The 535730-nt window shown below is 38.8% G+C and overlaps 7 protein-coding genes across 11 annotated transcripts in view; 4 read left to right on the forward strand and 3 right to left on the reverse strand.

The window, feature by feature from the left end:
• The window catches only part of LOC110153298 (carboxy-terminal domain RNA polymerase II polypeptide A small phosphatase 1-like), a 31022-nt gene extending 1900 nt beyond the window's left edge, over positions 1–29122 (forward strand). For both annotated transcript variants that reach the window (XM_055165211.1, XM_020917183.2), the window contains 6 exons: positions 12501–12646; positions 13664–13765; positions 14968–15024; positions 17394–17486; positions 20149–20334; positions 25513–29122. In XM_055165211.1, the coding sequence (XP_055021186.1) occupies positions 12501–12646; positions 13664–13765; positions 14968–15024; positions 17394–17486; positions 20149–20334; positions 25513–25644 (716 nt within the window). In that variant the 3' untranslated portion in view covers positions 25645–29122. The remainder of the gene's footprint in view (positions 1–12500; positions 12647–13663; positions 13766–14967; positions 15025–17393; positions 17487–20148; positions 20335–25512) is intronic.
• A 1745-nt stretch (positions 29123–30867) lies between these two features.
• LOC110153297 (oxysterol-binding protein-related protein 11) lies at positions 30868–52955 on the reverse strand. 4 transcript variants are annotated; one of them, XM_020917182.2, is made up of 13 exons: positions 52531–52955; positions 52171–52239; positions 50904–51079; positions 49794–49873; positions 47117–47305; positions 44804–45002; positions 42737–42870; positions 40041–40181; positions 38784–39249; positions 38385–38571; positions 36649–36831; positions 35508–35661; positions 30868–33042 (listed from the first exon to the last, which is right to left on the reverse strand). In XM_020917182.2, exons 1-13 carry the CDS (start codon positions 52647–52649, stop codon positions 32986–32988), a joined length of 2154 nt encoding a protein of 717 aa, XP_020772841.1. In that variant the 5' UTR covers positions 52650–52955; the 3' UTR covers positions 30868–32985. The 4 variants fall into 4 exon arrangements, with proteins under 4 accessions (XP_020772841.1, XP_055021152.1, XP_055021164.1 ...); XM_055165177.1 differs by lacking the exon at positions 52531–52955 and adding an exon at positions 52316–52444; XM_055165189.1 differs by lacking the exons at positions 52171–52239; positions 52531–52955 and adding an exon at positions 52039–52120.
• A 414-nt stretch (positions 52956–53369) lies between these two features.
• On the forward strand, positions 53370–63785 carry LOC110153241 (glycerol-3-phosphate dehydrogenase [NAD(+)], cytoplasmic-like). The gene is made up of 8 exons (XM_020917117.2): positions 53370–53508; positions 55809–55986; positions 57172–57312; positions 59325–59463; positions 59566–59678; positions 61199–61432; positions 63110–63216; positions 63300–63785. Exons 1-8 carry the CDS (start codon positions 53468–53470, stop codon positions 63394–63396), a joined length of 1050 nt encoding a protein of 349 aa, XP_020772776.2. The 5' UTR covers positions 53370–53467; the 3' UTR covers positions 63397–63785.
• A 45657-nt stretch (positions 63786–109442) lies between these two features.
• Positions 109443–486989, forward strand: LOC110153232 (nck-associated protein 5). Its single transcript, XM_055165715.1, is given in 19 exon segments — positions 109443–109524; positions 232418–232491; positions 319902–319965; positions 355362–355492; positions 395222–395309; positions 403385–403558; positions 408053–408121; positions 414042–414080; positions 416000–416119; positions 428487–428576; positions 431456–431650; positions 432167–435543; positions 437112–437208; positions 442967–443054; positions 457064–457327; positions 462989–463101; positions 463725–463818; positions 466483–466655; positions 486441–486989. Coding segments are annotated over 19 exon segments (5574 nt in total). The 5' UTR covers positions 109443–109461; the 3' UTR covers positions 486702–486989.
• Positions 486990–500987: 13998 nt separating this feature from the next.
• On the forward strand, positions 500988–515316 carry LOC110153230 (ly6/PLAUR domain-containing protein 1). Its single transcript, XM_055166760.1, has 4 exons — positions 500988–501057; positions 501474–501668; positions 511967–512244; positions 514949–515316. Exons 1-3 carry the CDS (start codon positions 500988–500990, stop codon positions 512236–512238), a joined length of 537 nt encoding a protein of 178 aa, XP_055022735.1. The 3' UTR covers positions 512239–512244; positions 514949–515316.
• Positions 515317–515445: 129 nt separating this feature from the next.
• LOC110153229 (sulfotransferase 2B1-like) lies at positions 515446–528779 on the reverse strand. Its single transcript, XM_055166158.1, has 6 exons — positions 528641–528779; positions 522611–522822; positions 521056–521182; positions 519117–519211; positions 517619–517778; positions 515446–515619 (listed from the first exon to the last, which is right to left on the reverse strand). The coding sequence occupies exons 1-6, from the start codon at positions 528777–528779 to the stop codon at positions 515510–515512; spliced, it is 843 nt and encodes a 280-aa protein (XP_055022133.1). The 3' UTR covers positions 515446–515509.
• A 2964-nt stretch (positions 528780–531743) lies between these two features.
• LOC129412638 (sulfotransferase 2B1-like) overlaps positions 531744–535730 on the reverse strand; it is a 10895-nt gene continuing 6908 nt past the window's right edge. The window contains exons 3-4 of the mRNA XM_055166764.1: positions 534782–534941; positions 531744–532218 (exon numbers count right to left, since the gene is read on the reverse strand). Coding sequence (XP_055022739.1) covers positions 532109–532218; positions 534782–534941 — 270 coding nt within the window. The 3' untranslated portion in view covers positions 531744–532108. The remainder of the gene's footprint in view (positions 532219–534781; positions 534942–535730) is intronic.

A 535730-nucleotide genomic window follows, 5' to 3' on the forward strand; every position in this document is an offset into this window, starting at 1 on the left:
CCACGTTGTTTACACCATGCACACATCTCTCCGTTGTCAGCATATCCAGTGTTTGCCCATCCGAACATTTGGAGACAAGCAGTTCACGTGTCTCTGTCAAAAACCAGCATTTGGGGAAATTACTGTGGCGAGGCTACTACTAGAAATAAAGGCGCGGTTTTGTTTTTACTTTCACTTTCATCTGGTTTATCCCTATATAACTATGGATTAGCTGAATACAATATTGCTCTTGTGCGTTAGAAGTCACCCATATAACTGATGAATGGCACTAGTATCTCTGTCGGACATTTTCTAAGTCTGCAGATTAAATGTAATGAACTTTATTAAAAAACTAATCCATGTTTTGTTAGTTTCAGTTTATATTTTAGTCATCTCTCAAATCTTACTGCTCCTGGAAAAGGGTTGTGAAAATAAGATACTAAATCATTACTAAAACCAGTATTACCAGTATTTACTCATATGAGCACGCACTTATAAGGCCACATGGGAAAAGAAAAGAAAGTACTACTATTTAATGTTGAAAATCACATTCTGTTGTCTAAAGAAACGGTGTATCTTTGTGGTACTGGACTCTGTATTGAGTATTAGGTCTATTCCTTAAAATCGAAATTCAAATTTTAGTATTGTGCCGACACCATCCTGGAGTTTTTCACATTATGCAGTCTGAATCCTACTTTTTAACTATATATCGCAAATGAAATCACAATGGCAATACTTGTCAGTACGAGTGTAACAATATCCAAGTCTCATGATACGATATTTTCACGGTATGAACCTCATGGTATGATATTTATTGCGATATCGTGGGAAAGCTCACGATATGGTGGGGAGGCTCACAATTAGTGATGTAACAATATCCAAATCTCTCGGTACGATATTTTCGATATTTTGTGGTGACTTACAGACAAATCTGTTAATATGCTACTTTTTCCTCTTAAAATGCCTTGACAAGACTTAACCCAAAGAACTAAGACTTAAAAGTGTTTAGAACTGTTATTTCTTCTTGTAGTCTACACTGAAATGGAGCAAAGGATCATGGTCTATGTCTTTGTTTGTCTTTTTGCTGCACCATAACTCTTCATTTAAGCAAAGACACTTGTAGTTCGATATATTGTGATGGTCCACGATAATATTGTGAGAACTTTGACGATAGGATATCACAATATTTCGGTTATTGTTACATCTCTACTTGTCAGTAAATCACAATTTGATTTTTTTTTTCTCCAAAATTGTGTAGTCATATTACAAACTCTTACGAATGTGCTTGTTTGTTTAGACCAGATTGGAGTGCCTTAGAGTAGAGTAGGAACCAGTAGTGATCTATAATGTTATGAAATCAAGAAAATAGGCTGTTTTTATTACAATCTACATTTTTATTTATTTAAAGGACCTGTTTGTAAGATTTTGATTTTAAATGAGCTAAACATGACATACAATATATCTGTGTCCAAAGATATGAGGTAAACATCTCCAAATCAAGTTTTTACTGATAACACTTGTAATGCTGATTTATTCCAGTTGGCTTAAACCTAAAACGATCAGAATGGTCACTACCTAAACCCCAGCACCTCCAGTCAGTCCTGAATCAGTGCTAGTGCAGCCTCTTCAGCTCAGGGAGGGAATTCTGGAGGTTCTGAGCATTCACATGAGACATTTTGTCCATATACTGAGAATGAGACAAACTTGGATGTGTCCTCTATCTGCAGGTTAAAGTTGCACTGTGTAACTTTTTAGTTCAGGATCCATCACCTGCTTGTTTTTATAGATATGTCATTGCTCTGCCTGGAATGTTCTACTTTACATTTATTTAATTACAGGTGGTTTTATAGCTCAAAAGTACCTAGAAAAACAAGTATTCTGACTGTGAGCGGGGTCGCCTCTCCACAGATCTGACATGTAACTTGGTCTGGTTTGGTCTCCACAAAGATAGAAAGGTTTTATACTATACTGTGAAACATTCCAGACAAAGCAATAACATCTCCACAGGAAAAAGTATTTGTCGGATTTTCCACTACAAAAGTTACGCAATGACCTTTAAGACTAAACCCATGTTCAATTATGATTGTTGTACTTTTTAAACGTTAACAGCGCAAACTACATACTTTTCCTGTAAACTCTAGACTCGCCTTCTGGAATAAGCAAACACACACAATTGGTTTAAAGGGTCAAAGTTCACAACAGCAACTACAGCTGCTTCAGAGGGTCAAAACTCAAACTAACATTTAAACAAACATTCAGATTCAAAGAAAGCACGCAGTATTTTTATAGCCTGTATTCATTTTACGCAGTAGTTTGATCTATAACCACAGTGAATCATATTTCTAAAAATAAGAGTTGATACATTGCTAAAGATACAAAAATGACAACAACATAGATAGCAAAAAAAATATTAAAAATCATTCCTTAGCCTAACTAAACATAAAAAAGTCTAATATTGTTGTCTAGTATTAGTGGTAATATGAACTACTTCACAATGTGGTATTTTTAAACTCGAGATAACGTCTGTATTCAGTGTTGGGGAGTAACAGATTACATGTACCGGGATTACGTAATCAGAGTACAAATTATGAGTAACTGTATTCGGTTACAGTTACTGTTTCAATGAGTGGTAATTGGATTACAGTTACTTTGCTGAAATAAATGGATTACAGGGCAGTATTTTCCTGTTTTCACATTTTGGGCTAAACCAGGACTAAAACCAGGACTAAAACCAGGACTAAAACCAGGACTAAAACCAGGACTAAACCAGGACTAAACCAGGACTAAACCAGGACTAAACCAGGACTAAACAATATAACACTTAACAGTAGGTGGACATAATTGAAGGCAGCAGTGTCTCATATAGATTCCCTTACAAACTACATTTTGGGGTATGTAATCTGTAATCTGTAGGGGAATACATTTTAAAAGTCACCTTCCCAACACTATCTATATTTAAAAAGTGTAAGAAGTTTTAAATAGAATCAAAGTGGCAGCAGATTACCTCGCTAACTGGCTAGCCGCGTGGAGAAAATTGCTAGCATGTGTGTAGCTTTACCGAGGCTAACGCTAAATGACAAAAACAGCCCTGGAAGGAAGACACAGGCCTATTCATTTGGCTTGTTTTGAATCTTCCATTACATTTCCATATTTTTTTTATCGGTTATTTCATCAACCTGGAATTCAGAGTATGCCCGTGACAGCCGCTCGCCTAGCGCTTTTTATTCTGCGGCCGTGGCTCTGTTGCTAATGAAAACACGCGCGCTGTTTTGCCTGGAATGTCCCGCAGTGTGGCATTAAACGCATCTATTTTACTTTTATTCAGTCAAGTTTGTGTTGCTCAAAAATCCCCAAAAATTCGACATTCTTACTGCGAGCGGGCTTGCCTTTCTAACAGACCTGACCTGTAACTCGGGCTGGAAGCATGAAGACAGACGGGTTTAATGCCATATTGTGAAACATTCTAGGCAAAGAAATGCATCTCCAAGGAGGAAAAAAACAGGCTGCGGACTCTCCTCCACAAAAAAGTGACATTGTGCAACTGTTAGGTGGGTGAAGTGTCTTGCCAAAGGACACAACAGCAGTACGCAGCAGTTGGAGTGGGATTTCGACCTGATGCTGATGTTTAGGCTGGTGGATGGGTGAGTTCACCTCTGGGCCACAGCTTGGTTGGTAAATGTTGAAGCAAGTCGGTCCGTTTTATCTTGGCTCAGATAAACATGTTGTTGTTGTTTTCTTGGGCAAGACACTTTGAGTGAATGGTGATGATTGGAGCAGATGATGCAGATTAGTTGTTTACCACAATCGGTCATTTCTCATTTGCAGTAGCCTAGACTAAATGGTGTTACTCAAATTTTGAACAAAATTTTTGAATTCAAGAAGTCAAAATTCATTTAATAAATGTAATAAATCTTAAACCCATCCAATATTAACATATCAACCTCAGAAATTCTAAAACAAAAGTCCAACAGACAAACTACACACTATTAAACTAGCCTCTCTAAGCGTTCCCATGAACTATTTTGTCTAAAGATAAAGACTATGAACAGTGTCAAGAAAATCAGAACTGCTAATGCTAATCAATAAAAGCAGCATTAGCATACTGTGGCGCGCTAACACGCTCACCAGACGGACTGTGGCATTTTAGTTTTACCACAAAGCTAACTGATAAAGCTGATTAGACTGAACATTATCTGAACAGGAGCAGGCTGTGAGCTGAGTAAACACGTTAAGGGCATTTTACACACCACAACGCTGTGATTTATGTACTGAGGACTTGGATGAACTGTACGCAGCCTGAGCTCACACTGTGTTTAAAAAGCTGCTACAGTCACAACTGAATCTGTGCAGAGGCTGCACTAGCACTCAGTCACGACCCTGGAGGTTTAAGTAGTGACCATTCACATCACAGAGAGACATTTTAGGTTTAAACACCCTGCATTTTACCCCTGAAACTGAGGCTCATTCTGCATTCTAGTGCAGCCTCTGCAGCTCAGGGAGGGAATTCAGGAGGTTCTGAGCTTTCCCATCAAACATGATCTGTCCATATACTGGATGTGTCTCTATCTGCACGTTAAGGCTCTGGAGACACAGGTCTGTAGAAAGAAGTGGACTAAGGGAGTGTGACATCACCCGTAGTGTTTGTCTCCAGTCAAATGAAGCTTATCGAGGCTTGCGGTTATAGGGGTGAATTTGGAGTCGAGTTCCATATTTGGAATTTTGACTGTGAGTATCATAGCAACTAAAGAGCCAATCCGGAGAAAGATTGTTGAATGTAATGCCCCTTCTCAACGCTGTCCATCAAACCTGTTGCTAACACTAGCTGGAGTGTAGAGTAGAGGGTGCAGAGAAGAGTATTTTTTGGTATATTTTACTCAGTTATTTTGTTACAGTGCTACAGTTTTGTTGCTTGTTTAGTGAAAGGAAACTTGTTTATGCAACACATTTGACATAATCACTGTTTTGATGGTTATGAAATTAAATGGGTGTGTTTCATATTCACTTTGCACAAGAAGTGGTTTAACAAAGACTTTTAGTATCATAGTCATTGTTTAGCCATTATTTTTATTGAATTGCATCGAATCTATCTGAAATATATCATATCGAATCGAAAGTGCACTGTATCAGGATATGTATCGCATCACAGCCTATGTATTGAGGTATGTATTGTATCAGCAACTTCTTAATGATACCCAGCCCAAATAAAAACCCAGGATTAGGTTGCAGAACGTGTTAATATGAACATTTTAAGCCCAAAATGACAAGCCTGACAGTAGCAGTTACAGAGACAGGGGTTTTTCAGTTTATTGACATCAGTAGGCAGTATCAGCATTATTTCTGTCAAATACTGTAATGCCAGAAACTACTTAATCAAATTAGGAATTCTCATTATAATCACATTGAAATGGGAAGGAAAGAGTTCTAGAACAAAATACTCGGAAAGGGAACAGAAAATCACAATTGTTCTTTTCTTCAGCACGTCTTATGACCAAGCGTGCTTCACTTCACTTTTGAGAATTTAGAATCTAATATTTCGACTAAATTCATTAATAGTTTAATTAAATTTCAATTGCTCCAGCACTGAACCCGGACTCGACTGTTTTTTGTTGTTTTTTTTCAGCTTGTGGAATGTGTGAAATTTAAATTGTGTGATTTTTCCAAACATTGCGGGCGAGTTTTGGTGTTATTACAGCACGCCGGCGTGATGGAGGGAGGAGAACGGAAGAGAGCGCGGGGGGAGATATTATGAGGGACGGGAGGGCAAAGGTCGCAGTACACAGAGCGAGGGAGGAAAGAGTGACGACAGAGGAGGAGAGGAGGCAGAAGATAGTTACAATTATTCATGGATAATATTTTAATTTAAATTTTAATGTGCGTCGAAAATTACTCTTTTTAAATTCTATTTTTTTACTTCTATGTTTTTATTTTCTCACTCTGTTTTTCTTGGGTGTAATCTTATCAGAATTGCCTCACAGTAAACACATGGCAATTTTTAAGCCAGATGTCCTTCCTAACACAACTCGCCACGTTGCTGGTTCCGGAGTGGGCTATGGGTGAGAAGTGTGTTGCCTAAGGACACGACAGCAGCAGTAATATGTGTCTAGAGCAGGTATTGAACCGGTTACCTTCTGCTCTAAGGACTAACACTTACCCTACCCTTATGCCGGATGCCCTTCCTGTCACATCCAGCCATTGTATAGTCACTAAAGTGGGTTATAGGGAAGAAGTGTCTTGCCTAAGGACACAACAGCGGCAGTATGTGTTTGCTTTAAGGGAGGGAATTTAATGGCTCACTCAAAATACTAATATTTGTGTTGTTGTTTTTTTAAACAAAATGTGAAAAACTGAAAATTTTGCAGTGTTCCCAAGTTATTCCGAGCATCCTACTTATTCACCATGAGTTTATAACAACAACTAGCATGCTAACCACACACTTTTTGATGAGCAGACAGCAAACAGCAGACATCTGTTGACCCCAGTAACGTAATTTATGCAATATTCCTCATATACATAGGGAGAATAGTGTGCAGGACCACTTTCACTTTAATGAATATTTTTCATTGTACTATTTGGATTAGTATTCGTAGTACTCAGACAGGACTCTAAAAACAGTAGTGGTGTACTCTGTGGCCGCAGTGTTGTAATACTTGGGCAAGGCATTGTACTTCCTATATGTGTTGTGAAATCTCCAGACTTGAAGATTTCAAATGTTGTGATAGCCTGGTTAGTGTCTTAAACGTGTGTAACCTTTCTGTTCAGAGTCCGTCGCCGTGGAGATGTTATTGTTTCACCTGTAATGTTCCGTAGTACTGCATTAATCTGTCTTGGGTTTATTCAGTTATTTAGTAGTGTTTTGTGAAAAAATACTTGGAAAAATTTGCTTATGACTGTGAGGATTTCCGCAGATCTGAGTTGTGATTTTGTCTTGGTGTATTCCGCTGGTCTCCATGAATACAGATAATTTTAATGCCATATTTAGAACATTAGAAAAGGAAGAATATGTAAAATATGTTCGCAATATCACATATAACAGCTGATGATTTAGAATTTTTGAAGTTTGGCAGATTCAAGGTTCAAGCAGTGAGCACAGTTTGGGAGAATTCTGTGATGGAATTTCAGATTTTTGTGTTTATAGTTCAGTTCATTTGAGAACTGTCTCTGGAATACATGCGTCACGAATTTTAGATTTCCAGTCATCGCGCAGTGCATACTGGGAAGGATTTTCCGAAAAAGTGAGCATCAAACCGCCATGTTTGTTTTCCCAGTGGGATGCGTCTATTAACAAAGCTGATCTTTTCTAGGCTTTTGAACCATATCACTTTTGTTTCTGGTTCTGATATCATCATATTTTAGTTTTGGGATTCGGACATCGTAATCGTGTGGTTGTTGAATGTCCTAACAGCGGAAAACTGCTTGAGAAATTTGTTTGCGAACTTCACAACTGCAAAAGGGAATCAGATGTGTGTGACTGCAAACTTCCATTCAAACTGTTTCCCTTCCCAACGGAATTGAAAAATAGTGAGAGGCGAACGTGATGGGCAGGATTGATACACAGGAAGGACCGAAAAGGAAACCTTTGGCTGCCTAAGAAATCATCCTAAGTTTGCAGCGAACATTTTTGATCTGATTCCCTTTTGCATTTATGGAGTTCGCAAACTTCCGAAGCTCGTTTCTTGAGCTGTTTTCCCCTGTTAGGACTTCCAACAACCACAGAATTACGATGTCAGAATCCCAAAACTAAAATCTGACAATATCAGAACCAGAAACAAAAGTGATATGGTTCAAAAGACTAGAAAAGATCGTCTTTGTCAATAGACACATCCCACTGGAAAATCAAACATGGCTGTTTGATGCTCACTTTTTCGGAAAATCCTTCCCAGTATGCACTGCACAATGATCGAAAGTCCAAAATTCGTGATGCATCTATTGTATACTAAGTTCATTTAAATGACCCCACATTCCTAACATTCGATCCACCCGTCTCCTTCCTTAGAAAAGTTACATAGTGCAGCTTTAATTATTTCAGCAAAATACAAAAAAATTCAGTTTGTACTCTTTAGAAAATGTGATCTATTTGAAATTAGACTTGAACAAATGCACTCTAAACTCTAATTTTAAATAAGCATTAAAAAAAAGTACTTCCAAAATTAGACATTATGAATACAGCATAAGTTCCATTTGGATGTATTTTTCACATGTACGTTTGGTCACAGTCTTAGTATATCCATTACATAACATTGTGTATTTGTGTTTGTGAATGCCCCTGGCCTCACTTCCTTTTAGCTGTGGGCTGCTTCCCTTCTGTTTCCTCTTCCTGTTTTGGGGCCAGAGTGACGGGGGCCGGTGGGACAGGGGCCGGTGGGACGGGGTCAGATATCCAGAGCGATGCATTGGTCAAAATCCCAGTGCAGATATTTTCTATAAGCAGCTCTTGAGGTCAGAATAAGTCCACTGTGAACTGTCTACATCTGATTCTAACCCGTTGTATTATCTGATTTTATTATCAGGAAGTACGTAATAGCATGCTAGTTTTGTTGTTTGCTTTATTATGATAGTAAACTGGTTTATAGACTCAAAATACTAAATCAGTATACCTCAAAAACTTGCTTTGCTTTTTGATAATTTGAAGAAAATGCACGTTTTGAGATTAAAATTTCATAAGTTTTCATCTTTTTGAGAATTTTCTACTTTCAGAAGATGCAATATTTAGTTTTAAAGGTGCATTGTGTCAAATACTTTTCTCCGTGGACATGTTATTTCTTTGTCCGTAATGTTTCACAGTATGGCATTAAATCTTTCTATCTTCATGGAGACCAGACCAGACCAAGTTACAGGTCAGATCTGCAGAGAGGCGACCACTCACAGCCAGAATTCTTGTTTTTCTAGGTATTTTTGAGCTATAAAACCAGCTATAATTGAATAAATGTAAGGTAGAACTGTTTAATGTCATACTGCGGAACATTCTAGACAAAGCAATGATATATCTATAGAAAGAAGCAGGCAACGAAACCCCAGCCAAAAAGTTACACAGTGCACCTTTTAAATTGGAGAAAAATAAGGCCCTTTGGCAAAGCAATTGACATTCAGAAACTCATGTCCACTTTTCATTTTTAATCTAGGACTAAAGCAGGATTAAGACCGGACTAAAGCAGGATTTAACTAGACTTAAACTAAGATTAACTCAATATAAACATTGTGTGGAACTTTCCTTTGTGTTGATTTTGTACTGAACGTCATCTTGCTATGCACAGTTAGAGTTCAGCGTTTAAGCTAAAAATACTTGGTGTATATTTGTACTTTTACTTCATGATGTATAGTACTTGTCTGTTTGTGTCAGTAAAAGTGTCTCCCATAGGTGCCGGGTCACATTCCACTCACTGCTTCGACACAACTTGCAGAATGTGAGGTTTTGGTTGACTTTGGTTGAATTCTTCTCCAGGAACAGATCTAAAAAAAAGTCTTCTGGAGAATTCTGGAAAGGTCTCCCGATTGGTCGAAATTCGCCTTAAAATTCAGGAAGCGTCGTGATTGGTGGATTTTGTTACCGGGGCGGTTCGGGCACATTTTTGTCAAATCACTGTGACATTTTGATTGTAGTTTATCTGAATGTTGTACCAATAAGAAATTTGAACTGAGAGGGTTGTACAAATAGTTCCCAGTAAAGAAAAAAAAAAGAATAAATAAAAAGACATCAACAGCTATTGGAAAAAAAATTATGTTTTCATATAATTGTCAATGAAAATATGTGTTAGATATAGGAATGCTATTGAATTTACAGCTTTGTTTTTAGTAAATTTTGGTAACTAGAAATAAAAATTGACTTCCATAGTTAAAAAGCGATTCATTATTATTTTTATTTTTAATGAATGAGCTGCACTTATCCCCGCCCACTGCACCTATCCCCTCCCACTTCAGGAAGTACTCACCGATTCAGCCTAAACTTGTTTATTATCAACAAATATCAATTCACTTTATACTGAAAATAAATTACAGAAAGTTTATAGGTATCAAATGGTCTTTTTTTGTATGCCTGAAATGGCTTTAAACCTATCAATCTCCACAGAGACATATGTTTAATGCAATACTGTGGAACATTTCAGCGTTTGACCTAATTCTGAATAAAACCAATGAAGTTATTAGCCGCCGTGTTTGTTTTGACACAAGTAGACCATGCATTTTTGTGATTGATTTAGGAGAAGGGTGCAGTGTTGGCAGTCCAGGGAAAGGAAGGAGGTGCAGTGTTTTAAGTGTAAAAGAGCCGGTGCTTACGCAATGGCCCGTGAGCAGCACGTGTGTGTATGTCAGCCCTGCACACGAGCTCTCTGCTGTGGGGAAACCTCGCCTCTCCGCAGCCCTTACCACACGCCCTCTATCCTATATCTGTCAGGTGTAAAAGTAGGCTAATAATTTATGGGAGCAGCCGGTTATCCATCCAGTTTCTTGACCTTTTTATGTTTTTATTGGGTATGGCTCTGGGTATGTTGTATCCACATGCCTATGACAGGTTGGACTACTTATTCTACAAAAACACAGCTATGATCATTATATTTAAAATTTTACTCAGAATTTTAAACGTTTTTTTTACTGAAATATTGTCATATCGTATTGCCAAAAGTCTCACAATAATATTATGGGCCATCACAATATATCCAGTTACAAGTTTCTTTGCTTAAATCACGCAGCAACAGCTAAAAAACAGAGAACTACATAGACCATGATCCTTTGCTTTCCTTTGTTTAAGTCCGATCTATATGCTGAAATAACTATGAACTGCTACTAAGCACTTTTAAATCTTAATTATTTGGATTATGATGAGAGAAAAGTAGCATATTCACAATTTAAGTTTTTTGATTTTTTTTGCCTCCACAAAATATCTCAATAAATATCATACCGTGAGATGCATATTGTGAAAATATCATATCAAGAGATTTGGATATTCTTCCCTAACATCACACTACGGAATCCACAACTGTTACCAAGGAACCTTGTGGTAAACGGGGCCAAAACTCCACATAGAAAAATAAAAAGATGAGAAAACACTTTTTATTTTGTTGAAATCAGGTTTAAAGTATCAGAAAATTGTGTTTTGTAAGTATAAATTGTACCAAACTTTTGGATAGCACTCTCCCTGGTGTGTTTAGAACTTTCTACTTCTGTAATTTTCAACATGTTTTTAAACTTTTCTTCACAAATTGCGCAAAAAAATTCTCAATAAAAGTGTAAAACTATAATTTATATTTACAACAGGTATCCCATGAAATTAACAGCACACATATCTATTAATTATCTCTCTGCATCAAATCAACGCTATGTAACATTTCTGGTGCTGCCCTGAAAGTTCCACAGTATGGCATTAAACTATTTTTTATTGCTTAAAACATCTTGAAAAACATGAATTCTTACTGAGAGCAGGGTCACCTCTTCACAGATCTGACTTGTAATTTAGTGATGCCACCACTTGTCTTCATAGGGATGGAGAACTTTAATGCCATACTGTGGAACATTCTCATTCATATTCAAAATTCAAAACAATTGTACTTTGATTTAGACAGTTAATATATAGAAAGGAGAGACACACGTAAAGTTGAAAGGTGAAATCGGACAACCCTGGAGGCAAACAAACAAAAAAGAATCTCCATAATATTTTAACTAGACTTCTATTCTATTACAAAGTATTTTAGTATATATATATATATATTTTTTTATCAATTAATAAAACAAAAAAATCACCACTTTATCCTAAAACATGCCCAACAGGTTTTTAAAGTCCATTCTTCCCTTACCCTAAAAACAAACCAACTAGATTTAGACTCTATTACATTTAAATCATAGAAGTTCCTGAGTTCTGGACAAGTCCAAATTGTGCAATTCACAGCTGTTTCTGCTACTTCTACTTTCTATACCAATAAACACGGAATAGCATCGCCTGCTCTGATTGGTCAGCTCAGAGAATATATAAATTGTGGTTGATTTTTGTTTTTGCGTAAAAGCTTGATCTAAACTGTGCCTAAATTGCTTTAAGTAGTAGTAGTAGTAGTAGTAGTAGTAGTAGTAGTAGTAGTAGTAGTAGTAGTAGTAGTAGTAGTAGTAGTAGTAGTAGTATTTTGGCAGCAGTACTTGTAATTGAGAACATTTTTAGCCATGTAACTGTACTTGAACTTGAGTACAAATTTTAAGTACCCCTTCTACCATGGTAGTATCAGTATCTGTAGTTCTTAGTAGTAGCAGTAAATTTGTAATAGTAGTCGTAGTTGTTAGAGATTGGAAAAGACCCAATTTCCTCAAGAGATATGAGATTGGTTCCACAAGGACATAATTCCTAATATATAAAATCTAAAAAACAGACTAGAGTCAAGTCTTGTATAATAACACAGTACATTGCTACATATAATAATAATATGTTGGTGTGTATGAGTGGGATAACTTTCTTGTATCACTGTCCACTGCTCAGAATGTATTGGATTATAAAACGAGTGGTAGGCCTGACCTCAGTGCCCTGACCGTGTCCCCCCTGTCCCCAGGCTCGTCCCCCTCCCTCTCCTCTAAGAAGCCCCGCAGCGGTGGGCTCTTCTCCAGCCTGCTGTGCTGCCTGTGCCGGGACCAGCCAGAGCCCCCTCCCGTCAACAACAACGCCCCCCTGCTGGAGGAGAACGGGACGGTATCCAAGGTACTCTATCTCTCTGCTTCTGTCGCTGCTTTCTATCTCTGTCACTCTCAGTCTTCATCGTAATGACAAATCTTTCTCCGCACACCTTCAATAGACTTATTTTGATTCGGCAAAGCAAGGCGAGTTTATTTGTGTAGCACAATTCATACACAAAATAATTCAAAGTGCTTTACAGAATAAGAAATACGTTAAAATCACAATACAAACAAATCAAAACATAAATAATCATCATAAAGTTAAAAAAGAGGTAGAGACATTAGCTGAGAGACATTAGCTGATTCATGTTTACGTTAGCCATTAGCCGCTAACTGTCGAAGTCACTAGCCAGGAAAGTGTTAAAATAGAATGTGAGTGAAAAATAGCGGTACAAGATAAATCTAAATAAACATTTTATTTGGTAAATGATATACCAAAATCACAATTGTCAAAATTAAAATTTTTATCCCGAGTCATATGAACTTCTTTTTTATATTGCCTTTTGTTAGAGTTGAAGGTGCATTGTGTAACTTTCTGATTGGAGTCTGTCACCTTCTTGTTTCTATGAATATGTCGTTGCTCTGCCTGGAATGTTCCACAGTATGACATTAAACAGCTCTGCCTTACATTTATTCAATTACAGGTGGTTTTATAGCTCAAAAATACCTAGAAAAACAAACATTCTGAGTATGAGTTGGGTCGCCTCTCCACAGATCTGACCTGTAACTTAGTCTGGTTTGGTCTCCATGAAGATAGAAAGGTTTAATACTGTGAAACATTCCAGAAAAACCAACAACATCTCCATGGAGAAAAGTATTTGACGGACCCTCCACCAGAAAAGTTACACAATGCACATTTAACAAAAGTCATCTCCACACGTCATTGCGATTGGTTCAATCCGTTTGTTAAATCACGTTCTGGCAGTGTCTCCAAACTGCAACACTCACGACTTTTCACATTTTTTTTCTCACCATATTACCCCGCCCTGTTATGAGGTCTGTCTGTTGATTTGTTTATTTATTTGGTTACTTTTGTGTACAGATCCAGGTGAAGCCGCTGCTGCCTCCTGTCAAGTCCAAAGACTCGGGGAAGATCTGTGTGGTCATCGATCTAGACGAGACCTTGGTGCACAGCTCTTTTAAGGTTAGCACGATTTGAAATTTTACACTTGGGAGTTGTAAAATGTCTGCATTATACATTTATTCTAGATGTAAAATTAAAACGTCAAGTTCAATTGTAAGTATAAAGTGCCTTACCGTGCAGTTTTAGGCATTCCTTTTCTCAAATTCAAGAAAAGCAGACAAATAACACTTTCAGAGTAAAATGTATTAGGGGAAACTAGCAACATCTGATTTATAATTTGAAGGGAATTTATTTGAAAGGACAAAACATTAATTAACGAATAGACCACATAAAATCACATTCTTGAGTATTTTTAGAAAGATAATTTGATTTTCAGCCTAAGATTCCTAATTCAACCCACCATGATTATAATATTGTTTTCCAGACAGTTCACGTAAATATCAGTAGTTTTTTCCCCGTATTCTTTGTTAAATTTATAAAGCCTCTCTGTGTAACATTTCAGCCATGAATTAATATTATTACGGATGTTATATTGCTTAAAATAATCTTGGAACTACCATTGGATCTACAGTATGTATTAAATCTTACACAGTCGGAGTTTAATATAGAACCTGCCCCATTTGTTGTCACAAAAGTCCAGTCTAAAAATGAATGAATAAATAAAAAATAGGGGTGGGACTTTATAAAAAAAAATATATACATTACAGGCTTTGTAATTAATGAATCTCAATTAATCACATAACAGTATTTTCTTCCTGAAGCCCATCATTTGTTTAAGTTTGGGCTACAGACACTTCTTATTTGTACTCGGATCAGAACTTCTATCGCCAACAGCTCCAGCAGTTTCTGTGCTCGCTGTGACATGTTTTGCATTTAAATGATATCGTAGGTTTGAGGTACTTCTGTGATATGCAAATTCTTCTCTGCACAGTTTGCAATAAAGGACGCCTTTGTCAATACTTCCATCAGGTAGTTTTTTTTTTATAGAAATGTACCTTCCAGCAGACCCAGAGCGTTTTCATGCTCCATTGTTGTTGTAGTCAGAACTGTGTGCGTCAGTATAACTGGCGTAACATGACACGGTGCACTGACAAACGTTCTGCATTGTTTGGCATGCAAACTAAGATAAAATGCTTTCATATTTTTTATGCATTATTTTCTTTGTAATTAATTATTTGTTAATGTCCCATCTCTAATAAAAAAAATATATAAATAAATAAAATTAACAAAATAATCTAAACCTTTTTTTTTTGTTCCCCCAGCCTGTAAATAATGCAGATTTCATCATTCCTGTGGAGATCGATGGAACAGTGCACCAGGTACGGCTGCTGCTTGTGCTGTCACGATTCAGAATTCACAGTTCTATTTAAAGCGTCGCAAAGTTGGATGACCTCTCCTCTGGGGTCGAGCCTGGTTCAAGTAATCCAGGATAGGTTTGTTCACTGCAGCTCAGCCTATTCCGGATGACTTGGTTCAGGAGCGACGCCCCCTGGCACCAGCGAGGAAAACTACACCTTTACTGTGGTCTTTTTGTCACGTGAAACTGCAGCTTTACGTTGATTTACGACAATACACTTGAACCACTTCCCACCTATTGTTTAATGCTTTTGGTTTTAGTCAACAGTCTACATTACTTAAAGTTGGACTATGCAACTCTTTAGTCACACAGGGGTCTGTCATGTGTTTGTTTCTATGGAGATGTCATTGGTCTGTCTGGAATGTTCCACAGTATGACATTAAACAACTCTACCTTACTTTTATCCAATTACAGGTGGTTTTATAGCTCAAAATACCTAGAAAAACAGGTATTCTGACTTTGAGTTGGGTTGGGTTGCCTGTTCACTGATCTGACCTGTAACTTGGTCTGGTTTGGTCTCCATGAAGATAAAAAGGTTTAATGCCATACTGTGAAACATTCCAGACAAAGCAATGACATCTTCGTGGAGAAAAACATCTGACGGACCCTCCACCAGAAAAGTTACGCAATGCTCCCACAACCGTAATAAGAAGGAGGGGCGGAGTCTGGAGGTATAAAGCTGTGGCTGTAATCAGAGCAGCGTTGAGTGATGTCACATAGTACTTGACATTAAAGTGGCCACACACATAGTTTGACTGTTTGAACACAAAGCTGCTAATTTACTTAAGTTACTTTGCATGAAAATTGCCAAAAAGCACTACTGCTACAACTACTACTACTACTACTACTACTACTAAAACACCATGTACACAGTTAAGTAGCAAGAAAAGTTGATTTAGTTCCACTTTAATGTGTGTTTTTGTATTTAAAATGTTTAACCTATACCCGCTTTCTTAACTTTAGACCATAACTCTAAAATAAAATGTACTCGTATACTTCTCTGACACTTTGAAATGCCCTACACCCTGATCTTGTTGCTGTCTTTGCTCTGGTTGAATCAAGCGCAGCAGTATCAGTATCAGTATTTCTTGGTAGTAGCAGGCGCAGTAGTAGTATTATTAGCATTAGTAGTAGAAATAAATCAGCAGCAGTAATGGTAGCAGCAGGGTGGAAAACAACTAATAAAATACTTGCGTGACCGCGTTAATTGAGTAGATATTTTAGTTAATTCTACTTTTTGATTAGATTTTTAAACATATTCTTGTACTACACGGCTAGAATTATACTTAAAGTCTAAGCTCAGACCAATCAAACCTTACACTTTTTGATTATTTTGGCATAAAGGCCTGATCTAAAATGGATCTAAAATTCCATTAAAGAGTAACTAATACTCTGCGCACATTTTACTTATACTCAAGTACAATTTTGGCAGGGGTACTTATAATTTAGTACATTTTGAGACCGTGTAACTGTACTTTTAGTTGAGTTCAAATTTTTATTTGTACTCTTTCCACTGTACCACTGTTGATGTAGTAGTAGTATCAGTATCTGTAGTTCTCAGTAGTAGCAGCAGCAGTATTAGTAGTATTAGTAGTAGCAGTAAATCAGTTATAGTAATGGTAGTAGTGATGGGATGAGACACACACAAGAACATAATTCCTAATATATAAATTTCAGTTTCCAATTTTGGCCAAATTTCTGTTAACAAGCCTGGTGGTAGCAGTGGTGATAGTGGTAGTGGTAGTAGTGGTAGTAGCAGTAGTATAACAGTAGCAGTAGTAATAGTAGTAGTATTGGTAGTGGTGATAGTAGTAGTATTAATAGTAGTAGCAGTTGTAGTAGCAGTAGTAGTGGTGGTAGATGCAGTAGAGGCAGTAGTGGTATTGATGATAGTTGTAGTAGTAGTGGTAGTTATGATAGTAGAAGTAGTAGTGGTGGTAGTGATGATAGTAGTTGTAGTAGTAGCAGTAGTGGCAGTAGAAGTAGTAGTGATGATAGTAGTTGTAGTAGTAGTGGCAGTAGTAGTAGCAGTAGTGGCAGTAGTAGTAGCAGTAGTGGCAGTAGTAGTAGCAGCAGTAGAAGTAGTAGTGGTGGTAGTGATGATAGTAGTTGTAGTAGTAGCAGCAGCGGCAGTAGTAGTAGCAGTAGTGGCAGTAGAAGTAGTAGTGGTGTAGTGATGATAATAGTAACAGTAGTAGCAGCGGCAGTAGTAGCAGTAGTACAACAGTGGCAATAGCGGTGGTAGTAGTAGTAGCAGTAGTATAACAGTAGCAGAAGTACTATGAGTATTTGCCTTGCTGTATCTTGTGTGACTGTGGATTCCTGGCGCAGGTGTATGTCCTGAAGCGGCCGCACGTGGACGAGTTCCTCAAGAGGATGGGCGAGCTGTTTGAGTGCGTGCTCTTCACCGCCAGCTTAGCCAAGGTACGCTAATAAACCATCTCCTCCGAGCGACGCGCTAACACCCAGGAATGTGGATCTGCTGCCATGTATGCTAAAGCTCCGGCAGACTGCACCGCGCTCTGGACTCTTGAACCTTGTAAAAACTTGCAATGCTGATTCACTGTTTTGCATGGGATTCAAATTCAAAAAGTGTTGTTTTATGGGATTCAAGGAGTTTATGAAGGTAAAAAATAAGTTAAAGCACATAATGCCGGTTAGAATACTTAAGCTTTTACACACTACAGCTTTTGTTGTTAACATTCTCAAAAACAGACCTGGAATTGTGTTTTGTTTCATTCACACATGTTTGAGTAACTCTTTATTATTAGTCTGTCTACATCTACAAAGCTCAAAATGCTCTGTTCCACCTTGTGATGTCATGAAGTGGTAGTTTTCAAGTAGAGGTTTGCACAGGACATAATTTTCAGTCCCGCTCCCTCCCACATTTCCGATATTTTGTCCCGCTCCCGTCCGCAAGATGAGGACGTTCGCTTTCTTAAACTCTATCAAACACGGAGAAGCGGAAATGAACTGTCTAACTGTGCGCAAGATCAGACCATGTTCGCAAATTTAGGCTGCTTAAAATGTTTTTATTAATGCCAAATAAAATATCCAGCACAAATGAGGTATGATAGGCAAACATGAATATACAGTTGTATATTTTACTTTACACTGATATTTAGTTTGTGGGACTGCAGTTTATCATCCCACCCGCCTGCTCCTGCAATGAGCTTTCAAAATGTGTCCTGCGCCGCACTGTTTTGTGTCAGGTCCCACGAGTGCAGAGCTTTATTTTCAAGTTAACAGCGACAATTGATGTTTCTTTCAGTAGAGATTTAGACTTAGACTTAGACAAACTTTATTGATCCACAAGATAAATTATCTGGACATAATAGCTGACACATCACAATATAATATAATAACAAAGAGTGACAATATAAATGGTAAGAATAAATTCTAAATAAGTAGCAAAAAAGTAATGTAAATGTAAATGTACAAGTCAAAATATAATAGAAAAATAAGTAATAAAAAATATAAAATCACAGCTTTATACAAGAGGTCACAGGAACAACAATATAATTATTGACTCCTTGTTAAAATAAAGCCCTACCTCCCCCAGGCGGAGTTCGAAAGAGCGATCCATGCTTTTGTAACATCACCTCTGGACTATTGCAATTCTTTGTATGTAGGGTTGGACCTGGGCTCCTGCAGCACTTACAACACGTCCAGAACGCTGCAGCTCATCTGCGGACAAATACTAAGAAACATGAACACATCACATCTGTACTGTGTCACTGCACTGGCTCCCTGTCTTATGTAGGGTGCCATTTAAAATGCTATTAATTGTTTTCAAATGTTTGCACTCTATGGGTCCAGTCTATTTGAGGGAGTTACTGCAGCCCTATACTCCCCCCAGAGCCCTGAGATCAGCCGACCAGCTCCTGTTGGTCATACCCAAACTTAGGCTCCAGACGAGAGGTGACAGAGGCTTTTCTATGGCAGCGCCCGGACTGTAGAACAACCTTCCTCTTCCTGTCAGATCCTCTCAAACTGTAACACAGTTTAAGACTAGACTGAAAACTCATGTCTTCTCCCTGGCATTTAGTACGAGCTAGTCAGATTATCTTGATGTTTTTACTGTAGTTTTCACATGTTCTCTGTATATTTGTATATGTAACTCTTTCTTCTATTTTGTTGACTTATATGTGAAGCACTTTGGTCAGCTGAAGTTGTTTTAAATGTGCTCTATAAATAAATTTGAATTGAATTGACAGGACATAGGGTTATCTGTTATATCAAGGTGAGATGTTGTACAGTTGTAGGGAGTATTATCTGTTACATAAAGGTGAGTTGTTACACAGTTGTAAGGAATATGGTATGAATATAGTTCTGTATCTCTGAGATTGGCAACTCCAAGGCTGAAATCATTCAAATAATTCTCGTAAAGGTCTATGGAGTCTAAAAACACAGTGGAGCACTTCCTGTATTACCACATGACATCACAAAGTGGAACAGTTGAGTGTTTTCAGTCTGAGAAAAAAAACTCAGCCTAAATTTGCAGGGTTTTTGTGTTAAACGTGTAAATGAAACAAAACACAACTATATGCTATACAAATTTAGCCTAGTGTAGTGTTTGATTGTGTAATAATTATATCTGTGTGTAATTTTACTTCCTCGTTGGACACGGGCAGTAAATATGACACATGTTGAAGTCATTCCAAAACTGTTTGCAAGGAACCAGTGTTGTCATGATTCTAAAATTTCAAACTTTTCAACTCAAGGAAAACTTATATTACTAGTACTTTTTATTTAGATAATAGAATGTGATTAAATAAAAGTAAATAATAGTACTTTTTGTTCTATTCCCATGTGGTTTTATATGTGTGTAATCCCTCAGTGGTCCAGGTAGGTTCCATACTGGTTCATGGGCGTATACTAGTCTGTGTGCTCTTATACATTTTTTTTTCTAAAGCTATTCAGGAAACTCACCACGACTTCCTGTATTTTCGCACTTTCCTTTTCAACACAAACTGCCGCTTAACTGATGTAAAACCGCGATAAGCATTTCCCACAGGTAGTATCCCACCAAGCCGAGCCAGAATTAGAACAAAGTGAAAAACCTGTCCTGTCTTTCCTCCGTCAGTATGCAGACCCAGTGTCAGACCTGCTGGACAAGTGGGGGGCGTTCCGCTGTCGTCTCTTCAGAGAGTCCTGCGTCTTCCACCGGGGGAACTACGTGAAAGACCTGAGCCGGCTGGGACGAGACCTCAACAAAGTCATCATCGTGGACAACTCGCCCGCCTCCTACATCTTCCACCCGGACAACGCCGTGAGTACCAGGCCCATTCACACTGGAACTACCGCTGAGGGCAATACTGCTATCAGATATTTGCCCCAGCTCAATAAAAACTGCTTATATGTCCTATATTGATTGAACTTTTATCTATTGATACTTTGCAGCTGATGATATCAATATTTCCTGGGGTTGTGACGCTAACTATAGGTACTACTCTCTCTGAAGCTCTGTTACTCCAATCAGACTGTAAGGCCCCGTCCACACTAGTACATATTTGAGTTGTTTTAGTTGCGGATACAGTGTTCGTCCACACTAATCCGATTGAAAACAGCTCCAGAGACAGAACAATTTGGTGCCACCAGCTCCCACGAATTCATCTGAGGACGGATCTGATCTCTGTGGACGCCTGAAAATGCTGATACGTTGATGTAGGTTTATGCGCCACGAAGTAATTCACCGCCAAAATGAGGTTAGAATATATGTCCATTCATATATACGGTCTATGTGTATGACCTGCAGACGTATAATCTCTGAAAAGTTTAACATGAACCATCTCCAACGCGATAGAAGCACAGAACAGACTCACCATCAGCAGAACACCTCTCTGTCACAGAAAGAACACTCATAATCCACTGAGTCGTGTCCTTTAATCCGACAGAAGCTGAACCGCATCAGCGCACAATAACGAGCTGTTTTTTTGAGTGCTCAGTTTATGCAAATTAGCCATACGGTTTTAAGTTTAATTTCTGTAAAATGTAAACAAATATGCACAAAGTTATGTGGATAGGGAAGGATTGTGGACACAGAAACGATGTGTCTGGATGCAAATCGTTTCCAATACGGTGATTTGTGTCAGTGTAAACGTAGCCTAATACAAGCTTTATTTTTTGAAGATGCATTGTGTAACTTTTTGGTTGGGGGTCCTTCACCTTCTTGTTTCTATAGCTATGTCATTGCTCTGCCTGGAATGTCCCACAGTATGACATTAAACAGCTCTACACTACATTTATTCAATTACAGGTTTTGTAGTTCAAAAATAGTTGCAAGGAAAACAGGCGTTCTGACTGTGAGCGGGGTCGCCTCTCCACAGATCTGACCATAACGCCATACTGTGAAACATTCAAGACAAAGCAACAGCCTATCTATGGAGAAAAGCATTCGATGGAACCTCCAGCAGAAAAGTTACACAATGCAATCTGACCATAAAGAATTGACTAACAAGTCCCTATCAATAATAACAGACTTTTGAAAATGTGCAGTTTAAATCCATTTTGTCATTTTTCTTGAGTTTTCAGGTTATCTTGACTCTTAGCTAATGTGTGCTTTTTGTCTCCATGGCAACTGCTGAACACTCCAATATATAAATACATGTAGGACACCCCCAACTTGATGTCACTGCAACATATCAATAAAAATAAGTACTGTGATAATGCCGTTTGCTTAGAATGTCTCATATTGACTGAACTTTTAACTATACAAAGGTCTTTTGTAATCTCTTGAAGGATACATAACAACTACATGACATTAGTTATGTTGAATGTTGATTGAGTTTTAGAGAAATAACAGTTGATCTTTGCGTTGGTGTTGGTAGATACGGAAAGCCTCCAAATATTAATATCAGAACTGAAAAGATTGATTAGTGTTGTCAAAAGTATCAAAAATCAGATATTAGTTGATACTAAAACTGATATTGAAGCTAAATACTCATTTGAACGAGTATCGATGTTGTAAAAAAGCAAATTCACAGCACAGGATTTGAGCTTTCCTTAACAGTTTTAGTATGATTTTTAGCTTTATTAGTATTTATATGAAACCTCATTGCTAAGATAAAGAAAGAAGTATTATTTTTGACAACACTACCTCCTGTATTTGTGTAAGGGTTTATGTCTGGGGGTCAACTTAGCCTTTTAAATGTACATGTTTTTGTTTTTTTTTTACATGTGATGAATTTGGAGCCATGTTCCATATTAGGAAAAGGAATTTATTAACGGACAGAAGCGCAAAATAAAAACACGAGGATCATGTAGAGCGGGTTAATGCGGAAGCTTTAAGACCAAAATGATAAAGCTCACTTCCAAAGCAGCAGTTCCAGAGAGAGGAGCGATCATTTCTCAATGTGAAGTCAATTGGAAACAGACAAAATCTCACATCCTCATTGGAACGCGGAGACTAGCCGGTTTGCTATGTCCATTCATATATACAGTCTATGATTCATGCACTCTTAAATGTCATGTCATGTGTGAACGATTTGCACTTTGCTCCGCACTGCACCGTGTACTGCATAAACCTTGAGTACATGGTGTCAGTAGGATTTTGAGGACATTCTTGTGTCATGCTATGTTGTTGTTATGTAGGATCTTGACTGCAGTCTTGCCTCATGTACTGCGTTTGTTGATTATGATCTTGAATACTCTTTTGTCTGACATTGTTTGTTGGTTAGGATCTTGAGTACAGTCTTGTCTGTAGGGCTATAGACCTTTAGTTGTTTAGTTGTCATTCTTTTAGTTGAGTAATTACTATTTTATTTAGATTACAAGGAATTATGTGAGACAGCAACAGAAAGGAGAAGAGCATGAGGGAGTTATCTGACACTGGTATTTTTTGCGTTTTATATCCAAAAAGCAGGGCATCCGTCTCTAACCTTTTTCCTCTGGTGAGCTACTTTTACAAAACAAAAATGCCAGGGAGCTACTTGTTTTAGCAGTCACAAGAAATGGAGCATATATAAAAGAGTTAGATACCTATAAAACAGACCGTTATCCATTTATTAGAGTACAAATTTAGGCATCAAAATGATACATGTACAATGGTAATCGATATTTATTTTATCAAATTTTACGTATTCAGGACAACACGTCCAGATTCTGAAGCTACTGAGCTACTTTGAATGGGGTGGAGAGCTCCCGAGCTACAGGTTGGAGACCCCTGAAGCAGAGTAACCTCATGATTCACCAGTTGACTCTGTCCTTATAGAAATGTAAATACATTGTTCCCTAGTACTTTTTTCTACATAAATTGTAGTTTTTGCATGAGTTTGTGTCAGCTACACAGAAATACGGAATAGTTTTGAGATCTTTTTTCACGCCCCTTTTTAGTCGACTAATCGATCAGCAGGACACGTCTTCAGTCGGTCGATCACGGCCTTATCTGTCTGATGGTGTATGCTTGTTAGTAAGTAAACAGTCAGCTTGTGCGTCAGCTAACATGCCATCTGTAACGTCAGAAGCTCAAGTTGGATATGGCTACTACAGTATGTTTGTCGATAAGGATCTTGAGTACAGCCTTGTCTTTGTGTAGCATTTGTTATGTTTGTCTGTTAGTATGAGTCTGATGGTCTGATATTTGTCAGTTAGGATCGGATCATGTCGGATGATTGTTGTTGTTTTTTTTTATTACTATAATCTTGTCTGATTATTCTTATCTTATCTTGGTCTTGTGTCTGATTACGTTGGTCAATGAGACTCTTAAGTACAACTTGTCTTATGGTTTAATTTTTGTGAAGGATCTTGAGTACAGTCTTCTCTCATGTAGTATTGTTGTTTTCATTTGTTATGTTTGTTGGTTAGGATCTTGAAATAAAGTCTGATGTTTTGTTTGCCGATTAGGATTGTGTCTGATAGTTGTTTTTCTTTTAGAATCTTAGAATCTTCTTGAGTACAGTCTTGTCTTCTGTAGTATGGTTATCCTTTTCCTTTGTTTTGTTTGTTGGTTAGGATCTTGAGTAAAGTCTAATGTAATGTTTGTCGATTAGGATCTTGTCTGATGATTGTTTTTCTTTTAGAATCTTAGGATTTTCTTGAGTACAGTCTTATCTAATATGTTTACCCATAAGGATCCAGTGTATAGTCTTGTGTCTGATTATGTTTGTCAATGAGGCTCTTAAGTACAACTTGTCTTATGGTTTAATTTTTGTGTAGGATCTTGAGTACAGTCTTCTCTCATGTAGTATAATCATTTTCATTTGTTATGTTTGTTTTTTAGGATCTTGAGGTACAGTCTTGTCTCGTGTAGTATTATCGTTTTCATTTGTTATGTTTGTTGATTAGGATCTTGTCTGGAGGTTGTTTTTATTTTAGAATCTTTGGATCTTCTAGAGCAGGGGTGTCAAACTCATTTTGGTTCGGGGGCCGCATCCAACCAACTTTGATCCCAAAGGGGCCGGATCAGAAAACTCATGTCACATAAACCATAAAAATAACAATAAGTTCAAATATTTGTGCAAATCTATTACAGAAATCTTTTTTAATTGATGAACTCTTTCTTATTATAATATTTATGAACAATCTGAAACTTTAAGAAAAATTCTATTTCAACACAATGTTTTAACATTAACTTGTATGTAAACAGGAATAAGTCAATTTTTCTTGTAAAATCCTGCACTCGGCTCCACTTTTCTCATTTTGGACATTTTGCTGATGAGGGTGTCACGGTCAACAGTCAAAACGATCGTCCTTTAAGAGCGTTTGGAAAGAGACAAGTCTTCATTTGTGCTGCTCTGGTGGGAGGGGCCACACACAGAGACGCTGGAGACGCTGCTGTGATAAACACCACAGAAAATTACCAATATTTTAATAGAAAATATAAATTAAAATATTTTTGTAGAAAATCACCCAAGGGCCACATTAAAAGTCTTGGAGGGCCGGATCTGGCCCCCGGGCCTTATGTTTGACACCTGTGTTCTAGAGTATAGTCTTGTCTCCTGTAGCATGGTTATCCTTTTCATTTGTTGTTTGTTGGTTAACCTCTAGTCTGATGGTGTTTTTTCTTTTAGGATCTTGACTACAATCACTTATAATTGTTTGTATCCATGATCCTAATGGACAATCTACAGAAAAAAAATCATTTGTATCAACTGGACAAAAGTTTTTTAGTGAAGACTTTTCGAAGCTCCTCCAAGCAGCTTCTTCAGTTCTGGTCAAATTGCCGTTGGACACCGTCTTATGTTACGTTTGTCGGTTAGGATTTTGTCTGATGGTTGGTTTTCTTTTAGGATCTTGACTTCAATCTTTTCTGATGGTTTGTTTTTTGTTTAGGATCATGAATTCAGTCTTGTCTCTTGTTACGCTTGTAGGTTAGGAAGTCTTTAAGCTCTAGAATTTCAAGTACAATATTGTCTTATGTTATGTTTGTTTCATGTTTTTTGATATTAAGTTTGTTGGTTAGGATCTTGAGTGTTGTTTTGTCTTGTCTGATGGCACGTTTATCTTTCAGGTTCCGGTAGCTTCCTGGTTCGACGACATGTCCGACACGGAGCTGCTGGACCTCATCCCGTTCTTCGAGAAGCTCAGCAAAGTGGACAACGTCTACACCGTGCTCAAGCAACAAGCCACGCCCCCCAGCTAACCACCCGGAACTACACCGCCACCCCGAGGCCGGCCGCAGCAACTACAGGCTCCTCACTGCCACAAAACCAACCCTCACAGCTGTCCGCCATCTTGGAGCCTTACGAGACTGCTCATTTTATCGCCTACGTTTTTAGTTGTTACCAGCTAATTCTGGACTGGTACCGATCGCTGAAGTGAACTGTTCTGATGAAATAGACCCAGGGGAGTTTTTTTTTTCCACGAAGGTTTACATGCAATAAACTTTTGGAAGATTTTTTGAAACCTTTCGGAATAGCATTATAAGAATCACACTATATTTGAAATTCGGGTTGCCTTTTTAGCGATTTTTATCAAGGAAAAAAAAAAATCAGTGTTAACGTGATCGGATCTACAATTGGACAGCACTTTATGAAAAAATCGTGCCTTGTTTTGAGAAAGGATGAACCAAGATGGCCGCTGGTGGCTGCAGTATTTTCTGACACTACATCAGCACCCAAAGCAGCTGCTACAGGTTTTGGCTGATCTCCTTGCCATGTTTTTTGGTGAACATTTTGGGGACCACGGCTCTTCTCCCCGTGTCCGAGCGACCGTGGGGCTAATGCGCCTTCACTGTGGAGTCTTTCTAAAGCTACAGACGAAACTTGAACAACCCCGCGAACTGAGAATACAGGAGACATGACAGTTGGGGCACGGACAGTAGAAGCAAAGTGATCCAGAATTTCTACGACTTCTTGAAGACTTGGTGCAAACTACAGAATTGAACTGTTTTTATTGTTCAAATAGGTTGGGTTCACGTCAAAAACATCAAAACATTCTAGAATTTCTTCAGATTAAACTGCGCTTGAGGACAGGTCAGAATCTTCAGGTGGAATATTCTGCAGAACTGTTTTTGACCTGGTTTATGGTTCTTATCTCTAATCATCGGGCTTATCCACATGAAACAAACACTGACTCAAAAGTTCAACGTCTTCTCTGTCAGCATAAATAAACAAAAGTGAAATGATTTTTTTCACAGTAGCTTTGGAAAGTGGTGCCATTTTTCAACCCCAGAAATGTGATTGTTGTCAGTGGAAAGGACTTTAAGCCATGAGACGAATATAGCAAGTTTGTGGAGTCTATCCCAAACAAATAATGTACAATGTGTGTGGATTTCTGTGTTGGATATTTCTTCCAAAAAACATAAAATCTCTCATAGAGTTTTATAAAGGCCCTTGCCCACCATCTGAGACCATATTAAATCATAAAGTTCTAGTATGTGAACACAACCTATTGACTTAGATTCTGATTTAGTAGTTAGTTTCTTTTTGTATTCTGTGTCTTTCTGGTATCATCAAAAGGTCCTACAGTGTACTCTTCCTCAAGCAGTTACAGAGAGGTATCCAGCGTGAAGATGTCTGCAATCAAAACGGTCAAAATGGTGACAGAAAAATGGTTAAGTAGGCCAAGAGTTGTGCAGAGAACGTGCAAGAAAAGTGTATTTACCCTCAGTACGGAACCCAGAGACGTGAACACTCAGTGCTTTGTGATATTGACCATCCAAGTCTGCCAAAGCTTCCTTTGTAGGGAGTATTATACCTTGGTACAGCAGTGCAATTTTCAGATCTGAGGAACAGACTGGCAACTGAGCAACTGGTAGCTGTAAAAACTTTACTACAACAGTTCAAATCAACTTAAAAACAATTCAGTCCAAGCATCCTACAAGACAGGAGCTGGACAGGCTGGTGAGTGACTCGAGAATACAAGCATCATGAATTTTGGACTTCCGGTCATTGTGCAATGCATCCTGGGAAGGATTTTCTAAAAAGTGAGCATAAAACCGCCATGTTTGTTTTTCACAGTGGGATGCGTCTATTGACAAAGCTGATCTTTTCTGGTCTTTTGAACCATATCACTTTTGTTTCTGGTTCTGATATCGTCATATAGCGGGATCCCGTTTAAGTGACAGGTGCAGAAGACAAACAGACTGAGCTGCACTTTCTTGTTCTTGTGGTTTTACAGCAACATCATGTCTTCGTCGCTTTGTAGTGGAAGGTGTTGGCAGCAAACTCAGGATGATTTCTTAGGCAGTCAAAAGTTTCCTTTTTGGTCCTTCCTGTGTATCAATCCTGCCCATCGCCTTCGCTTTTCACTGTTTTTCAATTCCGTTGGGAAGAGAAACAGTCTGAACGGAGGTTTGCAGTCACGCAGATCTGATTCCCTTTTGCAGTTATGGAGTTCGCTAACTTCCAAAGCTCATTTCTTGAGCCGTTTTCCACTGTTAGGATCCAACAACCACACAATTACAATGTCCGAATCCCAAAACTAAAATATGACAATATCAGAACCAGAAACAAAAGCGATATGGTTCAACAGACTAGAAAAGATCGGCTTTGACAATAGACGATAGAATAGAATAGAATTCATGATGCATGTATTGTTTTCAACAATTTGGAAATGAGCTCTCAAAGTGTAAACAACTTTGGAAAGAAGAGGAACAGTGGCTCTACTCTAAGCTCCTAACACCCCCCCTCATCCGCCACGATCACACTCATCCTGTTACCTGAACTAGCTGTGATATCATTTAAAAACACTCACGCGTTGTCACATTTTAGAGCATTACAATATATAGGTAACTTAAGAATAACTCTTGTCTCTTTCCCAAATATGGCCATCACTTCCTCCTGCTGAAGACGTCCTGGATCTACTCTTCTTCTACTGTCTGTTTTTATGTTTTTAGTTCCACACGTTTTGAAGCGGTACATGTTAAAACCAATGTCAGTATGTGCCACACAGAGCTGCCTTCAAGAAGACTCTCGAAAAGTCTGCCATGTTTGTGAGCTCGCTGCCTACCCAGATGCCTTCTGGGTAATGTAGTCATGTCAAGCTAAAGTGGAGTTACACTCAACTTTCTATTTTTATTTTAACTTTGTGCATCGATTTTAGTCCCTTGGAAGCGTTGACAATATTTAGACCGTTGTGAATGAAAATGGTGGATTTGACAAAGCAAAAACGAAAATCAAATTCCATCATGATAAGAGTTGTAACATTATTTTTCTATATTTAACAAATTGTCAATCAAATTAGCATGTTCCTTTTTTTTCTAAATAATTACCGAATTAATTTTTTTGAGTGAATTTAATGTATATAATGTTTTGAAAAATGGTTACTTCCTGTTTGATGTCATAAACACCAGCAAAAAATAGTACATATTGATTCATGACAGGGTAAAAATGACAAAAATTGAAATAGTGAAATCTTAAAAACATATTTATAGGCGCCATGTTGTCACTAAGAGCCCACCTTGTTCCGCTCACACGTTTAGTAGGTGTGTATATTTTGTTTTGCACAGTAAGAAACGCAAACAAAAGTGGTTAATATATGGATTGTTCATGTTACTGTACTCGTGATTGAATAGCTGTAACCTAATTTTTTTGACCTGTTGTTTTATCATACCAAATTATATATATATGTGTATGTAATAATGCCATTTTCCTTCATCATAAATGCTAAATCAAAGATGGCTGCTTCATGTTGTGATTTTCATTTGGGGTGCACGGTCTGCTACCCGAGAGGTGAGCCCGCACACAGAACAAAGAACATTTTAAAAAGGAAACTCGATATATCAAATTATATAGCTAATAATTTTGAAATGCAGAAAAGTCACATCTGTCTATATATATCTATACATAAAGGATATATATATATATATAGATGTGTATGTATATATGTGTGTGTGTGTATATAAATTTAGATGGTCACATTTTTATACAGCACTTTTCCACCTTCATGCCACTCAAAGCACTTTACAACAAGGAACCACTCACCCATTCATCACACACTCATATACCAGTGTATGCGGACACTGAGGGTGAGGTGGATTAAGTGTCTTGCCCAAGGACACAACAACAGCATTCATCTGTGGGAGCTGGAGACACCACCAACCTGCGGGTCAGCGGAGCAGCTCAACCAGTGATGTTTATGTCAAGAGCGGGATTCAAACCTCCAACCTGATCTGTGGACAAACACTTTACCAACTGAGCTACTGACATCATATGTATTTATAGATATATAAATGATCTCATCTCTCATCTCAGAGAGTATTTATATACATAGGAATTGTGGTAACAGTCCACTGTGTTATGTCGCCCTCTTGTGGTAATAAGCAGAGGTGAGGACTTGCAAGTCGTGACTTTTACTTAAGTACTACTACTTTAGTAATTACTAAAGTTATTATTTTTAGGACTTGACTTGATAAAATGGATTAAGACTTGGGACTTGACTCGGACTTGAGAGGACTTGATGCTTCTCCCCTTTTTTGGTTTAAAGACTTGAAGCTCAAAGCAGATGACTTGGACTTGACTTGGGACTTGATTTGGACTTATGGGCCAGTGACTCGAGATTCGACTTGGACTGAAAGTCTTGGACTTGGGACTTGACTCGGACTTGATGCTTCTCCCCAAAAATATATGTTTTTAGAAAATACTTCCTCTTTACAGTTGGTACATGAAGTGAATAATTTTAAAGGAACACACTGGAACATGTCCCTCTCACTTCTGTTTGTTACAAAATACACATATACCACGACTTTTTAAGTGCAATTTGGTTTAAAAGTCATAAATTGCAAAAATCTAAGCTATATTTTGTACTTTTTTTTGGTTTAAAGACTTGAAGCTCAAAGCAGATGACTTGGGACTTGACTTGGACTTATGAGCCAGTGACGTGAAATTCAACTTGGACTAAAAGTCTTGGACTTGGGACTTGACTTGGACTTATGGGCCAGTGACGCGAAATTCAACTTGGACTAAAAGTCTTGGACTTGGACTTGACTCGGACTTGGGACTTGACTCGGACTTGAGATGAAAGACTTGAAACTTGCAAAACAATGACTTTTTCCCACCTCTGGTACAAAATGGGTACTATACGACAATTAATAGTAATTTTATGAATATTCAGTGCATTTTTAATGACTTTTAAGACATGTATACAGTATATTCATTAATTTAACCTTTTTTAAATATTGGTCAGTTTTTCCTATTGATGCTGATGATTATTATTAATTGTAACTATAATTATAATAATAATTATTATTATTGTGCTTTGCCGTGTAATATCAGAAAGGTACATTTCAATTTAAAGGAAAATGTATTTATTTTAACTGCATTAAATAATATTGGCCTATAGAATGTTGATCTCAAACCAGACAATAAATTATGAAAAATATTTTGAAGTGAAATAAGAGCTTAGAAAAAGAGTCCACAACAGCTTGTACAAGTGATATGCCATTTATTTCAATATTCTCACACAAGAGTCATGGTCAGATCAGCCTTCCTTCAGCATCAGTGCATTCAGAGTTCAGCAATAGAACCAGTCAATCCCAAACGGACAAATCCCACGTCCTCGAACGCCTCGCCAGCACTACAGCAAAACCACACACACGATAATATACAAGGGTCGTGTACGGGGGTCCGCAGAGAGAGAACGAGAGAGCGACATTAAGGCACCTGGGCAGGGAGGGCTCCACCTGCTGCTTGGGAAAAGTATTACACATGTACAGGTCACAGTATGAGGTGAAACACTGCCACAGCCCCACATTCTTCTATCTACAAAACTGCTCTAAAAAAATTTAAAGCAGAGGGAATGGAACACACAATAATACACAAATGTGAAGTCAGTATTTGGTTAAGAGCTTCTGTTTGAGAACTTCAATTCATGCATTTAGATCATCCAGTTAGTAATTTAGTATTTGGGTCCAACATGCCACTAAATATTCAATTACAAGTTAAAATTTGGAATTAAAGAAGGAAATTTTGAGTAGGTTAAAAAAAAAAAAAAGAGAAAACATTACAATGCCATTTCATTCATTAAATTTCATTCTTTCATCCATTTTAACTGGATTCACAACCTGCCGTTTCCAGTGGTGGAAAGTAATGCAAAGTACAAAAGTAAAAGTACTAGTATAATAGTAGGCTTATTTAAGTAAAGTGCAGATACATAAACAATTACTTTACACATTATAATTTACAGTAGATGCTTTTTAAATTGACTTTACTGCATTTAAAAGCAGATATTTGTACTTTCTACCCCAAGATACAGTATGTTTGAACTGAACGAACAAAAGGACAAAAGTAAAGTGTAGTAAGTGTAGTATTTTTCATTATAGTTTGAGACTGAAACGAATGAGATTTATTTATTCACCAATTTAATTTGATATATTTCCATCCATTCATTTTCTTCTGCTTATCCGGGGTTGGGTCATGGGAGCAGCAGTCTAAGCAGGGACTCCCAGACTTCCTCCACCCCAGACACGTCCTCCAGCTCCTCCGGGGGGACCCTGAAGCGTTCCCAGGCCAGCGTGTCCTGAGTCTTCCCCAGGGCCTCCTCCCGGTGGGACCTGCCCGGAAACACCTCCCGACGGAAGGCTACTTTTTTATTTTATATATGTGTTTGTGACAATTATGGTGAAATCCTGTCTTAAGGAGTCGAGTTTGTGACAAAATCATAAATAAAAACGTCACTTTACTCGAGTATTTTACGGTTTTGCTCGTGTACCTGCACATTTACTTAAGTAATATAATTGAGTACTTGTTCCACCACTGGCTGTTCCATAAAAAGGGGGATAAACTGTAAAATATCACAATGAAAAAACGCTGTGATTCGCAGATCATTAAAATAATGGTCGAAATAAACAGCTGCCTCGGGGCTACTGCAGAATCTACCCGCGATAAAGACTTAAAGATAAACCATGTAACCTTTCTGATAGAGGTCTGCCAAGTGCCTGTCTCCATGGAGATGTTATTGCTTTTGCCTGGAATGATAAGCTTCTCTTCTCTCTCTTAAAAAACAAAAAAATAAGAGGCTGCTCACAGTAAGAATGCATGTTTGTCAAGATATTATTTCGGCATAAAAACAGAATTGAATAAATGCGAGTGTGGAACATTCTAGGCACAGCAATAACATCTCCATGGAGACAACTAAATTGTGGACTCTGGCAAATCCTTGAATACAGTCTTTATTTTACACTGTTTTGGGTGGAATTGGAGTAATAGTTGAATTAAAAAAACACATGTACGTAAACCATCAGACAGTTTGAGGCGGAGTAGAAATGAAAGCGGAGGACGTGAGGAGCGGACATCGTTGGGAGCAGGTCTTAAGGCGGCTGGGTCGGGTCCACCAGCTCCTCGCCGTGGGTTAGAAAAGTACAAAAAGCCCGCGGGGGAGGGGGAGAGCGGTCATGGGTAGCTCCGCCTCTGCTCTGCCCCTCCCCTCCGGCGGCGTGCTGCGTTCGGGGACAGTCAGTGCATTCCACACGCGTGCGCTCTCGGACTCCGCCTCTCCGTCTCAGTCTACAGCATGGGTGTTCGGAGTAACGCAGCCGGGGAGACTAGGATTTGAAAGAGGAGTTTTTCCAGAGTGGTTTGTGGTAGACCCAGCCTTCACCCTAGAGGAAAACACAAAAACTTCAGTTATTCTGTGGCAGTTACTTGTACATGAGTAAAAATACATACTGTAAACTGTAATTTACTTTACAACTTTTTGATAGTGATGGTGTAGTCTTAGGCTGTGTCCAAATATCCACCCTAGCCCCTAACCCACAGGTGTCAAACATGCAGCCCGGGGGCCAGATCCGGCCCTCCAAGACCTTTAATCTGGCCCTCGGCTGATTTTCTACTAAAATATTTAAATTCTATTTTTTATTAAAATCTTGTTAATTTTCTGTGGTGTTTATCACAGCAGTGTCTCCAGCGTCTCTGTGCGTGGCCCCTCCCACCAGAGCAGCACAAATGAAGACTTGTTTCTTTCCAAATACTCTTAAAGGACGATCGTTTTGACTGTTGACCGTGACACCCTCATCAACAAAATGTCCAACATGAGAAAAGTGGAGCCGAGTGCAGGATTTTACAACAAAAATTTACTTATTCCTATTTCTACAAGTTAATTTTAAACAAGTTCATGTTAAAACATTGTGTTGAAATTACATTTTTCTTAAAGTTTCAGGTTGTTCATAATATTATAATATTTTGTAAAAGAAAGAGTTCATCAATTAAAAAAGATTTCTGTAATAGATTTGTGTTTCTCTGCACAAATATTTGAACTTATTGTTATTTTTGGGGTTTATATGACATGAGTTTTCTGATCCGGACACTTTGGGATCAAAGTCGGTTGGATACGACCCCCGGACCAAAATGAGTTTGACACTCCTGCCCTAACCCCTCATTCACTACACAGTCTCGCACTCTTTAGCGCCCTCTACAGAGCACTTATCCACAGAGAGATTCAGACACTCAGCTCACTACTTTGGGGTGATGTGACTCTGGCGTCTGGGTGAAAAAAAAGTCTGCTAAACACAGATAAAACTTGATTTTTGTCAGAAATAATGATCAGATCAGACACAAGTGTTTATGGACTAATAATAATCATACAAGTTTTTGTCAAACAGTGGAAATGATCTAGCCTGATTCATCAGCCGTTTTTACTTTGTTTCACTTTGTAGAAACCGTCTGCCCTCGCAGCGTTAGAATTCGTTCACTCGACAGTAGGCGAGTACTTTTTTCATTTAATCAGTCGCTGTTATTTGGTAGTCACGTATGTAATGCACCACTAATGGGACTAACTGGTATATTAAGCTTTTCCCAAATCCCGTAGGAAGAAGAGCAATAACGTCTTTCTCTTTAATAAAATTCACCAAAAATTCTCTTTGTTCCAGCTTTAAATCCTCCATCTCGGGAATTGCTGACAACACAGAATGTCTGGCTCTTCACTTCTTCTGGAGTTTTTGCGAACCGTCTATTGTATTTTGATTTCTGACCTAGTCGCTGGAGAGAAATTAAATTCAGTGGCTAGAAATGATCACCATAAGGCTTTATTATTATTTAAAAGTGTTTAATTCATAATCAGGATGAACAGTGCCATAAACCAGGGCTTTTATCTGCTTCATTCAGTCGCGTTGTGTCCAGTTAAACACCTGTCACTGAACGCCTTGTTTTCCCGACTCTCTCAGTGCATCATGGTCTATATTGATCACCATGCACTATTTTTTCACCATCTAGTCATTTGGACACCCCTAAAAATAACGTGACCCCTAAATAGTGCACGAAGTAGGGAATAGTGTGAACATTCTAACACAGCCTTGGATTTGAGTAGCTACAACAACCGGATGGCAATCTTTGTTTTCTTATTTATTTTCAAATAATAAAAATAATAAGACAGACAACAAATAATAAAAATTTTGTCTTGTCCCAGTAAGAAAATGACACTCCCAACCACAACCCTATTAGACTGGTAGTGGTTGTTAGCCTTACCATGCTTCTGAAAACTGCAAACACTGTTTAGAAACTCAGTGTAGTGAGTAATTAAGATGCTCTGAATACTTAAAGTGAAAGAGGAATAACATTGGACCACTGTAAACTCTTTTTCTGTTCTGTTTTTCAAGTTTTAAGGCCATAAAAATCTGTTATAGAGCCTTTAAAGGTGCATTGTGTAACTTTTCTGCTGGAAGGTCTGTCAAATGCTTTTCTCCATGGAAATGTTATTACTTTATCTGGAATGTTTCACAGTTTGGTATAAACCTTTCTATCTTCATGGAGACCAAAACAGACCAAGTTACAGGTCAGATCTGTGGAGAGGCGACCCCGCTCACAGTCAGAATGCCTGTTTTGGTATTTTTAAGCTATAAAACCACCTGGAATTGAGTAATTGTAAAGTAGAGCTGTTTAATGTCACACTGTGGAACATTCCAGGCTGAGCAATGACATTCACAGAAACAAGCAGGTGATCGACCCTCCACCAGAACATTTACACAATGCACCTTTAAATGGTATCTGTTTAATTATGTACCACAGACTTTCAAAATGCAAAGTCTAATGTACGCGCAACTAAAATGTAAATAATATTGTGTAGCTGTACCTCTTTCTCGAAGTATCTGGTCCTCCATGGGGTCTGGGTGTCTGCGCGGTGCCTCTCCTCCGTCCTCTGCCTCTCCTCCAGGATCCTCTTGTGTTCTGTGGCTTTGTCTATGTCCTTCTGCCTCAGCGCTTCTGTCACGTGCTGCCACAACCGCCTGGCAACATCACATACATAAAAGAAAGATCATGTTCATACAGGTTGCACTCACGTGACATCAGAAAATTCAAGTATCTCTGTAGTTTAACTGAGCTGGAGGCTTTTTTTAACTGTCAGATTGCAGATTTATTGTTTATGACTTGTTTATGGTTCATATCCCTGTAATTACCAGGCCTATCCACATGAAACAAAAACTCTCACAAAGCTCAAAGTCTTTTCTGTCAACATAAATAAACTACAGTGATGTTTTCTGTAAAAACAGCTCCAGTGGTTCCACTATTCAACCCCAAAAATGTGACTGCTGTCAGATGAAAGGACTTTAAATCACAAGGTTAATAAAACAAGTTTGTGGAGCCAGTCCCGAACAAATAGTGAGAAGGTCCAACATTTGGAGATTGTAAGTGTGAAGAATTTTTTCAAAAACAGTGAATCTCCCACAGAGTTGCAAAGACTCTTGCCCGGCATCTGAAATGACATCCCATGACCTCAAATTCCACTACAAATTCCACCTTTTTCATTCAGCATATGTTGTCTTTCTACTACTAGTACTTCCTACATTTAATATACAGACAGAAGAAATGAAATATATGAAGTAAAGTATGAAGTAGAATTATGTAGTGAAGAAAAAAAAGGTTAACTAACTCAACATAGAAAACAAAATGTTTTTATATTCAAATTCAGATCCTCAAAGAATCCACCCTTTGTTTTGTTGAGTGCTGCAAACCCTTGGCTTTTCCTCAATGAGCTTCTCCTGAAACGGTTTTCACTTCAAAGCTGTGCCATGTCAGGGTCAAGAAATGCCAAACATGCCAAACATTCAAATTCTAAAACAAGTTGAGTCATTTATATTTTGTGTTTTGTTTACTACATTCCACATGTGTCCTTCACAGTTTCGATGCCTTCAGTGAGAATCTACACAGTAACCATGAACTAAATGGAAAAGTACTGTGTATCTGATGTTGTGTGGGTGTATTTCCGTGCTGACCTGGACTCGGTGGGGCCCTGCTTTTCGATGGGCCTCACCAGCTTCTTGCTCACGGGGAGCCGGGTCACGTCCACCACGCGGGTCTCTCCGCTCGGGTAACTGAACTCCAGCGAGCCGTTCCACTCGCCCTGCACCCGGCACGCCACCGCGTTTGTGGAGTTGTGCTTCACCTCCGCCGTCACCCTGGAAACACAAACACACGTGTAGTCAGATTTATGGTAAAGTCAGAATCAATGTCTAAACTGCTAAACTGGTCCCCCCAAAACAAAAGAGGGGCGGGGTCTGGAGGACTAAAGGGGAGAGTGAAGGGGGAAGCGGGGCGGGGTCTGGAGGACTAAAGGGGAGAGTGAAGGGGGAAGAGGGGCGGGGTCTGGACGTATAAGGAACAGTGTGTTTGGTCTAACAGGTGTTTGCACTTCAAACTCTGCCCCTGCAGCCAGCTGTTTGTAAGCAGTCCTGCGTGATGTTATGTAGTACTTGAAACTGCAGTGACCACTGGAGGCAGCACACACACTTTTTGACAGGACTTGACGCAAAGCCGAAAATGTATCTAGTTTGCACTAAAATGGCCAAAAAACAATAAAAGGAACAGTAGAAAATGCTCTTAAAACTCCATATACACAATTTAGAAGTAAAAAAGTTGAAGTTTAAGGTGACCAGTTATCAAAGAGACCGTGTTAGTAAGATAGGCACCTGCACAAATTGTGGGCACAAGAATAATGCAAATAGTATGATGCAAAACAGCCCACACAGTAGATAAATGTTGTTTGGTTGACAGATAAGCCGCCTGCGATAACAACTTTTCATGAAAACACAACCAAAAATAGAGCGTTAGTGTTTTGCATACGAAATATTGTAAGAATCAACCTAGTGTAACTGTTTTTGTAGCTGTGTGTGAACCTTGTGTGACCACATGAGCACTCTCCCGTGACCCCATGTGTTTTCCAGCTGACTCAAGGTTAAACAGTAACCACCACATGAAAGATACTGTACTGCACTGTACTGTGAAAAATAAACTATAAAAGTACTGTATTTAACTTGTTGGTTGGGCGTCTGTCACCTACTTGTTTTTATAGACCTATCATTGCTCTGCTCGGAATGTTCCACAACAAAGCAACAAAACAAAACAGCTCTACTTTACATTTATTCAGTTACAGGTTGATTTAGAACTCAAAAATACCTAGAAAAACAGGCATTGTGGCTGTGAGCTGGGTTGCTTCTCCACAGATCTGACCTGTAACTTTGTCTAGTTTGGTCTCCATGGAGATAGAAAGGTTTAAAACCAAACTGTGAAACATTCCAGATAAAGCAATAACAACATTTCCATGGAGAAGTGTCTGTACTTTACTCAATAACATGTGGCTACTTGATACTTTTACTTCACTACATCTGAGAGCAGATATTTGTGCTTTCTTTTCCACTTCATTTTTAACTGGACTGAAAAGTAAAAAGTACATATACAATTTTAGGTGGGTTTTTTTTGTTTTGTTTTTGTTCTTTTGCACATTCATGAATTTTAAAAGTTTCTTCGGTCCAATCACAAACTGACCAAAACGTCTCATACACCTGCTTAAATATTTACTATGTGTACATTTTAATAGGGTACTTCAGTACTTTTAGAATTCTTCATTACTTTTACTTGAGTAATATCAATTCTGAACCAAATGTGGTCATGCCTGTGTCCACCACCTTTTTCCCCCTTTCCTTTTCTTTGATATTGATATATTAATCCGTACTTGTGCAGTTTGCCCCCGTAGAAGGGTTTGGTCTGGAAGGTGATGACGGCCGAGTAGCCCGTCTTGGAACAGTTGATGTTGACCTTCCCCCCGAGCTCCACCCAGGGCACAGTGAGGATGGAGCGGGCGTAGGCACAGGGCAGAGTGAACGTGTACTCCTCCTCATGCTCCAGCAGGTGGAGACAGCCTGGCAAAGCACACAAACACTAATGTGAGAACTACACAAGCACACTTTAGGATGCCTTCATCTCAATATAATGTTCATGCATATGTAAGGAAACATGACATTAGCAACATGACATCCTGTGTGTATATAACATGTAGAACACAGTAAACATAAATCAAATAGCTGAATGAGAGGGTGTGTCCAAATTTTGACTGGTAATGTAAAACAAGTACCTTCTCCGATCATGGACACCCCAATGGACATGCCCATAAACTTGCTCTTGGTCCACACGTGAGTATTGACACACATCTTCTTATCTGGACATTCTGCGTAGAAGCCGGACACAGGGGGGTGGTGGGATACCTGCTCGGCCACAAAGCGCACAGTGTGCGCCCCCTCTGGCCCGGGCTCACACTGCGATGACTGGGAGGACTGGGACGACTGGGAGGACGGGGGTCTCTTGGGCACCCTCCAGGAGCAGTGGAAGGTCTCTCCAATGATGGGGTTGTAGGGCTTCTTGGCGATGGCCCCCTTGCGTCCCTCGTGGAAGGAGGTGAGGTAGTACTGTACGAAGCGCACCATGCGGTCCTCTGGGCTGTTGCCATCGGCGATGGACACAAACAGGTCTGGGTGAGACATGAAGTCTGCATACATCTCCAGCAGAGAGCGCTTCTCCAGGATGAAGGTGGGCAGCACCACCTGCAGGGACAGGGACATATGGGACTCATGCTCAGCAGGACAACAAGAGGAGTACTTACTTGGGGAAATAAAATTTGACTCTCTATAAGGAAAAAAAAAATCACATGTTTGCACCATTGTGGAAATTTAGTTTCTGCTTCTTTTGACAGACGTGTTTTAAAATAATAATACATACAGATTTCTGTCTGCTGCTGCCCTGGGGCAGACCGAGACTACTGCCAGTGTCTTTGCACAGTTGAAAATCAAATGTTGGAGTGCCAATGCATGGTCAGCATTTGGACAGAGCACTTAAGTGAGTCGATGCTGCTGAGTGTGCACTTTGGTTAGTGGTGGAGCAGAGCAGTGACCCTGGGGTCAGACTGTCCTGGATCATGTGAGGTGAGCACAGATCACTGATAAATCTGAAACCAGAGAGCTCTGATCCAAATGCAAACAGTCCACTGTCACACAGTGTCCAGTGTCTCCATCTGGGCCTTGGTCTCCAGATTTAAACACACAGACACAGATATGTGAGGCAGAGAGGAATCTGCTCAGTCAGCAAAACATTCACAGCAGTTTTGCAGACAATAGTGGAAATACTAAAAACAATGTGCATCAATAAAATAAAAAGGATTGACTGTGGCACAGATGGTTAACAACCCTTGTTGTTGTGTCTCTGGGCAAAACACTAGACCCACAGCAGTTTTAAGATGCACAGTCACCTACACAAATCTACATCATTTAACAGTAGGATGTCATTTAACATTACTAGTTTACAGACGTGTCACAGGCGTGTCACAGGCATGTCGTACCCGTGTGAGGTCCATGCCCAGCTTGAGTTGAGACAGCAGATGCAGGATGATGCTGCGTTCCTCCTCCACAGCCCCCAGGTCCTCCTCTGTGTCTGTGAACGTGTCCTCCACCTCGTCCTCGGGGTCCATCTCCTCCTGCTCCTGACATGGGGACACATGTAGAGGTGTTACCATGGGAACAAGCAGACTACATACAATACTATTTCAGCAGAAATATTCCAAGTTCTTTAAACACAACTTCTTTTCCACTTTAGGTGACTGTGTTTCTAGAATGTTTTGAAATTGATCCACATGCTCACCATCCCCTGTACTGAATAATACACTTAATTCACTGCACTGATCAAGTTTATTTAAAATGCGTGATTAACATTTTTTACTTCTAGATAAGAGATGGGAAAATTACATTGTTGCAATGCTAAAGTACAACAACAGCAGCAGAATGAAACATTTTGGCGTTTTTTAGATTCTCGAATATGATGATGCCATACTCCACTAGATACCAGATGGCTGCAAGAGCTGGTTTCTCCTATTTTCCCCTATTACACTGAACTTGCCATGAAATCTCCAACAGGTAAATTCACAAATACTGAGCCCGATCTTTTCTATTGATGATTACACCGAAGAAGTCAACTTAACAAAAACCTGCTAAGTTAATGTTACTGGTGACGAGCAGTGAGATTTGCAGTATTCATGGAACCATGGTTACATTCTAAACTGTCAGGGCCCTGCATGTTTTCAGTGCTGATGAATTCCACATATCTTCTCTTGCATTACACAAAGTCGATCAGCTTCGACGGTGCAAAGCTAAAATGTAGCAGCTGACTGGATTTAAGTTGAGACAGAGGCTAACAAACCACAGGCTAATGTTTAAAGTGGTATCAGGCGTCTGTAGGAACTCTTGCATGTTGTGCTTTAAGTCAGATCCGTGGAACGGGGACTCCACTCAGTAAAAAAGCAATGCATTTTTGAGCACAAATACATTTTTTACACCATACTGTGGAACATTACACACAAAAAATATCATCTCCATGGATACAGCCCTCTACCAGTACATAGTGCACCTTTTAACTAAAATACAAAGCACTAATTGCAAACAATATAATAGCACTGAGCAAAAGTGTCCAAATGATTTTATTTAAGAAAAGCCTGAAATATTAATATTATTGAATAAGACCCCATGGAGACACTGAGAGGGCATCTGACACACAGGGACATTTAGTTCCCTATAGCTAAATAATTCCTGGGTTTTTATATCAGTAGATCTTTCGTTTCTAAAAGCAGTCCTGCTCTTGTTGCTGTGTGATGTGTGCTGACGTACCAGAAGCCTCGTCCTGGAAACAGTGGAGAGGAAACCTGAGCCTCTTCAGGGGTTACCCAAAACAACTGTGCCAGAGCTAACACAGCTAACAGAGCTAAAAGAGTTAAAACCCATTCTACCTGAGTGTTCTCATGCAGACATTTAAGATAGTAGGACATTTCAGTAAAACACTAATGCAATGCGACACGCAACATTTTTAAAAACACGTCTAAAGGTTTTACCAGTCTTTTTTCTTCAAGCGACACCATGTAACTTTCACTTGAATGATTCCACAGAAATAGAAAGTTAAATTGATACTCTGAAACATTCTCCGTGGAGATACGAAGATGTGTTTTATGTCATACTGTGGACGATTACAGCCAAAGGAACATTTTATGAAAACTACAGGGAAAGTCAGGTTTGTGGACATAATTATTGTCTTATCACAATCAAAGAGCTGAACCATGACAAAACTAAACAGCAAGATTCCTTCTCAATTCCAAATTAAAGCAGCAGTATGCAACTTTCTAGACAACAAATATAACCTTTTTTTTTTTTTTTGCATCCTTTCTGTGAGCGGGCTTACAACTCCACAAACCTGACTCTCACTTGGCCTAGAGGAGGGCTTCCTCCTGCTTGTTTTCATGGCAATGTTGTTCCTTAGTTTTAACTTTTTATTTCCATGGACTCATAGAGCTGATGTGCCACCTCCAGAAGGTTACATATTGTACTGTAATCTGAATCTATAGGCTTTAAAAGGTGCACTGTGTAACTTTTCTAATTCAACCTGATGTCTCCATGGAGATGTTATTGGTTCGACTCCATTATAGGGATACACTGATACGATACTGACATCAGCTATTGGTGTTGATATTGAAAAATTTGATGAATTGGACATCAGTTCCAAGTTATCAGTCCAAGATGTATGATTTACTGATTACATTATTAAACTTGCATTTTTTCAAATATGTTCTGTATTTACTATTTAACCATACACCATTTGTGTTCAAAGAAAATAAATCATATTTTCAATATCTGACCTGATATGAGGTGATATCAGGTACTGGCAGATACTTAAAGCCAAAGTATCAACATCCATATCAGAACAGGTCAGATCTCTGGAGAGGTGACCTTGCTCACAGTAACAATGTACGTTTTTCTAGGTATTTTGGAGCAATAAGAAAACATCTGACTTAATCTTACTATGGAGTATTCCAGATAAAGGGATACCATCTCAATGAAGACAAGCAGGTGATAGACCCTCCAGCAGAAAGGTTAAACTGCGTGCCTCTAATATGTGTATGTGTGTGTACCCATCACTAAACATATGACTCTGTGTGTGTGTGTGTGCGTGTGTGTGTGTGCGTGTGTGTGTGTGTGTGTGTGTGTGCGTGCGTACCGGTGCGAAGCAGGTGGTCTCAGGCGCGCTGAGCTCCGCTCTCTCCCCCTCCAGCGGGCCCTCGGCGGGGGGAAAGCTGCCTCCGTTCTTCAGCAGGTCGGGCAGTTTGGGCTCCAGCCAGTCGATGGTGGGCCCTGCGACGGATGCAACCGGGTTAGAGGCGCTCATGGTCCCCGGGCCGCCCCTCCCCTACTGAGGCCCCCACGCCTACACACACACGCACACACACACTTACACACGCACACACACACACACACACACACGGCTCCCAGGGGCCAGTTCTACTACTTCACAACAAGATTGCAATCCCCCAAACGGAGCGGAGGAGTGGAACACTAGTTGAACCTGAGCTGGATCAGGAGTGTTTAAGCCACGCCCACAGGAAGCATCCCCACACTCTGATTGGCCTTCGCGCCTCGTATACCCAGGGGATCTTTTATGCATGTTTAGGAGGCGGGCGGACCTAATTCAAATTTACCTCGGCGGTGTAATCTGATTGGGCGGCGTGTGGAATGGGACTCAATGAAATATACATCGCGTAACCAGATCCGAGGACCTTGTGACATTAGCTGGATCTTTTTCGTGTTACAAATTATCGAAAATCCCTGACTCCCACCTAGCTTTGGGCTGCTGACCTGTATTACGTTCAGACTCCGACCCCAACTGTAGCTACAAGCGGGCTAACTGTAGATACTTAAAGCAACCGGAGATCTGATTACCGTGGCGACAGGTGGTAAGAATAGGTACGGCCGGCCATCAATAATGCACCATAATTCCACTGTCCAGAGCTGCCAGGCTAGATGTGGACAAAGAGACATGTCCACTACCAAAGCATGTGCCATATAGATTTAGGTTACACATGTTTTGCTGGGTCAAAAGTGAAGGTAGAAGGTAGCTTTATATGATTATTCCAATGGCATTTAAAAAGTTTACCTCCTGATTAGGTCAATGGTAAATATCAGTGTTCCGAGTGTTGATATTGTAAAATATTAATTAAAAGGTGCACTTTGTAACTGGTGGATGGCATGACACTTCACCTGTTTGTTTCCATGGAAATGCTATTGGGTTGCCTTAAATGTTCCACAGCATGGCAATAAAGTAAATAAACTCCCATGATGACGAGCAGGTGACGTAACAAGGGCAAGTTACAGGTCAGATCTGCGGAGAGGCAAGTTGTTCTTCAAAGCAACTACTTTTTGTTGTAATAAAAACACCCGTAACTGGAAAAATGCTACATTGAAACATGTAATACTATACTGTGGAGTATTTCCAGCAAAGCACTAGCATCTCCATGGCAGACCCTCCACCATAAAAGTTACATAGTGCATCCTTATCTATTGTGGTACTTGTAAAATTTTGTATTTGAAAATGTTATTATATTGTCCTGTCCTGCTTGCTGTATGTTGCAAATTAAATAAAAAAGAAAAAAAAAGAAAATGTTGGTAAATTTTTCAGTTTTTCAGTTACTGGGGGAAACTGCCAATTTGGCGCTCAGGGTCACAGATCAGGAGTAGCCAGCTGGAGGATTAGCCAACTGTGCATGTTTTATGTACAAAAGAGAACATGGAGTATCCAGAGGAAACCCATCCAGGCACAGGGAGAACATGCAAACTCCACACAGAAAGACACTGCAAGATCCATTAACACCAACCAAAAATATTACAGAGTTAGCTCTACATTATAATTCAAACTGAATCAAGAATATTAATCTTGACATGTGCAGTACTGTGTTGATAAACATGTATATAATTTTTAGAATATTTGCAAAATATTTATGTATAATTCATATAATTTCAAAGTTTATTTTTAGGAAGAATGTTATATTTGTAAGAAAAAAATACCAGATTATTCAGTCTTGTAATAAGAAAAAAAAATCAGTCATTATTGTTCTCATTTATTTCTTGTTTCTCTTATTTTAATATAGTTTGAGTCCTTTGTTGAGTTGCTTTTACCCTTTTCGTTTTTGTTTCTTTTATGTTCTTTTTTTTGTTATTATTATTATTATTTTTTTTTCTCCTATAATTATTATTACTATACATTTCCTTTTTTGTGATATGCTGTGTGTACCTCCGAGTGCCCCCCTCTGGCGGGCAAGCTGCTGCAAGTGCAGGATGTGCAGGCAGTCGTTGAGGCAGCTCATGGTGGCCATGGAGGTGGCTTTAAGCATGAGCAGGTCCTGGTCCAGAGGAGACAGTCCAGGAGCCGCGGGCAGAGCCTCGATGCCCTCCAGAAGGTCTCTGTGCTGCCCGTGTGCCTGGCTCATCATCTGAACACACACAGTGGGGGAATCACACGTCATAAGTGTCTCAACTTAATTTGATTAAAAACACAGTGGAGCGCTTCCTGTGACATCACAAGGTGGAACAGAGTGTTTTCTGTTTCAGAGAAAAACTCAGCCTAAATATGTAGCGTCTGTGTGTTATATGTGTGAATGAAACAAAACACAACTCCAGGTCTGTTTATGTCAAGGAAATAACATTATAACACAGATCAGAAAATACCGGAATATAGGCCTTGTCATTTTTTTTTTCCTTTGGGGATTTCCACACTAAAGTAAGAATTAAAGCTGCAATCCACCAACTGGTACAGGGATGCAAAGCGTGAAAATGAATGCTCCTGATTATTTAAGTGTGGTGGAATCATGAGAAATCAGCTACTAACAGATACTAAAACTAGCATCAAAACAACATACTATTTTGAGCACAAAAGTATACAAGATTTGCCCTTTCCTCAACAGTCAGAACTACTTTTCATGATAAAAATTTTGTGTTGAAAATGACTTTTGACACTTTCATTATTGCAGTATAAAAATGAGTATTAAGTATCGAACCTACTCCTTAGTATTCATATTTTCGTATTGTGACACCAAACACTACTATACCAACTAGAAACAAAAGTATTTGCTGAGCTAGGCTTTGGCCACAGAAACACTAACTAAACTGTGCTGGCTCGGATAGATGAGCGCTTTTGTGTGTGTTTACATGGCTCCTCCTCAGATCTGGTGTCTATATTAAATGTACCTCGCCTCAGGTTCTGATTACAGTGTCAGAGCGCTCTACCCAACACCTGCACGAGGCCAGTCTAACCATAACGGCCTGTTCTTAGAGTACACACACAGAGCAGCAAATAGGGCGCTGAGACTCCTTCTCTCATACTCACAGGATACCACTCATCCATTATACACTGGACTGTGGAAAAAAATACCTCCCTCTAGTGGCCAGTGTGCACATAGATCTGGGTCACTGATAAAAGTAGTTTGGTGCATGTGATGGGATTTTAGGAATGAGCAGGGAGCTAGTTGCATTTACAATATGAGGTTTTAGTAATATTACTGGTAGGAATACACAGATATCAATACTGGCATTGAATATGGGAGCTGATCCTGGAAAATTTGCTTGATTGGGTATCAGTTCCATAATAATGGTTACGCTGATATCCTGGTTGGACCGTTATTAGAATATAATAAGTATGTATATGTATTTGCAGACTGATTTTGCACCAAAACGTCTCAATGTTTGAACTTTTATTCAAGTGCAGCTGTTCAGTAGTTTATTTGAAGGATAAATAACAGTTATATAAGACAATTGGATCTCTTATGTAATAAGTTAACTGTGTTTTAAGGAAATTAGAACCACTCTCTGTCCCTACACTGGTATCGGCTAGTATCGGGTATCGGTAGATGCTTAAAGTCAAAGAATCGTACCGTATTCGAAATGAAAAAGCTTGATCAGTGCATCTTTAATTATTGGACTGTTTTTTTTTTCCTGTTTAACACATATAAACATAAGTACCCTTAAAGATTAAATGAATAAAAAGTAATCTCTTAAGAAGTAGAACCAGTTTAAACTAATTTAAGTTGAATGATAAAAGCCTAAACCAAAATAACTTTACCTAGAGAATGAATTATGGGTTTTGTATGTAAGAAATTGTACGTAAGATTTAGATTTAAATTTCCATAAAAAATAACCTGTGTCCCCAGCTATGAGGTAAATATGTTTAAATCAAATATAGCTTTTACTGATAACCATGGTAATGCTGATTTGTTCTTAATCACAAAAACATGGCCAAGTTATTTACATTATAGTTTGGTGTTTTGTTTTTTAAGACAATTATCCAATCAGAAAATAGAATGAGCCTCACATGAGTCTCTAAATGGTGAAATCCATTGTGTTTAATCCTAAAATGTCTCTCTCTGACCTATAAACGGGAAGCATGAATAATTCAAACGGGATGATTTATAGTCAGTGGCGTGGCCCCCACAGGTAGACATTACCTTTTTTATTGGCTTACAGTGGGCAATTAGGCTTAACCAGTAAGGTCATGTTACTGCTACAGAAGTACTTTAATGTACTTGTACGTGTGTTTGTGCGGAGTACCCACCTCCCTGGCGTCGAGCAGGTGGTCCGGCAGTAGAGACCTCTTGCTGGAGTAGAGGGTGGAGCCTTTACTCTGGGACCACTGGAACATTGAGGAGGAGGGGTTCTGACTGGGCCTCCTCATGGACATGGGAGAGCTGCCACTGCCCTGAGACGCCATGGAGTAACTGCGTGACTTCGGAGGAGGGTTACTCTGGAAACGCAAGGATTCATGAAAGATGGATGAAACTAAAGACTTACTAATTTCAATTATACATTAACGCAAAGGATTTAGGTTCCCATAGCAATTAACAATTTAACAAAAATATTGAATGTTGCCAATTGATACTTTGCAGCAGATTGTATCAACATCTCTGGAGGGTGAATTCAGCTGTGCGTGGGATTAGTTTTACATAGTGTCCTCTGGTAAATTGTAATAACTACAGACATCATCTGCATTTCTTGTCCCGTGTGAATCGTCTGTGTCTGTAAAAATGTAAGGAAAAAGTCCCTCAAATTTGACCTCCTGTAATTATGGAGGTGATTCTAGTCCTGTGTAAACGCTCATCTCTCTAAACTCGCCTGTGCATTGAAGCTAATAGTGATTGAAAACGTCTCTACGGCCCATTTTAGATCCAAATACGAACTAAATCAACAATATTTATTCTCCATGGGCTATACTCTAATCCAGTTACTGTATTTTTCTACATTAAAAAAGTAAAAAAACTGCAGTAAAGATGTGACCCAGATGGAGCATCTATAGAGAAGTTTGGAGCTTTTGGTGCAAAGTTTGTCAAGTTTGAATGGACTGGCTGTATCAGGTGAACAGACTAAAAAAGAGACTGGTTGTTTCATGAGAAATCTGACGTTGTGCACGTCACTGTGATCACCGGTCACATCAAAGCAGTTAGAAACCCGGTGTTTGAGGCTACAGTGCAGGTACATTCTGAAAAAACAAACTTCAAATAAAAGCAAAGTGGGCGACATGATGAATGAAAAGGTTCTTGTCTTGTGTCTGTGTTTGTCAGTCTGTAACATTTAAATTTTACAGACATCCCTAAGTAAAACTAATCCCGTGTGAATAGGGTTCATGTCACTGTCACAATAAAAACGTGACCATGAATACTCCTGGAAATGTGCTGTTTGAATCCATGTTATATTTTTGCTATCTTAAAAGTAAAAACATTTGGCAGTATTTGCTAATGTGTGCATTACGTCAACTGGCAACTGCTGAACATTCCACCACAGACATACTGTACAGGTTTTGACAAGTTTTTTTTTTTTTTAGCAAATAGAACATAGTAGAAATCTATATCACAAAATAACAATCTATGAATAAATATATGAAGAGAAATAAAATACACTCAAAGTGACTTTATACTACATTATTCATTCACTTCTCAGTAACATAGGTGGCGGTGGCAAGTTACTACTACTGCAGCTATAGGAGGGGACCTGATGAAAAGTCCAGTCGGCTCCAGCTCCAGTCGCACTAACGCTACGGTGGGTTCAGTGGCCACTCCAGTCCACAAAATACTGGGCAGGTGGGGAGGCTTCTGGAACTTCTATTTTAGGGTAAACTTATAATTAAATTGTATCTGTCCTTTGTCTGCAGAACCTTAATCTGCTACTAATTAGACCTTGCAAACGCTCTCTGATTATAAACTCATTAACTTGCTGTTTATTAATACGATGTTAAGATGCCAATAGGCTTTGGCATTGAGGGTGTTGTTAAAGGTGACTACCACAAAAAATGTAGTCTTTAATTGGTTCATACCATACAGGAAGTTTGTTCTTACACCCCGAATGGTCAGATCTTTGTGCTCTGTTGTGTATTTTTTCAGCTCGTTCTTGACATTCACTTGGTTCTTACAGGGATTTTTAAAGTGGGTATGGTTAATCTATAAATCTATTCTATTTTAAATCTATTTCTCTTTTGTAAAATTGCAATTAAAAAAAATAATTTCTGCCATCATGTGATGAACATGTAACTTTTTTAGTTAAAAGTGCATGGTAACTTTTCTAGTGGAGGGTCCAAATGCTTTTCTCCATGGGGGATGTTATTGCTTTGTCTAGAATGTTTCACAGTATGGTATGATTGCACAGTAGTTTGTCAATCAATAGTCTATGGTGTGTGCTTATATTGGCTCAACACAGAGTGCCATCTCACTTCAGCATCAATTATTTAGAGTTTCAATATTTTTGTAGGCCCTGTTCCATTCGTTTAGCTCTTAAGTAAAACGGGAAATCCAATCCTCTTACATCCATCCTGTCTAAACCCAAATATTCAAATTCTTTCGACATCAACATGAGTCTGTATTGAAAAGAACCTTATCATCATTTAGTAAGGATTGTGCTACACAAACTTGTCTTAATCTTGTGGTTTAAAGTCCTTTCAATGGACAACGATTGCATCTTCAAGTTTGCACAATGGTAAAGCTTTCTGAGGCGATTGTGAAAAAATTATTTCACTTCAGTTTATTTATACCGACAGAGAAGTCTTTGAACGTTTTACCAGTTTTTGTTTCATGTGGATAGGTCCGATAATTACAGAGATTTAAACCATAAACCAGGTCAACAAATCTGGAATCTGACAGTTAAAAAAGCAAACCCCACCTGAGAATTCTGACCTGTAATCCAGCTCAGTTTAAACTATAGAGATTCTAGTGTGTTGTGATGTCTCGTCACAACGACAACCTCACCTTCCCCATGGCTTCTGTGTGGTGCTGCGTGCAGATCTGTAGCCGGCTCACCCAGTGCTGCCTCTCTTTGGCGTCGGTGGCTGGAAAACAAAAGTAAACAAAAGAAAAAATGTGTTAGATTTCCTGTAGTGAGATTCAAAACTACATTATACATACATATGACTACATGGTAAAAAAGTACAATTATTTAAAGCACTATGTAACCGTCACCTGCTTGTTTCTATGAATATGTCATCGCTGTGTTTGGAATGACATTAAACACCTCTACTTTACATTCATTTATACAGCTGGTTTTATTGCTCAAAAATAATTAGAAAAACAGGCATTCTGACTGTGAGTGGGGTCGCCTCGCCACAGATTTGACCTGTAACTTGGTCTGGTTTGGTCTCCATAAAGATAGAAAGGTTTAATGCCATACTGTGAAACAATCCACATAGCAATAACATCTCTATGGAGAAAAGCATTTGATGGACCTTCCACCAGAAAAGTGACACAATGCACCTGAAAATCAAGTTCTATTATCTAAATAAAGAATGTTTTAAAAATTATTATTATTGTGGTATTGGAATTAGTATCGAGTCTATTCCTTAGTAACAAAAATGTATTTACATTTTTTGAATCGTGACAATACTAATACTGTCTGCTTCATGCCTATTTTGGTAAAAAGAATTATTTATTACCTTTTTTTTTTTTCTTCTCAAGATTTGTTCACATTTGTTTGGCAGTACGCAGGCATTAGATGAAAAAGCACAATTATCTAAGTATTAAAGAGAAAATTATAATTTAAAAGTCCAGCTCTCTGTTAGTTTCTGTGAGTTTTTGAGTAGAATTATTCACAATATATCTGCTGGAATTGGCTATTCTTTACTATAGGTTACCATAGCAACAATCTCTCCTGTAGCTCACTGGGAGATGGAAGAAAAATGTTGTTGAGATTTAAAGCTGTATTGATTTGCTACGTGCTGTCTTGGCCAGGAGATAATGGACAACATGCAGATCGATACGCTGTGACTGTGATGAATGGTGAGGGCGGGAATGTCAGAGGAGCGGTGAAGGATAAAATAATATGGCAGACAGGTGGAGAAGGAAGACGAGGAGAAGTGGGTGTACCTCTCAGCTTATACTGTTCTCCGCTGATGGCGTTGACAGTGAAGGTGTGGGAGTCTTCGTCGCTCGGGGAGATGACGGCTCCGGCGAGTGGGAGCATGCCCCGAGGCTTCTGCGGACGAGACTGTTCATTGACGAAGTACTCGAGCAGACCGGCCTCATTGTTTAACACGAAGAACCTGTAAGAAAGAAAAGAAAAAAAAAACAATTAAAAAAATTTAAAAGTGACACAATTTAAACCCATAGTATGTCACTTTTTTGCCAAATGTATTACTATTATTTTTACTTTATTATACTTAGTTATCCTCATAGAGAAGTTTGTCCTCTGCATTCGACCAAAAATCCTTATGGTTGACTTTATTGCACCAAAAAACATAGAAAATTGTGTGTCCTTACTCTGAGCAGGCTTGTATCTTGGCAAACCTTCTCCTCTAGCTTGTTTCCATAGCAATGTTCCCTAGTATGGCCTAAAACTTATCTATCTCCATGTAAAATGTTCCAAAGTATAGTTTTAACTTTCAATTTCCACAGAAGACTTTTCACTTCCACAAAGTTACACGCTATCGATTTAAAAGGGAAACTGACAGGGCATGACTAAGTGAATTCCATGTTATTAAATGTATTCTAAATATGTTCAACAAAATTATTTCTTTTGGTTTTCATATTCATTACAATGTCAAGAACATACATATACTTCGTAATGTATGTAAATAATTATTAATAATTAGAAGCATATGCATGTGTTAGTTAGACAAAATAGCTAAACACAGAATAAAAGTCCCATTCATGGCACCATAGACCATAGACAAGAGTATTAAGATCTAATTTAGGAATATATTGTTATGAAAATTCGAAAAATCAGAAAAGACGTGGTTTTCCAAGTGTCAACAGATCTAAACCGGGTCTATGACAGGACTATTCCAGGTTCAGGCTACTAAAATTGGATCACATCATTGCTTACATCATTAACTGACCAGAAATGGGCATAACATTTACTAAAACTGAAGAGTTGTCAGTCAGAGAAGCACTAGAACAAGCTTGTAGACCACTACTTATGTGTACCATAGTTTGAGAAATACTGCTCTAAACCTAATACGTTAAGTCTACGGGAAAAGTACAAGAGATTTGTTCATCTTACGTAAAAGGCAGAACGTGTATTGTTGAGCTCCACAGAAAATATTATGAAAGTGACACAGTGTTTAGTCACTCATAGTCATAAGTAGTACTCAGGAGTTATGTAGAGATATGATGTAAGAAAGGCTTACATTACCTGTACTGCCAGCCAGTTACCAGGTTGGTATATTTCATCAAGTATCCATCGATATTCTCCATGTGATCACTGAAAAAGAAAAGAAAAAAAAGAGTGAAAAATGCTTGTTTAAAGATAACTTTACGCACACGCCCTTTAAACATACACTGGTATTTTGAAGTGTGACAAACTTGCTGAACAGCCTAAAAACTAGTTATTTTGCTTTGATTTGGCTTTTTCAGGGCTTGAACGATAGCCTACACAATAAGACAGAAAAAGTTACACCTGGTTAGTTGATTACTCTGCATTGATTTGCGTGCGCGCTTGGCTAATCCAATCATCAGCACTCATGCCCCCGTTAGCATGTCATATGTGACCCACCTGTACTGCCAGTTCTTGGCGTTGGATCTCCCCGGATTTGGGGTCCTGACCTGGGGGAACGCATCGAGTTTGCCTTCGTTTTCAGTGATTCGTACAGCCGCCGCCGTTTCCCCTTGCATAGTCACAGAAGCGCCCCGGACTGACAGGCGCTAGCACACGGCTGGTGGGTTAGCCCGTGATGCTAATAATGGGTGCTAGCTACTGTCAGCGCGAATATGATGAAAACAAACGAGCCCTTTTAAGATTGGAGGTGACGCGTTGGGTCTACTTCATGTCTCGATGAGTAAACTATCACTAGTAGGTCCAAAGTTATCTTCTCCAACGGAAAAAAGGAATTAAAAGCATAATTGAATACGTTTCATGTCTCAGTTGTGTACTAGCTTCGGTGGTTCAGATATTTACAGCTGCGGATTGGCTGAGTGGAGTCACATGACCGGCCCATCTGCTTCCGCATTACAGAAAGAAAATAAATAAATAAATTTATCTTAGAATTTGATTTTAAACATTTAAGCCAAATATAAAGTTTGTAGGAATAAGGAATTGGGAATTTTAAATAGATAAAAAATTCTTTTTTATTTTACTTGTACATAAGAGTAGTAAATTGTGTTTTTATTTATTCAAGATTATATAAATATTTATTAAATTAATTAATTATTAAATTCATATCAGTCAAGTCTACATACAAATTCATTCACTGAACTAATTAACCTTCATTTTTATTAGTCTACGTGGAGCCAAAACATACCTAAATTAATTAAAACTAAATCAAATGTAAAACTGCAAAGAGGGTGTACTCATAGTCTTTGAGTGTACCTATACTGCTAAGAAAAGAGGGTGGGACTGCAGTAGCCAGGGCCAAGGGCGTATGAGGAAGTCGGCGCAGTGAAAGAAAAAAAAAAAAAAGCCGTGGATTTTTACGCACACACAATCTCCAACCATGCCTGGGAAGAAAGTCTGCATCGTCGGTTCTGGAAACTGGTAACACGTTTTTCCTTCTTTTGAAAGCGATCGCGTTGTTGTTTATTAATTTTTAAGGTGAAGAAGAGAGTTTGGCCTGACAGGGAAGCTTCTGTTTAGTGCAGTGGTGCGGGATGTGCGTGCATGTGGAGACCGTCTGATTGTCAAAATGAATTATCTCCCAGGCTACATTATCTGAAGTCTGTAGTTTATTTAAAAGCAATTGCACACATTTTACGCAGACTACAGTTAAATTTAATAAAACCCTTTGTTTGTCCTGTATCACTGCAGTAAGCTGTAATAATAATGCTTATTACAAATCAATGGTGTAATGAATCAATAGGCTATGCACTGTGGTCTTAGTAGCAATAATGGGCCCATTAGAAGATTGATTACTTCCGGGAATTTGGCTGGCCACAGCACTGAAACCAATACTTAGACAATATTTAGAAAACATCTTAACTTTTAACTAAGAAAGCCTTATACGAGTCATACCTAGTAAATATCTCCATGGAGATTTTATCTGTTTGCCTGGAATGTTTCACAGTATGGCATTCATTTTGCATTTATTTAATTGTAACACAATCATAGGTGTGTTTTACTGTTTTACTGCATTCTTACTGTGTGCAAGCCTGCCTCTCCACAGACCTGACCCATAACTTGACCTGTGCTGCTTATTTCTATGTCCATGAAGATAAATCCGTTTCTTGCCAAATTGTGAAACATTGTAGACAAAGTAGCAGAGTTTTTCTAATTTTGGAAATGCTGGATTTAAAGGTGCACTATGTCAAATAACTTTTCTGGGAAGTGGAAGTGGAGATGACATTGCTTGTCCCAACTTGTTCCACAGTATGGCATTCAATTTATTTATAGCATTTCTTCAATTACAGATGGTTTTACTGCTAAAAACACCTTGACAATAAATTGTTTCTGTGAGTGAGGTCACCTCTCCACAGATTTAACCTGTAACTTACTTGTCTTGGCGAAGTCACTTGCGTCATAAAGTTGAATAATCCAGGCAAAGCAATAACATCTCCTTGAGGACATGCAGGCAGCCACCACGTCATCAGTAAAGTTGCCTAGTGCATCTTTAATTTATCAGACTTGTAGCTTAAAGAGGGACTATTATGCAAAATTGTTTTCTAAAATATTATAATGCTTCCTCACCTGTCATCTATGCATGTTTGAGCATGTTTGTAAGATTTTGTCCAATGCTCCACCCATAAGCCTACATCATCCATACTCCCACACTGCAATTCCATAAATACTGTCTGCACAACTATTGGGCAAGTGAGTATTTTGACCATATCATCATTTTTATGCATATTCTCCACCTCCAGGCTGTATTAACCTGAATGCTTATTGGATTTAAGCAGATCAGGTGATGTGAGGGTGCAACCTAAGGAGATCAACACCCATTATCAGGGCGTGCAGCTTCTTTTCCCTAGGCAAAATGGACAAAAAAAGAGATTTAACTGAACTGACCCTGAAATATAAATCTGACCTGTAACTTGGTCTGGTTTGGTCTCCATGATAATATAAAGATTTAGTATCGTACTGTGAAACATCCCAGACAAAGCAGTAAAATCACCATGTAGAAAAGCATTTGCCGGACCTTCCACCAGAAAAGTTATATATTACACCTTCTAGAGATGAAAAAATAATGACGTGGCCCCCTTCCTCACCTGACCTAACCCTATTGAGAACTTGTGGGCCCTTCTTAAATGGCAGATTCACGGTGAAGGAAACCAGCACACTTCTCTGAACAGTGTCTGGGAGGCTGTGGTTGCTGCTGCACAAAAGGGTGTTTGTGAACAGATCAAAAAACTGACATGAATGGCTCCATGAATAGAAGGCTAATGACCATTATTGAGAAGAAAGGTGGCTATGATGTTCACTGTTTTTTAGTGGTCTTTGTGTCTCGAAGTTGGTGCTAACTGATGTTAAAATAGAGTTCTGCTATGAATCTTGCACAGAATCAAATCACACAATCGACTTGTCATTAGAGGTATTTTCATAAAGTTGTTTTGTGCTCTACGTTGATATTAAGATTAGCTTTGCATTAGCTGTCTGTGATTATCATATTATCTCAGATTATGTGTCTGTGACCTGCTGTCCTGTCTGATACATCAGTATAGATTTATTTTAGTACGACTCAGCTAATTCCCAATAAACAATAAATGGAGCAGAAAGTGCAGATCCTCAGTTTTTGAGAGAACTGGAATAAGCCAGGCACCTCCGTGAATAGAGCCTGTACCATATCGTTTTCATCACAAATGTCTGCTTCTTTTTAGTTTAAAACCGCCCTCTTGTGTTTTCAGGGGTTCGGCCATCGCCAAGATCATCGGGCACAATGTGAAGGCTTCTAACCGCTTTGAGCCGATGGTGAACATGTGGGTGTACGAGGAGATCATCGACGGGAAGAAGCTGACGGAGATCATCAACACAGATCATGAAAACGTCAAGTACCTGCCCGGTCACAAACTGCCCCGCAATGTGGTACGTGCACTCCCTGACAAGCCAGTCTCTTCTACATTCTGTTTGAATCCAGAATCCAGACAATAGAGCATGAAAAACCTTTGACCAAATTTTAGATGATCACAACCACAGCCGCTTGTTTGTTGCATGTCTCTGAAATCTAGAAGACTTCTCCTCTAGAAAATTCCAAGATGATTCTCAGTCCTTTTTATAGGGATTGGACAAGATTTCATTCCACAAGATCTCGCAAGAAGAAATTGCCTCAAAATTATGCGAACATGCTGAAAATGAGCTTGTGAACCCCCGCCCCTCCATGTTTTTATGTTTGGATTGGACAAAAAAATTGAGTTAAATGCTGGTGAGTTACATTATTGTGAAGCTGTAGTCCCAAAAAGTACTGCTACAATGACACAAAAATATTACAGTACAATATACATATACATATACATATACAGTACATAAAAATGGTGAGGCTAAAATTGGGAACTGGATTGCACAATTTATTTATTAAAAATGCTGTCAAAATCTCATTCTTGTAAATCCAATCTCGTGTCTTGTCTTGTGGAAATTGTATCTCGTCCCTCCCTTAGTTCTTGATGTAGCTTTTTCTTCTTTTCTACGTGTAAACCGCTGTATTTGTTTTTGACGCAAATGGAGCGTGTGTCTCTCTGATTGGTTAATCTGCCTGTCAGTTGGCTCCAGAGCCACACGTCTTTGTGTGTTTGGACTGGACTGGACAGGTATGTACGAGCATGCAACGGTCTCCTGTAATACAATTTGTGACCTTTTATCAGACGTCCTGATAGAAATGGAAGATAAGGACTGAGGACTAAGGAGTGACTTGGATCTGAATAGCTATAATTATGTAGTTGACTATAATTTGCAGCTGAGTGGGTTGTGGAAGGCCTGAATTGTAGTTGTTATTTTTTCAGTGTTAAACTTTGACCAAACCAGGCCAAGTTACAGGTCAGGTCTGTGGAGAGCCGACCACGCTCAGTCAGAATGCCCGTTTTTCTGGGTATTTTTGAGCTATAAAACCACCTGTAATTAAATAAATGTGAGTTAGAGCTGTTGAATGCCATACTGTGGAACATTCCAGGCAATGCACCTTTAAGAATGATCTTGTGCTTTTTGCGTTTTGTATTCTGTCAAATTTATATTAACAACATTACTCATATGTGTCACGCTCTTTTGTTGTTGGTGCAGGTGGCAGTTCCGGACATCACCGAGGCTGTGAAAGGTGCATCCATCCTGGTGTTTGTCATCCCTCATCAGTTCATCAGCAAACTGTGTGACCAGATCAAGCCCCACATGAAACCAGGCGTCATAGGGATCTCTCTCATAAAGGTACAGTGTACACAGTGCTTTTAGTGTCTGAAGAAAGAGGGGAAATTCTAGTCACGTTACTTTGTGGTTGTGTCTATCATGGGACAGTGGTTGTGCAATGCAAATCAGACAAGACGGTGTGATTTCAGAATGTATTTCAAGTTCTACATTTTGCAGTTAGTACAAAATAATGCAGCGGTAAGGCTTTTTGGTATCTACATGCATCAACAAAGGCATTTTAGTAATCAGCTTCCTCTTCACTTTCAGTTCAAATGCATGTATAATATCACGTAATTTGAAACATCTGACTGAAAGCGAGGGCTGCAGAGTTGATCAATAATTAGCAATATCAGGGTTGCAATTATTTTGGTAATAAAATGTAAATGAAAATTCTGTAAATGGAAAAAAAAGGTGCTAACTCTAGTTTAGAGCTCTGCAAACAGGACATGTGTGGGATTCTTGCAGGGCTGTGCAGTTCATCAAATGATTAAGAGGTTGTGATTCTGACATGTCTAATAATCTATGATATGATTGGGGCTTTTGAATGGAGAAGTAAACAGTCAATTCTCTCAATCAGTATCACCTTATTTGTTTCAAGGGGTAGTTTAAGCACACAGAGCAGTAAAATACAATAACAATAATAGAAAGCTCAAACAAAAGTCCTCAGGACAAAAGTGTCCCTCCTCTGTGTCCTGCAGCATCACAGGAGCCTCCAGAGAGCTCTAAATGAACTCTGGAGACACAACAGGAAACCCTTTTGTAAACCTCTCTCTCCCTGCGCTGTTGTTTCAGTCAGTGATGAAAGAGGCCATTCCTTATTTCCTCTGTGGCATTTTAGAGCTAGCTGACAAGCATAGCTATCTCCAAGAGGGTCAACCTGGACACAGGAAAAAACAAACTGCTCAAACCACATAATCCAATAGTCCTTAACTTCCGTCCTTTGAAGCGTGCGTGCTGTGCTTCTTAGCTGGTCAAAATCCCCAAATATTAAGTTCAAATTTTAAGATAAAATGGTAAAAGTTTAATAGACACTCAGCCAGCCAGCCAGTCGGCCACAAGAGCAGCCGACCACAACCATGGCAACCACGAAATCTGTCAGTGAAAGCATGTGGTTCGGAACAGACACAAGACTTTAGAGGAAGAGGAGTGACTATGTTTTGTGCTAAAAGGCAATGACTGAAAGTCTGTGTTGTATAAGTTCATGAAATCAGTACTAATTCAGCATTTTAAAAATACTAAAATAAAAAAAGAATTGAAAATCAAGATTGATCAATACTAGATACTAGATACCTTGTATCTAGCAGTTCATATTTTATTCCTCTTTCCGATGTCAATGTTCCTTGAAAATTTGAGTTTTCCAAAATTGTGAAGCTCTAATAAAAGCCATTGATTGGTCTAAGCCATAATTAAGTTGATAGTTGATAGCTTTTGCACTGTCATTCTGTCCTTCCTTATATTTTGTATTGTACCAACCAAGTCTATTTTTACTTTATTTTACTGCGCGCTCTTATTTTTATTTGATCATAGTTAATTTTATTTTTTGTTTAATGCTGCTCCTTAACTTTAAAGAAAGTTCCTAGTTTGTGAATTCTGTTCAGTGATGGAATGGAAATCAGATTCTTTAAAGAAGGGGTACTATACAAAAATAGACTTTCGGTGCTTTCTACCATGTTACAAAGTTGTCACTTCATCAAAAACATGCCTGAAGAGGTTTTAGATGTCATTCATGCATGTCTGAGGAATCTAGCGATCTCTCCCGGGCCCTATTCAAACCCTCATCACCGTTAGTACAATTCTGTGCAATGCTCCATAAATATACAAAACTGTACACTACAACTTCACAAACCTGGTGTGATGTGTAATAGTTTCATTAGCACGCTGATTGTGTTGTGATGGCGCTCTGAAAGGGCAGTGACTTAGCATGTTGAGGAAAGAGGATGGGAATCAGACCGTCAATAATATCTGATAAGTGGTAACTGATTATTTTTTAGAAGTTTAATTAATTTCTTTGGGTATTTCTTTTTTCTAACAAGGGCATTGACGAAGGGCCAAACGGTCTCAGACTCATCTCGGACATCATTCGCGAGAAGCTGGAGATAGAAGTGAGCGTTCTGATGGGCGCCAACATCGCTACAGAGGTCGCAGAGGAGAAGTTCTGTGAGACCACCATCGGTAAGACTGTGGAACCAAGTCATCTATAGCTCCTTCCTCATCAAAAACATACCTGGAGTTGTGTAGGATTATTCAAACACCTTCATACTTCCTGTGCGGCAGGCTCCAAAAACGAGGCCAGTGGAGTGATCTTCAAGGAGCTGTTCCAGACGCCAAACTTCCGCATCACGGTGATACAGGAGAGCGACACTGTGGAGCTGTGTGGAGCGCTCAAGGTACAGGGCGTTTCAGTCTTATCACAAGGATTTGATCACACACATATACAGCACCATTACGAGATAGTCAAGTTCTAATCTCAATGAACTTTATACAGAATTACAGAATTACTTATTTGCAGTCAAGTCACTTATTAAGTCTTTGGTCATCAAAATAATATTAAAAATTTTCTTTCTATTTCTTTTCGATTGTAATTGATCAATACACATTTTCTACTTGTGGGTTCAAAGTATAAATCAGAATTTTTCCATGTATATGAGTAAAATGTGTCTTGCCCCAGTACAGATATACTGTATAAGGTCAAAATAAGTCTGCTGTGTACTCTTTGCATCGAATTACTGTTCAGTACACAAGAAGTACTCTATGAATGAATATGAATATGACTATGATTTACAATGTATATGTAGTATGTGTATGATTATTGTTTCTCTCTTGGCACAAACTTGAAATAAAAACAAATCAATCAATCAATAACAACTGATTGATAAGAAGGAAGTGCGTGTTGGCATGCTAGATGTTGCATACCGTGACCACAAAACACAGCTATGGTCTCTGAAAGTTTTGAAAAGTGCTTATAAAAAATAAAATTGTGGTGAAGAATTATATCATAAACAAAAATTTCAAACTCTGCTTCGCTTCTGTTGAACTACTGTTACTCCACAGATAAGCCTGGTTCAGGAAGTACATTTCCCTTTCATTTTCCCCATAGACTTTCTGATAAAAAAAAAAAAAAAAAAAAACGCTAAGTTATTGGACACAGTAGCTCACACATCACAATATATTATAATAACAAAGAACAAAAGTATAAATGGTAATAAGAAATTCAAAATATAAAGTAAAAATAACAACAGACTGGTGTCAAATACGGAACAATTATATAAATGTATATGTAAAAGTAAAAAAAAGATTTAGAATTTTGCCTTTTAAATATACTTTTTGGACTTAAAAACAAGCTAGTTAGCATGTAGCTGGTTAGCCTCCACTTTGACTTTGAACTAATTTTAGCCCATATTACATTTGTTTTTAAAATCCACACACCTTCACTAGACTCATTTGGATCATTTTAGTTATCTCTACTGAAAAAAATATTAAAAAGTAGGTGTTAGCTTGAAAATGACAGCTTCATGACATCACAAGGTGGAACAGAGCACTTTGAGCTTTGGAGATGTAAACAGACTAAAAATAAAGGGTTACTCAAACATATGTGAATGAAACAAACAAACAAAACAAAAAAACATTAGAGGTATCAACATTAGCACATGGTTTAAAGCTCACAAGACTCCATTTTTATATTTCATTTTTTTAAATAATGGGAAAAATGAATGGAAAATTTACTTCTGGAGCGGGAAGTGAGCGCGACTGTTGGAATGCGGGTCATGCAAAATAAATGCATTTTAGTTAGCATTAGAATAATCACTGTTATAATCATATTTGTCTGTTCCAAACCGTGCCTAAAGATTATGACCACCAAATGTATGACTTTTTTTGTATTCTAGGTTTCTAATTGTTATTTGTCCAGAACATCGTGGCGGTGGGAGCGGGCTTCTGTGACGGCCTGGGCTTTGGAGATAACACCAAAGCCGCGGTGATCCGTCTGGGGCTCATGGAGATGGTGGCGTTCGCTCGGATGTTCTGCAAAGGAGAGGTGAGCTCCGGCACGTTCCTGGAGAGCTGCGGAGTGGCCGACCTGGTCACCACCTGCTACGGAGGGAGGAACCGTAAAGTGGCAGAGGCCTTTGCCCGCTCCAACAAGGTAAAAAAATCAACACTGGGTACTTTTACATAACGTGTATTGTCCTCCCTGAGATGTTAGCAGTTCCAGCTTGACAGGGAACTAAACTCTATGATGAGGCAGTTATTGTAGTTTTTAGATTTAATGCTCATTTTATGAACGCAGAGTGAACATGCAAGAAAAAAACACAAAATACAATCCGCAATCTCTTATAATAATATCACATTCCAATACAAGTATTATTGCAAGCTCAGTTACTTATAATAAAGCAGTTACAAAAAATTGCCAATACAAATTTTTTATTGCTAATAACTTAAAAATAAATAAATGCATTTATCACAAATCCGTTTTTATCACTGACACATTAATATGAGGCTGCTTGAAAGAAAATTACTGTTTGCTTAAATAATGTGGCTGACTGCTATGAAAATACCGCCTATAAATTAGTTTTTAAGTAATTTATACACCCATGAAATTCCACAAATTCAATGTACAAATGCACACATACAGGCGTTGCTTTTGTAAGTTTAATTTTGAGCTGTTTGAGTCTGTTTTTATTTCCTCTTTACCAACTTGCATTCCCATCTCACTTGCTTATTTTTCACACTTCCGTTTCCGTGGACTGATGTGGAATACTGAAATAAAAGCACAGATTTCAAAATAAAAGTTTATGCAGTTAAATGAACTTGAAAATGTCTAAAGGGCAAAACAACAGGTACCAATCTGATCTGATTGAGAGTAATCAGATAACTCGGTAATGAGATCAGATTTTTGGTTTGAGTTTACAGCATAAGAGAAATCGGATCAACGCAAACAGTGACAGTGAATTAGAGGATTTTTAGAGTAGCTGTATTTGGAAGACAAACCCTGCACAAATGTGACCAATCTGAAAAAAGAAAGCAATCCGATTACCCACATAAGGCGTCACTGTTGGCATGGCATGTTACTAATCTGATAACTTTAGAAATCAGATAACAGATTTTTTGTGTTCTTGTTTGTGTTACATTCTTTTTGTCATGTGCATGTTGTCTGGAAATGAGTTATCCATTAGCAGATTGGCCTCTTTATATTTTAAAATCCATTTATATTGTTCTAATTTTGTAAAATTGTGTAAAACACAAAACTTACAAATGTAACTACGGTTCTATGAATTTCTGTTGATTCAGCATCTCTCTCTGACGGTCAGTAGGGAGGAAATAAAATCCAAATTTACTCTTTATTGCCATGTTAGAATGTTGTTACCTCCTCAAAAACATACCTGGATTTGTTTTGTTTCATTCACACATTTGCATAATCTTTTATTGTCTGTCTACATCTCCAATGCTCCAAATGCTCTGTTCCACCTTGTGACGTCATGAAGTGGTAGTTTTCAAGTTAACAGATACTTTTTACTTTTAGTTCATAAGAGATCCAGGGCTGAAATGATCCAAATAATTCTAGTGAAGGTGCATGGAGTTTGTGGAGCACTTCCTGTATTACCAGATGACATCATGAGCTGGAATAGAGTGTTTTCTGTTTGAGAGAAGAACTCCTAAATCTGTGTTAAACGTGTGAATGAAATAAAACACAGTATCTCTAGTAATTTTTTTGATGAGGAAACATTAGAACATAGATCAGAAAACAGCGTAATAAGGACCCATTAACCCAACAGTTTATTTGGTCCTTTATTCTGTGTTTTAAAATCTAAATCTCCTATAGTCCATTGCTGAGTTGGAGGCGGAGATGCTGAATGGCCAGAAGCTTCAAGGTCCACAGACGTCCGCTGAGATCTACAAAATCCTGCAGAAGAAGGGCCTGGTGGACAAGTCTGTATCACCACATCAACACCACTCAAAAATATACGGAGAATTTGTCTAAAAAACGTCTAATAATGGTTTGTATCGTGCAGGTTTCCGCTCTTCGTCGCGGTGTACCTGATCTGTTTCGAGGGCAAAGAGGTCAAGGAGTTCATCACATGTCTGCAGAACCACCCAGAGCACATGTGAAATTAAATGTTTTCATAATTCATTTCTTTACAACATTTAAAACCGAAACCAAACTACTAAACTCAAACTACAATGCCTTAACTCTGCCATTCTTCTCAGGACCAAAGCTAATTCTCCTGCAATAATTGTTTACAACCACTAGAGGGAGGTGCAGCCCTGTCATTCCCAAACGCACAATATCAGCTAACATCTCAGCACTTTGAATTTAGAATATTTATGTCAGCTTTTCGTCGTGTTTTACAAAATTTCAGAAGTGCCTACATTGATTTATGCTCTTAGATGTAATTTTGAATAGGACTGTGTTGTCAGGTCACAATTAAAAAATGTATGAAGTTACTTAAATTGTTCTATTTTTAACACTATGGAGTTGATTAAATCTATTTAAAACATTTGGTTGTTGATTTTTTTTTATACCAATAACTTAAACTACAGTAACAACTTCACAAATGCTATGTTACTACTACTACTACTACTACTACTACTACTACTACTAGCCTACTTCTGTTTACTACTACTACTACCACTACTACTAGCCTACTTCTGTTTACTACTACTACTACTACTACTACTGCTACTACTACGACTACTTTTTCTATTAAAACAACAACTAGTACTACTACCGCTCAGGCACAGCGTTACAGGTGGTTTTTGTTTTGGTCAAAAATGATAAAAAATTTGAAAATAATCACATAATTTGTGCTAAAATAGTCAAAATATGTTTTTGGGTTTTTTTTAAGACAAAAGCTGGTTATGTTGATGTTTCTGCAGACAGTGCCACACGGATGGAGCCGTGGCGCTTCTGCACTCCAGACAGATAAATACATCGCTAGTTGTTGGTATTTCTAGGCTAGTGAGCTGAAAGAGTCAAAAACATTTAAACTAAAGGATGATGTTACAGCCGTTCTTGTTTAGGCACCTTAAAAGTGCACAAACAAAGTCATCACTGCAACCAAGAGATGAAGACCAGCACATCTTCCTCTCTGCCACCCCAGGGTGATAGAGCAGCTAGCGTGACCCTCGCCGATGCCTCTGCCTGTGACCCGCGAGTGGATGATCGTCCTCCTGGTGCCCGTGTGCTCATATGGACTGGTGTAACTGTCAAAGTAGGAAGGGGGATTAGATTAGTTTTACCACCAGCTCGTGCACTCAGCTCCCGGGGGACGTGTCTGGACAGGTGTCCTGTGTGGTTTGATCTCTTCATACTGGACAGTAATGCACTTTTGGAGACAGAATCAACAGGACAGTGGATAGAGGAGACACTGCATCAGTCCTCTGGAGAAGGTAAGAAGCTTGTTTTCGTTAGTTTTGGGTAAATACAGTGGTGGAGTTAGCAATTTGGGGGCCCTAGGCGAACTTGAGTTTGGGGCCCTCACTATAATGGATTTTCAAATATATATTTTTTTAATATATGTATTTATTGTCTGTTTTTGCCTATTGTTCTTAAAGACATGCACATCTCTATTTATTTGTATGGTGGATTGGAAAGTTGTAGTATTAGTTAAGAAGCCTACTAGATAACCAGATCTGAAAGTAAGAAAGTTTTATTTTTTTGCTAGTACAGTTAAATTTTTGTTTACATCCATTACATATGATGATTATTATTTTTCTTATGGTTATTGTTTAAAAGTAAACTACTGAGCGAAAATCAAATTGCTCTGAGGCCTTTGGTTGGGGGGCCCCCTCCAGGTTTGGCGGCCCGAGGCAGCCGCCTGCTTTTGCCTAATGGTAGCGCCACCTCTGGGTAAATGGTGCTATAGCGTTAAGCGTAAAATACTGCGTAAATGAACTTGTGGGTGCGACTGAGCTGCTCCGGTTCTTCTGCCATGTGCTGTAGGAGCAGTGCTGATGGCCTGTGTTCATGTTGTGACTGTAGCCTCTTGTAGTTTTGCTGATGTTACTGGGGCTGTTTGTGAGCGGTAGATCAGATTGTGTTATTGGGGCTGGTTGTGAGCGATAGATCAGGTTGTGTTGTTGGGGCTGGGTGTGAGGGTGCTCTGATAGATATAGTTCAACCAACAGTGACCAAAATGACTCTGTTTCTGGCATTCTTTCTCTCTTTGACCACAACCAAGGAGAGCGATTGCAGATAGGTCCTTTCTATGCAACAAAATATTTAAATGAGCATGAAGCTATTTAAATTTCTATCATGCACAGATGATATATCAGTATATTTGTCAGTCATTTTATTAGGTTGAACAGGGATTTGATGTTTTTAATTTAAGACCCACCCACAATTGGTCAGTTATTGAAGTTAATGTTGGCACACGATAATGGAAACAATAATTTTCCATTCGTTCAGATAACTTAAATTTGAGTTAAAAAATACTAAATAAAAATATACAAAACAAAATACAAAAACAAATACAGTAATATATGAAGTTTATCAGACATTTTGAGTAATGCACATACTGACAAAAATCCATTCTACTGTATATTTTAAAATTACTTACTGACCAACATATGACCTCAAGCCCAAAAGACTCTATTCCCGGGCTGAAAGAATCGTTTTAAACAAGTCCGCTCTATGGTGGAATCCTGTTGTGATTAGCATGTGAATCCCGCTGGTCAGATGCGCCGAGAGAGGTCAGGAAGGAAGGAAGGAATTAAGGAAGATAGTGACCCTTGACCTCTGACCCTCTGGTGTCAGACCGTAGCAGACTGGGCAGATGTGGGGTCATCCTAAACTTGAACTTTGCCTAAATATGTATGTGGACGGGCCTGGTTAACCAAATTCTACCAACAAAAAACTTCTGAACTTTTAAATCTCTAATGGGGTAAATGTTGTAACACAAATATAAAATTCAAATATTAAAAGTTTAAAGGGCCCATATTACGCTGTTTTCTGATCTATGTTCCAGTGTTGTTTTCTCATCACAAACATATCTGGAGTTGTGTTTTTTTGTTTCATTCACACATGTTTAACACACAAACCCTGCATAATTAGGCTCAGTTCTTCTCTCAAACGGAAAATGCTTTGCTCCACCTTATCATGTCATGTGGTAATACAGGAAGTGCTCCACTGTGTTTTTAAACTCCATACACTCTCACTAGAATCATTTGGATAGTTTCTGCCCTGGAATTGCCAATCTCTACTGAACTAAAGGTAAAAGGAGCTGTTCAATTGTTGAAACTACCATTTGATGACATCACAAGGTGGAAGAGAGCATTTTGAACTTTGGAATTGTAGACAGACTAATAATAAAGGGTTAGTCAAACTAGGGCTATCGCGATAACGTCAAAAATGAATCACCGCGGTACTAAGAGGCACTGTGGTGCATTTTGGGCCACCATGATCACTGCACGTGACCAATGTGACCCGAGCCTGTGCCCGTGATAACCCAGGACTAACGCAGGACTAACCCTGGACTAACCCTGGTATAACCCTGGACTAACTCTGGAGTAACCCAGGAATAAGGTGCACCCGCGTAGACCGTCAGGTGACCACAAGCAGACCGTAGAGCTCCACGACGTAAGGAGGTAAGTGCAGCCGTTGCCCAATAGCACTTTGTGGACACCCTGCTCTGTGTGCTAGGAGCTCTCTCTCTCTCTCTTAAGTCTGCGTGTACCCGAGCCGGTGCAGGACTCTGACCCGAGATGCCACAGTGAGAGCTGGAGAGATGCAGCGGCACTTGTTCCAAAGCCAAATGTTACTTCTCCCACGCTATACACACACTATATCTAGCGGACAACCAAGGTACATGTGCATCTGCACAACAAGCGCATCATCGGAGTTTTCAAGGCTGCTGGAAATATTATAACTCTGGGGGATGTGGGGTGGAGGAGGGGGTGCGATATCACTGCATACCACGCTGTTGAGCCGCTATACCGCACCACAGGAGAAATTCCCTAACCGCGACAGCCCTAACTCAAACATGTGCGAATGAAACCAAACACAAATCCAGGTTTGTTTTTGAGAAGGCAACAACATTATAACATGCCTTAAAGCTCACAAAATCTGTTTTGTGTTATGTATGAATGTATGACCTTTAAAAAAAAAAAAAAGCATTGTACCAGTTTTCTGCTCTGTCCCCCTCTTCTTGACCACCCCTCTATGCTTCGTTTCACCTCATCCACATAGACCCTTTCTGTTTCTCTATACTTCAAAGCCAGCGTCGGCCATGTTGTGAGGGTAAACGCACTCACCATTCCCATGGGAGATTCGCTGCCCCTGTCTTCTCACCTGGCTCACCTGTCATCGTGGGTCAGTCAGGCGCAGGCTCAGATCTCCCGGTTCAAAGCCCGCCGTCAGAGGGGAGTCAGAGGAGAGCGGGCTGACAGAGGAGCTCCGTGACCTGGGTAATGTGTCCGCTGGTCCTGGTGTGGGGTGAGTGGTACCATACACGAAATTTGGCAGCTTGGAGTAGGCCTAGACAAGTGATAAAGTGATTACTTGCATGCAATTTTTATTTTTATGGACCGTGATTTGCACATTAATTTGACCTAAAACTTGATGATGCCTTACAATTTTGTGAATTTGGTCATCTCTAAAATACACATTGCAAATACTATCGAAAATGGAGCATGAGGCCAGAATAAAGATGAGCTGAATTATCTTTTGTGTGTCCTATAATCTTGTAAATTGTCAAAAAAAGAGTCAAACAATACAGGCATGCCTTTTTGGATTTCTTGCTCTGCTGATTCTGTCTCACTGATAAGAAAACCCTACCCAAACACTATTCAAAGCTGTTTTTTTAATCTCTGTAGTCCCTGTGTCTTTGTTGCTAATCGTATTTTCCAAAACCACTCTTTCTCTTCAGTAGTTTCCACAAAAATCCACCGAAAACGGGATTTATGTGTCCCGTGTTATTCACAGTTAGCTGATCACACCTGTGTCTCTGGATGGAACTGTCAGAAGAGCGTCCAAATGTCTCCCCCAGGCATATTTTTTTACTTTTTCTTTTTTTTTTTTCATTTTTCATATTTGGAAGAAGTGGGCCACCCCGGAGCGAAGTGATTTATGGCCTGCAAGTGTGAAAACCAACACATATAGGCTAATAGATTTCACAGAGCGGCCGGTAAGTTAAGGCAATGTGTACTTTTCATCCAAATATGTTACAAATGTAGAATTGGTCTTTAAAAATGTAATATGTGACTTTTCTGATGGACGGTTTGCAAATGTTGTTACTTAAAGATGCACTATGTAGCTTTTTGGTTGGGGGTCCTTCACCTGCTTGTTTCTATGGATACGTCATTGCTCTGCCTGGAATGTCCCACAGGATGACATTAAACAGCTCTGCCTTACATTTATTCAATTACAAGTGGTTTTAAAGATCAAAAATTCTTAGAAAAACAAATATTCTGACAGTAAGAATCACCTCTCCACAGATCTGACCTGTAACTTGGTCTGGTTTGGTCTCCATGAGGATAGAAATGTTTAATGCCATACTGTGAAACATTCCAGACAAAGCAAGAACATCTCCATGGAGAAAAGCATTTGACGGACCCTCAACCAGAAAAGTTACGCAATGCGCCTTTAAGCAAAAATATAGATATGGGGAGCAAAATAAAAGTAAAAGTATCACATGAAATCTACTTGAGTTAAAGTATTAAAATATCTGTTTAAAATGTGCTCAAAGACTAAAAAGTAAAAGATTCAAGAAGTAAAACAAGCTTCAAATGTAGTAATAATTTTAATAATAATTTGTGTTGAATTTGAACTGATATTTGTTTTTTCCCTCAATCTAGGCAGTGTTTCCCGCAGTGCTTTATAGTTTAGGGCGGTCACCTTGACAACAGTTGCCCTCTACCTTGACTATGTCCCTCCGAACAACGTGAATCCTCACAAAACTACAGTCATCGCCCCCCCAGTCCTCACTTTCGCCCGCAAGGTATCTCCAACCCTGTATTTGTATTTGTATTTGTATTTGCGTATATGTGTTGTGTAAATATTACTCAGTCACTTAAGTCAGTAGTAATTGTAGTATTCAGTCCACAAGTTCTAAACCTGTGGAAAACCTAACCTCTGGAATCCACTCTGGGACCTTTTGGTGGTGAGGCAAGAGCACTAGAACCGCTATGCCACTCTGCAGTTCTGTGTCAAGAGATTCAAGGTAATTGTCAAGCAATATATTAATGCCAGTTTTCATTTCAAACTGAAAACACAGATATGTAATGATACTACTAGTGGTATAAGATCCAAAGCAAGAAAAACAGGTCTGGTATTTTACTGAAAAGTTCGAATTTCTGGCAAACCCATAAAATACATTATTCTAATTTAATGTACATTTTCACTGAGCAGTCCTTCATGTGTCTAGATGTGGAGATAGACCTTAGGCACTAGTCTGCTTCTAACCGTTTACCCAGCAGCACCAACGGATGATGGATGGTTCACAGCAAGGAATGAATATGCCATCGGGTATTCGAAGTGAACTTACTTTCTTTTTTTTCAAAATCATAAATTTGACATTATGTGAAAATTCTGGTATGACCTTATAAAATATGATGAGACCCAGGGCTGAACCTTGTGGGACTTCATTTAGGAAAATCAAAAATAAAGATAATTTATGGTGGTATTTAATGCTTTCACTGTCATTGAATAATATTTGGATGTTAAAGTGGTTCATATTATGCTGTTTTCTGATCTATTTTGTTATCTTTGCCTCATCACAAGCATACCTGGAGTTGTGTTTTGATTCATTCACACATTTGATTCTTCTCTCAAATGAAAAACACTGTGTTCCAACTTGTGATGTCATGTGGTAATACAGGAAGCGCTCCACTGTGTTTTTAAACTCCGTACACCTTCACTAGAATCATTTCAATCATTTTAGCCCTGGACTTGCAAATCTCTCCTTAACAAAAAATAAAAGCTAAATATTAACATGAAAATTATCACTTCATGACATCACAAGGTGGAACAGACCATAAAACACAACTCCAGGTATGTTTTCATTGAGGTAACAACATTCTAACATGGCTTTCCACATTTTCTAACCTATTTTAAACCTCAAAGTAATTCAAAATTTACAGTATAAAAGTAGACTGGGAAATAAAATGGATTTAGAAAAAAATGTGGGTAACACTTTAGTTTAGAGACCACATATTAATAGCTAACTCAGTGGTAACTGGTTTGATAATTAACTGTTACTTAGCTATTAGTTGGTGTTAATCAAACACTTATTAATGCTTATTAAGATTTCAGTGTATGCACAAAAATGTCTATTATGATCTCCACTACTTTAATGAGAAGAAAATAGTTAATGGGTTAGTACTCGCAAAATGCATTAAAAGTACTTTATAAATACTAACAAAGGTGTAATAAAGCACTTATTATGCAGTTTACTATTAACTAGCTCTTAATATGTGCTTCCTAATCTAAAGTGTTACCAAAATGTGTATTATTTTTGGAGAAATAATGGTCAGCTTTGCTTTCCAACACAATCTGTCATTTTGTAAACCTATAGGAAGGTATTAGCATTAGTAATATATTAGGGCCTAGTACTGAACCTTGCAGGACCCCTTCACGCGTTTCAATAGAACAGTACTATCTTTTCATTACCATTGAAAAAGCCTTGTAACTGTCATTTAAACCCCTTGATTTGAAACTGGCTTACACATTCTAATCTTGATCCAACCTCTGCCCAGTCTGTTCAGTCTGCGCATACATTTAGCGTCTTTTGTGAGTTTGAGAGCTTGTCCGGGGTCCAGGGCTAATTACAGTGCAATGATCTCGTCAGCTGTCACCGCCACGCGTTTTTTACATGTGAAAGAGCCGGACGGGACCCAGCAAAACCTCACTCCGTCCACAAAAGGAACAGGATAATGAAAAGAAATGAAGTGCTAATGCTAGCCTGTCCCTGGTGTTTGCATAGGGCTGCAGGCACAGAGCTGGTAAATTAGCAACGATGATGAGATGAGAGAAAACTGGTGGTCACGTGTCATGTGTCTAGAGACGAAAGACTTGTATAAATGAACAGCTCGCAGAAGTGTGTAGTAGTAGTAATAATAGTAGTAGTAGTAGTAGTAGTAGTAGTAGTAGTAGTAGTAGTAGTAGTAGTAGTAGTAGTGTGGTATAGTATAGTTAAAATGTCTAATGTCTAAGGGTAGGGAAGGATAGTATCAACAAACAAAATGGCAGTAGTAGCAGTAGCAGTAGTAGTGGTAGTATGGTATGGTATGGTATGGTATGGTAGTATAGTATAGTATAGTATAGTTAAAATGTCTAATATAATTTAGGGTAGGGAAGGATAGTATCAACAAACAAAATGGTAGTAACAGTAGTAATAGTAATAGCAGTAGTAGCAGTAGTAGTAATAGTAGTAGCAGTAGCAGCAGCAGTAGTAGTAGTAGTAGTAGTAGTAGTAGTAGTAGTAGTAGTGGTATAGTTAAAATATCTAATATGATTTAGGGTAGGGGAGGGTAGTATCAACAAACAAAATGGTAGTAATAGTAGTAGCAGTAGTAGTAGTAGAGGCAGTGGATTTTGCAATATTTTAAAATATAGCAATGCTCATTGACAATGGCTAGTATAAAAGTAAGTAGTAGTAGTAGTAGTAGTGGTATGGTATAGTATAGTAGAGTATATAAGGGGACAGGTGATTTGTGATAACCTCAAAAATATCTTGGCACAAAGTAGCAGTTGTAGTTGTAGTGGAGTGCTAGGTTGGATTGGTCATATCTTGGTGAAGATTTTGCAGTATTTTAAAATATGGCGATGGTCAATGATGAAGGCTAGAATAAAAGAAAGTAGCAGTAGTAGTTGCAGTAGTTGTAGTAGTAGTAGTAGTAGTAGTAGTAGTAGTAGTAGAGTGCAACTGGTCATATCTTGGTGAAGATTTAGTAGTATTTGAAAATACGGCCATGATCATTGATGAAGGCTAGTAGAAAAGAAAGTAGTAGTAATAGTAGTTGTAGTAGTTGTAGTAGTAGTAGTAGTAGTAGTAGTAGTAGGAGTAGGAGTAGTAGGAGTAGGAGTAGTAGAGTGCTAGGTTGGTCATATCTTGATGAATATTTGGCAGTATTTTAAAATATGGTGATGGTCATTAATGAAAGCTGGTAGAAAAGAAAGTAGTAGTAGTAGTAGTAGTAGTAGTAGTAGTAGTAGTAGTAGTAGTAGTAGTAGTTGTTGTAGTAGTAGTTGCAGTAGTTGTAGTAGTTGAAGTAGCAGTAAGTAAATAGCAGTACATTGGGTTACACTATGATATGGGATTGCTATAAGTAAAGTGGAATGTTGTTGTGGCAGTAGTAGAAGTAGCAGTAATAGTGTTATTAGTAGTTTTAGAAGTTGTTTTTTTTGTAGTATTATTAGTAATGATAGCAGTAAGAGTAGCAGTAATGTAAACTACAATAAAATACTACATTTGATTTTACTAATACACAAAATTTATGATAAAATACACTGAAAAGCAAGTAGTTAAAGTAGTGTATTTTTCCACCTTTTGCATGGTTCTTTTAAGGTGCACATAGGGGCTTATTTACCCAGTCCCTGTCCTCTTTTTCTGGGTTAGAGGAGGTGAAGATGGCCCCTTAGCCCAGCTTTGGCACAGCTACAGCCCCATTCAGAAAACACTAGCCTGGTTGGTTCCACTCCCCATCCCCTCACCTCAAAGCCAGTGGAAAGAATCGCACCAGACAGCCGTACCATTCCCTCCTCCACTGCACCCGTTTGGCCTGACATTTGTTCTGCAAACTGCACTGGGAGGAACAAAAGGGAGATAAATGAAGAGAGAGAAATCGTGAAATGAGTCAATGAAGTGATGGTCCATAGATCCTACTGTACATCTGAAGAAAAATAGGCAAGAGGCATGTTTAAATGTATGGTGATTTAAATATATATTGTATTTAAAAGAGTTCCCATACAACTCAACCATGCCTTAATAATTGGTTAAAAGAAATGAAATGTTCTTAGTAGAATTTCAAAATATTAAAATTGTTGATGATTTAGTTGAGTTTTTAACAGTGGACTATGGATTTTTTGTTATCTACTTCCATTGAGACAAGTAAGTAGCATCACAAGGCAAAATTACTGGTCAGATTGGTGGAAATGCGAGCCTGCTCACAATAAGAAAGCAGTTTTTCAGGTATTTTTGAGCAACAAAAACAAATGTAATCCAATAAATGCTAGATAAGTTTAATGCCATATTTTGGAACCTCCCAGGCAAGCAATGACATCTCCATAGAGACGAGCATGTGACAGAACTGGAGCACCTTTAAAAGGGACTGTACCTGCACAGATACACTTTAAAAGCAGCTCTTAGGGTCAAAACAAGACCGCCATGTACTGTTTGCATCTTATTATAAAGCATTTTTATCCTCTGTGAACCAGGGAGTAGTAGGGTTGGGTGGTAATATGGTATTATGGTATTCCCTGGGATCAAAAAGTAGCAACGGTCTCAGTTCCATTACCATCATTAAAAAAATGTGCAGCGCATAAGGACCTAATATAGTATTATAATTTACTAATACCTATATTTGTTTGCTCAGCACAAATGAATGTGAATGTGTGTCTATCACTATTTTAAACTAATAGTATCTATAATGTTTCTTTTAACTGCGTGGGGAGATGACATTTGATTAATTTCGTTCCGTTGTCACGTGACGCTCATAAGGGAGACCAAGACAAGATGGCAAGTCCGGCCGCAAGTGAGTTGCCTCCCCCAAAAAATACTAGTACTTCTACAATTTGGCAGGATTTGGCTTCCTTATTGCATTGAGTAATAATGTTTTTAATGCAGCTTTGCGTACATTTGTTTACATTTTACAGAAAAGAAACTTAAAACCACATGGCTAATTTGCATAAACTGTAAGTGCTAATAAAAACAGCTCACTCCTTGTGCTGCTGATGTGTTCAGCTTCTGTCAGACTAAAGAACACGACTCATTGAAATATATGTGTTCTTTCTGTGACAGAGGATGTGCTGCTGATGGTGAGTCTGTTCTGTGCGTGTATCGTGTTGGAGATGGTTCTTGTGAAACTTTTCAGAGATTATAAGTCTGCAGGTCAGATGCACAGACCGTACAGCAGTGCGGCTTCACTTACCAAAGTCGTTTTGACAGATTTTTGAGCACCGTGTACTACATAAAACTGGTTCGAGGTCAGTAAGCACAACCAGAATGAACACATGAGGCGCACCAGATCATCAGGCTCACTGTCGATTTTTGAGAAAATTAAAGGATTTTAAGAGTGCCCTATAGTCTGAAAAATATAATATAAGGCTGTAAGTGCTGTTGATAAGAGTATAAGATGCTGTAGGGCTGTGTTTTAATTTAGGCTATCTGATTTGTGTTGATTAAGCTGGAAGTGCATTTTAGTTCGGCTCGTACAATTTGTTATTTAATTATGATCTGTTGACTGTTACATTTGCACTTTAAAAATGATAAAAGTTGTTAATGGTGTACATGTTTTGTTGTCACGATAATCCCATATACCCCGGTAAAATGCTGAGAAGGTTTAACAGTATCAAATGTGGATATCGCCCAACCCTAGGGAGTAGCTCTGTTAGCATGCTAGTTGTTGAAAATTGTGTTGTGAAAATGCACTTAATAAACTTGGGATGCTAGGAATGTCTTACAGAAGTGAGGAATATGTTTTGGATAACCATGTTGGAAAAAATTTTCAACATGTCATTGCGCTAACCACTCTGCCACACTTTTTATATATTTTTAGTATTATGCACATCATTCTATAATTTTACGCCAACCTCTTTCTTCCCTTGTCTTTGTCTTCCGCGTTAAACTGCTTAATAAAAAATGACAAATCTCACATTCTAATCTGCAAAACAGCATTTCGCGAACGCTGAATCTTCTCTCTCTTCTCTGACAAGACACAGCCCCCCTCTGCTTCTCCCTCTCCCCTCAGCAGCGCCCCCGTGGTTTCCCTGACATCAGCACGCCTCTGATTTAAGATCTTTGCCGTCTGCTGCCGAATCGTCATCTCCTCCTCCCAACCCAAGTGGATTCTCTCATAAAGACAAAACAAATAGTGATGGAGAAAGCGGGTTTACCTGCCAAGTCCCAAGTTTTACAGACCCAGATTGTTGACAGTGTCGTTTTGCATCATTCTGTGCTGGTTTTCGTGAACTGAAGCGCTGAAGTTTTGGTTTAGACTTGTAATTTTGGTTTAGCCCTGGTTTAGTCCTGGTTTGAACCTGTTTAGTGCTGGTTTAATGCTGGTTTAGTACTGGCTGGTTTATTCAGAGTTGAGTAGCAGTTTAGACATTGTTAAGAATTGGTTTAGACCTGATTTAATCCTGATTTCGTCCTGGTTCCGACCTGGTTTAGACCTGTTTTAGTCCTGGTTTAGACCTGATTTAGTCCTGGTTCAGTCGTGGTTTAATCCTTCTTTAGTCCTGGTTTTGACCTGGTTTATACCTGGTTTAGTCAAAGTTGAGTTGCAGTGTAGACATTCATAAAAATTGGTTTAGACCTGATTTAATCCTGGTTTAATCTTGGTTCAGACCTGGTTTAGACCTGTTTTAGTCCTGGTTTAGACCTGATTTAGTCCTGGTTTAATCGTGGTTTAATCCTTGTTTAGTCCTGGTTTTGACCTGACTTATAGCTGGTTTAGTCAAGAGTTGAGTTGTGATTTAGACATAGTTAAGAATTGGTTTAGACCTGATGTAGTCCTGGTTTAATCATGGTTTAATCTTTGTTGGCCCTCGCCACTAACAAAGTTAGGGGCGAGGGGTATTGTTCTTCCTCGGTTTCTTTTTTTTTAAAATTCCCTTTTCCGACCAAACGATTGCATTTTTGACCCCCTGACGAGCTGTCGGCCTGGGCGGATGTCGGGAAGAGAGGGTGGCGTGCCGGGGCGGTCGCGAGTCCCGGGCGGTCGCGTGGGAGGCGACTGCGCGCCGGGGCGAGGGCCACCATCGCCACGCGCGGCTTTAATTTTGTCTTGGTTTTGACCTGGTTTATAGCTAGTTTTGTCAAAGTTCTGTTGCGGTTTAGACATTGTTAAGAATTGGTTTAGACCTGATTTAATTCTGGTTTAATCCTGGTTCAGACCTGGTTTAGACCTGATTTAGTCCTGGAGTAATTGTGGTTTAATCCTTGTTTAGTCCTGGTTTTGACCTGGTTTAGTTAGAGTTGAGTTGCATTTTAGACATTGTTAAGAATTGGTTTAGACCTGATTTAATCCTGGTTTAGTCCTGGTTTAGACCTGTTTTAGTCCTGGTTTAGACCTGATTTAGTCCTGGTTTAATCATGGTTTAATCCTTGTTTAGTCCTGGTATGTAGCTGGTTTAGTCAGAATTGAGTTGCGGTTTAGACATTGATAAGAATTGGTTTAAACCTGATTTAATCCTGGTTTAGTCCTGGTTCAGACCTGGTTTAGACCTGTTTTAGTCCTGGTTTAGACCTGTTTTAGTCCTGGTTTAGACCTGTTTTAGTCCTGGTTTAGACCTGATTTAGTCCTGATTTAATCTTGGTTTACTCAGCACACCTCCGATTTAAGATCTTTACCGTCTGCTGCTGAACCGTCATCTCCTCCGAACCCAAGTGAATTTGCTCATAAAGGCAAAACAAATAGTGATGGAGAAAGCGGGTCTACCTGCCAAGTCCCAAAACCGGAGCTGTCATCGAAAGCACTTAGGAGGTGGGGAGAGGAGTGAGTCCCGGGTCAGATGACAAATGAATGAGGAATATAGAAGAAAGTGTAAGATTTGCTGCTTAGGGTTTGTTCCACTTGTGTCGAACTTGATCAATTTGTTATTCGGAATGCAGTTTGGAGATTGCGCTGTTGAAAGGAGGCACGATTTTCCATGGAATGTCAAGAAATATCACACCAGGGAGACTTCCGTTTTCCGGATGTTATAAGTAATGTGCTATAAGAAACAATAGCATGCCGAATTTATTTTTGAAACCTCTCTGTTGGAGCTTTCAAAGGTAAAAGATAAAGTAACAGCCACATTACCATATAGTGGAAGGTCTGTCTTGCCAATCGAAACAACAGAATGTAACGCTGAAAGTGGGAATTGGTGTACCGAGCTGCCAAGGACATACATTTATCTTCACAGGACGTATTTATGTTTTCCCTGAACATAGAGAGACACGTGTATGGAGAATTAAAGTTGCCCAAAAATGCAATTAAATTGATATAATATGGATAAGAGCAAACACAGCTGTTAAATTGCACAATGGCCAGTATTTAAGTAGAAGAACATCCTCTCCAGAAAATCAGCAATCCTTGTAGTTTTAGACTTCTACTGTATTTTTTGGACTATAAGTTGCTCCGGAGTATAAGTCGCACCAGCTAAAAAATGTGTAAAGAAGAAAAAAAACATATATAAGTTGCACTGGACTATAAATTGCACTTTTTGGGGGAAATGTATTTTATAAAATTAGAGACCAGGAACCAACGTTTCATCTTGAAAGGCAAGTTCTAGTAATAACAATAGAAGAGAGAACAACAGACTGTTAACCTCACATATGAACAGTTCTTCAGATAAACTATAACATAATCAACAGAACAGAACAAGTTTAACAAACTCTCCATCTCACTCCAAATCACTAAATCCATTCAGTTCTTCATTCTTGGTGTCACTTCTGAGCAACACCGCAACCTCCAGAGGTAAACAGAGCGCCACTTCCTCTTCGGTGTAGCTGTTGTCAGACTCAGCATCAGTTCCAGTTAGAATTTTTCTGATCTTTCTGAATCCCAACAGGATGGTTTCAGTGTCACTGAAGTCCAGACATGACTTCCAGGAAAGTTGCATGGTGCACCCTCCCGGTTGTTACAAGTTTCATGCTCACTCCAAACTTTCTTTCTGCTGCTTGATTACCGTTTTCGGCTTCTTATTTCGCTATTTGCAGCTTGTAATTTGCAAAATAGGATTTTCTTTTTGTGGGGCAGTTGTGTTCAGTCTTTTCAGTCATCTTTATAAGTTTGTTTAAATGTTTGATTTTTAGTGGTACAGAAGTAATGGTGCGATCGACTGACATGATACAGACAGGACAGAGGCTCTTTCTGCAGGAGACATGCACAGTAGAGTGAAGTGACAGAGGTACAGGAGGAACAGGAGAAGCAGATACTGACACACAGGACTAGAGCCTCTTGAAGCTGTCAATGTGAAAATTTTAATATATAAGTCGCACCAGAGTATAAGCCAGAGGACCACCCAAACCATGAAAAAACAATTTATAGTCCAAAAAATACGGTACATACATAAACTTGAAGTGCATGCAATTCTTTTATTAGTTTAGCAGATGCTAAAACATAACATATTTGGCTCACCACCTATTATTATTTTAAAAATGCTATATTCGCCAAACTATATACTCCAAAAAACATATTAAATGGTTTAGAAGTTTTTTCAATTCTGTTTCTGATGCTCTCCCCTTCATTTGCACTCCGCTCTAAGTCACTCCCCCTTTAGAGCACTACCACAACACAATCAGCATTCGTCCTGCTAATGAAACAGTTCCACATCGCATCAGATTTGTGAAGTTATAGTATACTATTTTATGTCCTGCTTTTGTAGCTTTATGAAAAATTAGGCTTATAGGCTCAGCTTGGACAGAATCATACCCTAAATGTAAAGAGACTTCGAATAGGGCCTGGAAGAGATCGCTAAATTACTCAAACATGAATGGACGACGTCTAAAACCTCTTCAGGCATGTTTTTTTCATGGGGGAATGACGTTTTAACACGGTAGAAAGCTCCAAAAAGTACGATTTAGCATAATACCCCGTCTATAAGGCTATATCTAAAAACAGCAAGTGTTCCGTCCCCACACACCTAGTAGATTTGTATTTGTGTTGAACATTTGTAGATAAAAACAGACCCCTAAACGCACCAAATTCTCACATGATTGCAGTACATTTTTCAAGCCCACTTCGGGGACATTACGGAGTTTCCATTACTGACAGGAGACGGCACTTGGCCCGTAAACAGCTGCACCTGAGGAGTAGTATTTTTATGGACTTGACTGTTTTACTACTGCTCCTGAACTGCTCCGTCGGGATGCGTTCGAGATAAATGGGAAAACACATTGACTGTCTCTGCCACTGTATTCTCTGGGCGGGAGTTTTATAGTCCTTTGTAACGCATGGCTTGTCTGACCTTGAGTTAAAAGCTACAAATTATGACGAGGTGATGGTTTGTGCAAAAATAAGCAGATTTTGAGAGATGGGACCAGCCAGAACATCAGGAAGTGTCACAAAAGAGTAACTTTATAACACAACACGACTGGGATTCACCGACGGAGGAAAAATAGTGTTTACTTCTGTTTACTTAGACTTTTCACAGCTATTTTGTGTAAGTTATACTCTCATACAACTGATGCTTAAAGGTGCATTGTAGTCCATACCATTACTACTACTACTACTACTACTACTACCACTGCTACTATTATTATTATTACTACTACTACTACTACTGCTACTACTACTACTACTACTACTACTACTACTACTACTACTACTACTACTACTACTGCTACTACTACTACTGCTACTACTACTGCTACTACTACTACTACTACTACTGCTACTACTACTACTACTGCTACTACTACTACTACTGCTACTACTACTACTACTACTACTACTACTACTACTACTACTACTGCTACTATTATTACTACTACTGCTACTACTACTACTACTACTACTACTACTGCTACTACTACTGCTACTACTACTACTACTACTACTGCTACTACTACTACTACTACTACTACTACTGCTACTACTACCACTGCTTCTACTACTACTACCACTGCTACTACTACTACTACTACTGCTACTACTACTACTACTACTACTACTGCTACTACTACTACTACTATTGCTACTACTACTACCACTGCTACTACTATTACTCCTTCTACTACTACCACTACTACTACTACTACTATCACTGCTACTACTATTACTTCTCCTACTACTACTACTACTACTACTACTATTACTTCTCTTACTACTACAACTACAACTACTATTACTACTACTACTACTACCACTACCACTACTATTACTACTACTACTACTACTATTACTACTACTACCACTGCTTCTACTACTACTACTACTACTACTACTGCTTCTACTACTACTACCACTGCTTCTACTACTACTACTACTACTACTACTACTACCACTGCTACTACTATTACTACTACTACTACTACTACTACTATTACTTCTCCTACTACCACCACTACCACTACTATTACTACTACTACTATCACTGCTACTACTACTACCACTACCATTACTACTACCACTGCTTCTACTACGACTACCACTGCTACTACCACTGCTACTACTATTACTGCTACTAGTACTACTACCACTGCTACTATTATTACTACCACTGCTACTATTATTACTACTACTACTACTACTACTACTACTACCACTACTACTACTACTACTACTACTACTACTACTACTACTACTACTACCACTGGTACTGTTATTTTTATTACTACTACTGCAAAACATTGAATTGTTTTGAAATACTAATTCTACTTTTACTACTACTACTACTACTACTACTGCTACTACTGCAATACATCTATTTCTACTAATGTTATTATTGTCAAAATACTGTAATACTGTTTCTGTAATAAAAATAACTATCATAACTACTACTATCATAACTAACTACTACTATGATCTGGTTTAGTCCTGGTTTAGACCTGATTTAGTAAGGTACATTTTCATAGATCTAGCCTAAATATCTTACTCTTTTTGAAATAATTTCAATGTATTTTCCAGCTGTTTATTTCATACACAACACCACCTCATAATAAAACAGACTGCTCCCTCCCTCTCCTCCTCCTCCTTCCTCCTCCTCGTGTTTTACAGACAATCACCTCATTATTCAATTTCAAAGTCTGTGACTTTTGGTTCTTTCTTCATTTTAATGTGACCAATAAGAATCATGACATTTCTCCAAACCGACTCAAAAATATGTTCCGCATGTCTTTAAGTTACCACAAAATGATTTAGAAGTGGTTTAACCCTGGTTTAGTCCTGGACTCCTGGTTTAGTCCTAGTTTAGACCTGGTTTAGACTTCATTTAGACCTGGTTTAGTCTTGGTTTAGACCTGATTTAGTCCTGGTTCAGACCTGGTTTAGACTTGGTTTAGAACTGGTTTAGTCCTAGTTTAGATCTGGTTTAGACTTGGTTTAGACCTGGTTTAGTCCTGCTTTAGACCTGGTTTAGACTTGGTTTAGACCTGGTTTAGACTTGGTTTAGACCTGGTTTAGACCTGGTTTAGTCCTAGTTTAGACCTGGTTTAAACTTCGTTTAGACCTGGTTTAGTCCTAGTTTAGACCTGGTTGAGACTTCAATTAGAACTGGTTTAGTCTTGGTTTAGACCTGATTTAGTCCTGGTTTAGACCTGGTTTAGACTTGGTTTAGACCTGGTTTAGTCCTGGTTTAGATCTGGTTTAGACTTGGTTTAGACCTGGTTTAGTCCTAGTTTAGACCTGGTTTAAACTTTGTTTAGACCTGGTTTAGTCCTGGTTTAGACCTGGTTTAGACTTGGTTTAGACCTGGTTTAAACTTTGTTTAGACCTGGTTTAGTCCTAGTTTAGACCTGTTTGAGACTTCATTTAGACCTGGTTTAGTCTTGGTTTAAACCTGATTTAGTCCTGGTTTAGACCTGGTTTAGACTTGGTTTAGACCTGGTTTAGTCCTAGTTTAGATCTGGTTTAGACTTGGTTTAGACCCGGTTTAGTCCTGGTTTAGACCTGGTTTAGTCCTGGACTCCTAGTTTAGTCTTTGTTTAGCCCTGATTTAAACCTGATTTAGACCTAGTTTAGTCCTGATTTAGTCCTGGTTTACACATAGTTTAGACCTGGTTTAAACCTGGTTTAGTCCTCATTTAGACCTGGTTTGTTGTGGTGTAAACCTGGTTTATACTGGGTTTAGTCCTGGTTTAAACCGGTTTAAACCTGGTTTAGACCTTGTTTGGACCTAGTTTAGTTCTGATTTAGTTCTGATATAGTCCTGGTTTAGACCTGATTTAAACCTGGTTTAGACCTGGTTTAGTCCTCTTTTAGACCTGGTTTATATCTGATTTAGTTGTGGTTTAAACCTGGTTTAATACTAGCAAGTTTAATTGTGGTTTAGTCCTGATTTAGTCCTGGTTTAATAGAAGGTTTAATTGTGGTTTAGACCTGGTTTAGACCTGCTTTACATTTTTTTTTTTATAATTTGAATTAATTTGTGACCAAGGTGCCCAATAAGAACCCAATGACATTTAACCAAACTAGCCCAAAAATGATGTGTTCCGCGTATCTTTAATTTACCAAGAAAAGATCGTCAGCTCATCCAAATATCTAATTACCACATCCTAATTGAAAGGCCTCTCATAGTCCCATGCTTCTCTAATCTCGTTAGCGTCAGTACTACAGTTACAACAGTACTGCACAGGCTCATATTTGGGAATGATCAGTGGGTGACATTTAGAAATAATTGGATTCTCGTGTTAAAAGCAGATCAGATTAAAGACGACGCTTGCCTTCAAAACCTTCTGGAGGATACGATTTTGATAAAGGTTTAATTTGTTGGTGAAAATGGACCAAAACTTCAAAATACTGCAACTACTACTGCTACTACTGCTACTACTACTACTACCACTACTGCTACTACTGCAACTACTACTCCTACTACCACTACAAATACTACTGCAACTACTACTGCAACTACTACTACTACTACTACTACTACTACTGCAACTACTACTGCAACTACTACTACTGCAACTACTACTGCTACTACTACTACTACTACTACTACTACTACTACTACTACTACTACTACTACTACTACTTCTTAAAATTGTGAAACTTTTTGAAATTTTGAAAGGAAATACAAATACATGAAGTAGAAACAAATGACTGTCAGTACTATTTAGCTACTACTACTACTACTACTACTACCATTACTACTACTACTACTACTACTACTACTACTACTACTACTACCATTACTACTACTACTACCATTACTACTACTACTGCTGCTACTACTACTACTACTACTACTACTACTACTACTGCTGACTACTACTACTATTACTACTACTACTACTACTACTACTACCATTACTACTACTACTACTACTACTACTACTACCATACTACTACTACTACTACTACTACTACTACTACTACTACTACTACTACTACTACTACTACTACTACTACTACTACTTCTACTACTACTACAATTACTACTACTACTACTACTGCTGCTACTACTACCATTACTACTACTACTTCTACTACTACTACTTCTACTACTACTACTTCTACTACAACTACTACCATTACTACTACTACTACTACCATTACTACCATTACTACTACTACTACTACTACTACTACTACTACCACTACCACTACTACTATTGCTACTACTACTACTACTACTGCTACTACTACCATTACTACTACTACTACTGCTACTACTACCATTACTACTACTACCACTGCTATTACTATTATTACAACCCCTATTACTACTACAAAACTTGAAATTGCTTTGAAATACAAATACATGCAGTAGAAATGAACAGTATGTACTTCTACTACAATCTCCTGGTAACTCTTCTACTACTACTACTTCTACTGCAATACATCTACTTCACCTAATGTTATGTCCAGCTTACCAATGAACAACTTCTCATCTTGGTACTGCTACTTATATCTATTTTTAGTAATAATACCACTATTAAGTTAAGTATTTGTACTACTACTGCTACTAAAACTAAATAAAAGTAAATAAGTACTTTTTCTAATATTTGCAACTATACTACACATTTTACTGCCATTACTGCTACTGATACTTCTTCAATTGCTGCTACTGAAACTGCTGGCTCTAATTATAAACTCACAGTTGTAAGTATTCTACATCATTTAAAAAAAAAAAAAACTCTAGCAAAGTAATCTATTGACTTGAGTAAAAGTATCCTGTACTCTGAAGCTGATGTATTCATTAGTTTTGTATGAGCAGACAGTATTGCAATGCAGTGATCTTTTGAGGCAAGAATGAATGGAATTATGGGAAAATATTTCATCGTAGTCCACAAGAATGCACTGTGGGTGGCCTTCATAATGAGATCAACGGATTTGAGAAAATGTCAAGATTCTTGGTTTAAAAAGGACGTTGTAAAGCTGCTGGACAGTTTGGTCACTCGGTTATGAACATGTGGATAGAGTGCGGCGAGTTTTAGGTCCAAATGCTGAAGTTTAAAATTCTAAAATGGACACAAAAGTTAATGCACAATGTTATATTTAAAGGAACTGTATGTAAATTGTGATTTTTTAAAATTCTGTAAACATAGCCTCATAACTATGCCCCCAAATGTATTATTAAAATTAGTTATTATAAAAAATTAGTTAAATTAGTGCTGAATTATTATGAACATATTTTTTAACAACGAAGTGCCAACAAGAAATGCAACTAATGTAAGAAAAACAACGCATAACTAACAACTAAATGAAACCTAATTAAGGGCACAGAGGGAGCAGGGTGGGTTAATGTCATTGTTTTTTTTTATTACTGTTTGTTTATAGATTACATTGTTTTATGCTATTTTTGTATTCTATGTTTTGTGTGTCTCAGGGACTGCAGGCGGACATGAGTTCAGAGCTGTAGTCCGGTACAAAAAAAAAGTTTCTTTCAGGTAACAATGATTTGCCTGATTTAATGCTGATTTAATCTTAGTTACAAAAACACTGGACATGATGGACAATTTATTTTGGCAGAATGAGCCTCACATGAGTCTCTCATTTCGGTTGCCAGTTCCAATGCTGAAATCCAGTGTGTTTAAACCTAAAATGCATCTCTCTGATCTGAATGGTCACTACATAAACCCCAACACCTGCAGCCAGTCATGAGTCAGTGCTAGTGCAGCCTCTGCAGCTCAGTGAGGGCATTCTGTAGGTTCCTAGCTTTCACATGAGACATGATTTGTCCATATACTGAGAATGAGACAAACTTGTGTCTATCTGCAGGTCAAGGCTCTGGTGACACAAGTTCAGTTGTGATAGAAGTAACTTTTTGAAACTGTAACAGCACAGGCTACACACAGTTCTTTTAATGGTGCACTTTGTAACTTTTTGGTTGGGGGGTCCATCACCTGCTTGTTTCTGTGGATATAATGCATCAGTTTTATATTGGGCTTTTCTGGTGGTGGTAAGCTACTATTGTCTGCACAGCTGCCCTGGGGCAGACTGACCCTCTGACCACCACCATCACTCACGCACACACCACTTTCTTACCAGGCAATGTGGGTGAAGTGCCTTGCCTAAGGACACAACAACAATTTTTTGACACAGGTACCCCACTATGGCTCCTGATTTTCCCAGTGGTCTCCCATCCAAGTAATATTCAGGCCAGGCCCTGCTGTGCTTCTGAGATCTGACAAGATCAGGCTTTGACAAGCTGATATGGCCACAGTGTCATTGCTCTGCCTGGAATGTTCCACAGTATGACATTTAACATTTCTTCAGTTACAGGTGGTTTTATAGCTCAAAAATAACTAGTAAAACAGACACTCTGATTGTGAGCGGGGTTGCCTCTCCACAGATTTGACCTGTAACTTGGTCTGGTTTGGTCTCCATGAAGATAGAACATTTTAATACCAAACTGTGAAACATTCCACCTCACCCTCTTCAACCTGGTTTTGCGTGGAATGTTTCGTATGTCATAAAACTTTTCTGTCTTGCATTCTTTCAATTCCACGTGTTATGATTTATTTTTCAAAAACACAAACAGAAAAACATGCCTTCCTACTGAGCGGACTTTCCTCTCCACAGATCGGACTTGTGTCTTTAACTGATCCCATAAGCTGTCGCACTTCCTCATATCTATCATTCATATGACCACAGCCTCATCAGACACGAGCGCTGCTGTAACTAGACTTGCGCTAGGGTAAACACACACAACAGACACACACAACAGACACACACGCGGTACGGCTAACAGCTGCTGGTGATGTCATGTGACCTCCCCCCTCCCCCTCCCCTCCCTGCTCTGTCTTGTCCTGGGACCTACTCTAGTCTTCTCTCTGATATAGACTTTTTTGATCCACAGGAGACACGGATTGTTTGCGTGGGAGGAATAAAAAAAAAAAAAAACTTCACTCATCCACCCGCTCGGTCGGCCATGTTTGGGGACCCCGCCAGAGGCCCCGCACCGGACCACGGCCCCCGCCCAGAGAAGAGGAAGGAGGGGGAGAGCAGAGAATTGAGGAGGAGGTGGTAAGCGGAGTCATGCTGAGTTATCATGTGGAGAAAGTGAACTTTAAAGATGCGTCGCGCAACTTTTCTGCTAAGGGTCTGTCACTTGCTTGTTTCTATAGATATCATTGTCATTCCTCTGCCTGGAATGTTCCACAATATGACTTTAAACAGCTCTGCTTTACATTTATTCAATTACAGGTGGTTTTATATCTTAAAAATACCTACTAAAACAGGCATTCTGACTGTGAGCGGGGTCGCCTCTCCACAGATGTGACCTGTACCATGGTCTGGTTCGGTCTCCATGAAGCTAAAAAGGTTTAATGCCATATTGTGAAACATTACAGACAAAGCAATAACATCTTCATGGAGAAAAACATTTGACAGACCTTCCAGAAGAAAAGTTACACAATGCATCTTGAAAGTACATGTGACGGGTTCTCATGTTTTTCTAATTCTGACTTGTTTGGTACTTTGATTTTGTAGTTTTGGTGAATATTTATTAATTAATTTATTTATTTTCTTTTTACATCAGAGAAGTTTGTGAAGAAAAACTAAGAAGAAAAGTACAAAAATATAAGAGGTAGTTAATTCAAGGTACTTATTTCAAAATTGTAAACAATATCTCTTAACTTGAAAACTACTACTACTACTACTACTACTACTTCTTGCGTTATGACATCACAAGGTGGAGCATTTTGAAGTTTGGAGATGTAGACAGACTAAAACTAAAGAGTTACTCAAATGTGTGAATGGAACAAAACACAACTCCAGGTCTGTTTTTTAGGCAGTAACAACGTTATAACATGACTTAAAGCTCACAAGAGTCAATTTTGCTTCATATAGGCCCTTTAAACTACACAAGACATACTCTAGTTACATGTCAGATCTGAGGAGAGGCAAGCCCACTCACATTAAAAGCATTTTCAGTGTATTTCTAAAACTATATAAAACAGATGTAATTTAATAGTTGCTAGATAAACCTTTATGGAACATTCAAGGTAATGCAATCACACCTCTGTAACATACTGCGTCTTTAAACACGGTTGACCCGCCGGTTGGGAAATACTGCTTTAGGTCAAATGTGGCATGTTTTGGTTCAGTAACTTTTTTTTTTTTTTTGCTAATTGCCAGTTTACATTCCAGCTCCGTTCTGTGTGCAGGTTATGAGCTAAAGAACCCCTGCAGGGACATGCTCATGTGGAAATAGGTCAGACAGGTCAGAAAAGTAGATATGTGTTCTACTTTGAAAACAGATTTACACCACACGTTAGTATACAATGAAAAAAAAAATTAGGGATAGTATGTAACCTTGTGGAGCATGTCACTTGATTCCATGGAAACAGAAACATATCATTTTTCATTAAGATATAAGAAGATATAAGAAGGTTGGCAGTTCGAATCCCGCTCTCGACATAAACATCACGGGTTGAGCGGTCAGATCCACTGACCCACAGGTTGGCTGGTGTGATTCCAGCTCCCACTGATGAATGCTGTTTTTGTGTCCTTGGGCAAGACACTTAACCCACCTTGCCCACAGGGTCTGCGTACACTGGTGTGTGAATGGGTGCGTGGCTCCTTGTTGTAAAGCGCTTTGAGTGCCTTGAAGGTGGAAAAGTGCTATAGAAAAATGTGACCATTTACCATCTAAATCAAGTATTTATTAATCCAAGTTAATATGGAAAACACCCATTTTACTCAAAACAGTGAAAATATCGACACAATTGTAGCTCTTACGCAAAATAATTTCGTAAAATATAACTAAAAAAATACTCTTGGTGATGTATCAATACAGGAGCCCTTGATATCAATGCTGTTTCATCAAATTAAATGATACGATATAGCAATATTTCAATATTTTGAAATATTTCTGAACATCCCTAAATGGTTGTACTTTCTTTTCTCTTCCCATGTGGTCTTATATGTGTGTAACCCTCAGTGGTTCAGGTAGGTTCTATAGTGGTCCGTGGGTGTATACGAGTTTATGTGCTCTTATACTTGTTCTGATACAGCTCAAGATCATTCTAAAGTTATTAAGGAAAGCTTCATTTTTGTCCTCTGAATGTGTCTTTTTTAGTATTGATACTTGCTCAAATGAGTTTTGTTACCTTTCATAGTATATGATTTATACTTTCTAAAACTACATCCGTAACTAACCATGTTATTGTACCTTACCCAGAGACCCTAGAGTTCACTGGGCCTGCTGTTTGTCTATCTGTCATTACCCCACTTTTTTCCCTAGACATAGTACAGTTTTCCCCATACATCAGCCCGCCGTGTTTACATTGTGATAAAGCCATCGCTCTTCCTCTCTATACTGTTGTTTTGTCTTTATTTTCTTACCGCTAGCGTTATCATGAGACTAGCGTGCGCGCAGACAGGCAGGAAGCACGCTGGGGTCTTAAAGGGGAAGTTTGAGTCGGGAATGCCCTTAGCAACAGGATGACGGGACGCGTGCACGAGTTTTAAGGCTCCCGTATGATTCGATAGGGCTTTGTGTAGTGCTAGAGGAATGCTAGAAGATTTGGGGCAAGTGATATATGAAGCTACACAGACGTTTGTAGATTTAAAGTTAAGGCTTGTGGATGAATGCTTTAACTAGTGCATCTCTGCTACTACATGAAACTGCAACAAGTACTGAAACGTAGGCTGAAGTGAAAAGTATTGAAGATACCCAAGACCTACAGCATGTTGTACTAATTAAAAGTATGTGTATATCTACAAATTCTGTATAACCCAGATCAGTAGTGTCCAGACCAACTTGTTTACAGTATATTGGGTCTTGTTAAGCAGGGCTGGGCCTGGTTAGTACTAGGATGGCATACTGTTGTTGTGTCCTTAGGCAAGACATTTCATCCACGTGATGACACAGATGGGCAGCCTTGCTTCTGTCAGTCTATCCTAGGGTAGCTGTGGTTATGACAGTAGTTGCTTACCACTACCGGGTAGTAGTAGTAGTTGTAGTAGTTGGAGCTGTGTTTTACTTTATCCACATTCATTTCATTAATTCAGTAATTCATTAATTTTCTCTAAGCCTCAAAAAGCTCTGTTTTGTACAGATTGTTGCACCAAAGGTAGTAGTAGTTGTTGTAGTTGTTGTTGTAGTAGTTGTAGTACTTACAGCTGTAGTAGCTGTAATTGTACTAGTTACAGCTGTAGTTATGCAGTCATAGTTTTAGTAGTTGTAGCAGCTGTAGTAGTGGTAGTTGTACTAGTTACAGCTGTAGTTATTGCAGTCATAGTTTTAGTAGTTGTAGCAGCTGTAGTAGTTGTAGTTGTACTAGTTACAGCTGTAGTTATTGCAGTCATAGTTTTAGTAGTTGTAGCAGCTGTAGTAGTTGTAGTTGTACTAGTTACAGCTGTAGTTATGCAGTCATAGTTTTAGTAGTTGTAGCAGCTGTAGTAGTTGTAGTTGTACTAGTTACAGCTGTAGTTATGCAGTCATAGTTTTAGTAGTTGTAGCAGCTGTAGTAGTGGTAGTTGTACTAGTTACAGCTGTAGTTATTGCTTAGTCATAGTTTTAGTAGTTGTAGCAGCTGTAGTAGCTATAGTAGTTGCAGCTGTAGTAGTTGTACTAATAACTACAGCAGCTGTAGTAGTTGTTGCAGTTTTAGGAGTTGTATTAGTTACAGCTGTAGTTGTTGTAGTTTTAGTAGTTGTAGTAGCTGTAGTAGTTACAGCTGTAGTTGTTGTAGTCATAGTTTTAGTAGTTGTAGCAGCTGTAGTAGTTGTAGTACTTACAGATGTAGTAGTTGTAGTTGTACTAGTTACAGTTGTAATTGTAGCAGCTGTAGTAGTTGTACTAATAATTACAGCAGCTGTAGTAGTTACAGGTGTAGTTGTAGTAGTGGTAGTAGTAATAGTAGTAGTAGTAGTAGTAGTAGTGCATTAAAGGTCAATTGCTAGTCTATACTTTTCACCAACTTTTACTTTTACTAATATAGAAAATAATTCAATACATTTTGGAGGCAAGCTGTAATCTTTTTTCACCTGTTATTTTTAAACAGAAAAATTTACTTTCAAACATTTTCCAAAACTGCTTTTATAGTTATTGTAGTAAAGTGGCCTGTTCTCTGCTGACTTTACAAACCTCTCAGACCAGTTCAGTCACATCCTTTGAGTCTAAAATAACCACACACAAAACCCATTTTCTAAGCTCATTGTTTACCTCTTGACACAAGCGTCGGAGAGCTGAAAGCTGATTGCTGAGACACAGTGAAATGTTTGTCTCTGATGTAGAATGGTCTCCAGGTATTTCATTTGAGAAGTACGTACAGATACAGTTTGGATGAATTATTGTTTAATGGGCAATGGTTTGGTTATTAGTTGTGCCATAGTGGTGCAGCAGTGGCTCTAGCGCATACTGTTGTTGTGTCCTTAGGCAAGACATTTCGCCCACCTAGCTTATGAAAGCAGTGCAATTGGCAGCCGTGTTTCCTCCCATCTACCACGGGGCAGCTCTGGATACAGAAATAATAATAAATCACACATATTTGGGTAATCTTTCGTATTTACTTCATCTATGATATCAACTAATCCATCAAGGGCTCCTCTGTGTTTTTAAAGTCCACATACTTTTACCAGACCCTGATCATTTGAACTCTTTATTTGACTTCACTATGATGTAGTGAGGGTGATTTTTTTAGTGTTTAGTTTGTTGTTGTTGTTGTTTTGCTTGAATGTTGTCTGCTCATCAGAAACGTGAAAATGTGTGGAGTTGTATTTTTGGTTCAATCATGCTTGTTTCATTAGTCTGTTAATCCAAAGTTGTCTTTTCACTCAAAAATGTAGTAGTAGTAGCTGTAGTTGTACTAGAGGTAGTAGTAGATGCAGTTGTAGTTGTACAAGTGGTAGTAGTAGATGTAGATGTAGTTGTAGTTGTAGTAGAAATGGTAGTAGTAGTAGTAGTAGTAGTAATAGTTGTAATAGTTGTGGTAGTTGTAGTAGGGGTTATTGTAGTAGCAGCAGCAGCAGCAGCAGTAGCAGTAGTTGCAGTAGTAGTTGTAGATGTACTAGTAGTTGTACTAGTAGTAGTTGTAGTTGTCGTCATTGTCGTCATTGTGGTTTTTGTAATAGTTGTAGTAGTTGTAGTTGTACTAGTAGTAGTAGTAGTTGTTGTTGTCGTCGTGGTTGTTGTAGTAAGTTGTAATAGTTATAGTAGTAGTAGTAGTAGTTGTGGTAGTTGTAGTAGTGGTTATTATATTAGCAGCAGCAGTAGTAGTACTAGTAGTTGTTGTTGTTGTAGTAGTTGTAGTTGTAATAGTAGTTGTAGTTGTTGCTGTAGTAATTGTAGTAGCTGTAGTTGTAGTTTTAGCATGATTGTTGCACCCTCATCAGAAACATGTGTAGAGTTGTATATTTGCTTTATCCTTGCTTGTTTCAGTAATCCATAAACCCAAAGTAATCTTTTCACTCCAAAATGCCCCTCTTGTAATTTGTCCAGATTGTTGCGTCATAGGTAAAAATAGAGATTTACACAGTTTTAAAGTCCATAAACCAGTAATGGACTGTGGACAAATTGTATTCACAACAAACACATGACTCTAATAGCAGCATTCACAGAAGATAAGGACTGCATTTGTTTACTTTCTGATTGTTCATTCCAGTTGCTGACAGCAGAGGGAGCTCCAACGTTTAAAGCCACAAGAATGCATAATATATATTCTTTAAAGAGCATATTTTACACTATTTTCTGACTTGTTCCATTCACACAAGTTTAACACACAAACCCTGCACATTTAGGCTGAGTTCTTCTCTCAAACTGAACACGCTCTGCTCCACCTTGTGATGTCATGTGGTAATACAGGAAGTGCTCCACTGTGTTTTTAAACTCTATACACCTTCACTAGAACAATTTGGATAACATCAGCCCCGGAATTGTCAATCTCTACTGAACTAAATGTAAACTGTTAACTTGAAAACTACCACTTCATGACATCACAAGGTGGAATAGTGCATTTTGAGCTTTAGAGATGTAGACAGACTAATAATAATTCCTCAAACATGGGTATGAAACAAAACACAACTCCAAGTATGTTTTTGATGAGGTAACAATAATCTAACATGACATGAAGCTCACAAGATTCCATTTTATGTAATAAAGGACAAATTTGAACACATTTAGCGCATGAAGTTAGATTGAGATCAACTCGTGACTGGAGTTATTCAAATGCGCTGCTGTGTGTCACGTCTTGTGTTGTGATGCAGACAGGATAATGACTTATAAATGTCTCATGGGCCTTTTGCATGTCTCACTCCTCTGATAGCTCACTGCACACACACACACTGCTCCATATCGGTGGAACTGACAACATGATAACAGACTGCTGCAATGTCTGTCAATGCAAACTCCTAGGAGACATTATTAAGATACTTGTTTTGTTTGACCCATTTTAAGTTCTGTATTATGCATTATGGATTTTTAAACAGTTTTTGGTGGTGTTATTGCTCACTTGTTTCACTTTTGCATGTTGCCTGTTTTGAAGAAATATCCTTCAGCTATAGGTACTTTTGACCAAGTTGTGCTAGAAGATTGGGTCAAATATAGTGACTCAATGGACCATACATTGTACTTTAACGGTGCATAGTAGAGGTGTGATAATAACCGAAATATCGTGATATCGTATCGTCAAAATTCTCACAATAATATCATGGACCATCACAATATATCGAATTACAAGTCTCTTTGCTTAAATTAAGAGTTATGGTGCAGCAATAGCTAAAAAAGACAGAGAACTACATAGACCATGATCCTTTGCTCCATTTCAATGCAGACTACATGAAGAAATAACAGTTCTAAACACCTTAAGTCTTAGTTCTTTGGATTAAGTCTTGTCCAGGCATTTTAAGAGGAAAAAGTAGCATATTAGCAGTTTTAGCCTCCACAAAATATCGCAATAAATATCGTACCATGAGATGTATATCGTGAAAATATTGTCCCGAGAGATTTGGATATTGTACATCCCTAATCGTGAGCCTCCCACGATATCGCAATAAATATCGTACCGTGAGGTTCATACCATGGTGATATCGTATCGTGGGACTTGAATATTGTTACACCCCTAGTGCATAGTACAACTTATCACTTTCTATATACTTTTCTATACACTTTGAACCTCTGCAAGTTGTATTTGGAGTGATCGTGCATGTTTGCGTAATCTTTAATCATTTACTTTCAAGATGCCATTTTCATGATCAAGTCACGTTTTCACCACTGGCATACACCCACCGCTCTATAATTACTTCCTTTTCCAGTTTTATTTTCTTAATCATTGATACATGCAGTGTTGGGGAGTAACAGATTACATGTAACGGAGTTACGTAATCAGAGTACAAATTATGAGTAACTGTATTCAGTTACAGTTACTGTTTCAATGAGTGGTAATTGGATTACAGTTACTTTGTTGAAATAAATGGATTACATGGCGGTATTTTCCTGTTTTCACATTTTGGGCAAAACCATGACTAAAACAAGGACAAAACCAGGTCTAAAACCAGGTCTACACCAGGTCTAAACAGGTCTAAAACCAGGTCTAAATCAGGACTAAACCAGGACTAAGGCCGGGCGTACACTGTGCGATTTTTGACCCTTTTTGAGCCGATTTTTCGCTCGTGCGACTGTTTTGGGGATCGGGCCGAGTTTTGGCTTCATCGTGTGTCGTGCTTCGTGTAGTTTACATGGGGTAAAGAGAACCGATTAATGACTCACGACCAGCTCCCGATCGACATTCGTAGATCGCAAGAAAATCAAACTTGTTTGAAATCCAGTCGCCTCTTGTGAGGATTTCGCTCTGTTGAAGTTGTTCCACGAGCCGATTTGCCAGAATCTGGCAGACTGCGCATGCGCGGACGCAGAAGTGGCTCAGCATTGTGTCTCCGCACATCTGTGGTTTTCTAATTCCGTGGTTTTCTACTTCCGGAACAACAACTTTGACAACTCCGGTCGTTATGTGAACGTACAGTGTGAGCAGGCAAGTCGCATCCGAGCATCGGTTCGTTCAGTGTGAGAACATGATTCGTGAGCTGTGAACTTTTAAACCCTGTGATTTGGTCGTACAGTTTAAGCTGGGGCTAAATCAGGATTAAAACAAGGTCTAAACTAGATCTAAACCAGGTCTAAAACAGATCTAAAACCAGGACTAAACTAGATCTAAACCAGGTCTAAACCAGGTCTAAACTAGATCTAATATGGTTAAGTAAAGTCTGGGCTTTTTATTGTCTTTTATCAGACAAAACATCTTATGTGAAGATTTCCTCGTCTTTGCTTCTCTACAGCAAATCAAGTAATCCAAAATATTCAGATTACGTTACTCCCCTTAAGTAATTTAATGGATTACGTTACAAAATACATTCTGGGGTATGTAATCTGTAATTCGTAGGGGAATACATTTTAAAAGTAACTTTCCCAACAATGGATACATGTAGGATTCGGCAGTTTTGTGTAGTCATTTCTGTGACATGCAGATTTCCATTGGAGCTCTTCGTTGTGATGTCTTTTATGGTGATGTCAGCTCCCACTGGGCACCAGAGTTTTCTAACGTGCAAAAAATCAGCGGTCTGGTTTCTTTTATTAAGTAGATGAATAATGTGATAATGATCCACGGTTGTCATAGATTATAACTCTAGTATAATATGTCTTCTTTCAGTAACTGCCAATACCATACAAATATGTGTCAACCTACGCAATATAAACGTAGTATAAAAGAGAAAAGAGACAATGATTAATGACCAGTAATTAGTCTTATTACATTACATAGATGGACTGGCTTATTTTCCTTTTGGCCCTTAATACCACCGTATTTCTAGTTTAAACCAACGCACTGAGTCAACTCCCTATTAACCAGCACTGGAACTGAAGCCAGAAACTCCACTAACACATTCTACCCTAACACAAACGTTGGAGGATTGATTTCTTTTCTGACCAAGTTCTGTTCTGTTGCCGTGTCTTTAGGCAAGGCATTTACTATTACGTCTAAACCTGCACCACAGAGAGCATCCCGATCAAGGCCATAAATCTATAACTAATGTATTTACTGTATGTGTTGTGTATGTTGCTGGAAGGTACATAAGAATTATACTACATACTGTACTGTGTGTATGTGGATGTGACACTAAACAACTAAATCGGGTAGGCAATTATTTTTTTCCATGGGGCCATGTGAAAAACTGAAAATATTGTGGGTTGCCGGGCCTAAATGCTTAACTTAATTCTGCATAATATTAATTGCATTTCTTCATAAAAAGCAGAAAATATAATTGTTTTGATGAGCTGGTAAGACTAAGAGTTTATATAGGACTGGGGATCATTAAGAAGTTGCTGATACGATACATACCTTGATACATAGGCCATGATACGATACATATCTCAATACAGTGCACTTTCAGTTCAATACAATATATTTCAAATCAATTTGATACAGTTCAATAAAACATAAAGGCTAAATCGTGGCTGTGACACTAAAAGTCTTCTTGTGCAAAGTGAATATGAAACACAAACATTTTAATCATCAAAGCATGAAAAGGTCAAATGTGTTGCATAAGCGAATATTCTTTCTCTGAACAAGCAACAAAAGTGTATCACTGTAACAAAATAAAAAAATTCAAATATATCAAAAAATACTCTTGGCGATATATGAATACAGCAGCCCACAATATTGATACTGTATTATCACATTAAATGATACACTATATATCAATATTTTTATAATTTAGTGTTTAAGTATGTTAAAAACACCTTTAAAATAAAAGCAATGCAGCTTTAGTCCATGCATGAGGTAAAATGATAAAATATGTTTATTTTGTAATTCCAAATTAGTTTAAACGGGCCAGTCAGAGTCAAACAAAAGGCCGTATGTGAACCCGGGAGTTGTACAATGCCCAGATCTGGACTAAATGGTAGTAGCCTGAGAGTTGAAAATACACTGGAGTTGTAACACAAGAGAAGTTTGTTTACATCAGTACAGAACTCCACAACACACTGTGATAATGTCCATTCCAGTCTAGTCCTGTCCAGTCTGCCTATGCTTCTGTTGTAGGGAGTATTATACTTTTGAGTCTATAATACTCCCTACAACTGTGAGTGAGTGTGAGAGTGCGTGGTGGTTGTCTGAGGGGCCGATGGTGCAGACTGGCAGCCTCGCTTCTGTCAGTTGACCCCCAGGGCAGCTGTGGCTACAGCAGTGTAACACATTCTTATTACTGTACGCTTTGAAAAGATGCCCTGTCATTCGCTGTCTGCGCAAGTGAACAACTGTCCAGCAGGGGCACCGCAGCGCACCTCCCCTCCTCTGCCATCTGTCCCGTTCCCCCTTTCCCCTCCGTCACCCCCATCGTCCACCCCCCCCCCACCCCTCAATAAAATAAAACCCACACATCAGTCCCTGCGCACGCTTCAATTTTCTCCCCAATGAATGGAAAGTAATAGCTGCCCCTCCCATCACCACTGCCATTGCCCCTTACCCCCCTTACCCCCTTACCCCACCGCCCCGCCAAATTAAAAGTCCGCCCTATAATCACCCCTCACCTCCCACCACCCCTGCTTCCCTCCCTCCCACCCTCACCCGTCCGAGCACATAAAATGAATGAGTTCCCGTTGCCAAACCAACCGCGGCGATCAATGCCTGATGTGGCTCTTTTCTGGGGCGGTATTGATCACGCTTTGGACACAGTGGGAGTATTATGGGATGTTTAATTGAAAACGTATGCAGAAATAAACGCACTTACACACTTTTGGTTCCAGATGGACACCAAAATGAAACAGTCAGTCGCAGTCAGTAGATAATAAATATGCCGACGCCTACTCAAAATTGATTTCTTGTGGATATTTGCAGCATTTGGCGAGTGTCCGGCAGGGTCCTGACCTCTCCTCCAAACAGAGAGCTCTGCCCATTCTATGTGAATGCATTATGGTCATATGAGGTCATGTAAATTGTATTATTGTTAGCGAATCTGTTGTTTAATTTACATTTTTTTTGTAGGATTTTAAAATCGAGAAACTTTAAAGAACATTTGAGACTGTGTCTGTGTCTATATTTGGACAAAAATGTAGTTTTAACACAGTAGCCTAAACAAAAAATGTCAAAATGTGTCATTTGGAATCTAAAATCAATAGCTGAATTGAAATAATGTTTTCAGAAATTCATCATGATTTTTTTGTGTGTGTTTTTGTTGAGAATTATGTGCAATTTTGAGAATATAAAAGTTACTATTGTTTTATTTTTTATGCAGTAAAATGTCAAAATGTGCAATGCAAACTCTATAATAGTTTTTATTTTATGTATTTTTTGTATTATTATTATTATTATTATTATTGTTGTTGTTATTGTTATTATTATTATTAAATTATAATTAATACATATTTTAATGTATATATATATATATATATATATATATATATATTGTTTCTTATTTTATTATTATTATTTAATTTCATTTTTTTTACATTTCATTTCATTTTTTATGTTTTACATTCAATTACATTATAATTTAATTTATTTATTTAATTAAAACTAATTTTATTATATCTTATTATTACTTTAAAAAAAAAATTGTTCATGTGGCTGGTTGCTCATTTTATCCACTTAATTTCACTTTGTCACTTACAATCCTTGTGAGAAAACGTCACCGTGCTATGCCAACATGCTATTTGACCTCCATATTGTTTATTTACGAACACAATGGCGGTACAGTGCAAACCATGACTCACTCCTTGGCCATCTTCATCCTCTTTTACGACCACTTCCAAACCGATTTCTCATGTCATAAAAACGCTCCGCCCGCTCTCCTCTTGTAAACTGTTATGCCAAGATAAAGCCCTCTTCACAAAGCTCCACTGTACTCGCACAAAGCCCGCTATTGTCGCGCGCTAACATGCTACGCTGCCTCTCCCATAGACTTTACACCCGGATTAGCTTAACAAACACTAGCTTAGCATGCTAATCACAATAATAATCAAACAGGATTGCGGCTGCGTTAAACTAGCAGCTGCCTGATTCTTCCTATACAGTAGCTAAAATTGACTTATTAATATTTATAGCGCTTACAGGGTGTTAAGTGTCATCATTGGGCTGTTATCCCCGCTTTGGGTGCCTGCGCCTGGGGTAGGGCGACCTCAGCTGGGCCCCCCACCCTCGCACGGTTGTCGGAGCAGATGTTAGCCCCCCTCCCGTCCTTCAGCCTAAAATACAAGCATCTAATTAGGCTGACAGTGCACAAAGGCTCCCAGATGTCACCCATGGGCGCGTGGCAGGCCCATAGGAGTAATAGAGGCCGAGAGTGTAAATCAGATTGAATGAGAGGGAGAGAGGGGGTGTTTAAGGTTCAAGAGTATACGCTGCAATATGTGGGAATATAGGTTACACTTTAAAAGGCCCATATTACACTATTTTCTGATCTGTTATAATGTTTCCTCATCACAAACAGACCTGGAGTTATGTTTTTGTTTTATTCACACATCTTTAACGGACAAAACCTGCATATTTAGGCTGAGTTCTTCTTTCAAACTGAAAACACTCTGTTCTGTTCCACCTTGTGATGTCATGTGGAAATGCTTCACTCTGTTTTTAAACTCTATACATCTATACTCTTCACTGTCAGAATCATTTGGGTCATTTCAGCCCTGGAATTGCCAATCTGAAACCACTTTATGACCTCACAAGGTAGGGCAGTGCATTTTGACGTTTGGAGATGTAGACAGACTAATAATGCAGGAATACTCAAACAAGTGTGGATGAAACAAAACACAACTCCAGGTCTGTTTTATTGTTACCTTTTTGAGAAGGTGACATCATTACAACATGGTTTTTGTAAGTTTTAAAAGCTCATAAGAGTCAATATTGCGTATTATATTGCATAATAAAAAGGTAGGCCTATTACAGTCTCTCCTTACATTCACCCTGACCTGCAGATTGAGGACACATCCAAGTTTGCCTCCTTCTCAGTATATGGACAGAACATGGCTCATGTGAAAGCTCAGAACCTCCAGAATTCCCTCCCTGAGCTGCAGAGGCTGCACTAGCACTGACTCATGACTGGTTGCAGGTGCTGATCTGAATGGACAATACCATTCAGATGAGATAGGCATTTGGATTTCAGCAGTGAAACTGGCAACCCAAATGAAAGAGTCATGTGAGGCTCATTCTGCTTTCTGACCGGATAACTGTCTTGAACCAAAACACCAAATACACTTCTGCCTCATATCTGGAGACACAGGCCCCATTCACACTAGTAAGTATTCAAGTTGTTTTCCTTGTGGATGCAGTGTTCGTCCACACTAATCTGATTGAAAACATCTCCAGAGACGGAACGATCTGGGGTCATCAGCTCCTATGAATTCATTTGAGTACAGATCTGATCTGGCACCTTGTGGACGCCTAAAAACGCTGAAACGCTGACGTAGATCTATGTGCTGCAAAGTAATTCACTGCCAAAAGGCTAAGAGGCTAGAATATATGTCCATTCATATATACGGTCTATGTGTACAACCTGCAGACGTCTAATCTCTCAAAGGTTTCACACAAACCATCTGCAATGAGATAGAAGCACAGAACAGACTCACCATTAGTAGAACACCCCTCTGTCACAGAAACAACACTCATATTCCACTGAGTTGTGTCCTTTAGTTCAACCAAAGCTGAACCGCATCAGCGCATAATAGCGAGCTGTTTTTTGAGCGCTCAGTTTTTGCAAATTAGCCATGTGGTTTTAAGTTTTGTTTCTGTAAAACGTAAACAAATATGCTCAAAGCTGTGTGGATGGGGAAGACTTGCGGACACAGAAACGACGTGTCTGGACACAAATCGTTTCTGATACAGTGATACGGTGATTCGTTTCAGTGTAAACGTAGCCACAGATATGTCGTGTATGGAATTTTAAATCAATATCGGATATATCTTTCATTATTTAAGGATATTCACATTAACACAGGCATGGTGGGTATCTTGCAAAAAAGCATAAACTCTCCTTCCATAATTTAACTATACTATACAGCTCATCTGTTGTAGTTCCAACTGAGTCAGTTTTTTCTGGTCAGATTGTGTTGCACAGTAAAGCCTATATTGGAGTCTAACAAAGCCAGAGCAGTGCTTACTGTTAGCATCACATCCCCAGGGAATGTTGAAGTGATTGTTATGTATCTGACCCACGAAAATTCAAACTATCTGTATTCATTTGTGTATTCTTCCACTGTGCGCTGCGGTAAAGTCCATAGCCCAGTTGGATGTGGTGTGAGCGGACATTATTGAGTACGGGGTCAAGTCTGTCATTAAACCAAATGAACTGTTCACCCCTAATGCTATTGATCCTATAGACCTGCAGCTGTGTGAGTCAACTGTGGAAACCAGTACACAACACAGCAACAGATACTTGAACTAACATTTATTCTATTATTTTCTATGTACAAATGGTGTAGTTTGAAGTAGGCCAACAGAACGAATAGCAGCTTTTAGTGAATTTTACATTTGTGTTTTGATTTGCTTTGTGTAGGGAGTTAAGTAAACACCAAAAATAACCATTCAGCATAGTGAAGTAATCAAAAAACTTGATTTCAATACTGGAATAGGCTCGACACTAGGGATGCACCGGTACTGAAACTGATACTGGTGTCAGATTGGGTACTGATATCCAAAATATCAGTTCTAAATTGATGTAATAAGACTATTTACTGGTCATAGTTGGTCCAGGAAGTCTCATGTTTGAGCTTTTAATACACAAAGTTGATCTGTAGTTACTTAAGAGGTAAATAAGAGCTACATCACACATTTTGTCATACAGTATTTCCTGTTTTTAGGAAAATTAAGTCTGTTTTTAGTCCCTGCATTGGTATCTGTAGATATCGCGTAATATGATAATAAAAAAGACTCTTTCTTTAGACAATAGAATGTGATTTCCAACACCAAATAGTAGTATTTTCTTGTACATTCCAATGTGCTTTCTAACGGTTCATTTTCGTCTTGTGAATGTGACTTTTTTAGTACCAATACTTGCTCAAATGAGTATCTCGTATCGATTAGTATCTGATTTTCAACAACCTTAACTCAGATTACTGATTTAGAAGACCTAACTATTATAAGAAATACTTTATTAGGCATGTTAAGTAGTACACAGTAGGCTTGTTAGAAGGATATGCACGTACCTTGTATCACATCACATTTTTTGTATTGTTTATTCTATTCAAAATACAGTACTTTGATTGGACCATGAAATACACAATGGTTATATACATTTCAATGCAGATATCCAGTATACTGTAACTAAATACACTTATTACTCTAATTCAGCTCTATTTAACAGAGGGAGTATGTATTCTTACTGTAGTGAAGTGTAGTAGTTCTCCACAACGTCTATAAAATCTAATAACACAGGGCTACAGGAAGAGTGGCTATGTTGAACTGTACATATCATTACACAATAATACTAGGCCCAGGTGCATTGTGGGACGTCGAGGCGGACAAAAGTGGCAGATGTAAGCACACAATGCCGACTCGGAGCCTGTGATATTGTCCCATTGTTATTAATATACAATGTGTGTTTATGGGAGCAGTTAAATATAGGCTTGTGTTTGTGTGCGGTGGTTATATTTGGGCGTATTAATCTTTGGAGTATGAGGGGAGTGAATAGGACCAGGAAGTAGACAGACCCGCCAGCATCCCATTGGGAATTCTGGGTAAGTCTTTGGAGGAGAGGTTTGGACATCCCCTTTGCAATTGGAGTAACAGATAGTGATTATTGTAGAGAATGATTTCATGTATTCAGCTTTTTCTGTTCCGATACCAAGGTCGATACTTTGGGTTTAAGTATCTGTCGAAATCCGATATCAACCGATACTAGGACAAAGACTGAAAATATGACACTAAATAGCAAAAGGTAAAAAGTGATCCAAAAGTATTAAAGTTATTACAGAACATCTTTGAAAAAATACAACTTTAATATTTTGAGGCTTTTGGGGCTAAAATGGGCCAGTAAATCGTCTTACTACACTTATTTTTAGACCAAAATGGGATATCGACTCAACTGATATCTTGTAAGCCCATAAACGGTCCACAAACTTTTCAATATCAGTGGCGATATCCAATACCAGTATCGTGTTGGTGCTTCCCTAATGAACAGAAAACAATTATTATAGTAAATACCAGAATATAGAGTAAGGATGCATGGATCCAATAACCAAGCTGGCGCCACCTAGTTCCTTCGCTTAATTTCATTTCTCTCCAGCGACTAGGTCTGCAATCGGAAAACACTATACGGTTCACAAAAACCCAGGAAGTGCAAGTCCGAGCACCAGTCAATCAGCAAAGAGCCATATATTCTGTGTTGGCAACGATTCCCGAGATCGAAGATTTAAAGCCAGAACTAGGGATGGGCATGATTAATTGATTAATCGATAATTGATCATTAAGAATTTCATCGATTACGTTTATTTTAATCGACAAATGGAATGTAGGTTGCTGTGCATAGCGTGACTAAACAGGGGTCTGTACATGTGTCTCTCTGCACTCAGAAGGAGCGAGCAAACAGAAACAGTCAGTCAGTCTGCAACGTACTGAAGCACAAATGTGTATTTAACAATGACTTGTACAAGAAATTCCACGCTTTCCGTTGTGTTCGGGACAAGTGTGAGTCCATGTGCACAGTGTACAAAGCAGGAACATATGTTTCGGTGTCCAGTGGGAAAAAGCTTTACCAGGTGAGAGTTGCTCAATGTCGTTGACGAGTCTCCACCTCCCACCCCCCGTACGATGTCCTGGTTTTGACAAACGCAAATATGGTCACACTAACCTGTATTCACCATGTCAGTCATGTCTTTTAATCCAACAGAAATTGACCACATTAGCGCACAAGAGCTGTAGTTTTATCTTCGCTTAGTTTATGCAAATTAGCGATGCCGTTTTAAGTTTCGTTTCTGTGAGAGTTGCACAAAACTGAATTAAACACATTCTAATGTCAAATGGGCTGATGTGGCTCTAGAGCGGTCACGGTTTATATGTCATAAAGTTGAATTTATTTATGCAGATTAGTAGTGCAGATAGTAATAATAATGATGATTATTTTAATATAAAAATGTTAATGATTAATCGATAATCGATTGTTAATTCTTCCAACGATCGATTAAGAAAATTTTATTGAATGCCCATCCCTAGCCAGAACAAAGAGAATGTTTGATGAATTTCATCAAGGGGAAAGACGTTATTGCCCTTCTTCCTACGGGATTTGGAAAATCTTAATATACCCGTTAGCCCCATTAGTGGCGCATTACATAAGGCACGACCAAATAACAGCAATTGGTTAAATAAAAAAAGTACCTGCCTATCGTCGAGCGAATGAATTCTAATGCTGCAAGGTCAGACGGTTTCTACGAAGTGAAACCGGCTGATGAATCAGGCTACAGATTCAATACTGCTATCAGATAACGGTGCCGATACGGAAATATTTACTTACGCTATCAGATATCGGGTTCCAAATATCAGTTCAGCAGATATCCTATTGGATATATAATCTGACATAATAAGACTATTTACTGGTAGTATTTGATCCATAAAGTCTCATGATGTTTAAACTTTTATTAACAGAAATTATTACATGAGAGATTAATAATAGATACATAAAACATCTGGATCAGTTTAGTCTTATTTTATTTTTGTTTAAAGGAAATAAAAGCTTTTTAAGAGTTTTCAGTCTCTGTGGTATCGGTTAATATCAAGTATCAGCAGATATTTAATGCCATAGTATCGACGCTGGATCAGTGTATCGCTGCTTTAAAGGTGCTGTCTTAAAACATGAAAAAGAGAACTAGCAAATTTTAAACAGTTTGCAGTGGTCCAAAGTTATTCCTCACTTACCTTATGCATTCTGAGCATAAGAAATAACATGCTGTCTCACACTTCCTGATGTCTATAGCTATAAAAATTACTTAATGAATCTTTAAATTAATGGTTCATTGCTCAACTTTTTAGCTTGTCTCCATGGAGATGTTATTGCTTTGTCTGGAATGTTCCATGGTATAACATTAAACATGTTCATCTAGCATTTATTCATTACGGGTGTTTCTGTTGCTCAAAAATACAACAATTTCTTCTGTGAATAGAGGCGACTCTCCACAGATCTGACTTGTAATGTAGCATAGTGCTGAAACCTGCTTGTCTCTTTCATGATAGATAGGGTTAATCTATACTGCAGAACATTTTCGACAAAGCAATAACATTTCCATGGAGACAAGCAGATGGTCCCAGCCTGATTTATCAGCCGGTTTCACTTTGCAGAAACCTTCTGACCTCGCAGTGTTAGAATTTGTTCGCTCGACGATAAGAGGGTACTTTTTATCATTGAACCAATTGCTGCTATTTGGTCGTGATGTATGTAATGTGCCGCTAACGGGGCTAACTGGTATATTAAGATTTTCCCAAATCCCGTAGGAAGAAGGACAATAACGTCTTTCTTTTGCTTGATGAAATTCACCAAACATTCTCTTTATTCTGGCTTTAAATCCTTGATCTCGGGAATCGTTGCCAACACTGAATATATGGCTCTTTGCTGATTGGCTGGTGCCTGAACTCGCACTTCTGGGGTTTTTGTGAACCATCTATTGTACTTTTGTATTTTGATTCCTGACCTAGTGGCTGGAGACAAATAAAATTGAGTGGAGCAACTTGGTGACACCAGCCTGGAGAAGGTGGTCCACACTCCACTACAAATATTACACAGTGCAACTTTAAACAACTTAAAAAAATAAAATAAAATTAATAAATATGCAGAGGCCTACATAGATATGGTAATATTTTGAAGTTTTATTCTACTTAAATTACATAAAGATACAAGTATTATTTATGAATTGTCATTTATTTATTCATGTATTTATTTATTTTATTGTATTTATTTTTTTCAGATTGATTTATAATGAAATTTGAAAAAAAAAAAAAAGTAAAAAGTAAAGTAAGATCATTGCTAAATGAGACATTGTTTTTCCAATCCAAAAAACAAAACAAAACAAAAAAACACTGTTCCATATATTCCTGTTGTCATGGTAACTGATTCCATGTTGTCCTAAAATGACCCAACCATGAAGCAATAATTAGCCGCTCACAATAACTAGCCTATATAGTGCCACCCAAGGTCATACACTCCTCGTTGTGAGCCTAATCCTGCATGTATACTTGTTTTTACCATAGTAAATACTCGGCTCTATACCTCACCACAGCTCGGAGGCCTCGGGGACTTTACCCTGTACGCAATCACCATCAACTCACTAATCCTTTTGATATATGCACTCGCAATTTCCCAGTCTAATTTCCCCCCTCGTGTCCGGAAGGCAGGCGGTCCCGGCGCATTCTAAACATAGAGTCAACTGATGCAACCAAGATCCACAATTAAGCCAGAGAGGGGTGCCAGGTTTCATTGGTGCCATTATAATTATGAGTGCACTTCCTGATCAGGCAGCTTCCTCGGTCCAGTAAATCGGAAAAGTTGGGGATAAACTTGGAGTAAATGAAAGACCCCATATGATGCTGTTTTCTGATCTACTAGTAGGTTTTCTCGTCGCAAGCGTACCTGGAGTTGTGTTTTTTTTGTTGCATTCACACAAAGCTTGCACATTTAAGCTGAGTTCTTCTTTCAAATGATACAAGAAGTTCTCCACTGTGTTTTTAAACTCCACACACCTTCACCAGAATCATTTGGATGATTTCCGACCTGGAATTGTCAATCTCCACTGAACTAAAGTCAAAAAGGTAGTTGTAAATTATCGCTTCATGACATCACAAGGTGGAACAGTGTTTTGAACTTTGGAGATGTAGACAGACTACTAAAACATGTGTGAATGAAACAAAACACAACTCCAGATATGTTTTTGAGGCGGTAACAACTCGGCATTATAACATGGCATCCTGTTGATGAAACTGCTGCACATAGCATCAGGTTTGTGAAGTTGTAGTGTACTGTTTTGTATAGAGAATTGTCATATGGGAGCATGGGTGAGGTAGGATTGTGGGCGAAACGTTGCACAGAATCCTCCAGCTGACCATAAAGAGGGTTAGAATAACATGCATGGACGACATCTACAATGTTTTTGAAAAGGGAACAACATTATAACCAGTGTTGTGAGTAATGCGTTCTAAAAGTAATGAATTACTGTATAATTATAATAATGTATAATGTAATAATTACAGCTTTTTGCTGTAATGCAGTAATGTTTGGCATTGCAGGGAAAAAAATTGTCATATTTTACTTGGTACAAATGTCAGTAACGCACATTACAATCCTTTTTTAACCTGGACTGAAGTGGTGGGTTTTTCGTTTTTCTTCATACAAATAGTTAAAATCACTGCGATATCAGCAGCAGTGAAATGCTGGGGGTGCGCCTGCGTACATTGTCGGATAACAGCGGGCGAAAGGACCGGCGCAGATCTCCGTGCTCCATGGGGCTAACCGCAGCTGATGCCCGATCGCGCTTTGTAGACACCCTGCTCCATGGGCTCGGGGTTCTCTCAGGGGCAGTGCTAAATTCCAGGTCCTAGTCCAAGATTAGTCCTGGTTTAGTCTGGCTTCAGCTGTGGTTCAGTTCTGTTATAGTCCTGGTTTAGACCTGATTTAGTCCTGGTTTAGTCCCGGTTCAGTCCATATATGGCGCAAGAGTTCGCCATCTTTGCACAGTTACTTTGGTGAGAGTAACTTAAAAGTGCTGCAATAGTCGTGTAATGTTTTACATTTTAAATGCAGTAATATTGTAATGTAACAAATTACTTTGAAATGACAGTAACAAGTCATAAATAACGCATACAGTTTTGAAGTAACTTGCCTAACAGTTATTATGGTAGAAAGCTAAAAATTTTAAAATGAAAACTGCAAAATACCCCTCTTTAATAAATACATGAATAAATAATTAATTGGAAGTGGAAAAAAACAAATAATTGTACAAGTAATATGTGTCAGGGCAGACAGACAGACAGGAAGTAGGTCTGTGGGCCAAGTCAATACGACCAACCCACTGACCTGTGGCAGTGGAAATTTTGGTTAAACAGCAACAGCAGAAAAGCTTGGCCAAAATTTAAGACATAAACACTTAAAACTATCAGAAAATTAAGTAAACAGAGTGAAATGATCTGTCCATGCAGCAAGATAATTTTACTTGACAGACTTAAACTTAAAATAAACTACCTTTAGACTAGATTAAAGCAGTCTCTGGAAGTGTTCATAGGCTGGAAATAAGTTTATGGTTGCCAAGTTTTAGATAAACATACTCCAGTATTGGCACTAGGTGGCACCAGTCTGGATAAGAAATTCCTGAATTGACTTCACAAACTTTTTGGAAAAACTAACTTGACCTGTTAGTTTCTGATCTCTGTTATAATGTATAATGTTTTCTGATCTCTGTTATAAACAGACCTGTTTCCTGTTATTAGGTTCTTTTTTCAGACCAAGAGTTTGTTTCCATATGTGACAGTTTCGACTGCTCACTAGTGGTCTTCCTCAGAGTGGTCACGTGATGTTGCTCTGACGTGTCTGGTCAGCTGATTTATACAGGTTTTGGCACTGTCTTCCTACCGGTGAAGGCAGGAGGACAGCGCCATCTACAGTCCGATTTCCTCAGGACAGTATCCATGGATCTGTTGAAAGAACTGGATAGGGTATTGCTGCTTGTAGCTGCCTCCAGCTGATGTAGTGGTCACTCACTGGGCCAAGAAAGGATTTTCCTCATAGAGCGCAATGTAATCACAAACTGCTCATGTTCAGCTGTCAAGGCACCTACAACTTTCAAAAATGTCAGATTTTGTGGCGATTTTTACCTATTTTTATATCATAAACTTTTTCTCAGCTCAAAATCCTTCAGTTGTCTTAAAAAACACTGTCATTAGCTCTGGCTAAGCTCTGCTCTCTCTAGCTCGTCTCACTCTGATTGGTCAAAGCGATCACATGATATGCACTCTCATGCATTCGCTTGTGCCCGTGGGAGAAAAGAGCATTACTGCGCATGCTCAATTGGCCCGGAGCCACCGGAAGTACCTAGCTGGGCTACGCTAATCTGGAGTCATGCGCCATTGAGCTCTGCATGGGCGGCCATTTTGAGACCCCGGGGCTTGACAGTATCCCAGGTGTGTGAGAGTAAAAAAGACCCTCGTCCCGGTTTATTAACAGAAATTATCAGAAGACCAAATTAAATCTCATTGGACTAAACCCATTTTGTTTCAGACATGTTTGACACACAAACCCTGAGTTCTTCTCGGAAACAGAAACCACTCTGTTCCACCTTGTGATGTCATGTGGTAATACAGGAAGTGCTCCACTGTGTTTTTTAACTCCATACACCTTCACTAGAATCATTTGGATAATCTCAGCCTTAGAATTTCAATCTCTTCTGAACAAAAGATAAAATATTGCTGTTCACTTGAAAACTACCGCTTCATGACATCACAAGGTGGAACAGAGCATTTTGAGCTTTGCAGACGTAAACAAAACACAACTCCAGGTCTATTTTTGATGAGGTAGCAACATTCTAACACGTCTTAAACCTCACAAGAGTCAGTTTTGCCTAACACAGTAAAGCTCCTCTATAATGTCTAATAAATAACCGCTCTTACGCCAATCCCTCTGACCTGCGATAACCTTTGACCCCAAACCAGGAAGTACAGTACAGCACCCTCTCCGTTTTCCCCATCCACCCGCTACAACCTCTGCGCTCTTTGTAAAGGAGCTAGCATGCGTGAAGCCTACTGTTTACTCACGGCCTAGCCCACGTCCGACTGGTTCCCATGCCGTCTAAGACAACACGGGCTAGCATAGCGCGCACGCTGGCTTTTGTTATGATCTCAGGTGAAGCTTTAACATGTGAGCTAGGAAGATAAGAGAGGTGTTGGCTAACTTTTTTTTTTTTTATGTGTGTGTCGGTGTTGCAGGGAGGAGAAGGCGTGTGCGTCGCCGCGGGGGATCAGAAAGAAAATGAGTCAACGCTGGGAAAGGAGGGAGCACTTTAAGAGACTGGCTATGGACAGTGGGCTACCGGTAAGTTCTGATCTATGTGAGTTAGTGTGCACAAGTTAGCAGTGGTGGATGAAGTACGCAATTTTGGTACTTAAGTAAAAGTACGGATACAGCGCCAAAAGATCACTCAAGTAAAAAGTAAAAGAATCATGTGAAAAAAGTAAAAGTATTGAAGCAGATGTTTAAAAATGTGCTTTAAGAGTAAAAAGTAGTATTTTGTAGAGATTTTCTGAAAATTACAGCATCAAATGTAGTGATTTTGGAAAACAATTATGTAATTCAATTGATTTCTTAATTTTTCTGTTGTTTTTGTATATTTGGTTTACACGAAGTTGGGTAAAGTAAACTCAAATGAAGTGTGGTAAAAAATAAGTGTCCGGCATTTCAGCAGGTATCAAACCTTAAAGAAAAGTACTTTTTACTTTTCAGTCCAGAGTAGAACAATGTACATATACACGCTCTCAAATGTAATTAAGTAAATGTAAAAAGTATCCACTGTAAAATTTACTCAAGTCAAGTACAGATGCCTAAAATTTGTGCTGAAGTATTGTACTTTTACTTTTGTACTTAGTTATTTTCCACCACTGTTATTGTGTCATATGTTCTTGTAGTGTCTGATTTAAAAGGTGCATTGCGCAACTTTTCTAATCTACTTGTCTCCATGGAGATGTTATTGCTTTCTCTGGAATATTTCATGGTTTGACATTATAACATATAAACATCAATTTAACATGTATTCATTACAGGTGTTTCTAATTCTCAAAAATACAATCATTCCTTCTGTGAAAAGGGGCGCCTCTCCATAGATCTGAATTGTAATATAGCATAGTACCGTAGCCTGCTTGTGTCCCTCATGATAGATAGGTTTAATCTATACTGTGGAACATTACAGACAAAGCAATAACATTTCCATGGAGACAAGTAGGTGACGGGCCCATCACTAGGAATGTTACGTAGTGCACCTTTAAGCTGAGGGTAATGAGGCATTGTTGATTTGCAAATTTTGTGATGTGGCTAGTCTTTGGAACTTGTCCGTAATATCAATGATCAGGTTTAATATTTGTTCAATGTACTTCTAAATATTGGGAAATACAATATTGAATGCAGAAATGTTTTTTTTTTTTAATGTGTGTTAATTTACCTCATAATTTTAGTTTGTCTAGAATGTGTGTGGCTGCTCATGATGAATCAAGTATCAACTCTGAATTCAAACCAAAATATCGAGCATTATATTGTAACACATTTCCATTGAAAAAAACAACAACAAAAAAAACAAGAAAAACTAAACGTGCTTTTATAGGGACATTTCTATACAGTGGAACATTTCTATTTTTCAGGTCCTATATTCCACAAAGATACTCTTTTGACCTGCAAGCCATATTATAGAATTTTGTGACCTCCTAAAAACATACCTGGAGTTGTTTTGTTTCATTCACATATGTTTGAATAACTCTGCATTATTAGTCTGTCTACATCTCTAAAGCTCAAAATGCTCTTTTCTACCTTGTAATGCCACGAAGCGGTAGTTTTCAAATTAAGAGCTACTTTCTACTGATTCCAAGGCTGAAATTATCCAAATGATTCTAGTGAAGATGTATAGACTTTAAAAACACTGTGGAACACTTCCTGTATTACCACATGACATCACGTTTTAGAGAAGAAGCCTAAATATGCAGTGTTCATGAGTTAAAACAAAACACAACTCCAGGTCTGTTTGTGATGAGGAAACCACATTATAACATAACAGAAAATAGTGTAATATCTGCCTTTAAAGTTTTCCATCACTGTTGTGGTCGGCTGCTTTTAATTTTTAGTAAGCAGATTGTACGTCACCTGACTAGCAAGTCCACAAGTCCAAGTTACTGTGTACTAGACTAAGTGGAAATCTGGTTAAAGCTGGTGAATTATAAATAAGTAAACAGATCGAAAATATGACTACACAATTGTACACATACCACCGGCTAACAAACAAAACACAACACAACACGCAAAATGTGTATTAAACATAACAATAACATGATACCCCACTCTTTTCTAAAGCAACTATGCAGAGAGAACTACAAAGACCATAATCCTTTGCACGTTTTTTTCTGCAGTCCACATTTATGAATGCTGTTGTTGTGTCCTTGGGCAAGACACTTAACCCACCTTGCCCCTATTATTTGAGTAAATGTGCGTGAATGGGTGAGTAGTGCCTTGAAGTCGGAAAAGTCCTATAAATATAATATATATATATATATAATATATATAATATATATATATATATATATATAATATATATATATATATATATATATATATATATATATATATATATATATATATATATATATATATATATATATATATATATATATATATATATATATATATATATATAATATATATATATAATAATATATAAAAAACATTTGCTTTTTGTCCTGAGGATTGTTATGCACCTCATCTGTTTGTCTGTCTATGAATATTATTACATTTAAAAACTGTACAAAAAGCTTTCAATTCATAAAAACGAACAAAAACGTACATGCATTTTCAAACATTTATCACATGGCAGTAATTAAAAGGTTACATTCTTGTGCTGATGCCGGTCCCCCGTAGACATATGACTCACTGGTTTGTTTGTAGTGGACTTCCTGACCAGTGCGCTTGGTTGACACGCGTTTTCGCCCCGTGACGCTCTGCAGGTTTTTCTGTGCATTCTGGCTAACGTCGCTAACGCCGCTAATGCTACACTTCCTGTATGAAGCACGAGTCCACAGGAAATAGACGTTTATGTTATGGGCCTCATGTAAACACCGCAGGGGGAGGAAGTGGACTGCTGATGCCTTTTAACGCTAACATCAACTCTGCTCATTTCAACGGAATTTGCTTGGTTACACTGTACAGATGGTGAGCAATGGTGTAAAAATGGTGAAATGCAACAGGCAGGTTAGGGTTGAGTAATGGATGGATGGATGGAAAGATGGAAAGATTGAAAGTCATATCTGATCGTCAGTGTTTATGAGTGAAGAGGAGCAGAGGGGGGTTCAGGGTTCTGTTGCCTTATATTAGTGGAGGTATCCTAAAGGAAGTTTGTATTAATATGTCAGAAAGATGGAGTCAAGTGTGTTAATGTGAAGAGCTTGAGAGTTTCTTGGTTGAAAATAGAGATCTGACTGATATTTTCGATAAAAAAGTGAGACAATGTGTGTGGGAGAGAGTGGCGTTTAACAGGAGGACTAGTCAGGTAGGGTCAGGGCAGTTTGAGGAGAGTAACAGTCCTCCAGACAAAAGTGTCCCTCCTGCAGCATCACAACAGTGTCCAGGGGGAGCCAGGTGAACAGAACAGGAAAGGTCTCACTCTTACTCCGTTCTGGTGTTTCAGTTGGTGATGAAATGGACCGATCCCTCAAAGTATTTCTTATGGAAGGTCTCGGCATACTGATTACATTTTTTAGAATACATAGCAACTGATGGGGATAAGCTTTGCTGATATTTTGAGGCCAAAATGTAGGGCAAATTTAGATATTTTTTCAAAAATAACATGATACAAAACTCACTGATGTTTAGATTTCTACAGCTCTGTTTAATTAATTTTTATCACATTTTGCGCTGAATCCTTTTAGGACTTAGCCAGGCTGGCGCCACCTAGTGTCTCCATTCAATTAAATTTCTCTCCAGTGACTAGGTCAGGAATCAAAATACACTAGACCACAGGTGTCAAACATGGGGCCTGGGGGCCAGATCCGGCCCTCCAAGACCTTTAATCTGGCCCTCGTCTGATTTTCTACTAAAATATTTAAATTGTATTTTTTATTAAAATATTGTTAATTTTCTGCGGTGTTTATCATAGCAGCGTCTCCAGCGTCTCTGTGCGTGGCCCCTCCCACCAGAGCAGCACAAATGAAGACTTGTCTCTTTCCAAACGCTCTTAAAGGACGATCGTTTTGACTGTTGACCGTGACACCCTCATCAACAAAATGTCAAAAATGAGGAAAGTGGAGCCGAGTGCAGGATTTTACAACTAAAATTTACTTATTCCTATTTCTACAAGTTAATGTTAAACAAGTTCATGTTAAAACATTGTGGTGAAATTGTATTTTTCTTAAAGTTTCAGGTTGTTCATAATATTATAATATTTTGTAAAAGAAAGAGTTCATCAATTAAAAAAGATTTCTGTAATAGATTTGTGTTTCTCTGCACAAATATTTGAACTTATTGTTATTTTTGGGGTTTATATGCCGTGAGTTTTCTGATCCGGCCCCTTTGGGATCAAAGTCGGTTGGATATGGCCCCCGGACCAAAATGAGTTTGACACCCCTGCACTAGACGATTTGCAAAAACCCTGGAAGTGCAAGTTTGGGCACCAGCCAATCAGTGAAGAGTCATGTATTCAGTGCTGGCAATGATTCCCTAGATTGAGGATTTAAAGCCGAAACAAAGAGAACGTTTGGTGAATTTTATTGGTTATTGTCCTTCTTCCTACGGGATTTGGGAAAAGCTTAATATACCAGTTAGCCCTGTTAGCAGTGCATTACATACATCACGACCAAATAGCAGTGATTGGTTAAATGGTAAAAAGTACCCGCCTACCATCAAGCTCTACCTTACATTTATTCTCATTTGTTTCCCTGTGGCAGGTGTTTTGGTCCCAAACATATCAGTCTATGCTGGAGCTATAAGGCCAGTATCCTTACTTATAATTACTTAAAATTACAAGTATTGTGCTAGTTGGAAGGCAAAGGTAACAGCATAACAGTAGTTTAGATGTTGCCGTTTAATAAGGCTATTTAGTGGCAATGGGGTAGGTAGGTAGGAAGGAAGGAAGGAAGGAAGGAGTATGCTGTTACTGCCTCTAAAATATACCTGGAGTTGTGTTTTGTTTCATTCACACATGTTTATTATTAGTCTGTTTACATTTCTAAAGCACAAAATGCTCTGTTCCACCTTGTGACGGCATTAAATAGTTTTGTAGTTTTCTAATAAACAGCTAAATTTTTTATTTTTGTTCTGTAGAGATAGGCAATTCCAGGGCTGCAATGATCCATATGATTCTACTGAAGGTGTATGGAGTTTGAAGACACAATGGAGCACTTCCTGTATAGCCACATCACATCACAAGGTAGAACAGCGTGTTTTCAGTTTGAGAGACGAAATCAGTCTACATATGCAGGGTTTGTGTGTTAAACATGTGTAAATAAAACAAAACACAACCCCAGGTCTGTTTATGATGAGGAAACTACATTATAACATACATCAGAAAATAGAGTAATGGGCCCTTTAAAAAGTTGTGCACTGTCAGCCTAATGTTAGTATATGCTGTTTATTGTACTTTATTTTGATGGTACTCTGCAGAAAAGTAAACATGAAAAGTCTGATCTGAAGTATGCATATTTGAAGGACTTACTCCGCACCACATTCTGAGCGTGTCCACAGAGCGTGACTGAGTTTGTGTGCATTTTAATAGCCTCATTAGACCAGGGCAGGGATGGCAGGGTTTTGAATGACAAACCATAACTTAATCCCACATAATAAACATACAAACAGCAGAGATTTATGACAGTTATGGGAGTAGAACCCTCAACTGCATGAGCAATGGTGTTACTCCTTTGCGCATATTATTGTTATAGTAAAGGTTACGCTATTTTCAGATCTATGTTGTAATGTTTCCTCATCACGAACAGACCTGAAGTTGTGTTTTGTTGGTGGGTCCGTCAAACGCTTTTCTCCGTGGAGATGTTATCGCTTTCTCTGGAATGATTCACAATATGGCATTAAAAAAAAACCTTGGAGACCAAACCAAACCAAGTTACAGGTCAGATTTGTGAAGAGGCGACACCGCTCACAGTCAGAACGTTTGTTTTTCTAGGTATTTTTGAGCTATAAAGCCACCTGTAATTGAATAAATGTAAAGTAGAGCTAATGTCATACTGTGGAATATTCCAGACAGAGCAATGACATATGCATAAAAACAAACATGATGAATCACCAACCGCAAAGTTACATAGTGCACCTTTAACACACAAACCCTGCATATTTAGGCTGAGTTATTCTCTCAAACTGAAAATTTTTAAAAATCTGGGACATCCCCGGTTTGTGGTGGTTGGTAATAATAAAATTGTGAAACAAGTATGTAATAAAAAAAAAATTTGTTCTGCACTCTGCACTAATGTGAGTCAGTTTAGTCACATTTTCTTAGTTTTTGTCATTTTTAAGCAGCTTTTCTATTAAACAAATTACAATGTATGCCTCTTTTTACTGTTGGTAGGGATCAGATTGGTCAAAAATAGAGACACCTGGGACTTTTCTTGTAAAAAAAAAAACTGGGACAAATCAATGGTTCTGGATAAATCTGCTGGAACATTGGATGTATTGCTCAACACTGGGACTGTCCTGGGTACATAGGGACGTTTGATCACCCTAGTCGTGGTAATACAGGAAGCACTCCACTGTATTTTTAAACTCCATATACCATCACCAAAATCATTTGGATAATTTCAGCCCTGGAATTGCCAATCTCTACTGGACTAAAGGTAAAAAGTAGCCGTGAACTTGAAAACTACCACTTCATGACGTGACAAGGTGGAACAGAATAATAAAGGGTTACTCAAACATGTGTGAATGAAACAAACACAACTCCAGGTCTGTTTTAGAGGAGGTAACTCATGTGAGCTTTTAGTCGGGTTATAATGTTGTTGATTTTGTGTAATATAGGACCTATAATATAAGGGCTTCTTGAGTATTTTCTGTCTTTCCATGACACATTTGCTTTCAACATCAGACAAAAGGCCATGTACATGCATCATATTTCAAAAGTGCTGAAGTACATTTGATCTCAGTTGCCTTCATTATAGCTCTACATAAAGCTGTACAAAGTCAATAGTTTGCACAATAGATCCGAGCACTGACGTACATTGCGGTTAAAGGAGCACTATGTCACTTTTCTGATGGCAAGAAGTTGTCTCCATGGAGATGTTATTGCTGCTTTGCCTTGAAAAAATCCATGCTATGACATTAAATGGTCAGTTTGCTTTTTTTTTTTTTTTTTTTTAATAAGTCCACTATGTACTGTCTACATCTCATTATGAAGCCTTTTACTGGCTGATAATCAGGAAGTACATGTTAGTATCCTAGTTGCTTTGGTTCCAAACAGTTGTGAAAAGCGTTTTGCAAACTATTTGCACACCTATCTTGTTTTTATTTCAGTTAGAGCCTTTTTTTTTTTTATTATTATTATTTTTTAGCTCAAATATAACTTGAAACTTACTGTGAGCAGGGTCCCCTCTTCACAGATCTGACCTGTAACTCTGCCACAGTGATGCCCCTATTGTTTAATACCTTACTATGTGGTATTTTTATAGCCTGGATAAAGAAGTGGACTAAGTGAGTGTGACGTCACCGATAGCTGGCTCCAGTCAAATGAAGCTCATTGAGGGCAGCAGTTGTAGAAGTTAAATCAGGCGTATTCGGTAAAATGGACTTTTCAGAGCTTGTAACCATGTTATAGCTGTTTCCCTGTTCTCATTTACCTTCTCAAAGTTGCATTTGGAATGATTCGTGCATGTTTGAGTAATCTTTAATCACGTAATTTCAAGGCGCCATTTCAAGGCGCCCGCTTTCACCACCATCGATGCATTTACACACTTACTTCACCAGTTTTATTTTCTTTATTAGTGATACACGTAGGATTCAGCAGCGTTGCATAGTCATTTTGGCACAAATTAATAAAAAAAAATCTACTATCTTGAGCTACAGCAGGGGTGTCCAAACATTTTTCATCAAGGGCCACATATCTAAACACAGACAGAGCAGAGGGCCGATCAAGGGCTGTAGACTGGAGCTCAATAAAGTGAATAATAAAAATATGTGCATGTTTAACACATTAGAATGAGCCATCAGTCTTTATTCACGCTAAGATCCTTAAAACCACACACTAAATATTAAATATTCTCTTTATCAAGGTAGATTTTCAAAAAACTTACAGTAAAAAGTTATTTTTTTAATTGATGCAAGCTAATTTGGGGCAATTCACCTGGAAGCCTGAGGGCCAAGAAAAATTAGTTTGAGGGCTGCATTTGGCCCATGGGCCATAGTTTGGACATGCCTGATCTACAGCAATCCATAGGAGGTGCTGACTCTTTGTTGTGATGACGTTTACGCCAACATCAACTCACATTGGGCACCGCAGTTTTCTAACACGGAAATCAGCGGACTTGTTGTTTTAGATGAATATTGCGATTTTAAAAATCCAAATTATAAGACAATGATCCACGGGTGTTGTAAATTGTAACAATACAGCAGAAAAAAAGCTCAATTTGTGTTCCTTAAAGGTGCATTGTGCAACTTTTCTGGTGTAGAGTCTGTCACCTGCTTGTTTCTTTGGAGATGTCTGGAATGTTCCACAGTGTGACATTAAACAGCTCTAACTTACATTTATTGAATTATAGGTGGTTTTATATTTATATTAAAATTCTAAGCAATAAACCAAAAAATAATGGAAAAAAGCATTTGACGGACCCTCAACCTGAAAGTGCCACTTTAACCTAAAAACAGATGCTTCTTTGACCAGTCAGCTGAGAATTTCATGCATTTCAGAGTAACTTGGTGCTTTGGGTGGTATGCAGGAGCCAGGATGTCCATGTGGTCCTTCTGTAGGATGTGAGCAGCAGCTACAAATGTTATTACAGACATCTGACCAAACACTGGAGTTCCCCAGGAGAGTCCCACTATCACCGGGTTCAGGAAGGGCATCTGGGGCACTGGCAGCATTTTATAATCCTGGAAGTGTATTATCAAACTGTTTTTGGCAGGTCTTATCTCCCCTATGGACAAAACCGCTATTGTTCAGAACATACCAGAGAATTCATTCTATGGTGTGAAACCAGCTTTTGCCTGTTGTGGTTTGAAGCTATTTTAAAAGCTTGTTCAAGTGTTAAAGCTATTTGGTGCAAGATAAGAACATTTTAAACAGAAGAAAAAAACATATTGTTACTTTGGAGGTGTGATGTTAACTGGAGGCACTGCTCGATCTGAACCTCTGTTACTCAAGTTAGACTTAATCTGAGTTTTGTTTTAACACAGTCACCTTTTTGTTGAAAATCAAACTCCTAAACAGGTCCAAGAATGCTCGTATTGATCACACGCTTCTGAAAATGTGCTCTTTAAATCTTAAAACGTTTTTGACAATGTTTGCTAATGTGTGCATTGTGCCTCCATGATCACTTATAAACATTCTACCATAGATACTTACTGTACATACAGCACGACGCCATTTGAATGTCAAGTATCAATATGAAGTAAGAAGTTAAAGATGCACTATGTAACTTTTTGATGGAGAGTCTGCTGTATACATACATTTCTCCTTCTGGGAATGTTCCACAGTATGGTGTTGTGGAAATATGTATATAATTTTTGCAATAATCAATTTCCAAAGCCTTGTAAGTTATGAAATAGAAAGCAGGTTTATTCTGTGTGGCAAATAGGACATGGCCTGGGCAGCCCTGGCCAGAGACCACCATCCTCCCTGGGTCCCAAGCAAGTCTCTCTAAGTGTCCCGACTTTTCCTCCAATCTTCTTAAAGCCTCTGAGCTCGCAGTATTTATACAAGAATGACAAAACATCATACATTACAAAGTGAATAGACGGATCACATGGTGAGGTGTGAGCAGCCCCGATGACAGTCGTGAGTGGGTTTGGCCTCAGGGATGAACTTGTGGAGTTAAAATACAAGGTGTGGTACATTTCAAGAGAGACAGATCTGAAAGAGAGCTGTTTGTTCTGATTGTATCATCTGTAAATACTACTGACCTGATTCCTGAGGAGATTAATGAACAAGAAGAAAACAAAACGGTTTTACTTGAAAGGTTTTCTAGAAAGTCTACAAACCAAGAAAATATTGTGTAGTGATGGCCACACACCAGAGATATTGATGGTCTGATGTGGATTTTTTGAGCCAATAAGATATTCGACCTTTGCCTTACTGTTGTGCCCATAACCTATATCTGCTGATACCAATATAAAGCTTTAAAAATCTATAGTACAGACCATATTTATGTGAAGTTGTAGTGAATTTTACAAATGAATTGATCACTTTTATAAAAATTATAACAAAATGTATTTAGGTAGGATATAAAATCATATTTGTACTCATGAGTCTGTTCAAAAAAGACAAATATGATGCTCTGAGGACAATCTGGGACTGACAATAACCAGATATGTTTTATATTCCACCTTTGAAAATATGGAATTGCAGTGTAAGAAATGTATGTGTCAAGTACAGATTTGAGGCTGGATTTAAACATTATCAAAGCAGAGGCCTGTCTCACACCTTCAAAAAGCACTTTTAGGAGAGAATGTTTTATCTCCATTAAACTGAAATGATGAAATGATGCTCCGTGTTTAGTCTTGGTTTAGTCCTGACAGCTCAAACTACTCATTTCACTTAAAAGTAGTTCCCGCTATTATATTTTAAGTTTTGCAAAATTTCATACGTAGTTTTCGCTAGGTTGCCAATTTTAAAGTTGAAGCTTGCATTTTTACCTCCTGGTTGGACACGGGCAGATGAGACATACATAGAGATAATTCCATAACAACAACAAGGGCTATAACTTCTTTAAATTACACAATAGTCATGATTAGATTAATACACGCAAATGACAGCGCTTTTACTTTGCTAAATGAAGCTTGAACCTCCTCTAAAAATGTCTTTCTTGCGTGTAAGTGTGAGCTGCGTTTTGTTTCGTTCACACATGTTTGAGTAACCCTCTATTATTAGTCTCAAATCTCCAAAGCTCGAAAATGCTCTGTTCCACCTTGTGATGTCATGTAGCGGTCGTTTTCAAGTTAACAGCTCCCTTTTGTTGTGTAGAGATCGGCAAATCCAGGGCTAAAATGATCCAGATGATTCTAGGGAAGGTGTGCGGACACATAAAAATAAATCAGATACGATACGAAACTTGGCCTTAGTGTAATCCCCGATACGATACTAGTCCGATACTTCATAGTGTGAAGAAGTAGACTATAGCGACACAATTTTGTTACAGTACAAGAGCAAAAAATAACTGAAGTAAAAGTATAAGTATTTCTCGTATAATGGTCTTGATGAGTTATGCTGTTTCAGACACTTTTACTTTTCTACTTTGTCACTTTCCCCCACAGTGCGTAGATTATAACAATATAATACTACTACTACTACTACTTCTTACAATTTTATTACAGTACATGAGTAAAAAATAACTGAAGTAAAAGTATAAGTATATCTCGTATAATGGTCTTGATGATGAGTTATGCTGATTTAGGTACTTTTAGTTTTTACTTTGTCACTTTCTTCCACAGAGCATAGATTAAAACAACAGAATACTACTATTACTACTACTACTATGACTATGACTGCTACTACTTATAATTTTATTACAGTACAAGAGCAAAAAAATAACTGAGGTAAAAGTATAAGTATATCTTGTTTAATGGTCTTGATGATGACTTGTTCTGATTTAGGCACTTTTACTTTTCTACTTGGTCACTTTCTCCCACAGTGTGTAGTTTAAAACAACAGAGTACTACTATTACTACTACTACTGCTTACAATTTTATTACAGTACAAGAGCAAAAAATAACTGAAGTAAAAGTATATCTTGTATAATGGTATTGATGATGAGTTGTTTTGATTTAGGTACTTTTACTTTTCTACTTTGTCACTCTGTACTACAGTGCATAGATTAAAACAACTACTACTAAGGCTGTGCAATTCATCGAATTTTGATCATGATTTCGATTTGTGTGTCAAACGATCTCCAAGCTCATATATGTGCCAGCGAAAATGAGAACCAAGGTGTGACAACCGTAGTTTTGTGAAGATTCACGTGGTGCCTCCCCAAGCACCTGGTGCCCTATGCGCTGTGCGTAATGGGAGCTACGGTACTGATTATATTCATAAGATCATGGAGGAGCGTGTATCGCAGCAGAACTCATATCTGCCTCACCATTTAATAGATATTTCTGCCGCTGGTTTTACTTTCTCCACAAAAGCGTTAATACTGCTGCGCGACATGTAAACAAACAGCGTCGCGCGATGACGTCATCGGCTGTAGCCCGGTTCGGTTGTTTATTAATATATAAATAAGTATATTTATTTTGTTTTTAAATATAGAGATTGTAGAAGAGCTGGATATATAGTTTATTTTGGTACATTTATTTATTTTTTGTGCCTTATTTCATGTTCAAAGTATATTTTATTCATTTTATGTTTTATACATGGCAAAATTGCTCTAAGGTTCATATTTGTAGCCTATATTTATTTTCAATTTGCAAGTTTCACGTAAACTGTCATTAATAAAGTGTTTTTCTTTGCGAGAGAAATGCTGAATAAATGCATCTTGTAACTAAAAAAATCTCGTTTAAATAATCGCGATTTCATTATTGACCAAAACAATCGTGATAATGATTTTTTCCATAATCGAGCAGGCCTAACTACTAGTACTACTACTACTACTGCTACTACTACTACTACTACTACTACTACTACTACTACTACTACTACTACTACTACTACTACTACTATTACTACTACTGCTACTGCTACTACTACTACTACTTACAATTTTATAACAGTACAAGAGCAAATAATAACTGAAGTAAAAGTATATCTCGTATAATGGTCTTGATGACTACTTTGTCACTTTCTCCCACAGTGCGAAGATGAAAACAACAGATAAGAGTAGCTTTGATTTTTTTAATCATGTTCAGAGGGAAGGAAATGACATCCCTGTGGAAACAAGCAAGCAGTCCAACCATGATTAAAAGGTTAAAAAGTCAGTTAAAACAGAAATCTTCACACGTGACAGCTCTCGGACCACCCAAACCTTACTGTGGGCGTTCATCACTGGAGGAACAGATCAGCTGACCTCCCCTCCGTCGGCGCTCCTGTCACGGCTCCTGTCACAGCTCTACGGCTCATTGAGTTTACATATAGAGGCTGGCTGTGCACATGTGTTTAAAGCATCGCACCGCCACATGTTTCTATGTTTCAGTGCATCCGGCAGAGAGAGGGGGGAATTTTCCGAGTGTCATTAAACGCCTCTTGAGTGAAATGAAGGCGTGTGAGTGAGCAGAGGGAGTGTGTGGTAAATGGGTTAGGTCTAAATCGCATTAGAGGCACATACTAGTATAGAGATATTGGGAGTGTATGGATTACATAAGATTAGGTTGGGTTTTAGGGTGATGAGTGAGATAGTAAAGATGATGAAGAGGTTTTAAACTTCAAAATGTTTTCAAATTTTGTGCCCAATGTAAGGTCATCATCTGCTCTAATCAGAAGTACAAGGATTTGAAAGCCACTTGCCAAAACCAAAACTCCTGCCATCCTATTTTTAAAACAACTAGACTTTTTTTTTTTTTATCATACAGAGATATTGTCCACAAGAACGAGACAAGATTTTAAAATAATTTGATCAAAATAAAATAAATAATGGGTTAAATTCACAATTTTGATGACATGATTTTTAATTTGTTTAATTTTTTTCTGTATTGTGTTGTGAATTTATTTGGGGTTGATATAGTCGCCACACAATTCCGAATCAACATTATTTATTTTGATTCTAAATTACTTAAAATGTCCTTGTGTTTTTATGTTTTGACCCAATTTACCTTGCACTTCACCCGTATGATTTTATGGCAATAGAAAATCAAAACTAAAAAAGAACATTCTCCCTGGCGATAGATGAGTTTTATGACATACTGTGGAATATTACAGCCAAAGGGACAACATTTCCAAGCAGAAGGAGGTTCTATTTCAGGCCAGTAAGAGTCAGGTTTGTGGAGAGGCAAGCCTAATTATTATTCACAATATAATATGTGTTTTCCACAAATGTAATTCTATACTCAAATTATTACTGAATTTATCAGTGTATATGCACACTATATTGTCCAATTATTCTTTTTTTTTTTTTCTTTTTGCAGTTTATTGAAGCTCTTTGCTGTCAACATGACAAATGCATTTGCAAAAAGTTTTTACCCAAATCCATTACTACAAAATTACATATAATTACAACGCCCTCTGGTTTTAAATGAAATCATACCTATACTCTAAATGGACTTTTCAGAGTTTTTAACCATGTTATAGTTGTTTCCCCTCACCACTGACCCTCTGAGGTTCTACTTGGAGTGATCTGTGCATGTTTGAGTCATTTTTAAATACTTATTTTCAAGACACCATTTCGTCATTTCTCTATGACATTTCCTTCCAGTGTCTATAATAATTGTGTTTCTATATAAAATGAGTGCATATGAGTCTATAATAAAAATTGCCATCTGGATTTAACTAAGCAAAGAGGTATGAGTCTCCTATTAGACAATTACTGCATGGGCGATTATTTTTTAGCTGGCAACAAATTATTTAACCCCAACTGGTGCAATGAGTTGCTTCTCATTTCTTAAACAACCATGTGAAAAGACAAATTGCGTGGTCGTGGAAAAGATGTTAGTCTGTTTAAGAAGGGTCAAATCATTGGCATGCATCAAGCTGAGAAAACAGCTCAGGAGACTGCAGAAACTACTACAACTGTGTTAAGAACTGTTCAACGCATTATTAAAAACTGGAAGGATACTCTGGGTTTACCCTGTTCCAGAGTGACGGGCACATCAGGGTAAGAAGAGAGACAGATGAAGTGATGCACCCATCATGCCTAGGGCCTACTGTACAAGCCTGTGGGGGCAGTGCTGTGATCTGGGGTTGCTGCAGTTGGTCAGGTGTAGGTTCAGCAACAGTATGTGCACAAAGAATGAGGTCAGCTGACTACCTGAATATACTGAATGACCGGGTTATTCCATCAATGGATTTTTTCTTCCCTGATGGCACGGGCATATTCCAAGACAACAATGCCAGGATTCATCGGGCTCAAATTGTGAATGAGTGGTTCAGGGAGCATGAGACATTATTTTCACACATGGTTTGGCCACCACAGAGTCCAGCCCTTAACCCCAATGAGAATCTTTGAGATGTGCTGGAGAAGGCTTTGTGCAGCGGTCAGACTCCACCATCATCAATGCAAGATCTTGGTGAAAAATGAATCCAACACTGGATGAAAATAAATCTTGTGATATTGTAGAAGTGTATCGAAACAATGCCACAGTGAATGCGTGCCGTAATCAAAGCTAAAGGAGGTCCAAAGAAATATTAGAGTGTGTGACCTTTTTTTTTGGTGGTGATTTTTTTTTGGTCGGGCAGTGTACTTGTGTTTCTATATAAAATGAGCACGTATGAATCTATAATACTCCTGTTTATGTATGAAATTAGTGTGTATGAGTATAATACTTGTGTTTCTATATAAAACAAATGCGTATGAGTCTATAATACTTGTGTTTCTACATAAAATGACTCCGTTTGAGTCTATAATACTTGTGCTTCTATATAAAATGAGTGTGTATGAGTCTATAATAATTAACTTTTTATATAAAACGAATGCGTGTGAGTCTAAAATACTTGTGTTTCTATATAAATTCAATGCGTATGAGTCTATAATACTTGTGTTTCTATATAAAACGAATGCGTATGAGTCTATAATACTTGTGTTTCTATATAAAACAAGTGCGTATGAGTCTATAATACTTGTGTTTCTATATAAAACGAATGCGTATGAGTCTATAATACTTGTGTTTCTACATAAAATGACTCCGTTTGAGTCTATAATACTTGTGCTTCTACATAAAATGAGTGTGTATGAGTCTATAATAATTAACTTTTTATATAAAACGAATGCGTGTGAGTCTAAAATACTTGTGTTTCTATATAAATTCAATGCGTATGAGTCTATAATACTTGTGTTTCTATATAAAATTAGTGCGCTTGAGTCTATAATACTTGTGTTTCTTTATAAAATTTGTGCATATGAGTCTATAATACTTGTGCTTGTATATAAAATGAATGTGTATGAGTCTATAATACTTGTGTTTCTACATAAAATGACTCCGTTTGAGTCTATAATACTTGTGTTTCTATATAAAATTAGTGCGCTTGAGTCTATAATACTTGTGCTTGTATATAAAATGAATGCGTATGAGTCTATAATACTTGTGCTTGTATATAAAATGAGTGTGTATGAGTCTATAATACTTGTGTTTCTATATAAAACAAGTGCATATGAGTCTATAATACTTGTGTTTCTATATAAAATTATTGTATATGAGTCTATAATCCTTGTGTTTCTATATAAAATTATTGCTTATGAGTCAGCACAATGAGCATCTGAAGAGTATTACGAATGGCTGAGTTCTGACCCGGGTTATGGAGCCATGTGAGGCGTAAGTGGGCCATCGTATGATTACATAACCGCGGCGTGTTGCTAGGACGATTTGCAGCCATATTTATTTTTATCACGGTTTAGAGCCGGAGGAGAAGAGGAGGAGAGGAGGTGGAGAGAGGAGAAGAAGCGAGAGATGGCGAAAGAAGCGATGATATAGAAGTGGGTCAAATTCGATGCACAGATTTTATATGTTACTTTCATTGATTTGTGTTGTTTCATTTGGAAATGAATTATAAGTGCTATCCAGATTTGATAATAGAAGCAAATAAAACCAGTAAAATGGACTGAACTGAAGTGATGGCAAAGTTCAAGCTATAATAATAATATGAAAACAGTCAATCCAAAACCACAAAACTAACATTGTAAAAGTTAACACATATACTCGCCAATATAAGCAATTGAAACACAATACACACACACACACACAAAGAAAAAAATCTATATAAAAAGAAACAAAAAACTCTACATGCCAACCCTGAATTAAAAATGATCCGCTATGAACAACAAAAAATACAACACACACACACACACACACACACACACAAAAACAAAACTTAAAGACACAGTATGTAACTTTTTAGACCTCCACCCACAAAAAAAATAATAAAAAAAAATGCTTGTTTCCATGGAAATATTCCACAGTATGGCATAAAACTATCTCCATGAAATATGGATATATCGTATAGTTTAGTTTTATGCTACAGTATCGATATCATTGGTTGCTGAGTATTTTTAGATATATTTTGTTTTTATTTTGTGAAAGAGCTACAGTTTTGTTGCTTGTTTGGATAAAGTTAACATACATTTGACATTTTCACTGATTTGATTATTAAAATGGAGCTTTTTTCATAAATACCTTTGCACAAACATAGTGGTTTAATAACGACTTTTAGTATAGAATCTAGAAGAAATATCAAATAGAATTGATTTGAAATATATATATCAGATTGAATTGTATCAAATTGAAAGAATTTCAATTTGATACTATTACAAAAAATGTATTGTATCACGGCCTATGTATCGAGGTATGTATCGTATCCTCAACTTCTTAATGATACCCAGCCCTAATGGAGAATGTTCTGAAGTATGGTTTTAACTTTATATTTCCATGGAATCATGCAGATGACTAGCCTGATTCATCAGATGGTTTCACTTTATAGAAATCGTCTGACCTTGCAGTGTTAGAATTCGTTTGCTCGATGGTAGACGGGTACTTTTTATCACTTAACCAGTCGCTGCTATTTGGTAGTCATGTACGTAATGCACCGCTAATGGGGATAACTGGTATATTAAGCTTTTCTCAAATCCCGTACGAAGAAGGGCAATAATGTCTTTCCTCTTGATGAAATTCACCAAACATTCTCTTTATTCCAGCTTTAAATCCTCGATCTCAGGAATCATTGGCAACACTGAACATATGGCTCTTCGGGTGGTGCCTGAACTTGCATTTGCGGGGGTTTTACGAACCGTGTATTGTGTTTTGATTCCTGACCTAGTCGCTGGAGAGAAATTAAATTGAGCGGAGGCACTAGGTGGCGCCAGCCTGGCTAGAGGGCATATGCCAGTGGTAGTGAAAACGCGACTTGAACATCAAAATGGCGTCTTGAAAATAAGCGATTAAAGATTACTCAAACATGCACAGATCACTCCAAATACAACTTGTAGAGGGTCAAAGTGTATAGAAATTTATATAGAAAGTTATAAGTTGTATTATGCACCGTTAAAGGACAATGTATGGTCCATTTAGCCCATTTGACCCAATCTCCCAGCGTGGTCACTGGAGACCTAGTCACAGGAGAGAAATGAAATTGAGCGGAGGCACTAGGTGGCACCAGCTTGGCTAACAGATAACGTGCCACCACCTTCAAAAAGTGATGTATTGTACCTTTAAATAATAACAGTAACACAAAAGCCACTGTCCAGAAACTGCTTGGATAGTGATAAAACATATTCACTCTTTGTTGAGTTAACAAGGAAATAGAGATGTAACAATAACCGAAATATCGTAATACTGTATCGTCACATATCTCACACTAATATCATGGACACAATATGTCAAATTTCAAGTCTCTTCTTTTAAACTGATAGTTATAGTGCAGCAATAGCTAAAAAATGATCCTTTGCTCCATTACAGTGCAGATGTGAAGAAATTTGCATTCCCACAAGTAAATTTATTTTCTTTGCCATGGACAAAAGTAGTAAAAAAGGCAAACATTAAAACAAACATTAATGTCTGAACCATTCGGTCAAACGAATCCACAGATCAGTCAGCATTACTACATCAACTGCAATCAGCCTAATGTGTCTCACTGCAGCCAGCAGACCACAACGACAACATTTAAATTACGTTAGACTCCACACTGACCGCTGATGTCTAAAGTCTGTCCATTGGATCAGGGAGATGAGTGAAATGAGTGGGTCAGTGGTCAGCGGGGCTTGAGCGAGCAGACGGTCCACAAGAGAACTTTTACACAGCTCCAGTCTTCAGTCTCACATGCACGTGCTCTCCTCTCAGACACCACACGCCGATGGTGATTATGTCTGATTGAGGCTGACCTTTGACCTTTTCATCTGGAAGGGGTCAGTGTGTGTTTTGGACAGTGGGTCAGTGTACTGGCTGAGAGGGAATTTGGTGAGTAAGTTTAGTATTGGTGACTCATGAGAAGTGCCCAGTCCTATCTGATAAAAGAGATACTTTACTGATTCCGGGGAAAATTCAAGTTTTGACACAGTTTTCTGCAACATTTCCACTGTGTGTCTCAGTCAAAGGTCTCAGTGCAGTTTAACAGGAGGACTGGTCAAGGAGTCAGCAGATCCTGTGGAAGAGCCAAAAAGTGTTTCCGTGTCCTGCAGCAGTCCAGCAGTGTCCAGTGGGAGCCTCTTACTCCGCTCTGGTATATAATTTGGTGATAAAATTGGCCATTCCCTCAAAGTATTTCCTCTGGAAGGTCTTCTGGCACATCGGCTGCCACATGTGGTGTGAAAATCCTGTAGCATCTCAAATGTCCATAGCTAGCCTCTCATGCAATCTCCTCTGATACGGGAAAAAATATTTTTCACACAATCCGACAGTCCCTACTTCTACTTGCCCTTTGAACTGCACCTGCACTTCTCGTAGTTGTTTAAAATACCATGAAACTGAGCTCAAAAAGATAAAACTGCTTTGTGTGTGAGTCAGGTAGGCACAAAAGCTGGTCAGTCATTTTTTTTTTTTTTTTCCATTTCAGTTCCAAATTTTACAGTTGCTACATCAATACTGTATCCTGTATGTATCCTTAAAGACACATCAACGCACATCCAGGTTTGTCTCATTCTCAGTATATGAACAGACCACAGCTCATGTGAAAGCTCAGAACCTCCAGAATTCCTAGGCATTTTAGATTTAAACACACTGGATTTCAGCACTGAACCTGGCAACCCAAATGAGAGACTCATGTGAAGCTCATTCTGCTTTCTGGCTTGATAACCGTTTTAGAACAAAACACCAAATTATAATAACACAACTTGATCATCATGGTCATGTTTTTATAATTTAGAATAAATCATCATTATAATTATTATCAGTAAAGGCTGTTTGGTTTGAACATGTTCACCTCATATCTGGGGACACAATTAGGGCATGCGTAAAGAATTTTAAGGTTCAGTATGACACAAAATAGACTCTTGTGAGCTTTAAGCCATGTTGGAATATTGTTACCTCCTTAATAACATATCTGGAGTTGTGTTTTGTTTCATTCACACATCTTTGAGTAACCCTGCATCATTAGTCTGTCTACATCTCCAAAGCTCAAAATGCTCTGTTCCACCTTGTGATGTCATGTAGTGGTAGTTTCCAAGTTAACAGCTCCTTTTATCTTTAGTTCTGTAGAGAGTGTAGGTCTAAAATTAACCAAATGATTCTAGTGAAGGTGTATGGAGTTTAAAGACACAGTGGAGCACTTATACGATATCACAAAGTGCAACAGAGTGTTTTCTGTTTGAGAGAAGAACTGAGCCTATACATACAGTAGATCAAAAAACAGCGTAAAATGGTCTCTTTAAACTCCATGTGTTTGTGATTCCTCTGCCCAGGTTAAAAATAGCCTCCTTATCTCCCATCTGTGCATACTCCGCTAAACGCCGCTGTCTCTCGTCTCCATCAAACCAAACAGGCTCTCAGTGCTTTTATCTGGCGCATTTCCTCAATCAGCCGAAGCCCAAACCCGTCTCCACTTTCCCCTCCACCCTGAACGAGCAGCTGGCCAATCAGGAGCACACAGAACTGAAGACAGTGTAGGAGAGGGCATCTGTGTGAGAGAAAGCTGCTGATTAAACTGTATTGTGATTTCCTGTTTATTATAAAGGCATTTGGGGTCAGGGAAAAACACATAGACACTCAAATGGCCAATGCCCAAACTTTTATCATTTGTAGATAACGTTTAAGCAAAAAATCTTGATCAGGTCATTTCTTTCTTGATTTGGACCACCTCTTCAAGGACTTTGGTCTGCGTTTTCTGTTTCAATTGAGAACGGCATTTTTGATCAGTGAAATCCTTGAGGCTTTTAATACATTTAGGAAAGTTGTAGTGCTACTGTCAATAAAAATGTTACAAAACCAAAATCAGGTCATATGTCTTGGTCAATTATAATGAAGGTACAGCCATAGACTGTATAAAGAAGTGGACGAAGGGAGTGTGACGTCACCCATAGCAATCGGCTCCAGTCAAATGAAGCTCATTGAGGCTGGCAGTTATAGTGACTAATTTGGAATCGATTTCCATGTTAGGAATTGTGACCATGAGTATCATGGTAACCAAAGAGTCAAGAACCAAAAAGCCAAGGAGCAAAGAACCAAGAACCAAAAAACAAGAACCACAGAGCCAAGAACAAGAACAACAACAACAACAAAACCAAACCAAAAAAAAACAAAACAAGAACCACAAAGCCAAGAACCAATGACCCAAGAACCAAAGAGCCAAAAACCAATGACCCAAGAACCAAAGAGCCAAGAACCAAAGAGCCAAGAACCAATGACCCAAAAACCAAAGAGCCAAGAACCAATGACCTAAAAACTAAAGAGCCAAAAACCAGTGACCTAAGAACTAAAGAGCCAAAAACCAATGACCCAAGAACTAAAGAGTCAAGAACCAATGACCCAAGAACTAAAGAGTCAAGAACCAATGACCCAAGAACTAAAGAGCCAAGAACCAATGACCCAAGAACTAAAGAGCCAAGAACCAATGACCCAAGAACTAAAGAGCCAAGAACCAATGACCCAAGAACTAAAGAGCCAAGAACCAATGACCCAAGAACTAAAGAGCCAAGAACCAATGACCCAAGAACTAAAGAGCCAATGACTGATGGGCCAAGAACCAAAGAGTCAAGAACCAATGACCCAAGAACTAAGAGCCAATAACAGATGGGCCAAGAACCAAAGAGCCAAGAATCAAAGAGCCAAAACCAAATAGCCAAGAACCAAAGAGCCAAGAACCAATGACCCAAGAACCAAAGAGCCAAGAACCAAAAAGCCAAGAACCAAAGAGCCAAGAACCAATGACCCAAGAACCAAAGAGCCAAGAACCAAAAAGCCAAGAACCAAAGAGCCAAGAACCAATGACCCAAGAACCAAAAGAGCCAAGAACCAAAGGTGCAATAAGCGAAGGGCCAAGAACCAAAGAGCCAAGAGCCAAAGAGCAGAGAACCAAAAACTAAAGAGCTAAAAATTAAAGAGCTGGAGTGATGTTACCTATGTCCATTTACATATTTTGGAAAATTCTATGTGGAGATAAATACGTTTCATGCCATACTGTCGAATATTATACCCAAAGGAACAACATTTCCATGGAAACAAGCAAGAATAAGAGTCAGGTTTGTGGAGATGCAAGCCCACTCAGAGGAAGGACACACAAGCTTTTACTTTAGTCTGTTCTTTGGCTAAAAAGTTACATGGTGGGGCATGAAGCATCACATTCCATTTGACCCAATATCCAAATGTTGGGCAATATTAGAACAGCAATCACCATGACACAGCTGGTTTACAAGCAAGAAGAACTGCTGGGCCTATGGACATAAAAAGCTCTTAAAGGAATCCTGATATGCGAACTGCTATAAAAAATGTACTTACAGACCGCTAGCATCAAAGTTTTTAATCTATAATGATCAGAGGATTACAGAGGAGCATCATTGATTATGGCTCAACGATGGTTTTATATTTTTACGGCGCTGTTCAGACGGGTGGAGATGGCAGAGATTGTGGAGACGATTGTTGAAGGTTAGTGAGTTCCCAGTTCTCACGCCAGAGTGAGGAAAACACTGTAATCTAATGTCATTTCACAACAAGTCTGAGAAAGTGGAAGTACTGATTTTGTGTTTGGATTAGAAGGCGTGAGTCAGGCTTTAGGGGAAAAAAAACACTCGAAACATTTCATCAAGTAACTCATTTAGTGTAATTAAATCAAATGAACCAGAAATTGTCACCTCCTTACCGCCCAGAATGGAGTTTTTCTTGAATGAGCTGTGTTACCATGGGAATAAACTACAAGTAAAACTATATTCTTGTATTTTTTCATATTTTAGCAAGTTGTAGTGAGTTGGCATAGGCATTGTGAGTGAAGTGTCTTGCCTAGAGACATAATGACAATATATCCGCCATTTGAACCAGCTACCATCTCATTGTTGGGTGACCACTAAACATATTCCATTACATTTACACAGTTATGTTTACTTGAGTAACGTTTCTTGCCACGTACTTTTACTCCTTCTTATCTTGAGTAATATTTTTGATTGAAGTAACAGTACTCTTACTTGAGAAATGATATGAATATTTGTGTTTCTTGCAGTCTTCCTTCAGATATGGTTTCGTTTGACTCATTTTTGTATCTGTCCTTTGAAAATACATAATTTCGTCAATTATTTCATCAACTTCAAAATGATTAAATCAGATGTTGAGTCCTGACAGTTACTCTCTAAGTTACCTTTACTGGAATAGTAGTTGAAATGCTTTTTTACTCTTGCTTAAGTCATTTCTTGGACAACTACTTCGTACTTTAGTAATATTCTTTTGAAGTTATGCTACTCTCTGAACTTGGGTACAATTTCTGGATATTACTTGTATTGTTACCTCCTCAAAAACATACTTGGAGTTGTGTTTTGTTTCATTCACACACGTTGGAGTAACCCTTTATTATTCTGTCTACATCTCCAAAGTTCAAAATGCTCTGTTCCACCTTGTGATGTCATGTAGCGGTGGTTTTCAAGTTAACAGCTACTTCTTGTTGTGTAGAGATCGACAAATCCAGGGCTAAAATTATCCAGATGATTCTAGGGAAGGTGCGTGGATATATATAAAAATGAAGGAGTAAACCTTTATTATTCTGTTTGCATCTCCAAAGTTCCACCTTGTGATGTCATGAAGCTGTAGTTTTCAAGTTATCATCTACTTTTTTTTTTAAATCTTTAGTTCAGTCAAGATTTGGCAATTCCAGGTCTGAAGTGATGAAGTAGTGAAGGTGTATGGTTTTTAAAAACACAGTGGAGCACTTCTTGTATCATCACATGACATCACAAGGTGGAAGAGAGTCTTTCCCATTTGTTTTTGATGAGGAAACCACATTATAACAAATCAGAAAATGGCGTAATTTGGATCAAAATCTCACATACACTTCCTTTAAATTCATTTTGTACACTTTTTATTGTATAGAGTTTTAAGTCACATAACAATGGTTTTCTGTGGATTTCTTTGCAAATTCTAATAAAAAGAAACAAAACAAAATTTGTGATGCGGAAACAGATCACAGATCAACAGATCAGAAAATAGCGTAACATGAGCCCTTTAACTCTTTTTCTGTTGCTTTGTCTCAGCTTTTTACCTCATATTATATCCCTCCACGTGTTATGATTATGAAAATGAAACAGCTTCCAATTGCATAGTCCAGAGTCATAAAAAGTGATATAAAACGCTCGTAAAAGTCCAAGTGTGGCTTAGCGTGGTGTTCTGTCAGCGTGCCAAGCCTTGTTACTGGATGATGGAAAACGTATACGTCGAAAAAGCGAGTGGAATTATGAAAGGTTTTTACAAGAAAGGAGAGGTGAGGGTGGTGGGAGACGGGGAAGCCAGAGGAGTCCAGAATGATAAAGGTGCACTGTGTAATATTTTGGTTGGGGGTCCGACCTGCTTGTTTCTATGGTAGAATGTGCGTAGAATGTTTCACGGTATGACTTTAAGCAGCTCTACCTTACTTTTATTCAGTTAGGTTTGGTTTTATAGGCGAGTTTCATTGTTGACAAAAGTGCGCGTTGCATGCTGGGAATTATTTTGGTCAGCGGCAAGAAACACTAATTCAACATGACGGACGGAGCGAGAAAGCACGTAAAGGGTATTGATCCCGGGTATTTATCCACTCTAACGGCAGAGGACCCAAGACCATTTGACCAGAAATTGGTCATAAGCATCGATGGACGCCAAATCACCCTTTTCAACCCCTACAAAAGGTGGACCAAACCAAACTTCTGGTCTGAATCACCAACTACCTGGCTAAATATTCACTTGGGCGATATCCACAATGACTTGGTGGAAACTCCTGGGCCATTCACAGCAGAAAAGATGAAAACCTCCAAGAGTCTCGATGTGTTGTTGAACTTGTTGGAGTCCACGGTTTGCTAGGATCTTCTACGTTTGCTCTGCGAATATTTGAAAGCCGTTTAATTCGCCGTTAGCGGTTCTTTTCACTCAGAATACGAAAAAAACATTTTCCTTCTTCCGTGCTTCTATTTGTGCATCCGATAATGCAGCAGGAATTTACCATTATCGGGGATAAATACGCGAGGTTATGCACTGTGTTTGACCACTACCGTGTTTCTTGCCTCCAACCAAAATATTTCCCAGCATGCAACGTGGGCTTTTAATAACAATGACGTCAGCTGAAACTTGCCTATAAGCTTAGAAAAACAGGTATTCTGACTGTGAATGGGGTCACCTCTTTGCAGATCTGACCTGATACTTTGTCTGGTTTGGTCTCCATGAAGATAGAAAGATTTAATGCCATATTGTGACACATTCCAGACAAATCATCTAAGCATTTAAGTCCATAAATCCTTCATCTGCTACTGCCTTTTCTCCATTGACATGCCACAGTATGTTCCACAGCCTGGCATTAAACCTGTCTTTTTTTTTTTTTTTTTTTTTTTTATTACTACAAAATACATAGAAAAACATTAAGTCTTTCTGTGAGAGGCATGCCTATCCACAGATCTCACGTGTAACTTGGCCTTCTGATGTCCGCTTGTGTCCATGGAACTAGAAGTTTAATGCCACACTGTGAAACATCACAGAGAAGATAATAACACCATGGAGACAACCTGAAAAGTTACTTTGCATCTTTGAAATACACTCTGGAGTAGGGCTGTGCAGAAATATCGAAATATCAATATATCCTATCGTTTAATGTGGTGATACAGTATCGATATCGGGGACTGCTGTATTGATATATCGCCAAGAGGATTTTTTGGTAGATTTTACGGAATTATTTAGTTACAGAGCTACAGTTTTGTTGCTTGTTTAGAAGAAGAAAACGCTTTTATGCAACGCATTTGACATTTTCACTGTTTTGATGATTAAAATGTTTGTGTTTTCATCTGAACTTTGCACAAGAAGTGGTTTAACAAAGACTTTTATTATCACAGCAATGATTTAGACATTTTTTTTAATTCAACCCTATCAAATCGATTTGAAATATATTGTATCGAATCAAAAGCTCACTGTATCAAGAATCGTATCGTATCGCGGCCTAAGTATTGAGCTATGTATCATAATGGCAACTTCTTAATGATACCCAGCCCTATTGTGGAGCAAATTTAGATTTTAATTGCTCATGTACATGTCTACATCTGGTCAGAAAAACATGATCTCAGTAAACAGGATTTCTTATTAAAACACTTGAAATTACAAATCGCTGACATCATCGAAACACGGTCAAACCCTAAAACAAGTGGACTGTTAGCATGTTATGGCAGCGTTAGCATTAGCATATAAATCCGAGCTCGTAAACTTGCAGCGTTCAGCCTCGTAACGTTCAACAGTGCGTGGAGCGTTGCAGGAGGTCCCAATCAACACCACAGCACACGGAGGAACAACCCTGCCCCCCCTCCACCACCACCTTCCTCCACCTCCTCCTCCAGGCTCAGGGCCATCCACAGATACTCAGTGGAGAGCAGGAGGTGTGGAGCTTGGCACAGGGTCAGACGGTCCACACGATTCATATTTGAGTGAAATGGAACGGGCACAAGTCCAGTTTCAACGCTCTGGCCCAGAACTCCACTGCCCCACATGGAGACTGAGAGTTTCCCACGGTGCATCTGAGTCAGAGCCATCTACTCATGTTTGCGACTTTAATCAAATTTGTGGTGATGTAGTTTACTTTGTGTGCTCATGGACGTGTTTTGATAGCAGATTCATGAAGATTTTGTTGATCTCTGAAACCATCTGTGAACCTAACCTGATGTTCTGGCTCCACACGAACAGAAAAACACGAACATTCAGTGGAATTCTTCTGTCTGATTGGATGAAGTGTCTCAACAGCAGACTGGTTCATTCAGTTTGATTCAGCGGTGGATTGGTGCTCAAATGGACTCACAAATATTGCGCAGCTTCATCTTGCTATGCAGGTTAAACCATCCTTCTGTGCACTGACTCACCACATTTATTCTGAATACATGCAGTGTAGCATTTTTTGGACGTAGCTTATAATAAACTGCATTGTGTTATCACAGCTGTCACTACTAATTTGCGCACCCCAGATTGATCTGTGTGTCCCTCTGAACTGATTTCTCCACATGATCAGTCTGGAACAGCTCTGGATGAAAGAGATCGGGAATGACGACTGTTTGAATCTGATTTGTTCAAGTGTCATAACAGCAGAACAAGGCGAAACATCAAACTTATCAATCCAGTTGAGAGAAAAGCACAGACATCTTTCCTGTCCACTAGGGGTGTGCAAAAATATCGGAATATCAGTATATCGTATCATTTAATGTGATGATACAGTATTGATATCGTGGGCTACTGTATCGATATATCACCAAGAGTATTTTTAGGTGTGTTTTACTAAATTATTTTGATTACAGCTACAGTTTTGTTGCTTGTGGAGTGAAAGGAAACTCGTTTATGCGACACATTTGACATTTTTACTGTTCTGATGATTAAAATGTTTGTGTTTCATATGAACTTTGCACAAGAAGTGGTTTAACAAAGGCTTTTAGCATCACAGCCATCATTTAGCCTTTATTTTTTATTTGAAATATATCATATCGAATCGAAAGTGCACTGTATCGAGATAGGTATCGTATCGTGGCCTGTGTATCGAGGTATGTATCGTATCGGCAACTTCTTAATGATACCCAGCCCTACTGTCCACAAATGCACAAAGCTCTGACCTTTGCATGTTTTTCACAAAATAAATAGTCTGTATTGACGCTAAAATAGGCTTAGAGCAGGCCCACTTCAAGATGGACTCTCATGAGTTTGTGAACTCACAAATACTGCAAAAATCCATCTTACTGTGTGAGGTTAACTAATGGTGAGCATATAATGAAAAGCAGATCTTTTACCATTTATTTGTTCTGTTGTAGGTCAATTAATTTATTGAAGCACAGACCTTTGACAACAGGCCAGAACATTTCTTTTAAAGGCCGTAATCTAGGTCATTTTGGCCCACAGTTACTTCCTGTCTTACTTTATGCATTCTGAACATCCTAACTATTTGTTGCAATGAGTTTATAAGTGTTTTCACAACTCTCAGAGACCATGCGGTGATTTGTTGTGATGGTAAAGCTCCTAACAACTACCATGCTAATGCAGACTTCCTGATTATCAGACAATGAAATACATAGCCGACTTATTTTGAAGATCTGCTCATACACTATATCTGTGCGAAGGAAAGACACGTTTTGTTCAGACACATGGGGAAAAAATAGGTACGGGGCCTTTAAGTTTTCGAAAGGCAAGAAGTAAAAACCTCGCACCAATTATGTAAGTAAACAGTTGTCCTGTAAAATGGGCCTCATTTCATTTGCTTCAGTAAATTGCTTTACACTGTAGCTGGTCTGCATCCAGCTCGTTTCACTGAGAGCTTCTAACATACGTGCGCTCAAACATGCCCGTTCTACTGACCCACATCTGCCTCTGTGTGTGTGTTTGTATGTGTGTGTGTATATATGTGTATGTGTATATGTGTGTGTAGGCTCCAGATCATGGGAACCAATGGCTTTCCGTGCACGGGTCAAACTCACAAACACTGTTATCTCAAAGACTCTATTATCAGGCGGCGAATGAAACGCTTTGGGCCAGTTCCAAAGTTTTGTTTTGTTTTTGTTCTTTTTTCCTCTAGTGTGTATGTTCTCTCTCTGGCCCCGCGGTACCAGCTCTTGTAATTGGGATTTCCATGTCCCCTCTTTGTCCTGTACTTTCACCCCATTGTGAGGTAATTTTGCACAGCTTCCATCAAAGAAACGCCACTATCAAATCTAAGTGTTTCTCAAACTGTGGAGCCTGTACCCGTAATTAGGGATGCACAATTAATCGCAATCACACAATCACAGATCACAGTTAGAAAGCTGCAATTCTTTTAGCTGCAAACAACAAAACATCCTGTCAACTGGAAACAACTGCAAATGATGCTTTATGCTGAGAACAGGATTCAAACCGCCAACCTTTGGATCAGACCTACTTCATTTGAGAGTTTAAAGCAGAAGTGTCCAAACTTTTTTCACCAAGGGCCACATATCTAATCACAAACGAAGCAGAGGGCTGATCAAGGGCCGGAGACTGGAGCTGAATAGGGGTGTGCAAAAATAATGAAATATTGATATATCGATATATCGTATCGTTTAACGTGATGATACAGGATTGATATCGTGGGCTGCTGTATCGATATATTGCCAAGAGTATTTTTTGGTATATTTTACTAAATTATTTTGTTACAGAGCTACAGTTTTGTTGCTTGTTTAGAGGAATGAGTAAAATTTTTGTTTCATATGAACTTTGCGCAAGAAGTGGTTTAACAAAGACTTTTAGTATCACAGACATGATTTAGCCTTTATTTTTTATTGAACCATATTGAATCGATTTGAAATATACCATATCGAATCGAAAGTGCACTATATTGTATCATGGCCTATGTATTGAGGTATGTATCGTATCAGCAACTTCTTCATGATACCCAGCCCTACTGCTCAGTACAGTGAATAATTGAAATATGTGCATGTGAAACACGTTAGAATGATTCGTCAAAACCACACACTAAATATTAAATATTGGTTTTATCGAGGTAGATTTTCAAAAAACTTGCAGTAAAAAGGAAATTTTTATTTGATACAAGGTAATTTGGGCCAATTCACCTGGAAGCCTGAGGGCCAAGAAAAATTTGTCTGAGAGCTGCATTTGGCCCACAGGCCATAGTTTGGACATGCCTGGTTTAAAGGGTACACTATGTAACTTTTCTCGTGGAGATGTTATTGTTTTGTCTGGAATATCCCGGTATATAGAAATTTTACCATTTACAATTTACTCTATAATATAGTTTTATTAATTGACCTAAAAACTTGTATTGTTACTGTGAGTGGGCTCGCCTCTCCACAGATCGGACATGTAACCTGGCCTTATGTGTCACCTGCTGTCTCCGTAGAGATGAATAAGCGTAATGCCATTCCGTGGAACTTTCCAAGACCCTGACGGACCCTTCACTAGAAAAGTTACACGGTGCACTTTTAATATGTTTTTTTTTTTTTGGGAAGACTTTTGCAAGGCACGAGAATCATTGTTCGGACCAAAGTCTGACCAAGCACGTTTCAGGCTCTAGATGACCTATATTTGCAGATTCTAGTGCGACTGCTAGTGGTGTTTTGTTCCATGGAAAAGTTCAGCTAATTGTGGTTTGAGGGTTCAACAGTGCAGAAATCTCACTCTGTCCAGTCACAGAACCGCTCAACTTTATCATTTGGGTCAGTCGCCTGCACCCGTTTTTTGAGTTTTCGTCAGTGTACGGGCACCTTGTGGGGTCAAAATCACACCAGCACTTCACACCAGTCGACTCAGCTTGCAGTGCCTTGTGGTCCTGCTAACAAAGAGTTCATTCAAAACCCATTGAAAGATCCTTCTAGTTGATCCATATCTGATTGGACTTCCTCACATCATACCTCCAAGCAAAATGTCCTCAAAGTAAACCAAGGCTAAACAATCCAATGTAATAGCAAGGTCATATCTGAGGAGAGGCAACCCCGCTCAGAGTATACCAGTTTTTCTAAGTATTTTTGAGTTATAAAACTTAAAAAATGAACCATGTTATAAAGTTGTCCCACTGTCAAATACATACCTGGAGTTATCTTTTGTGTCATTCATGCTTGTTCCATTAATCCATTATTCCAAAGTTATGTTTTCTGAGCCTCAAAAATGCTCTGTTTGCATTTTGCCTGTTTAGTTGCGTCATGGGTAAAACTGGACTTCTGTGCAGTCTTCAAGTCCATAAACCATCACTGGCCTCATTCTGGGGCTCTATTAGCATAGCATTGATGGGGATAAGAGCTTCATTTGTTTGTTTTGTAAATGTTAATTCCTGTTGTTGACGGCAGAGGGAGTTCCAGTGCCTAAACAGGTCATTGGAGACTGTGAGGTGTAGCTAATAAATTATATTTTCCATCCATTTTCTTCCGCTTATCCGGTGCCGGGTCACGGGGGCAGCAGTCTAAGCAGGGTCTCCCAGACTTCCTTCACCCCAGACACGTCCTCCAGCTCCTCCGGGGGGACCCCGAGGCGTTCACAGACCAGCCGAGAGACATAGTCCTTCCAGAGTGTCCTGGGTCTTCCCTGGGGCCTCCTTCTGGTGGGGCATACCTGGAACACTTCCCGAGGAAGGCACCCAGGAGGCATCTCAACCTGGCTCCTCTTGACATAGAGGAGCAGCGGCTCTACTCCGAGCTCCTTCCGTGTGACTAAGCTCCTCAGCCTGTCTCTAAGGGAGCGCCCAGCCACCCAATAGATGAAACACATTTCAAATGCTTGTATCCGTGATCTCATTCTTTCGGTCATTACTCAGAGCTCATGACCATAGGTGAAGGTAGGAACGAAGATTGACCGATAAATCGAGAGCTTTGCCTTTCGGCTCAGCTCCATTTTCACCACAATGGTCTGATACAGCGACCGCATCACTGCAGACGCTGCACATATTTTCCATATGTAGATAATATTTGAAGTTAGAAAATGTGAAATACTGATCCCAGAGTGATCAAAAGCATGTTTAGAAGGAAATTAAAGCCACAAGAATGCATAAGTGTTCTATAATATCCAATCCAGTTTACTTTATTTATATAGCACATTTCATGAACAAAACAGTTTTCAAAGTGCTCCACAATACAGATTACAGATTGTTTTGTTCAGGCTCATATTACACAAACCTTGCATATTGAGGCCGAGCTGTTTTCTTTTAATCTGAACACACTCTGTTCCACCTTGTGATGTCTTGTGGTAATACAGGAAGTGCTGCACTGTGTTTTTAAACTCTATACACCGTCACTAGAATCATTTGGATCATTTCAGCTTTGGAATTGCCAAACTCTACTGAAGAAAAGATAACTTACAATGACATCACAAGGTGGAACAGAGCATTTTGAGCTTTGGAAATGTAGGCAAAGAGACCAATAATAAAGGGTTACTCAAACGTGTGCGAATGAAACAAGACACAACTCCAGGTATGTTTTCGGGGAGGTAACAACATTCCAACATGGTTTATAGCTCACAAGAATCAATTTTGCGTAATATAGAACCTTTAATTCTAGTTTAATTTGTGGTTACTTTTCTATAGAAGCATTTGGTTATTGTTTAGGACCAAATGGGAGTATGACGATGTTTAGTGTTGGAACATTCCAGAAAGCCTTTAAAGTGAATTGGCTTTGCGTGTGTGAATATTCCATAAAAGTGGACTTAATTGAACACATAAACAGATAATTAACGCGAGCATCAAATGTAGCTGTAACTTTTTTCTTGACAGTTATGGACGCCTCAAATGCAAGAACAAATAGCTTATGGCGACAATAAACCTTCAAAGCATTTTTATTCGCGAACATTGAAATAGTGCGACGAATGAAACTGAAGCGACGTCATCGCTTCCAATAAAAACACAAAACAAGAAAACCCCAAAAGCTTTTTACAATTTCCTCCAAACAAACTTGATAGCCTTTGCCGAAGTAAAAAAAAGTCTTGAAAAAATTTTACGATTTTACCACGACCACAGACAATTTAAGTCAGACCTTTAAAGTCTAATGTGTTAAACTGATGCAAATAAAACTGGAGACATGACTACAGTAGTATTTCCTAACCACAACTATAGGAAGCTACAGCGCATATTATAAAAGGTTTCCAAAAGTGATAACACTCTGTGCCACCCTGTGATGTCATGTGGCAATACAGGAAGTGCTTCATTGTGTTTTTAAACTCCATATATGTTCACTAAAATCATTTGGCAGTTCCAGAGTTTAAACCAGTGTTGACTGAACAAAAGATAAAAGGTAAATATTAACTTGAAAATGATCACTTCATGACATCACAAGGTGGAACAGGGCATTTTGAGCTTTGGAGATGTAGACAGACTAATAATAACGGTTGTGTGAATGAAACAAAACACAACTCCAGATATGTTTTTGAGGAGGTAACAATGTTCTAACATGACTTAAAGCTCACAAGACTCAGTTTTGCCTAATATAATAAGGGCCTTTGACATCTAGTATAATTTATAGCTGCTTTTCTATAGAAAGAGGTTTAACAATTTTACCATGACCACAAACTTTAAATCAGACCTTTAAATTCTAATGTCTAAAACTGATGTGAATAAAACTGGAGACATGACTAAAGTATACGTCCTAACCACAACTATAGGAAGCTACAGGCGCACATTATAAAAGGTTTCCATATCGGTAAAAGCAATCGGCACATCTGATTGGTCAATTTTCCGCTCTTGAGTAGATATGAAATGCCATAGAGTGGTGTCTGGTCATCAGGGCATCATCTAAACCGACCGTGACAGTGAGCGCGAGTTCGACTAAACTGGAAGTCCCCATGTTGGTTTTTGTTGGAGGAGTCGTTTCTGAATGCAATAGGTTATCATCTGGTTATCAGTCATGTCCAATTGATGGATTCCATGGAATGGTGTACATGATTGTATCAGTATAGTTACAATGTTAGTGGCAAGCAATAGGGAATTTCTCGACCCATGTGGTTTGGTCCTCGGTTATAGGTCTATAACAACATTAATCAACACAAAATTTTTAAGATGCAAACACTATACTGTGAAAAAGCTAAAGCATGTGATGTTACTTCTACAGTGTAATGACAAGTGATCATATGTAACCCATGGGCCATCTCCATTTAATGAATGAGGTAAAACAGGCTATTCCAGTGTTGGGGCTGCATTAAACATGGGGCTAGACGTGGTCTGCACTTTCACAACACATAATTTGTTGAAAGTCTTTGTGAGGCACATGAATGAATAGCAAAAGAAAAATACATTCAACTGGACAAAGGTGTTTTGAGTCAAGTGACGTTTCACAGCTCATCCAAGCTGTTTCTTCAGACAGGCTGGTCAGACGCTGGTGAACACTGCCTTTTATCTGCCTGAAGGGAAGAACTAACTACACTGAAACTACTAACTGCTAACAAACAAGTAAACCTACTTGTTTACAGTTTCTGTTTGTTAGCTCGGTCTATTGACAGAAACAGAAACAGTCAACAAGTCCGTTTGTTTAGTTTTCAATCTGACCAGAACTGAAGAAGCAGGTTGGATGAGCAACTGTAAAACGTCTTCACTCCAAAAAATCTTTGTCCAGTGACAAAATTGAATCTTTCTTTTGCTATGGATCCTTCTTGGATGACTGAAGGATTAAAAAGACACATGAAAGAAAAGCTATGGATGTAACCGATATATCGTGATAGCTTATCGTCAGAACTCTCACAATAATATGGTGGTCCGTCACAATATATCAAATTGCAAAGTTTTTCACTTAAAAATATTAAAAAACAGGGAACTCCATAGGCCATGATCCTTTACTTACTTTACTACATAATAAAATAACTGTTAGTAAGCACTTTAAATCTTATTTCTTTGGAATATGGCAGTAATGATTCACACTGAAGACCGGTCACGGCATTTAAAAAGGAAAAAATATCACTCCAAAATATCGCAATAATTATCATACTGTGATATTTGGAGATTGTTACATCACTTTGGTCCCTGTGATTGTTAAATTTGATTAAATTTCAAATACAAGAAAGTGTGGAAAATAAAATAACATTTTCTTCCAAACAAATTTGATTTGAAACGTAAAATGTTGTTAATGAAAGAGTGTTTTGCCCTGTTCTACTCTACATCATCAAATAGAAATCCAGACAGTCCAGACACCTTTACCACACTTGTTTAGATCATTTCACTATACTCAGTTTCCTATCACTAAATGTAGCTGATTGTTTTTGTAGAAATCAGGGCTGAACTCCTTTTATTTGCTTTCCATAGAATTCAAGATCTTTGTGTAGGAGATGGTGTTCAATCACTTTCTGTTTGACCACTTATCACGGCACCAAAACCCTTGCTAACCTCAATCATTTCTTTTAGACTGCAATTTTTTTCCAATTAAACATGTATCACTGACCCTTTTGAATGCAGTCCCGGCTGGTCAGTGGAGCTTATCTAAACCCCCATGCCCAGATCGGGACTCTTTCTCTGGGGACGTTATGCAGATGCGTCCCCCCCATGCCTTGCTTTTGTTTCACGTTTCAGACTGGAGCTAACAGGATTGGACGTGGCGATTAGGGTGCCCACCTCACAGCTGGGTGAGGGTGCACCGTGCCATCTCCGTCCTGTGGATTTTGCCAACAGAGCGGCCATTTTGTCCACTCCCCCCACTACGGGCAGCGCGCCAGGACTATGAATAAGCTAGTTCATATGCTAGCCCGGGTTAGAAGGACACATGCCACATTAATCAAAAGAAATGTCGGTAAATGTTCCAAGTAATCTGTTTAATGCAGTCCACAGAGTCAGTGTTGTTCAGCGTTCACCTTGTAGCATAGTTAATGTAAGTGCTAAATGCTAAAGTTCACATGTGCGGAGTGTTTCTTTGTGGATTTTGCACGTTCTTACTGTGCAAAATTGACTCTTGTGAGCTTTAAGTCATGTTAGAATGTTGTTACCTCCTCAAAAACAGACCCGGAGTTGTGTTTTGTTTCACTCACACATGTTTGAGTAACTCTTTATTATTAGTCTGTCAAAAAAAGATGTAATTTAACAAAGGCTCAAATCAGGTAAATCATTAACAAAAAAGCCGGGCCCAACTGGGGGGAACTTAAATTAGGGTGGCCATATTTACGTTTGTGAAAACCCGGACACCTTACCGGGGTTGGGGGTTGGGGGCTACTCTCACCTCTCAAACTGTGCACATGGCCTCTCACTTATCCCGACCAGGACGGAAAACAGGGAATTTCTTGTGCAAGTCATCGTTAAATGCACATTTACGCTTTGGCATGTTGTGGACTGACCGACTGTTTGTGTCTGCTCGGTCCTTCTGAGTTAGACAGAGCTACGAGAGCCGCTCAATTTAATGGCCTAGTGAAAGGTAATGAAAACCACTTTACTTCACTTCACTTCATTTTATAAAAAAAAAAAAGTGGACGGCCAGGACAGGACGCAAAAAACGGACATGTCCAGGGAAAAACTGATGTTTTGGTCACCCTAACTTAAATCAAACTGAACAGAACAAAACTAACTCAACCAGGCAAAGGAACAGGGGTATTTAAATATAATAGTAAAACTGAACACAAGAGGGGGGACTTACAGTAAATAATTAACTAAAACTACTAACTTAATCAAAGTACCAAAAAGGCAAATAAGCATGATACAGAAAATAATAACTGATAATAAAGTAACCTTAAACAAATTAGACAAACGAACTAACTGCCATGGGTGCTCCATCTCGCCAACTGGCGCGCAGTTGTTTTTTGATGAAATTAAAGGCTTTTAAGTGCGCCCTATAGTGCGGAAAATACGGTAGTTTGATTGTGTTTTGAACAATTATTTTGTGTTTCATGAACACACCCTCCTCATGGAAAACACACAAAGAAATGCAGATGATGCAGCTTTTAAGTTAACGGCGATTGATGTGACTGTCGAAGAAGGAAACAGAGCTGCTGCACGTGAGCTCAGCATCAAGGAGTCGATAGTGAGATTTTGGCGATGGCAGCGTGACGAACTGACTCAATGCAAAAAGATAACAAAAGCTTTCAGAGGCGATAAACGAACTTAATAACTTTCTTGAAGACATGGACACCTGCGGCTTATATTCAGGTGTGGTCTATATATGTACAATTTTAAAATTTTGTTAAAATTTAGTTGATGTGGTGTATATTCAGGTGTGTTCAATGATCCAGATTTTACGGTAATATGTTTGCCTATTTAGTTGAATGAAATTAGTTTAAAGTAAGATTAAGGCCAAAATTAGACTGCCATGTGTTTTCTGCTTTTAACTGTTTTTATCAACACAGACCCAAGAAATTATGCTGGTGCGCTGTTAGCATGCTTGTTGTTGTTAGGAGTTGTGTGATGGAAATTTGTGAGAACCACTTATAAGCTCATACAAACTCATCATGGTGAATAATCAGGATGCCTATAATGCGTCGAGAATGTGAAATCGCTGCAAACAGTTTCAAATGCATACACATTTTTAAGATGGGAAAAATCTGGTTTGTAATGTGGATTTGGGTTGATGTGGGAGAGGATTTCTTTTCCCAGAACACTGTCAAATAAACACACACTTATATTGTTTATTTTATTTATAATTATAATTAGACCCTCAAGTGTTTTGCTCAAAGAAACAACTGCAGTATGCTTTGTCAGTATAGCTGTGAGATGAGCTGCTGAGCTACTGTCACTCATTTCCCTCTAGTTTATATTATAATTTTAAGCATTAATTGTAATTATATGTATTTACATACGTTATTTAAATGTTCTATATTACGCATTGACTCTTGTGAGCTTTAAGTCATGTTGGAATCTCGTCAAAAACAGACCTGGAGTTGTGTTTTGTTTCACTCACACATGTTTGAGTAACACTTTTTATTATTAGTCTGTCTACATCTCCAAAGCTCAAAATGCTCTGCTCCACCTTGTGATGTCATGAAGAGGTAGTTTTCACGTCCAAATCATCCAAATGATTCTTGTGAAGGTTAGGGGTGTGCAAAAAAAAAATCTAAATATCGACAAATCGCATCGTTTAATGTGATGATACAGTATCAATATCGTGGGCTGCCGTATCGATATATCGCAAAGAGTATTTTTTGGTATATTTTACTAAATTATTTTGTTACAACGCTACAAGTCTGTTGCTTGTTCAGAGGAAGGAAACTTTTTTTTCTGCAACACATTTGACATACTGTAAATTCCAGACTATAAGCTGCTACTTTTTTCTTATACTTTGAACCTTGCGGCTAATAAAACAATGGTCAAATATATAGATGGATTCTTTGGTTGGCACCTTTTCCATTCATATATGCGGTCTATGGTTTGGCAACACATGGATCTAGTGTTAACATGAAGTTGTGACACTAGCTAGAGATACTGCGCACTCAAATAGATTATTGCCGTGTGATCAAGTAAGTTACATGCTAAAGTAAAATTAGTGAGGGGGATAAGTCTTACCCGTATGCATAAATGACGAGAATAAATGTCTCAAACTGCCTCTCACCTGTGGATTATATTCAGGTGCGGCCTATGTACGTACAATTTTAAAATTTTGTTACAATTTAGTTGATGCTGCGTATATTCAGGTGCGCTCAATAGTTCGGATTTTATGGTGTTCACTGTTTTGATGATTCAAATGTTTGTGTTTCATATGAACATTGCACAAGAAGTGGTTTAACAAAGGCTGCGTTCAGACTGCAGCCTGAAGTGACCCAAATCCGATTTTTTGGCCCCTATGTGACCTGTATCTGATCTTTTAATGACAGTCTGAACGACACAGATCCGCTTTTTTCAAATGCGACCCAGGCCACTTGGATATGTGCTCCTGAAACCGATACATATCTGATCTTTTGACATGCGACTTCAGTCTGAACGGCCAAGGCGCATTCCTCCGACCTACACGTTATCAACAAGCCACAAACGTCACTATTCTGCACTGAAGTAGGCGAAAATTGTTAATGAACTCCGTGTCACTGAAGTGAAGCACATCACCACTCATCACTCTTGGCTACGTCTCCACATCCACACGTTCCTTTAAACGCCCGTTGTTGCCACTGCCCCACAAAACACAAGGTCCAAAAACCTCGTCCTTCTCCTTCTCAATCTCCTCCTTAAAACAAATAAGTTGTTCATGTTCTGGCTCCGGTACGAGAGGAACTTTAAAATCTCCAGGTGCTCAATGCTCGCGTCCATGTTTGGACAACTTCCGTAAACACAGAGCACGCTCGCTGCGGTTGACGTCGTCGGGACACTTTTGGGCCATTTACTGTTCACACTGGAGATCACATACAAGTCGCATCTAATTGGAAATGTGAACGACCTCGCAAAAACATCGGATTTCACAAAAACATCAGAATTGAGTGTTAAGACCTGCAGTCTTATCAAAACATATCAAATCAATTTAAAATATATCATATTAAACCAAAAGTGCATCGTATTGAGATATGTATTGTATCATGGCTTATGTATGGAGTTATATATCGTATCGGCAACTTCTTAATGATAGCCAGCCCTAGTGAAGGTATATGGAGTTTAAAAACACAATGGAGCACTTCCTACATTGACATCACAAGTAGGTACAGATATTTTTTTTCTGTTTGAGAGAAATGCTCATCTTAAATATGCAGGATTTCTGTGTTAAACATGTGTGAATGAAACAAAACGCAGCTCCAGGTCTGTTTGTGACAAGAAACATGATAACATAAATCTGAAAACATAACATGTACCCTCAATCTTACCCATCTATTTTGCATTTCATCTCCGCAGCCCCCCATCGTTGCCCAGTCCTATCATAACCGCAAGCATCCGCGCATATTTCCCTCCTTAATTTCTTCTGAACAACCCTTGATCTGTCTCTCACTTCAAATTTGTTTTCATTACTTGCTGGTGGCCTGCCATAACTACCTCAAAGATCGCCAAAATTACTTCCAGCCAAACATTTACATCTCTCCGTGTTACCGCTAACAACTATGTCAATAAAAACACGGCGAGATCTTAAAGCGTGGAACCGCCCCGGGGCCTGAGTTTGTTGTGATACCGGCTGGATTGAAGCGAATGTTTGGTTACACGTGTTGACAAGTCGGCTAACATTTCTGCATGCAAATGACTTTTCGCACACATGCTAACGCTAGGAGTGGCTGGGCTGGCACGGCAGGCTCTTCGCAAGCGTCCGGGCCGCTTCCCTCGCACCTGGGAGGTTATTTGTTTTGCTTGGTCAAAGGTCAGAGCTGTAAGGGCCAAGAGGTCAAAGAAGGTGTGTATTGAGTCGTGTAGTTGCAGGGTGTGTGTAGTGGAGTGATTTTTCAGGTGTCCAGATGGAAACAGGGCGAAGAAAGATTTCAGTTTGGCAGGTTTTTGAGATGACTACAAACAAATACTTAAGATATATTAGTCATAGTTAATTAGTGTTGTCATATTAAAATTCTAAACTTTATTTATGACTATGATACTAAGTAATAGACTCAATACTGATTCCAATATGACAATGATAATTAAAGACACTCTTTCTTTTGACAATAGAAGCATTAAATGGCAGTTCTTTATTTTCTATTTTCATGTGGTCTTATATGTGTGTAATCCTTTAGTGGTTCAGGTAGGTTCCATAGTGCTCCATGGGCGTATACTAGTCTATGTGCTCTTATACTTGTTCTTTTACAGCTCGAGATCATTCTAAAGCTCTTCAGGAAAGCTTCATTTCTGTCCTGTGAATGGGACTTCTTTTTAGTGTCGTACTATGGCAGTAATACTTGCTCAAGTAAGTTTTGATACTAGTTGTAGTACTGATTAGTATCAGATTTTAAACCCTTTTGACAACCCTATAGTCCAGGGGTCTCCAAACCTGTAGCTCGGGAGCTAAGGGATTCCTGGATTATACCATTGTGCTGAATAACAAAAATTTGGATATTTACATGCCTATTACTGTCATAAATGTATAATTTTAAGGCCCAACTTTGTAGATTAATAAATGGACAATGGTTTATGTTTTAGGCATCTAACTGTACGTCAAGGCTCACCCTCTTTCTTTTAATCGTCTCAATTTCTTGCGGGCGCTAAAATGGGTAGCTCTCTGGAAAAGTAGCTCACCCAAGGAAACAGGTTGGAGACCTCTGCTATACTCAGTGTTTGGGTGCCGAATCATTTTTGCACCATTTGCCTAAAAAGTGCAGTAATGATACAAATGTATATTTTTGCTTTTACTTTGCCAAAAAATTTATGTAATGCAGGACTATAAAATATTCTATTCTATTCTCTGTACAGATCACTATAACACCAGTTGAAATCAAATTGTCACAACCTCTTGATACCTTGCAGTGACATTGCTCTGTGGGGGTTCTACATATATCTCTAATTTAGTTTAGTAATTTATTTTATTTATTTAATGAGACAGGGACAGTGCACAATATACGTTAACCTTAACAGGAGAGATGCTTTGTACCAGGTTGCAGCGCCAGCATAACCAGCATAAGTTGTTCACGTTCTGTCTCCGGTACGAGAGGAACTTTAAAATCTCCAGGTGCTCAATGCTTGCGTCCATGTTTGAACAACTTCCGTAAACACAGAGCACGCTCGCTGCGGTTGACGTCGTTGTGTCTCCAGTGCCCATGTGGGACACTTTTGGGCCGTTTAATGTTCACACTGGAGATCACATACAAGACACAATTAATTGGAAATGTGAACGACCTCGCAAAAACATTGGATTTCACAAAAAAAATCCAAATTGAGCATTAAGCCCTGCAGTCTGAATGCATCTTAATGGTCACCTGTTGTAGTTCCATTTTAATAATTTCTTTCTGGTCAGATTGTGTTAAAACAAAGCGCAGATTAACGTCTAATAAAGCCTCAGACAGAACATACCTATAGTCGGCGTCACACACCGAGGGAATGTTGATGACATCAGCTGCAATGTGTCAACTAAAACGTAGCAGTGCACTGTGAACATTTTAGAAATGTAGATCAAATAAGGTTTGTACGTTCTATTTTTTTTTTTATCTTTCTCACGTTGTAATGTGTAAACATAATTTAAAAAATACCCAGACATGCGGTAATACGTTTGACATATCGTCTAATGTCTTTGTTTACCTCCTGACACAGTTTCATGGAGATTCCCATCAACCCATCAAACAAATAAAACTGTTTAAACATGCGAACCAAAGCTACTCCTTCATTCTTATCTACGCTCAACTGACTGACCACAACCATTAAGTCATTATTACTGTCAAAGTAGCTCTTAACTGGGCCATAAATCACACCTAAATCATAAGATTAAAGTTAATATCTTTCCTATTTACCCATGAATGCTTATTACAGTGACTAATAGCGTGGCAGCATGATTTAAACTGTGCCATTGCAACCTTTCCAAGCCACAACATCAGCATAGCATTGCGCCGCCAATAAACGTGAGTCCAACTCGCTTTGACGGGAAAACAATTAGTCACTTGTGGAATGCCGGGGCGTAGCTTTGACACCTGCAGCATCTTGGCACGCTTGGGAGAAATTAGCGGCGCGGAACTGCTGGTTTGAAGTCATAAATTCCGTAGCGAGGCTTGCCCGGGCGTCTGCGGAGTGATGAGTTTGTTATCTGCGCAAAGGCTAGCATACAGAGGCCCATCGCTCAGAGTGAAATAGGAGAGCGGGAGCGCGGAGGTCAACGGGAATCTGTCAAATTAGAATGTCTGTTTTAGCAAAGGTAAGAGAAGTTCACGTTTCAGGTTATGGGTTTATGATAGGTGGTTAAAGAGTCCATATTACGCTGTTTTTTGATCGGTTCTAAAGTTCTTTCCTCATCACAAACATACCTGGAGTCGTAGGGTGCCCGTGGGTGCCTGTAACCAGAGCGCCCAGGCAAATCTCCGAGCACCCACCTGAATTACCTCCAATCTTAACCTGACCCTGTTTTTGAGAGTACGTGCTTATAATGAGTGCTTAGTGTCTTTCTCTTTCTCTCGTCATGCTGTGAGTCATTTCACTCTCTCTGGGTCTGATCTGTGGACTGGAGTATCTTTATTTCCCCTTTTGTAATAACATTTAAATCCTCAACTATGCGCAAAGTAGAATCACAAACAAAACTTAACTTAATGCCCTACATGCCAAAACAAATGCTATGTACTCGTACGCAATCCAAACCAGTCTATTTGGGTCATTAAGGCTGCGTTCAGACTGCAGCCTGAAGTGACCCAAATCCGATTTTTTCGCCCCATGTGACCTGTATCTGATCTTTTAATGACACAGATCTGATTTTTTCAAATGTGACCCAGGACACTTGGATATGTGGTCCTGAAACCGATACGTATCCGATCTTTTGACATGCGACTTCAGTCTGAACGGCCAAGACGCATTCATCGGAATCTAGTCAAGTGAGGGAAAGTGAAGTTAGTGAGTTAATTAATATTTGGGAGGGATTACTGTTTTCAGGTCAAATTACAGGGGTCTTGGAGTGAACCGGTTTTTGAAATGATTGCAAACAAAACAAATGAAGCGGTCGTAGATGTGTAACCTGTCCTTTTTACGATTAACTCAACCGTATTTTGGGAGACAAGCCCAGAGTTGTCTTGTTGTCTTGTCCTCTGATGTGTATGTGGGACACTTTTGGGGCATTTAAAGTTCACACTGGAGATCACATACAAGTCGCCTTTTAATGGAAATGTGAACGACCTCGCAAAAGAAATGGATTTCACAAAAAAATCCAAATTGCCCTGCAGTCTGAACATAGCCTAAGAGCAAGAACACCAGAGAGAGACAAGGACGTGAGGAAGTTTGAGCGGTCAAACAAACTCTAACGCAGCTGTAAAACTACGTGGAGCCGCTGGTCAGTGAAAGCTCCGTGTGTGTGCGCCACTCTACAGCAGGAGAGCACATGAGAAAATGAGCTGTTGACTTGAAAACTACCACTTCATGACATCACAAGGTGGAAGAGAGCATTTTGAGCTTTGGAGATGTAGACAGACTAATAATAAAGGATTACTTAAACATGTGTGAATGAAACAAAACACAACTCCAGGTCTGTTTTTGAGGAGGAAACAACATCAACTGTAATATAATAATTATACACTTCATTTGTATAGCACTTTTCTAAACAATTGTTACAAAGTGCTTCACACAGAATTTGCACAATACAAACAAACAAAACATAATTATACATGATTAAAAGCACATAGACAAAGTAGCCAAAAGCCTGTGAATATAAAAACCTCACACAAGTTAATTTTGTGTAATACATAACATTTCAATGAAGCTGAGTCCAAAATTTGCTGTGATTTAGTCCTGATTTTGTCAAAATGTATATTCAACTATTGATGTAATATTGATATCTCCATTCCTAACAGGTATATTGCATCAGAAAATCTCCAAATATCTTACAGCGCTATTATGATTTTGATAAACTTGTCAGCGACTGGGTACAAAACATAAGCAAGCACTTCATGATGGACAGTACACATTTTGCTCATATATTTATTGGATTTTTTTTTTCTTTTTGTAATTGGGTTAATCTGTTATCATGTCTGAATCATATCTTTATTATGTCCTCATCTGTATTGCCACATTGACTTGCCTTTGGTCTTTTATCAAATTGAAAGGGAAGGACAGCCGCAATCAGGAGGTCAAAGGTATTTTATGAGCGGAAATACCAGCATTAGAGACCACAACATATCTTTAAAGGTCCTGTGTTACGCAAAATGGACTCATGTGAGCTTTAAATCATGTTATAATGTTATTTAATCAAAAACATGTCTGGAGTTGCGTTTTATTTCATTCACGCATGCTTGAGTAATCTTTTATTATTAGTCTGTCTACATCTCCAAAGCTCAAAATGCTCCACATACACATGTTCCACCCTGTGATGTCATGAAAATGTTCATAATAGTTACGTTTTACCATTAGTTCAGTAGAGATTGACAATTCCAGGTCTGAAATCGTCCAAATGATTCTAGTGAAGGTGTACAGAGTTTGAAAACACAGTGGAGCACTTCCTGTATTACCACATGACATCACAAGGTGTAACTGTATTAGTAAAAATATGCATATCATTTACTGTAGGTGACTATTCATTTTTCTTTCTACTCCTTTTCATTCACGCTAATTATCATAAATTATTTCATATCCATTTTCAACTTAAAAAAATGAAATGTATAGTGTATTCTATTAGTGAGTAGGGGTGTGCAAAAATATTGAAATATTGATATATTGTGTCGTTTAATGTGATGATACAGTATCAATATCGTGAGCTGTTGTACTGATATATCACCAAGAGTATTTTTTGGTATATTTTACTAAATTATTTTGTTACAGTGCTACAGTTTTGTGGGTTGCTGAAAGGAAGAAAACTCATTTATGCAACATATTTGACATTTTTGATGATTGAAATGGCTGTTTTTAAGATTAACTTTGCTCAAGAAGTGGTTTAACAAAGACTTTTAGTATCACAGCCATGATTTAGCTTTTATTTTTTATTTAACCATATTGAATCTATTTGAAATCTATCGTATCGAATCAAAAACTTACTGTATCAAGGTATGTATCGTATCATGGCCTATGTATCTCAGTATGTATCATATCATGGCCTATGTATCTCGGTATGTATCGTATCGCAGCCTATGTATCGTATCGTGGCCTATGTATCGAGATATGTATTGTATCATGGTCTATGTGTCGAGGTATGTATCGTATCGTGGCCTATGTGTCGAGGTATGTATCGTATCGTGGCCTATGTAACGAGGTATGTATTGTATCGTGGCCTATGTATCAAGGTATGTATCGTATCTTGGCCTGTGTATCGAGGTATGCATCGTATCGTGGCCTATGTGTCGAGGTATGTATCGTATCGTGGCCTATGTGTCGAGGTATGTATCGTATCGTGGTCTATGTATCGAGGTATGTATCGTATCGTGGCCTATGTGTCGAGGTATGTATCGTATCGTGGTCTATGTATCGAGGTATGTATCGTATCGTGGCCTATGTGTCGAGGTATGTATCGTATCGTGGTCTATGTATCGAGGTATGTATCGTATCGTGGCCTATGTATTGAGATATGGATTGTATCGGTAACTTCTTAATGATACCCAGCTCTCTTAGTGAGTATTGATCTTTGCAGTGGCATCATGCGGAGGGTGTTCTGCATGCATGTCTATTGAGGAATGTTCAGCAGTTTCCATGGTGGCACAATGTGAAGCATAATGTGACGCACTGGCAAACACGGCCATAAACATTTTTAAGATATTATGTGAAAACTCAAGAAAAAATACAAAATGGATCAACATGAGCGTTCAAGTTGCTGTTGAGGATTTCGATTTTCAACTAAAACATGAGAGGGACTAACTGAACAACTGTTGACTAATGCAAGTTCACTTGGGACTGAATTGTTATCTTAAAGGGACTTATTTAAACCACAAATCATGTCACTTGGTGTAGCTAAATCACTTCAGCTAAAGCTCTATTCACACAGGATTAGTATTACCTGTGAACCTCTGGTGATTTGTTAGTATAGTAGCTGTGGAGGATGCCTAAGATCTTGATCCCGTGTGAATGTGCCATGTCTGTAATTTGTAAAGTAAAAATTCTGCTGCAAATGACCTACTATATTTCGCCAAACACAGACGTCCCGTGATAATACTAGTTTGTTGTTTGTCTTTGTAATTGGATACCTTTTCTATCTCTTTCTTTTCTTTCTGCGTTCTTTTCTCTTTCAATCTCAGCCAACGTCAGTAAACTGGAGTCATTTCGGGACTTTGCTTATCCCGTGCGAATGCGCTGCAACTAACACAGAGGTGGGGCGGTAATTTGCAAATTACCAGACGTCCCCAGGTTATTATTATTATTTATCCTGTGAGAATAGAGTTTATGTCAGTTCCTCATGGTCAGATTGTGTTAAAACAAAACTCAGATTAAAATCTAATTTGAGCAACCGTTTTGGACAGAGCAGTGCTTCCAGTTAGCATCATACCTTCAGGCACTGTTGATGATTGGAATATTTTTTTAAAGTGTACTATGTAAGCTTTTTGTTGGGAGTTTGTCACCTGCTTGTCATTGCTCTGCCTGGAATGTCCCACAGTATGACATTAAACAGCTCTACATTACATTTGAGGTGAATGCTCAACCAATGATGTGATGTTTGAAATATCAATATATCGTATCGTTTAATGTGATGATACAGTATTGATATCGTGGGCTGCTATATCAATATATCGCCAAGAGTATTTTTTGGTATATTTTACTAAATTTTTTATTTTGTTACAGCGCTGTAGTTTTGTTGCTTGTTCAGACGACGGAAACTTGTTTATGCAGCACATTTGACATTTCCACTGTTTTGATTAAAAAGGGCGTGTTTCATGTGAACTTGTGGTTTAACAAAGACTTTTTATATCACAGCCATCACTTAGCCTTTCGTATCGAATCGATTTGAAATATATCGTACTGAATCGTATCGAATGGTAAGCTCACTGTATCAAGACATGTATCGTATCGTAGCTTATGTATTGAGGTATGTATCGTATCTGCAAATTCTGAATGATACTCATCTCTAGTCAAGAGCGGGATTCAAACCGGCAACTTTCAGCTCAGTGGACAAAAGCTCTTCTAACAAACCTACAGTCGACTTATGCAACAGATTTGACATTTAGCTTGCAAGTTGAGTACTACAACTTCATACTAGTGGTATTTAAATTTGTATTTGTGCTACTACTAATAAATAAGCTTGTAATTAGTAAGATTTGTTTTTGAAGATGTATACGTACGCCCACCCCCATTTTGCTGACCAACTAAAATACTTGCATTTTATTTCTAACATATGGTCCGGTAGAATTTGTAATGTTAAATGGAGATCTGAAGATGGTAAATATGCCTGGAAATGCCTGAAATGTCCCACAGTATGACTTTAAACAGCTCTACATTACATTTACTCAATTTAATCCAATTTTATAGCTCAAAAATACCTAGAAAAACAGACTTTACGACTGTGAGCGGGGCCTTTCTCCACAGAGCTGACCCGTAACATGATCTGGTTTGGTTTGCCATTCAAAACCATGAAGAAGAAATGAATAACCTGGGATTTCTCATATCAAATTGTTCTATATATTGCGGATATTCTATTGCTAAAAAAAGATTGCAAAGTCATTATATACGGCCTCATTTCAAAACTACGTGAAAGATTGTTAACGTTTTCAGCAGAAGGTATTTTTACATTCTAGCTTCATCCACAAAAGGTAAAAAACTCCGCAGCCATACTTTGAATACTTCGTATACTGGCCCCTCGTAGATCATACTGCATAAATACGGCTTCTAGCAAATATAAAGAGATGGTTCTCACAGTTTAAACAGGTGAATTTATGACTCACGTTTGACATTTCGAAAACCCCAAATCCGCAGATAAGGCTGTAGCATCTTTTGAATTCTTTTCTAGCCTTTACTTGTAAAACACGCCCTGAACATATGGTTGAAAATGTTTTGATAATATTCTGACTTCATTATTAGAGTGAGTCAGGCGCAGCAGGTTCCAAGGAAGGGACGGTTGTGAAATGGTCTGCTCCCTTGTCTAAATAATATTTTTGTTGATAGTTTGAGCTGTCGTCAGTGGTTTGAGATTGCGTGTTGTGATTTCTGATGAAGCGTGATTAAAGATGACACATAGAAGCTGAAAGAAAAGAATTTAAAACAGAAGACTGGCTCTTGAATAGCAGGTCCCAATAAAAATTTCAGTCATCAAGGTCTGAAAATCAAGTTCTATGTTTTTGACTTCCGGTTGGGTGGTTTAATGGAGTAGGTGAGTCCCCCAGGCTTTGTAACTTCTACTTGGTCATCTACCCACTAAAGCCACTATTCACCACAGTTTTGAAGTGTGTAGTGCATATTCTGTATGAAACCATGCCCCCGAAAGGAAAGAAGGATACGCATACATATCATATTTTATTTATTGTATGGTTTAAGACGGCGTTCATGCTTACATCACAAAACCAGCAGACATTTGTAAACACGCAGATGATGACTTCCTTTAGGGCTCTGTTAGTGATAGTAACTCTAACAAAATCTGAGAAAATGGTCCAGTTTTCTTCATGTAGATGTCATTGTAGTATTTCTTTTTTTCTTTTATAAATTGCTAGGGGTGTAACAGTACGTGTATTTGTGCTGAACCACTGTTTCGGTACAAGACGTTCAGTTTGGTGCAGAGTAGTGTGCGAGTGAATTTGCACAATTTGTGTGTGGTTACATTCCACCACTACGTGTGCAGCTACATGGAAGGCTCAGCTCTTTAATATTCACAAGGAACTCGTCCGTGATTGGGGCAGCGCTGTATAGTTAGGGCGGCCACCTTGACAACAATTGCCCCCCCGCCTTGACTACTCCCCTCCGAACCATGTGAATCCTCACAAAACTTTTGCCTCACTTTCACCTTTCGCCGGCACAGAATCTTTGCCTGCAACCTTTATTATTTTCAACCGCTGGGCACATTGTAACTGCAGCAGATCTGCACTTACTGCAGACAATGTGGGCAAGTTGTTTTTTCTGGCCACAAATATGAAGAATGAGTAAAACTTCATGTGGAACTGTTAGAGCTGTGCTTTACTTTTTGAAAAGTTTTGTTTACTGTTTATAAGGAATTTATTTTTTATAATATTTTAAACATTTGTTGCTTATCTGAGAATATTTTATTTAACTTATTAGTATTACCAAGAAGAGCTTTGCATTTATTTTATTTTCTCATTTGTATAATGTTAAAACTAATTATGTTAAAACAAATAACACAGAAATACACAACAAGCAAAAGGTTTTTGCATTTTGTTCCCATACTGTACCGAAAATAAACTGAACCATGACCTCAAAACCAAGGTATGTACCAAACTGTGATTTTTTTGTACCGTTACACTCCTATAAATTGCCTATTAATTTGTGTGTTACAATTTGTCTAACTTAAAAAAAAAAAAAAAAGATGTCAATGCAGCATTCCGTTTGGCAGATCAACAGACAGTTACAACCAGCTGCCTGTAAGTGACATCAAATTCATCATCCGCATGTTTGCAAACGTCTTCCTGTAAATGTGAATAGAGCCTATTAAGCTTTAAAATAAAACATGCAGCACTTCAGTATCAAAACATTTTTGGAGGAACTTCATACACACATTTTACTTATTTACCTTTAAAAAAATAATATATAATGATGGAAAAACGACCATTCAAACATAAGCCTACATGTATTTGAACGCTTCATCCTGCCCTAATCCCGACTACTTTATTGACTTGGACCTTGCAACTTTCCTGCAACCTGGCGATTACTACAAATATCCTTCACCTTTCTAGCTCGGCCAAAACTTACACACATGGATCATTTTGAAGTAAAACTGACTTCGCTCCGTGGCAGGAAAAAGTCCAGCATGTTAGCTTCAAGGACTTCTTTATGTGCTGAATGTCACTCTCAAACACACTCAGGACGTTCACTACAGCACCAGTGTTTGTGAATGTGCCGCGGTGAGTGAGTGTGAGAATTGGACTGGGGCGTAAATAGGGAAAAAGCCTCGGGTGCCAGGAGTTAGACCGTACCGTGCCAGGAGTTAGACCGTACCGCTGTCATAGTAATGTTTTATGGCTGCACGGGCTTGCACATGTACACAACGCTGCACACACAAAAACAAGGAGTCTTTTGAAATCCGGGGATATTTTAGGTCATTTGTGTTGTAATTATTTAATTTAATTGCTTCTGGCACGAAATTCTGGCAAAGTGTGTAATGAGAGAGGACAAGTTGTAACACGGTTGCCTAGTTACCTTATTATTTGTAAGCTTAGATTTAATAGAAAAAATAAATAAATCTAAGTTTCAATGCAATCTTTGGCAAATTTGAACCAGTAAATTCCACTTGTAAACTGTAACTGGTCAGATTTTAATACAGCTCGAGGGGGTTAAGCGTCATGCGCAACGACACAACAGCAGCATTCATCTGTGGGAGCTGGAATCGCACCACCAACCTCTGAGTCAGTGGATCTGACCGCTCAACCAATGATGTCGAGAGAGATACTGCAATATCAATATAGTGTATCATTTAATGTGATGATACAGTATTGATATCGTGTGCTGCAGTATCGATATATCACCAAGAGTACTTTATGGTATATTTGACAATTTTTTTTTTATTTTGTTAAAGCGCTACAGTTTTGTTGCTTGTTCAGACGAAGGAAACTTGTTTATGCGACACATCTGACGTTTCCACCGTTTTGATTAAAAAGGGTGTGTTTCATGTGAACTTGTGGTTTAACAAAGACTTTTATGTGTCACAGCCATCACTAAGCCTTTATTTTTGATTGAACCGTATCGAATCGATTTGAAATATATCGTACTGAATCGTATCAAATGGTAAGCTCACTGTATCAAGACATGTATCGTATCGTGGCCTATGTATCAAGGTATGTATCATATCGGCAACTTCTTAATGATACCCAGCCCTATTAGTGAGTATTGATACTTTGCAGTGACATCATGCTGGGGGTGTTCTGCATGCATGTCTATCAAAGAATGTTCAGTAATTACAATTACACTGTGAAGCATAATGTGACGCATAATGTGACGCACTGGCAAACATGGCCAAAAGATATCAAGATATGTATCGTATCGTGGCCTATGTATTGAGGTATGTATCGTATCTGCAAATTCTGAATGATAATCAGCTCTAGTCAAGAGCGGGATTCAAACCGGCAACTTTCAGCTCAGTGGACAAAAGCTCTTCTAACAGAGCTACTGTCGAATTATGCAACAGATTTGAGTACTACAACTTCATACTAGTGGTATTTAAATTTGTATTTGTACTACTGCTAATAAATAAGCTTGTAATTAGTAAGATTTGTTTTTGAAGATGTATACGTACGCCCACCCCCATTTTGCTGACCAACTAAAATACTTAATTTTTTGTTATATGGGCCAGTAGAATTTGTCATTTAAACCGGATGCCTTTCGGACCACAACCAGCCACATAACTGTGACATTTGAAGTTGGTAAATACTAAAATTAGTGTTCATTGAAAAGTTCACACTGTAGAGTAGTCCATGTATTTACCGTAGTGACCCAGAAGTTTATTCTTAGCATTGTTTTGGCTGATATATCTCCATGGTAACGGCCCATTCTCTATTTCTGTGTGTACTCTATACCACAAAGAATGAATTAGCTTCAAAGACAAATACGTAATCCATTACACCACTACGCAACAGTTTAAAGGCGCATTGTGTAACTTTTCTGGCCGAGGGTCTGTCAAATGCGTTTGTCTATGAAGATATTATTGTCTTGAATGTTTCACAGTATGGCATTAAACCTTTCTATTTTCATGGAGACTAAACCAGTTACAGGTCAGATCTGTGGAGACTCAACAACGCTCACTGTCAGAATTCCTGTTTTTATAGGTATTTTTGAACCATAAAACCACTGGCAGTTGTAAAGTAGAGCTGTTTAATGCCATACTGTGGAACATTCCAGGCAGAGCAATGACAGTAATGATGGTCTTAAATAGGGCTGGGTATCATTACGAAGTTGCCGAAATGATACATACCTCGATACACAGGCCACGATACGATACATATCTTGATACAGTGCATTTTCGATTCGATATGATATATTTCAAATCGATTCGATACAGTTCAATAAAAAATAAAGGCTAAATCAGGCTAAAAGTGTTTGTTAAACCACTTCTTGTGCAAAATTCATATGAAACACAAACATTTTAATCATCAAATCAGTGAAAATGTCAAATGTCTTGCGTAAATGAGTTTCCTTTCACTCCACAAGCAACAAAACTGTAGCACTGTTACAAAATAATTTAGTAAAACACACGTAAAAATACTCTTGGTGATATATCGATACGGTAGCCCACGATATCGATACTATATCATCACATTAAACGATACTATATATCAATATTCCGTTAAACCTTTCTTTATGGATACCAAAGGAGACCAAGATACAGGTCAGATCTGTGAAGAGGCGACTCCGCTCACAGTCAGAATACATTTGTATTTTTTTAGATTTATAGAAAATTTTGAGCTATAAAACTACCCGTAATTTAGTAAATGTAAAGTAGATCTGTTTAATGTCACACTGTGGAACATTCCAGGCAGAGCAACGACAATGATATCCATAGAAACAAGCAGGTGAAGGCCCTCTAACAGAAAAGCTGCACAATGCAACTTTAAATCTAAAAGCCTTACAAAAAGTGTACATTATAAAACACTATATCGAACCAGTCCAGCCAACCACACTTCCATCTCGACGTAACCCTGACTCTGCTGTTTAAATATTGACCGCCTGACTCTGACGTAGCCTTGCCCGACACAGAAAACCGGCGTGGCACTTTGCGCGTCGACGCTAAAGATGCTCGTCTGACTCTGCTTCATCACCACCACAACCACCCTCATCATCACCACCACCACTACCGTCGCTCCCCTCTCCCTCGCTCTCCGCACACCCAGGGAGGCAGGCAGCAGCTGGGGCGAGCACGGGGCAGCGCAGTGGATTCAAGCGGAAGACTTCCACAACGCGGTCAGGATGAGCCAGTTCACGGATGGCATTTTGGTCGGCAGCGGGATACGGAACGGGACTATTTTGGAGCTGTTGGCAGTGAGTATCTGGGGCACGGGGGGTGAAAAAAGTAGGTCTTGATGCGTTGGAAATCGAGCGAGCATCCTGAACTCTCCAAAATACAGTGGAGTGACCCAGACATGAGACAGGAATTAGCCTAAGGTCAGAAGGCCAAGCTGGGGGGAGTCATTAATCATGAAGGTGGAAGTTGCATGGAGCATGGTTGGGTTTGTCAGCTGTGTACTTTCGAAATTTGGGAGTATTTGTGTATTAAAAATGCCCCGAATTTAAGATTTGTCTTTTTGGAGTTTTCTGGAGTGACTGATACTGAGATGTAGCAATTCCAAAAAAATGTAAAAATGTTCTTTATATTTTCACACAAAATTGACTCTTGCGTGCTTTAACATGTTGTAATTTTGTTATTTCAGTCACTGACAGTTAGAGTTGTGTTTTGTAATCCTTTATTTAGTCAGTCCACATCTCCAAAGCTCAAAATGCTCTGTTCCACATTCTGATGTCATGAAGTTGTAGTTTTCACGTGAACTGCTATGTTTTATCCAGTAGAAATCGACAATTCCACGGCTGAAATTATCCAAATGATTCTAACAAAAATCTACGACGTTTAAAAACACAAACTAGATCAGAAAACTGCATTATATGGACCATGTAAAAGTAAAATTGGCTGCACATTTTTTGCTCTGATTTAGCGTTTTGGAAATCTTGCGTAATTGTGGAAATTTGGATTTCTGTCAAACATTGTATAGTTGTCAACATGTGAACTATGAAGTTAAAAGCATTTATTTAGTGCCACTGAAACTGGCTATAAACTTGAAATGGATAGGAATGGATTTATGAAGGCTTGCTCTGCTAGTTTTCCTGCGTAAATGTGGAAATAGCCGTTTTCCATGACCCATTTTAAACTGGTGAGTCATATAGGACACATACACATACATATTTAACTGAAGCTAAGCCTTTGCGTCGGCCGCTTCCCAAGAGGCAGCTGTAGTACTTACAACGCTTGTAGTATTGAAAATATACTTTACATTTGTGACAGTTTTTGAAGTTTATGTTGTTGGAATGACAAAATATACCGTAGTGTAGTAAACATCTGAACTGCAGCAACTTTGGTTTGGTAAAGTCTGAAGTTTTTTGGTCTATAGTGAAATCTAGTCAGTACTTCAAAGGTGCACTACGTAACTTTTTTTTCGTTGAGGGTCCATCGCATGCTTGTTTCAATGGATATGTCATTGCTCTGCCTGGAATGTTCCACAGTGTGACTTTAAAACCATTTGATTATGTAAAACAATTGGGGTAGGACATTATATATATATATTTTTTTTAAACTTCATCCTACCCCTTTTGAGCCCCAGGTCCCAAATATGCACATGTACATATCCTTGTTTTTGTTTTGTTTTTGTTAGTGTTGTTGATTTTGTTTTACCTTGCTCAAACAAATAAATAAAAATAAAATAAAATAAATAGCTCTACTTACCTTTAACTAAATTACCTTTGATTTTATAGCTCAAACATATTAGAAAAAGACACATTATGACTGTGAGTGGGGTCGCCTCTCCACAGATCTAACTTGTAACTTGATCTGGTTTGGTTCAAAAAATTTTGAAATATCAATATATTATATCATTTAATTTGATGATACAGTATCAATATCGTGGGCTGCTATATCAATATATCGCCAAGAGTATTTTTTTTTTTAATTTTTGTGTATTTTACTCAACTGTTTTGTTACAGCGCTACAGTTTTGTTTTGTTGCTTGTTATGACGAAGGAAACTTGTTAATGTGACACGTGACATTTTCACAGTTTTGATGGTTAAAATGTTTGTGTTTCATATGAACTTTGTGGTTTAACAAAGACTTTTAGTGTCACAGCCATGATTTAGCCTTTATTTTTTATTGAACCATATCGAATAAATTTGAAATATATCATATTGAATCAAAAGTGCACTATACTGAGATATGTATCATATCGTGGCCTATGTATCGAGGTTTGTATCAAATTGGCAACTTCTTAATGATACCCTAATCCTAATAAAGGTAGAAAGGTTTAATGCCATACTGTGAAACATTCCACACAAAGTAACATCATCTCCATAGAGAAAAGCATTTGACAGACGCTCCACCAGAAAAGTTATAGAGTGCATCTTTCAGTGTGAATATTGCCTATAGTGTTGTAAACTAGTCATACTGATTTTAGTTCATTGTTTAGTTGAGTCAAGTTCACCATAATCCCTCTTCTTTGCTCAGGTGAACCGTGTAGTAAAAGTGTACAGTTGTTCATCAAAACAAAAGTGAAACCTGAAGGTGCATTGTGCAAATCCTTTTCCCAACGGAGTCCACGTGAGAATCAGCTGTGCTCTAGTTCACTGGCATCTGTTCTGAGCGATAATTGGACATCATGTAACCTAGTACTATGTTTTAAAATATGACATCTTAAAAATATTGGCCATTAATTTACAGGAACTGCTCAGGAGCTGCTATCAAAAAGCAAGTCTGGGCATGGGAAAAATATCAAACGGTACCCAGCCCCAGTTAAGCCCGCCTAACACTACAGATGTTTTGCCCAAATTGGTTCCTGATTTGTTTCTCCTTTGTGTGTTTATTTGTGATTTTTATTCCGTTGTTTCCTCTTCATGTGTGTAGTGTCTGAGCGTCAGTGGCAGACAGAAGCACACAAGAAATATCCCCCCCAAAAAAGTGCAGCTTTTCATCTGTATTTTCCATGAGGGCAAGACTGAAATTCTAGTGTTTGGCCCTATTGACTCCCAAACTGATATGGTAAATGGTCACATTTTTCTATAGCGCTTTTCCACCTTCAAGGCACTCAAAGCACTTTACAACAAGGAACCACTCACCCATTCACACACACATTCTCACACCAGTGTACGCAGACACTGTGGGCAAGTTGGGTTAAGTGTCTTGCCCAAGGACACAACAACAGCATTCATCTGTGGGAGCTGGAATCACACCAGCCAACCTGTGGGTCAGTGGATCTGACCACTCAACCTGTGATGTTTATGTTGAGAGCTGGATTCGAACCGCCAACCTTTAGATCAGTGGGCGAATGCTCTACCAACTGAGCTACTGACGATATGGGTCATTTCAAACAACTAATTTGTCCCTCAGCCACCAACCTTGACGTCACTGTAGACTGTGATTTTAAACTTAACACGCAGGTCCATTCTGTGGTCAAATCCAGTTTTTATCACTTTCGTCTTTTATCCATATATATATTAATTGTGAACAGGTTGTGCATGCTTTTGTCTCTTCTTGTCTGGAATACTGCAGTGCGCTCTACACAGAAATGAACCAAAACGCACTTCATCGCCTGCAGTTAGTCCAGAATTCACGTCTTGTAACAGGGAGCAAAAAGCGCAATCACATTAGCCCAATTCTTGCGTCTTTGCACTGGCTTCCTGTTTATTTTGGAATAGATTTTAAGATTTTATTGTTTGTTTTTAAAGCTTTGAATGGAGTGGCCCCACAATACATCTCGGACCTCGTCCTGATTTACACCCCGCGGGCGCACTGAGGTCCGAGGGCCAGCTCCAGCTCATAGTCCCCAAAACGAGACTTAAAACCAGGGAGGATGGGGCCTTCTCTGTGTCTCTCTGGCCCCAAACTCTGGAACACTCCTTCCCTCCACGTCCGAACAGCCCCCACATTGGAGTGTTTTAAGTCGCTTCTTAAGACTCACTTTTATTCTCTGGTCCTCTGTGTCTTTTATTTATTTAATTTATTTATTTATTTATTGTTTTTATCTATTTTATTTTGTATTGATTTTGTATGTATTGATTTTATTATTTTTGTTCATTGACTCTATAATTATTATTTTATTTATTTTTCTATTAGTGTCTTTATTAAACATAATTCTGCAGATTTTCTTTTTAAAGTGAAATGTTGCATTGCTATGTGAAGCACTTTGGAAATGGTTTTGTTTGTAAAATGTGCTATATAAATTAGGGATGGGCATGATTAGTCAATCGATAATTGATCATTAAGAATTTCATCGATTACGTTTATTTTAATCGACAAACCAAAAGTAGGTTGCTGTGTGTAGCGTGACCAAACAGGGGTCTGTACATGTGTCTCTCTGCACTCAGAAGGATCGAGACACAAACAGTCAGTCAGTCTGCAACTTACCGAAGTGCAAATGTGTATTTAACGATTGTACAAGAAATTCTAAGCTTTCCGTTCCGGTCAGGACAAGTGTGAGTCCATGTGCACAGTGTACAAAGCAGCACATATGTTTCTGTGTCCAGAGGGAAAAAGTTTTGCCAGGTGAGAGTCGCGCAATGTCAATGACGAGTCCCCACCTCCCTCCCCCCGTACGGTGTCCTGGTTTTGACAAACGCAAATCTGTCGTGTCTTTTAATCCGACAGAAATTGACCACATTAGCGCACAAGAGCTGTTTTTTTTTCTTCACTTAGTTTATGTAAATTAGCGATGCGGTTTTAAGTTTAGTTTCTGTGAGAGTTGCGCATTAAACACATTATAATGTCAAACGGGCTGATGTGGCTCTGGAGTCGTTACGGTTTAAAGTTGAGGTCGTAAAGTTGAATTTATTTATGCAGATTAGTAGTGCAGATAGTAATAATAATGATGATCATTTTAATATAAAAACGTTAATGATTAATCGATAATCATATAAAAGTGAAGTATAAAGGTGAGAGTAGCTGCTCAAGTGTGCCTGTTCACATAAATCCACAGTGTGCAGATCCGAGTGAAGCTGCTTCAGATTAGCGATAAGTAAACACGCCCATACTTCCTGTGTTGTTTATGGCTAACTTCAGCACATTTAAAAGCGTGTATCTGAAGTATTGTACCACATTTCACGAATAATATTAACACAGTTTTGATTTGCATCTAAACTACAAGTGCAACGCTCTGATCTTTTCGACATTTTAGAGTTGATTTCTCTGCGTTTTAGCTTAACAAATGACGATCTATACCCCTCTATACAGTTGGTCAAAAAATGTAGACAACTGGGACATTTCTTGTGTAAAACTGGGACAAATCAGCGGTTTTGGAGAAATCTGCTGGGACAGGGGATGCAGGGCTCCAAGCTGGGACTGTCCCGAGTAAATAAGGATGTCTGGTCAGCTTGTTTAAGACTGAAAAATTCTGTATTGTGTGGTGGGCTTTTGTTTAGAATTTGTAGCATGGACTGTATAAAGAAGCAGACTAAGCGAGTGTGACATCACCCACAGCGGTCGGCTCCAAGCAAATGAAGCTTGCGATGCTTAGTGTTTTTTAACTGACAATAGCAAAATAAAAATCCCAGGATCATGTAGAGTGGGTTATTATGAACATTTTAAGACCAAAAGACTCACAGCAGCAGTTACAGACAGAAAGGAGAAAATATTGCAATGGGACCCTGAGTCAGAAGAAGTCGAAAGAAACCGTGTGTGAACTTCCTTTTTGGAACGTGGCAGCTATGTACAGTCAAAGATTTGTACATGAACTAATGAACAAGTAACATTCAAAGCAGAAAGAATAGTGTGGGTACAGTATATAGTTCAAATTGTAGACAGGTCCGATTTGGAGAGAAGGTTCTTTTTAACAGACTTAAACTTAGACCAAATTTATGGATCCACAAGACGTTTGGAGATATTGAACACATTTGACATTTTAGCCTAAAAATGTTTCAATAGTTGTCTGTAGAGTCAAAATTCTTAAATGTGTAGACAATCAAGCACTGGTTAGAAAAATTAAAAAGCCATTTTTAATAGCATCTTTGCTTCTAGACCCAAAAACATACACATCAATGTTTTATCCATACAAATATGTAGTGTGTTGTATATTACATAGTTATATCAGTCAAACCTTCTTTTCTACATGCGCTTTATTTAATTAATTTATATTGTACTATTATTATTCATTGTTTTGTGTTGTACCATACCTCCAAAGTCCATTCCTTGTTGGAGAAATTCTGTTTGCTGATAATTTCAATGAAGCTTTCTCTTATTCTGGTCACACAAACCTGACTTGTTACATGCTACTATTTAGACATTGATATCTAATTATCGGAGTAGCGACAAACATTATTTTTCAAGCACCCCACTACTTCAGCTTTTTTTTTTTTAAGTGCTCTTTTTTTTGAAGAGTAATGGCACTTTGCTATTTTTCAAACATTCTGCTTTTCTGACATGAATAATATTAATGTGACAGCCTATTATACTCTGTGCTCCCATATACCATAAGATGCTTAGGAGAATACTATACTATATAAAAGAATACTGTACTATATAATATATTATAATAAAATATATAATATTTGTTGGAATAGTGATATAAAAAGTGTCGGAAAACCAGCACATCTAAATAGAGGCAAGTTGTAATGAAGAAATGTCAGAATAGGCAGTGGACCCCAAACTGACTCTTGTGAGCTTGAAGTCATGTTATAATGTTGTTTCCGCCTCAAAAACAGACCTGAAGTTGTGTTTTGTTTCATTCACACATGTTTGAGTGACACTTTATGATTAGTCTGTCTACATCTCCAAAGCTCAAAATGCTCTGTTCCACCTTGTGATGTCATGTAGTGGTAGTTTTCAAGTGAACAGCTACCTTTTTACATTTTGTTCAGTAGAGATTGGCAGATGGAAGAGAGTATTTTCTGTTTGAGAGAATAACTCAGACTGTGTTTACACTGAAACGAATCACTGTATCAGCGTATCAGAAACGATTTGCGTCCAGACACGTCCTTTCTGTGTCCGCAATCCTTCCCTTTCCACACAGCTTTGAGCATAATTGTTTACGTTTTACAGAAACGAAACTTAAAACCGCATGCCTCTCTTGCATAAATTATGTGCTCAAAAAACAGCTTGTTATTGTGCGCTGATGTGGTTCAGCTTCTGCTGGATTAAAGGACACGACTCAGTGGAATATGAGTGTTCTTTCTGTGACAGAGAGGTGTTCTGCTGATGGTGAGTCTGTTCTGTGTTTCTATGGCGTTGGAGATGATTCATGTGAAACTTTTCAGAGATTATACGTCTGCAGGTCATACGCACAGACTGTTTATATGAATGGACATATATTCTTAGCGTTTTGGCGGTGAATTACTTTGCGGAGCATAGACCTACATCAGTGTATCAGAGCGTATCAGATCTGATCAGATCCCTACTCAAATTAATTCGTGGGAGCTGGCGGCACCAGATCGTTCCGTCTCTGAAGCCGGATTAGTGTGGACGAACACTGCATCCGCAACGAAAATGACTCGAATATGTACTAGTGTGTATTGGGCCTAAAAAGAAGCCTAAATATGCATGTTTGTGTGTTAAACTTGTGTGAATGAAAAAAACACAACCCCAGGTCTGTTTGTGATGAGGAAACTACATTATAACATAGATCAGAAAACAGCGCATCTCCAGCATCTCGAGGACCGTGACTTGACATTTCCCCCCTCCCCTCGCTTCCTTGTCCAGCTCAACATCTCATCTCAGAGCCTCTTCATCACGGCCCGTCTCTGTGTGTGTGTGTGTGCGCTCGTCTCACATCTGTCCTGTGAGCGCGTGCGGTCTCACCACACGTTCATATGTAGGTCACCCAGCACGGAGCACTGCCGCTAATTACACAACACCCACGCGAGCCAGCTCTGTCCTAACACATAAGCCCCGCCATGGTGTGAACGCTCTACCACTTATCCTAAGTGTCACAAATGCTATGGCTAAAAATACTATCGTTGTTAGATTCTGTAGAAGTAGTAGTATTTATCCACGCTTTGAACTGTACTTGTGAGTATGACAAGCTTCAATATGACATGCTGCTACTGCATCTCCATTCTGTGCCTACTGTCTCCCATCATCCACTCACAGATGGGATTTACATGAGGAAAGTGAGTGAAGTGTCTTGCTCAAGGACACAAAAACTGCACGAACCGGCTACCTTACTTGTTTGACCAGCTAGTAGTTGTAGCAGTAGCTTTGTAGTATAGTCATAGTAGTAGTGGTAGTTGTTGTAGTGCATTAGTCATAGTAGTAGTAGTAGTAGTAGTAGTAGTAGTAGTAGTAGTATTTTAGTCATAGTAGTAGTGTTAGCAGTGGTAGTAGTAGTAGTAGTAGTAGTAGTCATAGCTGTAGTATTTTAGTCATAGCGGTGGTGGCAGTTGTAGTGGTATTTTAGTCATAATAGTAGTGGTAGTTATAGTTGTATATTAGTCATAGTAGTAGTGGTAGCAGTAGTATTTTACTCATAGTAATAGTGATAGTTGTAATAGTATTTTAGTCAGAGGATTGGTAGTAGAAATATAAAATTGTAGTAGTAGTAGTTGTAGTAGTCATAGCTGTAGTATTTTAGTCATAGTAGTAGTAGTGGTAGTTATAGTGGTCTATTAGTCATAGTAGTAGTGCAAGTAGTAGTACTTTTAGTCATAGTAGTAGTGGTAGCTGTAGTGGTATTTTAGTCATAGTAGTAATAGTGGTAGTAGTAATAATATTTTAGTCAGAGTAGTGGGAGTAGTAGAAGTATAAAATTGTGGTAATAGTAGTAGTAGTAGTGTTAGTAGTAGTTAGTAGTAGTAGTAGTAGTAGTAGTAGTATTTTAGTTATAGTAGTAGTGGTAGTAGTAGTAGTAAAAGTAGTAACAGTAGTCATAGCTGCAGTATTTTACTGATAATAATACTACTTGTAATAGTATTTTCGTCAGAGTAGTGATAGTAGTAGAAGTATAAAATTGTAGTAATAGTAGTAGTAATAGCAGCAATGGTAGTATTTAAACAGTCAAAAATAGTAGTAGTAGTAGTAGTAGTAGCACAATTGAAGCAGCAGTGGTGAGTTTTATAGCTTGTATTTTTAGTCGCAGTAACCACAGAAGTACTTTGCAATCTCAAAATACAACTGAATCAAGTACATTTAAATGTTACATAACTTAATACACATCAAAATACAACATCCCAAACTACTAAACATAAGACAGGCAAATGATTTTTGCTCGTGTGGAAAACTGCAAATGAAGGAGTGTTTTTCTCCACTGAGTTATTGGAGCAGAGGTGTTTGGTGTACCCCAGGGGTCCATCTCGGTACCGCTGACGATTACTGTGTGCGGACAAATGTTTCCATGCAGACTCCATATATCCTCCATGTAATTACATTAACAGGAGCCGGAGAGTGACTAATGACTCGTGCAGAGGAGGGAGGGGCCGTCACATGACTACAGCGCAAATGCCCGGACTTCTATTGTTGCATTTCACACGCTTTTATTACATGAATTTCAAATGACTCCAATTAAGATATAACTTGAGAAGAAATAGATGTTGTTGGAGCGCTCGCTGGATTTACTGCTAAATGAAGTAACAATCAGGTGAGATCCTGAGTGGGCAGAAGAACTTACTAGATAAAAGATTTTAGATATTATTTTATTTCATTTTGGATCTCTTCTTCCGATATGCTTTGCTATTTTATTTTATTGCCTCGGATCTCTTCTTTCATCTACTAAGATTTAACTTGATTTGAGTAGATTTCACTTGACAAGTATAAGGATCTACCAATATAATACGTTTTTTTTCTCTTCATTAATTAAAACAACATACAATTTAGTTTCTTATATTTAAGGGCCCACATTACGTTGTTTTTCGATCTGTTATACTGTTGTTTCCTTATCGCAAACAGACCTGGAGTTGTTTAATTTTTGCTTCATTCACACATGTACCACACAAATCTTGCATGTTTAGTTGAGTTCTTCTCTCAGATTGAAAACACTCTGTTCCACCTTGCGATGTCATGTTGTAATACAGGAAGTGCTCCACTGTGTTTTTAAACTTTATACAACTTCACTGGAATCATTTGGATTATTTCAGTCTTAGAACTCCAAATCTCTACTGAACTGTAAGAGGGAGCCGTTAAATTGAAAACTACAGCTTCATGACATCACAAGGTGGAACAGAGCATTTTGAGTTCTGGAGATGTAGACAGACTTAATGGGTAAATTTTGTAAAATACAGGACGTTTAAATATGAACGTTTTTTTTTTTTTCTTCTTCAGTGCAACTAGGTGTATTCCTAATTTAACCACATACAGAGCGCAAACTATAAGAAATCAGTAGTTTTACATTCACAGTATTGTTTTGGTTATTCGTTTATTTAAAAAGACACATGCTTGCAAATTTGAAAAAAAACCTACCTCATAGAATCTCTCAGCAGTTTGATTCACTGGATGATGTCATTGAGGGGTAAACCTAGATTTGTAAAATCCACATACGTGAGTCATTCTAATCATTTCAGCACTAAAATTGCCTTTGCAAGCAGCTATGCTGGTGCTGTGACTCAAAATCATGCCTATGATCATTTTACACACCTTTTTAAGTTTTAAATGTCAAAAGGGAAGCACTAAGCAGTGTTAATATGTTTAAAAAGTCAGAGAATGTCATGTTTGCCTTGCAAGTGCACACTGAAATCTTTCTGTATTTTATCATCCCCTCATTACATCTACAGTCTTTAAACACAATCATCTAAACAGATTTGTTTATTTCAGTAACATATGAAATGAAAGTGCTCATTGGTCACTCATCAATTAGCACAAAATCTCACATCTTTGTAAAGTATTGGTGTGTAAAGTGTGTATTCTGGATCCCAGGCATCATAATGCAGGATCTTTAAAAAAAGTCTATGTTCTTATGGTAAGTTGTGGTACTACAAGTAGATAAGTAGTAGTAATCTCTATTGCTGTGCCGTGGCTTTGATTCCACTTTAGCCCACTTTCTTTTGAAAATGCCCAAAATGTCTTTACATCCAAACTAGCATTGTAGCATTTTAGTGCGTTCATCTCTGCTTCTATTACTTAAAAGGAAACATTTTAGGCCTTTTATATCCACTTTAGCACACACATCTTACAAAAAAAAACAGAGTTGCCTGTTGCTTGTCCTACAACACAAAATCCATTTCTATTGCACTGTGGCCCTTGGGAACAGTAGCAGAGGGTCCCTGTGAGTGTGGGTCAGCAGTTTGACTTGTAATAACGCTAAGTGCCATAACATTCGGTGGTGCATCGGTCCAAGAAGAATAAATCACAGAGGAGCGTTGTGGATTGAATTGCAGTTGCATCTTCATTGATTTCCAGTAATGTAGTGTACAAATAAGCATGGCAGCCGCTTAATCATGAGGCAGGGATTTGTGGCTCCTACATTTTTGAGCGTCTGGGGGGAAAAGCAAGGATTCAATTTGGGTTTGCGTCCTATTCAGACTGTTTGCATTTGACTGCATTATAGCTTTGGCATCTCATTGTGAAATTATACTATTCTTTTTACATGGCAATGCACACAAATCCAGATGTGTTTACTTGTATTATCTGGTTACAGTGAACAAATTCAAGTCTAGAGTAGTGGGTTAAGCATTTGCATAGGAAGAGGAGAGTTACTAGTAGAGATTGATGTTTTTATTTCATGGCTGATGCTGATATTGATTATTTATCTCCAATTATGTAATTTAAATTGACTACAAACTCACCCACAGCCCTTTTTTAAATCATAAATATATAAGAGACCTGTTTAGTCAAGTTTTGTGCAGTTATGTCTTCCTCTTCAAGAGTTTAAATCAAGTTTGTGTTTATTTTTTAGACTGCAGATCAACTAAAACAAAAATATTGGCGTGTGCAGATTTAAGGTCGATACTGATATACTAAAAAGTCCAAATATCAGCTTGATATATTCTCCAACCATTATATTGGTCTATCTCTTTCAACTTCTGTCCAAGCACATACTGTTGTGATGTAAAAATCGCTGCCATTTCATATTTTCATAATTTATCATAGCACATTGTAAGTTGTTAGTCAGGCTGGCACCACCTAGTGCCTCCGCTCAATTTAATTTCTCTCCAGCGACTAAGTCAGGATCAGAATACACTGGACAGTTTGCAAGACCCAGAAGTACGAGTTCGGGCACCAGCCATTCAGCGAAGAGCCATACATACAAGAGGAAAGACGTTATTGTCCTTCTTCCTTTGGGAAAAGCTTAATATACCAGTTAGCCCCGTTGGTGGTGCATTACATACGTCACGACCAATTGGTTAAATGGAAAAAAGTACCCACCTATTGTCGAACGAATAAATCCTAATGCTGTGAGGTCAGACGGTTTCCATGAAGTGAAACTGGCTGATGAATCAGGCTATCAAGTTGCTTAGTCAACAATGCAAGTTCAGGCCTGGTCAATACTTGGATGGAAGAGCTCTAAGAATACCAATTGCCACAGTGGAGCAGCAGTGGCTATAGTGCAAACTGCCGCTGTATCTTAAGGCAAGACACTTCACCCATGTTGCCTTGTAGGGATGTAACGATATCAAAATTTTCCTATAGGATATTTATACAGTACATCTCGTGGTACGATATTTATTGGGATATTTTGTAGAGACTAACAAAACTGAATATACTGCTTTGTTTTGTCCTTTAAAGCACCTTGACCAGCCTTTGGTTCTGTCATAAATCAAAGAGTTAAGATTTAAAAGTGCTTATTAAATGATTTGATCATGTAAATTGGAGTGAAACAGAGCAAAGGATCATGGTCTATGTAGTTCCTCTGTTTTTTTAGTTGTTGCTGCACCATAACTATGAATTTAAGCGAACAGATTCAATAAATTGTAACGGCACATGATATTATTGTGAGACTTCTGATTTTAAATCATGGCAGTAATACGAAAAGTCTTTGTTAAAACACTTCTTGTGCAAAGTGAAAACGAAACACACACATTTTTATCCACAAAACAGTGAAAATGTCAAATGTGTCGCATAAACGAGTTTCCATCCACTAAATAAACAACAAAACTGTAGCGCTCTAACAAATATTTAAGTAAAATATACCAAAAAATACTCTTGACGATATATTGATACAGCAGCCATTGATACTATATATCATCACATTAAAGGATACAATATATTGATATTTGAATATTTTTGCACACCCCTAGCAGAGACAATGTTAGTTGAGGTGTGACGTAGGGCTCAATTTATTTTGTAATACAAAAAATAAATGAATTAAAATAAAATCAAGATTCTTACAGTGCACAGTTCATACTTTCCCCTCAGCATTAATGTTTGAGACAACACAATCTGAACCGATGTAACTGCTTATTGACACACAAACATACATCTGTTTAGCTGGTTTGGCAGCATCTTCAAAAATAGAGCAAGTGAAAACATACACGCAAGTCTTTTCCCTTTTCTCACAGTCAGAGCTGAGCAGACTGCTGCCTCACACGGATATATGCAAATAACCCCCGGCTGCAACCTGCCCCACCACCTCCTCCTCTCTGCTCTCTCCTCTGCCCGCGCCCCCCGCACAGCTCCATATGCCCCCCCACAGCGCACCCCCCCAGCCCCCGGGACAGCCACAGACGGGAGGAAGAGGAGGAGGAGGGGGGTGATTTGCAAAGAGGAAGATGATTAATTAAGAGCGTCCTCGTTTTGATACTGTCTTTTTGGTTTTCGAAATTCAGCTTTGTATTCATTATCCACTAGTTTACAGACGATATATATGAAATACTGAAGTCAAATACATTGTTGAGAGCTACTTTTAGTCCTGTTTGGTTTGGTTCAGTTGTTTTTTTAGATATGGTTTTGTTCTGATGAGTCTTAAAGGTGCATTGTGTCCCTTTTCTGGTTGACGGTCTGTCAAATGTTTTTCTCCATGGAGATGTTATTGCTTTTTTTGGAATGTTTCACAGTATGAGAGACCAAAATCAGCCCAAGTTACAGGTCAGATCTGTGGAGAGCAATGCCATATCCATAGAAACAAGCAGGTGTCAGACCCCCAACCAAAAAGTTACATGGTGCAGCTTTAAAAATGAAACTAGTCCAAATTTAAAGGGGCCATCTTACGCCATTCTCTGTTGTTTCCTCATCACAAACAGACCTGGAGTTGTGTTTTGTTTCATTCATATGTTTAACACACAAACCTGCAATATTTAGGTTTTTTAGTTCTTCTCTCAAACTGAAAACACTCTGTTCCACCTCGTGATGTCATGAGGCAATACAGGAAGTGCTCCACTGTTTTTATAAACTCCATACACCTTCACTAGAATCATTTGGATGATTTCAGCCCTGGAAATGCCAATCTCTACTGAACAAAAGATGAAAACTAGCTGTCCACTTGAAAATTACCACTTCATGACATCACAAGGTGGAACAGAGCATTTTGAGCTTTGGAGACGAGTACATTTTCTGTAGTATAGGACCTTGAAGCTAGACTACACAGCAAAACATAACTGTAAATTAGGTCTAATTACTCAAGTCATTCTTCATTTGAGTAGTTTATTTTCTTGATGGACCTACATTTCTTTTTAAAACTTTTTTCCAAGAAGTTTTAATACATTACTTTCAACACATTCTCGCTAATGTATTGAGGAAAATTTGAGTTACACAACTGGCAAAATGATTTCCTTATTTGAAGCGTAATGATCTTGTAAACAGTTTGAAATGTCAGTTAAATATTCTGTGTCACTTAAGCAATTACATGTCATAAAGTGTGTGGCACCTTGTCAAGATTTCGTCAGATCTCTTTTGCTAAGCAGGAAGGGCTTGATTAGAGTTCGGATGGGACACCTTTGGGAATAAAAAGTGACACAGTGTGTTTAGCTTTGGTCAGTGTTTCTTAGTTTATACTTGGTCTGTATTGGTTCACCTTAGAGATCGGCCGATATGGGTTTAGAATCCAGAGAAACTAATGGCGGATAAGCTCTAACAATTCTGATTATGTTGTCCAAATTCTCTTATTTAAATTTACCACAAATCTGTAAGAGAGGTGTTTAGTCATGTTTTGTGCAGCTATCTCTTTGTATTAAAGTGAAAAGATGACAGTTTCGATTGTAATCTTCTAGTCTTCTGGGTTTTTAACTTCAGCTTCTTGTGTGGTACACAGCTGATCCTGCGTTGTGCTCAGTTTGTGTTTTAATGTTTTAGGGGTGTCTGTGATATTGTAAATTGGATCCTAACAAGCGTCTGACCGATATGGATTTTGTTGAGGCTGATATGACACCGATAAAATGGGTGTTGGAGCTGCCAATATATTTGGTGATGTAAAAATTCACTGCAAATCTTGAATTGTTTAAAAAACTTACGTTTGGCTCTGGTCGATTTTAAATTGGGTTTATTTAGGCAACATTTATTGTTATTCTGCCTCTTTACGTCAGATTTACAGACAGTAGGTCGGGCTAATGGCATTTTTCCGTCACATTCTAGCCTGTAAAGAAAGTAAACTATTGCTATCAGCCTTTAGCGGTAAATGTGTGCACACCACGGTAATTAATGATATGCGTAAATGTCGATCATTCACACCTATATGCACAGTACATTTACATATCAATGCAGATCCAATAACATATATATAGACAATATAGACACTTTACAATAGGTCAATAGAAGAGAAAACAGCCTGTTTATGTGTGGGAGCTACAGCAGCTAATCACTAACCAATGAGAAACCAAACCAAATCAAAAAACAACCAAAAAGAGTTTTTTTTTGTGTATTTTACTAAATTATTTTGTTACAGCACTACAGATTTGTTGCTTGTTTAGAGAAAGGAAACATATTTATGTGAGACATTTGACCTATTCAAAATGTTTGTGTTTCATATGAACTTTGCACATGAAGTGGTTTAACAAAGACTTTTAGTATCACAGCCATGATTTAGCCTTTGTTTTTTTAATGAACCGCATCGAATAAATTTGAAATGTATTGTATCGAACCAAAAGTGGACCGTATCGAGATAATGTATTGTGGCGAGGTATGTATCATATCGGTAACTTCTTAATGATACCTAGCCCTACTTGTGATGCCATGAAGTGGTAGTTTTTACCTTTAGTTCAGTAGAGATTGGCAGTTCCAGGGCTGAAATTATCCAAATGATTCTAGTAAAAGTGTATGGAGTTTAAAAACACAGTGGAGCATTTCAATTATCCCTGGTGCACTCCTTGTTTAGTCAGCCAAGGTCAGGATAGTTGGTTTAGTTCCACTTTCCTCTAATTAGGAGAGAAAAAAAAAGCTTGTCTAGCCTGAAACCGCTAACATGCTAACGGGGGCTGAATACTAATTTGTGCTGTTGATATAATTGTTGTCAGGTAGACGAGTATAGTTATGCATAAGGAAATAATGAGCGCGTGTACGACATGTGTAAACAGATAGAGTTCACAGATGGGTGACACGTGAGGATGGCTGTCCAGGCTGTCCAATCACATGTATGTCACTTATGTAATGTGTGAAATAATGAGCAAAAGCACTTAGGAGTCAGGCTTATGTTATTATGGACTATAGTGACATATGGGGGCTGATAATTGCAATTGCATCAAGTGTTCTTTGCATATATGTCTTTCATCAGATGACATCATGCAGTGGGGCCAAGTATTTTGAGCTCAGGTGGGAGACAGTAAATATGCACCAATGAAACAAAACACACATTGTCCATAATAAGATAAGTAAATAAATGAAAGTAAATAAAAAGCTTAAAGAGCATATGTATCAGGGAGAGTAAGTGTTGTCCTAGTGAGTCCAAGGGTTGTACAGAAAAGCTGGAGACTCTGAATGTCTGAGGTAGTGTTATAGTCAAGCCCGCACTAACCGAGACCAAGACCTCTGAGGGTCGAGATCGAGACAAGACTGAGACTTTTTAAGGCTGAGATGAAACTGAGACCATGGCCCAGCAAGACCAAATCAAGACCATCTTTGCAATTTTCAACATTTATTTGTGTTTTACAGTTATTCTGGCACATATATATCAATGTTTTTATAAATCTATCTCCATTTTATCACACATCGAGGTTCAGACCTTGAGACTGAGACAAGACTGAGTCCAAGTTCCTTCAAGACCGAGACAAGACTGAATCCAAACGTGGTTGAGTCTGAGACGAGACCAAAACTGCAAAAACATGGTCTCGAGGCCGGTCTCGAAACCAAGACCAGTGTCGAGTACTACACCACTAGTCTGAGTCAGGAGTTTATTCACCACCAGTCTGTGACCTGGTGAACTTGAATACTCAACACTCTGCATTAGAAATGGCTATACACGTCTGATTATGCTTCCACACAAGGAGATTTAATCAGCGGGGATCTCTAAATTGTAATTCCATTTTGTCGATATTTTAATGTAACTCTACAGAACAGTATTAAATTTATTCAAAACAGATGATCATAAGACCTTACATTCAAAAGCATTTGGAAAATATATTCTATTGTTTAATATAGATAATTAAACAATTAGACGACATAGAGAAGGAATATTTTGGAGAAACATTTGGATTTGTCATCTGCAACAACTCAAATCAGCAAGCCTAGTGTATCAGTCTTATGTCTCAAACTGTTTGTTCACATAACTAATTTGGCCTCTTGGTTCTTTTGCATCTTTTAGCTAGAAATACCACTTTAGTTGCCTTTGTCTGTCACATCTTGAGCCAGAACAAAACATAAACCACTTTCAATTTGAACTTGTAAGGAGCCATATTGAGTGGACCATGCATGTTCCTGACTGGCCAACCCACCAGTCAATCACGAAGATGGGCGAAGATAAAATGCATAAAATATCAGACAAGTGTGTATTCTGAATCTGACCTTTGAATTTGACCTTGTATGGAGCCGTATTTGTTTTGATATGAACGGTGCATGCATGTCCCTGATTGGCCAACCCACCTGTCAATCACGGCCATCTGAACTCGAAAAAGGGTGAAGATATGCTGCATAAAATACTGGAGAAGTGTATATTCTTGATCCCGGGCAACCACTTCACATTTGACCTCGTAAGAAGCCGTATTTCTTTGTAATACGGACAGACCATGCATGTTCCTGATTGGCCAACCCACCTGTCAATCATGCCCATGTGAATTCAAATATAGGCAAAGATATATATAGAGCAAGTGCATATTGTAGGTCCCAGGCAACCACTTTACATTTGACCTCATCTTCTGCCATAACGTATTGACGTGGAGCTGAGCGTGCACCAGGTGTCCTTGCTAACCTCCCTTCCTCTTCCCCCCCCATACTATACCCCCTCGCCCTCCTCCCTCCCGTTCGCCTTCCCACCGCGGACAGACGAGCTCGGCGTTCTAAAGGACCTGTCATACTCCCAGCACAGCCCCGGCGCACAATAGACTCCTGTGCGCTACCTCCCAATCCTCCGGGGACCAAGCGAGCAGCCCGGTTGTCTATCTATCCCTCTTTCTCTTACTCCCTTCTTTGTTTTAACTCATCTGTTTGCCATCCCCCGGTCTCTTTGAACCTCCACACCGCGCGCTTCATCGTCTTGTCTCTTCCCCCCGACAAAGCATCACCTGCCTGGGTCGGCCTCGGGGGAAGCCTCCAGCCCGCTATGGAACTTTTGAACATTGTTTGTTTGTTGTTGGTATACTCGTAGTTGTTTGTGTCTGTGAAAAGAGAACTAGTGGAGTTTGAAGGTGGCCCGTGCTAATTGTGACTGGCATTTTGAAAAGGAAGTTGTTTATGTGAAGTTTCAGAATTGTGTTTTTAAAAAAGACTAGACATTTTAAGGTTGATGCCAATTAGCAACTTATATTGCAGTTCCAATGAGGTAACTGTCAGAGTGATCTTTATATAAATATAGTTCAACAACTTTCTGGGGGTGGCGTGTCAGCTTTTCTGGTGGGTGGAGGGTCCGTCAAATTCTTTTCTCCATGGAGATGTTGTTGTTTTGTCTGGAATGTTTCACAGTATGGCATTAAACCTTTCTATCTTCATGGGCTTCAAACCAGACCAAGTTACAGGTCAGATCTGTGGAGAGGCGACCACTCACAGTCAGAATGCCTGTTTATCTTGGTATTTTTGAGCAATAAGACCTAGGGGTGGGTATCATTAAGAAGTTGCCGATACGATACATACCTCGATACATAGGTCATGATACGATACATATCTCAGCACAGTGCACTTTCGATTCAATATGATATATTTCAAATTGATTCGAGTTCAGTTCAGAACAGTTCAATAAAAACATAAAGGCTAAATCATGGCTGTGATACTAAGTCTTTGTTAAACCACTTCTTGTGCAAAGTTCATATAAAACACAAACATTTAACTCATCAAATCAGTGAAAATGTCAAATGTGTTGCATAAACGAGTTTCCTTCCTCTAAACAAGCAACAAAACTGTAGCGCTGTAACAAAATAATTTAGGAAAATAAACCAAAAAATACTGTTGGCGATATATAGATACAGCAGCCCACGATATTGATACTGTATCATCACATTAAACGATACAATATATTGATATTTTCATATTTTTGCACACCCATAATAAAACCATTTGTAATTGAACAAATTGTAAGATAGAGCTGTTTAATGTCATACTGTGGAACATTTTATCCAGAACAATAACATTTTCATAGAAACAAGGAGGTGACAGACCCCCAGCCAAAAAGTTACATAATGCACATTTCAACCACACTTCAGAACATTCTTCATGGAGATAGACAGGTTTTGTGCCATATTGTGAAATATTATAGCCAAAGGAACAACATTTCACAGTAAAAAGGTCCTTCACCAGGCCAAATAAGAGTCAGGTTTGTGGAGAAGCAAGCCCATTCAGAGATGTTATTTTTCTACTGCAATAAAAAAATCTCTAGTTCTAGTTCTAGTGTATTTTCTGGTTAAAAAGTTACATACTATGACTTTAAAGGTACAGTGCACCATGGAAATGCTACTGTTCACCTATAATGTTCCGCAATATGGTATTAAACTTATATGTAAGACAAATTTATACAATTATGGGTGTTTTTATTGCAAAAAAAAAAAAAAACATGCATTTTTACTTTGAGTTTGGTCACCTTTTCATAGATCTCACCTGTAAATTAGTTGAATGCCATACTTTGAAATACTGGAGGTAAAGCAAGTAACTAGCAGGGCCTCTACCAGAAAAGTTACACATAATATAATCAATTCTTATAAAATGCTTATAAAAAGTTGAAGTCTAACCTTCCTAGCTTCATTTGAATCCATTATTATCCAGGTGATTTCAGGTTCAAAAATTGTAAACAAAAGAGTATCATTCACAAAAAGACACATTACTCACATTAAAAATACACCAAATCAGTTTCTGAATCATACGCCAAGATTAAAAGTTGAACCTTTGTGACATGTAACAAAATAGGTTACTTTTATAACCTAGTTCTATGAGTTTTTTCTCCACTCTACAACGTCATTTTTACATGAAGCAGACATGTTCCAAACCATGTATCTGCCTTTCTTCACCGCCTTTCATTATAACAGGGTCTTTGAGGGTTACCGATTTGGCATGACGTGGCTAACTCGCGCCGTCAGAACCTCTCGGACTTGACGCTAGCCTTATCCGCGACGCACAGCTCACCGCCTGCTGGCTACACCATCGTGAACCACTGACCTTCACTCTCCGTACGCTATATTTAGACCTCTGTCAAGCCCGATATAGAACGCCTTTTTCATACAAACCAAGCTTGCATTTCGGCATTCAGCGTGTTGTCTGGTAGCTTATTATCCGACAGAAGCGGCTATCAAATTACCCAAAATGCCAAGCTCAATATGGCGCTGTTATTATTATGATTGCAGGGAAATGGATGCCAGAAGGGTTGATTAGCAAAAGTCAGCAACTGAATAATTGGAGGATTTCGACCGGCTAATTTTTCGATTCTGTGAAAGCTTCAGTTGTGTTTTATTGCCAAAATAATGAACGCGATGAAAATAGAACACAGATCCCGGTTATGAATGAAAGGGAAGTTGTCATGCGGGATATAAGGCGGCCATTGTTCTTTTATGCAACTGAAAATGGATCATTCTAATCTCATAATCATTCAAAAGCGTATTTTTGGTTGGCAGGATTTGTTGGTTTATTTCAAATGATTTAAGGTCCTGTATTACGCAAATTTAGCTGTTGTGGGCTTTTAATTATGTAATAATGCTGTTACCTCACCAAAAACAAACCTGGAGTTGTGTTTTGTTTCATTCACACAAGCTCAAAATGCTCTGTTCCACCTTGTGATGTCATGAAGCAGTAGTTTTCAAGTTGATTTTACCTTGTAGTTCAGTAGAGATCGTCAAGTCCAGGGCTGAAATTATCAAAATGATTCTAGTGAAACTGTATGGAGCACTTCCTGTATTGCCACATGACATCACAAGGTGGAACCAAGTGTTTTCCTTTTGAGAAAATATGCAGAGTTTTGTATGATAAAGCAAAACACAACTCCACAACTTTTTCATTTTTTTTTAGGGTTTCTCCATTTTACATTGTTGTCGGTTTATTGTAAAAAAAAAATATCTGGATTTTTTTTTTTTCTTCTTTCCATGCTGGTTTAATTAATCCATGAATCAAAAGTCATCTTCTCTGAGCACTCAAAAAAACTTCACTTGCAGTTTGCCCAATTTGTTGCATCATAGATAAAAATCTAACTTCTCCTGTGTAGTTTTTAAGTCTATAAACATTTGCTCCCGAATTTGCTGCCAAATTTTTGCCACCTGACAAGCTCGAGCTCAAACAGTGACGGTCAACACATGAGCAGAGTTATGAAGTGCAGTTAAGGACAGCAAAATGACTAGTATTAACTAGCGTTAGTGTGAAAACTTGACAGTGTTGGGTTTTCAAAGAACAATGGATGACCGATGACCGTGTAAGGAGCATGCAGTCTGATATGTAAAGACAATGTGGTGGTTTTCAAAGAATATAATCTGCGTCGTCAGGGTCATACAATTCTGTTATACGGCCGACCCAATCCTGGCCCCCATCACTGTCAGGAGTGATAATGTGGGCCCCTAGAGAAAAAAGTTTGGTGACCCCTGCTACAAAACCATCATCAGACTCATTTTACGGTCAAATTGTGTTGACAACAAACACACTTTTTCATTAACATTAACAATTCTATATTAACATAACATTTATTTTTTAAGTTCTCATTGGGAGCCCTAATGCTGAAACACCTCATTGGAAACAGAGGTGTCGTTTGTATGTACGTGTATATTTTCAAAATGCAGACAGTAATGTGAAATGTTCATCCCGGGATGACCAAAAGCAAGTTTCAAAGGAAATTAAAGCCATCTGCATCCTCTGCTATATGGTGGCACCAGTCCAAGCAGAGACACTCAGACCTCCCTCTCCCTAGACACCTCGTGCTCTATTGAATTCCAATGTGTGTGCTCCTTATAGACTGCCAAGAAACTGTTCCAGATTCTACATTCTACAAGGCAAAGCTATGTATATTTGGATAGCACAATTCACACACAAAGTAATTCAAAGTGCAGAGTGCAAACAAATCAAAACATAAATAATCATCAAGTTAAACTTAAAGGTGCACTGTGTAACTTTTCAGGTGGAGGGTCTGTCAGACTCTTTTCTCCATAGATATGTCACTGCTCTGCCTGAAACAGCTCTATTGCTTAGAAATACCTAGAAAAACAGTTAAAGTGCAAAGAGTTGTTTCTTATCTTAAGTGTAGCAAGATGTAGTTTTCATTTTTAAGTACAAAGCATCTTGGTCCATTGGAACCTTCTTAAATCAAGTCATCTTCAATGGACTAGATTTTAGTTTTTGCAGTATAATCTGCACATGTCACTGTTTCATGTGATGATTCACTGTCTTATGTTCTGTGTGATGTGTGAGTGTATTCTGCTTGTGCTATTTTATGCTGCCTCTTTTATGACGCCAGGTCATCATTGCGAATGAGAAGGTGTTCTCAATTGACTTAGCCGGTAAAATATCAAATAAACGCTGACTCCTCATGTATAGTCCTGACTCTGGACAAAAGTAGGAGGTCAGTCCCTGAGGTTCTCAGAGTGCAAGATGTTACATATGGCACTTACATGTCACAGATGTACTTTGGTGTAGGCCATGGAGAGACTTGTACACAAACAGAGCCGTTTTAAAGTCTATTCTCTGAGCCACAGGGGGCAGTGCAGAGACCTGAGCACAGGACGCTTGTACTCATACTTCATGGTTTTAGTCAGAACCCGAGCAGCAGAGTTCTGAATGTACTCCAGCTGTCTTAAAGTGAGCGGGCTTTAAGACAGCTTCAGTATTTCTATTTATTTACAAAACATATACAGGCATTTAACATAGTTCATACAATTCTGTGAAGGACTTGTAAAAAGGAACTCCTACGAAGCTACCTTAGCTTATAGAGGGTGCCCCAGATACATATTCACAAAACAAAATACATAGCTACAAGTTACAATTTCATAGTGTCCCACACAATCATCCTACACAGCCCTGCAGTCCCTTTGTTTCCACACACTTGTCCTGCCACATTCGTACGTTGTCTAACACACTACATCAAGCACTGTCAATGACAATTGATTACATACATGTTTGTGCAAGATTGTTCTGGTTATCCAGTTATTTTAGTTATACAGCCCTTTATACTAGTCCGAGAAGATGAGATGTAGCCCAAGGAAGCAACTGTGAACTTTGAGGTTACTACATATATAAACAAACCTCTTTCTAGTTGATCAGTCCAGTCCTGGTGCAATATTTTGTACCATTACGAGATATGCCCAGTTTGCCTATTGACATTTTAGTTGTATTATTCATATCCATACACACACTTCCGAATATCGTCCACAGTGCGCACGTTTACAATGCAACCGCAGCCTTCTGTTGTGTCTGGTATGCCAATAACTAGACCACACAATTTAGCCTCTCCAGCTTCCACTCCTATAGCCCTCCTTATAGCCATTAAAAGCCAAGCTGCTGCACAAAACAAAATCAATATCATCTGCATGCTACGCCAACGCTAGCCCGCTAACCCCCCCGCCCGGCTAGGACATTACGCCAGGACATTACGCTAGCCCGACGCCGCCCGCTCCGCCATAACTCAGCTTTATGGAGATGCGCCGGTGCCAGTCAATAATTTCTTTCGGAGCCGGACAAGTGAGCCGCGATTGGGTTTTTATGACGAAGCTCCGACCCGTGTTTGGTTTTTATTATTCGCGGTGTCAATGGTCAACTGCCGGCTTTGTGAGCGAGCTATAAGCGCCACAGTGGGGTGACGGGGGTGACGTGTGATTCTGGTTTTATGACGGGAGGACGTAATGGCTCGGTGATTAGAAGGTCTGGAGCGGTTTGAGTGAATTCTATTGTGTCCAGAGTGTCAACAAGAGGCGACTTTTGAGAGAAATGGGTGCTGTAGTTGCAAAATGGTGTTACGAAAAATCAACGTGGAGATTTCTACCATGTTATGATGTTGTTCTCTGATCAAAAACATGTTGGAAGAGGTTTTAGATGTCATCTGTGAGCTGTAACATTCTGCAATAAAAGGTAACACGGTGATCTGAATATATTATGTGTTAGCAGTTAATACCCCATAGAAGTGAAATACGCCCTCCTTAATGTTTTCAAGATGTGAATATAGAGTATGTTTGTATTTTTTTAATCAACATGCTGCTATATGTAGATAAAACTAATAAAAATAGAACAAATTAACATTGTAATCTTTGAAATACAAACATAAAGTGATATTCCTGCTCATTTGTGGCACTCCTTTCACATTTTACATTGCCTAAATCCTCAACCAGTACATTTAAAGACACATATGCAAAAAAAAAAACATATGTGGCAGCAAGACCTTCTAGAAGAAATACCAACACCAGAATGGAGTAAGAGTGAGGCTTTTTCTGTTGTGGTCACGTGGCTCTCCTTGGACACAGCTCTCTCTGATTTGGTATCTGCAGTATTTGGCATTTTATAATCTTTTTAATTAATCCTTTTTTTTTTTTTTAACAATTTTGATGGCCAACAAAACCAAACCAAAATTACTTGTCCCATGTAAGAAATATACAGAGTACCTTGGATCTTTTTGACCTCTTTTTAATCATTGCAAGCATAGTTATTTTCAGTGTCTGCTGTAGCTTTTGAGTCCTGTCCTTGAGGAGCACCTGTTCAGACCTACACACAAACAGAATCATCTACAGCTACGTTCAGACTGCAGCCTGAAGTGATCCAAATCTGATCTTTTCACTCCTCTGCTGATCCTCCGGTATGTGATCTTTTAATGACAGTCTGAACGGCTTTTTCAAATGTGAACCAGGCCACTTGCATATGTGCTCCTAAAACTGATACATATCCAATCTTTAGACATGTGACTTCAGTCCAAACGGCCAGGCCACATTCAGCCCATCTACACGTCATGAACAAGCGACAAATGTCATTATTCTGCACAGAAGTAGGTGGAAACTGCAAGAAAGAGCTCATAAATGTACACAAACGTTCTTCTTGTCATACAAAAATTGTGTATGAATGTCCGTTCCTTTCTACAGACGTTGCTGTCACTGCCCCACAAAATGCCAAAAACCTCCTCCTTTTCAATCTTCTCCTTAAACAAACAAGCTGTACATGTTCTGGCTCTGGTACAACAGCAACTTTAAAATGGCAACATGCTCGATGTTCGCGTCCATGTTTAGGCGACTTCCGTAAACACTGAGCACGCTCGTTCCGTGTGATGTCGTTGTGTCCTCCAGTGCGCATGCAGGACACTTTTTGGGCATTTAAAGTCCACACTGGAGATCACATACAATTCGCATTTAATTGGAAATGTGAACGACCTCGCAAAAAAAAAAAAATCAGATTTCACAAAAAAATTCAAATTGTGCATTAAACCCTGCAGTCTAAACATAGCCTAAATCTCTCACTCTTCCTGTGTTTTTAATCCAAAATGATTTCTTTGTATTTCTCCTATTTTCCAAAGCTATATTTCTGTAATTATAATTGAGCAAAATAACAAAATGGACAATGTTTATCTGTGCCTAACAAAGCATCGTCTCATTCATTCTACTGTTGTCTCACAAACTGGAATTTTCCATCAATTATTCATTATTTTGCTTGTAATCTCCACACAGTCTTTTGGGAGAGCGTTAAGAAGTATGGATAATTAATGTTATTGGTTTAGACTCCATACAAACAATAGCGTTCTGCCATGTTAAAGGACCCGTATTAAGGAGAAGTCAGTTTAAAAATGCAGGGTTTGTGTGTTAAACATGTGTGAATGAAACAAAACACAACTCCAGGTCTGTTTGTGATGAGGAAACTAGATCAGAAAAGTCAAAATTTCGTAATGATCATGACTATATACTGCAAAAATGTGTATTATTCAGAACCATTGACACGAGCAACATTAGTTTAACCAAGAGTCCCCTTCCCTATCTCGCAATGCACTATATAATGTCTTTGTGGGGCCCAAAGTCAGCCAGTTCATGCGCATTGTTGTTTACTGTCCACCTCCATAAATAATCCAATGACGTTCTCCTGACCTACAACAGCGCACAATGGGGAAGCTGCTAGCATGTCCCGTACAATACCGGCGACCCATAATGCATTTGGGTGGGGGGGGGACTTTTGTATACGAGCCCCTCTCTAGCTAATGAATCCATACACCGCTGCTGTGGACTTCAATCGGATTCAAAATGGCTTCCAGAGGGTTGGAAAAGAGCTGAGTAAACAAGTAGAAAGAGGGTTTTGTTGTTCTAGCACGGCCTGGATCGCGAAGAGGAAATTTAAGGCCTTGAACTGGCATTTTTTCCCACAGTAGCAGAGTTAGCATTATCTTATCTCTGTGCGTTTTAAATAAACTTCTGCGGGGTTAATATGAGGATCTGTTTGGTTAACACTTCAGAAAATATGGGAAAAAATGTGTCCCTAAACTAGGTCAAAATTGTAATGCAATTTCTAGTTAACCAAGGTTATCATCATGCATAAATATATAAAACTACACTCAACACTTCAGCCGGTCTCTGTTTTACTTCACTGATACTGAGAGTAGAAAAAGAATCTATGTCAAGATACTAAAATTAGAATTGAAACTACATTCACACTGCAAAAAAACCCCCATAAAAATCCAAAATAGGTCCTGTCCTATATAGTTTTAGAAGTTAGTTCTATCAGAAATAGTGCAAGACCAGGTGGTATCAAAAGAACTACTATTACCTTGTTGTTATGTTGTTATACTGTCAATTGTGCAGCCACTGTGATGTCAAAATTGGTAATAGCATTTTTTTATTTGTACTGAAATTGTTTAATGAGATAAATGTAGGGTGTAACAGTAACTGAAATATCGTGATATCGTTTCGTCAAAAGTCTCACACAGTGGCGGCTGGTGGTATAATTTTTTGGGGGGGGGCGCCAAGGCCAAAATTATAAATATATATTTTAAATATATGTATTATATATAGGCTATATAGTATTATAATAAAACTGAAAAAATACATTTTCATTTTGGTCACTATTGGCTGAACTGTCAGAGCACAACGCACAGCCAAGCGCAGTTTTACGCAAGTTTACCCAAGTTTACACAGCAGCACAACCTGATCCACCGCTCACGGCCAGCCCCAACAACACAACGTAACACGACACAAGGTAACACGACACAAGGTAACACACAGCTCACACCCATCCCAACAACATCAGCAAAACTATAATAAGAGGCTATGGTCACAACATGAACACACGGCATCAGCGCAGCTCCTACAGCACTCATAACACTATACTTTGCTCCAAACTAACTAATGAAAACAAGCCTCTTACCTTCTCCAGAGACTGAAGCAGAGTGTTTCCTCTATCTGCTGTCCCATTGGTTCTGTCTCCAAAAGTTTATTGTCCAATATGAAAAGATCAAACTGGTCCAAATCCTGGTCCAGTCAGGTCCGTGACTCGAGGTCCAAGAGCCAAGTGCACGAGCTGATTGTAAAATCAGTCTTAATCCCACTTCCCACATAAATCTGAAAGTTACACCAGTCCATATTAGCACCAGGGCACCAGGTGGACTTATGCCCTCTGTGCGCTACGCCCAGTGAAACTTCTACACCGAGAAAACACGCGGGCAAAGGCGGACAGAGCAGCGAGCGACTCCCCTGGCCCCGGCAGCGAGTGGCTCCTGGCTCCGACAGGCTCCGGCGGCGCGTGGCTCCTGGTCCCAGCGGCGGGTCTGTGGTCTGTCCTCGCGCTTTACTGTGGACAGGTTTAAGCTAACAGCTAACCGCTATTAGCCAGTGTGCGAATCAGAATAAGAGCCGTAGTATCTCACCTAGGGCTGGGCGATATGGATCAAAAAATATATCTCGATATATTTTGCTATATCTCGATATACGATATATATCTCGATATATGTTCAAGAAAAAATAACCCCCTAAAACTATAAACTGCAAAAACAAATCTGTCAAATTCCACAAGGTCCTTTTTTTTAAATTGAAGTGTAAGAGGTCGACAGTTTAACATTTAAGAACATTAAGATTACAAAAAACCCTAATTACATAAATAATAATTTAACTGTAAAATAAAGAAATAATACATATTTTCTTCTTTTCATTCATAAATAAAACAACTCAACACAAGTTCATCTTTGCATTAACTGTTATCCAGACCAGAACCAGAACCATGAGCTCATTTAGCAGAAGAAGCTCAGGATGTTCCTTATTTCAATAGATCCATGTTCCAGCAGTGAGGATCTGAGGTTTAATCTCACAATCCACTGCAGATCAAACCCAACGTTTCCAAACACAACAACAAGTGACACTGCAGCAGATTATTAATTAAAATATTCTGCATAAATAAACTTTACATTGCTAAACTTTACAATATATAAAGCATAACGACTCTAGGCCACATCAGCCCGTTTGCGATAATAATGTGTTTAATGCAGTTTTGCGCACGTGCGTTTACATTTTACAGAAACGAAACTTAAGCGCATGGCTCATTTGCATAAACAGCGCACTTCTCGTGCAGCTCAGCTCATTTAGCTTCTTTCGGGCTAAAGGACGCGACTCGGTGGAATATGAGGATGTGCTGCTGATGTTCTTGTCTGTAAATGGTGGAAAAGGTTCGTGGTGCTTGAAGTTTTTCACTGGCACCAACTTTCGGCGTTCAGGGCGATAGTGACGAGTGAAGGAGACACGGGCGAACAAAATCAGGGAGGCGGGGGCGCGCGGAGGTGACGAGAGAGAAGACAAACAAGTGAAGCGGCGAAATCAGAATTGAATATGCATTATATCGATATATACGATATCAGAATCATATCGAGTTTAAAAACTATCTCGATATATTTAAAATATCGATATATCGCCCACCCCTAATCTCACCGCAGCCAAAAGCACTCGTTCCAGCTTAATGTTTCTTTTCTCGCTCTTACTCCGTAAAACTGTTCCTGGGACGTACTTGTAGAACTCTCCATAAGTGTACAGCACACAGTTCTGTTGTTGTCATCATTAGCGCCTGTAGCAGGAACATGTGTCAGTGCAGAGTCGGGGCTGAGCGCGGGACAGAGCAGCTGAACCACAACAGGTCAAGATCAACATGTGTGTTCATGTTTATTCAGAACAATCAGTTGATTTCAGGGCGCTCCCTGCGCCACAAACACGGATTTTAGGGTTAATGTAAAGTAATGGACAGAAGCAACGTCATGACGTCACATTTTCTCAAAACTTCAGGCTCTTCCATAGAAACTCCATAAGGTCGCACCGACTCACCGCACTCAAATTCCAAATACATGACTCAAATAAAGTGATATGAGCACATTTAACGTGATAAAAATATGTCTATGCAGATACACGTTCAATTTTAAACAAAATAGTAAACATATAGCCTAATACAAAATAACAACTTTATATTTTTTCTTCTTCTTTTATCTAGGTCAAGTTAGGGAGTGCGGCGCTCTTGCGCCCCTATTTACCAGCCGCCACTGGTCTCACAGTAACATCGTGGGCTGTCACAATATATCGAATTACAAGTTCCTTTGCTTAAATGCATGGTATTACAGTTGCAACAGCTTATGAACATTGGGAACTACACATCCCATGATTCATTTCAGTGCAAACAACATGAAGATATATGTTTTTTACTTGAATTCTTGGGCTTATGATGGAAATAACTCACACCACATTTTTGTTAAGGTATTTTAAAGGTGGAAACGTGTCCTATCTACAATTATATCAGCCTCTTCAAAATATCGCAATAAATATTGTACCTTGAGATGCATATCATGATAATATCACACCGAGAGATTTAGATATCATTACATCCTTAGATGAATGCTCAAAAACATAAAAGCAACTGTATGTAGCTTGGGCTCTTACCGTTTAAAACAACTGAACCTGTGTTGCCAGAGCTTTAACCTGCAGATAGAGACACATCCAAGTTTGTCTCATTCTCAGTTTATGGACAGAGCAAGCCTCATATGAAAACTCAGAACCTCCAGAATTCCCTCATGGAGCTGCAGAGGCTGCACTAGCACTGACTCATAACTGGCTGCAGGGGCTGAAGTTTAAGGAGTGACATTCAGATCAGAGAGAGACATTTTAGTTTAAACCAACTGGGGATGGGACAATGAACAATAATATCGATTATTGTGGTAAAAAGGGTGCACAGTAATGGTTCGTGGGATAATTTATATAATCGTGATAATCATCAACAAAAATAATCGCCATTTTATCACCAAACTGTTTAGAAAAAAGCTACTTATCTATCATCCATGGTTGTGTTCACTTATAATGAAGTACAATTATATACAAGTTGTTTTAACATGGAACTTATTCATAACATTAAAAATTATAATTATTAATATCCATAACTTTTTAAAATTTAATCCCAATTAATCTCAATTATTTTGGTCATGATAGTCACGCCACCAAAGTTCAGTATCATCCCATGCCTAAAACCGAGTGGATTTCAGCACTGAATTGGCAACCCAAATGAAAGACTTATGTGAGGCTCATTGTGATCGGATAATCATCATAAGAACCAAAACACCAGACTATAATATAAACAACTTAGTCATCATGTCCAATTTTTGTAATTAAGAATAAATCAGTCTTACAAATATAGCTCTTAGTAATAACATGAGTAACTGAAGACATCTGTAAAAACTATATTTGATTTGAGTGTGTTTACCTCAGATCTGGGGACATGGATCAAGTTCATGAAATCTGAAATCAAAATCTTCTGTATGGTTCATTTAAAGAGGGGGTAACATCAATTTTGGGAGCTTTCTACCATGTTATAATGCTGTGCCTTCATCCAAAACGTGTCTGAAGAGGTTTTAGTTGGTATCCATGCACGTTTGAGTAATTTAGTAGGGATGTAACAATAGCTGAACTGATATCGCATCGTCAAAGTTCTCAAAATAATATCCTGGACCTTCACAATATATTGAATTACAAGTTATGGTGCAGCAATAGCTAAAAAAAGACAGAGGGAACCACATAGACCATGATCCTTTGCTCCATTTCAATGTAGACTACAAGAAGAAATAACAGTTCTAAATATTTTTAAGTCTTAGTTCTTTGGATTAAGTCTTGTCAAGGCATTTTAAGAGGAAAAAGTAGCATAACAGTTTTGTTAACCTCCACAAAATATCGCAATAAATATCAAACTATGATGTATATATCGTGAAAATATTGTACCAAGGGATTTAGATATTGTTACATCCCCAACCATATTGTGAGCTTTCCCACGATATTGCAATAAATATCGTTCAGACCGTGACGATATCGTATCGTGAGACTTGGATATTGTTACACCCCTATAATTTAGTGATCTCTTCTCTTTACAATTAGCTGCGAGATTCTGTGCAATACTCAGCGCACAAGCCAATTCTCCATAAAAACATGATACAAAAGTGTAAACGAACGTGATGCGATGTGCGGTAGTTTCATTAACGGGATGCACGCGGATTGTGTTGTGATGGTGCTCTGAAGGGGAAGTGACTTAGCGTGGAGAGCAAGTGATCTAAATATGATATGTGTTACAGTTAATACCCCATAGAAGTGAAAATACCCCTTCTTTAACTGTGCGTTGTGTACGTTTTCTTCCGGAAGGTCCGTCCAAACTTTCCCCATGGAGATGTCATTGCTTTGTCTGGAATGTTTCACAGTGCTGCATTAAACCTTTCTATGTTCACAGAGACCAAATCAAACCAAGTTACAGGTCAGATCTGTGGAGAGGCGACCCCGCTCAGAGTCAGAATGCCTGTTTTCTTGCTATTTTCAAACTATAAGACCACCTGTAATTGAATAAATATAAGGTAGAGCTGTTTAATGTCACACTGTGGAACATTCCAGGCAGAGCAATGACGTCTCCATAGAAACAAGCACGTGAGAAAAAGTTACACATGGTTGTAGAGCAGTTTTCAAAAGCATGACATAAGTAGCGTGTAACTTGCTTCCATCGCTAACACAATTCCCACAGTATAATCAACAGCACAGCTCCAGCTTTGTTTCCCGGTGTTTAAACAGGACCCGCTTCTTCTTCTGCTGTTATTGTTGCTGTCCTGAAGTGGTTTACACATAAAGCGTGCGAGGAATGCGCCGGGTCCTACTGCGGCGAGTGTATTTAAGTGCACTGATGTCATGCCGTCTGCAGCTAATGCGCACCAGCCCCTGTCGGATTCTTTCCCACCACATCTGGATCACATCAGCCCCGAACAGCTACTAAAAATAAGACCAGCGCGGTGATAAGTCGGCGGGCCAAGGCTCAGTCATTTTCAATATTTGATAGAGTTGAAATATTGCGAGGGATCGTAAAGTGGATCGTTTTGGGTTTAGGGTTTTGAAGAAGTTGGCTACCTTGGATATCGTGTGAAATATGTAATGGAAATGTATGGAAAATGGAAGTACAAATGTTCATTGAGTTACATTTCTGGTGGAGGTTGTTATTGACTTAAAGATGTGCATTCTTACTGTGAGTGGGCTCGCCTCTCCACAGATCTGACCTGTAACTCGCCTGCTTTCTCCGTAGAGATAAATAAATAAGAGATACTGTGGAACTTTTCAGGTAACTTCTCCATCACCAGCTTCTGTCCATGGAGATGTTACCTGAAAAGTTCCACCGTATGGCTTATTTATCTCTACTGAGTCAGCAGACCAGATCTGTGGAGAGGCGAGCCCACTCACAGGTCATTGAGAAGATGGATATGTTTAAAGCCATATCGGGACATTCCAGACAAATCAGCAACATCTCCATGAAGACAAGCTGATGGAGATCTTCCCAAATGGACTTTAAGACATGTTCTAATGTTGTTATCTTCTCAAAAACAAACTCGGAGTTGTGTTTTGTTTCATTCACACAAGTTTGAGCAACCCTTTACATCTCCAAAACTCAAAATGCTCTGTTCCACCTTGTGATGTCATCAAAAGGGTTGGCCACTTGCTTCTATATATGGACAGGTTTCACAGTATGGCATTAAACTCATCTACACTACTGGTCAAAAGTTTTAGAATACCACACTTTTTCCATTTTTTTACTGTCTACTGTTTACTGTTGACCCAAACGTATTCTAAACTTTTGACTCAGATATAACAGCTGAACACACTCGTGGCTCCTTCTTTTTCCAATAGAAATAAAATATTCTTCAGAAACTTCTTCCCAAGTCTGTTGCAGGAGTTTCCGTAAATGTGTGGCACTTGTAGGTTGCTTCTTCTGTCCAGTTCATCCCAAACCAGCTCAGTGGGGTTTAAGTCTGGAGACTGTGCTGGACACTCCATGTTTTCAAGCTTTACCATCTAGTTCTTTTTTCCTGAGGTAGTTTTGACAGAGTTTCGACTTGTGTTTCTCTTTTTTTAACCTCTGTCTGTTCGGTTTTTACCTTTGTACCATTTCAAGCTCTTCATTGGACTTGCACGACTTGAATTGCAATAAATAACTGGAAAAATTAGGAAGTTCTAAAACTTTTGACTAGTAGACAAACAAGTGACTCAATCCAGGCCATGTTACTGAACACTTCTATGGAGAGGGGACCCCACTCACAGCAAGAATACAAGCTTTTCAAGGTATTTGTTAGCTATAAAAACACTTGTAGTTCAATCAATGCAAGATAGATGAGTTTAATGTCATACTGTGGAACATTTAGGGCATAGTAAAAACATTACCATGGAGACAGGGGCAGGTGGTGTACTATCTCCTCCAGTAACTTATATAATCCAGTGTTAAGAATAACTAAGTGGTAATTTTAAAACCAAATTATGCTTATTGCTCATGAATTTCAATTTGAATTATATTTTTTTCTTTTCTTGGTCCCGTTGTTACATAACCAAATATACATTGCAGATTAGTTAAGTTAGTTAAAAGTGCATTGTGTCTGGAATGTTTCACAGTATGGCATTAATCCTTTCTATCTTCACGTAGACTAAACCAGACCAAGTTACAGGTCAGATCTGTGGAGAGGCGACCACGCTCATAGTCAGAATGTCTGTTTTTCTAGATAATTTTGAGCTATAAAACCACTTCTAATTTAATAAATGTAAAGTAGAGCTGTTTAAAGTCATACTGTGGAACATTCCAAGCAGAGCAATGACAAAAAGTTGCACAATGAACCTTTAAGAATACCCAACTGTAAAATCCAAACCCAATTTACACTTGCTATAATTGCTCGTGAATTTCAATTTGAGTTATATTTTCGTCTTTTCTTGGTCCCATTGTTACGTAAACCAAAAAATAAACGTGATTGCAAATGAGTTCCGCTTCACAGGCCTGAAAACATTTGTCGATGATAAAACGTGCTTATTTTAGTGTGACTGATCCTTCATGTTTTGGAAGCAATACACTCAAAATGACTCAGATATTTGGAGCGGAACTAAATATTACTTCACGTATTAAAATTTGAAAATGTAATGAGTGTGATGGAATTGGATTGCAAAAAAACAAGCTTCAAATTATAGCTGGATCACTGCACGGAACTTTTATGTGTTGTACGTCAAAGGTGCATTGTGTAACTTTTTGGTTGGGGGTCCAATCACCTACTTGTTTCTATGGAGATGTACGGAATGTTCCACAGTGTGACATTAAACAGATCTTGCTTACGTTTATTCAAGTACAGGTGGTTTTATAGATCAAAAATACCTTGAAAAACAGGCATTCTGACTGTGAGTGGGTCGCCTCTCCACAGATCTGACATGTAACTTGGTTTGGTCTCCGTGAAGATAGAAAGAGTTAATGACATACTGTGAAACATTCCAGACAAAGCAATAACATGATCAGACACGGACAAAAGTATCTGACGGACCCTCCACCAGAAAAGTTACACAATGCACTTTTAAAAGTCTCAACGATATTTTCATTTTGTGGAGGCTACAAAATTCTGAATATGCTACTTTTTCTTTTTAAAATAGCTTGACAATCCTTTGGTTCTGCTATGACAAATAATTAAGTGCTTAATAACAGCAATTTTTTTCATGTAGTCTGCACTGAAACAGCAAAGGATCATGGTCTATGTAGTTTTCTATGTTCTTTTACCTACTGCCATATCAATGAATTTAAGCTAAAAGACTTGTGATTTGACACACTGTAATGACCCTCAATATTAAGGACATAACAATAACTGAAATATCGTGATATCGTATCGTCAAAAGTCTCACCATAATATCGTGGGCTGTCACAATATATCGAATCACAAGTTCTTTTGCTTAAATGCATGGTTTTATGGTAGCTACAGCTTATAAACATATTGAACTACATATCCCATGTTTTTTACTTGAATTCTTGGGATTATGACGTAATAATTCACACCAAAATATTGTCCAGGTATTTTAAAAGCAAAAAAGTGTTCCATCTACAATTATGTCAGCCTCTTCAAAATATCGCAATAAATATCGTACAGTGAGATGCATATGGTGATAATATCGTACCGTGAGACTTGATGATATGATATAACGCTATTTCTGCTATTGCTCCATCCTAGTTACAAGCTCTATAACCACAAGTGCTGTGAGTTAGCTCCGGTTATAAGCACTATGATGCGTGAATCAGCTAAAACTTGAAATGATAAAATTTTGAGTTACCGCAGTTATCAAATTGCAAAAGCATAGATATATAAATAATAGAATTTCCTCTACAAAAAAGAAAGATCATGTCTTAGATAGAAATATAATATACATAGAAATACATAGAAAAAATGGTTGTAGTTTAAACCATAGATTGTTATGTAAACGGACATAGCTAATGCAGTAGCTGCTGTGTGTTCATATGGGCATTTCTGGTTCCATCAATTCTGGCTTCAGTTCACTTTGTCTTGAAATATTGTCCCTTCTCCTGGTTTTTATTTCACCATTTTGTCCGTTAATAAATTTCTTTTCCTGAAATGGACCTGGCTCCAAATTCTGTCAGACTCGATGAGCTTCATTTGACTGGAGCTTGAACACTATAGTTGACATAACACTCCCTTAGTCCACTTCTTTATACAGTTTATAGTTTAAACTTCCACCAACAAGTTCTGAAATACAGAGTCTTTCTCTCAAATCTCTTTCTTGCACTGTGTAACTTTTCTGTTTGTTTCCATGGAGATGTTTAATGCTTTGGTTTAAACTGTCCACAGTATGGCTTTAAACTAATCTCTCTTGTATTTATCCAACTGCAGGTGTTTTTTATTGCTCAAAAATATCTTAAAAAACATGAAATCTTACTGTGAGCGGGCTCGCCTCTCCACAAATCTTACCTGTAATTTGGCTTGCAAGTCTCCGTGGTGATTTTTAAGTTCATGGCGATACTGTGGAACATTCTAGGCACACCTCTATGTTGAAAAGCAAGTGACAGACCCTCCAAAAGACAAGTTACACAATGCACCTTTCGACATAAATCACAATATTCACATTCTTTTTCTAATATCGCAATTCCTTTTATTTTTCAAACCCTTGCAGCCGTATTTCAAATTGTTGTGCCTGAAAAAATGTGACATCTGGCCCGCAAACACATATTATCTGTCGAAATATGCACTCCCTCTTTACGATTTTCCATATACTCGTAGTTTTCCAGTAACTGTGCATTTCCAGCTTCCATCCAAACAGCCCATCTATTATTGAAGAAGTTCACTAAGGACATTCTTATTTACAGCCAGGCCTGGAGGCTGGGGGTTACCTACATTTATCCAGCCCACGCCACGCACTCCTCCTCTCCTCCTGTCTGCGGGGCATCTGACTCTTCTCCTGCTATGAATCCTCGGGGTCTGCTGAGGCGAGACACGTAGGCTTCTTTTTGCTAATTGTTTTATTTTTAGTCGTGTTAAAAATACGCACATGCTTTCCTTTTCATCACGTGTTAGAAAGCTCTATCCATAGAAATATACAATGGGGCCGTTGCCATAGCGATTAAGTATTTAAAACAAATTAATTTATCTTTTGAATGGGGAAAAAGCCCTCAAAATGTGGCAGAAAACAGAAAGTTAAAACCATAGACTGTGTAAAGAAGTGGGGTAAGGGAGTGAAGGTCAGCTATAGCGTTCAGCTCCAGTCAAATGAAGCTCATCGAGGCTGCAGTTAGGAATAGGAATTTATTAACAGACAAAATAGCGAAATCAAAACACCAGGATCACGTAGAGCAGGTTAATACAAACATTTTAAGACCAAAATGCTACAATGACCAGATGTCCTTGTTTACTCGGGACAGTCCCAGTTTTGAGCCGTGTGTCCCCTGTCCCACCAGATTCATCCAAAACCGTTGATTTGTCCCAGTTTTATACAAGAAATGTCCCAAGTGTCCCTATTTCTGACCAATTTGACACCTGACGACAGTAAAGAGAGGCATAATACGACAAAAAAATGAAAAACATGCTTAAAAATGACCACAACACAAAGAAAATGTGACTATACTGACATGTTAGTTGTGAATGAGCTGAGTGCAGAACAGTTTTCCTTAATTACGCACCCGTTTCACAATTTTATTACTAACCGCCCCAAACCGAGTGTGTCCCATTTAGCTATGTTGTTTTATATATACAGTCTATGGTTGAAAGCCATGAATTACTCTTTATGCCGAACATAACAATAAAAATATACATTATGTATTAAATGTAAAAGGCGCTGTACCAGATTTTTACAGTCTTTTTGTTCTTCCTCACTTATCTTACGCATTCAGAGCATCCTAATTATTCACCTCGATGAGTTTATGAGGGATTTTTACAACTCTCAGAGACCAAAGCAGAGTTATTGAACATTAAAACGCTTTGTAATTAGTAGACCTGTAACGATACATGTATTTATGCTGAATCGTTTCGGTATGGGACATTTGGTTTGATGTAGAGTTGTGTGCGAGTGAGTTTGTGTAATTTGTGTGTGTTTACATTCCACCGCTACATGTGCAGCTACACGGAAGACTCGGCTCTTTAATATTCACAAGGGAAGTCGTCTGTGATTGGGGTGGCAGAGCTTTATAGTTAGAGAGGCCGCCTTGACAACAAATGCAGCCCGCCTTGACTGTGTCCCTCCGAACCACGTCACTTTCGCCTTTCATCGGCACAGAATGTCTACCCCCATAACCCCTCATACCTGCGACCTCTGTGCTTAGCCAAAGGGTATTTTCAACTTTTCAACTGCTGGGGACATTGTAACTGTCAGCAGATCTGCACTTACTGCAGACAATGTGGACAAGTTCTTTTTTCTGGCCAAAAATATGAAGATTGAGGAAAACTTCATCCTGGAACTGTCAGTGCTGCGCTTTACTTTTTGAATATATATAACATTTTAAACATTCATTGCTTATTTGAGAATATTTTATTTAACTTATTTTTATTTAGTATTTTTAGTATTATTTAGTACTTAGTATTACCAAGCATCACTTTGCATTTATTTTATTTTCTCATTTGTATAATGTTGAAACTCACTGTTGGTTTAATAAAAACACAAATAAACAACAAGCAAACGGTTTTGCATTTTGTTCCCATACTGTATCGAAAATGAACCAAACTGTGACGTCAAAACTGAGGTACATACTGAACTGTGATTTTTCTACAGTTACACCCCTAATAATTAGATGCAGACACAACACAGTGGACTTATTTTTATCTTATCTGCTGCCTTTCCATTCTATATGTATCGGGACAAGACAATTTCTAGAAGAAAATGGAAAAGAATCATCTCTTTAACTCCTGAGGCTAACTCTACACCTTCTCAAATTCAAACGATAAAAAAAAATAAATAAATCACAAAAGATCATTCGCTTTTCATGGAAATTATTCATGACCAACAAGATTAGCATTGCATTGAATCTTGCTACAAAGGTCAAAGTTCACCGCAAGCCATTTCTTTTGATATTCCTTCACCTCCACCGTCCATCCCCCCGTTTTTTAACCACACGTTTATTCAGAGCGACATAAGCTAGAGCGGCACAGGTGGCCATCGCGGCAACAAGCTAACGTTTTCCCCGACGCATTAGCATACCCGTGGTTATGGCTCTGCGCGTCCCTGCCCCGGGGCCGGCACACATTTATGCTCGCGCCTTCCTTTCCACATCTGCCTCGCACCTGGGTCACACCGGCGGCCCAGCTAGCCTCAATAAATCAAGCCGCGGGTTAGCGATAAAGCTAGTGCCCGGAGCTAACGCGACGGCATGCTAACGTAATGCGGAAAAATGGATGTTTGGCAGTTATCGTTTTAGATGATGATTTGTTGCCGTGGTTCGTGTTTGAAGGAGATCGTACCGGGATGGGGTAAGGGTTATTCGAGGCATGCTGGAATGTTCTGGACAGTAAATCTGGACGCTGGCGAGTTTAATTTATTTGTGGGAAAACCCGAGGTAAGAAAGCCCACTTGACGTAATGTACAGTCGGGATGTAACTCAGGGCATTGAAAGCCGGACAGCTGCTACACAAGAACAGAGAACCTGAAAGAGGACACGCTGAAGTGGGGTAAAAAGGAAAACTAAATTTTAATGTAGTCTGGGATTAACAGTGTGGGGAAGGTGACTTTTAAAATGTATTCCCCCACAGATTACAGATTACATACACCAAAATGTAGTTTGTAACGTAATCCATTACATTACTTAAAGTTCTTAAGTTGTCTTCAAATTGTCTGTTGAGCCCAAGTCTCCATGAAGAGGCTTTTGTTTGCTGTAGAGAAGCAAAGACGAAGATGTTTTGTCTGTGAAAAGACAACAAAAAGCCCAGTCTTTCATTAAACATGTTAAAAATATTATTGATCGAGAAATGTTCTATATGAGATCACTGCTGTTTTATATTATGGCCACTACACTGTTATGTGTCATATTGTTTAGACCTGGTTTAAACCTGGTTTAGTCCTGATTTAGACTTGGTTTAGTCCTGGTTTTAGTTGTGGTTTTAGTTCTGGTTTAGACTTGGTTTAGTCCTGGTTTAGTCCTGGTTTTAGTTCTGGTTTTAGTTCTGGTTTAGTCCTGGTTTTAGTCCTGGTTTAATCCTGGTTTTAGTCCTGATTTTAGTCCTGGTTTAGTCCTGATTTTAGACCTGGATTTAGTCCTGGTTTAGAATTGGTTTAGTCCTGGTTTTAGTCCTGGTTTAGACCTGGTTTTGGTCCTGGTTTAGTCCTGGTTTTAGTCCCGGTTTTGGTCCTGTTTAATCCTGGGTTTAGTCCTGGTTTAGTTCTGGTTTTAGTCTTGATTTTAGTCCTGGTTTAGCCCAAAATGTGAAAACAGGAACATACCACCATGTAATCCATTTATTTCAACAAAGTAACTGTAATCCAATTACCACTCTTTAAAACTGAAACTGTAACCGAACACAGTTACTCATAATTTGTACTCTGATTACATAAAGCTGGTACATGTAATCTGTTACTCCCCAACACTGGATATTAACCCTTTGAAATCAAATGGGGTTAAAGTGGTCTGACATGAGGCCAAGAACAAGACCAGAAGGAGATTTATAGATGTCGTGGTTGTGGTATAAAGGGGTTTAAAGTTAGTTGAGTAGAGGGTGTGTAGGACCTGGTTGGACGAAGACAAGTGATTTTTAGAGCTTCTTTGGAAACAGAAAAGGTAAAAATATGCTGAAATTGTACCAACTTTGTGAACTGGCTCTGAACGGTTTTAGAAAAATGTTTAATTGTGCATCGGGTGACCAGATTTTCAAAATAAAAAACTGGGACACCCCCGGTTTGTGGTGGCTGGTAATAATTAAATTGTGAATCGAGTGTGTAATGATGGAAAACTGTTGCATTTGGTCCGTTCATGACTAACATGTGAGTCAGTTTAGTCACATTTTCTTTGTGTTTTGGTCATTTTTAAGCAGCTTTTCTGTATTTTGCCTAAACAAATTACAATGTTTGCCTCTCTTTACTAGATGCAACACATTTGACATTTTCACTGTTTTGATGAGTAAAATTGGTGTGGTTTATATGAATTTTGCACAAGAAGTGATTTAACAAAGACTTTTAGTATCCCAGCCATGATTTAGCCTTTATTTTTTGTGGAACGGTATCGAATTGATTTGAAATATATCATACTGAATCATCGAGGTATGTATGTATCATGGTCTATATATAGAGGTATGTATCGTATCGGCAACTTCTGAATGATACCCAGCCTTACTCTTTGCTGTTGGCAGGGATCAGATTGGTCCAAAATAAGGACACCATGTCTTGTATAAAACTGGGACAGATCACTGGTTTGGTATAAATGTGCTGGGACAGGGAACACAGGGTCAAAACTGGGACTGTCCCAGGTAAATACAGAGACAAGATCTGCTTTGTGTTTTAAAAGTAGGATTCTGTTTCTTTCCTAGTCTAAAAAAATATTGATATTTATTGATTATTGAAAAGGGGAGGGATTACACAGATATAAGACCACATGGGAATAGAAAAGAAATAGAAAAGAAAGTACCATTTAATGCAGATTTTCTTTTTTTTATTATTGTGGTATCAATATTGGTATTACAGTTTTTCTCTGTTGGTTTGGCTCATTTCTTGAAACAGAAATGACATCAAATTGCAAATGTCTTAGTGCATGTCTCAAATGTCTCAGTGGATCTTTGCACATGGTTCTGTACAAGTCGTCTACAGTTTGCACAATGAGCCACGTTTAGCACGTTTTACAGATAAATTGATCTTGCTGATCTAAACTGATGAGTTGATTCTCAGTCTAATGGTTGTTCTCTCCAAAACATGTCAGCATCATTTCACTGTCTGAGTCATCATCTGCACAACAGTCTGTTCAACTGTCAAAATTAGTCAGGAACATGACACCATGAACAACATATATACATTTTTTTGGAACGTTTGATAAATTCATGACAGTCATTGTCAGTCAAGTGAAGTTAGATCTTCCTCTCACACTATGTGATCCTGTGGGACTGTGTGAATTTCCACTGTGGCTCATCAGTGTCTGGTTCACTTCCATCTAAAGATGCTCATGGAGCTACTTCCACCGTCCTCTCCTGTCCTCAATCCAGTTGAGTTTTTTTCTGCTTGGAGGTGGAGAGTGTGTGAACATCAGGATGCATTTTGGGCGCACTGACTATTTCTATGAGAAAGGAGTTTAGTTTTGACACATGGGCAGAGTGTTTTGGTAGAGATCTGAGCTTCTGCAGGTGATCCATGCTGTTGTGCTGAACAAACCTGATTATTTTGAAAAAAGCAGCAAGTGAATGCAAAAGAGCCAAAGCAACTGAGAAGGATCTTTACAATTTTGATGGTCCTGACTCTTTATATGTGAAAGGAATCTGCTTTGAAGCTTGTGTGAACAGTTTTGGGGGAGATCTGAGCTTTTGCTGCTGAGCTGTAATGTTGGGCAGAACTATCAAACTGTTTGACCAAATGATTTTATAGTTTTAAGAATGTCATTTCTGTTTCAAGAAAAGAGCCAAACCGACAGGGAAAAACTTTAAGTATCGACAACAAATCGTATCAAACTCTGTGCCTGTATTTGAGTAAAGTAAAATCCCCACAAATTGAAATAACTCTCTAAAAGAAAAAGTCCATTTTAGATTCCAGTGGACTCTTTGTTGACACATCTCTTGTAACAAAACTCCAGTGTCATTTTTCACGCACAGGTCGCAGTGACACAAAGAGGTCGGGTTAACACTTCCAGTGAGTTAAATGACATTTTCCAGTGTTATCCCCCCGGTGTTTAAGTCCTGGCAGGTTCTTTGTTTTCCAATGGGCAGCGCTGCTCTCCCTCTCCTGTCATCACCCCTTCCCCTGTCCCAAACTACTACTACTACTACTACCTCTACTGCAGTGCTACACCTGGATCAAAATGGGCCCCCAGATGCCCGTAAAGCGACCGTGGGACCCCCCCTCCTCCCGCCCCCCCTTCTGCCCTCTGCCCCATTTCCTTGATATTCCCATCCGGTCTGCCAGTCTGGACACACTATTTGTTTTGATTCGGGAAGGGGGAAAAAATGCATTCCACGAGGCTTTCTCCTCCTCCTCCTCGTCCTCCTTTCCTCCTCCTCCTCTCTTCATCTCCTTCTCCTTTCCTCCTCCTTCTTCTCCCCTCCTACTTCTCTTGTTGTCCTCCTCCTCTCTCCTCCTCCTTTCCTCCTGATCCTCGTCTTCCTCTCCTCCTTCTCTCCTCCTTCTTCCTTTCTCTTCCTCCTCTCCTTCTTCTCTCTTCCTCCTCTTTTCCTCCTCCTCCGCACCTCCCCTCCTCCTTCTCTCGTCGTCCTCCTCCTCTCGTCGTCCTCCTTCTCTCGTCGTCCTCCTCCTCTCCTCTCCGCTTCCTCTCCTCCTTCTTTCCTCCTGATCCTCCTCTTCCTCTTCTCCTTCTCTCCTCCTCCCCTCTGCTCCTCCTTTCCTCCTCCTTTTCTCTTGACCCTCCTCTCCCTCTCCTCCTTCTCTCCTCCTCCTTTCTGCCTCCTTTCCTCCTGATCTTCCTCTCCTCCTTCTCTCCTACTCCATTTCTCTCCTCCTCCTTCCCCCCTCCTTTCCTTCTCCTTTCCTCCTCCTCTCCTCTCCTCTCTTTTGTTTTTTGGCAGAAAAAAGTGCATACCACGAGCCCTCCTCCTCTCCTCCCCTCTTCCTCCTCCTATGTCTCTTCCTCTTCTCCTCGTACCCTTCTTTTCTCCTCCTTGTTCCCTTCTCCTTCACGCTTCCTCCTCTCCTTCCCCTGTCCTCTCCACCGCTTCTCCTCTCTCCCTCTTCTTTCCTCTCTCTTCCTCCTCTCCTTCCCTCCTCCTCCTTACTCCCTTTCCTCCCTCCTTCTTCTCCGCGCTTCCTCCTCTTCTTCTGCTCCTCTCCTCCTTCTCTCCTCTCTTTGTTTTTTGGCAGAAAAAAGTGCATTCCATGAGCTCTCCTCCTCTCTTTTCCTCTCCTCCCCTCTTCCTCCTTCTATTCCTTCTTTTCTCCTCATCCCCTCCTCCTCTCCTCCTTGTCCCCTCTTCCTTCCCTCCTCTCCTTCTCTCCTCCTTCCCTCCTCCTCCTCTCCTACTTCTTCTCTTTTCTCCTTCACATCTACCCTCCTGCTCTCCTCCTCGTCTCCTCCTTCTCTCCTCTCCTCCCCTCTTCCTCCTTCTATTCCTTCTTTTCTCCTCATCCCTTCCTCCTCTCCTCCTTGTCCCCGCTTCCTTCACTCCTCCCCTTCTCTCCGCCTTCCCTCCTCCTCCTCTCCTTGTCCTCCTCTCCTACTTCTTCTCTTTTGTCCTTCACATCTACCCTCCTGCTCTCCTCCTGCTTCTCTCCTCTCCTTCCCTCTTCCTCCTCCTCATCCCCCTCTCCTCTCCGCCCCTCCTCCTCCTCTCTCTTCCTCCTCCACCTCTCCTCCTCCTCTGCTCCTTCTCTCTTCTTTTTGTGCTTTGACGGAAAACGCACATTCCACGAGGCCTCCTTCTCCCCACTTTCACTCCTCTCCTCCATATCTCCTCCTCTCCTCCTCCACACCATCTCTCCCGCTCCCTTTCTCCTTTTCTCCTCTCCTCATCCTCTTTTCCATGTTGTGTTTTTTGGCATGAACCAGCGAGGGGTAAAACGCACAAACAGACCCAGGGAGGGACCAGGGAAGAACAAATACGTCTGAACGAAAGATTAAGAAGATGGAGGGAATAATGAAAAGATAGGATTTGGGCTAATCCGTGCGCTGTGGTTCAGAAAGTTGTGCAAATACTCATTACAGAAGTATATTGTGTGTCACCCTTTGTGCGTCTTTTAATGCGTTATTATTAAGTCATTATTTGTATTATGGAAGAGCTTAATGAACTTAAGACGTTTCACCACTTCAAATAAGTCAGCTCCGGTATCAAACAAACACTAATAATCCGAGGGCTGGCGTTAGATTCCCACATCACAAGGTCTAAACAATGAGTATTTTCAGTTTCGATACCGATTTTGATACTACAGCTTAAGCGCTAATACCTAAAATCAACCGATACCAGCGCAGACTGAAAACGTGATTTATGTCTTCAGAACAAAAATACAATAATGCGTTAAGTCGCTGTTATTTATTCCTTAAAACGTGTCTGATAGGATTTGGCGATTCTCTAAATTCTGCTTAATTTGACGGGATAATACTTGTTGTAAATATAAATTATAGTTTTACACCAAATAAGAAGCAATTTGTGAAGAAAAGTTGAAAAATATGTTGAAAATGACACTATAACAAACGCAAAACGCCGCAGCAAATACAAACACGACAAAACAAATGCAAACGCCACAACACAACAAAGCCACAATAAAAAGAAAAAAAAAAAAAAGCCACAACACACCTTCTGTTGTCGCTTTTTTGGTATGTTGTGGATTTTTTGGTTTGTAGCTTTTGCGTTTGTAATGAGCCCTCCCAGAATTCTGTAGAATTCTGTGCAAAAAGTAGCTACAATTTACACGCAAATAAACATTTTCTGATACTTTAAATCATTATTTCAACAAAATAAAGGTGTTTGCTTTTCATTTTATCTGTCATATAATTCTGTATACACTAGAGGAGTTTTGTCCCAGTGTACATATGGTTCCTAGGTAACAGTTATGGAATATCATAGCGTTATGTCCTGATTTTCAACCAGGAAGTAAAATTTTAAACTTAAAAAAGTGGAAATATTTAAGTAAGATCTTAAATAAAATGATGTCTTTTAGTCAAATGTGAATAAAAGTTCAACATTATGAGCTATAACCAGTAAATACTTTTATTACCTGTAACTACTTTTATTACATACATTTTTAACCTGGATATCGTCTGAACCGATTATGTGGAAGCCGATATCCAATCCAGAAAAAACAACTAAAAACTCTGTGCATCTCCATGTAAACACTTTGCCTTAACCATCTCTAAAATACTACTACATATGTGTTCTAATTAGAGATAGCCTGATAGTTGGTCGATATATCGGTACAGATATTTGCTATTTTAAGTGTAGGTATTGGTATCGACCTTAAATCTCCAGCACAGTCTGATATTTCATTTTGGCCAACCTGTTGCCGAAAGAGTACATATAAAGCTTTGATTGAAAACTTAAAGCCGCATTGTGTAACTTTTTCATTCATTTCTATGGAGATATCATTGCTCTGCCTGGAATATTCCACAGTATGACATTAAACAGCTTTTCTTTACATTTATTCAATTACAGGTGGTTTTATAACTCAAAAAACAGGCATTCTGACTGTGAGTGGGGTCGCCTCTCCACAGATCTGACCTGTAACTTGGTCTGGTTTGGTCTCCATGAAGATAGAAAGATTTGATTCCATACTGTGATACATTCCAGACCTGTGGGTGAGTTTGTGGTAAAGTTAAATAACAGAATTTGAGGAAAAAAAATCAAAATCGGACTTCCATATCGACATGAATATATTGGTAAAAAAAAAAATACTCGGTTGATTTAAGGTAGTTCTAATAAAGAAGGACAAAAGTAGATCAAATTCAACGTACTCGAACTATAACTGTATCACGTACCATAGTTTGAGAACCATTGTCTTATCCTGTTGTTGCGTCTTTGGGCAAGGCACTTCACCAAACTCGTCTCGTGCTTTGACCTGAACGTTTTACTTGGCATTATTTGTTTTAGATTTGAGAATTCATTTTAGAGTGTTTTACCATATACACAAAACAGAAAGACAAACTGAACTCGGCGTGTCAGTATGCAATAAACATGAAGAGCCATATGGACACTTGCCATGTTTATGCTAATTTCCTCCCTGACATCGCACGCGTCCCCTTTGGTCTCATTAATTTCACTTGTAGTTCATTACAGGCTGTTCACTTGTATGTACTAATGACGACAGTTGCGCATAAGGACAACGTTGGACTTTGAACCTGCAGCCTCAGTATTGACAGAGGAGACACCGAGATGAGACGCACACAGACACTCGGCTGATGTTGAACAGATGTTGCTTGGATGTTGTTTTTGTTTTTTTGCCGGGGGAAGTCACCACGCCGTTTGGTTTTGAAATACACGCTCTAAACTTTGACCCCTCGCTGAGTAGAAAGACACGGTTACGAATACGCAAACATGTTCTGAAATGTGATACTAATTCCACAGTTCTTTTATTCAGTGTTTTGTATCATATTAGACTAATGGATCTGAAACATTCTCAGCTTTTTCACAATATAATAATAAGCAATCCTAATGGGTCATTTGACGTCACGAAGTTTAGGAACAGGGTTATAACGAGGTTTTTTCCGATACAGATACAGGTAGGGTGTAGCCAGGCTGGCGCCACCTAGTGCTTCAACTCAATTTCCTTTCTCTCTAGCGCATTGGTGTCAAACTCATTTTGGTCCGGGGGCCATGTCCAACCGACTTTGATCCCAAAGGGGCCGGATCAGAAAACTCATGGCATATAAACCCCAAAAATAACAATAAGTTCAAATATTTATGCAGAGAAATACAAATCTATTACAGAAATCTTTTTTAATTGATGAACTCTTTCTTTTACAAAATATTATAATATTATGAACAACCTGAAACTTTAAGAAAAATGCAATTTCAACACAATGTTTTAACTTTAACTTGTATGCAAATAGGAATCAGTCGAATTTTTCTTGGAAATTCTGCACTCTGAGCTCCACTTTTCTCATGTTGGACATTTTTCTGATGAGGGTGTCACGGTCAACAGTCAAAACGATCGTCCTTTAAGAGCGTTTGGAAAGAGACAAGTCTTCATTTGTGCTGCTCTGGTGGGAGGGGCCACGTACAGAGACGCTGGAGACACTGCTGTGATAAACAGCACAGAAAATTAACCAATATTTTAATAGAAAATATAATTAAAATAATTTTAGTAGAAAATCAGCTGAGGGCCAGATAAAGGTCTTGGAGGGCCGGATCTGGCCCCTGGGCCGTATGTTTGACACCTCTGCTCTGGTTTGCAAGAACCCTGGAAGTTGTAGATCGTGTAATGGCCAATCAGCAAAGAGCTGTGAAGTCATGACTGGGTCCTTTTTTGTGGTTCAGCACAGCAGTAAACAAAGAGATGGATGTAGACGAAGCCACACATTATGTGTTGGCAATGATTCTGGAGATCGAGGATTTAAAGCCTGAACAAAGAGAATGTTTGGTGAATTTTATCAAGGGGAAAGACGTTATTATCCTTCTTCCTATGGGATTTGGAAAAAGCTTAATATACCAGTTAGTCCCGTTACCGGCGCATTACATACGTCACGACCAAATAGCAGCGATTGGTTAGATGAAAAAAAGTACCCGCCTACTGTGGAGCGAACCAATCCTAATGCTGTGAGGTCAGATGGTTTCCACGAAGTGAAACCAGCTGATGAATCAGGCTAGGTAGGGTGGTTTCCACATGTTGATCAATCTCGATTCTCAATTTGATCTTCTTCCATCTTATTAAAAACGTATGAAATGTAGATTTCAGGCATAAAGAATTAACATAATTCCAGAGAAATTCACATTTAAAGTTTGGAATACATTTGTACAATATATTAAACCCAAATGTACTGTGCAGCCCTGTGCCTTAAAGAATTGTACTTTTCAGTCCCACTTCCGCCTGCATATGGGAAATTTTGTCCCACTCCCACCCACAAGGCTCCTTAAAACGTTTTCATTAATGCCAATAAAATATCCAGCACAAATGATGCATGACAGGCAAACATGAATCATTTGTATATTTTACTTTACACTCTACACACTTTATTTGTGCAATGAGTTTTCAAAATGTGTCCCGCGCCACACTGTTTTGCGTTGGGTCCTGCGGGAGTGCAGGGCTCTAGTGCAATGTCCATGCGCTAAATGAGGTCTTATGTTTTCCTGATAAACGGTACGAAAATTGTTGTTTACTTCGATTGGTTGTTGACCTGCCGATTAAAATGCGCTTGCCTTATATCTAGATTGACTAAAGTGGAAATCTTTTGGTTTTTGGCACAGCCCTGCATACTGATATTTGCAAAAGCTCTGATACCGCACATTTTTCAGATTTCGGCGAGCACTCAGATCAACTCACCGATCCAGTACCACTCTGTATTTTCCAGAATAAGGACAGTAGATGTGAGCAACTGCTGTGCTAGAGCAGAGAAAAGTCATTTGTGTTACCTCTTTGATTCCTCCATTTAGGTCTTGGTATGGACGTCAACTTAGTAAAATAACTAAAGTTACGGAGAGTGCGGCAACAACAGCAAGTGCTCTGAGGATGAGTGTCTTTTTACAGGCCTCATTGTTATTTTTGTCTATGCATTGTGCTAGAAAGTAGAAAAGTAAAAGTATTTAAATCAATACTACTCATCATCAAGACTGTGATACATTTGACTCCTTTAACACTTTAATCACTCAAAATCTCTTTTATTCTTGTAGATCTTCTTCATTTGACAATCCCGTTGATTTATCTGGACTTGTGATTGGCTCAAAGACTTTGCTAGACACTCATGCTCATTTGCGGTCTCCGATGTTTGAAAATTGAAATCTCTGGCGCTCTGTAACCACCGCTGTCAGATATTTGTGTTTTGGTAGATTAGCGTCAGGATCCCAGAGGCAGTCCTGCATGAAATGACTCTCGACTCATCCTCCATCATCAGACTGTGTTTGGCAGGCTCACGTCCACGTCTTCCAAAACTGGCTCTGACGAACTGTGAAACGGGTAGGAGCTGTTACTGGCAGAACACGTGAGATTATAAATGTCATTATGGGTATATCACTTAAAGAAATAGTTGCGAAATATATACATTAGTTCCCACATGACTGCACTTTGAATATCCTTCATTTTTCATATAAATTGCAGAGTTTGAATTTCACATTTTTCTCAGTTGATATATTGATGATAACTATGATTATCACTTACAAATATTTTCTAGACTTTGAACCATACATGTTTGAGTAATTCTTGACGCTTGAGTATTCTGAAAAATCCAGTTTTCTCCTACCCCCTATCTCCGCCCACTTCTTTGTTTTTATTTGCGGCAGTAGCTCAGTTGGTGAAGTGTTTTTGTTGACTGCTCCGAAGGTTGACTCTCGATGTAAACATTGTTGGTTGAGCCGTCCAATCCACTGACCCACAGGTTGGCCTTGCAATTCCAGCTCCCACTGATGAATGCTGCTGTTGTGTCCTTGGGCAAGTCACTTAACCCACCTCGCTCCTAGTGTGTGCGTACTCTGGTGTGTGAATGGATGATTGGTTCCTTAATGTAAAGTGCTTTGAAGACGGAAAAATATTATATCAAATTATTACATAAAAATGTTACAATTTACTAGCCTGATTCATCAGCTGGTTTCACTTTGTGGAAACCGTCTGATCTCGCAGCATTAGGATCCATTCACTCGATGGTAGGCGGGTACTTTTTTTTATTTAACCAATTGCTGCTACTTGTTCGTGACGTATGTAATGCGCCAAATCCCGTAGGAAGAAGGACAATAACGTCTTTCCCCTTGATAAAATTCACCAAACATTCTCTTTGTTCTGGCTTTAAATCCTCAGTCTTGGGAATCGTTGCCAACACAGAATGTCTGTCTTCGTCTACATCCATCTCGACACTTTGTTTACTGTTGTGCTGTTCCACAAAAAGGACCCAGACAGGCGCTTGAGTTTGACGTCATGGCTTCACAGCTCTTCTCTGATTGGCCGGTGCGCAACCTACAACTTCCAGGGTTCTTGCAAACGTCTAGTGTATTCCGATTCCTGACCTAGTTGCTGGAGAGAAATAAAATTGAGCAGAGGCACTAGGTGGCGCCGGCCTGACTAACAATTGACCATATTCATTTAAAAAAATTCACTTTGGGTCAGACATGTAGGTTAAAAAATGCCACGTAGCCTTTTTTCAGTAACTCCTCGCTATGAAGAAGGTGGGACCCTAACAAGACTGTCATGGACCCTTTTCTATTTTTACACTGTTTTAAATCAATATTGCAGTTTAATATGGACAGAAAGTAAAAATAATGGATGTAATGAACTTAAGTTAAGACAGTGATTTACAAATACGGTATTGTACTTCAATTGATACTTTCCTAGAGGTGTTCTACGTGTATCTCTATTAGCAGAATGTTCAGAGGTTACCACACATGTGCAAAAACTGACAAAAAAGTTTTAAGAAAGTCTGAAAACTCAAGAGAAAATACAAAATGGATTTAAAGAACACATTTTCAGGAGTCCGTGATCAATGCAAGCGTTCATGTTTGTGTTTAGGAGTTTGATTTTCAACAAAAAGGTGAGAGGGACAAACTGAAAAACTGCTTGTGTGAGAGTCTTTTTTAACAGCACAAATCAGCTCACCCATTGTAGTTCCAGCTAAGTTAGTTCTTTACGGTCAGATTGTGTAAAAATAAAGCGCAAATTAAGTCCAACTTGAGTGAAAGAGCTTCAGACAGAGTAGTACTTCCAGTTTGCAGTCGATACTCAAAACTATAAAACAGTATATGTCTTTTTTGGAGTTTGCAGTCACCGTCTCTTTCTCACAGTAACAAAAATTCACACGGTTTTGCAATTTTGAGCCCCAAATTTGTATCCGTATACAGTTTAAGATGATTGATTTATGGAACCGTACCAGAGCGAGATTAAAGCCTTATCTTGGCATCTTAAAATTTGGTCACAAGCAGTCAGTTATACCAACATTTCTGGACTTATTTCAACTTCTCCAAAGCCCGTGTGAAACCGAGCAGATCTCCACCCATGTCCGCCCCGTGGAAGTGATCAAATCTCACCCGCCACATCCCAGGCCCTTCACTCCACGCACACATTTTGGACTTCACCCCCTCGGAGAATTCAACCGGGGAACAGCCCTGCCACTGTCTCCCCGCGCGCATGAATGGGCCACTCTGTCAGGAACCAAGGAACGCCGCACAGACGGGGACTTATTTCTGCGCCGCACACGGGCCGGTGTTTGGAAAGATAATCCGGGGGGGTGGGTTTGAGATGCCTGTTGGGGGTGAGGTGTTGATGTTTTGGGGAGAGGCGAAGTAGAGGTGGATGAGGGACAGAAGATACTAGAAGGTTTGTGCTCACCAGGGTCTGTGGCGTGGAGATGAGGAAAGTCCAGCTGAGAAGAAGGATTTGTGGGTTGTCCAAATCTCAAAGAGCCCATTTTTCAAAGATATGCAACAACTCACAAGGACAGTTTATGCCTTCGTGAAGTCCTCCTTTAATTTCATAATTTCTACGTAGCTATGGAGATGATGTTTGGCCAGCAGGTTCCACAGTATTGCATTAAACTTATTTGTCTTGCATTTAATGGTGTTTTTATAGCCCCCAAATTGGACATTGAAAAATATGCCTCTTACTTTGTGCAGAGTTGCCTCTCCCAGATCTGACTTGTGACTTGGCACCGAATTGTCTCCATGAAGATAAATGAGTTTAATGCGATATTGAGGATGCTCCATTAAAAGAAACAACATCTCTGTGGAGACAAGCAGAGCTAAACCAAAACAATATATACATGCAACTTTAAAATGTTCATAAAAACTAGTAATGTATTAAGTTTTTATGTACATTTCTCCAATAGTCACGCAGCTATACAAACACATTCACAAATGGTTTTGTTTACGAGGTGTAATCATTTACAAAAAAGTAAAAAAAAAAAAAAAAAACATTTTGATCATAGCCTAGAAACCTTTTCTGGTGGAAAAAGGTGCGGCTGCTTTGCCCAGAAAGTTCCACAGTATGGCATTAAACATATCATGGAGACATGATATGTTTAGATGGGTCAAGTTAGACGTCAGATGTTTAGATGTTCAGTGAGATGTATTTTTGAGCTTTAAAAACAGACAAAGAGATGATGCCACCAAACCAAGTTACAGGTCAGACTAGTGGAAAGACAAACCTGCTCAATGTGATGTTTTTCAAGGTGTTCTGTATAGAGTAAGAAAGCTTTCAGAAATATTTGTGTCCATAGGATAGAAATCTGTAACCAGACTGGTGCTGCCTAGTGCCTGTGCTCAGTTTCATTTTCTCTCCAGCGACTAGGTCAGGAATCAGAATACACTAGACGGTACAAACCCCAAAAGTTGTAGACCGAGCATCGGCCAGTCAGCGAAGAGCTGTGAAGCCATGACGTCAAACTCAAGCACCTATCTGGTCCTTTTTATGGTACAGCACAACAGTAAACAAAGCGGTTGAGATGGATGTAGATAAAGACAGACATTTTGTATTGGCAACGATTCCTGAGATTGGTTACATAAAAAAAAGTACCTGCCTATCGTCGAGTGAACGAATCCTAACGCTGCAAGGTCAGAAGTATAACCAGCTGATGAATCAGGCTAAGAAATCCTTGCATATTTGTGAAATCCGTGTAGATTTGGCTGTAGTTGAGCATAAAATAAATATTTGTAAACTCTTGAATGAGTCCAGACATAAATAAAACATGCTGTGTGTATTTTATCCATCAGAATACAAATTGAAAAGTTACGACATCAAGAATTACGATCATGACATGAAAATTTACGATGATGTTTTCTTCAGAACGAATACGAATTTACAGACGTGACTCTACTGTCAAAAATATGTCATCACTTCTTACATTATTTATAGAGCAAAAGAAACACTGAACTGAACCAGGACTAAACCAGGACTAAACTAGGACTAAAACAGGACTAAACCAGAACTGAACCAGAGACAAGCAGGTAGTGGACCATCCACGATAAAGTAACATACACTTTTAACTCCATAGTTGCAGCATATATTGTACACTGTTTAAATGAATCTTGTTTCTAGTCCTTGTTTGTCCGATGTCTTTTAAACAGATGTTTTACTTCCAATTGCTTTGACCATTCATATTGTCTCCTCCCAGTGTCATCGCCCCAGATTATTCTCATATCCTGTCATGTCTGCCATAAACCCCTGATTACCTCAACCCAGGAAGCTGCTGCGATCCACAAATAAAACCATTACCAAATAAATACCGTCATTTAGACCTCTGCTCACCCTTACAAAGACATCTCCCAGAACCCACCTCCTGTATCCAAACTGACACGTATTAACCTCTCTCTGGCCCGGGCTCAGATAAGGACGGCAGATTTTGTGGAGAGGATATGAGGGAGAGATAGTGGAGAAGATATTATGACAGGAGGTTGTTGGGAGGTGAGGGATGAGCTGTTGTAAGTGTACAGGCCCCAAACATGCTGATAAGACTAATGAATTTAAGCAGGGCCAGAGCAGATAGGGAGGGAGGCTGTAATCCCACTCACTTGCACTATCACTCATTTGGATTATGAGAAGCCCAGGCGAGTATTGGCAAGGCTTTTCATAATAGCTGGTTGAAATATGTCTTAGCCGTACCTGCGATTTGCGTGTATTGGAGCGATATTTCAAAGTGGTATCTGGAAAATAGCGTGGATGTATTTCTTGTCAGGAAGAATGCAGGGTGTTTTGAATGTTGTCTATAAAGAGAGAGCTAAAGGAGCATTCACACGAGGCACTTTGGACTGTGTCACGCTCACACACCTCAGACACCTGCACATCTGAACCACAGCTCGGTGATGTCGTCATGTAGCGGGAAAATAAGGCCAGCAGCAGGAAATATCTCTTAAATAGTGAGTGGAGCTGTGATACTTCAGACGCCTCACTTCAGGCGCCTCAAGTAATGACACTTAATGGAAGTGTATTATGTTTGCGCCCCTTTGAGTCTCAAACGCACCCTCACTCAGTTTGGTCTGCACACAGGCATGTGCTCCTCCGCCAGGTTTTGGATTAAACTACTGAAAACCGAGGGGAACAGGAGGCAAAAAACTGCAAAACGTTTGTTGCTGTACAGTAAAAGTAAGTGCAGATTCAGCCTTTATTTTGATGCAGCTAATTCACTTTTTTAGTTTAAGTTTTTTAGTTTATTTGTTTATTTATCAGGGACAATGCACATAAAAACATTCAGCTATACAGAGAGGTCATATATAGAAAAATTGCTAATTTCCACCTTCAGTCCCTGGACAGGTTGATGTCATAAATGGTGCACATGCCAAAAAAAAAAAACAACAACAATATATAGTGATGCAGTCATTCATCCAGTCAATCAATAAGTAAAACTATAGTCCCATTTGGTCTCAGGCACCACATCCATGCACTGTTTACATATCTATAGTTCATATTGCTGGATTCATACAGGACAGATTAACATGTACAGGTTTGTTTGGTTAAAAGCCGTTGTTTGACCAGGCGTGCAAACATTTCATAATTAGTACATGATATAATTTCATGTGGGAGGCTTACTTTTTCTAATAACATAGCAGAGATATGTTAGTAATTGTGTGTGTGTGTGTGTGTGGACACAAGCAGCCACCATGCTTTGGTCCACCTCCTCGTCTGCACTCACACTGGACAAACGTACCACGCCTTAAACTGTTTTGGACGCTTTACATTTGTGGGCAGATGAGTGTACAAGGCGTCTGCTGCAGTCTGCAAGTGCCTTGTTTTCCTGGTCTCTTTGTGAACGATGGCAGAGCACGACAGAGAGGCTTTGGTGTATTCATTACATGAACCCATCAACGGAGACGATCAGCGGCGGCGTGTCTGGGCTCATGATCATTCTGAGGTGTTCTGAGTTTGGCCCAGTTTCATCTGACTCCCGGGTCTTTCTGTTTCTTCTTCTTTCGGATCATTACGTCATTACATCATTGGAGAATAGTCCCTGATTGGTTGACGCAGTGAGTCATACGCCAAAAAACTTATTTTTTCATCTCTGCATGAATATGACAATGGCAGATTGGCGCTGCGCTGATGCCTAAAGTAGCGCCGCAGAAAAGCCCGATGCCCTAGACATGCTTCCACATAGACTTTGCATTTAAACTGGACGCCCTGCCGCAGTGGTCTGAACGCAGCTTTATGGGCTTTAGTGCTTGGGTGCAGTTTCCAGTTGTTTTGGGCTAGAGGAGGAAATGGAAGGACTACTGTATATTAGTATTAAATAACTTGAAAACACACATTTGACAAAGAGACTGATAACCTTGTCTCATAGAGCCCATCATTTCTCTTTTAGTTGAATCGGTCCACATTACTACAAAAATATTGCCCTCATATTTTACTTGTAGAAGCCAGCAGTTAACACCCATATCATTCGCACTAAATCTTCCACGCTTCAAACAGACAGCACCATAAATTACCGTCCATAAAACTCAGGCCAGCAGACATCTTACACTGCCCGGGCATCCCCTCTCACTTTAAGCTGTTCACCTGGGATCTGTCATTTCAGCGCGACATCCGTCCAATCCAAAAATCACAGCATCAGGTCAGAATGTCGGATTTGGAGGTCAGGACTTTTCTCTAATTCCTCAGATACCTCCAAATTCCCAAATCCGAGAGGAGGCTTTCCGAGAGCTCTGTTATCTGGAATGACAGTCTAGACCCGACCGGCCCGAAGGTGGTGGGACTCCAGGGACCTGCGGATGACCCTGTCCGAGCAACTGGGTCAGGAGCTTTAGGTTTATTTCTCCTTTCCAGTGAAGGGGAAGCGGGGCAGAGAGGGGCCAGGCGCTTCCTAATCTCCAAGAATGTGTGAAAGAGACGAGACTCATGTGGATAAATAATGCATCAGGCTGATTTTCAAGCCATTCATTTTAAAGCGAGCGGAGGTTTCTAGGTCATTTTGTCGCCGGGTTTTCCTGAGAATCGTGGTGTTTTGATATCTCGGAAATTAAATATTCAATCACACGGGCAGATTGGAATGAATGCTATTAACTGCTAGATTTCTGCATTTTTAAAGGTTCAGTGTGTGCAGCGATGTGGAGGTGGTATTTTATCTTTTGGAGTCCTATGATTTGATGGAAACACAAAGTCAAAACCACATTTCGGAACATTCTAGATAAAGATAGAGGAGTTTGATGTTGTAATGTGGAAGATTTTAGTCAATGGAACAACATTTTCGTGGAAACAAGCAGGAGGAGGCTAGCCTGATTCATCAGACGGTTTCACTTCGTTGAAACAGTCTGACCTTGCAGTGTTAGAATTCGTTCGCTCGAAAGTAGGCAGGTACTTTTTAAGAATTTAACCAATCACTGCTATTTGTATTAAGCTTTTCCTAAATCCCGTAAGAAGAAGGGCAATAGCGTCTTTCCCCTTGATAAAATTCGCCAAACATTCTCTTTAAATCCTCGATCTTGGGAATCTTTGACAACACAGAATACATGCACAACCATACATGCAAACATACATACACAATCAAATATGCAGATTTTATTCTGGTATACAAAGTTTTTAATCAACTTGCTCCACCTCCTCTAAAGGAGTTTGTGAAAAGAAATTCAAATCGCACAATAAGAGCAGCTCTAGAGGCGACTGCTCTGTGCCGTTTAGGAAAAGCACTTTTGGACAACTCTCTTTTGCTTATCGAGCTGCTCAAACATAGAACACAGTGCAGCTCATATTCGAGAACTTTCAACATTGGCAGCATTTTCTAAAGCTTTAAACAGTGGTTGTTCAAAGGTCAAATATGTCACCATGTTTAACCAATTTATATTTTCTTTTATTTTGAGGGGTTGTTGGTTTAACTCCTGGTTTTATTCTTAAACTTTTGACGATATTGATATTTAAATGAACTGTTTGAGCTACTGTTTTTGTGTGTACATTTTTGTGATTTGTTTAAGTGGTGTGAACTTTTGTGAAAAATTTAGTATTTATTGTTGAAGTATCGAATCGATATATCGAATCGAGCATATGTATGTATCGTATGTATCGTATCGGCAACTTCTTAATGATCCCCAGCCCTAATAGTGAGTGTGCTGGTGTTGTGTACTTTTGTGTGATTGTTGCTGTATTATTCCTCGTCCTGTAGATGATTTTACATCAACCTGCCGAGGGACTGAAGATGGAAATTAGCCACGCTGGCTATAATCTTTGCATATTTACATTTTTAATGTTCATTAATATGTACTGTCCCGTTACAAATAAATAAAATAAGAAATAAAAAATAAGAAACATGGCTCTTCGCTGATTGGCTGGTGCCCGAACTCGCACTTCCAGTGTTTTGCAAATCGTCTAGTGTGTTCTGATTCCTGACTTAGTCGCTAGAGAGAAATGAAATTGAGCAGAGAAGGCCCTCATCCAAGCCAAATAAGAGTCAGGTTTGTGGAGATGCAAGCCCGCTCACTGGACGAAAGTGATTCAGTACAGTAAACGCAACAAAATTCTTTTATTTTTTTTCTATTTTCTGTCTAAAATGTCAAATACTGTGGCTTCAAAAATATGTTAAAAAAAAAATTAAAAAAAGTTGTGATTTGAGGTCTCAGGTGGTTATGTGAGACACTCTGTTGTGCCCTTGAGCAAGACATTTCACCTGACCTCTTTATTGTATCAGTGTAAAGTTCAGTTCAGTTCATTTTAAGCAAATGGTCTAGTTTTTCTTATGTTTGAGTCAAATATAGTGTGAATAAACAGCATTTTTTTCTTCTCCAAAATCAAGTCAATATCCTTCAAATTTGACCTAATTTTCTTTTATAGTTCATTGTCTTCTTAGTATTCTTTTGGCACCATTCTTGTTTACACCTCCGACTGCGATCTCCGTATAACCCTTGATGTTTTTGACAGAAGTTTTCCCCCCTCTGTTCCATATGCGCCGAGCCGGATCTGCGGGGGGGCGAGCAGGAGGCAGGGGCAGGTGGAGGGGAGTGGGAAGACGTACCCCGAGGAGAGAGACAGAGACGGGGAAGTGTCCTTATCAAAGTCTGGCATGCATGGACAAACAGGAGCTGGAGTTAAGCCCAAGACCTGCGGTGTGTCAGAGGGGACATGTTCACACACAGAGTGACCTTAATTGCAATATTAGACGTTTTCAGTATAGTCTGGGAAAGGTTTTGTGTTGTTGTAGTTTTCGATGTGGGCTCAGGTTATATTTTTGTATGTTAAATTGTTTAGTTGCTGCTTAAAAATAAGAATTTGTAAAACTGTAAAAGGTATCTACAAAAGTTTCTGGTATAAAAAAGGTCCTCAAAATGGAGTCATATAAGTTTTAAGTCATGGTATAATGTTGTTACCTCCTCAAAAACATACCTGGTGTTGTGTTTTATTTCATTCACACATGTTTGAGTAAGTTCTGTTCCACCTTGTGATGTCATGAAGTGGTAGTTTTCAAGTTAACAGTTACCTTTTACTTTTAGTTCAATAGAGACTGGCAATCACAGGGCTGAAGGCGTCCAAATGATATAGATTTCAAAACACAGTGGAGCACTTCCTGTATTACCACATGACATCACAAGGTGGATGTCAGAGTCTTTTCTGTTTGAGAGAAGAACTCAGCCTCAATATGAACCAGGTGAAAACAACAGGACTCCACTCTGGTGTTTTAATTGGTGATGAAATTGTTAATTCCCTCAAAGAGTTTCTTCTGGAAGGTCTTCTGCCACATATGGTGTAAAAAGCCTGTAGCCTGTCTCAAATGTCCACAGCATAAGACATTTCCTCAAACTCTCACTAACCACATGTGAAAACTGGTTCCAGATTTTACAGCCTCTGTATTGTCGGCAAAACTGAGCTCTTGATGTGACAAATTTTGGAACGTGAAAATTATGAATTTGACGAGTTTTGTATTTATGAATCTCTGCATTGGTTTTAAAATAAAATGGGAAATGTTTGGGGATCATTGTTGAATTTTAAAGAATTTTATACATAAAAATGCAAATTTGATAAATATTAATCCCATAAATATTAAGAATGTTACGTTGCAATTCGAACAAAACGTTTTTGCACCAATAATATTTTGTTCAGAGTAGTAGAGAAAGTGCTTGCCCAGACTGTATTACAATATGACAGATGGTGATAAATTAAACTATAGTATAATGTAAGTATAGATTTTGAGTCCAGATATTTACAAACTTTTCTTATAATACCAAGAGACTTATTCATTTTTCTGGTCACCCAGTCAGCATGCTCTTTCCAGTTTAAATCATCATCGACAATGACGCCCAGAAATTTGGTGGATGAGACACAAGTTATTTCAATTCAAGAGTTCATTTCACAAAACCCAGCAAAATCCCATGATATTATGTGAGCACAAAAAGAAAGTTTCAGAAACAGTTCAGAGTTTGAGCCAGGTAGCCACGAAAGCAGCCATCCACTCTGTTTCCAGTAGAAGTAATTTCCTTGACACTTTTTTATTATTTCCCCCTTCTTGTACCCATCTCTGACTGCCAAAGTAGTGGTAGTGGTAGTAGTAGCAGCAGCAGCAGCAGCAGCAGCAGAAGTACTAACATCTTTACTTCAATACACATTTCATTCCCCCTTCTTGTAACCACCTCAGATTACCCCCTCCAAAATAGTCTCTTCTGTGACTGCCAAACCCGATCCTGTAATGATTATAATGATCACCGTGGTAACATGGAGCCTCCCTCGCCTGAGCCTTTCGCCGTGGGGAATATTTACAGACCACATGAAACGCCAGGGATAAATCCAGTTGTCATCAGTGCGACCTCTCCTAATCAGAGGGGGCGCAGTAATCCTGGGAATGCCTGGTATGCTCAGTGCTTGTTGTCATGTGAGGTATGTGAGAGCGTGACTAGCTGAAAGTAGTGCCGCGTGGTATGGCTCTGGACCGTCTGGAAGGTTTATGGGGAGAGTGGAGGATTCCCAAGAGATGGTTTTTAAAAATGGTTGTATTTTTTTTTAAGTTTTACACAGTCTTAGCAGTTTGTTATGGTCTTTAAACTGTCCATGGTGTGAAGAGTTGTTATCGCCGCAAAAGAAAGCGAGCTAAGTCTGAAGTAGGGTGAATGGTCGCGTGGGGTTTGTGACCGTAAGAATCAGTGGCCCGTTTTAGGTTGGATTGCATTAATTTTATTTTATTTTTTTCATTTAAAGCCACAGTATGTCACCCTTTTGCCAGATGAAGCAGTTTTTAATTGCACAAAAAGTCCTTTCTGTGAGCTTTCTTGCATCTCCACAAACTTTTGTCCTGAAGGAAGGTCTCCTCCTTTGCCTGGCAGATTTAGATTCGTATCTCTGTAATTTTTGATACAGATTGATATCAGTCTGTTTCCCACACCCTTGTCGTGCCTCAATCCCGGCAAACATGATCGTCCAACCAGATTGTCTTTTTTTCAATCTAATTGTGTCTTTGATGCATGTGAAACAAAACAGCTCATTGGTCATTCATCATTTGCAAACAAAAACACGTTTCTCTCACCTCACATTAAGGTCAGTTTGAGCTTGTTTTCAGCTCCCTGTGATATTTTTTCCTTTATTTTCTTTCGGAACAGTCAGACCCTGATTGGCTAATCCACCTGTCAATCACACCCATCTGAGAATGGTATTCGCCAATGACCAGACACACATATTTGTAAAGTATTGGATCAATCAGGGACAGGGAAATTCAGTGAACAGTGACAGTACAGCAATAAACTATTTAGACAACAATACAATTATAATAGGCCCAGTGGACACAACTCATTTAAGAAGCTCAACATTCTTATCCTTAAAAATCTGAAGTATAAAAGAGATTCAGTTCAACAGACATTATTAAGAGCATTAATTGCACAAGGAATAAAAGAATGCTTTGAAGGCAGTATCACAAACTCCTCTCACAGAGGCTGGGCGGTGCTGGACACAACGGTCCTGAGCAGGTTTGTGAGTCTGAGCTGCTCTGACCCAATCATCCTGTCGGCCTCTTTCACTATTTTAAACACATTTTTTTGTTCTGCACAGAAAGATAATAATAAGATAATAAGAGACAAGACAAAAACATGAGGTTGATTCTATAAAAGACCTATCAAATAAAATCATAATTGTCGCAAAATGTACAATCTTTGTGTGCCTTTTTTGCACAGTTGAAAAGTGTTGAGGTCATGGTTAAGTTCGTTTTCAATAAAGGCTTTCAAATATTTGTAAGACTGAGTCCAGGTCCATTGTACCTTTAAATGTTGTTGGTGCCAGTGACGTGTCCATTATTTTTCAGATAGTTTCAGATAGTGGGAGTCACACTCCGCTCCACAAAGTCTCTGACAACAGGTCCATCATATTGTGCTATTGCTATTGTATAAGTGTATATGTAGTGCATATTTTGGATCCTGCTTGTTTCCATAGAAATGCTGTTCCTTTGTCTATAATCTTCCACAGTATGACGTAAAATGTACCTATCTAAGCGATGCAGGTCAAGCAGATGACGTGCTACCTTGTACCTTAAATGCAAAACTTTATAACTGAGAAACTGGAAGAGAATGAACAATGAGACTAGTTCCTAAATGCTGTTCAGTACATCAGTCCTTACTTTCAATCTTCATATTTTCAGTCAATATTTAGTTTTGGGAAAAGAACTTCATCATTTACTGTAATTTCAGTAATGTGCATATAAAAAAACAAAAACAAGCTATCAGTTGAACTTTTGGGTAAGGTAAGGACATCGTCTGAATTCCACAGGACCCCAATTTTCTTCATCAACTATTAAACCCAAGTTGTTTTCCATAGTGGCTAAAAGAATACCAGCCATATGAATTTTAAAGACCTCAAATATGCAATGGAACCACCTCTGAGCGTGGATTTACCGAGGCGTATTAGAAATCATGTAGCAGACCCACTTTCATTACCTCCAAGAAAACAAAATTCCAGTCTTAATTTAGTATGTTTTCCTGGACCAGCTCGTACACCACAGTGATCTGAACCCTGTGTAAACGTCTGGCTCGGTGATAATGGATTTCGGCGCTTGTGTGGTGGCTGCACGCTGGGCCGCTCTGGACTGGGACACTTGGTGGAACGACTGCTGCTGGCAAATGTCCAAGGAATATTTGGCAGAAATCTTACAAAAGCATAACAGGAAATGTGCGAACGTGTAGATGGTTGAAAACAAAATTAGACGCATGAGAAGCTGTAACTTAAACATTGCAGTAATAGTTGAAAGAAATATCTGCAGATTTATTATTACTGCAGTAGTAAGAATAGTAGTTGTAGTAGTAGTTGTAGGATAAATAGTAGTATTAGTATTAGTAGTATTCATAATAGTAGTATTCGTAGTAGTAGGAGTTTTATTAATAGTAGTAACAGTAGTACGAAGTAGTAGTGGTAGTAGTGGTAATAGTAGTAGTAGTAGTAGAAATACTATATCTGCAGATTTAGTATTACTGCAATAGTAGTATTAGTAGTATTAATTGTAGTAGTAGTAGTACATAGTAGTGGTATTAATAATAGTAGTATTCGTAGTAGTAGTATTAATAATAGTAGTAGTAGTAAGTATTCGTAGTAGTGGTATTAATAATAGTAATAGTAAGTAGTAGTAGAAGAAATATCTGCAGATTTAGTATTACTGCAGTTGTAGGAATAGTAGTTGTAGTAGTAGTTGTAGGATAAATAGTAGTTGTAGTATTAGTATTAGTAGTATTCATAATAGTAGTATTCGTAGTAGTAGTTTTATTAATAATAGTAGCAGTTATAAGTAGTAGTAGTAATAGAAATACTATCTGAAGATTTAGTATTACTACAGTAGTAGTATTAGTAGTATTAATTGTAGTAGTAGTAGTAGTACGTAGTAGTAGTGATATTAGTAGTAGTAGTAGTAGTAATCATAATAGTAAGTAGTAGTAATAGTTGAAATATCTGCAGATTTAGTATTACTGCAGTAGTAGGAATAGTAGTTGTAGTAGTACTTGTAGGATTAATAGTAGAAGTAGTAGTAGTAGTACGTCGTAGTAGTGGTATTAATAATAGTAGAATAATAAGTAGTAGTAGTAGTAGTAGTAGTAGTAGTAGTAGTAAGTAGTAGTAGTAGTAGTAGTAGTAGTAGTAGTGGTAGTGGTGGTATTAATAGTAATAGGTAATAGTAAGTAGTAGTAGTAGAAATATCTGCAGATTTAGTATTACTGCAGTAGTAGTAGTAGTAGTAGTAGTAGTAGTAGTAGTAGAAGAAATAATAGCACTAACACTATAGAACTGTGTACAATCAAGCCACATTAGTCAACAACTGCTCACATACACAATGTCTTTTTAATGCTGTTTCAGATTGCATCACTGTTATACTGTGAAAATAATGACACACACAAATCCTTTAAAACACTTTGAAAATCTTGAATATGCAACTGACATTAAAGGCACAGTATGGAACATTTTCATTTCAAATTAAAATAAATATAACATCTGTGTCCACAAATGTGAAGTAGATATGTTCAAATCACATATAGGTTTTACTTTACATTATATAAAACAATTGACATGGTGACCAAGTTGTTCATGCTATAGTTTGGTGTTTTGGTTCTCAGACAATTATCCAGTCAGAAAGCAGAATGAGCCTCACATGAGTCTCTCATTTAGGTTGCCAGTTTTATGGTGAAGTGTGTTTAAACCTAAAATGTCTCTCTCTGATCTGAATGGTCACTCCCTAAACCCCAACCCCTGCAGCCAGTCATGAATCAGTACTAGTGCATTCTGGAGGTTCTGAGTTTTCATGAGGCCTGTTCTGTCCGTAAACTGAGTGAGAATGAGACAAACTTGGATGTGTCTGTCTGCAGGCTAAGGCTCTGGAGACACAGGTCCAGTTGTGATTGAAATACATTTTTAAAAAGAGTCAAGGCTATTTACAGTTTCTAAGAAAGTCCTGACCTGAGGTAGTTGTAGTAAAGTTGTATTCGTGCGTCAGCTTCATAATATGTTGTCATTTCACGTTGCACAGAGCTATTGTAAGTCGTGACCCAGCACACACCTCCTGTGCCTCTGTTATCTCTGTGTCCTTGAGCTCTGTCAGACTGAGCCTGTGAGACGCTGTGTCTGTGTCTGAGTGTCCAACTGCTGCAGGAGCCATTAGAACCATTAGCACCTCCTCACCCTCCGCACACACTACACACACACTACTGTAAACGCACACACTGTACACACATCACTGACACTCACAGCCTGACCCCAAATGAACAAACCAAACCAAAGCCAAGTGGTCTGGGCAGGCACCAGGCAAGGGAACCCTGTGTCACCTCATTTATTTATGGACATGTGTTAGCTGCTGTACTTCTTAGAAAGTAGGACTGATGTTTGCTCTATAGAGTCTATTTTTTAATCTAAAAATTACACGATGGGGTTTTAAAAAGTTGATAAAAAACTGTCAAATTTGAACATAACATAACACGAAGACAACAATATATGCGTTTTCAGTCTACAGTATGTCCAAGCAGAGAAAATGTGGCAGTTAATACAAAAAATATACAAATATGAATTAAAATAATGGTTATATTTTTGCTGTAATGGCATTTACACACACATGCTATGATACATAAAGCTGCCCATATTACTCTATTTTCTGATCTATGTTCTAATGTAGTTTCCTCATCACAAACATACATGGAGTTGTGTGTGTTTTTTTTCCACACGTTTAACCTACAAACCCTGCACATTTAGAGTCCTTCGCTCAAACTATAAAACCCTGTTCCACCTTGTGATGTCATATGGCAATTCCAGAGCTGACATTGTCCAAATGATTCCAGTGAAGGTGTATGGAGTTTAAAAACACAGTGGAGCACTTCCTGTATTACCATATGACATCACAAGGTGGAACAGAGTTTTATAGTTTGAGCGAAGAACTCAGCCTAAATGTGCAAGGTTTGTATGTTAAATATGTGTGAAACAAAAAACAAAAAAACACACAACTCCATGTCTGTTTGTGATGAGGAAACTACATTATAACAGAGATCAGAAAATAGAGAAAATGTGGTAGTTAATACAAAAAATATACAAATATGAATTAAAATAATGGTTATATTTTTGCTGTAATGGCATTTACAAACATTTGCTATGATACATAAAGCTGCCCATATTACTTGAGTTGTGTTTTTATTTTTGTTTGTTTCTTCGCACATATTTAACATACAAACCCTGCACATTTAGGCTGAGTTCTTTTCTCAAACTATAAACCTCTTTTCTACCTTGTGATGTCATATGGTCATTCAGGAAGTGCTCCACTGTGTTTTTAAACTCCATACACCTTCTCTGGAATCATTTGGACAATGTCAGCCCTGGAATTGCCAATCTCTACTAAACTAAAGCTAAAAAGTAGCTGTTAACTTGGAAACTACCACTTCATGACATCACAAATTGGAACAGAGCATTTTGAGCTTTGGAGATGTAAACAGACTAATAATAAAGCAGGATTACTCAAACGTGTGAATGAAACAAAACACAACTACAGGTCTGTTTCTGAGGAGGTTACAACATTATAACATGACTTAAATATAGAACCTTCAAACTACAACTCACTGTCATTCTTGATATACTCTGGCATTTTATGAGACTGTAGACTTATCTTTGAGGTAGCATCTTTTGACTACACCCTTAGCTCAAACGTCCCCTGGGTGCCCGGGTTCCAAATAGACAGACAGCTCTCCGCAGCACCCTTCTTCCCGCTCATTAATCTGACGTACTCCTGACACGTCCACTGACACATGATTCTGCGTTGGGGCTTATCTCGCCCGGACAGATGCTCTCATTGATCCGGCGGTCCGAGGTCTTCGCTAATTGAAAAACATGCATTCCCACGCACAGTTCGAGGGGCCAACCATCTCCGCCCATGAGGAGGTCATCACGCTATCCACCGATCAAGATATCCACCAGCGAAGGCCGTTTTACCCAAACATCATGCATTAAAGATAAGCTTAAATTAAGTCTTGCAGAGTCAAACCAGTGTCGTTTTAATAATTACATGCATTGGAAATTAAAATCAGAAAGAATAGGCAATGCACGGTAGTTGAAAGGAATTTTTGTTAAATGAGGACGGGTCAAAACTGGGTTAGTGGGACAGCGAATTGTTCAAAGGCTATAGGATAAATTGGCACACTGTGGCTAGGTTAAACAGTTACGGTTTATTAAGGTCTTTGGTTTTAAAGACATTTTACATCCTGTATTTTACATTTTTATTGTACTTTTGCAGTATACTATTAGAGTAGAGCGATTAGAATGTGGAGGAAAGAGATAAAGGTCCTATATTACACAAATTGGACTCCTGTGAGCTTTAAGTCATGTGGAATGTTGTTTCCTCCTTAAAAACAGACCTGGAGTTGTGTTTTGTTTCAGTCACACATGTTTGATTAACTCTTTATTATTAGTCTGTCTATATCTCCAAAGCTCAAAATGCCCTGTTTTACCTTGTGATGTCGTGTGGTAAAAGTTCTAAAATGTAACTTGGTGCAAGACCTAAATGAGCTTTAAAAGTGTTCGATTTAAAAGTGATCGATTTGAAAGTGATTGATTCTAAAACACATAAGCAGCCAATGAAGGGAAGCTAAAACAGGGGTAATGTCTGTTCAGTGAGGAGCCGAGCTGCTGCGTTCTGAACCAGCTGGCGGGAGATGGATTTGGAGTCAAGGACAGAGTTGCAATAGTCTAAACGGGAAGATTGAGTGCTTGGTTGACTTTTTCAAGATGGGCGGGAGATAAGGCTAAACAGTCTATCATTTTGGACTGAAAATCGCGATCTCAGACAACACGAGCATCAAAGCCGTGTTTTTTTGCAGTGCTCTTAAAGCCCGATTTATGGATTTCTGGATCTGCGTCAAGGTCTATGCACCGCGAAGTAATTCAACCGCCACAATACGAGGAGGCAAGGATTGAAACCTGGTGTTCGTGTAAAGTTTAATGAACCATCTCTAACACGATAGAAGCACAGAACAGACTCACCATCATCAGCACATCCTCTGTCACAGAAACAACACACATATTTCACTGAGTCGTGTCCTTTAGTCCGACAGAAGCTGAACGCATCAGGAAGCGAGCTGTTCATCTGCGAGCTGTTTTTTCAGTGCTTATAGTTTATGCAAATGAGCCATGTGGTTTTAAGTTTTGTTTCTATACAACGTAAATGAATGTGCGCAAAGCTGCATTAAACACATTATTACTCAATGTATAAGCAGAGTACAGGAAATGTATGTAGAGCGATGATAGAGAGGACCAATCACAGCCCTTACTGTTGGTCCAGTGTCAAATCAGCGGTATGATGCAAGTTTCTGTGATGTTTGCAAAGGTTCAGGTGCACTGAAACTTGATTTGAAAAAAAAAATCATGGATGAAATCGAAATTGCAATATCTGCCAGAAAAATCACAATTAATTTTTTTCTTTAAATAGTTCAGTCCTAGTGGAGAGGATATGTTTGATTTTATTAACTGTACAGAGGTGTAGAAAACAGGATTGGGTGACTTTTTTGATATGAAGGTAGAAGTTGAGGTGAGTAGTAGTCGTAGTGTCAATCTGGAATGAGCCAGATTAACTGAAATCTGATCCAAACCACATGTGTTTACTGACAGGCGACTGGCTGTGGAGCTTTAAGTTAAAAAGACCCAAGTTGCTCATTAATGATTAGAGATGACAGAACCTTGAAACATCCCTATCTTGTCGAGTCCAGCTCTGAAAACACCTCCACACAGGCTTTTTCTCTGCACATCAAACATCTTCTAATCTGATCTCTAATCTGTTATTATAATTCCAAACACTGGACACTACTTAAACACTTTTACAATTCCAGAGGTTTTTTTTTCTTAGTTCATTCTCTGGTAGCTGCTGTCTGCTCCTTACACCACTGAAGGTAGATGACCAGAACAGCCTGACCATCTGTTTTCCTCATCGCTCAGTTTCTCCTCTCAGCTCAGTCCACACAGGAGCAGTAGCACGCTTCGTAAATGTACGCGAGTCCCATGTGGCGTTACAGAAGCGCGGCGTACGGGGCCAGGACTCACATCGACTCGGGAGCTGTTCCAGAGTTACACCATCAAACGCACAACAAATGGATTTATACATGTTGTAAAAGTCCGGTTCAGTAGTGGAAATAAAGTCCGGCCAACTTGAAAACAGAGGAACAAAGTAACTGCTCGCTTGTATGTTAAAGGGAGCGTGTTACACTGTTTTCTGAGCTGTTTTCTTCTCTCAGATATAAAATACTCTGTTCCACATTGTGTTGTGATGTGGTTATACAGGAATTGCTCCGCTGTGTTTTTATGCTTTTTAAAAACAGGTTTCTATTAGTTCCTTTGGTCTGGAACATAATTCTGCTGACCTTTTAAAGTTAAAAGGTTTACATAGCTCTGTGAAGCACTTTGGAAACTGTCTTGTTAATGAAACGTCCTATACAAACAAAGTTGGTTTGGAAGGAGTAGCAATAGTAGGAATTGTTGTTGTAATAGCAGTATTAGAAGTAGTAGTTGAAGTTTTAGTACTTGTAGTAGTGGTAGTTGTAGTAGTAGTAGTAGTAGTTGTTGTAATAACAATAGTAGTAGATGTAGTAGTTGATAGTAGTAGTAGTAGTAGTTGTAGTAACAGTAGAAGTAGTAGTATTGTAACAGAAGCAATAGTAAAAGAAATAGTAGTAGTTGTAGTTGTAGTAGTTGTAGTAATAGTAGTTGTTGTTGTTTTTGTAGTAGTAGTTGTAGTAGTAGTAGAAGTAGTAGTCATAATAGTTGCTGTTGTAGTAATAGTAGTAGTAGTAGCAGTAATAATAGAATTAGTAATAGTCGTAGTAGTTGTTGTTATAGTAATAGCAGTAGCAGTAATGGTCCTAGTAATAACAGTAGAAGTTGTAGTAGTTGTTGTAGTTGTTGTAGTTGTAATAACAGTTGTAGTAGTTGTAGTAGTTCTTGCTGTAGTAGAAATTGTAGTTGTATCAATAGTAATAGTAATAGTAGTAGTAGTAGTAGTAGTAATAGTAATAGTAGTAATAATAGAATTAGTAGTAGTAACTGTTGTTATTGTTGTTGTAGTAGTAGAAGTAGTAGTAATAGTTAACATAGTAGTAATAGTAGAAGTAGTAGTAGTAGCAGTTGTAGTTGTTAGTGTAGTTGTTGTAGTAGTTGTTGGTGTAGTTGTAGCAATAGTAATTGTATAGTAGTAGTGGTGGTAGTAGTAGTAGTAGTAGTAGTAGTAGTAGTAAAGCAGTATCTATGTTCAATTCCTCCAGTTTAGTTTTCTTTGTTTGTAATTCCTCGTTCATTCGTCACACTCACTCTGAACTTTGTCTCCTTCAGGAATACATGGACGCCAACAAATGCATCGACGAGCTGCTCAGACAACTGGAGGAGGAGCGCCGCAACGTCCGCCGGTAAGTGAACGCCTCCCCAGCAGATGTTTTGTACTTCCACAATATCAACAGATGTCTGCGATCTATTTCACGCAACAATGTCCGGCCCAGACAGTCTTCGTCCGTCTTGGATCTTCGCCCAGTCAAAAGCTACGGCGGGGTTACGGAGAAGCTAATGACGCTGCCCTGCCCGTGCACTTATCATTTAGCCACAAGAAAGAGAGGTGATTTTTAAACTTCAAGCTTGAATGGGGGCCCCCGTCAAAGTCATTTTCCACCCCAGCGAGCAGAGAGGGCGAAGGGGTCAAAAAGTGGGTGGCTGGCTCAGGATGGATGACCAGTGACCAGCAACTTCACAAAGGGGTGCAAAGGAATGACCCTCGGAGCCTAAGCGGTCTCCTCCCTCCGTTAGGACGTAGGAGACATCTAAGGTGACATCCGAAGTGACCTAAAATGGACATACGGACACGCTATACTGCTCCCTTGTGACTTGTGAACCATGAACTTGCGCATAGGTCAAGATAAAGTAGAGGAATCTAAATTGCGTCTTTTTGATACCGATGTCCAGTTTTTGAAATATTGGAAGACCTACAGCAACGTTTTGGGAGCTTGGGAACATTGCGAAGCCGATCTATTGTTGGTCGATTCAATTAGTATGATAAAATGGTCTGAGAATACAATTTATCTTGCCCGGGGTTGACAATATGGCCTTGCCTAAGTGATAACTGTTGTGCATTACAATTTGACCAGTGGCAAAGTTCAAGGTCCAGAGGGTCGAAGCGTTCTATCATTCAGGATTCTTATGGTGAGAAGCTTCCAAATTGTGCGTTTTCCGTAGTCTTTATTCGTCTTTTTTATTTTAAGCGGCCCATTTTACTGGTGATCTATGTTATAATCTTGTTTCCTCATCAAAAACATAAGAGTTGTGTTTTGTTTCATTCACACAAACCATGCATATTTAAGCTGAGTTCTTCTTTCAGATGGAAAACACTTGTGATGTCCTGGTAATACAGAAAGTGATCCACTTTAAGATCAACAATACACCTTCACTGGAATTATTTGGATAATTACAAGCCTGGAATTGCCGGTCTTTGCTGAACTAAAGATAATAGGAGCTAACTTGAAAACCACAGTTTCATGATATCACAAGGTGGAACAGAGTGTAGATGTGTACATGTAGACAGACTAATAATAAAGGATTACTCAGACATGTGTGAATGAAACAAAACAGTCCAGGTATGTTTTTGAGGACCTTTAATTTGCGTATCTCAAAAACCGTGATTTTCAATTGAATCTTTGGTAGAATATAATGTGTCCATATTTTGATGTGTCTTTTTAGTTGCATTTGTGTGTGTTGCAAATGCAGCAAGATGGAAGAAAAGGAAATAGTTCTTTCTTTTCCTTTTGACCATTGAGCAAAATGTGGAACTAACTAGGGGTGTTGGAAAAAAAAAAAAAAGTTTCTTTAAAAGATCACGATTCTACTTTTTAATGATTCTGGGTCGATTCCAAATTCTCAAAAATGGATTTTAAATGACATTATTAATAGTGTTTCTACCACAGTAATGACATCATTAACAGTGTTTCTTCATCGCTCTGTGCACCGGAGTGATGAGGACAGGGCTGTCTCTGAGAGCACTGACACACACACACAAACTCAAGCACACAAAGCAGGAGACTTACATGAGACCGCTCTGAGACAGAGGAGAGACGAACGGGACATCAGTGCTACTTTAAATCACTTTTGCTCTCTGCTTCGCTTTGCTGTGTTGTTTTTAGCGAAGGAAAGTTAATGCGCTAACTACTGCCACAACTTATAGGATTTAAAGAGCCACAGCCAGACCTCCATTCATTAAAAATAGGCTGTGTAAACGGTATACAAATATTTAGAGTGTTTGTCTTAATAACCCTAGATATTTAAGTTTCATCACTGCAGTATGGATTAACTGGGCATGGATACAATTTCAGGGAACTTCTGTCTGATTCTAGCCTGATCTAAGAACAAGTCTATTTTGCCTGGATGTACTAGTTTACAGAAGTTTGTTACAACACAGAACTTTAAATGTGTAAAATAAATTGAAAAACAGCTTCAGAATTGAATTTTGAATTGTTTTCAAAGTGATTATTGTTTCAAATTGAATCAGGACTCCAGTAATCGAATCGTCTGCAAATTAAAGATTCACACCTCTAGAAGTAAGACCTTTCCCTGCTACTTACTGCAGTTGATTCTAACTTATATTATAACTAGAGCAAGACCAAAAGCCAAGACAAGCCAAGAGAAGCCAAGTTTATGGTTTGTGAGTCTTGTGTAGAAGGTTTGTGTACAGTATTTACTTGTAGGAGCTGCAGTCGAATCTGTGCCAGTCTTTTGGGACATGGCAACTCTCCACATGACCAAAAAATATTCAAAACATCTCCAAGTCCTCTACTGCTGAATGCACTATACATCCCAGTAGACCCTTCCCAACGTCTGAGAAAAAACAAATACCCCGCTCCACCTTCTCCTTATTAGGTAGCATCTTGGGTCCACAATTTGGGGCCCATCAATCCATCAGGAGGAGAGAAAGAAGTCTTCAGATTCCATTGGCTCTCCCCGTGACCCAGTGACCCAGTGTGGAGTGTTATGGGGTACTTTCACAGCACACCGCACAATCACGGACAATTATGAGCTCCCACTGAAAGAATGTAGGACAATGTAGAGCAGAGCCTGGCCTCCAAACTGTGGACGCCGAGTTTTATAGCGTGTTTTGGACAATGTTTACTCTAAGAATGTAAAGAATGGGCTTAATTTCGGTGTGTTCTAATTTCATAGGCGTTGGCTTTTTACAATATTTGTCCTAATGATCCTATGGGCTTATCCAGGATTTGACATGTCTGGGCAACTAAGTGTTTTTTTTATGTATTTTGACTTCAAATATTTATGGGAATTAGAGCTTCAGTTGACGAGGTTTTAACATAATTATCACTGTTATTAAGAAAATACTACTATACTTAAACACAAATACGTGTCTGAGTAATCCTTTATTATTAGTCTGTCTACATCTCCAAAGTACTAAATGATCTGTTCCACCCTGTGATGTCATGAAGAGTTAGTAGTTTTCACATTAACAGCTCCTTTTATCTTCCTATCTAGTTCAGTAGAGGTTGGCAATTCATCCAAATGATTATAGTGAAGGTGTATGGAGTTTAAAAATATACTGAAGCACGTCCTGTATTACCACATGACATCATAAGGTAGAATAGAGCATTTTCAGATAAGAACTTAGCTGAAATATGCAGGGTTTGTGTTTTAAATGTGTGTGAATGAAACAAAACACAACTCCAAATCTGTTTGTGATGAGGAAACAACATTTTAACATAGATCAGAAAATAGCGTATCGACACTTTAATGAAATATACTCTTCTGGGCATAATTAAGCTTTGACTGGTGACATTTTATTTAAACCTTGTATTGTGTTAGAAAGCTACACGCGTCTTTAGTGTTACCGGGTGATTTAACTCTAAAGCCTGAAAATACTTAAAAACACTAGATATCATCCAATATTGTTTTTCCCCTCATAACTAACTTAGTATGTGTTCATGTCCATGGAAACATTTTTATTTTTTTTATTTATTTTTTGGCTGCACAGACCTTTTATCTTAAAATATACCACTCGTTTTTTATTACAAAAACTGTTTAAATTCACTAATTATATTTCCTATAGTGATAAAATTTGTAATTATATTATATAATTATACTATAATCATAATAATTTAATATATAATACATATAATATAAATGTAATTTATATAAGTATAATTATATTGGGTGTCAAGAGGCTTGGTGACCATGAACTGTCACTTTTTCTTGACTTGAAGACGTCTCTTTCAGTCTTTGTGACATCTGCGTTCTCCTCACCACATGTGCTCTTGTTCAGGGTCATACTGAACCTCATCCTCATCCACAGACGTATATATGAATGGACATAACTAACGCTGTAGCCACCGCGTTCCAAATAGAAAGTTCTCCAGGAGGCTCTTCCGGCTCCTTCTGACTCTGGCTCCAATTGACTTATGTTAGGATCTTGTCGTCCTTCTCTCTGTACCTGCTGCTGTGAACCTCGTCATTTTGGTCTTAAAATATACGTATTAACCTGCGACACATGATCCTGATTTTTTTTTTTTTTTGGCTGTTTTGTCCGTCCAAAAAATCCTATTCATAACATATAACCTGGCTCTAGATTCGCTCCTGTAACCGTGAGCTTCATTTGAGCGGCGCCGAACGCTGTGGGTGACGTCACACTCACTTAGTCCACTTCTTTTATTCAGTCTGTGTCCTCATCCTCATCCTCAGATACATCTTCCTCAGCTTCACTTTCCTCTCTGTCTTCAGAATCACTGTCATGACCAAAAATCTGATCCAGCGCCTCATAAACAGTGAACCTGCTCATGTTGACTGATGCTGCAACAGATACAGCTGATAATATCTCACTAAAACCTTGTTTATATATGACAAGGTTTATTTTAGATTCAAAATGTATCAATGTGCTGCAAGAAAGAGAAGAGTTCACGTGGGTGAAGACGACCTTTTTTGTGTGTGTGTGTGTGTGTGCGTGTGTGTGTGCGCGTGTGTGTGTGTGTTGTGGGACACACTGAGCCATATTTGATCCACAGAGCAGCCTACAGCTTGTAAGTGATGCATAAAACAGCCACTATTTCTCTGCCGGGTCATTTTTGACCCGTAACACCACAGATGTCACTTTTTTTTTTCAGACCTTTACAATTTACTAAAATGGTGAAAATTGATTTTGTTGCGTTAAAATAGTTGTGTCTGAGGATTAGATGAAGCCTCATTCCGGTACAAAAAAGCAAATGGCAGTTTTTACATACCTAAACTTGAAAACGGGTCAATTTTGACCCTTACACAATATAAGGGTTAAAAAGAAAACCAAAACAAAAAACTCCAAGTAACATCAGAAATAATAATCTGATTAGTGAAATAATAATAATAATTTAAAAAAATGGCTGACTAGTCAACTAAAAACATTGTATTAATCCTTGCTTACCTTGCTTTTTGTGTAGAGCAAAGTGCAGAAGAATCTCATTTGTTGTTGTTCTGAAGTGTCATGCTAAAGCTAAGTCTAAATAGAGGGATTATCAGACTACGTCACTTCACGCCCTACACACTCTGAGCATGTCTCCTGCAGAAAGAGCCACTGTCCGGTCTGGGATCATGTCAGTGTCCTGTAGGATTTCAGCAGATTTCAGGTTGTCTCTGGGGGCGGGGATAGGCGTATCGATTAAGTATGAGTGGATGTCCGGCTACAGAAATTTGAGACATTTCTTCTTGTCATTTACGCACTCATCTGCATTTACCGCATATGGGCCATTATTGCCGTGGGTGCCACATGCACCGCCATCGTGAGTCAGGTTGTGTTATTTAGTATAGGGCCGATCTTGACAGTAAATAAGTTCAGTACGGACGATAAAGCTGTTTTAAAGCCCCCAGAGAATGAGTGCAGTGTGATGTGTTGGTGCAGATGAACATTAAATATTTTACACAAATGAACTGACTTTATGTCATATTTAAAATGTGAAACTTTTACGCTAACTTTACACAAAAAAGTGTAGTTTAAGTAGCCTGATTCATCAGCCTGTTTCACTTTGTAGAAACCGTCTGACCTTGCACTGTTAGAATTCCTTCGTTCGACGGTAGGCGGGTACTTTTTTTATTTAACCAATCACTGCTATTTGGTCATGACATATGTCGTTAACGGGACTAACTGATATATTAAGCTTTTCCCAAATCCCATAGGAAGAAGGACAATAACGTCTTTCCCCTTGATAAAATTCACCAAACATTCTCTTTGTTCCGGCTTTAAATCCTCAATCTCGGGAATTGTTGCCAACACAGAATATACGGCTCTTCGCTGATTGGCTGGTGCTTGAACTCGCACTTCTGGGATTTTTGCGAACCGTCTATTGTATTCTGATTCCTGATCTAGTCGCTGGAGAGAAATGAAATTGAGCGGAGGCACTAGGCTATAGTTTAGAAGCATGTAGAGACAAAAGTGGATGAGGCAGAATGAGGTGGATAGTGGGACATTTAAGATCTAGTATAATAAAAAGAATCATTAAAGTGAATTTACATATAGTATATAAAGAAGTGTGAATGAAACTAAACACATGGCATGTTTTTGATGGAAGCAAAAACATGGCCCATTTTACTTTCGAATCAATTCTGAAATAGATGTTGTATTTGAATATGAAGATGGTATTGTAAGATCTTTGTTAATTTACACTTTGGCTGCTGTCCCATTGTGCTCCCTGTCACACGTCTAAACACAAACCCCACATCTCCATCCAAACTGCCATCCCCGTCTCTCCCTCTTATTGTCTCATATGTCAAACCCATGCGCCTCCTACGTCCAATTCAATGAGCTCTCACGCGGGCGCCGTCCCCTCCAGCTCCCGGCTCTCCGTCAGCGCCCTGGGATCCCGCGCTGCAGCTATTCACCGCCAGCACGTCCTTGACACGCCGAAACAAAAGCGGTGTCAACATCACCCCGAGCCGGCGTAAATACAGTAGAGTTATAGAGACGTGACGAGGGACACTTGTTGTGGGGGACATACGGACGGATGGGGACGGGGGGGACGGGGGGACGGAGCTGACCTGGTTCTGAAGAGCTGCTGCGTCACTGTCCCGTGATGAAGTACTCTAGTCGTTAATCTGTCCCCGGATTAAAACAATGGAGGGGATTGGACTCTTATTTTCAAAGTGCAGTTATTGTTAGAATTGATTAGAATTTCTAATATTATGAACCACTGCAAAAGAAACTTGAATTGAAAAGATTTGAAGTGGATATGTGAAAAATTCTGTTCAAAAATGCATTCACGTAGTTTACAGAATTGAATTTTCTTTTGCAATGGAACCTGGATTACACAGACAAAAAAAAGTACATTGAGGTTCTATTAAAATGAAGAATAAACATTGAATTACTTTGACTCTTTGACTTTTGTAACTTTTTATAAAGCTATAAAAGAAAGTCACAGTGTAAGCAAATATTGCAGTTAGGGATGGGCATTCGATCGTCAGGAGAATTAATGATCGATTTTTTATTAATCATTAATGTTTTTATATTAAAATGATCATCTTTATTATTACTATTACTCATCTGCATAAATAAACTCGACGTTACAACATATAAACCATCACCACTCTAGAGCCACATCAGCCCATTTGAGATTATAATGTGTTTAATGCAGTTTTGACACATTTCATTTACCTCTTACAGAAATGAATCTTAAAACTGCAAGGCTCATTTGCATAAACTATAAGTGCTGCTCTTAACTCTTAGCGCAGCTCTTTATTTAACCGTCATTTCACTCACTTTATTTATGTTGATCACTTTATTTATTTTGGCTACTGTTGTGGTGAAAAGACTGAAAAGTGTCTGTCTTTAACTTTATGTTGCAGTAACCGGGACACTGCGTTTACGTGCACCATGACCAAACCGGGATACTCAAAAAACTCAATCATACCCAGGACACTGATGTGCATGTAAACACACTCATTGAGGGATATAGTGATCTCCAAGGAGGAGCCAGAGCCCAAACGTGGGACCGTGGGGCCGCAACTCCAGTGTTTGTGTTGTCAGACGCAGATTCATCTCCTTACGCTCCACACAGCAACCTACAGTCAGTTTGTTGAATGAACGCGATCCATGAAATTCTTAAAGATCAGTCGACTGATCATGCCCATCCCTAACTGTAGTATCAAAATTAAAGTACAAAATAAAATTGAAAAATGTAAAGTGTAATCGAGAAAGAATCAATTCCAGACCTGGTAGTGCTTTGAAAGAAGCACTTTATCGGACATCAGAGTAGTGAGTGTTCACACAGTCTTACAAAGGAGGCTCCCTGTAGACATACACCGTGGAAGGTTCTATAGAATCTATAGAAGGCTGGACTTAAACTCATCTAGCAGACTGTACATACAAGGTCGTAAATGGATCGATGTACCTTTAACTGTTCACAGAAATGCAAAAAATGTCACAGAAACATTGCTTGTATTTGCAGATGAGATTGTTTTCAGGGGTCTCTTGTCTTATACAAATAGTTGTAGTCTGTATCTGAAGGAGCTGGTTGCTATGGAAACATTTTAAACAAGTGCATTTATTTATTTACTCTGGAAACAATTTCATCTCAGTTTTTGTTGTTTTGTTAGAGTTTAAATAGCAAAGATACAAAATGATAGCAAACTTCATGCTTTCACAAAGTCTTTGACACAATTTAAACTATTTTCATTGTCATTTGTATTAGTGATGGACGATACCAAGTTTTGTTGCTTCAGTTCGAGTAATATTTAGGCAAATAATTTCGCAATATTGATCTGATATCAATAACAAAGAACACTGAGCTTTCATTTAGGTTCTTTCCCTTTTTAGAGCTCCAATATAAAAACGTGTGTGTGAAATGTACATTAATTGTACTAGATATACTGTATGTATACAAGGTGCACTATGTAACTTTTTGCTTGGGGGGTCTGTCACCTGCTTGTTTCTATGGAGATGTCATTGTTCTGCCTGGAATGTTCCACAGTGTGACATTAAACAGCTCTACTTTACATTTATTCAATTATAGGTGGTTTTATAGTGCAAAAATATCTATAAAAACAGGCATTCTGATAGTAAGTGGGGTCGCCTCTCCGCAGATCTGACCTGTAACTTGGTCTGGTTTGGTCTCCGTGAAGATAGAAAGGTTTTATACCATTTTATTTCTTATTGATTCTTTATTTTATCCGCCTCGTTCCTTTAGCAGCTTCTAATGACCTCATTACATCACAAGTCAAGCCTCATTCACCGTCTCCAAACCTCTTCACCTGCCAGCCCTCCCCACGTGGAGCAGATGGCGCGTGCCCGACCCTGCCCACACCTTCTCCACTCGACCAGGAGAGACGGGCATCGGCGGGAGGTGTGAGGGGGCCCCCGACCGCACACCCAGCTGGGGCCCGAAAGCTCTCCAACCGGGGTCTCTCTGCATCGCAGCGTTAGCCCGGACATCTGCGGATCAATACACAATTTGTCATGTCGGTAGTGAGACGGTGCGGCGCTGGATGAATGGAGAGAGGCAGGGGTCAGATCAAATGTGAGCTTTAGTCCGGGGATTATGGGTAATGGCTGTGTTCTTTGTGGAAGTGAATTTGCCTGTGGGCCAAATTGAAAATTGACCACTTTAAGTCCAGAAGAGATTAATGCTTCGTAGTATTGTGCGTGTCTCGAGAGTGCCTTTCTGGCTTGGGGTCCGTCACCTGCTTGTTTCTATGGATACGTCATTACTCTGCCTGGAATGTTCCACAGTATGACTTTAAACAGCTCTATCTCACTCTTGGTTTCTAAGGAATTTCAGTTGGACATAAAAACCTTTGAATCTTTAAAGGTCCCATATTACGCAAAATGGACTCTTGTGAGCTTTAAGTCGTGTTATAATGTTGTTACCTCGTCAAAAACAGACCTGGAGTTGTGCTTTGTTTCATTCACACATGTTTGAGTAACTCTTTATTATTAGTCTGTCTTCATCTCCAAAGCTCAAAATGCTTTGTTCCATCTTGTGATGTCATGAAGTGATAGTTTTCAAGTTAACAGTTCCTTTTACCTTTAGTTCAGTAGAGGCAATTCCAGGATTGTATTATTATTTATCACCATCTTAATAGTGCAGAAAAAATAAACACATTTAAAAAATATAAATTATTGTATTTCATTTGATCTTTTTTTTTTTTTTTTTTTTTTTTTTTTTCTTCTTCTTTTTTTTTTATTAATTAATTAATTTATTTTTTTTAACATAGACTAGGATTACCTCTTTACCAGTGGTGGAACGTAACAAAGTAAAAGTAGTAGTCGTAGTAGTAGTAGTAATAGTAGTAGTAGTAGTAGTAATAGTGTACTAAAGTAAAGTAAAGTAAAGTAAGTAAAAATATTTTAGGTGTCTGTGCTTTACTTAAAATTACTTTAAATGGATACTTTTTACTTTTACTTCACTACATCTTAAAGCAGGTATCTGTACTTTCTACTCCACTACATTTTGAACAGGACTGAAAAGTAAAAGTATTTTTATCATAGTTTCAGACCTGCTGAAAAGGCTGAGGGTTTATTTTTAATCAAGGTCATAGTTTGAGCAAACAAAAATATACAAATAAAAATAGCAAGGAATTTAAAAAATCTGTTGTTTCTGTGGAACAAAATTCAGTACAAATCTGTATCAAAATCACTACATTTGAAGCTTTACTAGAATTCAAAATCTGTGTGAAATACTTGGACTTTTTGATCTTTAATACTTTTGCTTAAGCAGATTTTTCATGTGATAATTTTACTTTTATTTGAGTATTTATTTGCTTCAGTATCTGTACTTATGTAAAAAAATCGAGTACTTCGTCCACCATTGCTCTTTACTCATCTAACTCGTAACTTGGCCTGGTGGACGACAGTTTCTAGCTCGTCTCGATGGAAACGTTCTTGCTGTTTGGGTTCACCTTTGCTCATATTACGCTATTTTCTGATCTTTAATGTAGTTCCTTCATCGCAAACAGACCTGGAGTTGTGTTTTGTTTCATTCACACACGTTTAAGACACAAACCCTGCATATTTAGGCTGAGTTCTTCTCTGAAACTGAAAACACCTCCACCATATACTTGTATACGGTGGTGATACAGGAAGTGCTCCACTGTGTTTTTAAACTCCATACACCTTCATTAGAATCATCTGGATAATTTCAGCTCTGGAGCTCCAGTCTCCTCTGAACCAACGGTAAAAAGTAGCTGAGTAACTTGAAAACTAAACAAATAAAACAATAAATGACGTTGCAGGGTGTCACAGATCATTTTGAACTTTAGAGATGTAGACAGACTAATAAATAAATAAAAGTATCCAACTGAAGTAATTTTATGTAAAGCACAGACACCTAAAATATTTTTACTTGCTTTACTTTACTTTACTTAACTTTAGTACACTACTACTACTACTACTACTACTATTACTACTACTACTACTACTACTACTACTACTACTACTACGACTACTACTTATACTTTGTTACGTTCCACCACTGGTAAAGAGGTAATCCTAGTCTATGTAAAAATAAAAAAAAAAAAAAAAAAATTGTGCACAAAAAAAAAAAAAATTCAAATGAAATACAATAATTTATTTTTTTAAATGTGTTTATTTTTTCTGCACTATTAAGATGGTGATAAATATTAATACAGTCCTGGAATTGCCTCTACTGAACTAAAGGTAAATGAGCTGTTAACTTGAAAACTATCACTTCATGACATCACAAGATGGAACAGAGCATTTTGAGCTTTGGAGATGAAGACAGACTAATAATAAAGTGTCACTCAAACATGCGTGAATGAAACAAAACACAACTCCAGGTCTGTTTTTGAGGAAGTAACAACATTATAATGTGGTTTAAAGCTCACAAGTGTCCCTTTTCCCTAATATAGAAGCTCTAGAACAGGGGGGTCAAACTCATTTTCACCAAGGGCCACATTTGGATCATGTTTGTCGTCACAGGGCCGGTTGTAAAGTTCAAACTGCAACTGTAACTGTAATATCAGTATGTTACAAAACTGTAAAAGTCTGTATTTGATTTTTCATTTCATATTTATTTATTTTGTTTATTTGTATGTTGTTGTTTTTTTTTTTAACCTTTTATTATTATTCTTATATTCTTGCTCTTATTTGATTTGACTAGTTTTATTGTCTTAATGAGGATTAGTAGAGTTAATAAGAGCTTTACTTTATATTTCTATTGAATATGTTTTATCTGTTTTGTGCAGCACTTGGGAAACTGTTTTGTTTATGAAATGTGCTGTAGAAATAAAGTGGATTTGATTTGATTTAAAGGTTAAAGTTAAAACATTCACATTAGTCCTTCAGTAACATTCATGAAATAGCCGTCTCTTCTGCATCAATTTGTCTTTTCTTGGATATTTTTGGGGAAATTTGACGAGTTTTCTTGGCCTCTTTAGTGGCGAGATGCAGTCACTTCATGGGAAACAGCTGCGGTGCATTGTGGGAGATGTAGTAGCGGCACAGAGTCACAACATAATCATAAATTATACCTTTTAACCCTTGTGGGCCACAGAAAATGGCTTGACACATCTGCTCTAGAAGTTGTTTAAATCTCAAACTAGAGAATGATCTGTTGTGCATTGTCTTCAGTAGTTGGTGTTCCGTTGAGGTGTGCGCTCAAATCCGCCTGCACATTTGGAAATGACTCCTTTTCTAATTGCCTTACAGGTATCCTCCTTGATTGCAATTTGGATTAGTTTGTTTTGGCCATTCGCCTCCCCGTTAGACCTCAATTTCCCCTTCTGAGATTTCGACGAGCTTAATCCCGAGAAAGAATTCCGTAATTACCAGCCGATACCTCACGAAGCCAAATCTGCTAAAGCTCTTTGCAAATTCGCCCGTCTGGCCCGTTTGACTACAAGGCCCGCGTGTCCTCAAAGACTCCTACTCGCTGGCGGCCATCTTTGTACAGTACATGAAAGGCCCAGGAAACCAGCGCCCCGGCCGTGCCTTCTACGAGCCTTAATGGGATAAGTTGGCCGGTCTAATGCGACGATTTGATCCTAGTATGCCTCCATAGCCCGGATCTACCCTCTGAAGTGAATGACCGAGGGGCTAATCCGTGCGTTTGGAGGTCACTTAGAAGCTAGGGGAGCAAGGAAATCAATGGCTTCGTCGTAGAGGCTGGAATGTTCGCTAGACGCCTTTGAAAATAGTTCCCTTAAGGTCTCGATGGATGTTAAAACACACCAGACTGAGCCCATAAAAGGAGATTGGCTTTCATGTGGTATCAGGAGGTGGACAGATTTTGGATTGGGGGCTCTGAACTTTGGGGGTCCTGGCAGTAAATCAACAAATAATACTGCAAAAAAAACTTCTTGGAGTCGATAATCCTTCAAATTTGTTAATAAAACGTGTGAGGCTTTTGACCGATTCGCGAAACTTGAAAAAGTAAAGACGATGGACCAGATTTTGACTTGTCTTAAAAATGTTTAAAGTTGCAGTGGTCCAAAGTTCTTCCTCACTTACCTTCAGAGACCAGAGCAGAGTTGAGCCGTTATGGTAAAGATAGAGACAACTACCATGCTAACCGTGCACCTCCTGCTTCTCGTGCAATTGATACTTTGCAGCTGATGTCTCAAAATAGACTTTAATCTGATTTTATGTTTTAACACAATCTGACCATAAAGAACTGCTGCTGATGCTTCTACTCCTATTGGTACTTTTACTCCTGATGGTACTTTTACTCCTGATGGTACTTTTACTCCTACTCCTACCACTACTCCCACTACTACTCTTGCTGGTACTTCAGATGATACTTCTACTCCTAGTGTTACACCTAGCATTACTCCTCCTGGTACGTTTAATCCTACTGCTACTGCTGCTCCTACTACTACTTCTGCTGGTACTACTACTACTACTACTCCTGCCACTACTCCTACTACTACTCCAACTGGTACTTCCACTCCTACCACTACACCTACTATTACTCCTGTTGGTACTTCCAATCCTAATGGTGCCACTACTCCTACTACCACTCCTGCTGGTACTTCTACTCCTACCATTATTCCTACTACTACTGCAAATGGTACTTCTGCTGGTACTTCTACTCCTACCACTACACCTACCATTACTCTTGCTGGTACCTCTAATCCCACTGCTGCCGCTACTTCTACTACTAGTCCAACTGATACTTCTACTCCTCCACTACTACTACTACTACTACTACTACTCTTACTTGTACGTCTACTCCTGCCACTACTCCTATTACTACTCCTGCCACTACTCCTACTGGTACTTCCACTGCTGCCACTACTCCTATTACTACTCCAACTGGTACTTCTACTCCTGCCGCTACTTCTACTTCTTCCTTTCTTCCTTTTCCATTTCAGCCACTATTCCTGCAGCTATTTCTATTCCTACTCCTGTCACAAACTCCCACTGCTACTCCTGCCACGACCCCCGCCTCTACTCCTGCTTTTACTCCTGTCATTACCCCTGCCTTTTCTCCTGCGGACTTTAATCTGACCTTTTGTTTGAACAGTTTTTCAGTCACTCTCACGTTTTTGTTGAAAATAAAACTCTCGAACAGGACCACGAACACTCGCTTTAACCACAAGCTCCTGAAAATGTGCTCTTTAAATCCATTTTGTATAGTTTCCTCCAGTTTTCAAACTATCTTAAATCTTCATAGTAACTGCTGAACATTCCACCATAGACATACATGTAGAACACCCACAGCAAACTGTCAATACAACGGCTTACAACGGTTTGTTTTGACCGCAAAAGCTGCTCATGCAACATTTTATTCAGATATATGTAAAGATTTTTCATAATTTGTTCGATTCCCAAACCTGAATTTTGTTTTGGTTATAAGAGAAGACATTTAATCTGAAAACGAAAATATTTCAGATGTAAAGAACAGAACTGACAGTGCAGATTATATTTGTTAACTGTTTTCCATTTTCTCCAGTAAAGTGGAGTATTCATGGGCTGCTCTGGTTCTACTACTTCTACTTCTGCTACTACTTTTACTTCTACTGTTTCTGTTACTTTTACTCCTGCTGCTACTTCTACTCTTGCTGGTACTTTTACTCCTACTGGTACTACTATTGGTCCTCTTGCTGTTACTTCAACTACTACTCCTGCTGGTACTTCTACTGGTACTTCTACCTCTACTAGTACTCCTGCTGGTACCTCTGCTCCTGCCACTACCCCTAATACTGCTCCTACTTCTACTCCTGCCACTACTCCAGCTGATAGTCCTGCTCCTGCCACTATTCCTACTACTACTCCAACTGGTACTTCTACTCCTGCTGTTATACTTACCATTACTCCTGCTGGCACTTCTACTAGTACTTCTACTCTTGCTGGTACTTTCACTCCTGCTGGTACTACTGTACTTCTACTCCTATTAGTACTCCAGCTGGCACTTCTACTCCTGCCACTGCTCCTACTACTACTCCAGCTGGTACTTCTACTCCTGCCACTGCTCCTACTACTACTCCAGCTGGTACTTCTACTCCTGCCACTGCTCTCTACTACTCTAGCTGTACTTTTACTCCTGCCACTGCTCCTACTACTACTCCAGCTGGTACTTCTACTCCTGCCACTACTCCTACTACTACTCCAGCTGGTACTTCTACTCCTGCCACTGCTCCTACTACTACTCCAGCTGGTACTTCTACTCCTGCCACTGCTCCAACTACTACTCCAGCTGGTACTTCTACTCCTGCCACTGCTCCTACTACTACTCCTTGGTACCACTAATTCTCCAACCACTACAAACTCCTACCGCTGCTCCTGCCTCTACCCCTGCCTGTACTCCTGCCATTACCCCTGCCTCTCCTCTTTGCAGCTACCTCCTCGCCCCATCTCCCCGGCCTCGTAAAACCGCTTTGCATCATGGGAATAGTAGTCCTGGCTGGTCCTGGCTAAGCGCATGGAACCGTTTTATGAGGTTAATAGATTGAGTTAATGAAGCTTTTTATTGATGCCTCCCCAAGGTCGCTGTGTCTGCGGTCTCTGGGCCAGCGCACGGTGATATGTGGCGAAGCTCTCCCCTACGGTGCATTCAAGGTTAAGTACGCTAACCGGTAAAAATGAGATACTGGACTAAATGGATTTACCGTCTCTCTGCGGTAAACAAGCTAGCTGGAGGCTGATTTTATGAGACTTGTTAGCATTAGTGAAATGGTGGAAGAGTTGGCGTTCTTCTAGAGGTAGTTACATGTGTTTAAGAGATTAGAGGGACTTTCCGTGGGGGTTTTGTACAATAGTAGCACCACTGAGCTTACAATGTTTTGGTTATAATCTTTAAAGAGAGGGTATTTTACTTTTATGGGGTATTTATTTACATGTTTAGATCACCAAGTTAGCTTTTATTGTTTTGAAAATGCCATATTCGCCACCAGTGTTGGGAAGGTGACTTTTAAAATGTTTTCCCCTACAGATTACAGATTACATACTCCAAAATGTAGTTTGTAACGTAATCCATTAAGTTATTTAAGGTGAGTAACGTAATCTGAATACTTTGGATTACTTGATTTGCTGTAGAGAAGCAAAGACGAGGAAATCTTCACATAAGATGTTTTATCTGCTAAAAGAAAATAAAAAGCCCAGACTTTACTGAACCAAATTAAAAATATTATCGATAGAAGATGAAGAGACACGTCCACACAGCATGATTTAGTCCTGTTAAATCCTGGTTTAGACCTGGTTTAGTTCTGCTTTAGTCCTGGTTTAGCCCTGGTTTAGTGCTGGTTTAGACCTGGTTTAGTCCCAGTTAAGTCCCGGTTTAGACCTGGTTTTAGTCCTGGTTTAGACCTGGTTTTAGTCCTGGTTTTAGACCTGGTTTAGACCAGATTTAGAACTGGTTTAGTCCTGGTTTTAGACCTGATTTAGACCAGATTTAGAACTGGTTTGGACCTGGGTTTAGACCTGGTTTAGTGTCTGGCAATGAGTGGAATTACCAAACAAAAAAAAACCAAAAAAAAAAAAAAAACCCCAAACAAACAAAAAAAGGAAGAGCCCAAAAATAGCCCAAAATGTGAAAACAGGAACACGTGGAATCCATTTATTTCAACAAAGTAACTGTAATCCAATTACCACTCACTGAAACAGTAACTGTAACTGAATACAGTTACTCATCATTTGTACTCTGATTACATAACTCTGGTACATGTAATCTGTTACTCGCCAACACTGTTTGTAACAACATGTTAACTTGATGATTTCTGCATTTCATTTTTGTTTTGATGCTCTGAGAGTCTTCAAGTCGCTCCCCCTTCAGAACACTATCACTGCACAAATGGTGTGCATCTTGAAGCTAATGAAACTACGGCTCATCACGTTGGGTTTGTGAAGTTGTAATGTACCGTTTTGTATCATACGTTCATCATGAAAAAAAAAAAAGTATTACCATTTTAGGTGTGCAAAAATATCAAAATATCAATATATCGTATCATTTAATGTGCTGATACAGTATGAATCTCGCCAAAAGTATTTTTTGATATATTTTACTAAATCATTTTGTTACAGCTACAGTTTTGTTGCTTGTTTAGTGGAAGGAAACTCATTTATGTGACACATTTGACATTTTCACTGTTTTGATGATTAAACGGGGGTGTTTCATATGAACTTTACAGTATCACAACCAAGATTTAGCCTTTATTTTTTCTGAACTGTATTGAATCGAATTGAAATATATCGTATCGAATCAGCCAAGTTAGCTTTTATTGTTTTGAAAATGCCATATTTGCAGAAAACATGTTAACATGATGATTCCTATGTTACATTTTCGTTTTGATGCTCTAAGATGCTCTCCATTCTAAGTCGCTCTCCCTTCAGAGCGCTATCAAAGCTCAAACGGCGTGTATCCCAAAGCTAATAAAATTACTGCACATCGCATTGGGTTTGTGAAGTTGTAATGTATTGTTTTGTATCATACGTTTGTGTATATTTCATGTTTGTTGAAAAAAAACATATTAACATTAGGGGTGTGCCAAAATATCGGTATATCATATAATTTAATATGCTGATACAGTATCAATATTGTGGGCTGCTGTATCGATATGTCGCCAAGAGTATTTTTTGGTTTATTTTACAAAATTATTTTGTTACAGTGCTACAGTTTTGTTGCTTGTTTAATGGAAGGAAACTCGTTTATGTGACACATTTGACATTTTCACTGTTTTGATGATTATGAAATTAAATGGGTGTGTTTCATATTAACTTTGCATAAAAAGTGGTGTAACAAAGACTTTTAGTATCACACTCATGGTTTAGCCTTTATTTTTATTGAACCGTATTGAATTGATTTGAAATATATCGTATCTAATCGGAAGCTCACTGTATCGAAATATGTAGATTGAGAGTCTATGTATCGAGGTATGTATCGTATCGGCAACTCAGCCTTAATTGACATGATGGTTACTAAGTTTAATTTTTGTTTTTGATGCTCTGAGACGCTCTCCATGCTAAGTAACTCTCCCTTCAGAGCACTATCACAGCACAATCAGCATGCATCCAGAAGCTAATGAAACTTCTGCACATTGCATCGGGTTTGTGATGTTGTTGTGTACAGTTTTGTATCATGTTTTTGTATTTTTATGGAGATATTTTTGTGGTGGGAGCATGGATGACATAGGCTTGTTGGCGGAGAATTGTGCAGATTCTTACAGCTAACCATAAAAAGGGTTTGAATAGGACCCTGGAGAGATCTCTAAATCACTGAAACCTACACACATGGATGACATCTGAAACCTCTTCAGGCGTGTTTTTGAAGAGGGAACAACGTTATAACACGCTCCAAAGCTCCAAAAAAGTGGATTTTGCATAGTGCCCTCTCTTTTATCATCCTTATTTATGATCAAGCCACTGATTTGGTCATTTTTTCCACATAAAACAGATATTTTTAGTTATATATTGACATTTTATGTGATATTTTGACTATAGATTTAGAACATATTTTAAGCGATATGGGAAAAAAAATCTCTTGTATTGATGGTTGCTCAATTTTTTTTTCTAATTATTATTTTTTCCTTTTTAATTGGGGCTTTTAACATTTTATAAGCAAAACAGACTTTAAATCAGTGCCATTTAAGTGCTTCCTTTGTCTTGCGTGTGCTCCAAACCACACTCTTTTATTGACAGAAAGACTGGCTAAAGATCCCGCCATTAAAAAGTTGGTACTTCTACTCTTGCTGGTACTTCTACTACTGCTGGTGCTTCCACTCTTGCAAGTACTACTACTGCTACTCAAGATGCTACTTCTGCTACTACTCATGCTGCTACTTCTGCTCTTGCCGCTACACTTACCGTTACTCCTGCTGGTATTTCTTATCCTACTCCTACTAGTACTCCTGCTGGTACTTCTATTGGTACTTCTACTTTCTTTTAATACATTTTATAAGCAAAGCAGGCTTTTAATCAGTGCCATTTAAGATCTTCCTTTGTCTTGCGTCTGCTCTAAACCACAGTCTTTTATTGACAAAAGACTGACTAAACGACCTCGTCATTAAAAAGCTGGTACTTCTACTTCTACTCTTGCTACTACTCCTGGTACTTTCACTCCTGCTAGGACTACTCCTGCTGCTACTGCTACTCTTGCAGCTACACCTACCATTACTCCTGCTGGTACTTCTTATCCTACTCCTACCACTACTAATACTAGTACTCCTGCTGGTACTTCTACTAGTACTTCTACTTCTTTTAATACAATTTATAGCCAAAATCGACTTTTAATCAGTGCCATTTAAGTTCTTCCTTTGTCTTGCGTCTGTTCTAAATAACAGTCTTTTATTGACAAAGGACTGACTAAATGACCTCATCATTAAAAAGCTGGTACTTCTACTTCTACTCTTGCTACTACTCCTGGTACTTCCACTCCTGCTGCTACTTCTACTTTTACTCCTGCTTCTACTTCTACTCTTGCCGCTACACCTACCATTACTCCTGCTGGTACTTCTTATCCTACTCCTACTCCTACTAGTACTCCTGCTGGTACTTTTACTAGTACTTCTACTTCTTTTAATACAATTTATACCCAAAATCGACTTTTAATCAGTGCCATTTAAGTTCTTCCTTTGTTTGCGTCTGCTGCAAACCACAGTTTTTTTTATTGACAAAGGACTGGCTGAAGATCTCTCCATTAAAAAGCTGGTACTTCTACCTCTACTCTTGCTGGTACTTCTATTCCTGCTGGCACTACTCCTGCTACTCCTGCTCCTACCTCTACTATTACTCATGCTGTTATTTCTACTTTTGCCGCTACACCTACCATTACTTCTGCCGGTACTTCTTATCCTACTCGTACCACTACTCCTTCTAGTACTCCTGCTGGTACTTCTACTTCTTTTAATACATTTTATAAGCAAAACAGACTTAATCAGTACCATTTAAGTGCTTCCTTTGTCTTGCGTCTGCTCCAAACCACAGTCTTTTACTGACAGAGGAATGGCTGTAGATCTCTCCATTAAAAAGCCCCAAGTGGATCATTGACGATTTCAAACTTCAATCATTTGCACATCCCAGTAACGTTTCACATTTATTAGACCAATTCTATATTTTATTGGCTAAGCATTTTACGACATTTTTTGCATTTGATTTATAGACTGTCAAGTTTCACAAGTCCCCTGCTAGGATTGTTCTAAATGATACGAGGAAGACCAGACGCGATGCCACTCGAAATCCAAAAACGCGCCATTTGTCTTCTAAATCGAAAGTGGAACGTTCTTGAATAATTGATACACATTTAACAGTCGCGTGTTGTAATTTCCTTTCGTGAACTTTGCATATGTTCCGGATTCTCTACCGACACCCCAGCTGTTAGAACGGCTCCCGCGCTTCTACCGATTCGTCGGCGTGATTGATTCCTTTGAACCAGACTCCGCATCTGTCAAATCAGCAGGTAGTCCGAACTGGTTTCAATGGACTCCGATTCATTAAGTCACCAGACCTTTACCGCTAACTGCCGCACGTCGCTAGACCTGGGGACTAGACTGCATTACTCCTGGTTATATGCAGAGTGAGAAGCGTCAGATCAATACGCCAATGGAAGGGTATTGATGTTTAAAATGCAATTCGGTTAGCGAGAAAGACAGGAAATCTCTACAATCCAACTGACAATTCTTACAGGTGCCATTGAAGAATTCTCGATAATTAAATGTCATTGTCAACATACAAAATATCCATCTGTTTTGTATTATTAGGAACGACGTCTGATTTTGTAGCTCCTCTTGAATTGTTTTTGTGTACTAGGTTACATTTCTTGAAGAAGGTCCATCAGTAGCTTGTCTCCGATGTTGGGAGGAACGTGTTATAGAAGTAACAAATTACTGTAATGCATTGCTTTTTGCTGTAACGCAGTAATGTTCGGCATTATGGGAAAACATTTTTGATATTTTACTCTGTACAAATGTGAGTAATGTGTGTTAAAATGCATTTTTAACCTGGATTGAAGTGGTGTTTTTTTGTTTTTCTTTATTCACTATCACATATCACAGGTGTTTCATCACTGCTGATATTACACCGTGATATCAGCAGTGATGAAACACCTATGCCTGGTTTAGTCCTGGTTTAGTCCTGGTTTAGTCCTGGTTTAGTCCTGGTTTAGTCCTGGTTTAGTCCTTGGTTTAGTCCTGGTTTAGTCCTTGGTTTAGTCCTGGCTCAGTCCTGGTTTAGTCCTGGCTCAGTCCTGGTTTAGTCCTGGTTTAGTCCTGGTTCAGTCCTTGGTTCAGTCCTGGTTCAGTCCTGGTTCAGTCCTGGTTCAGTCCTGGTTTCAGTCCTGGTTCAGTCCTTGGTTTAGTCCTGGTTCAGTCCTGGTTCAGTCCTGGTTCAGTCCTTGGTTCAGTCCTTGGTTTAGTCCTGGTTTAGTCCTTGGTTCAGTCCTGGTTTAGTCCTTGGTTTAGTCCTGGTTCAGTCCTTGGTTTAGTCCTGGTTCAGTCCTGGTTCAGTCCTTGGTTCAGTCCTTTAGTCCTGGTCAGTCTCTGGTTCAGTCCTGGTTCAGTCCTGGTTCAGTCCTTGGTTTAGTCCTTGGTTTAGTCCTTGGTTTAGTCCTTGGTTCAGTCCTTGGTTTCAGTCCTGGTTCAGTCCTGGTTCAGTCCTTGGTTTAGTCCTTGGTTTAGTCCTGGTTCAGTCCTTGGTTCAGTCCTGGTTCAGTCCTGGTTCAGTCCTTGGTTTAGTCCTTGGTTTAGTCCTTGGTTTAGTCCTGGTTCAGTCCTGGTTTCAGTCCTTGGTTCAGTCCTGGTTCAGTCCTGGTTCAGTCCTTGGTTCAGTCCTTGGTTTAGTCCTGGTTCAGTCCTGGTTCAGTCCTTGGTTCAGTCCTTGGTTCTCAGTCCTGGTTCAGTCCTGGTTCAGTCCGTATACGGCGCAAAAGTTCTGCATCTTCACTCGCTGATTGTTACTTGTTATTTGAAAAGTAATGCAATACTAATGCAGTAATAATTGTAATGTAACAAATTACTTTGAAACGACAATAACAAGTAACAAATATCACATTACCATTTTGAAGTAACTTGCCCAACAGAGCTTGTCTCCATGGATATGTTGCCTGGAATGTTCCACAGTATAAAATGAAATGTATCCATCTTGCATTCATTCAATTACAGATGTTTTCATTGCTGGAAAAAAAAAGAAGAAAAAAAAAATGTTACTGAGTGTAGTCTCCTCTCCACAGATCTACTAGATTACAGCTCTCTAATTTACCCTTCTTGTCTCCATGTAGATAAATACCTACAAATACACGCATTGACTTTGAGCTTTTTACAATGTTGTCCCCTCATTAAATACATACTTGTTGTCTCTGAGAACTTAAAAATCCCTTTGTTCACATTTTGTTCAGATTGTTGCACCGCAGGTAAAAATACAGACTTCTCCAGCACAGTTTTTAAGTCCATAAAACATCGCCAGACTCGTTCTGTGGTCAAATTGTGTTCACAACAAACACACGGATCTGTTTGCACAGCTTTATTTGTTTATTTTCCCATAGTTCAATCCAAATCCGAACCGCCTCATTGGAAACAAACATGTAGTTTTTAAAATAGCTTTTCCAAACGTAGACATTATTTTAAGTAGGAAAATGTGAAATGCTATTGCCAAGGTGACCAAAAGCATGTTTGAAAGAAAATGAGCCCCACAACACCTAAATTTATATAGACGTTTATTAAAAAAAAGTTTTGTGTGTGTTTTTGCCTTCAAGTAGATGATAAATTAAGTTGACATTATTAATTTGACTATAGCAAACATTTATAATAATAATTTGTAACAACTAGAAACAAGTGCTTGCCAAACGTTCCTAAGAAGGTCCTGGATATGCTCTAACCAGCATTGGGGGAATGCAGTCGCTGTCTCGGCTGTCTCACATGATGTGACGGTCGGCGTTAGGGAGTTAAAGCCACACAAGTGCATATTATGAGCTCTTTTAATGCTATACAGTGGAACATTCTGGACAAAAGCAATAACACCTCATTGGAGATTAGCAGGAAGCGGCCCCTCCATCAGAAAAGTTATGTAGTAAACCTGTAGACTGTATAAAGAAGTGGACTAAGGCAGTGTGACGTCACCCACAGCGTTCGAGTCCAGTCAAATGAAGCTCATCGAGGCTTGAGGCAAATTTGGAGTCTAGTTCCATATTAGGAATTGGGATTAACGGACAAAATGGGAAAACCAGGATCATGTAGAGAGGGTTATTACGATTATTTTAAGGTCAAAATAATGAGGCTCACTGCAGCAGATCTGCAAGAGGTGAGTCAATATTCCAATGTCATTTCAATCGGAGCCGGAAGCGCCCCCATTCTGACTTCCTGTTTGGAATGCTGTGGACATTTTAATGGATTATGTCCATTGTATATACAGTTATACAGTCCATGAGTACACCTTTAAATAAATAGCTGGAATGCAGTCACTGTACGGCCAAACATCCAATCTCTCAACACTCGGGGATAGACAGGATCTGAGGGTTCTTATCTAAAAATGGAGGATGTTTGCCGAGATGGCCACACAGGTGTTAGCCAAAATAATGGAACGTTTTAGAAGCACAAAAGGATGGAATCTCAGGCTCGATCTTGATAAGGATGTCTTCAGAAGAGCTTAATAGACTTGGATGAGCAGCCACAAGGTAAACTGACAGAGGAGGGATGCTGGTATGGAGGTGGCGTGGCCTTCCTGGATCGACCGCCAAATACTCCAACCGTAACTTTGTGAGGGTTTGATTTCCGCGCTATAGGTTAAACATTTCCAACACAATAGGACCCATATTCATGTAAGGAGTGGGGGATGACTGATTGATTAAGTGCTATGGAAAGGTAAGACATAACAGCTAACAGTCCACCAGTGTATTCTGCAGTAGTGTCCTCGGGCAAGACGCTTCACCTGCCGAGTATAAGTGAATAAGTATAAGTAATAAGTAAGTATATACACACACACACATATATATATATATGTGTGTGTGTGTGTGTGTGTATATATATGTGTGTATATGTATATATATATATATATATATATATATATATATATGTATATATGTGAGTATAAGTGAATTTAAATGGTAAAAGGGAGATACAAATTGTGATTATTGAGGATTTGCTTGTGATGTATCAGTCATGTGATTTAATGTTTTGGCGGCCATACTGGTGACTTGTAAACAGCGCAAACGACATAAAACTGTCCAAAATCGCCAGCTCGTTAGATCAGCCGTCATTAGAAAGGTATAAAGCTAAAGTCGTCCTCCTGGGTTGTGGAATAGATCCCTATCTAAATCTGGCGGACCAGTTTGTTAGTTTAATCAACGCTCGCTCTGTGCCTAAGAGAGAAGAATTAAATATAATCATTGTATTGATATATACGATATGTCAGAATCCATTTCGTGTTTAAAAAATATCTCGATATATTTTAAATATCGAGATATCGCCCACCGCTATGTTCCACCATGTGATGTCTTGTGGTGATACAGGAAGTGCTTCACTGTGTTTTAAACCCCATACACCTTCACTAGGATCATCTGGACAATTTCAGCCCTGGAATTGCCAATCTCAAGGTAGCTGGGGTTACTCATACATGTGAATGAAAAAAAAATAAAAATTCAGGTGTGTTTTTGAGGGAATAACAACATTATTACATGGCTGAAAGCTCACAATTTTGTGTAATATAGGACCACACAACATATCTTTATAATAAACTAAAGGCTAAGTTGAAGTAACTATTTACATGTCTGAAGTTGTGTAAATTTGTAGCACGAAGCATACCTTGCATTTTGTTCACATCGTATATATATATTTTTAACAAGCAATAATTCAAGTGTTTTGGAACCAAGCGATTTAGTTGCAGTGTTACAAGATTAAATTTTTCATAATCTTGAAAATAGAAACTGTGCAACAATCCATCTTGAAAAACGACAAGAAATTAGATGCACACAATCTATATACAGAAATAATATGGATTCTGTCAGATGTGATTTCACTTTACACGTTCAGATTTATTTGTGTGCTAGCTTGCCAATTGACCCCAGCTTAATTAAAGACCATCTACAGTTAAACCTTGTCAATCCAATCTAGTCACAGCTCTTCCCTTCGCTGCAGAAATGGTGTCTCGGTGGACCACCAGCGGGAGATAGGGAGGGGGACATGTCCGCCCCCATCCCCCCTCGTCTCTGTCTCTAATGGGACATGACGGAGGTGCACCGCGGCCCTTATTCCATTACACACTCCGTCCTCTGCTCACATCACACATTCTGGAGAGAATTTTAACATTTTGACATTTTACAATTTACATTTCATTTTAACTGCACGAGTCGTCATGTGAACGTCTGGGTAATTCAACATTTTACATTTACATGTTACATTTACAGTAGCATTTTACATTTACATTTGTGGTTACATTTTACATTTACATTTTACATTTGTGGTTAAATTTTACATTTACATTTTACATTTGCGGTTACATTTACTTGAACTCCTCCACTTGAAGCGAGATCGCGGATACAAGTGGTAGAAATTTGAGTTTTTTCCGCAGGGTGACTGGGTGCTCCCTTAGAGATAGGGTGAGGAGCACAGTTACACAGGAGGAGCTCAGAGTAGAGCCGCTGCTCCTCCACGTCGAGAGGAACCAGCTGAAGTGGCTCAGGTATCTGGTCCGGATGCCTCCTGGGCATTCTGGGCATGTCTCACCGGGAGGAGACCCAGGACATGCTGGAGGGACTATGTCTCTTGGCTGGCCTGGGAACGCCTCTGGGTTCCCCCGGAGGAGCTGAAGGAAGTGTCTGGGGTGAAGGAAGTGTGGGAGTCCCTGCTTAGGCTGCTGCCCCCGCGACCTGGCCCCGAATAATCAGAAGAAAATGGATGGATGGATTTTACATTTACAGTAGCATTTTACATTTTACATTTGCAGTTACATTTTACATGTCATACCATTTATTTTAACAGCACGAGTCGTCATGTGAACATCTGGGCAATTCAACATTTTACATTTACATTACATTTTACATTTTGCAGTTACATTTTACATTTACATTTTACATTTCATTTTAAAAGCACGAGTCGTCATGTGAACATACGGGCAATTCAACATTTTATATTTACATTTTACATTTACATTTCATACATTTAATTTTTAAAGCGCTGTTGTCATGTGAACATCTGGGCAATTCAACATTTTACATTTACATTTACAGTTGCATTTTATGTATACATTTTACTTGTCATACATTTAATTTTTACTGCATCATGTGTACGTTTGGACAATTCAACTGGATATAGAGATAGAAAACATTGTCAGAGCTGATTTAAAAATGTCTATATTCTTAGCTAAGACTTGGATATAGAATAGTGGAAATTGGTCCAAGCAAAGACTCCAATTCACAAGAGGCGTACGCTGAAGGCTCTGCCAAATGAGTCACTATAACGAAACTTAAAAAGTTCATATTACAGTATTTGTCGGATCTATGTTATAATATTGTTTCCTCATCAAAAACATTGCCACAGTTTTTAACAGTGTCTCCGTTGAAATGTTCGGAACATTTACAGAGTTTGATCTGGCAGAGGAGCTGGCGTTAGCATCACTGTCAGCGTTTGTAGCATGACCAATGCTCGCTGGTGTCGACTCTGTGCCATCCTCTGTTATTTCACAATCAGTTCGTGTTTGTTTTGGCATTTCAGTGGGAATCTTTTTATTCCAGGCGCTGGAGTGCAGTCAATGCAATCAGAGTAGGCATGGTTAGCAGTGATGGAACGTAACAAACTAAAAGTAATAAAGTACTGCAAATAAGTAAAAAAAAACAACTTATCTTTACTTTACTTAAGTACATTGTAAGTGGACACTATTTACTTTTACTTCACTACATTTGAGAGCAGATATCTGTACTTTCTACTCCACTACAGTTTTTAACAGGACTGAAAAGTAAATGTGTTTTTTATTATAGTTTGAGACCTGCTGAAAAGACTAAAGGGTTTATTTTTAACATGTTCTTAGTCTGAGCAAACAAAAATATACAAATAAAAGAAAAAAAACAAAACAACGGAATCTAGGTACTCCAAAGAAGTAAAAATTGCACGAGGAAAAATCTAGTTAAAAGGCCTTTTTAACTAGATTTTTCCCTCATGCAATTTTTACTTCTTTGGAGTACCTGGATTCTGTTGTGTTTAAAGTTTTGATCCTTTTTTCCAAGAGCACCCAGTACCTGCTCCCACTGATTGGAACACCTGCAGCAAATAGCCACAGTTTTTGTTTTTTCTTAAAAGAAAGAAAAAAACAATTCAGTATTCAGGATTCATTATTTCTGTCTCAGCACAAATCTGTAGCAAAATTACTACATGGAAGAGCTCAAAATCTGTATGAAATACTTTTACTTTTCAATAGTGATGGGCAAATGGGACGGAGCTCTGGAGCACGTCTCGTTCTTTGTGAAACAAATTGCTCTGAAGCACTGCCTCAGAGCTCGTCTCGCAGCAGCCGCTCACGTGACCAAAGTGTGGAAGTGTCGGTCCCTCCCCCTACTGCTTCACTCTGGGTGTCGATCGCTTCAGTGTGTCGAAGCGTTTGATTGGCTCAGTGAATGTTCTGCTCTGTGATTGGTTCAGAGTGCTTCAGAGTGTTCAGCGCACTTCTGTGTTTTGACAAGCGCTAAACTGCTACAGTATAAAAAATGCACCAATATTTCTGAAAAATGTTGGGTAGTGAGGAGTATTGTGTGATGTTAGTGGTGATTTTGGTGACTTTTAGCGACTTTTGGCATTTGTTTAATTTTCGATGGCATCTACAAGTGGAAAAAAGCGATCCGTGGTTTGGGATCACTGTGATCTAATTCCACCTAACAAGGTCACCGATTTTCTTATTTATAGCTGCTGTTTATGTTGCTCTTTACACATTATTTTAAATCATCATTATTATTGTTGTTGTTAGGTGTGGTGTATGCTCTGCACACAAGTATAGGCGAGTTTCAGCTGACGTCATTGTTATTAAAAGCCCGTGTTGCATGCTGGGAAATATTTTGGTCGGAGGCAAGAAACACGGTAGCGTCAAACACAGTGCGTAACCTCACGTATTTATCCCTGATAATGGTAAATTCCTGTTGCATTATCGGATGCACAAATAGAAGCACAGAAGTATTCTGAGTGAAAAGAACCGCCAACGGTGAATTAAATGGCTTTCAAACATTCGCAGAGCAAATGTAGAAGATCCTAGCAAACCGTGGACTCCAACAAGTTCTACAACACATCGAGACTCTTGGAGGTTTTCATCTTTTCTGCTGTGAGTGGTCCAAGTAACTGTGGATATCGCTGAAGTGAATATTTGTCCAGGTAGTTGGCGATTCTGACCAGAAGTTTGGTTTGGTCCAGGCTTTTGTCGGGGTTGAAAAGGGTGATTTGTCGTCCATCGATGCTTATGACCAATTTCTGGTCAAATCGTCTTGGGTCGTCTGCTGTTAGAGTGGATAAATAACCGGGATCAATACCCTTTACGTGCTTTCTCGCTCCGTCCGTCATGTTGAATTAGTGTTTATTGCTGCCGACCAAAATAATTCCCAGCATGCAACGCGCGCTTTTGTCAACAATGAAACTCGCCTATTGTCTTACACTTACAATACTTCATCGATGCTGAGACACCTGTGTGCCAATGGTTAAATTTGTCCACTAGAGGTCAGTGTTTCTCCGAGGCCTCAGACACGTCGAACCATTTGAGACGATATTACGACTGAGGTGTGAATGCTTCACGAGGCTCCATTCGCCCATCACTACTTTTTACTCTTAACATACATTTTTAACCAGGTACTTTAACACTTTTACTTCAGTACATTTTTTCATGTTATACTTTTACTTGAGTATTTTATTGCTCCAGAATCTGTACTTTTACTTAAGTAACACAATTGAGTTCTTCTTCCACCACTGATGGTTAGTGAAGGGAGAGACAGTTGACCTATTCACTCACTCTGCTGTCATTTTGACCATAAAAAACAACAATAAAATATATGCTTCTCCAGGTTTTTAAAGTCCGTACACATTCACTTTCAAACTAATGTTGCTTATACTACACTTCTGTCTGTTGCTTGGAGAGGGCACTTAATCCAAACTTTCACTAGGTTGTAAAAGAGTGTTTAAAGATAAACTATGTCACTTTTCTGGTCTACCACCTTCTTGTCTCCATGGAGATGCTATTGCTTTGAATATTCCACACTATGGCATTACGAAAACCCAGAAACATATGAAAACTACTCAAAGAAACCCAAATGGTCACGTTTTAACTAAGCTCCACGGACTCTTAAGTAAACAAACTTGCCTTGTCTACTTCTCAGGCATTTCCTCCTCTCTTCCCCGGGCATCCTAACCACCCCCCTTCCAAACAGCAGCCATGTTGACAGCCCAAACAACCCCTCCACGCTCGTATCCCTCCTCCCCCCGGACTTCTGATCCCCTAACTGCCTTCTTACCCCGTACTTTCCCCCCGTATTAACAAACACCGTTCTCTGGTAACGTGTCTCGGCCTAACCCCGGTGCAGGAGCTAATCGCGGACCAACAACAAAGCGCGTGTTGTGGTGGTAGTGAGGTGATTAATGACCGTCTGAGAACACACACCTAGACAGCATCGATGGGGCTGTGCTGATGAGCTGATGAGCTGATGAGGAGCTGGGGTGACCATTTGTAGGCAGTGGACTGGATCAGGTGCAAGGATCAATGATAGTGGAGGAAGGGCGGAAGCTATAATGGCTCTAGGTTACGGATTTTACGATACCGAAGTAGCCAGAAACAAAAAAAAAAAAAAGCTGGGTAGTTTTAAATGGACTTTTCAGAGCTTTTAGACATGTTATAGTTGTTCCCTCTTTTCATTTACCCTCTCGAAGTTGTATTTGGAGTGATTCATGCATGTTTGAGTCATCTTTAGTCACTTATTTTCAAAATGCCATATTGACGATCGCCTCCCGATGTTCTCGTCCCCCCCTCACTGCTCTGTATTTACTTCATTCTCCAATTCAGTTTTCTTAATCGGTGATACTATTTGGTAGCTTTTATTTTGAGAGAATCAGCAGTTCACACAAGAAATTTGCCAACATAAAAATAAAAATACGTTTCCAGATGAGCGCACTAACCTAAAAATCAAAATGAGTTCATAAAAGTTTATTTTTGTTCACTTTTATAGTTTTTTATCAGTTTTATGTTGGATCATTTCTTTATTTATGTCTAGTATTGTCTGTTTTTGTTAAAGTTTCATTGTGTAACTTCTAGTGGAGGTTCTGCCAAATGGTTGTTCGAAGCCCTGGAATGTTTCACAGTATGGCATTAAACCTTTCTATCGTTACGGAGACCAAACCAAACCAAGTTACAGGTCAGATCTGTGGAGAGGCGACCCCGCTCACAGTTTGAATGTCTGTATTTCCCAGTATTTTTGAGCTGTAAAACCATCTGTAATTGATTAAATGTTAAGTAGAGCTGTTTAATGTCATATTGTGGAACATTCTAGGCAGAACAATGACATCGAATGAAACAATCTTTATATATTTTTTCTATACTTCTGTCTGTATTTGTATCGGAACATTTGTTTTTCTGTTGACAGTTAAACAAAAAACCAAAAAGAAAAATTAGCATCATAGGGAAACTTGTTGACAACATTCCGCTAGAAGCCATTCCAATAATTCAATTCACATTAGCGTCTGTGGATTACCCGTGTGTCCTTGCGTGTTTTGTAGCGTCGGGTGTTGAGCGATGTTGCGTGCAGGTAAACAGCTTTTCACTCGGGGCTGTTTGTGAGCTCATATAAAGACCTCCAGCCAAGTGGAGTTGGGCACATTTGTATTTGATGAGTTTAATGTTAATGCATGTACAGACACAGCTGAGCGGCCCATGAACCTTTTTTTTTTAGGTAAGATTTAGTTAAGGATTCAATAGGGTCTGACAGAAGACAGTAAGGTACACAAAAGGCTTGAATACTATTACGTGAACTAGATAGGTCAAGGTATTTGTATTTCACGTTCTGGAAGTGTTAAAAGGGAAAGTACTGCGGTCGTGTTTTGTCATGTTTTTTTGCTAGGAACTCACCCTCTTTTGTCAAACAACAAAACAAAGTTTATGTCCTTTAACGCTAAGATTATCCAAAAATATCAAAATATCGTGACTGAAAATTTTGGGTCTGTTGTATCTAACCAGGTTTAAACCACGTATCATTCTTAATTTAGTTAGTATTTAGTGCTCCATGACTAATATTTGAATCTGATTGTGCTTTTCTCTCAAATGGATTTAACTTTTGGTGCTTCAGTCTTCCCCTGTCCACAAATGCTCAAAGCTCTTCAATCTCCATGTTTTCCACAAACTAAATAATTTGTATTTTCACTAAAACAGCTTAAAGTACATCTGTTGGCATTGTTTATTTGGGCACGTGACCTCTGACTTCTGCACAAACCTCAGTGCTGTGACGTGATTGGTCCACAAGCTGCTGGGTCAATTTGAACCTTTCAGTGGAAGTATGTCAAGATGGATTCTGTGAACTCAAAAATCCATGCTGTGAATCCTTGTTTTATCAGTATGTCACCAAAAGTTTATTTTTAGGTATCTTTTACTAAATTAATTAGTGGGCATAGAGTACTGCGTTCATAGGTTTGGACTTCTTTCCAATGACAACAGCATAACCAGGTCCTTATCATAGACTCGATACTCAAGACTGATTCCGATACCACGATGTGAATGGGACGTTTTTAGTATCGATACCTGCTCTAGTTTCGATGCTAGTTTCACATTCACTTCATATATCAAAAGTTTTAAATAAATAGAAACAGAAATTTGACAGAAAATTGCAAAAAATACCACAACCCTTCTATCTACCGTCAACAGTTTCATTATTTTGTTGCATGTTTAGAAAAAAGAAACTTGTTTATTCTGTAAATGTGACATACTGTATTTGTGCAGGTAGTGGTTTAATAGGAAATATATTTGGTTTGTAAAAATAGTGATAAATCTATACTATCTTGTGCTATATGTCAGTTACAGCATTTATCACAAAATCTTAATGGTGCAATGTGCAACTTTTCTGGTTCAGGGTCCGTCACCTGCTTGTCTCCATGGAGATATTATTGCTTTGCCTTTTGATTATTCCACAGTATGGAAGTAAACTTGGTAATCTCAATGGAGACAGTCTGGAATTTTGGACATAGGAGCTCATTTCCTAGTGAGCCAGAGTGTTGGAGACGTGTGGAGACACTTTCTGAAATATTCCATCCAGTCCTTGTATTTGCAGAGGTCGCTGGTGCTAGGCTAATGCATGTCAATGGCCATAGTTATCCTGACACTTTACCCACTTCATAAAGCACCCGAAGTAAATCTATTATTACACCAGACTGTCGATGTAAATGTCTGTGTTGATAGAATCATGTTTGAAATAAAACTGCATTAATCATTGCATGTTGCAGGACTATTTTCTCAGCAGCAGTGGAATTTTACTTTGCCGGTAAGATAGGTGCTAGGTCAGGGGTCTCCAACCTTTATCCTCTGGTGAGCTACTTTTACCAAATGAAAATACCAGAGACCTACTAGTATTAGCGGTCACATACAGTAAATTTTATTGAATATGTAAGAAACACGGCAAGCCTTAGATGAGCTACAGTTAGATGCCTATAAAACTTAAACCACTATCTATTTATTAGTGCACAAAATTGGCCTTCAAAATGATACATGTACAATGATAATAGGCATTTAACTAATTCAATTTTACTTATTCAGCACAATAGGTGTAATTCAGAAATCCGTTGGCGAGGTACTTGGAAGGGGGTTGAGAGCTACTGGTAGCCCTCGAGCTTCAGGTTGGAGACCCCTATGCTAGGTGATATCAGTTCGCCGCTGCCGAGCTTTCTATCAGGAAGTACAACTCTCTGCTGCTGCTCAGACATAAATCCTTCAAATGCAAGGTTGGTTTTACTTCTAAAATTCAGTCTGGCGTTGTAATTGTTTTACTTCGGTTGTTTTGTGGAGTGGGTAAGACTGTTTTTAGTGACAGGCTAATTATGGCCATTGACATGCACTAGCCTAGCACCAGTGACCTCTGCCAATACAAGGACTGGATGGAATATTTTAAAAAGTGTCTCCACGCATCTTTAACACTCTGGCTCACTAGGAAAAGAGGTCCTATGATCAGATCTTTGGAGAAGCGAGCCTGCACATGGTAAGAATTCATGTTTTTTAAAGATATTTTTGAGCTATAAAACACATAGAATTGAACAATTGCAAGGCAGATATGTTTAATGCCCTACTGCGGAACATTCCAGGTTAGGAAATAACATCTCCTTGGAAACACACAAGTAACTGACCCTCCACAGTAGAAGTTACACAGTGCAGTTTAATATTATTGTATCATAAACCATGTGTATTTGAGCTTGTGTTTTAATATCTGTAAAAGAGAGAGTGAGGAGGTTGATGGTTCTACTGCTGCGGTGAAGACGGACTTGGGGAGAGAGAGTGCTTTTATATGAATGCTTTAAGAGGTGCCCGGTTGAAGGACAGATTACAGGCTGTGGTTAGCTGACGAAGAGGTGACAGGAAACGCGCTCTTCCTACTTTAAATGAATCCAGTCTGGAAAACCAACATTGTACGGAAAAGCCATTTTACTCCCTGGCTCCTGATGCAACTTTATAAACCACTTTACGCACATTTCAACACCATTATTCCACCATTATTGCTTATTTTACTGCGTCGTACAAAATGACCAAGCTGACCGCCAACCCGTGACCATACTTCATTCCAAAATTGGCACGCATTTTCATAATTATATTCTCCCCCGTCTTCGCGGCGCCATAAAACTATCCGTCAATCCTCTCTCCTGCGCTCCAATCAAATTAGCTTCATACGCCGTCGCTAATATTTCTCTATTATTTGCATATGTAAGTGTTAGCATTGACTTAGCCGCGCATTCGTCTTGACTCCCTTTCGAATTCCCAAATTGGACAATGGCTGTAATTGGCGGCCACCTGCTTGTTGAGTCGGATATTATCGTCGGTCGGAGCTTGCTATAGCAGCTGCGGATATGATAAACGCAATTAGGTCCCCTCTTGTCGTTCGGGTAATGCGGGCCAATCATGTGACATCTGAACGTTTCACAGATGAGAAGTGTGATGAATGGAAGAAGGGGCATGTCAGATTTTGGGAGGTAATCTGATTTTAAAATTTTGTGTTTGGGGGATGCGGCAAATTCAATGAGTAAGTCAATAAATGGATGTATAAATAAAAAATAAGACAGCAGCTTCAAAGATTAGCTCTCTTATGGTCAATTTAAATTAAAATTTTAAAGGTGCGCTATGTCACTTTTTAGTTCATAGTCCATCACTTGTTTTTTTTCTATGGATATGTCATTGCTTTGCCTGGAATGTTCTATGTTATGATCTTACATTTATTCAATTTCAGGTGGTTTTATAGCTCAAAAATACTTTGAAAAACAGGTTCTGACTCAGTGTGGCTGCCTCTCCACAGATCTGACCTGTAGGGGTGTGCAAAAATATCGAAATATCAATATATCGTGTCGTTTAATGTGATGATACAGTATTGATATCGTGGGCTGCTGTATCTATATATCGCCAAGAGTATTTTTTGGTATATCTGACTAAATTATTTTGTTACAGCACTACAGTTTTGTTGCTTTTTTAGACAAAGGAAACTTGTTTATGCAACACATTTGACATTTTCACTGTTTTGATGAGTAAAATGTTTGTGTTTCATGTGACCTTTGCACAAGAAGTGGTTTAACAAAGACTTTTAAATACATCGTATTGAATCAAAAATTCACTGTACCGAGATATGTATCGTATCGTGGCCTATGTATCGAGATATGTATCGTATCGTGGCCTATGTATCGAGGTATGTATCGTATCGGCAACTTCTTGACCTGTAACTTGGTCTGGTTTGGTCTCCATGAAGAAAGAAAGGTTTAATGCCATACTGTGAAACATTCCAGACCAAGCAAAAACATCAAAAACAAAGCATTTGAAGGACCCACTGCTAAAAAGTTACACAATGCACCTTGAATTTTAATTTGGATTTTGTGAAGAGTTTCTTTACAACATGGTTCTTTTCAGTTTGTATGGCTCCTAACTGTTCAAAAAATATATTGAGAATTAAAAACAAACAAAAAAGCCGCTTCCTGGAAATTAAAAAATTCTGGAAAACTTGATCAATTTCATTTTCACACTTTGCTAGTTTCTGAAAATGTGCAAAAAATTCTAAATTGACAGTTACTTAGTTAATCCAGTATTGGGAAGTAACCGAATACATACTGGATACTAATTTTGAGTAACTATATTCTGGCACTTCTGGTTACTTGACTTACTTTAAAAATGAATACGTGGCAGTACTTGATCTCACAATTTAAACTTCGAACTGCACCGTATTAGTGAGAAAAATAGAAAACACTTTTGGTCTTTTGGTGACTGCTTCTCAAATTTTTCCTTCTCCAGTTAGTGATAGTTGTATGTAAAAAAGTATTCCAAGTTTTTAGAATACAGTACGCCAACTTACCATGTATCAGAACACATTCAAAAGTCCATGTATTCAGTATTCCGTAACTAAATACATTTTCAAAGTATTCTCCTTATAACTGCGCATGCCTCGTAGTTCCTATAAAACCCAAACTAGCAGCCCACCCACACGTTTAACAACACCTCAACTTAGCTTGTTTACCTCCGCCGTGACCTCCCTCGTGTCCCCTGAACTTCCCCGACCCCCCCTCCACTCTCCTCCACTAATTCTCTCACATGGTTAACGTCATTGTCCATTCGGGACATTAGCGACGTTAGCGCTGTGAAGTCAAACCCCGTGTCCCTTTTTCTTTTCTCTCCTTTTTAACCGAGCGCTCCTGTCACTGGGAACACTTTCAAAAAATCGGCCTTTTGCACCCCCCCTCGGCGAGACCCCCCTCCTTCGCGCTGGTCCTATTGGGGCCCCAGACAATAGCCAGGACCCCCTCCCTTCCAGCGAGCTTCACCCCCCTCCCTCTGGTCCTCTGGTCCTCTGGTGGCGTCCCGTAGTTTGTCACAGGCGTTGAGCTGAGACTGATTTTGATTGCGGCAGATGGAGCAGGGCTGGAGTACGTAGCGGTGGTAACGTCGTGCACCAGGAGGAACCTATAGCAGCACTGGATCCTGGTTTTATCTCTTTTGTCCCTCCGTATTTTTGACGCACTCCTTGATTCTAAAGCTACCGAAGTTGTTACCCGTAGATTTTGAACGGTCCTTGGTCGTCCAAATTTCAAAACAGGACAAGATACAAAGCGATCGTTCCGAAAGCGATATTTGAAAAGACTAGTACTTAAGTAACATAATGAATCGGACAGCTTCAAAATGTCAACCTTGAACAAAAAACTTTAATCACAAATTTAATCACAATCGCAATGCTTGTCAGAAAAATCCCAGTTAGTTTTGTGCAGCAGTTAATTCTGTTTATATATTGGATTTTAAGATGTTCCCTACATAGTAATAAAGACAGAAAAAATAAGGACAAAAAGTAAAAAGTAGAGATAGACATGGCGATATTTGGACTTTTTAGTATATCAGCTTTTGGACTTTAATCTCCAGCCCAGGTCGATCTTTTGTTTTGGTCAATCTGCCGCCTGAAAATACACACAAAGTTTTATTTTAACACTTGAATCAGAAGAGAAAACTGCAAAACGTGACTACACAGTTCCCTTATGGGTTTGTGGTAATCAAATAATCAAAATCTGTCCTACAAATATCGGCAGAGCTTATCAGCCGTCGGTTGGTCTGGATTCTAAACAATCGGTACTGGTAATCGGTAGAGATGTAACAATAACCGAAATATTGTGATATCGTATCGTCAAAATTCATCACAACATATCGAATTACAAGACTCTTTGCTTAAATTAAGAGTTATGGTGCAACAATAACTAAAAAAAGACAGGGAACTACATAGACCATGATCCTTTGCTCCATTTCAGTGTAGACTACAAGAAGAAATAACAGTTCTAAACACTTTTAAGTCTTAGTTCTTTAGATTAAGTCATTTTAAGAGGAAAAAGTATCATATTAACAGTTTTAGCTGTTTAGCCTCCTGTATATCATAAAAATATTGCTAATATATAAATACCTATCATATATCGATATCGACCGAGGTTCATACCGTGACGATATCGTATCGTGAGACTTGAATATCGTTACACACTAGTAATCGGTATATCATATCAGTTGATCCCTATTAAGAAGCAACAACAAGACATAATCATTTTCAGGCATTTACAGTCCTGCTGTGGATCAAATATTTGCATCAGCACCAGACTAATAATAGGCTCTTTGACCCACTGCTGACCTTCAAATTCTATTAAGAAGGATCACATGTATTTGAGTCTGCTATTAAAAAAACAAACAGTAATGACACAGGGCAGAGGTCATTTTGCGTTCATTTTAACACTGAATATTGTAATTAGTCCACTATTAAAGTAAGCGTAATTTGATCTTTTGATGTTTTCTGGACTAAGCTGGCTCTGAAACACCCAAAAAAGAGGCTTAATCACAGATGGTTACAGTATTGGTAACACTTTAGTTTAGGGACCATATATTTATAGCTAGCTTATAGTAAAATAAGTGCATAATAAGTGCTTAATTACATCTTTGTTAGTATTTATAAAGCACTTTCAATGCATTTTTTATCTAAGGTTGTAATTTGCAAGTATTAAATCTTGAGTAAGGTTGGGACGAGGCACCACAAGAAGAGACGAGATACAAGACTGAGTCCACGTGAATGAGAAAAGATGAGATTTTAACACAATTCCTAATATAGAAATTTCACAATCCATTTTCCAATTTTGGCCTCCCAATTTTTGATTTATTTGATTTCATATTTTCCATTCTAGTGCTGCTTTTCAGAACTGTAAGAGATGGAACTCATGAACTTATAACCCTTTTTTGTCCAATCCAAAACGTAAATACTTGGAAAAAAATCTCACGAGATCATTTTTCTCACGTGTGCACCATCTTGTGTTTGATAAAATTGATTCATATGTGGTCCCTAAACAAAGGGTCTCCATATGTTTTTAGTCAGATTTTCATCAATAATACACAATTCGTAAATGTTTTCTATCTAGAAGTGTATTTCAATCTTTATTATCTTTATTATTTGGTTAAAAATTTTAAAAATCTCAATGTACAACCAAAATAATCCTTGAACGTTGTAATCACTGACTTGACGACTGCTAAAACGATCGATGACCTTTGGAAAACTTTCACAACAAATGCGCAGAAACGTTTTTCCCGTGAACCTTCTTTCATCCTTTTGGCCTACGCTGAGTTTCCAATCTTCGCCTGTATCAGTTTGGAAATCGCAAACCAGCACTAACCACTCTAGGATTTCCGTACACAAACTCTCATTCAGACTTCAGAACCTCCCAACAAAACCACTGTCTCCTCCGAAGAACAAAAAGCTCTCTCTAGACAATCGCCCATTTCAGATTTTTGACACCAGATGAAAAAGCGTCTGCTGGCCTAATTATATCTTTGTGTTTGCTTCTTTGTTGCGTTCTGAGTCGTCAAGAAAAATAACTCTTCTTTTTTTCTTTTTTGTTTTGTGAGAATTCCCGAGTTGTCAGCAAAATCAACCATGTTATGATCTCTTCACAATTGGCGCTGGAACACTGTACGCCAAGCTATTTTGGTCTCCCTACTCTACCCTTTTTTTTTTTTTTTGAAGGGGACCATCCATCGCGACCATAAAGACTATCTTTAGTAGCGCCAGCATGTAATTAGCCCCTGTAAAGAAGTAAAGTGTGAAGCGGCTCATTCAACTTTGGAAACTGCTTGTACCATTTGCTGGCTCTTCCATGTTAAGCCAAACATCACAAGCTTTCTGCTGCTTTTTTTTTTGTTTACGTCTACCCCCCTCACTGCCCGCTCACCACCCCTCATTTCCCCTGACCCCCTCCCCAAAAAAAGCCAACTCCTCCCCCGCCGAGAACCCCCCCACCCCTTCTTCTGAGATCCTACCCCGGTTCAGTCGCCCCTCAGGGAATAGACCTACCACCAAAGATCTACCGAGCGAACATCTAAGTCCCCCGTTTTCGCACCACATGTTAAACGTCCTGCAAGCTCCAAAAAAAAAAAAAAGAGTAGAGAGAGAGACAGACAGAGGCACGGGGAATACTCGGAGGGGTAGATCAAGCTTGGAGGCGGGGATGGAGAGAGGGAAGGGGCGGGGGTAGTGGAGCCAGCAGCGTTGGAGAAGAGGAAAAGAGAGAGAGAGAGACAGAAGCTCTGCGGTGGTAGCGGCGAGAGCAGTTCGAGCTCGGCCACCGGGGGTATAGGAAGGAGGAGAGATGTCGACGGGGAAAGAGGAAAGTCAAAGCACGTTGCCAGATTGAGCGAGACAGCTACGGGGAAGGAAGGATTCCAGTCAAGTCGAGAAGAGGAGAAGAGAAGAGAGCAGAGAGAGGGGGCTAGTCAACGCTTTGGTGGATGTTAACTTTGCGTGGATGAGTGCTTAGCGGCTGCAGGGAAGGAGCTTCTGTGGATTTTTTTTTTTTTTTTTTTTTTACAATATGCGTGTCCCTTGAATGCACCAGGATGCTGAGTTTCGACACGGGTAAGTCAGAGGAATCCTGGATACGCGTGACAAGCCGGGTTAACAATTGCGGGGTGACAGAGGACTCCCTTGTCTAATCCCAATCTAAAGACAGCACTGTTTGGATCACGCTTGCTTGCTTGCTTTGATGACATTTCAGTTGCAGTAAAATAGCAATGTCATGATTCTAATTGCGCTAGTATAAAGGGACTTGAACTACACGTTGTCAGTGGTACCTTAATTTAAAAAGTATCCGTAAAAGCGTATGTTAATTACAATATTTTTAATCGAAATGACTCAATGATTTAAATGGTCAAATTGCTATGCATACTTTTAATACCTTGCAACTGTCATCAAATATAACTTTTAGAAGTAACCGTCATAGTAGTAGTAACAGTCGTAGTAGTAGTACTGTATGCATTCTACTTATTTGGCATGCAAGTTTAAAGGTACTTGCAAATGTCACTTTAAAGGACCCATGTTGTGCAATTTTTTGATCTATTCGAAAGTAGTTCCCTCATCACAAACACATCTAGAGTTGTGTTTTGTTTCTTTCACACATGTTTAACTCACAAACCCTGCGTACTTAGCTCCACTGCGTTTTTAAACTTCACTACATACACCTTCACTGCAATCTTTTGGGTCATTTTAGCCCTGGAATTGCACATTTTTACTGAAAAAAGTACAGGTTCATGACTTCACAAAATGGAACAGAGCATTTTTGAGGTTTGGAGATGTAAAGATGAATAATAATTGGTTACTCAAACTTGTGAATGAAACAAAACACAACTTGAGGTATGTTTTTGACAAGGTAACAACATTCTAACATGACTTTTTCCGTAGTATAGTATCTACTACTTTTGTATTTTATTGCAACGTTGACATATTTATTGATTAGCCAGTCAAAAGTCCCTTGCTTGTGGACTTTACAAATGTCATCTAATCTCAAAACATGTATTGCTTTTTGGCACGAACGCGCTCCACTTTGAACTTGCTTTAAGGCTAAATCCATCTACATACGCCCCCGTGGTGTACCTTGTAAATGTCAGTCAATTTCAATATGCTGATTTTCAAGATCAACCTCGTGGCGGTATCGCAAGGTTGCGTCCTCGCCGTACTCCCTGCTGGGTTGTCGAAATAACGGGCTAACTTGCAAATGTCAAAGCGAAAGGACTAAGATGTCTAAAATTCTACCTCGTGTCGCTGCGTGTGTGCATGTCACCTATAAGCTCCTCTCCTCGGGGCTTGCGGTGGGAAGCGGTGGCGAGCTTGTACTGTTGCTAGTGGCAACAGTGTGCGGCCAGGTGGTTGCGTAAATGCACAGACCCTTTAAAGTCCCATGTCATCAGAATGTTCAAAATAACAGAATGGAGACAACTGGAGGCAAAGTGAAGCTGACCTAATGTATTTTCAATGATTCACTGATTAAAAGATGTAATGATTTTATGATATTATAAATAAAATAAACAACGATTTTGAATTTCCAAGGTTCATTTGCTTCTCTATTAAAGGTGCATTGTGTAACTTTTCTGGAGGAGGGTGTCAAATGCTTTTCTCCATGGAGATGTTATTGCTTTGCCTTGAATGTTTCACAGTTGATACCATATTAAACCTTTCTATCTGCATGGAGACCAAACCAGACCAAATTACAGGTCAGATCTGTGGAGAGGCGACCCCGCTCACAGTCAGAATGCTTGTTTCTCTAGGTGTTTTTAGTTATAAAACCACCTGTAATTGAGTAAATGTAAGGTAGGGCTGACATCTCCTGACAAACCAAAAAGTTACAAAGTACAACTTCTTATTTGAGCTTCACACAAAGTATAATATATGATGAAATTTGTAAAATATCTGTAAATGAAGTGACAAACCTGGATATGTCATTGCTCTGCCGGGAATGTTCTAGCCTGATTCATTAGCTGGTTTCACTTCATTTCACTTCGTAGAACCCGTCTGACCTCGTAGTGTTAGAATTCGTTCACTCAATGGTAGGCGGGTACTTTTTTCATTTAACCAGTCGCTGCTATTTGGTAGTCACGTACGTAATGCGCTATCTGGTATATTAAGCTTTTCCAAATCCCGTAGGAAGAAGGACAATAACGTCTTTCCCCTTGATAAAATTCACCAAACATTCTCTTTATTCCGGCTTTAAATCCTCGGGAATCGCTGACAACACTGAAGATATGGCTCTTTGCTGATTGGCTGCTTCCCAAAGTTGCACTTCTGGGGTTTTTGGAAACCATTTATTGTATTTTGATTACTGACCTAGTTGCTGGAGAGAAATGAAATTGAGCGGAGGCACTAGGTGGCGCCAGCCTGGCTAAGAATGTTCCACAGTGTGACATTAAACAGCTCTACTTTACATTTATTCAGTTACAGGTGGTTTTACAGTTCAAAAATACCTAGAAAACAGGCATTCTGACTGTGAGTGGGGTCGCCTCTCCACAGATCTGACCTGTAACTTTATCTGGTTTGGTCTCCGTGAAGATAGAAAGGTTTAATACCATACTGTGAGCAATAGCATCTCCATGGAGAAGGACCTTCCACCAAAAATGCTACACAATGCACCTTTTGATGAATCCCAGTTTTCAAATTGAAATCACATTATGTAACATTTCACTTTTCCCTTCAGCTGCCTCCATTAGTAAGAATTTTGAAAGTTTTTGTTTACACATTTTTAAAGGCTCTGTATAGTTTGTGGTTTGAAATAGAAGGGAATGGGATACCTGTCACTTAAAGGTAAAACTATCCACTGGCAAAAGGGGTATTTGAAAATCCCAGAGTGTCTTTTCCTTCCATGACAACCACTGTACTCTCTCAGGAAGATTAAGATTTTTGACCGGCCCACTAATCCCGTGCAGAAATGACAGGAACAGAAGGGGGTGTAGTGAAGAGAAAGAGAATATAGATTATCGAGGAAGAGGCCGGTAGACGCGTGTTTTGAAATAGACCGTGGCGACGAGCGGGAGTGTATATGTCAATGTCAGCGCAGGTCGATTGGCTCTTCTGATTGTCTCGACTCGTTTAACTCTGTGAATATGGATGCTTTTATGCAAGAGGTAACATGTTTTTGACAATGTATTGAGGCATGCAATAGTTAATTTGACTTATTTGCATATTGTCATCATGTATTATGGATTATATCGTTTTTTTTATGACGATATAAAAAACAGCAGTCGCTCAGTTGGTAGAGTGTCTGAAAGTTGGCGTCATAAAAACAGCATTGGTAGAGTGCTTAGATTCACTGACTCACAGGTTGGCGGTGTGATTCCAGCTCTCACAGATGAATGCTGTTGTTGTGTCCTTGGGCTAGACACTTGTTTGCATCCACTGGTGTATGAATGTGTGTGTGGTTCCTTGATGTAAAGTGCTAAAGTGTCTTGAAGGTGGAAAAACACTGTACAGTATTAAAAATATGACCGTTTACCATATATGCTTTTGCCTATAATTACACATTTTTATATTATATTTATTCACCTTTATTTAACCAGAATAGTCCTGCTGAGATGAAGAATTTATTTTTCATGGGAGTCCTGGCTCCACAGGGGGCCCTATTGTACATGTTTTTAGTGGGAGGGGAAACTGGAGCACCCAGAGGAAACCTGAACAGACGCAGGGAGAACATGCAAACTCCACACAGAAAGGCCCTTCACCACCCCAGAATCCAACCCAGGATCTAGTAGTAGAATGTAGTAGTAGTAGTAGTAGTAGTAGTAGTAGTAGGTAGTAGTAGTAGTAGTAGTAGTATAGTAGTAGTAGTAGTAGTAGTAGTAGTAGTAGTAGTAGTAGTAGTAGTAGTAGTAGTAGTAGTAGTAGTAGTAGTAGTAGTAGTAGTAGTAGTAGTAGTCAGTGTAGTAGTAGTAGTAGTGGTAGTAGTAGTAGTGGTGACAGTAGTAGTAGTAGTAGTAGCGGTGACAGTAGTAGTAGTAGTAGTAGTAGTAGTAGTAGTAGTAGTAGTAGTAGTAGTAGTAGTAGTAGTAGTAGTAGTAGTAGTAGTAGTAGTAGTAGTAGTAGTAGTAGTAGTAGTAGTAGTAGTAGTAGTAGTGGTGACAGTAGTAGTAGTAGTAGTAGTAGTAGTAGTAGTAGTAGTAGTAGTAGCGGTGACAGTAGTAGTAGTAGTAGTAGCGGTAGTAGTAGTAGTAGTAGTAGTAGTAGTAGTAGACGTAGTAGTACGGTGACAGTAGTAGTAGTAGTAGTAGTAGTAGTAGCGGTGACAGTAGTAGTAGTAGTAGTAGTAGTAGTAGTGGTGACAGTAGTAGTAGTAGTAGTAGTAGTAGACAGTAGTAGTAGTAGCGGTGACAGTAGTAGTAGTAGTAGTAGTAGTAGTAGTAGACGTAGTAGTGACAGTAGTAGTAGTAGTAGTAGTAGTAGTAGTAGTAGTGACAGTAGTAGTAGTGACAGTAGTAGTAGTAGTAGTAGTAGTAGTAGTAGTAGTAGTGACAGTAGTAGTAGTAGTAGTAGTAGTAGTAGTAGTAGTAGTAGTAGTAGTGACAGTAGTAGTAGTAGTAGCGGTGACAGTAGTAGTAGTAGTAGTAGTAGTAGTAGTAGTGGTGACAGTAGTAGTAGTAGTAGTAGTAGCGGTGACAGTAGTAGTAGTAGTAGTAGTAGTAGTAGTAGTAGTGGTGACAGTAGTAGTAGTAGTAGTAGTAGCGGTGACAGTAGTAGTAGTAGTAGTAGTAGTAGTAGTGACAGTAGTAGTAGTAGTAGTAGTAGTAGTAGTAGTAGTAGTAGTAGTAGTAGTAGTAGTAGTAGTAGTAGTAGTAGTAGTAGTAGTAGTAGTAGTAGTAGTAGTAGTAGTAGTAGTAGTAGTGACAGTAGTAGTAGTAGTAGTAGTAGTAGTAGTAGTGACAGTAGTAGTAGTAGTAGTAGTAGTAGTAGTAGTAGTAGTAGTAGTAGTAGTAGTAGTAGTAGTAGTAGTAGTAGTAGTAGTAGTAGTAGTAGTAGTAGTAGTAGTAGTAGTAGTAGTAGTAGTAGTAGTAGTAGTAGTAGTAGTAGTAGTAGTAGTAGTAGTAGTAGTAGTAGTAGTAGTAGTGACAGTAGTAGTAGTAGTAGTAGTAGTAGTAGTAGTAGTAGTAGCGGTGACAGTAGTAGTAGTAGTAGTAGCGGTGACAGTAGTAGTGGTGGTAGTAGTAGTAGTAGTAGTAGTACTAGTAGTACTTTGGTCAGTATGTATGTTTGTATATTTTTATTAATTATTTTATTTATTTATTATTAGAGCAGACCCATTTGAATAAAAAAAGGACAGAAATGTATGTACTTCTTTACCTTTTTTGTAACTTTCTGTCTTTCAATCGGTTATTTAAAAAACAAAAACAAACAAACAAACAAAAAAAAGCCCTTGCACTGTACACCACTGCAAAACCCCAGGAGAGCACTGGCGGTGGCATCGCTCCGTCCAAAAAGGAATGGTATCCGGTCTAGTTTGCGACTTCTGACTTTCTTTCTTTTTCTCCGCTGCGACTTTCCCAAGATCCGTCGAAAATAGCATAGCCCCCGCCAGAACGCACGCTTTTATGATTGGAAATGCCAGAAGACGAGAGCCCGGTGATGAAAACTCCACTTCCCAATCTCAATGACTATGTTTCAGTTTGCTAATTGCACCATAGCAGTAGAGGATCTGGTAGGCTTCAGTATTCCCTTTAGGGCAGAATGATATCAAGAGAAAAAAAAAACAAAAAAAAAACATGGAATATGGGCCGGCCTCGTTGTCTGTGGGAAAGATAATAAATATAATAAAGAGATGTCGGAATTTCCCCATTGGCAACGACAGAGATTAGAGATTTTAATTTGAAATATGTGACACGGGAACAAACTGCTAGAAGGAAATGAAATATGTGTGAGCTGAGAATCTGTGTGTCATTCGTTTATTCGTTTTTCAAAATAAAACCAAAAAGAAGAAGAAGAAAAAAAACAGCTATTTTTTTCATTATTTGTCCCCAAAACCAAAATGAAAAAATGAAAAACAATTAGTTTTTTCAGTTTTCGATTTTGTGTTTAAATGAAAAATGGAAAAAAAGGACCAGACTGGGACTGAGACTGAGACCAGGACTGTGACTGGTTTAGTCCTGATTTAGACCTGGTAGACCTGGATTAGACCTGGTTCAATTCTGGTTTAGACCTGGTTCAGTCCTGGATAAATCCTGGTTAAGTCCTGGTTTAGTCCTGGTTCAGTTTTGGTTTAGACCTGGTTTAGTCCTGGTTCAGACCTGGTTTAGACCTGGTTTAGATCTGGTTTAGTCCTGGTTTTTCCTGGTTTAGTCCTGGTTTAGACCTGGTTTAGTCCTGGTTAAGTCCTGGTTTAGACCTGGTTTAGTCCTGATTTAGTCCTGGTTTAGACCTGGTTTAGTCCTGATACTGTCCTGGTTCAGTCCTGGTATAGACCTGGTTTAGACCTGGTTTAGTCCTGGTTCAGTCCTGGTTCAGACCTGGTTTAGATCTGGTTTAGTCCTGTTTTTTCCTGGTTTAGTCCTGGTTCAGTCCTGGTTTAGACCTGGTTTAGTCCTGGTTAAGTCCTGGTTTAGACCTGGTTTAGTCCTGGTTAAGTCCTGGTTTAGACCTGGTTAAGTCCTGGTTAAGTCCTGGTTTAGACCTGGTTAAGTCCTGGTTAAGTCCTGGTTTAGACCTGGTTAAGTCCTGGTTAAGTCCTGGTTTAGACCTGGTTTAGTCCTGGTTCAGTCCCGTTTTAGTCCGTATTTGGCACAAAAGTCCGACATCGCAGTTTAAGTCACAGAAACGTGAAATGGTCATTATCCGTTTTTTCCATTATTCATTTAAACACAAAATTGAAAACTGAAAAATGAATTGTTATCTATTTTTTCATTTTGGTTTTGGAGACAAATAATGAAGAAAATAGTTGTTTTGTTGCTTTTTATTTTTGATTTTACTTTGAAAAACAACTGAATGAATGATACACGGACTGTTGAGAAATAGTCTGGTCAAAAATGTAACTTTTTGGTGTTGGTCCGTCACCTGCTGTTATTGCTATGCTTGGAATGTTCCACAGTATGACATTAAACAGCTCTGTCTGACATGTATTCAGTTACATGTGGTGGTTTTATAGCTCAAAAATACCTAGAAAAACAGACATTCTGACTGTGATTCTGATCTCTAACTTGGTCTGGTTTGGTCTCCGTGGAGCTAGAAAGGTTTAATGCCATACTGTGAAACATTCCAGACAACCCTCCACCAGAAAAGTTACACAATGCACATGTACAAGTTGTTTTTTTTCCCCCCATGTATTCGAGCAAAATGTGTCTTGCCCAAATACAGATATATTGTATAAGCAGCTCTTGAGGTCAAAATAAGTCCTCTGTGTACTGTCTAAATTGAATTATAATGTGTTTTAATGTTTGATAACCAGGAAGTACACTGTTAGCATGCTAGTTTGGTCTCTAAAAGTTGTGAAAAGTGCTTATAAACTTAAATTAGAATATTCAGAATGCCTAAGGTAAGTGAGGAATGACTTTGGACCACTGCAAACTGTTGAAAATGACCTTGTTTTTCCAGTTTTTTTTAAGTTAACGCCTTTAAGCTTTCTAATATATGAATATGGATATTAAAGGTGCACTGCGTAGCTTTTCTTTTGGAGGATCTGCCACTAGCTCTTCTCCATGGAGATGTTATCGTTTTGTCTGGAATGTCCCGGTATGGCATTAAACCTATCCATCTTACAATGATTGGGCTCGCTTCTCCACAATTCTGAGCTGTAACTTGGCCCTATAACGCCACCTGTTGTTTACGTACAGATACATAAGAGAAAAGCCGTACTGTGGAACATTCCAGGCAACATTTCAATGGAAAGAAGCAGATGATGGGTAGAACTCCTTGTTGCTTTTGTTTCTACTCAAAATTAAAGCGTAATATGTACTCGGTATTCAAAGTTGCTTGAAAGAGTTGTTGTCTTATACGTACAAATTCTACTTAGTACTTGATGAAAAAATCTTGTGTACTTTTGAAGTTTTGAGTCTTTAGGCCTGTATATATTACAAGAATTAACCCGAGGGCAGAGTGAAACCACAAAAACTCTTCTAAATCTACTATATTGTTCCAAAAGTCATGCGCTGCAGTAAATAAATAAACAGCAGAATGAGACTCTTTAGTGCTTAGTCTGCATCTGTAATGAGTCATGAAAGTGATTAATTCATCTTCTAATTTAGCCAAAAATATCCCAGTAATGCAAAGAAAAAGTACATATGACTTACTTCTTACTTGAAATCTGAGTTATGTTTTGTTAAATGTTTGCATGATAACACAAACGAGTATGTGGTCGGAATTTTATCTTTTTTTTTTTACTTTAAGCGTAATTTATAGCCTGCTCTATGCGGTAGGTCAGGAAGCTCTCGATGCTATCACTCATTCTCTATTTGACACCTCGTTCAAACACCTATCTATTCTCACCTCAGTAGTAGTAGTAGTAGTAGTAGTAGTAGTGGTAGTGGTAGTAGTAGTGGTAGTGGTGGTAGTGGTAATGGTGGTAGTAGTGGTAGTGGTAATGGTGGTAGTAGTAGTAGTGGTAATGGTGGTAGTAGTAGTAGTGGTAATGGTGGTAGTAGTAGTGGTAATGGTAATGGTGGTAGTAGTAGTAGTGGTAGTGGTAGTAGTGGTAATGGTAATAGTGGTCGTAGTAGTAGTAGTGGTAATGGTAGTAGTAGTAGTGGTAGTGGTAATGATGGTGGTAGTAGTAGTAGTAGTAATGGTGGTAGTAGTAGTAATGGTGGTAGTAGTAGTGGTAATGGTGGTGGTAGTAGTAGTGGTAATGGTAATAGTGGTCGTAGTAGTAGTAGTGGTAATGGTTGTAGTGGTAGTGGTAATGGTGGTGGTAGTAGTAGTAGTAGTGGTAATGGTAGTAGTAGTGGTAATGGTGGTAGTAGTAGTAGTAGTGGTAATGGTAGTAGTAGTAGTAGTAGTGGTAATGGTAACGGTGGTAGTAGTAGTAGTGGTAATGGTGGTAGTAGTAGTAGTGGTAGTAGTGGTAATGGTAATAGTGGTCGTAGTAGTAGTAGTGGTAATGGTAGTAGTAGTAGTGGTAGTGGTAATGATGGTGGTAGTAGTAGTAGTAGTAATGGTGGTAGTAGTAGTAGTGGTAATGGTGGTAGTAGTAGTGGTAGTAGTGGTAATGGTGGTGGTAGTAGTAGTGGTAATGGTAATAGTGGTCGTAGTAGTAGTAGTGGTAATGGTTGTAGTGGTAATGGTGGTAGTAGTAGTGGTGGTAATGGTAGTAGTAGTGGTAATGATAATGGTGGTAGTAGTAGTAGTGGTAATGGTAGTAGTAGTAGTAGTGGTGGTAATGGTAACGGTAGTAGTAGTAGTGGTAATGGTAATGGTGGTAGTAGTAGTAGTGGTAGTAGTAGTAGCAGTAGTAGTGGTACTGGTAATGGTGGTCGTAGCAGTAGTAGTAGTGGTAGTAGTGGTACTGGTAATGGTGGTGGTAGTGGTAGTAGTAGTAGTGGTACTGGTAATGGTGGTAGTAGCAGTAGTAGTAGTGGTAGTGGTGGTAGTAGTAGTAGTGGTAGTGGTGGTAGTAGTAGTAGTAGTAGTGGTAGTGGTAATGGTGGTAGTAGTAGGTAGTAGTAGTATCAGTGGTGGTGGTGGTGGTAGTAGTAGTAGCAGCAGTAGTAATGGTGATAGTAGTGGTAGTAGTAGTAGTAGTAGTAGTACTAGTAGTACTTCGGTCAGTATGTATGTTCTGTATATTTTTATTAATGATTTATTTTTATTATTTATTTATTAGAGCAGACCCATTAAAAAAAAAAGAAAAAAAGATATGCATGCACTTCTTTACCTTTTTTGTAATTTTCTGTCTTTCAATAGATTTTTTAAAAAGCAAAACAAAACAAAACAACCCTTGCAGTAGCAAAGAAAGGTCATTCTTGTTGTTCTTGATTGTGACTCCATCTTGATGGTCTCAGTCACTCTTTTTGAAACCTCACTCAAATGCATATCTATTCTTGTCTACAAACCATTTAGTTAGTAGTAGTAGTAGTAGTAGTAGTAGTAGTAGTAGTAGTAGCAGTACTTGTTGCTCTTGTAGTACTGTAGTATCTGGTCACATTGTATTTGACATGTCATTCAAACACCAATCTTTGTTTCTATCATTGGATTTTGTTAAACTAAAACTATTCCTTGCTACTACTTCCACAGTTGTACTTTTTGTATATTTTATACTACGTGGTGGTCCAGGAACTTCATGACGCTGTTATTCACTCAAGTGTCTGACACCACTGTAAGCTGCTGGGCCTGCCAAAGACTGGACCTTTAAGTAGCTGTCAATCACAAACAAGTACTTCAAGTAAAAATAAGCGAGTAGTCTCCTGTATGACGGCAGCTACTGTTTAGCTTGAGTTACTGCTCTTTCATAGTACTTTGTGTACTGTGGGGGGGTCAAGCATTACTTAGTCCTGTCAGTTATCCCAAAACCACTGGAAAGTAGTTGGCACCGTGTTCAAGTCCAATACAACCAGAAAGTAAATTTTATTATTTATTTATTTATTTATGGTTTTCATGTTTTTATAGGATTTATTTTTATTTGTTTTTATTTTGTATTATTGTTATTATTTTATTCAGACCGGGACTGAGACCAGTTTAGTCCTGATTCAGTCCTGGTTTAGTCCTGGTTTAGACCTGATTTAGTCTTGGTTTAGTCCTGGTTTAGACCTAGTTTAGTCATGGTTTAGACCTGATTTAGTCCTGGTTTAGTCCTTGTTCAGTCCACTAAGCAACTGACTGACTAAACCAGGACTAAACAAGGACTAGAGTTATGAATCTAAAAACAGCGTGTTGTACCTGGTGATGTCATCTGGCAGCTCCTCCATGTTTTCAAAGTTCCCTCACCGTCACATAGAAAAACCCATTGGGATCATTCAGCTCTCGAAAAAATGTAGATGACTTTTTCAGTAGTAGTTATTGTTTTTAACTTCATTTGAACCTCAATTCCGAGAAAGAGGAAGTCTTAGCCAAATGCTCAGCTAGAATTGTTTGTGCGTTCTACTTTGAGTTTAATTTATTGCAGTGTGTGTGTGAGTTTGTGTGTTTGTGCGTCTGTGTGTGAGGTTAGGGCCCTCTTGATCCTGTCAGTCACACCAAAGTCATTTACAAGTCAAAAGTGTTCCTCAGCTCGTCCAAGATCTGCTCGAGCTCTTCCAGCGGTCACGTCCCACGCTGAAGAGCCCAGACTTTCCAACGGTCTGTGGGAGGAAACAGATCTGAAATGACAAAGGCAGAGCGGTTAAAGTGTATCATTATTGTCCTCACAAGGTCAAAGGTCAACGCCTCGCTGGGATCAGGAGGAGACTTGTCACTTCCCACACCTCAGCTCACCTCAGGGGCATTCCTCTGCACGCACATCACAGCTCAGGCTAAACACTTCCTTTAACTACCTTTAACTGTTTCTCTTACACGCAGGGATCTGCTGACATTTTAACTGACTCTTTTTTATGAATCTGTATTTTAAACCGGTGACTCCCAAAGTTTTCACATGCATCAAGGGCCGCAAAAGAAAAGATTTGGATTTCCAAGTAGCATCAGACTGAAACCAGGTCTACAGCAGGACTATTCCAGGTCTAATATACCGCTAAACCAGATCTAATCAAGGTCTAATGTAGGACTAAACCATGTCTATAAAAGGACTCTTCCAGGTCTCTAATATAAGCCTAAACCAGATCTAAACCAGGTCTATAACAGGACAATTCCAGGTCTAATCTAGGACTAAACCAAGTATATAACAGGACTCCTCCAGGTCCAATATAAAACTAAACCAGATCTAAACCAGATCTATAACAGGACTATTCCAGTCCTAATCTAGGACTGTTCCAGGTCTAATCTAGTTCTAAACCAGGTCTATAAGAGAACTATTTGAGGTCTAACCTAGAGCTATTCCAGGTCTGATCCTGGTCTAAACCAGGTATATAACAGAACTATTCCAGGTCTAATAGAGGGATAAACCAGGTCTGTAATTGGACTGTTACAGGTCTAAATTAGGGCTAAATCAGATCTGTAACAGGACTATTCCAGGTCTATAACAGGACTATTCCAGGTCTAATCTAGTTCTTAACCAGGTCTATAAAAGGACTATTCGAGGTCTAATCTACAACTATTCTAGGTCTATTCTAGGACTAAACCAGGTCTATAACAGGACTATTCCAGGTCTAGTTTAGATTTTAAGGTATTTCGGAGCCATAAAAATGCTTGTATTTGAATAAATGGATGTTATGTTTAATGCCATACTAGAACATTTCAGACAAAATACAACATATCCATGGTGACAGAACCCCTTTTCAGAAAAGTGACATAGTGCTTTAAAATTGTTTTGTTTTGACATCTTAATTTAATTTGTCAGCAAAATTATGGTCAGTATTTTGGTAGACAATTTTCAGGAAAGAGTAGAAAAAAAAACAAGAAACATTGTAAGATTTTTTATTAGATTATTCTTTTATTGATTATTATTATTGTTAGATTAAAAAAAAATTGTATACAGGTTTTTAGCAATTGCGAGATAGGGCCGGACTAACTAAAGCTGAACATAACATAAACATATTTGGACGTTTACTCTTGACATGACTGATGAGCCAAACACTGTCCACCTAGCTGAGTAACAACCAAACATTTCCACAATTTTCAAATTTCTCGTGTCTTTCCATCCCCTAAATCTGTTTTGGCCGACCCACATTCACCGTCGTGTCCTCCGTTTGTGTAGCACCCTCTCCTCCGTCGCCTCTTGTCACGGCAGCACCCTCCAAACAAGCCAGACGCTGATCAAATATTTATCGTTAGCATGTTTTTGGACCACATGGTTAGCCAACGTTAGCTTAGCCAGGTTAGCTAGTGGTGGAACGCAGCAAAGTAAAATTATCTCTTAAAAATATCTATACTTTACTTCAATACATTTCACAGCGCGTACTTTTTACTTTTACTTCACTACATTTGAGAGCAGGTATGTGTATTTCTTACTCCACTACATTTTTGAACAGTATTGAAAAGTATAAATACGTAGTAGTATTTAGCAGGAATGTAACGATATACAAATCTCACGGTATGATATTTATTGCAATATTATGAAGATAATTATAGATGAGACACTTTTTTTGCTTTTAAAATACTATGACAAGAGTTTGGTGTGAATTATTTACATCATAATCCCAAGAATTCAAGTAAAAAACATTATTATTATACATATTTATATCTCTTCATGTTGTTTGCGCTGAAATGAATCATGGGAAATGTAGTTTCCAATGTTTATAAGCTGTTGCTACTGTAAAACCATGCATTTAAGCAAAGGAACTTGTAATTTGATATATTGTGACAGCCCATGATATTATTGTGAGACTTTTGACGATACAATATCACGATATTTCGGTTACTGTTACATCTGTAGTATTTATTATATGTAAAGTAAAAGTATTAGCATTTGTACTTTGAGCAAACACAAAAATATACAAAAAATGATAACAGCTAGGGAAAAAATATTACTTCAGTTGTAGCTACTGAAGAAAATCTATGTGAAATACTTCTGCTTTATACTTAAGTACATTTTTAAACCTGTACTTTAATACTTTTACTTACTAAGATTTTTTCATGTGATACTTTTGCATTTACTTGAGTATTTTTTCTTTTTTGCTTTGGTATGTGTACTTTTACTTAAACATGCACTGTGTAACTTTTCTGGTAGAGGTGTTTCCATGGAGATATTACTGCTTTGTTGTTTATTCCACAGTATGGAAATAAATTTAATCACAAAGGAGACAGGTTAATGGTCAGATCTGCGGAGAAGCGAGCCTGCGCATGGTAAGAATTCATGTATTTTTAAGCTATTTTTGAGCTATAAAACACCCATAATTGAACAAATGCAAGGGTAATATGTTTAATGCTCTACTGTGGAACATTCCGGGCTAGGAAATAACATCTCCATGGAAACAAGCAAGTAGCAGACCCTCCGTTTTAGAAGATACACAGTGCAAAAAAGTAAATTAGTAACAAAACTGCGCACTTTTTCCAGCCGGTCGTGCCTTTTCCAACAGGAGGCACAGCTGTGTCAGTGGACAGAGGCCTTTGAGCCCGCTGGCCTCTGAAAACTACCTGGGGATTACGCTCTAAGAGGATTGGGCCGAGCGTGCGGATTTGATTTTTTTATAGAATTAAAAGTGTAATTCTCCCCATCCAGAGCGCGCTTTATTTCGCGAGGCTCTCAGGATGATTTCAGTGTGGATGTTTGTTCCATTACTGCGCTGTGTCCTACATTTACAGTCAGCAAGGAGTATTGTTTTAGTATTTAGTATTTAGTATATAGCAGTAGTAGTATTTGGCTGTAGTAGTTTGGCTGAAATAGAATGCATATTACAAGAAGCATACCTACCCCCAGTCTCTCTTTCTCTTTCTCGCTCCTTTCTCTCTCTCTCTCCTTCCTCTCTCTCTCTCTCTCTGTCTTCATTTCTCTCTCTATTTCACTCCCTCTTTCTAATTCTCCCCCTTTCTATCTCTCCTTCCATCTTTCTCTTACTCTCTTTCACTTCAGCCTCTCTCTTTCAGACTTCCTCTATCTATCTTACTCCTCTCTCTCTCTAACCCCCCCACTCCTTCTTTCACTCTTTCTCACAGCCCCTCTCTAGTCTTCCCTCTTTCTTTCTTTCTTTCTGACCCCCTCTCTAGGTCTCTCCATCCCTCTTTCTCTCTCTCCCCGACTTTCTTTCTCTTTCTCTCTCTCCTTTTTTGCTCTCTTTCACCACCCCTCGCTCTTCTTCTCTTTATCTCTATCTCTGACCCCCTCTCTATCTCTCTCCTCCTCTCTTTCTTTCTCTCACCCCCCCTCCTCTCTCTCCTTTACACTTTCTCTTCCTCTCTCTCTCTCTCTTCCTCTATCTCTCTCCTCTTTACATTTTTACATTTTCTCCCCCCCCCACATTATTAATATGTATGCAAAGTACTATAACTATTACAGAAATTACTTGAACAATTTTTATACTTAATATAACTTACTAATTCAGTACTACAGCTACTAGCATTACAACAACTACTATTACGATGACATATACTATATTATAAAGCAAAAGTACAACTATTGCTGATACTTTGACTACTGTTATTACTTCTGTTACCACTACTACTATTATTCGAGGACAGCTGATACTAATGCAAATACAATGGCTAGAACTATTCTGACTACAAATGCTACTTCTAATAGTACACCCAATACTACAACTACTACTACTACTATTGCTACTACGTCTTGTTATTGGCAACATTTTGAGTACTGTTCACACTTTAAACACATATATTTTGTTTTAAATTTTTGTTAATTTCTATGGCATCAGTCCTCTTTTTTCATTCTGACAACAATTCTGACATCCGTAGAAAGAATTGTCAAGAAAACGTGACATCCAGATACTATCAAAAGTCGATAATATCACAATTTTATACTATAATTGTCAAAATATTGAAAAGAAAGTAACTACTATCTGTGTATATCATTTGTGCCTAAAGTCGGGTTTAAAAATGAATCTGTTTTGATTAAATTTTATATTGAAAAGATTATCCGGAGATGGGAAGGATTCTCTCTATTTCCTAATATTTGAAGTTTCTTTCTTTCTTTGCATATTTATGTACGAACTGTCATCAGGTTTAGCCCTTGACCTACCAATGCGTATTCATTTTGGTCTACCCTGATCTATATTTTCTCAAAAAAATTCATTCAATTGTGCTAAAAGTTTTCAGTTTTCCATTTTCATTGTTGTAATGAAATAAGTATGAAACATCAGACCTTTTCTATAATAGCAAAATTGAGTTTGAAATTTTACTATTGTAAGAACGCTAACCAGTATTTCAAATTTTTACTAGACCAAGACTTTTTTTTTTTTTTCACATTTTTAAAGGTGTACTATGCAACTTTTTGTTCTTGTTTCTATGGATATTACATTGCTTTGTCTGGAATGTTCCACAGTGTGACATTAAACAACTCTACATTTATTCAATTACAGGTGGTTTTATAGTTCAAAAATATCTAGAAAAACAGGTATTCTGATTGTGATTGTGAGCGGGGGGTGCCTCTCCACAGACCTGACCTGGGTACTTGATCTGGTTTGGTCTCAATGTAGGTAGAAAAGTTTAACGCCATATCGTGAAACGTTTCAAACAAAGCAATAACATGTCCATGGAGAAACGTGTTTGACAGACCTTCCATCAGAAAACTTACGCACTGCACCTTAAGTCTAGAGTAGTATAGAAGTATATTTGAAGTACTTTTTTCTTCTCTTAACAGTAAATACTACAGAACTGTGGTCATAGCAGGTGGTTGATTGTGTTAGACCTGACTGAACTTTTATCAGCTAAGTTCCTGGTTTATCTTCTCATCTTCACCACCTCGCCTTGCTTTCCTTTACTGTTCATTTCAGGATCTTTCGTTGTCATCTTCGCGGGCGTACCTCTCCTCTCTCCTCCCAGCGTGCGCTCCACATTCTCTGACCCCGGGGCCTTCGTATCGGGCCCGGGTCAAAGTGAATTACTGTGGAATGTCCCGGCTTCAATGGGCGCTCCGCAGGGCCCAGCGTGGCACCACTCTTGTTCATATACAAACGGGTGGACTTTTCATTTTAAACCTGTTAGGAAAGGGGGGTGTTTGGGCGGAGGGGTGGACGGGCGGAGGTGCGGAGGGGAGTGGGCCGTGTGCTCCTTCCAGTCTTCTCGCCCGTCTCTCGAAATCAGCCCCGGAGTCGAAGCGTGTGTTTTTTAATGATAGACCGCCTCCGTGACTGCAGGCAACGCGAAGTAATTAAGTCTTTTTCTCAACGCATTCCTCCACAAGCCCCCCCTCTAGCTCATCTACAATCAGTCTCTCTTTCTCTCTCCTTCCCTCTTTCTCTTCCCCTCTCTATCTCTCTCCTTCCCTCTTCCCCTCCTCCTCACTATCGCTCCCTCTTCCTTCTTTCTCTATCTCTTACGCTCTCTCTCTATCTCAATCCCTCTTTCTCCCTCTTCTTTATCTCTCTATCTCCCTCTTTTTCTCTTCCTATTTCTCTCTTATTCTGTCTCTTTCCCTCTTTATGTCTTCCTCTTTCTCTCTCTCTCACTCCCTCTCTATCACTTTCCTTTTCTTCCTCCTTCCCTCTCCTTCACTCTCTTATCTATCTCTCTTGTCCTCTTTAGCTCTCCCCTCTCTATCTCTCTTCTCTCTTTTTCCTTCCCTCTTTCTTTTTCTCCTCCCCTCTTTGTCGCTCCCTTCTTTCTCTCTGTCTCTTTCCTTCCCTCTCTCTCACTCCCCTATCTGTGGCTCTCCTTCCCTCTTCTCTCTCTCTCTCTATCTATCTATCTATCTATCTATCTATCTATCTATCTATCTATCTCTTTGTTGCTCCCTCTTTCGCTCTCTCTTGCTTCCTCTCTGTCTGTCTCCTTCCCTATTTAATCTCTCCTGCTTTCTCTCTCTCTCTCTTTCCCTCTCCTATCTCTCTCCTTCCCTCTTTCTCTCTCCCCTCTCTATCTCTCTCCTTCCATCTTTCTCTCTCTCTCTCGCCTTCCCACCTTCCCTCTCTCTCACTCCCCTGTTTGTCTCCTTCCCTCTTTTTCTCTCCTCCTCTCTATCGCTCTCCTTCCTCTTTCTCTTTCCTTCCCTCGCTCTCTCTCCTTCCTTCTTTGTTGCTCCTCTTTCTCTCTCTCTCGATCCCTCGCTATCTTGCTCCTTTCCTTATTAATCTTGCACCGTCTTTCTCTCTCTCTCTCTCTCTCTCCTTCCCCCTTTCGCTCTTTGTCTCACGCCCCTCTCTATCTCTCTCATTCCTCCTTTCTCTCTCTCTCTGCTCTATCTATCTCTCTCCTTCCCTCTTTCTCTCTCTCTCCTTTCCTCTCTCTCTCCCTCCTTTCCTTTTTAATCTCCTCTTGTTTCCCTCTTTCTCTCTCTAACTCCTCTCTACCTCTCTCTTTTCTCAGACCTGTCTTTTCCTTCACCAGTCCCCTCCCTTCCTCGCTCCCTCGTTCACCTCTTCGTCCCGTCGGAGCGGCAGCAGAAGTGTACGCAGCAGCAGTAGCACGTGGGAACTTTCCAAACCGCGTGTGGGTGAGGCCGTCGTGTCGATAAGCTCGCTCAGACTTGTTTTTAATAGGCCCAGATATCATTAAAGGATTTTGACAGTAGGTTGGATGTCTGCGTCGCCCTGAGCCAGAGCAAATCCAAACGCCCCGATGGTTCAGCTCAGTTTATTAGGAGGATTTCTGCCGGAAGGCCCACACCTGCTCGTCTCCATGGAGATGTTATTGTTTTGTATCGATACTAAAACTAATATCGAAAGTAGATTTGAGCCCCGCGTATAAGGCCGCAAAGAGTGTTTTTAAAAATGTTTTATTATCATTGTGGTATCGGAATCGGTATCGAGTATCGAAATCAAAACAGCCCCGCTCATAAGTCTTTACCCCTCTCTCTCTCTCCTTCCCTCTTTGTCGATCCCTCTTTCTCTTCTTCTCGCTCCCTCTCTATCTTTCTCTCTCTCCTTTCCTTTTTAATCTCTCCTTTCTCTCTCTCTGTCTCCCTCCTTCCCTTCTCTCTCTGTCCTTCCATCTTTGTTGCTCCCTTTTTCTCTTTCGCTCACTTCCGTCTCTGTCTCTCTCCTTTCCTCCTTTTTTCTCCCTCTTTCTGTTTCTCTCTCTTATTCTCTCTCCCACTCTCCCTTTCCTCCTTCTCTCCCCTTCCCTCTTTGTCACTCCCTCTCTTTCTCTCTCCTTTTCTTTTAATCTTTCCTGCTTTCTCTCTCTTTGTGTCTCTCTCCTTCCCTCTCTCTCACACTCCTATCTATCTCTCCTTCCTTCCTTCCTTTTCTCTCTCTCTCCCTGTTTCTTTCTCTTATTCTCTCCCTCTCCTTCCCTCCTTCTCTCTCTGCTCTGTTGCTCCCTCTCTTTCTCTCTGCTTTTCTTTTTAATCTCTCCTGCTTTCTCTCTCTCTGTGTCTCTCTCCTTCCCTCTCTCTCACACTCCTATCTATCTCTCCTTCCTTCCTTCCTTTTCTCTCTCTCTCCCTGTTTCTTTCTCTTATTCTCTCCCTCTCTTCTTTCCTCCTTCTCTCTCTCCTTCCCTCTTTGTCGCTCCCTCTTTCTCTCTATCTCTCTCCTTTCCTTTTTAATCTCTCCTTCTTTCTCCCTGTTTCTCTCCTTCCCTTCTCTCTCTCTCCTGTCTTTGTTGCTCCCTCTTTCTCTTTCTCTCTCCCCTCTCTATCTCTCTCCTTCCCTCCTTTTTTATCCCTCTTTGTTTCTCTCTCTTATTTTCTCTCCCTCTCTCTCCTTCCCTCTTTGTCGCTCCTCTTGCTCTCTCTCTTGCTCCCTCTCTATCTCTCTCCTTTCCTTTTTAATCTCTCCTGCCTTCCCTCTCTCTCACACCCCTATCTATCTCTCCTTCCTTCCTTCCTTCCTTCCTTTTCTCTCTCTCTCTCCCTGTTTCTCTCTCTTATTCTCTCTCCCTCTCTCCTTCCCTCTTTCTCTCTTTCCCGCTCCCTCTCTATCCTTCTCCTTTCCTTTTTAATCTCTGCTTCTTTCTCTCTCTCTCGCTGTCTTCCTCCTTCCCCTCTCTCTCTCTCTCTCTCCTTCCCTCTTTCTCTCTCTCTCATGAGTACAGCATTAAAACTATTGTATCTATCTCCTTGGAGACAAGATCAGATCTGCGGAGAGGCAACCCCCGCTCTTAATAAGAACGTACGTTTATCGAGATTTTTTTGCGACGATGAAATAACCCCCATGATGAAATAAAGTCAACATAGACAAGTTTAAAGCCGTACTGTGGAACATTACAGCCAAAGCAATAACATATAAAACGCTCAGAGGATAAGAAAAAGTTACACAAGAAACAATAAAGATAAAATGTTTTAAAAGTGTCTGTAGGTGTTTTCATGGCGGTGCTTACGTGTTTACAAGTCCGAAAACAGCTTCTCTTCTTTGTGTCCTCTCGGTGTCACGGAGGAAGGGCATCAGGTTTAATGAGCCCGTTCTATTTATCGCCCGTAAACATTTTATTTGCGGTGCACTGCTGCTCAGCTTGTTTGGCCTCCCTCCGTTTATATCTCTCTCCCTCCCTCCCTCTCGCACTTTATCTCTCTCTCTCTCTCACTCTTTCTGTTTCTCTTCTTACCGCTTTCTCTCTCGCTCTCATTCCTTTTCTTTTTTCACTCTATCTCCCTCTTCCTCTCCCTCTAACCCTCACTCTCTCTCTATAACTCTCCTTCCCTTGTTCATTCTCTCCCTCCTCCTTCTCTCCTTTCCTCTTTCACTCTCTTTCTTTCTCGCTACCCCTCACTCTCGCCTCTCTCTTCCTTTTTTCTTTCCCACTCTCCCTCCTTGTCTCTCTCTTGCCTTCTCTCCCTTCTTCCTTCCAAACTCGCTGTCTCTCTCCTTCTCTCTTCCTTTATGTCCCCCTTCCTTCTTCTCCCTTTCTTTTTCTCTCTCTATTTCTCCCTCTCTTTGTCTCTCCTTCTGTCTCTCTTTCTCCCTTTCTTTTTTGATTTCGTCCTTTCTTTGTCTCTCTCTGTCCGTCTCCCTCTCTTCGTCTCTCCCTCTCTTTTCTCTCTCTCTCCCTCTCCTTTTCTCTCTCTCCTTCTGCCTCTCTTTTCTCTCTTGTTCTCCCTTTCTCTCCCTCTTTTCATCTCTCCCTCCCTCTCATTCTTCCTCTCATTTCTCCCTCAACCTCTCTTTGTCTCTCTCTCTCCCTCTCTTCATCTATCTTTCTTTTTCACTCTCCTTCTGCCTCTCTTCATCTCTCCCTCTCCTTGTCTCTCTCTCCTTCTCCCTCTCTTCGTCTCTCCCTCTCTTTTCTCTCTTGTTCTCCCTCTCTCCCTCCCGCTCATTCTCCCCTCTCCCTCTCTTTGTCTCTCTCTCCCTCTCCCCCTCTTCGTCTGTCTTTCTTTTTCACTCTCTCCTTCTGCCTCTCTTCATCTCTCCCTCTCTTCATTTCTCTTTCTTTTTCTCTCTCTCCTTCTACCTCTCTCCGTTCTTCCATTCCTTTTCTCTCTCTCCTTCTCCCTCCGGCTCTCTCCCCTTGCTCTTTCCTTCTCTCCCTTTCTCTTCATTTCTCTCTCTCTCCCTCCTTCTTTCTCCCTCTCCTCCTGAGTGATGAGATCGTGCAGAGTTGGTTCATTCTCATGCTCACGTGTGCAGAGGTGTGTGTGTGTGTGTGTGTGTGTGTGTGAGGTCACGGAGGTGTAAACTCTCCTTGTGGTTTTTCACTTTTTTAACCACCTTTTCCTCCAGACTCCACTTGAAAAATCACACTTTATAACACAGTTTGATTTCACAGCCACAAAAACAAGACTTACCAAAACATTCAGACATTACTGCAGCGGGTTTACCGTCGTCTCGTCTCCATGGAGATGTTACTGCTTTGCCTGGAGTGTTCCGCAATATGGCATTAAACGTATCTACTGTATCTTGAAGGAGTCAATCAATCAGGTGAAGTCACTGGCCCAGCTTACAGGTCAGATCTGTGGAGTGGCAATTAAATCACTTATAACCGTATGAATGCAAGAATATATATGTGTAAATAATGCCATACTGTGGAACATTTCATAGTTACACAGTGCTCCTTGAAGATATACAATGTAATAGTTGTATTAGACAGCAAAGTACGGTACTACTACATTAATTAAAAACTAGTTCTGTACTTAATGTGTACTTATATTACTATTTCAGTACTAGCATTAGAACTACTGAAGTAACTACTACTACAATAACTTGCAATATTTCCATCCTTCTACTACAAACGAATCTATCGCTGATACTTGTTTTACTACTGGTATTATCACTACTGCTATTCCTTTGTGGACTATTACTACAACTGCTACTACTACTGTTACTACAAATGCCAATACAACAGCTCCAGCTACTCTTACTATGACTACTGCAACAACTTCCAATAGTATGACCAAAACTGCAATAACTACTACTACTACTATTTCCGCCTTGTCATTAGCATACCTTATGAATGTCAACGAGAGCTACAGTATGTCTACACACTACCGAACAATTTTTACAACTGCTGCTGCTTCCAAAATTACAACCAAAACTACTACTACTACTACTACTACTACTACTACTACTGCTGCTGCTGCTGCTGCTGCTGCTACTACTACTGCGTCATGAAAAGGCCATAGTTTGCTCTTGTCATTAGCACGCTTTATGAACATCAACAGTAGGTCAAGATTGAAGGTTGGAGAGCTATGTCAACACATTCCCAGACTACTCTTACAACAACTACTGCTTCCAACCAAAACTACTACTACTACTCCTCCTACTACAACTACAACTAGTACTACTGCTTTCTCAAAAGCCCAAAGTTCGCTCTTGTCATTAGAACGCTTTATGAACGTCAACAATAGGTCAAGAATTGAAGGTTGGAGAGGTATGTCAGGACACTCTCAAAGTACTCTTACAACTGCTGTTTCCAAAAGTACAACCTAGACTACTACTACTACTACTACTACTACTACTACTACAACTACTGCGTCATCAAAAGGCCATAGTTTGCTCTTGTCATTAGCACGCTTTATGAACATCAACAGTAGGTCAAGATTGAAGGTTGGAGAGCTATGTCAACACATTCCCAAACTACTCTTACAACAACTGCTGTTTCCAACCAAAACTACTACTACTACTACTACTACTACTGCATCATCAAAAGCCCATAGTTCGCTCTTGTCATTAGCATGCTTTATGAACGTCAACCGTAGGTCAGGATTGGGGGTTTGAAAGCTAATGTATGTCAACACACACCCAAACTACTCTTACAACAACTGCTGCTTCCAAAAGTATAACCAAGACTACTACTACTACTACTACTACTACTACTACTACTACTACTACTGCTACTGCATCACCAGAAGCCCATAGTTCGCTCTTGTCATTAGAACGCTTTATGAACATCAACGGTAGGTTAGGTTTGAAGGTTGGAGAACTATGTCAACACATTCCCAGACTACTCTTACAGAAACTTCTGCTTCCAATAGTACAACCAGAACTACTACTCCCACAGCTCCTACTACTCTTTCTACTGCAACTACTATTACTACTGCATCATAAAAAGCCCATAGTTCCCTCTTGTCATTAGCACACTTTATGATCGTCAACAGTAGGTCAGGATTGGAGGTTGGAGAGCTACTGTATGTCAACACACTCCCAAATTACTATTACAACAACTGCTGCTTCCAAAAGTACAACCAAAACTACTACTACTACTACTACTACTTCTGCTGCTGTCACCAAATCCCCATATTTCTCCTTGTCATTAACACGCTTAAGAACGTCAACAGTAGGTCAAGATTGAAGGTTGGAGAGCTATGTCAACACACTCCCAAAATACTCTTACAACAGCTCCTGCTTCCAACCAAAACTACTACTCCTACTACTGCAACTGCTACTGCAACTATTACTACTACTACTTGTCACCAAAGCCCATATTCCCTCATGTCGTTAGCATGCTTTACGAACAGTGGGTCAGAACTGGAGGTTGGAGAGCTATGTCCACAAACTCCCACTATCTCCTGTCATAAATCACCTTTTTTAACAGTCCGGAGGAGCAGAGCAGAGCCAGGCGCAGGGACGGAGGTGTCGGTGCAGCTGTGGAGGAAGAGGAGTCGTAAAAGTCTTCTCCAAACATGCTAGTGGGAGTTAGCCGTTAGCCGTTTGGTGGGATGGATACAATGGGCCTGTGATTGCATGATTACTAGCATGCCAGAGGGAGAGATGCAGGCTGCCATGGAGATGAATGGGGAATATGTGAGTGAAGAGAGGTTGTTTATGGCTCAAAAACACTTCACTTTTGGCTTGGGAGGATGACAGAAAAATTGCAATTAAAGAAGTTTCTTTGCATTTTGGATGTTTGAATTGCACTGAAAAACATCTCTTGTTTTGCCTGTTTGTTTTCATGGAAATCTGGTTGCTTTTGCTATTATGTTCCACTATACGGTATAAACGTGTATCTTATCTCAATCAGGAATGTGGTTCCATGAAATCATGCAGGTAATGTGCCAGCTCCAGAAAGATACACACTGTTGCTTTAGTTAGTAGCCTTAGTAGTGATACAGTATCAAAGCTTTTAAGTAAAATATATGAAAATAATTATAATAGTATCTGTTTTATTTATTGTTTTATTGAAATATCATTCATTGACAGTATGTCTTCTGTGATTTATTAATAAAAAAAAGAGTAAAATTACATTTGCCTAAGAAGTTAACCCTTTATTTCAACCATTACCATAATAAAATACATCTCCTTTTTTGCCAGTTGCCCTTCCATACCCAACCTTCTATATTCATTGGATAACTTTTTGGTTGCCTCATTTACCACGGGCAGATATGGATTCTTTGAACTGATACAAGATATAATATTTCTCCTACTGTGCTGGCCGATAATTGATATTTGCCAATATTGATATTTAGCTTTTAAAAACAATAGTGAGGCCCACAAATGTATCTTAATTTGAAGTCAAGTTGACAAATTAAATTTTAACTTTTGTAAAAATAATCACAAAATGTATTCATCTGGGATATTAAATCATTTGTTACATATTTGTGTCACATATGGAGTTATTCAGACCTTCAAGAGGAAATACTTGGAGGGAATGAACCATTTCATCACCGCTTGTAACCCCAGAGCGGAGTGAGGCCTTTCCTGTTGTGTTCACCTGGTTCACCCTTGGACACTGCTGTGATGGTGCAGTACATGGAGGAGGGACACTTTTGTCCTAAGGGCTCTTCCTTTCCTCAAACTGACACAGATCTGTTAAATTGCACTGAGACCTTTGTCTTTTGTTGCAGCTAAACTTGAATTTCCCTCGGGACCAATCAAGTATCTTGCTTTCTCATAGAGCATTAGATACCAATATCGAAGAATCTGTATCAACATCATATTGGAACTGAAATATTGTCCATCCCTACCAAATCAAATACTATAAAGTGCTATTAAAATAACTAAAGAACACATTTATCCAGGCTTGGCACTGGCCCAAACACTATATTTTTCTGACCTAACACTGACCTTCTGCTGAATAACATTAGTAGATTGTAAAGTGAAGCATCTCTATGGACCTTTGCAGTGTCTATGGAGAATGACACCCTTAACCCCAATGCTTGTTTACCAGCCTATTGTTTCCATTGTAACTCATTGGCCTATTCAGTCCTCTGCTCATGTATACTGCTACTGTTTGGTCTCCATGTGGTGACAGCGGTTGTGGGTTAAAATCCCTGCAGCAGTGGCACCGGGGTCGTGATTCAGCAGAATATTCTGGCTGGCTGTGGTACAGTGATAGACCATAGTTACTGCAGCCCCGGGCCTATGCTATGTGTGCAGTATGGAACAATGAAAATACAATAGTGTTAATGGAGTATTGAATGGTGGAAAACAGGAGAAAGAGAGAGCAGTTAAGGGAGAGTGAAAAGCACAGTTGTGTATGTTTACTGCAACTGAATTGTCTGAGGATTCAATGTGTAAAAGTACTTGTGTATTCTAGTAAATGTTTTATGGCTTTGACTGTTCTAATTCTACTGTTTTGTAAGAAGGGCAGTTTTAATACCAGATGCCCTTCCTGCTGCAACATTACTGTGACTGGACAGTGCAGACAGGTGAAGTGTATTGCCCAAAGACACAAAACTAAATGCATTGATCATGTTATGGTCACTTATTTTCTTGACACTTCTATTGCTACTTATGCTACTACTACTATTACTACTACTCCCACTACTATTACTACTATTACTACTGCTACAACTACTACTGCCACTACTCCTGCTACTATTTTCTTGATACTGTTATTGCTACTTATCTTACTACTATTACTACTACTACTGCTCCTGGTACTACTACTGCTACTATTACTATGACTGCTACAACTACTACTGCTACTGCTACTGCTACAACTACATCTGCTACTACTGCAACTAGTAGTACTACTTTTACTACTACTACTGCAACTACTATTATTACTACTACTGCTGCTACTGCTACTGCTACTGCTACTACTACTACTAGTACTACTACTACTGCTACAACTATGACTGCTACTGCTACAACTACTACTGCAACTACTACTACTATTACTACTAGTACTGCTACTACTGCTACTGCTACTATTACTACTCCAAAAGATTAATTTAAACACATTTCTTAAACATAAAAATGAATGAGAAAAGAACCATCATCTGTTGCTATGGCCACGGAGCTTTGCAATTGGTCGGTCTGACTGTCCTTGTGACCATCATTTCTCTACTGTATTTGACCCCATTGAGCCACCATACTCACCCACTCGCCGTATTGTTTAAGCTGTTTATCTATATTGCACTTTAAGCCTTTAAGCCCGCGGAAAAGTATAAACGCTACTGCTATACTATCTATATAATACTACTGTAACTCAACCTGCTATCAGTACCTGCACAGTCAGCAACAAACCTATATATGATGTCACCGTGAGAGACAATTTTCCAAAGGCCAAATAGCAATCACGAGACACTTAACTGAGACTTGTTTTTAAGAATGGGGAAAAAAAAACAGGAAAAAAATATGTGTTTTGAGGTAAATTGCAGGGCAGTAGTAGACTAAAGACATGTCCTGCTGATTGATTGGTCGACTAAAAAGGGGGCGTATCTCTGTGTGTCGCATACTGCACCACGAGACTACACCTGCAGGGGGAGCTCATGCAAAAACTATTTATGCAGAAAAAAGTACTAGAAAACAAGATTTCTATGAGATATATTTAGATCACAATGTAAATTTTTATTGTTTTGAAAATGCTATATTCGCCAAAAACGATGCATGAACATGTTTATAAGTTTTGTTTTTGATGCTCTGAGTCCCTGCTCCTCACGCTAAGTCACTCCCCCTTCAGAGCGCTATCACAACACAATCAGCGCGTCACCATCAGGTTTGTGAAATTTGTAGTGTACAGTTTTACATATTTATGGAGAATCTTACAGCTCACAGTGAGGAGGGTTTGAATATGGCCCGGGAGAGATCACAAGATTACTCAAACATGCATGGATGACATCTAAAACCTCTTCAGACATGTTTTTAGTGAAGGAACGACATTAAAATATGGTTGAAAACGCCAGAAAGTCCATTTTGAAGTGTTGTCCATTCAGTCTTGTGGAGACCAGTCTGGCTATGCTTGTTGTAGGGAGTATTATACCTTTAGCAATTAGCTGTTTTTATAATTTAATAGTTTGTTACCATGAGAGCTTGTACAAGTTCACAGACAATACAACAGGTAGCAGTTTTTGTCAACTCTATATCACTAAAATGAATAAAAGATCATTATTTACTATGGTTGATTACTTTTTTCTTATAAAATCATTATTTTTTACTTCGGCAACATTTTCTGCTAATCCATCCAGGTGTGACGAAATATGGTAAATTGCTAAGTCCATTCTTTTTGGTCAGTTTTAGCCTTATAAAACTAATAACATTTGTACAGTAAGGGAGGGAACAACGTTATAAGATGGTAGAAAGCTTCCAAAAGTCTTGAGTTTAATCTGTTGTTTTACATATAAATACCAAAAAATACCAAACTTTCCCTTTCTGTTCTCTTCCCATACAAATCCTTATAATAAATCTTTACATCCCAAGTGAATTGCGTCTCCATCTGGTATTAAAAATTGAAATGGCGTGGCATGTCCGGGCACATCTCGTCTCATGTTTTTTGCCCCAGTGAAGTCATGCGTGTTTATGGAAGTCTAGTCTTTAGATCCTTCTCGGCGTAGACAGCGGTCGTTTGAAAACTCGGTCCACACTGGATTGTTTGGAGGGAATTTGTGGTCTGGGATGCCGGGGGGATAAGGAAATAGCTGAGGAGACAGGGGAGGCTGGGTAATCCGGATAGAACATTCCGGAGATCTGCAGAATTCTTCTCCGTCTGCTGTTGTGGAGATGCTGGCGATGTGAGCTCACTGTTGGGGAATTGTTTACAAGTTGGTATAGCCGTCACGCGCTGCTGCTTTATCTAGTGTGGATGTGGGAAAGCGAAAACATATGGTCTGAGAAACATTTAGGAAGAAAAAAAATATATACAATTCAAAAACACAAGAATTTTTTATGTTTTAAATGTATATCATGGAATACAACTGTTAGTAGAAGTACTCCTGTAGTTTATGGCAACAGTTGTAGTAGTAGTATTAGTACTAGCGGGAGTAGTAGGTGCAATGCAGTAGTACTAGTTAGTGCAGACAATACTAGTTTCAGTGAAAGTAATCATCCCATTTATAGTGCTAGTTGTAGTATTAGTACTAATGAGAGTAGTAGTTACAATACTGTAGTAGTTGTAAATGATGCAGTGGTGTTCTTGTAGTAGTAGTACTAGCAGGAGTAGTAGTTTCAATGCAGTACTAGTTGAAAATGATGCAGTGGCATTGTAGTAGTAGTACTAGCAGGAGGAGTAGTTTCAATGCTGTAGTAGTAGTTATTATGAAGTAGTGCAGACAATACTAGTTTCAGTTAAAGTAATCTTCCCTGTAGTAGTAGTAGTTGCTAGTAGTAGTAGTAGTAGTTAGTAGTTTCTAGTAGGGAGTAGTAGTTGCAATACTGTAGTACCTGTAAATGATGCAGTGGCATTGTAGTAGTAGTAGTACTAGCAGGAGTAGTAGATTCAGTGCAGCAGTAGTTAATGGTCTAATGTGAAAAGTAGTTGTAGTGGAACTAATAATACTGTTTTGCACTAGTTGTCGTAATAGTAATCCTAGCAAGAAGGCAAGAATGCTAACCGCTAGGCTATGCTAACTTGATATTAGTGTGCTAATGCTAATTGTATAGCTAACCTAATATTTGCTTGGCCATTCAGTGACAACTTTGAAATGCAGGCTGTCCAATAGTTCAATCTTTCCAAATTCATGTCTATATACTGTGATCATAAAACTTCAAATAAAGTAAAATACTCAATACTAGAAAAAAAATCACTTAAAATTACAATGGAATACTGACAATACACAATATTAACCTTGTAGAATAAATTGTAGTCACCCAAGAAATGTCTGTTCCAGTCTAGTGCAGTATGACCATGCTTCTGTTGTAGGGAGTATTATATCTCTGATGATGTAGTCCAAGAGCTGGCAGTGAGTGCCCTAGATAGCCCCACAATGCAATTTCTCAAACAATTAGCGTTTTTTGTACAAATTCATATACAATACATCAAGACCATTCTATGTCCACTTGGAAACGATTCAAAGTTGTCATTTTTTCTATCAAGTTTTAGCAGCAATTTGTACCTAGGTAGCTTTTGTTGAGAACTCTATACTGCTAAAATTTACATAATACCATAATTTACTATGGTTGATACATTATTCTTTTAAAATCGTTATATTTCTCATTACAAATTACACTGGAATTAGAAAGTTTTCTGCTAATCAGACGTAACAAAATATGGTAAAAAGCGCATTCATTTTGGTCACTTTTAGCCTTATAAAAGTAGTTACGTTGTGAGGCTAAACTATGTCTTGTAACCTCTCAATATTGACTTGAGTTTCTGTTTTGTTTGAGCTTATTTTCCATATTTGACTGAACCTGTCTCTGTGTCTTTGTGTGCACTGCATCACATTTCACCTCGTCAATAATGGATGATGTCGGTGAGGTAAGGCGCACTCCGGCAGGCAGGCAGGGAGGCGAGCAGGCAAGCAGGCTGGGTGGGTGGGGCTTTGGGTGCTATGGGTGGGTGGGCCGGGGCGCTGACATGTGTTTTTGGGGTGCAGATGGGGTCCACTTGAGGGGGTGCGGGAGGACACAACAAGACAGGAGCCAGCTGTGGGTTAAGGCGTGTGCTACCAGGATGGCCTATGTATGATTAATGGAAGTGGGGAAACGTGCAGGAGCCAATGGGGAGAGGGCGCAGATGTGAAAAGGTCCGCCCACAAGATTTGTAAAAAGTGAGAGAGAGATGTGAAGAGAGGGCAGTAAAACCAAAATCAATAATAATTAATTTTGTAAATCCGTGTAGCATTCGTTCTTTTTCAATTTCAGTTAAGATTGAGCAACAATAAAGTGGGAAAACCGTTTGTTATTTCATTTTTCTGTTTTAGTGTCAAACAAAATAAACTGATTTTGACCTTTAATTTCAATAGTTTATTTCAAATAACACCAATCAAAAAACAGTCTCGGTGCCTATTTCAATTTTGATATTTTGTTCTTTCTGGTTTATATGTCCCCGGAAGTTCTGCTGCTAGAAGGACTTACCTAAAAATCGCTGCAATTTTGTGGACAAACATGCCCCCTTCTTTTATAGCAATGCAATTACTTTTCCTCTTAGAAAGTCATTGTTGAACTCCATGACGAGAAACATGTAGCAGTGAGGTGATAAACTTCTTTGTTTTGGCCCTGAATTCACTCGTGGCGCACAAATCAGCATAACTTCTGGGGCAAATAAACCAGACACAGTAAACGATCAAAATTAAAATAGGCACTGAGACTGTTTTTTGATTGGTGTTATCTGAAACAAACTTTAAATGAAATATTGGAAATAGAGGTTGAAATCTGTTATTTTGTTTGACACTAAAACGGAAAAATGAAATAAACTGTTTTCCCATTTTATTGTTTTTCGTTGAAATTCAATGTTTCACGGACCCTGTTTTCATTCATCAAGTTAATTTCTTCTACTCTAAACTATATTAACATTAACCCTAAGATGCATTTTTATATATGTTTTTTTTCTTTTGTTACTCTATTTTTTTTTTTCAATTTTACAGCTGGAGATGTTATGTTCGATCTCTCTGAATTTTTTATACAAAAGGATATCAGCCAGCTTCAGACAAGGTTGCCCAATCAGATTTGTTTATTTCAGTTGATACACATGAAACAAAGAAGCTCATTGGTCACCATCATTTTGAACTAAATCAAACTTCTTCTCTCAAAGAGTTTAATAATTTGCTCATTGATTCTGCGGAAATACGCCACGTTTTTCAGTCCATGACATAATTTTGTCATTTCTTTCTTCATAAGCAGACATATTTGTTTTGACAGACAGACCATGTGTGTCCCTGATTGGCTAATCCACCTGTCAATCACGCCCATCTGAACTCTGGGAGATTCAAAGGTGACCAGACTCACAGTTTCGTAAAGTATTGAAGAAATGTGTGTTTCTAGATGCTCCTGTGGAATTGAAGAATGGGTCAAATGCAAAGACACAATTTGCCACAACAATATCGTATACGTTACTTTACGATAGGCAAGATTTAGGCTTTATTTTTTTTTTTATATCTGCAAGATTAATCGCAGTAGAATCGAAACTGCAATTTGAATGGACATAATTTCCTTCACAAACAACAAAATATTCTACTTTATTCTGCAAAAAATCCCCCAAAAACTGCTAACCAAATTTGCTAACACTTTTAAAATATGAAATGTGAACTTTAAACAGAATCCTATTTTTAAAACATACCTAAAAATCTAATCGGAAAAATTATACTTATTATACCAAATTCACACTCATTGTCTGACCGCGTTTCCCAGCGTCTGTATTTAGCGCCATTCATAAATCCGCCGCCCTCATGCCGTCTCTGTTCTTACACATGACTGCGGTATGTTTTCTTACTCCGCCTGGTTGGATTTTATTATTACATGTTATTTGGAGCGCTCCACCAGCCCCATTGTCCTACGCGGAGGGGACGCCGTGGACATTTTGGACAGTCCACTGCGTTATATAACAGGACTAGTGCGGGATTAGTACTGGGAAAGCCCTGATCTGAGAGGGGGAGACAGTATTTTTGGATTGATTCTGTCTATGTGGCGTTGCGTGTATGCTTTTAGCCCAGCAGGACGCTAATACACAAATACACGGAGGATTTGAGGTCAGGAGGATATTTGGCCTTCTCCCCCACGGCCAAACTAGTTCAGACGGATTGCAGTGTTGAGCAGTTTAAATGTCAAATGCTGAAATAGCTGAGGATTCAAAAGTAAAAATGTCACGGGTCAAAACAGTAGTAGAAGTAGTGGGGGTAGCAGTAGAAGTGGTAGTGGTAGTAGCTGTTGCAGCGTAGTAGTAGTCATAAACAATGCAATGGCAACAGTAAATCAGTAGAAGTAATCTTTTATTTTATAGTAACAGTTGTAACAGTAGTAGTACTTTCAATGCAGTAGTAGCAGTTTTAAATCATGTAGTGCGAACAATACTAGTTTCAGTAGAAGTAATTATGCTGTTTACTATATGGTACTAGTTGTAGTATTAGTACTACCAGGAGAAGTGTTTGTAATATAGTAGTAGCAAATGATGCAGTGGCATTGTTGTAGCACTAGTACTAGCAGAAGTAGTAGTTGCAATGCAGTAGTAGTAGTTCTAAATGAAGTAGTGTGAATAATAATACTTTCAGTAGAAGAAGTAATGCTGTTTACTGTATAGCACTAGTTGTGGTATTAGTACTACCATCAGTAGTGGCTGCAATACACTAGTAGTTGCAAATGATACAGTGGTGTTACTGTAGTAGTAGTAGTAGTAGTAGTACTAGCAGGAGTAGTAGTTGCAATGCAGTAGTAGCAGTTTTAAATGAAGTAGTGCGAACAATATCAGTCCCAGTAGAAGTAGTCATACTGTTTTCCCTAAAACGCTTGCATACGCTGAACTATCTTTTTTTTTTTTTTTTTTTCAATTTTGGGCGTATAAATAGTGTATTTGTAAAGAGTTGGATGTATACATAACGTATTAGTAACTCATATAGAACGTTTTGATAACTTATATATTACCTATACCAACTAATGCTTAGCGTGTTGCCAGCGTCCGCAAATTATGCCCAGCGACAGTCTAACTTATGCATGGTGCACGGCAGTGTATTGCCGATGCTCACGTGTCGTCGCCTATAAAAAGGCTGCCGCTCGACTATTCTTAACTGAACAGTAGCAACATTAATCAGCATCATGCCGAAGACAACTCCGCACCAAGTCTAGTTTCCCCATTTTTATATACCAATTTCCCTACACTATTATACGGTAGCTATAAGTTAGAAACACGTTCATCAAGTTCTGTGGTTGTCGGAACATGTCACGTACATCTGCATACGTCAATATGTGTTGGAGGTAAGTTTGATATAAGTTACACACAGGTTTAAAGCACGTTACTCATAAGTTATGGGTACGCTAGACATGATCTCAACATATTTGGACTTATGAGTAACTTACAATAAACGTGTGTGAAATTGTGTCAACGATCGCAGAACTTACCTACAACTTATGGTCCACGTATGCAAGATGTATAAGCACACGCTGACATACTTTAAGAAATTTTCAGTAAGCTAAAAATTTTTTGACGACCTTGCCATATGTCGACGTATGCCAGGGTGCTTCAGTGTGTCATAACTTACACAAAACTTACCTATAACTTATGTGACGTAAATTTTTCATACGTTGGCATACAGTGGCTAAATTGTCAAGTTGTGAGAGCCCCTTTATTTTCAGAATGATGACTCACTGTTGCCATAGCAATTAACAAAAGAAAACATTACATCTTTTTAAAGTTGTCAGAATGTCGTATATAAACAGAAATAGCTTGTGAAAATGGTCTGTACTGCATTCTGCTCAAAAGCACAAGAGCTGAAGTCCACTTTCCCCTCATCTGTGCCGTGCCCCATTAACTCTCCATCCATCAGCCCGGCAGTGACAGCGGAGTAAACTCCAGCGTGCCCGTCCAGGTATAAATCATGTGGGTGGAGTGGTGGAGGTCAGCAGCGGTCAGTCCTCCGGAGAGCCTGGGGAGCCCGGGTCAGCGAGAAACCAGGAGGGGGGAGAGGGGAAGGGGGTGGGGGTCAGAGCTACGGCTACTGCGCAGGCTACCGGCCCACGGAAAGGAAAACACCGTCACCTGTCAGGAGAGGGAGAGATGGAGGGATTAGCTGACGGGGGGGAAAAGACGGAAGAGATTCTGTTTGTTCAAGTGTGGATGCATTGTAAACAGAAATTCTCGAAGCCGAAAGTCTGTGTACGACGTTTTCAAGGCAAGATGAAGCAACTGGCTGCCAACTACTGGACTATTTTCTTTTTTGAGACATATATGTTAAAAGGTTCAAAATATAGTGTGGGGTGGGCAATTCTTTTTTCCAGGGGCCACATGAAAAACAAAATCAGGCCAAAATGCTTAACTCAATTCTGCATAATATTAGTTGTATTTCTTTATATAAAGCAGTAAACCACTAAACCCATTCAGTCTTGGTTTAGACCAGGTTTAGACCTGGTTTAGTTTTGGTTTAGTTCTGGTTTAGTCCTGATTTAGCCATTGTTTAGTCATGATTTAGACCCATCTTAGTTCTGGTTTAGACCCAGTTTAGTTCTAGTTTATTCCTGATTTAGTCCTGTTTTAGACCTGGTTTAGTTCTGATTTAGACCTGGTTTAGTCCTAGTGTAGTCCTAGTTTAGTTCTTGTTTAGTTCTAAACAAAAGGTTCTGGTAAGCAGAACCTTTAGTTCTGGCTTAGACCTGGTTTAGTCCTAGTTTAGTTCTGGTTTAGACCTGGTTTAGTTCTGTTTTAGTTTTGGTTTAGACCTAGTTTAGTTCTGGTTAAGTCCTAGTTTAGTTCTAGTTTAGTGAGGTTGCCTTACAGAAAATGACATTAAAAACACCTCTAAAATAAAAGCAATGCAGTTTTAATCCATGCATGAGGTAAAATGATAAAATCAGTTTATTTCGTAATTCTAAATGAGATTAAACGGGCCGTAGGTGGCCCCGAGACTGACAATTCCAGAGCTGAAAATATCCAGATATCTTCAAAGTATGTTTCAAAAATCTATTTCCGGTCTTTAACAATGATCTGGAACATACTTTTATATTTGAGGAAGTAAATATTATGCTAACTTTGCTAGCATTATTACACCATTTCCTAAAAGGCTCTGTTTACGTTTTTTCCCGCCCATGTCGTGTCCTAGTGCAGATATATTGTATACACAGCTCTTGAGATCAAAATAAGTCTGCTATGTGTTGTCTGCATCTAATTATAAAGTATGATAATCAGGAATTGTATGTTAGCATGGTAGTTGTTAGCTTTAATTAGCTTTAATGTTAAATGTTACCCACTCGCTCAGAGACAGCGCGTATATTATTCTACTCAACAGCCATTCACCGTCTTCATTTAGGACCTTTGATTCCTGCATTCTTTTTCGTTATTGTCCGTAACGACGTGAAGCTCCCACATTTTTCTAATTAAACAAAGCAAAATTACTCACTTCGCTAATGGACAACGTAAACAACGCAACGCCATCACATGGAAACAACAACACACGCCAAGTTGTAATGAAACTTAATTCGCTCCCATTAAACAACTCATTTCGTTTATATTGCAATTACGCTGATGCATTTTCTGCCATCCTCGAGCGCGCAGTTACAATGGCTAGCTAACGATAAACTCTGACACGACATCTTGGAAGTATTGCACCGGTTTACACAGCTGGGAGGAATTTTTAGAGTATTTTATTAATTTGCAAATAAAATATAAATTACGTAGCCCAAATTGCTCGCACATGCGTCCAACGGTATTATGTCATCACTTAGCGTCCCGGAGGCTAGCCGACTACCGCGTCGCAATTGCTGTAATAACAAATTGGTCTATATTCGGGGGATGATTTTTTCTCCAGGCTCGAACATGCTAAAGTGGTTGGAAATTTAACCCCTTACGAGCTAACGCGCAGTCATAACACAGACTAGAGGAATGCCAGGCTAGCGTCGAGTAACCAAACAGAACGAGCCGTTGAGGGTTTCCAGGAGGTTAGCCGTACATACGTGTTGGCGGTGTGGTCATGTCGTGATGTCAGGTGGGGGTTTTGGAGCTGAGGCGCTGACATGTTTGGAGAGCGGGCTAACGGCGGAGTAGCTAAAGTGTGTCTGAGCGCGCGCGGGTACGTCATAGTAAAACACAGAGCGAGAGGCGAGGAGAGGTATGTGCGGTTAGCGTGGCCGCGTAATCTCACTCCACAGTTGTTAAGGTTAAGACTGTGTGCCTTTAAAGGTGCTGTACATGATTTTTACTGTCTTAAAAAAAAACGTGAAAAATAAAACAAGTTCATCTTAAACATTTTGCAGTGGTCCAAAGTTCTTTCTGCACTGCTCTTTCAGAGCTTCCTAATTCTTCACCACGATGAGTTTATAAGCGCTTTTCGCAACTTTTAGAAACCAGAGTAAAGTTTTCCCGTCACAGTAAAGCTAACAACAACTAGCATGCTAACAGTGCACTTCCTAAAATATTTTACAATTAAATGCAGACATAATAAGCTGACTTATTTGACCTCAGGAGCTGGTTCCATGTACCTTTTAATCAAGGAATAAAAATAATACAATGGGAAAAACAGTTTTGTTATTTCAATATTCTGTATCTAGTGTCAAACAAAAAACAGATTTTGACCTATTTTAAATAACACCAATCAAAAAACGGTCTCGGTGCCTATTTTAATTTTGATATTTTATTCTCTCTGGTTTATTTGCCGCGAGTGAATTCAGTTTCAACCATGGATCTAAGGATAAGGACTCTTTTGATTATAGCATGGTGTTAACTGAACAAAGTTTATCGCCTCGCTACTTCCTGTTTCTCGTTCAAAAAATTACTTTCTAAGATGCGAAAGTAAAGTTGTCACTATAAAAGAAGAGGAAATTGCAATGATTTTTCAGGTAAGTCCTTCTAGCAGCAGAATGTGCCCGGCAAATAAACCAGAGAAAATAAAATATCAAAATTAAAATAGGCACAGGGACTGTTTTTTGATTGGTGTTATTTGAAATAGACTTTAAATTAAATATTGGAAATAGAGGTCGACATCAGTTTCTTTGTTTGACACTAAAACAGAAAAAATGAAATAACAAACTGTTTATCCCATATTGTTTTTTTACTCTTAATTGAAATTCAAAAGAAAGAATGGTACATGGACTGAGCTGCTACAATTTGTACTGAGGTATTTTTATTATTATGCAAAATTCACTGTGGTAGTCACCTTTTAATGTTCAATTTTCAGTCGTGTTTCATTCATGTTTGAGAAATCGTGGATACTACGGCCAAGCTTAGAGTGACTAGAATTTCAAAATCAAAAACTGGGACACATTCGGTTTGGGGTGGCTGGTACTAATAATATTGAAAAGTGAAAAGAGAAAGTCATTAAGGAAAACTGTTACACATTCGGACCATTTATGACTTGATTGGGCCAAAATAGGGACATTTCTTGTATAAAACTTTTGTTGGACACATTTTACTAGAGCTGGGTATCATTAAGAAGTTGCCCATACAATACATACCTCAATACATAGGCCATGATATGATACATATCTTGATAAAGTGAGCTTTTGGTTCGATACAATATATGTCAAATCGNGTTACTTTACGATAGGCAAGATTTAGGCTTTATTTTTTTTTTTATATCTGCAAGATTAATCGCAGTAGAATCGAAACTGCAATTTGAATGGACATAATTTCCTTCACAAACAACAAAATATTCTACTTTATTCTGCAAAAAATCCCCCAAAAACTGCTAACCAAATTTGCTAACACTTTTAAAATATGAAATGTGAACTTTAAACAGAATCCTATTTTTAAAACATACCTAAAAATCTAATCGGAAAAATTATACTTATTATACCAAATTCACACTCATTGTCTGACCGCGTTTCCCAGCGTCTGTATTTAGCGCCATTCATAAATCCGCCGCCCTCATGCCGTCTCTGTTCTTACACATGACTGCGGTATGTTTTCTTACTCCGCCTGGTTGGATTTTATTATTACATGTTATTTGGAGCGCTCCACCAGCCCCATTGTCCTACGCGGAGGGGACGCCGTGGACATTTTGGACAGTCCACTGCGTTATATAACAGGACTAGTGCGGGATTAGTACTGGGAAAGCCCTGATCTGAGAGGGGGAGACAGTATTTTTGGATTGATTCTGTCTATGTGGCGTTGCGTGTATGCTTTTAGCCCAGCAGGACGCTAATACACAAATACACGGAGGATTTGAGGTCAGGAGGATATTTGGCCTTCTCCCCCACGGCCAAACTAGTTCAGACGGATTGCAGTGTTGAGCAGTTTAAATGTCAAATGCTGAAATAGCTGAGGATTCAAAAGTAAAAATGTCACGGGTCATAACAGTAGTAGAAGTAGTGGGGATAGCAGTAGAAGTGGTAGTGGTAGTAGTTGTTGCAGCGTAGTAGTAGTCGTAAACAATGCAATGGCAACAGTAAATCAGTAGAAGTAATCTTTTATTTTATAGTAACAGTTGTAACAGTAGTAGTACTTGCAGGAGTAGTACTTTCAATGCAGTAGTAGCAGTTTTAAATGATGTAGTGCGAACAATACTAGTTTCAGTAGAAGTAATTATGCTGTGTACTATATGGTACTAGTTGTAGTATTAGTACTACCAGGAGAAGTGTTTGTAATATAGTAGTAGCAAATGATGCAGTGGCATTGTTGTAGCACTAGTACTAGCAGAAGTAGTAGTTGCAATGCAGTAGTAGTAGTTCTAAATGAAGTAGTGTGAATAATAATACTTTCAGTAGAAGAAGTAATGCTGTTTACTGTATAGCACTAGTTGTGGTATTAGTACTACCATCAGTAGTGGCTGCAATACACTAGTAGTTGCAAATGATACAGTGGTGTTATTGTAGTAGAATTAGTACTACTAGGAGTAGTTGTTGCAATACACTAGTAGTTGCAAATGATACAGTGGTGTTACTGTAGTAGTAGTAGTAGTAGTAGTACTAGCAGGAGTAGTAGTTGCAATGCATTAGGAGCAGTTTTAAATGAAGTAGTGCGAACAATATCAGTCCCAGTAGAAGTAGTCATGCTGTTTTCCCTAAAACGCTTGCATACGCTGAACGATATATATATTTTTTTTCAATTTTGGGCATATAAATAGTGTATTTGTAAAGAGTTGGATGTATACATAACGTATTAGTAACTCATATAGAACGTTTTGATAACTTATATATTACCTATACCAACTAATGCTTAGCGTGTTGCCAGCGTCCGCAAATTATGCCCAGCGACAGTCTAACTTATGCATAGTGCACGGCAGTGTATTGCCGATGCTCACGTGTCGTCGCCTATAAAAAGGCTGCCGCTCGACTATTCTTAACTGAACAGTAGCAACATTAATCAGCATCATGCCGAAGACAACTCCGCACCAAGTCTAATTTCCCCATTTTTTATATACCAATTTCCGTACACTATTATACGGTAGCTATAAGTTAGAAAACACGTTCATCAAGTTCTGTGGTTGTCGGAACATGTCACGTACATCTGCATACGTCAATATGTGTTGGAGGTAAGTTTGATATAAGTTACACACAGGTTTAAAGCACGTTACTCATAAGTTATGGGTACGCTAGACATGATCTCAACATATTTGGACTTATGAGTAACTTACAATAAACGTGTGTGAAATTGTGTCAACGATCGCAGAACTTACCTACAACTTATGGTCCACGTATGCAAGATGTATAAGCACACGCTGACATACTTTAAGAAATTTTCAGTAAGCTAAAAATTTTTTGACGACCTTGCCATATGTCGACGTATGCCAGGGTGCTTCAGTGTGTCATAACTTACACAAAACCTACCTATAACTTATGTGACGTAAATTTTTCATACGTTGGCATACAGTGGCTAAATTGTCAAGTTGTGAGAGCCCCTTTATTTTCAGAATGATGACTCACTGTTGCCATAGCAATTAACGAAAGAAAACATTACATCTTTTTAAAGTTGTCAGAATGTCGTATATAAACAGAAATAGCTTGTGAAAATGGTCTGTACTGCATTCTGCTCAAAAGCACAAGAGCTGAAGTCCACTTTCCCCTCATCTGTGCCGTGCCCCATTAACTCTCCATCCATCAGCCCGGCAGTGACAGCGGAGTAAACTCCAGCGTGCCCGTCCAGGTATAAATCATGTGGGTGGAGTGGTGGAGGTCAGCAGCGGTCAGTCCTCCGGAGAGCCTGGGGAGCCCGGGTCAGCGAGAACCAGGAGGGGGGAGAGGGGAAGGGGTGGGGGTCAGAGCTACGGCTACTGCGCAGGCTACCGGCCCACGGAAAGGAAAACACCGTCACCTGTCAGGAGAGGGAGAGATGGAGGGATTAGCTGACGGGGGGGAAAAGACGGAAGAGATTCTGTTTGTTCAAGTGTGGATGCATTGTAAACAGAAATTCTCGAAGCCGAAAGTCTGTGTACGACGTTTTCAAGGCAAGATGAAGCAACTGGCTGCCAACTACTGGACTATTTTCTTTTTTGAGACATGTCATATATGTTAAAAGGTTCTATATTATGCAAAATGGACTCTTGTGAGCTTTAAGTCACGGGGGTGGGCAATTCTTTTTTCCAGGGGCCACATGAAAAACAGAAAATAATGTGGAAGATCAGGCCAAAATGCTTAACTCAATTCTGCATAATATTAGTTGTATTTCTTTATATAAAGCAGTAAACCACTAAACCCATTCAGTCTTGGTTTTAGACCAGGTTTAGACCTGGTTTAGTTTTGGTTTAGTTCTGGTTTAGTCCTGATTTAGCCATTGTTTAGTCATGATTTAGACCCATCTTAGTTCTGGTTTAGACCCAGTTTAGTTCTAGTTTATTCCTGATTTAGTCCTGTTTTAGACCTGGTTCAGTTCTGGTTTAGTCCTGTTTTAGACCTGGTTTAGTTCTGATTTAGACCTGGTTTAGTCCTAGTGTAGTCCTAGTTTAGTTCTTGTTTAGTTCTAAACAAAAGGTTCTGGTAAGCAGAACCTTTAGTTCTGGCTTAGACCTGGTTTAGTCCTAGTTTAGTTCTGGTTTAGACCTGGTTTAGTTCTGTTTTAGTTTTGGTTTAGACCTAGTTTAGTTCTGGTTAAGTCCTAGTTTAGTTCTAGTTTAGTGAGGTTGCCTTACAGAAAATGACATTAAAAACACCTCTAAAATAAAAGCAATGCAGTTTTAATCCATGCATGAGGTAAAATGATAAAATCTGTTTATTTCGTAATTCTAAATGAGATTAAACGGGCTGGTCAGAGTCAACCAAAGGGCCGTAGGTGGCCCCGAGACTGACAATTCCAGAGCTGAAAATATCCAGATATCTTCAAAGTATGTTTCAAAAATCTATTTCCGGTCTTTAACAATGATCTGGAACATACTTTTATATTTGAGGAAGTAAATATTATGCTAACTTTGCTAGCATTATTACAACCATTTCCTAAAAGGCTCTGTTTACGTTTTTTCCCGCCCATGTCGTGTCCTAGTGCAGATATATTGTATACACAGCTCTTGAGATCAAAATAAGTCTGCTATGTGTTGTCAGCATCTAATTATAAAGTATGATAATCAGGAATTGTATGTTAGCATGGTAGTTGTTAGCTTTAATTAGCTTTAATGTTAAATGTTACCCACTCGCTCAGAGACAGCGCGTATATTATTCTACTCAACAGCCATTCACCGTCTTCATTTAGGACCTTTGATTCCTGCATTCTTTTTCGTTATTGTCCGTAACGACGTGAAGCTCCCACATTTTTCTAATTAAACAAAGCAAAATTACTCACTTCGCTAATGGACAACGTAAACAACGCAACGCCATCACATGGAAACAACAACACACGCCAAGTTGTAATGAAACTTAATTCGCTCCCATTAAACAACTCATTTCGGTTTATATTGCAATTACGCTGATGCATTTTCTGCCATCCTCGAGCGCGCAGTTACGATGGCTAGCTAACGATAAACTCTGACACGACATCTTGGAAGTATTGCACCGGTTTACACAGCTGGGAGGAATTTTAGAGTATTTTATTAATTTGCAAATAAAATATAAATTACGTAGCCCAAATTGCTCGCACATGCGTCCAACGGTATGTCATCACTTAGCGTCCCGGAGGCTAGCCGACTACCGCGTCGCAATTGCTGTAATAACAAATTGGTCTATATTCGGGGATGATTTTTTCTCCAGGCTCGAACATGCTAAAGTGGTTGGAAATTTAACCCCTTACGAGCTAACGCGCAGTCATAACACAGACTAGAGGAATGCCAGGCTAGCGTCGAGTAACCAAACAGAACGAACCGTTGAGGGTTTCCAGGAGGTTAGCCGTACATACGTGTTGGCGGTGTGGTCATGTCGTGATGTCAGGTGGGGGTTTTGGAGCTGAGGCGCTGACATGTTTGGAGAGCGGGCTAACGGCGGAGTAGCTAAAGTGTGTCTGAGCGCGCGGGTACGTCATAGTAAAACACAGAGCGAGAGGCGAGGAGAGGTATGTGCGGTTAGCGTGGCCGCGTAATCTCACTCCACAGTTGTTAAGGTTAAGACTGTGTGCCTTTAAAGGTGCTGTACATGATTTTTACTGTCTTAAAAAAAACGTGAAAAACAAAACAAGTTCATCTTAAACATTTTGCAGTGGTCCAAAGTTCTTTCTGCACTGCTCTTTCAGAGCTTCCTAATTCTTCACCACGATGAGTTTATAAGCGCTTTTCGCAACTTTTAGAAACCAGAGTAAAGTTTTCCCGTCACAGTAAAGCTAACAACAACTAGCATGCTAACAGTGCACTTCCTAAAATACTTTACAATTAAATGCAGACATAATAAGCTGACTTATTTTGACCTCAGGAGCTGGTTCCGTGTACCTTTTAATCAAGGAATAAAAATAATACAATGGGAAAACAGTTTTGTTATTTCAATATTCTGTATCTAGTGTCAAACAAAAAACAGATTTTGACCTATTTTAAATAACACCAATCAAAAAACGGTCTCGGTGCCTATTTTAATTATGATATTTTATTCTCTCTGGTTTATTTGCCGCGAGTGAATTCAGTTTCAACCATGGATCTAAGGATAAGGACTCTTTTGATTATAGCATGGTGTTAACTGAACAAAGTTTATCGCCTCGCTACTTCCTGTTTCTCGTTCAAAAATTACTTTCTAAGATGCGAAAGTAAAGTTGTCACTATAAAAGAAGAGGAAATTGCAATGATTTTTCAGGTAAGTCCTTCTAGCAGCAGAATGTGCCCGGCAAATAAACCAGAGAAAATAAAATATCAAAATTAAAATAGGCACAGGGACTGTTTTTTGATTGGTGTTATTTGAAATAGACTTTAAATTAAATATTGGAAATAGAGGTCGACATCAGTTTCTTTTGTTTGACACTAAAACAGAAAAATGAAATAACAAACTGTTTATCCCATATTGTTTTTTACTCTTAATTGAAATTCAAAAGAAAGAATGGTACATGGACTGAGCTGCTACAATTTGTACTGAGGTATTTTTATTATTATGCAAAATTCACTGTGGTAGTCACCTTTTAATGTTCAATTTTCAGTCGTGTTTCATTCATGTTTGAGAAATCGTGGATACTACGGCCAAGCTTAGAGTGACTAGAATTTCAAAATCAAAAACTGGGACACATTCGGTTTGGGGTGGCTGGTACTAATAATATTGAAAAGTGAAAAGAGAAAGTCATTAAGGAAAACTGTTACACATTCGGACCATTTATGACTTGATTGGGCCAAAATAGGGACATTTCTTGTATAAAACTTTTGTTGGACACATTTTACTAGAGCTGGGTATCATTAAGAAGTTGCCCATACAATACATACCTCAATACATAGGCCATGATATGATACATATCTTGATAAAGTGAGCTTTTGGTTCGATACAATATATGTCAAATCGATATGGTTCAATAAAAAATAAAGGCTAACTCATGGGTGTGATACTAAAAGTGTTTGTTAAACCACTTCTTGTGCAAAGTTCATATGAAAAACGCCCATTTTAATCATCAAAACAATGAAAATGTCAAATGTGTCGCATGAACGAGTTTCCTTCCTCTGAACAAAGCAACAAAACTGTAGCACTGTAACAAAATAATTGAGTAAAATATACCAAAAAATACTCTTGGAGATATATCGATACAGCAGTCCACGATATTGATACTGTATCATCACATTAAACAAGACGATATATTGATATTTCAATCATACGTGTTCTGATCAACACGACATTGATGAGCGATTGGTTCGCCTTTCTGTCCTTGGCAAGACATGCACATTTTGAGTAATCTACCAGTCTAAACCAACCAAACAATGTCCGTTTTTCAAGATTTGCAAACATGTTATTTCAGTAATAAATTTGAAAAGAGACCAGTAGTACAGTCTAAAGGTTAACAAGTGAATAAAACTTAGTCCCCAATGACTAATTTACCAACAGTCGACAACAAGGCTCTTTAGACACATAGTACAAAGTGCCAATGTGTCACGTCTAAAGAATGTACTACAACAGCCTTTAGTCCAGCTCCATAACTGCTCCACTTTTCTCATTTTTTTATTAGCAAACAACACCTCTATGAATACAGGCGCCCACACCTCAATCAATGAACGCGTTACCTAGCGAGCTACACACCTACTTCCTGCCAGATCCGTCACCTCATCCGCCAACGTGCGCTTGCTCTGACAATCCCTACAGTATACTTTTTTACGCATTAAGAACAGGATTTATTCTACTCCAAACCAGACAAGCCTAAATCAGCAAAGTCTGGATCAGCCGAGGCCAGACAGAGGAGTCATGCTACAGTTACCCCCAGCTGCTGCTTAATCACGGCCCGTAGGCGACAGGTAGGCAAATAGAACAATGCCGTCTGAAAAGTGGTTAGTCAGGAGGCTATTTTTGGAGCTTAGCTAGAGGGGGACCCGCGCTGGAAGGTTGCGTCTAGGCCTTGTTGTTATTGAATGTCTGAAAATAATAACAGGGGTATTCGCGTGGAGAATCTGGAATAGATCGAGGTCGGTTGTTGAAATTGAGATTGGAGACAGTCAAGGATGTCAAGATAAGCAAACGTCTACAGGGATTGTTAAAATATATTGAGAAAAGTGATGTTTATCTTCTGATTTTTCTTTGCTTGTTCAGTGTAATAATTATTGCATCTGCTGTAAATGCTTTGTACTTGTTTTTATAGTTTTAAACACATCAAAATCAGAACTAGTTGATTTTAAACAGTTTGCAGTGGTGCAAATTAGGGCTGAACGATTATAAGAAAAAATGTAATTGCAATTTTTCTGGGAGATATTGCGACTTCAGTTACATCCATGATTTTTTTTTTCAAATCAAGTGTCAGTGCACATGAATATTTGAGAAACTTATATCATACCAGAATCCAGCACCGATGATTTGACACTGGACCGTTACAATAAGGGGAAGCTACACAGACAATAAGGGCTGTGATTGGTCTGCTCTACATACATTTTCTGTAGTTCGCTTTCCTTTCTTTCAGTATACATTGAGTAATAATGTGTTTAATGCAGCTTTGTTTGCATTTGTTTACGTTTTACAGAAATGAAACTTAAAATCACATGGCTAATTTGCATAAACTGTAAGCGCTGAAAAAAAAAAAAAAAAAACAGCTCGCTCCTTCTGCTCCTGATGTGTTCAGCTTCTGTCGGACTAAAGAACACGACTCAGTGGAATATATGTGTTGTTTCTGTGACAGAGGATGTGCTGATGATGGTGAGTCTGTTCTGTGCTTCTGTCATGTTGGAGATGGTTCATGTAACTTTACACAAGCGCCAGGTTTAAATCCTTGCCTCTTTGTGTTGTCGTGGTGAATTATTTTGTGGCGCATAGACCTTGATACAGATCCATAAATCCATAAATTGGGCTTTAGGAGCAATGCATAAAACCGTGGCTTTGATGATCCCAAAATCGTGTTGTCTGAGATGTGATTTTCGGTCTAAAACGATAGATCGTTCAGCCCTAGTGCAAAGTTATTCCCCACTTATCTTATGGCCAACGCACACCAAAACATGGTGTGCCACGCATCAAACCCACATGTCAAAACACACTGAACACTGTGCATCATAGCTGTTATAAAGGCTTCAACACAGCTCTTGTGGTGTTTAAATGAGCATTTTGTCTGCAGATTACTGATTAAATAAGAGGAGGGAAGCGGGAGAGGAGGTGGAGTTTTGCTGAGTTGAACACCTGGGCTTTTCTCTGCCTCTGCTGCAGCGCTGAGCCTTTCCTCTTAAGTTTACTGCTCCTTTTGTTGGTCACAGAGCAGAGACATGTGTGTACTCACCGCACAAGCGCAAAATGCCTCATGTGCAAAACGCCTCATGTGCAAAACGCCTCATGTGTTTTCAGATGCGCCGATTTAACAAACCCCAGTCACGGCGCTCAGTAAGACCTAGACACAATTTTCCTGCATGTCAAAGCATCCTGGTGCACGTTGACCTTTATGCATCTAGTGCATCCTAATTATTCACAGATATGAGTTTCTAAGCACTTTTCATAACATTTAGAGACCAGAGCAGAGTTTGCTGTCATTGTAAAGCTAACAATAACTAACATTTTAACTGTGCACTTCCTGATTCTCAGACAACAAAGTGATTTATAATTAGATGCAGACAGAAAACAGCGGACTTCTTTTGACCTCAAGAGCTGCTTATACTGTACTGGTGCAAGACAGTTTTGGTCAGATACATGGAAAAAAAAAGTTTAAATAGCCTTTTCTACAATGTTACAGTTTTTAATTTTTGCGAATTACAATTTATGACCAAAATACATTAGTTTGAAATTGTACCCTCATTTTAGAAACACTGGGGTTGGGCTAAGTGATACATTTTCGCTGAACTTTGTCACATTTTTCACAGACAAAAGCACCAACAAAAATATTATTTGGTGCAACATTTGGGAATTCTTTAAAACTGCTCAGAGTTATTGTTGCACTGGCAGATCTTGAAAGCGCTCGCCTTTAAGAAACTCCACTTGAGTCCAGGCAGTAGTTTTTTAGTGAGTGGCTATGCATGTGGGAGCCATTTCTCTTTCTTGTGCGTAAGATTTGTTGCTTTCTGGCTGTATAGCTGCACCCCGGGAGACCTCTGTGCTCTCCGGCTCTTTGTTATCCGTGCCAGTGTGCCAAGATTTATCCCATTAAATCCCAGAATGCCCTCCTCCTCACGTGGAATTCTTTGTTTGGTCCTGGCTAGAACAAGGATGCCCCAATGACCCCCTTTTATTTTCATCCAATCTGCAAGGTATGTTTAGCAGTGGTGGAAGGTAATGAAATAAAAGTAGTAGTAGTAGTAAAAGTACTGCATTTAGGTATCTGTACTTTACTGTGGGTACTTTTACTTCACTACATTTGAGAGCAATTATCTGTACTTTCTACATCATTACGTTTTTGAACAGGACTGGAGTAAAAGTAAAAGTATTTGAGACCTGCTGAAAAGACTGAAGGTTTACTTTTAACACATTTATAGTTTGAGCAAAAAAAAAAAAAAAAAAATCAGTTAAATTAAAACAACTAGAACAGCACAACATTACAAATGTCTGGCCTAAATACTTCTACTTTTTACCCTTTAGGAACATTTTAAAACAGGTAATTTCATGCTTTTACTTCAGGAGATTTTTTCATCTGACATTTTTACTTTTACTTGAGTATTTTTGTGCTTTTACTTAAAGAAGCACAATGTAACCTGCTTGTTTCTATGGATACGTCATTGCTTTGCCTGGAATGTTCCGCAGTATGACATTAAACAGCTCTACTTTACCATTTATTCAATTACAGGTGGTTTTATAGCTCAAAAATACTTAGACAAACAGGTGTTCTGGCTGTGAGTGGGGTCACCTCTCCACGGATCTGACCTGTAACTTGGTCTGGTTTGGTCTCCATGAAGATAGAAAGGTTTAATGCCATACTGTGACACATTCCAGACAAAGCGATAACATCTCCACGTAGAAAAGCGTTTGACGGAAAAGTTTATCCATCTGAAAAATTGCACAATGCACGTTTAAATCGATGTTTTAATGTGATACTTTTACTTTTACTTGCGTATTTTCACTCCAAACTTATTCTGTCTCATGTATTCTTCCCATCACACTGCTGCTATTTTGGTCCAATCTGCAGGCTATGTTTACGCCGGAGAGTTGATGCTATCTTCGAACGCTCTGTGATGACATGTTGAGTCACGGTTTCTTCTTCTCGTCTGTGTTTAGGGAGAAGCTGGCCCTGGCTCGACTACAGAGGGAAGTGGCAAGGAGCAAGAGCGAAGACACAATGGTAAAGTATGGCCCCTGTAATCGCCGCGCAGCTCGGGGTACCGCAGGCTCTGTGTTAGTCACGCCTGGTCGAGCGCGCTAGCCAGACCCACACTGACGCGATTGTTGCGCTGCTGAGTCAGAGGCCGGGGCACGGGCAGGGATGAATCGCAACATTGTCTTTTGCAGGTTAAAGAAAGAACACTGCGGTGACCTGGCTTTGAAAATGACAAAAGGTTAAGCTAAAAATATTGCAGGGGAAAGTTGATGCGTTTAATTCAGAGCCGGGATTTTACGGGAACATATTACACTGTTTTCTGATTTGATTTTCTGGTATGTTTTTGAGGAGCTAACATTCTAACATGGATTAAAGCTCAATAGAATACATTTTGCATAATTTAAACTAAAAATATTGAAAGCAAAAGTGGACATATCTGGTTCAGAGTCGAAGAAGACTAGGCAAGTGCACATGGCCCCCAATGGAGTGTTTTTTCCTCACACAAGTTTAGTTAAAATCATTTTAATAGTGCACTGTGAAACATTTCTAGCTGCGCATCTCCCTAGAAATGTTATTGCTTTGTCTAGAACGTTCCACAGTATAGATTAAACCTATTTACCACGAGAGAGACAAGCATGTTACAGCACTATGCTACATTACAGGTCAGATCTGTGGAGAGTCGCCCCTATTCACAGAAGGAATTATTGTATTTTTGAGCAACAGAAACACTCGTAATGAGTAAATGCTAGATGGATATAGGGTTGGTATCATTAAGAAGTTGCCGATACGATACATACCTCGATACATAGACCACGATATGATACGCATCTCGATACAGTGAACTTTCAATACGATACAATACATCTCAAATCGATTTGAAACGATTCAATAAAAAACAAAGGCTAACTCAAGGGTGTGATATTAAAAGGCTTTGTTAAACCACTTCTTGTGCAAAGTTAATATGAAAAACGCCCATTTTACTCATCAAAACAGTGAAAATGTCAAATGTGTCACATAAACGAGTTTTCTTCCACTAAACAAGTAACCAAACTGTAGCACTGTGAGAACAAAATGTGTAAAATATACCAAAAATACTCAATCAATACTGTATCATCACATTAAACGATACGATACGATTTCAATATTTTTGCACACCCCTAGATGGGTATGTTTAATGTCATAACATGAAATGTTCCAGAGAAAGCAATAACATCTCTATAGAGACAAGCAGGTGGCGGACCCTTCACCAGAGAAGTTGCGCAGTGCACCTTTTAATTCATCGTTATTTCATTTATATGTTATTAACAAAGGACAACATACTATATATTAATAATAGGATCCTGTTCGAAGTTCACATTCTAAACACGTCCAGAAGAACTGAGAAAAAGACTGAAATCTGAACTGACAAACGACTACAAGAATCACGTTTCAGGACATGTTTGTACAGATCGCAGTACAAGGTTTGCAGTTTTTATGCAGAATAAGACAGAGAGAGTTTGTGGAAGAAATTATGGTACCTCAAAAACTGCAGCCTTTGCAATTTGCGTTTTTGTGTACATTCAAATTGCGATTTCGATTAAAATGAAAGTTTCTTGTAGATTGTAGAGCATCTGTCTGGTTAATCTGCTGACCCACAGGTTGACGACGCGATTCCAGCTCCCACAGATGAATGCTGTTGCTGTGTCCTTGGGCAAAACACTTAACCCACCTTGCCCCTAGTTTCTAAGTACACTGGTGCATGAATACTGTATGTTTGTACGGATGAGTGGTTCGTTTTATGTAAAGCGCTTTGAGTGCCTTGAAGGGGCAGGAGTAGCTCAGCTGGTAAGAGCATTTGTCCACTGATTTGCAACTAGAAGGTTTGTGGTTCGAGACAAGCAGTTAGAAGGTTCGCGGTTCGAAACAAGCAGCTAGAAGGTTCGCGGTTCGAGACAGCAACTAGAAGGTTCGCGGTTCGAGACAAGCAACTAGAAGGTTCGCGGTTCGAGACAGCAACTAGAAGGTTCGCGTTCGAGACAAGCAAGCTAGAAGGTTCGCGGTTCGAGACAGGCAACTAGAAGGTCCGCGGTTCGAGACAAGCAGCTAGAAGGTTCGCGGTTCGAGACAGGCAACTAGAAGGTTCGCCGGTTCGAACAGCAACTAGAAGGTTCGCGGTTAGAGACAAGCAACTAGAAGGTCCGGTTCAAGACAAGCAACTAGAAGGTTCACGATTCGAGACAAGCAGCTAGAAGGTTCGCGGTTCGAGACAGGCAACTAGAAGGTCCGCGGTTCGAGACAAGCAGCTAGAAGGTTCGCGGTTCGAGACAGGCAACTAGAAGGTTCGCGGTTCGAGACAAGCAACTAGAAGGTTCGCGGTTCGAGACAAGCAACTAGAAGGTTCGCGGTTCGAGACAGGCAACTAGAAGGTTCGCGGTTCGAGACAAGCAGCTAGAAGGTTCGCGGTTCGAGACAGGCAACTAGAAGGTCCGCGGTTCGAGACAAGCTAGAAGGTTCGCGGTTAGCAACTAGAAGGTTCGCGGTTCGAGACAAGCAACTAGAAGGTTCGCGGTTAGAGACAAGCAACTAGAAGGCGGTTCAAGACAAGCAACTAGAAGGTTCACGGTTCGAGACAAGCAACTAGAAGGTCCACGGTTCAAGACAAGCAACTAGAAGGTCACGTTCGAGACAAGCACTAGAAGGTTCGCGGTTCGAGACAGGCAACTAGAAGGTCCGCGGTTCGAGACAAGCAGCTAGAAGGTTCGCGGTTCGAGACAGGCAACTAGAAGGTTCGCGGTTCGAGACAAGCAACTAGAAGGTTCGCGGTTCGAGACAAGCAACTAGAAGGTTCGCGGTTCGAGACAAGCAACTAGAAGGTTCACGGTTCGAGACAAGCAACTAGAAGGTTCACGGTTCGAGACAAGCAGCTAGAAGGTTCGCGGTTCGAGACAAGCAACTAGAAGGTTCGCGGTTCGAGACAAGCAACTAGAACGCTATATAAAAATTTGACCATATATGACAAAGGTCTTACTATATCTATGTATTCAGTCATAGTTTTATTGTTAAAATATGTAATGGCTGTACATGTAAAGATTTGCGAACCTAATTATTGCATCGTTTTCATTTAATTCTGACAAAACTACTTGCAGGATTAATCTGAAACCTTGGAATCTTGTTTTGGAAATCTCATCTTATTGTCTTTTGTTATGTTGTATGAAAAGGCACATTGAAATCAGGTGCGCTTGTATTCGGTTGTGCATGTGATGGGAGCAGCTGACTCTAACCCCCAAAACCGCAACTCCCAGCATGCTCCAGTGATGGCTGTGGGCCTAAAGCAACCAACCGAACGCTAGTTTGAAGCGTTCACACTGTATTCTTTATTGATCCCAGAAGGAGCGATGCTTATTTTTCTTCTCGCGTTTCCCCCACAGTGAAGAGCAGCGGAGAAGGTCGAGTCACAGGGTCAAATAGAGAACAGCGCCCCCGGAGGTTGGGGAGTAGAACGTGGTTAGCTGGAGGCGTTAGTTACAGCTTCTTGGTGTCAATACGGATTGGGCCATAACCTTCAGAGTGCAAACAGGAAGGGACTGAAGGGCCTGTAGTTTAGCGTCAAAGCCTTATATGATTTGAAAGATAGTTGTCATGTTGGCTTGATTTTTGAACGTACCATGCCACACTTTAAAGGGACCATATTACGCTATTTTATGATCTATGTGTGATCTATGAGTTGTGTTTTGTTTCATTCACACATGTTTAACACACAAACCCTGCACATTTAGGCTGGGTTCTTCTTCTGATATCATGTGGTAATACATTAAGTGCTCCACTGTGTTTTAAAACTCCACACGCCACATTTCAGACATGGAATTGCCAATCTCAGCTGAACAAAAAGTAAAAAGGTAGCTGTTAACTTGCAAACTACTGCTTCATGACATCACAAGGTGGAACAAAGCATTTTGAGCTCTGGACATGTAGACAGACTAATAATAAAGGGTTACTCAGACGTGTGAATGAAACAAAACACAACTCCAGGTCTGTTTTTGAGGAGGTAACAATATTATAACATGACTTAAAGCTCACAAGAGTCAATTTTATGCAATATTAAATGTTTAAAAAGGCTTCTAAATCAGTAGGTAGACAATATCTGGATATATTTGGCAAAACTAAAAGACATTCGACTGCACTTGAATTTACACCATTATAAAGAATAGCCTAAAGTGCTGATTTACTCTGCTAACTTTGACAGTTAGTGTAGCAATTTTCCCTTGACAAAAGTAAAATAGCCTTTAATAAGCCATATATTTCTCTTCGAACTTTCAAAATTATTCTCACTCTTTTTTTTTTTAAATCTCAAAAAAGATTTTGTGACTGGAACTCAATATGCGTCAAACCTAAATCACACTCACCACTAAGCTCAGTGACTGCGCACAACCAGTTTTTGCATTTGTTTATTTGCAGGTAGCACAAAATAGCCTCTGCTCTGTCACTACTGTGGCTATGCAAAACTTTAGAAGGCATCAGTGTATGCACTCTATGTACTTTTGATGCTCTTCTGTGTACATTTGAGGTGACCCGATGTCCCTTGAGGTGTCCCGGGACAGTCCCAGTTTTGAACCCTGTGTCCTCACTCCCAGCAGATTTACACAAAGCAAGTGATTTGTCAAAGTATACAAGATATACATACAAGAAATGTCCCAGGGGTCCTTATTTTGGACCACTAACAGTAAAGGGGGGAATATATTGTCATTTGTTTATTGCAGTTAGCACAAAAAGTCTTTGCTGTGTCAGTACTGTGGCTACGCAAAATGGATGTGTTGTGCACAATTGTACTTCCTCATTGTAGGGACCAGTCTCAAATACAGTGTTGGACAAAAAATACGTACTCAAAAAGTACAAAACTATTAACAGCCTTTATTACCACACAGATACAGAGATGTTAACATGTTTCTGCTGTCATCAGAGCAAGTACTATGACTACTTTCACAGTCCTGGCCTATCAGTACCATCTAGGAACTTTCCCTCGCACACCCATATATCATAGTCGCGCCTAACTCCTTTTCCCACTCAGGACTGTAATCCAGCTCCTCTCCCTCCTGGGGCCTGGTTTTCACACTACATCTGTGGAACAATGGAATGCATGCAACCTCTGGAAAGCCCTCATATCAGCGGTTAGCATCAGATCCACGGGCCCACAGTTTCCCAGCTTAACTCGCGCACAAAAACGCACTGTATGTTTTGAATCGGTGCCCATTCACTATAACATAAATGCTACGCGTACTTAAATAAACCACCAAATCCAGTTAGTCTCCCATCCTATGTGTTTAAATTGAAAACTTGCTCATAGTGTACGTTCATCTATTTATCAAATGAATTAGGCTGGTTAACGTTGGCGTAATTACGTTTAGCTTGTTTGCAGAGTTGGTCTTGACCTTTCTGTTTTGAAAAGAGACTTTGAGGCGTCATTAGAAGTAGTTTTATTAAATTTAACTAAATAGCTTGCGTTTTTAATGGAGAATGGGGAGATTGGGAAGTGGGTTAATCAATCATATGTACAATTTAAACATTTTCTCAAGCATCTTTCATCGTTTTTTTTCTTCAGTTCTGTTACAGTTGAGTTGGTGCAAAAAACTATTGTAAAGGATCGAAAATCAGATACTAATTGATGCTAAAACAAGTATTGAAATTTTATACTTATTTGAGCAGGTATCAATATTAAAAAGGTCACATTCACTGAAATGAACCTTTCCTGAATCGCTTTAGAATGATCTTGAGCTGTATCAGAACACGTTTAAGAGCACATAGACTAGTATACACATCGGAATAGAAAAGAAAGTTCTATGATGTTGAACCGGTATCAAGTATCGAGTCTATTCCTTGGTATTGAAATTGAGTTTAAATGTTACTATCATGACAACACTGCTATATACATGCCATACCTTGCTCATTTATACTCAACTCACTTTATACTTTATACTCTTTATACTTATTGTCCTCATTTAGTTTAGTTGTTTTCGGTATGTAGGTCATTTGTAACGTGTATTGTCTATATTTTACTTGCTATGGGTCCAGATCGGCTTCAGAGACTAAATTATGGTTAATATTTTACTGTATATTTTGTCATTTATAGTAAATAATAAATTAGTCTTGACAGTTTATGACAAGTTTGCTTACATAATTTATCACGTCTAAGTTTACCCATAAAATTATATGTAAGACTGGTTTAGAGCTTTATATTGGAATTGGTGTTGAGTATCGAATCTATTTCATAGTATCAACATCAAGTTTGATAGTTTTTCTTGATCTGAAGCTACCTCCAAAACAGCGCACATCTCTATAACAGACTCCCATCCCACTCTTCTTTCAGTCAATATTTCCAAAACCTACTTTGGTTCTACTATCATTTAACGTTGAAAATTCCATTCTTTTGCCTAAAGAAGTTGTCATCGTGGTATCGGAATCGGTGTTGAGTATCGAGTCTAATCCTTAGTATCCAAATCGAGTTTGAAATTTTTGTATCATGACAACACTACAACATGACACTACATGACAATATGCTATAGCTTGTTACATTATACTCAGCTATCACATTTTTCCGTTGTTTAGTAGTATTAATTTAGTTTAGTCTTGGACAGTTCATGACAAGTTCCCTAACATAATCTACTGTGTATAAGTTTACCCATAAAATTTTATGTGAAAGACTGGTTTAGACCTCCTAAACAGCGCACATCTCCACAGCAGACTCCCATCCCGCTCTTCTTTCAATCAATATTTCCAAAACCTACTTTTGTTTTACTACCATTTAACGGTGAAAATTCCATTATGTCATCTAAAGAAAGAGTTTTTTGTTTAGTAGTGCTGATTTAGTTTAGTCTTGGACAGTTCATGACAAGTTCCCTTACATATTTTATTTTTTATTAAAGTTTACTCATAAAATTTTACGTGAAAGTCTTTTTTAGATCTTTTCTTGGTCTGAAGCTACCTCCAAAACAGAGCGCATCTCCATAGCAGACTCCCATCCTACTCTTCTTTCAATCAATATTTCCAAAACCAACATTGTTTGTTCTACCATTTAATGTTTAAAATTCCATTCTGTTGCCTAAAGAAAGTTTTTTATTATCGTCGTGATATTGGAATTGGTGTTGAGTATCGAGTCTATTCCTTAGTATCGAAATTGAGTTTGAAATTTACTGATTTAGTTTTAATCTTGGACAGTTCATGACAAGTTCCCGTACATAACTTATTTTTATCAAAGTTTACCCATTAAATTTTACGTGAAAGTCTTTTTTAGATATTTTCTCGGTCTGAAGCTACCTCCAAAACAGAGCACATTTCCAGAGCAGGCTTCCATCCCGCTCTTCTTTCAATCAATATTCTTAAAACCTACTTTGTTTTCAATTTGCGGCGCACCATGCCTTACTACCACGTGTGTATATAACGTAATTGAATTTATGCCCGTGCTTGTCAGCCTGTCATCGCCTCCTCCTGTAACACCAACCCCTGACCTCACCGGGGCCCGTCAAAAAACCCAGCCTCCTCCTGCGACCCGCGGCTAACCCACGTGCTAATTATTACCCTTTAACGTTAGCGCATTAGCCCGGCGCATGCTAGGACTTGAGAGAGGAGGATGAGTTATCTGCGCCAGACAGGAGGATGGGCAGGCTCGGGAGGGGGTGTATCCGAGAATAAAAGCGCGGTGGGGAGGGGGATGGCACTAAGCTCCATTCGAAATTGAGATTATCGCGTGCCGGATTCCCCCTTCGCCACTCTCCCGCGCGTTGGCAGTCTTAGCGTCAGCAAAAGAAGTGAGAAAAGAGGCTGCTGCGTTGAAGAGATAATGGCAGTGCTAGAAAAAGGGAAGTTAAGTAGGTTAGGATACCCCCGGTCTACTCCTATGCCCATCCCCGCCGGAAACAGAGTAGATGCCAAGGGACTCTCCGAAGTGCCGTGGACATACTAGCATGCTACATCCATTAGCGTCTTGTATATCAAAGCTAAACAGTTGTACGTTTGTAGTTTGTGCTTGAAGTATCCGCCGAGAATGAGTATTACACTGTCTAGTCTTCACACTCGACGCAATGTTAAACCCTTTGAGTAATATTTATGCGAACTTTTGCTAGTCAAATTCATTCACAATATGAAATACAAATTTTAGGCACGGTTTGTTTTTGCGTGTTTTACTCCTGTTTACTTCTTTAGTTTGATAATGCCTTTAAGAATTGGATTATGCTAATGTTAGTGCAGATGTGTTTTTGTTGTGTTTTTTGTGTATTTTACTGACTTTTAACTAACTTAAAAACTTGGAAAACAGAACTAATTAATTTTAAACGGTTTGCAGTAGTCCAAAGTTATTCCTCACTAAACTTATGTAATCTGAGAATCCTAATTATTCACGGGGACGACAGTAGCTCAGTTAGTGGTTTGTTCCGCTGATTCGAAGGTTGACGGTACGATGCCAGCTCATACAGACAAATGCTGTCTTGGTATCCCTGGGCAAGCACTTTTCGCAACTTTCAGAGACCAGAGCAGTTTGTCGTCACATTCATAGCTATCAACAACTAGCATGCTAACAGTGCACCTGATTATCGGACAATAGCTGATGGCACAATATATCTGTATGGGGACAAAACACATTTTGCGCAAATACGTGGGAAAAATTGGTACAGGGCTTTTAACTTTATTACTATCACAATAGCCTAGTATTGTACGTAACTTGTCTAGGGTGACCAGACATCCCTATTTACCCAGGACAACTCTAGTTTTGAGTCCAGTGTCCCCTGTCCCAGCAGATTTATCCAAAACCACTGATTTGTCCCAGTTTTATACATGTCTCAAGTGTCCCTATTTTTCACCAATCTGATCCCTGCCAACAGTAAAGAGGCATAAATTGTCATTTGTTTAGGTAAAATACAGAAAAGCTGATTAAAAATGACTTTGAAAATCTGGTCACCCTAAGCTTGACCGTTGTTTATTGCACTGTTTTATAGCCTACATGTGTTAATAATAATTGTTGCTTGTAAATTATGGTTTCTTTGAATGACTAATCCATTACTCTCAGTGTTGACAAGTCATTGATATTGCAGCTGATGTCACTAGGGCTGGGCATCATTCAGAAGTTGCAGATACCTTGATACGTAGGCCACGATACGACACATATCTCGATACAGTGCACTTTCAATACGATATATTTCAAATCGATTCAGTACAGTTCAGTAAAAAGAAAGACTAAATCATGGCTGTGATACTGAAAGTCTTTGTCAAACCACTTCTTGTGTAAAGTGAATAAGAAATATGTCAAATGAGTTGCATGAATAAGTTTCCTTCCACTAAACAAACACCAAAACTGTAGTGCTGTAACAATATAATTTAGTAAAATATACCAAAAGATACTCTTGGTGATATATCGATACAACAGCCCAAGATTCAATACTGTATCATCACATTAAACAATATGATATATCGATATTTCAATATTTTTGCACACCCTTGGATGTCACCGTCATTCTCCAGGGGTGTAGTGTGCTCTGTCCGAAGTTACTCAAGTTTAACTTTAATCTGACCTTTATTTTAACAGAATATGACCAGAAAGAACTGACTTAGTGGGAACTAAACCAAGTGAGCTGAGTTATCCCTCTCAAAACAATCACAAGGTATTTAGCATTAGTCAGCAGTCAGTTCAGTGAGTCGCTTTCACTTTTTGCACCATGAGCACTCGTATTGATCACAGATTCCTGAAAATATGCTGTTTAAACCCATTTCATATTTTGTGAGTTTTCAGACTATGTTACAACCTTTTTGGCTGTGTTTGCAACTGTGTGCACTCTATCACCATGGTAACTGACGAACACTTCACCATAGTCATACATGCAAAACACCCCAGCATGATGTCACTGCAAAGTATGAATAGACCAGCAGCCAGAAGCAGTTTGTTCGTTAACTGTGAGTCCATACAGTGCACTTCATTGCACAAAATGAGCTAAGTTGATTTCTATAGCGTTGGTAGTGACAAGAATGGCATTTTTACAAGGCGCTAAATCACACTGGCACGATTGTACAGGCCCGCTCTGGCTCCCATGTACAAGCGCTGTGTAAATAACAGTATTAACAGCTGGGGACTGGGGACCGCTGCTTCACGAGGGCCCCTGTGGTGTGGCTACCGGCTCCAACAAAACATGCACATTCACACAAACCACAGACTCTTATAAACGCAGTGCAATTTGTTTGTCAAACATCGTGGGGTGGGCGGGGTCTGCGTAATCCAGGAAGTAGTTTGGTTAAGATAATGTTTGGGTGATTAAAATGTTTTGGTTGGATTAAAATGGGGCGGCGTGGGTTGGCGTGGATTTTCTCCCTGGTGGATGCTAAGTGAACTACACCGCTGCAACTTTGAAGATTTAGTGCTTTTTTTTTTTTTTTTTTTTTTTTTGAAGGTCTTATATTATGCAAAAAATCTATTATTGTCTTATTATAATGTTGCTACCTCCTGAAAAACAGACCTGGAGTTGTGTTTTGTTTCATTCACACATGTTTGAGTCACCCATTATGATTAGTATCTCTACATCTCCAAAGCTCAAAATGCTCTGTTCCACCTTGTGATGTCATGAAGTGGTAGTTTTCAAGTTAACATCTACATTTTACCTTTACTTCAGTAGAGATTGACAATTCCAAAGCTGAAAGTATACAGATGATTCTAGTGAAGGTGTATGGAGTTTAAAAACGCAGTAGAGCACTTCCTGTATTACCGCATGACATCACAAGGTGGAATAGAGCGTTTTCAGAGAAGAACTAAGTAACCTAAATATGCAGAATTCGTGAGTTAAACGTGTGAATGAAACAAAACACAACTCCAGGTCTGTTTGTGATGAGGAAACAACATTAGAAGTGATCAGGAAATAGCACAGTATAGGCCCTTTAAAGGAGCATATGGTGTCAAGTCAGCTCTGTGGAGAGGCAATCCCCCTTATGGTAAGAATGCACATTTTCGCCTGCAGTTGAATAAATGCAATGAATATACATTTAATGCCATACTATAAAACTTCACAGGCAAAACTTTAACATCTCCATGGAGACAAGCAGCTGGCATACCCTCCACTAGAAAAGTTACACAATGCATCTTTAAAATAAACAGTAATTTTTATTTAGTGTGTTTATTTTAACTCCATTTTTAAAGTACACTGAAATGCAGATCTATGCATCATGAGGTCAAATCTCAAACTTCATTTTTTTTTCAATAGACTTACATTGTTTATTTTATTTATTGTATTATTTATTATATTATTTTTATTTTATTTTATTACTTTATATAATAAGTGAGAAATTTGTAATTTAATGGTGCATTGTGTAACTTTTCCGGTGGAAGGTCCGTCAAATGCTTTTCTCCATGGAGTTGTTATTGCTTTGTCTGGAATGTTTCACAGTATGGCATTAAACTTTTCATTAAAACTTCCTGGAGACCAAACCAGACCAAGTTACAAGTCAGATCTGCAGAGAGGCGACACTGCTTACATTCAAAACGCCTGTTTTTCTTGGTATTTTTGAGCTATAAAACCACATGTAATTGAATAAAAGTAAGATAGAGCTGTTTAAAGTCATACTATGGAACATTCCAGGCAGAGAAATGACGTATCCATAGGAACAAGAAGGTGACGGACCCCCAACCTAAGTTACACAGTGCGCCTTTAAACTACCATTTGGAGCTAAGTACTGTATAAATCAGGTTCTCCAGAGGTCAATTATGAATATGATAATTATTAATTTCCATCTTCACGCTCGGTTAAGTCCCTGAGTGCGGCTGTGTTTGATTGACAGTTGGCAGCCAGTCGCTTCTCTCTCCTCAGATCACTCCAGCACTGATTCATTAGGTCAATATCGGGTACTATCAGGTTCCAGCTCTTTTGTTTATACAAAGGTGTGTCACGTTTAATCACTTGCCAAAACAACTCACACCTAAAGCAAAGAAGAAGAGGCTGCTTTTTGACCTGACATAGCTTTTTTTTTTTTTTGCAGTCCATTGTTCCAAAACTAAGGACCTATACTCCAATTTCTCACTGAAATTTTGACCTTGAATTCCTCCTATTATTGTTTTTTTATTTGTTGGGGCCATTGCTCTGCTTGGAATGTTCCACAGTGTGACATTAAACAACTCTACTTTATATTTATTCAATTACAGGTGGTTTTATAGCTCAAAAATACTTAGAAAAACAGACATTCTGACTGTGAGTGGGGTTGCCTCTCCACAGATCTGACCTGTAAGTTGGTCTGGTTTTGTTCTCCATGAAGATAGAAAGGTTTAAAGCCATACTGTGAAACATTCCAGATAAAGCAAAAACATCTCCATGGCATTTTTAGGGGCCCACAATTTGAATGTCTTCCAATGAATTTATAATAGGGGGAGGGCCACGTGAGGCTTCTTGCCCCAGGCCCCCAAATTTCTGTCGACGGGCCTCCTCCAACATAGATATTACCCAGAAATTTCATAGTCTATAGTCAGTACTGTTTTTTGAATCTTAAACGTACAGTTAATGTGAACTTTAAGGAGGTGGCACGTCCAAAAAATTTATAATACCATGGAAACAGACAGTTAAAACCACACTTTGGAACATTCTTAAAGACAATGGATAAGTTCTTTTGTTTTTTGTTTTTTACATGAAGTGGAAGATTATAGTCAAAGGAACAACATTTCCATGGAAACAAGCAGGACCAGGCCAAATACGAGTTCGAATTGTGGAAATGCAAGCCCGCTCACAATAAGGACTCATGTTTTTCCATCATGCAGGTGAAATACAGTGGCCTTAGAGGGTCAAATCTCAAACTTTTAATAAGACAATAATATACTAACATTGCAATATTATAGCTTTATTTATGTATTTTTATTATTTGTTTGTTCTTACATTTATCTGAGGCTAGTAAGAGTCAGGTTTGTGGAGATGCAAACCCGCTCACAATAAGGATGCATGTTTTAGATCATGCAGGTGAAATACAGTGCTTCAGAGGGTCAAATCGCAAACTTTTAATGTGACAATAATAAACTTGCATTGTAATATTATAGCTTTATTAAGTTATTTTAATGGTTTGATCTTAAACTTGTACGAGTCAGGTTTGTGGAGATGCAAGCCCACTCACAATAAGTACACATGCTTTTCTATGTTTTTTATCATGCAGGTGAGTAAGAAATTTACATACTGTACCTTTAAGTAAGCGTGTGTATTTATTTATTTGTTCTTACATTTATCTAAGGCTAATACGAGACAGGTTTGTGGAGATGCAAGCCTGATCTCAATAAAGACACATGCTTTTCTATGTTTTTTATCATGCAGGTGACACGCTACCTCCAAAAATTTACATACTTTACCTTTAAGTAAGTGTGTGTCTATATTTGTTTGTTCTTACATTTATCTCAGGCTAATACGAGTCAGGTTTGTGGAGATGCAAGCCCGCATGTTCTTCAGTGTTTTCAGTGCAATAGACGCAAACCAAACTTTAAAAAACTGGTTTTATTTTAGCCTTTTTTTCTTTAAAATGTACATATTCTAGAAAGTGTATATTCTAGAAAGTTTACCTCAAATATAAGTACAAGTATCTAGCTACATTCCCTACTGCAGTGAGGGAAGTCTTGGCTGGATTACCCATGACCAAATGCGTTAACAGTAAATCCTCTATTTGAACATTTGCAGTTTTGGTAGCAGGGCCAAAAGCAACAGAAAGGCACCCAAATTCACCCCGATTCTACTTGTGCGGGCATATCCGAGCGCCATCACGCCCAAACTCAAAACAATAATTACCAGCTAAATCTTGTTTGACGCTCCTTTTTCCACAAACTGGTACCGCGATCCGGAGCTGCTGCCTGGGTAAACTACAGTAATTGTACCTTACGCTAACCGCCGGAATAGAACCCTCATCCTCCACGAGCGAGGGGCATGTTTCTAATCAGGTTTGTGTGGATCGATGTTACAGTGGGAGACCGCACGTGGCACAGTACTGCATACTTTCATTCATAAGGAGCCGCATGGAACTTTGGACCAGGAATGAGATGGGGCTGTGTAGAGTACTGCATCATCAAATATACTTCAATGTACTTCAGTATTATTTGAGGGGTAAAAAGTATTAAGAAATAATGTGCAGTTAAAAACAATTGCAGTAATAATAGTAGTAGTATAGCATTGTTAGTTGTTATTGTAGTAGTAGTAGTAGTAGAAAACAGCCAAAAGAATGTTGGATGTAGTATTCAAAGTACCTGTATAGTATTTGCGCAGTAGTTGTTGTTAGTGAAAGTTGTTGTAGCAGTTATACTTGTAGTACTACAAATTGTTGTAATGACCAACTTGACTTTGCACTGAATGTTGAACAACTAGTACTTCTACTACAACTATAGCCAAATACAACAACTTCTACCAACTACTACTGGTAATACTACTATTGCTGCTACTACTACTACTACTATTGCTATTACTACTACTACTACTACTACTACTGAGGGTAAAAATTATATCTACCAAAAATATGTAAAGATAGAAAGATGTTGCAGGTAGTATAGTAGTTGTCATTAGTGAAGTAGTTGTCGCAGTTATAGAAGTACTACCAATTGTTGTAACGGCTAATAGCAGTAGTGCCTAGAGTACTAGTAACCAAGTTAATGAAGTAGCTGTAGTATAATTTGCAATTAAAAAAAATGTTATTATTACTGCTACTACTACTACTCCTCCTCCTACTACTACTACTAGTACTACTATTACTACTACCACTCCTCCTCCTCCTACTACTACTACTACTACTACTACTACTAAATGATTTGCACTTGACTGAATGGTGAACAACTGCTAAATTTAAAGCCAAATACTAATACACTTCTTCTAACACATGTATACTACTACTACTACTACTACTACTACTACTACTATTAAAAAGATAGCAATACTACTTTGCAGTAATAATAGTAGTATGATTAGCATTCTTACTAGTTGTAATCATTGTTGTAATAGTAGTAGAAAACAGCAGTAAGATGGTGGATGTAGTATACAAAGTAACAGTACAGTAGTTAGCAATAGTACCCAGAGTACTAGTACCCAAATTATAATAGTGGCTGTAATATAATTTGCAATAAGAAATTGCTACTACTACTGCTACTTCTAATGCTACTACCACTACAACTAACAATACTACTACTACTAACTACAACTACTACTTCGAACACGACTACAGCCAAATACTACAACTTCTATATACCCATTTAAACTAATACTATTTCTGCTACTACTACTACTATTTTTACTATCACTGCCATTACCACTACTACTGCTTCTACTGCAGCTGCTGGTACTACTATAGTACATTAAACTATTCCTGTTACAATATTTATATCCATTACAATACATATTGTCTCTCATGCAGAATAGGTTTTGGACTTCCTCTCACAGTCTTTACCCAAGGTGTGGCGGGCATGCCCTCTCTCCCTCTCTCTGTCCTTTTCTGCCTCTCTCTTTCTCTCTCTCCGTCTCTCTCCTTGTGTTGTTCTTGTGATGCCACCCTGGTGTGCTGTACTGTGCAGTGCTGTGGTGTTGGTTTTGCTTTCACCGTGTGGCTGCACATGTGGCTTCCTTGTAAAGAGCTCGTGGTGCTCTTATTTAAAAGGCCTTTAACTTCTGAGGCTTCTGAGGAGGCAGCTGTCTAAACATGACCACATACACACCCACCTCACTTGGATTTTTGCAGTGCTATTATCCAGTATTTAGGTGATTTTTAATACTTTTGGACACCTTTGTGAAGCAGTTTAAATGAGGATAAACACGATAGCTGCTATAGGCAAAACTGAGCTGTGAATGTGAATATAGGAACAGAATGCGTCTATGTTTCTAAGCATCTATACATTTCCAAAAATCAGATCCAGTATTATTATTATGTAATTTTTCTAATGGGGATTTGGCTACCTGCTTGTCTTCTTCATTACTGCTTTGTACTGTCTGTGGAATCATCGGATATAGAATCTTATCTTCCTTTTTTTTTCAATGTAGTGCTTTTTATTGTACAAAAATACATTTAAAAACATGCATTCTTACAGTGAGTGGGGTTGCCTCTCCACAGATCTGATTTGTAATTGTGATATAGATATGTTTAACGCAATACTTTAGAAGATTCCAGCGTTCCACCAGAAAAATAACACATTGTATACACATTTTGCATTCAAATGAGGCTTTTTTTGTCAGTAACGTACAGTAATTTCTGTTCTCTTGGCAATTTAAATGTCCCATATGCTATACACACTATTTTTTGATCTATGTTCTAATGTAGTTTCCTCATCACAAACAGACCTGGAGTTTTGTTTTGTTTCATTCACACATGTTTGACACACAAATCCTGCATATTTAGGCTGAGTTCTTCTCTCAAATTGAAAACTGTTCCACCTTGAAGTCATAAAGTGATAATACAGGAAGTGCTTCACTGTGTTTCTAATCTCTTGAGAATCATTTGAATAATTTTATCCCTGGAACTTCCAAAGTTTGAAGCTACGCCTGTTGATTTGAGCCTCATTGTAATGTCTTCACTTTTTCTTCAGAAGATATTGTGGAGTTTCTATGACAATCTCAACTGAACAAAGGTTAGAACTACTAGTGCTTTGTAGAGTAAAGCAGTTTGAGTGAGGCCAAAAATTGTTGTTAACTTGAAAACTACCACTTCATGACATCACAAGGCGGAACAGACCATTTTGAGCTTCAGACATACTCTTACATTGAGTAGGGTCGCCTCTACACAGATCTGATCTGTAACTGGGCTTAGTGGTGTCTTCTGCTGTCTCTGTTGAGATGCGTTTAATGTAGAGGTGTGCAAAATTATCAAAATATCAATATATCGTATCGTTTAATGTGATGATACAGTATCAATATCGTGGGCTGCTGTAACGATATATCACCAAGAGTATTTTTTGGTATATTTTATGAAAAATTTTGTTACAGCGCTACAGTTTTGTTGCTTTTTTGGATTAAGGAAACTCTTTTATGCGACACATTTGACATTTTCACTGTTTTGATGATTAAAATGTTTGTGTTTCATATGAACGTTGCACAACACGTGGTTTAACAAAGACTTTTAGTATCACAAACATGATTTAGTCTTTATTTTTTATTGAACCATATTGAATAAATTTGAAATATACCGTACTGAATCGAAAGCTCACTGTATCGAGATTTGTATCGTATCAACTTCGTATTGATACCCAGCGCTAGTTTAATGCCATATTGTCAAACATTTCAGGCACCTACGTGGAGACAGACCCTCCAACAAAAAAGTCACATATTGCACCTGTAACCTCACATATTTTACATTCAAGTGAAGCCATATTAGTAACAATATTAGTCATTTCAGTTTTTTAATATATGAAATCACTTTACTTTAACATTTCCACCAGTCTAGCTCCAGCCGTACCCCCCATAGATGTAACCGTGCGATAAAAACTGAACACTTGAACGTGCCCTAATTGCATTTTCATCTGATCTCTGTGGAGTATTTCATGTAGAAAATGGAGCGGAGATAAGACGCCGCTGCCAAGTAGTGCTACGGCGGGCACAGAGGGGTGAAGTGGGCCCCCGAGCCAAGTCTCAGTCAGAACCAGCTCCCTCTCATCATAAAGAACTCGGGGATACGCTACTGTCTGCGGGATTACGGGGCCGCGGATGTAGTTACGCGTTTCGTATTCATCACTGGTATGAATAAGGAGTGGGGGGAGGATAGAAGAGGGGACTTAAGGACGCCAAAAAAAGATGTATTATGGTGAGGAATTTTTAAGAGAAAATTTGCGAGGACATCTGGAGTTGAGCTTTTTTGGTTAAAATGTGTAAAAGACCTACTTGAACTGAATTTGAAATTTGGTAATTAGGGGAATTGCATGCTATGTTTAAGTATCTAAAGGTGCACTATGTAACTTTTCTGCTCACTAAAAACTGCTTATCTCCACGGTGGATGTTATGACTTGAACTGATCAAGCTACCATATTTTCTTGTGCTCAAAAATGCATTAAAAACAACAAAAAAATTAGTAAACCGACTGTTCTCTCTGCTGACTTGACCTGTAACTAACTGGTGGCGCTACATGCGTGTCCCCACGGAGATAGATATGTTTAATGCAGTGCTGTGGAACATTCTAAGCAAAGCGATGATTTCTCCATGCAGAAAGGTGGTTGACCCTTCCACTGATCCGAAGGCTGGCAGTTCAAATCCCGCTCTCGACATGAGCATCGTTGGTAGAGCGGTTAAATCCATTGACCTAAAGGTTGGCGTTGCAATTCCAGCTCCCACAGATGCTGTCATTGTGTCCATGGGCAAGACATGGGTGAGTGGCTCCTTGATGTTAAGAGCTTTTACTGACTTGAAGGTTGAAAAAACGTTGTATAAAAATGTGACAACGTGACCATTTAGAGTTTTACTGGACAGCCTGAGGAGTCGAGGCCTGATTCATCCATCTGACCATCTGAGCTCGCAGCATTAGGATTCGTTCGCTTGACGGTAGGCCTGTACTTTTTTATTTAAAAGGTCTCTGCTATTTGGTTGTGATGTATGTAATGCGCCAAATCCCGTAGGAAGAAGGGCAATAACATCTTTCCCCTTGATAAAATTCGCCAAACATTCTCTTTGTTCCGGCTTTAAATCATTGATCTCTGGATGTATTGCCAACACAGGATGTATGGCTTTGTCTACATCCATCTCAACCGCTTTGTTTACTGTTGTGCTGTACCACAAACCGTCTAGTGTATTCCGATTCCTAACCTAGTCGCTGGAAAGAAATGAATGAGAACTGACAATTTCATTTCTCTCCAGCGACTAGGTCAGGAATCAAAATACAATACACGGTTCGCAAAAACCTCGGAAGTGCGAGTTCGGGCACCAGCCAGTCAGCGAAGAGCCATATATTCAGTGTTGTCAACGATTTCCAAGATCGAGGATTTAAAGCCAGAATAAAGAGAATGATTGGTGAATTTCATATTGCCCTTCTTCCTACAGGATTTGGGAAAAGCTTAATATACCAGTTAGTCCCATTAGCGGCACATTACATACATTACTACCAAATAGCAGCGATTTTTAAAATGATAAAAAATACCCGCCTACTGTCGAGCGAACAAATTCTAACACTGCGAGGTCAGACAGTTTCTATGAAGTGAAACCGGCTGATGAATCAGGCTAAGTGGCGTCACCCTAGCTAGAGAAATCTGCCACGTTTTCGACAAAAGTGGTTCCAATACAGTTGCATTAATTATAATATTAGAGAGATTAAAAAAAAAGTAATTTTACTATTTAAAATGTATCTAAACTAGATTTTAAGACAACCTAAAAAGAAAAGTCCAATTGAAGTCATTATAAATTTACCATGCTGGTCAGATTAAATCATTTTCATCACCCTTAACCATCTTTGAATGAACCCCTACTTTGTATTTGACCAACTATTCTATTCTATGAGCAGTTCCTTTTGTCCTTTGAGGGCCCCTGTAGCTCTCTCCGCTGTCCCTGTGGAGTTTGCTGACAGCTGTATCGGACCCTCGGTGACAGCATCGGGGGGGCCTCAGGTGTCACCCGGGCCACCCCCCACCCCTCCCTCACCCCTTATCTTCTCCACACAGGACCTCCCGTGGCCACACTGACCCACCAAATCGCATCTCGGCGCCCCCACGCGTGGAGTTAGCGTGGGTGGTTTTTTTGGGGGTACTCGACAGGGGTGTCCATTGAGCCCTATGATAAATGGGCCACTCATATTATTTAGCATATTCCTGCGCGTTATTGCCGTAGCGCTGGCGGCTAACACAGAGCTAGGGGTAATGTAGTGGTCCTTCACAGTAATTGAATTGATGGAGCCCCGAGGGAAGGCAGCTGGCTAGGACGCGCTTGCCTCCTGAATCCTATCTCCTTGTTTCCTAAATGCTACCTCGCGAAACATCCTTACTAAACACTTTTATCATTTTAATTGCTGTTCGTTGTTCCAGCCTGGCGCGAAACGTTACGGTATTTTGATTGGCGTTTCATTTCAATACCTTCCGTTATCTTTAATTGGCAAAGGTGCATTGTCTAAGCAATAATAAAATCTTTTATCTGCGCTGTGGTTCATTAATCAAGGAAGTGAGCTCGTTAGCTGTTGATAATGCTAATTGATGCTAAGTGCTGAATTGCTAACACTTATCAAATAATCCCAAGAAATCAAACGTTGCCGTAATTATTTATAAATGCAAAGTTTTGTTTTTTGAGCTGACCACAAGAATATTAAAATGGCAATCGTATCTTAATTCCAATAGATGTGACCACAAATTCTGGAATCAGGGTTTTGTAGGGATTATTTTTTGCTGATACCAATAGACCTTTTTCACAACGGCCAGAAATGCAGAGATGTAGGGTAAACATCACATACGTTAATGAATGAATGAACATTTATTCAGACAGTAATACATAGAACATATTAGAACATAGAGAACATAAATACATAGACACATAAAATAAATATTAATGCTTTTCTTTGGCAAAATATCTGAGTAAATGTCTCACGTATTTTCCACCAGCTTCATAAATCTGCCTCATCACCAAATCTTCATCCAACAAGGTCGACAAAGGACATATTCTGTCCATGAAGAATTTATCCACAGCTATCAAGGTAAAAAAGACAAAAACGTAAAGGCGAACAACGACTAACATTACCATTAACATTACGAACTACTCCTGAGCACATTACGGTTGTGAATAAAACATAAGTAACTTGTTAACTCAGACTGATTCTATAATTAAAATAAAAAATTGATTTCATGATGTAGATATTAGCATAGACAGAGAGATTTGTGCAGTTTAAATGCCAGACACGTTATCTGTGAACATCTGTAGCATTCAAACTGCACAAATCTATCTATCTATGCTAATATCTACATCATGAAATGGATTTTTTCCGGCCCTGGATAAGCGTAAGAAAATGGTTAGATGGATGGAAATCGATTTTTAATTTTAATTCTAGAATCAGTCTGAGTGAACAAGTTAGATAATAACAAATTACTTATTACTTATGTTTTATTCATGACCGTAACGTTAGTTTTGTTCAGGACTAATTCACTAATGTGTCGTCGTCGTTCGCCTTTAAGTTTTTGTCTTTCTTACCTTGATAAATTCTGTTGTAGATAAATTCTTCATGGACAGAATGTCATTTTTCGACCTTGTTGGTTGAAGATTTGGTGATGGGGCAGATTTATGAAGCTGGTGGAGACACTTCAGACATTTCCACAGATATTTTGCCACAGAAAAGCATGAACGTAAGTAACGTAAGTAACGTAAATAATGTTTATAATGTTCGTGGCACTTCCATCTGTTGTGAAAAGGTCAATATCCAGTGTTTGTCTTACTGTTGTGAGTGATAACAATACAGTAAGGAGTATTCCAAATGCAAAGGCTCACAATTTGAAGTAAAGTTAAAGAAAATTGTATATAGTCAGAAATCTTACTGTTCTAAAAAAATACTACAGTCACTTACAACTGAACCTGTGTTGCCAGTACCTTAACCTTCAGACAGTAGCTCAGTTGGTAAAGCATTTTTCCCCTGATCCAGAGGCTGGCAGTGCGACTCAAGCTTCCACAGATAAATGCCGTTGTTTTGTCCTTGGGCAAGACACTTAACCCATCTCGCCCCCAGTGTCTGCGTACACTGGTTTAGGTTGTGAGCATTCAAATCAGGTCAGTCAGAGTCAAGTTGGGTCAAATTTACAGACAGTTTGTTCCTTTCCTTTAGATTCATTGCCCTGATTTATTTTATTTTGACTAGAAAAAGAAAATATCTGGAGCACAAAAATACTGGAACGATGGATGAGGACATTTTACGATAGCTTCATATGAAAACATCCCACAATGTCAGCGATATCGATATTACTGCTCTACTATCCTTACTAACTGTTCCAATTATAATCTAATGCAGGCTGTTGCTTAACTGACTCTCCATGCTCACTCACGACACCCCATAATGCTTTGCTCCTCATACAAAACCCACATGTTGTTTCCCCCGTAGAATTATAATGGCACCACCACCTAAACTGCTGCGCTCACCCTGCCACTGTACTGCTGTCTTTCACTACCGCACATGACCTGGCATAATGCGTGCCAAAGCCCCCCGTACAGCCACCCACCCCCCCCCCTCCACCCTCCCATGGCTACAGCAGCTCGCGTTACACCCCCCACACTCCCACCCACCCTTCGCTAACACCACCGCGCTTGCCCTGCGCCCCATGTTTTATTTATGAACCAGGAACCTGCATTGTGCGCTTTTTCCCCCCGATGTTTGGTTAGCCGGGGAGATCAGCGCCGGGGTCCTTTGATTAGGCAAAAAGCCCCCAGCCCCCGGACAACCTGCCAGGGGAGGGGAAGGCCGGTGGGCTGGGGGGGGCGGGCTAATGAAGAGATTATTGAGTGCAACCGAAAAGGCTAGCAAAGAGGAGGGAGGTGTACTACACTATGTACAGTAAACAGTAAGCACGCTTCAAGGTTTGGGTGTCCGTTACCTGCTTGTTTCTATGGATATGTCAATGCTCTGCCTGGAATGTTCCACAGTATGACATTAAACAGCTCTACCTTACATTTATTCAATTACAGGTGGTTTTATAGCTCAAAAATACCTAGAAAAACAAACATTCTGACCTGTAACTTGATCTGGTTTGGTCTCCATGAAGAGAGAAAGGTTTAATGCCATACTGTGAAACATTCTCCATGCAGAAAAGCATTTGACAGACCCTCCACCAGAAAAGTTACTCAATGCACCTTTAAAAGTTCTAGTGAAGAAATGATAAAACTGTCATGGAAGTCAGACTGAATAATACCCAAATCAGTGGTTCTCAAAGACTATGTTGACACGGAAATGATCTTCGTCCAGACACGTCGTTTCTGTGTCCGCAAGCCTTCCCTATCCACACAGCTTTGAGCATATTTGTTTACGTTTTACAGAAACGAAACTTAAAACCGCATGGCTAATTTGCATTAACTCAGAGCTCAAAAAAACAGCTCGCTATTGTGAGCTGATGCGGTTCAGCTTCTGATTCAGTAGAATATGTATGTAATATTCTTTCTGTGACAAAAGATGTGCTGCTGATGGTGAGTCTGTTCTGTGTGTGTGTTGCGTTGGAGATGGTTCATCTGAAACTTTTCCGATATTATACGTCTGCAGGTTGTACACACAGACCGTATATATGAATGAACATATATTCTAGCCTCTTAGCGTTTTGGCAGTGAATTACTTAGGAGTGCATAGACCTACATCAGCGTATCAGCATTTTCAGGCATCCACACAGTGCCGGATCAGATCCGTACTCAAATGAATTTGTAGGAGCTGCCGGCACCAGATCTTTCCATCCCTGGAGCCATTTTCAGTCGGATTAGTGTGGACGAACACTGCATCCACAACAAAAACGATTTGAATACCTACTAGTGTGGATGGGGCCAAAGTCTTCTCTTTCTAAATCAGGTCTACAACAGGACTATTTCAGATCTAATCTATAACTTAACCAAGTCTAAAAGTGGACTACATCATTTGCCCAGTAGTTCTAAACAAAAATAATCCGAAGATGTATTGAAAAGTGGATAAAATTAACCTACAAACTGAAGAGCTCTCCAAGTACCATCTGAAAGAGCTTGCGTACACATATCACAGTTTTGAGAGACACTGACCTAAGCCATCTTTGAATTACTCCACCAGAAAAGTTACACAATGCACCTTTGACCTGATAACCCATGCTCGAGTCTCGGATTTTTAAGGCGAGGAAGCTACTAGGAGAATTGATTTAAAGATCGTGGTGGATCTCTTAAGGGTACTAGGCAACCACTGGTCCTCTAGTCATTTAATATGGTCAATTAGGCTCCACTGTGCTGTAATATCATTTAGACCAGAAGCATCCAAGGTAACTATGGCAACTAGAATACGGTATGGAGTTTTTCAGCTAACCTAGTTTATGCAATTGATTTTCATTTTGTTTTTGCGTGGTGGTGATTAGGGTGATTTTATTTTATGCACTGGATGCCCTTCTGGTTGTGCAGTGTGAAGGTTATATCCATGGATACAGCAACAGGTCCATTTGGGAATCGAACCAGCAACCAATAGTTTACAAGCATATTTAAAGAGGGTGTAATTTATTTTTACGGGGTATTAACTGCTAAAACATAACATATTTAGATCACCATGTTACCTTTTATAAGTCACTCTCCCTTCAGTGCACCATAACAACACAATCAGGCATGTGTCCTGCTAATGAAACTACTGCATATTCGCATCAGGTTTGTGAAGTTGTAGTGTACGGCTTTTGTATCATATTTTTGTATATTTATGGAGAATTATCGTGTATGAGCATGAGTGACGGAGACTAGTGGGCGGAGCATTGTGTAGAGGGTTTGAATAGGGCCTGGCAGAGATCACTAGATTACTCAAACATGCATGGATGACATCTAAAACCACTTCAGGCATGTTTTTGTTGAGAGAACGTTATAACATGGCACAAAGCTCCAAAAATGGATTTCGCATTCTACCCCCTATTTAAATCCATTGTTCAGTGGCTCTAGTACAGAATTCCCTGATGCCCATTCAATAGAAGCAAGCACATTTATCAACAATTGTGTTCATAGAACAATAAATTTGCATTATAATCCATCTAATCTGTTTAGCGAACGTAAATAAAAGTCCTATATTATGCAAAGTGGACTCTTGTGAGCTTTAAGTAATGTTTTAATGTTGTTACCTCCACAAAAACAGACCTGGAGTTGTGTTTGTTTCATTCACACATGTTTGAGTAATCCTGCATTATTAGTCTGTCTACATCTCCAAAGCTCAAAATGCTCTGTTCCACCTTGTGATGTCATGAGATTCACCATTCCAGGACACAATTCCCATCCAAATTATTGTAGTGAAGGTTTATGGAGTTTAAAATCACAGTGGAGCACTTACTGTATCACCACATGGCATCACAAGGTGGAACAGAGTCTTTTCTTTTTCTGTTTGAGAGAAGAACACAGCCTAAATATGGAGGATTTGTGCATTAAATGTGTGAATGAAACAAAACACAACTCCAGGTCTGTTTATGATGAGGAAACAACATTAGAACAGATCAAAAAAATAGCACTAAATGGGCCTTTTAATTATTTGGACTAGTTGGAGTATTCCTAAATTGCACTTATTTTGTATCTTATGTTTATTTGTTAGAATGTGCTGCATGTTTTAGTGTTTTATTACAAAAAATGCAACTGAAATATCACATAAGTTGCTCCGAAGTCAAAAGTAGCAGTTCTTCTTGCTACTATTTACAGTACCACAGATCTATACTGCGCAGCTTGCATAAAATAGTACAATACAGTGACAGTTTTCATTTACTATCCCATATACATTTCCCCCTTTCAAATCAATACACCCAATCTGACATCAGTGCACGCTTTTACACACTGCAAATCCTTCATATCTCAGTGGAAATATATTATATACCAGGAAATACCGGGGCAGACAGAGGTCACGTATAATCCTGAGATATACGACTACGGAATAAACCCCATTTTATAGATTACGTGCCCTCTTCCATTTGATATCCCCCAGCGCTGTTGATGTTCATACGCTAGGAGAACGCCGCCCTCTAGTGGATGAAGCGGGCCGCTGACAGACATACAGGATTACCCTCTTGAGTCAGAGGATTAAACAAAGTAAATGTTCTCACACAAATGATGCCAAGTATGATTTCAGCGCATTTCGGTCCCGGACTTCCCAGGCTATGCTAAAGGCGTTTTAGCGGAGAGTGTTTTCAATTAATAAAGCATAATTATCATCACAGCACAATTTTTTTTTTCCTTTTTTTTTATTTTTATGTATTTATTTATTTTATTTTTTTTTTTATCATGATTTTTTTCCTCTATCTTCATTTTATTTTAATTATTGGTTCATTCATATTTCTTAATGTTTTAATTATTATTATCATTAGTATTTAGACAGACTGCATTCCTTTTAATTAACTTAATAAAACATTAATAATACAAGTTGAATTCTATCTGGTGGACCATAAACAAAAAACAAAAAATCCTTACATTCTTTCGTTCTCATTGTAGTTTATTTCGCACGATCATAAACGATCAACTTTTTCGCCTTCGTTAACATTATTATTAGTTTGTGCGACCATAAACAGGAAAATAAATAAATAAATAAAGATAAGAACGAGGAAGAAAGTGGTTGTGTTTCTGGGAGAGATTTTGGTTTGTAAAATAATCGAAGTGATGACTTTAAACAGTCCAACACTGTAGAAACCTTTTAAAAAGAGTATAGAGTGTCGTGTTTTGGAAAATATGGAGCTCTGGAGTTGATGAATTGTGCATTGAGTTTAGTTTTAATTTATATTTTGTCTCGTATATGTACAGTGAGTGGAGTTGTGAATGCAAACTTATTGTGCATGCGTTTTGTTTCAGCTCAGACTCTTTCTGTCATGAGTCATGTAGTCGTGATTTATATTTTGTTTTTGTTTGCCGCAAATGATCAAAAAAAAAAAAAAAAGTTGAATGCTATCTAATAAATACTCTAATGATTATTTAATTCAAAGCCTGAATGTTCAATATCGTGAAACAAATATATAAATGTACATATAGTAACACTGAGTAACACTAAAATAAGTTAATGCAGTTTTCACGGTTTCTTTCACTTTTAGTTCAGTAAAAATAGGAAATTCTAGGGCTGAAATTATCCAAATGTTTAAAGATGCATTGCACATCTTTTCTAGTGGAAGGTCTGTCAACTGCTTGTCTCCATGGAGATGTCATTGCTTTGTCTGGAATGTTCCATGGTATGAATTTAAATATATCTAAACACAGCAGTTATTCTTTACAGATGTTTCTATTGCTCAAAAATACAATACAAATACAAAAAATACAAATACAAAATACCTTTTCTTTGTTGTTTCACTATTTTTTTGCATATAGCACTCTTCAAACTTTATTATTTGGGAACGTTGACACTCATTAAACAATCAAAACATCCTTCTGACTACGCCATCGTCATTACACTTAAAATAGAAGCCCGTCACACTTTCATTCTGTGAATAGGGTTGCTGCTCCACAGATGTTGTTCATAATGTTGACTATAGTTGTCTCCCTTGTGATAGATTAATCTCTACTGTAGAACATTCTAGACAAAGCAAAAACATCTCCATGAAGACGCTCAGTTGATGGACCCTCCACCAGAAAAGGACAACTCCAGGTCTGTTTGTGATGAGGAAACTACATTAGAACATAGATCAGAATATAGCGTAATATCGGCCCTTTAACTACCTTAAACTAGACCTTACTGATTCTACAAGCTTCTGCACAATACTGTACTTATTTCCCCAGCTCCAAGAAAAGCCCTTTGTCTCCATGTGCCCTTTAGCGCCCCCTTTCAGTCATTACCGTAATCCATGTAAAACTAAATACAGTTTAGATGCATGCATTCATCAACTTCCAAGTCTGTTTTTACTGATTCCTATGGCTTTTTTATCCCTCTCAAAGCCAGAAAAATCCAGAAAATATAGGTTCTGGTGCAGATTTACAGTCATCATAAAAACAGAGGAAAAACAATTACAACTGTAGCTGAATCCCAAATAGATTTTAATGGCAGCTTGGGTTTAAAGGTGCATTGTGTAGCTTTTCTGCAGGGAGGTCCTTCAAATGCTTTCAGAGTATGTTATTGTTTCATCTGGAATGTTTCGCAGTATGTCTTTAAACTTTTCTATCATCACAGAATGTAAACCAGACCAAGTTACAGGTCAGATCCGTGGAGAGGCGACCCCGCTCACAGTCAGAATGTCTTTTTTTCTAAGGTATTTTTGAGCTATAAAACCATCTGTAATTCAATAAACTTAAGGTAGAGCTGTTTAATGTCACACTGTGGAACATTCCAGGCACAGCAATGACATCTCCATAGAAACAAACACGGATGACGACAGACCCCGAACCAAAAAGTTACACAGTGCATTTTTAATACTCTAGTTACGACCCGCTTTTGTGTCCGAAATTCCAGCCAAGCAGCAACAAAGCGAGTGAAATATGCCTGTTTATGTGTTGCATTCGAGGGACATTAAAAAAGTTGGTAATTTCCTCGATTCACAAGTGTTCCTCAGACTTGTTTTGACGTTTTTATTGGTGTTTTCTGGCTTTTTGGTTTACAGCGCCGTCGTAAATCCATCCGTTTGAAGACGGGCTTTGTAAAGGTTTTGGCACGTAGCACAAAGGAGGGGGATATTTATGGTCGTACTGGATGTGGGAGAGGGCGCTGGTGCGGCGTTTGTCCACTAGGGGTCCCCATAAGGCTTTTGTTGCACCATAGAGGGATCGGTGTGCAGAGTGGTGATGTCATGGTGAGGGAGAGAGGAGAGAGAGGGGTGTGGGAGATTGCATGGATGAGCTTTCAAATCCAAATTAATAAGACTTTAAATGTATCTATGTTCTAATTTATATAGTCACTCTTATTTTTATATTTTAAAAAAGTGATTGCTCTGCTTAGAAGGTTCCACAGTGTGACGTTAAACAGCTCTACTTCACATTTATTCAATTACAGGTGGTTTTATAGCTCAAAAATACCTAGAAAAGCAAACATTCTGACTGTGAGCAGGGTTGCCTCTCCACAGATCAGACCTGTAACTCTGTCTGGTTTGATCTCCATAAAGATAGAATGGTTTAATGCCATATTATGAAACAGTCCAGACAAAACAGTGACTCTTGTCAGACCCTCCACCATAAAAATAACACAAAAAAAAAAAAAAGAAAAAAAAAGAAAGTAAAAAAGAGATAAACTTGACCTGATTATTTTTGGGGTTTTTAGATTAACTGTACAAAAATAAAATAAACAAGACACGACATCAAAAGTCCCCAAAGTCGCAAGTAGTCGACGTTGTTTGAAATGGATTTTTTAATGCAGAATGTGCTTTTTAGAGCTTTCTATCGTGTTATAACTTTCATAAAACATGTCTGAAATATAAATTATTAATAGTCAATTAAGTTTTCTTCTTCCCACTCCTTTTTTTTTTTTTTTGTGTGGATATTTCTATTATTACTTCACTAATGTTACATGTTCCAATGTGTAAGAATATAAATCTCTTACTTGTACCCCCCAAAAATTAATTAATTAGCAATAGTACTTTATTACCTAATTATTTAACAGTCACACATGGATTCCTTTTGGTGCCACTTAAGACTTAACATGTTTTGTTATTTTTACATTATATTATTAGGTACACCTTATGTTGGAATGTCTTTAAGAGGTTTTAGATATCATCCACGCATGTCTCAGTAACTTCCTGATCTCTCCCAGGCCCTTTTTAAACCCTCCTTGCTGTTAGGTGTGAGGTTCTGTGCAAGGCTCCGCCCACAAGCCTACGTAACCCATACTCCCATACGACAATTCTGCATAAATATACAAAAACATTATACAACAACTTCACAAATCTGATCTGATGTGCAGTAGTTTCATTAGCAGGAGTGACTTAGAAACATATGTTATGTTAATATGTATATATTTGGCGAATATAGCATTTCCAAAACAATAAAAAGTAACACGCTGATCTGAATATGTTGTGTACAAGTGTATTACCCATTCTTTAAAGAAAATAAAAGTTAAAAAATTAATGATTTGTAAACATGGAAATTCATCAAACCAAAAGATTAGAGGTAAAAAAAAATGTAGACCACAATGTTTGGTCTACAAATTTTACAATAATTATACCTCATGGCTCTGGAAATGTTAACAAACTTGAGATTAGTTAGAAAAACCCCAACAAAATACAGTTTTAGCAACAGACTGATGGAATCAAGATTTGCGAAGGAAAATATTTGGACGGTATTTGGATGGTACATTGCCATTTTCTACCATGTTTAATCTTGAAATCAGCAAATTGTACTGTTTGCTATTACCCAAAAAGTTGTCTACGAATAATTAATCTTTAAAATGTATCTTCAAAATAATGTGAGAACAAGCAAGAGTCTTCATCAAGGACTTCTGAAGTTACTGAAACAAACAAAGAAAAAAACACGATCTAGTTCTTGTATCAACTTTTGTCTTCACAAACTTTTACACCCTATAAACAAAACAGCCCGGGGACCTTTTCAACATTTGACTTAAGTTATCAGTGACACTACGTTGCGTTCAATTCCCCTTACACTTTTACACACCTGGAGCCATCCGTGACAACTTTCTCTACTCCTGATAGTGGAGTTTTATTTCTCAATCTTCGAAACTGCAGGTTTGTCAGAAAACTGTCATCTCTACTGGAACCACTTCTTGCTCCGTCAGCTAAAATCCAAACTTTTCTTTTTTTCCTCCAGCGATCCTGCTAGAAGAGGGGGGGGATGGGGCTCTCTAGCGATGCCAGGAGAGAGTGTGCCAGAGCTGGGTTCAAAAGCGCTCAGAGGCAGGCGGTTGGAAGCGAGAAGTACGGATCTTTTTTCTTTTTTTTTTCTTTGTGGGACAGGGAGGAATCCAATTATAAAGACTGGAAAATGGGAATGATTTTGGGACTAGAGGAGAGCGTGATAAAAACGGACGGATGAGAACAGGGTTTGGAGGGGTCCTCGTGAGGATGGCGAGGTTAATGTGGAGATTTTTGGGCTGTTGGGCACTAAGCTGATATTGGACAAGTTTGAAAGAATGGAGTCCATGGAGCTTGCTTCTGAGTAAAGTTACTAGTGAAAAGTAGAGTACATATAAAAAACTACCGGTGATTATACAGAGGGTTTTGGTTCACATTATCCTCCACTTAGAATGAGAAGGTTCTGTGTACTTCTTAGATATTTACGTTTAGAGTTTTGACAATTTGTACATTATAAATAAAAGAGAAGCACATGTATTTGTGAAATTGGGTGTTCTGGGAAGTGGTCATTGGCAGATAGAACATTCTAATTCTGAAAATGCATCATTCATTTGTCAATTACAACATGCCAAAAACACAGGATTTTGTTCCTCTCTTCAGTTTTAGAAAACACTCTGCACATTTAAATGTCAATTGTGAAAGTCAATTGATTGTTTAACTAGTAAATGTGAAATTATTAAGCCACAGGTGTCAAACATAAGGCCGGGGGCCAGATGCGGCCCTCCAAGACCTTTAATCTGGCCCTCGGCTGATTTTCTACTTTAAATATTTTAATTAAAATATTGGTAATTTTCTGCGGTGCTGAGCATAGCAGCGTCTCCAGTGCCTCTGTACGTGGCCCCTCCCACCAGAGCAGCACAAATGAAGACTTGTCTCTTTCCAAACGCTCTTAAAGGACGATCGTTTTGACTGTTGACCGTGACACCCTCATCAGAAAAATGTCAAAAATGAGAAAAGTGGAGCCGAGTGCAGGATTTTCCAAGAAAAACTTTACTTATTCCTATGTGCATACAAGTTCATGTTAAAATATTGTGTTGAAATTGCATTTTTCTTAAAGTTTCAGGTTCTTCATAATAATATAATATTTTGTAAAAGAAAGAGTTCATTTAAGAAGATTTTTAGTTTAAAAAATGTTTTGTTTCAAAGGTCTTTAAAAAAATTTCTGTAATAGATTTGCGTTTCTCTGCACAAATATTTGAACTTATTGTTATTTTTGGGGTTTATATTCCATGAGTTTTCTGATCTGGCCCCTTTGGGATCAAAGTAGGTTGGATATGGCCCCCGGACCAAAATGAGTTTGACACCCCTGGATTAAGCATTGCCTGTTTATGATCATGAATATAAATACACATACACACATATTATTCAACAGTTCAGGAATAAATTGCATTTTCTTATGTCTATCTTTGTTTATTTTTTGTTTCCTAGACTTGAAATCATCTGTAGTTAATTAGCATTCTTGTAGATAACAGAATTATACATAGTAAATGGTAAATAGTCACGTTTTTATATAGAGCGTTCCACATTCAAGGCACTCAAAGCTCTTTACACCAGTGTACGCAGACACTGGGGGTGAGGTGGGTTAAGTGTCTTGCCCAAGGACACAGCGACAGCATTCGTCTGCGGGAGCTGGAATCACACCAGCCAACCTGTGGGTCAGTTTATTTGACCGCTCAACCAATGATGTTTATTTTGAGAGCGGGATTCAAACAGCCAAGCTTCAGCTCAGTGGACAAACCCTTTACCACAGGGGTCTCCAACCTTTTTCCTCCAGCGAGCAACCTTTACAAAACGAAAATGACAGAGAGCTACCTATTTTAGTGGGATAAGAAACTGAGTATATATAAGAGCCATGGTGCGCCTTAGATGAGGTACAGTTAGATGCATACAGTATAAAACAAACCATTATCCATCTATTGGTGCACAAAGTTAAGCATCAAAATGAAAATAATCAAACTTTACTCATTCAAGCTGAGTTACTGCCATCCTATATTTACCCAAAACATTTTAAAATTCACATTAAAACTTCAAATTATGTCACTCAACATACATAAAAATGTATGTGAAATTAGGGCTATGTTCCAAAGCAGTTGACTGTGACTGGCCAATTTTCTTCATAAAATCCTCACAAAAGCACTAAACTCTTTCAAGTGTTGATATAGTGTACAAAAGCACACAGGAACAAGAATAAGAATAACTCCATTTGGACAAAAAAACTAAACAGTGGCAAAAATAACTATTTAGTGAAAGATTTTTTTTCAGTTTTCTAAATAGTTTTACAGCAATTTTTTTTTAGCTTGTTTTGAACAGTTTCACTCCTCACTACAGCAGCTGTTGAGGTCCACGTGCCATCTGCTACTTTTTTTTTGTATGTTAAAAATGGGTTTCTAATAATTATTTTTCATTTTTATTTTTAATTATGAAATGTTTGATTCCTCTTGCATTTGTAGAAGTTTAAGGACTTTTAAAGTGCCCATATTACGTAGATTTAGGCTGAGTTTTTCTTTCAAACTGAAAACTCTCCTCACAAGTTCTACCTTGTGATGTCATGTGGTGATACCGTAAGTGCTCCACTGTGTTTTTAAACTCCATACACCATGAGTAGAATCATTTGGATGATTACAGCCCTGGAATTTGCAATCTCTACTGAACGAAAGATAAAAGGAGGTGTGCTTTGAGCTTTGGAGATAAAAACAAAAGGTTTACTCAAACGTCTGAAACAAAACACAACTTCAGGTCTGTTTATGAGGAGGTAAGAACATTCTAATACGTCTTAAAGCTCACAAGGGTCAATTTTGTGTAATGCAAGACCTTTAATACATCTTTAGTTTGAATCACAACTCTGCTGTCTATATCTTGCAGAGAATATATAGCAATAATGAATGAAAATATTACTTATATTATGTTTTCAAAATTGGGATCAGCTTGGGAAAGGCCTTATGCAATTTAAAATGGCACACACAGAAACTAACGCTGAACATTTGCAGTTTGATTTGTGATAATAATAAGCTTCTCTTCAAAGGTCACATGAAGTATTCACAAAAAGATTGAAATGTTAAAGGTACACTGTGTCACTTTTTGGTTCGGGGTCCATCACTTGCTTGTTTCTATGGATACATTCATTGCTCTGCTTGGAATGTTCCACAATATGACATTAAACAGCTCTACTTTACTTTTGTTCAATTACAAGTGGTTTTATAGCTCAAATATACCTAGAAAAACAGGTATTCTGACTATGAGCGAGGTTGCTTCTCCACAGATCTGACCTGTAACTTGGTCTGGTTTGGTCTCCATGAAGACGGAAAGCCGTACTGGGTAAAATTCCAGATGAAGCAATAACATCTCCACGGAAAAATGCATTTGACAGACCCTCCACCGGAGAAGTTACACAATGCACCTTTCACAAACTAAAACAAGAATCAGATTTGAGAAGAAAATCTAAACTACACGGTCTTTGAAAAAATGGCAGCTGTTGTGATTTGCTAGTTGCGTCCATTCAAATTTCGATTCGACTGCGATTCATCTTGCAGTCCTAACAAAAACACTACAGAAACTGCTCATACAAAGCAAAACTAATTAAAAAAGTATGCCAGGAAAACTTTAAAGTACAAAGAGTCACGGCCCTAACTTCCAACCATCCCTAGATGAAAAAAGATAAGACCAAGGTGCGGACCATCCTTGGCAACGACATTTACTGTGAACTTTTGTGTCGTAGCAACAGAAGCAAAAGATGTTCATTATAAACATATCAAAGAAACAACAAACTCCGGGATGCAGTTCCGCTGGGTTCTTTAAATGTCATCATGCCCTTCTCTGTGTTTGCTTTAGTCAATAAAATACGACCCATGTTGACAAAACTAACTTCTGGATTCGGTTTCGGGGTTCAAAGGTCAAAGTAGGCTCTTCTCGACGTGTCCTGCAGGGTTCTAGGGGGCTATAAAGGTGACATTTGACCCCAAGTTTGACCCGGGGTGATTGTTTTAACCTAATGAACTCAAAGTCGACCAGTCGCTTTGGGACTTTTCTTTTTTATTGTGGCTCTCGATGGACTTGTAATCAACAGACTACCTACCGTTACGCAAATATTCTTTGTTCAGGGTTTCATTCGCACATGTTTAACACTCAAACCTCACGTATTTAGGCTGAGTTCTTCTCTCTGAACTGAAAACACTCTATTCCAACTAGTGATGTCATGTGGTAATACAGGAAGTGCTCCATAAACTCCATATTCACTTCACTAGAATCATTTGGATACTTTCAATCCTGGAATTTCTAATCTCTATTAAACAAAAGGTAAAAGTTAGTTGTTAACTTGAAAACTACTGCTTCATGACATCATAAGGTGGATCAGAGCATTTTGAGCTTTGGAAATGTATACAGACTAATAATTAAAGTGTTACTCAAACATGACAATGAAACAAAACTCAAATCCTGGTACGTTTTTGAGGAGGTAACAGCATTATAACATGAATTTGCATAATAGAATCTTAACAAACTTAAATGTCTTAAATGATAATTAATTAATTAGTAGAAAGGCTATGCCAGAGACAGATATTAAGGTGGAGAAAGCAAGAAACAATACAAAGTGATTGAATGAAAATGAATATATGCCTTTGTAAAAAATATTTAGAAAACCAATACAGCTGGAATAGAAAAGTTGATGAGTCCATAAACTGATCCCTGAGGTACTCCCAAAACAGCTTCCACAATTTTTACAACTAGATTGAATGTATTCTTTACTTGTGCAACATTGTTAGGAATTTGAAAATGTGAGCCATTCTATAGAAAATGCTCAGTTAAAAGTCTTATTTTTTCCTTTTTTTTAAAGAGAGGCCTTCTTTGACCCCCTCCCATGGACAATAACCATATCCTCCTACACAATAAGCTAAGACTTCGTTGTTGCATTGTTGCATAAGGACATAAAATACTCCACATATTTGACTGTATGTCCATGTGATGCACTTTACTCCCAATGCCCTGCACTGAACGTCTTTGAAACTCTCTGAAACTCTGCAGTGTTTGATTCTCTGGACGTCTTGTTTTCTATGACAATAAAGTCTTAAGTCTTATGTTTCTCTCTGTTTTTTGTGTGTTTCTGTAGCGTGAAAAGCTGATCCACGAGCTAGAGGAAGAGCGCCGCCTGCGTCTGGAAAGTGAAAAACGTGTGCGGGAGGTGACCGAGGAGTAGCAAGGACGGGCCCACATGGTGTCACTGCAGCAGCAATTCTCCAGGTATGGGGCATGACCGCATTTAAGATAACACACACATTACGGGTCAAATGCAAAGACCCTCAAGTCTGTCGCTGTGTCTCTGTTCATCACCACAGAACCACAGAGAATCAGAAGATGTTCTTCTGTGTGGGCTCATTTCGCTCTACCTCAAGTGGAGCTCACTACAGATTGCCTACTTTATTGTACAATAGGCTGTGATTTGCTTTAATGACATAAGATTGCATCACCTTCTTGGTCATTTCTTCCATTTGTTGCATTCTTTCTTCAGAGCGCATCTATCACAAATGAGCGTTCACGTAGCTGAATGAACGAGCCCTGCGCCTTCATTTTGTAAACCACCAGATGGCGCTACCCTTGAGAGAAGTTAAGGCTACCCAACACTGCGTCACTTACTTTATGCATTCAGAGCATCCTAATTATTCACCGCGATGGGTTTACGAATTTCACAACTTTCCAGAATGGAGTTTTGCTGTCACGGTAATGCTTACAGCCACTAGCATGCTAACTGTGCACTTCCTGATTCCATGAAAATAAAACGCAGTATCTATACCGGAGCCAGACAAACTTTGCTGAAATACATTGAAAAAAATTCGGTAGATGCTGTTTAAGATATAAGTCAATCTAAATAGAATTTTAAAAATCAACGGGCCAAATATTGAACCCTGGGGTGCACCAAAAATTTGCATACTTTTTACACTTTGAAGACATTTTGAGGAAACATTTAGTCACCATGATGAGTTTATAATTTTCACAACTTTCAGAGACCAGAATGGAGTTTTGCTGTCACAGTAATGCTTACAACCACTTGCATGCTAACCGTGCATTTCCTAATTCCATGAAAAAAACCCCACAATATCTGTACTGGACCCAGACAAATTTTGCTGAGATACTTTGAAAAAAATTGGGTACATGCCGTTTAAGCTCTAAGTCAATCTAAATAGAATTAAAAAGTCAACGGGCCAAATATTGAATCTTGGGGTGCGCCAAAAACTTGCATACTTTTTTACACTTTTAAGGCATTTTGAGGAAACATTTAGTCAACTTTCAGAGACCAGAATGGAGTTTGCTGTCACAGTAATATTTACAACCACTAGCATGCTAACCGTGTATTTCCTGATTTCATGAAAATAAAAGGTAATGTCTGTACCGGAGCCAGAAAAAGTTGGTTACATGCCGTTTAAGATATAAGTCAATCTAAATAGAATTAAAAAGTCAACGGGCCAAGTATTGAACCCTGGGGTGTGCCATAAGCTTGCATACTTTTTACACTTTGAAGATAATTTGAGGAAACATTTAGTGGAACCCTTCGGCAATGAATTCCTCACAGCAAAGGGAATTTCAAAACATGCTCGTATGACACCAGCCCATTCACTATCCATCTCTGCGCCCTCTGGGAGACTGTGTTTACGGCATATTCAGCCAGCGCTCCAAACATAAAATAGTGACCTTTGTGTTTGAGGGAAGAGCCGCCTCGTTAATCTACCCTCCAACTCCGCTGCTGTGCCCTGGTGAAGGCTGGCTCTGCTTCTGTGGCTACTTCACTATGAGAGATAAATATTGGACCACTTTGAGCTGTTATGCACTTAATTAATGCTGGGTTTTAAGTGGTCCTTTTAAATATAAATGTATATTATATATATTCATTTATACTACAAGGCCTTTTTACGTTGTGAATTGTACATCATTATATGTTTTTGGTGACACTGAGTGAGAGATAATGTGCAATAAGTTTGATGAAAATCTGTCAAAATATTATAATATCATAGAATATATGACTTGCACTATGCAACTTTTTACCTGGGGGTCCGTCACCTGCCCGTTTCTATGGAGATGCCTTTGCTCTGCCTGGAATGTTCCATTGTATGACTTTAAATTTCTACCTTACATTTATTCAGTTACAGGTGGTTATATAGCTCAAAAATTCCTACAAAAACAAGCATTCTGACTGTGAACTGGGTTGCCTCTCCACAGTAACTTGGTCTGGTTTGGTCTCCGTGATGACAGAAAGGTTTAATGCCATACTGTGAAACATTCCAGACAAAGCAATAACATCTACACAGAGACGTTATTGCTCTGTGAAGCACTTTGGAAACGGTTTTGTTTATAAAATGTGCTATACAAATAAAGTTGGATTGGATTGGAAAAGCATTTGATGGACCTTACACCAGAAAAGTTACACAATGCACAATTCAAAATAAGTAGCGAAAAGTAACAAGAAACTGGTGTCAAATAAGGCATAATTATAAAATGTAGAAGTACAATGTCAAATATAATGAATATTTGAAAGAGATACAGCTATATGTACTGTAAAAATGTTGTGGATGATTTTGTGCTAAATTTGATTCAAAAATCGGACCAAAATCATCCATACAAAAATATTGCAAAGATTCTGTATCGGCATTGGCCACGAAAGAAACAATATCGGTTGATCTCTAATCACTAATAGGGCTGAGTATCATTAAGAAGTTGCTGATATGATACATACCTCGATGCATAGGCCACGATATGGGTCATATCTCGATACAGTGCATTTTCAATTCGATACGATATATATGAAATCCATTCGATACAGTTAAATAAATCATGGGTGTGATACTTAAAGTCTTTGTTAAAACATGTCTTGTGCAAAGTGAATATGAAACACACCCATTTTAATGATCAAATCAGTGAAAATATCAAATATGTCGCAAATGTGTTTCCTTCCTCTAAACAATCAACAAAACTGTAGCGCTGTAGCAAAATAATTTAATAAAATTTACCAAAAAAAAAATGGTCTTGGAGATATATCGATACAGCAGCCCATGATACTGATACTGTATCATCACATTAAACAATACAATATATTGATATTTCGATATTTTTGCACACCACTAATCACTGATAAACCGATATTATAGTATAGAAACAAAAATGGATTTTTTTTTTCTTTTCTTGCTATAATACAATTTTTATACTTTTGCAATACAGGAAATATATAGAAGTTAATATGATATCTGAAATGTGCTGGGCAGATCATGTGACACCTCTGTGTAGAAGACTGTCATTTTCATCCAATCAGCACTTGAACTTCAGAAGATCTTTAGCTCTCCTCTCACCATCTGGGTTTAGCTCGTCTATGAACCTACAAGTGTTACAATCATACTGCTGTCACATGTCAGTCCAGTAACAGTGACAATTTAAATCATCTGCACTCTAAAGGTGCAGTATGTAACTTAAGTGTTTTGACTGCGTGGTATTAATTTATAAGTCATGTCTGTGGCAAAGCAACCACATTCACTGAAAAAATGCCTTTTTGAACAATACAATCACTGGTAATTCCGTAACTGATAACAAGATATATGTTTAATGCCATACTGTGGAACATTTAAAACCAAGCAATTACAATCAGTGTATCATTCGTTCATTTGTTAAAATAAAAATAAGAAAACAAAAAACTAACTATTTTCTTCATTATTTGTTTCCAAAACCAGTTTCATTTTTCGATTTTGTGTTTAAATGAATAATGGAAAAAATGGATAATGGTTTCCCGTTTCTGTGACTTAAACTGTGATGATGGACTTTTGCGCCACATACGAACTGAACCAGGACTGAACCAGGACTAAACCGGTCTCAGTCCTGGTCTGGTCCTGATCTCAGTCCTGGTCAGGTCCCAGTCTCAGTCCTTGTCTTAGTCCTTGTCTCAGTCTTAGTCTCAGTCCTGGTCTTGGTCTCAGTCCCACATCTTGTCTGGTCCCGGTATCAGTCCCGGTCTGGTCTCGGTCTCAGTCCCGATCATCCGATCAGTCCTGGTTTAGTCCTGGTTGAGTCCTGATTTAGACTAGGTTTAGACCCAGTTTAGTCCTTTTTTAGTCCTGTTTTAGTCCTGGTTCAGTCCGTATGTGGTGCAAAAGTCTAGCATCTCAGTTTAAGTCACAGAAACGGGAAACGGCCGTTATCCTTTTTCCATTATTCATTTAAAAACAAAATCGAAAATTGAAAAAACAAATCGTTATCCATTTTTTCATGTTGGTTTTGGAGACAAATAATGATGAAAATAGTTTTTTACTTTTTCTTATTTTTGGTTTTATTTTGAAAACCAAATGAAGGAATGATGGAGATGGATTAATAACATCTCCTTTGAGCCAGTACAAGAAAATATTACTTTGAAAAGATCTCTATACTGCCTTACACATATTTCCATATCAGCCAGCAGTCCATACATTACATGAGGTTATAAGCAGCCTCCAGTTGACTTTTCCTTTTCCTTTTGAAACCCGGGCCCATAAATCAATACAGCTCGCATATAAACTTGTCTGAAAGTGTTTTTGATTTCAAACGTGTGGCTGCCTGCACCTGCTCACGTCTGCAAAAGAGACGCAGCCATCTGACGCCTGTAAAACTAATGATATCGGTTCAAGATACTAACTGTGTTTTTTAAGTTCTGTTTTGTCATCAACTTGGCTTGTATTTTATAATTTTGTGAACTTTGGAAGCTTAAAAAAACAGCAGAATACAAAAAAATTACTTCTTCTGGACTAAAGTGATGATTTCTAGCTGTTACATTTAATTATCCATTGTTTTAAGGTCAACTTTTTATTTTAAGTGGATACATCCTAAAGGTGCAGTACAGGGTTTTTACTGGTTTAATAAAAGGTCTGCAGTGGTCCAAAGTTTTTTCTCACTTACTTTCTTACTTGATGAGTCTGTAAGTGCTTTTCGCAACTTTCAAGAGTCATGGTAATGCAGTTCATTATAATTAGTGATTCACTATAATTAGATGCAGACAGTACACAGCAGTGGACTTATTTTGACCTCAAAAGCTGCTTATAATATCTGGAGACCTACCGGTCAAAGCCTGATCTCGTCTTGGCTGGGAAAATCAGGTACCACAGAGGTTCAACAGTAGCTAAAAAAAAAGTTAGGTATGTTATGTAACGATATCTAAATCTCTTAGTTCAATATTTTCACGATACGCATCTCGTGGTACGATATTTATTGCAATACTTTGTGGAGGCGAACAAAACTGTGAATATGCTACTTTTTCCCTCTTAAAATGCCTTGGTAAAACTTATTCCAAAGAACTAAGATTTAAAAGTATTTATTCACGCAGACTGCCCTGAAACAGAGCAAAGGATCATGGTCTATGTAGTTCCTTTCTATTTTTAGTTATTGCCACACCAAAACGATTCATTTAAGCGAAGAGACTTGTTATTTGATATGTTGTGTCCACAATATTATTGGGAGACCTTTGACGATACAATATCACGATATTTCGGTTATTCTTACATCCATATTATCGTATTTTCCGCAATATAGGGCGTTCTGGATTATAAGGCGCACTGTCATTGAATTGTCTATTTTCGAACTGTCGAAAATCCGCTGGATTGTCGGCGTGTTCGCAGTGACTCAGTTGTTCAGTTGTGGCTAGAAGTGGCACATTGCACTCGCTTTTTTGGTTCCTTCGTGGAGTGATGAGTGCGGCTGTGGGTGTTTTTTGCTGCGCGGTTGCTGTCTGCTCCATGCGTGTTTGCGATGGTGCGGCTTTGTAGTTTACTGAAGTCGTGCTGGGACACCCGAGTGGATTCATGTATTGGGCGCTCTGGATTGCAGGGCGTGCAGTCGTTTTTTGATGGAGTTGGAGGCTTATGAGCACCTATGGTGCGGAAAATATGGTGCTAGTATGAAAGTGGTGTTTGTGTGAGTGTTAGTGATCGGCAGATGGACAGCCTCACTTCCGTAAGTCTGTCCCAGGGTAGCTGTGGCTACAGTCGTATCCTATCATCGCCGAGTGTGGAGTGAATGAAAAATGCACCGTGAAAATCTTTGGGTGTCTTGGAAGGTGCTATATCGGGGGTCTCCAATGTGTAGCTCGCCAACTTCTTCTGAGTAGCTTGCCAAGGGATTTCTGAATCATACTGAATAACTCAAATTTGATTTCATTAAATGCCTATTATTACTGTAAATGTGTAATTTTGATGCCTTTTGATATCGTTGTGCACTAATACATGGACAATAATTGTGCAAATGTTTTATAGGAATCAAACTGTTGAGTCTTTTTCTAGCAACCAAAACAAAAATGAGCAGATTTCTCGCATTTTCGTTTCGTAAAGGTAGCTCACTGGAGAAAAAATGTTGGAGATGCTTGCAGAAATGCAGTGATTAATTAATTCATTAACTGATCTGTACTGGGGTAAGATGCATTTTGCTGAACACATCGCAAAAAACACATACAGGCCTTTAACAAAACAAAAGATGTGAAGTTGATTAACACGTTTTACCCTTTTTTACACCTTTAAACTCTTCAACCCAAACTATAATCACTTTAGCTGTGTTCTAACGTCACCAAACGCCGTCCAAGAGAAAGAGAAACTAGTGCAATTACGCTGAAACAGAAATATCAGACGGGTCCATGATTGGGTCCCTCTTCGGTGTCTGTAACCGCCGTGTTCGCAATTGATGCTTCTCATTGGCCGATTCCATTATGTCCTTAAAAAGCACCCAACCTGGCCACCTTCTCCGTCTCTTCATTGTCATCATGGTGGATTGCCGTAATTTCCCGGCGCTCAATACTGGTCCCGAGGGAAGAAGAAGTTGGAGATCTTCACTAGCGAGAGGATACGCGGACGAGCCAGCAGCGGGATTGTAGTTCTGCAGTGAGATATTCAGTTGGCTAAATGTCAATGTGTGTTTACTGATAGCAGATTAGCCAGGTAGATTAGAATGGTGGCGTGCCCAAAATGCCAGATGGGATCAACAGTGTGATCATTTAATTAGCGAATTAGCCAGCCAACAAAACAAATGTCGGTCAGTGGGTTACAGAATCCTTTATCTCTCTCAGAACCCTGATTGTAAGAATGAACTCTTCACCTTAAATTCAGGAGGAGGATTTGAAGACATGATACGAATAACAACAAATACATATGTAAATGTCCAGTTACTAGCAATTTCAACTTAAACTTTTAGCCGGTTCTGTCAAATGCTTGTCTCCATGGAGATGTTATTGCTTTGTCTGCAATGTTTCACAGTATGGTTTTAACCTTTCTATGTTCATGGAGACCAAACCAGACCAAGTTACAGGTCAGGTCTGTAGAGAGGTGACCCCGCTCTTATTCACAGTATTTTTGAGCTGTAAAACCACCTGTAATCGAATAAATGAAAGGTAGAGCTGTTTAATGTCACACTGGCAGAGCAGTGACATCTCTAAAGAAACAAGAAGGTGATGGACCCCCAACCAAAACGTTACATAGCACACTTTCATTATAATTTTTTTTTTATTAAAGATAATGCAGCTTGATAACAGCAGGCCCAACACAAACATGGTGTCAAAATGATCCTGTAAACGCCCACATGCACACACTCACACATAACAGTGCCATTGCTGTAATAAGTACAATCCAAGTCCAAGCGCAAGTCCAGAGAGGGTCACTATGCCGCATTTGAGCCAGAATTTTTGCCACAATTACATGCCACAATCTTGACCTTGTCCACCAAATCTGTGACCTCTCAGAACTCCACATCATTCAGAACAAACGTCCAGACACTGTCACAAAACCTGTAGGTGTTCAGGAAGTCTCTGAAGTTGATTATGAAGTTGACTCTGTTTTGCACTTTTAATGTTTAAAAGTCCTAGACTCTGCAAAATTTTCTCTTGGGAGTTTAAGCCATCTTACCTCCTCAAAAACAGACCTGGAGTTGTGTTTTGTTTCATTCACACATGTATGAGTAATCCTTTATTATCAGTCTGCCTACAGCTCCAAAGCTCAAAATGCTCTATTCCACCTTGTGATGTCATGAAGTGGTAGTTTTCAAGTTAATCAGCTGCATTTTACATTTGGTTCAGTAGAGATTACCAGTTCCAGAGCAGAAATTATCCAAATGATTTTAGTGAAAGTACATGGAGTTTTAAAACACAGTGGAGCACTTTGGAGGTGGAATAAAGTGTTTTCGGTTTGAGAGAAGAACTCAGCCTAAAATCTACAGAGTTTCTGTGTTAAACGTGTGTGAATGAAACAAAACACAACTCCGTATGATTTTGATGAAACATTATGCATAACATTATAACATCAAATCTGTACCTGCTTTCTTTTTCTGTCTTAAAAAAAAAGAAAAAAAGAGAGAACTGCTTCATTTTAAACAGTTTGCAGTGGTCCGAAGTTATTCCTCACTTACCTTACATATTCAGAGCGTCCTCATAACTCACCGCGATTACTTTATAAGTACTTTCCACAACTTTCTGACACCACAGCGGAGTATCAGTAAACTGTAAGACCAAATACAGTTCCTTCAAATTCATATCGAGCGTTTGATTATAACGCAGAAGAAGGCAGTTTGGGAGTTCTGTTATTTCTCTTGGCGCTGTTACAAAAATTACATTGTGGCGTCCTTGTGCATTTGAAATACAATCGGCCCATTCAGCATCCATTATTACTGTGCATTCCCGACAGTGCCAGCTCACACATCACATTTATTAGACCTCGTGCTGTTCTGCTCGCGCACACCGCTGTCTCCCCATTGATCCGAGCTTGTTATTTGTCGCACATTAGTGGGATAGAACGCTCACTCCGTCAATGCATCTTTACTGCAAACAACCGCAAATCATGTTAAAGGTGCATTGTGTAAATTTCTGCTGGAAGGTCCGTCAAATGCTTTTCTCTACGGAGATGTTATTGCTTTGTCTGGAATGTTTCGCAATATGGCATTAACCCTTTCTATCATCATTGAGACCAAACCAGAGTTACAAGTTACAGGTCAGATCTGTGGAGAGGTGACCCGGACAAGCGACAGTCAGAATCCCTGTTTTTTTTTTTTGGTATTTTTGAGATGTAAAATAACCTATAATTGAATAAATGTAAGGTAGAGCTGTTTAGTGTCATATTGTGGAACATTCCAGGCAGAGCAGTGACGTATCCATAGAAACAAGGAGGTGATGGACCTTCCACCAGAAAAGTTACACAGTAGGGTTGGGCGGTATCCAAATTTTGATATCGTTAAACCTCCTCAGGATTTTACCGGGGTTTACGGTATTACCGTATTACCAAAATGTTTTAGTACGACTTTGGTAAACTATGAAGCCACACTGTTGTATAGTCTACGTATGACCTGCAGACTTATAATTCCTGAAAAGTTTCACATGAACCATCTCAAACACAGAACAGACTCACCATCAGCCACACATCCTCTGTCACAGAAAGAACACACATATTCCACTGAGTCGTGTCCTTTAGTCTGACAGAAGTTGAACCGCATCAGCGCACAAGGAGTGAGCCGAAGCACTTTATGGTTTATGCAAATGAGCCATGTGGTTTTAAGTTTTATTTCTGTAAAACGTAAACAAATGTGCTCCTGAAGCCAAAATGCTGCCAAATTGCAGAAGTACTAGTATTTTATTTTGGACCAACTCACTTGTGGCCGGACTTGCCATCTTGTCTTGGTCTCCCTTATGTCACATGACAACGGAATGAAACTAATCGAACGCCATCTCCCCACGCTGATGGTAATTGAACTGATACCATTGCTACTTTTTTGATACCGCGGGATACCGTAATACTGTATTACCTCCCAACCCTGCTATACAGTGCACCTTGAAGGTAAACTTCACATATTTTGTTTTGTTGTTTTGTTAGATCTACTTTACATTTATTTAATTACAGCTGGTTTTATTGCTCAAAAATACCTAGAAAAACAACATTCTGACTGTGAGCGGGGTCGCCTCTCCACAGATCTGACCTGTAACTTGGTCTGGTTTGGTGAAGATAGAGAGGTTTTATGTCATACTATGAAACATTCCAGACAAAGCAATAATAATAATCTCCATGAAGACGAATGTTTGATGGACACTTTACCTTTAACTGGATTTACAATTTCTTAAACCGACCCTTGTCTTTTTGTTCCCATTCATTCGCCAGTTCATTGTAGTTCCGCATGACGAGCATTGAGAAAAGAAAATGTAACATGTTAGCGAGATGTCGTGCTAGTTTTGATTAGAAAAAAATACGGTGCTCCCTGATGGTGGGAGGTTGCATTAATGAGCTGGGGTTATCCTATAGAAGAAAAGGTTATGACTTCACCATTGGAGCCAGGCTAACCCCAGGGAGCTGTTTTATGTGTTAGCAGCTATGGCCAGTTTCACACTAATTCAAGCTAAAAATGCTTTAATGCTTAAAAACTGCTATTGGGCTTTGAGTTAACTCTACCATTCATTCAATTATAAGTGTTTTTATTGCTCAAAGAACATTCACAGCTACAATCAGCAGGCCCTCCTCTGCACAAATCTGACCAGTATCTTGGTCAGGTCGTATCTCTTGCTAGTTTCCATGGAGAAACATTCCAAGCAAAGCAACATCGACATGGAGACAAAAATATACTCAGACCTTTCACCAGAAAAGCTGCATAATGCACCTTAAATGTTGAAGATCACATTCTATTGTCTAAAGCCGGGGTGGGCAATTATTTTTTCCGTGGGGCCACATGAAAAACAGAAAATATTGTGGTAGGTCCGGCCAAAACGCTTACTGTATTTTTGGGATTATAAGGCACACGTAAAATTTTCTCAAAAAGCGACAATGCGCTTTACAATTTTTTATGTAAAAATTCAGGTTGTGTTTACTGACCTTGAACCGATTTTATGTGGTACACGGTAGAGATGCGCGGATGGGCTATTTTTTCATCCGCAACTGCGACACAAAACTCATCATCCGCCCGCTGACCATTTTGCACCGAAGGTTTTCAAAACCGCACCCGCCCGCCATCCGCCGATTGATTTTAGATTTTAGAACAATCATACAGCAAACAAACTAAGGAGCCTCGATAAAAATGCAAACTCTATAGCTCATTCATTCCAAAATTCGCTCAGCGTGTATGTTCGCATTCTTAATTGTCCGTAACAACCCCAAACTTACCTGGTTTTCTTGCGCAGCTAATTAACTGACAACGTTTTCCGACTAGACTATTTTTGAACCTTCTTCCCTTCGTGTTGGATGTTGTTACATTCTGAACATTCTGCCATTGCCCGATGTTATTTCAAAGTCATAGCCTCACTCCATCGGTCTTTCTTTAAGTTTTAAATACCCCGAGTGGCAGTCTACGCTATAATGTCTGCGTGTTTTAAAATATATCTGATATCGAAAAAAAAAAAAAAAGCATAACTAAATAAATATGGCCCTATAGCCACTTATGTGTTGGCAAACAGCTGAAATAAATTTGAAATAATAAAATAAACTGCATATAATATGTGCCTCGTAAACCTTAGGCATCAATAACCCGACACAACCTTAACCTTCAGAACATAAAAACGAGGTCAAATGGGCTAATTAAGGATATGACGTACACTTCATACTACAAGCATAGATGATGAGACTCGTCTTTTCAGATGTAGGTAACTATACTAACAATAACTTTTTTTTTTTTTTTTTTTTTTTTAGTAGTTAAACCGCCACCCACCCGAATTTAATTAAAATATAAATTTTTCGTCACGTCATCCGCCCGACCCGCGGATTAACCGTAATCAGGAGCCTCGCGGAGTAAGTCTGGCCGCATCAGTGCACAAAGAGCAAGCTGTTTTTTCAGTGCTTATAGTTTATGCAAATTAGCTAATTTGCCTTTAAGTTTCATTTCATTAAAATGTGAAAAAAAATGTGCGCAAAGCTGAATTAAACACATTATTACTCAATGTATATTTGAGTTGTCCTCGTAGGAAATAAAAAAAACTAACTTCAATGATCCACCCACATTCACATTCATAATACACTTTGACCAAGACAGGGAGGCAACGCCGGGCGAATTACACCACGATCTGCCAGTGGATCGTGGACGCCTGGGTTAACGGATCAGTCTCAAGTGTCGTCCGTTTGTTTCACTTAATGCGCCTTATAATCTGGTGCACCTTATGTATGAAAATAGATGAGAGAATTCAACATTATTGATATTGCGCCTTATAATCCGATGCACTTTATAGTCCGAAAAATACGATAATTCAATTCTACGTAATATTAATTGTATTTCTTTATAAAAAGCAATAAATAGAATTGTTTTGACGAGCTGCTCAGACTTGTAAGAGTTTATGTTATGACTAAGCAATGAAAAAGTGAGGTTGCCTTACAAAAAATGTCATAAAAACACCTCTAAAATAAAAGCAATGCAGCTTTAGTTCATCCTTTGGCCCATGAGGTAAAATGATAAAATATATTTATTTTTTTTATTTCCAAATTAGTTTAAATGGGATGATCAGAGTCCTGTCTTTGGCCCTGGAAGCAAAATGCCAGGTCTGGTCTATAGTCTTTTTTATTATCATTGTGGCGTCAGAATCAGTATTGAGTATCCTCCTCAGTATTTTAGTATTGTGATAACTTTAGAACAGAATAACTGCTATTTTGACTATTCGTAAAACATTGTACTGAATATTTCAAAGCCCTCCGGAAGCCCGCATTCCACCAGCTCCCGACCACTTCTTCTCCTTTATCCCCAGACGCCTGCTGCTCCCTCTCTCAGGTCACATGCCCCCCTCCCTCCTCCAATCCCCCCTTCCCCCCCCCCCCTCCACCTCCCCCCTGACAGCCACCGCAGCCCGGCCTACACGGTCATTACAGCCCTTGCCCGTGGATTAGCCCCTTTAGCTCAGCCCACCCTGGACCTCCCAACCACCACCACCACCACCACCACCTCACACTTCCAAGACGAAACATATTCTAGAGCCGGGGCCGGGACTCGCAAGGACATAGTGCGTAGTGGTCTGGCGGGCGAATACGTTATCCTTCGGGCCGAACCGCGCCGCGAAATGAAAATCGATTCGGTCAATGGTAGATCGATGAAGAAGTGAAGCTCAGGAAGGATGACCGCTGGGTGGACGAAGGAGATGACCACAATTGGCCCCGAGTTAAGAGCGGTTGGACGATGAAGGCCAAGTTCACAGGTAATGAACAGATCGAATTTGCGTTCTTTAGGTGTAGATTGTTTGGCATTGGCTGTCCGCGTATTGTTTATCCTCTTAAAGACCAGGGCGGTGGAGATTAAGGCCGGACTGAAAGCGAAAATCTCCTTGTTGACAGTTTGCAGGTGAGCTAGTGTAACTGGAGATGTTGCGTAGAAGGAACCTGTGATCAATCTGAAAAGTCATATATTCCGCAAAATGGACTCTTGTGAGCTTCAAGTCATGTTATAATCTTGTTTCCTCCTCAAAAACAGACCTGGAGTTGTGTTTTGTTTCATTCACACATGCTTGAGTAACACTTTATTATTAGTCTGTTTACATCTCCAAAGCTCAAAATGCTCTTGTGATGTCATGAAGCGATTGTTTTCAAGTTGACAACTACATTTGACCTTTTGTTTAGTAAAGATTGAAATTTTAGAGATGAAATGGTCCAGATGATTGTAGTCAAGGTGTGAAGCGTTTTAAAACAGAGGGGAGCACTTCCTGTATTACCACATGACATCACCAGGTGGAATAGATTTTTATTTTATTTTGAGAGAAGAACTCAGCTTTAATACATGTGTAAATAAAATAAAACACAACTCCAGGTCTGTTTTTGAGGAGGATACAACATTAGAACATAGATCAGAAAGTAATACGGGACATTTAAGGTGAAGTGGGTATGGAATTCTTAATTTTGAAGGAGACTCCTCTTTTATGGTTGAATGCGTTTCAGTTTCAATACTTTCTTCTGTAATTATAAAGTTGTTTGAGGAAAAGAATGACTTTTAGAGTTAAAATCAGTTACTCAAATAGACTTAAAGAGATGTTCACCATAGAGTTTCTAGAAGATTTTCACGTTATGACCAGAAGGGAGCTGGTTCAAATCTCATATATTTGTCTGTTGTTATGTCCTGGAACAAGGCACATATCACATTTGTCACATCACCTGCTCTAATCAGAATAATGTGGTTTGCAGCAACAGGTAGGGCATCTGGTGTAAAAGTCATGCAAAGAGCTGAGGCAACATAAATAGGACTGATCGTGAATAGTCAAAGTTCAAAATACAGGATGTAAATTTCTGGAGGTGGTACAAGCTTAACCTGCATGAATCCATAGGAATAGAAAGTTAAAGATGCATTGTGTAACATTTGGGTTCGGGGTCTGTCACTTGTTGCTTGTTTGTATGGATACATCAAAGCTTTGCCGGTAATGTTCCACAGTGTGACATTAAACAGCTTTACCTTAAATTTATAGCTCAAAAACACCTAGAAAACAAGCGTTCTGACTGTGGGCGGGGTCGCCTCCCCACAGATCTGGCCTGTAACTTGGTCTGGTTTGGTCTCCATGACAATAAAAAGGTTTAATGCCATACTGTGAAAAATTCCAGACTAAACAACAACAACATCTCCATGGAGAAAAGAATTCGACGGACAGACCCTCCACCAAAAAAGTTGGGGAAAAGTATAGCCAAAAGAATCACATTTCCATGGAAACAAGGAAGTGGTGGCCAGATAAGAGTCAGGTTTGTGGAGATGCAAGCCCACACAGAGTAAAGATGCATGTTTTTGTATGTTTTTCAGTGCAATAAACACAACCAAACTGAAACAAAGAAAAGAACATTGCCTAAAAAGTTACATACTGCCAGTTGAGTTTTGTATTCCTTTTCGTATAACTAACTGCAGTACTTCAACCGTCTTGTCACTTACATTTTGCTGTTTTGTGACTTATCTTAGCAGGACCATTAAAACGCAAATTACGTTCTGCTTAACTCATTTGAACCGGACACTGTCACCAGAAACACATGTGGAATCGCACCGGCAGTCTGCGTCGTTTACGAGAGGGCCACTTTGAAAGGGTCCCCTCCCCCGACAGGAAGCGGGAGACTTACGGCTAACGCTAACAACAGCGGCGGGCCATAGCGAGGGGTGTGCACGGATTTACGGCCGCTCTTTGAATGCGCCGTCCCCTCGGTTTGAAGTGCCGCTGATGGGGTAAACAGGCTGAAGGCGACGAGGGCTGAAATGTGGAGGGTGCTGATGGGTAAAAAGGATGTTGGAAGTAGTAATTTTGTATATTTAACAGCAAATAACTATGTTTTAAAAGTGGAAATGGAGTCTTTTTACTAATATAACAATACATTTTTACTTTCTGAGATTGAAGTAACTCTAGCATTCAATGACATACTGTATATAAAGTTGAAATAGGAAATAGGATTAATGCCAGATGCCCTCCCTCACATGCATTTACTCAAACTGAGTTAAGTACAACACATGTCATGCTGTGTCTGATTTTTTTAAATATATATATATATTTTTTATTTTTGAGAATTTTTCTATATTTTTGAGAATTTTTTCCATGTTTTTGAGAACTTTTGAGAATTTTTTTCCCCAATTTTTTTTCTTGTCCCAGATATTTTGTACAGAATAAGCAGCTCTTGAGGTCAAAATAAGTCCTCCGTGTAACTTAACTGTAACTTATACGCCTCTAATCGTAAAGCCTTTTATTATCAGACAATCAGAAAGTGCACTGTTACCATGCTAGTTGCTCTTAGGTGCACTGTGGTGGCTTCTGACAATTTTATGAAGCACTTCTATCTTTCTATCTTCGTGGAGACCAAATTGGACTAAGTTACAGTTCAGATATGTGGAGTGGCAGTATGTAACTTTTAAGCAATGTTCATTTTGGTTGTGTTTATTGTACTTAAAAACGTACAAAAACAGAGTAAAAACTTTACTCTGTGTGGGCTTGCATCTCCACAAACCTGACTCTTATTTGGCCACCACTTCCTTGTTTCCATGGAAATGTTGTTTTTTTTATAATCTTCCGCGCTTTTCTTTAATGGTGGATGGTCCGTCAAATGCTTTTCACTATGGAGATGTTATTATTTAGTCTGGAATGTTTCACAGTATGGCATTAAACCATTCTATCTTCATGGAGACAGAACCAGACCAAGTTACAGGTCAGATCTGTGGAGAGGCGACCCCTCTCACAGTCAGAATGCCTGTTTTTTTGTATTTATTTTTGAGTTACAAAGCCACCTGTAATTGAATACATGTAAAGTAGAGCTGTTTAACGTCATACTGTGGAACATTCCAGGCAGAGCAATGACGTATCCATAGAAACAACCAAGTGACAGACCCACAACCAGTAAAGTTCATTTTGTGACAATATTGCAATAAGTTTTTGGAGGTACTTTTTGAACTACAACAGAGAGTACAAAAAAAAAAAAAACACAAATTGAAAACCCAAAAGAACATCTCCCAAACTCTCCATGATTGATTTTGTATTCTGAACCAGCTTCGTTTTAGGCCCCCCCCCCCTCCACGGTCCGCAGACTGGGGCTCCGGGGCCTGTCTTTTCTCTCATTACCGGCCCTCTGCACAGCTGGCCCTCTGGAGACTTGAGCGACCGGTGCCTGTTTGCAGATCAATGCCCCCTCTCGTCTAATCGGCCAAGCATCCAAACCCTACCACCCCTTTTACCAGCACCACCAGCACCATAACCAAGCCTGCACCAGCTTTTCTACACACGGTCAAATGCCAAAATTCTAATGAGAGCAGAGTTTTTAGCCGTTGTATCAGGCGGCGAAGACGAGACTTTCGATTCAATTCAAGTTCTTTTATGTGGCACGTTTAAAAAAAGCAACTTCAGACGACCAAAGTGCTTCAACAAAAACAGAAGAAAACAGATACAGATACACAATACATGGGAAAACTACGATAACTTTTCTGGTTAAGGTTGGAATGTTCCCCACTGTGGCATTAAAGACCCTGTACCCTATTTTTTTTCTGCCGCAGTACGGGTAATATTGTATAAGCAGCTCTTGAGGTCAAAATAAGACATCTGTGAATGTACCGTCGGCACGTAATTCTAAAGCGTTTTCCTGTCCGAGGAAGCAGGAAGTGCACCGTTAACATGCTAGTTGTCATTATCTTTAACGTCACATTTCTTACAGTTGTGAAAATCGCTTATAAACTCATCACTGTGAATAATTAAGGTGTTCTGAATGCATAAAATAAGTGAGGAATAACTTTGGATCACTGTGTAACTTTTCGGTTGGGGGTCCGTCACTTGCCTGTTTCCATGGATACGTCATTGCTCTGCCTGGAATGTTCCACAGTGTGACATTAAACAGCTCTGCCGTACGTTTATTCAATTCCAAGTGGTTTTATAGCTCAAAAATACCTAGAAAAGCAAATATTCTGACTGTGAGCGGGGTCGCCTCTCCACAGATCTCACCTGTAACTTGGTCTGGTTCGGTCTCCATGACGATAGAAAGGTTTAAAGCCATACTGTGAAACATTCCAGACTGAACAACAACATCTCCATGGAGAAAAGAGTTTGATGGACGGACCCTCCACCAGAAAAGAAAAGTTGCGGAAGATTATAAAAAGAGCAACATTTCCATGGAAACAAGGAAATGGTGACCAAATAAGAGTCAAGTTTGTGGAGATGCAAGCCCGGACAGAGTAAAGATACATGTTTTTGTACATTTTTCAGTGCAATAAACACAACCAAAATGAAAAAAAAGAAAAGAATTTGATTAGTATCATTATTTTATTTAACAATAGTAGTAAACACTTAAAGGCGCACTGTGTAACTTTTTGGTTGGAGGTCTGTCACCAGTTTGTTTCCATGGATACGTCATAGCTTTGTCTGGAATGTTCCACAGTATGACATTAAACAGCTCTGCCTTAAAATTAGTCAATTACAAGTGGTTTTATAGCTCAAAAATCATTAGAAAAACAGACATTCTGACTGTGAGCGGGGTCGCCTCTCCACAGATCTGACTTGTAACATGGTCTGGTTTGGAATTTCAGACAAAGCAATAACATCTCCATTTGACGGACCTTTAAGACAGTAAAAATGATGTACAGTGCCTCTAAAAAAACTAATTTAGCTTTTTATTTCCCCCACGCGTTTTCAATTGTTTACTAAAAATGTATTTTTTTTTTGTCTTTTACTCAAAATTTGTCACTTTTTTTTCCCATTGTTTTAATTTTTTTAGCACTGCATCCTTTCTAGCTGTATAATTTCATCTCGGCCAGGCACCACCCACCCCCCGACCGGCTCCCGCTGCCCCCTCCGTGCCGGATTTGGCCCAGATGAATCAGCCCTCTGTTGGGGACGACACATATGGGGTCATTAAGTTTGGCGAGGAAGGGGGGGGGCGCTGGCTAGCCTTTTGAAGTCACCACTGCTAGACCAGGACCGCTCCATAGATAATAGGTGTCTGGACTATTTCGAGAACACCTCACATTTAGCGGGATTTATTGGCGGGGTTTCGCGAAATCCGCTTTAATTACATCTGATTGGACTTAATTTCGGTCGTTTTATTCTACGGCAGCTACTCATTTGGCAGCTTTGAAATTCTAACCGATGTTTTCGAATGCGTGCTTGCACCTCTCTCGGTTGCTAACGGTAAAGAGGAATGGCCAGGCATGCTTTATCACTAGTTAGATGTTTGTAATTCAGGATAATTGTGTATTTTTAAATATTAATTGCATCATTATTTGTATCTATTGCAGCACTCGCTAATTAGGCTCCAGATTCCACTTAAAATCAATGTACCACTGTGACATGGTTTGCTAATTGTGGTTCATATAGGGTTGTCAGAAGAATCAAAAAATCAGATGCTAAACAATAATAAAGCTAGTATCGAAACTAGATACTTGTTTGAGCAAGTGCGATACTAAAAAGAAGACAACAGTAATTTTCAGACTATAAAACACACCGGATTATAAGGCGCAATATCCGTGTATCATTCGTTCATTCGTTTTTCAATATAAAACCAAAAATAAGAAAACGAAAAAACAACTGTTTTCTTCATTATTTGTCTCCAAAACCAAAATAAGTTTTCGATTTTGTGTTTAAATGAAAAATGGAAAAAAACGTAAAACGGCCGTTTCCCGTTTACGTGACTGCGATGTCAGACTTTTGCACTGCATACGGACTGAACCAGGACTGATCCAGGTCCGGGACCAGAGCGGGACCAGACCGGGACCAGACCGAGACCAGACCGAGACCAGACCGAGACTGAGATCAGAACTGATACCGGGACCAGACCGGGACCAGAGCGGGACTGCTCTGGTCCCGGTCTGGTCTTGGACCTGGATCAGTCCTGGTTCAGTCAGTTAAATATGTGTTAACAGTTCCCGAAGAAGTGTAATACTCCGTCTTTTAATGTTGAATTGCTTTATTATAAATCATTGGTACTACTAATAAATGTAGTACCGTATTTTTCGAACTATAAGGCTAAGGCGCATTAAACGAAACAAACAGACGACACTTGAGACTTATTTATTTCCTATGAGAAGGACTCAAATATAGATTGAGTAATGTGTTTAAAGCAGCTTTATGCACATTTTACAGAAACAAAACTTAAAACCACATGGCTAATTTGCATAAACTATAGGTGATTTAAAACAAACAAACAAACAAACAAACAAACAAAAAAACAAAACAGCTTACTCCTCGTACACTGATGTGGTCAGCTTCTGTTGGACTAAAGGACACGACTCAGTGGAATATGTGTGAAAATCAGTTGGAGGTCAGTAAGCACAACCAGAATTAATACATAAAGCGCACAAGGATTATAAAGCGCACTGTCAATTTTTCAGAAAAAAAGGATTTTAAGTGCACCTTCTTGTCAAAAAGAAAAATACGGTAATATCTACCTGGACCACTGAGGGTTTACACAGCTACAAGGCCACATGGGAGTATAAAAGAAAGTACTATGATATGATTTAATGTTGAAAATCACATTATATTACCATGTTTTTTTTTTATTATCATTGTGCAGCAAAATTGAGTCTACAACAACTCTAGCGGTTAATACTAACTCAATACTAATTAAGGCTGACCTGCTACCCTGCTAGTTCTTAATTTGGGCCATTTTAATCACTCTCCGTCATTTACCAGCTTTAAAATGCTAACATTCTTAAGCCTTACTTACACTACCCCGGATTAGCAACTATAACAGACAATCCCTAGCGCATGTAACTTCCGGCTGGGATTAAACGATGTTATGGGAATGCCGAAAGAGGTCAGATTACGAGTTCGCGCCAATGTAGGCCACCGTTCTCTCTGCGTGGAGCTGCCGTCCGGTCAGTGTAGCCCGGAGCGAGGGGGCACGGGGCTGACCTCACGCCTTGTTGCCCAGGGAGGTGAGGCTTTTGTGGGGCAGCTGGATTCTGAGACCTGGATTCTGTTTCAATTTCATTTCGTGTGATGTGGTAGATCGGAGCATGCCCAGTCGATATAGAGCTGAAACTACTCTAACGATATCAAGAAGAAAAGAATATTGAAGGAAAATAAATGGCAAATAGTGGTTTTGGGGGGTCAGATTTGTAATTTCGTAGCAATTTGATGATCATTTAAAGAAAGAATGCATTTTTATTGCTGGTAATGTCAGTTTTTATTGACTATTTACTTTATAATATGGATGTAATTTACCTTAATCTAGTCTTTAAAGGTGCATTGTGTAACTTTCTAGTGGAGGGTCCGTCAGATGCTTTGCTTTGTCTGGAAAGTTTCACAATATGGTATTAAACGTTTCTATCTTCATGGAGACCAAACCGACCAAGTTACAGGTCAGATCTGTGGAGATCTGTGGCAACCCCGCTCACAGTCAGAACGCCCATTTTTCCAAGTGTGCTATAAAACCATCTGTAGTTGAATAAATGGGAGGTAGAGCTGTTTAATGTCATACTGTGGAACATTCCAGACACAGAAATGACATATCCATAGAAGCAAGCAAGTGACAGACCCTGAACCAAAAAGTTACACAGTGCACCTTTAAGTGTTTACTACTCTTGTTAAATAAAATAATGCAAAAAGTCATAATAAATAGTCCTCTTTGGGTCTCCAAAAAAAAGCTCTATATAAATCAAATTTATTATAAAAGCAGTTTTGCAATTTCCATACTTAAGGCAATGCCAACAAGAGCCAACATAATTTTTGCATTTATTTAGCTGCGTACTGCTACTTGATTTTTTTCCCCCCAACTCCAGTAATTAAAAAATAGCATTTTGAAGAAAGTGTGGAACTGTACTGTTTAATGGTACACAGTGCATTTTTTTTGGTTAGGGGTCTGTCTCCTGCTTTTTTCTATGGATACGTCATTGCTCTGCCTGGATTGTTCCACAGTATGACATTAAACAGCTCTACTTTACATTTATTCAATTACAGGTGGTTTTACAGCTTAAAAATACCTAGAAAAACAGACTTTCTGACTGTGAGCGGGGTCGCATCTCCACAGACCTGACCTGTAACTTGGTCTCGTCTGGTCTCCTTGAAGATAAGAAGTTTTAATACCATACTGTGACATTCCAGACAAAGCAATAACATCTCCAAAAACATTTGAAGGACCCTCTACAGCCCCATCAATAAATTAAATCCATAAAAGAAAAAAAAACAACATTACCAAATCTAAAAATGCATCCTTTCTCCCAAGTTTTTGAAATTATTTTTAAATGATCCTCAAATTGCTACGAAATTACAAATCCACAAATCCCAAAGCCATTATTTTGACATTTAATTTCCCTCAATATTGTTTTCTTCTTGATATCGTTACAGTAATTTTAGCTCTACACTGACTGGGCATGCTCCGATCTACCATATCACACGTAAACTAAATTAAACAGCTCTACCTTACGTTTATTCAATTACAGATAGTTTTATAGCTCAAAAATACCTAGAAAAACAAACGTTTGGACTGAGTGGGGTTGCCTCTGCACAGATATGACCCATAAGTTGGTCTGGTTTGGAGAAAAGCTTTTGACGTACCCTCCACCAAAAAAGCAGAATGTGAATATCCGATCATCAGCGTCCTTTACCCACTCATCGACACACACACACACACCGGCTGACAAGAAAAAACATCCCTACGCTGACTCACTCTTTAAACTCCCATTAATATAGTTCGGTTCAGGGCCGGCCACCTTTTCGAATTGAGTTAACATGTCAAATGCATCTCGTGGACACCATCTATCTTGGTCCACGTAAGACCTCCAGTGTGATCATGATGAAGGGTTCCCGGCGTGTTCTTCTTCTTTACTCTCACACGTGGACGGCACATGTCCCACCGCTACAAGCCCTGTGGGAAAATGAAAAACGTTGTCTACTTTCGAGGAGCGGCTACTTCCTTGTAACTGTTTCCTGTAGCCAGAGGTGAATTTAGTGAATTTAAATCCTTCCAAATGCAAAGAGACTGCAGGGGCTGTTAATCTGTTTCCTGCCATATGTGTGGTAATCTACACTTTTTATAGGCCTAGTGTGGTTTGACTCGGAGTTGGGTCGATTTGAAGATTCCTAGAAAGAAATTTTAGAATTGAATTTTCATTTTAACACAAGTCCAATATTTCAAAAGATTTTTTACAACATTCAGGCCTGATTAGAACTTAAAGAGTGGGTATTATTCTTGATTTTTTTGTTTTAACGTTGTTCCCTCATCAAAAACATGCCTGAGATTTTAAATGTCATCCATGCATGCTTAACTAATTTAGCGATCTCTCCAGGCCCCTATACGAACTCTTCTTACGGTGAGTAGCACGATTTAGAGCCCTGCACCCGCGAGACCTGACACAAAACAGTAAAGTGCGCAACACATTTTGAAAGCTCATTGCGGGCGCGGGTGGGTGGGACAATAAACTGCAGTTCCGCAAACTAAATATAAAGTAAAGTAAAGTAAAGTATACAAATGATGAATGTATGTCTATCTTTCATCAGATGTGCTGGATATTTTATTTGGCGCATTTTAAGGAGCCTAAACTTGCGGATGTGGTCTAATCTTGTGCACATTTTAGACAATTCCGTTCCGCTTCTTCATGTTTGATAGAGCTTAAGGGTAAACGAGAATGCTTGTGGGTAAAAACGACTAAATATTTATCGGAAGTGCCTTTTGTTTAGACAGAGACGGCGTTTTGGGGCTTAAGATCGCAAAACTCTAAAACCACCCTCCAGAGTAGAAAAGTTGAATACGCTCCACCGTAGAGTTTCCGTCTACACTGCCCAAGACGCAAAACTCCGGTCAGATCGGCTTACGTCGCGTATGCGTTTACCTCACATACATCACCACCTAGTGTCACTATCACAATCAAATTCCACACACTTTTGCATCACCGTATGCACGCAGATTTCCTCCCGAAAACGCTTGTCGAAACGCAGAATAAAAAGTGAAGATGCGATGACACTTTTGCGTCTTCTGTTCAGACCACCATCATATAAATGTAGCCTAAGAAAGTGAACGTCCTCATTTGGATTTGCGGATGGAAGCGGGACAAAATATTGCAGGTGTGGGCAGGAGTGGGAATAAAAATTACAATTACTTGCAAGAGCGGGACTGAAAATTCTGTCCCGCGCAGACCTCCAGTACGATTCTGTCCAACGCTCAGCCCCAAAGCTTACGCCACCAATGCTCCCACACGACAATTCTCTATAAATATACAAAAACATGACATGAAACCGTACTGTGCAGTAGTTTCATTAGTGGGATGCATAATAATTATGTCATGATTGTGCTCTGAAGGGAGAAGGCCATAGCGTGGAGAGCAAAGATAGTGCTAACTCATCAAAACTAAACTGAAATTAATAAAATATATTAATAAGATATGCCTTTATTAGTCCCACAGTGGGGAAATTCCAGTGTTGCAACGCACATATAATAATAATATGTCATTTTCAAAACAACAAAAGGTAAAACGGTGATCTAAATCTGTTATGTTTCCTCAATTGCTAATATCCTTACAACTACAAGTTAAATTGACTTGTAGCTTAAGTCCTCTAACACCACAATGAATTATTTCTTCCAGGGTTGACTAACTGCTCACCCCTGGTCACCCTCCTCTCCGTCGCATGTGTGCCTTGTTGTTGAGGTCAAAGTTCGCGAGGTTGAGACCCTTTGTAACACTAGCCCCACGTAGCACGCATGACCGACCCGCATAACTTTTACTGCGGCGGACAGTTCGCCAGGTAGCAGCTTCCAAAACTCTTCAAGGCGTCGTTTCGTTTTCTACTCGCAGAAAAGGGTCCGTGGAGTTTTTATTTTTGGATTAAGAGGATTAGCATTAGCCCAGTATTGGGTTAATCCAGGCAGTCAGTGGGTGGGCGTGCGTACAACAAAGAAGGCCAAGTAGAAGAATGGAAATTGCTTTTAGCTTTTTTTTTTTTTCTCAATCCAAAAGTGTGCCGAGGTCGGGAAAGGCCCAAGCTGTCACGAGAGAGGGCTTCATGGAAAAACCCAAACACCAAGGTGATTGTTGGTCATATTTAAAAAGATTTGGACGAGTGAAAGCTGATTAGAAAGTCCTGGTGGGCGAGCATGAAGCGAAAGTGTGCCGTAGCAAAAAAAAAAAAAAGAGAACATAAATGTAGTTCAGTGTATGTATTTTTTGGTTTGTGGGGGAAGATAGAACTAAAGCAACGATGATTACATTTGCATAGGGTAAAAAACTCAGAAGTAGTTAAACTTTTTGGTTTCCTCATCACAAACAGACCTGGAGTTGTGTTTTGTTTCCTTCACACATTTTAACACAAACTCTGCATGTTATTGAGTTCTTCTCGGAAACGGAAAACACTATGGTACACTTTGTGATGTGGTAATACAGGAAGTGCTCCATTGTGTTGTTAAACTCCATACATCTTCACTAGAATCATTTGGATAATTTCAGCCCTAGAATTGCCAATCTCTACTGAACTAAACATAATCTCTACTGCCAATCTCTGATGAACTAAAGACAAACTGTAAAAAACCTGAAAACTACCACTTCATGACATCACAAGGTGGAACAGAGCATTTTGAGCTTTGGAGATGTAGACAGACTGACAATAAAGGATTACTCAAACGTGTGAATGAAACAAAACAAACTTCAGGCATGTTTTCGAGGAGGTAACAGCATTCTAACGCTCTAATTCTTAAAGCTCACAAGAGTCCTTTTGGCATACAAAAAGAATACTGGGATAAGGTGGAAGGTCAGGGATACTAACTCCAGCCACATGAGGGCAGTAAAAGATAAAATGCACGGGAAAAACTGTCCTATAACGGATGACAAGCACTGGTTTAGAAAGATAAACAGAAAGCACAAAATGACTTGTCTGAATGATTTGAGTGTTGATTCAGTTCTTGTGTGAGTGAGTTTCCTGTCAGTGAAACATTGGCTGGAGAAAAATCCAAACACAGCGGGGGGCCCGGCTGGAGCTGCGGAGCCTGCCGAGACTCGAGATCATTGGCAGAAAAGTACAGATAGAGAAGCTAAAGATCATTTTTAGATCTTATATCTATTTATGTCAGACTTTATTTTCAACTTTTAACACACAATTTTGTCATTTATTTAGTGGCTAAGTGTTAAAATACAAATAAAATAAAATACATACAATACAACTGAAGAAAAAATAAAGAGTAACTCAGTTGGTAGAGTGCCTGTCCTCTGATTAGAAAGGTGCTGGTTCGAATCCTGCCCTCAACATAAACATTGTTGGTAGAGTGGTGATGGGCAAGACCCTTAGCCTACATCAACCCGAGTGTTTGCATACATCAGTGTATGATTGTGCATTTGTGAACGGGCGAGTGTTTCCTTGATGTAAAGCGCTTCCAGAGCCTTGGAGGTAGAAAAGCATTTACAATTTACCATTTTGTTTGAAAATAAGTACTGTTTTTTTTTCAGACTATAAGGCGCATTAAGTGAAACAAACGGACGACACTTGAGACTGATCCCTTATCCCAAACATCCATGATCCATTACCAAATCGTGCCGTAATTCGCCCGGCGTTGCCTCTCTGTCTTGAATGTGTATTATGAATGTGAATGTAGGTGGATAATTTAAGTTTATTTTTTTATTTCCTACAAGGACGACTCAAATATAGATTAATAATGTGTTTGATGCAACTTTGTGCACATTTGTTTAAGTTTTACAAAAACAAAACTTAAAACCACATGACTAATTTGCATAAATTATAAGTTCCATAAAAAAATATAAAAAAACTCACTCTTTGTGCCCTGATGCAGTCAGCTTCTGTCAGACTCCGCGAGGCTCGTCACTACGATAGCCGTAATGCTCCGACAATGCATCCAAGCAAGCAAGCTTCATAGTTTACCAAAGTCATGCTAAAACTTTTTGACAGATTTTTTAGCGCCGTGTACCACATAAAATTGATTCGAGGTCAGTAAACACAACGAGAATTAATACATAAGGCGCACAGTCGATTTTTGAGAAAATTAAAGGATTTTAAGTGTGCCTTATAGTCTGAAAAATACGGTATACTAAATTCTAATCAGGCATCCCAATAATGAAAAATTTGCTGGATCGAATATCGACTTTCAAATATTAGTTCTGCCGATATCCTGTTTGGACATACTGTATAAATCGATGTAATAAAAAGACTATTTACTGGTAGTAGTTGGCCCAGAAAGTACCATAATGTTTGAACTTTTATTTACACTAAGCTTTTCTACAGTTTCTGGGATACGTACCAGCTACATAACCATTTTTTTAGCAGTTTTGTCTCATTTCATTTTTGTTCTAGGAAATAAAGGCTGTGGATGCAAGGCTATTGGTTGATTTCAGGCATCGGCAGATACATGAAGCTATAGTATCGAAATATGCACTGAAAAAGCGGCTTCAATTACTTCTAAAAGTTCAGCCTGTACAAATATCCTGGTACATCTCATCCCCCACATGTTTAACTCCACAGAAAGTGTTAATTCCATTTTAAATCCTCTTTAATCTAGTTGCACCAAATACCAAAAACCTTATCACCCAAACGGTATTCCCCAACCTTAAGTTCGTCCACCCCGGCTTGCTCCCTCTCAGCGGGACGCCCTCACTCGCCTTTCGTCTTCGGGATGCGGCTTAACTCGGGCCACATGACGCAACCCTTAGCCGCCGTCCAGATCCCTCGCATGTTATGACACAACTCTGGTCGCTAGCCGTGCCGTGCGTCAATCGCGCGGGCTAGGGGAGAAAAAAAATCGCTCAGGCTTATATGATGACTGGATGGCCTATTTTAACCCAGAGACCCACATACTAGCCGCGCCGTTGCCTCGCTGTCGTCTGGGTCAGTCGGTCCGGTTCCAGTTGCGCATGGAGCTGAAGGATGTATGCACGGCGGTTTGGGCGTTTTTGCGGAAAAATGGAAACAAGAAGGATAAAGTCAAGATGGGGTGAGTTGTCAGAGGTAGCAGTGGGAGGTGGGGAGGGCTTTGATCATCGGGAGTGCTGTGAAGGAGTTTGTCACTGAAGGTTGGGCCTGGTACCATAGGGGTTATGCTTTGAATAGTTTTGAATAATAGGCTTTCAGAAGTGTTTGAAGTGACTTTTGACGATTGGATTCGCGAAAAAGAATAGGACATGTTACTTTGGATAGAGGACTTTTCGAACACTCAGTGAAAGTTTTATCATTGTGCTGTGCGTTTTGAGTCGTATAGGACACAAAACTTTAATATTTGAAATTCTTAAAGGTGCATTGTAGAACTTTTCTGGTGGAGGGTCCGTCAAATGCTTTTAGTGCTTTGTCTGGAATGTTTCATATCTTTTCTGTCTTCATGGACTCCAAACCAGACCAAGTTACAGGTTAGATCTGTGGAGAGGCAACCCTGCTCACAGTCACAATGCTTGTTTTTGGGCTATAAAACCACTTGTAATTAAATAAATGTAAGGTAGAGCTATTTAATGTCTTACTGTGGAACATTCCAGCCAGAGCAATGACAAATATCCATAGAAACAAGCAGGTGATGGACCCCAAATCAAAAAGTAACATAGTGCACATTTAAGAGACTTTTTGGATCGTTCTGTCATGTCATAATGTTATTTCCTCATCAAAAACAATACACTACAACTTCACAAACTTGATGCGATTTGTAGTAGTTTCATTAGCGAGTTGTGTTGTGATGCTGCTTTGAACGGGGAGTGACTTAGTGCAGAGAGCAAAGAGACTCAAAAGTGTCAAAAACCAAAGTAAACATGTTAATACATTGTTTTTTGGTGATTGTAGCATTTTCAAAACAATAAAAGGTAACATGGTGATCTAAATATGTGTTAGCAGTTAATAGCCCAAAGAATTGCACTACTCCCTGTTTTAATGATGAAGTACATCATTATAAATCATTGGTACTGCTAATGAATGTAGTACCGTATTTTTCGGACTATAAGGCGCACCGGATTATAAGGCGCATTAAACGAAACAAACTGACGACACTTGAGACTTGAGACTTTTTTATTTCCTACGAGAAGGACTCAAATATAGATTGAGTAATGTGTTTAAAACAGCTTTACGCACATTTGTTTATGTTTTACAGAAATTAAACTTAAAACCACATGACTCATTTGCATAAACCAGAAGCGATAAAAAACAAACAAACAAACAAAGAACAAACAAACAGCTTACTCCTTGTACGCCGATGTGGTCAGCTTCTGTCAGACTAAAGTACACGACTCAGTGGAATATGTGTGAAAATCAATGCAGAGATCAGTAGCACAACCAGAATTAATACATAAAGCTCACCGGATTATAAGGCACAGTCGATTTTTAAAAAAATGTATGGATTTTAAGTGCGCCTTATAGTCCAAAAAATATGGTAATTGTGGTACTAACTTTTAAAACTATTAGTAGTAGCAGCAGTACTGGTATTATTGATGTTTTACAATTTTGACTTTAAGGTTTGGCTTCATAAATATTACAGTTAATGGCCTAAGTTTGACCTTTTTTTTTGTAGTATTTGTCGGAGTAATTGAACTGTGGTAAGTAATACTAGTAGTATTTTTTTTAAATTACAAGATTAATATACATTTTTTGTCAACTAAAAGACATAATCGTGGCAAAAGCTCTCAAGACTTTGACGTTTCTCTGCGTATCTGACCCAAAAAAGCTCCAGCAAAAACTACTATTTAAGCAGAAAGAAGTACCAGGGAACAATGAAGACATCTTAAACTTGTGAATCTTGAGCTGACTCTGCTTTTTTTTAATATATATAAATACTGAAAAATCCCAAATCTTCAGCTCACTCATTTCTCCATTTTGCTGTCCCATATTAATCCATATAATCTACATAAAATGATTAACAGACTAATGCAAATTTTCGTCAACTAAAGAAACAGTAAGGCGTGTCCATCCAGTTGACATTCTTTGAACCACCGTTATGAATAGGCCTTTTCACAAACTTTTACATCCAGAGTGTTTTGGCTGTGTTTTGCATGTACACAGGTGCCTCTGGCCTGGACTGGCAGACCTCAGGCTCTCCATTGATTGGCGCTTTAATTGTCTTTCCTGCCCTGAATTTCAAACTCGGCACGAGGTCAACGGAGTCAGCATTTGCCTTTAACCTCATCAAACCATTTTGGACCGCTCGCGACGCCCGGCTCCCGTCAAGAATCAAGAACTCCGCTGGTGTTTATTATATTTACGGGCGGTGTGAAAGCTGCGAGTTGATTTGGCGTTCACCGTAGACGTGTAGGTTAGGGCCTTTTGCTTGCGCTGTGATTGCAAATTGCCTGAAATTAAGCGCGCATAATCAGAAATGGTTTGATGGCGATATTTAGCAGATGTTAGAGACTCAAAAAGGTAAATTGGTTTCAGAAATGTATTTGACGGGTTATGGCAAAGATTCACTAAGTATGAGATTCTAAAAGCCTACATATTTCACATATTTCAATACATGTACTGTTACTACTCAACAATGCTGGATGAAGTACTCAATTTTGTTACTTAAAAGTACAGATAGAAGGGTGAAATGTTGCTCTTGTAAAAGTAAAAGTATCACATGAAAAAATCTACGCAAGTAAAAGTATTAAAGTACCTGTGTAAAAATGCACTTAAAGAGTAAAATGTAAAAAGTATTTTGCAGATATTTTTAGAACAATTAAAGGATGAAATGTAGGGGTTTTGATAAAGAATTTGGCTGATTTTAAGTGATTCCATTGATTTTTTTCATTTTTCCAACACTTTCGTTTTGCTCAAAGTTGGGACGAAAATGCTAATTAAATGTACTAAAAAAGTCTCAGCTATTTCAAAGTACTTTTTACTTTTTGATTCAGATCTAAAATGTAGTGGAGTAGGAAATAAAGATACACGTTCTCAAATGTAGTGAAGTAAAAATACAAAGTGTAAAACTGTAACATGCCCATTTGTACTTAAATATTGCACTTTTACTTTTGTACACTACTACTACTTATTTTTCTGTAGTAAATGATATAGTACTGAGCACTAGTACTGAGTGTGAAGATGACTGAAATTCAAATTGAGATATTTACTTGTTTTAAAAATGTGAAAATAACCAAAACTAGTTTAAAGTGGTACAACGTTCTTCCGCACTTACCTTATTCATTCAGAGCATTCTAATTACTCACCACGATGAGTTTACGAGTGCTTTTCGCAACTTTCAGAGACCAGAGCGGGGTTTTGCTGTCACCAGTGTGGAGTTTTAACGTAAACAACTAGCATGCTAACATGCACTTCCTGATTCATTCACAATAATTCGATGCGTATGGTCACTGCAGACTTATTTTGACCTCAAGAGCTGCTTATACAATATATCTGTACTGGGACAAGACACATTTTACTCAGATACACAGGAAAGTATTAGGTACATGGCCTTGAAGTGATAGTACAAATTAAATAGTTGTGAGATGCCAGCATAATTTCAAATGCAGGAGTCTCCAATCTTCAAAGTAGCTCACTAAGGGTTTTCTGAATTATACGTATTGTGCTGAATAAGTCAAATTTGATGAATTACCATTGTAAATTACATATTTTAAAAAAGTTGATGCCCAATTTTGTACACTAATAAATGGCCCATGGTTTATGTTTTATAGCCATCAAACTGTTTCGATCTAAGGCCGTCCGTCGCTCTTACTTTTACTCAACTTCTTGGAATCACAAAAATTTGTAGCTCTCGGTTTTGTTTTGTAAAAGTAGCTCACCAGAGGAAAAAGATCGGAGACCCCAGCTTTACTAAACAATGTCTTTGCATAATGGTAAAAGCAAGGGGGTTGATCGTGTGGTTATTTTTGCAAGAAATCGTATTAGAAATGACAAATGTTGCCCCAGCCAAAAACTCAATATAGCAATTCTGCGGTTTATAAAATTACAAGCTAAATATTTTCTTGACATTGCTATTTGAATCTGTCCGCAGTCTTACAGTGAGGCCAGATCCGCTATAGTGTGAATCGCACCCTCAATCACGTTTTGCCTCCCAAATATATTCCTCAAATGGACCTTTCTCCTTTCTCTCTTTTGCATTAAGAAATCTCTCTCCCCCTGCACCACATCCGCGACTTCAAAGCCGCCCGTCCCACCCCGGCCATCAAAAGCCCCCCAAAAGTCTATCCATCAATGCTCACACATCTGGACTTTGAAATGGAAGAGGTAGCGATGGAGCCGCTTCAAAAGTCCCAATCCCAGGAGACAAAGAAGGCCTTTCAGGTGTCCAGCTTCAACCGACCAGGAAGCAGGCCGGCCACACCGTGAAACGCGCACCTACTTCGAATCTGGTTTGTAACGCAGGGGTCAGGGAGGTCGCAATGCACATGGGAGTTTAAAAAAAAGCCAGGATTCAGAAATTTGGAAAGTGTTTTTGTTGTGAAGTTGGGGTATTTGTATTCAGGCCAGGTACGTCGTTTCAAAGACCCATCTGGCGGTTGCCGTGGTAGCGTAAAGGATGGCTTCGATTGAGTTGGAATGGAGTGGTCACTAGGTAGCATAAGGAGTTCGGCTTTGACAAGTTATGAGAAGTTTGGAAATAGATTGAAAAGAGATGCTGTGAAGGAAAGAACTGGACCAAGACTTGTCCAGATCTTGTCAAAATATGATGAGAATGAACAAAGAACAATGTCAAAAGTATCAAAAATCAGATACAGCAGGTATTGATACTGAAAAAGTCCATTCTCAGGATAGAAATCAAGCTTTCCTAATCTGTGTATCATTCGTTCATTTGTTTTTCAAAATAAAACCAAAAATAAAAAAATGAAAAAAACAACTATTTTCTTTATTATTTGTCTCCAAAACCAAAATGAAAAAACGGATAACGATTCGTTGGACGGCACCCAGAGGTGCATTCGTATAGACTGTCGGGTGATCAGGATAGAGACCAAGACCAGACCGGGAACAGACTGGGACCGAGACTCGGACTGAGACTGGGACTGAGACCGGGACTGAGACCGGGACCAGACCAGGACTTAGACTGGGACCAGACCAGAACTGAGACCAGGACTGAGACCGGGATTGAGACTGAGACCAGACCGGGACTGAGACTGGGCCCAGACTGGGACTGAGACTGGGCCCAGACTGGGACTGAGACTGGGCCCAGACTGGGACTGAGACCCAGACTAAGTCCGGGGCCAGACCGGGGCTGAGACCAGAACCGAGACTGGGACCAGACTGGGACTGAGACTGGGACCACACCAGGACTGAGACCAGGACTGAGAATAGGACTGGTCCCGGAATCACTATCCGTTATCCATTTTTTCATTCTGGATTTGGAGACAAATAATGAGGAAAATATTTATTTCATTTTCTTAATTTTGGTTTTATTTTGAAAAACACATGAAAGAATGATAGACGGATTTTTCTTGAATATCTTTAAAATGATCTTGAGTTGTATAAGAGCACAGAGACTGGTGTAGGTCAGTGTACCACTATGGAACATACCTGGACCACTGAGGGATTACGCAGATTGGAAAAGAAAAGTACTACCATTTAATGTTGAAAATCACATTCTGTTGTCTAAACGGCATCAGAATCAGTATTAAGTATCAAGTCTGTTCCTTAGTATGAAAATCGAGTTTGGAATTTCAGTGCCATGACAACACTAGAAAGATTAAATGCTCAAATCTCACACATTATAAAATTACTGGAAACCAAAATGTTCTTCCAAATATTTCGCTTTGATATTTCTTAAGAATTCTCGCCATGTCGCAGTGGCTAGGATCACTGCTTTGGATTCCGAAGTGAAAGCTCGAGTTAAATGGGTTAAATCAACTTTGATGAGTTGTCATTAACACAGTTTGCTAATTAGGAGATGGCACAGAAAGGCTCCAGAGCTCAGCGGGGCACCGGCTTCTGAGAGATGGAGCTGCCAATCACCGCCCACACAACAGACAGATCTATTTACTTTATTTACGGGCAGGGGCGTCGGACTGAAGGGGGGGTAAAGGGCAGAAAAAAAGAGCATCCAGGGGCCCCTCACAAAATCTGTAATGGGGGCATGTACTTTACTGTGAAATATCCAAAAGGTAAACTCACAAATGTTGAACCTGGTACTTTGAATTATTAACTAAACTCAAGAACTCTCTTTATTACAACATAATTTTGCATTTTAACATTTTTAATTTTCACTGCCCCCATCTGTCTTCATTAATCTTGACATCTTGAAAATAATACGGCCCCACAAAGATTATTTGTACCCAGGACTCAGGATTTTGCACTATGTCCCTGTTTACTGGAGATATTTGATAAAGTGGAAATTACGGAAATGGTCAGTATTTGAATTTTTATTGTAACATTTATGGATGATTATGTTATCAGGTTCTTTTTTCAGACCTAGATTTTTGTTTCATACCTGACCTTCCTTCCTCAGAGTGGTCACATGATGTTGCTGTGACGTGTCTGGTCAGCTGATTTATACAGGGTTTGGCGCTGTCTTCCTACCGGTGAAGGCAGGATGACAGCGCCATCTGCAGTCCGACTTCCTCAGGACAGTATCCCAGGTGTGTGAGAGTAAAAAAGCCCCCTCTTCCTGTTCTGAGGAAGTCGGACTGCAGATGGCGCTGTCATCCTGCCTTCACCGGTAGGAAGACTGCGCCAAAACCTGTTTAAATCAGCTGACCAGACACGTCAGAGCAACATCACGTGATCACTCTGAGGAAGACCGCTAGTGAGCACTCGAAACTGTCAGGTATGAAACAAAACTCTAGGTCTGAAATAGGGCTGGGTATCATTAAGAAGTTGCCGATACGATACATACCTCGATACACAGCCCACGATACTATACATATCTCGATACAGTGCACTTTCGATTCAATATGATATATTTCAGATCGACAGTTCAATAAAAATAAGGCTAAATCATGGCTGTGACACTAAAAGTCTTTGTTAAACCACTTCTTGTGCAAAGTTAATGTGAAACAAACATTTTAATCATCAAAACAGTAAAAATATCAAATGTGTTGAATAAATGAGCTTCTTTTTGCTCCACAAGCAACAAAACTGTAGCTCTGTAACAAAATAATTTAGTAAAACACACCTAAAAATACTCTTGGTGATATATCGATACAGTAGCCCACGATATCGATACCGTATCATCACATTAAACGATACGATATATCGATATTCTGATATTTTTGCACACCCCTAGTCTGAAAAAAGAACCTGATAACATAAAATATCAGAAGACCAAATGAGTCTCATTGGACTATGGATGATTATGTTTGGTGTCATCTGCTGGTTTTATGGAGATGTCATTGCTCTGCCTGGAATGTTCTACACTATGACGTTAAACACCTCTACGTTACATTTATTCAATTACAGGTGGTTTTATAACTCAAAAATACCTTGAAAAACAGGCGTTCTGACTGTGAGCGGGGTCGCCTCTCCACAGATATGACCTGCAGCTTGGTCTGGTTTGCTCTCCATGAAGGTAGAAAGGTTTAATACCGTACTGTCAAACATCTCCATAGATAAAAGTGATTGAAGGACCCTCTACTAGAAAAGTTACACAATGCGCTGTTAACTATTTCTATGAATTTTTATTTTATTATCTATATATTTGTCTATTTTTATATGAATTAGACCAGTGCATACTAATTAGTGTAATGAGTGTGTTCCAGGCAGCTTCAACGTAAATATGCCTGAGTTTGCACAAAAGCATTTCATTCATGCTCATAACTGACTGATCAGAGCTGAGCCAAAATGTAAAACAGTTACTCTATTTGCTACTATAACCGCTCTAGCCCCTGACCTGGTTTTAACCTGGCTCTTGTTTTCTCCGTCCTCTGCAGAAAGCGCTGACTGAGACGATGGAGTTCTTAAAGGGTCCATATGACGCTGTTGTCTGACTTTGGTTATAATGTTGTTTCCTCATCACAAACAGACCTGGAGTTGTGTTTTGTTTCATTCACACATGTTTAACGCACAAACCCTGCAGATTTAGGCCTTGTGACGTCATGTGGTAACACAACTCAGCTGTGTTTTTAAACTCCACACACCTTCACTAGAATCATTTGAATCATTGCAGCCCTGGAATTGCCAATCTTTACTAGACAAAAGGTAAAAGGAGCTGTTACCTTCAAAACTACTACTACTACTACTATTTCTCATGACATCACAAAGTGGAACAGAGCATTATGAGTTTTGGAGATGTAAACAGCCTGACTCAACATGACTCAGCTTAGTCACGCTGGAGGAACTTGGATTAAAGTCACTACTCCTCCACACCAAGTTCTGGATATTTTGGATATTTTTTACCTTTCAACATTTATTTTTCATCAATTTGAATTTTCATTAGCTAAACTATTGTCGTTGTTATAGACTTTGGCTTGGACAAACTTTATTGATCCACAAGGAAATTATTTGGACACAGGATCGCACACATCACAATATATTATAATAACAAAAAGTAAAATATATAAATGGTAATAATAAATTCAGAAACAACAAGAGGCTGGAGTCAAAAAAGGCATAATTATAAGGGATGTACTGATCTGATACCGTTATTGGATCGCAGATACTGAAAATTTATCTGGGTCGGATATCGGCTTCCAATTAGCAGTTTGGCCGATATCCAGGTTGGACACATAAACTGATGCAATAAGACTGTTTACTGGTCGCAAAGTCTCAAATGTTTATGTAGACAAAGTTGTTCAGTAGTTACTTGAGGGAAAACAGCTTCATAACACATTTGGATCAGATTTGTCTTGTTTTATTTTAGTTTAAAGAGCCCATCTCATGCAAAATCAACTTTTCAGAGCTTTCTACCTTCTAAGAGTGATGTGTGGGCCTTGTATATGTCACTGAAGTGGTTTTTAGATTGATTTGGCTTTTTTTTTTTTAAACAAATTGCAGCGTATTTCTGCCACCCTCCCATGTGACAACGAACTAAAGCTGCTACAACGATGACAATTCCCACATGAACACGTAAACAAAAGCGACAGCATAAGCTAATTGTTCTACACTGCAGTGTACATGATATAATAACTTATAATGTAATATAATACTTTACAAATCAGTCATGTTCAGCTGATGTCGACGCGGTGCTTGAGCTTCATGCACCTTCAAGTCCTTGTCCAATTCCGGGTTCAATGCATAAGACTGAAAGCGCTGTATCGCCATGATGAATAAAAGTTTATTCCTGCCGCTATCAGGGTGCACGCCTGTCTCCCCCTCCCTCCCTGAGATGGGTGGAGGAAGGGCGGCTCACTCAGAGCCTACATCACGTTTGGCGGGCGGAGCCTGTGCTTTCTCAGGACGAGCGTGCTTTCTCAATAGTCGGTCTTTCATAGTTCCTGGTCTGTGACTGCCTCCAAGAAATCAGTAAGATTTCATAACTATTGTGTAATGGATGTTCCAAAACCCAAATTGTGCTTGTTTATGTGCAGAAGATACAGTGTGAAAGGAGTTATTTTGCAGGAGATGGGCCCTTTAAAGAAAAAAAAAGGGGAAAAAAAAGCCATTATTTGTCCATGCATTGGTATCGGTTGATATCCGGTATCAATTTCACATTTTTGGCACTCAAATCTCTTTATAATACGAACCCACTTGTACAGTTGTAGGGAATATTATATTACCTATGGGTGAGTTGTTACTAACAGAACGCCAGTGGATTCATCCTTTGTTGAAGTCGTGTCCATTCAGACGCACACTGACTTTATAAAAACGCCACGCTAGCAAATCAGAATTAAAGTGTGACTGTGTAAAAGGACTTCGCGGTGGACTTTAACTGTCTACCTTTACACTTTTGAAATGCTAAAATCTCATCTCAGCTCCCTCTCTTTATTCTTCTATGACACTTCCCCGCACCAAAGAATCTGACATAAATCCAGCTGCAGACACTGTCAAAGATTTCCCGCTATCTTTCCCCAATCCTTCTTTTACATTTTTTCTATCCTTTCACTTCCAACTCATGTCCTTTTTTCAAGATCACCCCATTTTTGTATTTTGTTTACATTTTCTACAACCACCGTTAACCTTGTAGTACGAAGGACAAAACAACTTATTCTTCGGTAATGGGCATATGCGCCGTTTATCTGCTTAGCATGCAGCCGCTAGCCTAGTCGTGCAAAATGGAAGATTGCTACGGGAGCCTTGAAGGTCACGGGATCTCCTTTGCTATTTCGTCGGCCTGATTGCGCTTAATTGAAGTCTTAAATAAATACGAAAGTGCATCCATTTACGTACAATAACCCAGAAGAAAAAAAAAAGCGCCGGGACATTTGAGATTGAGAATTTAGTAGTGTGGTTAAGAAAGTCTGAATGGGAAAAGATTGGGATCACGGCCAACGGTCCCGCAGCAAAACTCTATCTTCCTTTAGCGGCGTTTTAGCATTTTTATGATATACTGTTGTTGGAATTGTTCGCGTTTTTTCAAATGCGCATTGAGACATTCATTACAGTTAAGAAGCTCTATTTGTATTTAGTTATTGCTGCGGTTCAGGCCTGTAATATTTAATGGTGCATTCAGAGGTAATATTTCTGGTGGAGAGTCCGTCACCTGCTTGTTTTTATGGATATCTCATCGCTCTGCCTAGAATGTTCCACAGTATGGCATTAAACAGCTCTATTTTATTTATTTATTCAGTTACAACTGGTTTTAACGCTCAAGAATACCTAGAAAAACAGGCATTCTGACTGTGAGCGGGGTCGCCTCTCCACAGATCTGACCTGTAACTTGGTCTGGTTTGGACTCCGTGATGATAGGAAGTTTTAATGCCATACTGTGAAACATTCCAGACAAAGCAATAACATCTCCATGCAGAAAAGCATCTGAAAAGCAGAAAAGTTACACAATGTACCTTTAAGAAGTATATTACTCTATCTGTATTTAGTTATTGCTGGGTTTCACATTACATCATAACATAATATTTAAAGCCATAGTATGTAACTTTTTAACATAAACAGACTAAAATAAAAGCATAGTTTTTCATCATGCATGTTTTGTATTGCACTGAAAATCATGTGTCCTTACTGTGAGCGTGCTCGCATCTCCACAAACCTGACTCTTATTTGGCCTGGTTGTTTCCATGGAAATATTGTTGCTTTGGCTTTAATCTTCTAGCCTGATTCATCAGCCGGTTTCACTTCATGGAAACCTCGCAGCAATAGAATTCAGTCGCTCGACAATAGGCGTTTTTTTTTTTTTTTTTATTTAACCAATCGCTGCTATTTGGTCATGACATATGTAATGCTTCTCTAACGAGTTTAACTGGTATATTAAGCTTTTCCAAAATCCTGTAGAAAGAAGGGCAATAACGTTGTTCTTGTTGATAAAATTCACCGCCCATTCTCTTTGTTCCGGCTTTAAATCCTCGATCTCGAGAATCGTTGCCAATACAGAATATATGGCTCTTCACTGATTGGCTGGTGCCCAAACTCGCACTTCCAGGGTTCTTGCAAAACATCTAGAGTATTCTGATTCTTGACCTAGTCTCTGGAGAGAAATGAAATTGAGCGGAGGCACTAGGTGACACCAGCCTGGCTACTAATCTTCCACAGTATGGCATTAAACGCATCTATCATCATGGAAAATGTGTGGGTTTAACTTTCTATTTCCATTGAATCATGCAGTTGATTTCCCAAAGTTTCCAAAGTTTCAGACCATCACTTTACTACAGATGTGGGCAGCTAAAATGAATATTGTTCAAATTGCGCTGTTGATTTTTTTAAAGATATCATATTTTGCGTTTAAATTCTTATGGCAACAGTAGCTCTACTCTTTTCTCATCTTTATGAAGCACATGGATTGATTTATTTAGAACAATTTTTATATCACAGACCTGGTTTTGATATAAGAGAAAACACCATGACATGATTTGAAAGGTATTATTGATACTGTGCAGCGACATCATGCTGAGGGTGTCCTACATGTATCTCTATTGGCAGAATGTTCAGCAGTTACCATGGTGACACAATACACACATGAGCAAACGTCTTTAGATTGTTTGAAATCTCAAGAGAAAACATAAAATGGATTTAAACATCACATTTTCCTTCATGGTCTCGTTTAGGAGTTTGATTTTCAACAAAAAAGTCAGAGTGGATAATTGAAAAACTGTTGGCTTTTTACATGTGTGAGAGACTTGTTTAACAGCACAAATCATCACCTGTTGTCTGTTCTTTCTGGTCAAATTGTGTTAAAACAAAACTCAAATTAAGTCTTCACTTGAGTAACAGAACTTCTAACAGAGCAGTGCTTTCAGTTAGCATCACACCCCCAGGGAACGTTGATGACTTCAGCTGCAAGTATCAATAATCAAAACAAGAAAACAAATTATATATTTATCAAGCGTCACAAACTTCCAGTGCTTTGTTGCCCTTGAGCAAACTCTTTCAGATATGTTGTATTCATCAAACCCTATTACACATTATCACTTGTCTGAGCTTTGACTTTACTAATGAGTTCGGTTTACTCTTGGGGCTACATTTCCATACAAAGTGGAGATCTGAAATGCAAAGTTGCTTACAAGAGGTACATTTGAAGGCGTAATCTGGCAACCGCATAATGTGTACTAATTCGCAATACTGTTTGAAGCATAAAGTGGCCCAATTACAGCTTTTAATTGTTCCGTAAACAGTGAGCAAAGCAGACTGGCTGTTGTGTGCCGATCTGATTGACTTAAAGATTGCGTCTGATTGTTTTTCAGGATGGAAGAGACGGTGCGCACCCTGCTGCAGAACCAGGGCCTGGAGCAGACTGCCGTGGACACTGTGGACCTCATGAAAGCCTACAAGGTACCAACATCTGCCATACATAAGGGTCCATGTGTTTGTCATGGTTTGGTCCACTTTTCAAGCATCTGTAACTCCCGATGTAGATTTGGGCTGCGTTCAAAAGTATCAAAAATCAGAGACTAATGGATATTAAAACTAGAACTGAAACTAGATACTCAACAAGTATCCATCCATCCATTTTCTTCCACTTATCTGGGGCGGGTTTGCAGGGACAGCAAACTAAGCAGGGGTTCCCAAAATTCCTTCAACGTGGACACTTCCTCCAGCTCCTCCAGGGGGACCCCAAGGCGTTCCCAGGCCAGCCCAGAGACATAGTCCCTCCCGCGTGTCCTGGGTCTTCCCCTGAAAAAGTATTGATACTAAAAAACTTGATACTAAAAGAAAATGAACAGAAAATTAACTTTCTCTGTGTAAAGTAACAAGCTTTAGTCGTTTACCGTGGCTTGAGCTCTTGAAAGATCGATCATTTCCACATCTCATACAAAAAGCTGCATAAACCAGTCTGTTTATGTGAGATTTAACTTAACAAAAACTTTTATGATTCTTATTAGTCCATAAATATTTGTATACCAGTTGGATTTGATCATTATTTATTGCATTATTTGTCTGGACATATGAGGAACAGTGAGATTGGTCTAAAAAGTATCAACAATTCAGACTCCGCCCTTGCAGCCAGATGTTTGTGATCCAAATCTCCAGTCATGTGTGATGTCACATAGAACTTAAAATTGCAGTAACTTCTGGAGGTAGCACACACAGTTTTTGTCTGTTTTTGAACACAACGTTGCAAATGTACCTACACTACTGGTCAAAAGTTTTAGAACACCACACTTTTTCCAGTGTTTTACTCTTTACTGTTGACCAAAACATACTTTAAACTTTTGATTGATGAAAGTGTCCACCTTTGGCAGATATAACAGCTGAACACACTCGTGGCTCATTCTTTTTACAATAGAAATCAAATATTTTTCAGAAAGTTCTTCCCAAGTCTGTTGCAGAAGTTCCCATAAACGTGTGGCATTTGTAGCTTGCTTCACTCCTCTGTGCAGTTCATCCCAAACCAACTCGATGGGGTTTATGTCTGGACACTGTGCTGGACACTCCAGGTTTTCAAGCTCACCATCTTGTTCTTTTTCCTGAGGTAGTTTTGGCAGAGCTTGGACTTGTGTTTTGTATTTTTTATCCTCTTAAACCTCTGCCTGTTCAGTTTTTTACCATTGTACCTTTTCAAACTCTTCATTGGATTTGCACGACTTGAATTACAATAAATAACCTGGAACTTCTGAAACTTTTGACCAGTAGTGTAGTTTGCACGAATTGCCAAAAAGCCCTAGAAACTGTAAATAATGCTACTGAAACATCATGTACACAGTTTAGTAGCAAAGTTGATCACCCCAAATAATAATTTTCACACATTTGTCCCATTTTGACCCATATATGTTTAATGTTGTTCATAAGCAAAGTACAATACCTAGTCAGTACTTGGCAAATTAAGAATACTGCAATACTATACTATACTCCAATGGTATTAGTAACATTTGGTAAATATTAACTGGAATATTTTTATAGTTTTTCATATATTTTTCCTCATAAAGTATATAAATTTTTTTACCTGCAATCAGAACCTAACCCACGCACATAGATGATTTTTTTTGCCGTGCTATTTAATACGCGATTCTCTCTGTTTGAGAAGAGACCACGTGAACTCTGCTATCCAAACATGATCCATTGCTCAGAGCCGTGTGAACTTCAGATACTCAAACATGATTAGTTCCGAGCGTTGCCATGGAGACAGGCTCACTTCCTGCATTCTTCTATTCAGCAGCCCTGTTTGAAGCATGTCTTGCCTCACCCCCTCAGCTCTACGGCAATATTAATGTACGCGCTGATTTATATGTCAAAATATGAAACCGGATGCGAAGTACTTTAGTTTTGTTAGAATCTCGAGCTAACTTAGCATTATACGTTAATTTAAAGATATTAGCTGATTCATATTTTGGTTAACAGTACTTTCTTTTCTGTTCCAAGAACAACTCTAATATCTACTTTTAAAATATTTCTCAGATTTAGCTTCAGCCTAGTCCAGTCTAGTTTGGTTATTCTTCAGTTGTAGGGAGTATTATACCTCTGATGACATAGGCTACGTTCAAACTGCAGCCTGAAGTGACCTAAATCTGATTTTTTGGCCCCTATGTGACCTGTATCTGATCTTTTTAATGACAGATCAAATTTTTTCAAATGTGACCCAGGCCACTTGGATATGTGCTCCTAAAACCGATACATATCTGATCTTTTGACATGTGACTTCAGTCTGAACGGCCAAAGCGCATTCTTTCGACCTACATGTTATCAACAAGCCACAAACGTCACTATTCTGCGCTGAAGTAGGCCAAAATTGATAATGAACTCCGTGTCACTGAAGCGAAGCACATCACCACTCACCACTCTTGGCTACGTCTCCACATCCACACGTTCCTTTCAACGGACGTTGTTGCCGCTGCCCCACAAAACACCACGGCCAAAAACCTCGTCCTTCTCCTTCTCAATCTCCTCCTTAAAACAAGTAAGTTGTTCATGTTCTGGCTCCGGTACCAGAGGAACTTTAAAATCTCCAGGTGCTCAATGCTCGTGTCCATGTTTGGACAACTTCCATAAACACAGAGCACGCTCGCTGCGGTTGACGTCGTCGTGTCTCCAGTGCGCATGTGGGACACTTTTGGACCATTTACTGTTCACACTGGAGTCACATACAAGTCACATTTAATTGGAAATGTGAAAGACCTCGCAAAAACATCGGATTTCACAAAAAAATCGGAATTGAGCTTTAAGCCCTGCAGTCTGAACGTAACCATAGACAAATATAACAGGTACTGTATCAGTGTGGTTCTTACCCATTTACTTCCGTTTATATTTGAAAAAAACTTTGAAACCTGCCTTTTCAAAGACTAAAAACGCTGAAATATCCACATTCCTTTCACAGACTTTTACGTTCAATAGACTACGCAATACGAGGTGAAATCATTGAAAAGATTGTGTTGATTTGGATCCAAGAGGCAAAAATAAATGCACAAAAAAAATAATTCTGTAATCTTTCGAAAGTGCTCGGGGTCACCGCTGGGGTCCCGCTTTTCTATTCCGATGTTTACCGCACCAAGCTGTATCCTCGGTCTGTCCCATCTCCATCAAAACATCATTCAATTTATTTTCATTTGAAACTGTGATGCGTGTTTCCGGGGGCTTCACTCGTGTTTATGGGTGTTTTGGGAGACTCACGCAATCGTTTCAGAAGTGTGGCGTTTGTGGAGGGCTCGAGAGGGAGCGAGTAGTGAATAACTGAACAGCTGAATGGTCCCAGAGAAAGGGTGGAGCTGCTGCAGTTCAAGTTTTAAGCGAAAGGTAAACTAGATTCTTTTGTGGGTATTTACAGGTGCCTTATGTAACTTGCATGTTTCTATGGAGATGCAATTGCTCTGCCTGGAATGTTCCACAGTATGACTTTAAGCAACTCTACTTTACATTTATTCAGTTACAGGTGGTATTATAGCTCAAAAATAGCTAGAAAAATAAACATTCTCACTGTGAGCGAGGTCGTCTCTCCACAGATCTGACCTGTAACTTGCTCTGGTTTGGTCACCATGAGGATAGAATGGTTTAAAGCCATACTGTGAAACATTCCTGACAAAGCAATAACAATTCCATGGAGAAAAGCTTTTGATGCATCCTCCACCGAAACAGAAAAGTTACACAATGCACCTTTAAGCGTTTACTATAAAAACAGTGCTTTGGAATTCTTTCCTTTACAGGGCATATTACACTATTTTCTGATCTATGTTTTAATGTTGTTTCTGCATCACAGACATTTTTTGGAGTTGTGTTTTGCATATTTAGGCTCTTCTTGAAAAAAGAAAACACTCTGTTCCACCTCGTGATGTCATGTGGTAGGGCTGTGCCAAAAATCGAAAGATCGAGAGGTCGCCATCTCTACTTAGAGCGATCTCGATGATAAGACTTTTTAATCGACAGGTCAACAGCCAATCGTGTGTCAGAGGATTTACGCTCATGTTTAAGAAAAAGCAGCCTCCTCACCTTTTCTCTTCTTTCTCTCTTATGGTGCTTCTGATGATCATTATATTTGAAGTTATGGAAAGTAAACGACTATTTTCTCACTGTTTATCAATGAATCTTAAGACTTCATTTAGCACATGAACATCGCACGTGTTTTTATTGATAGCTGTAGCGCACATATGCATTTAGGCTTAATATATCATACAAACTCATTCCAAACTTTAAATGATGGTTTCTGTGGAATTATTGGTCCAGTCAACAGAAAATCTAAACTGTAGTCATCCTGACACTCTGCTCTTTATGCCTGAAGTCCACATGTCTATGTTTTCAATCAGATGGAAGAAGATCGAATCAAAAATCAAGTTTGGAACCCAGAACCTTCCTGCTGTGAGGCAAGAAGGTTCTGGGTTCGATCCCCGGGCCTTTCTGTGTGGAGTTTGCGTGGTCTTTCCGTGTCTGTATGGGTTTCCGGGCAAGTCCAGTTTCCCAACCCAACCCAAGGTCAGGTGAATATAATCAATAAAAAAAAAAAGAATAAAAATTAAGATTGATCAATATGGATGAAAAAAATCGTGATTCTTTTTTTTTTCCCCCCATATCGCCCAACCTTATCTTGTGGTAATATAAAAAGTTCTCCACTGGGTTTTTAAACTCCATGCACAATCACTACAATCAAATTTTGGATCATTTCAGCCCTGGAATTGCCAATCTTGACTGAACTAAAGATTAAAAAGTAGCTGTTAACTTGAAAACTACCACTTTATGACATCTCAAGGTTGAACAGAGCACTTTGAGCTTTAAAGATATAGACAGACTAATAATAAAAAGTTACTCAAACATGTGGGAATGAAACAAAACACAACTCCAGGTCTGTTTTTGAGGCGTGATATGGGCTCTTTAAAAATCTGCAACCTCACTTCGATGTTCTACTGTTACAATGATTTTTTACACATCTTTCAAATAAAATAATTGCAAAAATGTAAAGTTTAAAGAGGCAAAAACCATCCTTGTGACCAGCCCACTTTTTAATGTCTAATTTCACGTTTCATTCAAATTCCTCATCTCTCCTCAGTACAGCTCACCACTGTCCATTAAGTCTCCATTATAACATCCATAAGGGTCCATAAAACCCTTTCTACTCCCGTGACTTTGCCCGCGGCTAGCTAACGGCCGCTTTTACGCGCTAATCCGATGCTAACACTAGATTACGACCATCTACATACGCTACATTCGTCATCCCAGCTCCTTCATTGACACGGAATTGCCTCAGACATCTTTTAAACCGAGTGATGAATGCTCGGAGTCGCATTTCAAAATTTGCAGAATGAATTTGAAATAACGGCCCCTTCCGATGGCGTTATTGGGTTTTCAATCTTGTACAATTGCGTCTGCGGTCGGTGGTGGGTGTTAGCTCGGATAGAGGCTGGACGGCTGTAAGGTCTTTGGTAATAATCTCCTCGGAGAGAGCGGGAGAAAAGGGGAAGAAACCTTGTCCCTGGAGCTGCCCTTTGGAGATATTGAGTTTGTCTGCTGAATACACAGAACTGAACAGCTGCAAGGTTCATGAGGAGAGACAGAGCCAGGGAGAGATGTAATAACTGCAATATTGACTACACAAGGCCATACATGACAAAGCCTGGTTATTGGTTTAGTGTCTAACAAAGTGTCATTGTATTGCCAGCTTTCCGTTATAATATTCCCAAATCAAACGTATAAGTGGAGTGGGAGCGTGAATCTGCGATGAGGAAGAGTCAGTGTCCTCCTCGCACTCGTTTTTTTGCTTGTGTTCTGTGCTCAAACCTCCTTGTCAAAGCCTGATCTCGTCTGATCTCAGAAGTAAAGCCTGGTTAGTACTTGGATGGGAGGCTGCTGGGAATATATACCAGGTGGTACAGTGGAATGCCAGTGTTTTTTTTATGTCCTTAGGCAAGACACCCACATCGCCCAGTATGAATGTAATGTGTGTAGGGTGACCAGATGAGATTGGCTGAAATTCGGGACGGTGTGTGTTTTCTTTACACGCACATAAAAATCACATTAACTAATAAGAACATTGAGTTTTAATAAATGATTTTGTTTAAACACAAAACAGAATAAAGTACAATATAAAAATGTAGATAACAAATTGGGGTCTTGATCCAGAAGCGTCCACACTAAAGACGAGGGACTTAACGTAGTGAGATAAACTACAAGATGTAGGGGGAAGCTTGGTTGTGACACTGCCTCACCTGCCTCCCCTGACCGTATGTCGCCGGCACTCCACCTCGCTATCTCCCTTCTGCTCTCCACCTTCAGTCAGACGCTCTTCCCACGTAGGGGGTGACCAACATGAATGTATGCCTTGTGAACAGAGCAGCTAGAACTCACCAGGGCTTCTCTACAAACAGATTTTAATGTTTATCAGAAAATAACTCTTATGTATTCTTGTAATTTGTGTAATTTTCAGGATATTTAGGGCTGGATTCAGGATTCGGGACAACAGATTAGATTTCGGGATGTCCAGAATTTTTCGGGTGACGGCTGTGTGTGTGTGTGTGTGTGTCTATGAGTCTAGTCCTATCTAGGCTGGCTATGCTTTCACTGTAGGGAGTATTATACCTGATGACTAAGACAACAAAGACAATAAGGTATTTTTCCCCCCAAGTACTTAATCAGTATATTTCTTACCCATTTACTTTCATTTATAGTTGAAAAAAAGCTTTGAAATCTGCCTTTTCAAACACTAACTATATTGATTTTTCAACATTCCTTCGAAAGACACCCGCGTTGGCTAGTATGAAAGTAGTGTGTGTGTGTGTGTGTGTGTGTTGGTGGTGATCAGAGCGGCCAATGGCACAGATTTTGCAGCCTCGCATTTGTCAGTCTGTCCCAGGGCAGCTGTGGCTACAATAGTATCTTACCACGTCTGAGTATATAGTCAGAGTAGAGTAGGAGTGAAGGAAGTACGTGATTTTGAGCGTGTGAAAAGCAGTATATACGACATCATTATTGCATCATTCTTGTTTTTTTGCTCATCAGCAAGGCATGTATCATCTGCTTATTATTTATTATTTATCTAAAAAAAAGTAAAAAAAAAAAAAAGTTTGGATTAAATTTGGACTAAACCTTTGAATTTTAGGGGTTGAAGTGTGAAACCCCTGAAATAGTTTGGTTCCTTTTTTGGCTCAGACATTCTCTTCCCTATGTGTATGAGTATAGCAGTACTTTTCAATGTATTTTAGTGGTCAATTCACTCTCCTCACAGCAAAGAGGTCCTGAGTTCGACTCTCGTACAGATTAGAGAGTTTGCTTGTTCTCACTGTCTGTAGACATGACCTGTTCTCCCTATTTGTAAAAGAAAAAAGAAGAATCAGTTTGGCTCATAGTAAATCATCATTTGATTCAAGAAAATATCCATAAAAATGTTACTGCCCCCTTATGGCTGGAGTCAGCATTACAGTTAATTTAGGTTAGTTCATAAATAGCTATAGATTTGATGGATATGGATACGTTTTCAGTTAAAGCTACAAACTTTTTAGCCAAATAGACTAAAATAAGTCTATTCAAACTGGTTTTAGAATGTTGTGAAATGCTCCAAAATGTTCCGAAAAGAACCAAGATGAGTTCAAAATGGTAATATAGTCAAATTTGGACAGTAAAACAAATATTATCCCGTATTCCAGTTTATCCCATCTGTCTCCTGAACTCATCCTCATGACTTTGCAGTGACAGACAGTTCATTGTATTTTGTTTGCAGATCATCGCTCATCAGACAGGGCTTAATTAAGATCTAATTATTACCGCCACTTAATTACCGCACATGCTCGGAATCTAAAAACACAACAACAATGCATCAGAGGAGGCAGTTTGTCAAAGGCAGACGGGATGGGGGCCCTCAAGGTCACTCCTGGAACACGATTCGGGATTAGGGGTCCCATATGCCGGGTCGGAAATTTGCGGAGCGTTTTCGTCGAACACTTTTATCGCCATCTGTCACGTCTCTCTGAGCCTGTCTTGTTTTGTGTTCGCAGGATAAGCTGTCGGAGGAGGTGAAGAAGCAACATGGCGGCGAAGAAGAAGAAGAGGAAGAGGAGGGGAGGAGTGGCACGGCGACAGATCTGGTGGTGTCCACGAGTGAAGATGCCGAGATGAACTTCGGGGAGGACAAGACCAAACTGCTGCTGGAGAGGCTGAAGAGCTTGGAGGTACGTCGATGTAAAAATCAAGCAAAAACACGGTATTTTTTGGTAGCAAGGTGGCGCTGTGGTCTGTTCACTCACCTCACAGCGAGAAGGTCCTGGGTTGTTCTCCTTGTGTCTGTGGAAATGACCTGTTCTCCCCATTTGTAAAAAATAAGAATCAATAAAAAAACATTAAAAGACCAATTTCAGTATTACAGTTAATAAAAAAATCCAAACATCTGCTGAAGACGTTGAAGAGCTTGGAGATACGTAGATCAAAAACAAGATTTTTTTTGTTAGTTGTGGTTGGTTTTTGCTCACTTCACAGGGAGAAGGTCCTGGGTTGTTCTCCTTGCGTTTGTAGAAATGACCTGTTCTCCCCATTTGTAAAAAATAAGAATCAATAAAAGACCATTTGATTCAAGAAGATAGCCGTAAAACTGTTACTGACCCCTTATGGCTGGAGTCAGTATTACATTTAATAAAAAAAAAAATCCAAACATCTGCTGAAGAGGCAGAAGAGCTTGGAGGTACGTAGATGTAAAATCTGAGCAAAAACATGATTTTTTTTTTCGTAGCTGTGGTCGATTTTTGCTCACCCCATAACGAGAAGGTCCTGGGTTGTTCTTGCATCTGCAGAAATGACCTGTTCTCCCTGTTTGTAAAAAAAAAATAATAATAATTAAATAAAAATCAGTAAAAGGACTTTAGATTCAAGAAGATAGCCATAAAACCTTACTGACCCCTAGCTCAAAAATACCTAGAAAAACATACGTTCTGATTGTGAGCAGTGTCGCCTCTCCACAGATCTGACCTTTAACTTGGTCTGGTTTGTTCTCCATAAAGATAGAAAGGTTTAATACCATGCTGTGAAACATTCCTCTCCACGGAGACAAATATTTGGCTGACCCTCTACCGGAAAAGTTCCACAATGCACCTTTTAAAATGACAAATAAAGGACCGTCCATGTTATGCCATACCAACACTACAACTGAACATACACATATATATATTTTATTCTCTCTCATGTCTGAAAACATTCCATATTCTTTGTAGCCTAAGTCCTCCAGTTTGACCCCCACAACACGGCCTTTGGCTGTGCTCCAGGCCAATATTGTTATGCTCTTCACTCTGAAAACAAGCCTCAAGGATGATAGAAAATGTATAGAAAACAGAGGTATGAGCTTCAGGTTTAAGCTTGGTATGTTTTTGAGAAGGTAAGAACATTATTATGTGGCTTAAAGCTCACAAGAATCAATTTTGTGTAGAATCTTTAATTAAAAAAAGCTTAAAAACACCATGATTAAGATCGTGTCAGTAATAACTATACAGACCCCTTGTGGCGGGAGTCAGTATGACAACTCATTAAAAAATCTTGCATTCAATTCATCCATAAAATGTGGTGTTATTATATTTTTAAAAAGAAATAAATTTATTCTAAAACATGTAAAACATCAAACATGGCCTCTGTTGGAAAATTTTGGATATTTTGCATTTTAGACAAATTTCTTGATCTGTTAATTTTAAAGATCTGGAATGTTTCACAGTATGGCATTAAACCTTTCTATCTTCATGGAGACCATACGAGACCAAGTTACAGGTCAGATCTGTGGAGAGCCGACCCCTCTCAGAGTCAAAATGTCTGTTTTTCAAGGTATTTTTGAGCTATAAAACCACCTGCAATTGAATAAAGGTAAGGTAGAGCTAATTAATGTCATACTGTGGAACATTCCAGGCAGAACAATGATGTATCCATAGAAACAAGCAGGTGACTGAACCAAACCTCAACCAAATTAAAATTCTATAACTTTCTACCATGTTATAATGTCGAACCCTCACCAAAAACATCCCTGAAGAGGTTTTAGATGTCATCCATGCATGTTTGAGTAATCTAGCGATCTCTCCAGGTCCCTATTCGAACCCACCTTACAGTTAGGAGTACGAACCCATGCTCTCACGCGACAATTCTTCATAAATATACAAAAACATGATACAAAACAATACACTATAACTTCACAAACCTGACGTGATGTGCAGTAGTTTCATCGGCGCTTGTGGAGGAGTGAGTTTTAGCATTCAAAACAATAAAATCTGGTGATCTAAATTTGTAATATGTCAGCGATTAATACCCCATAGAAGTGTAATGCCGCCTCTTTAAAACATAAACCACACATTTATTTCCAAGAACAAACTCCGTAGCTCACTAAATCCCACTTTATTTCAATTCTTTCTCTTATCTTTGGAAAGCTTCACAGTGGGACCAATGAGGCGCATTACTAAACATTACATTTAAATGGCTTTATCAGGACTTATCAGTGGTTTGATTCCAGTGGCCGTGTGGTGATGGATGCTGCGTCTGCTGGAGCTGGAGACGTAAACACAGGCCCATACATCACCGCTCCCAGTGCCCATAAACTCCTCTGACGCCAAGCAAGCACCGAGCACAAACATTTTACAACATGTGAAGTTATAGGGTCCAGGAGGAATTGAACCGGCATGCTTTGGCTTCTGACTAAAGGACTGCGTTTTCTACAATGATTTATATATTTATACATTTTTACATTTGCACACAATTCATTCTTAAAGTCATATTACGCAGAATTGACTCTTTAAGATCTGCTAGAATTGTGTTTTATTACATTCAGACTTTCACAACTTTATGATTAGTTTGTCTAAATTTCCAAAGCTCAAAATGATCTGTTCCACTTTCTGATGTTATGAAGTGGTAGTTTTCAAGTTAACAGCTTCTTTTAGTTTTTGTTCAGTAGAGATTGGCAATTCCAGGGCGGAAATCATCCAAATGATTTACACAAACATCAGTGCGACTCCACCTACCACAAATGAATACAGTGGTCCCTCGTTTATCGTGGGAGTTACGTTCTAAAAATAACCCGCAATAGACGAAATCCGCGAAGTAGTCAGCTTTATTTATTTATTTTTTTACAATTATCATATCTGTTTTAAGGCTGTAAACCCATCACCACACACTTTATACACTTTTCTCAGAGGACAGGTACAACCCTTTTTACATTCTTCTTAAAACTTATTGCTGCTGTCATCCTTATGTTATTTTCCTCCTTCTTTATGTAACGAACAAAGATTCATTTATTCCGGAATGGCGCCCTAGAGCCGCGTAACTTCTACCTTCCATCAGCGTGTCCAGAAGTCCAACTTTGTGTGCAATGGTTTGCGTCTTCCTCTGACTTTTGGGTGCAACCGCAGGAGCCTTTGTCGATTCAGAACATTTCGTCAACATTGTGGGTTTTGTCGGGGAGAAAACTTGCAAACGTATAGCACTTCAGAATCACACTGCTAGAGAGCCAACATTTATGTAAATTTGGCAACCTGAACACATTCTGTACTGTACAGAAGACACGGCACAGAGGAGACTGATTGACGATGGTCTACAATCCCTTAGCCAATCAGGACGCAGGGAGAGGAACACAATGCACATTCATATGTATATCCGGATGCAAAACAGCGAGTCCACAAAAGGTGAACCGCATTATAGTGAGGGACAACTGTACTGTTGTTGTGTCCTTGGGCAAGACACTTAACCCACTTCGCCCCGAGTGTGTGCGTACACTGGTGTATGAGTGTGTGTATGTGTGAATGGATGAGTGGTTTCTGTACGTAAAGTGCCTCGAGTGCCTTGTAGGTAGAAAAACGCTGTATAAAATGTGACCATTGAGTTTTAGAACATAATGGAGCACTTCCTGTATCACCACATGACATCACAAGCTGGAACAAAGTGTTTTCTGATCGAGAGAAGAACTCAGCCTAAATATGCAAGGTGTGTATGTGTGTGTTAAACAGGTGTGAATGAAACGAAACACAACTCTAGGAATGTTTGCGATGAGGAAACGACATTATAACATAGATCAGAAAATAGTGTCATATGGCCCTTGAAACCATGAAATAAGCTTATATTTTCCACAACTTACATTTGATTACACTTTCATTCATTATATATTATCCTATCTGAAGCATGTTCAGACTCAAATAGGTTCAGTCTTGTTATAACCTTCACATGCCTTGAGAATTATGAACTTATAAGTGCCTACGAACTCCTTGTCAAGAGGTACAGCGCGTGAATTGATTTAAGATTTCCACGATACATAAAACAAGACTCAACACTTCCCTATCTAACTCGCAATTAAAAATCTTGCTCCGTGATCACTGTTGCCATCGCGTCGACCATGTTTGCATCTCCTAAAGGTCAAAGTTCGCAGGCGCTGACAGCTCCTAATACGGCGCTCGCATCTGACAAATTGGAAACTCAGCAAGATCAATAGGGCATCTCTTCCAAGTCCAGCCCGGATATTCTTATTAGACTGGCCTCAAAGTTCAACCCTCGCCTTCTCCTTAACCTTTTACATTTTTTATCACCCGTGTCGACATCTGACCTTTTGGGAGAAATCCTTATTGTAGAGTCGGCGTCCACCAAGAGTGTTTAGAAGATGTTTTCGATGCTCAGACTATAGAGTTGATGATTGTATGTTTTGGTGTTTTTCACAGGAGCAGAATTCAGCGCTGGCCATGGAGAACGAGAACCAGAGGGAGCAATACGAAAGGTGTCTGGATGAGGTGAGTGCTGTTAAAGATGTGCTTACTTGGTGCTGAGCTGGAATTCCTGGGTTTTTGATGACATCCAACATTCTTTTTCTTATTGTGGAATATAGAATGAAATCGCAAAGTGAATCTTAGTCAGTGAAAGTGTAATTTTATACATCAGTCATGATGAACATGTCGCTCTCCACTGTCACATTCTTGAAAATATATCTGCTGTACTTAACACTCCATATTTTATCCATATAGGCACGTACATTTTTACTCTCATTAGCATAAAGGTATATACTGTATTTCTCAGACTATGAGTTGCTCCAGAGTATAAGTCGCTCTGGAGTATAAGTCGCACTAGCCAAAAAATGTGCAATGAAGAAGAAAAAAACATATTAGTCGCACTTTCTGCGGAACCAGGAAAAAACATTTCATGTTGAAAGCCAAGTTCTAGTAATAACAATAGAAGAGAGAACAACAGACTGTTAACGTCACATATGAACAGTTCTTCAGATAAACTATAACATAAACAACAGAACAAGTTTACCAAACTCTCCATCTCACTCCAAATCACTAAATCCATTCAATACTTCATCCTCGGTGTCACTTCTGAGCAACTCTGCGACCTCCAGAGGTAAACAGAGCGCTGCTTCCTCTTCTGTGTAGCTGTTGTCAGACTCAGCATCAGCTCCAGTTAGAATTATTCCAGCCTTTCTGAATCGCGACAGGATGGATTCGGTGTCACTGAATTCCAGACTTTGTTGATCCATCCAATGACTTCCAGGAAAGTTTCATGGTGCATCCTCCCAGTATCACAAGTTTTTTGCTCACTCCGAACTTTCTTTCTGCTCCTCAATTACCATTTTTGGCTGCAGATTTCACTACTTGCAGCTTGTAATCAAAATATGATTTTCTTTTTGGGGGGCATTTGTGTTCAGTCTTCTCAGTTGTCTTTATTAAAGTTTTTTTAAATTTAAAATTTTCAGTGGTACAGAAGTAATGGTGCGATCGACTCACATGTTACAGACAGGACAGTGGCTCTTTCTGCAGGAGACATGTGCAGTAGAGATAGTGGTACAGAAATAATAACCTGATAGAAGTAGCAGATACTGACACACAAGCCTAGAGCGCCCTCTTGCGGCTGTCAGTTGCTCCGGAGTATAAGTCTGAAAAAATACCGTATGCATGTTGTCTCTTGTGAACTTGCAACTATCTTTGTGAAGTCCACTAAGTTGGTGCAAAATAACATGAGAAACACCCATTTTATTAAAACAGTGAAACAGTGACTGAATGTATTATTAATACCTACTGACAATAAGGTGTACATATATATATATATATATAACTGTAATGGAATAAATGCGAGTTAGATGAGTTTCCAGGTCTGTTTTGGAGAAAGTAAAACCATATTAACATATCTTCCAGCTCACAAGATAAAATTTTGTGCAATGTAGAACCTTTAAGTACTGGTCAGAGCTGCCATTGAACCAGCAACCACTGAGTTTGTGGATGAGCGCAGGCTTCAAGAGAATTACCGTGAATAAATGATGGCCTCTTCCATCGCCGCAGCCCATTCCCCTTTGGCTTCCTGTTAAGTATTCTTTGTTGAGCTTTCAAATCTCTACAGCATTATTAGCCATAAAGCCAAACAGCCTCCTCCCGGCCTATCTAATTCTCCTGGCTTAACTTAATGTTGGCAAAACAAGACATAACAATAAAGGGACATCCCACAAGTGGTCAATATTTCTCCACTTGCTAGCTTAATTGCCGGTAATAGCAATTAATTCCAAACCTTGGCTAGCTAAAATAACGCTACCTTTTTCTCCTCCCTTAAGTCTTGTATAGGTGAGATGATATACTTTTAATAGGTTTTTAATTGGCGGTTTTGGGGCCCTTTCCTGTACCCCCGCAAAGAATATTAATTTCGCCATAAAACGCGCCGTTAACCCAGCGCGGAACGGCGATGCTAATGCTATAATTTACATAACAAGCGCACTCGGCTGCCCTCTCGTTGTTTGCAGGAGCTAGCTCGAGAGCCCCGGGAGAGGAATAAACCAGGCAGAGGCGTATGGCGCAATGACACCACCAGGGAGGGCAGCTAGCGAAGCAGAAACATAGCTGAAGGGGAGTTTGGCTAGCGGGCACAAGCAGAAAATGTGGACATAAAGCAAGAGAGTGGGTATAGGGTGACTTATTGAGCGGGGGACCTGTTCTGACCTCACCAGGATGGTTGCCGCAGTTGCATCTGTAGAAAGTTGTGATGTCAATTAAAAGGTTGTATTAGGCTGTTTTCTGATCTATGTTATTATGTTGTCAATCTAACTATGCAGGGATTGTGTGTTATTTAAGGCTGGGTATCATTCAGAAGTTGCCGATACGATACATACCTCGATACATAGGCCACGATACGATAGATACCTCGATACATAGGCCATAATACGATACGTACCTCGATACAAGGCCACGCTATGATATATATCTTGATACAATATGATTCAATATGTTATATTTCAAATTGATTAAATACGTTTCAGTAAAAAATAATGGCTAAATTATGGCTGTGATACGAAAGGTCTTTGTTAAACCACTTCTTGTGCAAAGTGAAAATAAAATGCCCATTTTTATCCACAAAACTGTGAAAATGTCAAATGTGTCGCATAAACCAGTTTCCTTCCACTAAACAAACAACAAAACTGTAGCACTGTAGCAAAATAATTTAGTAAAATGTACCAAAAAGTACTCTTGGTGATATATTGATACAGCACCCCAATACTGCATTATCAAATTAAACGATAAAAGATATCGATATTTCAATACTTTTGCACACCCCAAGTGTTAGACACATGTAAATAAAACTAAACACAACTCCAGGTCTATTTTTGATGAGGAAACAACATTCTAACATGACTTAAAGCTCACAAGAGTTAATTCTGTGTAATATAAGATCAATAAACTAGCTAAAAGTTTTCTTTGTTAACAAATAGTCAGTGAGGTAAAATTGCTTAAAGGAGATCACCCTTTGTTGATGGCAGGGATGGAAGGGCATCTGGCATAAAACATATTAATAACAAGTTTGCCTGCAGAATCATTTGGATGATATGAGCTCTGGAATTGCCAATCTCTACTGACCTAAAGGTAAAAGAGCTGTTAAATCGAAAACCACAACTTGATTACACCAGAAAGGAACATTTTGAGCTCTGGAGGTGTAGAATATGAAGAACCACTGCCGCGCTTTGTTGGTGGCTGTGGATGAAGGAAGAGAATCTGGCAGAAAAAAAACAAAGAAACACAATGAAAACTTACCACCAACATGTCAAGCGTCCATGCGCCGAGAACTTTGACAATTTTGGAAGAATGTCCTTATTGGTTGAAATGTTGACAAAATAAGACAAAAATATAAAATGTTTGTAGCCCATTAGAAACACAAGGTGGAACAGAGCATTTTGAGCTTTGGAGATGTAAGACAGACTAATAATAAAGGATTTCTCAAACGTGTGAATGAAACAAAACCAGTGGTTGAAGGTAACGAAGTATAAAAGTATAATAATGATACTTTTTACTTTTACTTCACTACATTTGAGAACGTGTGTCTGTACGTTCTACTCCACCTACATTTTAGATCTGGACTGAAAAGTAAAAAGTACTTTGAAATGGCTGAGACTTTTTTAGACTCATATTATTTTATTTGAGTTTCTGTTCCAACTTTGAGCAAACCAAAAACACAAAAATGACTAGAAAAATTAAGAAATCAATGCAATCACTTAAAATGAGCTAAATTCTTGGATCAAAATCACTGCATTTCATCCTTTAATAGTTCTAAGTATCTCTACAAAATACAATCACTTTATACTCCTTACGCACATTTAAAAACTTTAATACTTTTACTTAAGCAGATTTTTCCGTGTGATACTTTTACGTTTACTTGAGCAACGTTTCGCCCTGTAACAAAACTGTGTACTTCATCCACCACTGTCCGCAATACACACATTATCCATTTATTTTTGTAGGGATCCAGTGTTTTGTTTTGCTCGGGGGCAGGTTCCGCGCTGTTAGCTGGCCGCTTCATTTGACCACACTCTGTCCATCTGCGCTATAGACCCATAATGCATCGTGAGTGTCTGCGTTGAGTGGCTTCACGCTGTAATAATGAGAGATCAATGATTTGTAATGTGAGCGCTCCCAGTGCAAGGGCTGCGGTCAGGGGAGCGCAGTGTTCAAAAGCCACTGAACACTGTGTATGGGGGGTACGACGCTTTTACACCTCTGCTATGGTCTAAAGAGGTGCGGTAACTGTAATGGTAGAAGTTCATAGCGAGTTAAGGACATGCGGTGAAGTTTAAAGGTTCTATATTATGTAAAATCGACTCTATACAGGCTTACGTCACAAACCAGAAAGACGTTTGGAAACATGCGATGACAAGGTCCGGCGGGCTCTGTTCACGGTAGTAAGTTTGACAAAATCTTGGAAAAATGAGAAAAAGACCCAGCTTTCTTCATTTGCATGTCATTGTAGTGTTCCGTTATGTTCGGCTAATTAACAGTTCCAACCATTCCTCAGTTTTCTTCGTTTCTGCACTGACGCACAACTCTGAGCGCACTGGGTACACGCAATTAGAAGAGATGAGGCGTCAAATTCAAGATGATTCCAAACAGCACATACGTATGCAGTCTTTATTTTATCGCTGATCACATTTACTTCAAGGGGTTTTATCACAGTCGGTTGGTGAGTCTAGTGTCCTTAACTACACCGGAAGTTTTCATCGCATTTTTCCAAACATCTTCCTGGCTTGTGACGTAAGAGTGAATAGAGCCTGTTGATTCTTGTGAGCTTTAAATCATGTTTTAATGTTGTTACCTTGTCAAAAACAGACCTGGAGTTGTGTTTTGTTTCATTCACACATGTTTGAGTAAACCTAGTCTACATCTCCAAAACTCAAAATGTTCTATTCCACCTTGTGATGTCATGAAGCGGTTGTTTTCAAGTGAACAGCTACATTTTGCGTTTTGTTTTGTAGCGATTGGCAATTCCAAATTCCAAATTATCGAAATGATTCTAGTGAAGGTATATGGTCTACTACCACATGACGTCACAAGGTGGAACAGAGTGTTTTCTCTGCCTAAATATGCGGAGTTTTTGCATTAAATGTGTGAATGAAACAAAATATAATAAATCCATAATAAAATAATCAGTCAACTCATAAAAACATTAGCAATTGACTTTGCAACATCTAGTAAGCATAGGGTTCAGCTCCAGTCAAATGAAGCTCATCGAGGCTAAAGTTACAGGGGTGAATTTGGAGCCAGGTCCATATTAGGAATAGGCATTATTAATGGACAAAATAGTGAAATAAAACCCCCAGGATTATGTAGAAAAGATTAAAACAAACATTTAAATACCAGAATGACGAGGCTCAGGTACAGAGAAGGGTGACACTTTTTGTTAGCGTAACTACTTCCTGTCCAATTTTATCTCTCTGAGTCATGCTAACATTTATAACATTTATACATATTTAACGATAAAGCAGTGAAAGGGGAGCTGTGGGTGGATGTCACTGACAACTTGTTAAAAAGTACAAAAATAAAATGAATACTTCTGCGTTTAGAAAGAGAGATGTTTGTGTCTCAATGCTAAAGATAACGCTAATGTCGCGGCATAATAAATGTCACAACAATGCTATAAACTGCTGTATTCTACATATAAAAATAATTGGGTAGTTTTTATTTTAATTAATTAGAATTTTAATGTTTATTTAATGTTTTTTATGCTCACTTCCTGTTTGGAACGCGGCGGCTAGTTACAGCAGCAGTTATAGTCCAGTATTTCCAAACCTAGTCTCCCCGTAACACGCACTCTTTATAATGATTGACACTGTATTGTTTGTATATCGGACATGTTCCATATTAAACTCCTTTTACCGAGCTGACATGTTCTATCTTGTGTTTGCAGGTGGCCAATCAAGTGGTCCAGGCGCTGCTCACTCAGAAGGTATGTCTGCCGTTACCGTGGAAACCGCTCTCGGCTACCGGCGTTATAACACATGACGTCCATTACATGTTATTGCGTTTGACGTGGGTGTAAAGCCGTAGGTTAGATATGTTGATAATAAGAAGATTTTAGCTATGGATTTAGTAAAAGTACATACATAACAATAATGTGGAAAGTAGCAGCAAAAGTAGCAGTAGGAGTTGTAATTGTAGTAGTTGTAGTAGTAGTACTAGGTCGTGTTGTTGACATGTGTAAAATTAGTAATAGAACATATTGAAGTATTCATAATGGTAGTGAAATATGTTCTAGCAGAATCCATTAATCCATTTTCTTACGCTTATCCGGGGCTGGGTTGCGGGGGCAGCAGTCGAAGCAGGGACTCCCAGACTTCCTTCACCCCAGACACTTCCTCCAGCAATTACTCGTAGTAATTTTGCATTCTATTGGTAGTAATTTGCATTCTATTAAGCCTTAAAAATAATCAGTCAACTCATAAAAAGATTAACAATTGACTTCGCAACATCTAGTAAACATAGTGTTCAGCTCCAGTCAAATGAAGCTCATCGAGGCTTGAAGTTACAGGGGCGAATTTGGAGCCAGGTCCATATTAGGAATAGGAATTTATTAACAGACAAAATAGTGAAATAAAACCCCCAGGATCATGTAGAGCGGGTTAATACGAACGTTTTAAGACCAAAATGACGAGGCTATTGTGCTCGGGACTTGGAGAAAACCGACCTCCACCTCGAGAAAGTGCAGTGGAACTGCAAATTAAATCGGGGTTCTGAAACACAAAGTCGGGCTTGTTCGGTACAGATTTACGTCACAGCATAAATGTCAGCACATACAGTAAATTGTCTTTTTGTCAATTTAATATGTTAAGTTGTGAATGTGTAGAGAAAGTGTCTTCTAAAAACTTTGTAGTGACATTTACAGTTTCTTTCACATCATTTTCTTTCCTGAACATGTAATTGTCAATCTGCTATAATTGAGTTGCATTAAATTTTCTCAGGCATCCATATTTTCCCCAGTTGTTGCAAAGGAGTGCATTTACAATGAATGTCGAGAAACTGATTCAGATTTATCGACTACCGATATTCAGTACAAACATATATATACAAAAGTAGCAATATCAATACTAAAAAAAATAAAAGTAGTCATAATAGTTATAGGTTGTAATGGTTTGTAGCAGTTTGTCCAATCTATAGAATCTAGTAGACTAGTGCTTAAAGGTGCACTTCTTCCACCTCTTGCTTGTCTCCATAGAAATTGTCCTTGTCCTTGTTTTTTATTTAGCAACATCTGAAAAGGAATAAATGCAATGTAGAAAAGTTTATTTAAAAAAAAAATCATCTTCATAGAGACAAGCAGGTGGCAGACCCTCCACCAGAAAGGGTACACAGTGCACATTTAATGAGGAGGTCTTCTCCAAAATTGACTTTTTGGAGCTTTCTACTACATGGCTCAATCATCAAAAACAAGCCTGAAAAAGTTTTAGATGTCGTCCTTGCATGTTTGAGTAATTTAGCGATCTCTCCCAGGCCCTACTTGAACCCTCATTATGTGTAGCAGTATGAGTCTGTGCAAAGATCGCCCACAAGCCTATGTCACCCATGGCCCCATATAACAATTCTCTATATGTATGCAAAAGCAGAATACAATGCAATACACTACAACTTCACAAACCTGATGCGATGTGCAGTAGTTTTATTAGCGCTCTGAACGGGCAGTAAGTTGAGCATTTTCAAAACAATACAAGTTAACAAGGTGCTCTAAATGTTATGTTTTAGCTATAAATACCCCACAGAAGCGTAATACCCCCTCTTTAAATTTTAACTTTCCAAACTGAACTTTTACTCATAGTTTTCCATACTTCTATAACCACATTTCAAAATACTGTATTTCTGTTTCTGTTGTAGGATCTTCGTGAGGAGTGCGTGAAACTGCGCACTCGTGTTTTCGACCTGGAGCAGCAGAATCGGGCTCTCAGCGTTTTGTTCCAACAGAAAATCAAACCCGCGTCTGACCTCCTTCTCCAGGTATCTCCTCTCCCATACATTCAGACACACACTTTAAACACGCACTATGTAACTTTTTGGTTTGGGGTCCGTCACCTCCTTCAATGCAGCCAAGTGTTTGCAATAAAATAAAAAAAACAAACAAACACCAGACTGTAATCACGGCAGTCCTGCGTGATGTTGTGAAATTGCAGTAACCACAGTGAATTTAGTACTTAATTCCACTTTAAAATGACCAAAACAGTGCAAAATGAATAATATTAATTTATCATACAGAGTCCAGGTGATGTTGTTGCTCAGTTTTCATATAGTTTCATATGGTCAAAATTAAAGGTGAACTGCGCAGCTTTTCTGGTGGAAGGTCCGCTACTTACTTGTCTCCATGGATATGTCATTGCTTTGTCTAGAATGTTCCACAGTGTAGATTCTGAAGGCATAAGGAACACTGTGATTGGTCAAACTCCTCCAATGCAGCCAAGTGTTTGTAATTTAAAAAAAAAACACCAGGCTGTAATCGCGGCAGTGCTGTGTGATGTCAGATAGTACTTGAAATTGCAGTAACTACAGGAGGCAGTACACGGACAGTTTTAGAAGTGAATTTAGTGTTTAGTCCCACTTTAAACTGACCAAAACAGAATGAAATAATGTTCATTTATCTTACAGATTCCACGTGATGTTGTTGCTCACAGCGACGAGGTAGTACTTGCTAGTTTTATATAGTTTCATATGTTCAGACTTAAAGGTGAACTGTGCAACTTTTATGATGGAGGGTCTGCTACAGAGATGCTATTTCCTGGCCTGGAATATTCCGTGGTATGACTTTAAACATATCCATCTACCTTTTTTTCATTACAGGTGTTTCTATTGCTCAAAAATACAACAATTCTCGACTCTCCACAGATCTGACCTGTAATGTAGTGTTTTACCCTGCTTCTAGACAAAGCAATAACATTTCCATGGAGACCAGAAATGTTACGCATTTTATCCATTTCCAAGCGATCTGCGGCGAGTCAGACCTCAAAGTTAACACATAATTTCGAAATGCAATTCTTATCTCTTCTTTACAAACGGACGGACGTCGCCTGCTTCGTCTTTAGACTCTTGCAATACACAAATTGATTCTGAATTCGCTCCGCTCGCATTTCTGTCTGAATAAGTGAATCATCCTGCAGACAGAGAGACAAATATACAGACAGACAGTGCTACCTCCTCTCCATTTCACTCTTATTGTCAGCTGTGATTTGATACTGCAGTACAATATACGCTCCATCTGAATGTATAATTTCGTATATTGTCCAAGTTTGGTGATTGAATGTGAAATGAGTTGAGAATTAGAATGTATAGTAAGAAAAGAAACAGCAAGTGGGCCATTGTGAAACTGTTTGCCAGATTTGGGATGTGGACGGGATGTCCAGGGAAATATTGAGGTCACATTAGCATTAGGGATGTAACGATGTCAAAATTTCTCCGTACGATCTTTTCACGAAACGCATCTCTCGGTACGATACTACTTTTTCCTTTAAAATTCCTTGACCATCCTTTGGTTCTGTCATACACCAAAGAGTTAAGATTTAAAAGTGCTTAATAGCAGTTATTTTGTCACGTAAATTGGACTGAAACAGAGCAAAGGATTATGGTTTATGTAGTACAAAAGTAAAAGTACTTAACTATCTACTATCTGTACTTTACTTGTAAATTAAACTTAACTTTACATGAACATTTTACAGTGGATACTTTTTATGTTTACTTTTTTTACTACATTTGAGAGAGTTTATCTGTACTATTCTACTACATTTTGAATCTGGACTGAAAAGTAAAAAGTACTTTTGTTTATGGTTTGAGACCTGCTGAAATGGCTGAGACTCATTTTTAGTACATTTCATTTGAGTTTCTGTCCCAACTTGGAGCAAATCAAATACACAGCTTTTAGGTATATCTACTTTAAATTAAAATTAACTTTACATGAACATTTTACAGTGGATACTTTTTACTTTAACTTTTTTTTTTAAACTACATTTGAGAGCATGTATCTGTACTTTCTACTCTACTACTTACACTTATTTTTAGTGCATTTAATTTGAGTTTCTGTCCCAACTTTGAGCAAATCAAATACACAAAAACACAAAAAACTAATAGAATAATTAAGAAATCAATTGAATCTCTTAAAATCAGCTGATTCTTTTATTAAAATCACATTTCATCCTTAAATCATTCAAAAAATCTCTCCAAAATACATGTACTTTTACCCTTTAAATTTTTGAACAGGCACTTCAATAGTTTTACTTAAGCAGATGTCTTCATATGATACTTTTACTTAAGTAATCTTTTCATCCTGCATCTGTACTTTTACTTAAGTAACAAAACTGAGTACTTCTTCCACCACTGATGCAGGGTTACTCAAAAATGCGCGAAAGAAACAAAACACATCTCCAGGTATGTTTTTGAGGAGGTAACAACATTTGTAACATAACACAACAACATAACAATCCATTTTGGTGCAATATAGAAATAGAAAATAGAACAGAAATAGAAAAATGTTCTTGTTTACTTAACCCTGTATCAAGCTCCATATTGTGGCCTTCACATAGCTGGCTACACGTGTTTCCTCTGAGTATTAAAGATCAGAAATTACTCATGGAAGTTGACGTCTGAGAAGCATATTTTTACATTGCGGCGGTGGGGTGAATCAGAGACGCATTAATCACTTTTTTGATCCGATGTTGGATATTCATCTGTTCTGAGGCACGTAGGAGAGCTGTGGAGAAGGTCTATATTTAACTGTACCACGCGGTGTCCATCATCAACAACAATCAGGAATATTACATTAAATAAATCCATGACAGCTACTTTGAAGGTCCCATATTAAACAAAATGGACTCTTGTGAGCTTTAAGTCATGTTATTATGTTGTTACCTCGTCAAAAACATACCTGGAGATGTCGTGAAGCTTCTTTTACCTTTTAGTTCAGTACAGATTGGCAATTCCAGGGCTGAAATGATCCAAATGATTCTAGTGAAGTTGTGTGGAGTTTAAAAACACAGTGGAGCACTTCCTGTATTACCACATGACATCACAAGGTGGAATAGAGTGTTTTCAGTTTGAGACATGAACTAAATATGCAGGGTTAGTGTGTTAAACACGTGTGAATGAAACAAAACACAACTCCAGGTTTGTTTGTGATGAAGAAACATTATAACACAGATCAGAAAATAGTGTAATATTGACCCTTTAATAGAACTGAGTTAACACTACTTGAGTTAAATGAGTTGACTTATTTATACAGTGACAATGTCTGACTTTAAGGTGCATTATGTAACTTTTGTGGTGGAGAGTTTGCCAAATGCTTTTCTCCGTGGAGATGTTATTGCTTTGTCTGGAATGTTTCACAGTATGGCATTAAACCTTTGTATCTTCATGGAGACCAAACCAGACCAAGTTACAGGTCAGATCTGCAGAGAGGTGACCCTACTCACAGTCAGAATGCCTGTTTTTCTTTATTTTTAAGCTGTAAAACTATAGCCAGGCAGGGGCCATCTAGTGCGACTAGGTCAGGAATGAGAATACACTAGACGGTTTGCAAGAACCCCAGAAGTTGTAGACCGCACACCAGACAATCGGTGAAGAGCTGTGAAGCCATGACGTCAAACTCGTCACGCCTGTCTGGGTCCTTTTTGTGGAACAGCGCAACAGTAAACAAAGCGGTCGAGATGGATGTAGATGAAGACATTCTGTGTTGGCAATGATTCCCGAGATCAAGGATTTAAACCCGGAACAAAGAGTTTGGTGAATTTTATCACGGACAAAGACGTTATTGCCCTTTTTCCTATGGGATTTGGAGCATTACACGACCAGTGATTGGTTAAATAAAAAAGTACCCGCCTACCGTCAAGTGAATGAATCCTAATGCTGCGAGGTCAGTCGGTTTCCATGAAGTGAAACCGTCTGATGAATCAGGCTAATACAACCAAATGTAATTGAATAAATGTAAGATAGAGGTGTTAATATTGTAGAACATTCCAGGCAAAGCAATGACATCTCCATAGAAACAAGCAGGTGATGGACCCCCAACCAAAAAGTTACTTAGTGCATAGTGCCTCTCCACAGATCTGACTTGTAACTTGGTCTGGTTTGGTCTCCATAAAGATAGAAAACTGTGAAACATTCCAGATGAAGCAATAACATCTCCATGGAGAAAAACATTTGGCGAACCCTCCACCAGAAAATTTCATGACATCACAAGGTGGAACTGAATATTTTGAGCTTTAGAAATACTCAAACATGAATTTAACAAAACATGAATGAAACACAACTCCAGGTATGTTTTTGATGAAGTAACATCATTCTAACACGACTTAAACCTCACAAGAGTCCATTCTGCGTAATATAGACCTTTTAAATTGCTCTACATATCCAGTTTCTTTCTCCTCTTGATAAAACAGTCCCCGAGTGAGATTGCGTTTTCAGGCTTCAGAATGGTGTTATCTTGGAGTGTACCATTTCGACATCTTATCAGTAATTAAACATCCCCTTCCTCCCAGCGGGGGTCTCGAGTTTCCATCGTCATAATTATGTTTGAAGACAATTGCAATCGAACCTCGCAGAGTTCAATGTATGCACGACTGAAAAGCTACTGTTTCCAATGATTAGAAATCCTTTCCTTTTGAGAATAGATTTATATAGACTTATGGTGTATGTGTTTTGTATTGTGTTGTATGGAAACACTTCCGGCTCCATTGACTCTGGTTCCAATTCACTTTCTATTGGAAAACCGTCACCCTTCTCTCTGTAACTGCTGCTGTGAGCTTCGTCATTTGGGTCTTAAAATGTTTGTATTAACCCGCTCTATGTGATCCTGGGGTTTTTATTTTGCTGTTTTGTCGGTAAATCAATTCCTATTCCTAAAATGGAACAAATTCGCCCCATAACTGCCAACCTCAATGAGCTTCATTTGACTGGAGTTGAATGCTATGGGTGACATCCCACTTCCCCAGTCTATGGTATGACTATTAGCCCAGTGACAAGTGTAGTGCAAACATTTTTGGTCATTTAATGGTTCTATATTACACTTTGAAATAACATTGAAAAATAAAAAAAGAAAAGAAAAAAAAAGAAATAATAATAATATGAAATAATGTGTGAGTAATAATGTGAAAGGAATGTGAATGTGATGTGAAATAATGTTAAATTTAAAAAAGTTTAAAAAAAAAAAAGAAAGATTTTTAAAAAAAAAAAAATAAAATAAATAAATACTAGTTAAAATATATGTTGTAATGTTGCAAAAAATATTTAAATGGCCAAAAAAATAAAAAATAAATAAAAACATGGTATAATGTCAGTACCTCATCATAACAAACAGACCTGGAGTTGTGTTTTGTTTCATTCACACATGTTCGAGTAATTCTTTATTATTAGTCTGTCTACATCTCCAAAGCTCAAAATGCTCTGTTCCACCTTGTGATGTCATGAAGTAGTAGTTTCCAAGTTAAAACCTCTTTTTGCCTTAAATTCAGTAGAGATTGGCAATTCCAGGGCTGAAATGATCCAAACGATTCTGATGAAAGTGTATGTAGTTTAAAAACACAGTGGAGCCCTTCCTGTATCACCACATGACATCACAATTTGGAGCAGAGTGTTTTCCGTTTGAGAGAAGAACTCAAGAAATCTGTAGTTTTTGTGCGTTAAACGTGTGAATGAAACAAAACACAACTCCAGGTCTGTTTGTGATGAAGAAACAGGACCTTTAATATCATCATTTTGGTTACTTTTGTCTATTTACATTATATTTTTATTTTGTTTAACTTATTTACAATGTACGCCCTTAGCTAATCTGACCGTTTGCTCGATTTTCTTCCAAATGTGACAGATCCGTTACCATGGCGAACTCATTATCGTGACAAACCTATAGAGATGCACCAGAGCCCACAGCCAAACACACTGACCTCATTACCACCTTCTATGACACGTTTTACAGGTTTTATTCAATTACTACAATTTTCGTTACACGTTTAATCACAATCTCTTTCCGTTTGTGTTGTTTTTAATTTTATATGTTATTATTTTGATATTTTAAAGACTGTAATGATTGTGTTTGTTTGTGGTAGGGCAGTGACACTTTGACAGTTGTGGTGCCAATAGCCTAAAATGTATTCGTGGAAGCTGCCTATTTACTCAGGTAGAGTCATGGTGGAGATTGTGGACAATTTTAGGGAAAGTATTGGTATTTAAAACATACTTATAAGTACTTTAAAAATACAAAATAGTATTCATATTGTCATTAGTAATGGGTCCAGGTTGTGCTGTTTTTTGATAATTATAATGTACAGTTGTTTCCTCATCACAAACAGACCTGGAGTTGTGTTTTGTTTCATTCATGTTTGAGTAAAATTCATTATTATTAGTCTGTTTACATCTCCAAACCTCAAAATGCTCTGTTCCACCTTGTGATGTCATGAAGCGGTAGTTTTCAAGTTCTTCTTTTACCGTGTAGTTCAGTAGAGATTTGCAATTCCAGATCTGAAGTCGTCCAAATGATTCTAGTGAAGGTGTATGGCGTTTTAAAACACAATGGAGCACTTCCTGTATCACCACATGACATCACAAGGTGGAACAGTGTTTTCAGTTTGAGCTTGAGAGAAGAACTCAGCTTAAATATGCAGAGTTTGTGTGTTAAACATGTGTGAATGAAACAAAACACAGTATCTTCAGGTCTGTTTGTGATGAGGAAACGACATTAGAACATAGATCAGAAAACATCGTAATATGGACCCTTTAAAAGCATCGTCTTAATCAGTGCATTCTACAGAGGACGGGGAAAAAACAGCCAAGTTAAAACCAGGTCAGCAGAGCAGGTAGAGTAACTGTTTTACATTTTGGCTCAGTTACAGTCAGTTATGAGCATGAATGAAATGCAGCTGTTGTGCAAACTCAGGCATATTTATGTTGAAGGTGCTTGGAGACACACTCATTACACTAATTAGTATACACTGGTCTAATTCTAATAAAAAATAGACAAATATATACAAAATAAAATACAAATTTATAGAAATAGTTAAAGGTGCATTGTGTAAATTTTCTGGTGGAGCGTCCGTCAAATGCTTTTCTTCGTGGAGATGTTCTTGCTTTGTCTGGAATGTTTCACAGTATGGTATTAAACCTTTCAATCTTCACGGAGACCAAACCAGACCAAGTTACAGGTCAGATCTGTGGAGAGGCGACCCCGCTCACAGTCAGAATGTTTGTTTTTCTAGGTATTTTTGAGCTTTAAAACCAAATGTAATTGAATAAATGTAAGGTAGATCTGTTTAATGCCATACTGTGGAACATTCCAAGCAGAGCAATAATATCTCCATAGAAACAAGAAGGTGATGGACCCTCAACCGAAAAGTTACACCGTGGATCTGTGTAAAAGTAGAAGTTTTAGAGTACAGAAGAATACAGTAGATGAAGTAGATACGTTTTACTTTTACTTCACTATATTTGAGAGCAGGTATCAGTATTTTCTACTGCACTACATTTTTTGAATAGGACTGAAAAGTAAACTTATTTTTTATTTTTGTCTGAGACCTGCTGAAAAGGTTGAGGGTTTATTTTTAACACGTTTGGAGTTTGAGCAATAAAAATATACAAAGAAAAACAGCCAAGAAAAAAAAACTTTCAAAAACTGTGGAAGCTTTATTATATCTCAAAATCTAAGCTAAATACTTTTACTTTTTACTCTTTAAGTACTTTTTTAAACAGTACTTTAATACTTTTACTTATGTAGACTTTTTCATGTCATACCTCAGTACAATAAACTCAATCAAAATGAAAAAAACAAAACAAAAACATGCCTTTGATTTCTGTCTATTTTTTGTGACTAGTAAGTTTAAGTAAAAGAAAGTGCTCCTCTAAAGAAAACATACCTTCCAATCTGACTACTACTACTACTTATTACTACTACAACTACTGCACATCAAAACTTATCAGGAGTACGCCAACAATTCACTTTCTAGTCTGCATTTCCTCTCATCGATTAGCTTTAGCATTAGCATGTCCAGCCTGAGCCGCTCTTGACCCCGGACTTGAACTCGTGAGCCCGGAGGAGGACCGGAGTGCACGCCGGGTGTCCTCCTCCCCCCCGTCCCCGCCCTGTCCCCGCGCTGTCCTCTGACACTATTGACTGAATGGCTGATGAGAAGCTGCTGAGGGGGTGAAATCCTGCACCGCGTAGAACAGGATAAGATCAGAGCCCAGACTCGGAGTGGAGACAGCAGGAGAAGCAAGGAGACTCACTTAAAAGGTCCTGCATTACGCAAAAAGAACTCTTATGAGCTTTAAGTTGTGTTATGACACTGTTACCTCCTCAAAAACATACCTAGAGTTCTGTTTTGTTTCATTCACATGCTTGAGTAACCCAGTCTACACCTCCAAAACTCAAAATTAGGGCCCAACTTATATGGATTTTTAGTGGCTGATATGATACCAATAAAATGTTGGAGGTGCCGATAGTCAGTATATTTAATGATGTAAAAGTCCACAGTAAATCTTCAGATGATTATAAAACTTAGGTCTGGCTCTGCTGGATTTTAAATTGGGTTTATTTAGGTGTCATTTACTGTTATTCGGCTTTTTTACATCATATTTAAAGACAATAGGTCGGCGTAATGGCATTTTTGCATGACATTCTAGCCTAGTAAAGAAATTAAGTAAACTACTGCTATTATGCGTAAATGCAGATCATTCACACCTCTATTCACAGCTCATTTACACATCAATGCAGGTTCAATAATGTGTGTACAGAGACTGTAGTCAAATAAACGGGCTGTTTATGTGTGGGAGCTAAACAAAAGTTTATTTGGTTGAATACATTTTGGAGCTCATCCATTTTAGATCTTGAGATTTTAGATGTAAGGAAGTGTCCAACAGCGTCCGACCAGAACTGAAGAAGCAGCTTGGATGCGCTGTGAAATGTGTTGGACCAAATAAACTTTTGTCCAGTCGACAAACTGAATTTCTCCTTTGCCATGGATTCTATCTGGATGACTGAAGGACACAATGTGAACACACAATGAGAAAGAACCAAAAGTAGCTTCAAAACTGACACATTTGTAACACTCACCGCTCACACAAGGTTCTCTCAGATCACAAGTCTTCTCTAATAAATTGGATAAAAACAAGCAGTAGTTTTATTTGTGACCTAAAGTGCGCTGAAGTTCACTTTTATTTATCGTCAGTATCGTGGATCAGACACAACAGCGTCTAAAGCCAGCTCCTCAGTGTTGCACACATGGATCTACGCACAGGTCTGGAGGTGTGTTCAGGGGCAGTACGGTGTCACAGATACAGACAAATGACTCCGCAGATAAATATTGATACAGTGCCAGATATTAGGACATTTATCTGTCTGTAAATTGGATTAAATGGACATAATATGAAGAGTCTAAGCTTCATAATGAGGTACAACATGCCCACGTGGACTATAGACCTATATCGGCAAGATTTAGACCTCCAAGTGCCCATATCGGCCGATTATATCACAATGCTCTGTTCCAGATTGTGATGATGAAGTGGTAATTTTCACGTCTAAATTTCCGCCGGAAGGTCCATCAAATGCTTTTCTCCATGGAGATGTTATTGCTTTGTCTGGACTGTCTGGTTTCACAGTGTGGCGTTAAATCTTTCTGTCTTCACGGAGACCAAACCAGATCAAGATACAGGTCAGGTCTGTGGAGAGCCGACCCCGCTCACAGTTTGAATGTCTGTTTTTCTATGCATTTTGGAGCTGTAAAACCACCTGTATTTGAATAAATGTAAAGTAGAGCTGTTTAATGTCACACTGTGAAACAAGCAGGTGACGGACTCCCAACCACAAAGTTCCACAGTGCAGCTTGCATAGGGTTAGTTAGGTCAAAGTTGTATTTTTTGGGATTTCCATAGACGTTTATATATCAGTGAGAATGATTTGTATTTGAGAGAGGGAGGAGGGAAAGAGGAGAGGAAGAGGAGAGACGTAGGACGTACTGTTTAGGCCCCGGGCTCAGTTCTGCAGTTCACTTTTTCTTCAGAGACCACAGAGCGCTGTCATTGCTTTTTTATTTTGTCTTTATTTGTTTATCCATCAAAACATTTCAAGGACGTCATCTGCAAATATGACAAAATCCGACTGTTTTTTGTGTGTACGCTGTAGTGTGTGTTTCGTGAATGTGTAATCGTGGACGGATGGACTTTTTGAATGGAGGTGACTTTGACTGAATATAGTAGCCAATGCAAAAAGTGACAGTTAAAAAATAAAGAGAAAAGGTAAAATAAAAATAAAAATTATATACAATAAAAAAATAAAATAAATATAATAAAAAAAACTTTAAAAATTAAATGTGCCAGAAAAAAACTACATTTAGTTAACTTTTGAAAAGAAATGTGTTTATAATTCATCTATGTGTGCTCGAGTAAAATTTTATTGAAATGCAGTATATAGTAACCACTGCAATAACTAAACAATAAAAATAAAACTAAAAAAAAATAAAAAATCAGATGTGCCAGAAAAAACAAAACAAAACAAACAAAAATAAAAACTTACAGATTTAATTTACCTTTGAAAATAATTATTTTATTTTTTTATTTCCAGTTTAAGTGAAAAAAGTGCCAGTTTAAGATTTGTTTAAATATATATCCACTGGAAATGAAATAAATTAATAATTAAAAAAATTATAAATAAATAAAGCAAGAAAAAAATAAAAAGAAACAATGAAACATGCCAGAAAAAAAAAAAAAAAAAAAAAGGACACTTAGTTTACCCTTGAAAAGCGCAGTTTAATTCTCCTATTCCCAGTTTAGTGAAAGTGGATCGAGGGTGCCCGTGTAATTAAGTGGCAGATTAATACATTTGCGTTCGTATCCGTATCCGTAGTGGAGTTTAATATGAGGCCGGTCGCAGAGAGACAGAGTCAAAACCCTCCCTCTGTCCCACACGTCATTATTACAGATACGCTCGGCTCTGTGCTTCATGATCACATTAATGATGAATGAGACCAGACGAGACCGTTCAGGCCACTGCACACTTATATGTTTAAATGTATGTATATTGGCATTTGAGGACTGCATAGAATTCACAAAATAAATAGTTAAATAAATAAAATAGCATTACATAACATAAACTAACATCACATGAGATATCGGGACGGGACGAGACACAGTTTCCACAAGACGAGGCGAAATATGAGATTGGGTCCATGACAGTGAGATGAAACATAATTTTTTTTATGTAATTCCTAATATCTAATAATATTTCACGATTCAGTTTTCAGTTTGACCTTACAGTGTTTTATTTATTTGATTTCATATTTGTTTCCATTCTAGTACTGATTTTTGGAACTGTTAAAAAGATGTAACTTGTCAACCCGTAATCCTTTTAAACTCTTGGGAAAAAATCACACAAGATCGTTTTTCTCATGAGTGTACAGTCTTGTAGCAATTTTGTCTCACGAGATCTTGTGGCACGAGATAACATAACGTAACATAAAACAACGTAACATAACGTAACATAAAATAATATAATATATAATAAAATAAGATAATATAACGTAACATAAGATAACATATTATAACATAAAATAACACAACATAACATAACATAATAAAATAACAAAATAACATAACATAATAAAATAACAAAATAACATAACATAAAGTAACATAAAATAACATAACGTAACATAAAACAACATAACATGACATATAATAACATAACATAACAACATAAAATAAGATAAGATAACATAAAAATGCATAAAATGACATAACATACAACATAAAATTACATAAAATAGCAGAAAATAAAATTATTCTTATTTTTATTGTATATCAAAGCCATGAAGACATTAGGGAACCAAGAATAGTATTTCTGAATCTGCATAAACATTTTAAAGCCAGCAAAGAATTTACCAAATATATATATATGTATATATGTATATATATTTTTTTTTAATAAAACATATTTTTGTTCATAGTGTTTATATTATATTAGTAGGTCTTATTTTTAGTCTATACCAAGTCCAAAACTGCTCAGATCAAAAACAACAATGACAATGAGTACAACTAATATTTACATAAAGCATTATATTTGTCTTATTCATTTTAGTTCAATGTAAAAAGTATAGCAAGTTAAAAAAATTAGGTTTTGTCAAAAAAAAATGAATGAAAATGAATGATGCATATGTCAAACCATTCAAATTTTAGGCCATTTTTTCACATTTTGCACAAACAGAATTTTTAACACATATGCTCCTTCAACACTTCTCAAGCAATATATTTTAATCATGTGTTTATCCAAAAATAAAACAAAATTCTAAATCCTACCTAGTTCCTTCATCAAAATTCCCACCTGACTTGACTTTTCCTCATTGTCTTCCAGAAACTCCACTCCAGGATCATGGACCTATCCGCGGCCGACCTCCTCCTGGAACCCGACCGGAGCAAGACGTCTCTCCATCCGCCGCCCACAGTAAGCATAGAACCAGCAACCTCTGCCCCCTCCCTCTCTCGCACAAATCATTACGAGATATTAAAATACCCAAGGCCTGACCCCTTCTGGCCCCAAACAGGAAGAGCGGCCCGTATCATAGCCGCTAAAAGCAACCAAGTCATATTTCCAGAAACGCATTGATTCGGTCTCTTCTGGGGTAGCAGTGACTCTGTATAGGACAGCATGGTACATTAGTCATCTTATGTATTATGCATTAAGGCTGGAGAATGAGAAGGGGCCATTGCTTTTGTAGCACTGAGGACCAAGAGCTGAATTTTACAAGGGACAGAAAAAAGTATATATATTAATAATGAAGTAATACAGCTTCCAACGAACACCAAAAATTATGCAAATATCCGTAATCAAAGCGGTGGGTGAAGGACACAATTGTAATATGTGCCAATCAAAGCTGGAATGGAACTATCAACTTTCCAATTTGTGTGAGAATCATCTTCTACAGTGCCACACATCTCCATTTTATTGAATTACAGAAATAAACTTGATTTTTATGTACCATATTTTTCGGACTATAAGTTGCTCTGGACAATAAGTCACACCAGCCCAAAAATGTATAATGAAGAAGAAAAAAACATATATAAATCACACTGAATTATAAGTCACACTTTTTTGGGGAAACGTATTTTATAAAATCAGAGACCAGGAACCAACACTTCATCTTGAAAGGCAAGTTACAGTAATAACAAGAGACTGTTAACGTCACATACGAACAGTTCTTCAGATAAACTATAACATAACAGAACAGAGCAAGTTTAATAAACTCTCCATCTCACTTCAAATCACTAAATCCACTGAATTCTTCATCCTCAGTGTCACTTCTGAGCAACTCTGTGAGTTGTTTCTGCTTCTGTGTAGCTGTCGTCAGACTCAGCATCAGTTCCAGTTAGAATTATTCCAGCCTTTCTGGATGGTTTCAGTTGTCTTTATGTTTGTTTAAATTTTAAATTGTCAGTGGTACAGAAGTAATGGTGTGATTGATTGACATGATACAGAGAGGACTGTGGCTCTTTCTCTTTCTTCTGCAGCCGACATGCGCAGTGGCGAATTGACAGGGTTACAGGAATGCACAAGCCGAGAGCCTCTCGTGGCTGTCAGTGTGAAAATTTTAACACATAAGTCACACTGGAGTATAAGTCGCAGGACCACCTAAACCATGAAAAAAAGTACAACTTATAGTCTGAAAAATACAATTTTGGCATTTTTTTTCTTTCAAAATCGACTTTTAGGAGCTATTGTGTTATAATGTTACGTCATCCAAAACAGGCCTTAAGTGGTTTTAGATGTCATCCATGCATGTTTGAGTAATCTAGCGATCTCCCCTGGGCCCTATTCAAACTCTCTTTACGGTTAGCAGTAAGAATCTGTCACACAAGCCTACATCACCCATGCTACTGCACGACATTTCTGACAATTCTTCATAAATATACAAAAGCATGATACAAAACCGTACACTACAACTTCACAAACCTGGTGCAATGTGCAGTAGTTTCAATAAGGGGAGAATGATTTAACGTAGAGAGCAAAGGGTGGGGGATTTCATAGTTCCAAAAAAATAAGTTATGTGTTAGCAGTTAATACCCCATAGAAGTGTAATCTCTTTAATTGTTTGATAAATTAAGAAACTATAATTGGCTTTTTATGATAGTCCTGAAATCTAGAATAAATCTGGTAGGAGTGACTCGTTAAAGTGAGATAAGTGAGAAATTGCTGGCACATGATCTGATTTCAAGTACGTGCAAGAAATGCCACCTTCTCGTCTGTGTGTGTAAGTGATACACACGAGCAGCACTGAGAGCAGATTAGTTCAATAACAACACGGGCTAGGGTTTCTGCAAGAAGGTTCTATGGAAAGTGTCCATTTTGTCTGCAAATGAGGAAAAGCATTTAGTCAAGCCATTACTACTATTACAAAAACACCGGAAAGTTCTATTCCAGCACTTACTACATACTGTTTAGATTTTTTATTTCACTGATTACAAGGTCCAATCTACATTAAATATCATATTTGTCAAAATGTAGTCTAATAATAATAAGTACAAATGTAAAAAGTAATGTAAGTAAAAAATATCAAAATACCTAATTTGTATTTTTTCAAACCTGTGAACAAAAATAGTTAGGATGGTCAAAAATATCAAATGTCAGATACTACTTGATAAGGCTGGGTGTCATTAAGAAGTTGCCGATACGATACACACCTCGATACATAGGCCACAATACGATACATATCTAGATACAGTGAACTTTCAATTCGATACGATATATTTCAAATAGATTTGATATGATTCGATAAAAAATAAAGGCTAAATCATGGCTGTGATACTAAAAGTCTTTGTGAAACCACTTATTGTGCAAAATTCATATGAAACACAAACATTTTAATCATCAAAACAGTGAATATGTCAAATGTGTTGCATAAGTGAGTTTCCTTCCACTGAACAAACAACAAAACTGTAGCTGTTTAACAAAATGATTTAATAAAATATACCAAAAAATACTCTTGGTGATATATCGATACAGCAGGTCAGGATAACGATACTGTATCAGGACATTAAACGATACAATATATCAATATTTTGATATTTTTGCACACCCCTACTACTCGATACTAAAACTAGCATAGAAACTAGATACTCATTTGAGCAGGTCTCGATGCTAAAAAAGTTCTATTGACAGGACAGAAATTAACCTTACCTGAAGAAAAAAATTATAATACATTTTCTTCCTGTGGACTCCTCCTAAAATTTGTATTAGTAGCATACAGTATATATTTTTAGATATTATATAAAGAAGAAACATTACCTTCCCTTGATTGAATATTTACTTATTTAATGTTTTTACAGGATATCCCATTGAATGGAAAGGCCGGTGGATTTCCTGTGTCCAAATGCGTGAGCCAGCTGAGCCTGACTGCTCCAGAGCGCCCCCTGTACCCTCGCAGCAGCTGTAGCAGCAGTGAGATCTCCCTGTCCAGCGCCTGCAGTGACTTCTCCAGCGGATCATACACCTGGAACGACGGAAGGTCCATGGGCAAAATGGTAACTATAGTTTTAAACAAAGAAAACAGTGGAGGCACATTAAAAGCATACACAACTATATAGTAAGGATTTATTACTCTGGCAGCTGGCATTGCACATTTTACAAATCCATAACTTATTATCATGGCTCACATGTACGAGCAAAGTATGTTAATGTGAGAGGAAACTTATGACTTGTGCTATAGTACAAAGAAGAACAAAATACAAAGTTTAACAAAATAGTTTCTCAAAGATTTAGGACGACTGCTGTTTTTGCCTTCTTTTTTTAGATCAACCTTTAGATTGGCCTTTTTTAATGGCTGCAACATCTACTTTACTTTGCATAGCATACTAAATGTTAGGCTGTTTGCATTTTGTACAGAGCCTCTTCTCAGTTAATTCCAATTCGATTTTAGTATACTTAATCACGGAGGTAAAGGTATATGCACACATATTTAGAAAATGTAATTATGTATATGTGCAAATGTCTGAAATTCCACAGTTTTGTTTACAACTTTCTTTTTTTTCTTCCAACAGTCTTCGCTGACCTGGGAGAAGAGGCTGAGTTTGGGCTCCTCCGCCCCGAGCAACATCCACAACCCCCCCGAGGAGCAGATCCCGACCCGACGCAAGGAGTGCCGCATCCTGGAGGGCCTCCGCAAACTTCAGCGGAGGAAGCACAGGAGCGCTTCTGCCTCGCGGGTCACCAAATCCTGCAGGGAAAAGGACTGCATGAACTCCAATGAGGGCATCTACTCCCTGGGCTTCAAGGGTGCGGCTAAAGATGTCCCCAAGTCTGGACATGTTAGCCGGGCAGCTGGGAGTAAACGGTTTTCCTATGATTCCGATGACGCGGATGATGAACTGGTACAATCAAACCGTGGCGATAATGTTCCTACAAAAGACGGCTGGTTTCAGTGTAAGAAGTCTCATAGTATTTCGGAGAGTTTGTGTAGCTGGGAGGGCCTTCAGGACAATGCACCTTCTGGTCTTGTTAGCTCTGATCCCAAACACCCCCCTGGTTACGATTCAAAGGACAGACCAGAAAAGCTTTTGAGTTTCATTAATAGTTTTCTTCCGGAAGGGGAGCGGAAGTCTGCTTTCTCGAAACCGTGCAAGCTGCGCGTTGACCCGCCCGAGTGTCCGAATCAGCTCTCAGATATGGACGATACTGAGGAACTTATTTCAGAATCTAGTGATATCCAATTGCCCTACCACCCACAAGCTGGAGATAGAGAAACCAAAAGATTGTCGAGGGATTCTTCTAAATTTCTTGCGCATCAGCACTTAAGGAAAGACCAAGGTCGCACCCAGTCTGCGGACAGCCGACCAAGACCATTTAGCCTCATCAAGGACCCCAAAGTAGCAAAGCAGTGTACGCAGTCTGAGGAAAGTATATTGGCAATATTTGACGCTGAAGGAGAGCCAATCGAAATCTGCTCTCCGAAGTGCATGGGTGCAAGTGTCACCACAAAAGTTCTTCCTGATTATACAGAGCTGATACCTCAAGAGCGGCCAACGAGGCAAAAATCGTCAAGGAACTATACAGTCTTGCAATCACCAGAGAAACCTTTGGATTTTCAAAGCAGGATTCGAATACCGAGCGGCAGTAGGGAGGCGAGCGAGGAGAGGTTGACGATGCAAGTGACACCTCAAAGGAAGCTGATCAAACCTCCGAGTAGCAGGGTTAGTAAAGGACTTTCCGTACCCCCAATGAATGAGCCAGCTGGTGCTAAGACCGGCGGTTCAAAAATACCAGGTCGCAACAAACCATCAGCTTCCCCTTTGAGAGTGTCTAAGGGCTCCACTACTGAACCAACTATGAACTCAGGACCCGCCGCTCAGGACAAATCTCCCCTATCTCCTACTGTCAAAACCCCACGTTTCGTCAAAGCCCAAGGCACCACCTGCACCCAGAGCCCCAAGTCTGTAAAGTTACCAAGCAGGGTTGAATGGACTAAAGGCCCTACAATGCCAGCCTCTCCCCACTTAGCCAGGAGACACTTGGAGTTTACGGACAACGGCGAACAACCAACTAAAGACAAACACTGTGAAACTAGCAAAAGTAAACTCAGGTCCCCATCTCCACCGCCACCCCCGGGCCGAACCACCTCCCTGCTGGTCAGACCAAATTATGAAAACTCACCTCAAACGCATAAGCCTAGCATGGCACATCAATCAACTACTGTGAGAGGCCCTCCTCCGAGTTACAACCAAGCGAATATGCAAGCCACTCTTCCCATCAAGGACAAAGACTGTTCGGACTTCGACGCCGGCTACGGGACTGCACTTGCACCTCAAAAACTGGTAGACAAAACCAGTCAGCACCTTCAAAAGTCCCCCGCTGTAACGCAAACTAAAGGCACTTCCAAACGTTTGACAAAAGACTACCTCCCTTCCGCAAACTCAGGGTGCGCTCCCGAACTCGAATCGAAAGCTTCCAAGAATGTCCCTCCCCCTTACAGCGCCCTCCGAGGTTCGTCATTCCAGAATTCATTCGCAGCTAAGCGCGGGTCTTCCCAAGAACACCAAATGGTTCAAAAGACGTCCATCAGCTTGCCAATATCTCTTCAGGAATCCTCGCAAGTTAAAACAGAGCCGCCAAAAGCTATCGTAAGCCCGCCTAGTTCGGTAGTGACTTCGCCAAAGTCCCGCATTCCAATGGGGTTCAAAGCATTCTTGAAATCTCCACCTAGCCAGAAAAGTAGCATCTCCATACCTGGCAAGCTAGAGAAGGAACATATCAATTCCGTCTCTAAGGAAACCGTGACTACTAATGCCTCAATACAATGTGACAGTTCTTTTGACCCAGGTAGCGCTACTATAGCCGAAGCTAAACTGGAAGATCAGGAAGAGGAAGTACACCTAGAGGAAGTCGGTGGAAAAAGGGGCAGTCAGCTTTTCTCGAGGTCCATATCGGTTACCACAAAACCTCATCTAAAACCAGCTCTAGGGATGACAGGCGCAAAAGCACGTAGCCAGAGTTTCAGCACCAACTACCTTGAGAAACCTAACATAAACACAGCAGACATACCCGGTAGAATCCGGACGCAAATCATCACCAACTCAGGGGAAAGGGGGAGTTCGCTGTCAAGGCAAAGTTCTTTAGAGGTACCTCCCGTTGAAAGTCCTATCCACTCACCGAGAAACAGGGTCAGTCACTACGGAGGTATGACGGGGTCGAATAGCCACAACATCCTCCCTGAAAGAACCCTCAAAAGTGATTACAAATGCGAAGGAGAGGTTGTCACATCACCATCTAAAAAAGAAGTCCGTAGCTTGCCGATTAGCGACAGAGCCAGCCATGTCCGTAAACCGTCAAAAGTCGCTTCACACCCGCAGTTTCAACCGCCTTCATACAGCTCGGAAAACACATTACGTGAAACATTGGGGTCTTGCAATGATGAGCCAGACTATAGCAGGGAGGTAGACTCAACTAAGCAACCTCTAGATGCTGACGATAAAAAGATCAGCCCCACTGCATGCACCATTGAAGAAAGGGTGATGATGGGGATCGAGGAGAATCTCCAGAAATGTCAAGAACAGGAAAAAGTTGCTGCCAGTGAGGCGAAAAAGACTGGACCCTCTCTGGCAAACTGGTTTGGCCTTCGCAAAAGCAAGCTGCCAGCCCTGAGTGGTAAGAAAGCAGAAACCCCCAAGGGAAAGGAGGAAAAGAAGGAGCTCAAGATCGGATCGGTGCTGGGAGGAAAGCAGATCAAGTCGGACAAGAAAAAGGAGAAGAAGAAAAGCGATAGCCAGCAAGAGGGCCCGGCGTCGAATCTGGCAGAGGTGAACAACAAGCTGAGCACCATCATGGACCACTGCAATAATCAAATGGGTCAGATTGCAAGCCAGATCCAGTGCACCACGGCGTTCATGGGCAAAGAGCAGCTGGTTAAGGAGATTCTCGGCAGGTGGGTGCAGCTCTATAGCTCTTTATTCAAAATGTTGGGAAAGTTATAAGATTGACGGAAATGTGTGTGTGTATGTGTGTGTGTGTGTGTGAGCGAGAGAGAGAGTGCTGTACAGAGTTACGTATTGATGAGTGACTAGCTAAATGCATCGATCGTTATTCCACTTGTAAACATAAGCATGTAAAATGTAAAGATAACAACATATATATTGTTTATAGCTAAAGGAAACATTTATTATTATAGACTTGTGATATTATTTGCCAGATATTTTTAAAAGTTTTATTTGGCAGACATTTACTGGTAAGAATTGAAAATCTACATCCTTTTTGAATCTTTTTTTTTTTTCATATGTCAGTACTTAACAAAATTGCAGCTCTCAAAATAATATGACCAATTATTTAAAAAAAAAAAAAATTCTTAACTTTTTTTGCGGACGTGTACTAGTAAAAACTGAGTATCTACAGATATTTTGAATCATTACCATTGTTAAGTACTGTTTTACAAAACTTTACAAAATTGCTAATATGGACAATTATTACTATTTATAAAAAAAAAAAGTTAAACTTTTTTTTTTTCTTTCTTTTTTTTTTGCAGACTGGTAAGAATTAAGGATTCAGTCTTTTAGAGTTATTATACTAGTATATATCATTAAAATATAAGATAGTACTCAGCTCTTTTGTCATATTTGATTAAACAAAATAATATGAATAATTGTTACTATATATAATTTTTAAAAAATTCTTTCTTTTTTTGGTGGATATTTGCTAGTAAGAACTATCTATCTACAGCCTTTTTGAATAGAATTACCAGTTTTCTCATATAATCCAGGAGAAATTGCAGCTCTTGCATCATATTTGAATAAAATACACACAGTTTATAGATATGAACTGCTATTTTTCTTCTTTTTTTTTTTCTTTTTTTTTTTTTGCAGACATTTACTGGTAAGAATTAAGTACCCAGTCTTTTTGAATCATTACCATGTTTTGCATATAACTCAGTATTAACCAAATTCCAGCTCTTGCATCAGTATTTGAAAAAAAAATAAACCTATTAAATAACATTGAAAGTTCCCTGTACACCATAAACAAATACTCCAATTCACAATACACATTCATAAATAAACTGAAACCTGAAAACTATTGTAATCCCTTATTACAAGTCCTTGAGCATTCACTACAAACCGGTGCTTTTCACAGCCTTGAATCCTGTATATTTGATTAGCAGCTCCTCATTAGTACTTGTCAGCATTCTCTTTTCCCGCTGAAATGTTTGTCCGACTAAATAAACATGAGGCATTGTTGCATTAAGAGTGCCTTTTCCGATAACATGACAAACTGCATCTGTCTGCATGAGCTATGGGCCCTCTCCAGCCAGCAGTCCTCACCAGAAGAAGAAAAAGAAAAAGAAGCAGAAAATATCCACGAACTTTCAACTTTCGCCTATCTTTCGCACGTTACCGAAATCAGTCCGGGTTTTAAACGCCGGAGATTCGTCAGCGCCGCTATCTTTAAGCTCTCCTGTTGCGATAAAAGGGGAATTGGGCTGATCGAATCTTTGTTTTGTCACAGGACGGCGGTGAAGGGCAGTTCGGTGGCAGCTCCGCACGGGATTTCGACGCCCAAGAAACAAGTCGAGATGGATGCAGAGATGTGCCATGATAGCTCGGTGAGTAAGTGTGCAAAAAGGTGTCAAACTGAACAATGTGTATATAAAGAAGACAGGCTGAGGTGGGTACTGATGTTAAAAGTGCACTGTGTAACTTTTTGTTTGGGGGTCTGTCGCCTGTTTGTTTCTATGGATATGTCATTACTCTGCCTGGAATGTTCCACAGTATGACATTAAACAGCTCTATCTTACATTTATTCAATTGCAGGTAGTTTTATAGCTCAAAAACACCTAGAGCTGACATGTAATTTGGTCTGGTTTGGTTTCCATGGAGATAGAAAGGTTTAATAACATATTGTAGAACATAATACAAATTATAACATCTTTGACGGACCCTCCACCAGAAAAGTTACACAATGCACCTTTAATCAAGTTGTTATTAAAAGAAGTCATATAGGAAGGAGAAAGTATTAGGTGACTACTACAATAGTAAAGGTAAATGGATGGATATTTTTGAGTTTGTATGTAGTTCTTATGGGACAGACTAAAATATTCACACATTGGGATTTTTTTATTTTTTTGGGGGGGCAGTTTGTACATATACTGTCATGATTATAGTAAATAATGTATTTTGTGTTTGTTTTTTATGTTTATGTTTTGATACATTTAATGACAAAAACTCCATATATAAGGTACACTGATCTCATTTATTAGACGATTGACTTAAAATTAATATACATATATAAAATAGAAGTAAATATATAAAATAAAAAAATACTTAAAAAAAAAATCTAAAATAATACATAAAACCTCACCACACCACAGTCGAATCAATTATTCTAAATTGGTTAAAACTAGGGTTGTCAAAAGTATCGAACAATCAGATACTAACCCATGCTAAAACTGATATCGACATTAGATAGTCATCTGAATAAGTACCAATACTACAAAAATTCACATTATCATGACAAAACTTTAGCTTTCCTGAACATTCATTTTGAGCTTTACTAAAACTAGTATAAGATCTCATGGTAACATAATCAAAGTACTATTGTATTGTATTACATTCTATTAAAGGAGCATGTATTATCTTCATTGTGGTATCGTAACTGATATCAATTATTGAGTCTATTTTTTAGTATCGAAATCAAATTAGAAATTTTAGTTTCATAACAATACTAGTTAAAGCTTCCACTCATTTTCTAATCATCCCAGGGTAGTCTATATAAACTCCCTCGATTCATTCAGTCTTTACTAGATTGTTGATCAGTCAAGAGACACTCTCCAGCTCTGTATCTGAACATATCCTGTTGTTGCCGTTGGGCGTTTTGTATTATCTGATTCTGAATTATTCCCTGTTTGAGCCTGTTTCTGCATTTATATCCAGCTTGTTTTCTATTACAGAATTTCCCACTTTTGGAGGAAATTTAGTTTAGAAATAAGTTCATATAATAAAAACACAATGTACTGTATATTCCTTAGGTGTTTATCAGACAGATTTGCATTTGGTTGCATTCCTTGTGTTGCATTTGAGTCCAGTTTAAAAAAAAATTGCTTTTCGCCTTGCCATAATTTCAAATTTGATCGTTTGTATGAGAGAAATGAAACAAAGTCATCAAAATGAACTTAAAGCTATTTACTACATCTGTTATCACAGTGAGAATTCAGATCAGAGAGTCCTTTTAGGTTTACTCAAATTCAGAGTTAAAACTTAGATCTTTGAGTTACTACTAGCAAATGGACGCAATAAAATAATACATGATAACTCAACATAAACATTCAAACAAAACTACTCAAAACATTTAAAATACTCAGAATTTGAGTCATTTTTGAGTCATTTGTGAAAAACAGAAGTAGTTCAGTTGGTGGAGCGATTGGACACTGATCTAAAGGTGGCCGGTTCGAATCCTGCTCTCGATGTAAACACCATTGGTTGAGCGGTCGGATCCAATGACTCACAGGTTGGAATTGTGATTCCAGCTCCCACGGATGAATGCTGTCGTTGTGTCCTTGGGCAAGACACTTAACCCGCCTTGCCCCCAGAGTCTGCGTATACTTGTGTACAAATGGGTTAATATTTCCTTGGTGTAAAGTGCCTTAAAAAAAGTGACAAAAAAAAACCCTGCATGTATAAGTATCTTCAAAAAAAACAAAAGCAAGTCTATATAATTGAGTAGCTGTAACTCATTATAACCGCACTCTAGTTGTGGGCGAGATTCCCACAGGTCCGGTGAGCAAACACGTCAACATGGCCGCCCCCTCTGCATGCGTCCTCCCTGAAGCCTTGTTATTGATTGCGTGGTGCCTACGATTCTCCGCCTGCTCCCTTCCCTCCCGTTATGTGCCCTCTCCTCGCCGTCGATACAGCGGAGATCTGTCAAACAGTACATCTCTCATTGTGGCAGATATTTATGTAGCCTGTATTATCCTCGTGTCATGGAAACACACAAACTCACAAAGGCGAACATGACCTTGAATGTACTGCATTGTATAGCGTCGGAATGCAGGAAAAATATATGATTTCAAAGCTGTTGTGTCTTGTTGTATAGTTGCGTTGAGTAGTTAGCTCGTATTGACATTTGTGTATCATGGTGCGTATAAGAAAAGTAACTGGATTTTTTTCCCCCTGTTGTATTAAATGTAGGTATTACTTACTTCATTTTTAAACAAATTATACTTTTTAATTTATTTGTTTCTATTTCAGGAGTTCTATGATTTCACGTAAAGGTCCTATATTACACAAAATAGACTCTTGTTACCTTGTCAAACGTTGTGTTTTGTTTCCTTCACATGTTTGAGTAATCCTTTATTATTAGTCTGTTTATATCTCAAAATGCTCTGTTCCACCTTATGATGTCATGAAGAGGTAGTTTTCAAGTTAAATAACTTGCTACCTTTTACCTTTAGTTCAGTAGAAATGGGAAATTCCAGGGTTGAAATCATCCAAATGATTCTAGTAAAAGTGTATGGAGTTTAAAAAGCATTTCTTGTGTTACCACATGACATCACAAGGTGGAACGTCACAAGTTTTTTCAGTTTTACAGAAGAACTCAGCCTACATTTGCAGGGTTTGTACGTTAAACATGTGCAAATGAAACAAAACATAACTCCAGGCATGTTAGTGATGATTGTAACTACGGCTGCGTATCATTAAGAAGTTGCCGATACGATACATACGTCAATACACAGGCCACGATACAATACATATCTCGATACAGTGCGCTTTCGATTTAATACAGTATATTTCAAATCGATTCGATACGGTTAATAAAAAGTAAAGGCTAAATCATGACTGTGATAGTAAAAGTCTTTGTTAAATCACTTCTTGTGCAAAGTGAATATGAAAAACAAACATTTTAGTCATGAAAACAGTCAATATGTCAAAAGTGTTGCATAAACGAGTTTCTTTCCTCTGAATAAGCAGCAAAACTGTTAGCCAGGCTGGCGCCACCTAGTGCCTCATCACAATTTCATTTCTCTCCAGTGACTAGGTCAGGAATCAGAATACACTAGACAATTCACAAAAGCTCCAGAAGTGCAAGTTCGGGCACCAGCCAATCAGCGAAGAGCCATACATTCTGTTTTGGCAACGATTCTCTAGATCGAGGATTTAAAGCTGGAACAAAGAGAATGTTTGATGAATTTTATCAAGGGGAAAGACGTTATTGCCCTTCTTCCTATGGGATTAGCCCCTTTAGTGGCGCATTACATATGTCAAACATGCCAAAATAGCAGCGATTGGTTAAACAAAAAAAGGACCAGCCTACCGTCGTGTGAACAAATTCTAATGCTGTGAGGTCAGACGGTTTCTATGAAGTGAAACCGGCTGATAAATCAAGCCACAAAACTGTAGCGCTGTAACAAAATAATTTTCTAAAATACACCAAAAAATACTCTTGGCGATATATTGATACAGCAGCCCACGATATCGATCGTATCATGACATTGAATGATACGATTTATATCGTTATTTCACTTTAACCAAAATTTCATAATTGGTTTTGAAGATGCGTATTTTTAGCGACGTTAGCCGACTCACTAGCTAGCATAACAGCTATTAGCCACAGACGTATCTTTAAAACGCGTGACCTTGTAGGCGTATTTCAAGTATAGACCCACGCGATTGTGTCTAAATGACCAAAAGAGGGACATAATGGTGGACATTTAATTCCAATACGATGAGTGCGCCGATAGCAGTGAGGAAGGGCCCTTATCTCAACCGCTCAATTTGACAAAGCGGACATTTAATACTTCTCCCTTCTCCCCAAAGAAATGCAACAAAAGACTGTGTACTTTGTGACCTAGCAGCTACTTCAGAGCTAGTACTTTTTATCACACAACCCAATTAATGTAAAGTACAGCAGGCAATTACCGAGCAACAATGAAAGATGTAGTGTATTACGAATGAGGATGGCGAGAGGGGAGGGGCGTTGTAATGGTAAAGCTCGGGGGTGAGGTCCCAAATGGTGGTTCAGGGGCGAGACTGTTACGCAAGGAGCTTCGATAAAGTTTTATTTTTTGAAACTTATTTGAAGGCGGAAAAAGTTGGTTTGGTTTCGATAAAAAGGGAGAACTTTGGTTGGTTGCGAAGGAATCTGAATGTAGACGTCGCTAATGGATGATGAAAACCTTTTAAAACCATAAGGGAGTTTGCTGGGGAGTTGTAATTTTTAGAAGTCAAAATTTACTTTGAGTTTACGAAATTGTTGATGAATTTCAAACCAAATTTTAACAGTTTTCAGTTTGTATCAGAGAAAAGAAATGTACCGTATTTTTGGACTATAAGGCGCACCGGATTATAAGGCGCAATAGCAATAATGTTGAATTCTCTCATCTATTTTCATCCACGATCCATTGGCAGATCTTGGTGTAATTCACCCAGCGTTGCCTCCCTGTCTTGGTGAATGTGTATTATGAATGTGTATGTGGGTGGATAATTTAAGTTTTTTTTTTTTTTATTTCCTACGAGGATGACTCAAATGTACATTGAGTAATAATGTGTTTAATGCAGCTTTGCGCACATTTGTTTACTTTTTACAAAAATGAAACTTAAAACCACATGGTTAATTTGTATAAACTATAAGCGCTGAAAAATAACAGCTTGCCCCTTGTGCACTGATGCGGTCAACTTCTATTGGACTAAAGGGCACGACTCAGTGGAATACGTGTGTTCTCCGCGAAGCTCCTGACTATGTTGGCCTTAATGCTCTGACAATCCATCAAGTGGTGCGGCTTCATAGTTTGCCAAAGTCTTACTAAAACATTTTGACAGATTTTTGAGTGCTGTGTACCACATAAAATTGGTTTGAGGTCAGTTAACACAACCAGAATTAATACATACATACATTTTTGAGAAAATTAAAGGATTTTAAATGCGCCTAATAGTCCAAAAAATACGGTACTCATCAAAAAAACTTCCAACTATTACAAAAAAAAGTTGTGTAATGTGCAATGTTTTTGTAATTACAAATAAATCAACATTAGAATGCCTTTAACGAAGTAATTGTCAACTTCTTATGTGTCATTTTGCTATTATTACATTCTGACATTCTGCCTCTGAGCAAGTCACTGGACCTTCATCGTCTACAGTTCGCACCGGGAAAGAAAATAGCACAGTTGGTAGGGTGTTCGTCCACTGATCTGAAGGTTGTCGGTTCGATGTGTGCTGTCGCTGATACTTAACTCACCTCGCCTCCAGTCTCAGTAATTGTTTTTGTGTATATACAGTATTTTACTACAAAACACTTATAATATATGATTTCTTTTTTCTTTTCTTTTTTTAAAATTGACGTATTATGCAATCTTTCCTCTTTCCCAGATGCTGATCATGAGTCCGAAGTTAAACCCGAAAGCGGAGACGGACGACGGGCACATCCTGGACTCCTCCTGTCAGGACCACATGATCGGTAAGACCACATGAATATTTGACCGTATCTACAGCCTATCTATATTTAATATCGCAGGTCAAAGGTTGAGGGGTGACTTCAGTTTATGTCCACGTACGGGCCTATTTGTAACACACCCAACCATTCTGAGCTGGAGATGATATTGATTGTTTTTGTTTATTAATAATTTACTAAATCTATTTTGGTCTCTTACGCATTTCCATAGCAGTTTATGTTGGACCAGAGATTGAAAACAACAATGAGAATCTGAAAATGTACAAACAAGAATGTACTTCAATACATCAGTTGAAGAAATACTTCAAAAATTGGAGTAAAGTTAAGTAAGTAGTGCTACTATTACTGAACTAAAGATTCAGTAGAGTTTGGCAAAGTAGGTGTTAACTTGAAAACTACTGCTTCATGACATCACAAGGTGGAACAGAGCATTCTGAGCTTTGGAGATGTAAACAGACTAATAATGCAGGATTACTCAAACATCTGTAAATGAAACAAAATACAATTCCAGGTCTGTTTTTGAGGAGGTAACAACATTATAACATGACTTAAAGCTCACAAGAGTCAATTTAGTATCATGTAGGGCCTTTAAATACAGCATTATTGGCCTATAAACGTGATATAATCTGAAACCCAGCTATAAATATAACAAACAAATACTATAAGCATATTGCAAACCTTTTTATCACTGTAATTTTGCCATATTTGCTTCAGTAACTTTTAAATCTGTTTACGTTCTATCGAGCTAACTGCTGTCACCGAACGTCAAAAAGCAACCAAAGCACCAGAGCATTGCGCGTCTTTGTACACGGCTGATTTTGTGACGTGACTGACAACTTCTCCGTGTACCCATAATCCTTTGGGGGGAGTCTGATTGACGCGCCGCCGGGTCATTTTTCACTAAGTACAGCTAAGGAGTGCAGATTCAGAAGCATAAGAAAGATTTGCGAGGCGGTTCTGATTGTTATTGTAATGGATTTCATATTTAGCGGACGGCCAGGGCACGGCGGTTGATGGAGCGCGGTGGGGAGTTGGAAAAATTGGTCCAGTGATCTGTGTCCGAGAGATCTTTTTGGATTTGGTGGGAGTGGATGGACTTTTAATTAATTGAGAGAGTGTTAAAATATGTTTCTAGTGAAGTTGAAGTTCTGTTGCTGCTGTCGTAACTGTGGACTTCCATTATAATAAGGCCAAAAACAGAATCCTTTATTACAATTTTATTATTTTCTAATCTCATAAAGGTGCACTATGTCATGTACCTGTAACTATGTGGATGGAATAAATAACGGCATACTCTGGGACAATAGACTGTATAATAGAAATGTGACTAAAGCCCAATTTATGGTTGCGAGTCAAATTGTCTGTTTCGCAACGTAAAGAGTCTGCGTTGACTGACGTGCACCTTCGAAATTTTGTAACTACACGTTGAACCGATGCAGACAACAAGGGAAAGCGTCGCAGACAATAAGGGCTGTGATTGGTCCCGTCTATCACCGCTCTACATACATATTTCCAGTACTCTGCTTTCCCGCTTCATTTTGTAAACACGAACACCATTTTTAAATCCTAGCCTCCTAACTGGTGAATTACTTCGTGGCACATAGACCTCAACGCAGATCCATAAATCAAAAAATGACGGCGGCAGTGTGGGTTGATTTGACGTAGAACTATAAAACAGCCTAAGGGACTAGCCAAATGAAGCTCAGCGAGGCTGGCAGTTATAGCGGCAAATCTGCAAACAAGTGACCATATTTGGAGATCCAGACGCGAAACCGAAGAGCCAATCAGGAGCGAGGCTGTTGAAGGTACACACCCCCTTCTGCTCATATTGCTGCTCTGGCAAGGGGCGGTTCTTAGTAACGGTGCCGTCAATCAAAACCTGCTGCAAATGATAGCGGGGACGACGTCAAAGAAAAATTTACTCTGGATTGGTCTGTTATTAATGTTCATATCCAGGGATGTAACGATATCCAAATCTCTCGATACGATATTATCACGATATGCATCTCACGGTGCAATATTTATTGCAATATTTTGGAGATGCTGATATAATTGTAGATAAGATGCTTTTTTGCTTTTAAAATACAGTGACAAGATTTTGGTGTGAATTATTCCTGTCATAATCTCAAGAATTCAAGTAAAAACGTATTTCTTCATGTTGCCTGCACTGAAATGAATCATGGGATATGTAGTTCCTGATTTTTATTAGCTATTGCTACTATAAAAAAATGCATTTAAGCAAAGGAACTTGTAATTCGATATATTGTGACACTCCACGGTATTATTGTGAGACTTTTGATGATACGATATCATGATATTTCATTTATTGTTCATGTTGTAATTTAGAGACAAAATATCGAAATAAAACCACCAGGATCATGTAGAGCGAGTTAATAAGAGCATTTTAAGACCAAAATGACACTCACAATTGCATTTTTCAGTACATGTCAACTGCAATCAGAACTTGAAGGCACCACTTTGCACTCAAGCTCACGTTCCAGACAGAAGAATAATTCAATCTCAATGGAGACATCACCAGAAAGTTACATAATGTGTTTAAATACAAATACTTATATACTTTTCTATCTTGAACTATAGTTGAACTGATGAAAATACAGTGGTATTTTGTTCAGCTGTATGTATTTTAAATTACAGTGCACTCTAGACGACAATCCCTCCAAACACGTGCACATAAAATGTCATATCCTACCCATAATTCTCTGTTACAAATCACTTCTACGAAATATAATAGAATGCAAATGATTCGAGTTTAACAGCGCGGCATTTTGATTTTCTGCTAAACGTGCACATTTCCTTTGACATATTTCCAGAACGGGGTCGTGTGCCGCTCCTCGTCCTTTAGTGGCCGGTCTCTTTTCTCTCCGGGCCCCGAGCCAGAACAACACATAAATCTCCCAAATGGTTTTATATGCGCCACTTTACCATGCACAAAAGCAAAGTGGGCCATCTCTGCTGTCTTCGGTCACTCCAAGTACAATATTTGTGGTATTATTGACCATGGAATACACTTGTTTTACTGTGTCTGCTCGTATAAATGATTTCCACTAAACAAACAAACTGGGATACAGAAAGCAATTGAACTCGGTCTCCACTCAAGAAAAAGCTACCACAAAAGATACTATAGTACTTTTATGGGTACTTCCACGTTTATTAGCCTACCGCATTTACTACCGCAGTTGATGATTTGCAACTGATGTCGTCGACGTTCTCTTGAGTGTGATGCTAACTGTAGGCATGCTCTGTCTGAAGCTTTATTAAACATTTTTTTAATACATTTTTTTATCCGACCGTAAAGCTATAAGACTTGATTGGAGCTACAACAGATGAGCTGATTTGTGCTGTTGAACAAGTCCCTTTGACATGTCTTTTTAGATCCATTTTGTATTTTTTTCTTGGGTTTTCAGACGATCCTGAATCTTTTCTGACAGTGTTTCCTAATATGTGTATTGTGTCACCATGGTAACTCCAGAACATTCCACCATAAAGTTAAAAATCCAATCCACTTTATTTCTATAGCACATTTCAGATACAAACAGTTTCCAAAGTGTTGCAAAAATACATAATAATAACAACAATAATAAAATGATAAAATAAACTACTCATACTAGTCTTAAAATAATAAAACCAGTTAAATAAAATAAGAGCAATAAATAAATAAAACCAATAAAAATACTTTAAAAATAAATAAAAAACACAGAGGACCACACAACTCACGCGGTGTTAACAGCCAGAGAATAAAAGTGGATCTTAAGACGAGACTTAAAACTCTCCGCTGTGGGGGCTGTTCGAACGTGGAGGGGCAGAACGTTCCAGAGTTTGGGGCCGACCACAGAGAAGGTCCTGTCCCTCCCTGGTTTTAAGTCTCGTCTTAGGCACCAAGAGCTGGAGCTGGCCCTCAGACCTCAGAGCGCGTGCGGGGGTATAAATTTGGATGAGGTCCAAGACGTACTGTGGGGCCAGTCCATTCAAAGCTTTAAAAACAAACAACAAAAATCTTAAAATCAATTCTAAAATTAACAAGTAGAAAATGATAAATGGTCACATTTTTATACAGCGCTTTTCTACCTTCAAGATTCTCAAAGCGCTTTACAACAAGGAACTACTCACACATTCATACACCAGTGTACGCACACCCTGAGGGTGAGGTGGGTTAAGTGTCTTGCCCAAGGACATAACAACAGCATTTATCTATGGGAGCTGGAATCACATCAGCCAACTGGTCAGTGGATTTGAACCACCAACCTTCAGATAGGTGGACTGTGACTGCATTATCTAAAATTAGAAGAAAGTACAACAATGTTACAGTCACTGAGATTTTACCCCTTGACCAAAAGTTTCAAAAGTTCAAATCTGACAAAAACACACACTGTCACTATCAGTGGTGGAAGAAATACTTAATTCTGTTGCTTAAGAAAATGTGCAGATACTGGAGCAATTGTACTTAAAGAGTAAAAAGTAAAAGTGTTTCACACAGATTTTGAGATTTAATAAAGCTTCAAATGTAGTGGTTGTTCTGAATTTTGTTCAACAGAAACTTTTCTCTAGTTGTTTTAATTTGTATATTATAATAAGTGTTTGCTCAAATTACAAATGTGTTAAAAAATAAACCCCCAGGCTTTTCAGCAGGTCCCAAACAAACAAGAAAACAAAAAAACTTTTACTTTTCAGTCTAGTTAAAAAATGTAGTGGTATGTAGTGGTTGATATCTTCTCTCTAGTAAGTCAAAATAAGTAAAAGTAAAAAGTATCCGCTATAAAATCTACTTAAAGATGCACTGCGTAACATTTCTAATGGAGGGTCCGTCATGGAAATGTTATTGCTTTGTCTAGAATGTTCCGCAGTATAGATTAAACCAAATTACAAGTGAGACAAGCAGGTACATTTCAAATCTGATCTGTGGAGAGTCGCCCCTTTTCATAGATGGAATTATTGTATTTTTGAGAAACAGAAACACGTGTAATGAATAAATGCAACAAATGGATATGTTTAAAGTCATACTATGGAACATTACAGGGAAAGTAGTAACATCTCCATGGAGACAAACGGACACTCCACTAGAAAAGTCGCGTAGTGCACCTTTAAGAAAAGTACAGATAGCTTAAATTTATACTTAGGTTCAGTACTTTACTACTTCTACTTTGTTATGTTCCACCACTGGTCACTGCGTAAAGAAATAAACTAAAATTGCACAGATTTCTACTGTTACCAGACCCAAAACCGAGCGCGGACAGGTGACGAGCGTCGAAAAGTCCTTCAAGTATTTCACACTTTCGAAATTATTCACATTTCTTCAACATCAAACTCCATTTTTGTAGAATTTGCTCCGTTACAATCCACGCCCGCCGCTATCTCGCAACCGGAATATCCCTCAAACAAGGTTACCCATCATTCACCACTGCGCAAAACCAATTCTCGCACAGTGGGGCTATGAAAAAAAGCATATACTTGCCCACGTAGCCTGCAGCTTGTACACACTGATATAGAGCTCACGGAAAACTCGATTACGTGCGGTTGTTTTTGCCTGTGGCTGGAATTACCATCGACCTTGTTATAGTTGGGAGCATTTTCAACTGCCAGCCTTGACATTCAATTATATAACCGCTAATGTATGGTCCCGCGCGCTTCGGTATACGCGCCAGGAGTTCGACGTTCGGTTGGGGAGCGAGTTTGCGACGGTAGCAGGTTTGAGTCACAAGCTGCGCCATCTGTGCCACACTTGATGAATGCTCAAAGGGTGATTTCACAGGTTCATGGGAAAGTATGGAATTCACAGATGGCACGTGAGTTTAAGTAGTTCAATGAAAGTTCGTGTCGATGTAAAGGTGCATTGTGGGACTTTTCTGTTGGAGGGTCGGTCACCTGTTTGTTTCAATGGATATTAAACTCTACCTTACGTTTCTTCAGTTACAGGTGGTTTTATTGCTTAAAAATACTTACAAGGATTTTTACTGTGGTTACTTTTTTCAGTTACAGGTTTACGTTTTATTGCTTAAAAATACTTATGGAAACAAGGATTTTTACTGTGAGCGGGGTTACATCTCCATAGATCTGACCAGTAACTTTGTCCAGTTTGTTCTCCGCAAAGATAGAAAGGTTTAAAGGTGCACTATGTCACTTTTTTGGTTGGGGGTCTGTTACCTTCTTGTTTCTATGGACGCTGGATATCATTAAGAAGTTGCCAGTTTTACCTTGATGCATATCTCGATACCGTTCAGTTTCAGTTCGATATGATATATTTCAAATCGATTCAATGTGGTTCAATAAAAAATAAAGACTAAATGATGGCTGTGATACTAAAAGTCTTTGTTAAACCACTTCTTGTGCAAAATTAATATTAAACACACCCATTTTAATCATCAAAACAGTGATAATGTCAAATGTGTCGCACAAACAAGTTTCCTTCCACTAAACAACCGACAAAACTGTAGCGCTGTAACAAAATAATTTAGTAAAATATGCCAAAAACTACTCTTGGCGATATATCGACACAGCAGCCCACGATATTGATACTGTATCATCACTTTAAATGAAACAATATATCGATATTTAAATATTTTTGCACACCCCTAATCGTTGGTCTGCCTAGAATGTTCCACAGTACGACATAAAACAGCTCTACTTTACATTTTCAGTTACAGGTGGTTTTATAGCTCAAAAATATGTAGAAAAACAGGTATTCTGACTGTGAGCGGCGTCGTCTCTCCATAGATCTGCCCTGTAACTTGGTCTGGTTTGGGTTCCGTGTAGACAGAAACGTTTAACACCATACTGTGAAACATTCCTGATAAAGCAATACCATCTCCATGGAGAAAAGCATTGAATGGACCCGCCACCAGAAAAGTTACACAATGCACCTTTACCAGCAAAAATAGATTGGCTGAAAATATAATAAATTGCGATGGAAAAAAACCCTGAGTGCTTTTTCTGACCCAGTTGGACTCAATACACCGCGGACAAACATTTAAATAGCAAAAATAGGAAAGCTTTTGTGCTTACAGGGACCAAGGACATTTTCATAGACACAAAGCACAGCTCTATTTTTTTGTTTTGTTTTTGTTCTTTTTTATATAATTATTGCCTGATTTGAATTTTTTGTGTGTGCTTTTTTGTACATTTAAAAGGAATAGCAAAGTGTTCTGTGCACATTGGCCCAGCATATGTAAGTGGGTGAGTGGGAGTGAATGGAATGGTAGGCATATACAGCGTTATTTACATTCCGAGTTCTCTTTTTCTTATGTATGATTACAAGTTGTCCATTTAGTTGCACTTGAAAGGGGCCCTTCAGATGAATTACACTCAGGGGCCCGAAATGTTGACATGAAGCAACCAAATTATATAAACACGTCAAATTTAAAGGTTCTATATTACGCAAAATGGATTTTTATGAGCTTTAAACCATGTTTTAATGTTGTTACCTCCTCAAAAACATACTTTGAATTGGGTTTTGTTTCATTCTGTTAGTCTGTCTACATCTCCAAAGCTCAAAATGCTCTGTTCCACCCTGTGATGTCATGAAGTAGTAGTTTTCAAGTTAATAAATAGCTTTTTCTTCAGTTTAGATTGCCAGTTCCAGGCATGAAATCATCTAAGTGATTCTAGTGAAGGTGTACGGAGTTTAAAAACACCATGGAGCACTTCCTGTATCACCACATGACATCACAAGTTGGAACAGAGTGTTTTCAGTTTGAGAGAAGACTTCCTAACGCCAAAATACGCAGGGTTTGTGTGTTAAACATGTGTGAACGAAACAAAACACAACTCCAAGTGTGTTTGCGATGAGGAAACAACATTATAACATACAGTACATTCAGAAAATATCGTAATATAGACGCTTTTACAACTGGAAATGATTGGAAAATAAGATATATGAGGACCAGAGGAGTTCTCATAATCCACTGCATTGATCTCTTATGCAACAGCCTGTTCTTGCAGCCGCTACTGTGAGCTACGCTAGGCACCATGCTAGCTCCCTGTGTTTACTTTATTCGTGTCTAAAGACCCTTCTGAAACTGGACTTTTTGCGCCGGCGTCCCACGGAGGCGACGCTTTACAGTTCAGACGCGCCAGTATCGATCGTCTCTCCAAAAACCGTCAAAAAGAACTCGAGTCTGAAAAGTGCACCAATTTCGTAGTGTCTGAATGGCCTCCGGGGATTGTACTTTCTCCAAATGTGTCAATCACTTTTTCACAGTCTTTGCGAGCGGCGCGTTCGAGCTTTATTTGATTTGGGGTCTTTTGTCGCAAAAACAAATGGTAAAAAGTACACACAGTTAGGAATAGAAAACGAAAGTAAAATGAAAGTAAAACACAGCAAGGGACGAAATGATATGGAAAGTCTGACTGAAAAGTTAGCTCAACTCAGAAAGTCAAATAGCAACTGTGACGGCTTTAAAGGTGCCTGGAATGTTCCACAGTATGACATTAAACAGCTCTACCTAGTGTTTATACCTCAAAAATACCTTGAAAAACAGGCATTATGACTGTGAGAGAGGTCGCCGCTCCACAGACCTGACCTGAAACTTGCTCTGGTTCGGTCTCCATGAAGATAGGAAGCTTTAATATCATACTGTGAAACATTCCAGATAAAGCAATAACATCTCCATGGAGACAAAGCATTTGATAAGCCCTTCACCAGAAAAGTTACACAATGCAACTATAATTTTACATTTCTGTAACCTGTCACATTGTAGGGTGACCATGTTTTCAAAAACTTGGACTCCATTTTAGTCTGAGATGGATGGAAGTATATTACTATGCACTTGGTCCATTCATGACTTATTCACGACTCTTATTTTCTTTGTGTTCTGGTCCTTTTCAAGCACATTTTTCCTTATTTGAGCTAAACAACTGACAATATAAACAATATAAACCTCTTTACTGTTGGTGGGTTTGAGATTGGTCCAAAATGGAGACACCTGGGACATGTCTTGTTTAAAACTGAGACAAATCACTGCTTTTGGAGAAATCTGCTGGGACAGAAGACACAGGGCTCAAAATTTGGACTGTCTTGGGTCAGTAGGGACATCTGATCACCTTAAGCAAATGACAAAAGTCTAAAGGTAATTGTACCTGCGCTCTTCTACGTATTCCGATTATGCTCTTCTACAAAATCTAGAGGGCGCTTTTCTAGTGTGCGCATCAAGCTGCAACAACACTAAACTAAACACCTCGCTTAAACTCCATTCACAATAAGAAGATGAGTCGACGTACACTGCCAGTCAAAGGTTTTAGAACACCCGCATTTTTACAGTTATTTATTGCAGTTGAAGTCGTGCAAGTCCAATGAAGAGCTTGAAATGGTACAAAGGTAAAAACTGAACAGCCAGAGGTTAAAAAAAATGATAACAAAACACAAGTCCAAGTTCTGCCAAAACTACCTCAGGAAAAAAGAACAAGATGGTGAACTTGAAAACATGGAGTGTCCAGCACAGTGTCCAGACTTAAACCCAATCGAGCTGGTTTGGGATGAACTGGACAGAAAAGTAAAAGCCAAGCAACCTACAAGTGCCACACATTTATGGGAACTTCTGCAACAGACTTGGGAAGAACTTTCTGAAGAATATTTTATTTCTATTGTAAAAAGAACGAGCCACGAGTGTGTTCAGCTGTTGTATCTGCCAAAGGTGGACACTTTCATCAATCAAAAGTTTAGAATACGCTTTGGTCAACAGTAAAGAGTAAAAAACTGGAAAAAGTGTGGTGTTCTAAAACTTTTGACCGGTAGTGTATATTATTATGCACTCATCCATTCATAACTTATTCACAACTCTCATTTTCTTTGTGTTGTGTCTGGTTTTGGAGTAATCTAATGGCACGGAGGACATAGGGCTCAAAACTTGGATGGTCTTGGGTCAATAGGGACGTCTGGTCACCTTAAGCCAGGGGTCTCCAACCTGTAGCTCAGGACCTACCAGTAGCTCTCCACCCCCTTAAAAGTAGCTCGCCAAAGGATATCGGAATTACACCATTGTGCTGAATAACAAAAAAATATGTAATTACTTGCCGTGTACTGGAAATGTATAATTTTGAAGTCCAAGTTTGTGCACTAATAAATGGACAATGGTTTATGTTTATGGGCATCTAACTGTACCCAAAGGCTCGCCCTCTTTCTTTTAATCTTCTCAGTTTCTTGTGGCTGTTAAAATGAGTAGTTCTCTGGCATTTTTGTTTTGTAAAGGTAGTTCACCTGAGGAAAAAGGTTGGAGACCTCTGCCTTAAGCAAATGGCAAAAGACTAAAAGTAGACAACCAAGAATTCCGATTACACTCTTTTACGAAACCTAGAAGGCGCTATTCTAGTGTTCTCATCAAGCTGCAAGGACCGTAGACTAAACACCACGCTAAACTCCATTCACAATAAAAAGATGAGTCGACGTCGCTTTAATATTGACTCCTTCACCGTGAAAAGGATCGAAAACTGTGACCAAACAAGCAGAAAAGTAAAGAAAATTCAAGTTTACATGAATTACAGACTGACTACAGTGAAATATGACAAAGCATTATTTTTGCAGCTTCCATTAGCAGTGAGTATTTTAAATCACATTTTTAACGTTACAATCAAATTATTTAACATTTGCATGAAATAAATCTTGATGTATAAAACAGAAGCTTCCAAATTATGAATTAAATTAAGTTACGGACATTGATTCTTCAGTCCTTAGCTATACAGAACAGAACAGATAGAATATTAAAAGAATATTAAACAAGACAGCTAGACAAATTGAAATGAAAAGGGGAGGTTACAGACTTTTGATCTAAATGTGTCATACCTGCTTTTTAAAAACAGAACTTTCAACTGTTTGCAGTGGTTCAAAGTTCTTTGTCACTTACCTTACGCATTCTGAGCGTTGGTTATTCACCGTGATGAGTTCATATGTTCTTTTCATTAGTCTCGGGGTTTATACTGGAGTTTTGCCATGACAGTAAATCCAACAACAGCTAGCATGCTAACACACACTTTCTGATTATCGGACAATAAAATGCTTGATAATTAGACGCAAAAACAAATATTTTACTAATATATGGCTACCTAGAACCCATTTGTGGACTACATGAAAACATTCTCTTTTAATGTCGCTATGTCTGTAAAACTTTTTTTTCTCTGGGGGCCCCATTATCCTGACTGTGATGGCTTCTGCTGTTGGTTCGACAGAATTGTATGACCCTGAAAATGCAGATTATATTCTTTTGAAAACTGTCACACTTTCTTTACATATCAGACAAACTGCACGGTCCTTACATTGAACAAAAAAATAATTAGTCATCCACTGTTCTTTGAAAACTCTGCACTCTCTGACAAGTTTTCATATTTTAACACCCGCCATTTTGCTGTCCTTAACTGCACGTGTGTATTGACTGTCACTGCTTGATCCTGAGTTTGTCAGGTGACGAAAATTCTGCGGCAAATGTAAATATGTCATATAATTATTTAAATATAAATCAATCTAAATTTTTTATTTATTTTTTTTAAATGTACAAAATACAAGATGCAGACATGCTATTATTTGCCAAAAAGTCATAAAAAAATAGGCCACAGCAAGTTTTGAAGATGATCTCATAGGGCCAGTTTAAGTGGTGGGGGGCAGAGGGGCTGGGGGGCCGGTCGAAGGGGCGTGGCAGGCTGGATTCGGCCCTTGGGCCTTAGTTTGATGACCCCTGATCTACAATGTTCTTTTATACAAACAAATGTCCTTGTATACGACCTATTACCTATGCAAAACTAGGAAATAAAGTTTAAAAAAAGACAGATATGGCTTAAATACATGAGAAAGTTCATGTACTAGGCCTTTAAATGCTTTTTTTTTTCTCACTCAGTCCTATTGTAGCCTCACATGTAAATATTGGCAAACCGTTAGGTAACCGTTAGCAGTCACAAACCCGAATTGCGCTCCATCTGTTTCGCTTTAAACCACAGCTTTGTATCGGCAAACGTGGACACCTCTGCCTTCTGCCGCTCTATCCTCCGACATTACCCCCAAACGTGCCTCCTGCTCCGTGATAAACGCACAAACACACACGTCCTTGGGTTTTACGCCTTGTGTGTTTTGGAGGAGCAGACGTGGCGGCGGGGGTAAAAAATGTCACGCCAAGTCTGTTTGGATTTCAAGGCTGCGTCTGGTGCCCGCCGCCTCTGTGCCAATTAGCAATCCTCGGCATTAGCAACAAGAGAGAGACATCAGTTATGGGTTTGGGGAAGTCGTAATGGGGCGGCAGAGTGGTTAGCCTCCTGAAAATCAGCGTGGAGGTGCAGGGAAAGCCTACATAGCTTTTCTGGTGGAGGCTCCGTCAAATGCTTTTGTTCTTGATGTTGTTTCTTTGTCTTGAATGTTTCACAGTATGGCATTAAGTCTTTCTGTTTTCATGGAGACCAAACCAGACCAAGTTACAGGTCAGATCTGTGGAGAGGTGACCCCGCTCACAGTCAGAATGTTGTTTTTTTTAGGTATTTTTGAGCTATAAAACCAGCTGTAATTGAATAAATGTAAAGTAGAGCTGTTTAATGTCATACTGTGGAACATTCCAAGAAAAGCAATGACATCTCCATAGAAACAAGCAAGTGACGGACCATAAACAAAAAGTTACATAGTGCACCTTTACGGCTTAAGTCTCTAGAATCATTTACTAGTTATCCTGACTTTTTTATATGATTAAAAGTCTGTTCATTTAATTGTGCTTAAGTGTCTATAATGTTAAGATAAAGACTGAAAATCTTGAGACTTATTTCAAACTAAAATTACAACTTTAATGTATTATGGTATGGAATATGTTATGTTCAAACTGTGGCATCAAAATCGCGGCAAACGTCTCTGATTGGACGCATTTGCATTTGAAGACAGATGCTCGAAACTCTTTGACAAATCTGACGTGCGTCGCAGATAAACCTGATACCCTGACACAAATCTGAACTGAATGCAGCATTATAGCATCACATAAAAAATAAATACTACAACATTTTTACAGGAATTTTCATAGAATTTTCAAATAGCCTTGCCCAAAATTGCCCAAACATATGGAGATTTGAAAATGTTTGTAGTGCTAAGTCATTAACTTGGCGTTCAATCAAGATTATGTATTTACCAGAATCAGAATGTTTCATGCTCTTTTGTTGAATTTTTTGTTATGTTTTGGCTAATGCATTCCTATGAACCAAACAAGGCCAAGTTACAGGTCAGATCTGTGGAGAGGCGACCCCGCTCACAGTCAGATTGTTGTTTTTCTAAGTATTTTTGAGCTATAAAACCACCTGTAACAACATGACAGATTTGGCCACGTTAGATCCCAAGCTCTGTTGTGTACTGCAGTTTCAGAATAATCTCATTTGATAACTTCTGGAGATTTCATATTTTACTGAATTGCAGTAGAAGATGAAGTACACAATTTTGTTATTTAAGTAAAAATATAGGTAAAGGGGCAAAACGTTTCTCAAGTAAAAGTATCACATGAAAAAATCTACTTAAGAAGAAGTATTAACGTACCTGTTTAACAATGTACTTTAAGAATAAAAAGTTAAAGATTAGATAAAGTTAAAGAGACTTTTTGAACAATTAAGGAATGAAATGTAGTTTTTGATCAAGAATTTAGCAAATTTTAAGTGATTCCTTTGATTTCCTAATTTTTTTTGACATTTTTGTGTTTTTGGTTTGCTCAAAGTTGGGCCGGAAACTCAAATAAAATGTGCCACTTCAAAGTACTTTTTACTTTTAAGTCCAGATTTAAAATGTAGTGGAGTAAAAGGTACAGATAGATGTTTGTACTTGAGTATTGTACTTTTACTTTTATACTTCGTTAACGTGTCATAAATTGTAATATCTGATTTCTTTCTTGTTCCTTATGTTCCGTGTATGTCACTACACCTCAGACGCCCTTTTCTCACACCACCCGTTCCGCTGCATGTGACCAGTGCCCCCCTTAACTCCGCCTCCTAACTCCGCCCCTCTAAACCCCGCCTCCCACTGCCCCCGGTGTTCACTGCCCTCTCCTCCTCCCCCCCTCCAGGCTCCTCGTGCCAGATGAGAACCCTGGACAGCGGCATCGGCACCTTCCCCCTGCCCAAGTCGGAGTCCTGCGGTCCCGTGGCGGCGGCGGCAGCGGCGATGACCTCTGACCCCGCCTCCTCCACCTCCGCCTCGTCATCTTCGCGGACCGATGACGTCGCGGCGAACACGGCCCCGCCCCCGTCCCGCCTAGGCCACTCCCTCTCCGACCCCGCCGTGACCAGGAGCAGCGTTCAGAGCCGACTGCCCAAGCTCTCCACCTCAGGTAAAGACAACTCAGCTTTTTGTGCTCATACTCTTTGTAATTATTATATTAAAGTGTGCATTTTTTATTAATTTGATGGATAATACTTGTTGTAAATATAAATTATAGTTGTACACAAATCAAGAAGCAGTTTGTAAAAAGAAAAGAAAGAAAGAAAAGAAAACATGGAAAAATATGTTGAAAATTGTTGAAAAGAGTCCTATTCTATATAAAAGTTCTCCATAATTTACATGTAAGAAACATATTTTTTCTAATGGATTAAAGATAATTTCAACAAAATAAATATCGCTGGGTATCATTAAGAAGTTGCCGATACGATACATATCTCCATACATTAGCCACAATACGATACATATCTCCACAGAAGTGGGACCAAGTCATTGTTTTTGCAAGTCTCAATTAAGTCTCAAGTCTCTGACCTCAAGTCCGAGTCAAGTCCCAAGTCAAATACAGCCAAGTCCAAGTCGAGTCTTGAGTCACTGGCCAATAAGTCAAAGTCAAGTCCAAGTCGTCTGCTTTGAACTTCAAGTCTTTTCAAGTCTTTAAAACCAAAGTATCAGATATAGGTTAGAGTTTTGCAATTTATATGAGTTTTAAGATAAATTGTACTTAAAAAATCTAAGTAGATTTATATATGAGTATTTATCAAAGTATATAAGAGTTGTAGAAATGTACATTTTTCCTTGTTAAATGTCTTCACAAGATCTTAGTTTGAATAATTACAGTCAGAATTCAGAACAGAAAGAATTCAGATTTAAAAGTGCTTTTCAAGTCTTCTCAAGTCCAAGTCAAGTCCCAAGTCTTAGTCCATTTTATCAAGTCAAGTCTCAAGTCCTAAAAATAGTGACTCAAGTCTGACTCGAGTCCAAGTCCCGACTTGCAAGTCCCCACCTCTGTATCTTGATACAGTGAGATTTTGATTCAATATGATTCAATACGATATATTTTAAAATGATTCGATAACGGTTCAATAAAAAAGGATGGCAGTGATACTAAAAGTCTTTGTTAAATCACTTCTTGTGCAAAGTTCATGAAACACGCCTATTTTAATCATCAAAACAGTGAAAATGTCAAATGCATAAATGAGTTTTCTTCCACTAAACTGTAGCTCTGTAACAAAATAATTTAGTAAAATATACCAAAAAATACTGATGGTGATATATCGATACAGCAGCCCATGATACAGTTAGGGTTAGGTTGGGTTGTCTTTATTGCACTAAAATACATAGAAAAGCCTGCGTTCTTAATGTGAATAGGCTTGCATCTCCACAAACCTGACTCTTATTTACTCTTTTATATTTGGCCTGTAGGTGGCCTTTCTTGTTGTTCTGCTTGTTTCCATGGAAATGCTGTTCCTTTGGCTAAAATATCCCACAGTATGACGTAAAACACATCAACCTCCGCGGAGAACCTTCTGAAGTGTTGTTTTAACTTTCTATTTCCATTGAACGGCGAGCCACCTCTGAAACCAGCTTTGTTCTTGTGTGTAAACTTCCCCCATTGAGTATTTTGTGAGAGCAGCATTTGTATTTTCTTCTTTCTTCACCAGCTGTTTGCAAATCCAAGCCTTCACAAACACAACTTAACCAGCCTGCAGTCTTAAAACCCTGTTATCGCCAAACAGAAGAAGTGTCCTCGCATTCCCAAAGCCACTCAATACACCGCAGTACTTCAATTACAAGTCTATTCCACGCCGCGCTTTAGGTTTCTCTCTCCCAGTATCAAATACATTATACATTATTAATATTTCCCCTATATTAAGTGCATCGCCGGCCTGTTTACGTCTCGATAACGCTCCGTATCTTTACTTTTCTATCGCTGGTCCAGATTCATGCGAGCGTTGTTTACTTTTACACTTTTACATTTCGATATTTATCCTAATGCCCTCCACCTCTAACAATACATCATCTTCTAATAAAGGCCTGGTATGAAAACAAATGCGACGCAAGCCTGTAAAAGCTGCCTTGTTACATAGAAATGGCGGCGTGCCTGAGCCTGAAAGCTTCGGCGTGGACTGTTTTACCTTTAAGTGAAATATTGGTCTTCGGGAGCAGCACTCAGAGGCGTGCGCACTATTATGGGATGCGGGGGGAGTTATTAGCGGGCGGATTCGGAGAAATGAAGAGGCTAATTCGCAAGCTAATGCATCAAAAGTGACAGGCCGGCGGATGACGGATGGACAAGGAACGGCGCGGAAACAAGGAATGCCCCCAGGAAGGCGAGCACGGGTTTACACAGCTCCCAAGCGGCGAGGGACGGAGAACAAAGTAAGAGAAGTTCGATGGAGAAAAGTGCGTAGAAAAGTACTTTACAGGGTATTTAAGCGGAAAGGTTTGTTAGGTGTGAAGAGGAGATGGAGAGGCTGAAGAGGCTGAATGTTCTACTGCTGCGGTGAAGATGGTAGAAGTTCAAGATGTGCTTTAGTCCACAAAATATTCTTGTTTTATAGCCACAATTAGACTAAATAAAGTCTTTTTAAAAAATGTTGTTCAGCGAGTTTGCATCTGCACAAACCTGACTCTTATTTGGCATGGAGGGGGGCCTTCTCTTGCTCCTTTCCATGGAAATGTTGTTCCTCTCGCTATAATATTCAACAGTATCAGCTTGTCAAAGCCTGATCTCGCCTGAAGGCCAGGGGTGGGTAGTCCTTGGATGGGAGATGGATGCGAATACCAAGTGTCACAGTGGGGCGTCAGTGGCAAAATAAATAAATAAATAAATAAATGGTTATGTTCTTCGGCAAGACTTTTCACCCACATTGCTTAGTGAGAAGTGGTGTCCCAGGGCAGCTGTGGCTACATTAGTATCTTAGCAGTAGTGAGTGGGAAGTGAATGAATTATGCACTATAAAGAGCTTTGGGTGTCTTGAAAGGTGCTATATAAATTCAATGAATAATAAAATGTATCTGTCTACATGGAGTATGATTTAAACTTTCTGTTTCCATGGAATCATGCAGGTGAATAGCCAGACTGGCGCCACCTAGTGCCTCTGCTCAATTTCATTTCTCTCCAGTGACTAGGTCAGGAATCAAAATACAATAGATGGTTCGCAAAAACCCTAGAGTGCAAGTATGTGCAAATGCAAGTTTGGGCACCAGCCAATCAGCGAAGAGCCATACATTCAGTGTTGTCAACGATTCCCAAGATCGAGGATTTAAAGCCGGAACAAAGAGAATGTTTGTTGAATTTTATCAAGGGGAAAAACGATATTGTCCTTCTTCCTACGGGATTTTGGAAAAGCTTAATATATCAGTTAGCCCCGTTAGCGGCACATTACATACATCATGACCAAATAGCAGCGATTGGTTAAATGATGAAAAGTACCCGCCTACAGTCGAGCGAACAAAATCTAACACTGCGAGGTCAGACAGTTTCTATAAAGTGAAACCATCTGATGAATAGCAGGTGACATGCCACCTCCAGAAAATAACTTCCTTTACTTTTAACTTATCGATATCTAACTGTTAGCCTAATTTATAGAACTTTTAACATACTATAAAACTCAACAGAAGAAATGAAGTATTTTCTATTGAAAAAAATCAGTAATAACTAGTTTATTTAAAAAAAAATATATCAAATATTCTAAATCCCTCAGCAAAAACATCTTGTATTAATCTAGTATAAATCTCATATTTTAACTTAGAAAACAAAATTGAAACAGAAGTGAAAGTGAAAGGGGAGTTTTGTGATTGAAATTAAATGTATTTATTTGAAATCTGTATTAATGTCGTGTCTGGAAATGGGCGCAGACTCTTCTTTCTGCTCCTTTTCATTCACTTCTTGTGAGTTTAACGATATGACGCCGTTAATGCCTTTTTATAGTTTACAAATGAAATAAGTAAACAAATAAATAAATAAACAAAAGTGGGTCGGTTCTTGTTTTGTGGTGGTGGTGGTGGCGGCTCTGGCTCTGTCACAAATTCCCTGCTGCTGCCTGAATTTGTACACACCCTCAACCTCTCTCCTGCACACACACACACACACGCGCACACACACACACACACGCACACACACAAGGATGCACCAATTCAGCTTTTTTCAGCTCCAGTACCGATATCGATACTTTGACTTTAAGTATGAATTGTTTGTTTGTTTATTTTTTTTACAATTTTATGTTTTTTAGTTTTTTTGTATTAATTTTCTTACCTAAAAAGATACCATAAAATGCAACTTTTTTTTTTTTTTTTTTTTTTTAAATTCACGATGCAACTGCGACTCCACGCTCTATAGCTCAGCCCGCATCATCTGAAGTGCTTCTCGGCCCTTTCCCGAGAGCACCAGCCTGGCCATAAAGCTGCTTCTGCTTATGTCCACTGCCCCCTCCCTCCTATACAAGCGCACTGTGTCAGAAGCACCCTGACGTCTTAATAAAGCCACCACCACCACCACCACCACCCACTCCACTGCCCTCCCACCCGCCCCCACTCCACTGCGGAGCCAGCACTTTCACCCCTCCCCACGGTACGCGCTTGATTAGCAATGTCTCTCTCTCGCTCTGTACTTAACTTTCTCCCTGCCGTCGCCGCAGTGTAGGACGGCCACTGTTTTGTGTTTTGGCCAGAGACTCAAGTTTGTGAGGAGGATTTTAAAAGCGCAAACGCGGGAGACGCTAAAAGAAAGTAGTTTTTGTAATACGACGAATCTTAAAACGGAGGATACGAGGCGAGAATGATTTGTGCAAGTGCTGTCTTCTTCCTGCTCTTATGATCTTTTTGAGGATGTTTTATTTGAGATACGAAATGCAAAATAACTAATAATCACAATCCTTTTCACTCAAGATTGTCGTGTTTTTAAAGGGCCCATATCACGCTATTTTCTGATCTATGTTATAATGTAGTTTCCTCATCACAAACAGAACTGGAGTTGTGTTTTGTTTCATTCACACGTTTAACACACAAACTTTGCATTTTTAGACATTTCATAGTTCTTTTCTCAAACTGAAAACATTCTGTTCCACCTTGTGATGCCATGTGATATGACAGGAAGTGCTCCACTGTGTTTTTAAACTCCACATACCTTCACCAGAATCATTTGGATAATTTCAGCCCTGGAATTGCCCATTTCTACTGAAGTTACTCAAACATGTGTGAATGAAAACGACATGTAACAACATTGTAACACGACTTTAAGCTCACACAAGTCCATTTTGTTTAAATAGGACAAGTATATCTCAATATTGCATCAACAATATACAATGACAACTCTTTTTTTAATACTCAAAATTCATTCATTACATCTGTTTTCATTTTCGTGAATTTTGTTCCGTATGGGTTATTACAATTATTACAAGCCATTACGATTATGCATAGTTGTTGGTATTGGTGGTTTTATAGCACAAAAATACCTTGAAATACAACATTCTGACTGTGAGCGGGGTCGCCTCTCCACAGATCTGACCCGTAACTTAGTCTGGTTTGGCCTCCATGAATATAAAAAGGTTTAATTACCATACTGTGAAACATTCCAGACAAAGCAATAACTAACAATCTCCACCAGAAATGCATTTGATGGACCTTCCAGCAGAAAAGTTACACAATGCAGAGATTTTGGTTTCACATACACGTATAATATTGACTAGAATCCTTTTATCCCTTTCCTTGGTTGAATGACAGAACATGTATCTGTCCTTCTGGCTCCTCACTTCCTGTCTTGTTTTCACAGATGCAATCAGAACCAAGAGGTCGAGCCTGTGCACCAATCACGGCTCAGCTCCCCCCGACGAGAAGAAAGAAGAGGAGAGGAGGGGCCGGACCAGGGAGCAAGACACACCCGGGGTACCAATCTTACATATGTATTAGACCTGTGTTACTTATATATAGCATGGGGGAAGTATACAGGGAGATGTGTGTTGGAAGGTCTGTGGCAAATTGGATCCTTCAAGTGGAGATGGGGTTTCAAAATGGCATTATGGAACTCCAGAGGTCAACTATATACATTTTAAAGGGCCCGTATTGCGCTATTTTCTGATCTGTGTTATTATAATGTTGTTTCCTCATCAAAAAACAGACCTGGAGTTGTGTTTTGTGTCACTTTTTCTGGTGGAGCATCCATCAAAAGCTTTTCTCCATGAAGATGTCACTGTCTTTGTCTAGAATGTTTCACAGTATGGCGTTAAACCTTTCTATCGTCATGGAGACCAAACCAGACCAAGTTACAGCCCTCACAGTCAGAATACTTGTTTTTCTAGGTATTTTTGAGCTCTAAAACCAATTTGACGGACCATCCACCAGAAAACATGCACAGTGCAGCTTTAATTCTCAACGTGAAAAGATAGCCCCATGAGACATGTCAGACAATGCCTACACCGCCAGCTCGCCTGCATTAGATAGTAGTTTCCATGTATGTTGATAGTGCGGTGTAATAGTCTTTGTGTGTGTGTGTGTGTGTGTGTGTGCAGGAGAGAGCCTTGAGGGTGTGCACGTACTCCGGCAGCAGCAGTGAGACTGAGACTGAGCCAGAGCCACCACCACCACGGAGCAAGACTGGATCAGGTTAGACAACTCCCCCAACGCTTTCTCTTCTGTCTGAAGTACAGTCTGTCAACACAGATTAACCATCATACATATTTATGTGATGAAAACAATGAAAAATAGTCCAATTGTGGCCATACCTCCTTGTCAAAGACTGATCTAATCAACTCTTAGCAGCTAAGCACAACTGGGCCTGGTTAGTACTTGGATGGGAAACCTTTGGGAATTCCAGGTGCCACAGTGGGGAGCCAGTGGTAAAAACTGTTGTCGTGTCCTTAGGCAAGATACTTCACTCACATTGCTTAGTATGAAAGTGGTGTGTATGAGAGTGATGGTGGTGATCGGAGGGAGTGATGGCGCAGATCGGCAGCCGCACTTCCGTCAGTCTGTCCCAGGGCAGCTGTGGCTACAATAACACCACTACTGCTGAGTAAGGAGTGAAAGAATAAAGCTCTGTAAAATGTCCTTTGAGTTTTCAAAAAGCACTATATAAAAGTAAGTAAGTATGTTTTTATTTATATAACGCTTTTCACAGACATATGTCACAAAAACGCTTTACTATTGTAGCCACAGCTGCTCTGGGGCAGACTGACTGAAGCACGGCTGCCAATCTGTACCTTCAGCCCCTCTGACCACCACGATTACTCCCGCACACACCACTTTCATACTAGGCAATGTGGGTGAAGTGCCTTGCCTAAGTACACAACGACTGGGCCCCCTGTGGCACCTGATTTTCCCAGTGGTTTCCTATCCAAGTACTAACCAGACCTGTCCCTGCTTAGGATCTGAGCTCTGACGTCATCAGACTTTGACAAGCTGGTGTGGCCACAAACTGATCTATTGTTATTATTAATATTGATTTTATTTTCATTTCTATAATAATAATAATGCAGTAGTCTTATATACTGTTTTTCCACATGCTCAAAATTGCTTTACTCATTCACTATTCATTATTCATTCATAACCATATTCATACTATCCAATTTGGGTTAAGTGTATTGCCTAAGGATACAACAACAGTTTTGTCACTAGCGCCCCACTGTGGGACTTGAAATCCCAGGCGGTCTCCCATGCAAGTGCTAACATCAGAATAGCTCAATTTATGCAGTTATGCAAAGTTAGAATATCAAATACAGTATCTTGTAAAAAGAAAAGTTCTGATCGAAAGAAAAAGTGCTGAAACTTATAATGCAGTCTTTCAAGAGTATAAACGAGTCATATTTCGTTTTAGACTTGAGCAATACTTGAACTTGCACCAAGATATTACAGACACATTTTCAAAGGATCGCCATAATTGTTGTAGAAGTTTTACGAGTAGTCCAAAGAATATAGATGAAAAGGAAGGAGACAGTCTGGATGCTTTTTGCAGAAGAAGTTTATTACAAATCACAGTGGCCCTGGAGACTTTCAACACAGCACTGTCACCACAGACTGTATAAAGAAGTGACTAAGGGAATGTGACGTCAACTATAGCGCTCGGCTCCAGTCAAATGAAGCTCATCGAAGCCACAGTTATAGGAGTAAATTTGTTAATCTGACCAGCCAGAACCACACGCTTTGACAAAACTTTACAAAACGAGCGGATCCAGCGTTGTGTACTGTAACTGCTATGACTTAACTTGGGTAAAAGAAGTTATATCTTTAGTTCTGAATGCTGCGAGAATTTTCAAGACGAGATATCTTCCGCATTTTCCCACATCTTCCGAGAAACACGTGATACAAACTAGTGTCTAGTTGGATCGTCTCAAGTTTGGACGGAGAATTTTCATGCTCTATTGTTCGATTTTAAACATTTTGAGATTCAGACAATTTAAAAGTATCAGGAATAGGAATTTATTTACGTACAAAATAGCGAAATAAAACAGCAGGATCACGTAGAGCGGGTTAATAGGAACACTTTAAGGCCAAAATAATGAGGCTCACAGCAGCAGTTACAGAGAAAAGGATGACAATATTCCAATGTAAGTCAATTGGAAAAAGAGTCAGTGGAGCCGGAAGCACCCCCATGCTCACTTCCTGTTTGGAACTTGACAGTTAGAGGGTTAGCTATGTCCATTTATATACAGTCTACGGTTATCAGACAAGGTATTGCCTATCCAAGCCCTGGTAATACTTTTACTTGAGGAGTTTAAGTTGCCTCTGTAGTGCGTCATAGCGAAGGACATTCTGAAGGGCTGTGTGTGTTCTAGCTTGACAATATATGCCTATAATTTTGTTATTTTCCAGCAGTAATAATATGAAATTATTGCTACTTGATATTCACCCAAAATATTTACGTATATCTGTATTTTTTTTCATCTTTTTTTTTTTTACTTTGTGCTTAAAGTTGTGTAGTGTTTCTACTGGAAGGTCTGTCAAATTATTTTCTCCATTCAGATGTTATTGCTTTGTCTAGAATGTTTCACAGTATGGCATTAAAGATTTCTATGTCAGTGGAGACCAAACCAAAGTAAACAAAGTTATAGGTCAGATTTGTGGAGAGGCGACCCCACTCTCAGTCAGAATGTTGTTTTCTGAGGTATTTTTGAGCTATAAAACCACCTGTAATTGAATAAATGTAAAGTAGAGTTGTTTAATGTCACACTGTGGAACATTCCAGGTAAAGAAATTACAAGCAGGTGATGGACCCCAATCAAAACGTTACGCAGTGCACTTTTAACTGTTGTTTTTTTTTGGCCTCCACAGCGGACCAGAGCGATCAGACCCTGAAGAGGTGCAGCGTGGGTAAAGGCCTGTCAATCATGGACTACTACCATGAGGAGGTCTACCCCTGCCTGGAGGAGGGCAAGAGGCTGTCCCGCTACAGCCTGCTGCACCAGGAGGGGGCGCTGGACGGAAAACCAGCAGATGGGCTCACTGTAAGTTCAAGTTTTTGGTGTAACATCTCAACAGAGCTCTGAAATACACAAGTTTCTACACATTTTGGATATCTTAATGTGGAGATGACAAGGATTTATACTCGATAACAACGTACAATCTCCGTGTTTAAATATTTTTGGTATTTATATGTAAAAAGGCATATTAAAATCACACATTTTTTCATCTACCTTTATATCGACGCATTGTTTCCTAGTACTTAAATACTCATAGTAGTTTTTGCATGAGCTCCCCCTGCAGGTGTAGTCTTGTGAGTGCAGTGTGGGTCAGATACACAGAGATACGTGATAGTTTTGAGAGATTTTGCCACACCTCCTTTTTAGTCGCTCAATTATATAAGGAACTCTAGAGGTCAATGAAAGTCTGCTGTGTGCTGCCTGCCTGTAATTATAGAGCAGTTTAATGTCCGATAATCAGGAAGTGTGTTGTTAGAATGCTAGTTGTTGTCAGCATAACCATGATGTCAAAATTTATAAACTCATAGAAGGTGAGGCATAACACTGGACCACTGCAAACTGTTGAAAATGAACTAGTTCTGTTTTTCACGTTTTTAGACAGTAAAAATCATGTACAGCTCCTTAAAGAGATTATTTTTTCTGATTTAACCCTTTAACGAGTGTCACAAATATGCAACAAACCGTTTGGATCAAGATATAAGCCGAGATAGTGGCTGCATTCCCCCTGTACCTTCCTAGGAACTTTTGGCAAACACTTGTTTCTAGTTGTCGCAAATTTGCAACATACCCAGATTTCTATTTTATTTTATTTTATTTTTTTGCTATACTTAATTTAATCATCTCAACTTAATTTACCATCTACTTAAAAGCAAAAACACTCACAAAACATTTTTTTTATATACATCTACTAAAGTCGTTAAGGGGTTAAAGTGTGTATGTCAAATTTTTATTATTTTCATTTTGACTTAATTTGGTAGGATTGTAACTACTGTAAATAGAAATTATAGTTTTACACAAATCAAGAAGCAATTTGTGAAGAAAAGTTTAAAAATGTGTTGAAACGTACAGGAAGTAGAGAGTTCTTAACACACTTATGACGTCACACTGGGAGAATTTTATACAAAAATTTGGCACAATTTAAACTTAATAAGCAAATTTTTTTGATACTGTACACATGATTTCAACAACATGATTTTTGTGTTTGCCATAATAATAATTTATGCATACATTTAGAGAAGTTTTGCAAAGTAATAGTTATCGAATTCCCTAGTGTGATCACAATGAAGTCACAATTTCCAACTAGAAAGTGAAATTTAAAGCTGCACTATGTAACTTTTTGGTTCAGGGTCCGTCACCTGCTTGTTTCTATGGTCATTGCTCTGTCTGGAATGTTCCACAGTATGACAGTAAACAGCTCTACTTTACATTTATTCAATTACAGGTGGTTTTATTGCGTACAAATACCTAGAAAAACAACATTCTGACTGAGCGTGGTCGCCTCTCCACAGATCTGACCTGTAGCATTTGACGGACCTTCCAGCAGAAAAGTTACACAATGCACCTTTAAACCTAAAAAAACGTACAAATTGGGGAAAACAAGTGTGGACGTTTTTGCTTGCTCAACTGCGTTTTAGTGAAACGAGTAGTCTAACCTGTCATAGGCGCCTTAATATATTTATTTCTCTCGTATAAATTATAGATCTGGCGGTGTGCTTGTTTATGGGGGTGACCAGGCTGGACTTGGTTGGCCATTTCACGGTGACTGCTCCTCATTTGTCATTCAGCGCGTTTAAATACTCGTAGGCAAATTCCCGCTGACACCAGAGGGCAACCCGATCGAACGCAATTAAGCTCCTTTCTCTATATCAAAATCCACAAACAATTCCGAGGAGAAAAACATTGACTTTGGGGATGAAGTTGGAGTGCCGCTGTGAGACGGCCCGATTCTTCTGATTCTGCCAGATTTTTTTCAGCAAAATCAAAATTCAATATATTCCGCGCCACGCTTCTGCTGCTGGGGAGGTGATTATGCAAAAGGGCCTGACAGTGGCTGTGTCTTCGAGATGGAAAACAGTCAATAGTTTTACATGTGGAGGACAGAGGGAGCTTGATTAAGATGTCGTGGGTGAGGAATACAGCTTGTTGGTGGTAGATAGTGAGCTCCTGAGGGACGCCGCGCTGTGATTGGTCATTCAAAGTGATGAAGTTTGCGGGTAACATTATTATTCAGATTAGAAAACAGGTTAGGTCAGTTAAATCACGTATCATGCTGTTTTTGGATCTATGCTGTATGTTCTGTAATGTAGATTCCTCATCACAGTTGTGTTTTGATTTCATTCACACAAACTCTGCAGTAGTAGTAGAGTTCTTCTCACAACACTCTGTTCTACCTTGCGATGTCAAGTGCTCCACTGTGTTTTTAAACTCCATACACCTTCACTAGAATCATTTGGATTATTTTGGATCATATATACCAAGAGTGTCAAACTCAAATTCACAGAGGGCCAAAAATTAAAAAACTGCGACTAAGTTGTGGGCCAAACTAAATATTTATTGAAATTTTTCAACAACATCTGCATGTTTTATCTTCTTTCGAGATATGTAATGTTAAAACTTTTCTTATTAAAATAAATGTTTAATAATAGTTTTGCTTAAACATTGAATCCAGAACAAACATAATATAAAATAATGACAAAATTTTAAATAAATAATGCCCCTATAGTCTATCTGTAGCCGGCGGGCCAGCTTTAATACACATTTGATATGATCTCGCAGGTCAGGTATATATTACAGGCCAAATTTGGCCCCCAGGCCTGAGTTTGACATATCTGACATAGACAAACTAATAATAAAGGGTTACTCAAACATGTGTGAATGAAACTAAACACAACTCCAGGTCTGTTTTTGACAAGGTAACAACATTATAAGTTGACTTAAAGCTCAATTTAGAGTCAATTTAGTATAATATAGGAACTTTAAAGAGGAAGAATTATGCAAAATCAACTTTTTGGAGCTTTCTACCATGTTACAACTTTGTTCCCTCATCAAAAATATGCCTGAAGAGGTTTCAGATCCATCCATGCATGTTTTAGTAACCTAGCGATCTCTCTCAGGCCCTATTCAAACCCTCCTTACGGTTAGCTGTACGATTATGTGCGACACTCCGCCCACAAGCCTACATCACCCATGCCCTGACATGACAATTCTCCATAATAAACAGTACACTACAACTTCACAAACCTGATGGTATGTGCAGTAGTTTCATTAGTGAGATGCATGCTGACTGTAATGTGTTAATACTCTGAAGGGGGGTGGGCCAGGGTAGAGGTAGCGTCAAAAACAAAGCTTAAAGCTTAAAGCTTTGTCATAATTTGGAACATTCATATCCGACATATTCATAGAAACAAGCAGATGACGGACCCCTAACCGAAAAAGTTACACAGTGAACCCCCTCATATGATTCAGATGAAGGCACAATAAAATAAGTAATTGCATGCATGTCTGATATAAGTCCTAAAGTACAGTTGAGAATAAAGTCATATTGTATAGCTGGCGTTTGACCCAGTGCTCTTTTCTGACAGTGAGCAGCTCTGCCCTTCACCACAATCCCTTTAAGCACTGTGATCATTTTTCCATGACCTTCCTGAAATCGAATCTGACCAAAAGAGAATTTCAATCACGTCTTGTATGGGACTGGGGACTGGGGACTGGCCAATCAATGTCCACTGTTGCTCCTGGACCACAAGTAAGTCCAGTTTTCTTCAGGTATGCTCTTGTTTTCTCATATATCTATGACTCTATGACTCAGAATGCAGCTCTGTCCTGGTCACGCTCCATGTTTCTAAAGATGGATAATGCTGCTGGAATATTAAGTGGAATGGCTAGTGTCTTTCTTAAAGGAACTGTATGTAAGGTATGATTTTAATTTCCATAAACATGACCTAACTCTTTTGCTATAGATTTAAGGTAAACATGTTCAAATCAAATATAGCTTTTAGTGATAACTCTTGTAATGCTGATATATTCTTAGGGTGCACTCACACGAGCCCAGTCAACCTGTGCCCAAGCACGGATAGCCCCTAAAGCTTTGGTATGTTTGTCCAGTATGAGCAGGCATGGCACAGTTCAAACTTTGGCTCAGTTGGAGGACGGCAGGGTTGCTCCTGTACGCGCACACCCACCACTTTACTATATAATCCCTGTGTGTGCGCTGATGCTCTGCTCGAAAACACGCTGAATCTGTGTTTACTTTCAATGAGGACAGTGACAGAGACAGAGACAGACGTTTTGCAGCCTCTCTCCTCACTCATCCACGCTGTTGTTATAAACTCACAGAGAAGCGTGTATCACAGCAGGACTCACATCTGCCTCACCGTTTAATAAATATTTCATGTCGCTGGACGTGGCTCTGCTTGTGCAGGTGTAAGTGCGCGACATAGAACCCACACCAATCATGTCTAAGCACAGCATGCTTCAAAGTCTAAGTGAGTGTGAGTGCGCCCTAAATTACAGAAGCACTGGGTGATGGCCAAGCTGTTTATGTTACAATTTGGTGCTTTATTTCAAGATGAGGATCTAATCAGAAAGCAGAAAGAGCCTCACATGAGACTCTCATTTGGGTTCAATCCCAATCCAATGCTGAAATCTAGTCCAACCTAAAAGGACGCTCCCTTTCCCTGAGAATGCAGGGTACATACAGCTCCTTTAAATAATGAAATAAATATTTGTAATATCATTTTCAGTATATATTTTCTATTGAAAAGATGCTGAAATAATGAAACAAAACTGTATTGAAAATGTAATAATTTTTGCATTATCCAAAACAAACAGCAAGTACATAAATCCCACCAATTTCACCAAGTGTATGAAATAGTAAACAAAAGTGGACTTACTTAATTTGGAAGTAGTTTAGTAGTTTTTATTTTTGACTATTTCTCAGTAAAATAATGTAGAATAAAATATGATGCCAATATTAAATTCAAAGTTTAAACGTCTCTAGTTTTAGTCACACAGGATAGATTCAAGATCAAAAAAAGATCAGGTGGATAAGGTTGAATCTGGGGTCTGACCACTAACCTTCTGGTATGTGGGCAATGCTGTACTACTACCCCTTTCCCACTCAATCAACCCCCTTTAACTTCCTTTTCTGTCTTCAAACCCGCCATCCAGCTACACGACCTCCAAGAATACATTCACCAAAATAGTTCCATCATTTCCACACACTCTGCAGTCCCATATGGGATTTTAGAGCTTTATGATACTGATGACATTTACAAAGACAATATCCATTCACGCCATAAGCCAAATATAAGATTCTTTTTCTCCAAACTTTTCAACGCTATGAAGTCTTATATTATGATGGATGAGCTCTGTTTGAACCTACTTACCCCACGTTATTCTTATGGAACCAGCATCTATCTTTCACCTGTACGCCTGCATGGTCCGCCGTCGTCAATGGAGACTTGGACATTGTCTTTTAAGGTGCATTGTGTAAGTTTTTGGTCAGGGTCCACGTCAAATGCTTGTTTCTATGAATATGTTAGTACTCTGTTTGGAATGTTCCACAATCTCTACCTTACTTTTTATCAATTACAGGTGGTTTTATAGCTCAAAAATACCTACAAAAACAAGCAGTCTGACTGTGAGTTGGGTCGCCTCTCCACAGATCTGACCTGTAACTTGGTCTAGTTTGGTCTCTGTGAAGATAGAAAGGTTTAACACCATACTGTGAAACATTCCAGACAAAGCAGTAACATGTAAATCGAGAAAAGTAAGACCTTCCAGAAGAAAAGTTTCACAATGCACCTTTAATTTTTTTTCTTCTTCTTTCGTCTTACATGATGATGGATGAGCTCTGTTGAACCCACTTACCTCACATTACCACATCTATCTCTCAACTGTACAGCCACGTGGTCCACCGTCGTCAATGGAGACGTGGACATTGTCTGTAAAGGTGCATTGTGTAACTTTTCGGTTGGGGGTCCACGTTGGGGGTTATTACTCTGTTTGGAATGTTCCACGATCTCTACCTTACTTTTATCATTCTGACTGTGAGCTGGGTCGCCTCTCCACAGATATGACCTGTAACTTCATCTAGTTTGGTGAAGATAGAGAGGTTTAGTTCCATACTGTGAAACATTCCAGACAAAGCAGTAACATCTCCATTGAGAAAAGTATTTGGCAGACCTTCCAGAAGAAAAGTTTCACAATGCACCTTTAATTTTTTTTCTTCATTTTCTCTAAACTTTTCAACGCTCTGCAGTCTTACATGATGATGGATGAGCTCTGTTGAACCCACTTACCCCGCATTACCACATCTATCTCTCAACTGTACAGCCGCGTGGTCAGCCGTCGTCAATGGAGACTTGGACATTGTCTTAACCTGCCCAGATTTTTTCTTTCTTCTTTTCTTTCGTTCTTTTTTTTCTGATTTAGGAGGCTCTAATAACCTTTCACAAACGCTCAGGAGAGTGATGTAGAAGCTCCATAGCCTGCACCGGACCCCCATTCATCATCCTGACAGCACCTGACACCGGCGCTAACACCCGCTAACGCTGGCCCCTCCCTCCCGCCCCCCCGCCGGCGTTAGCCCAGCTCTCCCTCCGCTCTACCCTTCACGCGCTCCTCTCCTCTCTCGCACTTTTGCCTCTCTCTATTTCGGAGGTACAGCTCTGTTTACAGTACGGAAAGGTGAAGCGACGGGTGAGGGAAGAACGAACGCAATCTGTTTTCCATCCTTGAGATTTGGAACTTGGGAGTTGCCATAGAAAATCGTTGCTAATTCGTTTTTGTATACTCGACGCAAGATGTAATTTAGGAACACAATTATTATGACTTGGCACAACGGGCAACTTTAATTCAATTTGGGGCAATATTTTTACATTAAATTTCCCTACCAGCAGGATGTTCAATGATGATTCAGTGGTTTATGTTTAAAAGTGCATTGACTAACTTTTCCGGCGGAGGGTACGTCAAATGCTTTTCTCCGTGGCGATGTTGTTGCTTTGTCTGGAATGTTTCACAGTATGGCTTTAAACATTTCTATCATTAGGAGACCAAACCAGACCAAGTTACATGTCAGATCTGTAGAGAGGCGACCCCGCTCACAGTCAGAATGTTGTTTTTCGAGGTATTTTTGAGCTGTAAAAACACCGGTAATTGAATAAGTGTAAGGTAGAGCTGTTTAATGTCATAGTGTGGAACATTCCAGGCAGAGCAACGGCATCGCCATAGAAACAAGCCAAACCAAGATACATGCTTCTATTTCTTTTTTCTCACTCCTCCTATTAGGAAGAAACGATTGAAATTCACTTTGAACCTTCAATCTAAAGTATGGCATAAATCTGATCTGTTGCCATGGAGATAATGTTCCGAAGTATTGTTTTAAACGCGCATTGTGTAACTTTTCCGTCAAATGCTTTTCTCCATGGAAATGTTATTGCTTTGTCTGGAATGTTTCACAGTATTGTATTAAATGGAGACCAAATGACCGAGACCAAAGTTACAGGTCAGATCTGTGGAGAGGCGACTCTGCCCACAGTCAGAATGCCTGTTTTTCTAGGTATTTTTGAGCCATAAAACTTTTTTTTTTTAATAAGTGTAAGGTAGAGCTGTTTAATGTCATACTGTGGAACCTTCCAGGCAGAGCAATGACATCTCCATAGAAACAAGCCAAACCAAAACACGTGACTTTTACTTCCTTACTCTCACTCCTCCTACTGAGGTGAAACAATAAAAAGTATGGCTTAAATCTGATCTGTCTCCATGGAGATAATGTCCCGAAGTATGTTTTTAAAGGTGCATTGTGTAACTTTTCCGCTGGTGGTCCGTTTTTCTCCATGGAGATGTTCTTGCTTTGTCTGGAATGTTTCACAGTTTGGTATTAAACAGAGGCCAAATGACCAAGAGACCAAACCAGACCAAGTTACAGGTCAGATCTGTGGAGTGGTGACTCTGCTCACAGTCAGAATGCCTGTTTCGCTAAGTATTTTTGAGCCATAAAACTATAAAATTGAATAAATGAATAAATGTAAGGTAGAGCAGTTTAATGTCATACTGTGGAACATTCTAGGCAGAGCATTGACGTATCCATAGAAACTAGCAGGTGTCAAACTCTCCAACAGAAAAGTTACACAATGCACAGTTCCAGAAAGTAACACACTGCACCTTTTAAAACTCAAACTCCATTATCAGCGGGCTTGCCTTTCCACAGACCTGACTTGTAACTCCATTCACGTCCATGCGCATAATCGACCTGTTTAGAAATGCATGTATTTGACCATGATGATTTTCTCTCGGAATATTCATTGGGCGGTTGGTATGTGCATCTCGGCGTGGCTAATAATGAGCAAACAAGAAACAACAATTAGCACAGAGCTGTCAATCAAAGTCCCCACACGCACGTTAGCGAGTGTTTAATTGGCCATGAACTGAGCAATTAATGAAGACTTCAACCTCCCGTAGCTATTACGAGAGCACAGATTACAACGAAGAATCCAACTGCCCTCTATATACAATTCAAAAAAGGTCTGTATTTTAGTATTTGTACGGAAAAAATTTGATTCGGGTTTGTAAATTGTATCTTGAAAATTGTGGATAAATGCAAGAAAAATCATAATGAAATTCTAATTTGAATGGACGCAATTAGCAAATCAAAAAGGCTGTAATTTTTTCCACTACACAAAATTTCTGTCTAAAAAAAAAAAGTTAAATCTATAGTGTCCTGTAATGTGATTCAATTTCACAATTTTTATTTTTTCTTGACGCGTACTGAATTTTGAAGAAGACTAAGAAGACTCATTGCGTTTGTGTGTGTTATTTAGTTAGTTAGTTATAATCTACGACACCCGTGGATCATTCTGTTATTCTGTTATAATTTGGACATTTTAAATCACAATATTCATCTAAAACAATATAATAAAATAAACAAGTCAGCTGATTTCCGTGTTAGAAAACTGTGTTGCCCAATGGGAGCTGACATCGCCGTAAACATCATCACAACGAAGAATCAGCCCCTCTTGTAGATAGCTGCTTATCATACTAGAGAGGAGCTTTTTTTTGTCCATTTGTACCAAAATGACTATGTGACGCTGCTGAATCCAACATGTATCGATGATTAAGAAAATAAATTTGGACGAAATAATACCGGCGGTGGTGACGGTGAGATCGGAGCAATGACATCTTGAATACAGGAGGATAAAAATAACTCAAATATGAACGAATCACTCCAAATTCAAGGGAAATTGAGAAGGGAAACAGCTACATTGTGTAACTTTTCAGTTGGGGTCCCTCGTCTGGTTGTTTCTATGGTTATGTCATTGCTCTACCTGGAATGTTCCGCAGTGTGACATTAAACAGCTCTACCATACATTTATTCAGTTACAGGTGGTTTTATAGCTCAAAAATACCTTGAAAAACAACATTCTGGCTGTGAGTGGGGTCGCCTCGCCACAGATCTGACCTATAACTTTGGTTACTTTGGTTTGGTCTCCACTGACATAGAAATCTTTAATGCCATACAGTGAAACATTCCAAACAAAGCAATAACATTCTAGATGGAAAAAGGAATTTGACAGACCTTCCAGTAGAAACGCTACATACCATAATACCATTAAAAAAACGATCATTCTGGCTCTGAGCGGGGTCGCCTCACCACAGATCTGACCTGTAACTTGGTCTGGTTTGGTCTCCGTGAAGATAGAAAGGTTTAATGACATACTGTGAAACACTGACCAAAGTTACAGGTCAGATCTGTGAAGAGGCAACCCCACTCACAGTCAAAATACCAGTTTTTCTAGGTATTTTTGAGCTATAAAACTAGGCAAAGCAATGACATATCCATAGAAACAAGCCGCTAATGGACAGACTCTCCACCAGAAAAGTTACACAATGCGTCTTTAACCGCAATCATGATGCTTGTCAGAAGAAAAACGAATTACGTATTTTTCCCAATCACGTGTCACTTGAAAACTACTGCGTCTGAATGATGGAACAATACAATAATGACTGTGCAGCTAAACCTAATATAACTGTAATTTTCCTTGTCTCCATCTCAATTAAACACTCCAGGGCTATTGAGCGCTGCAGTGTCATCTGAACTCCAGCAATAATGGGTCTCTTTGGGAGTTTGGACACACTCGGTCCAACACTTCCACCATTTTGCCTCCCTCGCCGAACAGCAAATATTTTTCTCTCAAGATCTCTGCTTCTCCAAGATATATTTCCCCCCTCGCTGGCGGCCCCCGTGGGTCTGGAGTTTCATCGCGGTGAGGCTGAGTGGTTTACACCTGGGATGGCGTACCGAGAATGCAGTTAGGGCGCCGAGGAGAGCTACCAGCCTCCAGGCCAGAGAGATCCTGGACCGGCCTTAACTCCTGTCGCCCACACACTTGTATTGTCAATCTGCAGACTTTCCTAGAACTTAGAGAGAAATAGTGGTTAGAAGCAGGTTTAATTTTCATATGTATGCTGTCCTTCCCTTTTGTACGAAGAGAGGAATTCTAGGTAGCCTCAACAGAATCCCAATAAATGCGCAGAAAACTTCACAGTACTTGTAGTTTAAAGGATCAGTCTTCTTTTCTTTGGTTTATTGTGTCTTGTTGTGAAATCAAAACAGAAATGAAACTATATCAGTGCTATACCCATTAAATGTAAGCAAGCATGTTAAAGGTAGTGTAACATAAAATGTATACCTAAACTTTGACAAATGTAACTAATATTGCACAATATATCTGTACATTTTAAAGATGAAATATATATATGAAATAGAATTAATACAAGGTCAGAATAATATGTTGGTCAATGTGCGTAGTGTCAGTGAGTGGATTAGCAACGTTAGTAATTAACAGTCCTTTAAATATTTACAATTTATATTTTTAGTTTTTAGTGCTTTTGATGACTTTGCATAAATCACTTCAAATTTCAAATGTCAAAGGTGCTGTATCTGATTTTTACTGTCTTAAAACCAAAATCTAATTCAATTGATTTTCAGTGGACCAAACATTATGTCTCACTTACCTTACGCATTCTGAGTATCCTAGTTTTTCACCGCAATGAGTTTATAAGATCTTTTCCTGTCACCAACACTCTTGTATTTTCAGTCTCCAGACTTTTCCTAGAATTTAGAAAGAAATAGTAGTTGGTTTACTTTTTTACTTCTGGATTATCAAAATATCGTGATACTAAATTTGGTGTTTGGGGATTTGGTGAGTATTTTTTGGTATCTTTTAGCAATTTTTTCGTGAGCGCACTCCAATTTTGTTAAGCTGCAATGCTGTTGCTAATCCTTGGCTAATACTGATCCTCTACGGTGTCCTTTTTAGTCGGTAGGTTACCTTACCTCAAATTTCAAATGTCAAAGGTGCGTTACCAGATTTTTTTGTCTCAAAACTTGAAACACAGATCTCTTTACTTTGAAAACGGTTTGCAGTGGTCCAAAGTTATTCCTCACTTATTTTATGCATTCAGAGCATCCTACTTATTCACCGAGATGATTTTGTAAACGCTTTTCACAACTCTCAGAAACCAAAGCAAAGTTTTGCCGTGACAGTAAAGCTAACAACAACTACTAGCATGCTAACTCACACTTTCTTATTATTGGACAATAAAATGCTTACTAATTAGATCCAGACAAAACGCAGCAGACTTATTTTGACCTCAAGAGCTGTTTATGTTTGTAGTGGGGCTGTTACCGCTAGCTGCTAACTAGCTACTTAGCATTCTGCTCAGCTGTTGCTAATTTTCACGACACGATAAGCAGGGTAGCACCAGTAATCAAACTGAATGGAAATTTTAATTCACCTGACACTAGTGGCGGCTCTAGAGTATAGAAGCTTTTTTTTTCATGAATGTAAAATCACAATTGCCAAAACTGAGGAAAAAAATAATTAAAAAATTAAAACTATTATTATTATTATTAATAATAATAATAATTAACAACAATAATAATAATAATAATAATAATAATAATAATAATAATAATAATAATAATAATGCATTAATTAATAAATAAATAAATTAAATAATAATATAAATTCAAATTCAATAAAATGCTAGTGTCAACCATGAAACAGCTAGCTAGTTTTTGACTAAAATTTCCTAGTATTTCAATTAAAACTTTGTATATATTTTTTTCAAATAACTGTTGTAAAAGCTACGGTCAAAACTAAACATCTCACAAGAAGAACTAAGTGGTCCCAGACTGCACTGCCCCTAGTGGTTGCTTTCCCCCCAGTAGCCGTTCCTGTGTACACCATTAGCTTGCGAAAGGTGTGCCCCCACATCACTGCGCGCTACAACTAGCTCGCTAAAGCGTCCCCGGAGACAGAGAAATCAGTGGAATATTTCTGAGAAGACCGAGATGACATAAACAAGCGTATATGTTTAGTTTGTTGTATTGTTATTGTTTGTTTGCGAGCGTGTCGATCATTAGCGGCGCCGGGGGCTACGCGGGTTAGCTGGTCAGCGCGGATCCAAGCGCATTATCAAAAACTATAGATGAAAGAAAGGGGAAATCAACAGCCATCATACCAGCGTTATGTTAGGGTTTGCTATCTTGGAAAACAACTAACATGGATACGTCCTATAATTGGTAATCCATCATTAAATTCTAAATGGAATGTTTCACAGTATGGCATTAAACCTTTCTAACTTCATGGAGACCAAACCAGACCAAGTTACAGGTCAGATCTGCGGAAAGGCGACCCCGCTCAGTCAGAATGCCTGTTTTTCTAGGTATTTTTGAACTATAAAAACACTAAAATTAAGTGTAAGGTAGAGTTGTTTATAGGGATGTAACAATAACCGAAATATCGTGACATCGTATTGTCAAAGTTCTCACAATAATATCGTGGACCATCACAATATATTGAATTACAAGTCTCTTTGCTTTAATGAAGAGTTATGGTGCAGCAATAGCTAAAAAAAAAAAAAAGACAGAGGGAACCACATAGACCATGATACTTTGCTCTGTTTCAGTGCAGACTACATGAAGAAATAACAGTTCTAAACACTTTTAAGTCTTAGTTCTTTGGATTAAGTCTTGTCAAGGCATTTTATTATATATATACATATTTTTATTGTTGTATTATTGGATATTGTTACATCCCTAATCGAGAGAGTCCCCTCCGTATCGTGAGCTTTCCCACGATATCGCAATAAATATCGTACCGTGAGGTTCATACCATGATGATATCATATCGTGAGACTTGGATATTGTCACACCAGTAGCTGTTGAATACTTTAAAATACTGTGGAATATTCCAGGTGGGGCAATGACGTGTCCGTAAAAACAAGCAGGTGTCGGATCCTCCACCACAAAAGTTACACAATGCAACTTTAACTGCAGTTTTTTTAAGTAGCTTTCTATAATTTCCTCAACAAACGACACAATCTCTGCATAAAAACTGCTAACCCTGTGCAAACATGTTCTAAAACGTGATTCTTGTATTAGTTTTATGTCAGTTTATATTTCATATTTATAACAGAACCTTATACCGGTATAATCTGAGAGTTTGCTATCTTGGAAAACAGCTAAGATGGATTGTTCTTATACAGTATATTGCCTGGTCTTCCATCACTACAACCATTTTTACAGCATAGATTCATTTGCATATTTTAAGCAGCTATTGGACCTTTTGACCTTTTACGCCCTCTGTTGGCACGTTTTTGTGATTTGCTATCCATACGCATGCATTAGCAGTTCAAAGCGAGTTTAAAATTCTGGAATAGTGCATTAAACAAAACATTAAAAAGATGTTATTATTTCAGCTAGAACTTTCCACAGGATGATATTAACCAGTGATTTTTCTATTTATACAATTACAAGTGTTTTTATTGCTCAAAAATACCTAATTTAGTGGTTACCTGCTTGCTTCCATGGTGATTAGCAAATTTTATGCGAGTTTGTAGAACATTCCAAGCAAAATAACATCTTCAAGAAGAATAGAAAGCTTCAGACCTTCCGTACTAACTCCTTTATACTGTATTATACAAGTTTTTCTGTACTTTATTTTATAATTATCCTGAAATACAACATTTTAACCATGCTAACTCCTTTATACTATATGATACAAGTTTTTCTTCTTGATATAGAAAGATATGTTCTGAAATACAACTTTTTTACAAGCCCACGCAGTTCTTTAGTTACTCGGTTATATGTCTTGGTCACGGCTGCTGCCACATCAGTCGATTACAGGTGATTTTATTGCTCAAAAATATCTAGTTTAGTGGTGACCTGCTTGTACATTGACATTGACATTGGCAAATTTTTAGCAAATTTTTCGTCAATTTGTAGAACATTCCAAGCAAAATAACATCTTCAAGATGAAAAAAAAGCTTCTGACCTTCCGTACTAACTCCTTTATACTGTATTATACAAGTTTTCTATGTTGATATAGAGAGATATGTTCTGAAATACAACTTTTTAACCATGCTAACTCCTTTCAATTTAAATTCAAAAAAGTTTACGGTCAATTCACACAAAACATACAAAGAATTGAAATTGTGTTTCTCACTCCTAAGAATATAAATAAATAATAATAAATGGAAAAGTCCAAGTGTTCTTTGGGGAGCTTTATACTATATTTTACAATTTTTTCCTTGTTTATATAAATTTGTCACCGCTGCTATCACATCAGTCATTTACAGGTGTTTTTATTGCCCAAAAATACCTAGTTTTGTGGTGACCTTCTTGTCACCATGGAGATTAGTTACCTTCCGCCTAAATACTTACATAGGCCCCATCCACACTAGTACATATTCAAATTGTTTTTGTTGCGGATGCAGTGTTTGTCCACACTTATCCAAAGAAAATGGTTCCAGACACGGAACAATCTGTTGTAGCCAGCTCCCACGAATTCGTTTGAGATCCGGGACTGTGTGGACGCCTGAAAACGCTGATACGCTGATGTAGGTCTGTGCGCCTCGAAGTAATTCATCGCCAAAACGCTAAGAGGCTAGAATATGTCCATTCGTATAAACGGTCTATGTGTACAACCTGCAGATATACAATCTCACAAAAGTTTAATATGAACCATCTCCAAGGCGATAGAACCATTAGCAAAACACCCCTCTATCACAGAAAGAACACATATAATCCACTGAGTCATGTCCTTTAGTCCGACAGAAGCTGAACCGCATCAGCGCACAAGAGCGAGCTGTTTTTTGAGCGCTCAGTTTATGCAAATTAGCCATGTGATTTTAAGTTTTGTTCGTGTGTAAAACGTAAACAAACATGCTCAAAGCTGTGTGGAAAGGAAAGGCTTGCTGCCACAGAAACAACGTGTCTGGACGCAGATAATTTCGATACGGTGATACGGCAATACAGTGATTCGTTTCAGTGTAAACATAGCCATAGAAGCCTACCCCTTTAGCTTGATTTGACTTGCTAACTTAAACACCCTAACTCCTTTTTAACTCCTTTCTATCTCCTAGTTTTTCTTTGTTGCTATAGAGAGCAATGTTCTGAAATATAACTTTTTTACGACCCCACGCAGTTGTTTAGTCACTCATTTATATCTCTTGGTCACAGCTGCTGCCACATCAGCCCTCATCATTAGCGTGTTTGCGATGACACCGCTCGGGCTAATTGAAGCTGCCAGATTGCCTGTGTAGTAGTTTGGTCTTAACACGTCCCCAGTGTAGCATGTTCCGCGCTATGCTAATCTGCCCGCCGCACTGTCGCACGACTCAGGTACAAAAAAGCAGGTTGTGTTATGCGCGCTATGCTAGCGGGAGAGTGGGTGAGACTTTTCCCCAGACGTGCATTGGGTCCTTGCATTATACACGGGCGTGCTCTCGGCTGGTGTCACGGTTATTGCTTCGTACATCAGCAAACTGGCAGCGGTCCATTGTCAGTATGGGACCACAACAGCAAGTTTGCAAGTTTTCTAGAACTTGCTAGCACGACTATCTTATGTGATGAAGGTCCTGTCTGTGCTGGATGAAGTACTCAGTTTTGTTACGTAATGAAGTACAGATACATGGGCAAACAGTTACTCAACAGTGTCATGTGAAAAAATACACTTAGAGTAAAACTAGCAGTAGGCTTTTAATTATTTTGTACTTTTTGAGTGCCTCAGTTTTTTCGGCTTTGTATTTGAGACTGGTCCTACACTGAAGAGCACTGAAAGAACAATTCTGCACAATTTCTGTATATCCAAGTACCACTCCTGCCCCACCCAAACTATTGAAGTACCGCTTTAAAAATGTACTTAAAGCGTAAATATTTTAGAACAATTAAAGCATCAAATAGAGTGATTTTGATCAAATCTTTGGTTGATTTTAAGGGATTTAAGGGATTGTGTTATTTTTAGCTGCTTTTTGTGTTTTTGTGCATTTGGTTTGCTCAAAGTTGGGACATTAACTCAAATTAAATGGTCTCAAATTATAAAGAAAAGTACTTTCATACTTTTCAGTCCAGATCTAAAATATAGTAGAGTAGAAAATAGTGAAGTAGAAGTAAAAAGTATCTGTACTGTACTGTAAAATTTACATGTACAGATACCTAAATAAAGTATTGCACTTTTACTTTTGTACTTTGTTACTTTCCACCACTGGGTCCTATGTTACGCAAAATTTACTCTTGTGAGCTTTAAGTCATGTTAGAATGTTGTTATCTCATCAAAAACATATCTGGAGTTGTGTTTTGTTTCATTCACGCACATTCTGTCTACCTCTCCAAAGCTCAAAATGCTATGTTCCACCGTGATGTCGCAAAGCTGTAGGTTTCAAGTCAACAGCTACATTCTTTTCCTTTAATTCAGTACAGATTGGCAATTCCAGATCTGAAATCGTCCAGATGATTCTAGTGAAGGTGTATGGAGTTTAAAAACACAGTGCAGGACTTCCTGTATTACCACATGACATCACAAGATGGAACAGAGTGTGTGTTCTGTTTGAGAGAAGAACTCAGTCTAAATACGCAGGGTTTGTGAGTTAAACTTGTGTGAATGAAACAAAATACAACACCAGCAACGTTTCTGACACCATCACAGAGATCAGAAAATAGCGTAATTTAGACCCTTTAACTCTCAGTAGAAGTTCACCTCTTGGTCAGTCCATTTCCTTATTTTCTAGTGTACTGGAGAAATAATAACGCTATAGGAATTCAAAATAGTTGGCACACTGTCAGTATGAGACGACGACAGCAAGTTCGCAAGTTTTATTATAACTCGCTTGCCCGACTATCTTCTGTGATGACTATCAGTAGAAGTTCACCTCGTGGTCAATCCATTTCCTTATTTTTTAGTGTACAGGAGCAATAATAACGCCATAGGAATTCAAAACAGTGTGTGGAATAGCAAAACGCAATCTTCCAAAAGTTTGCTTAAAGTTGTTTTCTCATTTAAAAGTTAGGCTAAAGAAATTCATGCAATTTCAGCTGTTTGCAGAAGCACAAAAACTACTTATGGGAATTGAGATTAATTTGCGGAATAGTGAAATGTAATTTGTCTTTTACAAATGGTTACGTTTTTTCTTCTCGAAAATTGAAACTGGAAATTCATAAACAGCGTTTCCTGAGTTTTCAGAGATGAAGGTAGACATTCGTAAAGAAAAAAAGATTATAAAACAACAATGAGACCGGCGACACTTAGATAAATAACCAGAAGCTAAAGCTGTAAACTAATTATGATGATATGTATTTTTTGAGCTGATACAATATCCAATATTTGCCTGCTGTTGTCGTCCACAACAGATATTTGCAGATACCAACATTAACCCACTGCCAAATAGGGATGTAACAAGATCAAAATCCTTCTATGTGACATTTTTGGTTAGATATTTATTGTGATGTTTTGTGGAGGCTAACAAAATTGTGAAAAATGTCCTTTTAAAAGCCTTGAAAAGCCTTTGGTACTGTTATAAAATGACAAATTAAGGTTGTAAAGTGCTTAATAACAGTTATTTCTTCATGTAGTCTGCTCTGACAACAACAAAGGATCATGGTCTATGTAGTTCCCTTTGGATTTTAGCTACTGATGCACCAAGACAAGGCAAGGCAAGTTTATTTGTACAGTACAGTTCACACACAAAGTAATTCAAAGTGCTTTAATAAGAATAAGAAAGACATTCACATCACAAAGAAAGACATAAAACCTCTGATTTTGTTGTGAGACTTTTGACGATACAATAGACGATATTTGGGTTATTGTTACATTCCTACTGCAAAACTTACAAATGTATCTTAAAGTGAGACTAAACTCTGTCCACAACCAGATTTCAAATAAAGCTGTGAAACTGGGAAGTGCCTGTGGACTAAAAAAAAAAAAAACTGAGATTGGGAGGAGAGACTTGGTTTGAAGGTATTAGAACAGTGTGATTGGTATCAACAGATATCCGCACTCCAAACTGTACTCCTGTAACTCCCTGTAGTCGAGCGTTTGTAATCAGAAACCCCAACCTTCAATCAGGGCAGTCTTTTGTGATGTCACCAACTACTGGAAATAGCAACACACAGTTAGAAGTAAACTTTTTTGACCAGAAAGCTCAAATTTGTCCTCACTAAAGTTACCAAACAAACACTAAGAACAGTAGATAACACTATTAAAACAACATATTCGCACTTTAGTAGTGAAAAAAAGACAGACTTAGTGTTTAGTTTTACTCTAGGTCGAAGTAAAGATAATAAATTCAAGGTGCGCTGTGTAACATTTTTAGTGAAAGGTTTGCCATTTGTTTGTCTCTATGGAAATGTTATTGCTTTGTCTAGAATGTCCCATAGTATAGATTAAACCGATCTATCAGGTTGCATTTTCCGATTTTTATGGTTTTTGCTTTTATTTTGATTTTACTGGTTTTATTGTTTAAGGACTGGTGTCTGGACTAGCAATTTACCTTTTTGTTGTCTTTATTTTATGATCTCTGTGCAGCACTTTGGAAACTGTTTTGTTTGTAAAAATGTGTTAAAGAAATGAAAGTGGATTTGGATTTGGACATTCAGATCTGTGGAGAGGTAGTCAGGCTGATGCCACCTAGTGTCTCCGCTCAATTTCATTTCTCTCCAGCGACTAGGTCAGGAATCAGAATACACTAGACGGTTCGTAAAAACCCTGGAAGTGCAAGTTCGGGCACCAGCCAATCAGTGAAGAGCCATATATTCTGTGTTTAAAGCCGGAACAAAGAGAATGTTTGGTGAATTTTATCAAGAGGAAAGACGTTATTGCCCTTCTTCCTATGGGATTCGGGAAAAGCTCAATATACCAGTTAGCCCCATCACGACCAAATAGCAGCGATTGGTTACATAAAAAAGTACCTGCTTACCATTGAGTGAACAAATTCTAACGCTGTGAGGTCAGACGGTTTCTACGAAGTGAAACCGGCTGATGGATCAGGCTAGTGGAGAGGCGCTCCTATTCACCGATGGAATTATTGTATTTTTGAGCAACAAAAACACTCTTAATGAATAAATGCTAGATGGATATGTTTAATGTCATACCATGGAACATTCCAGAGAAAGCAATAACACCTCCATGGAGACGAGCAGGAAGTGGACCCTCCAAAAGTTCCGTAGTGCACATTTAACTTTTCACTTTTGTAAAAAACTAAATGTATTTATCTGGGATCGATCATGTGCCAAATCTGATTTACTGTGGATAAACTGGGAATAATACAAGGCACACGCAGACTGGGATGGTTAAGAATATCGGAATCGAACATCAGCAGTACCCTTATCGAAAAAACTATCAATATCGGCCAATACTGACAATGGAACAGACATATTGCCCAGCTCTAGAGTAAAGTGCATGTTTATGTGACTCAATGGTAGAGCCTTTTAGCCTTCTAAGTCCTATGTTCCTCTTTGTGTTGCAGAAGGAGATTCCGTTGGAGAAGTCTTCGCCGGTGATTGCCAACCAGCCCGTGTCCATCAACCTGTCCCTGGAATCCCTGAACATGCTGAACCAGAGCCCCCCCATCAGCCTGTACTCGGACTCCACTCTCAGAGACACTGGGGACTGCTGCCGAGTGGACAAGCCCTGCTCCAAACCCGGGCCGGACCAGGCCGGATCTTTCGCCGACTCCCTCTACGACAGCTTCTCCTCCTGCACCAGCCAAGGGTCCAACGAAGTCTAGCCTGCGCCGATGGGTTGCGTTCATGAGTCATCATAAAATTCTAGAATCCCTGTAGTTTGAAATCGATCTGGTCAGAAAGCGATGTTGGAGTTTGCTGTGTAACGGTCTGATTGCAGATTTGTTGACCTGGCTTTGTATCTCTGTAATTACCGGGACTATCCGCATGAAACAAAAACAGGTACAAAGATCAACGTCTTTTCTATCAATCTATATAAACAAAAGTGAAATCATTTTTTGTCTGAGAAAGTGGTGCCAATCCTCAACTCTGAAGGTGACGCCAACAGAATAATACGGCAGGTTTGGGGACCCAATCTCCAACAAATAACGATAAGGTTTGATATTTATGGATCAGAAATTTTGATATTTCTTTCAAAAACATTAAATCTTCCAAAGAGTTACTCACGTTCTTGTCCAACATTTGAGATTAAGACAACTTCAAATACTAAAACGTGAACGCAACCTATTTCTGGACTCTGAAATCAGGCTAACTCCTTGATACTTCAAACTTCGTCTTTGGATGTTTGCGATTATTTTTCAACAAGTTTGGCCTGGACTTTGCGTATTCAGTTCTGAGCATGCAGTTTTATGCTTTGCTAGACCTCCAATGGATTAAAAAAAAAACACGAGACACGAAGCACTTATCGAAGCTAGAGGAACCGACTTGCAACTTCAAAAACCAAACCAGGACTTCCGAAACCCTTGTCAAGTCTCGATTGCTGCGAATCCTACCATTGCACTGTTGTTGTATAAAGTTTGTAAAAAGTGAGCAGTGACTATGGCGGAATCTCTACAACTACCTTGGATTAAACAGTTTTATCTTCCAGGAAAATCACATGGAACTCAAGGACTCATTTCTCACTGTGCTGCTAATTCTTTAATATATTTTTAGCGATTTTTCCACCAAAGGAGCAAGAAATCTTTGAGTCAGTCACAATGCGATTTTATGGGAAGCAGATTAGAATTTTCGGGTGTTTTTGCTTTGTGTTTATCATCTATTGATACTTAGCCTCAACCCCGCCCCCTATTGGTCACCCCTTTATACAACATTAGAATTAGATTAAAAAAAAAATTGAGATGAATTAACCATGTGGTAAGCCTCTATTTTATCTCTTTTATACGTGGCATTGAATGTATATAGGCCTATTCTATGAACTTTCTAGTCATTCAACCCTAACGCCGCTAATATTTATCCTTTTGTCTTTTTATTATCATTCTATTTTGTGTTTCTCTGTGTGAGCAGATGTAGCCTGCACTGGAAGACACTTTCTACTGTACACGTGCCGCTTTCATTCATTGTTCATCGTGTTGTCGTATTTGTGTGTCCATGGTAACACCTATTTGCGTTAGATCGTTTTTATTTCTAGACTTTTTTTCACTTCTCATTAAAGTAAGTATGATAAAAGTATAGATTATCGACCCTAAAGACAGATGTACAATACCAGGCAAAAGTTTAAGCACACCCACTCATTCACTGTTTTTTTTTTTTTTTCTTACTACTTTCTACATTTTAGAGACATCAAATATATGAAGCAAAATATATGGAATTTTTTAGTAAAGAAAAAAATGTTAAATAAATCTACTATTATTTTTCAATAAAGAAAAAGGTGGGTAATTTGAGGATTTGGTTGTAGAATATTTCCTTGCCAATTCCATACTTTTTCCATCACATATTTGATGTCTTTTAAACTTAAACTTAGAAAAACTTTATTGATCTAGAAAAATTAAAATGGTAATAATTTCAAAATAAGTAGCAAAATAGCAAGAGTCTGGTGTCAAATAAGGCCTAATTATATAAATGTATACGTACAATAAAGTAAAAAATAGAAATATAGTAATATAAATACAGTATATCACAGTTATTTACAAGAGGTCATGAGGAAAAACAATGCAAAGACAGAAGAAAGTAGTAAACATTCAGGGGAAAAAAAACAAAAAAAACCCTGAAAGATAGGGGAGTCTTAACTTTTGACTGGTAGTGTATTGGCCTAGAAGATCAGTCAAGTTGCATCAAAAAGTTGTATCATACCATTGTACTATTGTATTATACTATAACTGCAACTTTAGAATCCATTTAGCCACAGTTTGCATTTTAATTTGTACAAATATACTTCTGGAAATGGGTTGCCTCAAGGGTCGGGCATAGGGCCTTTGATAAACATACAAGAGCTGTTTTTCAAAATAAAAATTGAATGTTAGCTTTGTGACTCGGAAGGTTAGTTGTTTCTTTGGTGGAATTACAGCTAAAATTTTTCCAAAAAATATCGCCGGCTAGCTTGGCGACGTTAGCATGTTCCTGTCAAAGCAATACGTGTTTAGTGTACGTTTTTGTCATTTTATTTGCAGGTACAACACATATAATACAGTAAGCTTCATTCCGGATTTTTCATTAGCGGTATTTGTTCTTGTTAGCTCAGGGAACATTCTGGATTAGATTGTAATACGCATCAGGAATTTTCGTTCACTCATAACTCATAAACGTTGTGTTCTAACGCCATACTGTAACGTAGCTATAGCCTACCTGAACTCTCCAAACCTCTGCTTCCCTTTAATTAATGTTGTATAATATTTTGTACATAAATGGTGAAATGGGCATTGCTTATTGATATATGCAAATGAAATATGGAAATATGTAAATTGTTTGCCAATCACTCAACCAAGTTTGCGATGTATAGCTTAAAATCTTTCCGTAATAATTTTTGCTTTTTTGTTTCTTTGTTTTGAAATTGTTTATTTTCTTTAAGAGCTAATCTATTTTATCACTTTATTTTAAAAAGAAAAGACATATTTGAATTTTAGGTGATGCCAAAATTTGTACGTGGAATTGTTTGACCAGCTGGTGCTAATCAGTAGCCAACTGCGTTTCGTTTTTTTTCTATGAAACTGTTCATATTGTACGAGAAGAAGAGGACTTGTGTATTTTTCTAGCTGTCCAGTATTTATACCCACATTTTGTACTGTCAGGCTCTAGTGCGATTGTCATGCTTCGATCCTTCTCTCCTCATCTCTCCTGGTTCCTTTGTAAAAGAGAAATGGTGACCAGCAGTGTTACTTTGGTAATGTTATTGTTATTATTAATATGATTATTATTACTGCGTGCAATTTTGTCTGTTACACTAGACTTTAATGCTATATTTTATGTAACTATTTCCTAAATAAATATGAGAATTATTTCCTATTTCAAACTCTATATGTGTAACGTCTTTATTCACAGTTGTGTTTCAGCAGGTGAGTTACTGAAGGCAGTACATCATGTCACCTGCATCATTTCACTTCAGAATATCTCCATGGAGATGGATGCATTTTATGCCATACTGTATGCCTAGTGCCTCCGCTCAATTTCATTTCTCTCCAGTGACTAGGTCAGGAATAAGAATACACTAGATGGTTTGCAAGAACCCTGGAAGTGCAAGTCCGGGGACCAGCTAATCAGCGAAGAGCCATATAGTCTGTGTTGGCAACGATTTCCGAGATCGAGGATTTAAAGCCGGGACAAAGAGAATGTTTAGTGAATTTTATCAAGGGGAAAGACGTTATTGCCCTTCTTCCTACGGGATTTGGGAAAAGCTTAATATACCAGTTAGCCCCGTTAGCGGGGCATTACATACGTCACGACCAAATAGCAGCAATTGGTTAAATAAAAAAAAAGGTTTCACTTGGGTGAAACGCTAGAAGATTATAGCCAAAGGAACAACATTTCTGCAGCAGGTTTGTGGGGATGCAAGCCTGCAAGGACACTTTTTGTCTTTGTCTGTTTTTTATATATATATATATATATATATATATATATATATATTATATATATATATATATATCTTTCATTTAGTCTTTTTTTTTTTTTTTGCCTGAAAAGTTACTCACTGTGGCTTTAATTAACTTAACTATATATCTAGACCATTGCCCAGTGGTGCATATTCATATGAGAGAAACAAACTCCAGCAGAACAGATGCCTGTCATCCCGTATGACAAGACAAATGTCGTGTTGGCTATTAGGATAATTAATTAGGATAGAAGCCTGTAACTCCTGATGACAAATGATGTTGTAGTGCGTTTCACTGTTGCAGTGCAGGCTCCAGAGCTGCCTGTGCTGCAACTACGGATTAAAAGACCAATCAACCAGCCTTTATAAGTTGGCCTATGTCTTATCCTTGACTTTAATACATTCAGTTAGTTTTCGGAAAGCCTAAACATATTTTAATAATTTGCATGAAACATGCAGGCCTGGTCTGAATTCTACTTGGATATTGCTTACAGCCTATAGGCCTAATTAATGAGCCTACTACTTTGGACACATTTTTGCATATGCGCTTTGCTGTGAGCAGTAAATAGTGAATAGGCTGAGCCAAATTATGATTTAGCCTAATCGCTGGTTTAGGCTTTGTGTGATTTTATTGTTTCCTTTTACGTAAACTGTGAGATGTACGCGGTCACGTGACTTCTCGGTGGTCCCTCTCGCTCTCCTCTCTCCTCGCTCCTTTTACGCACAGCCTCTCCTCCAGCCCGGCCCCTCCACGGCAGCAGCGGCAGTCGGCTCCAGCGCTCTCTCCCTCCGCACCGCCACCGCCACCACTACCCTCCTCCTCCTCCTCCTCTTCTTCCTCCTGTTCCTCCTCCTCCACCGCCTCCATCCAGCGCGCGGAGCCGAGGATGAGCGCAGCGGCACGGGCGCACGGGCTCCCTCTCCTCCGCCCCTCTCCGCGCCTCCTCTGCCGGGCTGCCCTCCGTGGAGTGTCCGCCTGAAGTTCACTCCTCCGCGGACTCTACGCGCGCTCTCCTCCATGAGCCCTCCACTCTCCGGACACGATGCGTTTGCTCGTTTTTGCCACTTTGTTTGGAGTGCTTTTCGACGCAGGTACGTTCCAAACTCAATCATAAGAACAACTCCAAATATTACAGAACTGGACTTTTCTTATTCAGTTATAAAGACAGAACTTCATATCCGTGAACAAATGGCCTGTCGGAGTAAATTAAAGTTTGTGACGAAAACGTAACCATCTTCATTGCGTCCATGGAGTTTATATATAGAATCTGTTTTAGACTTAGTTGAAAAAAAAAAAAAAAGCTATATTTATCAAAAAATTCAATTCTTTTTTGTGTTTGCAAAATGTAGTCCACTGAGGTACCCTTCATAGTCTTTCTGTAATCACAAGACTTTTAAATTTCAATGTTCAGTAGCCTATGTATAATTTTGTTTTTGCATTGTTACTTAAAAGCTGAATTGAACTGAATCAGAAATCTGTTCATAGAAGCAAATTAATTAGACAACTCATATTGCATTCAGTTACATCGCCTCCACAAGGTTATGGTTCAGTATATTTTTTTAATAAAAATATGAAAATAGGCTACATTATTCTGCTTCATTAAAAGTATAACGACAACATGTATTATTTGTCGTTTATTGTTTCCGTGTTACAATTGAAAATCTACACAAAATAACATGTAGACGCAGAATAACTAGCCTTTATTACATCACGTTTTTCAATTAAAAATCATAAGTTGAATGAGTCTATGTATTTAAACTCTTTAAAACATGTGGTGAAAGCGTCATATAACAGAATAATTTTTTAGAGTATGGACAAAATCAAAAAAATCAACAAAAGAAAAATTAAATGTTGAATCTATTTGAATATATTACGTCACTTTTCCCGTCTAATCGTTTTGCGAGATGAATGTATACATTTTAAATAGATTACAAACTCATTAACACAAAATGATTAAATGGAACAGGATCATTCCATAGTGCTTCGATTTGTTGAGCTGTTTTGAACTGTTAGCTTTAAATATCACTTCATATTTCTATTGCAGTTTTGAATCTAAATATGTAAAGTTAGAAGAATGTAACTATTTTAAGTTAATTACAAATCAACACCAAATGATTAAGTGAAAAAAAAGTGACACAATATATTTAAAAAGCTTCATTTTTGTAGTGCAGGTTGTAAGTTGAAGTATTTGCTTTAGCTCAACACAAAATTATTAACTCAAAAAGGTGACACAATATATTTAAAGTGTCAACATTTCATTTTTTGGAGTGTATCTCAATTGGACCATTCCCAAGTACTTTGATTTGATTTGTTTTTCCTGTTTCCTTTTCATGTCACTTCATATTTCTATTGCAGTTTTGAATCTAAATATGTTAAGTTTGATGAACGCATGGATTTTAAGTTGATTACGAACTAAAAACTAAACTATTTGCTTTGACTCAACACAAAATGACTAACTGGAAAAGGTGCTGGGACCATTCCATACTGCTGTGATTTGATTTGTTGCTCTCTTTCCTTTTAGTATCACTTCATATTTCTATTGCAGTTTTGAATCTGAATATGTTAAGTTAGATGAACGCAAGTATTTTAAGTCGATTACAAAGTAAAAAATTATATGCTTTGGCTCAGCACAAAATTAATCATTGAAAAAGGTGCAGGTTATTTCAATATAGTGTTGTGCTGTGATTTGATTTATTGTTTTGAATCATTGGCTTTAAATATAACGTCATATTTTCATTGCAGTTTTGAATCTAAATATGTTAAGTTAGACTAACGCAAGTATTTTAAGTTGATTACAAACTAAACTGAAAAAGGTGCTGGTTATCGCAACATACTGCTGTGATTTGATTTGCTGTTCTCTTTCCTTTTCATATCACTTCATATTTCTGTTGCCGTTTTGAATTTGAATATGTGAAGTTAGATGAACTCAAGTATTTTAAGTTGATTTACAAACTTAAAAACTATTTGCTTTGGCTCAACACAAAATGACTAACTGAAAAAGGTGCTGTGATTCAATTTGTTGTTCTCTTTCCCTTTAATATCACTTCATGTTTCGAATCTGAATTGTAGTTTTAAATCTGAATATGTTTAGTTAGATGAACTCAAGTATTTTAAGTTGATTACAAACTAAAAAACGATTTGCTTTGGCTCAACACAAAATTCATAATTGAAAAAGGTGCAGGTTATTTCAACTTAGTGCTGTGATTTGATTTGTTGTTTTGAACTGTTGGCTTTAAATATGACGTCATATTTTCATTGCAGTTTTGAATCTAAATATGTTAAGTTAGATGAACACAAGTATTTTAAGTTGATTTACAAGCTAAACTATTTGCTTTGGCTCAACATAAAATAGCTGTTTGAAAAGGTGCTGGTTATCTCAAAAGGACTGCTTCATTGTGCTGTGATTCGATTTTTTGTTCTCTTTCCTTTTAATATCACTACTTGTTTCGAATCTGAATTGCAGTTTTGAATCTGAATATGTTAAGTTAGATGAATGCCAGTATTTGAAGTTGATTACAAACTAAAAAACTATTTGCTTTGGCTCAACACAAAATTACTAATTGGAAAAGGTGCAGGGACCATTCCATACTGCTGTGCTTTGAGTTGCTGTTTTGAACTGTTGGCTTTAAATATAACGTCATATTTCCATTGCAGTTTTGAATCTGAATATGTTAAGTTAGATGAGAGCACAAGTATTTTAAGTTGATTTACAAGCTAAACTATTTGCTTTGGCTCCACACATTTCATTTTTTGGAGTGCAGGTTATCTCAATAGGACCGTCCCGCCGCGTTTTGATTTGTCGAGCTGTTTTGAACGGTTAGAATCACTTCATATATACGTCTCCCGCCGTTGTGAATTATCAAACCGGCGTTGGCCCCTGATATGTTTTTTGTTTATGATTTCTGTCCCGGGGGGATTAATGGGAGCTGGATGAGACCTTTATCACCGGGTTCGGATGGAGCAAAGATTAACGGCCCCTGCCTTTTCAATCATTACACCGGCGGTAATATCCACTTCTGTCGGGATACGAGCGGCTCCAGTGCACCGTGACTGACTTGGAACAGCAAAGGGCAGATGGACTGTAGTAATTACCGTGTAGAAGTACTGCAAAAGTATTACATAATATGACAAAACGACCAAACTGGATGTTAAATTTTACCGTTCATTTTGAGTGTTGTTAAAGGTGCACTGCGTAACATCTCTATTCGGGAGTACGCCACCAGCTTGTGAAATGTTATTGCTTTGTCTAGAATGTTCCACAGTATAGATTAAACCGAGAGAGACGAGCAGGTTACAGCACTACACTACATTACAGGTCAGATCTGTGGAGAGTCAACCCTATTCACAGAAGAAATTATTACAGTTTTAGCCAACAGAAATTAGTAAATGTTAAATGGATATGTTTTCATACCATGGAATATTCCAAGTAAAACAATAACATCTCCATGGAGACAAGCAGGTGGCGGACAGGACATTCCACCAGAAATGTTTCGCAGTGCACCTTTATGAAAAATTATTGCAGTTTTACATTTTATATATTTCGCCAAATCTGTTTTCTTGTGTGACATATAAAGGTGGTTTGCTGAAAGGTTTGTTAAATGTGCATTGTGTAACTTTTCTGTTAGAACATGCGCCATCTGATTGTCTCCATGGAGATGTTACTGCTGCTTTGCTTAGAATGTAGTGTTGTCACAATAGTAAAATTTCAAACTTGATTTCTGTACTAAAGAATAATCTCAATACTCAATGCTGATTCCGATACAACGATGATAATAAACACACTTTCTTTAGACGATAGAATGTGATTTTCAGCATTAAATGGTAGTATTTTCTTAGCCAGGCTGGCACCACCTAGTGCCTCCACTCAATATAATTTCTCTCCAGCGACTAGGGCAGGAATCAGAATACACTAGACGGTTCACAAAAACCCCGGAAGTGCAAGTTCAGGCACCAGCCAATCAGCGAAAAGTCATACATTCTGTGTTGGCAACGATTCCCGAGATCGAGGATTTAAAGCCGGAACAAAGAGAATGTTTGGTGAATTTTATCAAGGGGAAAGATGTTATTGTCCTTCTTCCTACGAGATTTAGGAAAAGCTTAATATACCAGTTAGCCCTGTTAGCAGCACATTATATACGTCACGACAAAATAGCAGCGATTGGTTAAGTTAAAAAAGTACCTGCCTACCGTCGAGCGAACGAACTCTATCGCTGCAAGGTCAGATGGTTTCTACGAAGTGAAACCGGCTGATGAATCAGACTAGGTGGCGGACACTCCAGCAGAAAAGTTGCACCTTTAAGAAAAAGTATTGCAATTTTACCATTTATATATTCCACCAAATCTGTTTTCTTGTGTGAAGAATGTGATTTTCAACATTAAGTAGTACATTGTAGTACAAGTACATTGGTTGTACCGTACTTTCTTTTCTATTCCCATGTGTTCTTATATGTGTGTAATCCCTCAGTGGTTCAGGTAGGTTCCATAGTGGTCCATGGGTGTATACTAACCTATGTGCTCTTATACTTGTTCTAATACAGCTCAAGATCATTCTAAAACTGTTCAGGAAACATTCATTTCTGTCCTGTCAATGTGATTTGTTTTTAGTATCAATACCTGCTCAATTGAGTGTCTAGTTTTGATACTAGTTTCACTTTTGCAATTCATCTGGTTTTCTTCTGTGATCACAAATGCCTCTGTGCTTTATGTGAGTGGGCTTGCCTCTTTACAGATATGACCAGTAACGTAGTGTGCTGGTATCACCCGCTTGTCTCCACCTCACAGGGGGTCCTGCCTGCCTGGAGGCGAGCAGGTGGTGGACCCCCCTGAAAGTTATAACTTTAAAGCTGGTCATGAAGAATATTTTGACAGTGACATCGAACAGGTTATGATATGATTGTCTGGATGTAGTCCTGATTTAGTCCTGGTTTGGTCTTGGTTTAGACCTGGTTTAGTCATGGTTCAGTCCTGGTTTAGTCCTGCTTTAATCCAGGTTAAATCCTGGTTTAGTCCTGGTTAAACCCTAGTTCAGTCCTGCTTTAATCCTGGTTCAGTCCTGGTTAAGTGCTGGTTTTAGACCTGGTTTAGTCCTTTTAAAATCCTGGTTTAGACCTGGTAAAGCCCTGGTTCAGTCCTGGTTTAGTTCTACTTTAGTTTTGGTTCAGTCCTGCTTTTGTCCTGTTTTAGTTATGCTTTGGTCCCGATTAAGACCTGGTTCAGTCCTTGTTTAATCCTGCTTTAGTCCTGGTTCAGTCCTACTTTAGTCCTACTTTAGGTTTGGTTTAGTCCTGCTTTAGTCCTGGTTAAGCCTTGGTTCAGTTCTGGTTTAGTCCTGCTTCAGTCCTGCTTTACTCCTGCTTTAGTCCTGCTTTAGTCCTGCTTCAGTCTTGCATTAGTCCTGCTTTAGTTCTTATTTCTTCTCAGCTCTGGCAGCTCCACAAACCCTCAGTATTACATCGCCTCAGTTATGTTCTTACAAAGAGTGGAAATCCAATGGTACGAGTCTTTTCACAGTTTTAACACCTCTGGAAGCCAAATCTATAAAAGCTTTTCAGCACAAAGAGTCGAACATGGAGTGAAAACACAGCCAGACAGGGCCACAACTAATAATGCACCAAAGTAAAGGGTCTGACGAGATTCAATATGTTTTTATGCGGGAGAAGAATGATGTGACAATGTTCCTGAATTTGGTTTTCTAAAGGAATTCTGCAAGGTTTGTCACGAAGATCTCAGATGTATAACTACATCTTACAGCTGAGTGTGAGAGATAGATTGAACAAATTTGATTGAATATTGAATTGTATCAGATTTTCGATGTGTTTCAGTAAAAAGTGTCTTCCCCGAGTACAGATATATTGTATAAACAGCTATTGAGGTCAAAATAAGTCCGCTGTGTCCTGTCTACCTCGAGTTATTAAGTGTTTTGTTGTCTGATAAGCAGGATGTGCACGTTAGCATGCTCGTTTTTGGTTTTACCGTGATGGGAAAACTCTGCTCTGGCCATATTCTGTGTATATAAATGGATATAACTAATGTTCCAAATAGGAAGTTCGCGTGCGGGCACTTCTGGCTCCTTCTGTCCCTGGCTCCAATTGACTTACATTGGAATAATGTGGCTTCTCTCTCTGTACCTGCTGCTGTGAGACTCATCATTTTGGTCGCAACCCTTCCTCGCATAACTTTCCAACCATAAAAGATAGAAACTTACTTTTTTCCCTTGAAAAGCTGAGAGTTGCTAGTCTGAATCATCAGCCGGTTTCACTTTGTGGAAACCGTCGGACCTTGCAGCATTAGGATTTGTTCACTCGACAGTAGGCAGATACTTTTTATATCCAACCAGTCGCTGCTATTTGGTCGTGACATATGTAATGCGCCAAATCCTGTAGGAAGAAGGGCAATAATAAATGATAAAATTCACCAAACATTCTCTTTGTTCCCGCTCTAAATCCTCGATCTTGGGAATTGTTGCCAACACAGAATGTCAGTCTTCATCTACATCCATCTCGACCGCCTTCTTTACTGTTGTGCTGCACCACAAAAGGGGCACACACAGGCAGGCGCTTTGTTTTGATGTCATGGCTTTCCAGCTCTTCACTGATTTCCCGGTGCACATTCTACAACTTGCAAACCGTCTAGTGTATTCTGATTTCTGACTAGTCGCTGGAGAGAAATGAAATTGAGTGGAGGCACTAGGCGGCACCAGCCTGACTAAAGAGTTGTAGCTTTCCGAGCATATTTCTGGCATTATCCTATGTCACATACAAACTGACGTTGGGAAAACAAGTGTCCAATAGGAATTTTGTTTTCTGCCAAACGCATGTGCTCAGTCTATTCTGATTGGCCCAAAGTTTGCCAAAGAGTGTAGTGAGTCAAAATGGTCGCATTCTCTGAGCGTCTGTGTTCCTATCTATTAAAAAAGCCGCTCTAAGTGCAGTTATTTCTCAAATAAATGTCAAATTATGCATCTTGGTCTTGCTATTTTATATTTTCTGTTTGAAATGTTTCTTTGACTCAAAACGTACAAATCCAAATGTAATAAACACCATGGAAATGCAGGAAGTGATGTGGCTCTGAGCCCTAGACCTGACACCAGCTGTTTCCATGACTGACCCCCGGAAAGTCAAGAGGCCATTGCACTTTATTTTGTTTTTTGAAGCAATATGGATATTTTGAGTTTACTTACAGACTTGAGATTTCGCGCTTTTGAAGCTAAGGCCCTAAATTAAGTATTTATGTACAAAAGGTTGTTTAGGCGTGTTTGCTGTGTGTTTTGTATGAAAGACTGTGAATTTCATTTTATGTTCTGCTGTTTTCACACTTCATTAGGGGGTAAAAGGGGGAGTTTTAATAGCAAATCCAGGCAAGGACAAATGTACTAAAATTGCCCTTACGTCTGGAAGGGTTTAAATGTTCGTATTAACCCATTTTATATGATCCTTGTGTTTTTATTTCGCTATTTTGTCCATTAAAGCTTCAGTGAGCTTCATTTGACTAGAGCTGATGAGCCATGGATGACGTGACGCTTGCTTAGTCCATTTCTCTGACCCATGAGAGTTGTGAAAAGGCCTTAAAAACTCATCGCTGTCAATAATTCAGATGCTTTGATTGCAAGAGGTAAATGAGGAGGAACTTTGGACCATTGAATTTCTCCTTTGCTTTAATGCCTTAGCACTGTGGAACATTCCAGGCAAACCAAAAGCGAAAAGTAGATGAGAAAAGTTACATAATGTCCCTTTAAATAACTTCACATGAGAAATGAAATGATACACCAGACCTTGGCTAATGGACACGGTGAGTAACTAGTCTGGGTAAGAAAGGTGTTAAGACTCGGTGACAGTTAAATGGTAAATGTGGCATTTTAGCACCTTCAAGGCATTTAAAGCTCTTTAACTCTTATTATAACTATATTAAAGCAGATCTGTTCTGAAAAAAGGACTTTTGAGTGTTTCTGCTCAAAGCTGACCCTCTGGAATTGTGTTTGCAGTGATTTGTGCATGTTTGAGTCGTCTTTAATCACTTATTAAGATGCCAATTTGACAAATCAACTCCCATTTTCACAGCCACTTGTACAGCACATTGTTATGTACTTATATCGTTTTCCAATTTTGTTTTGTTGATCGGTGATACATGTAGGGCTCAGCAGCAGTCATTTTGATACAAATTAATAAAAAAAAAAAAAATACTACTTGCAAGTGTGATGTACAGCTATCCATCGAAAGTGCCAACAGCTGCTCGGCGTTTTGTTGTGATGATGTTTACAGCGGTGTCAGCTCCCATTGGGCACTGGGGCTGGGTATCATTAAGAAGTTGCTGATGCGATACATACCTCGATACATAGGCCATGGTACGATACATATCTCGATACAGTGCACTTTCGATTCAATATGATATGTTTCAAATCGATTCTGTACGGTTCAGTAAAAAATAATGGCTGTGATACTAAAAGTTTTTGTTAAACCACTTTTTGCGCAAAGTTCATATGAAACACAAACATTTTTCTCATCAAAACAGTAAATATGTAAAATATGTTGCATAAACGAGTTCATCCTCTAATCAAGCAACAAAATTGTAGTACTGTAATAAAATATTTTAGTAAAATATACCAAAAAATTGTCTTAGCAAGCCCACGATATCAATACTGTATCATCACATTAAATGATATGATATATGGATAGTTCAATATTTTGCACACCCCTATTGGGCACTGCAGTTTGTAACACAGAAGTCAGTGTTTCTTTTATTAAGTCGTCTCGGATCAATATTGTGATTGAAAATAATGATCCTCGTGTCATAGATTATAACTACAGAGCACAAACAAGCACAATGTGTTCTATAAAACTTTGAACTTTTCTGGGGAGGGTCCATCACATACTGTACTTTACGAACAGACCACCACTAGCCCAAGTTTTAGTTCAGATCCGTGCAGAGGCAACGTCAGCTCACAGTAAGAAAGCATGTTTTTCAAGATATTTTTGAGCTATAAAACCTCCTGTAATTGAATAAGTGCAAGATGGATGTTTAATGCACTGGACATTGGAACATCCTTAGCAAAGCAATGTCATCTCCATGGAGACAGCATAGCCTGTATGAAGAAGTGGACTGAGTGAGTGTGACGTCACCCAAAGCGTTCAGCTTCAGTCAAATGAAGCTCATTGAGGCACTGGCAGTTTTAGAGGTGAATATGGAGACAGGTCTATATTTGGAAAACCAACCAATGCCCTCTCCCGTCCCCACCACCGGTCTCGTGGGGGGTGGTGCTTAGCAACGCTGTCAGTCAAACCTGACCCTGCAGTAGAGACCTCAGGGAAAGAAGACATCTGATTTGTGAAGCAAAATAGTGAAATAAAAAACCCAGGATCATGTAGAGCAGCATTTTAAAGACCAAAAGGAAGCAGCAGTTACAGAGAGAGAGATGACAGTTTTTCAATAGAAAATCAATCGAAACCAGAATCGATGGAGCCGGAAGCACACCCATGCTCACTTCCTATTTAGAATGTGGTGGCTGGTAACCCATCATCAACATCAGAAGAGATGTTGATGACGAAGCCCCAAGAAGTCCGTAAGGAGAACAAGTTTGGAAACCCAGATTCCTCGAATGACAGTTTGGTGTACTAAATCTTTTAGCTGTGTATAAGCCGCCTTCCTCTTTAAATTTTTGGTACCAAATCCAAGTTTGTTGGCCAGATGGAGAAGTTTTTCTAAATTTTGTACTGAAGGCTGCACAGTTTTGGGTACGAGCAGATTCCAAGACTCAAAATGACTTCTCTTTGGGAGTGAACAGCTCAAGCTGAAAACAGAAAAAAAAATAAAACACTGCATATAAAAATCTTGATCTGTTTCTATACATTCTGTGAAAATTTGAGTTTTTTTCAAGAAGAATTAACAAAATTATTGCTCTGTGAAATTATATTTTTGGGACACCCTGTAAACAGTCTATGGGAGACAAGCAATTAGCCAACCCACACCAGAAAAGTAACATAGAGCGGCTTTCAAATGTGTGTCTTCTGTTTTCAAAAGCCTTTCAAAGCCTCGCTCCCTGCCATGTCTCTCAGCTGTGTGTGTTTGTTTTGTCCACAGGGGGCGCTCTGCAGATCCAGTGTTACCAGTGTGAGGAGATGAGCACCAACGACTGCTCCACCCCCGACTTCATCGTCAACTGCACTGTCAATGTCCAGGACATGTGCCAGAAGGAGGTGCTGGTCAAACCTGATGGTACGCACACACACACACACACACGCACACACACACACACACACACACGCACACACACACACACACACACACACACGCATGCACGCACGCACACACACACGCATGCACGCACGCACACACACACACACACACATGCACGCACACACACACACACACACACTGGTGGGGCAGGAGGAGGGGTCGGCACAGTCAGGGACGGACTTTCAAAATATTTATGATACCAACTGCTCATTGTTTATCACCAGAGTTTATTCATGCCAATATTAGGACAGAAAAACAAATAATAATAATGAGACACTGGAAGGACCCAGAGGAACCAGCGTTTCATGAGTTTCTGAAATATAATAAAATAAAAAATCTAAAAATAACAAAACAAAACTGAAATTCTATGAAAACCACCAAGCATTGTCTTTTACAAAATTCAAAATTCACTGTATGAATGTGTAACCCGGCTGCATCCCTTTTCTTTAATTTCTTTCTTTGTTAATTTTAAATTTAAAATTGTTATTTTATTATTTCCTTGTTATTATTTAGTTTTTATTTAAATTTTTTTTTTTTTTTTCATTTTAGTTTCTTTAATTTTTTATTTGTAACTATGTCTTTATTATTTTTTTTTATTTGTATGTATGTATGTATGTATGTATGTATGTATGTATGTATGTATATATTATTATTATTATTATTATGTTTTTATTTGAATCTATGCTCATGTAAAAAAAAAAAAAAAAAAAAAAAAGATTTTTTTTTTGGCTACTGGTACTTTTTAATATAATAATATTTTTTTTTCCAAGTTAACAAAACATATCTTTCAGCTTGTTAACAGAAAAATGTTAGTTTGAAATATTGTAAATTATATCGTATTTTGCGATCACTTTCATATCTGTTGTCCTTTTCCAGTTGTGTATCTATCCACAAGGTCAAACTAATGAAAACAGCTATTACAGTATAATCTATCACACCGCCATAAATTACCTACGACTTCACAATCTGAGAAAAAAATAAATAAAAATTACAAAAATCAATCAATACTCCAAACTGGGATCTAGCTTGCTGTATACCCCTCTCCCAGTCCCTCTCCGGTGTTCTGCGGTTGATGTAATCCTGGATAAAGTCAGAATTGATTGATAGCTTACGCGCTAATGCACTATCCGGCCCACCCGGCATCTCCTAGCTCAAACTTAGCAACGTCTTTATCTCCTCCAGCAAGGTGACCGTCTACGAACCCGAGACGCACGTGCAAAAAAAATTCTCAGTCGTTTTTGTCACTTAGCGAAGCCGTGGAGGAGTTATGGCGGTAATTTCCTTGATGTACAACAATTAGCATAACCACGGCGCTACGCGAAAGACTGAGGGGCGGCCATAAACAAGTCGAGAAACACTTAAGGGATTATCTTTGTTGTAATATGACGTTTAAAGGATGTCAGAGATGCTTTCGAGAATTGATATCAGCGAGATTGGGCTGTTGTGCTGAGACGGCTTGGTTATACGGCGATGGTTCGTATCTGATTTTGCACTTTGGTTTACGGTTTACTATCTTGGCTTGAGTGCGAAGCTTTGTAAAGGTCCTATAATACGGAAAATGGACTTTTGTGAGCTTTAAGACATGTTAGAATGATGTTACCTCCTCACAAACAGACCTGGAGTTGTGTTTTGGTTCATTCACACATTTGAGTAACCTTTTATTATTAGTCTGTCTTCATTTCCAAAGATCAAAATGTTCTGTTCCCCCTTATGATGTCATAATGCGATAGTTTACAAGTGAACACGTTTACAAGTTTCCTTTTACCTTCAGTTCAGTAGAGATTGGAATTTCCAAGACTGAAATGATCCATATGATTCTAGTGAAGGTGTATGGAGTTTAAAAACACAGTTAGACCTGGTTTAGTCCTTGTTTAAGACCTGGTATAGTCCTGGTTTGGACCTGGTCTATCTGTGGTTTAGTGTTCATTTATAAATAGTTAAGTGCTAGTTTACATGTGGTTTAGTCTGGCTTAGACCCAGTGAAGTTCTGGTTTAGTTCTGGTTAAATCCTGCTTTTAGTCCAGATTTCCTCTTAATTCTGAGTAATCCTTTATTATTAGCTCAAAATGCTCTGTTCCAGTTCCAGTTTTCAAGTTTTGTTTTTTTTACCTGTATTTCAGTCAAGATTGGAAATTCCAAGGCTGAAATGATCCAAATGATTCTAGAGCAAGTGTATGGAGTTTAAAACACAGTTAGACCTGGTTTAGTCCTGCTTTAGTCCTTGTTTAGATCAGGTTTAGTCCTTGTTTAAGACCTGGTATAGTCCTGGTTTAGACCTGGTTGGGACCTGGTCTATCCCTGGTTTAGTTTTCATTTAGAACTAGTTAAATGCAAGGAGTGTCATCAGTTTGTTTACGGGAAATCTCTTCAGTCATTGGATCTTCCAAGAAAGTGATTGACATATTGTATTAGCCTATCACCAGAGCTTTCAAACGGTGGGTGGGACATTCTGTAGTATTTTTAAACGGACCCTGTGTTTATAAGCGTAAGAGAGAGGGAGACAGGGAGCAGTGCGAGCGGTGCTATAGAAGGCAGATCTTCCACTTGGAGGACAATTTTGGCTACTTTTAGTTTTTTTTCTTGAGAAAACATGCCTAAAGCTCAGAAGAATTTGTATTATAATAATAACAATTATTATTATTATTATATTATTATTATTATTTTGGCACAAATTTGGCAATCTTGTGCCGAATTGTCATTTTGTTTACACAAAGGCTCACAGCATCAAAACCCTTTGTCCTAGAGATCTGAAATTCTACACAGTTGTTGCCAACAACTTGAACAATGAGTGTAGTGAGTCACAAATGCCTAGCATGAAGTATGACCAAGCTAAGGCCTTTATTTTTTTCTATTTTTTTTTCAAAGCAAATTTTTTTTATTTTTTTTCAATTTTAATTGACTGTACTGTAGGTTAGGCAGCACTCACTCAAGCTCAGTTGTCTTTAAAATGTACAAAGTTTGCACTGTATCACCTAAAAGTTGATTAAAACAACTTGTGCTGGATTAGATTTATAATTTATCATTTTTAATATTAAATCATTGAAAGTAACTAAGTACTTTTTTACTTTTACTTGAGTAGATTTCTAGGCAGTTACTTTTACTGGAGTAGGAATTAAGCAAAGTAAAAATACTTATACTTTTAATTACAATTTTTTGTACTTTTTCCACCTCTGGTTAAGTTCTAGTTTACACGTGGTTTAGTCTGATTTAGTCCTGGTTTGTATCTGGTCTAGTTGATCATTTCTCAAGTCCTGGTTTAGTTCTGGTTAAATCCTGCTTTTAGTCAAGATTTCCTTTTGATTTTTGTGTAATCCTTTTTTATTTATCTATCTACAGTACATCTCCAAAGCTCTAAATGCTCTGTTCCACCTTGTGATGTCATGAAGCGGTAGTTTACAAGTTTTCTTTTACCTTTAGTTCAGCAGAGTGTCAGAAAACTGGTATGCCTAAACAGAGGCATGTTGTAATGAAGGGATGTAGGTGGCGGACTCCTTCATGGGCGCACTTCCGGCTCCATCAACTCAGGCTCCAATTGACTTTTTATTGAAAAACCGTCAGCCCTCTCTCTGTAAATGCTGCGGTCAGAATCATCATTTTGGTTTTAAAATGTTCGTATTAACCCATTCTACCTGATCCTGGGGTTTTTATTTCGCTATTTTGTCCATAAATCAATTCATGTTCCTTATTTGCAGTGTTGGAGAGTAACAGATTACATGTACTGGAGTTATGGAATCAGAGTACAAATTATGTAACTGTATTCAGTTACAGTTACTCTTTCAGTGAGTGGTAATTGGATTACAGTTACTTTGTTGAAATAAATGGATTACATGGCGGTATTTTCGTGTTTTCCTGTTTTCACATTTTGGGCTATATCCCCTATTTTTTTTTTTTTTTTTTTTTTTTTTTGTAATTCCACTTATTGCCGGAAACTAAACCAAGTCTAAACTAGATCTAAACTAGATCTAAACCAGAACTAAACCAGGACTACAACCAGGTCTAAACTAGATCTAAACCAGGACTAAAACCAGGTCTAAAAGGTCTAAACCAATCTAAACCAGGACTAAACCAGGATTAAAACCAGGACTAAAACCAGGTCTAAACTAGATCTAAACCAGGACTAAAACAGGACTAAAACAGGATTTAACCATGCTGTGTGGACCGTGTCTTCTCCTCTTCTATCAATAATATTTTTAATACGGTTCAGTAAAGTCTGGGCTTTGTCATCGTCTTTTAGCAGACAAAACATCTTATGTTACGATTTCCTCATCTTTGCTACTCTAAGTAATCCAAAGTATTCAGATTACGTTACTCACTTTAAGTAATTTTATGGATTATGTTACAAACTACATTTTGGTGTATGTAATCTGTAATCTGTAGGGGAATACATTTTCAAAGTCACCTTCCCAACACTGCTTATTTGGAACTCGACTTCAAATTCGGCCCTGTGACTGCTGGCCTCGTGATGTACAACAATTAGTGAAAGACTGAGGAGTGGCCATAAACAAGTCGAGAAACACTTAAGGGATTATCTTTGTTGTAATATGACGTTTAAAGGATGTCAGAGATGCTTTTGAGAACTGACATCAGTGCGATCGGGCTGTTGTGCTGAGCCGGCTTGGTTATACGGCGACGGTTCATATCTGATTTTGCGGTTCAGTTTATTGTTTACTATCTTGGCTTGAGTGCGAGGCTTTGTAAACGTCCTATATTACGGAAAGTGTAACCGCTGGCATCATGAGCTTCATTCGACTCCACAGTCTATGGAACACACGTTTGTTAGAATCCATTGTTTTCGTTACGGTGAACTCGTTTGACTCTTCCCCATCTCGTCGCCGTCGTACGTTCTCCTCATTCATCTCGACACAAAAGCCCCTCCATCAGCGCTCCGTGACACGCGTTTGATTAGCCCGCGCGCCGTACAGAAAACAGAGTGCTGGTATGTACGCTGTGAGTCATGGTGCCGCGGCCTACAGCTGGAGTTACCCACGCGTTATTGATGGCCGTCGGTAATTGTATTTCTAAGAAGTCGACGTGAAGGTGGAGTGGTCATATGTGTAGGATTGTATGTTTAACAGGAGCATGACTTTTCCGAGCTTTTAATCAAGTTGTATTTGGATTTAGGAATGTTTGAGTCTTTCTTTTTCGTTCTCCAATTTTATTTTCTTAAACGGTGATATGTGTTGGATCATTTTAGTCCAAAACAAAACAAATCTGCAGCTTGATAGAATGATTTATAGCTATCCGTAAGAGATAAATTAAAGTTGCTGGTGCTTTGTTGTTGATTGCGCTGAATTCTGAGCTGCTTTTCAATCCTTTTTTTACTTCTAAGCCACCGTGTTTGATGTGATCCAAACAGAGCGTCCACGGAATGTTCCAGTAGAGCATTAATCTCACCGATCTCCGTGGACAAATGACGCCGTTCCGCCAGTCCAGATTACTGCTCACAGTTGGTATCCATTTTTTAATAACATCTCCAGGCCGACCGACAATCTGCCGAGCTTCCACTTGAAAAGGTCCACAGTGCGTCTTTATACTAGTTCTCAAAGATACCTGTTTATGTCTGCGTATTCAAAGCACCCAGACTGATATAACCTCTGCAGATATCCTAACTTTGTACTGTTCTTTTCAAAATGTCCGACCTTGTGCGTGAGCGTGTGCAGAGGGGAGCTGAGGGTGAGTGGCTCTTACCGTAAATGAAATGGCTCATGTAGACGCTCGCTGGAGTTTTTTCAGGACAGGTAAATTTGAGGAACAAACAAAACATTATATTATATAAATCCGGAGACGTGGGGTCAGGGGAGGCAGGTGTCCTTTTGGGAATAAGGAACTGCTCAGTGTCAATAATAAATAAATACTTTATATATTTGATACATGATGTTTTTGCCCTCTAACAGAGATTTCTTGTGGGTTTTGTGGTTTAAAATAACAAAATGTCCCAGTGCTTATGAATCTAATGCAAAGAGACAGAAGCAGACAGTGCAGCCACATACACATTTAATGTGATCAAATATATTTGGAAATTCACTTTTTTGAGTGCTTCTTATCATCAGGACAAATCATCTTGTGCCCAAGGAAACATGTCTAATGAGTTAATCTGACATTAAACCATGTCTGTTGGAGGGCTGTCTCTGTGTGTGGGGGCGTGTCCATGTGATGGGCGTGTCTGTGCGAGGGGTGTGTCTGTGCAAGGGGGTGTGTCTATGTGAGGAGGGCGTGTCTGTGTGATTGGCATGTCTATGTTAGGGGGCGTGTCTGTGCGAGGGATGTGTCTGTTTAAGGGGGCGTGTCTGTGTGAGGGGGCGTGTCTGTGTGAGGGGGCGTGTCTGTGTGATGGGCATGTCTCTAAGTAGTAAGTAAGTAAGTCTTTATTTATACAGCACTTTTCACAGACATTTTTGTCACAAAGATGCTTTACAGAGCATTATTCAGCATTATTCATTCACTCTATGCCCGGTGATGGTAAGCTACTATTGTAGCCACAGCTGCCCTGGGGCAGACTGACAAAAGCCATCGGTCCCTCCAACCACCATCATCCCTCACGCACACACCACTTTCATACTAGGCAATGTGGGTGAAGTGTCTTGCCTAAGGACACAACGACAGTTATTGCCACTGGCGCCCCCCTGTGGCACCTGATTTTCCCAGTAGTCTCCCATCCAAGTACTAACCAGGCCCGGCCTTGCTTAGCTACTGAGATCTGATGGGATCAGGCTTTTACAAGCCTGAGGGGGCGTGTCTGTGTAATGGGCGTGTCTGTGTGAGGGGTGTGTCTGTGTGATGGGCGTGTATCTGTTACAGGGCATGTCTCTATGAGGGGGCGTGTCTCTGTTAAAGGGCGTGTCTGTGTGAGGGGGTGTGTCTCTGTGAGTGGTGTGTCTATGTGAGGGGCGTGTCTGTGTGAGGGGCGTGTCTCTGTGATGGGCGTGTCTGCGTGAGGGGTGTGTCTATGTGAGGGGGCGTGTCTGTGGCTGCACATTTATTACAGAAATATGGACTAGCCTGGTTTAAACCCAGGGCAGTGTCAAATTTCACTACCCACTCCCCACTCACTTTTTTTTTAAATAACTAAAGAAATCGTTAGTAAACACATGAACAGTATTTTGTCTTGAAATTCTATTTTTCAGTTTCCTGTGTAATATAATAATAATAATAATAATAATAATAATAATAATAATTGTATTAATACTTAATTAAAGCTCAATGTTTTTATTTGTACTCTTAGTAGTGTTTTTATTATTAGTATTCTGTTCTTATGTGTTTGTAAAGAAAATAGAAGCAGCTTAGTGTACATTTCTGAACCTGCAGCATCACACACCAGCGTCATACTTCAGTTTTTTTGTTGTTGTTAATGAAGGGCTATTTTACTTCTGTGGGGTATTAACTGCAACACACAACATGTTTAGATCACCATGTTACCTGGGACTGTCACTCCCCTTTCAGAGCGCTATCATTTTAAAATCTGAGTACTTCCCTCCAACGTTTGTTTTGAACTCATATTTTAAAATGCTTTAAAAGTGAATGAGGATGCTTGGCACAATCCACTCTATTTTTCGACGCTCTGTTGTATTTGTACATTTACCATGAGCACAGTGTGTTCCTGAGGCATGTCTCCTTTGAAAGAGCCCAGGTCCAGAAAGATGATCAATTAGTGCTTTGAAATATACTTTTGAGCTCCTCTCGTTTGCCGTGGTCAGCAGGTACAGGTGGCAAATGCAAACCTACTCAGTCTGCTGTTTTCACTGTAGATCTGTTACAAGTGTCTAAACGTGCTCAGTCAAAGGTGATCAGCTTCCCATTGACAAACACAGAGCCATTGCAGCGTGGATGCATCCTGCTGAAGCTGCTGCTGTGGCTTTGTGACACGTGCAGTGTAGTCAGGGCATAATTAAACTACTGCATCAGATTTTTGAAGTTGTTGTGTATCTAAAACCTCAACAGGCATGTTTTTGACAAGGGAACAATGGTATAACATGTTAAGAAGCTCCAAAAAGTAGATTTTGTCCCCTTAAAATGTTGAGATTGTGGTTTAGTTCTGGTTTAGATCTGGTTTAGTTCCTGGTTTTGTCCTGGTTTAGTTCTGGTTTAGTCATAGTTTAGACATGGTTTAGACCTGGTTTAGTCCTGTCTTAGACCTAGTTTAGACATGGTTTAGTCCTGGTTTAGACCTGGTTTAGTCCTGTCTTAGACCTAATTTAGACATGGTTTAGTCCTGGTTTAGTTCTGGTTTAGTCCTGTCTTAGACCTAATTTAGACATGGTTTAGTCCTGGTTTAGTCATATTTTAGTCCTGACTTAGTCCTGGTTTAGTCCTGGTTTATTTCTGGTTTAATCATAGATTAGATGTGGTTTAAACCTGGTTTAGACCTGGTTGAGTCCTGTTTTAGACCTGGATTAGAATTGGTTTAGACCTGGTTGAGTCCTGTTTTAGACCTGGATTAGAATTGGTTTAGTCCTGGTTTAGACCTAGTTTAGACCTGGTTTAGTCCTGGCTTAGACCTAGTTTAGATCTGTCTAGGTCCTGGTTTAGTCCTGGTTTAGACCTGGTTTAGTCCTAGCTTAGACCTAGTTTAGACCTGGTTTAGTCCTGGTTTAGACCTGGTTTAGTCCTAGCTTAGACCTAGTTTAGACCTGGTTTAGTCCTGGTTTAGTCCTGGCTTAGACCTAGTTTAGACCTGGTTTAGTCCTGGTTTAGACCTGGTTTAGTCCTGGCTTAGACCTAGTTTAGACCTGGTTTAGTCCTGGTTTAGACCTAGTTTAGACCTGTCTAAGTCCTGGTTTAGTCCTGGTTTAGACCTGGTTCAGTCCTGGTTAGTCCTTGTTTAGTCCTAGTTGATCCTGGTCCTGGTTCAAGTCCTGGTTTACTTAGTCCTTACCTTAAGCTTGAGTTCTAGTGCAGAATTTCTCTTTCGTTTTTTAATGACTTGTGTCTTATATTTTTCTAAATCAAATGACGTCTGGAGAGTGTGTTCCATTTCTGTCACAAACATCCACCATTTTGAGAAGTCATCATTCACACACTTTATTTATCTGACATCAAAACAAACAGAATGTTGTGGAGTTTGCGTTGGAGTTTGTTCACTGAAATAAAACCTGCTGTCTCCATGTCTACACTGCCACCTAATGGACAGGATCTGTAAATGCAAGAATGAAAAACGTGTCCCAAAATCACAAGTTACAAATATTTTACTTTTGAATTAATTTGTCATAATTTCAGACAGAGGGCAGGAGACTAAATATGTTTAAGGGAGAGTCAATGTTTTTGAAATTAATCTCCCAGAAGGAAATGTACAAATTATAAAACATTATGTTTTTGTTTGGTTTTATTTTCTATAACAATATATTACTCGAATAAGAGTACTGTTACACTGTACAATATATTACTCGAATAAGAGTACTGTTACACTGTACAATATATTACTCGAGTAAGAGTATTGTTACACTGTACAATATATTACTCGAGTATGAGTACTGCTACACTGTACTATATATTCCTCAGATAAAAGTACTGATAAATGTACAATATATTACTCAAGTAAAAGTACAGGTTCACTGTACAGTATATTACTCAAGTAAAAGTGCTGATAAATGTACAATATATTACTCAAAAGTACTGTTACACTGTACAATATATTACTGAAGTAAAAATACTGTTACACTGTACAATATATTACCCAAGAGTACTGTTATTGTATGCAATATGTTACTCAAAAGTACTGTTACACTGTACTATATATTACACAAGTAAGAGTATTGTTACACTCTACAATACTACTCAGGTAAAAGTACTGTACAATAACTCAATTAAAAGTAGTGATAAATGTTCAATATATTACTCACGTAAAAGTACTAATAAATGTACAAGACATTACTCAAGTAAGAGTACTGTTACACTGTACATTATATTACTCAAGTAAGAGTACTGTTACACTGTATATTATATTACTCAAGTAAGAGTACTGTTACATTGTACAATATATTACCCAAGAGTCCTGTTACTGTGGACTATATTACTCAAAAGTACCGTTACACTGTACTATATATTACTCAAGTAAGAGTACTGTTACACTCTACAATATTACTCATGTAAAAGTACTGTACAATATCTTACTAAAGCAGGAGTAAAAAATAACTACATTCAGAAGTACAATTATACTAAAGTTGTAAAGTGACCAGGCTGTTGTAGTTGGGACACCAGATATCAAAAGTGCGTGTCTGCTGTAATTTACTTCATTGTTCATTCCTGTGCATAGAACGGTTTTTCTTCTTCTGTTGTTGTAGGAATCCACTACAGGAAGTCGTGTGCGTCGTCTGGAGCGTGTCTCATCGCGTCCTCGGGGTACCAGCAGTTCTGCACGGGCCGACTCAACTCAGTGTGCATCACCTGCTGCAACACGCCCCTGTGCAACGGCCCCAAGAGGAGGAAGCCTGTACCCTCAGGGGCCCCCGCGCTGGACCACACACTCCCTCTACTACTACTACTACTACTACTGCAAATACTACTACTGCAGCTGGGGTGTGTGACTGTCAACACGCTGGGACTGTCCACGTAGACACAGGTAAAAGTAAAAGTACGCACCAATGACACATGGGAAAAAAAACTCACATCGAGTTAAGATTATTTGAAAGCTGCACTATGTAACTTTTTGGTTGGGGATCCATCACCTGCTTGTTTCTATGGAGATGTCATTGCTCTGCCTGGAATGTTCCGCAGTATGACATTAAACAACTCTACCTTACATTTATTCAATTATAGGTGGTTTTAGCGCTCAAAAATACCTAGAAAAACAGGAATTCTGACTGTGAGCGGGGTTGCCTCTCCACAGATCTGACCTGTAACTTGGTCTGGTTTGGTCTCCGTGGAGATAAAGGTTTAATGCCATACTGTGAAACATTCAAGACAAAGCAATAACATGTCCACGGAGAAAAGCATTTGACAGACCTTCCACCGGAAAAGTTACATTAAAGTTTTTTTGTTTTTTTTGTACTTAAAATATGAAAATACATCTTGCTACACTAAAAATACTCTTAACTCTTAACTTAAAATAAGAAACATTCATTCATTGGTAGATAATTTTACTTCTACTGAAATAAAAATCAAATGTTCTTAATTTTAAGTAAATTTAAGTTACCTAGATATTGCTTTTTGCAGTGTGGTTAGTAAATGTTTGTAGTATTTTGTGAAATTGTACACAGAGCCTATAATTTTGAGATTTGTTCAGAAAGAATGAAAAAAAAGGTCAGATTTTCATTTATAGTTGGGTTGTTGGTAAAATTTGTATCAGTAGTCAATGTTATGTGGAAATTATAACTCAAATTTCATTGTTACAGTGAAAAAAGTCCCCACAAATGATCTTACTGCCCTCTTGTGGCGAAAGTGAATACCTTTGTGGATTCTTTGAAAAACAATGCAATTTTTAGGGCTTAATCTTTGCCTGAAAATAAATGAATAAATAAAAGTAAATAAAAATGAAAACAGCGAATAGAGTATAAAATAACCAAGCTTTATTCAACATTAAAAAACATGACTTTGTAAACAATAAAACACATATTGTGGTAAAGAATTAAATTGGTGCAGATGTAAAATTCTTCTGCCACTTGAGGGCGCCATAGTTACATAAATCACTGGTCAAAAAAAAAAAAAAAAAAACTAAAAAAATGATATATTAATAGTAGTTTTACACACCATCAAGAGTTATAATAAACTCTTTAGTATTCTGTGTTAAAGGTGCGTTACGTAACCTTTCTACTTCTTTGTCTCCATAGAAACGTTAGTGCTTTACCTGGAATGTCCCACAGTATGATGCAAAACCTCATCAATTTCTAATGGGAAAAGTCGATGACACCACCGGGCCAAGTTACAGGTCAGATCTGCGGAGAGGCTGACCCGCCCACAGCAACAATACATTTTTGAGCCTTAAAAACACCTGTAATTACAAATCAAATCTAGATTTACTCTACCAGAAAAGTTACACAGTGCATCTTTAACTTTATATGTTGTTTATTTAAAGTTGCACTATGTAACTTTTCAGTTGGGGGTCCATCACCTGCTAGTTGCTCTGCTGGAATGTTCCACAGTGTGACATTAATCAGCTCTACCTTACATTTATTTAACTACAGGCTCAAAAATACCTAGAAAAAAAAATCAAACAAAAAATCTGGCATTCTGACTGTGAGCAGGGTCACCTTTCCACAGATCTGACCTGTAATTTGGTCTGGTTTGGTCTCCGTGAAGACAGAAAGGTAGAAAGGCATACTGTGAAATATTCAAGACGAAGCAATAACGTCTCCACGGAGAAAAGCATTTGATGGACCTTCCAGCAGAAATTCTACACAATGCACCATTAAGATTCAATTTACAGAGGTGGGGACTTGCAGGTTTTGACTTGGACTCGAGTCAGACTTGAGTCACGATTTTTAGGACTTGAGACTTGACTTGATAAAATGGAGCAAGACTTGGGACTTGACTTGGACTTGAGGGTTAATGACTTGAGAATCTGAATTGTTTCAAATCTGAATTCTTTCTATTCTGACAGCAGTGATTCATTCTAAGATCTTGTCTTGACATTTAAAAAGGAAAAATTTACATTTGTACAACTCTTATATACTCTATAAATACTCAAATATAAATGTACTATAATTTTTTTTAAAAGTACAATTTATCTTAAAAGTCATAAAAATCACAAAAATCTAAGCTATATTTGGTACTTTGGTTTAAAGACTTGAAATGACTTTGGCTCAAAGCAGACGACTTGGACTTGACTTGGATTTATGGGCCAGTGACTCAAGACTCGACTTGGACTTGCCTGTATCTGACCTGGGACTTGACTCAGACTTGAGGCCTGTGACTTGAGAAGCACTTTTAAATCTGAATTCTTTCTATTTTGACTGTAATGATTCACTCTAAGATCTTGTCAAGACATGTAAAAAGGAAAAATTAACATTTCTACAACATTTATATACTTTATAAATACTCATATATAAATATACTATGATTTTTTAAGTACAATTTATCTAAAAAGTCATAAAAATTGCAAAAAATCTAAGATAAATTTGGTACTTTGGTTTAAAGACTTTAAAGACTCAAAGCAGATGACTTAGACTTGACTTGGACTTATGGGCCAGTGACTTGAGACTTGACTTGGCCTTGCCTGTATCTGGTTTGACTCGGACTTGAGGTCAAAGACTTGAGACTTGTCAAACAATGACTTGCTCCCACCTCTGTCAATTTATAATCATTTTTTTTCTTTTTCTCTGCCATAGATCCACGTCGCTGAAACATCAGCTTTCTCTCTTTGGCATTTGGACCACGAACTGTCCAGCCCTATGGAAGTGCACTATCGCCCAGGACTGAACCTGGACCAAGTCTGGACTAAACCTGGGTCAAAAATTGTCCTTCTTTTGCGTACAGTGGATTTCTCTCTATCTTTCTCTTTTGTTTTCCTCTGAAGATGCCGCTGCAGATCGAACTGTACAGATGAGCCGCTTTCTTTGCTTGTTTCGTGTCAAACCTGTGTCATTATTTCGAATTGATATTCTTGACGAGGCTCTGTCGGGTTGTAACATGCACTTTGATCGGAGAAAAATGTGAAATAAATAAAAGTCAATGAGCGGCTGGTGTATCACTGTTAGCATGCTAGTTGTTCTTGCTCAGATATATTGGATAAGGAGGTCATATTGAGGTCAGGAAGTGCACTGTAAGCACCTTCAAGAAGAAACTATTTTAGAGTTGATTTGTAATTGATGTGCATTAAAAAGTGCCACCCAAAAAAAAAAAAAAAAAAAAAGAAATTAAAAGTGAAAGGTTTTGGAGAACAAAACGTTTTAATCCCACGGGAACTTAAAATCAACATCTTTCATTTTCTCTTTGTATACAGAGTCAAAGTGCTGCACCTCCTCCTCTGACAGATGGTTCTTCCAGTCACCAGCAATTCCTGAAACACAAATTCCAATCAAAAAAATTATAAAGTTTTCAAAAATGACCAATATCAGATTATGAGTCGGGTCTATCTACGGAGATTCAGGGTGATTCTGTAGCTCAAACTAACATACACGCCGTCTACTCCTGGTTCTGATCAGGTTTTTGTTGCATCCTGGTTTTCTAAGTGTCCATGAAAACGCAGTATCCTGATGTCAGTATCCTGGAGAAGGCAGTATACTTGAAAAACTGCGAGACTCTCGACATGACACGAGATCAGATCCACGAGAACGAGACAAGACGAGATTTTCACATCATTTTTAAGATGTAAATAGTCCGATTTAGTTCCCAAAGTTGGCTTCAGAATTTGTATTTACTTCATAGAATATTTTTGTTGCTTTTTGTGTGCTTTTTGGAACTACAGCTTCTCAAAATACGCGACCCACCAGCGCTTGACCTTTTTTTGTCCAATCCAAATGAGGAAAAAAAAATCTCATGAGATAATTTTTCTCACATGTACACAGTCTCGTGGCATTTTTGTCTCGCGAGATCTTGTGGCACGAGATCTTGTCCATCCCCAGTATCCATGTAGATGCAGTATTCTGATTGGTCAACACTGGAGCTGTACTGAGCATGTGCAAACTGAAGTAACAGATACAGTGGGAGCAGTTACTTTCCCATAATAAGTAAAACTTTTACCAGGATTTCTTAAGTAATAATATACAAAAGGAAGCAGTGTCCTGGTTAATACAGTCATCTTTTAACACCAGGTTCACGTCTGTGTCGTTGTGTTGCTCTCGGACAACACTGACAATGTGTGTCATCCTGCATTTGTGTTAAAAAACCCTTTTATTGAAGCTGTGACAGTCCTCCACAGTCTCTTCGCTTAAATAAATAGTTATGGCGCAGCAATAGTTAAAAAACCAGAGGGAACTACATAGACCATGATCCTTTGCTCTGTTTCAGTCCAATCTACATGATGAAATAACTGTTATTAAACACTTTTGAATCTTAATTATTTGCATTATGACAAAAAGTAGCATGGCAAAAGAGAAATTCAATTTGTCAATGGGAAAAAAGTTTTTTGTTTTTTTTTGTCCAGTTGACAAATAGAATTTCTCCTTTACCATGCATTGTACCTGGACGACTGAGGGATTTTACATAGAAAAGTAGCATATTCACACTCCCATTATACAAAATATGGCAATAAATATCATACCGTGAAAATATTATATTGAGAGATTTGGATATGGTTACATCCTTAGCTGTGACTGAGCTCCTCATTCTCACATTCTTACTTGAATGTAAGTAACGAAGTGTTTTATGCTGTTTGAAACTTGTTCAAAGTTAGAAAATTTGCTACAGGTTTAGTAGTAATGTAACAATATTCGAAATATCATGATATTGTATCGTTAAAGATCTCGCAATAATATTGTGGACCATCACAATATGTCGAGTTACAAGTCTCTTTGCTTAAATTAAGAGTTATGGTGCAACAATACCTAAAAAAAATAGGGAACTACATGGACCATGATCCTTTGTTTCGTTTCAGTGCAGACTACATGAAGAAATAACTCTTTTAAGCACTTTTACGTCTTCGTTTTTTCAGTAAAGTCTTGTCAAGGCTTTTAAAAGGAAAAAGTAGAGTATTCACAGTTTTGTTAGCCTCCTTAATATATCACAATAAACATCATAATCGTAAAAATCGTGAAAATATCGTACTGAGTGTTTTGCATATCGTTACATTCCTAATGTTTAGCTTCTTGCAATGTCTGTGCCATAGTTACCATAGCAACCACTCTAACTATCCAGAACACTATCCTGGTTTCTCTGGGCGCATGTAAACGTCATATCCAGAATTCCGCCATAACCAGGACAAGGATCATAGCCGGGATACTCGTGCACATTAGTGACAGGTGGATTCAACCAATCACAGTGAAGAATGAAGGACCAGACGGTGTTACACGACCTCTGCACTAAACATCTACTTACATGAGTGAAAGTGCAAATTGTACCTTTCCTGTAGAACTTGGAGTGGTCGATGGCGGCGGGTGCTTTGTTGTTGTGTTTCTTCATGTTCTTAAACAAGCACCTGTCTGCGATCCTGTCTACCTGCTCCTCGTCCAGGGGCTTCTCCAGGAACTCAGCCGTCCTTCTGACCACCTGCGGCAGATCCTGGAACCTCACAGAGACACACCACGATTACAACTCAACACTTTGTATGAGAGTTATAGTGAGCAGGATCTAGTTTTGAGGGCTTCCAAGTGCCAAGTGCAGTTTGGAGGGAGCCGTAATTGCGAAACTTACAGGTGCATTGTGTAACTTTTCTTCTGGAAGGTCCGTCAAATGCTTTTGTCCATGGAGGTGTTTCACACTATGGTATAGAAACCTTTCTATCTTCATGGAGAACAAATCACACCAGGTTACAGGTCGAATCTTTGGAGAGGAAAACCCGCTCTCAGTCAGAATGCCTGTTTTTCACCTGCATGAAGTTGGCCCCCCATTAAACGCAAACGTACACAAAAACGTCAAATACGTTAACTTATTTTATTTTGACATTATGTCATTTCGGATCAAAAAAATTAATAAATCAGCAAAATAAGTAAATAATAACTTTAAAAATATTAACTAAAAAAGTAAAATATTAACGGCGCACAAAACAGAAATTTATGAAATAGTTTGCAATTTTTTAGCACATTTTAAGTGTCACTGGCCGAAAATAGCTAAGAACCATAATTACACAAACAAAACTTTTTGCAGCACAAAACAGCTAGCCTGATTCATCAGCCAGTTTCACTTCGTAGAAACTGTCTGACCTTGCAGCATTAGGATTGTTCACTCAGTGGTAGGGGGTACTTTTTTCATTTAACCAATCGCTGCTGTTCCGGCTTTAAATCCTTGATCTTGGGAATCGTTGCCAAAACAGAATATATGGCTCTTCGCTGATTGGCTGGTGCCCGAACTCACACTTCTGGGGTTTTTGCGAACCGTCTAGTGTATTCTGATTCCTGACCTAGTTGCTGGAGAGAAATGAAATTGAGTGGAGGCACTAGGTGGATCTAGCCTGGCTACAAAACAGCACAAAAGAAGCACAAACAACTGACACCATCTTACATAATTTTAGAGAATTTTTAAGGTTCCTGGGGGCTGGCTAAATGCAATTTGACCTATAAAAGAATCATTAATATCTCAAAAACTAAAGCAGCACAAGCTAAACTTTTTACAGCACAAACAAAGCACAAATGATTGATATAGTTTTTGTGTAGGTTTGCGTTTGAAGGAGGGCCAACTTCACGTATGTCTAGTTTTTTTTAGAGTTATAAAACCACCAGTAATTCAATAAATGTAAAGTAGAGCTGTTTAATGTCACACTGTGGAAGATTCCAGGCAGAGCAATGGCATATCCATAGAAAAAAGCAAGTGACGGACCCCCAACTAAAAAGTGCACCCCATCTGCATGTCCATGGTTTTCCTATAGCTCCAAATGTTTCTGTTAGTGACAGTGAGTCCCACCTGCAGCATCTCCTCAAAGGTCAGGTACAAAATATGAGACTTGTCCTCCGCATTTAGCCAGCCCTTCACGTGCTCGAACCAGGAATTGAACGCAACTGTGACACAAAAGAAATTTAAAGAAGACACATTATTTTTTTCAAGTTTAAGGTGTACACACACCAGAAAAGTGAGACAAATCCTGCACACTTTCTCCCAAACTGCTTTTACTCAGTGACAATGTTTGGATCAGTGGATCTTCGTCAGGTCATAGTTCTCTCTGTGTGTCACTCCCAAATAAACCTTCTTTGGCACAGATGAGTCAGTATGCATGCCTCTCTTTACTGTTGGCACGGATCACATTTGTCAAAAATAGGGACATCTGAAACATTTCTTGTATAAAACTGTGACAAATCAGTGGTTTTGGATAAATCTGCTGGGACAGGGGACACAGGGCTCAAAAGTGGGACTGTCCTGGATAAATAGTGACGTCTGCTCACCCTAACCACAGGTTATGACCTTACTTGATCCTGCCCATAGCTTTGAACAGGATCCTGATATGACCTGAGTGTATGTAAATGGGTGTGGTCAGATTCTGTTTGTACACGCCTAGTACATAGTTCTTGTACTTTTAATAATCAGATGATTGATGTAATCAGGACATATTTAATAACTACTTTCACATGTTTCACAAAGATGCACAGGTGGGAATATCCTCTTGCACTACTGATACTTTGCAGTAGCTACTATCAATATTCCCTGGGGCCTCAATGCAAATGTAGGCACTGCTCTGTCTGAGCGAGGCTTTAATCTGATCTTTTCCTGGAACAGAAAGAATGGACTTAGCTGGAACTACAACATGTGAGCTGATTTGTGCTGTAAAAAAAAGGCTGTCACAGTTTTTCAGTTAGTTACCCTCACCTTTTTTGGTGAAAACTCCTAAACAGAAACAAGAACGCTCACACTGATCACAGGGTCCCAGTGGTGGAAGGTAACGAAGTACAAAAGTAAAAGTACTTAAGTACACATTTTAGGGTATGTTTTTGAGGAGCTAACAGCACTGCAACATGTCTTAAAACTCACAGGAGTCCATTTTGCTTAATATAAGTATACATTTAAGTATACATTTTAGGTATCTGTACTTTACTTAAGTACATTTTAAAGTGGATACTTTTTACTTTCACTTCACTACATTTGAAAGCAGGTATCTGTATTTTACACCACTGCATTTTTGAACAGGACTGAAAAGTAAAAGTATGTGAGAGCTGCTGAAAAGGCTGAGGGTTCATCAGTAACACGTTTATAATTTGAGCAAACAAAAATATACAAATAAAATAAATTATTCAATTGTTTCTTTTGAACAAAATTCAGTACGAATCTGTATCAAAATCACTGCAACTGAAGCTTCATCAGATCTCAGCATTAGATACTTCTTACTCTTGAAGTACATTTTAAACAGGTACTTTCACATATTAACTTGAGTAGATTTTTTCATGTGATACTTTTACTAGAGGATTTGTTTTTTTGCACTATGTAACTTTTTGTTTGTGGGTCTGTCACCTGCTTGTTTCTATGGACATGTCATTGCTCTGCCTGGAATGTTCCACAGTATCACTTTAAACAGCTCTACTTTTCATTTATTGAATTACAGGTGCTTTTATAGCTCAAAAATACTTAAATAAATACATAAATAAATACATAAATAAATAAAAACAGGCATTCTGACTGTGAGCAGGATCGCCTCTCCACAGATCTGACCCGTAACTTGGTCTGGCGTGGTCTCCATGAAGATAAAAAGGTTTAATGCCATACTGTGAAACATTATCGACGATAACAAGTAATAACATCTTCATGGAGAAAAGCATTTGCCGCACCCTCCACCAGAAAAATTACACAATGCAACTTCAAGTAACGAAATTAAGTACTTGTGGTTACTTCATAGTCGTCATATACTCTTTCTTACCATTGCCTTGGAGGAAATTGTGGAAGAATTCAGTGAGCGTGCCTGGATTAGAGTGAAACTCCACACTGTTGTAGTAGTGAAAAGCAGATATCAGCACATCTTTGGGATTCCTCATGACGTTGATCACCTGCAAGACATGGTAGGAATACTCACTAGTGTTGTCAGAATATACAAAGTACCTGTGTATGTGTATGTGTATGTATATGTATGTGAGTATATGTGTGTGTATGTATAACAATATGGATGTACTGCATGTATGTATGTACTGTAGTAGAGATGTATTTTGTCCATTTGTTTATTTATGGATTGTCTATTTGTCTCGCAAGTAAGATGACTGCTCTTCCTAGGGTCCAGTCTCAAAATATAGCGCAGGAGTCACCAAACTTTTTTCTCTGGGGGCCACATTATCGCTCCTGACTGTGATGAGCGACATTGCATTGACTGTAACTGTTTGATCTCGAGCTTGGCAGGTGACGAAAATTCAGCGGCAAAAGTAAATATGTCATAATTATTTAAATATAAATATAAATACTTCATATAAATATATTTTTTTATTGAAAACATCGACAAAATACAAGAGGAAGATGTGTTGTTATTTGCCAAAAAGCAATTTAAAAAAATAGACCATAACAACTTTAGAGGATTGCCTCATAGGGCCAGTTCAAGTGGTGGGGGACAGAGGGACTGGGGGGCCGGTCAAAAGGGTGTGGTGGGCCAGAGTTGGCCCTCAGGCCTTAGTTTAATGACCCCTGGTATAGTGTTAGGCACCATGCTATATGTTCTTATATAACTTAAATGGCGTTCATTGTTTTCTATTCCCAGTCCTTTTTGAGAGCAATTTTAAGTACTACGTGACATCACACAAGACTGCCCTAATTACAGCCAAGTGTTTCTGGTCATTCTAAAGGTATTCAGGAAAGGTTCATTTCTGTCCTGTGAATGGGACTTTTAGTATCAATACCTGCTCAAATGAGTATCTAGTTTCAATGCTAGTTTTAGTATTTAGTCTATACGTCTATACCGGCTTGTCAGAGTCTGATCCCGTCAGATCTCAGAAGCCAAACAAGGCAGGGCCTGGTTAGAACTTGGATGGAAGATCTTTGGGAAAATCAGGAGTCACAGTGGGGCACTGTCATTGTGTCCTTAGGCAAGGCACTTCACCCACATTGCCTAGTATGAAAGTGGTGTGTGCGTGAGTGATGGTGGTGGATTATGCAGATTGGCAGCCTCGCTTCCATCAGTCTGCCCCAGGGCAGCTTTGGCTACAATAGCAGCAATAGTAGTTTACCACCATCGAGAATGGAGTGAAGGAACAATGATCTGTAAAGCGTCTTTGAGTGTCCAGAAAAGTGCTACATAAAACAGGCATTATTATTAGTAGTAGTAGGATCAATAGCTTTAGTTTAGTATCGATACCTGCTCAAATAAATATCTAGTTTTGATGCTAGGTTTAGTACTGATACCTCCACAGGTAAGTATGTAGTTTGGATGCTAATTTTAGTATCTATCTATGCTCAAATGAGTATCCAGTTTCAATACCAGTTTTGGTACATACCTTGGGTTTGACTTGGTAGAAGGACTTGGGCAGGGCATGGTAGTGGAAGTGCGTACCAAAGAATCGTGGGGAGGGCCTGTTCTCCAGGTCCCTGCCGAGGACCTGCACATGTCCGATCCCGGCACTGCGCTCCCATGTGGCCACCGAGTCCACCAGACTGGAGTCCCCTCCAGACAGAACCAGTGGCACCATCTCCATCGCCCAGTTTGTACCTAAAAGCATTTGGAGAAGAAGTGTTATACTTTATTCTGGTTGTTGCAGGTCCAATATTACACAAAATGGACTCTGGAGATTTAAGGCATATTAGAATGTTGTTACTTCCTCAAAAACAGACTTGGATTTGTGTTTTGTTTCATTCACACATGTCTGAGTAAACCTAATGTTATGAGTCTGTCTCCGTCTCTTCAAGGTGCGTTCTGTAACTTTTCTGGTGAAGGTAATTGCTTTGTCTGGAATGTTTCACAGTATGGTATTAAACCTTTCTATCTTCATGGAAACCAAAACTGTTTTGTTTGGCATTTTTGCATTATAAAACCACCTGTAACTGAATAAATGTAAGGTAGAGCTGTTTAATGTCAATCCAAAACATGCTACAGGTCTCCAGTTGATAGTCAAGGTCAGTTAAACACAATCACTTCAATCATTGTGTCCTTAGGCAAGACACTTCACCCACATTGCCGAGTATGAAAGTGGTGTGTGTGTGAGTGATGGTGGTGGTCAGAGGGACCGATGGCGCCGAGTGGCATGGCAGCTGCGCTTCTGTCAGTCTGCCCCAGGGCAGCTGTGGCTACAATAGTAGCTTACCATCACCAGGTCTAGAGTGAATGAATAATGCTGAATAATGCTCTGTAAAGTGTCTTTGGGGGCAAAAAATGTCTGTGAAAAGCGCTATATAAATAAATAAAGATAAAATAAAGAATGTCATGCTTTCATTCCAGGCAGAGCAATGACATATCCATAGAAACAAGCAGGTGACGGACCCCAAATCGAAAAGGTACATAGTACAGTTTTAAATCCAAATTGCTCGATTCCACTTTGTGATGTCATGTAGTAGATGTTAACAGCGTCTTTTACCTTCTGTTCAGTAGAGATCAGCAATTCCAGGCATTCCAGATAAGAACAAAAAAATCATTTCTTCCACTCCAGATAAATAATTCAATCTCTACACAATATTTACGTTTAAAAGCAAAAACAATCCAGATGTGAATAGAAGTTTGTAGCAGATTTCCCTTTGCTTGTTGGTGATGAGATATTTGTGAGGTAATGTCCAGATATTTTCCCATGGAATATTGTCAGTAGAGTTGGGCTGCTAACAGCGCACGAGTAGTAGCCTGATTCATCAGATGGTTTTACTTCGTAGAAACCGTCTGAGCTTGCAGTGTTAGAATTCGTTCACTTGACGGTAGTACTTCCTATCATTTAACTAATCGCTGCTATTTGGTGGTCACATATGTAATGTGCCGCTAACGGGGCTAACTGGTATATTAAGCTTTTCCCAAATCCCGTAGGAACAAGGGCAAAAACGTCTTTCCGATGGATAAAATTCACCAAACTTTCTCTTTGTTCCAACTTTAAATCCTCAATCTCGGGAATCGTTGACAACACTGAATGTATGGCTCTTTGCTGATTGGCTGGTGCCTGAACTTGCACTTCTCAGGTTTTTGCAAACCATCTAGTGTATTCCGATTCCTGACCTAATGACCTAGTCTCTGGAGAGAAATGAAATTGAGCGGAGGCACTAGGTGGCGCCAGCCTGGCTACACGACTAGGGCTCCTTTTGGGAGGTGCACTTGTGGTGATAGTTGTTCTTTTTCCTCGATGACTTATTACTAATGACACTAATGATCTCAACTATTGCAACAGCTGACTGTACAGTCTCCACTCCACCCGCCTCCAAAAACTGCAATACATCCAAAACTCTGCCGCCGGCCTCCTCACCCACACCAGAGACCACACCACTCCTGTCCTTAAGCAACTCCACTGGCTCCACCGCATCCAATACAAGGTCCTCCTCATCACCTACAAGTTCCTCTATAACCTGGCCCCTCCCGATCTCACTGACCTCCTCTGTTGGCACTGTCCCACTCGCCGCATCAGATCAGCCCACACCAACCTCCTCATTCCCCTCATCAGGACAAAGCACCAGACCTTGGGGGACCGAGCCTTCGCCACTGCCGCCACCGCTCCCTCCCTCTGGAACTCACTCCCACAATCCATCAGGAATTTGGACCCACTGCAGCACTCCAGATCACTTCTAAAAACTCACCTGTTCAATGTGGCATTCTCTCCATGATTCTACCGTTTTCTACAGTGTCACTTTATTTGTCTTTAAATCGTCATTGAGTGTTCAAAAAGCGCTATATAAGTCTGATTTATTATTATTTTTATTATTATTAATGACATCACTCCAATGAAATATGAGTAACCCCTGTCGTCATAGAAGTACATATGAATACATCTCAGAACGTCTAACAACTCAAACCTGTTCAATTAAAACTATTGAGTTTGCAAAAATATTGGAATAAATTCATATTTTTGTTTATTAAAATAAAATGGCAAATATTGGTAGGGACTATTTTGTCTTCCCCAAATACTGGTTGTGACGTGTCCCCATCTTCCCTATGCAAACCTACGCCCTTGCCTACCTGCCAAATATTCTTTAGTGAAGTAAGAGTACTTTCACGTAACCAGGATGTTTTGAAACTGGTCTATCTTGCGTTCAAATTTTTCAGTTACTGGTGCTCAAAATACCCCATTCTTACTGTGGTCACCTCTCCGCAGATCTGACCAGTAAGTGGCGCTTATTTTAAGACATTCTAATCTAAGCACTTAACCCCTTCACCTACAGGAAGTGCTCAAAAAAAAAAAAAAAAAAAATCCAGTATGCTTTTTGATAAATACACAACATTAACTTCATTAAGAGTACAATTACTTCAAATTTTACACCCAAAAATTTGAAACACGAATCTGAAGGCTGCTCAAATCGTTATTGTCAACATAGAAAGTACTGCTACGCTAAAAAGTATATATTAGAGATGCGCGGATGGGCTATTTTTTCATCCGCAACCGCGACGCAAAACTCATCATCCGCCCGCTATCCATTTTGCACCGAAGGTTTTCAAAACCGCACCCGCCCGCCATCCGCCGATTGATTTTATATTTTAGAACAATCATACAGCAAACAAACTAAGGAACCTCGATAAAAATGCAAACTATAGCTCATTCATTCCAAAATTCGCTCAGCGTGTATGTTCGCATTCTTAATTGTCAGAGTCGGCGTCAGAGCACATCTACTGGAGGGGCATGGGTCACCAGCAGGGGGCGCACTGCCATTTGAGAAATATTTTTAACGCGGTGGAGTCATACACAGCAGACATGCTATCAAACACGTTTTTCTTTAACAGTATTAGGCTAATTATGTCTTGTTATTATAATCATTATTATATTAAGATTATTATTATTATTAGCTGCAATAGTTGTTGAGGCTGTGTGGTAGACGATACACACACACAAGACAATAATAAAAGGTTGAGGTTTATTAAAAAACAATAAGTCCTGCCACTGGTTGTAAACATTAAACAACAGCCTCTCGTCAAAAACACCTCTGAACTAGAAATAACCACGCATCGGACAGCACCAGGGCTGTAGTGAACGTGGTACGCGAGTCGCCGTCCAGTCCTGTCCTATAGAGACCTGAGACTTGAGGGACCGGGACTAAACCAGGACTAAACCAGGACTAAACCAGGACTAAACCAGGACTAAACCAGGACTAAACCAGGACCAGTGGCGGCTGATGGTATAATTTTTGGGAGGGGCACCAAGGGCAAAATTATAAATATATATTATGAATAATATATGTATTATATATATATAGGCTGTAGTATTATAACAAATACCAGAAACAGATATTTTGGTTAGTATTGGCTGAACAGTATCGATCAGAGCACAATGAACAGCCAAGCGCAAACTTTACGCAACAACACAACGTAACACGCCGCTCACACCCAGACCCAACAACATCTGCAAAACTACAATAAGAGACATGAACACAGATGCCGCTTCTACAGCACACGACAGAACAACCAGAGCAGCTCCATCGCACCCACCAGCTCATTTACGCACTATTAACTATAACACTATAACACTATTTAACTATTAACTATTAACACTATAACACTATTTAACTATTAACACTATAACACTATTTAACTATTAACACTATAACACTATTTAACTATTAACACTATAACACTATTTAACTATTAACACTATAACACTATTTAACTATTAACACTATAACACTATTTAACTATTAAACTATAACACTCTTTACCTGTGAGGCTCCAAATTCAGATTTGCCGCAAACTAATGAAAACCAGCCTCTTACCTTCTCCAGAGACTGAAGCAGAATGTTTCCTCTGTCCACTGTCCCACTGGTTCTGTTTCCAAAAGTTTATTGTCCAATATGAAGAGATGAAACTGGTCCAAATCCTGGTCCAGTCTGGTCCATGACACGAGGTCCGGGAGCCGAGTGCACAAGATGGTTGTAAAATGAGTCTTAATCCCACTTCCCACTTAAATCTGAAAGTTACGGTCAGTCCATATCAGCACCAGGACACCAGGTAGAATTATGCCTCTGCGCGCTATGCTCACGTCAAACTTTTACACCCAGAAACGAGCGGGCAAAGGCGGGTAGAGCAGCGAGCGACTGCCCTGGCCCCGGCGGCGGCGGCAGCGAGAGTCCCAGCGGCGACTGCCCCGAGTCCCAGCGGCGACAGTCCCGGGTCCCGGCGGCGGGTCTGTCAGGTCGGGTCTTTGACTCTGTTCTCGCCATTTCCTGTGTGGAGCTTTAGGCTAAAGTAGCAGCTGCCGCTAATCGTGGAGCTGCTACGAGTTGACGCAGCAGGTTGACGTGACGTGACGTGAGTGACAGGACAGTTGTCCAATCACACTACACTAAATAAACAGAGACTGTGATGTCATTGATGTCACAGTAAAGTTTGTGTCCTCAGCCCGAAGTGAAATGCGCCAATCAAAATCATTTTAAAGTAGTAATAATAACGGCCTGTTGGGGGGCGGGGCACCAGTGGCCGCTAGGGGGGGGCACGGCCCTCAAATGCCCCACCTTGCCGCCGACACAGTTAATTGTCCGTAACAACCCCAAACTTACCTGGTTTTCTTGCGCAGCTAATTAACTGACAACGTTTTCCGACTAGACTATTTTTGAAGCTTCTTGCCTTTGTGTTGGATGTTGTTACATTCTGAACATTTTGCCATTGCCCGATGTTATTTCAAAGTCATAGCCTCACTCCATCGGTCTTTCTTTAAGTTTTAAATACCTCGAGTGGCAGTCTACGCTATAATGTCTGCGTGTTTTAAAATATATGATATCAAAACAAAACAAAAAAAAGCATAACTAAATAAATATGGCCCTATAGCCACTTACGTGTTGGCAAACAGCTGAAATAAATTAGAAATAATAAAATAAACTGCATATAATATGTGCCTCGTAAACCTTAGGCATCAATAACCCGACACAACCTTAACCTTCAGAACATAAAAACGAGGTCAAATGGGCTAATTAAGGATATGACGTACACTTCATACTACAAGCATAGACAATGAGACTCGTCTTTTCAGATGCACGTAACAATACTAACAATAACTTTTTATAATTTTTTTTTTTTTTTTTTTTTTTTTTAGTAGTTAAACCGCCACCCGCCCGAATTTAATTAAAATATAATTTTTCGTCACGTCATCCGCCCGACCCGCGGATTAACCGCGGATACCGCGGTTGTAACCGCAATCCGCGCATCTCTAATATATATATATATATATATATATATATATATATATATATATATATATATATATATATATATATATATATATATATATATAAGCATGGTGTCTGAAAACTACTCAAAAGAAAAGAAGCACTCAAGTTACGCAAACAAAAGTTGAGTAAATATTTGAGTAAAAGTAACTGCAAATAGGCAACAGAAGTACTACACAATGTATATAACATACCTGATTTGGGGTACGTTGCTACAATGACATCATCCGGGCGAAACGTGAAGTCCTCCCAGTACTTCAGAGACTCCGGAGTGTAGAAGAAACTGGGGACGTGCATTCCCTGGTACAAGGTGTAGAAATTGGGATCGACCATGTTGGACATCGAGCATCACAGTGTATTTCATCTTCGGGTTTATCCTTTTTATGATCTTTGAAAAGATTGTCAAACCGGATCGTCAAGCATCGATCGTAAATCTGTGGATGCGAAAAACGGGTCTGAGCGCTTCACGCACAGTGTTGTTGAAGCGGCACTGCGCGCCTCGGCCCCGCCCACGAGCGCATTCTAAACACAGATGAGCAGCGCCGGGGGGGGGGTTCTAAAGGGGAGAATGGGGGGATCTGGGGGCCCAAAGGGGAGAGTGTGGAGGTGGCAACTGGAAGACTAAAGGGGAGGATAGTGAGGCGGGAGGAGGGGCGGGGGAGGATTCCTTCTCGTAGGAATCCACTACAGGAAGTCGTGTGCGTCCTCTGGAGCGTGTCTCATCGCGTCCTCGGGGTACCAGCAGTTCTGCACGGGCCGACTCAACTCAGTGTGCATCACCTGCTGCAACACGCCCCTGTGCAACGGCCCCAAGAGGAGGAAGCCCGTACCCTCAGGGGCCCCCGCGCTGGACCACACACTCCCTCCACTACTACTACTACTACTACTACTGCAAATACTACTACTGCAGCTGGGGTGTGTGACTGTCAACACGCTGGGACTGTCCACGTAGACACAGGTAAAAGTAAAAGTACGCACCAATGACACATGGGGAAAAAAACTCACATCGAGTTAAGATTATTTGAAAGCTGCACTATGTAACTTTTTGGTTGGGGATCCGTCACCTGCTTGTTTCTATGGAGATGTCACTGCTCTGTCTGGAATGTTCCACAGTATGACATTAAACAACTCTAATTTACATTTATTCAATCACAGGTGGTTTTAGAGCTCAAAAATACCTAGAAAACAGGAATTCTGAGTTTGAGTGGGGTTGCTTCTCCACAGATCTGACCTGTAACTTGGTTTGGTTTGGTCTCCGTGGAGATAGAAAGGTTTAATGCCATACTGTGAAACATTCAAGACAAAGCAAAAACATGTCCACAGAGAAAAGCATTCGACAGACCTTCCACCGGAAAAGTTACACAGTGCACCTTGAATTAAGATTTTTTTTTTTTTTACTTAAAATATGAAAATACATTGCTACACTAAAAATACTCTTAACTCTTAACTTAAAATAAGAAACATTCATTCATTGATAGATCATTTTACTTCTACTCAAATAAAAGTCAAATGTTCTTAATTTTAAGTAAATTTAAGTTACCTAGATATTGGTTTTTGCAGTGTGGTTAGTAAATGTTTGTAATATTTTGTGAAATTGGACACAGAGCCTGTAGTTTTGAGAATTGTTCAAAAGAAGAAAAAAAAAAACCCCATCAGATTTTCATTTATAGTTGGGTTGTTGGTAAAGTTTGTATCAGTAGTCGATGTTATGTGGAAATTATGACTCAAATTTCATTGTTACAGGGGGAAAAAACCCCACAAATGATCTTACTGCCCTCTTGTGGCGAAAGTGAAAAACAATGCAATTTTTAGGGCTTAATCTTTGCCTGAAAATAAATGAATAAATAAAAGCAAATAAAAATGAAAACAGCGAATAGAGTATAAAATAACCAAGCTTTATTCAACATTAAAAACCATGACTTTGTAAACAATAAACACATATTGTGGTAAAGAATTAAATTGGTGCAGATGTAAAATTCTTCTGCCACTTGAGGGCGCCATAGTTACATAAATCACTGGTCAAAAAAAAAAAAAACTGGGCCAAGTTACAGGTCAGATCTGTGGAGAGGCTGACCCGCCCACAGCAACAATACATTTTTGAGCCTTAAAAACACCTGTAATTACAAATCAAATCTAGATTTACTCTACCAGAAAAGTTACACAGTGCATCTTTAACTTTATATGTTGTTTATTTAAAGTTGCACTATGTAACTTTTTGGTTAGAGGTCCGTCACCTGCTAGATGCTCTGCCTGGAATGTTCTACAGTGTGACATTACTCAGCTCTACCTTACATTTATTCAGTTACAGGTGGTTTTATAGCTCAAAAATACCTAGAAAAACAAAAAATCTGGCATTCTGACTGTGAGCAGGGTCACCTTTCCACAGATCTGACCTGTAATTTGGTCTGGTTTGGTCTCCGTGAAGACAGAAAGGTAGAAAGGCATACTGTGAAATATTCAAGACGAAGCAATAACGTCTCCACGGAGAAAAGCATTTGATGGACCTTCCAGCAGAAATTCTACACAATGCACCATTAAGATTCAATTTACAGAGGTGGGGACTTGCAGGTTTTGACTTGGACTCGAGTCAGACTTGAGTCACGAATTTTAGGACTTGAGACTTGACTTGATAAAATGGAGCAAGACTTGGGACTTGACTTGGACTTGAGGGTTAATGATTTGAGAATCTGAATTGTTTCAAATCTGAATTCTTTCTATTCTGACAGCAGTGATTCATTCTAAGATCTTGTCTTGACATTTAAAAAGGAAAAATTTACATTTGTACAACTCTTATATACTCTATAAATACTCAAATATAAATGTACTATGATTTTTTAAAAAGTACAATTTATTTTAAAAGTCATAAAAATCACAAAAATCTAAGCTATATTTGGTACTTTGGTTTAAAGACTTTGAAATGACTTGAGCTCAAAGCAGACGACTTGGACTTGACTTGGACTTATGGGCCAGTGACTTGGCCTTGCCTGTATCTGGTTTGGGACTTGACTCGGACTTGAGGTCAAAGACTTGAGACTTGTCAAACAATGACTTGCTCCCACCTCTGTCAATTTATAATCTGTTTTTTTCTTTTTCTCTGCCATAGATCCACGTCGCTGAAACATCAGCTTTCTCTCTTTGGCATTTGGACCACGAACTGTCCAGCCCTATGGAAGTGCACTATCGCCCAGGACTGAACCTGGACCAAGTCTGGACTAAACCTGGGTCAAAAATTGTCCTTCTTTTGCGTACAGTGGATTTCTCTCTATCTTTCTCTTTTGTTTTCCTCTGAAGATGCCGCTGCAGATCGAACTGTACAGATGAGCCGCTTTCTTTGCTTGTTTCGTGTCAAACCTGTGTCATTATTTCGAATTGATATTCTTGACGAGGCTCTGTCGGGTTGTAACATGCACTTTGATCGGAGAAAAATGTGAAATAAATAAAAGTCAATGAGCGGCTGGTGTATCACTGTTAGCATGCTAGTTGTTCTTGCTCAGATATATTGGATAAGGAGGTCATATTGAGGTCAGGAAGTGCACTGTAAGCACCTTCAAGAAGAAACTATTTTAGAGTTGATTTGTAATTGATGTGCATTAAAAAGTGCCACCCAAAAAAAAAAAAAAAAAAAGAAATTAAAAGTGAAATGTTTTGGAGAACAAAACGTTTTAATCCCACGGGAACTTAAAATCAACATCTTTCATTTTCTCTTTGTATACAGAGTCAAAGTGCTGCACCTCCTCCTCTGACAGATGGTTCTTCCAGTCACCAGCAATTCCTGAAACACAAATTCCAATCAAAAAAATTATAAAGTTTTCAAAAATGACCAATATCAGATTATGAGTCGGGTCTATCTACGGTGATTCAGGGTGATTCTGTAGCTCAAACTAACATACACGCCGTCTACTTTCGGTTCTGATCAGGTTTTTGGAGTGTCCTGGTTTTCTAAGTGTCCATGAAAACGCAGTATCCTGATGTCAGTATCCTGGAGAAGGCAGTATACTTGAAAAACTGCGAGACTCTCGACATGACACGAGATCAGATCCACGAGAACGAGACAAGACGAGATTTTCACACATCACTTTTAACGATGTAAATAGTCCGATTTAGTTCCCAAAGTTGGCTTCAGAATTTGTATTTACTTCATAGAATATTTTTGTTGCTTTTTGTGTGCTTTTTGGAACTACTGCTTCTCAAAATACGCGACCCACCAGTGCGTCACCTTTTTTTGTCCAATCCAAATGAGGAAAAAAAATCTCATGAGATAATTTTTCTCACATGTACACAGTCTCGTGGCATTTTTGTCTTGCGAGATCTTGTGGCACGAGATCTTGTCCATCCCTAGTGTCCATGTAGATGCAGTATTCTGATTGGTCAACACTGGAGCTGTACTGAGCATGTGCAAACTGAAGTAACAGATACGGTGGGAGCAGTTACTTTCCCATAATAAGTAAAACTTTTACCAGGATTTCTTAAGTAATAATATACAAAAGGAAGCAGCGTCCTGGTTAATACAGTCATCTTTTAACACCAGACTCACCACTGTGTCGTTGTGTTGCTCTCGGACAACACTGACAATGTGTGTCATCCTGCATTTGTGTTAAAAAACCCTTTTATTGAAGCTGTGACAGTCCTCCACAGTCTCTTCGCTTAAATAAATAGTTACGGTGCAGCAATAGTTAAAAAACCAGAGGGAACTACATAGACCATGATCCTTTGCTCTGTTTCAGTCCAATCTACATGATGAAATAACTGTTATTAAACACTTTTGAATCTTAGTTATTCGCATTATGACAAAAAGTAGCATGGCAAAAGAGAAATTCAATTTGTCAATGGGAAAAAAGTTTTTGGTTTTTTTTGTCCAGTTGACAAATAGAATTTCTCCTTTGCCATGCATTCTAACTGGATGACTGGGGGATTTTACCTAGAAAAGCAGCAAATTAACACTTCTGTTATACAAAATATTGCAATAAATATTGTACCGTGGGATGCATATCATGAAAATATATCGAGAGATTTGGATATTGTTACATCCATAGCTGTGACTGAGCTTCACAGTCTCCCGTTCTTACTGTGTTTTATGTTGTTAGAAACCTGTTAAATGTTAGAAAATTTGCTACATGTTTAGTAGGGATGCCACAATAATCGAAATATCATGATATTATATCGTTAAAGATTTCAAAATAATATTGTGGACCATCACAATATATCGAGTTACAAGTCTTTTTGCTTAAATGAAGAGTTATGGTGCAGGAATAGCTAATAAACCAGAGGGAACTACATAGACCATGATCCTTTGCTCTGTTTCAGTCCAATCTACTACATGATGAAATAACTGTTATTAAACACTTTTGAATCTTAACAGAAAAGTAGCATGGCAAAGAAGAAGTTCAATTTGTCAACAGGACAAAAGTAGTTTTTGTTTTTTTGTCCATTTGACAAATAGAATTTCTCCTTGCCATGCATTGTACCTGGACGACTGAGGGATTTTACATAGAAAAGTAGCATATTCACACTCCATTATACAAAATATGGCAATAATTATCATACCGTGAAAATATTATATTGAGAGATTTGGATATGGTTACATCCTTAGCTGCTCCACATTCTCACATTCTTACTTGAATGTAAGTAACGAAGTGTTTTATGCTGTTTGAAACTTGTTCAAAGTTATAAAATTTGCTACAGGTTTAGTAGTAATGTAACAATATTCGAAATATCATGATATTGTATCGTTAAAGATCTCGCAATAATATTGTGGACCATCACAATATGTCGAGTTACAAGTCTCTTTGCTTAAATTAAGAGTTATGGTGCAACAATACCTAAAAAAAATAGGGAACTACATGGACCATGATCCTTTGTTTCGTTTCAGTGCAGACTACATGAAGAAATAACTTTTTAAGCACTTTTACATTCTTCGTTTTTTCAGTAAAGTCTTGTCAAGGCTTTTTAAAAGGAAAAAGTAGAGTATTCACAGTTTTGTTAGCCTTCCTTAAAATATCACAATAAACATCATAATCGTAAAAATCGTGAAAATATCGTACTGAGTGTTTTGCATATTCGTTACATTCCTAATGTTTAGCTTCTTGCAATGTCTGTGCCGTAGTTACCATAGCAACCACTCTAACTATCCAGAACACTATCCTGGTTTCTCTGGGCGCATGTAAACGTCATATCCAGAATTCCGCCATAACCAGGACAAGGACATAAGCCGGGATACTCGTGCACATTAGTGACAGGTGGATTCAACCAATCACAGTGAAGAATGAAGGACCAGACGGTGTTACACGACCTCTGCACTAAACATCTACTTACATGACTGAAAGTGCAAATTGTACCTTTCCTGTAGAACTTGGAGTGGTCGATGGCGGCGGGTGCTTTGTTGTTGTGTTTCTTCATGTTCTTAAACAAGCACCTGTCTGCGATCCTGTCTACCTGCTCCTCGTCCAGGGGCTTCTCCAGGAACTCAGCCGTCCTTCTCACCACCTGCGGCAGATCCTGGAACCTCACAGAGACACACCACGATTACAACTCAACACAAAGTATGAGAGTTATAGTGAGCAGGATCTAGTTTTGAGGGCTTCCAAGTGCCAAGTGCAGTTTGGAGGGAGCCGTAATTGCGAAATTTACAGGTGCATTTTGTAACTTTTCTTCTGGAAGGTCCGTCAAATGCTTTTGTCCATGGAGGTGTTTCACACACTATGGTATTAGAAACCTTTCTATCTTCATGGAGAACAAATCACCAGGTTACAGGTCGAATCTTGGAGAGGACCCGCTCTCAGTCAGAATGCCTGTTTTTCACCTGCATGAAGTTGGCCCCCCATTAACGTACACAAAAACGTCAAATACGTTAACTTATTTTATTTTGACATTATGTCATTTCGGATCAAAAAAAAAATAAATCAGCAAAATAAGTAAATAATAACTTTAAAAATTAACTAAAAAAGTAAAATATTAACGGCGCACAAAACAGAAATTTATGAAATAGTTTGAAATTTTAGCATATTTTAAGTGTCATGGCCGAAATAGCTAAGAACATATTACACAAACAACTTTTTGCAGCACAAAACAGCTAGCCTGATTCATCGGCCAGTTTCCACTTCGTAGAAACTGCTGACCTGCAGCATTAGGATTTGTTCACTCAGTGGTAGGGGGTACTTTTTTCATTTAACCAATCGCTGCTGTTCGGCTTTAAATCCTCGATCTTGGAATCGTTGCCAAACAGAATATATGGCTCTTCGCTGACTGGCTGATGCCCGAACTCACACTTCTGGGTTTTTGCAAACC

The sequence above is a fragment of the Boleophthalmus pectinirostris genome, unplaced genomic scaffold (assembly GCF_026225935.1).
Source record: "Boleophthalmus pectinirostris isolate CB_2022bp ecotype Guang Dong unplaced genomic scaffold, ASM2622593v1 HiC_scaffold_11, whole genome shotgun sequence".
In the NCBI taxonomy this organism is placed as follows: domain Eukaryota; kingdom Metazoa; phylum Chordata; class Actinopteri; order Gobiiformes; family Gobiidae; genus Boleophthalmus; species Boleophthalmus pectinirostris.

Bases quoted from the DNA above. Each gene is read 5' to 3' on its own strand.
- LOC110153297 (XM_020917182.2), bottom strand. From the start codon at position 52,649: ATGCAAGGGGAAACGGCGGCGGCTGTACGAATCACTGAAAACGAAGGC. The intron at 39,250-40,040 runs GTACGACATGCC...CTGTCCCTGCAG, and splicing joins TGGGCATGGACCTCACACGG to GTGGTGCTGCCCACCTTCAT. The intron at 38,572-38,783 runs GTACTTGTTTTA...GTGCTTTGCCAG, and splicing joins GGTGTCCATGATCGGAGAAG to GCTGTCTCCACCTGCTGGAG.
- LOC110153241 (XM_020917117.2), top strand. From the start codon at position 53,468: ATGCCTGGGAAGAAAGTCTGCATCGTCGGTTCTGGAAACTG. The intron at 53,509-55,808 runs GTAACACGTTTT...TTGTGTTTTCAG, and splicing joins ATCGTCGGTTCTGGAAACTG to GGGTTCGGCCATCGCCAAGA. The intron at 59,679-61,198 runs GTACAGGGCGTT...TTATTTGTCCAG, and splicing joins AGCTGTGTGGAGCGCTCAAG to AACATCGTGGCGGTGGGAGC.
- LOC110153230 (XM_055166760.1), top strand. From the start codon at position 500,988: ATGTTGATGACGAAGCCCCAAGAAGTCCGTAAGGAGAACAAGTTTGGA. The intron at 501,058-501,473 runs GTTTGGTGTACT...TGTTTTCAAAAG, and splicing joins CCCAGATTCCTCGAATGACA to CCTTTCAAAGCCTCGCTCCC. The intron at 501,669-511,966 runs GTACGCACACAC...CTGTTGTTGTAG, and splicing joins GGTGCTGGTCAAACCTGATG to GAATCCACTACAGGAAGTCG.
- LOC110153229 (XM_055166158.1), bottom strand. From the start codon at position 528,779: ATGGTCGATCCCAATTTCTACACCTTGTACCAGGGAATGCACGTCCCC. The intron at 522,823-528,640 runs GTATGTTATATA...AAATGCTTTTAG, and splicing joins AGCAACGTACCCCAAATCAG to GTACAAACTGGGCGATGGAG. The intron at 519,212-521,055 runs GTAAGAAAGAGT...TTTGTGTCACAG, and splicing joins CAATTTCCTCCAAGGCAATG to TTGCGTTCAATTCCTGGTTC.